Genomic DNA, 576716 nt, shown 5'->3' on the forward strand with positions numbered 1-576716 from the left:
GGAATTTTGAAGTGAAGCTTTATCTTGGTCACCTCTCTATTGAATAAATATAAGAGTTGGCAGAAGGAGAAAAATTATTTTTAGGAATGGCTCTGGTGTTGGAGAAGGAACATAAAGAGAGGTGGAGCGCGGGGGGAAAAGAAATGGAAAATGAAAGTATGCGCTTGCCAGGGAGGAAGAGGGCCTATGAGAATAAAATGAATCTAATGGAACAGAGTAGAGATCGGGGAGAGAAAACACAGATGGCGAAAGTAGCGAAAGCTAAGCCACCTGTACATCGGCATGAGCGAAGGGTTTTCAGATTTATGACTTATTTGATTTAGTTTATTGTGCTGATACAGCAACTCTCTTGACTGCGTCGGGAGCAAGATAGATTTAACTTGAATCTTTGAAGTCATTTAATTGTGTGTATGTGTATGGTTCATATTAGAATTAAAATGCACAGACTAGTGTCCAAAAAATGAAACAACAAATATTCTTCCAGTAATTTCCTTAAACATCATATTCACTTTGCGTTATCTCCATATTTACTCCAACATCTTTGTTTACCATCTTCGGAACAAGAGTTAACAAGTTTGCTGAATACACATAGCTAATGGACAAATACTGCATGAGCAAATTAAACATTTTATTAATTAAGACAAACAGGCAAACAGTTAAGATTTTCCCTACATGTCTGCGTTGTTTGTCTTTCTAAAGAACTGTATGTCAGAAAGAGTGGGAAGCAACACAATACAAGAGTTTTAAAGACTATGCTGCACAAACAGTGACTGTGGGACAGCTGGCACAAGCTTGTTGTAGTGTTGATGCACATGTGTATGGGATAACAAGTATGTGTACATTAGAGTTAGAATATTTGGAGTGAGATTTAGCTTTGTTGCTCACATCAGTGAGTATACACTTGTGTGTATCTCTAGAAGCTCATAGTTAATTTGAATTGCTCATTATTTCCAATATAGTGAATAATAAACTTACCCTAAACATGCTTAAAATCCTTAATTACATGGACAATAATTTAGGTGACACACAAGAGGGTGAAAGGCAAGAACAATATGTGTTTGTGCTGTTGGCCACTGGTTTCAAAAGCTGTGGAAGAGAATTGTATATGTCACACACACACCTCTGCATTAAGAAATGACCGTCTGCTGTCAGTGACCAGTGTCCACTGCAGCAGGTCAGCTTTGGATGTGTCAAACGATGGTACCTTCCTGGCAGATGTGTCGTCAGAATCAGTTTCCAGTCTAGCTGCAGATTTCAACCACAGATCGGCCTCAACTCTCCAGCTCTCTTCTCGGAGGCAGTAGAGTGAGGATGGCTGCTGCTCACGGAGCTGACATTACAGGCCAGACTGTTGCTGTCCACTTCATTTGGATCAGAATCAGTGTTCACTGCACGGCATTAATGAAGGGCTTGTTATTTGGGAGAACACACAGTGATATACTGTGCAGTGGGGAAACAGAAACTCAGCACCCCCTGGTGTCAAGATTGAAGCCCATATCCCCAGCGTTATCTGTCCTAAACACAAAAACACAATTAGACATTCACTGAAAGTCAATTAATAGCTGCATATCAAAGGTAGCCTACAACAAGATATGGGAGCTTAGGTTAATTAAAACATAATTTAGCTCATTAGGAGAAAAGCTGTAAATGAGGCTTTTACTGGCTCAAATTCTTAGTGGCTGGAAAGAACATTTATGCCTTCCCGGGTTTAAACTGAATTCTTTTTTCAGACCTGTGGCTCTGTGGAGGTGTGACAGGCTAATGTTTTTAAAATATATGTACGTTTAAATGATAGAATACTGACACAACAACAGTACAGCCAGTCGCATGACACAATTACACGTGTCTATATTATGCTTTACTCATAATCTCAGGTTTGCTGTCTCAGTACAGTAGACTGTTTAAGAAAGGCAGTTGAAGACCCACTTGTTCAAACAAGCAGTTGGTTAACCTTCTGTGCCAACATACACTTTCTTTTATCTCCTGTTATTATGTTTTTATTGGACTTTGGTATACTTCCATCATGTTTTATGTGTGCTTTTGTATTATCTTGTTATCCTGCCACTGTAAAGCTTTGTGGCTGTTTTGTCTGTAAAAGGCGCTATATAAAGACATTTTACCTACTTACTTACTTACTTATGTGTGTATATATATATATATGTATATATATATATATATATATATATATATATTTATATATGTATATATACATATATGTATATGTATATGTATATATATATATATATATATATATACATATATGAATGATGGGGCTCCATGCTCTTTGATCTTTATGTACTCAATCAACAATAGTTTCAGCAATTCAGCATTCAACAATGATTCAGTTTATGAAATTTTTCTTTATAAAGATAAAATAAAAATGAGGTTTTATTTAAAAACAAAGAAAAAAAATGTGTTAATAAAAATATACAAAGAGCTTTATACTGAAACTTATTCACCGGAAGTCCACGTGCTTACGCAGTCATGATGACTTAACACTTTCATAGTAGAACGGTTTAGCTCTAAATCAGAGTATTTGCATTGTCTTCGACGGTTAACACCACCCTGCACTGTTATTTGTGTAAACATGGATATATTTTTGAATATAATGTGACGAAACTGTTACACCAGTCAGAACACGAACGCTGACTCGTCGCCGTCCTGAAACCGTTTCTCCCGTTAGCTTAAATACCGGTCATGTGGGTCTTCGGCTACGGTTCTCTGATATGGAAAGTTGACTTTCCTTTCGAGGAGAAGAAAGTGGGCTACATTAAAGGCTTCAGTCGTCGGTTCTGGCAGGGAAGCACCGACCACCGTGGAGTACCGGGGAAAGTGAGTGCACCTGCGCCTCAGTGTACCTGTTATTACATGTTTTAAATGAGTTCTAGATACTTAAATATAAATTGGACGTTATAGTCCACATGGAGGAAGATTAGCTCTTCGCGGTTTAACCACATTGAGCAGCTTATTTTGATGTAATTACTACAAATGTTTCCGTCATTGTCGTTACTGGCAATTTACAAAATGATATGGTAATATAACACATAATGCATTTTAGTATTTTATTGCCAAGCAATAAGTAATATGTTTGCCCTTTATAAAATTGATAAATATAATAAGTACTTCCTGAGTAACTTGCCTATGAATCACTGATCGTGATTCATTCTCTTCAGCTCATCTTTCTTTATCTGTCTTTAATCTGTGGGTAGTTTTACAGTACAGTACAGTATTACTATTTCTACATGTTTTTCTTGAGTGATCTATTTGGCTGTTTGTGTTTTGCCTGTGTTTTTAAGTGATTCTGTTCCTCTGTTTTTACAGCCTGGCCGTGTTGTAACACTGGTGGAGGATCCTGAGGTAGGACATTCATTCATTCATTCATTCATTCATTCATTCATTCATTCATTCATTCATTTTCTACCGCTTTATCCTCCACATGAATCGTAAGTTGTTGTCCAAGAACACGAGTGACGTTGGTGTAAACTTGATTAGAAATTAATCTTGTGATTATTTTATTATAGTGTCTGCTCTTCTAGCACAAAGTGATTGGATGTGTTGTTTTGTATAGCTATTAGCTCCAAAAATACCTTTAATATATTCAGTTTACAATTATATAAAACAAAGAAAAGCTACAACCAGTCAATTTTTCCTCGATAAATGTGTAGTAATTGATTATTAATTAATCATGTCAGATAATCAGACTGATGTATTATCTTAGCATGGGTAGTTTTCTTCGTTTTGTGTTTTGTTGTTTTTTTTAAAGAATTTAATGACTAAATGAGCAGTGTTTATATATTTTGTGTCACTGCAGCCCATAGAGAAAAGCTTCAAATCTTCTTGCAGAAGTAAACAGCCATTTTATACAGGATTAAAAACAGTCTGACCAGACAGAGTATGAAGTAAAATAATTGAGTCACTGCGTTACAAGCAGGAATAACACAATTATTTTCAGTTATTGTGATGATTAATTTCTTAATTAAAGTATTGATTTTTAATATCATAGTTAAAAAAATGCACAGTCAAGAACATGATATACACTTACTGGCCACTGGTTTATGTGTACCCTGATGAAATGTCAGGTGTAGTCTGCTGCTGCTGTAGCCCATTTGCACCAAACATTTTCTTCCACAGAATTGCTGCTCACTGGATATTTTCTCTTTTTTGGACCATTCTCTGTAAACCCTAGAGACAGTTGTGCTTTAAAATCCCAGTAGATCAGCAGTTTCTGAAATACTCAGACCACCAACAATGGTGCCAATTCAAAAGCACTTGATTCACCTTTCTTCCTTCTTTCTGATGCTCAGTTTGAACTTCAGCAGGTTGTTTTGACCATGTCTTCATGCCTAAAGGTATTGAAATGAGTTGCTGCCATGTGATGAGCTGATTAGATATTTGTATTTACCAGTAGTTAAACAGTTATACCTTAAGAAGTGCCTGTTGAGTGTATATACAGTATGTAAATATACATATATACACACACGCACAGTGCATTTGGTCTTGGTTAGTGTGTCCTTTACTACAAAGTACTGTAAATAAACGACATTTGCTGAACTAATTGTAGATAGTAAGATGTATACATTTTATCGCTACATATTAACTGATATTAAACTTTTTCATGTTTTTTTATTTACAGTCATGTGTTTGGGGTGTTGCCTATAAGCTGCCGACAGGCCAAGAGCAAGAAGTAAAGAACTACCTTGACCACCGAGAAAAAGGTGGTTACCAGGTCATCACAGTGACATTTCACCCCCGTCCACCTCTTGCAGCGCCCCCTGACAAGGCGCTGCTCTACATCGGCTCTCAGGACAATCCGGACTACCTTGGTCCCGCCCCACTGGAGGAGATAGCCAAGCAGATCGTGAACTCTGCGGGTCCAAGTGGGCAAAATTCAGAATACCTTTTTCAGCTGGCTGATGCTGTGAGGACAGTGTTGCCTGAGGACTCAGACAATCACCTGTTTTCTCTGGAAGCTTTAGTGAGAAAAAGACTACAAAATGGGCAGAAACACACAATCAAACAATGACCAAACCAATCTGTTTTGATTAACGATATAGACAGCTGGATTGGGCAAATAATCTCAGGGTTTAGGATACACATGGGCCAAATGAGGATGTTTGTGGGGCTCAGAAAATATGTACACAGTCTTGTCTCCATACACTGTAAAGAAAATATGATAACACTGCAAGTAATGTAATAGCTTAAACTGAAAGATGTTTCAAAATGAGGCCCCCCATTCATAATATCTAATAAAGGTCAAATGTTTCGGATCAGTACATGTTCTACGTTTGGTATGTTTTTCATGCATTTCAAAACACTGCACTACTATTAATCTTTACTCACAAGAGGATACACAAAATATTAAGAATTTAAAGAAATAAGAAAGGGACATACAAGAATATAATCATGCTGTGATGTACTCAAGTGCACCTTGTTGATTCCAGACAGTTCTCACCTTGTCCCAGTATCTGTACCTTGCTGCCAGCAAAGGCGATCAGCTACTTCTCATTCTGTCTGCACATGTCTCAGCACAGTGAACATGAAAGTCAACTGCGCTGCATCAGAACAAAATCAACATGCTGGATAACAGTGGTGACAGGAATATCTGTCACACAAACTCACACACAGAAAGAAAGAAACAACAATATAAGCATATTTGCAAAAAACAAACATAAAACATGTAATCTATGTATAATGATGTGTGTATGATTGTGTATGAGTGTATGTGCTTGTATTTGTTACCTCTCAAGGACATTTCGGCATAAAACCTGGTTCCTAATGAGGCAGAACCTCATTACTGAGGAACTGGTTTGAATTGTGGTAAAGGTTAAGATTAGGGTTTAACTAGTTATAGTTAAGGTTCGGGATGATGCTTTGTTTAGGCTGTCTGAATGATTCCTGAATGGAATCAATGAACATCTTCAAAATTATAGCTCTGTGTGTGTATATATACATATGCATGCATGCTGGGAGCTAGTTGTGGTGTTTGGTTTAGTTGCCAACAACAATTACATTTGTCCCTGCAGCTCATCTAGTTTAACAGGTTTCCAGATGAAACTGAAGACTGATCTTTGTCATCACTGACTTGAAAGATTGTATACTGTGTTTATGAGCTTATGAGGTGTGACGTTCATCTTGCACATGCCACACTGGGGCAGAAACAACAGGGTGTATTCTTCTGGAGTTCATCCCTGCATTCTTATTTACACGTCAAACGTCTTTTTGTATAAACAAACTAAAGAAACGTCTCATCTGTTTGAGCTTTCTGTGTGTGTGCGGAACACACATCGGCAACATACAACCCTGGGGCCTGATCTGGCCGGTGAAACAGTCCTCCGGGGTTACCTGAAGTTAGCTCAATCAACCTCGTGATATCCGTAGCGATAGAACAGGAGCTTAGATGAGAAAACAACCTCAGAAGCAGAAAAGTTGCCTCGGAGTGAAAGTCTGATGTGGTGAAACATATGGAGACAATTCTCAGGATCTGTTGAGTGCTATACAGACCAAACATTTCAGTTTTGCACCTTCACACTTTTGGCATTTAACGAGCGGAACACAGTCAGACTTTTATGTTGAAGTAGTCGCAGGAAAGGAAATCTATCAGTGAGGTTACAAAAAATATTAAGATGGGTTTAATGATTATTATTTCTTTAAAACTATGTATTTGTGGCCCTTCGCTTGCTTCATTTATGTCAGTGTGGCCCTCTGGAAACAACTACTGTGTGTGATGTGAATGTGTATATGGACTGCATGTATCGTACATGATCAGTCGACTCCAGCAACACACGCCACACTCATTGCTCTTCTTAAATGAAATACGTGTCACTTTACCAATGATGCAGTGAATTTATTCAATTTTCAGTGCTGAGCTACTGTATAATACAACACAGTCGTGCGTGTAGGTACTTGGTACACCGGCACAGCATATGATAGATTTAGTAATTTGTCTTATTCAAGTACGCTTATAAATGTTACATACATTTATATCAATTACACAATTTATTACACATATTTTATATGGTAATACTGTCGTATTACAAACGCCATCACATTGCCAGTGTTGGATTACATCATAACTGAATATATACCATTACATTTTGCAGTATCTAGTACTGTTAGTGTAAGTTTTTAGAAAGTAAGTACATATGTTTATATCATACACACATTTTATTCTTATAGTTTGTGAAATACTAGCCAGTTTTACACTTTTTATGTGTGATTTAAAGCTGGACTAGGCAGAGTCACTGGGAAAATAGCTTCTTGTTGAGTTTGCTGCTCTTTGTCCTATGAATAGATGCACTTGTTTCATAGACAATTTCTCAATTTGTAACTCTCTGCTGATTTCGACTCATATTTTATTGCCTTTAGTGCCAGACTCTCTTTAATACTCTTTCATTCTTTTATTTTTTTTGGAGCATACACAATGTTTGTTGGTTAATCCAGCACCAGAAATGGCCTGTATGCAGAGTAGATGAAGAGGAATGTACTGTATAGCCAGGAGTGTCATCTCTCTTAATTGGTCAAATTCCCCTGTCACACACTGAACTTCTCTGTGATCTAATCTCGAAAGCAGCCTGTGATGGGATTTGGAAGATTTGACCTGAACATGGCTGAAAATATTCTGCAAAAGTAACAAAAAAGCTATTCTAAATGGTGGTTATTTTCTAAAGTACAATGGCCACCTTTGGGGCAGTTGAACTGCTTGATGAGACGGAACAAACACCAAAAAGTCTAAAATTTGAGACACTTTTGCCCAGAGCTAAATTTCTGCTGGGTTTTTGCTGAAGGCCAACCGTGTCACATGAGGAAGTTGAAGCAGAGCTCTGTGCCGCCGTAACATTATCATGCATTATTCTACCAGGCTTCACAGAGAGCTCCAGTTTCCCCAGTGTTACAGGGTATAATTATTTTTCCATGCCGCTGGTCAGTCGGTCTGTAAAGGGACGCGGTGGGGGCGAGACAGCTGTCTGTCTACGCATAGTAGCAGGGTGACACCAGCAGGTCCGTGAGCACCAGCAGCTGATCATCGGTGAAGCTTTGACGATGCTCCTGCCAGTTATCGTGGTGAGTGCGTCTGAACTCCGACAGAGTCTTCTTCACCGTTATCTGGAAACAGCAACATAATCGTAACATAGAATCAGAAGATCCAGAATGATTATTTAACATTTATTTAACCAATGTTTATTTCATTTAAATTCAAATATAATACAGTGTTCAGGCATCATCCAATAATATGATTATATAAAATTGTAGTAATTCTTAACTACGTTTACATTATGCTGTACATGTAATTGAACAGCAGATTGAGTAGAAAAAATATTCTTCAGAGCTTCAACTATATTCATAAATCACTGACAAAAACATTTATTATTGCGAAGTGGAGAATTTGAAATACGAAAATACTAATTAAATAATTCACTTTGGCTTCTTGAACAGGCTAACATGAACAGATCTAAGTTTAAGAGCCATTTCAAATATACCAAGGTTTTATTGAGTCATAAACCAATGTTGAATCTTAGATCCAGTAAAAAATGCAATTATAAAAAAAAGTCTTAGTCCTTCAACTCGTACAATTGGTTTTTATCAGCCAACTCCAACGAGCAGGAGGGAGAGAAACTAGTTTGCCACTGTGCAACTGAAGATATTTGGGTCCTGAAAAAGCATAATGCAGCATATAATTATTTCTCATGACATTAATTTTGGTTTCAGTATAGATATTTTTAAACCACTTCAAATACGAATTCAAGCCTATTGAGTGAAATTATCCCTGAAGAATACACAACTGAGCAGAGCTTGTTTGCTTATGGAAAATAATTTTCCATCTTGCAGAGTAAATGCACATTTACCAACTTGTTTGTTTATCACAATTAGGACATTTCCATTAAGCCCTGCAGTAAACTCCTGCAATAAGGAGGATGTTGATAGTTCTTTGTCTTGCTTCATTTGTTTTGAGGACCAGGAAAAAAAAAAGTTAAGAGCACATAACAGCTCTTGCAAACAGCCTCTATCTATTCTTAGAATGAGAACTACCATTAAGTTTAATGGTGGAACTTGAATATGGCTGAATATACGTAATTGGTTCCTCTTTTAAGCAGTAAATCTGGACATCCACAGTGTGAAATGCAGTGTACAATCCAGCAGCATCTGACAATCTTTCCTGTATTTGTGTCATTTGCTGACAATAATTAAAAACTGATGAGGTCATCATGATTCATTGATGTTAAAACGCCTGATGTAACAATTTAAATACACAACGTAGAAATTATTCAAAGAGTTTGGAGTGAAAAGTTGGTGTGGTTCAACAAGGACACGAAAACAGGGCATTAAACTCATGATTGCCATGACCGAGGACATAATCATGACTTAAACATGACAGTGTTGTGACGACCCTGTCTAGTTTGTTAGCTGTGTTGTCGGAAAGGATACTGGTTCTGGGTTTTCCTTTTAAGGCACGTGTCAAACTCAAGGCCTGTGGGCCACATCCGGTCCACAATACAATTGTGTTCGGCCCTCGAGATAATAGACGCTCTTCTACAATTTTACTACTTAGATAGCGTGTAAAGTAAAATCTTGGGTGCAAAGACGTTGTATTTAGTATATTTGTAGGCGTTCTGGACTAACATCAACTACACCAGTCAAAGTGTTGCTTGTCATTCCCCCCTAAAAGCCAAGTGCACCTGTGCATTGATATTTAAATGGGAATGCAGGAAACCTGAATAAGGGCATGATTCTCTGCTGAGTAGATGGATCTGCTCGAGTGCGAGGAGAAGGTGCAAAATAAAAAATGTGTTTATATAAAGACAGGTTTGAGAAACTTTAAATAAACGTGCCACAGGCAGATGTGAAGATAAGGACAAATGTTAGAAGTTGATGGTGACACATGAATGGTAACTGCCTGTATGTATTATAGCACTTTTCTTCTTGATAACCACTCAAAGCTACTTTAAACTGCAGTTTTTGCCATTTACCCATTCACTCACACTTTCATACAGCACATCTATGTGCATTTTTCTATCACTCATCTTTCATACCCATTCACACACAGCCGTCAGGAGCAACGTGGGGTTATGTGTCTTTCCCAAAGACACATCGGCATGTAGACTAGCTGAGCCAGGAATCAAACCCACAACCTTCAAGTTGAAAGACGACTGGCTCTACCACTGAGCTAGCGTCGGCACTTATGTGTGATACAGCTTGTTGGTATTTCAATTCTTAGCTGAATCAGCAGTATAACAGTTTACTCATGAGGAGAGGAAGAGACAGATGTACAGTAGCAGGATGTGCACATGTGTCTTTGCACTTGTATGCATCCTGTGCTGATGAGAATGTGGTCCTTGTCTGGTGGACCCTCTGCCTCCATGTCTACTGATCTTCTGTCCCAGCAACTGCACAGGATAAGGAATTGTGGAGTGTGAACCCACATTTATGTGGCACTTCTAATGTGCCGCATAAATACACCTAAAAATACTGTGCTTTGTGTCGTTTTGCATCAGCGTAAGCCGGAACCACATCTTGGCTTTAAACGTCTGGTAAATATTGAGTACAGCTAATGATTGTCTAAGATACATGTGACTAGAGGCCTGTGTGTGCTGTTCTACTGTACTAGAGCAGAGGAAATCAGTTGTGACAGATGGAAATTGCATTGCTAAATTGCAGCATTACAGCATTTTTATAATTTATGTTCTTTTGAGAATACTCCAACTGATGTGTATATAACTTTGTATAAAACAGCCCCGCTTCCATGGGTAAATTGATTAATCAATTAATTTTATTTTATGAAAAAACTATCCATTGTGTCCACTAATTTATCTTCACCTGACACATCTTTAATTTCAAATTTGATCTCTGATTTTATATTATTTGACCACTGCCACAACTTTAAATGACCATCATCACTAGCGCTCTCACTCTCACACACCTGGTCCTGCTTGGCAGCAGCATGTGTTGCTTTTGTTTGCTGTATTATTTTCCCCACACTTAACACCAGCCAGACACCATGAACACACAGCCACACTTTCCACAGCTAATTCACTGACTTTAGTTCATTATTGTATTTTTGAGAAATAAATGTTAAATATTCTTCTAATGCCATCCATTGTGTCCCTGCCAGTGTTTGTCATGGCCTTTGAGCCAGGTCATGACAGTGTTCAAAGAAAGCAATTAAATGAGACTTCAGGAGGAAGAGGAACAAGGTGCCTCCAGCCTAACAACCAACACTGCTTTAGACTGGATTAGTTCATGTCCTTTGTTACTCTGCAGAAAAACCTCCTGCTACTTCTACCATTTTACACAGCATTCAAACAACTATGATTTGCAGTAACCTTTGTAACAAATTAACAGTTTAATTCATCTACACAAATATATTTTCAACTGATTACTAATGTATTTTTTTTCTTGCACTTTACTAGAAGAGCACTAAATTATCATCATCGGTGTATTATTCAGACTCTGCACTATGTATGTCTTCTTCATGCCTGATGTGAGGCCGAGGCACAATTTTCTCCTCAGTTGGACAATGAAATTATATTCTTTTAGCTTATTCTATTGAGCTAGATATTTGTGTGTGTGTGTGTGTAAATGTGTGTGTGTGTGTAAATGTGTGTACCTCTATAGGCTGTGGGTCGTTGAGGTGGTCACTGAGGTCCATCAGTATCTGAGGCATCCAGTCTGGGACGTCATAGGGGCTCGACAGGATGCACGCACTGAGGCCGAGCACACCGGCATGGCGCCGCACTAAGTCTGCACAGGCAAGCACGCGCACACACACACACACACACACACACACACACAAGCACACGTTTATGTGCCCGTCACAATCAAACAGTGAAGCAATCACAATAATACTTGCCCTATTACCCTTTCTTATCCTAGGGGAATTGTAAGCCTTGAAATTATTAGACCTATTTTAACTGGCCATTTGTGGTATGTGCGTGTGTGTGTGTGTGTGTGTGTGTGTGTGTGTATATGTATACCTATGGAGGCCAGCTCTCCTCTGGCCTTGGGGAGTCGAGTCTGACTCAGCGTCTGGAGTTTCGTCTGCAGACTGAAGTCCAGGGGGAAGAAGTGGCACTGCAGTAAACCACTGAGGGTGGTGGCTGCCATGTCCCTCACCTAAAAGGAAAGGAATGGAAAGGGGGTGGAGCAGTGAGAGAGGGAGAAATTGTCTGAATTTAAAAAGAGAGACCCATGAAGATCAGAACTGACAAATAGAGGATGTGGTGAAAAGTGTGAGGTAGTTTCAGGGCAAAGAGTGCATTCACAATTTATTAAAGGATGTGAGTGCAAGGAGATCAGGGGGAAAGTGAGGTCCATGGGACAGAGAGGAGCAGACAGGGAGGTGGAGGAGGGATAGATGCTGAGTTGAGCTGAGGTAAAATTCACTTGCAGAACATCGCTGCCTTCCTGCATCACTTTGCATAAATTATGAATAAGTACTGAGTGACGGTTGATGCATTGGAACAGACACTGATACAAAGACAACACACTCACCAGCTGCTCACTTACAAAGTTTACAAAATACTACAACATTTTTTCCAATACATATTTGTAATATAGACCTCTTGTTTAAAGGCCCAGAGCCACACACTGTACATCCAGATCAATAGAAAAATAGAAGTTTTTAAAAGCACGGACACAAGGGAGACATTGATTGTACAAAGATGATAACAAAGAGTACTTTTTTTTTTTATTGAATTCAATATAGCAACAGTTAGCCAAGACGGACCATCATCAATATGTTTTGTAAATGTATATTTTGAAGATAAGTTTGAGCTGTAATATTATTTTAGGATAACTTGAATTACATTTAGCTAAAAAAAAAAACTGTGCAAAGCAGCCATGGTGCAAAGTTCCTGCAAGCACAGATGAAGAGAAATGCAACCAAACAGGGAAATGAATCATGAGGCGAGCAGTGAAGCAGAGGGTTATTTTTAAGCAATAACCGTGAATAGAGAGGAAAGATTAAGATTTAGTGAGGAGAGACTAGAGGACAATAAGTGACCATTTATAATCCTGTGACAATTATTTCTTACGTGTGTGTGGGGGGGGGGGCAATGGCTGTATTAAACTACTGTTTGCTGCCTTTTTTTGTGTGCAGACTTTACCTCGAGCTGTTCGTCAAGCAACAGCTGCGTCACCAGCTTTTGGATGCGGAGCACCTCAGCAGGCACACTGAGCAGCGTAAACAAGTTGTAGAAAACCATGATCTGGAGGTAGGTCAGCACCGAGAAGCGTGCATGCCATGACCTGCAGGCTGTCATCTTTGAGAAAGAGAAACAGAGATGGGTGAGGTGTATGCAGTGAGTCCCTTGACCCTCAAAAGATGATATTTTTATGTTTCCAGCACAAACAAAATACTGTTATATGCCATCATGTTGTACGCAAAAGATGCATCCATTGTGTTTGTGTTTTGTTAGGACTAGTTAAAAAAAATGTGCATTGTGCAAGTCATAGTATGATAAAAAGCCACCAGGGGGCGACACTGCTGGTCGCAAAAAGAAGTCAGCCTACTTTTCACTTGATTTATCACAGCAGTAAGCATTTTCCTACTTTCTTTAATAGAACATGATGTCAGTTTTATAAATTATGTTCCCATTTAGAGGAAAATAGACTCTTAAATAGCAGCACATATGAATGGACCCCAGCGTGATTGACGGCTAGTATCGTCTAACATTAACACCCAGCACAGAAGTGGGCTAAACATGAGCATAAACATGCTTGCAGTGACGATGCAAACAAATAGGTTTGCAAGTATGTGGTCATAAAACCAAGTACGAGACAAATTTGCATAATGAAGTGATGAGATGAAAAGCCAGAGCATCATTGAGGCTTTTACAATTCATCATGGCCATCTGTACCAAGTTTCATTGCATTCCATCCAGTTTTTGAGACTAAAAGCTGCAAATCTCTTTCGACTAGAGGAAAAAGTCAGGGAAGACTTAGATCTTAAGCTTCATCCTCCAGGAATCGTGAATGTTCGTTCTCAACCATTCAAAAGTTGTGATATTTCTGGACCAAACTGTCTGGCATTACCAGCTGTAGAGCTGTGGTACTAGGAGGTAAAAATAAACAGGGGAACGTCCTCTATACATCCATGATCCTTCACAGTACATGCTCTGATGCATAGGTGTATATAGATATGTTTAAGTGCTGTGGAAATGGTCTCAAACCATAAAGGAAAAGAATTAGGACCCATATTAGATTAGCTATACGGGATCCCCTAGTGCTCTTTCTCACAGATGGCAGTAGCTTCACAGAAGACAGGATTTCTCAAAAGAACCAAATTAATCTGGCAACTCGTTGCATACATTAACATGCGGATTGATGGTTTCCCAAGAAACATCATTTGGCTCCGTGCCTGCCAAACAAGCAGTCACCAGAAAATTACTGTGAGCTAAAGAAGCATCAGAAGAAATGAGCACACTTTTAAAAGAATAGCCTGACATTATGAAACACTGTCTGCAGCTTTGTATCCAGCTCATATTGTACATGAGACTTGGCCCTTTGTGCTGCAGAGCATTTTGACAGGTCACAGTGGGAAAATCTCAGGTGTAAATAATCAAATGAATGAGTTCCAGTTAGCTTCCTCATTTTCAGGGTGACATGCTGGTCCACCAACGTCACACTGTTCTGCCTTACATAAAGTGAACAAAGCCATTGTTAATGTGATCAGTAACACCTGAATGGCTGCTGTGCAAAGAGCCCGTTGCATTGATATTCTCATTTGAACACACGGTATGTGATTTTTGTCAATTAAAAACCATCCCCCCAAATTTTGATGATGTCAGAAAGAAGTGAGGAATCATGGGAATTGTTGTCTTGTTGTCTCCTTTGGTTCCTCTGTTTCTCCAGAGCAGATGACGTCATTAAAAAGTGACCAAAATTGTTGGAGAAGTTCTGGTTATGTAAGTATAATACTCAACAAAACAAATAACAATAGACTCATCATTTTTAGATATTTCACTGCAGAATTGTGTGTGTGTCTGTGTGTCCTAAAATGTCAACCTTTTTCTTCAAATAACTTGAGCACAACATGGCATCTTGTTTCAAGGTGAAACAAAGGGGAAAAAAACAAAAACGCAATGCAATGCGTTCTCATCCTGGCTACCATCAAATGTGAGGCAGTGGCCGTAAAGGTAAGCTATAGTGACAGCATTTCAGAACAGAAATTCCTCCAGAGAGGGGGGTGGTAGGTGGCAGGGTGTGGAGGGGGGGGGGGGGGGGGGGGCATCTCACGTAACAAAACTCACAGCTGAAAAAAAACAAAAACATAAGCACCACAAAGTAAAAAAAAAAAAAAATTAAAATAGCACAGGTTGTTTTTAGTCTAACAACACCTTGGGCAGCATTAGACTCGGAACACTGACAGCAGGCAGGTGGGCCAGTGTGTGTGTGTGTGTGTGTGCATTAATGTGTGTGCATATTACCCCTTCCAGTGCTGCCAGAACCAGAGGGATGTGCTCAGGATACAGCAGGCCCTGGGACATGAGAGAGAGACACGTGCGCGCATCCTGCTTCATCTCATCATAGCTCTCATCAATCTCCACCGGGGCAATCTGCAGGGAGAGAGAAAGGGTGAGAGAGATGGAGAGAGGTAGGAAAGACACAGCTACGCACTTTGAGTAAATGAAGAGAGAAATTGAGTTTAATGGGCAAGTAAGATTGAGTGGGTATTAATGCTGTGCTGGAACCTGTGTGTCTATGTGTGTGTATACTGCGTGTGTGTGTGTGAGAGAGAGTGGGTGGGTTGTTACCTTGAAGAGAAGGGGCAGGAGCTGTAGTTGCTGCTCAACAGGAGTAGTAAAAGTTCGTCCCGCGCTCGCCATCAACCATTTCAACACTGCGAATCACACGCATACGTGCGCGCGCACACACACACACACACACAGGGGAGATTTTGGATTGCTGCCAAGTAATAAAAACAACAGACTTGGTGCTGTGACCTTTCTGCATTACTCAGATAATAAAACACAATCTATCATGATTTAGTATCTAATGATTTGGATAATTTCATAACCTGATATTTATCTGTATCAAGGAGATTAGAGTAATAACAGACGACGACGGAGCAACAAAGCACGAATGTTAATATACACAATGACATCTAAATTCCCTCCTTAGCGAGAGAGTAAATATAAAAGGATAAACATCTAAGTCTTAAATGTAATACATCTGCCTACAAGCAAACATCATTTTTTTGTTTCACACCCTTTAAAAACCCTTTTTTAGTCCACTTTCTGTTAGATTTTTTATGATGACATTTATTTTCCTAAACTAGTCATAAAATTGATATATACATTAAAATGACTCCAATATAAACATACTGTGTTAGAATTTTTGATTATTTTTAGTTTACGAGTCACAGCATGCTACTAAATGCTGATTCCCTAAATGATTATCTCAATAGCACATATCTGCAGTGGTATTTCAGCCATGCAGATCATCACACAAACACATTGGAAGTGCTGAAAACACCCATGTTTTAAATTTCTCTCACCTCGTTTAAAGAGACGTTGCTCTTGTATTTGGATAATCTAGTTTCTTATCTGCTGTAAACACCAACAGATAACAACATAACACAACAAATACTAATGGTTTTTATTTAAAAACTGTCCCTTTTCATTGTTTATAAATGAAGGATTGTTATTTCAGTGCACATGTGCCTGTTACTGCACTACCTGCAGACATGTTAACACTAGAGAAGTATTAAAGGTGGACACCTTTCCATTTCTACCTCAAAAGCTTGAATGCACACTCTTGAAATTTCTCATGACCTACACTTACTCTTCACACTGAAAGAGTGCAATCAATACAGTGTCACAGCTTTTAATTTCTTTTATTTGGCTCCAGTGTGTCTGTGTATTTCACCAAGAACAACCTGTCCATGTGTGGACGTTTACAGTAAATATTCTGTCCCCGCAGTCACCATCTATCCTCTGGCCCACGCTCATTCATCCACCACACAGTTTACATGCTCGCATCCACATTCTGACCCGTCTTGAGCAGTTTGACAGCCTGAGTGCGCTCGTCCATCTCCTGGGTGTTCTCCTCGTGGACGTGGTTGTGGATCTCCGGCTCCAACGTGAGCGGCTTGAGCCGCTCCAGGACCCAAGTGACAAACTCTGCCACGTGGGGGGAGGAGGTGGACTGGGTGTGGGGCAGAGCCACGTCGATCATGAAGATATAGGTCAGGACACTGGAGAGAGAGGATGAGAAGCAGAGGGAAAGGAGAGGAAAATTGAAACAAAAGGGGGAAGATACAAAGAAGAGGGGCCAAAAAGGACTCACAAATATACAGTACTGTGCAAAAGTCTCAGGGCACCACCAGCTTTGTTCTATTTATGTCAGTCAAATTCTGTGATCATTGACATTAGGATTGGAGCGATGTGACTTACAGTTGGTCTTACATAGTAGCAAGCTGTCAATGACTTTAACTCATACAACATGTGTATGTAAGTGTGTATATCAAGTATAAGTGTAGGTCACACTAAATGAAAAATGTGTTATTTAAAAACTACATACATGTTTTCTGATATGTTCCAGTGAAGTGATTGAGAAATAATTATACTGTATGGTCACTGTAGCAGTGCTAAAAGACTTTTGCACAGTCCTGTATAATATGAGGTATAAAACGATGAAGACATTTAGATAAATAAAGAGGTTTAAAATTGAACAACTCAAAGAACACACACAATGTAACACAATTAGCCTGACTAAACTATTTAAACTCTATTACATAATCCATATGAGATCATTTGGTACCTGCCGATTCGTTCCCTGACATTTTTATACACCTGGGTGATTCTAGGCTCCAGGTAAACCAACAGCCTGTGCAGCAGTTCAGAAACTCTCCACTGCTGCTGGGCGAGAGCTCCCTGAAGCACATACAGCAAACTGACAGAGCAAAAGAGAGACAGGGAAAGGGAGAAGAGGGAGGCATCTGTGTTACTGCAGCACTTCTGTTCACCATGTGTCAGCTCAGGTCACTACAGCAGCTTCAAATCTAAAAACCGCTGGAATGCTCTGGATGACACGAACACACACTGTGCACATACTTATTTACCTGGCATCCCTGAATGAGCTGCCCTCTCCGCTGAGTGGACTCTCCATCAGCAGCTCAAAGAGCCAGTGCAGTTTCCTAGGGTCTCTGCTCTCCTATTGAACAGCAGTAAAAACAAAATGGGCTCATTTGTTGAACTGTTGTTTCACTTTGCAGCCTTTCTGCTTTTGTACGCTGAGGTGCTGTATACACAAAAAGCCTGCACTTTAATTTCAACTGGAAACAGAGAAACTAATCATTGCAACATGCCACTAGAAGATAACTGTCACAATAGAGATTGTGGGAAAAGTGTTTATTGTATGTGTAATCATCTAATTTAATCTAAACTGATTGTTATCCATGTCCTCATCAACTCAAAAGATAGGGCTTTACAGAAGATAGAAGGTTTGGCAGGTATATGTAATATTTACATCTGAATTTAGAATATTTTCTTATTAAATTCAAATGAATAAATGCCATTATGTATTTAATTATATAGGATTAATCTTCTGTGGTTAGCTGTAGGCGCCTGGACTTGCTTCAGCTAAATTGAAGACGTTTCACCTCTCATTTAAGAGGCTTCTTCAGTTGTGACTAACTGGTGGAAAAATCAGGTATTTAGCCTCCGAGGCTGAGACCTGTCAAGAGAGTTGTTAAGTTGAACAATGCAGATCGTTCACTCTGTCTCAGGTTGTTCGTTTCACCAGAGTCAAGGTGTGAAAGGGGGTCGTTAAGGATATAGGATTAACCATTAACCAAGAATGAGAACCATAAATGTTTGTAGATATTTTCCCATAGTCCCATAGTTCTATTTCCTTTGTCACATAATTACTTCAGTCTGCACCAAAATGGTGGACCATGGCATGTTTGTGCTTCAGGTGGTGTTTTTCCAAATCTTATTTTCATGTATGTATTGAAAAAGAAACAGATACATTCCCAGATTTCTCTGATGAGCCCGACACTGTTGCATATGGAGTGTTTTGTTGTTGCTGATGTGCTTGTGAGCAACTCACACATGCAGTGGCAATACAAGTGCCCCAGTCTGTGTATGTTTCCACTGTGATGTTGGTCAACGCTGTTCTGATCAAAGGACACAAAAGCTGCCATAAGCTCTCCACCTGAAAACACACGCACAATAATGAAAAGTTTTATTAATATTGACTTTTCTTATCAAAAAGAGCAGCGTGTATTCATCGCTCTGTGTGTCTGTATGTGTGTGTGTGTTTGTATGTGTATCTGTTACCTCTTTAGGACCTCAACACTGACTTTGTCAGGACCAGTAGTCCTCATGGAGAACTAAACCTGGTCCTAATGAGGCAGAACCTCATTTCTGAGGAAATGGTTAAGTTTAGGGCTAAGATTTTAATGAGGGTTAATTAAAGATAGGGTTAAGCATTAACTGGTTAAGGTTAAGGAATAATGTCCAAATGAATGCAAGTCAGTGCAGTGTCCTGAGAAGAATAGCTGCATAAACCTTTGTGTGTGTGTGTTTGCGTATGTCCAGTACCTTGCTGAAACTCCAGAGTTTGCTGCCTCTGATTAGTCCTGCAGTAATCTCACACACACAGCGCTGCGAGCTCTCATGGGGGTTGCTGGCAAGCTGCTCAAGGTGAGGCCATAGTAGCGGCAGGAACGCGTCGCCATAGTTACGAAACAGCCCCTGTCAATCAAACGTAAGCATGAATGTTCGCTTGATGCAGAAAAAAAACCAAGGCCTTTTTTACAAAAAAAAAAACACACACAAAGAAAGACAGATTATAGTCATTCCTTTGACGCAAGAGAACTGTCAGCTGACTGAGCGAGAATGATGAATCACAGCAGTAGATGACACAAATTCCAGCTATGTGGAGTTCAATTCAGCTTTGGCTAGTGAGGGTATGCTGTGTCACTTCTTTATAAAAAGGTTTGTCAGATCGATTGAGGATGAGAATTTAAATTGCACCTTGAAGAGACAGAATCGTCGCGGGTTGAAGCTGTCTTTTCCTTTCCGGTCCTCCAGTGAGAGAAACCCAATAAGCTGGTCAATAAACTCCGGGTCTGAGAAATATTCAAAGACGATCTTTTCACCCTGAGTGACACAAAAACACACACGAAATGTAATAATAGTAATACTGGGTGAGTCATTTTGTGTGTGGCACCGAATGAGCTTGCACCTCACTCATCTTCTCATACGGCAGGTCATCGTTCGGCTCCTCAGAAGCTGCATAGATCATCATTTCTCTGCGAGGAGCGGGAGACAAAGAAAAGGCTGCGGTGATTTATAGATAACAATGCACCGGAAAAATATGGATGGACACATACTGTCTTCAAATAGGCGGCAAGGATAAATGAATGATTAAAAAGTCAGTTAGTCAGCAAACCATCCGCATACCAAGACAGCCAGCCAGCTCTCCACCTATACATCAATGCTTCTATCTAGGCCAGGCAGTAAGTCGTTCAGTCAACCTTATCTAGGCCAGGCCGTGACAGGAAGTCAGTCCAACACGCCGCTAGTTATTCTGCCCCTTGGATCAGTCATCCAGCAAATAGTCAGACATAAAGTTAGCCACAAAGCCACCAAGATAAGAATCAAATCAACAAGACAGTTAAGTCAATCAGCTATTAAGCTCCATCCAACTAAAGCTGTTAATCAGCCTTCCAGCTTCTAAATCCACCAGCTAAACCCTCAGTCATTCTCTTTACCTTGGCCATGAGTAGTAGCCCCAGTGCGTTTTTTCCACATAGTACTGAGAGTCCCACTGTTCCTGGGTGAGAGGCAGATTGTTGCTGTCGTATTGCAGCCATTGATTCCCCTCACGGTCGCCTACACACACTCCCTCTGGATCCTGTACACCGCCTAAAAACACAGAAACACATGTTAACATGTAACAGGTTTTATTACCAGGTATGGGTGTGTTTGTGGTGCCCACTCTCGGAAAGTTTGTTTTCTTAATTCAAGGTATTACCAAATACCAAAAAGTTAGCTGTGTTGATGATGATGAATTATAGTATTAAAATTATAACTGGTACTACAGTGGTGGCTAAATTGTGACAAGGAATAAATAAACAACAACTCAAAGCCATGGATGTACGTGTATATATACACTAACCAGGCATTTTATAAGGTACACCTGTTCAACACCTACATTTTAAGCCTAAGCTTAAGCTTGAGCTGGTGAAGTTCAAACTGAGCACCAGAACAGGAAAGAGAAGTGACTTTGGAAGTGGCTTGTTTGTTGGTGCCAGACAGGCGGGTCTGAGTATTTTAGAAACTGCTGATCTACTGAGATTTCCATGCACAACCTTTTCTAAGGTTTACAGAGAAATGTCAGAAAAAGGGAAAAATCTCCAGTAAGCAGCAGTTCTCTGTGTGAAAATGCCTTGTTGATGCCAGAGGTCAAAGGAGAATGTCAAGACTGGTTCGAAATAATAGAAAAGCAACAGTAACTCTAATAATAAGCAGCAGAAGAACAAGTGTCACTCCTGTCACTTTTTTGGAAGTCAGTTGTGCTTAATTAAGTGGTTAGTAATTTAATATGTATGTGTGCATAGTATACTGACTAATATCCGCTGGCTTCACTGCCACTTTATTTCTCGGTCGTTTCAGCTGTTTGAGGATCCCGGCCACTGCTGAGATCGCCACCTGAGAGAGAACAGAAGGAGAACATGCGTGAGTGAAACAATATATGATGAGAGATGATGGCTACTTGTCTTTCTTATCTTAAATGTCGTTGCGGATGTTTAGATTCCATAGGCACCATTTTTAATCCATACAGTTAGCACAATAGAAATATTGCAGCGGTTCACCAAAACTACTGTGCGCATTAGAAGTGCTGTCTCTATCTTTGTCCTAATTCTCATGAGGAGCTAGGATGTGCACAGTTTTACAGTATTTTTGGAAACCTTTTTTTTTTTTTTCACTGTAGTATTTTGCTGCTTCGATTACTCATACTACATACTGTCTCAAGGTCTCTAAGTGTGTTAAAAAAAAAAATTCATTTTGCGGCATGTGAGCAGACAGCATGACATTAAGTTTCTCTTAAGTGTAAATTTGTAAGTGAATGGAAATTTCAACTCCTGCTGTGTCCAAAATCAGCATGACACACAGATACTGATCATTTCCTCATCCTGCTGAAAGATGGGATGCATAACATTAAAAAAACACGGCACAGAGATAGACGCTGGTTGGTCAGAATTTAGAAAGTCCTCTTCTCTCTGTCTTTAGGACCTTACAAAGCTCTGCAGTCTAACCATATATGCATGTATGAGGATTGATGTACACTGCATGTTACATTAAACAAAAAATAACCAAACAAAGACAAAGGTAGAGAGTCACACACACACACACACACTGCAGACCTTGCGTATGCTGATGGAGTCATGTACGAGGCTCTGTGTGAAAAAGAGGACGGCATCAGGTGGCAGAGGGTGATCATCTCTCAGCAGGAGGGACAGAAAGTCTGAGGCCATGTGCTCAAACTTCCAGGGTCTATAACACAAAACAGACACTTGTACATGATGAGGCTAATGTCAGGAATGAAACAAATGGTGGTGAAAATGTACTGTCATCCATCTTTCCAACATATTTTGTTCACTTGCTACTAGATGCCACAGGAAAAACGTGCTTTTGCTAATATTATTGGGTGTTTTTATGTCTGTAATTTAAACAAACTGTATGTAGATTCTGTCACTAGGGGTCTCACAATCAAAACACTAACATAAGGCTTAGTTAAAAGGAGGCAGTGAGGGATCATGGGAATTGTTAATATGCTGCTTTGGCAGCAAACAGCAATCAGTATTTGTGAACTATTAGTGACAAAACACACAATAAAATGAATGAAAAAAACAAAAGACAACACTGTACAATACTGTTTCCTTTCTGTGGTTTTCCCCACAAGAAGATTAAATTAATCATTACTTTTAATACAAATACAGATTTCTATCAATTTAAAAAGTGTTTCGGCTAAAGTAAGTACACTACTCAACAAAATATATAACATTACTCTTCTTGTTTTTACATATTTTAATGCAGAAATGTTACATATTATGTAATTCATTCCTTTTAAGTAAAGAATCCTTCGTTTTCTACACATTTGCGTGGCATGGTAATGTTTAATACATATCCTGCCGTGTAGAAAACTTACAGGTCTCTGTCCTCAAGGCAGGTCAAGAGATCATTGACCAGCTTCTCATATTTCCTGTAAATAAGAAAAATCTGTGTTAGTCGTGGTAAAAAGATGTACCGAGGCTACAAAGAACATATCAATTCTAGAATAGTCTCTAGCTTTTATAACCTTTAGAGAGACAGAGTGGGTGTTGAAACTGAATGAACAAGTACCGTAATAACAATTCCTGTAACCCAGTTTTTATTTTTACCTTGCAGCGACTACGTTTCTGATTTGCTGACGCTGGAGCCCCTCGTTTAGGTCCGCGGTGGACGGGGCCTCTAAGCAAGACATTGGATTTCCAGACTTTGTGACTTGATTGGCGATTTCTACACATGTCTCAGATACCTAAAGAGGAAGTGGACACATTGAACCGGTATGCAGTTAATAAAAAAAAAGATGAGGGGGGGAAAAGTCTTGCATGTTAACGGACACGTTGCTCACTGTGAAGTAAATCCCGATGGTGTCGTGCTGCCGATTGATTCTGTCAATGATATCATCAAGGAGTCGACTAATGGAGGGCTTTTCCAGGGTCATAGAGGGCGACAGACCGCAGAGGACCAGAGCAGGCCACACCTCCCCGACACAGTCCCAGTCCCTCACACTCGCGAGGCAAACACCACTATGCACTCCCAGCAGGCAGTACAGAGCACCCTAAGCCACAGAGTACAGTGATAGAATGAGATGACGCTGATATAAACACTGGAAGAGTTTGCAAAACAAAAGTTGCATACTGGGTCTGAATTGGGGCAAGATTCTGCATAGTCTGCAAATCTACCTGAAAAATGTCAGAAGGCTCTGACACAGTCCCATTTTCAAGACCCTTAAAATACATCAGCAAAATCTGGGCTGTAGTCCCACTTTAAATAATGTAACAGGTGTATCTTTGCAGCTTTGATAATCAACATCCAGACCCAAGAAGACGTTTGTTTTTATGTGGCATTGGTGAAATATTTCACACAGTTTAAACCTGATTTCCTCATTTTAGACACAAGTTACATCATTCTGTGAGCTGGAGGTCAGTTTTCAAGCTCCTGGATGTATCCTTTTGATAAATCCTCCACTGACAAGTCAAATTTGTCATTTCTTCCTCACAGCTTAGGTTTTGGATTCAGGCGAGTTTGACAAGCTCACTGGTGAGTAATACTTTTTGTTATATACATCTCCCATAACAGTAAAAGTACAGTTTGAAATTAAAAGCAATAACATCCTGAATCCAAAACAGCCGGCAGAGAAACAGAGGTGCTTTCTTATGTATATGTTAATATTAGAAAGGAATCACATATTACTTTGAGGACCAATACAGGTCCTCACATGTGTTTAGGAGAACGTTTGCCAGCACTCATCTAAAATGAAATTTGCTTCTGGCTGGTAGCAGCTTCAAGAAACTTGAGGGATTAAATATAAAAGCAAAATCCTGTTTGGTACCAATCACTTTTCCCTTTTGTAGAACAAGAATAGTTGTTTCCCTTTTACATGTGGAGCTTTTACATGAGCATTTGTGTGTGTTATAGCATTGCTTATTTGAAATTTGCTGGTAAAAGCTAATTTTAAGTTTCTTTGTCATCAAATGTGTTGAAAATGAACATGGAAATAAGACATACAAATTAAATATTGAATAATGTTATAATGCAGAGCCAGGCCTAGGGCATACAGTTTTTGACTGACTTTAAATGTCAGCACCATGGACAGAGACCAGTAGATTATCTGTGCTTATTACAATAACCTGAATAAGTGTGTGTGTGTGTACATACAGTGCTTAAGAAAGAACAAGGAAAACAAGGAAACATCTTTCAAAAACGTGTTCAAAGCTGAAAATGTTATTATTTATTTGGCAAATAAACCTTTTTATGCCAAAATTTGAGCCAGTTCACTGGTCTTCTCAGATTTTTGTGAGGAACTATAATTTGACAGATTAATTAAGAAATAATGATCTGTGGCTTTTTTTGTAAAACAATAATTCATGAAAACAATAATTATATTTTAGCATATAACAATAGCAATATAACTGTTGGTTAAAGAGCTTCTACATACTGGTGTATTAACCGTTACAGAAACATAAAACATGATTTTGATAATTACCAATGCTGTTAATTTAGGCCAGCTATGGCGTTGGGTGGTGCACTAGTAAATATTTTAGCAATGTATATGTATGCTTGTGTCTGTATGCATGCGTGTGTTGTACCTTGAACTGCTGTTGTGTGCCAGTGGTGTGCTGTGGTGAGAGCAGTTGGACGATTCGGGGAATTAGGTCCCTGTAGGAGAAGCTATATGTTCCCAGAGCAGTCGTCAGCACATTCTGAGCCCGGCTACGTACCTGCGCGCACAGTCGCACACACACACAGATGTACATTTTCAATTAATTTTCATTATATCACAAGCTATTTAAATAATTGTCATCAGGAAAAAGGGGGGGCAGCAGATGTTCTAACTGTATTTTTCTCATTAACATAAATTAATGAATTTGTGTTTTGTCACTTGTACCTGGCTGTAAGTGCTGGTGGACAGCAGCAGCAGATCACAGAGCAGCTCCTGATGAACCACTTTATATTCACTGCCCTCAACCACCAGCGTCCTCATCTATTCACACAGAAACACAATTTCCAAATAGTCTAAAAACAGCAGGCTCTGCCTAAGAATGACACAGAGTTTATTTAATGTGCATGTGATCACAGCTGCATCTGTGACTCAGCGCCAAGTGAGTGTGTTGTCAAACTAACCTCATGCTGGAGTAAAACGCGGTCGATGAGCAGTGCTCTTATGTGGTGCTTTTTCCCATGAAGCTGCATGAGGGAAGGCAACATGCTTAAATCACTTAATAAGTGGCTAATTAACACTGACAACAAGCAGCAGCGTTGTGAGCTTTCCTGACTCACTCTGTTGTCCATGGACTTCTTGACAAGGGTGAAGCTTTTCCAGCGGGAGTCAAACTCTTTCTTGTGAGTGCCACGGAAAAACATGAGGTCACTTATGATCTGGAGACAGACAGACGGGGGATTTGAGACCTTTGCAGACACACTGCAAAATGCAATAATGACATGTCAACTAAGACCCCATTCAAACCTCTTATTAACATCCATCATGAGTGATCTGAACACATTAAGCATTAAGTCCAGGTCAGAATGTGTCTTTAGATCAGTACTCATATACTCATTTATTTGTACACAATGTTAACATTGAGCATCTCATGATTTATGTTTTTCTCATGACTAATATCTTTCATGTAAGCAGGGCTTTGATTCACCTCAGATCCTTGTTTTTGCTCTCTCTACCTGTTACTCGTGCAGACACAGGCGGAGATAAACAAACACGTTGAAAACATCAGTGCAGTCAGACTTGTTTAAAACCATAATTTTTGTTCTCACTTACAGACATGACATCAGCTTGCATTTGAACAGAGCGTGGGTGAAGCCGCATCAGTCGCCCTGAAGTGCAAATCAGCACCACAAATGGGAAAACACAACAACAAATAACAAAACACAAGTTCAAATGTGCAAACTTAACACAACTGCACTAAGAGACGGAGAGTGCGACCATCCAATCAGCAACAATCCTTGACAGCAGGTACCTACCTTTTCCATTAATTAATGTCATAGTTTCTGCTTTTGTCATTGTGTTTTCTGCTTTTGTTTTTATGTTTTAGTTTTTGTCGTGTTTTCTGTTTTGGGGCTGTGTTTAATTATTTGCATTTGTGTTTTTGTTGTTTGTGTTTTCCTATTTGTGGTGTCGATTTGCACTTCAGGGCCACCATACAGATCTCATCCTTTGTGGGCACAGATGATGCATCCAGGTTGCATTTTAATACCTGGTGTGAACAGTTACACTTAACCCTTATTCCACTTGTGACCATTGATCATTTAGAAAAGATGTTATTACCAGGTCTGAATGGGGCTTAATAAAATCACAGAGGGTGGACACCTTAATGATGACAAACAGTGACTTGGTGTCATCCTCCGATTGCTCCAAGATGTGATCTGGATGAAGACAAGTGCACAAGAGTGGAGTGGAATCACAATCACATTCCAGACAACGTGAAAAGTTGGGATTCAAGAGTCGTGTGAATTAAAGCTGCAGTGTGTAACTTGGTATATAGTGCAATATAAATTCAAACCATAGTCAAATGAGTTCACACACATTGATTAGGCCCATCAGGTCCAGTGAGAGATGAATTTTACATCACCGCTGATGGATGGGAGGCAGAGGCATAACAGAAATTCAAGTAAAAAGTAACTCTGAAAGAGAACGGTTGTAATATGGACCTACAGTCGTCCTTCCAGAAAGCTCTGGGTGAGTCTGGGCAGGTAGCAACACTAGCAGTATTATGGCAACAAGTTACACACCGGAGCTTTAAAATATTCACTCACGTAGCAGCAGCCTCATGGTTTGGCAGATGGACTGTCTGTAATTCTCCCTTGACTCGTCTGGAGAGTAAGGAAACAAAGAAGTGGCCTTACTGTTGGGAGGGAGTGAATACTTACATGTGTGCATTTGTGTTACGTGGACATTTGACTGTGTTTTCTCACCGTAGTCAATGCCTATATACAGTCTGATCTCTCCCAGATTCACCATGGAGGGCACACTGAGAGGAGGCAAAATGTAAGGAGCAGAAACGTGATAAGCCTGCATGAAAATGGATGTTTTTATATATGTATGTAGTATTGAATATATATATATATATATATATATGTGTGTGTGTATGTGTGTGTGTGTGTGTGTAGCTGCAGGTCTCACAGGTCAGATACATGTGCTCCATCCAGAGGGGGCAGCATGCTTCCAGCTCCAAGAAGGCAGTGGTGCACGATAGCAAGACTCTGCAACAGCTCCTCCCTGTGAATAAGGTCACACATTACAGCCCAGTGCTGGTGTGCTGTTGTTATGAATTCACTCTTCAACTGCTAAATTCCACCTTTCCCCCAACCTCTTGATTAGACTTGATCAAGTGTGTGAGGATCAAAAACAGATGTTAAACATTAGATTTTCTTTTTTTCTCTTTTTTTTCCTTCAGGGAATGCTCAGTCATCAGTTTGTGTGTGCGCCTGATTACTTTTAAAAATCAAAAACGAAGATGAAGAAGATAATGGCACACCTGCTCACTGGCTGATCTCCAGAGACGTGGCCCTTGATTCGCTCCAACTCAGGGTGGAGGAGGCGTGACAACAGCTGGAAAACAAAGTTCTCCTCCTCCACACTTGGCACGTGCCAACACACACCCAGGGCTGCCACATCTCCGGCTCTGCCCCAGTCCTAGAGAGAAAAAGAGAGAGATGCTGACAGTTTTTCCACTGGAACAGCTGGCAAGAAAACCGGCACAACCAATCCCACTCAAACCCACAGAGCAGTGTCATCTTCTGGTGTTAAATTATTTGAAACACATGTAAGTGCTAAGACCACTCACAGCTCACACAACACACTGAATTACTGTGATGATAAATGAACACATGAGGCACACTGGCAAAATAAAAAATAATCTTTAAGGAAAATCTCAACAAAACAGAATCAGTGGTTATGAAGCGGAGATGAAAAGACAGCGGTGTTTGAAATTGTGGAAAGCAGCAGAGGAACATAGTCGGAATTACTGTCACCAAGACATCAAAACAGAAAAAAGACTTTGCACTTGTTTTGGAAAATCACTTTTCAAGAGAAGCTTTTCTCTTGGGTGTTTCCAGGAAAACACACAGTGTTGGGGAAGCAGCTCAGTTTGTCTCCTGCAGCCACAAAGTAAAACAGACAAAATAATCTATGAGCTTGCATTTAGCAGCTAAAATCATTCATTAATTCTCTCCAGCTAATCCAGTAAGTGACATGGGGGGAGCTGGAGCCAATTTCAGCTGACATTGAGTGAGAGGCAGGGTACACTAACACTGGACACTTTTCCAGCCTGTCACAGGGTAACGGAAAAACAATTATCCACACGCATATTCACAACTGCAGTCTATTATGAGTCTCCAATGAACCTATCCCCAAACTGTGAGTCTTTGAAATGTGAATGAAACCCCCATGGGCAGAACATGCAAACTCCACACACAAACACATTTTCTGCCATTTTGACAGGTCACAGTAGGAAAATCACGGGTGTGAATAATCAATTTAATGATGACTTAGTTCCATTGAGCTTCCTCACCTTCCGAAACATAAACTGTATATAGAAATGGACGGAATAAACTGCATCTATTTTTCTATGTGTTCTTTTTGGGAGCACATTATTTGTTACATAGTTGACAGCACAAATGTATTGTTACATAGTTCATAAATGGTCTAAAACGACTGTATCGAGACTAATATTGAGTTAATACTCGAGTTAAGATGAATGCACCATTTTTCAATTTTCAGTTCAGCACATTCATGAGTTATGCCGCTACAACCACACTTGGTTTGATAGGATCAATTCTTTATGACATTTTTGTCACGTTCAGCTCATGACCTTTACACCTTCATCAAGTTACCATTTATCATTTTGAATCTGAGATACTGGGATTGTCCCTCCCTCTCTCTCGGTAAAATACAGACATGTCAACAGACTGCAGTGACTTTTGGCAGCAGTTTCAACATGAAATTCTACTTTGCTTGGTCGCAAAATGCTGAACAACACAAAACAAAAAAACAATCCAGACTCTGTATCCAGGGTTAACCACATTGGAATAGAACGTGAACACTCCTAAAAACAGTCCATTCCCTATTCTTCCCACCGTGCCAATATTGAACACTGCATTAATAAGTTTTATTTATGGAATGGGATGTCACTTTCACACACTTTAGTTAGCTATCCAGCTACATAAAAATGGTGTTGCAAACAGCTAAAATTAGATAAAAGCACCTGTACAGTATGTCCATGCACAGGGATAACAACTCTTAAACAGATTCATTTGACATACTGTTTTGCAACATCTAGTGCAAGAGGTGACACTGAGTTGTCACAATACAGCAAAGCATAATACAGCACTCCTCCTCCCAGAGTAGTGACTGCCAGGCTCAAAGTAAAAGGAAATGGTAATTCAGTCTGATTATGAGCATATTATCATCAACTGTTTGGCACAATGTGACTTCCTGGCTTGAGACACATTCAAATGAGGTAATATCTTCTTGCCATTCCAGGTTAGAGCACAGCTCATAAAAGATGGTTTTCCCTGTTATACTGTATTGTACTACAGGATGTGGATATGCCTTTGAGTTTTCAGTAAAACGCTCAAATGGCGACGGGAAGCCAGGAAGTCTAATGATTTGTGACCCCCTCAGATTTATTTTGTGACTCACAACACTGTAGCTGCATGAAGTTATCTTTACAGTTAATGTTCACAGTATGCATATATAGTTATTGTGTAAGAAAGCAGCTGGAATCAAAATTAAACAACAGAGCAACAGAAGACGCTTTTTATACAGAGGAAGACTATGTTGGTGTTATGAGAACTCCTATATGCCACTTTTTCTTGTCTATACTGAAATGTGGCAAGTAGACCAACAGTGTGGTCTAGACCCACCATGTCCTTTTTGATGTGTCTTGCTTTTGGAATAAAAGAAAAACAGCAATGCCCCAATTCCATGATTGTGCCTTTTACACATTAAGGGCTGCAAAAGCGAATAGACATTCTGCCTTGGTAAGTCTGTGGAACAGGAGTCTGTTCCAGCAGTGTAGCCATTTGATTTCCGTTTGAGAAATGCTCTCCCATCATCTTTATGAAAATCGAAATTGTAATTACCAAACCTGTAATATCCAATTTAATTTCACCGCAAGGAAGAGCAGTTTTAATGATTCTCCTTCAGGCATTTTATATTTCCAAGAAAACCTCAGTGTTTCCTGTCACAGGCTAGACACTGTATATATTAGAATGAGAAACAGGGTTAAATGTATGTTTGTAAGATAAAATACTGGTGGTCCTTGATCTGTCTATTGAAGCAACCTCATTTTCTGTGGCATTTAATTCTGATCATGTGTGTGTGTGTGTGTTTTTTTTACCCGTATAGGGAGGTCATTATCAAAGCCTCCAGAGGTGCTGCGGTGCTCAGTGGGATAGATGAGGGACAGCGACCGAAGCGTGTGTTCCAGCAGACTGCAGGCAAGTGTGTAAGCCTGTTTGCAGCGCAGGCGCACGCACACACACAAGATCCGCTCCAGGTCCCCTTGGTATTTTAATAACTGTTCACCATCCACACGGCTCACCTAAGAAACACCCCCCCACACATATGCATGACACACAGACAATGCACGGGAGAGCTGGGTCTTAAACATTGAGGTTCTCCAGTAAATCACAGCATCTGGCTCACTCCCACTCACGGTAAGCTCCCAAGAGCAATAAAACAAAACAGGGGGTATCAATATATTCTGGTTAACGACAAATCTCTTTGATATTTATGGCTGTGCAGGGAGCACAGAGCAAAAAACGTCTTCACAATATCACAATAGTTTCTTGTCCAAACATGTGAATTATAGCAACAGTGTTAAGAAGAAAGTTCCTACAATAGCAGTAAGGAAGCCATACCTGGCATCAAAATATTGTAAAAAATAAATATGGAATCAATTGCCCAACCCAATGAAATGTACATATCATTTCATTTTTAATAACATTATATAGTAAAGATGAGAATTTTATGAACAAGCATATACTATAATTGCAGTCTCCCCTTAGTGCAAAGATAAATATGAGAATAAAACCAGTAAATCAGGCAGACAAATAAATAAAAATGATGCAATTTAAAAGAAGGAGTATGTCGAGGTACTGACTTGTAATCTCGTTAGATATAAGTTGACAGGATAAAATATTTTACTGTGTTGAGGCCTTTAGGACGTGATAGAGCCATGTCTCACCTCAGAGAGCAGCTGGAGATTCCACAACAGCTCCTTATCCAGCTCGTCCTCACTCTGCAACTCCTCGTCTACACACACACACATAAAGAGGGTATACATGTATTGCTCTCCTGAGTGGCTAATCTCATTTTGCTAAATTCTGGGGTCATTTTAGTTTTAATCCATGCTTGTTGTGCATGTTGTTGGTTTTAAATATTTAAAATTAGAATTTTATACACATTCGCAGAATTAAATGTAATACTTTTTTTAATTTTGATTTGAAGACCAAATACATACTAAATTGTATTCCTATCAGCCTCTGCCGTATTTGGTTTCTAGCCTTTTAATCCATGTTTGAATTTTAACGAAAGAAAGTGGTTAACATTATACCGTATAAACATAATGACATGGTTGCCATGTAATTGTGAGCATGCTAGCATTAAAAATGTGGGTTATCTGAGTAAATTATAAATGTAAGTTATAATTTTATGTTTTGTAAACATGAACAAATAACAAATAAAAGAAACACAGTATATATGTTACATAAATTAGATTTCTACAGTAAATCCCTGCATTATTTTCAGTAGAATTACAATGTTCTTAAAATGTAAAAAAAATATCAATAGTATAAGCTTCTTTCCTAAAATAATCACATAACACATTTTTTTTAACATGAATTTGGATCCTCTGTTGACGTCACACTCTATCTTTAATTGTTCTGAGATTGCTGCGGTCTGATGATGTGAAAAATATTTGATCCCAAACAGTACCGTTTTATTCGTTAGTGAACAAACATTTGAATGAACTTGTTCGAAGCTCATTTTGTCATTAGGCAAACACACAATGTCTACACTACACTGACACACACACTAGACTGTTCACCCACACAAAATGTGGTACTGACTGTTGGTAATGTGGAAAATGACGCTGCAGCAGTGAGGGATGAACAGACGGAGAGACTCAGCAGGATGACACTGTGAACACGGACCACAAACACTGAAATGAACAGCATAATTTCCTGCAGCTGTGTCTTGATCATGAGCTACGTATGAATTACAATCCCTCTTGGTGAGATATACTACTACATACACATGCATACAGTACCTTGGCCGCAGCTCGACACATGTCAGCCACCATCCTGCCTGACACGCATGTCTCAAAGATGTTGGAGGTGGCAAAGTTGTAAACCTTGTGCAACGCCACCTAACATGAAGGCAAGGTTAGAGAGAGTCAGGTGATGCATACGTAGTAGTAGTATAGAAGATTAAGAGTAAGAACAGCTCCACAGAAAATATATGAGGGTTTCTTTGTAGTATCAGTTGATTTTGTACTGTTTTTTGGTTCTAGATTCTTCCTCCTTCTGTATTCGGTCTCCTATCCTAGTCCTTTCTCCTTCTTTGTGAAGTGTGAAAGCTCTCCTTTGTACTCTCTATAGTAATAGATATGACTACTCCAAATGTAAGTACTGCTAAAAGAAAAGGGGAACATCTACTGTAAATCGAAATCTTTACTGTTATAACTCTTTGATAACGAAATAATGCAACATAAATCAGCCAAACCAAAATCACTAATGAGGACTGGATTTAAAATAACACAGAAAATCAAAAACTGTGATTATACAGTGTTCAGGTTTTATCAAGGTTGTGTTGCTAATACAGATTACGCAGTCTTGTTGTCAGCCTTGGGCCACATATGTTGGGATTACAGACTCTGCTGTTTTGTGTTCACTTCCTGTTTTCCTGCTGCGTGAGCCTGTCCTTATTCCTTATTCCTTATTCGCTTCCCTGTTCCTGACTGTGCATGCTGCTGGCTGAATGCGTGTGGATTCCTGATTTCCATGCCAGTCGTTCCTGTACGCCTGAGCTTGACCATCTCATCAGCACTCTGTGTTGAGTGGCTGCAGGACGTAAAGACCAACTCTTCCACCGACAATCTGCCTTTGGAGATTTGTTCCACTGCCGGTCTGCATGAATTTTGCCTGTGCATACCTGCCTGTAAAATGTTTTCACTGTCATGTGTAAAACAAATTCTAATTTTCCTTTTATATTATGTGTCTCTTATGTACTTACAGGGTCAATTTACTCCTTACACCGTGTTCCTCTACAAGATGTGAGACCCAGATGATTGTGGATGTAATCAGTTTAAAATCAGGGTTTGTGAGTAGTTTTACATAAAATGTGGCAGCCATTTGAAAGAATTTGGCATTTGTGAAACAACAAGATTTCTCCAGAAGTAGGATGGGCCTCAAAGTGAATACCATTGAATGACTGTAAAGTAATGATTATGTTATGTATTATGAATGGATAAGTACACGTAAAGTCCCTGGAAACATTAATTATTCACAAATACATTACCAACCAATCAAATATAATCTTAAGGAAGAATTTATTAAGAGTAAACAGAGTTAACACTAAAAAAAACAACAACACTTGAGGACTGTGGGGATGTGACTTGATCTTTTTTGATTAGCACTTATCTGGCAACACGGTCAAAGCTGCACAATTTTATACATATTTGGATTTGTGATCTGGTCTGTATGTGATGATTTGTAGGTATGAAAATTGGTGCTGTAGCTATTGGAGGTAAACAGAGCAGTCTCTGTTGTGGCTAACTACATAACAAGTATCGCAAGTGTTGCTGAAGTGATGGTGATGTGATGTTCGATGTGTCCATCACTGTTGGGTGCACTTTGAGCTCAGTTTGGGCTGTGTAGTGTTTGAACTAAATGTGATTTGATTGGCAAGTGCCTGTGCTGGAATACTTGCAAAATGTGGTTTGACGCTCAAGCTCATGCTTGGAAGTACAGTTTGACGATACTTGATGCTCCATTCAGAATGAATGAGAAGCAATTCAGTTGACGTCTCCATCACGTACATGTGAATCCAGAGTAAGAAGTAGCTGACTTTATTGTTAGTCGTCCATATTAGGAACAAGAAACAAATGCTTCAGGGCAGATTAAAGAACTTAAGTAAAGGCAGCGACGTTGGCTTTAAGGCAAAGTTGTAATGGAAACTGCGTGTAATACCTTGTATATTTCTGTGGAGCACTGCGTTAAGACGGTGCTGACAGTAGAGAACAGACCCAGTTCTACCAGGCTCTCCAGATGAGTCTGGGTATCTGTCTCTGTCTCGTCTCTCGTCTGTTCCAGTGTACTGCTGTCTATCAGAGCAAAACACCTGCACAAGTGCACACGCACACACACACACACAGTGAACTGAAGTGCACACTTACACACCTGCTAGCAATAAAACATGTCAACAGTTTAAAAGGCACAGCTGGAGACGCAGAGCAAAGCATTTCAAACAGAGAGCGAGACATTCATACTAAGGCGCAGACAGTGAAGCATTATGAAGTGACTCTTTGACTTGTTTGTTTGTCTCTACCTGTCCAGGAACTGAAGAACAAAGTCTTCAAACTCAGCTGAAGCAAAACACAGATCTTTCTCAATCTGAGAAGGAGAAACAAAGTATTAGTTGGTGTTTGTATATCGTCAGTGGGCTTTAGTTTATGTCCCTGTATGTGAGGTGGTTTTTATTCCAATAAGAAGAAAGAAAATGTGATTGTTTTCAAATCTTGGCAAACAGTAGATAAGAAGATTAGGAGAGGGAAACAGATTGCTCAACTTTTATTATTGCATGCATGTATATTTAATCTCTTCTGTGATTATTTGTTAATGTGTGTGCTTCATCTACCTCTGTGAGATCACTGTGTCGAGAAGGAGCAGACGAACAATCCACTAAAGGCACCAGAGTGGTGAAGGTGGCGATGAACTGGAACGTTATCTGGATACAGCAATGACACAACAGGAATTTACATCATTGGACGTGATTGCGGCCCAAGTTAAATCACCAACCAGATGTCGGTGGTATCGTTTTTCAAACTTTATACACAGATTTATTCTAATGTGATGGATTAATATACTCTGGAGACAATGAGCACACCAAATGGGAAAAGTGATCCATTTCAAAATCTCAGCAGAGACTAAAGACCGGGCCTCATTAATTGTGAGTTCTTCAAACTGAGATATTCATTCCACTTCCAGGAATAATTAATAGCATAAAGCAGAGCAGAAAGGAATTTACTCTGAAAGAACTGCATTGTCTACTCTCTGTCTACACCAACACATCCATTGCTCACCATGCACTTGCTGAAGTCGTTGGGGTCCACCCCTGGCAGACAGCCCATGAGCAGTGAGAGCACGTGCGCACGGCCCTCTGGGTAATGGTTGTTAGGGGAAACCAGGCTGCGAGCCATGCCGATCATGCAGCTGAGGGTGGCAGTGAGGGTGTGCGGCTCCGTCAGGGTCTCCATTGCTGCGTAGGTCCTGTTTTTTACAAGACACAAGTAAGGGTATTGTGAGTGAATGAGTGTGTGTGTGTGTGTGTGTGTGTGAGGATATTACATGAAGTAAAAGGCACAGGTGCATACTGCTGTTGTGAAGCATCTGCAGGGTAATTACTGCGTTTTCACCTGCTTATCAACACTTGCAGCAGTTGTGTGACACACAGCTCATGGGTCTAATTTGGGGTATTTAAAGAAGTTGTGAAAGCTGTGACTCAGGAGGTAGAGTAGTTTGTTAACTTATCAGCGGGTCGTTGATATCAGTCTAAATATCAGTAGTATCTAGACTGGAGGAGCCTGAAATGTCTCCCATGTCATCATCCAAGTATGAGTGTAGGTATGACAGAGAGGTTGCTGTGTTTGAATGTGTTGTGCTGCATAAAGCACTTTGACATAAAAAGTGCTGTACCACTGCAGTTCATTTACCATGTAAGTCCCTCATCACTCAACAGATGCAATGTGTCACAATGCAAACCCCCTCTCAAAGTCATAACTGAAACAAATCTGAGCGCAAGTATAAAAATAATTTGATTCTTCCCTTTTTATTTTTGCTTTTCGAAGGCATCCCTGTCTTTGATACCCACTGCAAATACATCAATAAATCAAATAATAATCACATAGAATGTGTTGCTAATTAACCCCATTAGTTTATTTGGTGCAAAATCACATATGCAGGCTAAAATCCCCAACACACACTTCCAATTGACCGAAAATCTACACATAAAACATTAGGCTTTAGATTTCTCACACAATCACTTACTTCTCAAGTACGGGTGGTATGGCAAGTTCTGGAGTAAGGAGTGCCAGGTTCTGTAGAGCGTAGGCTGCATCATTGCTGCCAGTTTTACTGTAAATCACCAGAGGAGGGCACACACACACACACATAGTCAGATAATCAAAGATGACCTCTCTTTGTCCTGATTGGGGTTATTGTTTGACTGTGGTCACTGCAGGGATAGGCAGATTGAAAAAGTGTATTTACAATTTAATGTAAACTTATACCTGCTTAACATTAAATCAATTACAATTAGTTGTAAGTGATGTTTTTCAGCTTTATTTAATCTCCTCATCATCAGCTAACTGGCCAAGGCTTTGTTTAGCAATGATATTTGTGGGGAAAATGACATTCTAGTTGAGATTAAACTGAACATTAAAAGGTGGAAAAGCAAATACATAGCAAGGATCTATTTGTGAACACGACTTCTGGAGGATATTCAGTGGTTAAACAAGGGTTGCCGCAGACAGCTCACACCAACTCCCACTACAACACCTAAGTTTTCTATTCCTGCCTGTGTAGAAATAGTTTCTATCGGCCTGCCCACTTAGCATGAGCTTTTGTTGCACTGTCTTTGTTTTTAAATGTCATCTCACAAGCTATTTTTACAAAAATGTAACTAATATGGTCCTTATACATTATTATACATTATGTTGTACCATGTTTCACAATGCTGCATCCATAATGATTTGCCCTATCCTCAAGGTGACCTATTCTTTTTGCTTGTATTTATACATGTTGATGAACACCTTCATGTGTTAACCTCTTTTGAGACATAATGTGTTTAAATCTGTGAAAAGGTGTAAAGTCTACATGCTTATGAACCTGAACATGGCCAAAAGGGCAGCTCCAATGAGGCTGCGGGTGAACTCCTGCAGGTCTGCATCAGTCAACCTCTGACCCTCAGGAACCACTGTGATCCAACTGGGATCACCGTGACGCTCCCGGTGCACACGGCGCACAACACTTGCAGGCAGACGCTGAAGCAGCCGCATGAGTCGAGACTGCAGGTGAACACACACACACACACACACACACAGAATCGACATTAGTGTTATCATCAGGAGACACATTCACAGAGTCTGTCGTAAACAGATCTGAGATATCGTTCTTTTCTCCAGAGCTGGTGCATTATTGAGATGTTAGTGAGAAGAGAGCCAGCCAAGTCCTGAAGGACAGGTTGTAAATCAAAGAGTGTGATAGGTAGCAGCTGAAAACACATTTGTTACTCTCTCACATACCTGTGGGTGTGTTTGTGTGTGAATGAGAGAGCGACTTACCTGCCAGCGACCATGATTGGAGGGATGGTAGAAAGAAGCGATACTGTTGAAGAGGCAGGTCAGTTGTTTCTGTGCAGGATTTCCTGGTCCACCCTGCAGGGGCATAAAGTAGTTCTCTGATTAAGACGCTGCAATAAAAATATACATATTCTAGTGATTTGGCCTGGACAAAAAAAATAAACTCTGGTTGTGAAGCCCCAAGAGTCACCTTTTAGATTTGTTCTATAATATCAGCGGTCAATCACACTAGTGTCTACTCATATGTGCTGTGCTTCACTGTCAATCTCCCTCCAACTGGGAACATAATTTACATAACTGACATCATGTGCTATTAAGGACGACCTGAAACTAGTGATTGAGACCATTTACACCTCTGGAAAATGTTTACTGAGGCTACTGTACTATTGTTCTGTATCTGTTTCCAGAAACTTATACCTGTGAAAAATCAAATATGTTATAGTGTTTTTTTGCTTTGCTTCTACTTCTCAGTGCATACCAGAAGTGCTGTAATCCACAACACCAAGTGTCCAATGTCGTAGGAGTTGGTAAGATACCGCGGTGCCACCATCTGACTGACCCCAATTGGCAGGTTCAGACTGCGCAGGATCCTGGTGAATATCTCCACACAAACACACACACATTATAGCTCACACACATGGCCAAGCAAGTGCCCCAAAAATAATACATCCACAGACACACTCATCTATCTACCCATTTCTGCTAATGACTCACTGTGGGAATATAAGGCGTCCAGTCCACGTAGCCAATGTTTTCGTTGGCAAGTCGCGCAAACAGGTTCACTAAATGCTGAGAGACATCAGACAATCATTGCCATCTTCAAAGAACATTCCCAGAATTCACAGCTTTCATTCCAAGAATTAAATATAGCCACTTTTTCATGAAGAGTGGACAGTGTGCACAGTGGGCCACTGTGGGCCAAGAGGCTGGATGAAGGCAAAGTGGAGACTCAAAAATGGAAAATATTGTCTGCAGGTCAAGTGGGGAATAAAGACTCAAACGCAACAATTCAATTATCATTATAGGGAAATGTAGAGAAGTGTCACTGCAAATTATTACATTTATCCATTTTAAGGGAAAAGGAAAGTTGCATGAGTCATTACTTAATTAGTTTAAATAAATCTAATTCCCACCTGGCTTTACAGATATGAGAGGAAATGGGGAAGGTGGGATTTTTCAATTATTTCTTCTTTGTGTAATTTTGATTTTGCAATGAGACTTTAATGAACTTCACATTTCATGCTCATATGTTAAGGTTAGAATTTAGTTAGGCTTAATTTAGGTATGATGATGTGTGTGTGTGTGTGTGTGTTCCAATAGATTGTTTGAGGGTTAGGTTTAGGTTTAATGTAAGGATAACGTTTAGAGCTAGAGGTAGGTTTGTGTGTTTTGTGTGTGTGTGTGTGTGTGTGTGTGTGTGTGTGTGTGTGTGTGTGTGTGGGTGCATGCATCTGAACATGTGCATGTGCATACATGTCATGTGTGTACTTCTGTGAGTGTGTGTGACTCACCCCTTCCCAGCTTGGCTGATTCTGCACCGCCATCCAAAGGTTCATTAATTCATCAAACCACAACCTGAAAACACGCACAAGAAAAACACCTTTATATTCATAACCCCAGAGAGAGAGAGAGACATACACACACACACACACACACACACACACACCTGAGGCAAAATTCCCCTCATCTTTCTTATTCCCCAAAATATGAACTCCCCCACCGTCTCTTGTAGATTCAGTGAAAGACAGACAGAAAAAACTGAAGTGGAAAAAAAAAGAGTATTAAAGATGATGTATTGTGGTGTACTGCATAAACCGCTGATGAAACCAGGAGTAAATCCAGACAAATAACTTGCAAAAGTGTGAATATACTAAAGAATGCAGTGAACACTGTGAAGGGGCTTGCTAGCCATCACAGTGACGGGTGTGGGGAAAGAGTGGTGGTGGTGGTGATGGTGGGGGGGGGGGATTCCAAGAAAGACAAATATTAGCAAACAAAGAGCAGAAGCACTGCTGACGCCAGAGGTACATTAATTATTGAAGCTCCCAGGTGCCAAGGCATGAACACTTACAGAGCCTGAAAATGTGGTCACACATGATGTGTATGCTAATGGTAATGCAGGTTACAAGATACAACCAAATTACGTATTGAAAAATACTGAGATTCAATAACAAAGGTAATGGTTGTGTTTCCATTACAGGAATGAAAACAGCACAAAAAAAAGGAAACTCTTTTGTAATTTTCTGTTCTTTAAATAAACAAAGGGTATGTCTGCAAATGTAAGCCCTGTGTGTTAGCTTTGGCTCTGACAGGCTGCACTCTGCATTCACACCTGCTTCCAGGCAGAGCCATTCAATGTCAGTCCACTTACTGGAAGCCCTGGCTGTGTTCCTCTGGAGACATGATGGTGGGCAGGAACAGCTCCATGTTACTGATGGCCTTCTGCATGACCATATCAAACACGCACAGAAGGGGGCGCCACTCATCCAGCATCTCCTTGGTGGACGATGTAGGGAAATACCTGAGTGCGCACGCACGCACACACACACACACACAAACAGATGCAGACAAGCAAAAGCACACTCAAGATACAAATACAAGCACTGATCCCCACAGTACACAGCTCAACTGAAGATCAAAGAGAAACATTATCCGCCATACAAATGACATGATCACAGAGAATGAGACTTACAGTCTGCAGCTTTTGATCAAAGCCTTTAAAATGTGTTCCACAGAGCTGTAAACAAGCAGAGAGAGGAATTCAGCGAGATCCACACATTACAACCAACAGGTATGTTCATCATCACTTCATCACAGTTATAATAGTTTTATAAGATTTTTCCATCAAACCATCCATCTTCTACTGCTTTATCCTCCACATGAGCGTCACGGGGGGTGCTGTGTCAATCTTAGCTAACATAGGGCGATAGGCGGGGTACACCCTGGACAGATTGCCAGTCCATCACAGGGCCACATAGAGACAAACAACCATTCACTCTCACACCTATGGTCAATTTAGAGTGTCCAATTTACCTAATCTCCATATTGCATGTTTTTGGACTGTGGAAGGAAACCGTAGAACCCGGAGAATTAAGATTTTCTATTTGTTTTTATTAATTTTGACTTATTGTTTTTAAAACGTGTTAGTTTTAATTGGTTTAATTGGTGTATTTTGTATTTTTTGGTGCGATATTCAAAAAGGTCATAATACATATTGTGTCATAAAAACCCAGCAAAAGATGCCATTTTAAAAATGTATTAGGACAGATGAATTAAATATAACAGTTTACAAGAAATTAGACTGAAGTACAAAATGTGCATAATACAGCTGAGGTTGGATGCAGTTAGTGTGTCAGGTAAAAAAAATCTAATAACCAACAGACTAAAGACACGCATGAACAAAACAACATTAATAATAGAGGAGAAACATGAGCAATATTAAAAAGTAAACAATAAATCCCTAGACTGGAGATTTGATTCACTTAGATGAACCAACTCAACCCAATTAACTACATAACGAATGTTATTCTTAACTTGCATAGTCTTGTTTTTTATTTCATTTTTTTTTTTCAATTTTAGTTTTCTTTATTTTGTTAGTTTTTCGTTAACTACAATAACCTTGCACTTAATCTCTGCTGGATATTTTTTATTCATCTATTAAATGTGTGAAACCAGTGCCCATAACATTCTCCTCATAAAAACTTTAAATGAATCATTACAAAACTCAAAAATAACACGTTTGGAGTAAGTAGGAGTCTTACACTAAAGCTTACAAAAAATCTATTTTAGAAACATATTTTTCTTTCGATTAACTTTTCAATTAAGCAATTTTGAGTTTAGGTTTGGAATAGATGTGTAACAGAGCTGTACAAAAAAAGACTAATTCCTGGTTCACACGGTGTGCGTGTGTCACTTCTTCATTCTGTCATTTTTAATTACAGTGCCCATGTCGACAGAGCGCCTTGAGTTTGGGCTCCCAGAATCTGTTGATCATGATATTGACATTTAATCAGCGATAACTGACACCTGTCACAGTAGTTTTAGTGTCGAGGCTGAGTGAAAATACATGGTAATAATAATCAGGTGAAAGGCAGATGCACTCGTTCTCTCTCTCTGTCCATCTAAGTCAGAGACAAATCAGAAAGCAGGCCTTTCACTTTACATGTGAACATTGGTTTTTGCATTGTCACTATGAAGATTAAGTCAGTATTTCTCAGTTTGACGTCTTTTCACTGTAAACCAGGATTACCAGGGTATACAGCAGGAAACAGTCCAGCACATCACCCCCTTAAAAACACGTCATATTTTAACTTATTTGAGAGTTTTAGTTAGTTTGTATATGCAAAGTATGCTAATACAGTGTTTTAACTTCTCACAGCAGGCCCATGTAAATTACAGACCTGGGGAACCAGATGAGTCCAAGATGCTCAGTTTTGGAGAAAATGACCTTCTCATACAAATCATAAAGTGGTCGCCATGGTAACTGTAGGTCATCCCTTGACAGAAGTTCCTTCTTCCTGTTTGAAAAGAAGACAATTATTATCTGTCAAGTCCGTTTATAAGCATTTCAGTGACAGTAAGTATGGGTTATTTGACATTCAAACATTTAAAGGAACCAAAATAACTGTCCAGCAGTTGTATGAATGTCTCAGATTCAGATCTAGAACATGTGCAAAGAAAAATGGTTTGGGAGGCCACTGTAATCTTATCCTTTTTTCCTCCTGGCCACCCAAATCTAATTAGTGAATTCTTGAGTCCAGGCCAATGTTTGTGCCAAATTTGGAAGGATTAGTTTATCACATTAACAGGATAAAAGCTTTGTATCTTTGAGTTCACGTCACAGTGACATTGGCCATCCTAGAGTCCAGGTGAACCTTTGTGCCAAATTGGAAAAGATTCCTTAAAGGCGCTCTTGAGATATCGTATTTACAAGAATAGGACGGACAGAGATACAGACAAACTGAAAACATACTTCTTCTGGCCTAAGCAAAAGACCCACGTTCGCTCAGAAAGTTAAAAATCACAGTCATTTTGTTAGATTAATTTGAGAAACTCCAGGGGGGCCGGAAAGTGTGGTGAGAAAGTGAATCACTACCTTACAGGCTGTTCTCAACATGATGAGTGCCAACCTTCAGACATGTCTGCAAACACAACACTGTTATTCATTCTTCTCATTATGTGAAACTGCACTGACAGGTGCTGACATTAGTCATTTGTAGGTGTGAACCCAGCTGGTTTAAAAAAAAAAAAAAAACTCACTACATGACTCTACTCCATATGTGACGCTCCATTAAGAAAAAAATGAAAAGGCTTTGTGATCTGAATGGCTTTTTGCAAGCAAACCCAAGCCACTGGGTTTCTTGATTCTTCAAACACCCTGCATATATTAAACTGCATGGTCGTTCTCCTGAGAAACTTTCACATATCTTTCTTTGTCCTCTCTTTGTATTACACCTTTTCTTCTTCTAAATCACGATTTCTACAGCAATAAAAAACCCCCACAGAAAGGTTGAGAGTCCCTGCACGGGAGAATATGTGCAGTTTCCACAGCCTCAGACTTCTCTCCTCTTTCCGTATTCATCTAACAGCTATGGAAGAGTGTCTCATCAGGGAGATTTGAAAAATGAAGGAAAGACGAACTGGCGATGAAATGAGAGAGATGGTAGGGGAAAAAAAAGAGAGAGAAAGCCGATTGAGACTGGATGTGTTAAGTAGAATATCAAATTCATCTCTCAGTTGTGAAATCTGGCGCTTAATATACCGTTAACCCAGATATTTCTCTTCTCACCTAATGGAAAACACTCAAACAAATGACATCTACATCAAGATGTTTTCTGATGGATGAGAAAAAGGTGAAAACACCTACAGACAAATGGGAAGTGATGGATGTGACTGTCGTGGATAATGTCTTCCAGTCACGGGAGAAGTGATAGAATTGATGTTTGGAGACAAAGGCATAGAGTTCAAAAATAGACTCTTAAATTAATGTAACAGGGGGCCAACATGCTTCCTTTTTTTCCACTAACGATAAGTGCGAGTATGTATGTGTGTGTTATTGTATGGGTAACTCTATGAGGACCAGAACACTTATAAACCATAGGGAATGAAGACATTTTGTTAAAGTGAGGACATTTTGGCCGGACCACACGTCCTGTCACCCCTTAAAATGGCTTTTTGAAGGTTATGAATTTTAGGGTTAGGGTTAGAATTGGGTTGAGGTTAAGGTTAGGGTGAGGCATTTAGTTGTGATGGTTAAGGTTAGGGTAAGGAGCAAGGGAATATAGTCTGTCTGAGTATCCACTCTATGAATGCTGGACAAACGTGTGTGTTAGGGGTGGGAATCACAGGGTACTTCATGATACGATACAATATGAGATACGTGGTCCACAATACCAGTACTAACACGATACAACGATTCTGTGATCATCCATAGATCGCAAAACAATGCATATATATAGCAAGTGGAGAAAAGTGCAGGATTTCTCCTGCACACAAAGTGCATAAAGTCTATGTATTGAATGTGGATGGAGCATCTCTTAATGTAGCTTTCTCCACCATTATCTCGCTTTAAACTCCCTCTTCTTCGACCAGGTAACTTTCGCCCAACTCATTTGAGCAGCGCCACCACAAGGAGACATCAAGTAACAACACCCAGTGAGTGGAACTGAAGGGGACTGTTTACTTTCGAGCACCTAGTTTTATTCATTAAAATATCAATATTTGCCCTAGCGTATAGATTGTGGTACTGCACAAGAAAGGACGACTATTTATGAACAAATGGATATTTTGACGCACCTCTAGTGTGTGTTAATCAGTTTGGTTGACATCCCAAAGAGGTAGCCCACAATGTTCAACCAGTTAATCATATAATAACATCTCAGATTTATTGTGTTCCACTGGAGGACACAAGGGCAATGACAATGATTACTATTATTTACCTTGAATTTGCACAATTCTCTCAAGGATTTTTAAGGGGAAAATGTCAATAAATAAAGAATAAATCCCTTGTGGCAAAAGTGGCAGAAAACTATTTAAATCTCAAATGTCTTCAACTTCTGCTAACGCAACAATGTAATAATAAAAGGGACATTTTCTGCACAAATAGTATTTTACATTTGATTTAACTAAAAGTGTGAATTCATTTGATTGTCACAATTGTGTGTGCCCATGTTGCTGTATTCTGATTTTCATTTCCACGCCATCAATGTCAAAATATCAAGCAGCTATTCAGAAAGTAGGGTGAAATTGTTGTTGTACCTGAGAGATTGATCACAAAGAACAATTTCAAATAACTTCCACAGCATGAAAGGGAATTCACAATGCAGCCATTGGTGTTTTGACAAGAGAGAAAAGGCTGCAGTTGGTTTGGAGTTTTCTTTTGAACTATGATGTTTCACATTCATTTTACAGACCCAAATTTTGATGCATCTGTTCTGAAACACCAGTATGTCTAAGTGAGAGGTGAGTGAAAAATCCACTGTAGTGTGTCATGTGACGTGGCATCAGTTTACCTCTTGTAGCACAGTAATGTTTGCTCACAGCACTCCTCTGTGATCTCATTATACTAAAGGATACCAAAGGACATATGAGGTCAGTGTGGGAGTTACCTGCTTTCTGGGGTCAAAAGCTATTTTCCTATAAAAATGTTGGTGTGACAATGCTTGTCAATCCCTCCATCCCACCCAAATGTCCTTCTCCCCAGACACATCCTCCAGCTTCACCCGGGAAATCGCAAGCCATTACTTCACAAGCAAATACTGAAGATAAGACAAAGTAAGATAAGATAATCCTTTATTCGTCCCACATGAGGAAATTTGCAGTGTTGAGATCCATCATTGTGATACTATCCAAGCATATAACCTCTTGACCTCTGCGCGTTCTGTGTGTCTTGCTGATGCCTGTTTAGGAAATTAAGTGCTAAATGATCTGGCTCCTACGGTGGCGAGATATTATAAAACAAATGAATAAAGCTTGAGACAAATTTACATTTTTTAAAACAAATTAGCAACTTTTACAAATCCTGAAACAAATTAACCAAGGCCACAGTCCTTCATGTATTTGATATATTGTTTTCAAAAATGTTAATTTGTTTTGGGTGTGTAAAAGAGTTTTGTAGTAATGGTTTGCACTTCCAGGCCACTGTAGGCTCCTCCCCCTTCAAAAGATTTCTTAACTTACACCCCAACAATGTTAGAACATCCTGCATAAAACATGAACACTAACATTGTTGTGTTTCAATGTTGCTGGTAATATTTAAATTTGTTGAGATGAATTGCCGTGTTCTAATGTTGTGATGTGTTGTTATTATTGCTTATAATCTCACATTTACTAGTAAAACTATGTTTTGTTTTGTAAATGTGTTTATATTCAGCTGTTGACTTTTCTAGCAGATATTGCTCTCTACATCCTGTAGTAGCTAAGATGAGTGTCAACTAAACTCATCTTAGCTAACTAACTAATAAAATAAATATCATTCCCAGGCTAGGTGGGGTGTATCATCATCTTGTGCATGTTCTGAACCTGCCTCTGGATCCATAGGCAATCTTCCTCTGTCCTGATCAGGTACCTGAACCACATCAACTATCATTTTTATTTACACGTACAAGTAAATAGGATAGATACCACTTCATGTGTGTGTGTGTGTGTGTTTGTGTCCAACCCACTTGAGCAGGTGAATGAGCAGCCTGGCGTAGCTCTGCATCATATGCGGCTCCAGGTTCGGCAGTGTGACCAACTCATAGAGCAACTTGATGAAGAAAATGTGGTCATCTTTACTGAACCTCCGGCCATAGAGCTTCAGATAGCTGTGGGTGAGAAGTGACCGTTAGCGAGTTTCGTCGCAGTTAATCCACAGTGTCAGTGGCTCGTGCTCTGAGTTGATGCCAAGAAAACAAAGCGAATTAAAAGTCTTAATTTAAAGTTAAAGGGCAGGCTGAACATTATGCCCTGGTGCTCTCTTTAAGGCAGACATAAAGACAGTAACACCATGTTAAAGCAACACTGTGTAACTTTTGCTAGTCATGCTGTCACTGCAGCTAACAGACCACACAGGAAACAAATGTTTCATGTGGTCTTTTAACTGACCTTAGCTTTACTCTTGAACTTGCTGGGCATAATTCTTACAGTTTTTGAGTCACTGATTATCACTTCTTAAAATAACATACAGCTGTTTCAGTGTATTAGCACTATTATTGTTGCAACTTTGCACAAATTTATCAATTTTCATCTATTCTGTTAATTGATTCAATTAAATTCAAATCAATGTTATTTGTATAGCGCCAAATCATTACATACTGTACATTATCTCAAGGCACTGTACATAGACAACATCAACATTATTGTTTTACCTACCTGCCCAGGGACTGCGTGCAGAAAATAGCACGTTTAGTAAAAAACCTTGTACACTGCATCTTATGTCGTTTAATACAAGGTTAATGGTTTATTGTGCACTGTTTTCACAAAATTACATTACAACAATTAGTCTGCAGTGAACACCAGTGAACCTTGGTGTTAAAAACATTACATGCTTGTGGGTGCCAAATCTTTATAAAATAAGTAAATAATAAGCTGCACTTATACCTACCATTACACTGTGTTATATTTCTATAAACACTGAACCTATTCTGTTATTCTGTAAATGTTAAAGCTTCTCAGCAACCAGTGGAGATTGTATCGGATTCTACATTTTTATCTGTACTATATCTGATCCAGTGATTTTGACCAGTATTCCCAATCCTAATTTATGATGACATATTGTGGTAATTTTTGTCTACATTTCTTACATATAGCACCTTTAAATACAACTGTTACACACGTGCTCCTGGTTAGTCTTTTCTATCTTCACCTCTCCTTTCCTCTTCCTGTTCTCGCTCTCTTTATTTAGTGCTATATACATAAAACATGAGCAACACCAAAGATATTTGTTCAAGTGCAGGGTGCGACGGCACCATTTTCTGTACAAATACATACTAAAAGTTTCATAGTAATGTTCTGATACTGTATATTAAAACTTAATTTTGTCTTTATGTTTTTTCTTGTGTAAACACTGCAATGCAAATCGTTATGTTTCTATTGCAATCTATTAAAATGCATTAAAACATCTATTATTGAACAGTTGGATTGTGGATTAAGTTGGTGGTTTATTTATGACAGCTCTCGCAGCTTAACGCACTCTACACTCTCATCTATTTTGTTTTTGTTGACACACAGACAATAGCATTTGTTCAGATGTGTGGTCTCTGGTTGTCCACAGAAATATACTCACAAAAGCTTGAAAACTATGTATATTATTATTATTTTGAATGCTATATGGTAATTGTGTGGTTTATCTTGTGATCAGTCTTGTAGGTGGACCTTGCTCCAGCACTTACGAGAAGAGTTTCCTGCACCAGAAAGCGACTCCAGGCCACATCTCTCTGAGGAGAACAGCCCGGGACAAGCCCGATTTGATCCCCGCCAGCAGCTGCGTGGCCTCCCGGTCCAAGCGGCCGGAGTAAGGCAGCATGCCGTTGTACACGATCTCCTTCTGAGGGATGAACCCAGCAGCCATGTCTCCACCCTCAGTCATGTCCCGGTGACAGTCAGCTGTAGAGAGAGAGTGACAGGATGTGGAGGAGGGGGGGAAACGCTGGTCCTCGTTCTTTAGTGGCTGCTGTGCTTTCTGAGAAGTGCGTTGCTGAAGTTAGTCCACATAATCCTCTGTGTCCAGAGAGCGAGCGGAAGGGGAAAGTGTGTCACGCTAGTTGAGCTGCAAAGCTCTGGGTTGTTAAAGTGAAGAAGGCCACTTCCACTCTGACCTGCGCGGTCGCGCGCTGCGCCATCTCACCTCTATCCACCGACCTCGTGCGTGCGAGCGCTCGTTCATTCAATTAGTGAGGTCGAGGATTTAAGGTCACAGCGGCAGTCACTTTGATGAGTTAAATGCCTTTTGCTATGAACATGACAGTTTTAATGTGTTGATGCTTTCTTGGTTGAAGACTGGCAGGAAAATTGGTTGACGTCATAAAGTGACGACAACAAGTGCCAGAGCTGATGAGCGAGTGAGTGATTGATTGCGTGCAGCGGACTAATCTGCAGAATATAGGATGATCTGATAAGTGGATTAAACTCTCTATACTGTTCTACTGACCCACAGTGGCTGTTAGTAGGAATGACACGATCATAATATCTATACATGCATCCATACAGCTGTCTATACATGTACACATAATGTATACGTCTCTATCTGTCTGTCTATCTATCTATCTATCTATCTATCTATCTATGTCCTTCCCTCCTCTGGTTAATGTCTCTCCCTGTCGTCTTTTGACACCTTTGTCCCCAGTGTCCATGCATTACAGTGCTCTCACTTCCATGTAAATCTTTTTACCTTAAGCCCATGTAAGTTGCCGATCACTGCATGCTTAACGTGGCTCAGGCAGCAATAGCAGGATACCGTCTAGTCTGCCTATCACGTATCCACTCACAGTGAGGGCCTGGAGTGGAAAGCAAAGGCCAGTTGCAAGGAGAAACAAGCCAATTGCACGTTGTCACTCCGCCTTTTTAATTTCTTATTTTTTATTTGTTTTTAAAAAGTGCCTCATGGTTTTCCAGGTTAGACTTCAGCCAATGATAGAGATGCACCCTTCAGTCACATTCACCTATCTGAGGCGACAAGCGTGGTGCCCTCTTTAAAACAATTTCCTCTCTATAAACACAGGGGACGATGGACTGAACAGAACAGAATGTGCCTTCCATGAGGCCTATCAGTCCATGATCATGTTGGCTGTCACCCGAAGTAATCTCACCTGAGACTTCTTTATTTTATTTATTTTACATCTTATTCCCTTTTTGCCGTATCTGACTCTCAGAGCAGTGACCACACCTGCTTTCACTGTCTGCTTTTCCAGGAACAAACATGGTGTCTGTTCCTTTTCATTCTTCGTTCTCATGCTTTTACTTATCTGGAAATTAGTTGGAAACGTGAGTGTGTGCGTGTGTGCGTGTATTCCAGGGACTTAGTGTATTTGTATGGGCACAGGCCCTTGCATGTGTGTGTGTGTGTGTTTATGTGTATGTGTGCACACATCTGTGAGATTCATTATTCTACAACTCTACAGATGGAAAATATGATTCAGGATGATGATATGCCTCTTTGACTCAGCAGGAGAAGACCAAACACACATACAGAGACACAGGGAGAGAGCGAGAGAAAGATATGATAATCCCAACAGAGGTAGATGTTTTTGTATTCCATCAGCTTGCTCATCTTTAGCTCACAATCTCCTGTCGAAATCAAGGAAGTCGGTGTCATGAGCACACACAAACACACACATTATGCCTCTCGTTTTCATCAGTGATTAATGGTGCTGCCAGTTTTCTTGCTCCTAGAATATTGGAAAACTCTGGCAGCCAATAAGTGTGTGCGTGCCTTTCAATGTGTGAGTGCAGGTTTGTGTGTGTCTGAGTTTGAAAGGTTGAAAAGTGTAAATGATGTGTTTGGGAAAGCTGCACTGAGATGTCAACACACACATGCAAATGTATGCATGAAAGGCACACAAACATAGACGCACACACAGAGCTCCTTCCATCCAGCTGGGTGTCTCGCTGTGAGATATGCAGCCCAGTTCATCGCCAGACAAACGGGTAATATATGGCCCCCACTTTTGCCTGTTACACACACGCACACATTCAGACACACACACTCAAGCAACTACATAACCGCACAGGACCTTTCTACAGACATAACTGAGTTGTCTGCATGTTCCTCACTCAGATTCCTCTCTTTGCAGTTTCTTCTGGATGACAAATTGTTGAGGAAACTTTGCTGGTGGTCCCCCCCTGATCCGATCACCAAGGTGAGAAGGGAACAAGGAGATGAGGGAATAAGGAAAAGGGAGAAGGAGGCAGACTTTCCATCACTGCCCCTGTGGAGCTGCAGCAGGGACGAGCCTACCAGCTGTGATTTCTTGTCGTGAGAAAGGCAGAGCTGCGAGGAAACGCAGGTATGCACTGTTAATTCCCTCTTTATCTTCTTCTTCTTTTATCTTCATGGCAGCAGCTGTGCTTGTATTGCAGCTGTAGCAGTGTGGTTGCTATATTTCATGAAGACTGAATGTGTGATTTACGTTTGAACAGGAATGAGTCTACTGAGAGGTTTCTCCTGGCTTTTGATATTCCTCTATGCAGGTACCACAGACGTCTCTCACATGTGCATTTTCTCATATAGACACATATCATCTACCTGCTATCTGAGTCATGCACATGTAGTGTCTGCATTCACCGTGCTGCTGCATTAATGCAGACTCTGCAGACACAGACCTCCCACACTTGTGCCTCCTCTACAGGTGTAGATGGTGCAAAGGTCGACAATGTGTCGTTTCAAATCTGTCGACATCCATGTGAGGACCTGGTGATTTTGCTGACTGAGATCCAGGGCCTGCGTCTTGTGACCAACAACCTGCTCGAAGATCTGGAAAGAGTAGTAAGACATGCATGCATGTGTGTGTGAATGTTGAATGTTTCTTGAAGCTACATTTATTTATGTGGCATGGGCGAGATTTAATTTCTTAAAAAAGGATGTTTTTGAAATGTAAAGGCTATTCCAAACAATCTGGCACAATTGCACTTTGTCGCTTCATTTTTCCACAAAACCTGTTGAAGAGAGCTTGGAAATTGGAAATTGTGCCAGATTGTTTGGAATAGCAATCCATCAATTAATCGTCAATTACTATTCCAAACATATGGCACGATTTCCACGATCTCTTCTCTTTCAACGCACTTTGTGTGTGATTGCGTTTTGTGGAAAAATTAAGCATTAAGTGACAAAACCAACTGAGAGTGGCTTCCAGTACAAATGGAACAAGCAGCAACATCTTGTCTGGCAGAGAGCTCTGTGGTTTGCGGCACATGTCATGGTACTTTTGGGAAAAACATGCAGGAAGAATACCATTAGTGTTAGAATGTTGGCTACCAAACTGCTCTAGCCTAAATAAGCAGGTCACTGTGTATGATGCAATGATAGATTCAATATAAATGGAAATAAGTATGTTTTGCTTCACTATTTTCACAGTTCTACTGTATTTATATATATATATATATGTATACTGTATATACATGTATATATTAATGCTCTGTGTGTTTTTGTGTTTGCAGTTAAAAGAAAATGAAGAGATGCGCTTATCTTTGGCAGACCTGAGCAACAGCAGCAGTAACAACATCAGCAGACAGAACAGCAGCAGCAGCAGCAGTAGCAGCAGCAGCAGCAGTAGTAGCAGTAGCAGTAGCAGCAGCAGCAGCAGTAGTATCAGTAGCAGTAGCAGCAGCAGCAGCAGCAGCAGCAGCAGCAGCAGCAGCAGCAACCGAAACCGAGATGGAGACAGCAGTGATGGCAATGATCTTGACAGAGACGGAGGCAGAGACAGAGACGGAGAGCTGTGGTGTGTGCAGGATGGACGAGTGTATGAGCAGGGAGAGGATTGGGAGGTTGACAGCTGCACCTCCTGTACATGCCAGGTTTGTGTTGTTCAATCCTGTTGTAACTGTACCAGCAGTGAGTGGACTCAAGGACAGCAACACTCGAGTGTCTGATTGAATGTGAGCTCTGTCATATATAGACTGCAGGTTCAGTTGTCCTTGTTTCTGCCCCAGGGTCAAGTTTCCTCATCTTCATGTGACCTGATTTGAACTCTTTTAAGTCTCTCAGCTTTTACTTGATGTCTGTAAGACAATTTAATATGTTATTGTGTACAGACTTCATCTCAGACTTGAATGCCATAACATCTAAGTCTTCTGGAAAAATCCTGGAGCAACAACAAATTTTGAATCTTAAACATCAATGCAGCTCTGATGCAGCCTGTAACCCCAAAGGATTAGTTTGAAATTTTGGGAAACGTGCCAACCGACTCAGCACTTCTTTACCACCAATGTACTTTTCAGTATATATACCAGTGTGTTCCCTCCTACTCTGCCAGATTTTTGTGCTATCCCAGGTGCATTTTTCTGGCCTTTTTCTTGCCTGCCTGTCTTGACCTTCTTGCTTACCTTTTTCATTTGAGTCCCTCCACTTCTGAGCTGTCACACTACAGTCAAGCTATAATGATGTTAACTTAGCAAAAAGACTAGAAAGATGAGGGAAACAGCTGGCCTGGCTCTGTTCAAAGGTAAAAACAATCCACCAAATCCAGAAAGTCACTCTTCTGAGTTTGGCCAAGAAATAGTCTGGCACGCTGTTCTTTAATGGGTATAAGCGTAGGAGATGGTTAGTATGAATAGGCATAAAAACTAAAGGCTGTCTCTTTGTTAAACTTTGTTTTTTCCCCATATCTTCATATTCAACAAAGAAACACAATAAGTGGTAGCAATCGTCTGGTATCGTACTCACCAAGAAAGTAAATGAGCATAATCTTCAAATTGGGGAAGTTTTGCTTGAAAACCAATGTGGTTACATGTATTTCCAGAGCTGCCTTTGTTGGCCTTTACCATTATTTTATGCTTGCTTCACTGTAAGAGTCTCTTCATAAAAATGTAATTAGTTTTGTCATCAATGGATTGAGGGAATCACCAAACCTGTGAGTCATACTGTTCCTCATCTTACAAAAACATGTGGCTCAAATAGCATGGTATACAGTGTCTAAATGATCATGAATATTGGTCTGCCTCATCTTTACCTTATTTAGGATGGAGAGGCAGTGTGTCAGCAGGTGTCTTGCGCTCCTGTATCCTGCATAAATCCATCCTTTATTGATGAAAAGTGCTGCCCTGTCTGTCTCGGTAAGTTTGATTTGCCAGCAGCTGTGTGCTAAAATCACAAAATGTGATCCAAGTGTACCAACGCTGTGTGTGTGTGTGTGCGTGTGTGTGTGCGCGCGTGTGTGTGTGTGTCGATGTAAATAAAGATAACGAAGATGGCTGGTCCCCATGGTCTGAGTGGACCCACTGCTCTGTCTCCTGTGGACGTGGAGGGCAGCAAAGGGGCCGATCGTGTAACAGCATCATGCCGTCCTGTGCCGGTCCATCGGTTCAAACCCGCAGCTGCATGCCAATGAAGTGTGACCGCAAGGGTAGGTCTTACATCACCACACAGGTCTGTTTTGTCATGTCTTTGACTTGTGTTTATGTTTTAATCATTCGAGCACAACCAATCCAAGATAATTAAACAGATATTCCTCAAAGAGAAATATGAAACTTCTGAGAAAAATTGATTTGAGAGATTGTGGTCATAATTGGAAACACATTGTTTTAGTCCTGCAGCCATGCACACAGTATAAAGCTGTGGTGGGGGTCTGCATATTTTCTTTCATTTTCCAGGTTACTTACAGTGTAAAAAAAATATTTTTTCACAGTGTTTGTGTGCATGTTTTATGTCTAGTGCACCTTGAAGGGAACTGGGGCCATTGGTCGCCTTGGTCTGCGTGTACAACCACATGTGGAGAAGGAAGCATCACGCGTGTACGTCTGTGCAACAACCCTCCGCCAGTGAAAGGCAGCAGAGGGTGCTCAGGCAGCGCCAGAGAGACACAACCGTGCAACAACACACTCTGCCCCAGTGAGTACAAATGCACATATAAAACTCTGTACATATGCACTTCCTTACAGGTGAATGATACGTTTGTGTGCAGTTGCTGGAGGGTGGACAGGCTGGACTGAATGGTCACTGTGCTCAGAATCTTGTGGAGGAGGCCTTTCAAGTCGCCAGAGAGAGTGTTTGAAACCTGCCCCACAGAATGGTGGGAAGCCTTGTGCCGGAGACACTGTCGACTACGAAGCTTGTAACAAACAACCGTGTCCTATAGGTAAACTTAAGCATGTCTAAAACCTCAGGCTGTAGGTAATTGTGTATAGATGTATTATTTTACAGAATGCTAAGCACATCTGTGGATAAACCTAATCAATTTTTTGCTGTAGGAAACATATTTTCAAGCATTAGAGCATTAAAAACAATATCCTCTATGGTTTATTTTGCCTTTATTCACTTACTAAGGCTAATGGCACAGTAAATAGTTTAGGTATGAGTTTCCATTGACCCTATTTTGGATTATTTGCTTTGTGACTCAATGCCTTCATTTGTACGTATGTGTTTTCAGACATGTGCCTGTTGTCAAATCCATGTTTTCCTGGTGTGGCGTGCACATCACGCAGCGAGGGATCATGGGAATGTGGACAATGTCCGTTGGGTTTACAAGGCAATGGCACTCACTGTGAAGATGTAAATGAGGTAAAGTCCAAGGCAGACAAGGATCAGATTACAGGACGATGACCTAATGCTGCAGAAACTCTGCATCTACAATATGATACCACAAAAGAGTCTTACCTCCTACCTACTTTCTGGGATGTATTTTTTTTGGACTGTCAGTCCACCACTGTGGCCAAGACTGAATGTCAAAACAGTTATTTTGTAAATATTTTTTAACCTGTTGTGGCCACAGAAGGAATCTTTCACCTCACTTTTTTGCAGAATTCAGCCTCTAAATCAGCCATTCCCAAAGTGAAGAAATCTTATGGCTTATTCTAAATTTAGAAAATCCTCTATGGCCTACCAAAACCCCAAATTCTATAATATTTATTTCACGAACAAGCCAAAAATGTGATACGTTCATTTGAATTAAAAACAGTATTGGACATGAATTGCCTCACAAATGGTAAGTAAATTTAACTTAAGCTTTGTTTTGTTTTCTCAACATTTCCTTCAAGATTTAGTTAATTTTACTCAAATTTGTGTTGTTTTGAGTTGTTTGTAATAAACTTTCCAAATCTGTCCACATGGATTTTACAATTTTTGCTGAAATGAATCCTTAATATTTTGCACTTACAAAACTGTAGATTAAAATTCTTTTTAATGATCTCTCATGGCCCAACTGCAGTACCTTTGCAGCCCCCCAGGGGACCACTGTCCACACTTTGGGAATCACTGTGCCAAACAAAAACCTTTCTCTTTATCTGCAACTGTGGCCGCCTCAAAAAACATCACTATTGTGTAGTTTGATCCTGGCTCTTGCAACACAGTTGTACAAACAGTTTGTGTTTGATATGCTGAACATGATTAATCCCTCTATTTCCCCAGTGTGAAGTGGACGGTGTGTGTGTTACAGAGTGTGTAAACACAGACCCTGGGTTCTACTGTCTGCCCTGTCCTCCTCGATATAAAGGCACACAGCCATACGGCCTTGGACTACAAGAAGCCCTGAAAACCACTCAGGCAGGTGTTTTATTCTTTGTGCCTTATTATTATATACAGCACATACACTTCACTTTGAAGTACACTCATGTGTATGCTTTTGTTGCAGGTGTGTGAGCCATACAATCCTTGCAAAGATAACACACACACCTGCCACAAGTATGCTGCGTGTGTGTACCTGGGCCTGGCCTCTGAGGTTTTGTACAGGTGTGTGTGTGCTGTCGGATTTGCTGGTGATGGCTTTTTGTGTGGCGAGGACTCTGACCTGGACGGTTGGCCCAACAACAGACTGACCTGCAAGAAAAATGCAACCTATCACTGTCAGAAGGTAAAAAATTGGCCAACAAAACACATTAACCATCTTTTAATCTGTGTTCTGTTTGGGTGTGATTCCAATAAACTGTGATTTGCTGAAGGATAATTGCCCAATGTTGCCAAACTCTGGACAAGAAGACCTGGACAAAGACGGACAAGGCGACGCCTGTGATCCTGATGACGACAATGACAGCATCATAGATGAGAGGGTGGGATTGTGGTTGAGAGTCATTTAAAGGAAACTGTGTCTGTGTGTATATTCATGTCTCCTCTGTGTGTGTTACGGTGTGGATGTTTGACATAGGACAACTGCCCACTGGTGTTCAACCCACGGCAGTATGACTCAGACAGAGATGGCGTTGGGGACAGCTGTGATAACTGTCCGTTTGAGAGCAACCCACTGCAGAGAGACACCGATGACAACGGAGAGGGAGACGCTTGCAGCATTGACATTGATGGAGATGGTACGAGCCTGGAATTTATTACTTTCTCACAGATATGTAGCCAATAATTTGTTCTTGCCTTTTGTTTCTCTAAGTGAATAATAACATGGTTGTAAAACCGTGTTGTTCTTGCTCAAAACTTCTTACCCACCACTTTACCCCATAGTGGCCCAGGATTAAACATTTATAATATAATTTATTTCTTCTTTCCTCTAAAATGCCCAATTGTTGCTCCCTTGTTCCCTGTAGTTATGTTTTTTCCAGTGCGTCTCTATTTTTTGGAACTTAACACAACAATGACTAGCTCATATAAAGCACTTTAACTAAGTACTTTAGTAGAAATATGGATTACATTTGCCGTGTCTAGTAAAACATTTTTCAATGCATCTCCTTCCTGCAGAGGTTCTGAATGACCGCGACAACTGTCCCTCAGTCTACAACACTGACCAGAGGGACACAGATATGGATGGTGTTGGAGACCAGTGTGACAACTGTCCCCTTCTACACAACCCACTGCAGGTTCATGAAAAACACACTAATATAATCGCGCAAATTGACTGTACCAGGGGGAAAAATTACTGTGGTGACGGTGTTGTGTCACAAAACATCTGGTCTGTGACGCACATTTGAGCACATTCATACAAGTTATTAGTGACAAATAATCATTGATGGGTGTTTTTTTTTGTTTTGTTTTTTTTGTTAACAGAGGGAATATTAGTTATGTAAGTTTACCACAACTTAAACGTGTGCGTGTGTCTGCAGCTGGACTCTGACAGTGACCTGGTTGGGGACATGTGCGATGACAATGAGGACATTGATGAGGACGGCCACCAGAACTCTCTGGACAACTGTCCCTATGTTGCCAACAGCAACCAGGCCGACCACGATAAAGATGGGAAGGGAGATGCGTGTGACCACGATGATGACAATGACGGAATCCCAGACGATCGTGACAACTGCAGACTGGTGTCCAACAGGGACCAGATGGACACTGACGGTCAGAGTTGCATCACTTGATCTAGATTTTGGCAAATGTAGGATGACTCATCCAATCCAATCCACTTTATTTATAGATCACAATTAAAAACAACACAGTTGCCCAAAGTGCTGTAGAGTAACATTAAAATAACATAAAACACAGGTAATACTGCCAGACAGAGGTAGAATGACTTATATCAGATATCAAATAAATGAAACATGTCACTTCTCGACCCACAGATTAATTTTGTTTGAATCCAGAATCAAAACAGAGACATACAGACATGAACAAAAGCTGTTATATAAAACTTACAGTCCAATATGTTCCCCGTGGTCCATAAACAGTTAATGGCTCTCGTGTAGTTTTGTAATTAAAATATCAGAACATCAGAAGCATATGTTATGATCCTGTCCAGTCAGTATTTTTTTATCCCCATCCTGGTGTTACACATCTCCCTCTCTCTCTCTCTCTCTCCTCTCTCTCAGGTGACGGCAGTGGAGAAGCCTGTTTTGATGACTTTGACAATGACACTATTCCAGACGCGCTGGATCCCTGTCCACTGAACCAGGATATTGGTTCTACAGACTTCAAGAAGTTTCAGGTTGTTTTGCTGGACCCTAAAGGCACAACGCAGTCTGACCCCCTGTGGGTGATCCGCAGCCAGGGCACAGAGCTGCTGCAGACGGCCAACTCGGACCCTGGAATCGCTCTCGGTGAGATTAGTCGTACTCTAACCCCCCAAAAAAAAATCAAAAACCCATTTCGAGTAAAAAAAAAAGAAAAAAGATGGAGTCTTAAAAACAATCCCCTTGGTTTGAACAGGATATGACAAGTTCAGTGCTGTCGACTTCAGTGTGACATTTTATGTGAACACCAACCGAGATGATGACTACGCCGGCCTTGTGTTCGCCTACCAGTCTAGCCAACGCTTCTATGTTGTGATGTGGAAACAGGTGAGACTTTAAATGCTGACCCTACAATGACTATGTTTCCATGGATACCAATAATATGACTATTGACCTCGTTCTGAATAAGATATTATTCAGAATAGTTCAATAATAATCTGATCATGACGCACGTCTAAATCACATCCACTGCGGTAAACATTAAACCAGGCAAAAGATTATGTTTCCATAATAGTTTCATATTCAGAATTTGTTTTTTGTTAAAATCAGAACAATATTTAATGTACACAAGAAATGTACATTAAATTGAACACAAATGTGACCTACCTCCTGTATATACATCAGTTTAACCCTCACACTTTTATATCCTGCATGTTCTGTCTTTATATGGGAGCAGGTGTCTCAGGCCTACTGGGAGAAAAAGCCCTCTAAAGCTTTTGGCACAGCGGGAGTTTCCATTAAACTGGTCAACTCCAGCACAGGACCTGGGGAGTATCTACGCAATGCACTCTGGCACACCGGAAATACCAGAGACCAGGCATGAGTCTGACATTTTGTGCATTTTGCATGTGACATCACAGACCAGACTGACTGACACAGTAAAGATCACATTCTTAAGTGCAATTTTCCTGTCCCCCGCTCACATGTGCGTGTGTCTGTTCCAGGTCAGAACACTGTGGCATGACCCCAATAAAACTGGATGGAGGGACTACACAGCTTACCGCATGCACCTGATTCACAGACCCAAGACTGGGTTCATCAGGTACACAGACATTTGTCACATACAATACTGAAGTCTCCTTCACACTGAAATTAGCAGCTCTAACCAGGGAATTTAAGCCCTGGTGAAGCTCCTAAAAAATCTTTAATACATTCCCCATTGCCAGTGGTTGCTCTGCAATCACGCGTGCGTCACACACAACTAACAACACCGTAGCCCTCAATGATGGTGGTCACTATTTTGCATCTTTTCCTTTCCTTTACTCTTTAAAACAATCATTTAGTTGACTCAATTGATGAATTAAATTGTATTCAGCGTTGTCTCAAGTTTTAAACTGTAAGCATCCCTACAAACATTAATGCTAACCACTGGAAGATAAATGCACGTCGTGGTGTGTTACACTTGAAACGGTGCATTACTTGCAAAATAGAGCAGATGAAGATAAATGAACATGTTCACCTGGATCCTATGTCAAACACTGATGCCAGTCGGAGTTGAAGCACATGTGCATATTGCAGGGTCTTTTGACTAAATATGTCCCCACTGGTGAAAAACCAGTGACCAGAATGGGGAATAATACCCCATAAGGAATTTGGTTTTATTCATTTTTAGAACTTGGGACAGTGCTCAGTATCATGTATTTGATTAATCAGATCATCAAACTGTAAAGTAAAAGATGCAAAACACACGAGTGACACATGACAGGACAGACCAACCACTGGAAATGGAAATAGAAATATTGTTATTCAGTAGTTTAGTTGGTTTCAATGAAATTGTTTCAGCCATTTCTGTTGGCAAAGATAGACGTAAAACAAAACCGCTGATATGTGAACCTGTACATGTGCTGCCTTAATGCTTTTGTTGCTTGATCGTCATAAATGTCAGCTGGAGTAGAGTCATGGAAGGTTACCAACTTTTGAAATGTTGAAGTTTGTGGACCTCAACAGAACTTTCCAAATGAAAAAAACCCTTTTAATTTATAGTTAACGCGTTCAATAGCCCATTTTTCTAAGTGTCATATTCCAAGATATGCTGCTCTGTCTTAAAATATCACTGATTACTATCTGTTCCTGAATACTGCTTAGAATGAGCAGGCACTGTGTCTGTATTTATGACAGTGTTTAACATTACTAAAGCATCTGGATTTATATCTACAACATGGTTTGTTAAAGAAACACAAGAAAACATGTGATCAATTTAAAGCAGTTTTTTGTACATTTTCATAATCAAATGAAGAAAAACAAACTGAACTTGAACAAATTGTAAGAAAAGTCAAAACACAAAATCACAACTAGAAAACCATGGTAAACAAGTAAATGTGATTTGAACGAATTGCCAAAAATAGTTTAAAAACCCCAATGAAATGTTTAAATTACATATTTGGGTTTTTGGTCAGTACCAGTTCAGGTTTAGTGGGAGAACAATCTGCTGACTAACTTCTTAAATCTCGTGAAATCTCATGCACTATCACCCGTGAAGGAATAATTCACCCTTGGATGTGCTAATACTCAAAGATATCATCAATCAACAAGAGTTATTTTATGATAACAGTGTGATTCACTCTCTTTGTACCTAGTCCTCCTCAGCCTGCCACATCTATTTCTGCTTAGTTGCACCTCTCTAATGGACTTAAACAAAAAAAGAAAAAAAGAAAAAAGCTCAAGGCAATGGGTTTTCTTTACTTTGTGCTGTTCATGTGCAAATTTAGAGGACTGCTCTGTTTTCAAGCTGAGAAAAAGTGAGGGGGGTATAAGAACAATGCTGTGATGTGCCAGGCCCAGTTGTTTAAGAGGCTTGATCATGTTTAAAGATGCAAGCATTGGTTCTGCTAAAAATCTGTGTGTTTAGCAAATATATTGTAGAGTTTGAAAAGAATATTGTGGAAGAAGGACAATCATTTCTATTTGTAATGTGCCATTCAAATATCCAATATAACTGCTTTAAAATATCTCCGTTTGACGTCACATGCTCAGAATAATCCACTGCAGGGCCAGCGCTAACCTTTCTTGTCCCCCAAGAGCTTTCAGTGGGGGAAGCCACAGTAAACCTTTTATGATTTCTATTTGAAACACTTCTTATAGAGGCTTTGTCCTCCTGTTTGACATCTTTTTCCTCTGTTGTGTCAGGTATCACACACTGTGGGACATTTTCTGTCACACTAAATGATGTTACAGTCCCCTGTGTCAAATCTTGAAGTTAACTTGTCATTAGTGTAATTTTCCTTAATTGTGCATTTGAAATAATACATGCATACATACATACAATACACCTATCACAGTGTTCTGTTGAAAAAACAGTATGAATAACAGATATATACATGATATAATAACAATATACAAGTAAGCAATCAATCAGGCACAGTAACACACATAAAAACAAAAAAGTCCTCTGAACATTAATGCAGATTTACAGAATAAAACAACAACATTACTAAAGATATACAGTATAAAACCTATATTATGCAGGAGAAGCATTGGTTTGACCCAGCTGAAGTAGTGCGCCCATGTGGAAATTATTGATTTGTTTAGAGAAGTGATTTTAGAGCTCTTTTAAACTGCTGTGAAGACAAAAAATGTTTTAAAGTACTGGCAGACAATTCCTTACCTTGGGTCCTTGGTGAAATATGCACATCCGTAAACTGAAATCTATGTTTTCAGTTTGCAGTCAGAGAAGCTACTTGGTTATGTTATAGAAAAGTCTGGGCCAACATTAACATGAACCACATGCACAGCCTTGAAGGCAAACATCGCCTTCGTGCGCACGTCATGTCCTTCACAAAGAGCTGCAGCTGCTTTAGTCCATGAGCTTGAATGGTGTCTTTCATTCAAAGTCGTCAGTTGTTCTTTGAGTTTTTCTCTAGTAAACACAAATGGCTGCTTCATACTGCCTGTGTTGTATACTCTGTGCAGGGTGGTGGTGTATGAGGGCAGGGAGATTTTGACTGATTCAGGAGCAGTGTATGACCACACACTGGCTGGAGGCAGACTGGGATTGTTTGTCTTCTCTCAGGAGCGCGTCCTCTTCTCAGACCTCAGATATGAGTGTAGAGGTGAGCAAGATCTCTTAAAATACTTTTTCTTCTCAGGTTTTTAGCTAAAACAGATTCCCATTCATCCTTCTTAAAAAATTATATCACAATTATAGAAGAAAAGTACTGTGACAAATAATTGTTGTGTGTATATGTAAGATTTTCTGTTGTAGATAGTTGTAACTGCTCAATGTGAGCCGCCAAAATATTACAAGAGGAAATCTGTGGGGTCATGAGATGATTAATAACCACAGATTGTTATTAGATGATAAAATCTATTTTTAAACTATAATTATTAGTGAAATGAAACAAACTGAGGACTTTACAGAGGCGGTGTCTTTGGTGGAACTGCTGAAACATGAGAATTGACTGATTTATTCTTTTATTTATTTGTCTTTACTGCACTGCATTCCACAAGCTCGTCTAATGTGATGGGACTAATTTAATGTAATATTTAGTTACAGAAATAAATACGTTTCCTAAATGTATGAAGTCCGTCAGCATCTGTAAACCCATTCCTCTCATAAAAGGAACCATCTGATGACCTTGTATAATCTGTTTTCTTTCTTCTTGTTTTTTTCCCTCTAGATAACTGATGTTTTTTGCTAAAAATATTCAGAAAAAAGCTTCAACATCCCTCCAGAGATGCACACAGAAAATCTTAAGACAACTGAGATGCACCAGACGCAGCCAAGCCTGTCAGTTAGTGGCAATCATCTAGCAGCTTTTTATGCAGCAGCATTGATTTCAGACTGTCTCATTCGCTGTATGTATCTGTGGACTCTGACAGCATCTCTAATGAAACTCATTCTCACTGCTTCCTTTTGTGCTTTCCTTAAAGTTGTAAATAATTATTTATTGTCAGATACCCGGTGTGACAGAGAGACGTGCGAGGACGACGGAGAAAGTGGAACAAATGTCTGGTATCTTAATAATAAAATACAGTTTTTATCCAGTTGATTCTTTTGCTTTTTTGTTTTTCAGGATGCCAATGCAGCTTGATTACATCAATGCGGTCTCTAGTGCCCTCTAGTGGTGGAAGTAATGATTACAAACGATTGACGGGATAGAGGAAACAAAGCATGTATGTAAATCATTTCTTCATGTAAAAATACAATGTTCATCACAACTTAAAAGCTTCTAGTTACAGTTTAGTAAAAACCCCTGTGTTACTGTAATAATTCAAGATGGAGCTCAATGTAAAAGTGCAGTTAATTGACTGATTTTTTTTTTAAATAACTGGCTTTAAAAATCCTGGAATGACTTTACATATAGAAACATTTAATTTAAAGGTTCAGTGTGTAACATTTAGCGACATTTATTGGTGAAGTCGCATGTTATAGCTGAACATCCCTCACCTGACTCTTCATTTCTTAGTGTGTTGTTGACACTATGTAGCTTTCAGTTAGTGTCAAAACTCAAAAGATGATCAGTTTGTCCACTGTGGACTACTGTACTAATAATAGTAATAATACATTTTATTTATATCAACACTAAACATGTTACAAAACAAACAAACAATAAAAAAAACAGGACGATAGAGAGTAGGCTATTTTAAACAGGTGGGTTTTTTGTCTAGATTTAAAGAGGGGAAGGGAGCGGCTGAAAGCTCTGCTCCCCATGGTGCCGAGGCGGGCGGAGGGCACAGTGAGGTGGAAGGAGGAGGAGGATCTGAGGGAGTGGGAGGAGGTGGCGATGTGGAGAAGGTCAGAGAGACATGGTGGGACGAGGTTGTGGATGGCCTTGAAGGCGTGCAGGAGGATTCTGAATTGAATTCTGAGATTGCCCGGGAGCCCGTGGAGTTGTTGTAGGATGGGGGTGATGTGGTGGAATGATGGGGCTCTGGTGATGATGCGGGCAGCTGAGTTCTGAACCAGTTCAAGTTTATGGTGGGATTTGTGAGGGAGACCAGAGAAGAAATTACGGTCCCTCTGCAGAGTTGACCTGGCTCCTGAATATAAAATGTTCATTCTGGGGTAATGGAAAACAACAGTCCATACAAACAGGTGACTGTACACTTAAAAAAGTATATGTATATATACATTTTTTATCTCCAAAATAGTTCAGACCATTGTAATGCAAATGCAGAGGTTCTCCTCTTCGCACATGAAATATGTTGTAAATTATCAGCTGTGAACAAGTGCAGAAAACTACAAATGTAGAGTAAATAAATAATTATGTAGTAAAAACTGTAAACAGATTCTGTCCAGGCTTCTGTCCAGGCTTCTGTCCAGGCTTCTGTCCAGGATTCTAAAATAATAATAAGGCTCAGCAACGCTGTAACAATATAAAACCCTTAGCACACTTTATCAGTTCACTCCTGAGTAACTGCAGCTGCTTCTAGTGTCTTATACTTCGATGTAAAAAAAACAAAAACCCACAGAAAACCTCTGCTACTTTATTTAAAATTCCTGAAAGATGAAGAAATTAAGTAAAGACAAACAGGAAGGAGAGCAGACTCCTGCTGTGAGGCTGTCTGCAGGAGTGACTGCAATTGAGTGACTTCATTCAAATTTGACACTATTCCTATAAATCATCAGCAATAATGTTATGTTTCAGCCTTATCGGCAAAGAAACATAACAATGTTACAGTCATCTATAGTCCCAATGGTAAGCAAACACTTGACGACAGTAGAGAGGGAAGAACAAACTCAACAACAAAAGCAGACTCAGGGTGGGGTCCAGATCCACCCTCTAATAGTTCTCCACCATACACTCCCTGAATGTCTCCTTTTATGATGTTATGCTGGTGAGCCGAAGGCAAACTTCCTCCTTGCGGGACAATGAAGTTCTATTCTATTCTCTCACATATAGAAGAGAAGAGTAGGGGTGGTAATCAATACCAATAATATCACGATACAACGATAACTGAAGAAAACAAAACCTCTGTGAAAAGTTAAAAGTGCAGGATTTCTCACAACACAGAGAACAAAATGCATATGTATTGAACGTGGATGGAGCATCCATTAATGTAACTTTCTCCACCATTATCCTCATTCACTTAAGCAGCGCTGCCATGAGTAAAAGTGACGGGGACTGTTTACTTTAGAGTGGCTAGGAAGGACAACCATCTACCACCAAATTGATATTTTTTGAACCACCTCTAAAGAAGAGAGAGAGAGAGACCAGTGACAGTTTGACAAATATTATCATTATTATCATTTACTTACTCAGTGTTATAATGACAATAACCGCATTTTTGTGTGATAGAAAACACTGATTATCATTTAAATGACTTAGATCTGGCAAAACATCTGCGTCTCCAAATAAACGTACTCTTGAGTTTCAAGGAAGATAAGTCGTATTGTCAACAAACTCGAAACCTGTTCTACCTGTTCCACCTGTGTTACGCACACACACACACACACACCTGGCGCATTGAATGACCCACGTCACAACCTGTTTCCAGTGACATAGGAAGAATGAGGAAGGCTTGTCCTCCGGGCACAGAGAGAGCACAGGCCTCATCAGTGTCAAAAGTTTAAGTTTATTGCAGTTCTTCATCTGTGGAAACAGGCGGGATGTTGCGCTGTTGCGCCGCGTCCATGGAGCGACACCGCACCGCGCTGACCTTTGCGCTGCTGATCGTCGGTTACATCCTTTATGTCACGATCGGCGCCGGGATTTTCTCAGCCATCGAGATGCCCTACGAGCAAGAGCTTCGAGCCGAGCTGAAGGCGGCGAGGCAGGACTTCCTGAACGACAACACCTGCGTGTCCGACGCGCGCCTGGAGGAGCTGCTGGTCCGCGCGCTGGAGGCCAGTAACTATGGCGTCTCCGTGCTGGGTAACGACAACGACAGCGACCGCAACTGGGACTTTGTGTCTTCACTGTTCTTCACCAGCACCGTGCTGACCACAACAGGTGATGACCAACAGACTCTGTCAATCAAACTTACTGTTTATACTCTCTCTACCCCCCCTCTCTCCATGTATGTATGTACTGTATATGTACATATATTAGGGATGCACAGTATTATCGGCACAATATCGGTATCAGTAACGGCAAACACATCAGGATCTGCCGATAGGACTAATGACTACAACATTAGCCTAAATGCATCTACAACTACAACTCTTTTTTTAACGTTTATTTATCTTGCTCAATGAAGAAAATGTATATCTACATCTGCCGTGACCTAGGTAGCCAAAATATTATGTTTATGCAGTTTGATGCAGGGAAAAACCTATATGTATTGGTATCGGTATTGGTTATTGGCCCAAGCACTCCCAATAAATCGGCATATTGGATAATCAGCAAAAAGTTCAATAAAGTATCCATGTGTATATATGTATATATATCTTTATGTAAATATAGATTTATATATACATATACATATGGCAAATACGAAAGCATAACATATAATGCAAAAGCAAAAAGACAAAAGTTGTGATAGTTAGGTAGTAATAAAACAATCAAAAAGTAATATTTTGATCATGCAAAAGGGGATATACCAAACAAAAATATGTGTCATATACACGTCATCACGTAGCATATGATGTGGTACGTCACATGTGTAACACGTGTAGTACACCACGATCTGTAACAGATTTTAAAATAAATTGTGCACATGCAAACGTATTCAAGAAAAACCCAACTGCAGCATGATGGCAAAAAAGTTCATTACAGTTATTACATATACTGTATGGTTCCCAGATGTTAAAATTGATAACTTTGTTGCTTTTTTATTTGTGCTTTAACAGCAATAACATTTGGCAAAAGATGCCCCACTAACACTTTGTTATATGAAAAAAGTTGAATAAATAGGTCTGTGTCAGAAAATGGCAGAAATTCCTTCCCCAGAATCCATTGAATTCAATAATAACAACTGGTCAGATGATGTCACCTACTTATGTTTCAAATTCCAGACCATGTTTGGAATCACAATCGTATACTTTCTCCAAAGGACCTGTGTCACAAAAGTATAGCTAGAATTCAGGGTGAGCTCTCTCTTTTCAGCAGATTCACTGTGTATGGAAATCACAGCTCTGTGAAAGTCAAACACTGAAGTAACAATAAGTAAAAAGCATTTTTCCAGGTTAATGGGGTTTTCGTAAATCATCTGTTGGGCTAATACTTTATAGATCATTTATTTTTGGGTTGGGTAAGTTTGTGAGAAATAGCTTCCCCTGGCTGCTACTTAATAATTTGCTAAAGATGCTTTTTTAAATGTTGGAAAAACATGACGAAATATAATTAATATAATTAAAGAGCGCTCACTGAGGCGATGGAGGACGAAACAAACAATCCTGATTTTATACAAAAGTTTTCCTCACTTTAAATACTTGTGTGTTTCTATCAACACTGTTCCTTTGTGATGCTACAGGGAGAGGGCTGAACAATTTGGGGAAAGCATCTTCTTCCAGTTCCTGTGTGGGTTTTCTCAGGGTTCTCTAGTTTCCTCCCACAGCCCAAAAACATGCAGATTTGAGAATTAGGCAAATTGAACACTCAAATTGACCGTAGGTGTGAGAGTGAATGGCTGTTTGTCTCTATATGTGTCCCTGTGATGCACTGGTGACCTGTCCAGGAGTGCACCACGCCTTTCACCCTATGTCAGCTGGGATTGGCACCAGGGCCCCCGCACCCTTATGTGCATGATAAAGCAGTAGAAGATGAGGGGTTATAGAAACTATATTAACATATTAACTACATGGTTTTCTAACACTTATATATATATGAATCACCATTACTGAAAGCATTAAAAGTGAATCATGAACCCCTGGTCAAACATACTGCACAAGAAAAAATCTGAAGAAGAAGAAGAGGCAAAGGAAAGAGGGATGTATACATGTAAACACACATTACAATAAACAAAACACATAACACAGTCTTAAACTTGTAAATCAGTCTCAGAAAAGTGCTGTAGATATAGTTTTATTAAGAGAGTACAGATGTCAGAATATAGTATATGTTGATAAAAACATTTTAACATGTTCAAATCTAAATAGTTTTGAGCTTAGGTTAATTAGTTTTATTTTGTTGTTGGGATTTGCTCCTTTAGTGCACATTTGTACATAGTTTTAAAAAGACCATTGTTAGTGTTAGGAGAACATGTTATTTTACAGAGTTAGTTTCAAAGTTGGCTTTCAGAGAAAACTATTGTGTTCACTGTTTGTCAGTAAGAAGAAAATCCAAACCTTGTGCTGCCCAAATCATCTGATAATGATGGAGCCGAGAGCAGATTGTTCTGGAGCTAGTTTGTGTCTTCCGGTCCTGATGTTGCCTCTGTTCTCCTTTTCCATATGTAATTAAATAAATCCCTAACTCATTAGACTCCAGGTTGTTCTTCACTGTTCTCCAAAACTTTGATTAAATAGGTTGTTTATATTGACTTTATTCACACTTTGTCCAGCTTCAGCTGTGGCACCACCACCATCTGTAGTGCACTAAGTCTCATTCAGTAACTAGATGCAGGTTTAACCAGGTTTAGGAATGTTGGGGGGGAGTTCCTGTGTTTTTTTTATAGGAAGTCACACGTGCTTGTTAAATATTTTCTTTGCTAACAGGGACTAATCAGAATGAATCCCTCTGCCTGGTATTCATTTACACTTGACAAAGTCATTCGTCTCTCTTGATTTGTTTTTTTCCAGTTTAAACATTACTGAGCTCCTAACGTCTCCTGCAAAAACCGCAATTAATTCTGTGCTGTTTATGTTTGTTTTTCCAGGGTACGGCCACAATGTTCCTCTCTCAGATGTAGGCAAGGCCTTCTGCATCTTCTACTCCATCTTGGGAATCCCCTTCACCCTCCTGTTCCTCTCCGCTGTGGTGCAGAGGATCATGATGGTGGTTACGAGACGTCCAGTGACCTACTTCCACCGTCGCTGGGCCATATCTAAACCGAGGCTCGCTGCCATCCACGCCACCTGCCTCACCATCCTCATGACGCTGTTTCTCCTCTTCATCCCCGCGTGGATCTTTATCGGCCTGGAGAAAGACTGGAATTATCTGGACTCTCTGTATTTCTGTTTTATCTCTCTGACGACCATTGGCCTCGGGGATTACGTCCCCGGTGAGACTCATAGTAAAGACGCCAATCCACACCCAGTGCTCTACAAGCTGATGATCACAGGTGAGTAGTTTGGTGTCTATGCTGTGCCGTGTTTTATGTCTCCAAAAGGTAAAGTTTCAGGCTTTAGCTGCAAAATCCACAAGTTTAGTAATTATTTCCAGATTTCCAGGTTTGATGAATTGCCTCATCCTGTAGAAATTTCTTTGATTGTGACTCCTTGAAACAAAATATTGTTTAATGGTCTGTGAGTTGAGAGCAAATGAAACCACAGGGGGATTTGTTTTTCCCAATTATGGTATTTTAACCCTTAGTGCTCACATGGCACGGCTCTGTGCCACAGACACACCCTTAGTAAATTGCCATGGGAATAATACACAGCTCCTTATTTGGAATTCCCAGGGGTGTGTGTTTATAGATCACATATTCAGGCTTTACAAAAAAAATGTTTTGTCTTCTTATGTGTTTTTGAGACAAAGTTATGATTAATTCTATATTGCTTAAAAAACAAAAAAACAACAGGATTAGCGATACTTGTGCAGAAATCACAAAATAAGAGTACTTTTTGCTCAGGTGTGTTTATATACAGTAGTTGGTGTAAATGGGGGAAAAAAATCTTTTCATCAGACTGCTTTTAGGTGGTACTGAAAAAAAGGATACAAAACTCTATGTATTGCACATTCTTATAGCCTCTGTATATACGTTTTAACATAGTAATGGAAGAAAGCAGCCTAAATGCAGTGTGTTCTTAGGGTTAAAGGCCATGAGAGGGGCAATAATTCTGCACTTCACAGGGAAAAAGCTGCACGAGTGTACAGTAAACATGACTGTACACTGTGAACACTGATCTAAACATCAGCATATTATTTTTCACCATGTATCTGAGAATGAGTTAAGGTATCTGTCATTTTGAATTGATGAAGGCACTAAAGTCACCAAATTCATGAATATCTGTTCAAAAGTTTGTGCATACTATATACATTGAATAACTTCAATTTAATATTTATCTCTTCTTGTACAGGCCTAGATGTTATAGTGAATGTTAATGAATGTAGTGATGCAAGATGGCTCAGAAAAGCAAAGCCCCTGTCTTAAGTACATAGAAAAGGCTTATTTTAAGGCTATGAAATCTAACTAAAGTGATAATGAACTTAAACAAAATACTTATGTAAAGTAGTTTCCATTTCTGCCTATAACCTCTTTGTATATGTCACAAACTAGACCTTTAAATGAGACAACATAAGTGCATAATGTTCATTACCAGTTCGTCTTGACTAACTTCTCTGGTTGCTGAATATCCACTTCACCCATTGTTTGTCGACCAAACCTGTGTATGATCTCATCTGTCAGTCTGGTTTTTTTGGTCAATCATGTTGCCATTGTGTGTGTGTGTGTTTCCTTCCTCAGCCTATTTGCTGACAGGCTTGGTGTGTTCCCTGGTGGTGCTGGAGACGTGCTGCGAGCTCCCCCAGATGAAACGTCTCAGGCAGAGGTTCTACCAAGAAAACGTCCGCGAGCTGGACTCGGAGACGGCCAACATCATCGAGGAGGAGCACGGGAGCGATCAGCTGAGCGATCACATGGCAGATAACCTATCAGTCATCTCATCTGTGTCAGAGCAGGCCGCGTCGTTACGGCAACACAACACAGCGTCTCCTTACACCCCTGTTGTTAACAGAAAGATAAGATGACAGAAAATCTACCACACATTGTTTTTAGGTGACTTTTACTATGAACATTTGAGGCTGCTCAGGTTTATACTGGCACTGAATGCTATCTAAATATGAGTGCACAGTATAAGCAGCCTGACCATGCCTGTGTGCAGATCTCCATCTGTCTCAGTTAACTGCTAAAAAAAAAAAAGAGAGGGCTTTCTGCCGTTGCCAACATCAACAGGCATTTTGTGTAAAAGCAGGAACCACCCACAGATAATCAGGACCGTGCTGTTTTCTTGTTCTCCCCTGTTGCTCCATTCCCTGCTGATAAGAGTTAGATCTGTGACACAGAGGAAGGGCTAGGCCCCAAAACGGAGGGAAAACCCAGAACCTTCCACTTCCTGCCAAAGCTATGGAGCTGTAGTTCCAAGACAGAGGATCTCATGCTCCCTTTGCGCACATTATATAATCCATGGTGGTATTTGCGTAGGAAATGTGCCTTCTTGGAAGTCATAAAGAAGTATCAGGAGACTGAGCTACACATATTGCACATTATATAGAAGATTTTTTAATAAAAGAGCAAGTAAGCAAGAATAGACCTATTTTTCTTTCTGGTTTAAGTTGAATGATTAACCTTCTTCTCCTTGTGGCATGTTTATTTCAGTGATTATACTGCAATACTTACCCTGTAACCACTAGAGGGCGGCACTTTTATGTTATATACAAAAGTGGATTCACTGAGGAACATATAAAGTGCAAGAATGTGTCATTGTGAGAGAGCATGGCGTCAAACAAGAATGTCTTTAATGTACATTATTAACTTTGTCAAAGCTGTCTCAGTTTACACGAGGACCAAACAGTATGTACAGCACATGGTGGGGGATGTTTTGTGCCTTCAAGTCATTAAAACATGGTTAAAATTACAAGAAGAAGGATATGACTTGCAATCCAAAGATAATTTGTTGCTATTTTCACGGTAATTTAACGGTTTCTATGGCCTTTAATCAAGAGCAGAATTTGGGGGTCAGTTTTATAATTAATTCATGCAACATTTAACCTGACATAAGTGATCAAACAAACATTTTCTATAAACTCAGGTTGTTTATTTGTTATAGTATTGCATTCACATTATATTTCGAGACACATACTGTACATGCAGACTGATGTGGGCACTCACATTCACACATACATTCAAATGCACACTCACATAAAAAAACAAAACAAAACAAAAAAACACATGAGGAAATGTGCTTCAACCAGGGAATCAAGGTTCATTTATCCCCCGGTATGAGAAAACCTTTGTCCTTCTGAAATTTCCTTGACTCCATATGAGCTGCAGGGTTGTTGTTGTTCAGCAGATGTTTGACCTTTTGACCTTTTGAAATCCCCACAAAGGCTGTTAAGTGTAAATTCATTCCCATTATAGGTAAAATAGTGGACACCAGCTCACAGACACGTCACACACATTCCCTTCATTGCAATTTCACACATAAATACATACTGTACATACAGTATGTATGTGTGTGTGTTCATATAATATGTGGCTGTTTGGAGCACCGCGGCCAGAGAGGACGCAGGCTGACGATGAAGAGGATGAAGAGCAGTATTGCCATGATGGTGACGATGGAGACGTAGCCTGCGTGGGGCAGAGGGGGAGTGTCCGGAGCTTCGGCTGGAATCATGTTAGTCAGATTCAGCATGTAGCCCAGCGTCCAGCCTGCATCGCTGCCTTTTATCTGACAGAAGAAGAGGGACAACTATTACAAACTGAAAACGAGGGAAATCAAAATAATCAAATAAATCATGTGCTACTGTATTGTCTTTACAAGTGTCGATCTGACCAAAGGCACACGGCAGGTGTTTGGACCTTGGAGTATATAGAAGTTGTGAATGCCTACTCTGGATTTAATGTTGCGAACACTCTTGTACTTCAATATTAGTATCAATATGTGATATTTTATTGTATTTGACAGAAGGTTTTATTTTTACTGTAACTGGGATGAAGTCCAAGGCAGAATTATGTTTAAAGTAGTCCCATTGTGTGGGGGATATTTAACATATCATAACTGTTGCCAAAAAAACAAAAGGTAAGTGCACATGTAAGGATTCACTTGATTATCGCAGTTACAAGTATTGTCCTGTTTGCTGTGTTTTATGCAGCAATTTCCCTCCATAAAGGGTAAAATGTTCTTTTTATGGGGACAATAAAAAACCCCTTAAATATTGAATTTATGTTTCAACCAAACCCTTATCGTAACCCAACCTTTACTTCAAACTAATAAATCTTTTATTATGCTAATCAACGACTTACTCCAACAATAGTTACTTTTGATGACAACATGAAAGGTACAGGTGTAATATGTTATATTGGATTTAGCTGCTTCATATTTAGGGTCAAGTTCACTGCCACACAGTCATGGCTTACTGTACTTTATCTGTCAACTATACTAGCAGTGATATTCCTACTTACCTTTTTATTACCTTAATATTCAGTTTTCGCTACTGTTGTTAATGCATGTTTACTATTTATTACATTTTACTGTCTTTGTTTCCACTTTTAAATACTTAACACAGGGGTCTCAAACTGAAATTGCTTTTTGTGAACACCCCCCCACCCCAAACATAATATATATAGCAATGATATTCATGATGATATTTCATTGAATTTCAAAGTAAAAATAAATAATAAAATGTTGACTTTATATTAAGTGGAGGGCCACATTAAATTGATTTAGAGAACGTTCGCTAAGGGTTGTGACAAAGTAACGTTCTGGGAACCAAATGTGCAACCAAAAACTAATGTTAGCGGAACGTTAGTAAAACCTTCGATGGTAACCACAGGAGAACTTAGGGCTGAACCTTCAGGGAATGTTCTGAACCAAAAATTGTTAGGTGGGTTGGCGAGCCGCAAATGGCCCGCGTGCTGTGAGTTTGAGACCTCTGCCCGGACTTTGGTAAAAACATCATGGTGCTCCATGACTTCTTGTTTGTTTTATTGCTTTTCCATCTTTGAGTTGTGTGAGCGTTCGCCACCGTCACGCGCTCAGCAGCAGTGTAACACACCTGCTCTAATTACACTCGTGCAGGCGGACGAGGCACAACAGACCGTCACCACCTCCTCCGCATGAAGATACTTTGCAGATAAAATACAAGTAATGCTGTCTGATAGCGTTACTAGCGTGTTACAGTAAACTTCCCCTTTGCTTGGAAGAGACTCTGTGTTTATCTGGACCTGTTACCAGGACGACATGTCAACTGGGTTTCACTGTTTACATTCGAGGGCGAGCATTCTCGACGAGGAGCCACCTTTCATTTATCCTGGGTAAGTACCTGCTCCTGTGCTGTATTTAAACTATAGCTATAACCATTGTCATTAGCCTTGAAACAGAATTGTTCCTGTTGTTTATTCTGTGCGTGTGTTGTGCTGTTTAAGGTACAGTGTGTAGGATTTATCAACATGGGTGAAGTTGCCTATGTTGCAGCTGACTCCTCCCCCCTGAGCAGTAGGAGGAGAAACTACGGTAGCCTGAAGTTATCTTTAAAACTCAAACGGTGTTTAGTTTGTCCATTAAAGATATGGTGGACTCATACAAGACCTGCTCCTGATGTAAATATAATTGACGCATTTTGTGGTAGTCATAATGATAACAACAACAATTAATACATTATGGTGATTTGTGCACTCAAAAAGTAATTCTGCCAAATGCAAATAATTGCACCTAAATGTCCTTTGGCTTGTGGCTACTTTGCTTTTGAAATCGTTGTTGTTGTTGGTAGATGTTTACTGCTCTGATTCCCTGCAATGAGCAGATATTATTAACATTTTAGTTAATAATTGAGGATGAGAGTTACTGCTCTGGCTCTGCATCACTGTAAATGTAAATATGTCAGTCACTAATCATTGACAAGTATTTATTTATTTTTCTCACAGTTGCAATCTGTAGATTTTTTCCGCTTTGAGGATCTGATGCTTTTGTTTTGTCACGTGGTTAAACATGCTACTATGCTTCAGTGCCCTTGAGCCCATGTTTGTGTAAGTATACGTGAGACAGATAAATGTTGTCAATGTTTAAGCTTTGGGAGATTAGTTCTCACAGTCCGGCTTGTTATCACCTGGATTCTGCGAGATTCCCCTGAAACACTAGATACGATTTGTGCTGAATGCAGTATCTGTATTTATGATGGCCATTTTCCTGATTATATATATTTATAAATGAGATAAGAAATCATTTGGGGCCTTCAAAACTGGGGCAATGCTTGATGTAAGTGAGTAATCAAGGTAAAGGTTTATACTAAACTGATAAACATTTTTTTCTTAAAAACAACGTTGTTAAAAGAGAAATGATTACATTGATTAATTGCCATGCCCTAATTTATTCTATTTAAATTATTAAAAATGTTGAATATCCTGAGTAGGAGTGGGCAAAAACCAATACGGTGAAATATCGCAATATTTTTGCCATATTCGCTCTTGAGACACCAAGTATTTTTTTGTTTTATTTAACATATTTTTTAAATTATACAAATAAACATTTAACTTTTTGTGGATTATCATTAAATTAGCACAAGCACTAGATGCTCACTCTCACTAGAGCTGTTATGTGACTAATACATGTGATATACAGTATGAGTTCGCAAATAATCAGTATTTTGCAATATTGTGATAATATCGTATCATGACTTAAATATCGCGATAACATCGTACCCTGAGAGCCCAGAACTAAAAGGTTGTCACAAATATAGAAGGGTAAAAATAGACAGTCAATAGGATGTGACTTAAATCAGATGGAGGCATGGCCTCAGGCTTGTTTGACATACTTTGGGAGTGGACTGTGAACTACTGACCTTCTTGATGTATTTTATGGTGGGGTAGGTTTGTGAGGTGAAGTTGTATCCTTCGGTCAGCAGGGTGACGATGTATGTGCCAGAGAAGCAGTATTCAGCCAGGTACTTTAAGTTTCCATGCTGCTGCGTTAGCTGTACAAGCAGTGTGAAAGCATTAGTTTTCAGCAAATGCACACTGAAGGACATTAAAGTAGGACATATTTTTCTTTCTCTCTGTGTGTAACTGAGTATTGAATATACACCAACCTCACTCCAAGGGGTAGCACAGTAGCGTTTTAGCTTTTCCTTGACGTCTTCCAGAGGGATGGATGTATCTGTCAGATTGAGGAAGTCCATCACAAAGTAGTAAGCAGAGAAAGCCTACAACGAGAGGGGAGGGGAGAGGAAGAGATGAGGCACCGAACTTGTCTGTAATATTCTTCTAAGAGGAATATGTTCTTAGTATTTGACTCATATGACCTTCTATGAGTTAAATTTGGAGCCAAGTTGAAAGGAATGTTTCTTTGAACGTAGTTCTGGTTATTGGTAGCACATTGAAGAGTGACATATCCAGTAAGTGAGACACTCTGTCTGAAAAATGTACACATGCTACAGTAAAGTGCTATGTGCGCCACAAAAATGCCATTAACCTATTATATTAGAGATAAAATAATAAAATAAAGCATTGACTTAGGAGTTAAGTTTGTATATTCTGATGCAGATCAGGAACATTTTGGTGAATAAGAATCATTAACTGCTTCAGCTATTGCTGTTCGTTAGTGGCCTGTGTTTTTCAGGTTAGCAGAAATACATTGCACAGTGTCTTGCCATTGATGTCCTACCCCATACTGCCCCTGCAGAAATGGCTGGAAGATCCCATTGAAGGAGCACTGGTTGTATTTGCAGTGTTTGAAGTTGAAGATTCTTTTGATGACATCTTGGCATTGTAGGAAGTCTCCTCCCCCCTTGTGAGTAAAGGTAGCGGTAGCATTTTGGTGTTTCATTTTTGACACACACGGACTGTCATAGAGGACTGAGTAGTTCTTTGTGTCAGTGTAGCCAGGATGGAAACAAGGGTCTAGTATTGATCCTGGACCTGACTAGGAGAGAGTGAGATAAAGAGGTGTAATAGACAAAAGGGAATTCAGCGTCAGCATTGTTGCACATATCGTCATACATACAGCTCTGGAATAATCTCAGAGTATCAACATAAGTGTGAAGAGAATTTGGGTCTGGTGTGTACCAAGGTCTGTTGTGCCAGCGTCATTCGTAGCGCCTGGTCTTTCCCGTAACACAGGAAGCTGTGAGTGTACAAGTTATAGTCATTTCCGTAGAGTCGGAAGTTCACGTTATTGTCAGGAGACTCCGAGCCGTCGAATGTATCGGATACAAAGCTAATTTGTGTGGACGCCCCACCAAGGTCAAGAGCACCTTTTGTTTCCAAGCCCTGCAAGCAGAGACAGAAAGGCCCTGAAGTTAGCCCACAGCAGTGAAACACTAAAAGTGTACAAATGTATGGACACTTGTGGGTGTACACAAACCTGTTTCAACCGATCATCCAAATAGTTGACTGTGACCCAGCCAAAAGCTCCCTCTTCCTGGCCACTTAGGATTCTTGCTCCCTGAAAGGAGAAGGGGAACTTTTGCAGAGCTCCCTCCACAGCTTGAAAGACCTTGTCTGACGCTGAGCTGTCCTCCAAACTGCGTGGACACACGGCACAAATGTGTTGGATTGCTTCACTTTCATATTTCAAATAAATATAGCTACACATAAATAATATGCAATAGTTTTTCATGTGTCATATGGATTTGACAGTAAAATATTAGCTGCTCTAGTAGTAAAGTTGGTATAAATCACACAATAGGTTGTCGTAAAAGGCTACACATGGCAAGCACATTACAGAGTTGAGGCTTGAGATATTGGCACTTCTATATGTCAGCACAGAATGGCCTAGCGTGGCTGTTTTTCTATACATTTGATGATGTGGCTGTGTGTGCAGATGTGTACCGTACTTTAGCAATCTCATCCCCGCAGTAGCACCCAGATAAACGGGTGTCTCGCTATGGTGATTTGCAGGGACTAGCTGCTTGGCCTCCTGCATGCAGACTCTCAGAGACTCCCCTGCTTTCGATGGGTTAGATGCATAGCTGGAGATACCTGGACCTACAAGAGAACAAATAGTCAACAAGAGGGTGAGGCATTTTTGCCCACATTTAGTAGTAGTATAAAACACCTTTTGCTCCCTACTATGGGCCTTTCAACCTCTGTACTGTCGGTTTGCATTGCCAGCAGTAAGTCAAACTCATTCCTTGTAAGGATTTGACTTTGTCACTGGTTTGGTTCATAACTTTTAGGGACACAATTTGTAGGTGCAGGGTAGGTGGAGGCTGTCGTGTTCGGTGGTCTTAGGATTCCTCTGCATTTTGCAGATGATGTGGTCCTGCTGGCATCATCGAACAGTGACCTCCAGCTTGCATTGGGGTGATTTGTAGCCGAGTGTGAAGCGGCCGGGATGAGAAAAGGGGTGGAGTGCCCAGTTCCTTCCCCAATTGGAGGAATTTAAGTATCTCTGGGTCTTGTTTCACAAGAGAGGGGAGAATGGGGTGGGAGCTGGACAGACAGATTGGATCAGCATCAACAGTAATGTTGTCGCCTTACTGGTCAGTTGTGGTGAACAGAGATGTATCACCCACAGTATAGTCATGAGCTTTGGGTATTGACTGAAAAAACAAGATCAGGAATGACAAGCAACAGAAACAAGGTGGCTGGGCTCAGCCATCTCTGAGACAGTTAAATAATTGTATGTATGTATGTGTGTGTGTGTGTGTGTGTGGCACAATTAAAACAGCTCACACAAATGCAGAAAACCACGGTAAGGTGCCTTGAAAGCTTTTCGCTGAACTATAAATGTGTTGATAGTTTGAAAGCGGTTGTTAAATCGGCTTGCACAAGAGAAGCCAACAGCAGGAGTCCATCAGACAGACCATTGTGTTATGTGGTGTGATTGCATAAGAAAGTTCCTCTTTTGTGGAACCACTTCCAACAAACAGATTTGCATTGCAACACTAGTTCAAGTACAAAAGGGGGTGAAGTTATATGTCATGGTGGTAGTATGTTGACATGTGTTAAATAATTGTCTTTTGTTCTCAGAGAATTGGATCAAATGTGGAGTAAATCCACCTGCACCTTCTACAGATCATGAATTAGCAACCAGTAATCAAGTGTTTGCATATAATGTCAAGCTAATCTAGGTTTATTATCACCAGTGGGCTCTGTCTTCATATTTATAAAAAATTCAGGCCATCATCTTGACAAGTTAATTTGTATTCAGCAAACAGGGAAAAAAAGTTGCACTATCCATTTAGATAAGAAGACAGAGCAAATAGCAGTGTATTTGCATTCAATTAAATAGTTGCATCAGTATGCCTGAAGAGTTCTACATTTATCTGTGAGGCCTGTGTGCAACATACAGTACCTTTGACTTTACAGGAATGTGTCTGTTCCACTCTGCCGGTGTTGTTATCTTTCTCAGCTGGCCAGGCGTAGATGTACAGTGCTGTGTGGGAGGATCCGGCGTCCATCACAATCCCATACTGTAGAGGACACGGACAGAGGAATCCCAGATCAGTGACACTGACTGTGTCTGACTTCAGTCCAGACATAAAGACAACACATTAAGGTTATCCTCATTTTCATGGTGCATGTCATGCTGCATGTGTTTGTTTAGATTTGGATTTATCAGACTCCAGCAGCCATAGAAGTTAGTCCTACATGAGGCATGATATGGAGGAAAATAGCCATTACCATAACTCAATGACAATGTTTCCAAAACTAATTTGTGTCAGAAATGAATTAATTATTGGTTTAGCACTGAAACTGTTGAGGGCTGGAGGCCGGCTGAGAGACTCTAAGTGGGTCTGCATTAGTGATGAAACAAGTCGTTTACTATTCTTATCAACAGCCACTGGCCATATTAGGAGATTGTTTTCTAGACTCTGCACTACGGATTGAGGTCATTGCGACATGCGACCATATTTGGCTTGTGGCGTTGGATAATAGGTGAGTGCTTCTATGTGCCATACCTTATACTTTTGGGAGAGAGGCCTGTTCTGCAAAACTGCTACCGTCACCAAGGCAACAATCGCCATGACACCAATCACAGAGATGATGATGGTCACAGGCTTGTGCCAGTGGTTCTTCTCTTTCATCTCTGAGAGCGGGGGCGTAAAGACAGGCAGACAGGAAGGAAAGGCAAGAGGGTTGCCGGGGGGTTGGAAATGCGAAGATGAGGACACAGTGGATATGAGAAAGATTGTTAGCCAAGTCTTGCATCCAGATGTGAGTGATGTCACAGCATGTGTTTGTATGTTTTCAAGTATGTCAGTACCGGGGTTGCTGAGAACTGTATTGTTGTGTAACTAAGGACCACAGATGAATTTAGGGGTAAATGTCTGAAGGGATTCCAACTATTATTTCAGCCACAGAGAGTTTGAATGGGTCTTTCCTTCTAAAGTACTTTATCTAAACGGTCAACAAGACTTCCTTTTTCGAAGAATGATTTAAAGGAAACCAGCTGAGTTGTTTATACAAAACAGTCGCTTTGATAAACAAGATATTCTGTTCATTGTGGAAATGTTGGATTGCTACATATAGAAATGAGTCAGTGTTGACAACATCCTGTTGAAACTTTCAAGTATCACTTTATATTAAATGTAATTGCTGTTTTGTTTAGTTGTGAGTTTCCACTGTGTATTAATGGGAATACAAAAGTGCAGTTGTTGCTGCTTCTATATAAGCTTTTTAGAGAGGGGCAAATAAAGGTGTAGCACGCAGTCTGTTTTTACAAGTCTGTTGTTATAGGAAAGTCCGATGAGCGCAATACCAGTTTCAATTGAAACACACAAGCACACATGCCATTTCTGTGTGTGTCTCTCTCTCTCTCTCTCTCTCTCGCACACACAGACACACACACACACACACAGCTGTTTGATTATTACCAAGGTTAGTAAAAAGTAAATACACACTGTGAAAACGGACTTGTCTCTGAAGTACAATACACGATTCATGAGGGCGCACACAGAGTTGTGTGCTCTGCGAGTTGGGAGTTGCAACAACGGTTGCAGCAAACCTGACATTCACCCACTGTGAGAGAACACAGAGAAACTGAAACGTACAACAGCTAACCAACGATGAACTGAGCAGAAAATAGAGCACTTACCTCTGTTGTCTACTTCAATGAACTTACTGACGGGGGAGGGAGAGCGAGACGGAGAGAAATGGTGTGGGAGAGGGACAGAGGGAGGGAGACTGTTGGAAAGAGAGAGTGGAAATGAAAAGGAGGAAAAATGGGAGAAAGGAGAGATGATAGACTGTGCAGATGGGAGGTGGAGGAGTGATAAGAGGAAGATAACTTTTTTTCCCCCCGTCTGGCAAGACAGAGGGACAGAAAGGAGCAATGTGGAGTGACTCTGAAGCACCGAGTTTGGCATTTCCTCCCCAAGCTGGGGGAGCAAAGCTGGTCACTATGGAGACGCAGCCAAAGTGTGTTTCTGCGTGTGTCGGTGCACTCTCTTGTGCATGTGAATCCCTCTTTTTCTCTCTGAACTAATGAGAGTCACTTGCCCCAGCGCTACTCTCTCTTCTGTCTGTGGGATATGTAGGAGGGAGGGGAAGTGGGGACTCCCTTGTTGAGCTCGTTTTCATTACTTGCAGGCTGTGATGTCACCTCTGTGACGGATCGGGATCCCCTGTTTTTCTCAGTTTCTGTGTGTGTGTGTGTGTGTGTGTGTGTGTGCACCAGTGAATAGAAAGGCGTTGTCGGAGAACAAGTGGAGACCCAAAACATGACCAGACTACAAAATGGCTGATCCATTCACAATTTTTTTTCTCTTGTTCCTGTCTGGTTACACTCTGGTTACAATAGCAGAAATACAAATATGAAATCATGCACTTAGAGTACTGTTATTAAGTTGTATTCTTTATTTTTTTTTTAGATCTCTATGACGCAAAGCCTTCCACATTAAGCTTACCTGCATGCAGCAACTAGAAAGTAATTACTGTAATTGTTAGACCATGACTGTCATTTCCAAGTAAAAACAAGCAAACGGTAGAGGTTCATAGCTATTTTTTCCCTTTTAAAACATGGCTCCAGTGCTGCATAAACCAGATAAGGTCTGCCTGTCAAGTTGCCTGTGTGATCTCATAGTGAGAATAACAATGTCCCTTATCTAAAATCCTGGCATCTCTCATTTTCATGTGGAAATTATAGTCAGACTACTGTCTGTGTGGCAAGACACCTAACCCCAAATTACACCTGGTGGATGTGCCAGCAGACTGTGAATGCTCTAATAGAAAGAGTGCTGCCTATAGAAACACTATGAATGTGAATGGTCAAACTTTAGTGTAAAGTACTTTGAGCAGTCATCGAGACTAGAAAACTGGACTGAATACTTATCGGCCCATTTACACTGTCATTGCTAATTTATTATATGAAATTCCCTCAAGAACTTAACTGTATGAACCAAAAGGGAGAAAGAGAGACATGTTTATATTTGTGTAGTTTTACTGCTTCAGGCGCAAATGCTCCTGTGACACGACAGATTTGACCTATAAAGATGTAAACACTGGTATGTTTTTGTGATGTCACTTCCAGGCTTTTAATTGGGTGTTTTGTAATTGAATTTGGTTCAATGCTGGTCTCCAGTGTTGACACATAAATGAATTAAAGTCAGGGCAAAGCAGAGGGAACCGGGGTGGAGCTTGTAGGACAAACAAGAGACAGTGATAAGAGCTGACCTGTGTCAGGCTCAGAAACCGTCAAACAGTCGCATTGATATGCACTAATTTTGCATTAGTGTCAATACCTGGATTAAAGGGTTTTAAGTTTGAAATCTAACAAGGTCAAACTGAAACTTACATTATATACATTACATTAAATGAAAAATACTTTATATAAACAGCATTTATTAAACAGTTTATGTTCTGTATAAGTATACGTATTTTATTTTATTATAAAAATGTGGTTCAATTGAATTGAAAGATTGCATCTTGCACTTTAAACCAAGGACTTGACAAACATGGATTTCATTTATGAACGTGACAAATCATTCATTCATTCAACAAGATACTGCCATACTGATGTCCTCCACAAAAACTTCTTGTCTTTTCAACCAATGTGGACGTCAAACCACTACATCAAACATTTCCTTGAAGGCCAGCCGTAAAGTCGGAGGACAATTACCACACAGTGTGTACACTTGTATAATGACATATGTGCAGGCAGTTTCCTCACCACATGTAAAATATACGAGCACATCTGTAATGTGAATGCTGCTTGAAGTAAACAACAATACTTACATACGGTTAGATTCCACAGCTGACTGTAGTTACAGAGAAACACCTGTTTTTAGCACAAATTAAAGTCACTGGGGGAAGTGCTTACACTTGTGCTGTGACACTTCACTGAGAAAAGTTAAGCATATTTAGTTTCCACTGTTTTTTTTGTTTTTTTTTTATTTTCTTTATGACAAGTCAGTCTAATCCCTGAGGCTATGACGGTGTTGGCAGCCACCAAACGTGATATAGACACAAACACGTGTTGAGACAGAACAACAGGGCCTCCCCTAAATACCAAATTAAGAACATGAAGTCACCCGGTAACTTTCTTTGAACTTCAACACAGACTGTAACACAGTATCAACACACAGGTTTGTACATCTGTACTTGGGGAATTCTGATGACGTAATACATTTCTTAATTAACCCCAGCTTCATGTCCAACCCCATCCCTTGCTTGGCTTTTCCCAAACTTACTCTAATCCTACCCGTAAAAAAACCAAGTCAAAAAAAAAGTGGATCAAGGTGTTGTCAGGGCACACACACATTGGCCAACACAGGCAGACACACAAATAATCTTCAAACATGTTCAGGCAGCTGCAAAAGCTGAATGCAAAATGCAAGTAATGTAATTGATTCAAGCAACATCTGGTGTCCACACACAGTCATTAAAACAGTGCAGCCATATGAGGGCAGCGGGACACTTAAAAGCGGCCTCCACGTAAATCCTCTCTAAGTTTGTTTTCTTTTAAGCTGCTTTCTTGGAATGACTTGACATGAGCATGGTGATTGAAACTGCCTCCCTACCACCCGCTATTCATTTTTTAGCTTCTCCATTAACATCATGCTGGCGCCGCCTATAATCAACACAGACACCTGCGTGTCGTTCAGTCTTTGACCCTCTGTAAACACATGTACTGTGAGATGAGGTCAGGTTTAGGGTTCACTCGATGACGTGATGGTGGGAAGAGCGGCGCGGGGAAACAGTAGTGCTCAACAGAACATCTGCTTTCAGTCAATGAATCCATCCTGGACCTTTTTGGAGTTTGATATTCTCTGCGTTTTTCATGTGTTATTAAGAAAACTTAAAAAAAAAAGTGCTTTAACTCACTTTTACTATCAGACGTAGAGACGGTCAGGATTCAACATTTCTTATGTTTCATTGCTGCATTAGCAATGCGTTCAAATTATTTCCCTCTAAAAAACACTGTGCACCAATTTTGACACTGCCACAGCACAAAACAATTTTGCCCTTTTGCCCTCACACACATCCTCATGATGACCATTAACAACATTCATTAAACTTTAATCCTCATGTAGTCGCAATGTTTACCTAACTTTGAGCACAATCTTTGAACTTGAAACAACACTAAAAGAACAGCTTTCATGACATGTCCTGTAATAGGGAGAAGAGAAGCCCCCGATGCATTGATGCATAGGGATGTCTTACCTAAATGTTAAAAGAGATATTAGGTGCTGTTGGTGTACAGGTTGGCCAGCTTTTAAGAGCATTATTCCCAGTTGCTAAGAGAGGCAAAGTTATGGTCTTAGGGCTCTTCTTCCAGTACACTTAACCCCCTGGACTTTGGCGGCAAATAATTTAATGCACCAGTGTCCTGTATTTACCAGACCGCTCTTTCCACCACTCGGCAAATAAAACGTAATCTTCTTACTTCAAGTTTCATTGGGGTTTGTCCTGTGTGTTGTGAAAGGATGTTGGGGTCACGTCCTCTTTGGCGTTTCGTGTGAGTTACCACACATGTTGATTTGTAAACTTCCTGCACATGATTGTTACTCTGAATTCAGGCATGAGTCAAAGAGTGACGCTGTATGGTATCAACTGTGTGGTTTCATAATGACTGGAGAACAAGATGACAATGTCCCCGTGAGGCATGCTGTCACTTTGCTGTGCTGCTCTGGTGGTTCTGATAAATCATATGTCACATTTAATTATCTGCATGTGCATCATTTTACTCTTTAAAGCCACAGCAAAACAAGCATATGTGTCCAAGACCATAGTGGAAGAAATGCTTAAAGTGCAATTTTTTTTTTTTTATTTATTCCCATAATGAAAATCTACAGCTTTTAAATATATATATAAAAGTGCAATATTTCCTCAAGTGTGAATAAAACATCACAATGTACAGTAATCTTACTTGAGCATGACTTAAATTGTTGCTAACATTCTCCAGCCTGTTAGTGTAATCTAATGATCATGGTTCACTTTTCAATAAGCATAACAAGAAGCACTTCACAATGATGGCTCCAACACTTATGTGTTGAATACCTACAGTATATAGCCACATTATTTCCACTTGTTGACAAATGCATCCATCACTCACTGTTGTAATTCAGAACACTGTTTTTGAGCTGTCAGTGAGCTTTTTGTTTCAGTACTTCCCTATTGATCAGACAAGCGTTTCCTTGTCCTGCACAAACTTTACAGTTTTATAAATAGTCTTGTCCTTGCTATTGTGAAACCCAGTCTGCCACTTCCTGTAAAAAGAGAACCTCTGGCCGCATCATATGATAAGAAAGAAAGCCTTTCTGCTCGTCATAGGGAAGTGGTGTTCCTCAGAGCATTATGTCCTCAGGAATCACCTTCTGCAAAGTAAATTTGTCATTTTCTGTTTTGGTTTTTAGTCTAGTCATTTTAGTCTGTAGTCTGTAGATAATTCACCCCCCCCCCCCACCCACGATGACTTGGTGTTCACGTGTATTCATAGAGAGGTTTATCTTGACAGTTTTGAGTTAGGGATCCATCATTTGGGTTAAGCTAATTTGTCTTTTATGTAAACAAAACTGCTTTTAGGTGGGTGTGGCTTTGTCAAAGGGGTCAGGTCTCATAAATTACATAAAGTGGTCTGAGGAACCAAGGAATCACCTTTTAGTGTACATATATATTGGAGAGATATGTTAAAGTACAATGTCATACATAATTTAAACAATTACTACTGATAGTTTGGTTATCTGACTAATTAAGAGCCAGGTGCTTTGTCACGTAGAAAAACCAAACTTAACTGTATTAGAATTCATTGTTAGAATACTATTTTCTCAGTTTTTAGTGATCCAAATTATAAATCTAGTTTCTCTTCAGACTTCAGTTACTGGAACATCTCTTACCACCAATCAGCCACAACACTGAAACTGGTGTTTCAATTTAAATGGTAATTTGTTGTATTTGGTGAGAGATTAAAAGAAAGCTTGAAACATACAAATGGCTCTCTAGTATATTTTATTCTTTGCAAAGAGGTCCCTGACAAACGAGCAGGGTGTCAAACGGTCCACAGGCTGTGGTGCGGATGTGTCAATGCACGCAGGAAGAACCTGTGGCTTCTTTTTCTGGGGTAACATCAAAACCTTGTGGGCGGTGTGAAACGGTTTACAAACCAATAAGTAAAGGTCTTGCAGTTTCTTGGAATCAATGTCACATACACATATCTAGGTTAAAAAAAAATCCATTACACTAGTAACTGGTTTTGCTGTTCTCATCTGACCAAGTAGGTCTAATCATTAATCGTATAAAGTGATTACTAATTACTAATGGTTCACAATAAATACAGATATTCAACAATAACAATTCAACATTAATCACTCATCAGTTTACTGTATATTGTTGTATGCATTAGACCGTCAACAAATACAGTGTCTAGTCTGGTTCTTGCTGTGTGTGAAATCTGAACCGGCAATTAGTTAATTGCTTTGTCAGTGTAAATAAGGGATCATGTAATACGATCATTTGAGAATGTCATTTTTTTCCAACCCTCCTAAATACTCCGTTTATCTGATTATAATGCACAATGGCCCTCAGTCATATACGCTTTGCCTAAAAATGAGAACAAACCTCACATGATCACTAGAGTGCCGCTGTGTAAGTTTTGCTTATCCTCAATGAAAGAAGAACACAGACCCTCAACTCCCTGCTACATCCCACGTGCATACACGCACTCACACATGCACACACACACACACACAGAAGCACCTGCTTGTGTTGACTGTAGGTACACTAGGAAAAGTCACACACCTGCCCAGCACTGCTGCACAGCTGCTCCATGCAGTAAGTCCAGTGAAGACACACTCACCTGGTTATTGTTCAGCAGACTCCTGGTACATCATACTGCTGGAAACACTGGCTGACAAGGATTTCCTGTGTGTGTGTGTGAGCGTGCGTGTGCCAGTCATAGCAGTACACCTACCTCTTTGTGCGGACATGGGTTCTTTCTCAGCAGCAACACAATGCTCTTTCTATTCTTTGCCCCTCTCTCTCTGTCTCCCCTACTCTCTCACTCTTCTACTCTCTCTGTGGTAACACAGCTCTCTCCCCAGTGTAACGTTTTTCAGCACCTCCTTTCACATGCACTCGCTTTATTAGGAGAAGCAGAGCTTCTCTCCTCCCTCCTGCTCAGCCCACTCCCCTCCTTCCCAGGCACATTTAGCTGTGCCTTCTGTTCACCCCTTCTCTCTCTCTCTCTCTCTCTCTCTTTGTACCTTTATCTTTCTCTTTGCCACTGTCACTTTTTTACTCACTCACGAGTTCTGCATTTTCTTTTCTTTTATCTTTTTTCTCCCACTCTATTGTAAAAAGAAAAGAAAAATTCATTGTGCCTTTCTTTCCCACTGTTATTGTCTCCGTCTTGTAAATTGGGTCAAACATGAAAGCAGTGTTACATCTGAGTTGGAGCTGGAGCTGAAGCTAGAGGGGAAATTAGAGGAATAACCGTGGGTGGGAGGGGGGGAACTCCTCCTCTCCCACTGAAGTTGTAGAAGATTTTTTTTGTGAGGGGGGAACAAGTCTCTTAATGCATCTACAGTTGTCTTTAAGATCAAACACTGCCATGTTTAAGACTTCATGTAAGGTTTATGCTTGCAGAGCAGCAGGAAGCTTTCAAGTTGATGGGGTCTAGTGACACGACATGGACAAGGTCACTTCTGGGGAGGCTCCAATTGGAATGCACACACCAGGATGCATTTTAACGCTGGTCGTAAACCTCCGCTCCATAGTAATACTTGTATGAGGAAAAAATGTGCCGGCATCAGCAGAGAACAGTTAATATATATGGGTGTGATCAGTACGTATGCTGATGTGTATAGAGCAATCGGTACAAGTGCTTTCGAGGAATGCTACTTTATGGTAGAACTGCAGATGTATTATTTGGAAGGTTTTTGTGTGTTTGTGTGGTGATGTTTTTTACTGATTCTAAAGGACAGAGAGAATATCTCCTTCAAGATTGCCATTGTGTCCTATTGAGCCGCTTGAATTAATAACGCTCTGTCAGTCTGTCTCTAAGTGTGAAAATCATCATTAGTCACAGTAAATATCTATCTCTGCAGTGGTCTACACAGTGAGAGGCAGACGCTTGTCTGCCTATGCTACTTAGGCTCTGAGTGCTTCAGTCTAAGCACTTGTAGTTGGTCCATGTGTCTCTGTTGGTACAGTAAGGTGCAAACTGGTTGTAACAATGGGTTTACTGGGTACATTAACAATCCACTAGCAACTTAGATCACAATGATAGTTTGCACACTGACATTTGCTAATGAGATAATGAATTTATCATCGGAACACGGTGGATTCTGCCAGTCAGAGTCTGCCGTGCAATCAAATTAGTTTTCACATTAACACATTCATTTTCACTGACATGTAAAACTGGAAAGATGGGTCATTTGGGGGCACAGAGCTGCAACACTTGCAGGCAGATGTCAACAGGAATGCACTGACCTGACTTGTTCAGACAGAATGCCAATATTGATAAGACGGTGTTTATTATCAAGCTGCATGACTGTGATCATCCAATCATACACTAGGCTTCATTGTCACCAACAGTAAATAACAATGGAAATATTGGAGTGTGAGACTCTATAGGTGATGAAACTATAGGTGGGAAAGAGAGTAAAGCACTACAAAAAGTCTGACAGTATTACCATTTGAAAGCCATCATGTTTTGGTTGTCGCATGTTGCAGTACTCAGTTAACAGAGCAGAACATATAAGAAGTGGGCTGGTGTGATGAGACATTTCACAGTAGGCATCGTTTCCTCATTTTCTAAACAACAGGAATGCAGACGGATATACAAGAAGGTTGCCAGGCACAGGTCATGAAGTCTGCGGGACCACATGCAGAACTGAAACATGTGAATCATAAATCAAAGTTCAAATCCGATGGCCTTTCTTCCTGACTGGTACCCAGCAGGCTTTTAGTTAAAGAGCAATTGCCTAATGAAACCCATAACAATATTTCATGTCGAGCAACAGTTGTTCATCTATGCCGACCTCTTACGAACCAAAGTTCATTATTCAGGTCGGGTATTTTGTGACTGATGATCGTCGGGGGAATGCTTCTGCTTATTTTTAACTGACTGACATGTTGTGGATGATTTTATCCAAACAGACTGCACTTATTGTTACAAGTGCTCCGATCAGGGTCGATAAGGCCGAGCGCTGGAGGCAGTATTGATACCAATCACCACCTCTATTTTCCGAAACCTCGGTGTGTGTGCGAGTGTAATATACACACACGCACACACACCAAGATTTCCTTTACCACACCAGGCTTGAAATGTAAAAGCAGTATTTATTCTTCAACATCTAACCACTTCATATACTAATTGTAATTACACTCAAGTAGAGGGGTGGGCAACTATTTTCCCCAAGGGGCCACATGAGAAACATAACATATTGTTGAGGGCCGGACCAATGGGCTCAATATTAATTTTTATCTCTTTATAAAAAAGCAGTAAATTGTATTGTTTTGGTGTAAAAAGAACCAAAAATACAGATTTTATTCTTTTAACTTTTGAAACTCAATTCTTTAAACTGTAATAACGCAGAGAACAGAGTCAAATTCTCTATCGGTGCACTCATGCTTGGCCAGTACACTATATTTATTTGAATGACTTAACAAATAGCTACTTTCCACAGGCTTTTAGGCCAAATAGATATGTTTTTTATTTATTTAATTTACTAGATTTGATCTTAAATTGAATTTCTGTACTCTTGCACATGAGGCACACACACACACGGATAGAGTTTTCACAGTAATGGTATACAGGTGTTCAGGCCGAATGTCATGGAAGCTGCTCTGTTTTTTTTCAGGGTTTTTTTTTTTTTACGACGGTCGCTGCAGTTTTTCAGGAAGACACGTTGTCCTTGAGGCTGTCAGAATGTGTAACTGTGTCAGGCATATCAGTGAAATATTCATGCTATGGAAGAGTGTAATGTAGTCCACAACAGAGACTGGTGTTGCAGTGTTACTGATGACGGAGTGAGGGGCAAATCAGTTGTTAAATGGCCCTGATCTTACTCTGCTTAGTTCCAGCTAACTTTGAAAACGTGCTTTACTTGAAAACCTCCTCACATGTCTGAGGTTTGTAGTGATTTATATCTTGGTTGCTTTTCTTCTGATTTCAAAGAATCACACTTATAATTGTGTTGTGCTCTTCAGACGCCTGATCTAGCAATAACATTGAAATGACAGTCGTGGATGATTGATAGAAGCGTGTGTGCCTGCACATTATTAACCCTTGAACACCTAAGCCTCAAAATGCCCGTCTGGACTCTTTTTTTCTTGCTTATTTTAACCAAAAAAGTGCCAGAAAATGTTCTGTAACTAAGTGCTTTTGCCCATTTTTCCAGACTAACTTTCTATATTTGGCAGACATTTACAATTTAGTACATGTTAAAATAGTGTATTAACACTAAATTTAAAAAGAAGAAAAACAAAGTTTTATTAAAAAAAACAAAAACACTGTAGATTTTGTGTGTTTGAAATTTACTCATTTTAAAATGTCATTTGTTTAAGCGCGAGTGAAATTACCGTAATAACTTTGTCAGAAAACATTGGAATTTTTTCTGATAGCACAAACCGCACACTTTGCATTACGGTAATGCAAAGTGTGCATGCGCAAACGTGTCGTCTGTGATACGCTCTGTGTTAAATGCTTAAGTTGTCTGTTGGAAATGTGATAGTGAAACAATATGTTATCAAATAATCTATTGTGGTGGATTTCCATTGCTCTGTGTGCCTTAGGAAGTATTAATTCACTTTTAGAGTTTCTCAATTGAGTTAATAAAGACACTGCTATAGCACAGAAGGGGTGGACAGGGTTTTTGTAAAACATCTCAGCTTGGAGTCGTGCCCTGTTTCCTCCCTTAATGACAAGCTCCCTCTCTTGTCACTGACCTCTGACTCTGGTGTCTGACTATTAGTCTGACTATTAATCAGTCTCTATTCTGATGCTGTTTGGCTGTTCCAGATTCCAGATACGCGAGGGAATGTGTAGGACTTTCCACTAAGCTTTGTGAGAATGAACAATGATTTGAAGAAGTCTTGAGATATTCATACACTGACCAAATTAGGATCAGCCACACTATGCTGTCAGAAAACTGTATCTCTCTTATTTATGACAAATAAATAGAGATTTAGATTAGAGTGGTGTTGTTCAATAACTACGCTTGTATGTCGTATTGTTTGCTTTTATTGGGGTGTCGTTACAACCATGCAAGCATTCATTTTGTGATAGATAATAAGGGAATTATTTATGGCCTCATATTTCTTGGAAATATTTTGTCCTCCAGCTGCAATAACTTGTTCATCAGTCAGAGATTGTTTGGCCTAAAGGCTGTATGACTTGAAAGACAGTTTGAAAGCAATTCACGAATACATGTGTGTATGAAAGACAAGATTGTAAAATAGTGCACCAACAGCAGACGGCAGCAGGTTATGTTTGGGTGAATAAAACCCTATCAGATGAAAGTAAAAGTCACATAATGTTATCTTCCAGAACACATAAGCTAAATTATCCAGATTCAGACTCTACTTCATGTGGCACAAAGCAACAAATGCTTCCTTTTTTTAAAATGGCATCAATCTGTCAATCGATCGCTCCAAAGGTAAACAATTGACGAAAGGTACCTAAGAAACAATCCATCATTACCCTTAAGAACTGCACTCATCTGTTAAGTGAAAACAGACCGTAAATCTCCCCGTACCGTAGAGTCGATACGGGTGACAGTTAGGTGAAAGACCAGTGACTGTGCCAAGTGTGTGTGGGACTACAGTAGCACGAGGCAAATACTTGAGGCTCATTAATATGCAATGAAACATGAAACGGGCAATGCTCCACGGAAATCTGAGAGATGGTTTTACACAGGCAAGTTTTTGCTTCTATCCAGCTGTGAGTAGCATCACCATCACTGTTATCTAATATAAGATGGCATGGCGAAGAGAACGGACTTTTTTCTGGCCTGTGTGGATACAGAAATTTCAATTTTAAAATCAGATTGGTGTCACTTGTAAATCAGTGTCATTATAAACTTAATTTTTATCTATGACAATCGGAGTGAGTCAAATGTATGTGATCTATCATGGCGTGACTTGTTGGTTGTTGTTGCCTCAGGATGTTTGAGTCAGTTTGTGAAGAATTTTCAGTGACACACCAACACGAGTGAGAGCTCCATGTCACTTTTTCCCCTATATGCATGTGTTCAACGTTGACGTCATATAGCGAGGCAAAAATCAAACAGCAGTAGAGGACAGTTGGTGTAGACCCATGGTTCTCAAACTGTGGTACATCTACTGCCAGTGGTACGTGAGCTTCCCCTGGTGGTACTTGGAGAAAGATCAGAAATACTGTTCTGCTGTGTATGTGATCGGAGTGGAGCTGAGAAATCTTATCTCTCGCTCCATCTTAATCTAATTTTGCTATATCAGTGTCTGAAGTATATGTGAGGAAGAGGAGGATGATGAGAGAGCAAATGATCTTCCTGTGAAAAGTCTGTAGCTGACTTTGCTCGACCTTTTTAAACCACTGTATTTTAACGTTTGCGATAGTAGTGTTTATGAACTACGAAGCTATTAGCAACACATTTGTGCTGAGTCATTTTAAAGACATAATTCTACAACTGTGTGACAAATCCAGTATTGGACTGATACAGATTCCTATCCCCAGTTACTTTGAGAGCTCAATCATTTCCCAGGTGGAACTTGGTATAAAAGGTTTGATGCTCGCCAACATAGTCTTCCATTTCTGAGTTTTCTCCCTATAGGGAATCAGGTACCAACACCAAGTGTGTTGATGTTGCTGACACATGCAAAAAGGGTATTGGTGCACAAGCGGTTTGAAGGGCAGTTGTGTTTCATTTGAACATAACATTACACAGTATGGTTCTTGAAGAATGATATAAAAGTTAAAATAACCCACAGGAAAACAGTTCCCCACCCCTGCTGTACAGCTTTGTTTCATGTTTGTTTCATCATCTGCCTGTGGTCCGTCACTTTGATGCAGGTTAGAATATGATATATACATGCATACCAGCAATTTGATGGATATAAGTACATTTTAACACTGATGCCCGTGGTTCTATGCCATTAATCTGTAAACGTTTACTGTCTGCTGATTGACGTCACCAGCAGGCCCTCAATTTCCCCTGTTTAGTTATATCTGGACATTTACAAAAATAGATTCATACATACTCCTCTTGTTCTTCACTGAAGAATTTTCGCTAGGCTGTCTGTTCACATAGAAGTGTAATACTCTACTCCACAGCTTGAAGTTCTATCATACAGCTCAAAGTTCTTTATCACAGCCCGTCAACACAGGCCAAAGTTTCCCCCGAACTGCTTTGATGGTGCTCTGATACAGTATACCCTCTTTGATATATCCTCTTGTATGTAATTGCCAGTCGCCATCTCCTCAGCTATCATATTATCATACTAGTTTAAAAATTAAATATCTTCAGTTTGAGTCGACGATATAGTGGCTAAGAGCCACACAGAGGGCAAGGCAGTTGAAAATCATCGAGTGACGGACGAGTGCTTATAGTTTTTGAGCTTTTCATTAAGGTTGTTGGCAACAACAAGACTGTAGAATTGCATCATGCTTATTTTATGAGCTGCATTAGAGTAAAACACATCATGCATTTTCCATGAATGACAGTCATGATGGCATTTTTGTGGTCATGTCTTTAAACTGTTCCTTTAAACCGCATTTGTTCCAATGGAAGCACTTGATTTCGAGCATCCAGTGGAGGTTTCCTGAGTCCAAAAAAAGCCTGAAAGCATATAAGCCTGATGGAACACGAGGAATAGAATAACACTCGTAATGCATTTTGCGGGTATCGTGTCATATTAACATCCCGGTAAGAGTTGTTGGATTGAATTATGGGGAGTCTTTAAGTGTCTGTTGAGATTGTTTTCAGAGCAGCTGTGCTGCACCGTGAAAGAGAGACGGGAAAGAGAGTAGGTTAACAAATCTAACACTAAGTCATTATCAAGACAATAAGCACTCACTGAGATGTGAACAGACGGACGGAAAGACCGAGAGAGACGTATGGATTTCCGGTTCATACCCAGGATATTAATGGTTATCTTCACGGCCTCGTCTCTCTTTCTGCCACAAACCACAATGAGGCAAGTGTGTGCTTAGGTGGTTGTGTTGACGTCTCCGAAACCATGCTTTTATAGCATAGCGGATGTTGAAAAATGAGACGCTTGTGTTCTCTTCATTCATTCCTGTCTTAATGAAGATAAAGACAGGTTTTCAGCCATGTCAGCAGCATGACTTTGGTTATGTTTTTTCAAAATGGCTTGTTGTGGCTTAGTGGTAAATGCATCAGCACAAAAGTGTTGCTAACAGTATGGTATCATCATATTGGTATTGGCAAGTGAAGGTGGTAATGAGCCATCCTTAGCGAACATGGTAACATTGTACTTCAGCTCGTTACCATTACCAAGTATGTTAGCACCAAGTACTGTTGCACCCAAAATGCCACTGAGGTGTAAGAACTTGTCTTTATCAGAAGTAGACAAATTATTTTCTCTTGTGTATCAATAGTAACCAGCGGAAATGTAAAACCATACAGTCTCTCACAGAATTAGTGTTATGGATAAAGTGTGTGCCGATTTTAAAATAATCGTCATTCTTGTATAAAGTACCTCAAAGGGATACTAGAATAAAAGTATATTACCCGGAAATAGTTTTGGTAGAAGTTTAAGTCACTTATTTTTTAATAATGCTTGTTTTAAAGTGTATGACAGTTACTGTACTTAAATATGAAAAGTCGACTTTTTTGACTGATTTTAGACGATATACTACATACTATGACCTTTTTGACTGATTTTGGAGGACATACTATAGCATGACTTTTGTGACTGATTTTGGACGACATACTATACTATGACTAGTAAATGTAAAATGTAAATTTAATTTACATTTACAGACAAGAGTACAAGACACAGGATGAACAGCATCCCCCCCCAACACACAGAGAAAACAAGACAAATGACAAAAACCCAGAATAAAAAAAAAATATATATATAAAATATAATGCCAGCATACAATGAAAAGAGAAAAAAAACTGTACAGTATACACGTCAGATCACAAATTACAATTCAGTTGTTGGACAACGTGAGAAAGGTCAAAGAGTCCACATCAATCCTCTTGGAAATTGGTTGTATTGGGTCCAACAATCAGACGTGTCCTTTTTAATAGCATCCAGAAACGGTCCCCAGATCTTAATAAATGTGTTGTGAGAGTTTCAAAGAGTGTATCTAATTTCCTTAAGATACAAAAGGGATACCATATCGTTTAGCCATTTGTTAAAGCAGGGTGGAGAGGGAGACTTGCCCAGGATGACTGGCAAGAGACAGGAGGACTCAGAAGACCCCAAAACCACCAAGGTTTAAGATGTGTTTGGTATGATCCTGTAAAAAAAACAAAGTCTTAATGCCAAAGAATAAATGACTCAAAGTTCCGTCGCTGTTTGAACATCTGTCACATAAGGAGGAAACGGAAGGAAAGATTCTATTGAGTCTAGTTTAGTGCAACCTGTGAGTCACTTTAAATAGAATAAGCTGAAGTGTGGCGTTTATAGAGCAGAGTTTGATCCCAGACAGCGCCTTTGCCCATAAGCCATCAGGAATATTGTCACCATGGTCTGTTTCCCACGATTGTTGAAGAAATTAAGATTCAAAATGTTTGAGGTGGGAGACATGTTCAGAATTCAATAAAAGCTACGTTGTTTTGGAAGAAGCTCAAAATGTGGAAACGACTGCCTGACAAAGTTCCTAATTTGGAGATATCTAAACAAGTGGGAATTATGTAATTTAAACTCAGCCTGCAACTGGGCAAGCGATGCAAACCTCCCGTTCAAGTACAAATCTTTAATGGTACACAGACCTTTCCGAGCCCACTCGGCAAATCCAGGGTCCATTTGTCCCGGTTGGAAAGATGGATTATGACATATAGGAAATCCTTTAACTAACTGTGGTGTGGTCTTAGAAAACAAAATAGCAAGGCTAAAGTTTTGTTCAAATCAATTAATGGCCATACTGTTTTGTTTGTCACGAGACAAAGTCTGATTCCAAAGTAATGTAATTTGTGGCATCACATGCCCAATAATAATGTCTTAACACTGGAAGAGCAAGACCTTCATCTGCCTTGGGCTTTGGAAGGTGTGACTTGCCAATGCGACTGTGAGGCTTGTAAGCCCAGATAAAGTTATAAAACGGTTGAGTCAACGGTCTTAAAAAATGCAGACGTAAGAAATACAGGCATGTTTTGTAAGAGATAGGTGAATTTAGGAAGTGTAGTCATTTAGATAATATTAATCTGTCCAATCAGCGATAATGGTAGAAGCTTCCACTTGTTGATTGTGCTTTTCAGTTTGTTTGTGTTTTCAGGTTTAAATAATTATGTTTAAACAAGAACTTGGAATCCCTAGTCACATTAATACCAAGATAAGTGAAATAGTACATATATTAAAGGGCAGGTTTTTCGAAAAGTCTGCACCGATCATCTGTGGTAATTGACGGCGAATCCAGAAAGATTACCAGAGCTCACAATGTTTGATAGAATTAAAACCACGTCATTGGCATAGAGGCAACAGCCTTGTCTTGTCCCTCGAGCTAAATAGAAAGGAGTTGCCTTATCATAGTTGGTTAAAATGGAACATTAGAGCCGTGCAATTAATATTTCTCCAATCCGAATTCTTTGAGAGCTCCAAACATGAGCTTCCACTCAGTTTGATCGAAGGCCTGTTGTGAATCTAACGATATTACTGCGGACCGCTGATGGAATCTGACACGGATTAAGCTGTTGTGTGGCAAGACAAGACGAGGAAAATACAAAAAGATACAAAGACATACACATAAGTCCCCCACTAGTGCCGCTTACCAACCAATAAGTGGTACTGCCCAAAAACTTCAGGAAGGCTGCTGGGCATTAGAGCCCTAACAGAAGAAAAAAGAATCCTCCTGAAATTATATTTTATAAATTATATCAAAGAAAAGAGTAAAGTAAGAGTACACACGTGGAGTATCTTAAGTGTGTACAAAGTACCAAGGGATTTATAAAGAAAACTCTAAATATATATACATATTAATAGTTATGTAGAAATCTTTATATGAACAGAAGTTATGAAGGGTGTACGACTAACCTGCCATCATACACAATTGTAGGAGATAGATAAAGGCACTGCACCAACATGGAAAATAGGTAAAAATGGCAGTGAACAATTTCAAAGAATTAATCAGCAAACATGAGCAACTTGGACCATATAGACAGCTGTGGCAAGCACAATTGGCATATGTTAATAAAAGAAGTTTTAGCAGGCAGCGAACTAGCAAACCATTCAGCATGAGCTGCCGAGTAGAACGTGCTGACAGAAAGCGGAATGAGTCTTTCAGCTTCTTCTCGATGTGCACCGTCTTCTCCCGATAACTCATGGGTCCAATTGTCGGCCGAGTCGAAAGATCTTCCCCAAATCAGCGTAGTCGTGAAGTTTCGCGACGATGACCCAGAGTCTATCCGATGGTTTGGAATGTGCGCTTGGAGAGTGGATGCGCCCGATCCATCTTTAGCGGCTTGCCGAAGTGTTCCCAGCGGAATATTTTTGGAATTAGCCCACAGACGAATTCGGAGGGGCGGCCCTTCTCTTCCCCCTCTGGATTGACCAGCTGAGTTTTTAGCTCGTCCAAACGCTGTGGCACCTCCCGGTGATGGAGTCTTGTCGCTCCTTGCATAGATTTTTTCAAGTCGTCCCCGAGTCCTTTAGAAACTTTAGAAAGTTCGGCGCCCCGCTTAGCAGTAGCAGCCAATATGGCGTCGCCTTGGCAGGTTGTCGACTTGTGACTTTGGCCTTCCTCTTTTCTACTCAGTATAAATCTATGTGGTCAGAAACACGGAGCTCGCGCAAACACGTCTTACTCCATCACTACGACATACTATAGCTGTAGCTCAGTGGCGTGTCAAGTTTTTGGTCTGCTATTCTGCGTGTCCTTGAGCAAGACACTTGACCCCACGTTGCGGCGCGTGAATGGGTGAAAACTGTAGTGTAAAGCAGCTCATCGAGACTAGAAAAGCTTTACATAAATACAGTCCTTTACCAAGTCCTCTTGTTCTGATATTATTTGGTAGTAACGAGTAACAAAGATAGTTTGGGGGAATGTAGTGGCTCAAAGTTACACAGTTTATTTAATAAATGTATTAGAGTAAATCTAAATCAAGTAAAGTATAGTTATGTGAGTCTTGTACTGTAGTCCAGTCACAAAGTATTAATACTTTTTAACATAGTAACACTGGTAATCATGAATAAAACGGTCAAAAGAGCTTAGGCATCAAGGTATTTTCCTTTTTGAATTGTTACTCTGTTTAAGAAACATGGTTGCGTTTAGGATGAAGAAAGCGACCGAGCAAGTTTCCATGTCACACATGAAAGCATTTCATCAGAGGAGGTCACGGCTCAGGCCACCCTGCCAAAAATGCCTCATTGTCCGTAATGTACCAGAGAGAAAATAGTGAATTGGAAAAGAGGATTAGCTAGGAGTAACTCAAAAAGAAGGGCGCCAGTTAGGGTTAATCCATAATTCATATGACCTCTCCACTCGTGCTGACCTTTCACGGGCCACAGCCCCTCCCCTCTAAGGACTGTTGCCATGGGACCAGGTCATAGAGGAAGTGGAAATTGTCAACAAGAGTCTTTTTGTTGCTTCATTTCCCCCTCCCCCCCCCCCCCCCCCCCCGTAAGATAAGAAACCAGATTTTTTGGCAAAAATAGCTCAAACACCTCCTCTTCCCTGTTATTGACAATCACATGGACGTTCTCTGAATCATGTGACGCAGGCTTTACGTGTTGCCCGTCTCGATGATGTATGTGCTTGTTTGCTGTCATCAGTTTGTCCATGTCGTGGAAAGTATGATTTCCAAGGATGTGAAACTGGGGTTCAGTTCAATGTCATCAGTTGCGTCCGCCGACACAGAGCAAGGAACTGTTCCCCAGTCCTAAACTCAGTCTGTTCGCTATTAATACGATAGTTGCTTTCTTAAAGGTCATGCCATATAGTGAAATCCTTTTTATGTTATTTCCAATCTGTGAGACGGCAAACATATGTCATTATTACAAAGATTGTGAATTGTTGATTTTTCCTGTCTAACAGTGTATGCACATAAAGTCTGATGTACATCGCCCCCTGTTGACTGCAACATTTACCTACAGGAGTAAAGAGTTGTGCATGCTGTGGTTGCAGTTACATTATGTTGGCGTCAAAGCCAATGACAAAAGTGGGGGTATTTTAGGCACTAAATGGAATAGAAAAGCGTGGAGATACTGTGCAGTAATTAGTTTGATAGTTCCTTGTGTCATAGAGTTAATGTCATGATAAAAGTAGAACTATAAATCAGAATCTTGACCAAAGTGATGCAGAGCGTCAGAGAGTGAATGTGATTTGTCTATGAAAGTGCGATTCAAGTGGAAGGAAAGAGAAACATGTTCTAAAGAACTGAGGTCATCAGAGGCATTTAAGAGGTAATTTTGTGACACAGAAGTATCCAGAGTCTGCACATAGTGTTGTTTAGCCAAGAACAAAGCCCAGGGATTGAGCCGAAAATGTATTTTTGAAGGAGTACTGCGATGACATAACGCTGCCGAAGATGTCATGACATCCCAGCGTGGACATTGTGTAGTTGTTCATAAAGTGTACTCGTAGTGCAGCTTGAGCTTTCCCAGGAGTGCCCGCATACAATGTTTTTATCCCCAACCGAGTGAAATGCATTTCAAAAACCTTTGACTGACCAACAAAGAACGTTTAGATGAATTTAATATTGCAACTTGCATTTCAAAGACATTGCCAATCCAAAAAGGAGACGGGACACCCACAGAGAAAGAGCAAAGAGCCGTAGTCGCGACAGACCCTCTTTTATACTCTCAGAGGACGGAAGAGAAGCTCAAGGGAAGAAGACTTGGGTTGTTTGAAGTAAGTTTTCTTCTTCTTTTGCTCCACGGCACATCTCCCACAGACAGATTGCCGCAGAACAATGTTGGCATATCTGTCATGTAGTATTCACATACGGCATTAACGAAATGACACATTTCACAGAGGATTAAAGCGGAGCTGGGTCAGAATATTCCAAATGTGTGGTTTAGTGTCCAAGTACCAGATGAAATGGGACTTGTGTGTGACATTCAAACAAACACCGTTAGTATGGGGTGGAGTTCCTGCTATCAGAAGTCTGATGTCCTGACTTTTGACTGAGTGTTTTGCATTTAAGGACCACTTACCTCCCGCTAGAATTGTCTGCGTATGCGTTATTGGCAACGATTTGTGAAATATCTCTTATATCTAATATAAATAAAGCAATACATATTGCATGTTCTTGGCAAAAAGGCTTAGTTGTGTGCTTTGTGTCGTGCAGTCGTTTTAGCAAAATACTTTGTCGTCCACAGAGAAAAAAGGCAGACCGTTGGAACTTTACATCCATGTTAAATGTGGCCGCATATCACAACCGACCGCAATGTTGTCGTCTCGGCCTGCGGTGCGTAGCTTTGTTTCCTGCACGACGGCTGAGGTGTTTCATTGTTTTTTCTGACAACATTTCCCCTGGAAAAGCATCACGTCCTCGCGACGGGCACGCGTAGCTCGAGGCCAATGGAAATTGGCCGACGTCGTCGAGAAAAATCAAACAAAGTCAACCGTTAACAGTCCCGTTGTACTCTCCAAACGTGAAAGACTGGAATGTCATTGTCAATACATAAATACATTTACAGTAAGTACAATTCTTTAAGTAAAATATATTATCCAACAAAACTGAAGTAAGAGCATGTTTAAAACACGTAATGACAAAATAATTAATTTACACGATGTGAAATATACATTATTAATCAATCCAATCTTTTTTTACATTTACAGACATACAACTATATTACAGCGAGGATGGAGGAATTGGAGTTAATTGCGGGCCAAGTGCATAGCAAAATAGAAGATCATTTGAGCAAGAAACACAAACCAGCTTTAGGAAAGAAGAAAAAAAACTGCGTCTAAGGCAAAAGTCGTCATTTGAAATTGGCATAGTCTGAGAAAATGTCAACAAAGTCTTGTACCACCCTGTAGCAGAAGTCGTATTGTTCCTGTGGGGGGGGGAAAAGAAAGAAAGACAGATGGGAATGTATTAGAGTACATTTGTGTGGTTTGTATGTATGAAATGGCAAAAGTAGAAACGTCCAAAGACGCAAACACAGTCACGTGAAGCCGACGGTGGTTTAAATGTAACGAAATGAGCACAGCTTAAAGGAGCCACTTGTGTGGACACTTACCACCGTCTGGACCATATGAGGCCTCTGCATGCGTAAACTCTTGACAGTTTGGAACACGTCCAACAGACCTTCTGCCTTGACTCGCTCCAAGATATTGCTCAGTGCAACGAACGTACCCGTGCGCCCCGCACCGGCGCTGCAAAAACAAAAGCGGCAACAGATAGTGACGATTTAATAGAACTTGGCGTCTATTTGGGTAAACATTAGAACGAAGCGGCCCCAAGTGACGTCAAAGCGTCCACGTATATGTCTACCTGCAGTGTACGACGATGGGATGATTCCCAGACTGCTGCTGCTGTCTCTGAACCGAGGCGATGATGTCGATCATGCCCTTCCCCTCGGCCGGGATGCCGATCTCCGGCCAGCCGTGGAAGTGGAAGTGTCTGATGACCCTCGTCCGCTTGTCCTTTGAGAGAGGAAATGCACAGGCAGACACACGATCAAGGTACCTCTTAGATGTGACGGCGTCGCTGTTAGAAAGATCAAAACCTTTGCTTTGTAGACATCTGACGATCTAACCAAGAAGAAGTGTGAAATTTAAACAAAAGATGCAACCCAAGTGTTGCGTCGAGCGACACGGATGTAGTTGACGGAGAGAAGAAGAAGGGACACCAATGAGATCAAAGCCTTTATTGTCAAACAGGCAAACGAAACGGGCGTTGTCGTCGGAGGTCAATGTACTCACGGGGACGTAGGTGAGTACCAAGTCTCGTAGACTGAAGGCGTCGCACAAGGTGTCTCCCTTCAGCTCCACAGCGTAATCTCCATAGGTGACGGAGTCTTCCGCGGGCCAGTACTGGCAGCACTTGTCCTGACGGAAACAGAAATCACGATCAGTTAATTGGCCGTCCCCGAGCGCGTCGCGAAACGCTAACCCGACTAACCTGCTCCCTCTCCTGGAGCTCGGTGAGCATGACGACGGAGTGACACTTCCACTCCCACACCATCCTCCAGAAGTCCTCGACGGTGTGCGGCAGAGGGCCCTGCGTGGCGACGTAGTAGTCCTTCTGCCTGTAACCCTGCGTGGGACACACAGACAAACACACACAGTCGTAGAGCTCGGTAGGGCAGCCGGCGCGAGAGTAAGAGTCGGTGGGTAGCTCACGTCTATGAAGGACGCGTTGATGTAGTCTGTGTACTCCTGGCCTCTTCTCATGGAGAGGATGACTCTGTTGAAGTCGTCTGAAAGGAAAGGAGCACAGGCAGAGGTGTCAGTACACGTCGGTGGAGCCCGGATGGACGGGTGTTGCAGCGGTACTTTACACGGAATGATTTGCAGGACTCTGTTCTTCTTCATGTTAGCAGGGAGGTTCCCCGTCCTCATGTTCTCCTTCATGATGCGCATGTTGGTGAGTTTCTGTGCAGAGGGAAGAGGGGCGAGTGATTAGTGATGCAGAGCAGGTGCGAGAAGTGGGAGTGGCCGGGGCCTACAAGAGAGAGGAGTCACCCCGGGGCGGCAGCCTCAGCGGCGGCCGAAGACAGGCCAAAGACAAAGGAGTCATGCAGGAGTCGCGCTGGGGAGCCTGGGGCCGGGCCGGGGAGGGCTCTGACTCTAGGTGTGCTGAGAGAGCCCCAACACAACCCTAGTGCCTTCTTTTACTCTCTTTCTCTAACCCCAACAAACTTTTCTCCAGCTTGTCAATGTGGACTGCGGGAGAAGAAGCACAGCTGGACAGAATCAGGTAATCACTCAGCTACTTGAGCACACACCTGTAACCTGGTTCTGGTCTCTTGCAGTAGGCCAGGTCCACAGAGAGGAGCGAGGCAGAGAAAGGCTGGAGACCCAGGCGAGCGCACAGCAGAGACGTTACTTTTAGCGGACCATGAGGCGTCACCTTCCACAGAGCGAGCTCATGGTCGACCGCTTCACCAATTTCCATCAAAAAGGTATTTGAATTAAGCACTTGTCTAAATACCCAAACATTTCAAACTTCATCTACACAGATGAAATGGCACAGCTACTTTGGCTATCGCTACACGTTCACTTTTTGGAGCCCCAGATCTGACATGGAAAGCGGCTACTTCCATTCCCGCCTACTGATACCGTGTGTTGAGGATGTCCATTTGAGAGCCTGCATGATTTACAAAGGGATCAACAGGCAACCCTGTCTGGTGCCTCCACACAGAGGACTTTTGGATTCTTTGAACAACACATTCATGAGACGTCTTATGTGGGAAAACAAATGCCACCCTTTAATAAAACATGTAGCCAATACTTTGGGAAGACTTCTTACCATCTGTGTTCAAACGAGATACTGATCGATATGATCCACACCTGGCTTGAACAAAAGACTAATGGATGCTTCAATGAGGGAGTCGAGCCTACGGATCCAACGGCAGTGAGGTAAGTCCTTGGTTAGAGGACAGGGTGGGGACTTGAAAGGTTTTACAGATATCATTTACTTTTAATGTGTCTGTCATGGTCCTCCCTGTTACTTCATCTATTTGAGATTTTAGTTGATGTGCCAAGACGCACCCTGATTTTTTTTTTTGGGTTTTTCCCCATGTTCATGATAAAACTCACTCCATCTCATAATAAGTCGTTAAGTTAGACTGACATTGAAACGATATTCTCTCCTTATAAAGCAACGGACTAGGAGAAGTGGAATACATGCTATCCAATTCTAATATGTCATCAATTAACTGTTGATTTTGTCTCTTCCCTCCGAGATAAGCTTTAAGCGTTTCCCAGAGCTGCAATGGGGACACAGAATCCGTTGTTACTTTTCTAATAAGTATATGTGGCTTCACCAATTAAAGTGCACAATGTGTCGTTATCTGCCATTTTTATGGCAATGAGGACAGCTACTGCCTTTTTTGTGAAAGTACAGATCCACCCGTGCTGCGTGTCTGAAAACTTACAGCCAATTTTAGAGACCGTTTGGACCCAATTGTTACTACCCACTTATTGGAAGTCGCTTTAAATAAAAGCGTCTTCCAAATGACATGTCATGTGATCCATAACATATTGGACACTATCGGTGAGCTCAGAAACTAAACATGTACTTCAATTCAGTAGCTCCGTCATCATCATCATCACCATTTCACACTTTAGCCCTTGGTTATAATACATATATAGAGCTAATCCATTCATTATAACTAAGTTGACCTGTTTTCCCTCACTGGGCTGTTGAGGATACCAGACTCAAACAAACATAATCTACCAGGAGAACTTGTGATGACCTGCGTGATTAACAAGTGGAAAGGCACTCCCATTTCCTTTTGTACTGTACACGGCCCGTGCACTAAATGGAATGCACTACGTTGTGCTTCCCTAGTTTGGACCACCACTATTTGACAGTACTTTCCCCATTCGGCCTTTGCGCGCACACGTACGTGGAGCGTCCTAATGATGACGATGACTTTCGAGACAACGGGTCAACAGGACCTTAACTAATTCTATGACTGGCTGTGTGACATGCCTGTTCAAACTCATTACACTTTAATGTTATTCATGTATGAGGGATTTCGATACTTTGCTACACGTTTTGTATTCACTTATACAAAGAGAGTCATGGTTTTGGGTTCATAATGCAGCGCACACTGTTTACATTGCAGTCTCATTTACAAGGTGCAGTGACCATAAATCGCCACTAGATGTCAGACGCGCTACATGAACAGCACAGGTGCTGCTCTCGCGTGATTATGTCAGACAATGACAAGTCCCGTGTACGACACCGCAATCGGAGAATGCTGTGTGGAAATTAGCAATACCAGTCATGTTCTTGCATTTTGCAGGTAAGCTGCTGATGTTACGTTACAGCGTCAATGTTTACACTGCACGCGAGTCACTCTGTGTATGTTTAAAATGTTTGTACGACCGGTGAACCGCATCGACTGTGATGATTAGCCAGTTAGCAGCTAATGTCGCGTTGGTGTAGTAGCACGAGTGCGGGGCAGATACCTTGACAATGAGCCCTCGCGAGGGAGCCCGCTGCTCATATTAATATTATGCGTGCAGTTATGGCCGTGGTTAATTATGAAAATGGTTAATTGTGTTATTTGCATGCATTTCTGGTATTTGGTCGTTATTGCGATTACGTTCTGCATTCCTCCTACAGCTGCACAATTTGCTGAGCTTTTAATTTGATGGTTTGTTTTTTCACAAAGCCCGGAGAATAAATCAGTCATTTGAACCTGTTATCTCTCTTTTTTCGTTACGTTATAGACCGGAGGGTGGGCCGGGTTACCTTTTAAATAGCTGTGACTGCAGTGTGTGAGTAGATAAATGGCAAATAGGTGTACTTTAAAGCAGTTTGAACGGTCACGAAGGCTACTCATGTAGATTGTGCATTGATAAAACTTATACATGCTCTAAACAAGCTTTTCATTATATAGTCGCGTCTCACCTTAAACTCTTCCTCTAGGCCGACCCGGTCACCGTCGGCAAAGGTGTTGTGGAGTTTGTGCAGATGTCCTTCCAGAGAAGACACGTCCAGCTCCGTGTCTCCGTAGAGGTAGTATTCGAGCAGGGCCTGGTAGATGAACGAGTACTGCGTCTGGTGTGACGACACGAGAGAGGAAAGTCGCGTCACAACGGGACGTCGCGGCCTAAATGACGGACACTCGTTCCGCCCCCTACTCACGTCCGTCTGGATGAGCTGCGAACGCTGTTCCCGTATCTTGGAGACGAACCCAAACACGTCCACCTTCTGCTCGGCGTGCATCATGTCGATCGTGCCGTCTATGACGATGAAGGTTCCCGTCCTCCCGACGCCGGCGCTGCAGAGGAGAGAGCAAATCGCACACTCAATGAACCGCTGTCCTCGGCTGACGCTCGCCTGTCAATGGACGACGAGAATGAATGACAAAAAAAACAAAAAAGAGGCATCTGTGCTTGTAAACGACATGTTTCCGGCCACTGACGCAGCTTTGTTTACCCAAGGGCACGCAGAGATGACATTTCAGCCTAAATATTTATCTCCATAGAAACCGCGTGGATGAATTAAACCATTCTCTTTGTCAATGTACACAAATAACAACAGACGAGTCCCCGCTCTCTCGTACCTGCAGTGAACCACGATAGGCCCGGCGCAGGGCGGATTCACAGCCTTGACCTTTTTGAGGAACTTGAGCATGCCGATGGGGGAGAAGGGAACTCCAAAGTCAGGCCAGCTGGTAAAGTGGAGCTGGGTCACCAGCCGGGGAGTCTTAGCGGCATCGCTGGCTTGCTACAGAGGAACACAAACGCAGGACAGTATCTTTGACTGCACGACAGACGTGTTCCGACTCTAGGGCGATATCGTGCGTCTTCGCAAAAAGGGAACTTCACTTACGTATTGTACGCAGAACTTGCGTATGGTGTAATCGACAAGGACGGTGAAGTCTTCCACTGCCACCCTCACGTTCCCGTATGTCCAACAGCCCTGATCTGGCCAGTACTGACAGCACTTGTCCTAGGGAAAGACGACAGCCGTCGTTCGGTGTATTAATTACTCGACACTCGGACCTTCCGAAACACATTCGAGGACTTTTCTTTACAGCGGAAACGTAGTTCTTCAGCTTGACAGCCAGTAGGTGCAGATTAAGCAATTACAGCAGAAAAACTGTAAGAGGGGAGCTTACAGTTGCGAAATGAAGTTCAAACTCGACCACAACCGGCTACATCTTTTTGAAGCGCACAGGTCAGAGCAGAGACTTTGAGCTCGTATGCGTATGTTGTCGTGTGAAAATCACTCACTTCTTTCCTTTCTTTCAGATTTGTCAGCATGACAACAGTTGCTACTTTCTGCTCCCAAATCATTCTCCAGAATTCTGCCAGAGTGTCTTCTTTAGGACCTGACAGACAGCAAGATTCAGCTTTATTTAAATAGGAACTTCAAACATTTGGACAAATTACTAGTCTTTTCCACGCGTGTCACCTCTCACCTTGGGCTGCAATGAATTTCTTCTTTTCCGTGTAACCCTGTTGGAGAAGAATGGAAATTAAGACCGTTTCAACTGCGCGCGGACATTTCATTGCATTTCATCGCCTGTATGTCCGTGGAAATTTGATAATTATTCTCGGCACAGTTAGTTGGTAGCTCACAGACGCAAATGTGACTGAAAGCGTAACTCACGTCAATGTAAGAGGCGTTCACGTAGTCTGAACGGGGATTTGCGTCCAGCTGAGTCAGCGCCACTCTGGAATGATCGTCTGTTGGAGTCGGGAAGACGCGACGGACAACGTGAAAGCGATGCAGGTGAAAACCGTACCAATGACAAGGATCACATAGATACAGACACGAGTGACTGGAACAACTGTAAACATGAATGCGTTAGCCACACACAAAGGAAACTGTGGGCTCTGGGCGTGAGTGAAAAGAAAAAAAACAAAAAGGGCTTAGTTCCTCAAAAAGAGACAGACGGTGCACTCACAAGGGAGGATGTTGGGGTATCGGTTCTTGTCCTTGTTCTCGTCCTTGTTGGCCTCCTCGTACGTTCCGTGGGCACTGCCTCCTGGCAAAGACTACAAAACAGAGTTTTTTTTCTTTCGTTAAAGCACACTGAACAAAAAAAATACACTCGCGGTGCATCGTTGGCTTTGTTTGCTCTCGACGCAGGCGCTTCCTCTGTCTGCGCTGACAAACCGCCTGAATAAAATCATACTTTTAGGTGTGACATCTACCATGACTCAGATCCTCAATTGTGGTTCTAAATAAGTACGGGGGTATTTTTTAATGCACGAGGGTGTGCGTGTGTGATAACTTCACGTTTAAATAGTTTCACAAAAACACACTGACCTTGGGTAAAGACTTCTTTTTAAGTCATTAAAAACAAATTCAAAGTCATCAAGTCAGAATAGAGAAAAGGGTCAAGTAGGATCCTTACGTTGTACTCCTCCCTGAAGAGCTTGCCGTCGTCGGCGGAGCGGAGCCTGTACTCCTCTTCGAGGCGGTCCACTGCGATGGGGAAGAAGGTCTTGGCAGCGGAAGGCGACCTGGGCAGGAGGACCACCGTCTGTTGCTCTGCGGGGAGAGCGAGACGTACGTTTGTCAGCCGTGCTGCGCGCAGCGGGTTTCTTATAGAAATGGAGAATTATTCTTGGTGTTCCGAGACAATTGCAAATCAACTCGGAATGTTAACGTTCCTACTAATAAATCCCGTGCTTCCAAAAATGTTTTATCTTTACCCATCGACCGAAATGACATTTCTTATGCCGCTACTTGGTTTTTAACTGGTCCGCACGACCGCATGCGCCTTTACCCCAGTCTGCGTCTCTGACCTGCTTTAACTATATGTTCCGTCGCAGACCTTCGGGTGAGCCGATCGGCTGCTCCTGGCTGTCCCAGGTTGAGAGTCGTAGGACAGAGGGAGTTTGTGGTCTCTGCTCCCAAACTTTGAGAAAAGTTGCCTCTTTACATCAGGCAGGTCTCTTACTGATCATTTTGACTAGTTTTATTGTCTTTTTAATGTGACTGTACAACTTTTTGGCCAGCCCTGTTGTTTTCTGCCCCAGTGCTTTAGAAATAAAACTGGACCCATCAGATGTGTATTTAAGTTAACGTCAAACTGTTTCGTGGCAAACTTGACTTTTCATAATCCTATCGTTTTGAATGACTATACGTACATGTTTAACAATGCACAATCGATTTAAGACACATATTACCTTTAAAACTCTAATTCTAGCACAGTATATGCTCGTTCAATCATTTATACGTCGGTATACAGGTTATCTAATTTGCGTGCATTAGGGTAAATGTATATTGTACTGTTAAACAAATTGCAATTTCTACTGCTCGGGAATCAAGAATAAATGATTATCAAACTGATTACAAATCTTAGAACACGTTCCATGGTTAAAAAAGAGAAATCTGCACCAAATCACCAAACATTAACAGTGTTAGAGAACCAAAGCACCCCGGGGAAAAAGCCCGCGTTTCCAATAAGACACTGTCACGTTAGTGGTGTTGTCACATAACGCAGACTGACAAAGTGCTACGACAGTGTTAGTAACACGAGGTTCCCGATACCGCCACCCTGTACGTATACCTGACCTGCGGGTACAGTGGTGTGCAACGACTCGGTACTGTATCCGCACTCTAAAACACAACACACACGTGTACAAGTCAGTGACAAAATAATAATAACGTAAAAACGTAAGTATGAGGATGAGAATCACGTTTACGTGTCGGTACTGGTGGGTGCGCCTTTTTTTCACCGTCTAATTTCCCTTTATATTTCCTCTCTGCGACGACACGACCTGCTCTGTGCACGCTGAGGAACGGTCGCGGGTCTTCTAGAGCCGTTTGTTTCCTGTAAACGTCTAACGTTTCTTGCGATATTCTAACTTTGATCTCAGAGACCATAGTGTCTAATATACAGTGTCACACAATTTACACAACAGTGACGATAACATGATCACATTAACCACAGGAAGTGTTAAAAACAACCGCAGTGAAGCGGCGGAACCATCTGCGTGTTCACTTTCAAATATGAAGCTGCTGCGTCGCGTTTCCCCTCAAAAGAATCTCTGTGCTCGTTTCTCACTGCCAACCTGTCGCTCTCGGCGTAATCCATTCGCAATAGTGTTACCTTGTTCCTCCAGGATGCCATTTGGTACCTTCTTGTCAACTGTTGTGACAACTGGTTTCTTCTGGTTTTTTAACCTGAAAGGAAAAGATTCAGGTCATTTAATATATTACAAAAAACATGTCACAACAAAACAATTACGATTCTACAGTTCGACAGACTAAAAAAAACCACCATCCCTCCACCTTACCATCTGAAGCTTGAGAAGCTATTCTTTCTCATTAGCTGATAACTTTGAGAGACACGACTCTAGTCCAAATGTGCTTCTGAATTTGCTCTTCACCCACTGTCGCAGCCTGTTCTCCTCTACCGAGTGTGACGAGGAATCAACGAGCACCACTTCCTCACTGGGCTCCGCCTCGGTGACTAAAAGAGGAAGCGTTCGTCACCCCGAGCTCTGCCTCTGCGCCTGGCTCGCAGCCAGCCATATAGAGCGTGAGGGTGAAGTGGGTGAGTCCTTGCGGGGTGGAATTTTATCATCGTCGTTATTATTGTTATTATTATTGTTCTTTTACCTGAGGAAGTACCAGGCTAGCAATGCGATGATGACCAGCAGCAGGGAGAAGACCAACACAGTGGGGAGGATGTGATGGCTGGAGGTTGTGACGCCTTCTGAGGAAGAAGGAGAGCAGGAGCGGGGGTCAGAGAGCAACCTCAACAAAGAGGCAGGAAAGGGGGGCACATGTTTGCTGCGTTCGGTACCTTCAGCAGCACTGTTTGTATTTTGCATTGCACGTTGAAACTTCAAATCGATACTTAAAACGGCGTCCTTTTTCCCTGCTGGCCACGAGACACCTTTAATAACTGCCTTCGACTGTATTTTGTCTACAGAGATAAGTATCGGCCCATTTGTCCTGTCGGCACGTCTGACAGAAAATAAGCGACTCTGAGAAGGAGCCGGGAGCTGTGTTTATGAAGATACGCAGTAAGCCGTAAATTACTGTCCGGGGCTGCTCGAGTTCATTGTGATCCCGTAATAACGAGCCTGTACGGAAGGCTGATGCCGAGTAGCTGCGAGACACACGTGATAACCGTATCCTTGGGAAAAGTGACGACTGCAGCTGGGTAGCGGAGGAATTTTCATGTCCAAAGTGTTCTTACCCTGGGTATGGTTGCCATTGCCGGTGGAATTGGAAGTTGTTGTGGTTGCCACCAAGAACAAAAGTGGGACCATTGTGACTGCAGAAAGAAAACAAAAGCAGACGGATATCAAGTTTAGCGCCCGGCATGTCTGCAGAGTCGAGTTTCACGAGAACGCGGCCGCTGGACAACGTCTCTATTCAGGGAATACAAAAGCTATTGACACATCTGAAGCACGTTACTTTATTCATGACTGTTGCTTTCAGGAATGTGCTCGTCGGTGCAAAGTTCGTCCAGACACAATGGAACGGCGTATCCTGGCCATTCATTACCCCTGTCATAAAAGCCATGGTGTAATGCCAGAAGCATCCACTTGAGGGCACAATAGTCCAAGTCAAAGGACAGCTTCCTCATCAAACCCATTGACAAATGGGTTTGAGTGAATACATTTTGAAATATCTTCATAAATTAAGAAATCAGTATTAATAACGGTTTTAATCTGTGGTTTACAATCCCAACACAACCCTCACTGCCCTGTTCCTGCTATAATCTTTATTTTATTACACTCGGGAAAGACAGTTTGCGTGGCTACAGAAGAACATTAAGTGGCACTGACTCAGTCCTGAAACATGTCATTTACAGAACGGAGCTTGATCGGGGTCTGACATGCGACGCGCGCGCCGACGACAAGCCCGGACGTCGGCTGACGCTGATCCACAAATGAACGCTTTAGCTGCGCTAAACTGTATGTTTCAGATTATGCAGAGTGAAATCTAGAGTAGGCAAGAGGCTTAACATGCCCTGCTAGTTGCCATCTCCCCACCCCCCCCCTCCTCTTTTATACCATGACCACACCAACATTCATTCACATGCCCAGAGGTGCATGCAAACCACAGTGACCTGCAGCCAGAGCCCCCACAGACAGACGCATCTCTCCAGGCGTCTCATTTTCTTGTGGCAGAAGAACACAGATGAAGAAGAATGAGAGCATCTTCTATTGATTCCGGTGTGTTTTTGTTTTTTTTGTAATTATTATTTCACCAATGCAGTCCAAGTTGGTCTCTAGGCAAAGTGTGCATACACAGAGGTGCACTCATCCTATAATAAAGTGTGCTTAGTCTTTGCAGGCTGCAGGTGTGCGTGTTGCTTTGCGTGTTGCTTTGCAGCTGCAGTGAAAAGGAAGCCCAGGCCAAGTGCAGTGTCAATGAACACACTGTGTCGAAGCCCCCGCGCTGTGCTGCAGTGTCCTGTGACGTGTGTCTAGGCAGGACAGCGGAGGAATTTTCGGGGCCAGCTGAGCAGAGACACCGCCTGCCGCTGCGGCGGCAGGGAGAGAGGGAGCGGAAGGTCCGGGTCAATAATATTTCCTGGAGCGATTAATAAACCCTGGCGTGTCGAGGCACTGCTCTGTGGGGAAGACTGATGGCAGAATTCTAATGAGAGGAGAGAGGAGAGGAAGAACATCACCCCCGCCCCCCCCTTCTCAACTGTCCTCCCTCTTTATTTCCCCTCTCTTTAGAGGGATGTCTCTGCAAATGTCACACGCTTGGATGAGGGGGAGGATATTGAGCCGAGCTAGGGCTGTGTGTATAAATCCTGAGAGCGGGACTCTGTGTACAAGACTTGAGGTTTCTGTGATGTGGAAATACACTCGAGACCCACTACACAAGTTACATTGAACTGTACGTATGCTTTGTTTGTTTGTTTGTTTGTGTTGGTGCTCAACAGGGACACCCAGCGGTGCGCTCGTAGCCGGCTCTAGGGCTCCGACTTGCGGTTCAGAATTGCTCGCTTCTTTTTTTTTATTGGAAGCAATTACAAAACAACAGAGCAGAGCAATGTAACAAAAGACTTCCTTTCATCACAATCACAATCAGGCAGAGATGTCAAACATTCAATAGGTTTTAAAAGAGGTCTCCAGGTCCTCTCAAATGATCTTAAAGATCCATTCAGGGAAAACCTAAGCCTTTCCAGTCTAATGGACAGTAGCAGCAGTATTGCTCGCTTCTTGAAAGCGCCCCCCAGTTCCTAGCTCCCTTTTTCGTCGCCGCTGGAGATGTCGTCCCGTCACAATTTAGCCCCCGTCCCCCGCTCAACTGATCCCGGGGGAACGCGGCCTGCTCGTCCCTTATTCTCCAGGCATTTTCCCCATCTTATCGCCGCAGTGATCTTCGGGCTGACCTCTTCGGCGTCTCCTCTGTTTGATTTTTACGGGGAAATGTCCCTCAAATTCCTTTAAATAACGCCGCTTCCCGTTCCTCTGGATATCTAATCTCTTTTTTTCTCCACTTCTCCTCACTGGGCACGAACCGGCTACTGACCGTGAGTCGCAAATCAGACCGTCAATGTTAGACGGCGCTCGGCCGGGGTCGTCGTCCGGGCAAACTGCTGTCGTCACAGTGTGTGAGCTATCGTCCGTGTATTGTATTCTCTATTTAGCACTCCCGAGCTCGCCGCCGACCGTCGGCCATAATGGAAATAGGTCACGGGAGATGTCGGCTCCGGGGTGGTTCCGAGGCGCCCTTATTTTGGGATGGGAGACGTTTGCGGGTTACCTTGGGGAAGGTTATTGTCCTGGTTATTTCAGTGGTGTGTGTGTGTCCAGAGTTACAAATGCATAGATTTAGAGCCGTTTAGCGATGGGTCAGAGTCCCGCGCAGCAGACTACGGTAAAGACAGGATCGTCCTCAGCTCATTTTACATATATTATGTCAGGATTCAATAGGATATTTCCAAAACTCACATGCCCATAATCAGATAGTGAACTGCTATCATTCATTATTCATTGTATATTAGCCAGTGTCAGAGCCAAATTGACAAAATTTTCCACAAAACATTAATGTTACATTAGTCGAGGCTCTCGTCCGCAAACTTTCACTACTTTAAGATCTTATGAAACGGTGTGGTGGATAGTGGATAGGCGACGTAAAATAAGGGAAAAACGGGCCGGCGAATGAAGCACTGAAGGTCCCTGGCTGGATGTGAGCCACGGACGCTCCGGCAGGTGGTCGGTACCAGTGCCGACACAATCCTACACTCTGATACCTGATAACACATAATCTGGCACATTAATTTTCTGTCTTGTTTTGGCACAAATTATATTGCTGGTTTTATGATTTCAATCAGTATCATGTATAGGTTGTGGCATGAGCAAAGGAACTAAGAATTGAAAGATGAATAAATAAATAAATGCATATTGCTAAAAATGCAAATGCACGACTGGTAAAGTATGGATACATTACATACAAATTATTGGTTCTCTACGCTGCTGCTAAATATTCCATGCAGAAAATACATTATGTAGTGACAGAAAAATGATAATGGTACGGATGATATACTGCACACTGTTGTATTTTACTAGGCTAATGAGTGTATTTGAAATTAAATGGTTCCATTTGCTCAGTTACATTTGTTTTTAAACTAAATCACAGGGCCTGTGATTTTCTGGTTCATTATACAGTAATACTTTCCGGGGTTTGTCATTAGCCCGTCGGGAAGCTGTCGGCACTGCCTCTGTGACGACGGTAAACTTGTTTTTTACACAGCAGATCGATTAGTCTCCATAAAGTGTATTTGCCTCTTGCGTTTAGTAACGTCGCAGTTTACGGTGCGTCGACACATTAAAGCGACACAGCGGAGGATTTCATTAATTTGTTCGTTCGTCTTCTACCACATTATTCTCCGCGTGAGGGTCGCAGGGGGCGCTGGTGGACAGGACGCCAGTCCATCACAGGGACACATAGAGATGTTCCGACACGAGTACCGATACCAGTGTGTTAAAAAAAAAAAATTCATACTATGCCTGCGTGTGATACTGTGATATGATTATCATTGTGGTAAAGCCTTGCTCAGGTTAAACCCTTTGTAAAACATGAATGAATACAGTAAATGGAAGCCATTTAGTTTTAAATAGAACAGTATAAAAAAACACCAAGTGCAACAGCAACTTCGATAAATATAGGAATAATTATAAAAAACAAATTACAGTGCAGCCATTATGTACTAAAATAAAAAGGCACAGGCAAAGACACAGAAGAACTGCGTCAGAGCTAACGGAGCTAACCAGTTAATTACGCGGTATCCGATGCCAGCGTTTTCGGCAGTATCGGAGGCTTTTTCCGACACTGGTGTCGGAATCGGAACGCCTCTACGCGGACGACCGTCCGCTCTCACTCGATCTCGCGCCTGATCCCCTAATCTGCATGTTTTTGGACTGTGGGAGGAAACCGGAAAACCCGGAGAAAACTCGCGCACACACGGGGAGAACAATTTAGGATTTCAACCTTCTAAAATAATGTCTGTTGAGATTATTTTGATGTTAAATCAACTTACAGCCCGAGCAACTCTGCGTCACCTGCATTGGCACTGTGGAACATCTGGTTTCCTAGTCCGGGCCACAGAAAGAACTACAACATCCTACTTGACGCCATACGTCATAGATTCTGTTTTTAATGTCTTCAAATATAACACAGTGCAATTAAATTTGTATAAAATGCTATGAAAGTAGTAAGCGGTATCATCGGTTTGTCAACAAATGCGCACCGTTTACCAACTGTGGGAGCACCCCGAGAGCAAATCCTATATTGTGTCATTTCAAGAGGCAGACCGCACTGCAGTCCTTGTGTCAACTGAACTGATCACTTAGGACACTGCCGCAAACAGCACCGAGACCCAAGGCCGCTCACCAAATGAGCTGAAAAAAATAACTCTCCAAGAACAAGAGTGCGTGAACCTGATTACAATGCTGCTTCTGTCTCTGCCTACACACAGTATGTCAACACTTAAGCCACAGTTATGTTATGTGTTCCCTCAGACCTCCGGCACCCGGTATGCACTGTGTGACTCAGTCTCCGCTGATTACAACCTGCCACTTGTGAATACCTTCATACCTCACGGCACACAAACAAAACTGTGGACACACGTCACGGCGTAGACGGCAGAAAACTAAACTTCACTTTTATCTGCAAACTGATAAACATTTTTTCCACCGCCACTGTTTTTATTTGCAGAACGAACTGTCCGTCTCTGTGGATTTGTGGCGTCCTCGTGGCGCGCCGCTCTGCTCTGCCCTGTTATTCTTTTAGTCGGTGTTAGCGACACAAAAAAAGCTGAAACCTGAAGTGACATAATAATAGTGCTGCGGCTCTGCGCCATTGTCTCACTAATTAGCTGCAGATACCCAACAATCTGTGCAGACAAACCTTCTACAAGTGGAACACAGAGACAGAGAAATTGGTTGTTTTTGTCTCCGAATGCAGCGCTCCCTAGCATCGTGTCTTCCCTTTGACAGAGCTGGTGGTTCCACTGAACCCGCGTTCTCTAGGGCACAGAGTCCCACTGTCTCTTCACATCCATCAGCTGGGGAATTTAGAAAATGGACTGTGGGCGTAGGGGCGATGTGACAGGGTGAGCGGGCAGTAGGTACATAATGTCCTCGGAGCAAAAAGCTGCCAGATCGTTTACCCTTAAGGCCACAGTTTGGTTTCTTTTTAGTACTGAAACCTCTTCGATGGTTTATTACAAGCGACGACAAAAGCCTTCTGTGCGTCTTCTCCTGGCTCCATTTACGACATGTTTTGGCGACCTTTTTGTTCAACTAAATCTGATCAACGACTGAACCGAGAAAAGATCATGTGTTTAATTGACATAATTCAATTATATTTACAAGTGTTTTGCATAGCCGTTGTCGCGAAAAGTGTACACGATGATGATTAAGTCTAGTCAAGTGTTTGTCAGTATAGCTGAAGACGGATGGAGGCAAGGCCACCGCTGCGCTAGTAAAGCAATGAGCAAACAGACTGGCGTAAAAACAAAGAAAACCACGGAAAGCCTCACAAGTGAATTTTACTGCTCAGAATGTACCACTGCCCCACACTTCTGCAGGTTTTATGCTTATCATTTTCTTGATTTAAAGCGCGGTCATGTAGCCTTTTCAATGTCAGACTTATTTATAAAGATATGAGAGATAACAAGTTACTTTGTGCTTACCACCAAAAAAACATTTCCCTCGGTGGTTCATATTTGACACAGACCACGACAAATGGACAAAACGTCAATAAATGACCAAAACTTCATAAGGTCTTATGAAGTAATCGTGTCCCATTGTATAGACTCGAGGTCAAGACACCTTCACGTCCACATTGATTCTGCCCATTACTTTTTAATAAATATACTCACTTTACTGAAATCCAAAGTCACCGGATTACTTTCTTGTTCTGTTTTTGGGGATCTACACAACCCAATAATAGCAGGCCAGAGTCTTGACTGCAGAATGTTTGACGAGTGTACACTTTCCAGGTTGTGCTCGCCTCACCGCGTCCACGTCTCTGTGCTCTCTGCCTTTAGGGAGCTGTAGTGTGTAAACCTGGCCTGGGTTTGCTATTTACAGACAGGGCAGCGCACTTCATTCACAGTGTTGACTGAGGAGATAAAGCTGGGGCATCCATCTGCCAACGCAGATGTGTGACCACTTCCCGTGCAATAAAACCTCAATGGACAAGGTGCTCAGTATTCTTCTTTCTCTAAATATATCCCTGCATCGGGGCTTAATCTGTTCTGAGGGTAAAATCTACACTCACATGCTATCACAGTGGTGTTTTCTTTTTATATTTACTTTACTTTTCATTCATTATCTGCTTTGAATCCATTTTAGAGTTTAAAAAAAAAACCCACACACTGAAAAACACTATAGTGCTGTTCCTCACGATGTGTTCCCATGGTAACCTGGCCACCAACATGGCACCTGTGAGATGTTGAATAACTCACCTTAAGAGAAAAAAGCAAACTCATGATACAAACTCTTTGAAAAACTACTTTCACAGCAATACTTTTTCTATGTCAATGTACAGCTCCTAAAACGTGTCTAACACAACGGAAAACGTGACCACCGATATTAAAAATATCAATGATTTGTTGTAATAATAATAATAATAATAATAATATTATGTCTATCTAGATAGAGAATACAGAATGCCCAACAAAAGTGAAGAGCAGAATCTTGGAGAAGTTAAATGTACATTTTGTGCAATTAACAACATTTATATTAGTGACGCATGCGCGTTGCAGTCAAAGATTCCTCACCTCACCCTTTCAGGGAGCATCCAAAACAGCAGCCTACACACAGCTGTCCTGTCTCCTGATATATATATCTCATTCTGGGGTAATGACAAACAATTTATACAATCAGGGGATTGTACACTTATCTTCAGTTTCTGCCAAATGAAAATAATTTCACCTACATGTCACGCACTGGAGCTTTAAATTCATTTCACGGCTGCCCACCACACTTCTGTTTACCTTCTCGTCATGAGAAAGTGACGCTGGTGAGTCAAATTGCGGTGTAAATCTAATATTGATATTTGGCAACAGCATAAAAATAATCATATCTTGTGAGGATGACAATATACTGTCCATACATGTATTAATATACATGGTTGAGTAGGATTCTGTTACATTTATAAATAAACAACTACTACGGCTGCTTTCTACATGTGCCAAAATGTCACACATTATTTACATCACGGGACATTGCTGTTTATTTTTATGTATATGTATAAGTAATTTAAGGCGTTTATGTGGTGATAATTGAAATAGTTTTGCTAAATATGGTAAGTTTTTAAGAATTTCACATCACGTAAAGCACTTTGAACAGAGCAGAGATGCACCTTTCTTACAATTTGTCCATGCATTTTTAGTCACCATATAGTCGCGCCCATAAACTGTACATTCAAATGAACACAATGAACTCCCGTTGCGAAGCCCTGAGATTCACAGTTAGCCCAGCCTGATAGTTTTTGGACAATACTAGCTGTAAATCACAATGGTGACCGCTCAGATGTCAAATGTTATCATCTATTTTCCCACTGACTTCCATTCAAACAAAGTTCTCTTTGTCACCAACAGACCGTTCAAACTTCCTGACCTTGGCCGTTCAAACTCGATGCAGTCTGTGGTCACGTCACGACAATAAGATTACACCTATTGTGGTACATATTAGGAATAGGTCGTTAACAAGTGAGACCCAAAAGATTCCAGCTTCATTTTTAGTAAATCTTTTCACGGGAACAGCAATTTACCGTATTATTTTTACAGAGCACAGTCATAGTGCAATATCTCGCACTAGCACTATTTATAACACTGTTCGAGTAACACGTCTGCCTCTGCGGCACTACTTTTTTTTGCCACCCTTCTTCTTCTGGATTCCTCCCCTCCTGCGCTCCAAGCATCGTCATTAATCAATTCCTGCCTGTTTCCCAAGGCACCCAGACGCTGTGGAAGTGGTAATGACCTTGGAGACCCGCTGGCTCCGCTCTGCAGCGTCAGCCCCTCCACCTCTACATGGGAGACGAGTGCAGGAACTACCGCGCTTTGGAGAAAAGCGCATATCTGCTTGTGTGTACATTCTGTTTGCCTGGAGAAGATTACAGAAATGTTTAATGAATTAGACAACGACGGGAAACGCGTGCCAGTTTCTACCTGGAAACCTGTTTTAAGCCATAACGTCATGTGACTGAGATATGGCAGCCACCGTGTCTGACCCTGAAAGCTTAACGTGGTACTAGACGACGATCAATTATTGAAAACCCTTTTAAAAACAATCACCACCACCACAACAACATCCGAGAGCAGCTCTCATTTAAAAGTGAATGTCTGTGGTATTAATGGCTAAACTGCCTGGCTGCTCGGCATGAAACCACACCCACACGGGGGCAAAAGCATAACCACAAATGCTACCGCAGGGGTCCATGGGAAATACATGAGCCAGGGCCTGCCATCATGCCAGAGATCATTCTGCCAGCAGTCCATCATCCAGCGACATGCGTGTGTGTTGGGCAACACTCTCCCACTCAGGGTCTCGTCGTGTCCTCGCGGCCCCTTACACTGACAGCACTGAACATGAGGGCATCCGTCTTTCTTTCACCCCGACACTTCTGGGATTTTCTCCGTCCTCTTTCAATTATTTCCAGGCAAAGTACGGCCTGGAATCAGAGTCGTCGACGGCCATCGTAATGAGCGGCAGCTGGGCCGCAACGGCCGAAACCGGTGTTGTGACACGTCTCGTTATCGCCCAGCACCCAGAGATTACCGACACTCTCTGGTGTGCGCAGACGTGCGGAGAGAGAGAGAGAGAACGAAAGAGAGAGAGAAGAAGAAGAATCAAGGCCTGTGTATACAATTGGGAACATGTGACAAATTCACAACTCAACTTGTGGGACAATTAAGTCAAGTAAATTAAGAGTATATTTCCATCTAGCGGTAAACTAATGTATATGACATGATCACCTGTAGGCACCTATATATGTTGACCTTCATTCTTTACATTGAAGCAATTTGGATAACATAATAAAATGTAAAGTCATTCATAGAAATAATTTAACACTTTTTTAAAGACAACAAAAACAACAAACCGTGGTCCCCCGGACATCCCGCAACAAGTAATTAGCCACAACTGGAGTCTCCCTTTATTGGATGAAGACATACAATTAAAAAGCTGCACTGTGTGTACCGAGTCTTTTTTATTGCAAATTGCAAATATGAAGTCGCTGGCTTCTTAAGATCAGTAATTCATTTAATCTGTACGAGAACTGAAATGTAGAAACGAGTTGAGGTTTCGTTATGGGGAAATACATGCGAGGTCCGTTTCACGACAGGGTGCAGTGGCTTTGTGAGAAACCACACAGCGCAGTCACGAGCTAACCGTTTCTCCCTTTTTTAGTGTCTCTGTGCGAGGACGAAAATGAACTTGGTCGACGTAGATTATCTATCTTAAACGTCAATATTAATGAAAGCAAATAACGCGTTTCCCAAAATATGTCACATATCAATTTAGCTGAAACTTAGTGTGATCCAATCAGGAGAGCCACCTTCATTTAGACCGCAAGCCTCTATAAACGTATGAGTCTACATGTTGACTGACTGGTGGTTAAGCTCTTTCCTGAATCTTAATGGCCGAGTCACATGTCGACTAGATGACGTTAGAGAGTTTAACAATCCACCAGACTGTCTCTCCTGACAATATGTGACTCGTTTAAATATGTCACAATAGTCAAGCAGAGAAATAACGGGCAAATGAGATGTCCTGTGGGACAAATAAACCACTTCACTCATATGAATGAAAATGAAGCGCATGATAATCCCCAAAGTTTTTCTAACGATCCTAAATGTATTTAACGTCAGGGCTGCTGATGTAACAGGTGGCTTAATAGACCAGGCTTTCACCGAAATACAAGACAGAAAAAGGGGGGATCTTGTATGAAAAACGACAAACGACTTATTAGAGAGAGACAAGGACAACGACACTTCTTTTGGGATCTGCGCAGGACACAAAAGATCTGTCCCCCCCAAAAATATCCTTTCATTCCCGAGAGAAGAATGGAGGGGGCCACTGGTGGAGAAACGAGCGATAAGCACCGCCGCGGGAGAACAAAAAGCCACTTGACTCGAAAAGGAGGAAAGAGAGAGAAGAAGAGTGGGACCGCGAGGGACGAGTGAGCGGCCCATGCTACGTGGATGAGGAGTCCGCCTCTGCTGTTATGCAGACACAGAGCGAGTCTGTTTTGCCCAGTGTAGATGCAGACTGAAGAAAACCCACCTGTCAGAGGAATACAAGGACTCCTGTCCCTCGGGTTCTTTAAATGTCCCCAGACTGTCTGCGCCGAGCGCAAGGTTTGTCACACGGCTCCAGTTGCCATAGCAAAACCACAGTGATAACATATCACTTTCCCACAATAGCAGTCTCTGTGTGCTCCCTTATCGCACATCCCACAACAACGGGTTTGACAAAAAAAACTAGAAAAATGAAAAAAAACAACAACTGATATTTTCATGGCACGGTCCCAATTCACAGAGGAGGAGCAGTGATTGCTGATGTGAAGAGACGCCCGCCTTCTCTAATGCTCACCAAACCCAAATGCCAAACCCGACATATTTTTTACTATTGTTTGGCACGAACAAAGTGGCTGAAGAGAACGTTACGAGCAGCACTTTGTTGATTGAGTTGGTGCGACCTTATTGTTTGCCCTCGGCTGGAATTCTACAGGAATATGAGTCATTTAGAGGGGCCTTGGGCACCATGGTGAGCCCCATTGTCCTTCCTCATAAGCAGGCCTGTCACAAGAATGTGAACACGGACAGACGCGCACACAAGGAAATCTCAAGAGAACTCGCTGCCCTCTTGGAAGAAGGAAGCCAGACTTCCAGTTTTCACGCACAGCTGTCAAAAGCACAGTGTCCTGCATGCTGAGGCAGAGGCATGACGGGGCATCGCAAATCCTGGACACCAAGCAGAGCACGGGAAAGGAGGTGACAGATTGGGTATCTCCTAATGTCGACAACAGACAAATTGTTTGACAGAGGGCGACGCAAGGGTGAAAGTCTAAGCTCTGCCAACAACCTCTACTACAAAACTGTAGAGATTCATAAAATGTAGAAAAAGAAACAACGTTTTCACTGTTTCAAAGACTTTTTCATGCCTTACATGAGACTTTTTTCCATTTAGTGAACACAATCCCACAAAGACCAGAGTCTGTGTGCAAATACTGTTTTCTCAGGTCTGCTTTTCAGTGGTAAACACAAAGTACTATGGAAAGTAAAAATATGGTAGAGGTAAGATGGAAAAAAAAAAAGCTTTGACAAAAGTCAAGAGGGCACAACAACTTCCGAGGAAGAAAAAGAGTGTCCTGTGTATTTTGAAATGCATGAAAAAAGTTCACTTGAAACACCAAACTCTCCTCCATCATCTGCACTCAACTACAACTCCTTGAAAACCTTACGTTATCCATAGCTCACTTTTGTGATGTGCAATCTGGGTCGCACTTCTATTAAAAGCTACTGTACTTGCATGTTGTCGAGAGAGAGAGTGAGTGTGTGTGTGTGTGTGTGCGTGCGTGCCTTTGCAGTGTAAGCACATACTGTCCTCCATCTGCTATTAGATAGAGACTGTTTCCTTTCCGGTGTGGCCAGCCAACCAGCCAGCCTTCCTGTGCCGCTCTGCTACAGAAGGGAAATGGGAGCGAGACTACCACACACTCCTGACAAAAACCCAGGATAAGATACGTACACAGACGGAGAGCGATAAAGCCACACTATTTAAACACAAACACTCACAACATCTCTCTCTTTCCTTCCGTCTCAGACTCGGGGTTTGTTTTCCCTTTATCCAATCTACGGTTCAGTGTGCTCTCTTTGTCCTTGCTTTATTGTGATCACGCGCTCGATAGGTACTGAAATATTTCAAGTGTACAACAATGAAAGTGGTTGGTAAATACAGGAAGTCAGAAGCAAGGTGTTGGGGGGGGGGGGCTTTGTAACTATAAAACTACTAAATGTGACATTAGTGAAATTCCCATTAGCCCCAAGGTCAGCGGGAAAATGTCTGCATTCACTTCCATTACCGTCTGCTTTTGTTTTGCCATCATAATGACATCAAAATAACAATGATCCCTGTAATCCTTCAGTCCAGTGTCTGTTTTCAAATGTGTCTCTATAATATCAACAAAAATACTGGCACTGAGTGAAATGTTACACTGCTGTACAAAAATCACACCATTTTAAAGTCCAAACTACACTGCGGTTTAAAGAAAAATCAACACTTCCTGTTTCTTTTTACCAGCTGAGACAAACCACTAACTGAAGCCATGACTCTCCAGATTGAGGAAGTGACCTAATGGTCAAAAATGTGCTGGGAACATGTTAAAAAATTTACGTTTCTGTCAATATACAAAGAAAAAAATCAGCCACGGTGATTGAATTCGATCTTCTAGAGTTACATTTGAAGGCCACAGTGAGATGGATTACCTGGATGAGTGTCGGTTCAGTGTATGCTGATTCTCAGATCCATAACAGCAGGTCACACGGAGCTGACCGAGCCCAGTGGTCACATTGTTGTCGTCGTCTTCAGCGAGAGGTCGGACAGGAGGAGCGGGTGCGGAGGGTGGCGTCTGCTCTCGCGGTCCGGCGAGGAGAGACGAGTCCGGGATCTAGACTGCTCTCGGTTGCGGGTCTCTCCGGCGGCTCGGCAGTCAGGCGGAGTCTTCGGGGATGCTGCTCACCACCTTTGAGTTCGACAGAAAGTGAGGACAGACAACGCGTTAGACGATACCTCGTCAGAGACAGAGAGACTTACGAAGAAGGGAAGCTGGAGGATTGTTTTAGTTTAGTTCCTGTTTTAGGACGGAACAGTGTGGAGCAAGACCACGAGTGAAATACAGAGGAGAGGAAAAAAAGAGGCCTTCAGCTTTTGCAGTAAAACTCATTTTTCTCTTCAGAGAAGAGGAACGGTTAGAAATGGCACACAGTCTGAGAAGGTGCCCGAGGGTGTTACGCAGATGGTCGCGAAATGTAACCGCAGTGAAGAAAAGACTATTAAATTGGTCCAACGGTTCAGGGAGTTCATTTATAAGGCACTTCCAAATGAAGCAGACACTACATCAGCAAGCAGGTTGCTTTGCATCCAAGCTGACCTCATTTACAAAGTTAAAAATAAATAAATAAATAAAAATGTTGCCCCTGATTTCTAACTCCAATACCATTAGAAAAATATGCAAATGAACACAGATTTACCAGAATTTTCTCTCTGTTCCTGGCAACAGTTTTACTACAGTGTGCTTGTACTGGTACATGTCTCTGTGTATAACCTGTAGTAGAGATTGCAGTTTGGTGCCCTCTCATATATAATCCCTGATATTACCCAGAGGGGGAATGGAGGGAGGGTAGCAGAGGAGGAGTCTGTTGTGAGAAAAAAAGGAGGACAAGGGGCAGGATTTATCTACCTAGGAACACTGAGCAGTCAAAGAATCTGGAAAGCTCTGGAAATGTTACCTTCAGCTGAAGAATTCTAGGTGAAAACTGTCACGGGCAAATTCACCCTTTATTATTTTCTCTGCTGTTCTCCCAACACCTTTGACATTTCAGAGATACAAGGTTTTTTCGCCCGAGCAGCAGAGAGCATACTGACTGGTTGCTATGACGACGCAAGTCTAGCTGTGCAGAATGAAAGTGTGTGTGTGTGTGTGTGTGGGGGGGGGGGGGCTAACCCTGTGTACTTATCTTATCCTAGGCTACAACACTGAATACTGAATGGACACATCTCCTACGACTTTCCCCGTCTCCACGCCTCTCTCACTGGAGATGAAAACAAGCAGAGAACATTTGCTCCGTCACATCCCGGAAAATGGAAGTGTCACGCTTGAGGGTTCCTTTGAAAATCGGGAAGAACGGAAGATAGACGCGGTCTTAAAACGAGATTTAATTGTGTTATTTCTGTTCCTCGAAAGCACAACGACAGCATATTTCAAATTCAGTATCATCTCAACTTCATAAATAATAGAGGGTCTGACCGTGTGGAATCAGATCAAGTAAACTATTGAATAATACAAGGAGCTTCCTGTAATGCAATCGAAAGCAGAGAAACAGAAGCGAGCGCGCCGATGCCGCTGGGTGTATAATCTAGTTACGGGCCGAACGTGTGTGGGGCAGACTGTAGTCCGTCAACAGATCGCCGTCAGCGTGTCAGCAGTGCCACCTCTCACTGTGCTGACTTGGCACTCTACGGTGACAGTCCCGCACAGACAGCAGTTACTGAATACTTAAAACATGTCAAGTAGACGTGGAAGGTGAGAAAATTCACTTATAGCAGGCCGAGAGCGAAAGAAGATTTATTTTCTTAACACAACAATAGACGTTAACTGTTTATAAATATGGATGCAGTCTGGTAGTTTTGAAAACAAAGCCCCTGTGGAAGTGCCAGACAAGGGTTTTCTATTTAATTGCCATCCAGGGGTGACACGACACCATTGGTTGCCAGAAGAAGTCCGTCTGTATGCAAGTCTATGACACAATAAATCCACTTGATTGATAATGTTAGCACACATTTCCCTGAGGTGTTTATGGTCCACCAATCACAACTTCCCAAGTCTTCTACAATACAGCATGTTATGGTCCCATTTAGAGTCAAATAGATGTTAAAGCAGGGGATGCTTTATAGCATGACTGATTTGATTAAAAGCAGATTGCGACGCACGTGTCTGGGCAGTCTGCCCACTCTCAGTAAGTAACTCTCCAACCTTTGCTTCCCTCAAAGCGCCAACCTCTCACCGGCTTCTAAGGTGGTGCAAAACTCAAGGCTTCAAAAGGCAGTTCACAAACCAGTGGGCTACCACTCCGACGATCATAGTAATAAACACCACAAACATAGGTGCCTGTATTTCACTCCGCAGCCAAAATGTTCCCTTATCTCAGTAAAAAAAAATAATAAATAAAACAAGGGTACCACTTTCAAATAACACAATAGTTTATAAACCGTAACCTCTGGCTTAATTAGCAACTAAGAATAAAAGACTAATGAACTCTGTGCTTTTGTAAAGTCGTATGACTCATGACACAAAAATAAAAATAAACTAAAGCACTTCAGTCCCTCCTATTTTTCTAATGTGCATCATTAGAATAGACAGCTATAGTCTATACATAGTCAGAGCACTGTTTGTAGCCAATAAATTTGAAACTGAAAATCTCCTCTTCCTTCAAAAAAGCATTAAAAACTATTTTCACTTTCAAAATGAACAAAGTTTTGCATCACAGGCGATGAATAACCTCTTGCTTAGTCCGTCTTGTCTCTATATCAAACTGTTCTAGTACAACATGTAGACAGGGGGTGAGAGAAAACACACACTTTCATCAAAACTCTCACACCACTGAAAATACATAATACCAGGGTGACAAGTGCCAACTCAAAAACACAGATCGACGCTTCGCTCACCTACATGTAAACGCATGCATGCGCGCCCACTACTTGACTCATCCACCTTTCCAGGGTTGAAGTCAAACAGATTTGAGTATCATACCGACATCTACAAGTGTGGCAACAACACAAATCCATTTATAGAGATAAGCTTCCAGGGCAACAGCTACAATACACACACACACGCAGCCAAAGTGAGAGAGGGACAGCACTTCACTCACTCCGTTTCTATCGGGCTCCAGCATCAGCACAGCGTACACAAGAGTCCTCTCTGTCCTGCCACTGTGTGTCACTTGCAACCAAACGCCTCCATAAATACATTCAAGACAAAACACGTTTCGAGTCGCTGCTACCTCCTTGACTTCTACGCTGGTGTATGTATACGTGTCTATCATTAGTAGGGAAAAGACTAAATGACTACTGCAGTTGGGCGCAGGGAAAAACCTATAAATATATATCGGTTATCGACCAAAGCGCTCCCCATGTGTCGGCACATTAGCAAAAGGTCTGTTATCGTACGTCCCTGCTGTAGGTATCGCTATATGTTGCATTCAGTTCTCTATGTAGCTGCTCAGATTCGTACTTGGGCTACAACAAATGTGAGAACGTGACTATTTTCAACACAGAAAAGTGAGGTGTTAAACGTTTGGTGATGAGGCTTTAATTAGAACGGAGCAGAAGCAGAACAGTCTAGCGCCCGCTTCTCCACATCACTGTGAGAGAGAAGTGAAAAGACGAGAGGCCCGCTGCGATGTGTGGCGCTCGCATGGAGGCAAACCTGACAAAATCTGCAGCAGCAGAATGCATATGTAATAAACACAAGGAAATTCATTTGTGGACTTGCTGGCTTAATGTTGCGGCGCAAGAGTGGAAGGTGGTGACACGGAGTGTGACTTTGTTCACCTTAGAGTCCCTCGACTCTCTGCCTCACTTCCAAATGCGGATGTGGGTGTGTGAATATCATAACCACAGCGGCTCTCCTAAAACGTACACATCACGTTATAATCCAATAAGTAGTCGTTTCCTAAAGGAGCCACCAGGCATGAGTAGATCATTTACAGCCAGATTAAATGTGGCAGACCACATCGATACTGTAATTTACTTTGTAACTAAATGAGAACCCTGATTTAATCATCACCTTGTAGCTCTTTTAGCTCTCAAATCGATAAATAATAGAGTGACGGAATAAGCGTCTCTCTGCAATGCAAGAAATATCCTAAATAAATCAACACAGGTCGTGTTACTTGCGCAATAGTTTGTACACTGTAAATGCACCGTGTTGTAATTAAGTTGCTTAAAAAGCTATAAAAAAAAATAACTCACCAAAATGATATTATGACCCACTCCTAATTAAAATCCCCACTTTGTTGAAACTGCAGCTCCGTGGTGGTTTCTCTCTTCGCTTCCAGCTCTCGCATACTGTCCCGGAGTATATTCTCCCAGGGGTAAGAATCAAACATGTCCCCAGCCGAGGATTCCCTGCAACACTTAGTCACGTGAACCCCACCTGGTAAATATTCATGACGGTGAAATAGTGGTATTCCAGGAGAAACACTCACCGGTACAAACCATTCACTAAGACATACACGGACACACAAACCCACACACATTAACGGCCTTGTAAAAAATAAAAATAAATAAATATAGAAAACATACACAACATACAGGAAAAAAGCCCTGCGGATCTCTGAAGCTCTGAGTATATCTGGCTACAGCCCAAGGCTACATGTCGTCTGTCTGCACAACCTTGTCTGGAAATGGAGATATTTCACACATCTGTGTGTGTGTGAGAGAGAGAGGGGGAGGGAGAGAGAGGGAGAGAGAAGGAGCCACAAATGGCCCTATTTCCTATGAAGGGGGCTGGCATGAAGTGAGGAGTCAAAACACAAATCAAACTGTCAAGTATTATGTCAATATTCTGTGTAATTATCCACTTCAGATCACCACTACACAAAGTTCAGACTGTCTTTTGAGGCTTAAACCAGAAATCGTCAACAACATCAACTGGTCGGGAAAACCTTTTCTCTCCACTTCTTGTGTTTGACATTGTATGACGCTGACTCAGAGGCGCGCTGTCCAGAAGAAGCAGGAAGAACAGTTTAGATCACATCCTGTGTGTGTGCACACTGAGGTTTACAGGCAAACATGAGGGGTATAAAATTAGCTGGACTGTGAGAACTAAAGAGAGACAGAGAGCGAGGCAGGCACCCAAACCCCTGACACACATGAAGAGAGAAATAAAACAGACGAAAGGACACAGGACAGGCACTCTGAGGCACGGTCACTGTTGAACAGACGCCACCGTCAGTCGTGCGGCATATTAAACCAGATTATGTGAGGGAGTGGCATACTAAAACTGCATATGTGTGACCTTTGACCTGGAACATTTAAGTAGTCATTCTGTAAGAAACATAGAAAAATAAAGTTGTCGACTAAGACTAGACGAGGGGTAGCGACTAAAACCTTTAATGCATGGATATATTTTTTCACTTTGGCCTACATTTTTCTTAAGTCCTAAGAATTCAGCCATCTGTTTGATGAAGCATGCAGTTCATAACATGGTGTTCGGTTTGTTTCTCTCTGGACCAAAGCTTTGCTAATAAAGCTGAACACTTCACATCAAATTATTATCTCAATCACAACATGGCCAAGTGACTCAATTGTGATTTAAAATGTGTCGCAGCAGACGATTGCAAATGGATTACAGAGATTACAAATATACCCTGGCCTAATGATCATATTCCGCAGATGTTAAAGAAGTCTGTCAGGTTCTGTGATCTCTGGCATTTGGATTGGAATGATGTGGTCTTACATACTAGCAAGCTGTCTGTGATTTAACTCGAAAATATCTAATTCACAGCAGATATTTGCTGACATTAAATTCAAACGCAGGTTTCACTCCAGGTATAAGAGAGTTAGGGTTGGTCACACACTAATTACTTAACACTTTAACCTGAAGAAGCCATTTTTTCCCCTGAAAAATGTATTACTTTAAAACTGTTTCATGTTTCCTGTCATTTCCAGACGTGTTTCAATAAAGTGAGAGGTCTTTGCATATCGGCCTTATTTGCCAACTCAAAATATCCTTTTAACTTGTATGTACCAAAACTCAGTTCCTGATTTAAAGAACTCAGAGTGTGAATTCATATTTATATTCTGGTTTTAATGTAGCTACTGCATATGTATATAAAATGTACAAAGCTAATGAGAAACGCTTGTATCTAGTACAATATGGGGGCATTAGGGGATCAGCAAAAATAGACCGCGAACGTGCAAATCGAGCAGATTTGGAGCGATATTAGCATTCCTTTAGTTGCGTTTTGTTCAATATTCACCCACTTTTGCTCTGAAGCTGCTAACTATTCCTCTGTTGATACTCGGTAAGTGGTTAACGTCGCGTTAATCAGGTTTTCCTTTTGTAGAGGACAGCCACAGTCAAATGTGACACTGGGAGAGAGAATGGTAAATACTCTGTATAGCACTCTTCTATTCTTGCCTATTGCAATTTTCATACTGCAGGAGGCGCAATATTTTTTTAAAAGCCAAAGTGTGTGTGAAAACATCATTTTAGATGAATTGCTGTCTTGACATATTAACATCTTATTCTACAGAATGAAGAGAACATCTTTGTCTCTCACAGAGGTGCACAAATATCACACAGTAATCATTAAAACCATTCCCTCTGATATCGGGAATCACACAGCAATCGGGAGCATTTCATAAAACCAATAGCGTGAATAACAATTATCATCATCGCGATCATCTTCGTCATCTCGTCCAGGGTGTGACAGGCTTCCTGCCCCAATGCCACCTGGGATTGGTTCCAGCTCCTCATGATTACTTAATGGCCACTTAACCTTTTTGTATACCTTATTGTATTGTATCTATTATTTTTGATGTCGTCAAAAACTGTGATCAACGTCCTTGCACTGCCCAGAAGAAAACATGCCCACAACAGGAAGTAATAGCTCACAGGAAAGACATCCAGTAAACATAGATCAACGGGACACGGGTGAGCTACGGGGCAACGTCCACTGTGCTCGGGATTAGAGGCTGGTCGTTCCTGAAAAATCTCCTCCGCAAAGGCATCCCTTCAGTTGATCTACACACGGGCAGGGCTGTGTGTGTATACATGAGTAAATACTGTAATCTAGTCATCAGACAGAGAGGAACGGCCACACCACCCTAGACCCTCCTTCCAGGAAAACGATCATGTAAATAATCTGTAAATGCCACATGATTATCTGACATGTAACATGAAACTTACTGAAGGCTGCAGTTTGGAGGGCAAATGGATCAGATTTGCAGTGCTGGTGGCACATGCACACGCCGCAATTTCGATATTTCTAAAAACCAGAGGATGAAATTTTATCTCTCGCCGCAGACGCGCCGTGTATTTGCGAACGGGCCGATCGAGAGCTGAGTCTTGCTCTTCAGGGGATAGAATTACTGTCTGCTACACTTTAAACAATAAAAAAAATACAGGATTTCTTCTTACATAGCAAATTATCCGGGGACTGAGATCACAGACATAAATACCACGGTGTGTTATTTCAATCTATTTCCGAGGAAAGTCACGATTTAAAGAGCAAAAAAAGACCTCATGTGGTACTCCATCTTTAACAGGTAACAGCAAATCGGCCATTCAGCACATCATCTACAGCAGCTGCTCCAGTCCGCGACAGACTGATGGATGGCACTCAAGCTGCGATACAATTGATTGTCATCTCATACAAACCAAGACTGCTGACTCAAAATAATGTTACATTTTTTAAAGGCTTGACTATGATGATTTATTTAGTCCACTGAAAATGACGTATGCAGTAAGGCAACACGGACCACGGATTTCTCTCTGTGTTCATATCCATTATTATATATCTTATCATGAAGAACCAAGGGTTTAAGTAAATGTGATAAGTGAAGAACTGAGCTATTCAAAGAACGTTAATGACATTTCACAGTATTTAACAAATCACAGTTCTTCACAATAGTGTGGTTTTGTTCTCAGCCTCCTGTAATCCTAATCGGGGGCTGAAACAAGCTGTTTTATGAATGAAAGAATGAAAACAACAACTTCTGCCAATCTGCAGTAAATAGTGGAACCTGGCACGTTGACAATTTAGGACAAGGGCACGTACAGATAAATTGCTGGACGCATCAAATATGCTGATATGCAAGAAGTTATCAATATTTGAGTTACGATGGTGAAATGGGGTAAGGGTTCACCCAGTGAAGACTCTGCAGAGTTAGAAGACGAAAATAAATAAATTCAGCTGCGCCTGTCATCCACACTATCCCCGCATTTTATAGCGCCCCCCTTGGCTATCAGCTGTGAACGAAAAGCTCCGTTCACACTAACTTTCAGTTTCATCTAAAACAAATCCTTGTTTTCAGAACCTAACAACTACAGAAGAAAAAATCAACGTGCATGTCCAGTGTACCTGAATGGTCACGTGATGTATAAATTTAGTCAGATTACTTCTGAAACCCAGCTGAAAATGACTGTTTTTAAATGAAAACCTTGTGCTATAGATGTAGTCAACACTATCAGTGTTAGGCCATCACTGAAGGGAAGAGAGGCTGGCGTCCTGTCAAAACGAGTCATGCTACCTGTCACAGTGATTGCTGGTGTGGCTCACTGGAAAGAGCTGTAAACAAAAGGCCCACGTGCACAGCTCTGAGGAGAGGAGATAAGAAGATGTAGGAGGGGGTTTGACGGAGAGGATGGGGGTTGTCACTGATCACTGTGCCAAGCTCGCAGCTGTGTGATGGATTTCACATACACATCTTCCTCCATCTCTGCATCCCTTTGTCAAATAAAGAGCACAAGAGCCCCGTCTAAGTGCACGCACTAGAGGATCACCATTTCACCATTCATGTCATTTGCCCTCACTGCATATTGTGCATGGCTGAGCAAACACACCCCCACGGTCCTCAGACATGCTCAGCACAGCCATGCAATTAATGTGTTTGTCAGCCAGACTGGTCTCAGGCAAGATTTTCTTTTTTTTAAAAGTGATTTAAGGCAAACAAAGACAAATAAACTGTTTCTATTTGTCATCAGGAAAGCTGGGTGAATCGCAATTTAATGTCTGACAAATCCGGCAACACGACAGCTCGGAATTGTCTGTGCTGGTATCTGACAAGTGCAGCGTCCTGGCATCTTCGACTACATGGCAGACAAAAAGTAAACAGAATATTGCATCCCTCGTGACATAAGCTGCGCTTCATTTTTTTGTATTTATTTTTTTTTTTAAATCTGAGAAATTAAATAAGCAAGGAACAACAGGAGATGCCTTGTCAACCTCTCCAGAGGGTCAAAAATGTGAGGATTAGGCTGTCGTTAATAGTGAATCTGGATTATAGCAATCCTGAGGCAGCTCTACAGCAACAGATTACTTATATCCCAGCTACAGCAGTGCAAGACAATGGCACTTTTTGTTCCTCCACAACTGTCAGTACCGCACAGTAACAAAGGAGGACTCAATTCTAATAGGGTCAGGAGTGATTAGACAAGCGGCAGCCTTGGCTGGCAGTGGAGGGGCCCAAGATACCACAGACTCCCCAGATTCAGACTAGATTGTGGATTATAACCTCACTAACACAAATTAACCTATTAGTGTAGTTCAATAAAGGCAATAAAGTCTGTAGGCAACAGCTTTTAGCTATATTTTCATTATAATATGTGCTTGTGAAACCAATCTTTGCAATTTGCATCAGAGCTACTTTAAAAGCGATGGGAAAAAAGGTGCCAAACTGTCTAGACCTGGTCACAAATCTTGTGATGGTGGTCTCTCCACTATGGCTGTCGTGCTGCTGTTGTGCTTCTGTTGCATAATTTATCAGCCCCCCCACAAAAAAGGGTCTAAGATTTAACACTGCGACCTCTGAAACTGTACCAGATGTGACAAGTGAAACTGCATCAGCATCAGTGTTGTTCTTAGCTAAACCGAAGCAGCGCGACAGTCTCTTGCCGTCTCAGCTACGCTCAACAGTATTTTAGGAAACCTTGCAGGTTTCTGTTATACTGAAAGAAAAAGTACAGCTTCTACTACCGTAGTGCCTTGGGTTTTGCAGACATCAATAAACAACAAGAAGACAGGAAAATGTGAACACTGAGGGGTGGGGGAAGAGAAAGCGTATTTAGATCAGCCAGTGTGACCTGCCACTGCCCCACGAAAACAAATGACATCAGAGGAGCCGAGGAGACTCAGAGAGGCTGTTTGAATACACCCAAGCTTTTCTGACATTTTGCCATAACCTAATCAAAATGAGGAATCAGCTCAGTGCAAGTTAGCGGAATCTCGCTTTACTCACGTAACTTTTAAGAAATGACATTTGTTTCCTCTCTAAAATGATTCTGCAAAACATCAATCCAGACATGTTCCAGGGGCTTTCATTGAGAGGACAATCACAGCGGTAGATACAAGTGGCTCCAATGAACATAATTAGATGCAGCTCTGGTGACAAGACATAAACCACCTCAAGCCACAGTGCTACAGGCACTCCCACTGACGCCATGTCAACGCAAACAATCGCACGATTCTCCTAATGACTGAAACAACTGCCTGTGGTTACAACGTGTCATTTTTATATTCTATGGTCTGCAAACAAATATTAGAAAAATGACATGAGATTCTAGTTGATTAAGCCCTCGCACAATCATTAATTATTATCCTTGGACACAGTATGGAGAAGACGTGTGCTGGTATGTATGAGGTGAAACACTTGATATGGAAAAACAAAACAACGAGAGGCTTTTACATACTCTCCGTTGTTCATCTGTGTTTTGACTGGGTGTGTTTTTACAGTCCCTTTTGTTAAGGAATGCGCGTTGCACTGTAAGTGAAACTTTCACCCATGCTAGTTACCCCCAGATTGTAGATGCAGAAAAGTCTGTTGGTGCAAACTTTGACCCAGCTATAATATTTACAGAGCTCAGTTGAGCGAAATAATTGTTGTTCATTTAAATTAAACTGAGGTTGGTTCCCATGACTACGTTGGAGTTTCATATAATAAAGGACTGTTAACTGAAGAGGCTGAGCATCAGGATTAACAAATCCTTGTTGTTTGGCCTGGTCTAGACCAGACTAAGAGAAACAGAATAAATCTCCACGGTTACTTATTTGCCACTGCTTTTGTGCAACCGACTCGAGGCCAAGTTCAGCAAAGATAACTGACATATCCCGGCTAAATTCCTTATCTTGGTTTCGTGCTCTGAGGCGACTGAGTGTTGTGATGAGGACTCGCACAGTAAAATGTCAAGCCGCATAGTAACCGGGAAGCACAATTAAAAAGTGGGGCATCGTAATGTACTGCTTCATTTTAGAGTATTCCTGTTAATTAAATTCAATCAAGCATAGATTGCTATTACCACTCATAGTGCATGATTTACCCACTGAATTTTCTGTTAACAATAAGTCAACAAATCAATTTGTAATGAAATACTTAATTCTGTAGTTTGTAACTTAAAACAAAAACGAGTGATGCTGTGCAGCGTGAGTAAAGTGAGAGCCCTACATACAGCAGCACTGTGGATGAAAACACCAAGAGAAGCCTGTGAAGTGGATTCTGTTAAAAAACAAACCTGGACATTCAGTAGTATTTCACAATCACATTTTAATCACAACCACGATATTAAAAAAGCGCGCACCGCCAACAGTAATTAAACGCTCCATAAACAGGTGTCTAACTATGTGCCTGCATGTTTAACCAGAGATGCCGCTGTTTCCTTCACTATGCAGCTCCAATAAGTTGCCTCGATGATGTCTGGACAAGTAACACTGCGTTAAAAGACCAAATATGCAACACATAACTTTCACCAGCTTTTTATGTGCAAGAGGGGGTACGGGTGAGGGAGAAAAATCTAGGTCAATCACCGCAGGTCTTGGAGACGGCAGAATGTTTTGGTAATTAACAGGGGGCGCTATTGGTTCCGCACTGGAGTTTTAATAAATCGCCAACTATTGTGATTATCTATTCATTGGTTTGAGAGGCTTTGATAGTTTCCTTCACTGTGACAGTCTGGTTTTTCAAGACATATAAGCAAATGATAATAATTTTTTAGGTTTCAAAAACAGCACTTTACTTTTTTTATTTATTTAATGAATAATGAAAATACTATTTTCACAGAGTTTATGTGGGATTTCCCCCTTATCAACATGACTGCAGTAATCACTACCCAAAAAAATTAAACCTAATTCAAATGTAATGTTAGCATAGCCACACAGTGTGCAGGATCCCAGAAGCAGACACCCCCTACCACCCCAGTGGGATCTGAAGTAAACCCTAATTGGACACATGCAAATGAAAGATGTGTTAAGAAATTCCTCTTCATCGTGGGGGGATGTTTTATGGCACCAGAAACCACCAGCTCTGTGTGTTTCAAATCTACCAGTTGTGCTTCTGCTTCTGCTTGTACTTTCAATTGAATTATACAGGCCACACCCAACCCTCCCCCCGCTGTAGTTTGACAATAACCAATTACAGGCACAGGAATGCAGGGTGAAATGTTTGGCCTGGAGCATGTAGGGTTTTATATCAGACTCCACACAGATATGACAGTAACAACATGGGTGGGGAAGCTGCAACAACAACCCTCTGCTTTCCCTCTCCCATATTTTTGGAACACATGGAAAATGACAGCCATGGTGGCAGCTAGTTATAACCAGCTACCGCCGACAGACTAATGAAAACAATCAAGCAGCGCCGTGGGAGTTCTGGCAGTTTATAGGACAAAAGTGCACAGCGCTGACGGACCAACTGCTCACTGGTGGAGCCACATGGGCCGAACAGCAAGCGGCTTAAGCCGAATGATGAAAATGACTCCCAACTAGTTTGCACTAATGAGTTTTTGCCATGAAACTAAAGGCATCTTTCAGGCTAACTAAGCGGCTAAGTAGTCCCCTACTGTTAACCGACCGCTGGATGTGATCGCGCCGTGCCGTTTTGACTTGGTAGCACTACAAAGTCTTACAATTTCCTGGACAGGCATCACTGATGGTCTGATGACTGTGTCCATGTGTTGGATTTAGTTTAAAATGCTGCCTACGACACAAGTGACTGAATATTTGCTTTATATCAAATACAACAATGCAGATCAACACCCCGACAACACATGGCAGGTCCGTGTTTGGACTCAAAATCCCAACGTGCCGTGTCTCTGACAGAGCCAGCAGGCGTAGCTTCCACTATCTGCCTCTTCATTTTAAACTCATTCATCCTGGACAGTCATAAAAGACTGCAAATGAGGAAGTGTCTTAGTGTGTTGAGAGAGCAAGGCGTTTTCCCCCTCTAGGGAGCACAGATCTGATGATCAAATCCTTTCCTGTCTCCGTGCTGAGGCCCTCTGTGCAGCCAAACAGAGGGTTCTTTTTCAGTCAGTCATGTAAGCCATGTGTCACACTCTGGTGCTCACCAGCTATGATGAAAAGGCCTCAATATGTACAGTGGAAAGGCTGCAAGTGTAATGTAAACAAGGAAATGATTACAGACCTATACTACGCGTACACTCCCTAACACACTTTTTGGGACACCTCATTCCGTGCAGGAAGAGGCCAATCGACTAATACAGCAGTACGCCGTGACACGTTAACAGCAAATATATATTTACCCTTCTGTGACTGTGCTCTATAAATCACAAAGACGCACAAGCGGTGATTTATAAACGAGAACACCACAAATGCACAAATTAGGCCAATCCGTTGTGGATGCTCTCTAAAAGCGCCAGTGCAATTTCAAGAAGGGTAACAAATCAGGCATTGTGCAAAGACGCACACCACACGGAGATGCCCCACAGGGGACACACCGGCTCACAGCGGTAAAAATACATATCCCATTATGCATATTTGTTTTGCATGTAAGCTCCAGATGTAGAGAGGGTGAAAGCGCGGAGAAGGACGGTATGAACAATTCATAGTTCACCAGCAGTAAAATAAGACTTTTGTGTCAAGAGCCGCCCACTGCCGAGGCTGGGCCTACAAAGAGAATCTGTGTGATGTGCAGCAATGGGACACATCATTATTATGATTACCCTGATCTCTAACCTCCTTTGCCTCCGTGCCTTAGCTCTCTAGGAGCAGCAGCGGAAAACACTCGGGGCTTTGCAACGGCTGCCTATGATCTCTGCTCCTCGTTATCCAGCACACCTATCTCACTGCATACAGTAAGGTGCTGCGAAAGACGGAGAATCTGAGTTAATGTATGGGTGGATAAAGGACAAGTTAGATTGTTAATACATGTTGCTAATTCTTCATATATATTACTATGTCTTTTAGTGCTTTTGAAATCAATTAAAGGCCACTTTGAAATGGGGGGGGGGGGGTCTGACACACAAACACGTAGTCGCTCAATACCATGTTCTAAGAGGCATATTTGAGAGACAACTGCAGTTTGCATCATCCTTCAACCCTAGAGACTTTGCACATTATCATGAACACCAAGCTATCGAGGAATGTGTGGGTGTGATGTCTAATGTGCATATAAAATGACTGCCTCTCAGACTCACACCAAGATCAAACAAAGAGCCCTCAAAGAAATCCACAGCAGCACAATAACTCTCTTCCTGCCTGCCAGAGAGATATTAACCACGTTCCCAGCCTCTGGGTTGCTCTTTGTTTTCCACAGAAAACCCTAATATTTGTTAAGTGGAGTGATAGCCCATACTGGAGTTGTTTGCTTTCACTTTTGATTCATTGTGAAATATATTAACTTTTCTGGGCTCCACCCTGCTTCTTCTTAGCAGGTCACCAACTTAGGTTGCCATATTTCAGCCTTAAAAAAACCCAGTACAATATAACTCAAGTTTTTCAGTTATTGCACCTGTCAACATAGTGCTCCTAACACAGCTGATGTTAAAAACAGGAGTTTTTCTTTCCATCTCTAAAAGCTGAGATGCAGACAAAATCATATCATACAGACCTTCAACAGACTCTTAAAAAGAGCAAGGTCACCGGCTCAAGTTGTCTTCTAAGAGCTTTGTGTTGTACACTGTAATGCACTCATGTAGCGACTGACAGAAACACAATAGAGAAACTATGTGTTGCCTGGAGCAGGGAATACACCCATATTACAACCGGGAAGCTGTTGCCTGGGCTATATTCCCTGATTCAAAGCAGGAGGGCTTAACCTTGTGGCTCAAGCCAGGAGATCAGGAACTCATATGGCTTCTACCATAAAACTGACAAGTCACAAGACGATTACAGTGACAGCGAAATATCTCCACTGCACAGAAATCAAGACTATTAGCAACAATGTTGACAGACTAAATTACTCGTATTACATTATCAGCCACATTTACTGAGAAAAAGCTGTACAGGTATCGCAGCATTGCTACACCCAAACTCAACCTAAGCGGAATTGTAACCAGTAAATCCACGTGTAGGCGGGTGAATGTGCAGCAGAGCCTCGACTTGTCTCCCGTGTTGCATACTTCTTGATAAATACTAGACACTCTCACCTTTACAAGTCCCCAGAGACTGATATACACATGGTACTGGGTCATGCTGAGGCTATAACCCATGATCAGGGTTTGCATAAAGATAGCACTTAACATGGCACTACAGGTAATGTCCTTGCCTTGACAATTATCTTCCACTTCCAGTCACATCCCACGCTACCTTTAACATAAAATGAATTTAACAAAGGTCAAAGAAAAGCAACAAATTGGAATTTTAAAAACATCCAACAACTAATCAGTACAGGTCTGTTTTCCTCAGTCCATATATAAGGAGTGTTACAAAAGATAGGCCAGGTGCTACTTGTGGAATTTAAAGACAGACGACAGATTTAATTTGTACCTCTGCTCAAACGATCATCTTTCTCTTGTGCCTCGTGTGCCTCAGACGTCTCAGCGGAACTTACAATGCCTTCTTTGAACAGATGGTGAGCAAATGACATGACGCCATCTGAAAAAGGGAGGACCTTGATCTCTGTCCAGCTGTTTGAGTGCCGCGGCGGTCCAGCCGAGTCTTAAACACAGCTGATGCTTAAACACAAATCTGCAAAGCCCCAGTTTGTACACATTTCTAATCACAAGCCAGGGTAATGGCTCACCTCCTCTTAGCAGTCACAGCACAGAGCTGGCCCTGGGTGTAACACAGATGAGTTGGTGAGACGGGTGGGGGAGGGGGGGGTAGAATGACAGGCAGGACTGCAGGTAGCAGTTTGCACAGCTGTGCACCATCAGTACAGCAGCAGCCATGTGTTTTTCACAGCCTCCCTCTATAGTGACACACCCTCTCTGTGGGTGTGTCACTATGATGACATATCTAATACAGTCCGTGCACTGTGTCCACCATCCTTACTCCCTGGACATCATTTCATCATATTCATTTATAATCCAATGTCCTGGTTTAGTGAGGGTTACTTTCTGTCTACACACTCTGCATGGCTTTGAGAGTGTTTTATTATTACTAAATCATTTAAGCATGATGCCAAAAACACATAGGCAGACTGCGGGGTGTGCATTCTGTTCTCGAGCACTAGCCGCAAGCACAAACAGGCCTATGGTTGCAACACACTGCAGCTTAATGTGCTTTAGCTAAATTCCACTACTAAGGCAAGCAGAAAAATAAATAAATAAATAACCAGCTGGATGGATCCAACCAACCCCCATGCCTAATTCATGAGCCCTTCTTTGAGGCCGTCTACTTGACTTTCTACCAGCAAATACCTGACAAGCTCTGTGTCAGAACACGGCTCATATCTATTTGTCATGACTCTATACCAATTACTTCGTTCTCTGCTATGAGAGGGAAAAAGGCAAACCTTCAAGCTGAGACAGTGCAGCACAGTGTGCACTGTGGTCATGGAGTGGCAGCTAAAAGTTAAAGTCAGAGTGTTTTAGAGAGTTAAGGAGGGGTGGCAGGTAGATCGAGGGTGGGAGTGAGCTCGGGGATTACTTCAAGGGCTGGTAATTTGAGGTTTCTATTCAGCAAGCTGTGTAACTCGCTGGGTGTAAATCAAGTCTTCTTGTGCTCATTGTGGATTTCATTAAACACAGCAGCTCATTTCGCAAAGAAAACCATGTGAAATGAGCACAGTGTGAGGCATTTTGCTGTTGTACCTATTGCTGAAAACACTAGAAAAGAACATGTTGGTGTCAAATGCCAATTTAACAACGGTTTACGGTCTATATAAACTTGTTGAGTGTATATTAGACAAACATTTAACTGTGATAGTTTGTTGAAGATGGAGCTGCCAGGCAGGAAGTAAAGAGAACGATCACAGAGAAGGTTCGTGGATGTTGTGAGGGAGGACATGAGGACACAAGGGAGAGGACTAGATGGAGGCAGACGATCCCCTGCAGTGACCCCTAAAAGCCGAAAATAGCAGCAGCAGAAGAAGACAGTTAAAGGTCAAATTTACAATACGGGAGTGCAGTTTCACACGCGTGTCAGACCACAGCAAAACCAACAGTGACAGCCAATGCCAGTGAGCTATCATGACTGTTCTAGCCATCACAAATTAAAACAGACATGTGATGTATGCATCAAGTCAGTTACAAGACCAGGAGTCATTTTGGAGCCGCGTTACAGCTCGTAGAGTTCTCAATCACGAAAAAGCCAAACCAATGTTAACGAGGTTTCTTTGGAAGTAAATCCAGAGACTGCGCTCAAGTGGAACTCATGAGCTCGCAATCATAACATACACATTGTACAAATTAAAAACCTTCAGAAAACAGGTGACTCATCGGGAATGTGATGGGTTCCAATCATCTTGAGAACAAAGCAAACAACTCCATTTGAACACAGCATATTTTTATACAGGGTCTGTCGTTTCCTGTGGTACTGAAGTGCAACAGCTGGCCCGGCTACAAAACCAGAGGTCCCAGTAGAAACACACAGAGAAAGGCTGTGGCGTCAATGTCTGTTCAAGACATTAATAATTCAATATCTATTTGTATAGTTACCATTTCCTGATATGACACAGAAAGTTGCAAGAAAGAATAGTTGACTGAGGAGTGGCTTGGGTTATTTTGATTGAGGCACAGATTAAACCCACACCAGTGCAGGTTTATTGCTGTTTTTTATTTCTGCAAGAAATAATCTCCCTGAGAGAACAGAATTCAGACATGAATGGTAAAGAGATAAAAGCCAAATCAATCTGCCAGCAGCACTCAGACAAATGTTATTGCTTCCTGAGATCAGTTCTGGCAAGCACCAACTGTTTATTTCACTGCATCCTCGTTTGCTTCTGAAAAAGCCATTGCCATTCTTCCTGGGGTCCATATACTACTGTGGAGCTCAGACTGAAATATCAATGACAGATGCAAAGAAAACAGAGACAGTAAAGTCTGGGGAGGGTTGTAGCATGTGGCTGCTACATGAACGTAAAAATGAAACACTGGTTTAAATAAAGCCAGATGTGTTACGATAAAGTACATAAAAATTCAGGAATCCAAATGCATTATTAGAATCAATAACAATTGTATCCAGTTTCAAGGGCTCAGGGGTTTTTTAAGAGGTTGGTCTTTGGCCCAAGAAAAATCTGCTGACCTTTGGTCACTTGGCAGTTTCGGCTCCTCTGCTATTCAGTTTTGGCTGAAAAGAAGTCAGGTGTTTCTGAGAATGCTGCCGTTTGCTTGGCAAGAAGCAGAATGGTCTATTGTTTGGTGAGAAAAAAAAAGGTATAGTCACGCCAACCAATTACACATTCAGTAATCATGGGTCAATATTGACAATGAAGGGCTTATCTCACTGTGCTGTTTTCAGCTCGTTAGAACCGAGACCCATTTAGTCAGCAGTTCTCAGGATGAGCTGACACTCATTTCTAATTTGCATTAGAGACAAGTTTAACTTTGCACATTATTTTGTCATTTGTTAATTATAGAGGCAGTCTTGTTCACAAAACCTGTTATCTACAATCATTCAAAATGATTTAGCATGATCTATGTTTCAATAATGAACATAGCTTAATGTCAAGTCATATCATACCTCAAATTATAGAGACAGCGTGGAATTTAACTCCCACAGTCTGACAGTAGAGGTCCTATAACAAGGACCGACAATTAAAAGGAAAATGTGACAGCTATAGGGCTGAAGGATTTGGGTAAAATATCCAAATGTGATTTTGTGACAAGTTGCATTTGTGACATTCAACTAAATACAGTTGAAAGACTCAAGAATACTTCAGCCAAACAGCGATCTACACATTGCACCAGCAGCACAGAGGCAGGCTGGTAGTGGAGCTGGGTCGAGTCACTCACTGCTCAACAACGACACACGTGTGGTCTAACCACACTATGGAGCCATATCTAAGCCTGGATGTTAATTTCATAAATGATGACTGGGAGTTGGGAAGTCGTTCAAACAGTGTGGATGTACTGGCGACTGTGAACAAGATGTTGAGTCAACTTCAAGAGTTCAAAGACGACTTGTCTGGTGTGGTGGTTTCTGGTCTTTGAGACGGGGGAAGCTCATTTCAGGCCCAGTTATTTGTACATAAATTCTGCAAACAAACAACTAGAACAAGGAAACGTGATAATTATGTAAAACTGAAATGCTGTAGTAGTGTTTTTTATTTTCAGTGTATATGTACAAACGAAAATGGTCTATATCACCAGCTGTCAATCAAAAACTGGTTCTGCATTTCAGTTCTTCCAATCATCGTACGGAAGCCCAGCATACGCACGGGAACGCGAAAATCACGCAAGACGATCTGTCATCTGTGATAAACAGCTGATTCTGTGCACACTACATCAGCGTCTCCGACCACAGGCCTGTACTTCATCATCTCTTCAACACAAGCATCCTTGCTGAGGCAGAGAATGACACTGAATTGACCAAAGATACATTCTAGCCTACTTGAATGAGAAATACTCAGATCCTGTCACAGATGACCTGCTCACTATCACATCTCGTCTTGGTCCACAATTCAGAACAACCTTCGCAAAGTATGAAAAGTAGGAACACATTATATCCAGAGCAGTGGAAGAAATCGAATCACTAAAGGATCAACAGGAACGTGTCATCCACTCTCTTAAAGGCAGCAGGACCTGCAGACTTTGTCCCTGATGTGGAGAGCATCACAATGGAGCAGAGAAGCTACCTGCAGACCGCAGAGGTTGACAGTGATACAGGGCCACACTCAAACCAGATGCTGTGGACCGTCAGCTTTTCCTGGCTCAAAATGTGTTCACCTTAAAGTTTGAATGGAGGGGGATTGTTTTCCTATTTACCTCCTGTTCTAATAACTGTTCAAATTCAATATGCGAGTTGTTTAATGCAAAATCTGCTCAATAACAAGCTTCTGTTTTGTGACCACTTCCTGTATTAATACTTTTGTAGACATTAAAATTATTTTTCTACACTACATACGCTTCAAGAGAGTAGATTATGACAACCAATGTACTGCAGAAATGTATCTCTTAATCTGTAAAAATATTGTAATATTAATGTTTTTGCCATGCTGCCCATCACTTGCATGGATAAGAACTGGCATAGAACTTCTGAGCAATCTGATAATATTTGCTAATCACATTGCTTCAATTTGCAGTTTCTGTTTGTAAACAATTAATTGTCCAACCCCAGAAATCATTAAACAATTATTTTCACTTTTATATTTTCTGTGTCACTGTGTGATTTCAGAGGGAAAAGCTGCCAAAGTCCATTACTTTTGCTAATGTCAGTGCGTCTGTGTTTTGCATCATTTCATTATTGATTTTCTAGCTCGGATTAAACAAATGTCAGACTTTGCTGCAGCACTTCATCCCCTCTGACACTGCAATCAGCACCTTGCTACACGGATACTGATCTGTTGCTGACCCAGACCTCAGAGCTCCCTCCCCAGGGACGCAGACTTTCCCCTGTGGAACCACGTCCAGTGATCATTCCACTGCAAACCACAGCAGAGTCAAACCTCAAGACAAATAAAGCCTGGAGAGGTGTCTCCCTGCAACCACTAGTCTCATCACATCCATCCATGACATGTCAAGTACAGAGGAACCCCTCTGCTCACCGACATGTTGAAACTGGCTCAGCCGACAAGAACAAGCACTCAGTTACAGCATATAAAGGGCATGTCAATTATTTGTGGAGAGCTAAAAATGGGGGGGGGGCATGAAATAAACAAACATACGGGTAAACAAAGGCAAATGGATTATAAATGAGGACAACAACTCCTAAACGCTTGCCCCATTAACCCACATTTATGCGGCACGGGTTCACCAAAGTCAAAGCAGGTTGTCACAGAAGCAGGATAGAGAATAAGCTACACAACGACTAGTTTAATGAATTGCATTAATCAGTGCCACGTGAGAGTCCGGTGCGCACCTGAAAATGGACGTTTCACTTAAGAAAAAACGAGGGGGACAGGTAACACGGCGTCGCGTGCGGCGGCGAAATGACAGCCAACATGACGGTTTTCTTTGCACTCGCCATTTAAATGTCAACAAGCAGCAGACATGTCGAGGAAATGAACTCGTCACTCACCTTGTCGGCGTCCACGCGAAGTCCTGAGCGTAGATTGTGTTGGAAAAAGGCGAGGCGATGCTGCTTCAGCGCTGCCGCCTGTCACCGCGGAGAAGGAGGAGTCAGTGTTTACTCCAACAGAACAGAGCAGAGGCGGCGGCAGCAGCAGCAGCTGTGGACACTGAGGGAGACCACCATCCTCACAGAGGGAGACACCGTGTGGACACACGTGGTACTACAACCAAGGACCCTACAAACACAAGGAGGGTGCAAAGTTAGAATAGTTAGTATTGTTAGTAATTCATTTGTTTTTAATTATTTTTTACAGTTTGTATTAGTTTGTATTAACTTTTATTTTTTAATTTGGGGCCACACAGTTGGTGTAGTGGTTAGCATTCTTGCATTTGCAGCAAGAAGACCAAGGTTCTCAACACGGTCGGAACAAGGGCCTTTCTGCATGGAGTTTGCGTGTTCTCCCCATGAGTGCGTGGGTTTTCTCCCACAGTCCAAAAACATGCAACATGGGGAATATGGGGATTAGGTAAACTGGACACTCTAAATTGACCATAGGTGTGATTGTGAGAGTGGATGGTTGTTTGTCTCCATATGTAGCCCTGTGATGGACTGGTGATCTGTCCAGGGTGAGCTGAGATTGGCACAGCTCCCCCTGCGACCCTCATGTGGAGGATAAAACGGTAGACACATTACATTGCTTGGGAGCCAGGAGTCTCAGGGAGCTCAATCTGAGGAAAAACTTGAAAGGGAGAAAAATGATTTAAAAAAAAAAAAAAAACAATAAATCCAATAAATTGTATTTTCCCATAGTTTGATAATAAATTATTTCATTAAAAGTAATGTAGAAACTATATCAGATAACAGTTGAATATTATTAATATTACATATTAAGTTATGCAAACACAATGTCATTAACCCTTGTTAATCTCAGTGTGAACGGAAATAATCGGAACAATATGACCATAAAATGTATGATTAGAAAGTGATGCATAAACTACTTCAGATTACAAAATAAAACATTAATTATCATCTGAAGCTTTCTGTGTAAAGAAACAACAGGAAAATAACACTGAAAAGAAATGACTTCAATTGGTAACATTACGTTGACACGTTAAATGCACATCATTTCATAAATCTTGTGCATATAATTTGAATAATTTGATTATACATCACTGATTAGAGAGTATAAAGTATTTCAAATGACAAACTGAAAATTAATGTATTTGTTGTAGAATAAGAAAACATATTTTTAAAGATCACTTCAATTGTGAATACAGAGATTAAGATGACAAGTTATAGTATAGTATTTTTTTTCCATATTTATCATCAAAGTAAATAGGTCACAAATGAATGATGGCCGAGTTCCATTTAGCTTCCTCAGTTTCGGGACTGAATGCTGAAAGATTTGGCTTTTGACCTTTGTACTTGTGCTGTAAACATACTGTGTCAACTAATGTAACAATGTATCAAAATATGAATTTAAACTGTATTGGGAACAGATTCTTTTGATCACAGGTGTCATAGCACAGCCTAGGAGTTCTCTGCCCGATTTATCTCTATATTCATAATCCTTTTGTCTTCTATAAAATCGTTCAAATACTCCTTATTTCCTTAGCACTTGAGCATAATATTCAATCAGGTGATCCCCACACTTTAATTGTTTGGTAAATAATTAACCTGCATGATGTTTTATGACCCTAAAGTTTCAAGAAGAGGACTTTGAATTCAAGGCTGTGACGTCAACACTGACGAGCAGAAACTAGAGTGACTCTGTGTCTCTTTATAAATGTCTTTCACACGTCCTGACGTTTTGTTGTTCCATTGAAATTGTCTCATTCAGAATCCACCGTTTGCTGTGAATGTTCAGAAAGAAACGCTTCGTTGCCTTCCATGTACAACATCCACACATCAGGTACATCAGGTGGGTGACGTGGGTGTCATGTTTCATCTGCTGGCGGGAACTGTCTGGTGTCCGTGCCATGACAACTAGCCTTGCCTTTTCCATAATACCAAAGGTCACCGTCAAGAGACTTTATGGCCATCAGTCCACATTTCAGTCCAACCGGGAAGTTAACTCGTCTATTTTTGTGGCTTCACCGGAGCTTGAGAGACACTGGGATTCAGTTTTTACTGGAATATATATAAGGATAATGCCGTCCACTAAAAAGACTCTGTTTTTTCTGTCCAGTGCTTTGGCTACTGCCCTATCTATTGGTGTGATGGGGTTCAGCATGTCAACAGTGTGGGCTGAGACGGCCATGGAGTGTTCAAGAGGGAATGACATCTTCAATGGCACCGGAATCATCACTTTCCAGCTTTTTGTTGGGATTTTTGACGGAGAATCATGTCCTTCGTTTGAAAAAATACAGACATTTGAAAGTAGGATAACAAAGTTCATCAAAATTACAATTTTTTTACTCAAATGCTTATAGAAAGGAAAATGGTATAATATATCTGTCTGTCTGTTAGGCTTTCATATTTATGGTGGCTTGATCTTAAATCAGTGCTGCAAATTAGGCTTTACTGGAGAACACCTTACCCACTCATACAGTCAAGTCAGGTTCTTACTGTTACCTCAGTTTCTAATTCTAATCTATAGTATTAACCTTGTACGCTGTGTGTGTAGTGATTCCTCAGCTGACAGAAGTTGGAGTTACCCCAGTCGCCCTGCACGCTTTGGTCATATTCCTGTCGGTCCTGTGTCTGCTGTTTTCTGCCATCAGCATCATCATCAGTGCCTACAACAGTGTCAGTAACCCCTATGAGACCTACATGGGTCCTATTGGTGTTTATGTCTGCAGCTCAGTCAGCGGTAAGTGGCACAAATGTTACAGCACAAGCCATAACAGATAAGAAACTGCAAGAAATAAACACTAGTTTGCACTTTCATCTGTGACCACTAATAACTTTATTTCCCCTGCAGTGTGCCTCTCAGCTATTGTCCTGATCTTATTTGTGCTGAACATCAAACTGCACTACGTAAACATAGCGGACGTTGTGGTGGAGAACTTAAATGTGATAGATTCACCCGTTGACCTGAGGGATATCTCTTCTAAGATGCTGATGGGATACTATCTGATCATCCCATACACTGTGCTCTCTCTCACCGCCATTGGCATCATATACGTGTATGACCACACAGCCTATAAACACAGGCGAGAACAGGAGAGACCTACGGAGGACGCACCCAAGGAGATAATGATGTATTAATAACAAAAGAGTCTGTTTAAATCGTTCACCAGGACAGTCTGGAGTCACCTAACATCATGAAAATAACAAAGATTGTGTATAATACAGTAGAATATGGATGTACAGCTTCAATTCCAACCATGTTAGGACAGTGGTTTTATAATCTCCATGTAATCTGAGTACATTAGCATGTAAATAACTTAAAATCTATTTATTTTATTTGCAATCGTAAAACTACTCCGATACCACTGAATGTATCATCAGGTGAGCTGAGCAGGTGAGCAGCAATGATGTCAGCAGTAGCAGTAGGGCTGGGCAATATTTACATCTATATCAAGACACGAGACAAGGCGTGGACTTACATTTCAAATATTGTGTGATCACTTTTCCAGGTTTTAAAGCAGAGGTCTCAAACTCGTGCCCCCCCATTGATTTAATGCGGCCCGTCATTTAATATCAAGCTTTAATGAATTGTTTCTGTATGTTTTTGTTATTGTGAACTGTCTATCATTCCATAATTAAAACAAAAACTTTTATTTTGAAATTTGTGATATGATTCAAAAGATAATTGTAAGCTCTTATCTCCCACCCATACTAAACTGTTGAGTTTGAGACCCCTGTTTGCATTGATAATCATCACATTTATAATGTAATGTACAAATGTAAATATCCTTCATCTAACTTTAAAAAAAACAAAGAAATAAACCAGGTATTTAAACCATTTCAAGCATGTAATACAGATGAAAGACAGTAGATATTTTTTTTATTTTAGAGTGCATTTACAGTGTATTGTCACTCTCCTTTGAAGAAAACTTTGTTCAGAGAAACAACCTGTGTTGCAGCTTTATATCTCGATATATCTCGAATAGCGCGACATTTGAGATTTCTTTCCTGTATCGAGTCAGCAGTTTGGGAATACCTGACGTGGCGACAAAAGTAGTACAGACTGAAACCAGTTTAAGTATTAATCATTTAAATCAAATTCAAATCTATCTGTTCCTATATTTCTGCTCACCAAAAAATGTGGTTTATTACGAGTCAATCTCCTAAGTTGTTTAGCATATCTCAATGGAAATACCTGTAAATAAAAGCTGAACTATTGAATATTGAACATTTGTTTATTGAAATATTGTTTTCTTACTGCATATGTCTTGTCTTTAATGTTTCATGATTTTAACTGACTTGTCTTTTGTTTTTCATTCTCGTGCTTTTAATATAAAGCTATTTTGAGTTAATTAAAAGCACTATATAAATAAATTATTATTTTTATATTTGTATATTTTGTATACTGTACAAAAAGTGGTATCAATGCATCCCTTATTTTGTGTATTAGCAACGCAACAGTTGGTTTATTATTAGATAACCTTTTTTTTTTATAATGAAATGACACTTAAGCAGCTACACATACTCATTGTGGAACAGTTTGCGCCCAATAGGTGAATGTGAATAAATAAGTCAGATTAGTTATGTAACAGGGTGAATTTACATGGATTCACACGTTATCTGCACTCTGTGTCATGTTGCAGATTTAATGTTTTTAGGACATACAATTTTAAAAGACACCAAGAGACCAGAGAAATGGAGTAGCACTGGGAATCATTGTTGTTTGCTGCCCTCTATCATTAGGATTGTGTAAATGTGCAGAGGCATTTAGAGTTAACACTTTTCCCCAGAACTATGGTAAAAAGGGGAAAGCTTTTTAAATTTAAATTTGATTTAGAAAAATAAACTGGACACAGTTTATTTTTCTTTATTAGTACTGTTATGTGTATTTCATTGTATTCCCATCCATATAATGGAACCCTTCTGAAACTGTCAGCTGAACTAAACATGGCTCTTCACAACAATTGATACTGATGACAAATAGGATGTTATTTAAAACAAAATACAAAGTGCACTATAAAATTACATTTAATTATATTATTGTAGGTGTTGTTGCTTTAAAGTTCTCACACGGACAGATTGGATGTTTCGACCATGGACTTATCTTAAGTTTTGTCCATTTATATTTTTTATTACAGTTTCAGTGTTTTAACATTACCTATAGGTGACTATTTAAGCAGCATTATCAGCTAATTTTGCTAATGTGATTCATTATTACATGCCAGTGTTATTGTGTCCTTTTTACTATTACGATCTATTTCTTTTGACTTTTGTTAGTTTGGCATTGTCGTTGCACAGAGAAACATGCTTTCTTACCGTACACATGTCAATAAACACTTGGAATTTGAACTGGAATACTTTTAGCTCATTTCATGTATTGATCAGATATTAATATCTGACTCATTTAGCGCCTCTTTGGCTACTGCAGATCCCTAAGCAGACACAAACTTCTTTACTTACCCTCATCAGTCCATGGCACATGATAGAAACAGTGCTTAAATTGAGCCCTTTAAACTTCAGTGATACGTTTTAATTGTATCCACTTCAGTGTGGGATAAAGCCGGAAAAGCCCTGATGAGAGATAAAGATTTATCACAGATCAGTTGAATCCTTTTCAAAGGATTTCAAAAAAAAAAAACATGCAATGAAGACAAATACGGTGATCGAAACAAAGCTTTTGTGATTCTGTGGAAAGTCTGCCTCTATTGTCCCCGTGGATCTTCAGACGCTCCCACAGTTGTGATTCACATGACTGTGTTGACATGAGAGCAGGGGCGAGGTGTCCTGTTACCGCTTCCCGTGTCCCATCACTCAGGGCTTAAAGTCTGTTTGGACATGCCCTTTCCAGCACCTCTCAGCCCCGAAACGCCTTCTAGTTGCCTTCAAAAGAACCACTCTTCCTTCAAGTCTCACACTTCAAGGGACCTGTGGAAGGATGCAGCAATCAGCTTTGCGGCCGTCAGTGTGAATATGTATTAAATTTCTGAGAATACACTCTTTCTACAATGAATCAAAAGCATTTCAGGCCTGTCAGAAATGCTATTAGTGGAGAGGGGAAAAATTCCACACGCCTTCTGAGGTGCAAAAGCTTCCAGTGAAGTCAGGATTTATTCATTAGTGCATCAATTTATGAGGTAGAGACGGTTGGAAAGTCTGAACAAACTCTCCAGAAAACATGATGATTCAGCCTGATGTAACCCTGAAAGCTGTGACCAGGTTGCTTTAAGCAGCCGGGGCAGGTCGTGTTCTCCGGAGGAGGTCGTGTCAAAGCCTGCGTCAGCGTAAAAACCTCCTCCTGTGAAACACTGCATGGACCTATCGGCCATTAGAGACCCTCATATTTTAGTTTTTACCACTTGAAATTCACCATCAACCATCTGACAAACTGCAAACTAAAATACACTTAACGCTAAAACTTTTCTCGACTTCATTGCTAAATCTGTTCTTTCCATGATAGCAAATAAAGGTTTCTGGTGGACAATAATGCAGGACTTTTAAATGGATTTGAGATCCCTCCATCCTGAACATCAACCTGTTTAACAGCTGCCAGAGGAGATATTTAACTGTATCTTTTACTGATCTTCCCAAGTGTGCACTGAGGTGTGGAATGGCTGCAGTTGCTATTGAAGGCTCTCTCTCGCCGTTTGCTGTGCAAACATTGATTGAATAAAATCAGAGATGGGAAGTAATCTCTTCCACTCTGCATACTCTGCGTCCCTCAGCTCCCTAGGATGACTAAACCCGGGATTATGCAGGAGCCTTGAGCCCTGACCACTCACTCTGTGTGATAGGATTAAAGCAGAAACTTTTGTACCTGTGAAACCTTATCCTCCCTGGTCCCGCATTACAGAGGCCTGTGAAACAGACACCTCCGGCTGCGGGGCAGAGGGGCACATATTCAGCCACGAGGACCCTCTCCATTAAAACCTCTCACATCGCCAACTTCTGGGGCCAAACACCGAAGCAGCCTTCTTACCTAGAAAATCAGAAGAACATTTATGAGTCATTATGCCAAGACAACAGAAGCATGCAGAAAAACCTTCGGAAGCAACCTGAAAGCACTGATTATGCCCCAAAGGCTTTTTTATTTGATGTCTTTATAACTACTAAGTGACCTTCTGCATTCACTGATGCAGTGAGATAGGTGTGAGTCCTTCAAAGTGTTGCATTTATGGCTCTGTAAAGATGTGTGTTGACACCCCTGGCAACAGCCTGAAATAACAGTACTTAACAAATGTCACACATTAAACATAACAGATTTTTTTTTTAATTTCACACAATTCTCAAATTATTTCTCAGACTTAAATAACTCATAAGAGTAAAACAAATACGGATGAAAATGGGAAATCAGCATGGTGCCATATAGGGTCGACTTGTACACGTGTGACTGTAGTACTGCTGATTCACAGTACTGAGTTTTAGTCTTTAGGCCACTAAAGATTTTCCCAATGCAATAATGAATATATGTAATTATTTCTCAAACTCTTTACTAAAATACAACCAGAAAATATGTATGCTGTATTAAAATAAAATAAAAAACATCTTCAGAGAAAAGTGCATCTATGGGCTGAAGAGTCAAAACCATGTACATTTGAACATTAATGTCATCGATGACACCTGCGTTTGTCTACTATCTCGTGCTGAAACTGGCTGCAGTAAAAAAAAGAGATCAATAACTCTAATGTCTTTGGAAGTTTGCTAATGACCAACTTTCAGTCACGTTATTTCATTCAAATGCCAAAGATCACAGAAAGTCATAACATCACAATTTTGCATAAGCTGTTTGCCTAAGACCTTTGCACTGGAGTGTTAAACATTTACTTCTGCACATTTATACTCAGTTGTATTCTTTTTTCCAATCAGAGTGGGCGGCGCTCTTTGGACTACAATTTTAATTTGAACTCAAAATGTTGCTTCAATAAAGAAGACCAAGTATAACACCAAGTGATGTCTGACCGTGTGATGCTGAAAGGTGTAGGTTCTTTATTTATCTCTGCCATTAATCTTAATTTGTCAGTGAAGGCTGAGGTGAAGGTGGAGGGAATGAGAGAAGGGGGTGTGTGTGTGTGTGTGTGTGTGGGGGGGACCTGAGAGGTAATTGCACCCCTGCTGCTCCATTATGGTGTCATTCCTCTGTTAACAGAAGATAAGATCTTCTCCAAATCACCTGAAGCCAATTCTCCACTTTACCTGGACGGGACAGGGAGAGTAAAGACAGAGAGGGTATATGCAGCCATGATGGGGACAAACGGAGCTCAATCCATCTGAGCAGCATCTTCCACAACCGACCACTTTGTGTGGTTAAGACAGAAAAAACACTGTATATGTCTGACACTGGGTGACAGTTTACAGTCAGAGTGATGGATGGTCAGAGGGATGAGCACTTTCTCTGCTCCACGCCACTTGACACCGGTCGGTGTTGATTGATGTCCCTCTGATTGGCAGGTGTGATAGATAGAACACATAGGGACACAGTTAACCTACTGACACAGCACGGTGTTGAACTCAATTGGCGCCATTTGACCTGGACACAAAGAGGAACACAACGGCAACAAAAATAAATCTCTGACGGCAGAAAGAAGAAAGAAAAAAGAAAAACAATTCAACAGAGAATTGAATAGTGTGCATCATTTTCAAAATCTACTACCTTTTCAGATAGACGTTCCTGGGTTTTTGTGGAACACTGGACATGGTGACTCTGGGATGACACTGATGAGTTGGTGAATAATCCTCGCCTTTTAAAATCGGGTCATGAAGACATTACTTGAGTCTCCTGATCACAGCTCTATAACAAATCAATGGGCGGGACAAAAGGACAAAGTCTATGAATCATAATTATTTCATTGTGTCTGGCAGAGAAGAAAAGGGCCTCACCGCGCTGGAGACGCTTCAGCACTTGTGGATGAAGCTCAGTGTCACGAATAATTCATGCAATGATTTACTGAGATTTACTTCAGCACAGGCGTGGACTCCACGTCTCCCAGGCCGGGACCAGTTTGCACAGCAGGAGGGCTTCTTCTGTGGCCTGTAGAAAAATGTGTATTAAACCACCTGTTCATGCTCTGTTCAGCTCATGAACTCCTTCACCTTGTTGGGTGTTTAGACTCCCAGTAAATCTGCTTACACAGGTTTTGTTTTTAAGGGATCAACTGATAATGACCCACGTTTTTTTTAAATGTTTAATAGTCTCAGCGTACTTAAGCTCATCAGACGGTGTGTGAGCTTTCAGAAGAGTGAATTGCTCAAGCTGGGCCACCAGGTGGCAGCATTCATCAACTGGATCAAAAAAGTCCCTTTCAAAGACAGTTGCGGTTTTTACTTAAAATAAGTATTAATATACTGTAAATGTACAGTACTGTACCACCACTAGCTGTGTTGTTGGTCATGCTCATGCAAAATTATGATTTTTGTCTGTCAAATGTTGTGATCTGTGCCATTTTGATTGGAATACTTTGATTAAAAGTTGGTCTTTTATATTTGCAAGCCACTAATGACTCATCTCTATGTAATGCTCAAGTGTATTGAGTCTTGGTGTAAAAGACAGCAGCAATCTTTGTCCCCAACGACATTAATTAGGATTCCACTTCAGATTTAAGAGACCCAGGTCCTGCTATTGTTCAACTGTTCAGAAAACTTTCACACTTAAGTCCTTTTTTTTACTACATTTCCTGAATTTTGTAGGTGTATTATAATTAAATATTAATATATGCTCGTAACATTTTACCTTATCGTGTGATACAAATCACGTGAAAATATGAGCGTCAAGTATCTTGACCGCCACAAGTGTTAGCAGTGTGACTACATTCCTGCAAGAGAACCCCTTTTGAATTTTACATGTGAGTTTTTATCTCTTAGCAGTTTCAAGGTTCATCTGCGTCTCCGTGAGATAAAAGGCTCTTGTGTGAAGGAGGAGCTGCGGCCGTCAGTGGAGCGGGACACGAATCCATACATCACAGACACGCCAGTGTAAGTGAGACACTCAGTCACAGACTGCAAGCTGTTCTCCAATCCATATGGCCATAAAACCAGAGATTCCAGTGGTTGACACACAGACATGGGCAGGACATATAAATTCTAGTCTGCTTTGTACAACATTTCCTCACCCTTGTTCAGAGAAACAACGACACTTTTTCTGCACAAATAATTGAGCTTTTATACATGAAGAACTTTGATGAGAAATTGAGATAATGTAAACGCTGAAAGGAGCCTCCTACTTTCTAAATACAGCTGTACATTGAGTGTTTTTTGATAATATCTCTGTTAATGTTGCACGTCATCAGCTCCTGTCAAGGCTCTCAAAGCATCTGACAGCACTGAGTACCTTTTATAGAAGCCAGATGGGAAGAGGTGCTAGAATAAAGTGCATCAAGTGCCCCCTATTGAGCTTTATGAACGGATTAAAGGATTTGCAGAGCTCTGTCACAGGGCCGTCAATCACCGCCTCCGCCGCGTGAAATTTACGACACGCTGACCGCAGAAACAGCCGAGGAGCTGTTGTCATAAAGAACATAACTTCATCCGTCAAGTGGTTCATCTCACCATCAACACCTCGAGCGATGAGAATAAAAAACAGAGATTGGAACCATGACATAAGACACTACACATTACCACAACCTCACAATACCTGCAGTTTTCCTCGAAGAATGCTGCTGCAATTCAATACTTCTCCGCCTGTGCTCCATTCATCATCAACTTTTCCATCTTTCCTCTGAGTTGTGCTGCTGTGGCATTTCAGCCTATGATGCAAAAGTCTTAAAAGCTGCAATCACCTGCCTGCTTCTCTAATATAACAGAGGGTCTTTGAATGGGGCAGAATTTGATATCAGCTCTCTAAATCCTGCATAGGAAACAATGAAGGCTCACTACAGGAGGCAATGTTCAGTGTCATTCAGCACAGACGTGGAGACACGCTGTCTGACTTCAGTGGGGAGCACAAGTGCTTCAGGCCTGTTTGCATGTGTATGAAACAATTTGTCTGTATGACTAGCTGAGTTTAGCTGACACCAAACTCACCACAAACCCCGACCTGCAGATTGTCTACAGCAAACTGCAAAAGGGAAGAAACACAGTTTCAGGGCAAATAAGTAAATACTCTAGATTTGTAAAATCCTAGTGTGCAAATGGCTAATCTGGGTGTTCCTTTTAAGCTTGTGTGACCATGTGACTGCTTTTAATTTGTGCCGTCTTGTTTACGATGATGCTGCAGCAGTCCTAGATTTAGCTGAGTACATTATTAATGTGCTACTAAAAAAAACTTCTAAATAAAGTCACTTGAGAAATATGACCCAGATTCTGATCAAATAGAATTTTCCTTTTAAAGACTAACAAAAAAAGGGGAACTTTTTAAGATTCACACAAAACTAAATACAGTATGTGTACATGGAATCTACAAATCGATCAGTTTGTGTATTATCTGCAATTTTACTGATGTTAAATTAGAAATTATATAAATACTTTCATAACAATATAATGAAACCAAGATTGATGAAATAAGTCCCTAGATTTCCAGTTACACCGTTACCTAAAAATAAACATGTATAATTAGATCACTGGGGAAAAAAAAGACAAAAAGGAGGGGAAAAAAATCTCCCAGACTTGTCTTCACCCTCTGTGTCAACTCATCACCTCCTGGTTGGGTGTCAGTGAAGGGAGGAAGAGGAGAGAGGGGTGATACGGAACGAGGGAGAAGGGGAGCGGCTGGCAGGAGATGGATGGGGGGTGGGTGAAGGGATCACCTTGCCAAATCCGCTGTGAAGGCCTTTGCTCGGTGCACTTAGCGTCGTGGCTGGAGCCAACATGTAGTGGGGTGTAGGTCTCCCTGGGGCGACACTCAGGCCCCGGCCTCCCCGCCATTGTCATCTGTCCGTCTCTCAGCCTCTTCATCCAGCAATCTGCCTGGAGGAAACTTACTTCCTCTGCACATTCTTCCTCCCTCCATTACCCCGAGGAGGAGCAGGGGAAGTTGTGCCGAAGGGGGCTCCCAGGCAGGGTCAGGGCGGTATCGATGTCAGAGCCTAAATGTTGGGGTCTTGTACTAATTAGATCATCTGTCAAACACCATAAGCCACCAAGACGTGATATCCTGCCTTATATATGTGTCGTTTGAATAAACTGGGCAGTTCGGGTCGAGCTGCTGGACCTGTGACAGTGAGAGGACGCTTGCACACCTCACTGAGTGGAATGACAAATATGTCATCATCCTGAGACAGGGTCTAGCCGAGCCGTTTCAATGAGTGCACCCGTGTCAGGGTGATGTATGGATGCAGTAACACAACCTCCGAGAGGGCATGAGGGGGGAACGCTGTGCTGCCAACCTGCCTCTCAGATCCCGAGCAGGAGAATAGGGGCAGCATGTAAACATTTGAGACGTGTCACTCATTTTCTCCTCCGGTGATTTATGACAAGTGTGGACTCGGGTTTTTAAACGTAGAGCTCACAGTGAGGGAGATGCACATCCGATATTTCAAACCAAAAGGTCAGCGACTCTGTTTTTAACACTGTGGATTACACCTCCAGAGGTTTGTCAGACAAAACCCCGCCCTTTGGCTTATTAGACATTTTCTTGAAGCTCACACAAAAGCCCTGCTCCAAGTCTCTTAATGGGAACGGCTCGGGAGATCATTTGTGAGGGAAGAGTGAGAGAAACACTAAGTCTGGGAGGAATTTCTTCCCCTGGGGATTCCTGAGTGTTGTCCATCTCCTCTCATTCATTCACAGAGCTGAAACTGGACAACATACCTGACACTTCTCTCACTTACAATCTTTCAAACAATCTTTTGATAACGATCCATTTGTGTCCAAAAGGGTTCACCAAAGTTTTAAGGTATCCAACTCTGAGGATTTTAAATGAGTTTCAGAGATTTAGTTGCAGGTCGTTTGTGCACAGTTTTCTCCACGGACAAATTAGCCAAAAACTAAATAGACTTAAACTAATTAAGAAATCCCTAAAAATGGAATCATATAATTTGGGTAGCATTACCATTTAAATGATAATTACATTCTGAACATTTTATTCTCCGAAGAGTTTACAATTTTTTAGCAACTTCAAACAGAAGTGATGTTTGTATAGAATTAAAAAACACAATATTTTGCACTGAGGTAAAAAGTAAAAAAGTGTTAGAACCTGCCCAGCAGAGGCCTCTCTCTCCTCTCTCCTCACTCCAACCAGAAACCAAAAACCTCTGTCACCATACCAAAGTCCTATTGAGACAGAGGATCCCAAGACACAATAAAATCGGAGATGTATGGGAACCATCGAGGTAGAAACGTCTGCAGTGATTTATCCCAGCATGCCTTTCCCACTTTCTACTCCGACATGTGAAGATTTAAATGTAAGATACAGGTGATGGGATTTAAACTGACCCTGACAGAAGCTGTGAAATATGGCAGCATAAATGTACATTCTGTCAAATGGGTAAAATATCATATGCGTAACACATACTCTTCCATAGAGTGAACCCCTGCCAGCTCCTGGAACAGTGCCCAAACCTGCACTCTGGGACTGCATGCTCACTGTATTTGCACAAACTCCCTTATTTTCCCTGATAAATTAAGTTGGTGTTCATGTGCCTGGATAACTTGTGCATTAACATGCTTCAGTGGGGGATTCTGAACATTATTTCTAATCCTTTAAGTGTGACACAAACACTTAGAGGAATGCTGAGAGGAGAGTTCCACTTGCCATAAGATGTCAAAATAATCAACTCAGGGGCTGGCACCACCTCAAAGAGCTGCGAGGCCATCATGTATGACAAAGAGCGAGTGTGAAGCCCGGGACACTGTCTGAGAGCAACAGACCAACAGTGACAGAACAAACACATCATGACAAACAGCAGCTCAAAATAGAAAGGCTGTACAATTCTAACCTATTTTTATGTGTCAATAACTGACTACAGTTATGTGGATTTCAAAGGAATCTCTTCAGTAATGTTAGTCATTAATACACAATCGGTAATAAACATGGACAGAAACCTGTGCCAGCACCAGAAGGATGACAAAGCAAATTATTTGTCTCTAAATTAAAATAAAATAAATAATAATAATAATAATAATAGCACGATCCTGCTTCTAAACTGTGATGATTTTGCTCATTGTCTTTGATGCATGTGAGTTTTTATGCAGCGTGTTGATTTCCAGTCATATGGACAGCCTAAACAAAACAGCATCCCTAAACTTAACCACTACCAGTTAATACCTAACCCAAACATTAAATTAACCACAAGAAATGAGGTTCTGCCTACCAGAATTTGGTCTCCATGAGGACTACTGGTCCCGACATGGTCAGTGTTCATGCCAGAAAAGGTCCTAAAGAGGTAAAAGGTACAGAGAGAGAGATAGAGGGAGTAAAGCCAGACACTAAAGATGCCATCGAGCAGGTGATTACAGTTTAATACACTATATCTCTCCCACATATGAACCTCCAGTGATGTTGACTGTAAATAAGAGTCCAACCTGACCTGCAGGTGCGTTTCTCTCCAGCAGTTGCTGAGAAAAAGTGTGATAAGAACAACGCGTGACAGAGTGTGAAGTCTTCATCTAAAGAGAAAACCTCAGGAGAGAAAAGATGGGTTCAAGTAAAATATCGGCACTTGTCATGCCACTGCCAACACTTCAATTAATCTTCTGAATGGTCTCGTCCTCTTACACGAGGCATTTATTTCCTCATTCACAGCACTGCACTACACAGGGCTTTCGCTTCAGAATATGTGAGTAGGTTGGGCTTTGTTGGGAAATCTTGTGTTATTTGATATGGACTTTGGTAGAGGAGACTGATGAAGGATGCTTTGTGTTGTAAGAGCAGGCTTTTCTCTTTTTTCTTCTGTCGTACAGAAATGCTGACAGCTTTCCTGGCGCTGGCATGAGCTGGGCTTATAATCACAAACAATACGGCACACTTGAACGCCGCGTTCACACGAGAGCCAGAGCAACCTTCATGCTGTCACGGTGGCATTATTTATAAATTGTACATGAGTTTGTTTCCAACCCTCCGACTTCACTTATCGACTGCTGTAAATAAGAAATGAGATGAAACACGTGGCGTTTTTCATTCATCTGCTGCTGAGCGCTCACGTTTAATCTCTGCATCAATTATGTGCATGAGGAGCGTGATTCATGTGGGGGATCATTTTTTAAACGGCTGCTTGTCTCTAAGGTCTGATTGTGCACTCCAGCAGGTGGCTCTTTTCATTAAACCTAAATGCCAGATGATTGTGCTCTTCATTAAAGGCTGCCCGGTAATATGGGCCTGAGATGACTGCCCATGTGGTGCTTAAATATAGTGGTTGGACAAGTCCTCTGTCACTGTGTAATGAGAAAAGTCAATAGAGCCGGAGCTATTAGGCTGTCAGCGTTCTTACCATTACACGCCATTAAAAACAACACAACTCTGTGATTCATCCTCATTATATTTATTGGATCTGTGGCCTGATATAATTGTGGAAGCACTCTGACCCAGACATAGTTCAACACGTGTCAGCATGGGTTTGATATGAAAGTGATATTGAGGCGTTTTGATCAATTTGAGAAAAATTACTTTGGGCAGAAATTAGTTACTTTAGCCAGTCGTGACTGTCTTAAGGGAGGCTATTGCTCTGATGTCAGAGCAGCAGGTCACATCAGCAGGAATTAGCAGAAAAGTTAGAAGAGATGGATTTGTTTTTGCTTTGAGAGGCTGCCATGTTTGCAGTGCTGCAGTTTCACTACACATTTGTCTCCATAAAGTGGATTTAGTGACAGAATAAACTTTTTTTTATTGTATTTACAAATATAATATAGTAACATGTTAACTTATGCAACTTAAGAAAGTTATAACTTTTAAATTAAAGGAGTAATGTGAAATAAGTAACAAGTAACAACACAATCCTGTTCATTTATCCTCCCCTTCATCAAACTCTCTCCACTGTGCCATGAGTTCACATTTGACACATGTTGAATCCTAACTGCTTGGCCTGTAGTTCCCCTTGAAGACAAGTAAAGGGGGGTTGACGAGACCCGACCACACATGTCCAGACACCAAAGTAGTCCCGAAACAGAGGGACAAAGCCTCTTGCGTCTGCTCATTTGTGAAGGTCATTAATGTCCAATCATATTCAAATGGCTCCTGTGGAGGCAACCGAGCTGTTGACCGGTATGCAGATGAAGGTCACAGAAGCTTGCCCTACAGGATTTGTCCCAAGGCAGCTTTCCCCTCCTGGTTTTTGAATCCCCCTGTGGGCCTGTGGACATGTCACGGCCCATCACCCTGCAGACAGACAGGTCTCTGACTGGGGTCGTTCACAGACTGGCAGACTAGCTCAAGAGCTACTGTAACCCCTCCTCCTCATTGTGATTTAACTGCTAGTCACAAGCCCCATTAACATAATGATAAGAGATAGTGACACCTCCCTTTGAATTCTATCAGGTAGCCTGAAAGGTGAGTTTAATGAAAGGGATAATTACACAATTTATATAGGGAGGGGCAGTGACAGTAGCACAAAGCTATCAGACCTAGGCCTGACCCACCTAATTAGGATGGAGCTCCATCAATCTTGATGTCCCTGTCAGTGAGTCGGTCCCTGGCAGTTTAAAGTAAATAGAAAAGTGTGTCTCCATACAATTCATTTAATGGCCCATTTAAGCTCGTACAGGGTATAAAAACAAAAAAACAAACAAAAAAACTAAAGAAAACGTGTTATTGTGCCTCTGCATATTCCTTCATTTGAGTGTTTTGAATTCACCACTGTGTTATCTATGATATGGGTTTAAAAAGCTGCTCCATGCTGAGAACCGGTTAGCGAAACAAGGCCTCATCTGAGAGACGTCATCTGACTCACTGACCACCAACAACCATCTCCTACTGGTCCTGACACGGTCAGAGTGATAGCAGGGTTTGCTACAAACGGCTAAAAGATCACGTCCACCTTAACATTGTGACGGACACTACACACGGCCATTTGCACACCTGTCACAAACGGTGTTGAACCCGATCAAAACGTGCGAGTATTACGGAGACATTTGACACAAGAGTGAATGCCCATTAAACACATTTACAGGTCAAAGCCTAGTTTAAACTCAGGCTTTAACAGGAGTTCTGACCAGAGGGAAAGATGGTTAAGAAATTAACTGTGACTCTAAACTCCATAACCTTTCAAAAAGGTTTTCATGTCCAGAAAGACTTCTCTTACATGTCCATCTATTCTATGTCTCCTTTAAATGATTGCTCGTCAACACGGGGGTCACGGGGCTGACCCAGTGATACACACGGCCACCAGCGCACCATCTCTATTTCACACGCACTGTCTAATTATGCCTTTGTGTGCCTCAGATTATCGGAGGCTTGTAAAAACCTATTTTCCCTCATGCTGAATAATAAAGGCCTCTTTGTCAAGTGGGGGCATGTCAACACACTTCTGTGGATGAGCGGTGCTGTCAGCGTCACACACACACACACACACACACACACATATACTGTATGAAAACATGCACGAGTGCACGTGTGCATCCTGGATTATGTCACGCCACAGGAATGCCCGTCACATGACAATGGGGGAATGGCCCGTTTTACGGCACTTGCTTGTTTTTTTTATCAGAGGCAGCGAGTGGAGCGTAAGCAGCAGCGTGGAAGCCTGTCTCCCCCTGGACAGGCTGCATGTCTTGTGTTTACAGTTGACACATGTGCTGTTTGGGGTTGATAGACTCTGATACCAGAGTCAACACATAACACTTGCTGCACACGCTGATGTTTGTTTGAAGACTTGTCGATCAAACACACATCCCCTTCTGTTTCCTGCACTGCTGCTCCTGCTGCCGCCACACAATTCTGATGTGCATATATTTTGTGTTTTTTTTTAAGGAGATGAATTCAACAAAAAAAAATACAGAAATTCCAACACAGGAATAAAATGCTAAAAGCCCAGAACGGCAAAGACATCAGTAGCTGATAATTGCATGCTTAAGGGCTTGAGATCAACTTATCATAGTTATCACATCTTCTTGATTAAAGCAGTGCTACCTTCTTTTTTTTACCCTCCTCTTTAAGGTGATAGCAGCTGCCTCAGATGTGAGGCAGGGCCTTGAAGTGCAGGCTGGGATTAGTGGCAAACACAAAAGGAGCATTTGGAGGGGGCATGCCTGTCCCTTTTGGAAAGGCCCTCATTTAGAGCCTTTAGCCATAGATCATCTGCAGCTTACATGGAGAAAACTTGGTTAAATGTTGATCAGGCCCATTATGTGGCTCTCTGTGAGGGGTGCGTTTGATGGTTTAGAGGCAGTGAGGGCTCCAGAGGTCTCAGTCTGTCTCCCCTCTCTTGTCTCTATATTGGTATGCATTCTTCATAATAGAGACAGGAGGTAGGGGGTCTCATTAGGGGCCGGGGGAGTGTTGTTTTGGTGGTGCTGGTGATGTAGGGGGGGTTGTCAATGAATTCCTTTGGGCAGATGCACCATCATCTAGGAATGAAGCTCAATAACATCATGGGAGCAGGTGAAACCAACAGTTTGCTTCAACTGCTCCTGAATGACGTGAGTCCAGATCTGTTCCAGAGAACAAAGTGCTCCGGGTGGGCTGCGTCTGTTCACAGTCGGATCCTCATCTGACATAACCCGCACATTCAGAGAGAGAGAGATAGCTTCCTTTAGAACTCCTTCCTTTAGAGCAGTGACTGACAAGCGGCGCAGACGTGGCTATTTTAAGGACACCCGGAGCACTGAATGATCTCTTCACTTCCGTCTCGCCACCAAACGTCCAGACTGTGGCGGGTAAAATGGATTCCCCCTGGGCAGCTACTTCCTCTGTCATCTGTCACCACTTCCTGTCTGTGTAGAGCAGGTAATGACAGCACACAGGTGTTGCTAGCCGGGTGGTATCACTGCAAGGAGACGGCAGCGGCACACAAAACGTGTTTTTCCCACATCGTAATACTGTTTGGTTCTGCTGTAGTATATTATAGTACAGTTTTTAGCCCATATCTTGAACTTTTCCTTAGCCTGCAGCAAACACCATGAGGTTTGGCATTTGCAGACGGGTCAAATGCACCATAATCATGTGCAAAGTGGTTTCTGAACCGAGCTAAAATGATTACATATTGGCCATTACTCAGATATTTGTTCTGCTGCGCTGCACATAGAAATTGATGTTCCATGAACCTTGGATATTGTTCTCATAAGGTCATGGTTTGGAATTTCACGTAGGTGACGAACGGCTGCAGATTTATTGGAGAGCTTTTGGGGCAAATTGACCGCTGTATTGAGAAATTCTGAGAAGGTTAGTCCTAATAATAATGCACAGTGATAAAGACTTTAAAATAAACCTACTTATTTGATTTGAATTGTCTTTTTACAGAGCGTTGGCTTCAAGACACTGACCCATAACTTGTTAGAAGCATCAGTGCGGCTGATGTGAACTTCTCTGGGTTCTCAGCAGTGTGTTAAACCACTACCATGGTTTGTTATGACAAAGGTCACGGATAACGGATGATCTGCCTACAGTTCCTAAACGTGAGAACAAAGACTTTGTCAAAATATATCCCGGCGATAGAGTGAGCGGGGGATAAGTTACATTGTCGTGGGGATAGCTTTTCCAGACAGAGCACAGTGAAGACAGGCCACGGCCGTGGATTTACTGGGACTCGTTCTAGTCTGTTAATCTTTGTATCTGTGACTTATTCCACAGATTTCACTGTTGGCAGGCTTAGCTGTTCCTGTGCCCACCAATAATTTTCAACCCTGGCATTCAAACTAACTCATTTTCAAGAAAGCTGCATGAATGTGAAACAAATATATGAAATAAAACAGAATAAATGTGATATTTTAGCACTTTTAACACTAATTAGACGTCATTTATCCGTCTGTAGCTGACAGTTTTGACTGAGTCAAATCTAAAAAATAAAGACTTAATAAAGGCGCAAATGACAAGTGGTGAATATTTGCACGTTTTCTGATACGTGCCAAGTTGCAATGTGCCGGCTCACGCTCCGTATAAAATAATCCATATGGCAGCTTGTTCGGAGCAAGGATCCCACGCCGTTACCGGCTCATACGTCGGACTTTTTATGGGCCTCTGATGGGGAATGATGAAACCGAATCGGGTCATGCCGAGTGATAGACATTCGCCTCAGCTATCACTTGCACACACAATCCTTTTAAAGTACAGTGAAAAGACTCCCCCCACACACACCCCCTCCACTTAAAGCCGTGCAGTGGCTTCCCCAGAAGCTGTCATCATATTGTTCTCTTAAATATTTAACTTCCTCAAGAGATTGAGCTGTAATATAAGAAATCATCCCTATCATGGCCACTGACTGCTACAAGCAGATGTGAATTTTCAGCGTAGACCCAGATTTAACTCGGCCCCCCTATGGACAAGCTATCATGTTCTTCACCGGGGTCAGACACACAGTCTCTCTTTTCATATTACCCCTCAGATTTGACTGTAAGTTAGTGTTATATGACCTGTGGAGAATCATTAGGCCTTGGAAACGTCTCCCTGTTTGAAATCCTAAATGCTTTACAAAACCAACAGATTACCATAGGGAGCAGCTCTTTAAGTTACTCAAGCATGTCCACATAATCAAAAACAAGACATCACAAATAAGACATAGCTCTGTGTAAGTGTGTGAGACAGAGAGAGGTGGATGTGGCTTATTTATCAGTAGATCTCTCTTCAGAGCTAATGGGAGTTAAGTTTCTCACTTTGCCGAGTGCAACACTATCCAGAAGTGATACATCATCACATCACTCACTGTCTAATGTGGACAAGCCTCCAGGTCCCAGTCTGGAGACGTCTCTTCAGGACTTTATGGTTAGGATACTGATGAGCAATTGTCATGTTTGTGTATGTGTTTATTTACTCTCTGTGTGACACTTAAGATGAAGTCTCTTCAGATGAAGGAAATACTCATCCATAGACTTGCCATGTGTATCTAACTTCCCCCTACAGAGAAAAAGGATTCAAATAATCCAGTTCTGAAAAACTGGCTCCTTCAATTATGAGCCAACCTTGTCTTTGGAGGGATGACCCTTTGAGTCTGAAACCCATCATTATGGGTTTAGCCCATGAGGCATATGTATGGGGACCGGGGCCACCCTTATGCTGAGGTATTCTACAGGGCCTGGGCCTTTAGCCCCCAGAGGCAGGGGGCCCTCAAGCAGGTAGCACAGAGACATGGTGGCCTGACTGATATTCATGTGCAGCAGCTAAATGTGCCCTTCAGGCACAGGGCACCGGAGCGTTACATTTCTGAGAACTGAGAGGGGAAACATGGAGAGTATAGAGGTAGTGGAGGTGAATGTATTGTTTGCTTGCATGCATGGGGGTTGTAAATTGATAACAGAGGTAGACGGGGACCTACAAGTAAAAGTACATACTCTGTCAAAAGCAGAAATCACAAAGTATCAGAAATAAATGCTAATTTTAGATTAGGATACAGGTTACAATTACCAGTGCAATAATCCTAAAAAATAAATCAGAACGTATTATATATATTTGATTCACCAAACAAGTAAAACTATAAAAAAAATATAAGTAGTGGAGTCTACACTATTATTTGCACTCAAAAAGTAGATCTCAACTCGACTAAATGAACTTTCCTTTGATTTAATACGGAATTAATATATCCTGACAATTCCAGTCCGAGTGACAGAGTAACACACTCAAGTGAGGGATCAATAAATGACATTAATAAGGAGTAAAAGGCCTCTGAATGTGCTTTCTACTCCATTGACCGGACGTGATGAGGACTTCAAGAGAAAACGTGGCCGCTACTGTGAGAACCTGCTCCTGTGTGACAATAAAAACTCTCTTTGTCTGATTTGAGGCTCCGCTCCACAGATAATGGAGCACAACGTGGCCTGTGGGAGATAATTTGTTCCCAGATCTTCAGATGGCAATATTTTCATTCGAGCCCAGGAGGGGATCTCTTGAATTGCCAACCTCCATTGTGTTCCAACAAGGGACACGGATGTCATGTCAATTAATTTTTTTTCTTTTATTCCAGACCACAGAGCGCCTGAGTGAGTTCAATTACTGACCAATTAAGAGGTGTTTTCTTTTATTTACAGGCTTTGATTCACTGCATATCCATATTGTTTGAAAATAAGACAGATGGAGCAGGGCGTTAAATCACTTGAACATTCTGTTTAAGTATCAAACAGTGTTGTATCCACTGGGCCATAAGTACAACAAAAGCACTGTTCATGTCGAGGAACCGTCCCATTAACAGCGTGCACACAGAGAACAGTCATTTTACAGTACAATAAGTTGGGAATAGATGGGAACAGGTGGTAAATCCGACCAACAGGTTAACACCAAACAGGCAGAGACTGAGTCAAATCCAAGCTCAGACAAAAAGCTGAACTTTTGAACCTTGTGGAAATAAGTTAAAGGTCTGATTGCTTGTTGAAATGGGGATATAGGAAGTGACAGGCGTAAAATGGCTCTGTCTTCCACACTTAACTGCTTGAAGCTACTTGACTTCAGGTTTCCCGACATCCTCTGAGGCAATAATAGCTTTACTTTCTTATAAAAGCAGAACATTTGTAAACATGTAGTATATACTGTATAATATAATTATAGCTCACTAAGAAGAGTTTAAAACATTATTTTACCTTCTTATTTCATTCAACACTAAAGCTGACACATGAACCGTGAGTTACAATAAATGACTTTTATTCAAACGTCAACATGAGCTTAAATAAAAACACAAAAAGACAGTTCAACCTAAAAAATACATGTTTCTTCTTATGAAAAATAATTTCTGTACACGTTTCTCCTTCTTGTTCTTATTTAAGACAGAGTTAAGACTTGGTCCCACTGAGCAGCTACATTATAAACATATTAAAAAAGAAAATTATAATAAGGCATCCATATGAAATACATCTCTGTGGGAATTCATTTCTACAAATAAACATCGTTTGCTGATCACAAACCATAATAGAGCAGTTTTCTTATGTTTAACTTGAGTTAAAGGCAGCAGTTTATCATCCCAGTACAGTGAGGAACTTGGAGAGTTCAGACAGAGCGTCTACACCTCAGTTCCTTCCCGGCTGTATATGAGGTTATTAACACTGAAATGGTTGGAGAGGCTCTGTACTGAAGTGTAATAGTTCATTCTGTTGTTTTCAGAGTTCAAAGGAGCGGAGATTAAAGTGGGCGAGTAGGAGCCCAGTCCGGACATGCCCTCTCTGTTGTGGGACAATCCCCCGAGGTTCGCGCTGCTGTAGTCCCGCTCTGCGGCGCGGGAGCCCTCGGTGCCGCCGCCGCCGCTGGCCGCCAGCAGCGAGTTCACGCTGGACGCGAAGCTGCTGAAACACGGGCTGTGCTCGGCGGAGGGAGACGGCGACGACTTGGGGTCAGTGGAGGCCGGGGAGCCGTGCAGGCTGGGCGGGGACGAGCTCAGCAGGCTGGCGGTGTCGGAGAGTTTGTGTGCGCCGCCGTCTTCTGACTTGACGGGCAGAGAGTTGGTGTCGGCTCCGCTTATGTCAGCTCTCCTTTTTCTCTTGCGCCTGAAGTTCCCGTTGTCGAACATCTTCTCACAGTTGGGGTCAAGCGTCCAGTAGTTTCCTTTACCTGGAGATCAAGAAAAAATAAAACCCGGTTAGACACGTGAATGGCTGTCAGTGTATTTAAATGTTATGCCTATTCATTGATCATCAAACTCACTTCAGATATCAATTTCTGCTAAAACATTTAATTTATTTAAATAAACATTACATAGTAAATAAATAAACAAACATTGAGATAAAACGAATCCATTCAAACTACTCACCGGGGTCATCCTCATCCCGCGCCACCTTCTTGAAACAGTCATTCAGTGACAGGTTGTGTCGGATTGAGTTTTGCCAGCCAGCTTTGCTCTTCTTGTAGAAAGGAAAGTTATCAGCCACATACAGATAGATCTGACTCAGAGTCAACTTCTTGTCCTGTGCGTTCTGGATGGCCATGGCGATCAGGGCAGAGTAGGAGTAAGGAGGCCGGACCATCTTGAAGAGCTCCTGCTGGCTGGAGATGGACAACCAGCTCAGGTCTGCTCCACCGAAGCCGGTGGGAGGAGGTAAGAACTGCCTCTGGTGGTTCGACCCGTATCCGGACTGAATGTAGGACGCGCTGTTGTTCCCGGGCAGATACGGAGAGGAGTTGATGCCGGGTCCGTTCAGCCACAGGTACGGGTTCGCGGACGGGGACGTGTACTCTCCGAGGCCGTAAGTGGAGGCGTGCGTGGCCGGCCTCTGCGGGTGATGGTGGTGCAGGTTCTGCGGGTACACACCGTAGTTGTCGCAGTACACGGCCATGTCCAGGAGCTCCTGTGCGCTGTGGTGCTGAAGAGGGCTGGTCTGCTGCTGGCTCGATGGTTGGTGTCCAAAAGCGTTCATAATCCACACTGTCACAGGTTCCCCAAAAACCTTATCTTTGTAAGTGAGCGTCTCCCTCAGGACTGAACTCGTCCTCAGAGGGAGGAGTATTTATGCGCAGCAGCCGCAGACTCTCCAGGTGCCACTTAAAGAAAAGTTTTCGAATGGTCACACCTCTTTTTGTTGTCTCCGTCAGCCCCGTTGTATTGTATTGTATTGTATCCCCCCCCCACTCACCCACCCCCGTATCAACGGGCATAGATATCGATACTGCTTTAACTACACTGTATACTCGCAAATTAAGGGAAGTTAATGGAGTGGAATTATCTGTGCGTAATTACGCAGCAGAGCATACACGGACTGGGCTAAATTCAGGCGGCGTTTTATTACAACCAAACGAAGAGACGCGTGGAATACATTTTAATCTATATGAGAACATGTTTTTCAAAGTAATAAATAAACAAATAAATACACACAGGAGATTATTGACGTTTATGTCTCTTTTTTTGCTTGTTTTTTTTGAAAAAGTATATATATATATATATATATATAAATAAACACATACATATGACACAAAACTTTGGGGCACAAAGTAGAAATGATTTAGCCATGATGATCTATGATGTCTTAAGAAAGTGTTTGAAACTTTCTTTGTTTGACGTAATATTCTATTTATATACATATATGTTCCTGTTATACACATACATATATATATACACAATGTTTGGGATCAATTAAGTAAGGCAAACTTTGTCATTGGTCAGAAGTTTGTCAGATTGATACATCTTTATGTTAGTAATAGCACCTTTACATCGACAGCCTTATACATAAAAATAACACAATGTAAAATCGTAATAATAAATAATGTTTGTGACACCTCGATGACAATAGAATGCTTTATAATTCCCCGTGTCGTTGCGCAGCTGAATTTGCTCAACTTTCTGCGGGACAGTGTCAAACCCAAACAAGAGCCAAGCTTCTCCTCAAAGAAATTCGTTTGCAATAAACACTTCACAAGCGCCGCGAGTTTAGTGTCAACAAGGCACTCGTGGAAGAAAATGTGTCCCGTGCAGCACGCAGCCACTGAAACACTGCTGCTCACTGAAGAAATAATAATAATACAAACTGTACTTCAAACTGTCTACAACTACACTGAAATCAGAGGAAACGCAGTTCAAATATGAAGAGATATAGTGGAGCATTATTAGTGGCAATTAATTGTTAATTCGTTTAAGACTGTTTAAACGATGTTTTAAGTTATTTGGTTACATTGTTAGACCATGGTGCGTCCTGGTTCTGGACTAAATAGTCGGAGTTTCTACTGACAGAAACAATAGTGCACCGATACTTAGGTTTAACACACTTAAACACACAAACTATACCGCTATACACAGATATACTATTTATGTTGAACTGTAGGGACTTGTAATTATTTGAATTTATATTTTGAAATACAGGGGGGGACCGTGCTGCTGTCCTGCTCCTGCACTAATGGCCACTACATTCCTCCTCTCCATGACCTTGGGTGCGATTGTTTGGCTCAGAAGTGTCGTCTCGACCACGGGCTGTACAGATGTGGCAGAGCCGCGGCCTCCGTGGGAGGGGGAGTGGCATTTAACCCCCACGTGAAACACAGCACGACCTGTGAGGTGTCTGACACCCAGTGCTGCTAATTACTGTTGGCCACTGAGACAAGTGAGAGCAGAGACTCCTCTTTCAAACACAGGATTACATATTTATGAACTATATTATTGTGAGCAGGGCCAATTGAAAGGCACATATAGCAGTTTTTATGTTTCATATCTCAGAACCTTGTTGATTTGTTTTGTGTTTCGTTGACATCTGCTGCTCTGTGCCTCTGAATCGCCTCCCCAGGGACAAAGAGACAGACCTCAGAAATCATGATTGTGCTGAAGGAGCAGCCATGAATAAAAATGTGCTGCTTTTCATGCACATGGACTTCAGAGTCGTCCAATGTGGCATCGGTGTAATAACCTCAAGCCCCCATGTCATTGTAAAATAATAATTCTCTGTGTCTTTTGTTGGCCCTGTCATGTCTGCCTTTATCCCCTGCTTCCTCCAGCTTTCTGGGGGTCATGAGACCTTTTCTTTGGGAGATCAAGTCAATCACAGTGAGGTCAGAGAGGCTGAGCAGAAAAAGAGAGAGAAAGACAAAAACACTGCTGCAGGTGAGAGGTGAGATCACACATACACACACACACAGCTACTTCTACATTTTACATTGCGCATCTATATTTCAGCACATGTTACTGCTGGGATTAGAACTCAGCACCTCCTGGAATCAACAGTGACTCTCTGCGTAAATAAGACTTTCTGTGAACAGCCCTGACTTTAAAACATGTGGCAGCATGAGTTTGACATCTGTGAACTCTCTCTTTATTGCGCTCCAGTAATTACCAGACTATTAGATACATTTAAGGCCAATAAAGCCATGAAAGGCCCAGTTAGAGTCATTCATTTGGACCGTGTAAACAACATTATCCCTTTGTGCAGGCAGGGGGGCCTGTCACGCTCAGAGTCTCCCCCCAGTGGAGGACCAAAGCGAAGCAGATAACACAGATGACAGTTTACAGGTACATTATGTTTGGACGCAGAGTGACATGAGAAATAAAGTGACATTGGTTAATACTTTGCAAAAAAAAAAAGTTAATTCTTCAGCAGCTCTGACTGTAAGATTGAGGTGACAATGTTTCCATTTGGCAGAAATGCAATATTAAAAAACTATTTTGAGGTATGAATTACTGTTTTCATTTCAGCAGAATGAGCATTTTTGTATTTACACCCTCTCTGGGTCCACCATGTTTTTAATAAACAAACTTTTGAGTCAACTTCTGAGTTGAGTTTTAATGATAACTGAAGTTTCTCTTGTGTGTCTGTAAGAGAAGGTGAGAGATATTCAGCTGCAACTCCATCAATAGAAGCTGCTAAATCCTACACACTCTTTGAATGTTTTGGAAATAAGGTGTTGCCACGTTTTATAAGTCAGAGTAAGCAGTTGGAATAAAGTTGACTAAAGAGTTGAAACAGAGATGTGGGTGATCAGTTATACTTCATGCTTTATAAACAGTCAAACCAGACGGGGTCATTTTTGACCCGGGAGGACAACAGGTGTGATTATTTGCTGCCATTGAAGTGGTTTAAAAACAGCATCCTCACAAAACTTTGACTGTCACTGACAGTCTGTGATGATCTATCAACACCGTAAACTACAGTCAGAATCATTTTCATGATTTTATTTCTTTTTACTCAAAAACAATGTAAAAGTTCATTTAAATTAGGTTTTATTAGCCTTAAATTCCAAATGGAATAATAGTCAAATAGTGTGATTATGCTGCCATTAAAAGAATCCTCACTAAACTTTGACATATTGTCAAACAGTCCAAATAAGTAATGGTTCACATTTTATTTTAACTCAAAAACAGGGTGTACTTCTATGTAAACAAGGTCTATTGGCCCTAAATTCCAAAACAAGCTGACGTAGGGTCAAAGGCGGGGTTCACTCTGGACAGTTCACCAGTCCATCACAGGGACATAGAAACAAACAACCATCCACACACACACACACACACACACACACACCCACTGTCAATTTAGAGTGTCCAATTTGCCTAATCCCCAAATCTGCATGTGTTTAACAAATTATACTCAATTATGCTTTAAATAACAGAAAAAAACAGGCGGGGTCCTGTTTGCCCCCAGAGGACAAAAGGTGTATGGCAATGGGAAGGACAAATTTGGGTGGGTTAAATTTAAAATAATACGGCCCTCTTTAGCCTCACAGCATCCGTCAATTCTACACTTATTCACAATGTATGACCATTTATATCAGGATCCCTACCTGAGCTTTATACTTTTCTTTGAGCCACTTCAACACTACAGTGTCCAAGTATGTTTGTTTTTAAAAGTATTGTACCTCGCTATGTTTTAGATCACATCCATTATCGAGTAAAAAAATGTTGTTAAGGTCCCTGAGTGAGTGACATTTGTGACCTTTGACCCATTCTGACTGATACATTATGTATTTACATGTTGTATTTTGTTAGCACTTTAATTTGTAAAGGTTTGCCTTTAATTAAAAACAGATTTGTGTCCCATTGTCCTTTTTGCACGAGACAAGAAAGAACCCCAACCTTGTTAAAAATGTATCTAAGAAACTTTTACTCTGAGTACATTTTAAACAAGCTACATTTTACTTTAACTTGATTACATCTTTAGACCATTACCTGTACTTAACTTACTTGAGTACAATATGTCAGTACTCTTTCCATCTCTGCACTCTGTATAAATCAATACACTTACACAACAGAGAAATCTTCCTTTTCAGCAGATGTGAAAACTGTTCAAACTCTACGTGTACATCAGTCTGTGCAACATTCAAATATCCTTCTTAAAGTTAAACAACAACAACAACAACACTTGTCTCGGTGACTTTGCTTTGCAGGAATTTGGCCTAAATTCAGGCTCCACATATCACCAGCACATAAATACCTCACTGCACTTGTACGTGTGCGAGGCCCATGGGGTCAAATCTGTTCCTCAGTAATTAGGCGTTCCTCTCCGTGTCATCCCCTCTGACCAATTACTGTTTGGCCCTGACAGTGTGTCTTGTCTGTGAGAGCTAAAGAGGCAGCAGCCCTGCAGACAGCACGCTGACCGAGGGAGAAATACAACAAGCCCGGCCTTCTGCTTCACTGCTCCTCGCTGCATTAGCTTAATTCTCTCCTCCGTTGGGCAGATTTACACCTCTGCTCCTGATTACATCCTTGGAGAGATCAGATGTTGCTGCTCTGTTAGAGCCAAACTCACACTGCGCCTGGGCTCAACATGAGCGGAGGAGAGGTTAAACACACTCGGCTGCCGTTTCTTTCCAGTGTGGTCTTTAAATACAGAAACCTGGCACAGGGGAGAGTCACGAAATGAGGTTTTCGTGAGCAGAGATATTTCAGATCTGAAATTCCATATAGCTGCGTTAAACAACTGCCACACGAACCGAGTGCTGCAAAAACACTGCCGACATGATTTGATGTCGGATGCTGCAGATGTCAAGACTATTAATATGCCCCTTAAAATTATATATACTCAAGTCGAAGGTTTATGTCACTGGTCATTACTCATGCAGGCAGCGTGATGTGGCAAGCAGGGCGCACTACAAGCGCTAACCAGATGAGGGCAGCATTGCTTCAGACATGCGTGTGCACCTTCAGCATTATTTGGGAAAAACATCTATTGATCAAACGCTCTGTGCAGCTTCCTGGGAGGCAGAATATATGAAAAGCAGAATCTTATCAGTGTATTGATTTTAATCACAAAGAATAAAAATAAAATAAAATACAGACACAGAGACAAAGGTGATGAGTGAGTGTCTGGAAGTTCACTCTAACAGATGCACCGAATCTCTCATTACAACATTTACACTTCCTCTAAAACTATTTATGCTACATGCTACATTTAGAGTTCTTATATAATATGAATATAAGAATAAAACAACGCCTGCTGTCAGTGTATTATAATGTCAGACGCTTGTGAATGACAATTAATCACATAACCCCCCCCCCCATTTAGTTATAATGAAAGCAGGCCCCAGCTCTCAGTATAGTTGCAGCTATGAAATTGTTGGCACATTAATCAACAAGGAAAAAAACCAAATCTATTTGAATACAGCAATGAGCTCAGAAGACCAAATCATAAAGATTTAATTAATCAAAATCAACTCAATATTCTGCTATTGGGACAACATGCCCGTGGCACTTCTTAGTTGTTTCCATGTGATGCTAAAACTGGCGAGGAACCCTGTTTCCTCATCAAACCACTTCTCCACCCACGATCTCTAGGTATGTTTCCTAGCAACACATCTCATGGACTGGGAAAACCCAGTGCTTCATAATAGCCTCAGCTAATATAGATCACCACCACTTGGCTCTCTCTCACTCCCTCCCTTTCTCAGACCAAGATAATAAGCTTGTGTAAAGAATGTACATTTTGTATTTAGTGCTGAATATAGCACAACATAACATCCCCGCTAACAGGCTCAGGGTGAAAGTACTCGCAGCTCTCCTGTGCTTTGTAGTCCTGTGTCGACAGGCCTGTGTACTTGTGAGAGCTGCCTGTGACAGTCGCTCGTGATAAAGGAGTGATGGAGTGTCTGTCTGGAGTGTGTAAAGTTGGAGGCAGAACAGAAAAACAGCGTTTAAGTGTTCGATCAAAGACTTGGCTCACAGCTACCAGTGCAGGTGTTTACCGAGAGGTTTGCACACACACACAAAGTAGAAAATAGGGCTGGTAAAATCTCACACCGCATACACTCCAAAAACTTAACCCTAACCCAAAACTAACAATCATTTTTGTATCACTAATTACAAAGATGTGTTATTTAAACTGATTGTTTGGTCAATAAGATGCTAGAAACTGTCCAATACGATGGTCGACACACAAAACGACGACAATGATCAACTGTTTGTAGAGAACACGCTTCATTTAAATGGTGTTAATGAATTTGCTTCACGAACAGATCAGATACCGGCATAGATGGAAGCAGGTTATTGTTTTCACCTCTGTGTGTGTGTGTGTGTGTGTGTATATATAGAAGTATAAAACAACTTTACTTGGTGGGAGAGAAAATACTTTGGGGACTGAAATGTCAAGGTTTAGGTCAACAAAAGTATGTGGCAGAGGAACAAACTTTAAGATATCTGCGAAGAAAATAAGAGGTAGAGGTTTGGCTGTTCATTATCCAATTTCATAAAATATACTGTAATGTCACAAAGAAGTCACACGCCAACATTAACCTACTTATGTAGATTACCAATCATTCAGTGATGACTAATCAATGATGGGGTAAGATAGTGTGTGTTTATGTTGAATTGTAGTAGAACTACAACTATGTGTTGTCCAATGAAGAGAAACAATCTAAACAATGCAAACTAATCACTATCAAGAAACAAATCAGTTAAATGAATCGTCTTTGCTGCTGAAACACTCCAAATTACCCCATTGTGGAACTAAACACGTAGAGTTTTCAGTAAACATCAGCGACTCATGTGTAGGCGTTTTGTTGAACTGACTCAATGAGGAAGTTTAGTTTGACATTTCTGTGGCGTGACGCTCACCCTCTCTCATAAGGAGACGAACACGCGCGGCAGTGTTTGCTCTGTGATTGAACACGTTTCATCCCGTCACTTTACTCAACAACTCGGTGACAGCTTTGCTTAGATAAAAAAAAAAAGAAAAGAAAGAAAAAAAAAGGGCCTTACGGTTCCTGTGTGACACCATCTGTGACAGCTACGCACGCAGCACTCACAACACCGTCATGTTGACATGGACTGACTGCTGCTGAAGCTTCATGTTTGTTTACAAGGAGCTCCAACAGGCAGCTGTATATTTAGTTGCCAACGGACGACGTAAAGTCGTCTTCGCTTCCATCTCGGCTCACACTCAGAGGCAACTATACTGTTATTATTTTATTCAGCATCAGTTTAAGCACAAAGAAAGTCAGGGGGTGACATGTGACCAGGTTTTTCTATTTTCCATCTTAGAAAGCAGAAAATCACATAATAAAGACCAGAACATTTAAATCAAACAAAACCAGACATTTGTCTGGCCACCAATTTAGTGGAAAATGTAATATTTTAAAGAGGCCCCAGAGGGGCTGAGAGCTATTGTTGTGTCATAATATTATATAAGATGAATAGTAAATAAAAGCTCTTCTCTATGTCAGTTTCAATAGGAATAAGGCTGTTCACCTGTGATGTAAATCAAATTTTTCGATGGTAACGCAGGGTCACAGTGACAGTAAGGCTTACCGAAGAAGACCAATATTAACTCTTACACTGTCCCATTATTTTTAATATCATATTGAAAATATTAGAATCAAAATGTGTCTATTTCAGCTGTAGGTTCAGTCGTCTCATAGACCTTAAGTGTCCCCGGAGGACAAATCCTGATGATGTCTGATCAACCCCTGACTTTTCATCTACTGTGAAATCTAATAACTACTAATTGAGTCGAAGGTCATTTAATAGAACAGACATTGGTTTGGTTTAGAGCTACCCTATAGAGTCTGAAGCTGCTTTCAAACATCCATTTGACTCCAGAGGTTGTCTACAGAAATAGTTTCATATCCTGAATCAAATCTCCAGATATTGTCCGAGTGAGCTGACGTGAGGATGCAGCAGGTGAAACTCTGCAGGATCCACAGTGAGTGAGTGAATGGGTGAGTGTCTTGCTTCCTTAACAGTGGCACAGACCTGTTCTTCAAATGTGACCAGAAACTTTGGATCTAAAGATCCACACCTTTACAACCTGCACTTACTATTTTTTGTCCATATATTTCTGACACTGAAGCAACTGGTAATTAAAACTAGCAAAACTAAAACACATCTGTAAATGAGAACAGCTGGCTTTATTGCTTAAACACTATTTATTCACACAGTTAGCCATATTAACTGTATAATAACTAACCATATCCATTAGTGTGTACTTGTAGTGAGAACGCAATCGGTGGAAAGAAAAACGGTGAAACCCCCATCGGCAGTTGTTGATATATGCACGGCTGTTGATTTATGGAAATAAAGTCCTACTTCATTATGCCGAGGAGACATTTGAAGAGAAGCGTGCACATTTGCAGCCCACCAGCGAATGAAAGTGTGTCGGGGGAGGGGGGGGGGGGGGAGAAATACTACACATTATTCCAGGCTGAAATGACAAATGCGACGGGGATGGAGTGCGTTGTAAATACTTTCTCCTGGAGGGAAGAAGCTAACCCTCAGCTTCCCTCCCCACAAAGCTCCTGGAAATCCTCTCAATTAAATGATGCATTTTCTCTGTGCTTTGTTGAGGGGCGAGGCTGAAGAAAACCGCCTAAGCACAAATCACTTGGAGCCTACTGAAATAGCTGCCAGTTATCTGTGTAAAATTACCACTGACGAAATGCCTTTGCCCCATATCCCTTTTCAATTGCAAGGCCAGATACTAAGTGTGCAGTGGGTATTCTTGAGAAGTGAATTATGCTATCGGTGAAACTTTTTCTCCCCACTGCGACACATTGGAATAAAACTTGTTATTGCAATGCAATAAACAGATTCCACTGACTAATATGTATATAATGAATTAAACCCGCCAGGACCTCTGTGACTTTTATTGTTTTACAACTTTCTTAAACAAAAAAAAAGTGTAGTGTAGTCATAACATATAACTTTTAAATGCAATGCCAGAGTGAAAACTATATCTCTAAAACTAGTCTAAATTAATTAGTAATTGACGCTAAGTAATTACTATCCTCCAGTCAATATTTTGTTTCTATTGCAGCCACGAGTTCAATTGTATCCGCTTTATATTTGTAGACTGTGCATATTTTCCTCTGCAAAGCAAACTCCATTTACACTAAATTTATACATGAAAGAAAAAGAAAATGTCATCTGTGCTCTACCTTTATATTTTTAAAATGTTACTCCGTCTGTTTTTGAATATTTCCTACATATTTTACTGTTTAACTCCACTTGACGTTTGCTGCAAACTTTTATGATTGACACTAATTTTATGTCCCAACAAGAACACAGATACCTTCACTGCCCGTCATGCTCCGCCCTCATCTCCGCCTCCTTTTTTCTCTCTTCTGCACGCAATCAGTTCACCTGTGGTGGAAGCACACCTGCTTCCAATCCCTTCATCAAGCACCTACTTACTTCCTGGCTCTCCAGTGGCTCGTCCGGTTGGTTACACACCTCTGTATGAACTTCCTCCCCCGTGCACGCTGCCACTGATGTTTTCCTTCACCGCCGTCTGGGTCAGGTTTCCGCCTTCATCTCCAGTTCCTGCATCTCATCTGTAAACCCATTCATCAATAAACTGTTAAAGGAATACTTAACCAATTTGCATTTAGCTTTGTATTACTAGAATGGGGTAGTATTTTCTCAGTCGAGAAATATCTTCATTCTTGTTTTGTTACGTGCCCAACAGTGACACTTGGTCCGAGCCTTGAAACTGCAACACTAATTTTTTCGCACTTTTTAGACCCACCTTATGATGGGACCTTATTCGCAGAATGTAAACAGTGTCCACCATCTTTGCTAACAGTTACGCTAACAGGGCCAAGTGTCATTGGTGGGCACGTAACAAAGAAAAGAATGAAGATATTTCTCAACTTTGGGGAAACTGAAGTTGGGAAGCACACTTTTTCAAACATACTAACCCTATTCTAGTAAAACAAAGCTAAATGCTAATCGGTATTCCAAGTATTCCTTTAAAACTGCGTTCTGTCTCCGCCCACCTGCTCTTGGGTCCAGCAACACCTCGCCCCAACACTATCTTTCTTTTAAAAATTTCCAAAGTGTGCCAAACTTCCATAGTTTGACCCAAACAGTCAGCAGCACCTTCAGACGATTAACAAAAAAAAGTTTAAATATATCTTTTAAAAGTGCCTTTTAATTAGGTAGGTTTAAATATGTTGGTACCATTGCTTTGCCATTGTGTCCCAATTGTACTACTTCTAATTCTTTTTATATATATATATATATATATTTATTTTACTGCCAGACCCTGGGCAAACAGAAAGGAGTTGGGGTTGTAACTGGAGGGTTGCTTGTTCAAATCCCAGCCGGGTCAGGTCAAGTACCAAGCCCACATGTAAATAGGAGGGTTATGCCAGGAAGGTCATCCACTGTAAAAATCTCTGCCAAATCAAATACGAGGTTCTAGCCCACGATAGAGAGAGAAGGCTAAAGGGGAAAAAACTAGTTTTTATATAAACCTTTAAAAGCAAAAGTTATTTATCATGTTTAATGGTGTTTTCCTTGACTGTGTGAAGAACCTTGGGTCACCTCTTTTCAGAAAATATACCATATAAATAATACTACTAGTACGACTTCCTCCAAAGCGTCCACATAATTATTTGGCCGCAGTCATTGTGCATCCCCTGCATAAACCTTTCTCGCTGCAGTGAATCATCACTTATTTTTCCTTCTTCTTTTTGTAAACTAGTGTCTTTCGGTTTGCAATCATGAGACAAAGCTGTTTTTCTGTGAAGCAGAGGGTGCAGCATCTGAGTGTGTGCGTGGTCTCTTACCTCAACTATGGAAACTTGTAGCTCCTTGTGTTCCTTCACGTACATTCTACAGCTGTGACACTTTTTTTCTTTTTAATGAGATGTTTTCTAACAATACTCGCTGCCTTGGAAACATTCATGTGCCCTTCGTCCTCTGATTGTCACCGAGTTCACTTTACACTCCTGATGGAGTTTGCCGTTCACTCGCAGCTGTTGGACATGACAAATCACATTAGTCACACTTGAATCAGACACAGGTGATTGTTGTTCCACTAAATACGTGACAACAAACAAACAAGTGACCGCAGCAGTAATCAGGGGAGGAGATATTTTCACATTATCGCTGATATTTATATTCTTTAAGCACCTCATATAAAAGCTAATTTAAATAATCTGTGCATAAACCTGCAGTCGCCTGCATGTTTTGTCGCGGTTCATTGAACAACAGCGCTATGTTTATGCTTTGAAGTCATTGATTGGCAATTAGGAAAGATTTTCAAATTAGCGGCCATTAATGGTGCTCATTTTTCCTCACGAGGCACAGGCTTTAATGAACAATGTTATTGTAGTGTGCTACACTGTCGTGAGGGTAATGGTCCTTACGGAGAGTCAGGTCATCAGGCCTCCAGAGGAACTGGGTGGAGCGAGGAAAGGAAAGAACTGACGACAGAAGGTAGCACAGGTATGATAGTACAACTTGCATTTTTATTGAATATTACCTACCCCTATTCTTTCTGTATTCAGAGAGCAATTTATCACACTGTCGGGTAGCCCATGGTCAAGCGAAGGTCCTAACACCACACATGCACCTTGAAATTCATCAGCAGTAACATTTACCCAACAGTGTTCTCACTGGGATTAAATGGTTTTCTCTGTTTAGCCACATAATGTGAGGAAGGAAGGGGGTGACGGGAAGGCTGAAAGCAAATTAAAGGAGATTATTATCAGTTTATACTGCCTGAAAGAGGAGTTTTAATCCAAAAACTGTGGTTCTCTATGAATGACTTATGTTTTCTTTATATAAGAATGAGCAATCAAGCAACAGTGTTAAATTCTGACTTTGGACAGTGAAGACATTTTATTGTTTGACTCACCGGCTTTATCATTCCTGCTTTTCCCAGAAGAAATTCCCAAGACAAAACGTGCCATTTAATTAATTAGGAGTATGGAGATTTGTAAACCTCAACTTGCTTGAGATAAGACACAGAGCTTAACACATTTATTAGACCACCTGTCATAAAAACAAGAGAACATAAATATTTTGGAAATATTTCATAATCTAAAAATGTTATTGTTATTTATTTGGCAAATAACAAACTGAACTCACCTTTTTATACTTAAATGTGAGTCGGCTCACTGTGATTCTTCTCTGAGAAGTCAGAAATGAATCAAGCATAATATTCAACCACTAAAACTAATGTTTCTGTTCAGGAATGCAAGTAAATAACTATAATTGTACTATAATCTTAATCAAGAGATAATAATGGGCTTTACTATCTTTTCTGTTTTTTGTATAATAGTACTTTTGAAAACGCATAGATAACAATAATCACTGTAGTTTAGCATTAAAAATATCATTAGGTTAAAGAGCATTCTACATACTGGTCTATTAATCATTAAAGAAACATAAAAACATTATTTTGATCATTACCAATGCTGTTAATTTAGGGCAGCTGTGGCTTTGGGGGGGTGGTCTAACACATTTGTAAAGCACCATATAAACACACATATATAAAAACAACAGATGCTGCAGGACACCCACTCAAAAAAAAAAAAAAGGCAGAGCAGAGCTCTCCCATTCTGCTGATAGTTTAATGGAAGCGACAACAGGGCCTGTAAATGCAGTTACCAAATGTGCAGGCTACAATTAAGTGACCGTTTGGAAAACTGAGGTTCAACTGCATGATTTTATGGCAGCTTTGAGCCACTTGAGGAAGGATAACAGCTGGGAAATGAACAATATAAACTACAAGATGGACTGAAATCCATTACATGAGCTGCGCTCATACAGGTAGAAAAACAGCTTATCGGCCATGTGGTGGAAGTCATAAGATTATTATTTGTAAAAGTGATTGCACCGTTTGTTTAAAGTACCTAATAACCACAACACTACAACATAAGGTAAAGGAGATTAAAGTCCATATTTCCTAAAAGCTGTATTCCTCCAGTGGCATCTATGTAAAAATGATTCAATAAACTTTAATATTTGTGTAAATCCACTGACACCCGTGGTAACAAACATATCACTTAACTAATTATAGAGTCATTCGGTTTAAAGCTGTTGTACAACAGATAATTATCCATCAGCTTAATAGTTCATACTTCAGTCATTACGTCGGAGTCAAAATTCATTAAAGCCACCAAGCATAGAACGCTGGGGGTAAAAATGTGTCAGCCGACATCATTCTCAAACAACAACAATAATAATACGCTTATTAACGTGACATGTAATTATGATGCAGTTTATCATAGGGCGCTTAATGTTAAGCCTTTAAGCAGTTTCTGTGAAAACATTTTAAGATTTCATGAAGCAAATCTGAGCCGTTGCCAGCGCTCTGTCGCCTCATCGATGCTGCTCGACTATTATTTGAATACGGGCCACGTTCCAAATTCACACTTACAGCGCTGAAGAAGAGAAATGGTCACCGGGTGAGTAGATACATTATGTGAATGAGACTGCATTAGTCTAAAGGTTAGCACACTGTGGACCAGGTCCCACTATAAAATGCCTTTGTCACAGTTGTCATGGCTGTGTTCAGTGGAAGCACCATCAGTGCGTTTCCTGTATCGGACGCTGTGGAGGAGAAAATCATGAAGCAAAATCATTACTTTTCTTAAAAATACACATATTTAATAGTTTATTCAGAAGTGATGTCAGTAGTGAACCTGGGAACAGTCAATATAATGGAAATCCAGGGTTACAGCAACGTAGGACAAGGTCTGAACGAGGATGATAATGTGATAATGAGTTAAATGCATGTGCACTCCACAAATTCAACCAATAAAATCCATGACAGAAGCTCACACGAACACTGTCAAGTCCCTGTCAATTCAAATCCTCCAGGCCCTTTTTGTTTCATATAAATGCCACATAATCTAATGGTGTGTTAATACAAAAAGATCAAGATAAAGTCACATGTGAAAAACCTGAAATAAAATCAAAACATATATACAAACCTCTGTACATAGTGGGAATAAAAAGATATAGAACTTAGGCTTTAATGAGATATGCACTCTCATAAACTCGAGAGAGAGAGGGTCAGTATGAGAGAAGCTGCTGGTCGGAGCTTATTTGTCTGAACACAATCTCATGTCAAGGTAACGCCTCCAAGTGGCATCTGCAAATTCAGTGACGACTCGTCTGTGCAACATGCTCCCTGTTGCAGACTGCATCGTCGTCAAACTGAGGGGCGGGAGGAGAAATGAAAAAGGGACGATAAGAAAAGGGGCGGGCTGAAGTGAGGTATTCATCTTGTCAAGCTAGGATGGGGAGCGAGGAATGTGTGGGTAACAACGGCCGCTTTTCAGGGGGAACTTTTGTTGTGTTGTCAGTGTGTTGTTTGGTCCTACTGTCAGTGTCTTTGTTTACTGTACAATTCCTGAATCGATGGACGCCTGCTTCCTGGTGGTCTTGGGAGGAGGTGGAGGAGGGGTCTTGCTCGGCAAAGGAGGCGGAACGTGCTGCAACAAGACAAAGTAGCAAGGATGAGATTTTACTCAAGTCAAGACAACTTGTCTTTTCACAAAAAAAGAAAAGAAAAAAAAGCATTATTATTATTTATTTATTTTTTAATGCAGATTAAAAGCTGCCATCCCTCCAAAAATGATTGACAGGACATTTAATACAAAAACAAATGCCAGGATCAGCTCACAAACCCTGTATGACAGATTAAGTGGTCATGTTGCCTTCAAGTGTCATACTGAATGTTTGTCAGACTTCATGTTGAGCCTCAGCCAATCACATCGTGCCGTCTGCATGACTGTACTGAACAGAAGGGCCAACAGACAGACTTTCTCAAGCAAGAATCTTTGGCTTTTTTTAATATCAAACAAACACTAAATCACTGTACCAAAGTTAACTATGTGACTCGGGCCACGTTTAGATTAATATTATGTTGTAACCTGCTCTGAAAGCAACATCTAACACTAACATCGAAGCTGTTAATGTCTGGGGTGGTTTGAGATTCTAATCTTTTATTAAAAATGTTCATATTTCATTCGTAAAGCTGCAGAGGGTAATTATTGGGGATTTTTGTTGTTGTTCTTATTCTGCCTCTATTTGTGAGCAGAAACAATGTAACATTATTAGTAGCTGCATCTTTAGTCTGAAAAAAGTATGTGTGTATACAGCTGCAGCACAGGGGCAAGTTGTTGTTGCCTTTCACTGTCTTGACATACAAAAAAATCACTTCCTGTGTGCAGCAGGGGAATGCCGCCGGTTGACACCACTATATTGAGAAACACAGAGAGAATCAGGAGCTAATAGGCTTAATCAGGATTGAACTCATTTGACAACGTTTTTTAATGTAACAGACATTTGTTTAAGTTCTTAAGAAACTATTATGTTTCTAGCTGTTACTAGCTGTCCATTGCTCCCTCCTCAGATGTTTTTTGTTAATTTAGCGATGGCTTAGATTTTTCTCCTCAGTTTACATAATACTATAACACTTCAGTTGGTTTGAAGTTACCAGCAGTGCTGTTATTTTTATTTGATCTATTTTATCCCTTTTCCTTTGTTCACTTTCTTTTTGAAATAATGATTTTTTGCTAAAACAAAATTATACTTGGGTAAATTTGTGGCGTCCTTCAATGTTTGGTCTCCTATTGAGCCATGTCTGCGTTGCCTAAGGGAGGCCTTAACACAAACTGTTTTCTATTAACATCCATTGTAACCATGTGGTATTTCAGGAACTCAAACTGTTGAGATACTTGGAAAAGTTGATTTGACAGAAAAAAAAGGTGTGAAATGTGTCCCTCAGCCTACACATCCTTCCAAAAAACACTCGAGTTTACAACAGACAAAGAACAATGCTTGTCAATGACCTCACTTCTGCCTACATTAAGGACTGTAAATAAAGAACATCTGCTCTTGCTACACTGCTGTCAGTCTGCTGTCACACTGTGCGTGTGTGTGCGTGTGCCCAGGCTTCGTCTTACTACCTGTCCACGGGCTGTGACAGTGGATAAATAAGATTAGTTAACAGAGTGGCGAGGAGAGAAGGCGGCCAGCGTAGACGACGTGGCTGAGTGTGAAGAGATGAGCCGCTTATTAACAGCGGGCGAGCTCCTGATGGATGTAAGAGCTAAAGTAATCATCCAATCAATCACGTCTGAGCGCCGGGGCCTGGCTGGAGGGGAGCAAAAATAAATAACCACAGGGTGGACACTGGACAGTTCTTCCCTGCAGACTGACAGTTGCGTACACTCGCCTGTGACACAGATTACCAGGATGAAGCATGCATGGAGTACAAGTGTAAAACACACACTCAGAACACGCACACACACAGAGACATGAATGTCATGAGTGTGCGGGGTCAGGGGATTGTGGATGAGGTTTACTAAAATGTCAAATGAGTGTAGCAGCATCTTGTTTTATTATAAGTGGCCAGCATCATTAAGGAGCTCCTCTCAGGCCTAATTAAAACAACCTACCCTTTGATGTGGCGGAGGTGGCGGAGGTGTCGTGGGACTCGTCAAGTCTTGATTATCTAGCAGGTTGCCGTAATCAGCCGTGCTGCCTTTCAGAGGCAGCGGAGGAGGAGTTTCACCCTTGTCAGAGTGGCCCATCCCGTTCAGCTCCAGACCTGCACGGGGTTCATCAGCGCACATTCATCATCAAAATGTATTACTGTTTATTAAACAGCAGGTCTGCAATTTCAGTTCCGTCTTCCAAGACTAATTATGAGTTTATAGAAAAACAGAGCAAGGAGAATTAGTGACAATTACAATTTAAGAAAGACAAATGTCGGCACTTAAATGACAACTTCCCTGAGAAGATACAAAAGCCTAGTAAATGCATCTTAGGCAATCCAGATAATATCAGTGTGAGACAAAAGACTTCAAGCTTTCATATGCAACCGCTGTGTTGCCTCCAGTTTTCGGAGCTTGATCTACAGGACGTTTGCTGCACACTTTTTTTTTACACATTTTTCTTGAAAACCTCCAACTTTACAGACAAAAAATACTGATGTCGACAATAACCGGATGAAAGTAGTTCAGTCGCGTCATTAAACGCCTCTTTAAAATTGCCCTCTATGAGCCTGTGCGAGAGAAAGCAATACGTGTCACTTTTTAGCAGTGTCTGTATCACAATGCAAAGAAGTTGAATAAATCTCACGCAGTAATTGCAGGCTCTTTGCTTTAGTAATGAGCACCCTTAACGAGCAAGTTAACACACACAGCCATTATGTGTGATCCTGGTGTTAGCAGCCAGCACAGCCATAAAGAGACAGATTTAGAGGTAAATCTGTGGCGCTGACAGTTTTAATTTGCATGGTGAATTATAGAAGTGTAGATGTATAACACATACACTTGCACTATGTTTGAGATTTAAGTAAAGTATCCATGTACCGCAGTATGTGCTAACAGCAAGTACATTTACATATTTTGTTAGACTGAAAACTTTAAAAAAAAAACTTGTAAACACATTAATAAGAGTGAAAGTTGGACTAACACATCCAGATAATGTGGTTGGCATTTTTTGGACTGAAGAAGAGAGCAAGTTCATGCTGTTTTGATGTTAATATATTGGTAGAAAGACACAGAAAAGACGCTTGGTACCAACTAGCTGCCACCTAAAGTGACATAACAGGTCAACCGGAAACCGACGCTTGACTTTACGGTGCATGGCAGTAGTGAGCGCAAAGATTATAAACTTGTTCTTACTGGAAACAGCGTGCAGTGTACTAAAGGAGAGTTTGCTCCTGGGCGTGATGGGTGGGGGTCCTGGCGAGGCAGAGGAGTTGGAGGAAGAAGAAGGGGGCCCTGGGGACACCGAGAGGCGGCGGTCTCCCCCGATCTGGCTGAGAACTTGACTCCTTGGCCTCTGAGGCCGCAAGGGACTGATCTGTGTGAAGATATATAAAGAAAAAGCAGAGTAGATGTTATCACTGAGCACTCAATGAGAAACTATGTAAAGAGCCAATAAAAAACATCTAAAGTAACATTGTGGCAAATGGTTTGAGTGTAGAAATACAACAGAACAAGAAAATATTCACATTTACTTTCTGTATACTCATAGATATTTTGAGTTGCATATTTGTATTCTTAAGAACTTCCTGCTTCCTCCTTGCTTTATAATAGCTGGTGTTTGAATATGAAAACATACTGTACAGGTAGTAATGTAGTGAGGGCTTTTCCACACAAATAGAACAAATAGCTTTGTAACTGTTCAGGGTCAAAGCAAACAAACAGCACTGAAAACACACACTTTTATTAATTTTCAAAACAGATATTTGTATTAAGAGTGCAGAAGCAATTTCCTTTATTTTCCAGTGTTCCAGATGGTTCCTATCTCCTGCTACTGCTTGGTGACCACCAGAGACTCCAGGGTGCTTGTCCCCTTGACCCCTGAGGCAGGAAGCTCATATCACAAACCAGACGGCTCCACCACTGTCAGGGCCCTCACCAACCCCCCACCTTTGGATCTCATCTGTGTGCTTATCTTAATGCAGTTAGCCGGGGAACATTCCCACTGGGCATGCAGAACAGGGTGATACCTCTGCTATAATGGACACAGCGGGGTGAAGAGGACATGAGCAGCAGACAGAGGGGAGGGAGAAAAAGAGAACCAGTGAGAGAAGATGAGTAGTGAATGGTAGAAAGTTTGGGGGGGGAAATAAGAAAATAATGATAAATAAAAGACTTGAAATGAGTAAAGAATATGGCTATGGTCAGAGGTTCACTGGTTATCACAAACAATATAAATTTCACTGACTAGTGCTAAACAAAGAAAAGCTATTGGAAGGTCTATAATGGAAATGATGCAGGCTTTGGGAGCACATATGCTCAGCAAATTTGAGCTTGTGAACAAACAAGCAAGAAATTCAATAAGTGTGAAAAGTTTTTTGTTTTTTTTTATCATCACATCTAAATAAATCTGTGGTGTGTTTCTTTTAAATAGAAACAAATATCCATTAGATGCAAGTTCACACAACACTGATTAAGCCGATCACCCTCGTGACTCTCAGTGTGGTGGTGTTTAGATCTTACATCACACATTGACATTCCTACACCGCACACAGACAATTATTTATTTTATGTGAAGACAGACAACATTGCACTTGTCAAAGCGAGAAAGCTGCAAAGAGGTTGATCTCTGATAGAAAACACAAATTAGTGCCTATGTACAATGTTTCAGAAATGAATTCCACTGCTCAAAAAACCCAGTTATTCAGCTATTATTTGACAGGACAGATCCTTCTTACACTCTCCTGACCCTTGAGCTACGTATACACACAAACACTTCAGTCAAGTCTGATAGCTTTGCTTGACAGAGCCCATTATCAAACAGAGGTAGAGTAATAACACCAACAACAACACAAATCGCACTCTTTGCACATTGTAATTTGAACACCATTAAGAAATGAATATCATGATGCTGCCTGAGAGTGAGTACTAAGCTTCAAACTTACCACTAACACTACCACTATCTTCCTCCTTAATCCTAACCTCGATATATAAGCAATATTTAAGCAATAGAGCAGGACAGATAAAACAAGAAACGAAGCACATGAGAATAAAGAAGGATTCAGAAAAACAGACAGACAGACAGAGAGAAGATGGATTACTAATGGGTAGAGACAAAAAGAAAATACCGTCTCTGAGAGTATGACAGCCTCAGGTGGCGGCTGCAGTTGGATCTCCGTGGTCTTCATCTCCTTATCAAAGATCTCCTGGTGCTTACTGTTCCTCTTCTCCTTCTTTTTCTCTTTGCGCTCCCTTTCAGACTCGTCGCGGTCCAGCTTGTCCTGAGACTTAGTGTGCAGCTTCTTTGGCAGGAGAGGCTCCAGGGCAAAACTGGAGAAAAGCAGTTGTCAGTACTCCGCTGGCCGGGGATGCAAAACCTTCTCTGTATGTACTTATTTAACAATAGTAAAGACTTGGATATGGCCTCAAATTCTAATTCTAATTGATAGGAATAACTACAATAGCTAATAGTGTGTTTATATATACAGTATATCATGGAATTTAAAGTGGTATTTACTCTAATATAACAGATACACATTCTTCATGAAAACAATAAAAAACCTTACACATTCTGAGAAATTCTCTTCAAAATTAAACCAAAATGCAAATCTCTATACAGGTATTAGACCTGAGACTAGCCTACCAAATTACTGACAATAGCTCGAAAACATTTCTTAAACTTGACCAGGTTCTACTGTATTGTATGCCCTGAAGAATTGTGTTACCCATCTGAGCCTGGTCTGGACGGGGAGTTGTCAGAGGAAATGGAGTTGACCGAAGCCACGGACAGCGGCCGCTGGGAAGAGGGCATGGTGAAGGAACGCACCATGGAGTGTGGGCGAGACCCCCGCCGCTCATCAGCTGCCGGCTAACACAGCAGAGAAACATACAGGGAAGATTCATGTTAAAAGTCACTGTCTCTTTGAGGTCTAATGGTCACTCTCCTCTGCACCATAGTCCATAGTGAAAAATCTGCATTTTTAGCTTGAAGCGATATGGGAGCTGCTGATCTCCTGCTGCCTCATTTGTTAAGTTTGTGTCACTTAGGTAGATACAAACAAAAGATTACAAAAATAACATATTTTAACTAACTGATGGGGGCATCTGTGGATCTTAAAGACCTGTGTGCCATGATGTAATATCACACATTTTCTCTATGGCTTTTGGTGTGGGGAGTGAGTGAGTGGTTTACAATGTACCTCAAACTGCAGTTTCCAGGCAGAGAAAGGCTGTCTAAGTAAGAAACAGTGGCTACCAGAGTCACAAGATATCGTAGACTTAAACAAATGTAGTGTCAGTGTCTTATTCCAACATAGGCTGACATTTTAACTACTCAAACATGTTTTTGAGTTTCAAGGTTTTATAATAATGTAAGGATATTTGCAATTTAAATTTACACTTTATTTTACCGTTAGCAGCATTTTGCAACAGTACGTCTATATACAGCACGTCATAAGAGCCCACATTTCTTTTTACTTCATACTTCCATAAAAATAATCAATTATATTGTGAATAAGAATGTACATCTTTTCAAGGTCCAGGAATTATAGCTTATTCATTCAGTACATTCCCCTAGCTAGCTAGCTCACAATGCCCTTGTTACTCCCAAACTGTTAAGTCGTACACTTGGTGTTTGCCTGCTGCATATATCGAGACAAAGGGAGATTCAGTATGGGAGTTAACATGGACAGATTAAAAAGGACAGCAGTGTTTCTCTCAGCATATATACATTAAAGGTGACATCGAATGCTTGTATCACACATATATGTTAGTTATGGAGGTCTACTTACATATATTAACTTGTTTTCATGATTAAAAACCTCCTAATTGCTGCAAACGAGCCGATCAAAATATCTCCTCACTGACGCTCTCGTCAGCCGCGCTGTTTCAGACCAAACAGTTGCTGTGATTGGCCAGCCAACGAGAGCTTTCCTACTGTCCTGTGATTGGCCAGGTACCTGGAAGTGACGTAATAGATAGGCCAGCTCTCAGATACACAGCTCCCCCTCTGGCACGGTGGATGCTCTGCATCTCAGCAGCTACAACGAGAGTAGTTCTTCTTCTTCTGCGGTTGAATGTACGCAACCGGATGTGCCCGGACTAGTGCCCGCACCGGGAGGCGCTACGGTGGTGAGGATTTCTGATGACGACATCAAATTAAGGAAGTGTCGATCCGCTTCGCAGAGCCCAGGAAAACAATACAACACTATTTTCTCAGCAGTGGCTGAACTGTTTGTTCTGAAACTTTAGGGTTTCATAAACGAGGTAATGACGCAGATACACACACAAACGCAGCGTTAATTGGAGCTTCCGGTCTATGTCACCTTCAACAGACCTTCAAACGCAGCAAAATCATTCAGTGTCAGCAGCTTTAATGATGAGTCCTGCATTTAAAGAGTCTTTCAGAGTAAAGAAAGAACATTCATTAGGATAACCTTATTATCTGACCCTGGAAGGGGATGGATTTATTTTTTTTAATGTTTGAAAGGTCACCGTCCTCTCCCTTTCAATTGAGTGAAGAGTTCTATACTTCAGGCAAGGTGGGGGTAGGAAGTTTTTTTTTTTGTTTGGCCAAGCAAACAATTAGAGCTGTAATGAAGGACCGAGATGGCAGAGAGTCCTGTCCAGCAGTCTACTGTAAGATCTATGGAGGTTTTACTGAAAATGTAGAGAAAACTACAATGTAGAGATATGCAGCTTTAATAAATATCCTCATATGCCGACCATTCTTGTGTTAATAAAGTTGTTTCCGGTAAGCAGCAGTGACATTGCCCATAAGCATCTAAACTACTGTTTTGAAGCCTCTTGGTTGGTGATTTGAGGAGCAAGAGCCACAGTGAGGTTTTACAACCAGATGTTTCCTGCAGCCAGGCTCCGTTTGCATGACATCAGCTGTCAATCACACTGGTGTCCACTCATGTTCTGTGCTATATCTTCAATATTCCTCTATACGAGAACATAATTTATGGTAAATGGTTTGTATTTATATAGCACTTTTCAAGTCTTGATGACCACTCAGAGCCACGTTACATGACGGTTTTGCCATTCACTCATTCACTTACACTTTCATACAGATCACATCTATGTGCAGCGCTTTTCCTATCACTCATCTTTCATACGCATTCACAGGCTGCCATATTGCCGCCTGGACACATCGGCATGTAGACTAGCGGAGCAGGGAATCGAACCCACAACCCTTGAGTTGAAAGACGACCCCTAATTTAGAAATTTACAAAAACTGACACCAAGTTCTGTTAAAGAAGAATACCTGGAAATCAAGATTGAGACCATGAACTCCTCAGGAAAATGTTAACAAATGTTATAAATCAAGTGAGAAGGAGGCTCATTTCCCCATAGGTTTCCAATCAAATGAACTTTTAGCAACAAGCAGAGTCGCCCCCTAGTGGCTATTAAATATATTCTTATTTTCTGGTTGTCCTCAATCAGCAAACTGGAAGATGCCACTTTTTTATACACTGTCTCAGTTTAAAATGAAGTGATATGGACAGTTTAATATAGTTTAAAGAGGGAGCAGAGAAACAACACATGACTATCTCTTGGGTTGGTATACTTCTTATAAAGAACATTAGAGAATAACTATGAGATTTTCTTTTAAAGCAAGGTTATTTTTCATGGAAATGAAACGACATCAAAGATGAGTGCTTATTAATTGCACAAAGCTGCACAGCAGTTTTGATGGAACAGAAAAAGGTCATGAGCAGGTAAAAACTCTTACCAGGGACTTTGCGCCGTACTGTTTCTCCACCTTCTCCCGCAGCTGCTTGAAGCAGGCCTCCAGGCGGTCATGGAAAGGCCTCAGTGCCTCTGTGACCTTTTCTCCGTGAATGCGAACACCTTCAGCAAGGTGCGGGATCTAGCAGATCAAAACAGCAATGCAAAAAAACCTTTATACAGTATATACCCTTGGGACATGAGAGGTTAGCTGAACTGTGGTTCTTCTGTCATTGGAGGATTACGCCAGCACGTATATCCGATTTAATGCACATGACCTTCGGCCCCCTGGCAGTGCTTACTCAGCAGCAGCAGTGAATGTAAATCATGTCAAGTGTGGCCGTGTGCACAAGGAGGGAATATCAGAGATGATAGTAGATTATACAGAAGGCTGTTGCCATGACACCTCCTCCCCATCCCCCCCAAACCAACATCAACTCATCACAACACAAGAGAACACTGACAAAATACAGGTATGCACTGCATGTAGTGGATATTTTCCTCTTCACCTCTGATGCAGATAGCACTGCAATGCACCTTTTGGGCACATTGCTGCCTCTCACACTGTAAACAGCTGGTGATTAACAACATTTTAACAGGTGCATCTCAGGTAGAAAGAGAGAGAGAGAGCAGGAGAGAGGTGGCGAGAGTAAAACTGCTGAAAACCAGTAATTAGAAAACCCCAGTGCCACATTCTATGTCGGCAAGCTTTGCTGACTAATCGGACAAAAAGGCGAGCATCATCCCTTGGGGAGTGAGTGTTTCTCCTTTTGTTCCTGCTGGTTGAAATCTCAAGGTGGTGTTTTTGTGTTACACGCCATCTTTGGCTGTGGTCGTGTAGAGAAGAATTGCACAATAGCTTCACCAGAAACCGACAAATATGTTACAGTTAGGATTGGCAATAACAGACCTTTTCTTTAAAAAAAAAAAATGCATGAAACACTGTTGAAAGTGATAATAAAAAAGGAACACTTTTATGCTAAAATAATAATAAAAAAAACATTACAAATGGAATTCAATTCAACATTAATATTAATTCACCCGGGTCAAAGTAAGGCTTTTGCACAAACAAGGAAACACTGACGTGCAGAGTGCATCTTCATTCTAAGTACAGTTGCTTTTTTACGGCTAACAAATTCACCTCAGCTCTCAACAAATGGAACAAAGGCTCTGCTCAGAGTACAAAGAAGTGTGTGAAGTATGTGGACCAGTAACAAGAAGACTGTGTGTGTGTGTATGTGTGTGTTAAACTCTGACTCCCTCAAGCTTGTTTGCCTTTCTTCCTTTCCTCTGAGGGCAAACTGCCCCTCCACAGTATGTTCTATCAAAAACTGTCTTCACTCAGTCACCACAACACCAACTCACTGATGCAACCTTGTGTAATCATCACAAACGTTACATGTTTTATTAACAAAGGGGTTTCCATATGTGGAGGGCTTCATAACAGAGAGAAGTTTTCAGCCATGGCTACACTGACGCATTAGGGAGAAGCAAAGAGTGAGCAGCTTGAAAAGAGTCGGTGAACTTGTATCATAGCAGCAAAAATCCAGAATCTTTCTCTCACTGAATGTTTATTTACTGTGCTCCAAAAACACCAAAGCTTTGGTACAGAAAGATAAATGAGAGGAGGCTACAGACACCCCGCAAGGATTTCCTCTTGTATCAAGGAGCTCCATCATCACCACTGGGATCTCTTAGAGGAGAGAGGTGCAGAGAGGACTAGGCTGACAGAAAAAAAGGGTAGAAAGGGAAATGGTGAAAAGGAGGAGAAAGGAGGAATCAGAGGAGTCAGAAGGCCAAAAAATACAGGAAGAGAAAGAAAAGGTAGTGAGAGTGAAAGCTGAGGTAAGATTCAGTTCTCCCAGGATACCCACATCTTTTTATAGACCTTAGAATGATTGAGTGCGACTGAGTGGTGGCATGGCAACAGAAATCTGCTAGGTGGCTGCATGGAGATAAGCTCATTATGGAAGACACTTTGGCTCAAGGTTGCAAACACCAATACATACAGACATGCACGCATGCACATGTGCACATGCACACACTACCCCCTCCCCCCCTCTCTCAGTAGTTTAATTACTTGTTAAAACTTTTTCCAAAAAGTTTTATTCCTCATCAGCAGTCAAACAGAGACAACACATTGATGATTTGGGGATAACAGTAAGAGATATTACCTTGTGCAAGGCTGATGCTAAGTGCTTATAATTACACAATGGAGACCTGCAGCTGCATTTATAAAATCCTGCATGGTTTGCAGTTTCCATTCTCAAGCTAATCTTACAAAGTTGAACAGTGCATGCTGCAAAAAATAGTATACACAGGGAAACATTATTTTTTTTTATAGGAAAAACTAGCAGTTGGAATACCAGATGCCTAAAAAAAGAGTGTGATATACTGAGGTACTCACCAGGAAGGCAAGGCCATAGCTTTGCTTTACGTTAACAATAGAGATGATTATTGATTAACTTTATAACATACAAACAATGTCCAGATAAAGACACTTTAACCACATTTTACATAAAACTAAATTGATCGCAAACCAATTCAGACAAGCCTAGTCTGTGCAAGTTAAAAACATACAAAATAAACCAGAGGGTGCGAAACTGAAGCTGCCGAGCCAGAAATGTTCTCAGTCGATGGATCAACTTGGATAAAAGTTGGTAAGGCACAAATAAAGTGCTTGTGTTCTAATGTGCATGTTTTTACCATGGACAAAGCCTTAAAAGAAAAGCACCCAGTAAGATACATGGAGAACACAGTAACAAAAACAAACGGATGATCAAGATTTTTCTGTATATCCAAAATACACAAACGCAGGTGTCACATGATATCACCTTCCCCTGGTCATATTTCCATGCACATCACAGCATTACAACTTACTACCTGAGTTTTAAGCCACCCTCTGGAGACTTGCAGTGATGACAAATGAAGCCGCGACCCCATTATAAATGGGCAAATGTCAATGCTATCAGCTGAGAAGAAGTATGAAAGAAATGGCAATGCAGCGTCTCCGTCACACTGACTCTGAAATGTTTGGTGGTAAGACTATGATGACACCTTTCATTAAGATCTTTGAGACGTTCCCAGACAGATGAGAGCTGGACAGACTATTAATCAAGACCGACTCTTTGGAGACAAAAAACAAACAAAAAAAGGGACATATGTTGTTGATGCCCTGGTGAAAACAGATGCCACAGGTTTGTGACTGAATTAAGATTACCTTAACAACTTACTATAAACTGGATAACACTGCTGGGAGAAGTTTATGACACATTTAAGGAACTGTGTTTGCTACTTTGAATGAGAAAAACCTGAGAAAATACCTAGTTTATATTTGTCAGGGAGTCTTTTAAAAATACTTAATTTCCTGATTTCCAGCTGCTCATTTCCTCTGTAATTAGTCGACGAGGACAATGTGCATTTCAGAATAACAGCTCACGCTCGCTCATTCCTCCTTGTTTAATTTGGAGCAGTCTCATCCTCATTTGTCTCATTTAGACAAATTCAAGATGGGTGATAAGCGAGCATGCCGGCTCTGGCAGGGAGACAACTGACGGCGTTTCAAATCAACAACTCCGCTTTACTCATCTCTTTTAAAATGTCGCCGCGTGTACGTTTGCTGTGGGTGCTGTAAACACATTTCTGCCTTATTCATGACGTTTGTCTGTGATGATGATGATGATGATGATGCTGCAATGATCACACCAAACAACTTCAGTGTCAAATGAAAGAGACAGACTGCCACAATTTCAAAGACTTATTTAAGGGAATGTGAGGGACATTTTTAATTTGACACAGCTGCCAGGACAAAGTTATTATCCTCATACTGGTAGGACTGGTGTGTGTAACAGAGCTGCTGCTAATTAGCACTGGGGATTGTGGGTGGATGAGCATTTCAACACTTCACTAGTGTGAATTTTAGCACTAGTTTTTCTCCAGATGAAATGACTTCTAAATCAAAACAAATATTTTTTTTTTTTAAAAAGTCTGTTTTGCATTTACATTCTTATTCAGTGTTTTTCCTTCAAGATGAATATAAAAATAACTGATAGAATATACACTCCAACTGTGTCAGATATAATGTATTTATGAGATTCGCTTCTCTCCCACAGTGATGAAGTACTGACACATTTATTTTTAGGGTACCTTCACCTGCTTTGTCAACTACTCCAGTCAGGTTGTGCCTACATTTTGCAACATTGACACAAAGATAATCTTGAAGGATCAACTAATAGGAAAATGGGTTATTTTATGACAGTAATCATAAAAAACAGATGACGCTGGCGTCTCAAGCACTGAGACATACTTCTGTCATGAATCACTTTGTCTTAAAAGGACAAAGCGTTTCACAAACTTTTCAGACTTGAGTTCCACCAGAGATATGGAACGCAAACATCCCCTATTTTTAAGCAACAAAGAAAGAAACCACGGTTGCAAATTCAATTAACCTCCTGGCAAGTAGCAATAGGAAGCAGGCAGAAAAAACAACTGTATATCTTCTAGACTTCAAGGTGAGCCACAAGACAAAAATAATGACTTCCATAACATCACAAGGCATTTTTTTCTTACCTTACAATAATAGCTTAGATGGGTCAATGACTTGTAATATGGAGAAAGGGGCCTCTTTCATTCCCACTCTGCATCTGAACCGCTATCCTTGCACAACGATAGTCAGTAATTTAAATGATCAGCTCAAGAGTAACGCTCAACTGAGGACAATCAAAAATACTTAGAGGGACACTTCCCCGAAAATACAGTTTTTTACTCATTTTCAGAGATATGTTTCATGTGATCATCAAACGGCCGCGTTTCCAAAACAACCGAGACAAAAAAAATTAAATAAAATTGACTATTAGTCCATGTCAAAGTCGCATCCTTCAAAGAAAATAAAAGCCATATGCTGCTCTTCACTGACTTGCTGTAAATTATAACAATTGTTTTGAGTAAAAGATCTTCAATAAGCAAATATATAATATTCTAACGCTGTAAGAGAATGTGAAATACACAAACACAGCAGCATCACAAGGATCTTAAGTTTATTCTTCACTTGTCCAAGTGGGGAAAAAAAAGGGACACAACAGCCCTTTTAGTAGTTATCAGCAAATGCTGCCATAGAGTGACACTTTCAAAACCAATAAGCAATTAAGCAAGCAAGAAAGAAAACAACAAAATCCCAAAGAATGGAGGTGTTTCTCTGTTTTTTTTTAGTTTATGAATCAAGGAACAGCTTCCAATGAACTACAGCTCTGCTGAATTTTAAAGTAAGTTGTTAAACAGCACATGTTGAGATGTGTGTGCGTACATTTTGTCTGCTGTGTTTGCACTTCTTTCAGGCTCAGTAATGGTGCAAAGCCCACAAACACTAAAACACTACTGTGCTGATCCCTCTCCACAGAGCATCGCCACAAACTTCAGAATGTTTGCTTCAGCACTCTCGCTCACTTCATTTTATGTCACCGAGCACTCTTGCCAGTACACGCTTAAGTTCCTCATATGATATTACATCTACAGCTGTAACCTTTTCAGGGTGATTTTGCTCCTCTATTTTGCAGAAATGGCAGTGACAACATTCCATAAAATAACTATCCTACAGCATTTATAGTCTCTGGTGCATCTACAGTACGTTAGGGACTTGCTGATGTTAAATCACACTGCCTGGTATCTGGCTCCTAAATATCTTATGTTGATTCAATTAGTGAACTTCTTAATTTTAATCATTTATGCATATAAGGTCAATACATTTTAATCACCTGGCACACTAAGAGGAATAACCCAAAGCAAATTTACACAAATTAAGAAAGCTCAATTATGATGAAAGGCCAAGTGGCATGAAATTAATTCACATTTCCATAACTCTCATGCTTCCTCCAACCCATCTAATTCATGCTCAGTGATACAACTGAATGAATATCTTTTATATGTGCAATGGCAAAAGAAAATACCAGAGAATATGATGAAATTCATCACAGACAACCAGTGAACAGCTGGTTGAGGTAGTTTTACTTGAACACCGACACTGCAGGTGACCAGTATGACCATTCGGATCTCTTACCTGCCAGGCAATAAGGTCTTTCAGCTTTTCTAGCTTCTCAACGTCCTCCTGGTGTTCCTGCATGTACTTGTCATTGAAGAAGGCCTGGGGAATAAGGAGAAGAGATACGGGAGTAAGTTTGTTTGAATGAATTGAAGCAAGAGCAAATGCAAAGGGGAGGGGGGAGACAAGAAGGAATGATGTGAAACTGTTTGGGATTCTTAAGATGAGCTATAGTTTGTCAAGACATCTGCCTCTCCGCCACAAACTGCACTGTTTCACTGAAATGATGAAGTGACCCGAGGGCAAACATTTCACATTTCACTCCCTGACGTATACGGCACAGTTTCAACAGGACCAATATGAATTTGATTCCAGGTGGTGACTTATGCAGGAAAACCATATGGCACTATTTTTTATTTTCTCATCAAACAAAAGATAACATTTTTTAACTTCAAACTTTTACTCCATGAACAGCTTTTGTGTTTCCGTGAATAGAATAGAATCAACAGGAATTACCACCCTACCATTGCAAGTCATCAGAAAACAGTCCGATTTAATTTTCTATCAATATCTGTTCACACTTACTATGTCTGTCATAAAAACCTCAAAGGAATTTAATACATTTATTATACGCATCATAGCCCAGGAACAATGTTGTCCATGTGAATTAGCACCAATTAAACTGTTGAGGTGTATAATTACCTTATTAGTTTGACCCAAAAAACACACAAACTAAAAACTTACTATTTAGGTATTTACTGGCTTTTCTAAACGCTCTCAACCACAAATACTATTCCCATGGTTGAGTTACCTTTCATGCTCAAATTACTAGAGCAAAAAATGAAAGGTGCAGAGTGTACTATTTTACAAAATCTCTTGGTGACGTTGCATATTGTAGCTTCCCTTCCTAACATGTAGGAGAAGGTATCTATGGTAGCCTTTCATTATGATTAAAACGCAAAAGGTCCCAGATGTAAATATAAAGGGCTCATTCTGTGGTAATGGAAACAACAATTTATACATACAGGTGATTGTACAGCCAAAAAAACAAACCAAAAAACATCAGTGTAAGGATTTTATGTTCCAATTTCATCTAAATCTTATACATGGGACCCATAAAGGACACTTTGAGAACAAATAAATCTCATGTTTTCACTGTAAGAATCATAGGATCGGGAAAATGTTCATCTCACAAACGTCAAAGTAAGAGTCAAGTGATACAAAGCAATAAATTCAAGAGTTTTCTCATGATCAATACCTTCTCATAGTTGGTAAAACCACCCATAACAGCTGGGTCCACAATTCCATTCAGCAGCATGGAGAGGGGGTTGATGGGAAGGTTGGGGTCAGAGAGATGCCTTTGCACCATGCTGCTGATCTTCTCATTGGTCAACTGCATCGTTTCTATGGCATTTTCCAATGGACTGATCTCCTCCTGCGCGGCAGAGTAAGCAAAGCTGTCACCAAATGTTTTCAGCACTTACCTCTTTTCGTATTGTACATACATTCATCACTACTGTCTATGTAATCCTAAGAATAAAGTATTTTATCTCCACAAACTAGGAGCAGGTTATTGGAAGATGGGCTTTGGAACCTTTAACTAAACACATAAATCATGGGAGGATAGAGAGGTAATGAATCATTTTTTTTTTTTTTTTACTACGTCCATACATAAACCAGCAGCCGTCAAATGAAGATGGATAGTGCATTGGTGTGGGGAATTTCAATTCCCAGGTAGACCAAATATGATTGGCAATTCTGAGGGAAGATAAATAAAAAAAAACTGTTGTGAATTACACTTCAGTCCAACTCAACACCAATTTCATTACCTGAAGGAATGGAAATTACCTCCTTGCATCCTGCTACTAAGAATTTTGAGGGAACATAAGTGGGCTGCTGAATAAATGTCAGATTTAGACTCCAGTCCACAAAAATGAGATGTTGTGCCAGGGAGACAAACCTCCAATCTGTGCCGGTATGTCTGAGGCCGGCTTGATAAAAAGCATTGTCAGATCGAAGGCTTAACTTGGTGAATCTCAGCCCAGTCATTAAGCTTTAAATAGAGAGTCTGACCTCAGGGAGTTGGCCTCTCTCTCTGGCTCATCTGAAGGGCAAGCTGCTCCTGACAGCATGTTCCAATGTGTCTGAAGGGTTCTACTCGGAATTAGTGTGGTATCAGAGAATAACACTTCAATACACAGAAGCAGGAGTAAACGGGGCGGGGGGGGGATCAAGTGCTTGTGGTGAAGCTGGAGCCCATTGTGCTGAGCTCAATACCCAAACTGCCCCCATGTATGTGGGTGTCATGTGATGGTATCTGAAAGCGATGAATGTGGGTCGTAAACCACCCTGGCTTAAGATAACCTCTGGGAAGAACATGTTCCTATTTCTTGAATTTGTAAGTGACTAATCAAAGCAACACATAAATAAATAACGAGTAATTGATTACAGAATACCTACCAAGGATGATTATTTAGTTTTATTAAGTATTGGGACAAAGGTCTAGGTTCTAATTGATACTGTGACGGAGAAAATGCCCAGTCCAAATGCTTGATTTAAATATATGTTCTTCATTTAGGTTTCAACAACATCAGCCAAGTACCTTACTTCTAATTGTCTTCAAGCTGCATGATAAATTATTGTGAATGGCTCCAATCTTGAGACCCTGGGGAATTGTGTTACCGCATTCATTCCAGTGACTGATCTTAGCCCAAAATGGGGACCCAGGGCTTGAATCGTCATTAATCAGAAGCTCTCCACTAAGATGTGCTACAGTAACCACTAAAAGAAAGACTTCACAATTCTCTAATCAACAGGTTTTCAATGAAGTAATAAAGATAATTCTATTCTCTCTCTTAGGTTTTGAACGGTAGTTTCACTCGCATTTGCTCTGCGGCGCTATTTTCTGTGGACACCAGATATACGAAGCGTCTGGTGATCAATGCGAGAGAATGTGTCCCGTTGTTACTCCTGGGAGCGGCACAACAGCATCCACAGGGCTGTCTATACTGCTTAAGTGGACAAATCATATTGATTGCCTCTGAGCAAGGCTGTAGATCCTAATCTGATTAGGAGGCCTGTCTGGCACACAGACCCTTCTTCTTCTTCTTCCTGTACGTACCGTGGAGACTGACTTGACTTCAAACCAGCGCAGGATGCCGGGGAGTTTGTATGCCGTAGAGTACGTGGTCCTCTCGATCCACATGTTCTGCAGACAAAATGACGGATAAATAAAAACACAATACTGAAACAAACTTCCACAGGGAGCCCACTGAAGGTCGGCTGGTGGGACAGAGGTGTCTCACCGGCCTGCTCATAGACAACCGAAATAAAATGTTATTTCCTCTAAAACATCATGGAGCTCAAATGACTACTTATCTCACAATGAACAATTCAAAACTATATTTTAACTTACAAATTATGTCTGTTGACAGGTTTATGAGCAATAGACATCAATCAATTTTCTACTATGACTGAGATTCCAATCAGTGTGACTGACATTACAGAGTTAGTCTGAGATGAGTAAAATACATCCTGCTCTGCTCAAGTGACACTAAACATAGAGAAGAACGTGACAATCCATCTAATTTATTCCCCTGCAATTGGCAACATAGATATTAAGTGTGGACACAAAGTATTTATTAGACGTACTAATAATCCAAAGTCAACAGCTGCACAACACAAGGCAGAAGGATTTAGCATGTCAGCCACTTTATTTATTCTGGATCTTCATCCTGTGTTTAAAATAAAACAAAAAGTACCTCTGATACATCTGCTACGCTGCTGGTTTACTCTGTAACAAACAACCGACTGTGGCGTATAAAACCTCAAACAATAATCCAGTGGCATCCCAAAATAAATTGCAAGACAGGAGGAGCAATATTGAGAGAGAACACTCTGAACACCTGGTCAAAAGAGATCTAAATGAAAAAATAAATCCCTTTCATGTTGTTTGCTGCATCTCAGCCTCAAAGATGATCATTTGATCATCATTCTGCTCATATTAAAATGTACCTTGTGTGTGTGTGTGTGTGTGTGTGAGTTACACCAAATTTCCTTTCAGGGAAAAGAGGCCCCATGTCATACCAATTACTCAAAAAGCAGTGGCTGAGCCCTGAAAATTAAGTGTTTACACACATACACCTTAGTGTGTGTTTTTTTTTACTATAATTTCAATACCAAGTAACCTTTATGTTAACAAACTAAATATTACTATATTTCACATAAAAGAATAAACCATTTCAATTAAATCGGACAAGTTAAGACATGGCAGAAACAACAAAAACAAATAAAAGGCACAGCAATTACCGCAAACTCATTGTCGGGGTCCTTCTCTCCCTTTCTCACTGGCCGGGAATACTGGAATTTATGGACTTCATTTACTGTGTAGAAGCTGTGGAGGGAGAAAATCAGCACCTGAGTAAATTAAAACTGTTATGGGCAATCTACAGCTTGATTCAAAGGTTGATTGCTTTGCTTCGGGTCAAACACAGGACAGGCCCCACTGCTGGCTACCTCTGCCAGGAACTGTGGTATTTAGCATACTAGTTTTGACTAGATGTCTAAGACATGGCCTCATCAACATAGAAAATACATTATTTTGCGGAGGCACAGATCGCAGAGGGCCCCTGATGTTAATTTGACATGTCAGACATATGGAGGTGCTGCAGCGTATGTGACAGAGACACACAAGACTTGCAGGGGTGATCTTAAAAAAATAGAAAAGGTTAATAGACTTTTAACACAAGGTAAATGGTGGTGTTACAAAGTGGCCATAGGAGCAGCTTTCTGGGGCTTATACATGGTCCTGCAAATAGACATAAGTGGCTTTTTTTCCCCCCTATCTCTCTTAGCATCTCTCTTGTTCCTGGAAACCTACACTCACACTTAGGGAGAACAGTACAGCTCTATTATGCTCATAGAGCATATTAGATTACCAATTCCTAAAACCATGCTATATGGTTCAAAGAGCATGGTTTGACTGTCATGTCAAACAACTATGAATAAAACATGACACGACTCTGTGCTGTTCCAAAGCCACTGTCCTTTTCCATTTTAGTGGTGTGTGCAGATGTGCTGCAACAACATCAGAACCCCACACTTTTGTGACATCCTACACAAAAACGTTGGGCTAAGTCTTCCTCACACCTCTTTCACACTGAAAATAGCCAGTAAACCAGGTGAAGCTGCTTAAAAAAGATGTTTAACACCATTTCCATTGTCAGCAGTTGTTCTGCTCTCTGGTATTTTGTTCACCCTGGCGTGTCCTGTGGGTGACTTGTGATGTCACAAAAGTGGTTAGTATTTTGCATCTTTTATTTATTTATTGTCAAAACAACTGTTTAGATGAGCTGATTGAATAAATGACATTAAGCTCATCCCAAGTTTAAAAAAAGTATCTCTGTTGACATTAACGCTAATGGTTATATGCCCCACAGGGTTGAGCTAGAAATGGCACATCTCTGGCAAACATAGAGCAGAAATCTGCATCTTCACCGGGGTCTTATGTTCCCACGAATGCCGATTGGAGCCGAAGCCGAAAAACCTGTGTGCATTGGAGAGTCATTTAACCAAGTTTAAAAAGGTTTATTTGGACCCCCCATCTATGGGTGTTGTGAAGGAAGACATGAGGACAGTTGGTGTAACAAAAGAGGACACAAGGCATAGGACAAATGGAGGCAGAGGATCCAGTGTGGCGAACCCTCTATAGGGAGATGCCTTAAGAAGAAGATTATAGACCTGTCAGACCTGGTAACATCCAATCACATGCAGACAGTTCTAAGTATAGTTCTGAATGTACATGTATGTCTGCCAGTCTACCTTAACAAATCACAATCAAGCTTCTTGAAAAGTGCTTTATAAATACACTGGATTGGACTGGAACGCCCATAGCTGCCTACAAATAGTCAGGAAAAAACCCTAATAATATACATTGATGTGGAGTGATTGGAATGTCATGGCAAATGCACAGAAAAGAGGCAAGAAGAGGAATTTCAGTGTGAAATCAAGGTGATTTCAACCCAGTTTGGGCATCAGTAATGCCAAAAAATGCTTCTCTAATGCTGGGCCCAGTGTTTATGGATTTATGTGTGGAAGATTTACTCCTATCTTCTCAGCTAAAGCACAAGAATCCAGATCTGTGCATATTTAATCTCCCCACCTGTTTATTTCCAAAAGTATTGCTCAATAATTACTGCGTTTATATTCAATTCATCTTGCAATAACATATACTTATTTCACATTGCCATTTGACACAATTTCTGGCACTTCTCAAAGCTCATTTGTTGATTTATTTATAACCGCTGCTACAATATATACACTGATCAACAACTGGTTTCTTTTTGTATTAGAATCGTATTTCATGTTAAAGTGGTGCTTTGAATGACTCAGTTTTCCCTGACTTTCCCACAGACACACAAACACGTTGACATCAGACCCACCAGAGCCATGACACCACTGTGTGTTTGAATACAGGACAGGTCTCAAGTTTCACAGGAGATACATCAGGTGTGTCCTATTTGATGCTGTCCTCATGTGATCACTGAGGATGGAAGGGTCTGACAGAGCCATAGTGACCATTACATATTCCCTCCTGTGAAAGGTCACTCACTATTTCACGAACACGATGAGGACCATTTCCATATTAGCTGAAAAGTGTGGCATTAATTAAAAAAATAAAAAATAAAATGTAAAAAAGACTTTGAGCCTCTAATGAACAGAGAGGCTCTAATAAACAGATTAACAAAGCAGCATTAAATCATCTGCACTAGGACCTTTTACATGTCATTAGCTGGTAAGCCAGAGATGATGGTCTGCACAGAGTAAGGTCAGAGGAGGGGATGTGCTCTGCCTGCTGTTGTGACCTTTGGCTCAAACAGCTCAGTCTAATTACTATGCACCGTTGATCTTTTGCAATAAATGAAAGAATAAATGAGAATATACAGAAAGATGGGGACAAAGGGAGAAAGACACCCAAGAAAAACACTGAAAGAGCTGGAGAAGAGTTGGCAGAATAAGACACACCACCAGACAGTTGATGTGGAACAATCTTCAGTGACTCTCTAAACACGGTTATCTGATGTAGGATATTAACAGTTGTATATTCCAGTCAGAAACACTTAGCAAACAACCCAACAGACTGCTGAAGGGATCATTGTGGGGGAATGTGACTGATGCTGCAGGCCTGCGATAAGATCAGTGCCCAGGTATATTTGCCAAAAGGATTTTCCAAGTAAATGTCTTCTTTTAATTATGTCCAGTGATGCGCTGGATGGCGCTTCAGAGTGAATTTGCACAGCTGAGCGATGCGGAGCATGGCTGGCGTACAGATTGGGCAAATAAGGATTGTATGGGACCCAGTGTTTGCTGTGGACCTGATGCATGACACAACGGTATTAATGATGTCAGAGAAACAATGTTGTACTTGGCACAGTGACTGATAGCAGATGGCTGCTGCAAGTTAATGACCACAAGAACGACAAAAGGTCAAACGCTGTTTGTTCTGCACAGACACATATTTATATCAAGGTTTAATGGCCTCCCCCTCAGCAGTGCTCAGCACACCATACTGCAAAAAAATCAGTGTGCACGTCTGCATGTCATCTTAATTGTTTTTGAGTGACTGGAGAAAGTAAATTGGATTCAGCTGGATTGAAATGCATGCTGTGCAACTTTTGAGTTATCATGCACCGTAATTCTGAAGAAACAAATGTGCATGGACGGGATATCCTGCTTACCTCACTATTTGTTCAGAGACAGGCTTGTTTTGGAACTTGGCAGGCAGGTCTAGGATGGGTTTCACTGTGAAACACTGGATGTCTTAAACAGAAACGTCAAGGATATAAATTAAACTGAACTGAATTCAACTCAGGTCCTAAAGGTGATTATAAATCAATACAATTGTTAATGTTCAGTGAAATAAAATTATAAACCATTTTCCTATAATTCTCTCAAGTAATTTCCAGTCATACATAATAATGCAATTTTGTATAATATCCATTATTTTCTAAGCAATGTTTTGATGGCAATGGATGGAGAAATACATATATTACAAATAAGATTAGATAAAACGGATGTGTCTTAGCGCTATAATTTCCTCCTATCTTTACTATGTGTAGTATCAAAACATTTCTGTTCCAGCTATGTACAGGCAGCATCCAAATTAAATGTAAAAAAAAAACTAAACAAACAAAGTGATTAAATTAAATACAGCTAAAACAAATGATTAATGCAGAGGATACACTGTCCAGAAGAACACTTGGTGTCCTCGCTGGGTGGTGTGGTCGTCTTCATCTTCTCTGCGTTGGGGAACTGTGTGAGGAGACGTGCCTCAAAATCCTCTCTGCGCTCATACTCCTTCCCACGGTAGATGAACATTTTGTTCTGGAGGCGGAGGACAATCAAGAAAAACAGTGAGACCTCGGATCTCTGTACATAAAGGCACGCACACAATCACACAAGCTTGGTGTAAATTAGCAGACATTATGCGGACACAAGGTACATTGGCAGTATTGACAGCGAACAGTGTCATTTCATAGACCATTTCACAGGAACATTAGATCCAGTAGTTGAAAGTCAATCAGAGATGGTAGAAGGGACTAATTGGGCAAGTATTGTGGCTGGGTTAAAAGACATTATCATAATATCCACAGTAAATCCTTACAAATGAGCTTGATGGAAAGTTTTTGGCACAGATTCAGAGGGGGAATCTCCCAAAGCACAGATTCTGCTTTGGGAGAGTGTTTCTGTTTCAGTGCGCTGTGAATAGCTACTAACACTCATTTACTAATGGTTGCTCCTAACTACTGCTAATGGTGACGTCACCTACAATGGATCACACGTCCCGCCAGTATAAAATCAGTGTGGTAGGATAATGGCAGCCAAGGATGGGCCATCTTCCCATCTAGACAACTTGATAAGAAGGCTTACTATAAATAACTAGCTTCATTCATTAGCTTAAAAGGGACATTACACAGCTTGAAAGTCGGGATCTTCTCTAGGGAGAATAGCATAGCAGTTTTTCTCCTTTTCTTTCATAGATCATCACTACACAATAACTCAACAAAAGCGATGTCCTTCGTACACATGTCAATTTCCCAATTAATTTAGGGAATTGCAGCCAAGAAATATGCCTGGGGACATATTTCAAATCTGCTTTGACAGATTGAACAGTTGAAAAAAACGAATGATTTCTAGAGCCATCCCTTTCAAATACAGGAGATTTCACTAAATCTGCCTGACAGGTTCAAGGTTCAAGGTTCAGGACAATTCACTGCCACAAATTTCAGCTTGTGAACAACTGCTAGATTTGCCTTTAATTTATTATTCCAAAATCATACAACTCTGATCAATCAATAGACACTGTTTTCTTGAGTCACAGGATGGTGTTTCTGAGCATTCTGGTCATGTATCTCATTCAGTCGTGAGGATACTCATTTTCATAAGCCTTAGACATGGAGTAGATGGTTGTGGGGATAAAAAAAAAAAAATGGTAATTGGGATGTCAATTCATGCTAAAATGGTCATTTATTGCTCAACGGGTGGGTAAAAAGGCAATTTAAGAACATAGAAGAAAAAAAAAACAGCAGAAGTACATGAAGCTGCAATGTCATCAAGTTAAGGTCTTTGCACTGCATGGCAGGAATATGGGTAATGTAGTACATGAGCTAAACAACTGCAGAATAACAAGTAAACCATCCCAGCCTGGTAAAATATACGGATACTTTCTTCAATCAACTGCTGAATCAGGTAAGATCAAACCGTCAAAAAGCCTGGAAAAAAGGGCTCATCTTGTTTTATGCTAAAACAAAAAGAAATTATGTGAGAAGAGTACACAGAGTGGCCCTAAAAAAGTATGAGCGGAGAGAACCTCTGTTTCTCTGAGTGTGCTCAAGGGTCTGTCTGAGGAACATTTTCTATGATAGAACACGACAGCTCATATCCAAGTGTCTTCAAATGTGGTGCGTTTAGATACATATTTCAAACCAACTTTCACACACACACACACACTCAGCTGCTCTTTAAGCTGGGTGCTCACAGGAAACCCAATACAGCGATTAAGCAATTTGGGGAAAGATGGGAAGGAGAAGGGAGTGAAGGAGAAGTAAGCCAAGTGATGTTATAAGAAATCTGCCTCTGAAACACAGAGAATATCTTTAACAAAAGCTTTAGTATATATATTTATATTTTAGTATATATTCTGTGCCCGTCTAATCAATTTTTGTGTTAAAAGTCAGACAAAAGTCAAAAAACACTGGGTGGTTTATACATATATTTAGCGTCTATCACTATTAACAACTAATAAATCAAAAACAGCAAAAATTATAAGCTTTTTGCATCAAATCCATTTTCAAAAGAGGGAGTGAACAGAAAATAGCTTTATCAGACAATTGATTTCTTACATAACTGACTTTTTCCCCGACGATCGTGCAATGCTGCAATACAAAAGCAGTTGTTCTTGAAGCAAATACACTCGGCACTATATTTATTTTAATGAATAACTCATATACTCATATACAGGCACTTCCAATAATTATGAAATATATCAACAGGGTGTACAAAGAGCCCTTGTAACAGGAAAATGTAAGAGCCATGATGAAAGAGAACTGACTCACTTTATATCCCCTTTGCGTTTTACGTTCAACAACACTTAGGAAGATTATAAATGTGGCTGGAAAAAACAAGGGGGGAACTGTATAGCAGTACATGTCAGCGTGGACACTAATGCATATCTACTGTAGCAGACGACGAGCCATGATTTAAAAAACGATAAAGGAGTAAATGAAATGCAGATTCATATTGGCAAAGGCAACCTTGCATACTGAACACTAGCCCAGTTAATTTCATGCAAGGCCCTGCTGCTGCATTAAGGATACAATGTGAGGAAAAAATGAACTAAAAGCTGTTGTCTATCGATGTTTAAATAGTCAGGAAGGGCTTGTTCAGCTCACCATGTCTATAAAGGATGTGAAAGCAGTTCGTAGGAGCACATGGAGATCAGAAAGTAACAAAACACCCTTGTGAAATTGCAATTTGCTCAAAATGGACTGAAAAGGTATAACCATAGGACCACCATTCATGAAACGGTGCCGTTAACATCTTATTTTGTGTGAAACTGAGTGATGAAAATGGCTTGAATCCTGAGACAGGAATACAGCATCTTTAGCAGCATGTCGCTCAGTGGCATAAAACAGCTATAAACAGGGAATACACTTGAAGTACATGAACCATCTTTTATCAAGAAGCAAACACAAAACCAAATGTCACACTTATGTCTCACTTATGAAATCTGATATGTGGAATGTGTATAAAATATAACTATAATCACTAGCCCTCCTCTGCATGTGACCAAAGCATCTTAACCTTGCCTCTCTCACTTTATTTCCAAACTGTTCAACCTGAGCTGTCCCTCCAATTTGCTACTTTCTAATCCTGTCTATCCTGGTCACTCCCAACAAAAACTACCACATGACTCACTATCATTCACAAAAATATTCTGTCTTGCTCTGACTAAACTTCATTCCTCTTCTTTCCATTGCTTACCTCCACCTCTCCAGGCTCTTTTCCACCTGTCCCTTACTTTCACAACAGATTACAATATCATCTGCAAACAACTTAGTGCACACAGACTCCTGCCTGACCTCATCTGTCAACCTGTCCATCACCAATGCAAACAAGAGGGGGCTAAGAGCCGATCCCTGATGTATTCCCACGCCTACCTTGAATCCATCTGTCACTCCACCTCTCATACATGACCTTCATCACCCCACTCCCAACTTCCTCATACAATTCCATAATTCCTCTCTTGACACCTGATCATAAGCTTTCTCTAGATCAACAACGACACATGCCTTCTTTACATTTCTCCACCTGCACTCTCAAAGCAAAGTGGCAGCTCAGACACAGAAAGAGGCCAATATGGAGATATCTAATACCTGTTCAACATGGTCTCAATTTGTGATAAGCTGTGATAAGATTGGCCCGATTCCAGCCACACATTTCAAAGGGGAAAACAGATCAATTCAGGTTTATTAGTGAAATATACTTGAATAGGATTATACATTGTCTTTGGGGGACTATTTGGGGTTGCTTTGGTGGCTCCAGTGACCCGAGACCCTCATGTGAGAGGATAAGGTGGTAGACAATGAATGAATGGATGGATGAATGGATGGACTAGCAATCATTAGTATCAATCATATCAACATTTGTAGATTTGAACATTGTGTAGTCATTTTAATTAAGTGTTGGCACTTAAAAACCATGTTGGACATGAGCTATTTGAGACAAACAAGACCAGGCTCCTGTCTTAATGAATGGGGAGAGCGAAAACTTAATTTCTGATAGTCGCTGGGACATTGTGCGGTTTCTAGACATCCTCCTTCAAGACACAATCCAGAGATATGACACCTTTAACATTTGCCTGATAGTCCATCTAACAGTCGCAAATCAGTTTAAATTATTGCAAACCTGAACTGCAAAAACACAATCGGTAGATACATTATCTGGTTCATGCGACATAATGGACATTTTTATCCATAATGACTCTTCTTTGTAATATTTGACTATTGAATGTCATTTTAGAAATCACGACCTCCAGCGTACTGCGGCAAGAACATTTGGAGAAAAGCTCAGCCAAAGTAAGCAACGTTAATCCTGGATGTTTTAGGATTACAAAAGAATTTGGCAGCCACAAAAAGCAATTTACAGTGTGACCATGTAAGTTTCTTTCACATTCCTTCTCCCCGTGTGTTACACACCATGCTCACAGCGTGGACAAAGTTTCAGGGATGGAATTATAGCAGATTTTCCGGCGTGATCAGAATATGAGACCAGCTTTTGTGAGGAGATTTTAGAATAAACCAACTGATCTGCAGACAGAGTGACTTAATTAAAGCATTAGCGAAATACAGACAGATATGAGGTGCAGTTAAGGAGGGAAAGCTAAAGGAGCTGGGAGAGTTAGACCATGAACAACAGAGGGAGAGGGATAGGGACATTTTAAGTCAGAGCATTCTGCTCATGCGAAGCAGTCGTGCAAAAGGCATATGGACTGCTGGCCAAGGCTGAGAACTGAATGAGCAGTGGTAAACTAATTGATAATCTGTTTTGACAAGTGGAACACCCACGCATGTGTGGGGTGTTGAGAGTTGTGGGAGATGCACGTTGATGTGTGTACTCACTCGGAGGAAGGAGGGGAACCCCATGCCGTAATAGCCCACGGCAAAGTAGTCTGGTTTGGGCCGAATGACCTTTACTATGTTCTCATAGAACTGGGCCTGCTTTCTCTGTTGAGGGACACAATAATAAACAACGCTGTCACGTCTTTTCAAATGAATCTTTGTTTGATTATTTGACATCAAAATTTTCCAGTTGCCACCTTTCATAGCTATTTCAACGACGGATTTGAATCTCAATTAAGCAAACAAATAAATAAATCAACATAGTGCAATCTCTTTTTGCTAAAACAATAACACATGCTATGTGTCTAAGTATATTGGAATTACTCTTTTGTCTTTGTTTAGAACATAGAAGCAGTAGTTGAAAGACATGACTTACCAAGGATGCACTGAGCTGTTCAAAGTCAAACATTTCATTCTCATACTGTTCAGCCAGTTCCTTTCCCAAAATGATTGCTTCCTCCCACATCTATTGGGCACATAAATAGAGACAGGTAGTAAATGAATCAATTGTCAAGAGAAAAAAATAAAGCAATTCTTTTGTGTCAGCTGGATAACACAAATTAGCTACCATGCAATTACTATCAACATTACTCTTTTAGAAATAAATAAACGTGAATTAAAACTCAGTTGCCATCCTCTCAGGAGAATTACATTTATTACAGTGATTCATTTCAGCTTGAGACTCATCCAGTGCAGTGGAGTGGTGTCACAGATAGATGGGAGCCACTCAAACATGTTGAGAGGCTTCTGAGTGGCTTCCTGGCAGATTAGACTGAACTGAACTGATCTGGGTCAGTCTGGATCAAATCCAGACTGATACTCAGATCAGGCTGCCATCAGTCCCAGATGGTGACACCACCATCTAGGACTGTTTTCTGGATGACACTCTTAAAAACTGTCCTTGGTTCATGCCACCGTCTCTGGAGTGTTGATGTTGTGTGCAGCCACTGTAACACTTCCTGATCCCTTTGACACGTGTGCGTGTGTGATTAAGTTTCTCCAGGACTCTTTCAGTTTGCTACATCTCGCTGGGTGACAGTTGGCTCGAGAACCAAGCGTGGTGGCTGCACCACAACACTGATGACACATGCAAAAGCCTTGGAACGTCATCTCTGAGAAGCTCTGGCTGCAGTTCTGCAGACCCATTCCAAGCTGCACTTATATAATTTTTTACTCTCCCCTGGAATAAAACATGAAGTTGATGGAAGAACAACACAACAAACAAGTCTGAGGCAATTTTACCTGACCTGCTCCTCACACCACAATACAGAAATGGTACAGAAGAAGTGGCATGAGACAGTGGAAGGACAGAAAAAAAAATTGTGATTATGTATAACTCTGAAAACAATCTTCTATTCAATATTTACTGTATTACAGATTAAAAAAAGATGTACTACATGGGATAGCATTTTTTTAAACTTATCACAATTTTCAAACTGCCACAGAAAATATAAAAGGCATAAATTAGATGACAATGCTCAAAAATGTCATCCACAGAGAATAGGATTCATCACAATTATGACCATTCATCTACATGTTGTGTGCGTGTTTGTGTGTCCCAGTGCGTCGCTCTCACCTTGCCCTTATCGAAGTAATTGATAATCTGCTGGTAGAGCTGATCCTTGAGCTGACATTGCGTGCTGGCCTGGTAGCCATCTCTCTGGGTCAGGTGGGCTGCACATGCCTCGTCTGACCACTGCAGGCGACAAGTTGTGAGTGGGGTTGAGTGGGGTCACAACACGGTGCAATACAGTACAGAGCAAAATGTGATAACAAGTGACAAGAAATCAATTGCTGACTTATAGCCAATGCAAATGGATGAGACTGATGTGTATTCCTTTTTAAAGCTGCCCTGCTCTCTGGCAGGCCAAGATTGAAACTTAAGACCTGGGCAATGAAGCAGGCATCAATACATATTGAATGGTTCAGAGAGAGAGTGTCAATGCAGTTCTCTGCTTTCTGTGACTCTTATTTTATTTACCACAACATCCCCCACAACACAAAACAGTGCTCAGGTGTGCTAGCCCATGGAAAGTCAATCTAATGACTCATAAACAGTGGCACACAAGGTCAATTTGTGCAAAAAGAAACAAAAAAAACTTTAAATCTTTACACAGCATAGATTAAAATGAGACTTCCTCCTGATTAGCCTTTTAGGTCAAGTATAATCCTATGTATCCTGTCACGACTGATCTATTACCAGATGGCTTTAACTAGGATTCTGCAGTGTTGTGGGTAACCTGAAGTGTCTCTGAGAAAAATCTGGCAAAGTTTTGCCACATTTGAATAGCAAAGCTGAGATATTTGCATATTCCTGCACTGGAGATGGGTTTTTTAAAAAAAAAAAGAAAAAGTAATTGCTATGCACATTGTTGCTGTGGCTTGAAGAGGGACACTGGGAGGCTTTGGATCAAGCTATTGATTCTTTTACAGCTGGACTGCAGCAGTTGAAAGGTAAAGGGATCTCCGTTTATTCATGGACGGCCAGTGACAAAATTTAAGTGCTGATACATCTCTGACAACACTCAAAGTGATTTAAATTTATCTGCTTCAGGTACTCTCCTGGAAACCTAATTATTATTACAGGGAGCCTTTTTTACTCTGTGAATGGTGGTGGAAATATTATTAATGTATACAACACTCTTATTTACATGCAGCTATGTGGGAACAGTGACTTCAGAGATGACCTAAAACAGTTTATTGGAGAATATATAATTCAATGATAGATGACTAACACAAAAAGATAAACTCATTTCCACCATATAGTGCAATTGAGTCCATCACTACAGGTATGCTATGATCAGGAAGGCTTTCATGGAGATGAGCAGAAGGAAAAATAATAACAAAACAAATCCTGCAAACGCTGCTCAGCATGGAAAATGTGATTCAGTCGATCTACACTCCCCTTTCGGGACCTGTACAAAGGCAGCTATTTATGCAAATACAGATAAGACACTGGGTGCAACCACGTTAGATAAAAGGCAGAGAAGAACAACTCCAAAATCCGGCTATACTAAACCCCAACTGGGAACAGACACTGCAGGTTTCTTTGTGTGAGGGGTTTTGTGTGTGGGTGAGCAATATTTTCTTTGGCTGGAAACAAAAACTTTTGGGGCTGAGAGCAGGTTTACATTTACAAGGTGTAATTTTAAAAGAAATAATTCACAGCAGCGTATAAATATGTATCATATAATTTAAAATATCACTGCTCCGAGAGGGCGGTGGAAGCTTGTCCATTTTTAAACCAGAGAAGCCTTAAACCATGGGATTCAAAGTAGACGATTTGTCATTTCCAGTCGACAGAGAGGACAGTAAAAGTACATCTTTATCTTGCAGCACCTCAGGTACCTACAGCTACAAGTCCTAGTAATTTTTAGGAAGGATCAGATACTAACAATGATTTGCACCAATGACTCAAGGGTAAAAAGATGCTTCTCGGCAAATCTGGGCTCTTAGCAGCCATCTCAATGCCACGGTGGGAGAGAAGGGATCCCGGCCCATCTTTCTTAGTCCCGTACACATTCAAATTTTAAGAAACACACTGTTTAATGCCTGAGGTTCAATAACATCTGCCTGATTACAGCTTGAGTGAGTGCGGGTTGCACACACACTGTGCTGCGTGAAGTATTTTGGCGAAAAGTAATCTCACATTGATTTGTCGGTAGTGTGTCTAATTGTGTACCTTGAGCAGTTTGGCGTGTAGCAGCAGAGTGTAGGCGGCCTCAGTGTAGTTGTCGCACTCTTTGTGGAGGTCGCAGAGCTTATACAGGTACCTGGCAGGAAAGAGTAATGATTTATGGGTAATGTCTGGGAAGGCCCTCTCACAACACACAGAAAGGTTAACTCCCCCAGAATAATGTGTCTTGACAACCCTCTCTTTATTTTCTTTTACAACAAATAACTTTTGGCAGACAGATGGAAAATAAAAAACTGTGACAAGATTGGCAAGATTGTGGGAATGGGAATTACTTCAACAAAATTAAATTTTTTTATTATTAAATATTTAAATATTTGAATGGTGTGCAAAAAGGATCGACTGTCCAGAACGTTCTTCATTAGAACTTCATCTTACCTGATGTACATTTCTTCTCTATCTATCTCCTTGTAAAAGTTCTAGAGGAAGGAGAGAAAATCCATTAAAATGTGTTCAGTGAATCATGTTTGAATCATGTTTGATGTACAATTCTAGAAACAGCTTAAATATGTTCAAGAGAACAATTTCCTACTGGTTGTGCAACCAATTCAATCTCTAAACTATGGATGAATAAAACGGCAAGTACAATCTAATGGAAGGTATCGACTTCAGAAAAAGAAAATGGCTGACATCAGAGTCGGAGTGGAGGGTGTCCACACGATTCTCTTTGCCAAAACTGAACATCAGTATTTTATACACATCACGGCTCTGAGAGAACATGACTTGGATAAATGTTGAATGCAGGTCGCAGGTCAGTAGCCACAAGTCACGTGAAACCACAGTGACATTTTGCTGCTTGACAGAGGTGAGGTGTCTCAGGTGAACTGCTCTGTGATTACATCTTAATGCAACGTGACATCAGGTGATGGGCTGCTATTGTTTCCAGTCGGCCGTACGACGCAGTGCTTACTTTACTGACAATATTATGTACCTGTATACAATGCCTAGGGCGTTCTGTTAAGAGTGCTTGCAGGTGGGTATTCAGAAATTCAAAACAGCCATCTTACGAGCACGTTGACGGTGCAGCTCATGCGGTTTTCCTTGTTCTCATCATGCATGATGGTCCTGTAGTCCAGCAGCCTCTCCAGCAGACGGACCACGAGCGTGACAAAGTTCTCGCCGGTCTTTGCCAAGTACTTGTGCTTCCTGCAGTGCTCCAGTAAACTAGTGTGTGTTGTTTGTGTTTATTTGTTGAGTGTTGGAAGTGCAGAGGGTGGTTTGTGTGAAACATGTGCATGATAATGTGAAGGAAGAGAAGCCAGGAGCAGAGAGATAAATAAAAGATCAGCATGTAGACAAGATTCGACTGTTAATAATAAGAACCGCTGAAATAATTTGAGGAAACATTCTTTCATTTGCCAATTACAGCATCTAAAGTTAGCATCCTGCCGAACTGAAAGCACAGATCACAAACTGTGATGAGGAGTCGTATGATCATCAGCACGCTGTGATTATTTTGAGGGGTGCAATGTTGTAATTAGCATTATCTAACTCGTGAGAGGCTCAGGCATAATCCTGTCCATTAATCAGCACTTACATTTTCTGAAAGAGAACTTTGTACTGCTCGTCTCCGCGGCCCCCCTCCACCTCGTGATCCAGCTTGGTGATGATCTCGTTCTCAAACTGCAATTAGACGGAGCAGGCGTAAATAATCAGTGTAGCTAATTTTTCAATTCATTAACGCCATCTCCCTGTCTCACTTTCACCCTGCATCTCGGCTGAGCTTTGACTTACTCCATTCCATCATGCAGCCCAGCTGGCTTGTGTTTTCTGTTCATTATAAAAGCTTTTCTTTATCTCCCTTAATTTGGTTGGATCAAAGAACATGGTTTACACCACGAGACACATCCCCTTTTCCTTCTGCTTCTGTTTTTTCTGTAGTGGCTGACATTGATTTCCCTGCTATTTGTGTTTTGCAGCTTTCAATTAGTTATTACACCTATTTCTCCATGTGCTCATGTGCTGGCAAACAAGAAAGAAGAGTGAGGTAAGACAAGATACAAATGCTGATTACTGTTAAAACAAGGATTTACAACAAGCCCAGAGAAAGAGACACACCCGGGAGGAGTGAATATAAAAACAGACAGTGAGCATAAAAACAGGCTGGGCCAGAAGACAATGATCACATTTCACTCAGGAAAAGAATAAGAAAGTGGGACACACCTTCAAATAGACAGATCCTGACTGACACATTGACTTATTTAGCAGCATTCTCTCTCCATCCACCTCAAACAGGCTGCACTATAGAGTGTAGCAGTGGCGCAATGGAAGCGAAAATCCCATTTATTTTCTGAATAGATTGCAATTATCGGCCATAATACTGGAACATCAGAAGGTCAATTCATCACAAGCTATGAGGCTGCCAAACAATGTTAGTCCATGTGATATCAAATGCATTTTGTGAAAAATGTGTGTTAGCTAGGATTAGTATGTTTGCCACAGTGCGGCCATGATTTTTAATAATTTAAACTAAAATACACACAAACTATAACATTTTAAATGAAATGTTAAATTCAATAATAACAACTGGAAGACTTTGCGAAGGAATGCATCATTTTCTGGCTGAAAATCTATTTTTTTATGGACTCGATTTATCTCATCGCTTATTAAAAATGTCGATGAAAAAAAAATGAATGGGAAATTTACTTCTGCAACCAGAGCCCTTTCTAAAAGGGGGTTCTCACTGTTACACGCCAGTGGCAATGATGATCTCAGCCCAGGATGCTGGTTAAGCAACCAGACAATGGTGCTTCATAATTTGATAATATTACAAGAGCATACTTTGGAAGTCAACATAAATATCAAAACGCTGAAAACAGCCTGAGACATCTTATGGCAGAACAGCTGTAGCCAAATGGATTTTCTCATGCAGAAAGGCTTAATTTTGCACTGTAACAAGCCATGACATTGATTTTCTCTTACCGTGGCTGTTGATAATCGCAGCACAACAAAATGAGATTTGCAGAATTACAAGTAGGCTTCAGACTATGAAACTTTTTTACATGGAGTATCCCTCTGCATTTTACATTTTAACTCATATGATTTCCCCCAATAACACCAGTGGATTTTTTTTTTTATTTGCTGCAATTATGTAATGCTTCAGAAGACGCACCCGCTGGAAGCTGCAGGTGAAGTGGAACTCGCACTGCATCATATCAAAGAAGATTGGGATGGTGGCCTTTCGCAACTCAATCTCAGGGACGAGCGTCATCTCGAGGATAGGACCCACCATCTCTGGAATGAATCTTATCTTGTGCGGCCCTGAGAGACAGGACATGGAAATGAATACACATGATGCCACACAAGTGCAGTTTGGACAAAACAGGTACAGCATGTTGATCGTAACAGGGTATGAATCTCTAATGTGCTGCAACATTTTGAAGTAGCAGTATTATCAAGTCTCCTCTCATCCGAATTCTCCATAACAATCACATGGTAAACAATTTCAAGCCAAACACAGTAGGTAACAAAAATAGCAAGGGGCTCATTAAAAGCCCAGAGAATGAGTCAATCTAATCTGATGGAAAGCTTTAATTAAGGGATCAGATGGTGTGGGTTACAATTAGAGAACTTTGAAGAAAACACAGGTGCCCAAATCTAACACCAAAATCCCTCCACTGACAGTCTCATTCCATTGAGACTTGATTGCATTCTGTCTCATCATGCATACAGCTAATTAACACATTATTGTCTATATTTAGCCACTATACTGTTCTGGGTTGACTCGTTGGCTGTGAATTTGGCAGATAATCATAAACATAAATTGAGAAACAAGTGAACACAAGTTAATTGCAGGCTTTCTACTACAAATGTGATATAATTAATCCTTAACAGTGACTCCAATCAGAAAAGAAGAAGTCTTTCTTTGGCGACATGACAGTAAAACTGAATATAGTATTAAAAGTGATTAAAAGGTAAAAGAACAATTACCAAGATTATACCACATGTCCCGGATTTCAAAGCCAATTTGTCTTCTCATGTCCTGGTACCTGAAACACAAACATAATTAAAAGTAGTTACATAAGTTAAATCATGAAAAAAGAAAGGCAGGAATAATTTGGGGGAGAATTGCACACTGATTGACTAAGAAGTCTCATCTCTGTCTGATGTCAAATCCATAAGCCTATAATTTTATTTATTTAACCTTTATTTTACCAGGAAAGTCCCATTGAGATTAAAAACCTCTTTTTCAAGGGAGTCCTGGCCAAGAGGCAGCAAACGTTTCTCAGTGACAGTTTACAGAAGGTGATTAAAATTAAAATTTAAATTAAAATAATAAGACCATGTAAACACAAAAAACACAATTACAGTGCTAAGACCAAAACTGTAGTGTGCAAATTTAACACAGAAGTCAAATGAATTCTACTGTTCAAAAAATGTGGTTGTTCACATTTCACACATTTTATTGCCCCCACAGTCAGGTCTGATAGTATTGCTTGAAAGAGCCCGTTTTCAGGTGAAGGTTGCAGCATTCAAATAATATTCCATTGTTTCTGCTCATAAAGACCAACACGAAGGCAGAATAATATCAGCAACAACAAATATCCCCGAACGACAGACACTGCGGCTTGAATTATTTCAGTCTCTGTGTTTTTTGCAATGCAAATGCACTTGAATAAGTTACATCTGCTCAAAACAAACACATATGCTGCTGGTTAGCAGACTGTCAGCATTGGTCTACCATTTCTTCACTTGGTGCTTTTAAACACACAGAAACTTGTGGACAGATGACATGAGGCTTAGTGTTTAATCACCCAGTTTTTGCTGATATTAGACCTCAGAGGTCAACTTGTGTACAGTGTCCTTTAAAAAACAACGTTCTACAAAAGAAGCTGGAAGGATCCCTCCCATCATGACTCTTTGTCTAGCTTTTATGATCCAGGGCATTTAAGCTGATCTGCTTTGCCATGTCGAGGTGGTGAACCAATCCCCACGGCAGTTTGAGGCCCGTATCCCTGCCTGTCACACTGTCCCAGGTCACAGAGAGGACAAACAGTGGAGTGGAAAGGACACAGAAGCGGAGACAGACAGTGAGTGATGGAGAAACTAACAGGAGAGGAAATAGCAGGCAGCGAGGCAGAAAGTGAAACTGGTACTCTGAAACTGATCACATGAAACAAAAATAATGACTTCAGTTCTTTCAAAACAAGCTGATAAGAAAAAGTAAGTAAGTTCAAGCCTGTGATTGTTTCGAGATCAAGAACAATAGTGGAAGATAACAGTCTCAGGAGAACTATTCCTGACCGTTGCTCCTCACCCTTTTTCCACTGGCCTGTTTCGGGCACACTTAAACTGCACCATTGCATGGCGAGAAGTAATCAAATGCATTTTCACCGGTGGTTCACCACAGGGAAGACCTGCACTAAACCACAATATTGTGTTTTTGTTGTGAAGCACTGCCAAACTATCACAGTTTGTAACTACGTGGCTGACCAGCCTGATATAAACAACCAGAATTACCACCATCAACCACCAACGTTACAAGCATCATAGTTTCACTTCTCCAGGTTTATGAATTCTAAAAAAATGTTCAGGCTCAGGTTTTATGAGGCGATCTTCATTAAGTGTCAGCACATCCAGCAAAAGTTCCATAGTGTTGCTTTAATTAAGCCACCTGTTCTCATTCGGTTGACAGAACCTCACAACCTTGTACAAAATCTGCTCTGTGTTAAATATGAATGGCCTCTTTTGCTACTCTTTTTTAATTAACTATAGCAAGTATGTGTGTAATTGCTGCTACTTTTCTTCATTAAAAACGACGGCACGTTAACGCATGCATCAGTGGCACTGTATGGCAAACTGAAAGCACGCTAGTTTCAAATTAATACACATCACATTTGTCACGTCTGAAGCACAGTGTCTATTTAGCGCAAAGGAAACCATTTGTCAGCACAACGAGGATCCCCAAAGACACAAAAGTAGATTTAACAAACTGTGTTTTTAAAGCTGCCTCCAGGTCTTAACAGGCACCAGAGACAAGATGAAGGCAGTCAATATTACAAAGAATACGTATTAGCATAAAAAACCAAACAAATTAAAAGTTAGATGTCGGAGTCATCAATCACCTTTTCTCCCTTAATTATCGTGCCCTCACCAGATGGTGGCACTACATGCGACGGCATTGTTTGACCACTAGGTCCGTCTGACATCAGACTATCACCCTGAGGGACTGATGGAGGCCCAGTGGCACCACTTCGCAGCACACTCCACACCTGGCATGACATTGCTGGTAAATGAAAAGACTAAGGTTTATATGCGGAGTGTGACAGCTGTTCTGACCTCTGATTGATATCCCATGAGAGTCCCCTCCACACACTGTGACATTTCAGAGTACACTGCAGCCCTGATGGAATTCTGAAACCCAAAATCGATTGTTGTGCCAATTTTGTATTAATGCATTTCGACAGAGAGGAGAAGAGACGCCGTGTCACCCCTTTGTAGCTGAACCACTTCACCGGATTTAACTGTCAAAGGAGGGCGTTTAACAAAGACCGAGCATTGATATCTCTAGGCAGTATATTGGCATGGAAATAGAATTCCTCTACAAACAACTGAGAGGCTGTATGCAAAAGAAAAGCCCTGCAGGTTTAAGGATGTTTTCAAGCCTTTATCCATGACATGTGTCCGGTTAAAATGATACAGTGATAGTAAAGGGGGTTTTCCAAAGACTGACAGAGCAGATGAAAATGTGAGAAAACAATCAAACTCAACTGTCTAGGATGCGGGGTCATTCAGCAGATGCAAATCGTTCAGAAGTGGGAACAAAGGGCAGGATTGAGATTCAAAATGAGGCGATGGATGACAAGACATAAGGCGAAAGTCACAGAGGAGATGGAGAGGGGGAAAAAAACAGAGCAGCAAATACAGCAAGAGGGAAAAACAAATGAACATACACCATTGAGTGGCAACAGGCGACCTATAAAAGCATTCATGAAACTTGACAGTATGACACTCCCTCTCTTAATCACTCACACTGTATACAAATATCCTGACAACACTGCTTACTCATTCAGTTCTTTGTGTGTGTGTGTGTGTGTGTGTGTGTTTGTAAAAAGCTCCACAATACATCGCCCAAACACCCTTCTACACAACCACTTGAAAAGAAATTACAACTTAAAGGTTAATTATTTGTTTTTTCTATTGTATGAGTGATCATTTGGAGGTACATTAAAAGACAACCACATCTTACTGTCTTTGTTAGAAGTGCTGCAGCGTCTTAGACATATAGCAAATAATAAGTTGAGTAGGATGATGTTATCTCTGATGAGACTGATGGACAAGATATTGTTGTGTAGGAATGGGCATTACATGCAAAAATTATAATATATATATATAATTATATATATCAAGTGCCTCCGAATGAACAGCTATGCTGTGTTTTAATCCAAACATTTCTTGGCATGGAAAAATGACTCCACACATCCTGTAGCACTCAGACCATGGACTGGCTCAAACCACATGATCAGGGGGATGATGAGATGGAATAATGAATCTCTTTTATTCATTATTCATATTCATGCCCATCCCTATTGTCGTCAAGGACATTATAACAGAGCTGTATTCATTCTCCTGCACAGGCCATGCTGTACATATTTTATGACAACGTGTTAGCCTGTTATCCCTGGTGTTTTAAGTGTGAGAAGGTAAATGAGGATCACCCAAACAGAGATGACAGAGCAGAAGTTCACAAACTGCAGCGGAAGACGTGTGATGCAGGAGAAAAGCTGGTGCAGAGCGCCAAGGAGCTGTATTCCACACATCTCTGATTTCACGCCCCTGTGCTCTGCTCCCGACCAAGGCACAATAATTGGTATTGCAGGCAAGACTGACAGTTCACGCGCCGGCACAAAAGGAAACAGGGATGCACAGAGGCGGCGGTAAAAGAGAGAAGGTGAGAGGTAGGTGTAGAGACACAGAGACAGAGCGTGAGAGTGGGTGGGTAGAGTTAGAAAAGGTGGGTGAAAGGAAAACTGGTAAACCCCGTTTAGTCTCCAATTCACTTGCTCTGCAAAGCAGCCTGGCTACATTTGAATGAGACATTTTGGCAATGTTAACAGAAGTGCCTGGAAATAGCAAGTCAGTGATCAGCCCTCTCTCTCTATACTTAGACCACAAATGCTTGAGATTGTGTGTGTGAATCAAATAGTTGTTTGTTTGAGGGAAGGCTCACAAGTCAAGGATGGAAGTGTGGGGGTGGTTGGGAATGTCTTGTTTACTGTGTCTGGCTATTTGTTTGCATGGGAGTTTATCAGGGCTGATAATAAAGCACCGACCAGTGAGAGGTCTCTCTCTCTCTCTCCCTCTCTCAGGCACGGCCAGTGTGATGTATGCTTCAGTGACAAAAGCTCCTCCAAATGAAGATGAGAGCCAATATGCTGCATGTCTGCCCAGAAAGCATTTACACATTTGGCTGCATTTACCAGACTCTATGAGAATTACTAATGTGGATGAATGGTTCATTGTAGAGACAGCCAGTAGATGAAGGGGAAATGTAATCACTGTCTGATCTGGCAGCAGAAAGGAGGGTTAAGTCTTAGAGGAGACTTTCAGACACAACAACTATGCAATTGTTAGAATTCCAGTCACGTGTCAAATGTCTTCTCTTTTCTTTTGAGAGAACAGGATGCTTTGAAGAGACCCAAGACGCCTAAATTCCAAGAGAGGATTCCCAACCTTTTTCAGATACCTGAGATTTGAGTACAAGATGTGCTCTCAACCCCTTGAGTTACTGAGAGGCTGCTTTGCTTTCAACAGAAGGGTGAAAAAACAAGAACAGCCACTATTGGAGCCATGGGGAGTTGGGAATCACTGAGCCCCCATGTGATGAATTATATAAAACTCAATCATAATGGGAAGGGAGCTTGAGCACAATGTCCCGTGGACTGAGAGAGTATGCTTACTCACTTGTGGAAGATCTTGGCTCTTTTGTCACTGGAGAAATTCTCCAGCTGCAATGATTCCTGGGTGAGGAAGGCCACAGCCAGGTGGAAGTAGTTGTTCCACAGCTGATCCAGATAAAGACAGAGACAGTCAGTATGTTTGCATGCAAAGTTCAGCGACTGCTTTGTTTAATTGGACTACGGTCTTTGTCCCAAGATAGAAGCACCAGTGGGGAACTGATTTATTAAATTAACTGTTGTCGGCCTCTGCAATGCTAGGCAGCGATATTCCTCCCTTTCAACACGTTGATATTCAGCATTTTCGCATGTTAGTTAGCACGTGAAGCACAATTCTGTGCCTTTCTACTTTCCATTAACTTCAAAAATATTTAATTCTTAAAGCTGACAGAGCATAAACGCTGCCACCTTTAAGCCCAGCAGAAGTAATTCAAATCCCAATTGGATTATATGGTTGTTTTAGCCTGAAAGCCTGTTTTTCAGAAGAATTGTGTCTAGTTTTAGTCAGACTAACACAATAATTGATTTCTTTCTGTCATGTAAATGTGTAGAATACATGTGTCCAAAATCGGGTTTGACACATGAATCAATTCAAGATAGAAAGCTTGTGTAAGACTGGTATACTTGTCAGTAAAAGTGGCTGAATAATAATCTAATATAATAATCTATTCAGATTAACTAATGTTAAACCACTGATCTACAGTGTAACATAAGGAAAAGCTTTATTCATACATCATAAAGAGATGTCACAGAAACACTGTTACAGAAAACCGTCAAAAAGGCTTTTTAAAGTTCAGAGCGGTTTAGTTGTTGACAAGATTAAAATTCTTCCATAGGTCAGAACAAGTTTCTTTATTATGCTTTTATTAAAGCGAGAGCAGGTTATAATGTTCATAAATTTGCATTAAATTACCAGATATAACAGAGGACGTGATGTTCTGTTTCTTGCGGTGTGTGCATCTACTACTTTTCTTTTGTTCCATTCGGAAGATCAAACATAACAACAGCGTGGAACTTCAGTGAAGTGCTGGCCCTTAGAACATGCCAGTTATAAGTCATTAAAGTTTTAATTCAGTGATATCTTAGAGAAAGGAACAGTGTCTTCGTAAGAGAGCACAGGTGCTACTATCAAAGTTGTGTAAACAGTGATTCTTACCTGTAGCTCAAAGTTGGTTTGATCCAGAAACTTCTTGTTGAGCACTGCTGCATACTGATTGATGGCACGTAAGAACACTCTGAAAAGACAAGAGGAGAGTGTGTTGTACATTCTGTAATTTCAATTGTTAATTTTCAATTGTACACTGCACAACACAGCATTTGAAATTTGACAAGGACTGCACAGATATTGCATTACATTGTAAAGTGTATTTACTGACATTAAGAACAAATAAAACCTTTTGTATAGGTGTTGTCACTACCTCATCGTCGCACAAAATAAAAAGTTTGGGTTAAGTCCTAACTTTTGCTTTTATCTTTTATATTTACAATTACCCCCTGGGAACCTGTTCAAAAAGAGTGCAACATAAGGGGGTGGGGGGAGAGCTTCTTACATTTTTTACCTGACAGCTACTTTGGAACAGTGGCCCCTGGAGGAGCACAAACCAACAACAAAAAAACACTACAAAAAAGATATGACACGCTGTGTCCAATGACAGATAATTAGAAAACTGAACTGCAGTTTTAAATCTGCAGCCAGACGAGAAGACAAAAAACATAGTAGTTTGTATTTGTACAAAGGTTGAATGTTCTCCCAAGGGAAAAATAAAGTATAAGTTTGCTACAGAGGTGAAACACAGATTCAGTGAGGTAAAGAAGGAGTAAAAGAGGAAGTGAAAAAAGATACGTTATATTAAATTTACCAAAACCTCGGAGCTACTGAGATGACATTAATTGCAGAAACTTCACGGCTTTAATTAACGCTCTAAACTGGAAAGAAATCATAACACAGACAAGAGCTTTTCCGTCACAGCAGCTGTGACATTGTTTCATATATGAATGGGGTAAATAAATACCATTCATCAACGGATTCAGGAGATTTTTGTGGATGCTGCAAACGAAACACAGTAAAAGGCCCACTCACTATTTAACATCATTGCCTGGTATGAGCAGCCACAACTATACTACACCATTATACTTTGCACACTAATCTCCTTAATTACACTGTGAGAAAAAGTTCAGTAGAATATATTTCTAATAATAAAATAATCCTGCAGTAACGGCTGAACAGACAAGGACAGAGTGGCAGCTCGAAACAGCGCCAAAGATGCAGCAAAAGGAAAGCCGTGCATGTGACGAATGGTCTGCCAACGAGCAAAGTAGCTGACTGTTGAAGTGGGTTAATGGGCGAGCTAGCCTTTATAACCCGCCAGCCAGACACACTTTCATCCCACACAAACCAGGCCAAAAATCGGATTTCAAGTGAGGCTGCACAAACAAAACCAAAAAGGACAAGGAAGGCACCGGTGGCAGGAGGACGCTGGTTCTGGGGACGAGGCCAAAGGATGCGGCTCAATGAGTTTCAAGCCAAAAGTTCATGAATACCAGGCAGAACATTGAACCAAAGCATTTTTTTTTTTTTTTAAAAGGTTTGTTTTGGGTTATTCTAATTTAAAGAACAACCACCTCGAGTTGTGTGGTTTCTCAATTTCAACTCCTGCTTCATTCGGTGCATTTGATTCACAACTGCTAATCAGTATTAAGTGATTGCCCGAGGCATCAGAATGTGCGGCGGGAAAAAGCTGCAACGTAAAAAAAGGAAATTTGCTATGCCAGTGGAGTGTATTGCCTGTGGGTGGGCAATGATGTAGCATTAAGATGTAACACTCAGGTAAGCGACACTGGCAGGTGAGTAGACATCTGCTGCACAGTGAGTGGCTGACCACCTCGTCTTCAGCGGGATTCTCAGGTGCATGGTTAGCTATCACCTGAGCTCAATGGTAGGTCTTCATTTCATTGACATGCGGAGAGGAGTGGACATATCTGACCCTGCATCAGAATAACCAGAATCATAATCACCAAATCAGAATCCCTGTTGTTGAGGTAATAACACTGAGCGACCGAAGCAATGCAATATTCCCGTACCACATTCATCCGCAGTGATGACTAAATGCTATCTCAAGCTGATGTGTGAGCCACACAACAATAAGAGTCACCTTAATCTTTAACTGAAAAGGTCAACTGTCATTGAACACCTTTAGATAACCCATTAGAAGTCCATTTCTTTGGCTCTCTAGCGTATGAGTGGGAGAACCCACCCCCCATCTCCTGAGCACTCAGACAGCCTATTACCTCCATCAAGTCTGCACCAGCACCCACCCCCCCCACACCTCACTCAATTTTCTGCTGCTGTGAACATGCCAGCCATAGTTGATACGCTTAAGACTAGACTAATGCTTAAATATGTTTCCATCTTCTTCACTTGTTGGCTCAGAAATATGGCAAATATAATTTGAAAGGTTTATTATTTCCAACAAAAAAACAACAATCTATTTGTTTATCTTCTTCATAAGACGGGAGCATGCAACATTATCCGCAGGGTGTGTGAGTTAACTGTAAAATGGATGTCGTTCCTACTATGGCCAAAAGACAGTAATAGAATGTTACTGTTTTAATTTCCAGCACAATTTGTTACTCCCCTGGCAACAAATGAAAACAACTTCTCATTTGACGCAGCAATTCATTCATACCGCGGATGCACGAATGTACCTTTATGAGGATGGATAAAGATTTGTGTAATTCGATGTCGACTCTCGGTTCACTAATTTAGCATTAAAGAAAACAAGGTTCAGTGTGTAGGATTTACTTAGCAGTGAAATTGCCGACTGCGCTCACAGAATACTCCTCACCTCATTCTTCACTTCCAAGCATTAAGTAGATCCTAGAGCAGCCTTCATTACGTTAACACTCAAATTCATTCCCTTGAAGAGAACATTATGAGGTATCCTGAGTGATCAACACTAGATATTAAATATAATGGCTGTATTAGGGTGATCAAGAACCCAAAACAAAATTCCAATCAGAAGCCCCAGCAATTTAAATCAGGAGATGTGTCTACTGGGATAATAGATAAGCTCTTAAAAATTATATTGTACATTGTCCTTGACAGCAATAATTTTTTTTGGTGCATCAGGAGAAGGACTTTTAAGCCAATTATCTTCTTCAATGAAACCCTGAAGATGGACCGCATCTTTATACTGTTTAAGAGTTGAATTACAGGCAAACATTACTGACCGACCAAACTCTGAAGTTTAAACCATTTAGTTCAATAATTTGGCTCAATTACATGTTCGGCACAAAGGGTGAAACCAAAGTTATAATCACAAAAGCAGCACACAGCTCCCACAGCTGGGACACAGAGTGAGGAAAGAGGAGACATCAATACTCTTCACAGCTTCTGGCTAAATACGAGTCAACAGGTAAAATGCACCTATAATCGACCATTTCTTTCCCGATCTGCCTTTTCCAGTTAATGCAGTCCTTTATGCTTTGGCTGCAATTAGCTGAAGATCACTGTGTTCTCCCCATGACTGATATCCGCTGTCTGTTCAGGGGTGTGTGACACGGTTTTGCATGAACACGTTCTGTGGGCGACACTCTGTCACATCGCGGGTCACGTGATATTGAAACCGCCAGAAAATTAAAGCTCATTTGAAGTCGGCCTGTACGTGTGAGCAGAGGTACAATGGGATTTAAAAAACAGACAGGACAGTTCCAGTGTGAGCACAGCCTGACATTCATTTAAGAAGAAAAAAAGTTAATGAGGCGGATGAAAATAGAATATACTCTCCCTCACAGAGGGCTCTGACTAAGACACTCCAAAAAGGCCTTTTTAAACAAGATTAAAGGCACTTGGAGCTAATTTCTTCTGCTGAATATATTTTTTATGCGAGGTGAAAAGTAACAAATCTTTAAATAAAAGTGATTCTAACACATGCTCTCTGTCTCTGTCTTATTTAAGACTTAGTCGTAAAAAATGCAATTATTTTTACATTACATACCGTAGTTAATCAAAAAATATTGATTTCTGGGAATATTCTGCAGTGAGTGTGAATCAAGTGAACATGGTGAACATTAAAGGTTGATTATACAATCTGGGGTGCCATTTCTCTTTTAATCTCACATTAATACCGGCACCAAATGCCAGGAGGGAAGAAACTTGGTTGCCACGCAACATCTACAGTATGATGACATCATTACACCTTAAAGACAAACGACTTCATTCACATTTAGTGTTTGTTTTACACCTTAACTCTTAAAAAAGCGCCTGATCTCGTGCTGCCTTCTGTTTTTCCACCTCAAGTTGAGGATGCAACTCAAAGTAGCACACTTATCTGTGTAAATGAGAGGGGATTCCCTGATTTCTGCTCAAGAAAAGAAACATGCAGCGTGGAGAACCTTTAACTTTTTAATTAGGCAATGAGACAGCACCTCCTACGCAATAGAGTCAGTTTCATACAGTGTGCATACGGTACCGTTATATGATAAATATGCCATCCATATCCACAAAATTGTCAGTGTCAGAAAAATCACCCCATTATTGGTGATTGATGGGTGTGCTGCACATTTACTTTTCAGCACAGACAAAGGATTTGCTTTTCATACCCTTGCTGCGTCTTCTTTTTTTTTTTACATATAATTTTAAATCAGCTTACTTCCTGCAACCATGACACTCAGACTTAATCTCTGTCCGATGATCTGCACCACAGACAACTAGCATTCATGCTAATAAAAAGTTATCGGCAGATCATACTTGCTAATTGAGTTCAGGGAGCATGCTCGATAATGATCACCATCTATTTGCATACTATTCCTGAATAGCTGGCGTCACTGCCTTTGCTCGGAGATAAGGCAGGGTCCAAATCCTTCATTATCAAACCAGTTATTATTATTAAAATTGATTATCTTTACTTGGGACATCTGATCTAATGTGACATCACTTTACGTGGGCACATTAGCACATGAGCTGCCGTCGCACTTTAACTGCACGGCACGTAAATGTAGCCATAATGATGATGGGCCCAAAAAAATTCCATGTTATATCTATAATATTTAAATACATTAAAGCTGGAATCCATTTTGTCAATTAATGCATCAGTGGTGCAAAAACACTAAAAGCAAAGCATTAAAGTGGGGGGGGGTTAGTGATTGTCATACACTGTTAAACTCCACTTATATTATGTCCTCATTGTCCACTCACTCTGTTCTGTGTATGCAGTGAAATAAATCAGTGGGATTAACCTACAGGTTGACAGATTAATCATTTTAGCCAATTAATCAGCTTTGAAAGGATGTTTTACATCCTCTCAGCATTGGTGGTCTCTGACTCTGACTGATAAGTGTAGTGGCCGATGGCTGTGCATGTGTCATGTGGAGTCGCAGAGCACCACTCTGCATGGATGCTCCACAACCACGGTTGGTACTGACTAATAGCACACCTCGCACAAATTATGGGCCACTGGCGACATTTGTTCATTTAAAGGCCACTTATGCTTTGTGTATGTGATCTTCTCTTGATGATTACTGACAAAAACAACTGTTAAAAGACTCATTTAGACTCCATTTTCATCCAACCCAAACATAATCTCTGTCACTACCCTACATACCTTGGTGTGTCTTTTGTGTTAGTATGGACGCTTACACATTACTTCCTCTAGAGGGCACTGTCGAGTAACATCAACATCAATTGCTTGATCCGATTATTGCCGATGAGAGAGCTCAATGACGAGCAAGATTTTCAATATTTCCGTATGTCCAGTGTCACTTTTGACAACTTGCTTCACCGCAAAGCCCCTTGAATCAAACATACCACGTCCGACAGCGCACCAGTGAGTGAAGCCAAGCGCCTGGCAGTCACTCTCCGTTTTCTAGCTGCAAGAATAAGCCAGAAAGCTCTGGAAGCATGTTTTAAATTGGGCACTGCAACCGTACAGTAGCTTGCTTCTTTTTTTTGTCATTTTCCTGACTGATTGGACTGTTGACTCTATGCTGCCCCCACAATTTCCAGTTGTATTGCTCCATTTCATCCTTTTTAAAAATATCTCTGATGTTTTTTTTGCCTTGGGCAGTCAGAGGTAGAGGGCTGTTGGCTGATTAATCTTTGTCATGCTTCAAACTATTGTTCTTCTAGGCCTTTAAGACTCCACTATCAGTCGACCTCAAGAACAATCAGAACCTGTATGTGCACATTCTTCCCCTCTCTTCTTGGGAGTTTGGAAACATCACCACTGCAAAAAATGAAAAGATGTACTCGTGTATTTGACTTGAATTCAGTGTATTTATCTAATCACACCATTTTTATTGGGACTTATTTACTTAAATAAGTAATAATCTAAAGATACTTAGGATAATTTGACTTGTTTCAAGGCACTTGTTAAGAAACCTTAACAATTGCCAATTTTGCCTTGCTGCACTGGCAGATCATTTTGCTTGTAACATGTAATTTTCCCCTAATAGTGGTAATATTTTCTTGTTTTTTTAGAGACATTTTTTGTAATGGCCTCAGTTAACATTCAACATTTGTATGAATGTTGTCCAAGTTTGTAAGATTGATTCTACAAGATGACAATGCCAAAATACCTTTTTTTTTCATTTATTGTATTTGTAAATTGCAGACCTTTGTTGCCTACAAAATTGAAACTAGACGATACGAACAGATTAATGTAGGTATGTGACTGGAAATGATATGATTGTTCACCGATGCCACAGACCAATGACGTTCTGTCAGTTCAAGAATACTGTGAGAAGTGCTGCGGTCCATTTGACTTCATGGCAGCAGGCAGACTGCAGCAAGAAGCATGCTCGCTATAAACACAGAAATGCAAGATGCAACAGTGACAGCAAAGGCTGTTTTTCAACCAGGCAGAACGTTTTTTAAGAGGTGAGCGGATTACTAATGAAGCAACACATGCTGATTTACACTCCAAATACCATGAAGCAGGAAAACTCCACACTGGAGTCAGGAGGCTGCTGAAGTTCACACTGAATTATCAGTGAATCATGAAGCAATTAAAAAGATTATGACAGTCTAAAGCTTTAACAATGTATCTCTTTGGATTTTAACAATGTGCCTTCAAGTGAAAAATTAAAGTGTCACGACTTTTTTTTTTTTTTTACACAAAAAACATTCATTAGGAAATATTTCTGATGATCCTTAGATACTACAATGATTGTGAATTCATAATCAGCACTTGAACATCAGGGCATTGCAGATGATTATGTAAACCACTGCCATAAAAGCAGGAAGTCATTCACAGTCACTGTTGATCAGTGTGCGCATCAAGTCTGCTTCCAAAGAAGCCAAATTAAATACACATCAGATATGCAGTTGTGAAAAGGGGCCGTTTGATTGGACACACTGTTGATCCAAAGACAGAAATCATTGCGTTATGATTGTGCCGCAGTTTAAAGACAGAAATGGCATCTTCACTGGGTGCGTGATGAAGCATCTGCCTCAGTGAGTTACCTTTTGTTTCTGCTAAAATGACATGTATAGAAAGAGAACTTTATAATCACAAAAAAGTTTATAATCACAAAAAAACTAAAACCGCTGCTATGTGAATGCACTAGCAACAGACTAACATTTTTTACTTTATTTTGTCATGTTTCAGAGTGTTATACCGTTTTACTTTTATACCTCTTTTATTCATAAAGTAGCGAGGATTTTCCATAACACCGGTAAAACCTTTCCATTACCAGGAAAGGAGGCTTCCTCTCTGTCAGCTCAATGATGGATTCTGTTAAATTAATACTTTGATTCAAGTAAACTTTCACTGAAGAAATTGAAGATTGTGCACTTTGAGTGTGCCATCTGAATGTTATACATGCTGGTTTTGGTGGGGTTTTACATTATAGGAATACTAATTTACTTGGGTTTACAGTGTGTTCGGTTGAATGACTCCATGATTGCAAAACGTATCCCCCATGGTCACATTTGATGATGATAAAAAAACATGCTGACAGGAATCACTAATGTTATTAGTCTTCGGTGAGACTATATAAAGGAGAACTGACACCGTGCAGTCTGTCACTCAAACGCACTGCACTCCATGGACAATGGCAATATTACTTCTCCGGGCTGACGCTCATCATCAAACAGAAGGACAGTAAAACTAACTCAGAGGAGCACGATCTACTGTATGTAAATAGTGTTGAGCATAGGCATTGGAGACAAAAGATGAACTAACTAATGAAACTTCTAACCTTCATTGGGTTGTTGGCAAACAAACGCATGCTTGTGCCTGGTGATGCAGTGCAGTATGAAGCAATAGGTCACAAAGCACACTTTCATCACTGCCACTATTGCTCTCTGGAACACGGGTCTTAATCTGACTCTAGCAGAATTACCAATCAGAGTTCCAACATACAGACACTATCCACACACAAGTAGTAGACAAGCAACATAGTTATTAGTCCAGATAAAGGTCAGGTCTTTTCTGTTTAAACAGCAAAAAGCCGCGGTTTGAGAAGAACTTCAAGTGTGCACGGTTCATTTGGGGCTATCAAACATCGATGTAGCTACAAAGAAAATATGCTATACATTTTTTAATCAAAGTTAATCAGATTTTTTCACAAACTAGTATGTGAAATATTCTGTCCTTTCTTTGTTAAGGTTTCATGGAGTATAGCCCTGGAGAGATGAAAACATTTGATCAGTGTCAACTTTTCAGAAGCGCATCTTAAAAACAAACAAACAAACAAACAAATAAGATCAGGTCAGCAGGGGTACCTTGTCAGAATTACATTTAGATTTAAGGATATGATATTACATTGTTTGTTTGCTTTCAAACACACAGGACCATGTCGGAAAGTAACCAAAAACCTCTTTCTGAGGTTTACAACCACAGCAGTCTTTCAAAATACATTTTCCTGAAGAGGTAAGTATGTCAACTCAGCTACCCATAAGCACTTTCTTTTTTGTTTGTACTTAGGCAGGTTATATGAGAAATAAACAGTATAAACAAAAATGTTGTCAGTTTTTTACATCTATGAGTCCTTCCAGACCTGCCTTCCAGGACCTAGATCGTACAGAACTTCAAATAAGCTACAAAAATCCTTTCCAAATGAGTCTTTGAGGGACTGAGGACATGGTTATCATGTTTAAGAGCTGCTCCTTCAGCCTGCGTGGATTTTCGTCGTTTCATCTACTATTCAGGGAACTCCTAATTATTCTCCCAATCCTCTATTCGTAGACATGATTAACAGTTCTGAGAAGGAAACTTAAGGTGTTATTAAAGGAACTTAGCTGATTTTAAGGCCACCGGATGTTTACTCACATCTAATAAATGAAAAGTTTGATCATGTTCCTCAGTAAGCCAGCCAGGCACAGAAGAAAATACTTTCTTATGGACTGTATTGTAGTGCATATCAAAACTAGAAGAGCACATATTGCATACAAAACCAAAATGTGGATCACGATGCTACTCCGCAACAAATTTGACCCATTTTGGAGGTGGAATCTCTCTGTGGATTACAGAGAGGACTGCCGCTTGATTATTATAAAGTTTATCACTGATTATTAAACAATGTTTTACTTGATTTATTTTTTCCATTGTAGTAAGTAAGAGAAGCTGGTCGAAAACAATCAATGTGGTAAATGTCATCATTTCAAACTGTTAATCAATAACTGGCGATGCAACATCAACATAAGAATAAATGTTTCACTGTTGGAAAAAGAAAATTGCCAATGAACCGTGCTCATATTTATGATGATGATTGCACTTAGTATGCAGTGATTCAGCACATCTCAGGCTATAAAGTTGAAGAGGGCAGAGCTTTTGAAAAGTTTACTATGCAAATCTGTAAAGGGGGCACATTAAGCTGACTGTACAAAGCAGCCAGCAGCTGTTGTCTTTAAAAAAAATGTGAGAAGGTTCTTCGTCCCCCTGAGAAAACAGAGTGACTGCACTGTTAAAGCAAATGCCAAGTTGAACTTATTTAGTGGCCCCTCTTTAACAGAAATCAAGGATTAACCATGAGGCACTTGTACCCATCCAGTGTCTCACCTGCAATCCTCAAGGTTTTTCATGACTGCTACTTTACAACAGAGGCTTAAAGTGTTAGACACTGACATTTTTTTTAATGGAGGATATGGAGATAAAGTCTGAAATGTCTGCACAGATACAGTATCGTGCAAGGAAGAGTGTTATACACAGTGTCTGAAGGCCTGTATTCAACCAAACGTGACCTTAGTGAGCAAACTCCCTTTCTATCGCCAATTAAACATCACCATTACACTATTGCCGGTTGACGTGGGGGTGGGGAACGACGGCTGTAGCGAACCATACAGAAGCCGCTGTCCGAGGGGCAATTAGGGCTCATAAATCAGTTTACAACCTAGAGGGAGTGGGAGGCAATAGGTAGAGAAGCAGGACTGGGAGCCAATGACCGCTGCTATTGCCGATGCCCTGTCTCATTAGTGGTGCTATCATAATGTACAGAAACATGAAGTCTGCCTGTGTCCTGGATGGTGACGTATGTGCTGAAGCTGGCGTGTGTCCACAGACAAGTCGCTGTTAGGAATGAATGAGGGACATTCAAGTAAGTCTCATTCAATTTTTAAATGTATTTTGAACTGAATTTTGATGTCATCAAACACAATCTTGACAAAACAGGTATAAGTATCTACTCAATATTCTTTTATCTTAATAATGGATGAAACGACCATGTTGTTTATGGTTGTCTTTGTTGCTTTTTGGCCCATCATATCTTCATGTATTTTCAAATCGGTCATTATCATAATTATTGAATTGATAATTATATAAAGTTTGATATATTACTCTTAATATACTCATGAATGATGGTTCTACACGTCTTCATGAGGTTCTTCATTCTTCATCAATCAGTCTCCAAGGCTGTGAGAATGAAAGAGTGAGCAGCAAAAAGACTACAACGCGCGCACACACGCAGCTTCCTATGCTCTTAAGACTGTTAAAACAAAACATTTATAGCTCACCCGTGGGATGAATGAATGTGTCACCTTGGGTTCTCTCAGTGGGGAGCAGCGGAAAACAACCTTTCAAACACACGTTGATGGATGTGACAAATGGAAGACTATTGCTAATTTGTCGTGAAGCCGACACCTGCAGGACTCAAACTGGCTCAAGCATGAAAAGACTGAGATGACTCAGACTTTGACGTGGTTGGTTTTCAGTTTTGGTGGTCTTTGTTGTCATTGATGTTATTATTTTTGCCTCAGTTTGGTCATTATTTGTATGCTGCAAATAATGACCAGTTGGAGGCAAGTGGCGTTAATCCTGTTAATCTGCTGAACGACCACTGGCAGTAGAGGTCACTCTGGAAACTTTTGGTGGTCACTATACTAGCACAGTATTGCCGTTGCCTCCGTCTGACATAAAACAAATCACTTCCTGTGTGCAGTGCAGGCGACCCAAGAGCTAAGTACTTCTATACTGAGAGAGACAGAAGGAGTTGTGTGGAGCTGATAGACTTAATTAGCGTTGGGTGAACTGATGTGACAATAATTGAATGTAACCGACATCTGTTTATATTTAATATTTTCCGTCAAAAATAGTGGCTGACTTCACCAACTAGAATGCTGAATTAGTCTCATAGCTGTCACAGACAAGTATACAAAAGGTGGAGGATTCAGCCGAAGCATTGGGGGAGAGAGACAAATTGATCTCCTGAGTCAAAAATAAAACATTTCACATGCTACAAATCCCATCTGAGAATGAAATGCTGGGAGCCCCGATAGCTCAACAAGCAGTCAAATGCACGGATGAAGGAAAAACAACCAATAGAGAGCAACACAGCAATCACTAGTCAACCTAGCTGGGGATGATGTTGTGATGGTTCTGGTTACGGGCCAGAGGCAAGTCAAAGTTGTGTTATTTACATCCGTTTCAATTGTTTTGGGTCTGATTCGGCTGCAACTGAAGGTGATTTCATCCGTCACTGCCTCTGTACAAGTTTTGGGATGTACTGCTGTCTTGTGAAAGATGTTGTGCAAGGCCGGCTGAGGCTGCAGCGGAAGCTGCACAAAATATAAATTGCCTCCTATGATGTTACAAGAATTGAATTGTGGGGAACCAACCAGCTGCTTGCACCTGGCAGCTTGATAATATATTTGCCACTAATAACAACATGCACTGTAGTTATGTGGGCACTAGGTTTTAGAATTTTCACATCTTTTCATACTTTTAAAAAAAAGAAAAGAAAAACTGGGCTTCAAAAAATGACAACACCATATGGGTGAAAATTCTGCAGTGACCACGGATCTTTGGCTACTGGGTAAAAACCATCCATTTTTAATAATGCATGGATGCTGGTAGGAAAGAGGGGATTTTCTGTCTTTGTTGTGAAAAAACTGATTTGAGGTTTTCATCTGACAGCTTTTGCCTTGCATTCGCACAATAGTACTACAACAAAATCCTGAAAAGGGACTTTTGAGTCAGCTCTCTCTTCTTGTGAAGAACGCACAAAAGAACAGCTCTTTACTGAACTCATTAATCACAAAGGACATTTAATCTCTATTTTGTATATTAAAAAATGAATCAGGCAAGATTCATATTAATAAAACAGAAGGCCATAGCAGCACAACCAGCAACAAAGTAAAGAGACCCAGAGACTAACTTTTAGAAATGAACAAGCAGCATACAAGTAAGCATCTATAATTCATGTAATTGTTTGCCCCTGCACTGACTGCTCATCTGATTGGTACACCGCTGAGGCCTTGTGCCGATATTTGCATGAAGAGAAAAACATTACAAAATATCCTTAGCAATTTCTGACTGCTGTTCCCTAGCAACAACAGTGTGTGGAAATTAAAGCTGCATGATTTATATGTGTGTTTGTATATGTGCATCTGTGTCAAACAGGGTAGCACTTACTTATTTTGCATCATGTTCATTATGATCCAGTCTGAGGGGTAGACATTCTTCCCGATGAGATCTTTAAACATGATGAATGTTTCCATTAGGAAATCCTACAAGAGAGAGAACATTTTTAAAATAAAACCTTTCTTTCTGTTTCCTCCTACCACCAAGATGAGAGCAATCTGTAAAGAACTGTTTTCTGGTAGAAACAGATAATTAGATTTGTTTTTTTTTTTTGTTTTTTTCCTAAGGTGAAATTCACTCATGAATTTTGTTTTTAAACACTTGAAACAAATAATAACCCAGCATTTTCTTAAAAGAAATATGGTGTAGTAAGAGTAGTTCCACACCTGCTTCAACATCACAGTCAATGACTTTTCAAGGGCTACTCCAACCCACTCTCCTCATTTTGATTTTCAAGGACTCAACATAGAGCAAGTTTAACAACAGTTAACCTAAAGCAATTAGAACATTTACACCGAGAAGTAGCAGGATTTCCAGAGGCTAAAAACTGATTATTAAAAGGAGATAGGCTTGTGTGTTTCAATTCTCAGCCATGTTGCCTTGCAATGGTGGTAGACAATGTCATTTCTCAGTGGAGTGATAAAGACAGAGTTAAGAGACAGTGGCTCAAAGCCAATTTAATAAAGCAAAATTTGAAAAGAAAATCAATGAAGGAAATACAGTATAATAATGGAAACACTTCCAATAACCCATGCCTATTTTTAAATCTTTACCAAGCCTTAAATTATTTTGTCATATCCACAAACGTTCAAGGATTTCATGGACCGGAGGAAATGACCTACAGTGAACTTGCAATAATCTTACTTCTCACAGGAACATGATTTCTTGTTATAGTTAGATCATATGAACAATGCATATAATTATCTGTAATTAAAGCATATATGACAGCTTAATAAGTAGTTTCACTGGTGCTACTAATAGATGGCACTTTTTCCTCCAGCAACTGATTAAAATTCTCCCTCAGTAATTTCAGTTTTGTTTTTTTTAATCGAAGAGACAGAAAAAGTACATTTCACATCTTTACTCAATGCAGTTTTGACCCTTAATGTCCCTTAATGACTCCCTCTCTAGCTGGCAGTGCCAGCTTAATACCCAAAACATAAAAGTTAATGTGCATTTATTTTTTTGGCTGTAGATCTTGATGAATTTGTGGTGGAGTTTTTAGAGAAAACCTACAATATAAACAATATAACAAAGTGGTCACACCCACTTATGAAAAGTGGACGTGGCCTACGCCAGCTCACAGACAATTAATCTGTGGAAAGATCCAGCTCCATTGTAGGGGGAGCATCAAACCAAAGCCTGTCTATGATAATAATTGTTTAGAGTCACATGAAAGAAAATGACTGCAATTCCTCCAGAAAACTGTGTGTACAAATTAATTCTAGTTTAGTTTTTTTCTTTTAAATAAATTAGTAATCTTACTTACTATATTAATTCTCGCAAGACCATTATTCATTGAATATTACATAAAAGCTACACTAAAATAGCTGCCTGCTTAGATTTAATACAGAATTATTTGAAATACAAATTAGATTTTGTCCTTTGAATAAAGCTCAAAAGTCATCCGTTGGGGTAACTTGTAACAATAGAGTTATATAACGCTAATTATTAGGAATTATTCAGAGATGAAATCAATGAGATTTATCCCTCTTCCATAACTTAGTACTTAGTATCATCAAGATTCATGTCGTCGTGCGAGAGGAAGGACAGACTGACCATAAAGTGGAAGAAAAACATTCAAACTTACATCTAACTTCTAGAGAGGTAGAAAATACTTAACTACAGGCTCTTCATCTTGGAGTCATTACATGACAATGCCTAAGGCGTCTCATCTCGCGCACACAGACATACTGAAAAGGTGTACTCACCACCACATCACTCCTTATCTTGCCAAAAGTGTTGATCAGATGGGCGTAATGGTAGTCGTCCATCTGCCTCAGTGTGGCAGTCATGCTGGCCACAAAGCTCCCCTGGAGAAAAGAAAGAGGTACATTACTGCACAATCAAGTTCAAATTTAAGCAGAGGAGGTCTCTCTCTCTCTCTCTCTCTCTCTGATTTAGATGGATACTGTTTTGAAGAGTTGATTGGATTGGAGAATGAAAAGCAGGCCTGGCCCCGCAGGTTTGAAAGGGTAGGCGCCCTCACACTGTGACTGATCTCATTAACCTACTGCCCTCCGCTCCCCAGCTTTTTGTCTCCACTGATTATAATTCCCGTGAAGTCCATGAAGTGTTGTCTATGGTACCCACTGCGCTACTCTGGCTTTAGTTAGCACTCCGTACATGTGCTGCAGCAGGTAGATAAGGGGACGTAAATGTGTGGTCGTCTGGTGGAGAGACGCTGGAAACGTATGGACTTGTTTCTGACTGATAATATGACTCGAGTAAGAGAATCATGATACAACTACTACCAAGAAAGGTAGATGGACGGGTAGCAAAAAGATGAAGTGAGTGTATTCAATAATATCTTTTTTATCAAAACATTTAAATGAATTGATATATAAAAAAAACACCTCGGATTTGCATAATTAAAAATAGCATAACATTGACCACTGTATTAACTCAAAACAAATGAAGGATAAGTGAAGGTAATTAGCTCATTTGTCAAACAGTGCATGAAAACACATACAGAATAATAAGTCTGAAGTCTGAGAAGTCTCAAAGGCACTTGGCAGCCAGTTCAAACAAGTTCAAATCTAAAAATAACTATTGATGTATAATATTGCTGGATTGACCAAAATGTTTCAACAACTCACAACAAACACCTCGAGTTAAATGAGCTAAAGAGAGCAAAAACTCATAAGAAAGAGGGAAGAAAAAGGAAGTGTTTTAACTTATTTATGTCTTTACACGAACATAGCTGCAAAAATACCGTCTGTGACGCAGGACGGCTCTGAGCTTAGTTCACAGAGATTTGGTTACAATATTGCAAACTCGAATCATCTGTGACTAATCACCTGAACAAAGCCCAGGTTGGGGACTTGTATCTGGTAAAGTGAGCACTCTGTTAGCGCAGCCCCTTTGCAATGAATAGAATCAGCTGCCTCATGGTATTTAATCCTCACAAGGCGTTCCATTTCGCTGGAGAGCCTCTCCTTGAGCTGCAATTAGGACTGACCCGCCAAAACACAGCAGAGCAGAAACGATGCCCACAACACACACAGTCTTACCTCATATGACTTTTGTTTCCAACTGTATTTTTCACAAGATCGTAGTTACAGCTGTGGTATTATTAAACAAACTTTTGTTATTAATTATTATTAGATTTATTTATCCAAATATATCCCATCAGCGGTAACCTCTATGATTCATGTTTCCCTCACTTTCTGTCATGCTTCGTGGAGCTCATGACTGCTTCAACTTGCCCCCATGTTATGCTTCACAAAAAACAGAATGACTCATGTTATATTAATATGGAAATGCTTTTTTTTTCTTCCAAAGCACAGAGGGCTAGGGCTCTTTCATCTGTCAGGGCATGTAAGCCTTAGTTAGCCTCGATTCTTCAGCATTAATGATGGAGAACAATTTCAGACTAGTGTGTATTAAGTGTGTGTAAAGTTAATGACGTGCATAAAAAGATGGTTCTCAAATACTCTTGTAACTTCATATTCTCCTTACAAGGGACGGGTCCCAAAAACCTGGTATTAAATGGTGCCTGAGGCTAAATTATCGAAGACAGAAGTATCAACAAGTGTGTTTTTTTTTGCTTTGTTTTTTAAAGGATTGTGCTCTCAGTCGAGGATATATTGGGAAAATACATTTTTCTTTTTATAATTGCTTAAGTTATAAAGATTAAAAAGAGCCTGTGCACAAGGCATTCGATGCAACACGTCTTTTACATGTTAAGGTAGAAACACGAGTCATGAGTCGAATTAATCGAGTGAAAGGCCATCATGTAGAGACATCTGTTCTTGCACTGGGTGCTTGGAGCCCACACATGGCGTTAGCTTAATGAATCAAACACAGATGGTTGAGTAGAAACAACCATTATCCGGCTGAACTGCATGGGTTCATTCATAAATTCAATCTGAAACGTTCAGAGCAGGTGCCACCACTCACCTGAATATTCCAGACACTCAGGAGAGAGGTGACTTTGTTGTGTTGTGTAACTGAGGCACAGTGACTATATATACATATATATAAGGAGAAAGGGTTTCAAAGCAGGACATAGATTTAACAAGGCCCCTAACAAGGTAAATTCAGCACATTCACTCACTACAAAGCCTTGAGAGTCTGGAACAGCTGGAGAAAATACCACACTCATTCACTTCTTTCAATCTCCTCTCCTGCAAATAATTCCCGCTGAAGTGCCTTCAGAGCACACTTTAAATACTGTAAAGACTTGCTAAGGATCCAGCGCTGGATACAGTAGCATAGGCCCTTTGCGTTCTCCCACCATTCAATCAAGAATACACACACCAGTGTAACTGTTGATTTTATTCCAGCAATGTGTCACCCATGAATTCATCTTTCTTAGTTTCCAAACAAATCCGCCGGCAAAAGGATCGGCTGACAAATCCTGAGAGTGAAAGAAACAGACTTTTATTTTTAAAGGAACAATTAAGATCCAAATATGGAACAGGAGCTTATACCACATTGACAACTATTAAGGCAAAACGAGAGAAATTGTGCTCTCGGGCATGACTGCAGATGGTTATAAAATTCAAGTATGCTTCTCTGAGGTGTCCAGCTATACTTTTGGCTCATCACTCCAACTTCTTTTTACTGGGAAGAACCCATTAATGTTACCATGACAGAGAGAAGAAGTGGCAGAAGAGCAAGAGCCAGAAAATACTCCATCAGCTGCCTGACGAAAGCAATTCAGGACCGAAACAAAACGAACAAATAAATAGAAGACACAAGAAAAAGAGGTCAGAAAATCATTAACACAGGGCCTATTATCTGTTGTTATTATGTGTATGTTTTCCAAGTGGAGGGGAGATTTCATTCAAATTTAAAACACTAATATAGAAGTTTCTTCATTAGTGAAGACAAGCCTGCTAAATGATGACACCATTAAACAGACGTTAACAAGACTGAAACCTAAAATAATACTTGTTGAATTAAATTGGTACCAGTTCCTCATTGGTCAGTACCAAAGTATCAAAGATCATGTGGACGTACAATGCTGCAACTTGCAAAATAATGTCATTGAGTCAATAAACGAAACACTCAAAACAGCCCAGCATGTTTGACTGCCTTAGCAAAGCGTAGGTTTCTGCTCGACTAAAGTTAACACTTATGATGATGAAACATCTAAGAACTTCACTTTTTCACATTTAATTTATGTGCTAAATAATCCCAGAGGGGGCTGTCACAGAGGTTACTGCAAAACATTTAAAGTCCTTCAATACAGTGGAATCCACTCGTTGAAAGATCCCTATACTCTGATGGTGAGTTAAGTGCACTCTTCTTTACAGCTCTCCACCACAGTTATATGTTCAGGAAATTATAGAAAATTACAATGAGTTACCATTGTCCGTTTCTGCAGAAAGCCGCTGAGTACCACTTTATCCTCCACATGAGGCTCGCCAATCTCAGCTGACAAAGGGCGATAGACGGGGTAAATTCTGGACAGTTTGCCAGTCCATCGCAGGGCCACATATAGAGACTAACAACCATCCAGTCTCACTCCGGAGAAAAAACTGGAGAAACCCCCCCGCCCACGTAGGGAGAACATGCAAACTCTATGCAGAATCCCATGTCTTCTTGCTGCAAAGACAAGAGTGCTAACCGCTATAGCAACTTCACATTAAACAAAAGTCAGTGTCATTCTAGCATTTCACGCATGCTTACTTAATTTCAGAGGAGGTACTTGTGTAGGTACCAGTGGACTTCCTCATATAACCTCAAGCAAGTTTCCATGGTTACTGTCTTCTTCGCTGTCTCTTGACCAAAAAAGAGCACGCCACCAACTGGACTGGAAAGTACTGTACGAGAGGGAGCATGTGCAGCTGGCACATACAGTCAAACACAGGTGTGCTCACGGTCGACTACACAGAGTCTGCATGGATCACCTCAGAAATTGCTGGATGACAAAATGTATGCCAACACATACCTGGTGGACCTCTGCAGACAAGTGGATGTGGAAAGCCCAGAGCAGCCCTAAGTGCACCAATAAGTATCTGTGTCAATAAGCAGTACAGGTAACAGTATTGGTATTGACAAAACAATACCCCTCCCCAACATACTCCATCATTTGATAGCCACTTGTTGTGTTGTAAATAATGTCACGAGTTTCTCGACTGAAACAATCTTTCAAGATAAAACATGAAATGAAAACTTCATCATTTGTTATCATCAGTGTCCAGAGGCTGAAGGTTTCTGAAACCCTGCCTCGATATTGGTCCCATACTCGAGGGCAAATGAGGTAGAATCTTTGTGGAAATGAGAAAGTAGTGATTAGAGGGAAGGACCAGATCCATCATTCACCACTCTCTAGCCTGCATCTCTTTGATAATTCATCTCACTTTGGCTCCTGACAGCAGAGAAGTAAAAATTGATGTTTGCTCTAGTTGTGAGGGGTTGCCTCATAAACAGAGCATTTTAAGCTATAATTAAGACAGTCGGAAAATGCCATGCAAGTCTCTGGAGAGGTGTAGACTGAGAGTCATCCCATCTCTGGAGGAGAGAGAACTGAGCACAATGACCCAACAGGGACCAAGATGACCGCCTGTCTCTTTGTGTTAGCTTCAGGCTTGACGCAATATGAATTTACTGCCTCATTGCAACACAAATTGCATAAGCACAAAGAAAATCTTAACTTCCGCCATACCATTTAATCTGAACTGTGAAAGATACTTTATCTATATACACAGAAGTGATGAGCATTGCTAAAAAGAAGGGGGGGGTTGGAGGGGATCTCATGAAAATTCCACTGTAGGATTTGTTGGCAAGAAGAAGAGGCAGATGACAGGATTCCAATTTGTATTCTCCTGAATTTGCCACCTCACTGAAAAAAGTTTGAAGCACTGGGCTGGAGATAAGGTTGAGATATTGGTGATTATTTTCTGAGGACGCTGAAATGGCATCACTGATGGCATTTATAGATAAACAAAAACAAAGATAGAAAAACCATAAACTAGCTGTTCATTAAGCTCCTTTGTTGTATTTGTTGTTGTATTTGTTGAAAAAATGCACTTGCTCAGTTGTTACTTTCTCAAACTCAGTTACGAAACAATTTCTTTATCATAATTTATCAGTTTTTTGAAGGATAATGTGTCTACTTATTAAATTAATATTATAACACGACTATTAATGAAAATAACAACACATTTAAGACCAACAATAAGAATGACCTTACACTGCATTGTCTTCGGGCTGATCAGAAGGAAAAATGCAGCTGTCAATCTTCCCCTTTTTCCTACACACACACACACACACACACACACGCACACACACGCACACACACGCACACACGCGCACACACACGCACACACACACACACACACACACACGTACCAGCAGCAGAGCACAATTACACACTGTCCCGTTAAGTAAAGGCAGGGCTGACACATAAAACACACTTGGCTGCTGCTGCTGTTGCTGCTGCTGGACACAAAAGCAAGTCCACTTGACTCAATCCTCTGGCCAACGAGGTGACAAGCAGGCGGGTCAGCCAACAGAAATAAGAGGAGGACTTGTTGGAGGCCAGCTGAAACCATTCACAGTTGATTCTCTCCTTTCTCTTCAGACAAAAAATGTTTTATCTCCCACACACCAAAGCTTTAGACGTCTATAAACAGACAATTCCATTCATATAGGAAACTACATTAAGCGAAAAGCCAAAGCTCCATCATTCACAGGAAAGAGAACAGATGTTCCTGACTCCCGGCCAGTCAAAGTGTCAAATGGTATGGAGGAACTGTAGTAAGAGGATTGTGTAGGTCAATCATATGTTGTTCATGAATTGAAGCAATACTGATTATTGTTCCAAAAGGTCAGAAGTAGCTTTAACAGTTTGTGCTTTGAGGCAATCCACACTTCTGAGTTAGATCTTGCTGATTGCTCGGCCAGAGGCAGAAAATGTAACTATTTTCCTCGTTTCTGCTCAAAATGAAGTGTGGGTACAGTACTGTGCAAAAGTCGTAAACACATCCAGAGACCATAAGCAAGTGGGAGGAACAACACAACATTCTAATGCATTCTACACCGATTGTGGCTCTGACATGAGGCTGACAGCAGTACGAGCTGACAATGAGCAGCATGACAATGAGAGGAAGCCTCGTGTCATCGAGCAACCCTCCACTCAAAATAAAATCAAACACCTTCAACCGAGTATATTGGAGAGGGTGCGGCAAGATAAGGCAACATAATCAATCAGTTCATTAAAATCTTTATCTATCTGGTGCGTGGTCTTTTCTCTGACACTGTTTTTGATATGGCTGATTTTTAAATGGTTCTCAATAAGATCATTTATCTTTATATGATAGTGGACAGATTGTCAGTGTTTTTTTTTTTTTTTTACAAAGCACATATGGGACATGCACAGAGGTAACTAGGATTGTTCTTTATGAAGATAATGACGCAGTAACTCAAACAGCAAACTACATAATTCATAAATCTATTTGCAATCCTAACAGGCCCAGCAGCATTTACATAATCAAACTGGGTCTTTCTTTGACCAGAGTGCTGTGTATATATGGACATGAAGGGGACAAGGACTTCAAACAGGATTCCCCCGAGGACTTGGCTTCAAGCTAATGAAATCAATGCGAGAGGAGAGTCCCTACAGTGACTTAGTCGCTGCCACTGGTTTATCCATCTGAGAAACAGTTTGCTTACACAAGCAGATCGCTGAGCAGATTCCAATATAAGAACATATAAAAGAAAAAAACCCCCAGAGGTGATTTATCCTATAAATGACGGCCATTAACCCCCGGGCAAAAAATCTGAAACATTTGCCCCACTGAGATGTTGCAAGGTCAAACGCGAGCAAACGTTTCTCAGCTCTCTCTCGCGACAAAAGGTCCCTGCTTGGCAGAGCACTAAGAAAGCAGTGCTTCAGATTTATGACTGTCACACTAAAACAAGAAGCCAGTTTCACAAAATTGTGTTGTGAGTAGTCAGTCAGTCAGTCAGTCAGTTAGGGAGCTGGGGTATTTCAAGTCACACTGCACAAAAGTCAGATGAAGCGACAGAGTACGGCGAAGCGAGCCTGATAAACAGGTGAACCTCAGTGTCAGCTATAATTCATTCAAGTCTCCTATTCCCTTGTTTGAAAACCCTTTGGCATTTACTTCCACAGCTGGATCTCCTGTCCTGCTGTCTGCAGCAAGTGAATAGTGAATTTAGCAATCGTGGAGCTGTCAGGTATTCCTCTGGCTTTGGTTTTGACCTGTATGTTAAGATGACTGACACGTACGGGATCCGAGATAACTTCTCCTTCAATTCAACTTCAACAGTCACACTCTTCCACACTTTTCACCAGTGTCTAGATAATTGTAATTCCCTCTATTCAGGGCTCAGTCAAAAGGCCATTATCTGACTTCAGCTTCTTCAAAACTGGGCTGACAGAATTCTGACAGATTCAGAGAAGCAACACCACGTCATTCCCATCCTTGTTACACTACACTACACTACACTGGCCATCTTTTACCTTAATATTTAACTAATTAAGAGCCTTTCATGGCCTCCTCCTACCTGCATCACAGGCCTTGCCGCTACATGTAGAACCTTCTAACTGTTCCCCCTTTTATCACCATTCTTTTTACCAGTTTATTACTCCCTCAGGTCTTTGCATTGTGTTTTTATTCTCTTCATTTCTGTGGTTTTATCTCAACAGTATGTACTACATTATCTGACTGTGTAAAAGTACCTTGCAGCTCGGTTTAGCACTATACTATAAAAATAAAACTTATCACTATAATTTTATTAACTTGCAAGCGTTCATGGCATCTTTTGTTCACCTATAAAAGACTTGGACAGAGGTCAAACACATTAAGAATTACCACCAAACAATGCGCTGAATATGAGGCAGTATAAGGTGATATCTATAGTTTGCACATATAAATGTCAACATACAGAGACGACAACAACCATTCACTCTCATATTCACACCTACGGTCAATTTAGAGTGTCTAATTAACCTCTGCATGTTTTTAGACTGTGGGAGGAAATCCATGGGGAGAACGTGCAAACCCCCCACAGAAAGACTCTTGGTCAGACCAGGTCGCAAACCTGGGTCTCTTTGCTCTAAGGCAACAGTGCTAGCCACTACACCACCGGGTGGCCCTTGCTGAAACATACGATTGTAAACATTTATTTTCCATCTGGAAATTGCCAAATATAATGACATAGTAGTCCAAAGTTTAAAAAGTGGAAATCAAATAAGTTATGACACAAAAGGGGAAAACAGGACACGCATATGTATTGCTATAAAAACAAGCAAAAACAAACAAAACCAATTATAAACTGATTTTGTTTCATCAAAGTTTTTCTGCTCCGACTTGAATCCAAAGCTTGAATTTAAGGTATACCCTAAAAGTAATTTAAACACTTACTCTCTTTTCTAGTGTACATGAATCCTCAATAAAAGAAGTAGGTTTCTTTTTATATATTGTGAATGAGGGTTGTGAACCATGACGGCCGTCGCCAGATTTAACTGCATGTTTTATGAGTGGGCTGTGTGTCCTTCATCAGCTTATTCACTGAGAGGGGAAAAAAAAGTTAGCTGGGTGAAAATTTTCTCATATTCTGACCACACACACACACAACAGACACACACACAGTAGTGGCAGCTAATATCTGGAGAACCTGTGGCTCACTACCATGTCACCTGAGGCTTAGAGCAGAACTAGGAGTTTCCTGGGCACATCCTCCTTTTTGTTTGTTTGTTTGTTAAACAATACAAAAGGTACACCACAAATACAATTAGGACTTGGAGGAAAATGCACATTCCCTGACGAGAATCAGGTCTGTTCCTGCACAAACTGTTAACTGCTAACTAGATCCTGACAGATGGATAGAAACTGAGAGGAGATCAGGCAAACAAGCTCTTCAGAGGGAGGACGAGCAGATGGAATCGTCCTCCTTCACAAAGAAAAGAGCTGTGAGGACTCAGGGAAATTGCGATGACAGAAGGTGAATGGGTGTGTAATAAAACTCACAAAGACAATAATAAATGATGACCATAATGTGGGGAAATGTAGACACACGGAAGAATAACAGGCTCAAAAGGTCAACTGCTGTGCACTTGCTTGCACTGGGCTGCGGGAAAAATGAATTTTTAATTCTTCTGCTCCTGAAGAAGTTTTCATGTGCATGTTGTCTCCTTGGATGTGAGGTCACCGGCAAAAGTGCTTTAACTGATGGTGAGATAAAGAGATGATGCATGAGTCTGCCAGATGTAGCCCAAACTAGAAATGTACTTTTTCCACTGCAACGTTCCCTCCTCCCTCTGCTCTCTTTCTCTCTCTCACTCTCTCTCTCCCATGTTCCCTCCCTCCCTGTCGCTTAATCTCTCTCTCTTTTCTCTCACTCTCTCTCTGTCTCACCCTCTCTACACACACTCAGGCGCACGCAGGCAGGAAAGAGGAGAAAGCCAGAGAGGAGAACCGCAGCTGCATGATGGGGATATTCTGCCTGCGTGGGCTCTGTCGCTGAGCTGCCCGGAGTTCAGCCACAGTATGTGTGTGTGTGAGGGACTGGGTGTGTGTGTGTGTGTGTGTGTGTGAGTTTATGTGTATGCATGTTTGAGTGAGTGAGTGAGAGACTCTTGCAGATACCGTGTGGAGAAAGGGGAGCAGAGGAGAGCGGGCGTAGAGGAGGGAAAGAGAGGGGGAGTGTTGACTGTTACTGGGGCTTTGAGGAACGTCACACCACTGGATCAGAGGACGCCAATGTGCAACAACTACTCCAACTACTGCTGCTGCTGCTCTGCCTGTGTGCCGCCACTTGTCTGTCCTCTTAACTTCTGCTATGGCATAGCCACCTCTTCCAGCTCGCCTCTAATCCGTTAAGGAAACGGGCATGAATGGGCACAGGCTGGGATCGTGGCTATTGCATCCTTAACATCAGTAATTCACAGTCTGAGGTGAGTCGCTCCTCTCTGCTCTCATCCTCTCCTCTATTTCACCTCTCAGTCTGCAACTGCAAGAGGGAAATTCTGCTCATATAACCTCTGCTGGGGGGGAAATCCACTCACTCTGTGGGACTGAACCTGGGATCAGCCACAGGGAATGTTTTAAATGAATATGTTCCCTTTGAATCAGAAGGTCAGATATCAAAATTGTGTTGCAAATGAATTGAGTTGAATCTCAGATTGTGTAAGGCTCCCTGAGCTGGCATGAGGAATACTTCAGGCAGTGATGTGTAGGATGTGACAGTTCTGTTTCGGGAAAGTTTAAAGACGAAAATGTTTGAAATCTTGATTAAACATGTGTGGATAGGGAGAAGTGTTTGCCGTTGCTAGCTGACATTAATTAGATGTGGCGGGTCAAGTTCCTGGGTTTGAGAGGATTTTGATGCACACTTAATCTGACTGGTTTGGCATATAGAGCTGAAACAGACCTTGCGTACGAGGGCTTGCATGATGCTGCATTTCCTCTCAGTTTTGCAGCTGAGTGAGCGCTACATAAAACAGACAGATATGTGAACCAAAATAATTGTTTCCATGAATGCTCTGGTCCCATATGTGGTGGCAACAGATCACTTGCAGCAGAGAGGAATATGTAATGAGAGCTGGGCATCAGACGAAGGACCTTAACTAAAGACTAATCTAGATTAATGGACTGGGTAAACTCGCCATCTTCACAGAGACTATGTGTATGTGCACGAATGCAGAAAGGTGTGTGTGCGTGTGTGCTTGATTGCATACATGTGAATGTGCAGGAGACAGAAAGAGAGATTCATAGATGCATCTCATCTCAACTGTCCTTCAGACGCCACACAGAACACATGTCACTCCCCCTCACCCCCACGAAATCCCTGCCATCACTCCCCGTCTCCCCTCCAACCCTCTTGCACATCATCACTCTGATACAATCTCCCCTCTGCTCTCCTTCACTTTCAGCAGACACTGAGGAGAGAGAGAGAACTAAGGGAACCAGATGAGGAGATAAAGATAGAGGAAAAAGATATAGAGCAAAAGAAAAGAGATCGTCTGTGGCGAAAAATAATAGAAACAGGAGAGAATATTGACTTTTTTCCTTTTGTGTTTTACCATTGTCGTGATGTGACACCTAAAGTGCATACCTGCAAACAAAGCTGCATTGACGTAATTTGGATGAAAGAAGAGAAAATGACTTATTTCTCAACTTCCATCAACGCTTGCGAGTGAAGAAGGGAAGCCTTCATGTCGCCTCTATGTGAAGTAGGCAAGGTGGTGCAGGAGCGATGGCCTAATACTTCAAAACCTATCTTCATTGTTAAGAGTACTGATATAACATGTTAAGCAGTACTTCTCCAAAGAGGAGGAGGATGAGGAAGATGCACTGTTGTGCCATATAAAAGCATACAAGAAAGCAGTGTATGCACGCCACCACTCCAATAGTAGAGAGGTATGATGTAAGATGGAGAGGTAAGATGGAAAGGAAGGTAGAACAAAGGCAAAAGGTGCTGCACACATAACAGGAAGAGCTGGCAAGAAGAAATGTTCTGCAACTTTTCTCTTTTTTTCTTTTACGTGACACCTGCCTCAGCAAACCATGCAAAATATGTCAGACAGCGTGAGGGTGGGAAGGTGTGAGGGAGAGTGTGGGGGTTTCCAAACGAGTGGTGAAGTGTGCGCTCACCTCCCACGGCCTCACTCGCTGGGAGGGTTACTCATTCATCCAGAAAACAAATTGCTCTCCTATGAAAGAATGACTGCTTTTGGAACAAACCAGATGTTACCTTTCATGTGCTAATGGGATTATTCATTAAGAGTCTGATTTTTTTTTCTTTTTCGGTCCCTTCTTTCCATGAGAGCGCCACAACAGCACCACAAAGCTGAGGTGAATCTCAAGCGTCTGTTTTTGGGGGAGAAGAAGCTGTGAGTGTATGTATGGGTGATTTTAAGTGTCTGTTATGAGCAGAGGAAGACACTTTGCAGCTGCTCCCATCTGAGCATTGTTGCCAGTGTGTAAAGCATTGAGTAGGGACTCAGTCAGCTGGTGCTCTGACAGGCCCAGAAGCAGAGGAACACAAGTTGGGAGTGTAATGCTGTAAGAAAAAGTCTAGTCTATGTTCTTCTAAGCCTATTGTTTAGTACTATATGAGATGCAACCCTTTCCAATAAAATTAATTATTTATTGATCTTTAAATTAACAGGATGGGATTTGCCCAAAATCTTTTCATAAAATAACTACGGTAGTTTTGTTCTCCCCAATAGTCCAAAACCCACACAAATTAAATTTCCACTTATATTAAAGCAAATACAGCAGCATATTATTACACCTTTGCATTTGCAAGTCTTAAATAATAATAGAGAAATAAATAGATTTATGCAGATTTACTAATTGTTTCAGCACTAATTGTGGGTGACAGCTTTGACAAACAGTGTGACTGTTTCTTCATACAGTCTGATGATCTCAGCAGGAGGAGGTCAGTGGACCTGCAAACTGTCACGCACTTCTATTCAAGGTTTTTTGCTAAAAGCTTCACTTCATTATTGATAAAACTAAGATTAGAGCTGATCTGTCGTAGGCCCTGCACACTTAGATGGTCTTTACAAAAGTAAAAGTTAAAAATAGAACACAACAATTGATTGTATTGATTTGTTATATTTGCTATGACATGTCTAGTCATGTGTGTGTTTTTGTCTTTTCTATGGATGATTGGAGGTATATAAATGCTCTTGGTACACGTCAACTTTGAAAATGTAGTGTATAGAAGGCAAAGAGAGAGGGAGAGCAACAGAAAAGTCAGAAGGAGAAATTACAGGGAAAGAAATTGAGGGGAGAAAAGAAAAGAACACCAAGAAGAGAGATATAATGCTCTGTAGAAAGACAAAGAGCTGAGAGAAGGAAGGAGTGATCTGGTGCATTCTGATTAGAGCAGGCAGCCTCTGCAGCATACATCCTTTTTCCTGAGGTCTGATCTCCATTTCGCCTGTATGTTCCCTGACGTATGGATTACAGGCTTCCTGTGAACTCAAGAAGCTCCCAAGAACCCACCTGAGTGCAGGCACAGGAAACTAACTACTGTGAGTAAGTAACTAACAGAGAAAGTCAAATTCAGTGCTTTGTTAGCACAGCATTAAAAAATAAGGCCACAATACTCATGGCAGCACAGGCTCCATGAAAATAGCTTCAGACTAATACAGTATACTGTGTTTCATGATAGTTATTGCAAGCAGCATACACACTAGGGGTGGAAGAAAGTTTACTGATGTGTAGAGCACAGTCTAAGTGTGAGGCTGTTTATCTTGTGACACAAAGACATGCAGTCTCTCCATCACATTCATATTTTATTCCTATCTGGGCTTCAAATGCACAACTGGAAGCAATAAAAGGATTAAATTGGAAAATGTGGGAAAATGCCTTAATGCACAGAGCGTTTCAGTAATTGTGGTGCATTATGGGGATATTCTAGATGTCTGCAGATTACCAGCAAATCTATCTGAAAACAAAACAAACCCTGCATTCATTAGCAGGCATATATCTACTATTTTAACAGGTTGCCTGAGGTCAACAATGTTAGAGTTGTCCGAGTGTGAGGATTAAGAATGAAATGAAAGCTGCATCTCCAACAAATATGTTCCCGGTGTTATTTAGCCATTACTGCAATATTACATGATAATACTTTGGAATAAAGAACCAAATGGTGTTTGGCAACAGAGTAGCAGCCCATGACGACTGAGTAACAATTACTAGAAAGACAATCTTTTAAAATCCTGTGATTTTCAGCGCTATTCCATCTTGCAGCATTAAGCCACCATTAACTGACAAAGGATTTGCTGTGTTTGGTGTCAGACTAATGCACTGCACTGCTGTTATCCCTCAACACTGACCTGTACAGTCAATCTCTCAGCTATATATACCCTCTCATCACACCCGGTCTTGCTGCAGCATAGAGGCAGAGGGAAAATAAAAACCCAGCAGTAAACCCCACACTATCAAATGACCTCAATGACACAACCATAAGTAAACTACAAGCCTGCATATCTGTCATTAGTGCCAAAGCAGTGTGCTCTTGAGAGACTGATCAAAAACTTCTAAGCCCCGTGTAATTATGAGCAGAACCTGACAGACGAAAGAAAGGCGGGAAACAAAACACAACAAGATAAAGATGGATTACAGTAGAGTTTGAGCTTCTGGAGCTTCTGTGGCTGTGATGACGCTGACAATTATTTGTTCAAGCATCAACTGAGACCATGCTGGGCTGTTGTGAAAAAACTGCAGTGAGAGGAGAACTGGTTTTCTGTTGATCAGGAAACACGTCTCCAATTAAAAAGTGGGTTGCAAAAATGTCAGCATTGTTTTTATTCAGCAAAAAAAACAGATGTGCTATAGTTGGAAAGTATAAGAAATGAGGGTTCTGAATAATGGAGGATGCATACAGTGCGAAAAAATATTACTACACATCACTGTTGAACGTCTAATTATGAAAATATAGCTTTAAAATGCTGCTATAACACCATCCACTTTTCTGAAAAGGCTTTCCTCAATGGGTTGGAAGCTGGCTTTAGGATTTTGCTTCCATTCAGCCACAAGAGCATTAGTGAGGTCATTCACTGTTGTCGAGCTCAGAGTCACTTTATCCCAAAGGTATTAAAATGGGGTTGCGGTCAGAGCTATGTGCAAGCAAATCAAGATCACACCCAACTCTCTTTGACAGACAGACAGACAGACAGACGACTTTATTGTCTGTCTGTCTGTCTGTCAAAGAGAGTCAATTTGGGGCACAAATTGATGTTATGCAGAAGAGACTTTGCTTTTCTGTTCTAAATCAATCTTCACTCGAATTATCGAATGTCCTTACTGTTTGAATATTTTCCTTTTTACTGTCAATGGTCTTTTACCATGGCTGCATGAAGCGACCCCGTTAGTCCTTTAAGACTAGCTGTGTCATTGCAATTAGATCATGCAAGTGGGCTAAAGTATGTGATCATACAGCAAAGTGAATGACTATACTGATTATGTCTGTCACTATAATAGCAATAATTCAATTTCAAAAAAATTTATTCGTCCTCTGAGTACAATTTCAGGAAATAACAACACAAAATAAGAAATAAAAAAAAAAAAGAATGAAAAATAACTAATAAGCTCAGTACATGTACAGCCATATTTGCAGGGTTTAATCAATTCACCTGTTTTGTGATGCATACTATATTAATGAATTTTCCCTTTGGTGGAGCAGAAGCGAGAACAAATATTAGTCAGGCTCAAAGTTACGGTAGACTTGAAATCCCCTGGTTGAAGACAGCAACTCATATTCCCACCTTTAAAGATTTTATCCTGAGAAAACAAAAGTAACAACTGCCATTCGCAAAACTGCAAACTCATATGCAGTTAAAGCTAATGCAAGTAATGAGGATTGTGGTTTAAATTCACGGAGTGTTGTGTTAAATGAGCATGTGCTGGAAGAATAAAAGCCATTTCCATTAAAGAATAATTAATTACATTACTGCAGTCATCTAGACCGCCCTCACAGCACTCTAAAGTTTCAAAGAATGGCTGTAACAAACAGGCTCAACAAATTTTCATCACATAGTATGTTTATATGACGTTAGAAAAACAAGGCCATCAGATATTATACAAATCAAATATCTCATGACATTAATACACCCATAATGTAACGTACCTGCATATATATATACACATATACAGTCGGAGTCAAGCTAGCCTAGGCACTTTGTGCGTGTTCTATACCCCTTGTGATTTGTCCCAGAAATAACAGACTGGGACACAGACAAAAGAAGACATCAGCAAGAAAAACAGAGCTAAATCCACACTGGTGCATTTGTTGGACTGACAAGAGACCATATTTTTATCATCTGTCATCTTAAAGAATTAAATATTTTCAAGGTAATGGATGGTAGGAAAAACTAGCCGCCAGCTAAAGTTGTTTTTGGTCTGTGATGGAATAGGTCGACTGTAAAATGCTTCATATTAACAAGGAGAAAGGGGGCATAACACCACCTAGGGTAGCAGGGGCAGACAAATGTCATTCAATCAACCGATTCCCCGCTAGTGCTTGTATACTGGGACAAAATCAGAAGTCCAATTAAATGGCGAAACTGTGCATGGAAACCTACTGAGAGCGAGAACGCACTTGTGTCCCGAGAAAAGACCCAGATAATGACCCGACATGCCACTATGTCAGCTGTGTGAGCTGTGCTGCAAAAATAAAATCAGACGTGAACGGTGTTCACGGTGCTTCGTCATGCATGCATGACTATGACCTAGGTAGAAAATAGTGGGTCAGTGCACTTCACATACTTGGGGAAACACTAGGGTTAGGGCAACCCTAAAAAGGGGCCGTTGTCAAAGCCATGTGTGATGAGTCATGCTATTTTTTTATAGGACTGAAGGCGGTCTGCCAGCCGTAGCCCAGTGGGTAACAAATCAGATATGTAGATTCACGGGCACATCATTGGGCCTGCGGCGTTGACATGTCAAAAGGAATCAAATGTAAGCGAGAACATGATACATTACCATGAAACTGTAGGTATTGCAGAGCCAGTGTGCAGAGAAAGGCAAGCAGAATGTAATGAGAAAACAATGCGGCCATTTGTGCTGAAAAAAAATGCATCGACGTCTCAGTATCTAATGGTGTAGAACGGGGTGGCATCTTAAATTATTACTACAAACACACATTGTGACGTTTAAATAGGGCCCTTACTATATAGAAGCATGCACAGAACAGGTACTGTATGAACAAGACACACAAGGTAACTGTTCAATGGTGGTAAATTGTAAATACTACTGGTGATAAAACAAATTCCTATGATGATGGACATTTCTGTAAAAATGGTAGTTGACAGACGTTGGGTATTATCCGATGATTATTCATAGTAGCCACGCATGGCCCTGCATGAGCAGCCAGTTACTCATGTAAACAGTATGTTACATTTTTCTAAAAACTCTCCGCAACAGGCAAAACAGGCCAAAATATCAGCGTTTATAAAAACCCTAGCACTCATCATGAACCTGGTAACACAGCTGTGCCGCAGCAGACACTGCAGCTCTGAAACTGTGCTGTTGTGAGGGTATCCTGCTGCGTTTTTATGCGGACGTCACTTTGACCTGTCTGAGCTGTCACGGAGAAAAAACCCTCCCGACTGTGCAGCCCAATACCACAGGTTTGAAAATAATGAAAATGTTGACCTACAATGACTCCATACATCCTATAGGGCTCAAAGATTCAAAGCAAAGCTACTTCATGTGACCAGGAAAATTAAGGAATAAAGGTATAGAATCATTTGTCTCTAAATAATCCATCTTTTCAATACAGTCACATTAAGTGATCAACTTTTTCTGTACTTTAGCCAGTTTGTCAGATTGGGATTTATCTGTCTGTTGACAATCAAACAAACATCTGCCAGCAGAGCAGAAAGCTACCATCTCTAACCCATCCATGCAAGCATGCTGTGCTGCTCTCAGGCTGCGTGACAGTGCTTAGAGATTACCAGGAAATGACTCGTTCCCTTCAGGGGAGGGCGGCCAATCTTTATCACTACGGTGTTCATTTAGCTTTAATGACTTTAGCTTTAAAGGTTTTAACATGAGTTTTTTTTTCATGGAAAACTTTCTTCTGGCGATGCTCAAAGACGACAGTGTGTCTATGAAGGCCCGTGAGGTATTTGTTGAAGATTTCTCATGCAGTGTGAGGAAGAGCAGCTCTTGCAAAGGGACTATGTCTGTTAATGACACTGTAATATTAGATCTTGGAGCAGATAGAGAAATATATGTACACAGCATGTTAGTATTAATTAATACAGAGCTGGGGTGATAATACAATTGAAATGACAGTGGAACTAAATGTCCATTGTATGGCCTTCAGCTACGTTAACAGATAGATTTGAAACGAAGTCATCCACTGTTGACGGAGAGCAATCATCGCAGATAAGCTGACACAGAGAGTCGTCTGATTTAGCATCTATATGAGCATGTGGAGGACTTGCTTATTATCAATCAGCAGGCAGGAGAGGAATTATTTTTCTGTCAGGCCTCAGAGGCAAACCACAGAGTTGTGATGTTGCTGCCATACCTGGGACATGAGAGAGATAATTCATTGTTCCTGCTTAAGCTGTTTCTCCTTCGGGGGGCTGTTTTACAGTTCTCTGACAAAGGTTTGTCTGTTTGCAAATATCGTTCCCATTTTCATTAGCGTTTTCTCTCTCCGTTCATTTAGAATATGGAAAATAAACAGGCGCCATATTCATATATGATGAGGGAAGGAATGTGATCCCAAATAGGCCAAATCATGCAGACCTATGGCGTTGTCCTAGGTATATCCACTGGTGTACTGAAACCTTTGTTTTTATATGTGTGAGATCCTCAGCTCCATTTACAAACAGTGATCTGTAGATTTTTTGTTATTTAGTTTTTGATTTAGGAATTAACCAAAAAACTAAATTGTGATTGTATACAATTACATATGTACAGTACTTTCATGACATTACATTTGTATTTGCTTTTTAGCACGTATAATGACAAGTGCCTGATAAATTATTGATCATGTTTTGTTAAAATTCATTAACTAATTATTCTTCCCCTCCCCTCCATAGCTAAGGGAGTATATGTGGTTTTGTTGATGGGTTGTAAAGGAACAGCCTATGTCTAAGCTGCTCATTACCTGTGATTAACACTACTTTTTTTTTTCTATATGCCTCCTAGGAAACATGGTGAGCAAGGAGGGTGGCAAATGTATGCTCACCAACTCAGAGTCTGACTCGGAGGCAGCACCGGTGCCCTCCACCTCGCTGGCACTTGAGGTGAAGTATTCCCTGGAAGCCAGCCGACAGGTGAGGAAGAGAAACAAGGCCCTGCAAGTGCGTTTCAAGGATATATGCGAGGCACAGAACGAGCAGAGGGAGGCGGAGCTGCAGGCAGCAGGGAAAGGTGGAAAGCCGATCTCATACAAAGTGGCATACCGCAAGTACATGACTGTCCCTGCCCGCAGATCCATCCCAAACGTCACGAGGAGCACAGGTGTGCAGACGTCCCCTGACCTCAAGAAACGCTATCAGACCTTTCCGTTTGAACGCAAAAAAGGCCACACCTTTAAAGACGTGGCGGCTGTGGAAACTTATAAAGGTCAGAATAACGGTTTTGTCATGGAGGTGAAGCAGACCAAGGCTGCTGGGCAGGGTTTAGATGAGGAGGAGGAGGAGGGAGCTTGCAGGGGGAGTGGAGTCCGGAGGACCAGGGCTCTGCTCCATACTAATGAGTGCATTGCCACAGTGGAGCAGCACACTGCACCTGATGGCCTGTGCTCTGATGCTATGCTGCTCAGTTGCTCTGCAGACACAGACTGCCTTGCAGACACATCGAGAGGAAGTGGAGCCAGAGCACAGGCAGAGTACCAGCTCTGCAGTGTCCCATCGACAGCCAGGACAGGATTACAACACAGGGAGGCTGATAGAGACCGCTCTGCCAAGAGGCAACTGCTGAATCTGGAGGAGGGCTCGTCCCAAACCCTGCCGGACAGGGCCTCCAAGGTTACGGGCCCTATCGCCTGGAACTCCCTTACACAGGTGGAGTGCCTGGACAGTCCGTCTGTGCGGAGCAAACGGAAGAAAGGCCTGCAGCTTAACGGGCTGCAGAGTGAGACGCTCCCACGTTCCAGTGGAGGCTGTACAACACAGGCACAGTGCCACACAGGACAGTTGTCTGCTCGGCCTCTAAGGGGCATGGAAGAGCCTCTGTCACCCTGCGGAAGTGGTGAACCTGGTGGGGCACAACCCGACCAAACACAGGAGACCTGTAAGCAAATAGTGCCTATGAACCAGGACAGGGATGTTAAAGCACAGCTCCAGGCCATGGAAAATCTCATCAGCTCCAGCCAAGAGACCATCAAGGTGCTTCTCGGGGTCATCCAGGAATTGGAGAAGGGGGAGGCCCACAGAGAGGGGTAAGATATCTTATTGTCTTCTTACAGCCAGTGGTTTATGTCAGGGATGTACTGATTTTCTCTCACTATAGTGCATTAAAGAAATCACAGTCAAAAGTTATGACCTCACCATTCAACCACCATTCAACTAAAAAAACAAATAATGCTGCCAAATCAAATATGAGGATCATCCACTGTGGCGACCCATTGAGCGGGAGAAGCCGAAAGAAAGAAAAATAAGTGATGTTACATTGCGGCTGAAAGGCCACTATTGATAACAATAATTTGCATTTAAACTGTACCCAGTTTGTATTGGTAAAAAACGAAAAACAAAGAGCACTTTCATGATTCAGCAGGAACAGGAAAAGGACCTTCTTGATGTGTCACATTATTTCTAGATCTTTGGAAAGAGCTTCTACGTGTGACAGTCGCTCAGTGGAGCCTTGACTGAACCACCCAAAGAGTGTCAGAAAGAGATGACAGTGGCATGTCTCTGAGAGGATGTGTCTTTCACTTGGATGTGCCCTGCAGTGCTATTACAACAGCACACTGGGCTTTTATGATGATTCCCTTTCAGATAAGATGAAGCTGCCACAGAACATATTTTGACAAATCACCTCAGTCAAATCAGCCCAAGTGGTTGGATGACCTGTCATATGAAATGTAATGACTATCCAGGGACTGGAATATATGAGACATGTTTTTTTAAACGAAAGAAAACCAGTTGAAAAAAACCATGGAAAACCTGAGTTTTTGTACTATGAAAGGGTGATGAAATGACTTGATGCAGATGGAATCAGCAGAGAGTTTCTTTTCGATTTACTATAATGAGAATTAATACAGGCATATATTACCATAATTGATTCAATATGGCAACTTAATTTCAAAATCTTTATTAATTAAAGGTGATGTACATAAAATATGTAGATAAAAAGCTGCACTTGTACACAGTGTAACCCAGTCTTTGTGCACAAACTCATGCCCATATAATAATATTCCATTGTCTTATTTCATTAATATTTGTATGTCATAAACAGGCAAATGATATACGTTAAATATCCACGATAAAGTGAAAGAGAGGGAGCGTAGATGGGTAGGCTGAAATTTCTTTTTTTTTTTCACTGAGAAAAATTATCCACACCGGCCGCATGCTATGGACCAAACACCAAATTAAAACATGAAATAAGTTTGTGGCCTGCAAATGAAAATCTATTTTGTGAATAGACTGGTAATCAGTGAAAGCCAGTATTTCATTTGAACCAGTTTCCTTGATCTCTGATGACACATCATGATCATATTATGTCTAAATATAACACATTTCTTAAATGTATCACTTAAATTACAAATATGCTGAGAAGGGGAATTCTAACGTGTGATGCGTCCTTCATTGACTTATGGAAAGACTAAACTAGACATTTAACAATTTGCCTTATCCAGCTGAATAAAATAATGTTTATCTAGCAAGTTCAAGGCCTTTAAAAAAGCCTTTAAAAAGCCATGGCCTATGAAAAAGCCATTTACCATCCAATAGATACTGAGTGTATACAAGAAGGGCTGGAGATAGAATCTCACCATCTGAAATAGAGGATTGTCTATCCAAAGGCATGAGGCAAACAAAACAGCCAATTTGTTGAGTGAACTATTGGAGCTTGCCACTCAGATCCCAATCTGTTGGTGGCGAGGTACAGGCTGGGAAAATCTATATCATCAACATCATACTAATCTAGTGTGTCACCGTTGGGAATGGCACACACACATTGCTTATAAGAAAGGAGCACACAAGTAAAAATATTTGTGTTCCAAAGCGATTCTCAATATGAAATTGACAAACGTAAAGCTGTTATTAACAAATGACTGATCAGAGAACAGATCTTACATCAGTCTGATGTTATACCATCTAAAAAGGCAATTATCCTCTTTCAATCTTGCACACGGCAGCCTTAATCTTTTTTATCACTATAAAAGCGTGTGTTGAGTGGAGAAAGTAAGCACACATGGTGCAGCAAGGACAGCTATCCCCCCCCCACCCCAAGAGTCGCAAAACACATCTGGCTTATCAGATGTGTCTAAAGTGGCAGGTGGAGTGGGGGTGATGGTGGAGGGATACAGGAGGAGAGGAGGTGGAGTTTGTAAATGAAAATGAGTAACTAATGTATAGAGGTGCCATCTGGTCGCAAACATAAAGAAACAATCTCACTGTGCCTCCATACAGTAATTACAGAAGCCTTTTTTGTCAGTGAGCAGCATATGCCTTTTTGCATTCCATCAGAGCCCAACTGAAGCTCTACTTCTCCCGACAAAGCACGCTCTTCCTTTGCATATTTCCAGAACGCAAAGTTGGATTTGCAGCAAGCCAAGCAAAAATTCTAATGCCGCTTTAGTCACAGTACATTAGCTTCATACCCCCTTTACATAAATGTCACTGACACAACAAATACAAGTGCCCACAGGCTATAGGTGAATTGTGAGTGCAATTACTTCTGATGTATAACTGCCTATGTTATATGACATTCATTTTTCAAGGACTGAAAGGGTTTCATGACACGCTGCTGTGACGCAAGTGGAAATTCCACGGCTAATGTGCTCAGAAAGAAAAGAAAGCAGAGCCGCATATGAAACACATTTCAGTAGGTTAGAAGGTAAAAAAAGAGAAAAAAGAAATTCACTTTTCAGCTCGAGACTGGTCATTGTAATGATCTGTGAATTCCCCCTTTTTAGGAGGAAGACAAATGTTTGGGAAAGGAAAAATGGTGCAAAAGATGAATAATAGAGCAACAAAGTACAGTAGATGGAACCACTGGTCAGTGTATTTGGCTGTGCTTGAAGCTTTTTCTGTTAGAGAAAAAAATAATGAAAGGACGGGTCCAGGAATTCTTGGTAACACTTTAGATTAGGAAACACATATTCACTATTAACTAGGTGCTCACTCACATGCATAAATAGCACACTAGCCCTTTATTAGTAATTATTAGGCACGTATTAACACGTTATTCTACATAGTCTTATTCTACCTCTATTACGACAGGAATTAAGATGTTTCCTGATTAATACGTGCTTAATAATTACTAATAAAGGTAAGGTGAATATGTGTTCCCTAATCTAAAGTGTTACCAAGAATTCCTGGACCCGTCCTTTCATTATTTTTTCTCTAACGAATTCTTTTATTCCTTTTCTTTAAAAATTAGCATTTTTCAGCAGTCTCAGTTTTCAGTTTACTTAGTTTTTAGATTTGTGAGTTTGTGGAGTCTGATGCATATCCACATGAGAAGCCAAATCTGGTTGAGATACCCCTGCAATCTACATTTTATAATGAAATCCTTTTAAAAGTTTGTTTAGTAAAAAAAAAAAAGAAAATTGATTTGCAAATCAAAGCTTTATTATTGCATTTGGTAAACCATTACACCATAGTCTATGAATAAATTTAAAATACTGCGTGACAGGATATTTGCTTAAGTTTTCCGCACACTTGCACCCACAAAGTTGTTGGTTTTTTTTGTTGGTTTTTAACAAACAATCTAGATATTGTATGTATTGACAATTTATCTTTAATTATATCATGCCGCCTATCAAAGATGAGGAGGTTACAAAACATGTCTATGTTGCTACTGAGCAGGTCTTCCAGAATGAAAACAACCTCAACTCCCTTTTCCAAGAATGTAGACCATTCAAAAGAAAAACAGTGATAAACTCAAGCGTGTGAAAGAAAATACGTGAGAGTGTCGAGGAGACTGAGGCTATACCTCCCTTGGTTATGGTGTTATTAGATTCCAGATTATATGAGCAGCTCTCAGCAAGTTGCTGGGGGGGAAAAGAAGTATAGAGCACATTGACTTGCCTAATGTTCCCACACTTCATACATTCAGTGACACAAACATACACACATCCCTCAACCACAGCCCTTGCAGGGCATGCAACGCAGTGTGAAGGCTTCATTGCAGTTCTCGCGTACGTCATTGGTTGCATCAAACAACTCAGAGCTGTTGGATCATTTTGCTGTATCATCAGACAGTGTTGGCATAGCCCACCCAATTAATCACACTTGTGGGGACTTGTTTCTCAGTTGTCTTTTCACACGGCATGTGTGCATGTTGTGATGCCTTTGGACTCCCACCCACACAGCAACCTTTGATAAGATCAACTAGTAGCACAAAGGGGGGAGGGTGTATAAATATACTGTTAATAGCAATTTTGGCTTCCCTCTCCCCAGGGAGGCTTGTTGAAATTAGCTCTGCTCTCTCATTTCCTCTCATTAACGTGGATGAGATAGAAAAGCGGAGAGGGATGACGGATAGGAAGGGAAAAATCTACATCAACATGGGGGTGAGAGAGAGAGAGAGAGACTATCCCATTCCCATTGGTTAAAAAAACAGTTTAAACAAGGGTTTAAATGTTCTTTTTGTTTTTTTATCAATGTAAATTTGCTTAACTGGCATTCACTTAAATTGCTTTGAAGAAATGCGCAGGTTTTTATTGGCTTCACACAGCCTGCTTCATTTCTGGCAGTGACGCAAATTCCAGCATCATTTCCATACATGCATACTCATTTTTTCAGCCCTTACTATAGCTGCTATCGAGCCATTAGCCATACATGTTTGTCATGAACCTTACTTTTTACAATTGTTTGGCTGGTGATCAATTGAGCAATCAATTAAGAGTGGGATGGACATAAAAAATACAAAACAGCAACTACTGTAACATCGTCACTGGTCTCTATGGCAGGGGGTAGTGTTGTTTTTCATCCTCCATTTTGTATGCCCACTCATTTTTGTGTGAAACAGGCTAAAGGGCAAGTCTTGTGAACCAGTTTCCCCTCATGTACCTGCTAATCATTCAGCTCATCTGCGTGCAGACCGTCTCATATCACAGCACTATATGCTATTCTATCCCATTCCCATCCTGTTACAGCTTTAAACTATATTGATATCAGCACATTTGAGGTAACTGTCAGAGCACAGGAAAGAGTAGATAAGGAGGGAAAATTTATGATAGTGGTTTAATTTTTATTGGTGCTGCACCTTATGGGCAGCATGAAGAGAGTCCCGGAGAGAGAATTGAAAATGTCTCTGCCACTGCAAAGAAGAGACAGAAACGTTCCGTTTAAGTTTGCACATGAACCTCAAAGTGAAAAATTAATCTGACTTGGCGAGTCCCAGTATACATGCGGAGGAGAAAATCTATTTATTGGCTGTGTACGTCTGCCTCCATAGATGGCGCTGTATCTTTCTATAATCTAGTATGTATTCAATCAGTTTTGCTGTTGACCTTATTACGTCACAGAAAAACAAACAGCGAACGGCGAGTTGGGTCATGTTGTGGTTCTGTGCGCTGCATACCTGCTGTACATGTAAATCACGATATTAAATAGATCGAGCATATATCGCTCTTGTGGCGGCTGTGTTGTCCCAAGAAAGATGTCGCCGTTTGATCCGGAAGAGTTTCCTGGTCAAAGACGGAGAAGGAAATGTTGGTGCACATGCAGAACTCCTGTCTCCTGTCCGTCTAATACAAGCTTGATTTTAGTCCGACTAACATATTTGCATGGTATTATTGTTACAAAACAACAAGAAAGCGATATATATTTTGTGGTATCTAGCCACTTTTATTTCTCCTTCAACAACACTATGACAGTGAATGGGATTTCATTTGTTAAAGTCAACAGAGGCAGAAACATATCTCTGTGGAAAAGAGTGACTCCACTGCTGTGGAAATCGCCTGAAAAGACCCTTTGCCTTCAACAATAGAACATCTCAAAATCAGATACAGACAAATAAAACCAAAACTGCCAATTAAGTCAGTGAAGTGGTAAATTAATCATGCAGCGACTAATTCAATTAGACAATTATGAAATAACACAGTATAATATTAAAACTTAGCAGTGTGGGTGTATCTGGTAGCTGCTCTGTGTCTCCTCCATTAAGCCGCTTGACTGTGAAGGAGAGTTGTTGATGAAGGATAATAATAACCAGCCACAAAAAGCTTGACATCTGTACTGGTTTTACTACTTTGTGTTGATGCAGCAAAACAGGCCATAACCATAAAGACCAAGCAACAAAGGATTTCTGTCATGTCCATGTCATCGGTGAAGTGAGTCCACAGTGCATCTTTTGTTATGTCATTAATTATAAGGGGGAACACTTACTGTCAATCAATATGCACATTGCCACATTCTAATTCAATAAGGAAGCAATTGAGCCTTTGAAGCATGTCAGCAAAGGGTTCCCTTCAGAGCCAGCACATTGACGCTGCCCCAGGAGAAACAGATCTATAATGGGAAGTTGATTCATGACAATATTTTAACTCAGAGTCAACTGGTGACAGAACAATATAGGGACACATATGATGTAATGTATTGATGTGTTTGAATGTGAATCTGTTGAATCAATAGCACAGTGAAATTACTGACATTACTGACTGAAAAAGCTGCTGCCCTAAACAAAAGTGTCAAATTGTATATGCTTTCAGTACAAGTAGTCATTTCTATTCCGGTCCATCCTGGTCACTCCCAACGAAAATCTAATCTTCAGCTCTGCCACCTCCAGCTCCGCCTCCTGTCTCTTAGACAGTGGCCCCGTCTCCAATCCATACATCATAGCTGGCTTTGTAGATCTTCCCTTTAACTTCTGCTTCTCTCACACATCACCCGTGACAATCGTCTCCACCCACTCCACCCTGCCTGCACTCTCTTCTTCACCTCTTTAGTGAACTGTCAATTGCTTTGAATGGTTGGACCCCAGATATTTAAACTCATCCACTTGCTACCGCTACTCTTTGCATCTTCACTGTACCACCTGTCTCCCTGTCATGTGGTACACTTTCTTGGCATGAGACCATACTGCTCCTCACTGATCTTCACTTCTTTCCTTAATCGAGCTTCAACAACTATTTACCATGTATTCATGGTGTGTTTGATCAACGTTACACGTCTGTAATTGCTACAGCGATGCACATCACCCACTACAATGTGGTCAAAAAGTCCATTTCTTTTTCTCCTAGACATCTCCATACCACCATCGGTATGTCATCCAGACCAACTGCCTTTGCACTCTTCATCCTCTTCATCGCTGCCCTCACTTCCTCCTTACAAATCCTCTGCACTACCTGAGGCACTGTCTCCCCTCCACCTGTCCTCCTCTCTCACTTTTATCATTCTTTAGCTCAAATAAATCATCAAACAAATCCTTCTTCACTTGTTAGTACGTTTCCATCTCTGTCCTCAGTCCCTCTAACCTGCTGCACATTCTTTCCAGCTCTGTCTCCAAGTCTCGCCAAACCAATATTTGGTTACAAAAACGTGTTCACAGTGAAGATAATTCATGCTTCATGCTTTACAATGTTGTCCCGAACAAAATGGATTCATAAAGTGTTATTAAAAATTGGTGTTTGTGAAAGGCGAGGGAGCTGGTGTTACTGATAAGAACAATGTAACTGAACCAAACAAGCAGAAACCTTGGTGTTGACATTGATTAGTTTAGGGAAAAATATTTAACAACATTTCTCCTCATAAATTAATAATAGCAAATGTTGAAGCAAAAAGAGATTTTCTGCTTTTTCAAGTTGTATTTCATTTCAAGATAAAGACCTTGGAGTTTTACATTGCAATCCATATTAAATAAGCTATTTCCAAGTCTGTTTTTGACTTTTGTTCTTGCATTTCATATAAAATTAGATATTTTGATGTCATGGGAAAATCTGTATAAAACCCGTAATGAAAACTTAATTTCAGCGCGGCTAAGAAACTTCTCATGTGCACCACTTTGACTTATCTGACCTTCAATCAGTCAACCACAGCTAATGGTCGACAATGTGCTCTTTCTGCCCTGACAGCCACACACAGGCCACACAGGAGGGCAGTGCGTCTCCTCATCACCCTCATTTACTGTGGTCCCACTAACAAGGGATGACAAACAAGATGAGAACAAAAGGTGTGAGGAAGCAGCTTAACAAGTCCTGTGATTACTCATTCACGACTCTTATCTCCCCCACAGACTCTCCTATCGAACTGGACAGGACACGGCCAACTGTGACACATGCCGGAACAGCGCATGCATTATTTACAGGTTAGTAACCATTACTCTTCAAAGACACCACGATCCAAGCGTGTCCTCTCCTCTCTAAAGGAAGCAAGCGCTGGTTAAAAAAAGGCCCGGTAGAGAGGCAGTGCAGGGCAGGGGATGCAAGATTAATGTGGACACTGTTAATGAGCACATGGAGATTTGTGACATTTACACATCACAAGCTCTCTCTTTTTGAATCGACACATCTCTTTCAGTCTCCTTTGTCACTTCATATCCTTATATTCACTGAGGGGCACAAGGTTGAAAAGTAGAGGATACATTCTGTCAAAGTGGGTGAGCATAGGGCAACAAAAGGTGAAATTCATTACCGTCCAGACATCATGAAATATCATCACTGTGTGCTGTTGCCAAGCCAACTGAGCCTCTGCATACTTGCAAATTCAGTCCCAATTAGTAGGCAACCAGTCTGATGTGAGTCCGGAGTCATTAGTTTTCTTGAGTATATAGTCATCGCCTTACAAAGGCACAGTATGTGTGTGTGTGGGTGTGTGTGTGTAATAATAGTTACAACATTAGTTGACAACAGTTACACAAATTAGCCGAAGAACTTGCATCTGTTCCAATAGCTTATTAAGTTTTAAAAATGGTTGCAGCTTCTCAGGTAAGAGAATTTTCTCTGAACTGTGTCCTGCTACATATTCTAACATGTTTGAGGATCTAAGAGACTAAACAAATCACAGACAAGCTTTAGCTTTGTGCTAAATGTTAAAATTCTTGATACTGAAACGCTCACAGCAGGTATAATCTCTACCATGGTCACCATTTTAGTATTGTTGTATATAATAAGTGAGTATATCGCAGGTCATTAAAAAAAGGATCTTCACATTTAGATGAAATCCACAATAGAAGTCAGGATAATTCACACTGAACTTCAAATCAAACCCAGCCCAGCCTCTGGAAACATGAATAGCAAATCATCCAGTAACAGCAGAAGTCAGTCAGTTCTCTTTCAAACCTCCCTCGGTATCTCACTATGGGAAACGCCCTCTGCGTGACCGATCATGGAAGCTCCAATGACACCACGTCTGTCATATGACAGACCAATCAGCTCGAGATGCACGGGCCAGCTCGCCCCCCTTATAAGCGCCCTGCGCTCCGCACCCGCCATTCTCGCTTTCTTCCACTGTGAAGATCACCGAGCTCCTCAGGTCCTGTTTGAGATTATTCATTTAACTGCTCTTCCGACGCGCCGTCAAGGTAGTCACCGAGCGTGAATATTTCTATATTCAGGACTTTACACTGTTTTTTGTTTCTCGCTGCTTTCGTTGAGAAAGCTAGGCGTTTTTTGTACACTTCGTTAGCCGTCGAGGTCTGACGTGGTGTTTCTTTTCTTTACTGACCGTCAAGGTTAGGTATGACTACCGCATCCTCTAAGGGGGCAATGGCCAGCGGCAAGGTGAAAGACGTCGAGTCCCGCCCTTGTCCAGCCGGTTGCGGTTTCGCAATTTCGGGGAGAGAAATTCAAGTTCAGAGGGTAGAGGGAAAACGTGCTATGTTCACACCAAGCACTTCACATGGTTTTTTAATAAACACGCTGTTGCATCCAGGCTTATTCACAAAGCCGAGGGCGAAGCAAAAACAAAACAAAACAAAAAACCAAGAGGTGCAGGACAGTCTGTCGCCACCAGAGGGCGCAACTGGTCCGTTAAGCTTCAGGCCCCCTGGTCCTCTCGCTGTCAGAGCGGAGGTTTGGCGCGCATGCGCAGTCAACCCCTGGGTGTTTACAACCGTTGTCAGGGGTTACAGGCTGCAGTTTGCGATGAAGCCGCCTCGCTTTAACGGGGTGCTGACGACAGAAGCTTCTGGGGAAGCCGCGGAGGCTTTAGAGAGCGAAATATCTTTTCTATTAAGCCGAGGGGCGGTTCGCATTGTACCGGAGGGGGAGAGAAATCAGGGTTTTTACTCCCGTTATTTTCTCATCCCAAAGAAAGGCGGTTCGCTACGTCCGATCCTGGATCTGCGTTGCCTCAATCTACACCTCCGAAAATACAAGTTCAAAATGCTCACACACAATGTTCTGTTCCGATCCATCAGACCAGGCGATTGGTTCACTATTGTGGATCTGCAGGACGCTTATTTTCATATAAGCATATATCCAGCACACAGGAAATATCTCAGGTTTGCTTTCAAGGGAGCAGCCTACGAGTACCAGACCCTGCCTTTCGGGCTGTCGTTAGCTCCGAGGGTCTTCAGCAAATGTGTGGAAGCAGCTCTGAACCCGGTGCGAGCATCGGGCCTCAGAGTGTTTGCTTATCTGGACGATTTTCTCCTTTGCGCTCCCAGCAGGGAGGAGGCGGGGAGGGACACGCAGAGACTGATAGTCAGGCTGAACAGCCTAGGCTTCAGTATAAACCAAACAAAGAGTGTTTTGTCTCCCACTCAGAATATCGAGTATTTGGGTCTCGAAATAAACTCTGTTTCATTTCGGGTATTTCTGTCTCAGGTTCGGGCGGAAAATTTTCGCCGTCACTTGGCTCTCTTTCAGCGGGGAAATTCAGTGTCATTACGAGACTGTCTTCGGCTGTCAGGGCTGATGGCATCATCAATTTCTGTCGTCCCTCAGGGACTGCTGAAAATGAGGGATTTTCAGCGCTGGGTAACCTCGCTGCGCCTGGACGCACGACGTCATCTCAGACGTATGGTGAGGGTTTCCCCGGAATGCTGCCTAGCTCTCCGTTACTGGAGAGACCCGGGGATATTCACTTCCGGCGTCCCACTGGGAGCCGTAGTGATGAGGAAAACAGTTACGACAGATGCCTCGTTAACGGGGTGGGGAGCGGTTTTCGAGGGGAGGTCAGTGAACGGGACCTGGCCCCCGACGCTTCTCCAGGCACATATAAACTACCTGGAGCTGTTGGCTGTTTTCCTGGCACTCAAACATTTTCTGCCTCTCCTGGGAAGGTGTCATGTGTTGGTCAGAGCGGACAACACAACAGCCGTAGCCTACATAAACAGACAGGGAGGCACGCGCTCTGTGAAGTTACACAGGCTGGCTCAGAGTCTGATATTATGGGGCAGCGAACACCTGTTGTCGTTACGCGCGGCGCACGTGCCGGGTGTACTGAACAGCGGAGCGGATTTACTCTCCAGAGGGAATCCCCTGTATGGCGAGTGGAGACTGAACCCCGAGGTGCTCCACCAGGTATGGGAGAGGTTCGGCCGAGCGTCCGTAGATCTCTTCGCATCGCACGAAAACGCACAGTGTCCCCTGTTTTTCTCGTTAAGAGACCGGGACGCACCGCTGGGTGCGGACGCACTGGCGCACCCGTGGCCAAACGTGCTGCTGTATGCGTTTCCTCCGCTCGGCCTCATCACTCCGATTCTGATCAGAGTGAGGGAACAGAAGTTATCACTAATCCTGATAGCTCCTTACTGGCCCAGCAGACCGTGGATGGCGGAGCTGATGCAGCTCGTCCACAGCCAGCCATGGCCGTTGCCGTTACGCGCGGACTTGGTGTCACAAGCGCGCGGGCAGATTTTTCATCCACACCCCGAACGGCTGGCTCTCTGGGCTTGGCACGTGAGAGGGTGAATTTACAGGAGTCTGGTCTCCCATCTAGGGTGATTGAGACTATTCAATGCGCAAGGGCGCCATCCACGCGATCATTATATGATAATAAATGGCGCGTGTTTGAACGGTGGTGTGAGGCTAAGCAGATTATTCCGTTTCAGTGCTCGGTCCCAGAGGTGTTATGCTTCCTGCAGGACTTAATGGACGGTGATAAAGCTTTTTCCACCATTAAGGTTTATTTGGCCGCTGTTTCAGCTTGTCATGTGGGGTTTGGAGGTGCACCTGTCGGGCAGCACCCTCTAATTAAGAGGTTCATGCGGGGTGCGCGCCGCCTGCGGCCCGTGCGTAAACCTCTGGTCCCGTCATGGGATTTACCCATGGTTCTGGAGGCGCTCTCAGGGTTGCCCTTCGAGCCGTTAGAGTTTGCTGATTTAAAGGTACTCTCCCTTAAAACTATCCTGCTTCTGGCTTTGACATCAGCTAGCAGGATCGGTGAGTTACATGCTTTGTCTGTGCACGACTCATGTATGAGTCGTGCACAGATTATCTCCGCAGATTATGGGAAAGTGATACTACGTCCTAACCCGGCATTTGTGCCTAAGGTTAGTGATTCTGCCTACAGCTGTTCCACACTTGAGCTGCTCGCTTTTCACCCACCGCCGTTTGCAGGAGAGGATGAAAAACGGCTCAATGCTCTGTGTCCTGTGAGAGCTTTACGCATCTACGTGGACAGGACCAAAGGGTTCAGAAAGAGCAACCAGCTTTTCGTGTCCTGGGCTCCTTCTCACAGGGGGAGGGCCCTGACGCGCCAGCGCCTGTCACACTGGGTGGTGCAGGCTATAATCCTGGCTCACGAGAGTCGTGGGCTGCAGCCCCCGGATGGGCTTCGGGCCCACTCCACCAGGGGCATAGCCACCTCATGGGCCCTTTTCAGGGGCGTATCAGTGAGGGATATTTGTGCCGCTGCCAGTTGGGCATCCCCACACACGTTCATTCGGTTTTACAGGCTGGATGTGACCAGGACTTCTCTGGCTCATTCAGTCCTGAGTGTGGGTTCATGTTGATTGCGTGCTAGCCCATGGGGAGGGTTTAGGGTGTCGACCCACTGCGGGTCGCGGCTTTGAGGGCTTCGGAGCATGCAAATCCGGGAGTGGGCTATATCTCCCATAGTGAGATACCGAGGGAGGTTTGAAAGAGAACTTTAGGTTACTCACGTAACCCCGGTTCTCTGATAACCGAGTGAGGTATCTCACACACACTGCCCTACTTGCATAGGTGGGGTGGAAGAAATACGCTTGAGAATGGCGGGTGCGGAGCGCAGGGCGCTTATAAGGGGGGCGAGCTGGCCCGTGCATCTCGAGCTGATTGGTCTGTCATATGACAGACGTGGTGTCATTGGAGCTTCCATGATCGGTCACGCAGAGGGCGTTTCCCATAGTGAGATACCTCACTCGGTTATCAGAGAACCGGGGTTACGTGAGTAACCTAAAGACATTTACCATCAACAGCACCATAATGATACCATGGTTAGAAATCCTTACATTGATTATAAAACAAAAATTAAAAAAATGGGTGGCATCCACTCAAACATTCATAGTTGGGGTGTCAGGCCGGTCTTGACACCTCTGTCAGACTGGAACTGTCCTCTGTGATACACAGATACAAGACTAACGGTCTGCAGGCCCAAGGAGAAACTGCACACCTCATTCTGCATGTACATGTGTGGATGCATATATAATTGTTTTCTCTATTTTGACATACAGTACGAAAGCTATGATTGCTACGGTCAAAACCAACAGAGGATGAAAATAATGAGAAACATGAAAAAGATATAAAGAGGGTGAGAGGCAATCAATAAAACTGTTTTTTTTTTTTACTGGGCACTGCTCTTCCATCCAGTCACCATTTTCCCTGTGAAGAGCCTTTTAAATCATTTCTACATCTACTGCTCTAAATAACCGATAAGCCTGTGGAGAAACTTCAGTTGACTCCTAAAAACGAAGGTGCAGCCCCGCAGCTTTGTTCCATCTGATGTTTAAGGTGAAGAACGTACTTGAGTTTAAATGGCTACAAGGCCCCCTGCATGACCACAGGGTGGACATAAGAATGGTAGCATTTACAACTATTCAGTGTCAACAAGATGAAGTGAGGTGAGCAGAGTTACTGCACGTGACGTGACACACACCGTAACGGTAACAAAATGGCTTAGGGGAATTAAAGAGACATTTGGCTGGGAGCAGGCTAAAAGGATGGATGAGGGCAGACTGCTGAGTTGGGAGTTCGACTTGAATCATAAATTAGTTACAACCCTGTTTAATGCTGGCTCTGTGTGCTTCGGTCCTGCAGAGGAGAGGGCCTTGCTCCCTCTGGCTTGCCTATCCTCTATCAACACTCAACCTGCCAGAGTAACAACCAGCTGTGCTTGTCCTGCTGTGCAGACTTAAGATGGCCTTCGCTAACCATCCCTCTGCCTCTGTGAGCACAAACTGCAGTGACACATTTCACTTTTATTCATATAATTCTATTCCAAGGTTTCATATTTTGTAATGACATTTCAATATGAGCCACTTGTACATCAGTGAGTAGTCAGACGTCTCTTATTTAAATTCTCCAAAACTGAAAATACACTTATATCAACTGAATATTGAATATGTAAATTAAGTTATTTCAGATTTGCCGCTTCGTTGGTGCTGATCCTGACAACCAGCGTCAAAATGAACCCTTCTGTGAAGTGCATACTTCTCATTACCGTAACTCCGAGACCGTTTGTGACATCTAGGAAATTCAAAAGGCGGGTGTGACCACACCTTTCTCCCTATGTCAGCTGAGATTGGCACAGCACCCCGTGCGACCCTCATGTGGAAAATAAAGCGGTAAAAGACGGATGGATGGATACCGGAAAGCAGAGAAATAGAGCTTTGCACCATATACTTAACATTACGGTCGAACCTCAGGACTTCCACGGAACGACCGTCCAATCACAGACTAGATTCACCAGAGCGTCACACGTTTGTGATGTCAGCTTAATCCAAAGCGGTTGAATAACTGCCAGATATTGAAAGTTATCTTGGAAGCACTCACTCATAGAACATTTTTTGACAATTCTACAGCCGTAAAATCTAAATAAATCCAGGCAGCCTCATTATCTTGACGGCCATAAGAGGGCTAAAATCAAAACTTCACATTTTTCTTCCTAGAAATCCAACACTCGACTGAAATGCTTCGTCTGCGGAGGAAGAGCAGGAAAAACAGAACCTCAGTAGAAAACAGAATGCTCCTTCTCTGACAAACCTCACAGGCGCCTGGCAGGGTTTCCCCTTGATGAAAGGGCAGAAATTCCTAAATGACATGTTTGAGATGTGTTAAATTGACCTGAGTTCTCCTTTAAGAGACTCACCCGGCATGGTGAATTGTGTTGATAGGACACAGAATCAAATATAGCAGTTGTATTCACACAGGCAGGGGGATTAAATGACAATCGAATTACTTAGATCTCCATGAAAACAACCTCTCTGGGGGAGGATGAATGCAGAAAACGGTGCTATGAAGGAACATGCAGTATACATGGGATGAGTAGCCGTCCTTAATATCTATTTTTAATGTACTTTTTAATTTTTGATTTTTCTCCATATGTTCAGAAATGTGTGTCTGGGACAAAACCCCTGACTCAACTGCATTTATGAAAAGGATGGTCCTGGGGCTGGAGAGAACACATATAGGTACATAAATCATTTTTAATGCAGCCCACTAAGGAGCCAGGCATGTCCCCTTCCGCATATTCAATTTGTCCAAGAGTATATGGCATCATCTTGTTCTCAGAGCCCATCCTCAGCATAACAACGGCACCAGATCAATATGATGCTGTACTCTCCAGGCATGGACTTCAAAAAGAATACAGAAGCTTCTGTAGCCTCTCGTCCACGTCTGCTTGCAATTTTTTTGGTTTTGAATCACCCCGTACTTGATCGGCTGCCTTTTATCCTCCCTCAGTTACTTTCTCTCTATTTCACTGTTTGTCTGGAATATGTCATCTCCCCCCTTAACAGTTACAGGTGTCTTGAAATGAATATGGGGATTTCAATACCGGATATTACGTGCACAACATTGAAACAGAATAGAAGGAAAAGGGATGAAAAGATTATTGCAATTCATTCCATTGTGCCGGGTGATGTAATATTGGTGACTGAGAAAGGTAGACAGAGGAGGAATGGAGGAGAAAAGAAAATAAGGAAAGAAGTCAGCAAATAAGCACGAGAGATGAAACACAGGCAGGGAAGGGAGAAAATGAGACAGACAGAGGAATGCAGAAAAGCTGAGGATTTGCATTTCATTCCACTTATTTCAGGAGCACGGGCATTAAGCCATGATGCCTCAAGACGCAGAAACCCTGTAATCTCATTTTCCTCGCACTGAATTTATATGAGCTAATGTGCTGATCAAACAGGGAGATAGATTAAAGCCATTGTGATTAAGGACGTCGATTGAGGAGGTCCCCACCACTGGGTGCTTTTGCTCACAATGGACTGGAGTTATTTGCCGTCGGTTCAATTTTGTCATTAGCTTGCATGTCGTACCATTAACTCAAACACAAGGCTGATCATTGAAAACTGTGTTTAAATCTCTGCAGTGCAAATAGACAGTGAAAAATCGAAACAGGAACGGGTATTTAAAAGGAGAACTCTCCAATCTACTGTGCGAGGCTATGAAAATCAATTAGGCCGTGCCACACGCTAAAGACTCCATTACGTTATAACATATGGAAATTATTGAGGAGGAAAGCTGTCCTGCCACACAGGGCAAGATATCTCTTTTTGTAAAAAGCATAATGATGTTTTCCAACATGGTGGCCCGCTGGTTACCATAGTTACAAGAGGGATTCTCTGTCGGACAGGCAGTGATGGAGAACAGTATGGACAGGCAGGAAGAGCACATTCAAACACCAGAAGAAGATAATGGAGCACAAAAAAGACGGCCGGGTGAGAATGTGAAAAGAGGGAGACGGAGAGTGGAAGGAGAAGAGAAGAAGTGATAATAAAGACTCACAGGTGTTTTAAAAAGTGTGATAAAGGGGAAAGTGAGAGGAGTGTATGGCCATGAGGACGCTGAAGCTAGATATAAGACATAGTGCTGAGAGAAGACAAGTTCCTCTCTTTATTTGTACACACATTTTGAAGGGCAGGAATATATGATATGATAGAAGAGAGAGAGAGAGAGAGCAAGAATTAGTAAGGGTGAGCAAAGTGGCAGCTGGGGGAGGATGCCAACAACGCTTCACTTTTGACTTTTATAAAAGAATAATAAAATCAAAAATCATGTGGAGCGTTGCAGCAGAGCCCATGAGAGTTGCATAAAGAGATGCTGATGATAACTGAGTAGAAACGAATAAATCATTTCATTAAAAGAGTATCTCACAAAGATGAGATGATTATCTTTTTACTTTATCCCAAATTATGGGGCAAGTTATGCACTTTTTTTGTCTTTTCAGTGACATTTAAGCACCCTTACTTTGCAGTTTTCAAGCCACAGTGCCACTTTACTTGGGCTTTGTAAGAGTTGCCCGCCAAAGTGTTGTTTCTTGGTAACAGCGCGAATATATTCGCAAAGTAACAGAAACTCAAACCAGCAGCACACCAGGTTCTTCATACGTGTTATGCTGAAAACTTTCAGGAGAGGGTGAGAAAAGATTAGTGTGACTACTGCAATAGAGCTGTAATAAAGGGTAATTCCAGCATTTTTCAAACAGTGGCTCTATATTTGAATGTTGAATGGCAAACTCTTACAAAGATAAGTAGAGAAATGTTTTGAACAAAATGGAAAATCATAGGATTGGATTGCAGTAATTGAGACTGGTGGCCAAATTTAAAGGGAATTCCACTTTAAGTTCTAAACACTGTGATGAGAGCAGTATGATGGGCAGCATGTGAATTTGAAAGGGCACTAAGAATTGGGGCTGAATAATGATTTACAGCAAAATGTGACAAGGTATGTTAAGTGTGATAAGTGGCATAAACATGTTGAAACATTTGAAAAAAGGAGCACAGATTAAAACTTCACAGCGTTTATAGAACTGTTAATCCCAGGCATGCAGATTCATCTCTGGTCACAGCCACCAAAATATACTTAGGATCAGGATCTACTGAGTGGCAAAGCTGCGATTCGTGTGATACTCTCGTGAATTGGGCAAGTCCTTGGGATATAGTGCTGCACAGCCTTTCAGCTTTTGTCGTTTCTCTCAGCCATCACAGTGTAGTTCTTAAACATTAAACAGGTAGATTTGGTGACTACTAATGCATGTGTGATAAAGTTTTCCATGGCTCTAGAAGGAACATGTGCGAGGCAAAATAACTTTCCACAAGTAATAACCGTTTATAACAAACCTTTGCAACCCAATAATCATGTTTGTAGTGTAGTATCGTAACAATATGGTAAAAAATAATGTAATAGGGAAATAAAATTATGATAATTGAAGGTATGACAGTGATGATAGTTCATAGTAATTCTCATTAACAGGCTGTTACCAGTATAATTAAGTGTGTGATCGTATCTCCTAATTACCACACTATTAACAATGTTATTAGCAAGCTGGAAATTACATTAGAACCAAGATGGTAATTTTAAGAAATTACCATCTTGGTTCTAATGTAATTTCCAGCTTATTTCCAACCTATTCAAAAATGAAAGTAAAGTCTTACTAAGTAGATATATGAAATACAATGTGATGATTATTACAATTAAACTACAGATTTAACATGACAGATGTAAACAAATGCAGATGCATTATGTGATTGATCATGTTTTCTTTCTTTATTTGTTCACCTATATATGATACTTGTCACTGCAACTTAGACACAAAGTGAAGTTTGGGGGGGGGGGGGGCTACATGTGCACAGTCATGTATAATAAGTAACTTGTACATAAGACAAATGGGGAGTTAAATAAAACATTTAAATAATAAAAGCAGATTTATAGTAGGCAAACTGTTATTGGAGGAACACACACACACACACACACACACAAGCCTAAAGGCAAGAATTGGACAAAGTAGAGACTGCTGCACAAATACTGTGAACCTCAATGCACCTTTTACTGTGCAGTATTATCTCAGAATATGAATTCAAAATGCGCTTAATGATTGTACCAATAAAAATAATAGGCTTTTTAATGTGGTTAAATGGCTGCGAGTCCATGCAGGGCAATAACCTGTGGCAAAGAAGGAACACAGTTGCTGCAGTGTTACAAGCTTGCACTGGAGGGCAGGGGAAATCTGTGTGTGCGTGCATGCGCACGAACCAAAAAACTTATAAACCATAGGGAGTGAGGACATTTTAGAAAGCAAGGACAATTTTACTGGTTCTCACATTCTGTCACCCATTAAATGGCCCTTTTCAGGGTTAAGACTTGATGCTAGGGTTAGGATTGGTTTTATGTTAGGGTTAGGTTGTGATGCTTAGTGTAAGGGGCTATGGGATGCAATAGGTCTATGAGTGTCCTTACCACGAGTGCTGCGCACTGTGTGTAAGTTACGTCTCACTCAAAATGGCATATATTTTCACAAAGACGCCCCTACAAGACTCTTTGAACAAGAGACTTCATTAATTGAAGTTTTCCCTTTTTGTTTTTTGAAAAGGGTGAAATAGCACACAGTGAAATAGCCAGCAATGACACCCGCGCACATTCATTACACCCTGACGAACACAGTCATAGATCACAGAATCCTTTGATGCCGCCTTCCTAAAATTATTTGAAGTGCAAGAGCCTGTTAATTTTGCAGCAAGTGAAGTCTGTTTAATATGTGAGCTTGAGTTTGATTTCAGAGGACGTCACAACCTTATTATACATCATGAGCCTGCAGGCTGTGTACACACAAATAGTTCCCTGGCTCTCTTGGGCCTGGCCAAAAGAGTAATGATCAAAAAAGAAGTATTAAGCTGCCACTAGATGTGTTGTTTTAGATTAGTTTTATGCTAAAGTGACCGTACAGTATAATTATTTCTCAATCACTTTACTGAAATGCATTCCATAAAATACATGTAGATTTTTCAAACTAACACATTATTTTTAAGACAGCTTCTACTGGTTAAAGTGTCACGTATTTAGTGTGACCTACCCTTACAGCAGCTGAAGATAAAAGTATGTTTATAGCAGAAGGTTTCTAGAAGGAATGTGAAATTGTTTTGAGACTATTTTCAGGTCAAATCTGACCAAAAAAAAGCTAAATTATCCTTCAAAAAATGTGATTGTTATTAGCAGACTGATTTTATAGAGAGGGCTCCAGCTGCTGTCTGTAGTGTAGCTAATACAATTTAGAATTGAAATGTTGAAATGAATTCAACTGGCGACCAGTGTAAGGCAAAATAGTAACATGCTACAATCCTGGCTGTTGAATTTTAGATCCAGAGTTCTGAGAAGTTAGAGTAAGGAGAGCTGCATATGTCATTAAGGTATGAATTAGTTTACTGGTTCTATGGGTTGACAAAGCAAATATTTCATTCAGCAGAACAAATGTCTTGGCCCATGCAATAAAAAGTAATTCTGAGTCCCGCAGACTGCAGACATTCCATGTGTAAGGGATTTGTTTGGAACATTTGGTTCAAGGCCTGCAGAGTTTCTCTGAGAAACAGAATTGCAAATGATCCATTGTTGCCTTTTTAGTCGCAGCATTTTTCAGCTTCAAACACACTGAAGAATCCTATTCACAAATTTGACGATTTAGAAATACGAATTCGCCCCGAGGTGTCAAGCAATGTATTAATTGATCGGTTTCAGTCAGCTACAAGACTAGCAGTGCATGACCATCATCTTTAAATGCAGCCCAGACATGTTTCTGTTATTTTTTATTTATTATGTAATGATAGAAGAATCAAAGAAGTAGAAAACATAAAAAATATGATGAATGGAGCACTGCTGGTGTCCCTTTTGCCCACCTGTGCTTTTGGAAAGAATAAGCACTCATAAACCGCAAAAAGGAAAAACTAAGTCAAAAATGTACCAAATGATGCCAAGTTCAGGCACCCACTAGGAGAAGTGAAAATGTTGAAAACCCTTTACGTTTGAGATATGAAATAAAACATTTACTGTACATGGAGCTACACACAGTCTGGCTGACTCGGTCAACTGTGAACAAATAGGACCCAAACCCAAGTGGCAACCGGTAGTGACATCAATTGGTTACCACTTGGGTTTGCAACCAGGAATTCACAGAACTGCAAGGCAGGATACAAGGTGTCCATTCAAATGTGCCATGCTTAATTGACAAAATTGACATAATGTGCTATTCAAGAAGAATTGAAACTATCAACTGAGACCATTAGCTCCTCAGGAAAATGTATAAGGAAGTTCCATATCAAGCGAGAAGTAGGGTAATTTTCCCATTAACTTCCATTCAAACAGACTGGACGGTCTGGCAGCTATGCAGTATTTTTTTATACAGTCTATGTCCCTGTATTCCCAAGAGGCTTAACCCAGGATTCCACTGAATGCGAATGCATCGCATATCCATCGCAGCATCGGAAGTGATTCGCATCCACTTAAGTCAATGTGTCAGCTTCCACCGTCTACGTTTGCGTCATGTACTAGCTGCATCGTTCCTCCTGCAGTCCATCGCTTACGCACAGAGGACGAAACACAACGCTTCAATTCAGCAGCATTTAGCAAGAGCGTGACCTGAAGTCAAATACTGATACAACATTAAAGTGTCCTGTTTATCTTTAAAATAAAAGCCTCCGTGTTGACACCATATGGTATTTGACTTAACTACATCATATACCGCTCCCTTCTCGTTCTCTGGTCGGTTCTTTGTGTTTACAGTACATATGTAGTTGTTGAATTTGAGTTTTTGAGGCACAAGACAGGGATTCCTTGTGGATCCAGCTCTCCTGGACGGAGCTGTGAACCTATCTGGTGGTTGTTGACAGACAGAGCACACGCATCAGCAACAGTGCAACACAGACGCAACGTGCCGCAATACGCATTCAGTGGAATCAGTCAAGTCAGGTGTCCATGTTGCGATGCATGCACATAAAGACTGACATCACACATTTCAAAGTAGATTCACAGCATAATTAACAGCTTGTGACTAAAAGCTGCAGTGTTCTTGGCCTCATTTGAAGGCCTGAGTCAAACAAATGCAAAGTGCTGAGCATCTGCTTCAGCACCAAACATTTACTTCACTGTCACCGTCAAACAGCCACATTTAGGTCTGCTATTCTAATCAATGCCAAAGCGGTCACTGCATAAAGCTGTCACATTTTTATTTGAGACCGTCTTAGCTTCGGGAGACTATTATTTGGCTGTGCCTTGAGACGCAACAGACAGGATGATCTGTGCTTACAGCTTGCCTGGAATACTAATCATCATCAACTCCCAGCAGCTTCTCTTTTTTTTAATAGATTTCTATTTGATGTAGATTAAAAAACAAAACAAAACAAAAACAAGATAGACTTTGAACATAATATTCACAGATGCTTTGCATTTCCATCAGAACAGGCAGCCGCCTGCCTCGCTCACCTTGACACTACATAATCTCTCACAGCGCTAAAAGACAGCATCTAAATAGACAAACTGCAGGATTCATGAGGTGGATCCTGATGCCATTATGTAAGTCTGTCTGTAAAAATGCCCACACACCCAAATCCAGTTGGTGGCTGGAGAAAGCTTTAGCAGATTAAAGTTCTCCACTCTTAACCACAGCAGAGGCTGTAATCTGAGTTTCACTCAGCAGCACCTAGTAGTCAGATGTGCGCGGGCGTGGGATTACAATGATGGCTGGTCCAGATAAATCCCCTAGCTCCCTGGGGAAAGGTAGAGCACACTGCGAGGGGAAGACTCAGCGTGGCTGTGTATGTGCAAAAAAAAATCAAAAACTTAATCTCTCTGCTTTGTAGTACCTTTGCTGATGTTGAAACATTGTGAAGAGATCAAAGGCCTCAGATACACACTAACATCCTAAAAAGGCTCTCATCAAATACCCAGGCAAATCATGTGATCTTCTCCAGTGGTTAGAGACTCCTTACTGGGGAGAAAAACACCCTCTCACGTTGAGAATTACAATAACAATGCAAATGACTAAAACAAAACGCAGCAGCAACTGCCAAAGTGGGCAGCCAGATGCAAGCAAAAACGGAATAAATCAGGAAATTTGACTCGGAAATAAGGACGAAGTAAGCATGAAATGTAGGTCAGTTTGACAAGCTGAGCAGCGCCGTGACAGATGTTCAGGGGTCAAGTGAGAATCGAACACTGAGTAGACATGTAATATGGTTAGAGGGGAAATGTAGCACTCAACACATGCCAAGATTAGAAAAGGCATGAAGGTGAAGGAAACCTGAGTGATGTCGAAAAATGAATCGTATAGAAGCCGGTATTCATGAAATATTCAGGTGAAGAATAAAAACTAAGGAGGCAAAACATGGAATAAGTGGTACTTTAACAACACAATGTGATAAACTCACTATAATTCACACAGCATTTATTCAACCCATTGCTGTGCATAAGACGAATGGTTATTGCACTCATTCTCATCATTTCTGTTAGTGTTTTACAATAAAACTCCTACTGACACTGGCATGGCTGATTATTTCTTTGTGGGCTAGAACGTAATTCATGAAAATAGTGTCTGCTGTTCATTAATGGCAGACACAAACAGAGAATTAACACGAGCAGTGGAAAACTGGGGAAAACATGCAGAGTCTCTATTGCAATACAACAAAATGTAGACCGTACCAGTGCCTGCACACTGCTGTTAGTGATTTAACTGAGTGTGTGTCTCTCTGTAGGTTACCATGCAAGTCAAGCTACAGTTATAGCCCAATTCAGCTGTTTTTTGATTTGGACCAGTGTCCTTGTCCCAGTACTCAAACACTAATGGGGAAACGACTTATTGAATGAAGTGTGTCCACCTACGCAAGGAGGAATTTTGCCAATTAGGGGTTAACAGTTTAGCATGCAGCTAGTTGTTAGCATGTCGAGTACAATTCATCAACCTAAAAATATAATTATGACGGATCATAAAATCAGTATCTGCAATTCTTTTGTGTACCGGCTACAGCTATTATTTCTGGGATAACTGTTGCACACATGCAGTAGTAGCTCCACTCTTTGATTAACATGTAACCCTATGTCAGCTGGGATTGGAATGAGTGACCCTCATGTGGAGGATAAAGTGGTAGAAGACGGATGGGTGGGTGGATGGATGGAAAATGAGCACAACTAACAAGACCATCTGGTCTTGTTTTTCCTAATATCATATAAACATATTGTTTCCGTCTGTTTCTTTGGTGTAGTGTGGAGCTGGACTTCAAACAGCAGGAGGACAAACTGCAGCCACTGATGAAGAGGCTCTGCCCGACCGAGGATGTCCATTTTGCCTCCCTGCCTTACCCCCAGGAGGCCTTCACCTCCACTCCGAAGCGAAAGTCCAAAGCTGACTCCAAGAAACATGCTCGCTGGAAACTTTGGTTCCTGTGAAAATATAGGACCATCTATTCCCCTGCTACCAATCCACAGGATTAAGTCATCTATCTGGTTTCGCATATTTGTTTGATTTATCTTCTGTCTCCTCTTTTATCACACGTCCTTGGCTTTTTTTTTGTAGACCTATTAACAAGTACAAACAGAAAGCTCCACTGCTACATGAAGCCGTTCTCAATGACGACAGGATGTGTAACTGGGTGCAAGTGTGGATTCCTTGGAAAATTCAAAAAATCTCATGCTAACCAAAAATGGATTCAGAGTTATTTTTAACAAATTTCTTTAAACAGGGTGTGAAATTACACCAGAGCAACATATTTAGAGATCAGCACGGTGAGAAGTGAATCTGATTTCCATCTGTCTATTTGCATATATTTTTCTAGCCGACGTCCACGGGGTCTTCTTCTACACTATTGGTTCAGAGACTGTCACGTTTCTATTCATCCGTTGGGACTTTTTTGTCTTTCTTCCCAGCCTCCAGGAGAGGCTGCGAGTTCCAACAGTTCAACCACAACAGTCTGGGAATCTACAACAACAGCATAAGCACAATGAACACTGTTCAGGATACATTTTTCTCCAGAATAATTGAAAATAACTATTTTGAGTATTTACTCATAGATCATCAGTGACAGACTTTCATAACGTCTAAAGAAGAGACCTATAGGACAAAGAACCCAGAGCGTTTATTGGAGTATAACGATCAACTTTCTATCCATCGCTAAGGAGTCTCCTCAATGACTTTGAAGTAAAGAATGAATAAATAAGACTTATTTTCTTAATAACATTTGCAAAGTTAGACGTCAATGTACTTTTTTTCTATATAAATATATATCTAAACACACACTCACTTTAAGGTTAAGTGAATATATTTATTTGAGCTGAGGTGATGGGGATTGTGCATTTCAAAAACTACAGTGCACAGAAGGTACATCATTGAATTTAGTTTTCTTATTTTCCTTTTCATTATTAACTTCACCGAGCATATGGTCACTAAAACCCACTTCCCCTACAAGAAAAGAGGGAATCCATATATCTAAACTTCATGGCTTCAGCGCACAGAAATAACTTTATCTATCTCTCGATTGGTTCTCAGCACACGGAAAGAGTAAATGATTGCTGTGATTGCGTTACTGCAGTATCCTGCATCAGCTACTATGATAGCTTCTGACATCAAGCCAGAAAGAGTGAATGTGCCACTTAACACAACCAGGGCTACTAAAGTGCAGGGTGGCGGGCATGTAGCCTTGCATGCTTTTTTATAACAATCAGAGATTTTGCAGGATATTTTCTAGCTTTTCAAGAAACACTTTATAAAGAAAATCGCAAAAATGTTCATTTTCTTTTGTCCCCTCTTCTCTTTATTATTATTATTATATTATTACAATGTACTGCTAACTGCTTCCCATCTATTTGACTGTAAAGTAAAGAAATCGCGTAGTAACGTCATACAGGGTTAATGCCATTCACAGTAACAAATAAATATACAAGGTGTAGAATATAATGGGGTTTTAATGAGTGAGAGAACAGCCAATATCTGACAGACAACAATATTAAGTTAAGTGTGCCTGAGGAAAATAAAACCGAAGTCACTCTTCAAGCCAAGAACACTGCCCCAAAAGAAAGGAAATTTGCCAAAGTGGTTTCAAGGGCATAAAAAAAGACATCTTTATCTACTGTCACAACAATACCTAAACTACTGGTATCACTAGTTTGACCTTCACAAACTCCAACATGCTGCTTTCTGTTGGCTTCGTGTAATTCATGCTCCGCTCCACTCCACTCCTGTACCTGCCAGGTCAGTTTCTTTCAGTAGTTACACTGTAGCATCAAGAGAGACGTAGATGTTTATCTGTACCTTAAAGAAGTGCAATTGATTTATTATGTGCAATACTGTGTATTTTATACTGGGGTTTTTTTTAACAAAAAATAAATAAATAAAGAGATTTAATATGCAAAATATGAAAAATAAAAACTGACATCTACAGAACTCACAGAGCATGAGGTGGACTGAGTGTAATTTGAAAGAGCCGTTGCAGAGAAAACCTCAGAAACCGATATCGCAAACCCTGGGAAAAACAAAACCTCAACTATTCAACCAGGGATAAGGTAAACAAGCTTTGTCATTTGGGGGAACCAACCATGTGAAAACAAATTGGAGACCCTGCTTTGAAATGCACATACAATCAGCCCTGCATCTCTTTTATGTAGCAGGGTGCCGCAACACAAGAGCAGAATACAACCAAGGGAAAAGTAACCTGCATCTGATCCAAAGCTTACGCTTGCACTAAAAGCACAGCTCTCTTATAATCCTCAATTTAGCCATCGAGGATCTTTTTCATGTGTGTCCATACACGGGTGTGTGCACCAGCCTGGCGATAGCTCAGACTAGCCATGAGGTGAGAGCACGAGGTAAACTGCGGACAAAGCTATGAGTAGATGCCCCAGGGACGCAGAGTCATCCTCACACCAATGCTGAAGCTCCAGGAGCCAAAGCTGCTCGAGGGCAGCACTGTCCTCATTCTCTCACCCATGTCCACAGGACTATCCTGCTGTATCCTGGCTTTTTAAAGCACACTACTGGGACTCCCATGCTGTGTTTTGTTTTGTAAAACAAAATACATTCTGCTTTGGATATATGTGTCCTTCACACGACAAACTGAGTTTTTGGGGGCAGTTTAAAAGTTGCTCGATCCATTTTCATTTGAAAACACCCGAAATTGAGACCTTTGGAAACAATGACGCCGTTAACCGCTTTTACTCAGTGGTTGGTTCTTATCAGCTGCGACTCGACAATCAATCAGTTGTGAACAAAAAACGCTGTTAAGACCTAATTTCAGTTTCAGTTTCACCCCGTCATCTATCTCAAAATAAAACTCCTTTTACTTTACTGAACGCAGACTGTTTTGAAAATGCCAGTTTTCAATGAAAACATAGTAGTATGAACGTAGCCCCAGGGTGCAAATATGTTGCTGCACACTCACACACCCCTTAACTACAGTCCACTGTGATGTGAAGGTGAGCATCGCCATGCAAGCCCTGGCAGTTCTTGCACATTGTTGACAGTGAGCACACATCCAGCATGAGCTGTTGCAGGGTCAATAAACCCCAGAGGACACTGTCAAAAGTTTCAGCCCAGGAGAGAGGAGAGGTGCATCAGTGAGGGATAAGTGAATGTTTGAAGCATTATAATGCAGTGGCATATCTCACTATGCTTCTTTTCTGTAAGAGCTCTGCAGTTCTCTGAACAACGGGAGAGAGAGGTGGAGAGTTGCAGAGATACAGAGGCAAGAGAAATAGCTCGAATTGAATCAAATATTAAGATGGAAAGATAAAGAGGGTTAGTGATAGAGGGAGGCACAGGAGAGGATTGTGGTCTGATTAGATTTAATTGAGGTGGCAGTACACTGTATTCAGCGTATGAGCATGCAACAAATGAAGCGCTTCAGCCTCGACAGCCGGTCAGCTCCACACTGTCTATCAAAAGCACAGAATTTCATGTTCACTGCAGCTTTCCACTCCAATCCTTCTGCATTGTGAAGGACGAAGGTATCCTCAGTTCGTTAAGTCAAACGTACAATGTGTTGCTTCATCACCATTGAGGTAGAACTAGCCGTTAGTGTGTGCAATTTTTCTACAGGACTTTAAGGTACATCACATCTACAACTTTGACATGTAAGTGTTTGCTAACACTGTATAACTAAATGTTCAAAGGTCAGTAACATTTGGATTTTTCTAAATGCAGCCTCCTGTGCATGTTTCTACGGGACTGATCCAGCGCCCGAAACACTAGCAGAGGTAATAATCTTTCAAGGGCACAGAGGTAGAACTTGGTGATTTCACTGGTGGAAATGTATTCATAAGGACTCCTCTCCACCTGGGTGAGGGTGGACATGAATATCAATAAACGGCCTGCTGCAATGTCCAACGGTGCTGCGTAGTCGACACTAACAGGAGTAGCACTGCGGTGACATCGCATAACTAAACCGAAGCCCCCAAGTTGTTACTGGAGCAATTCTCATCAGTATTCAGCATCATCAGGAGAAAGGGAAAACAGAGCGAGGAAGAGAGAGAGGCAGCAGGCAGAGTAGAACGTTAATGCATAAATCTAAATCTAAACACGCTGCCACTCAGAAGAACAAGCTCAGTGGTTGGCAGCGGGGTTGTATGAGCAGAAGTGGACGATCTGCCTGCAGAGTATGCGGCAGTACCCAGAGGCACCAACCACAGGCCTCCGATTAGAAAGCTACAACACTTTAAGCAGCACTATCTGGGTCTCATAGCTTTTAAAAATTCACTCCAACCTTATTGATCATTAAATTATGATGTGGGGACTTGCTTCTAATGCAGCTTCTGCTCCAAATGCTATAATGTATATAGCATTTTAGTAAAAGAGCCACACTGCTTAGAAAAAAAAGGACAAGGTTTTGATGTGACCTCTAATTCCCAAGGTTTATAAGGACACTGGACCCAATGTTTAATAACACAGGCACTTAGAAATGTCAAGGTGGTCAAAGTGCAGTGGGTTTCTAGCTCCAGAGACGGCAGCTTACAAAAGGCAGAGGTCAGTGGGGACAATAAAGGCCGGCTGCATACACTATAGGAAGCACAGTAGAGGGCTGCGGCACATATATACTGTGCAATGTAGGGCCAATGAAAGTCATAGGCAGGGCGGTTTCATTAACCAGAGAGGCAGCTGCTCTGCTGTAGCTCCAGTCAGCAGCCACTGCTGGAAGCAGGAAACGCTTTTTCACCTACACCACAGGTAGGGAGGCAGAAACGGATGCACTTAACATAATTAAGTGGAAAGGAGAATAATGTGTTCTGACATCATGAGTTTCGATAGCTTTTTTACACCAAGTGACTGAGAGTTCCATATCTGACATGCATGATCAAAACAACCCGAATGCAGTGAAAGGTGACAGAGGGGAAAATAGTGGAGGGTGAAGCTGCTTATGAGCTGCACTCAAACGCTCAACTCTCTGAACTCAACAAGAAAAAGAAGAACGGCAAAATTTAAATCTCTGGCATGACAAAAGACCGCAATAGCTGGAGGTAGAGAGCAAGCTGAGAAATGAGTCTTTATTCTAATATTTAAAAAGGGGAGGTCTCACTCTCCGCTCAATTTACAGCGGAATTAGCTATACATTATTCAGTATCCACCCATGTCCACAACAATGCACATGGACGCCTGCATGCTGCTAAGAATTTGTGATCCCACAGACCATTGAGGGCCATAGCATGGACAACACACTGTTTTTGAACAATATAGAATGGGAGGCTTCCCATCGATGTGATTAGCTTGGTGCATTGCTGCAATACTTTTACACAATAGCCCAAGCAAGTGAAAAAATGAGAATGAAGGACGGAATAAAACAGAACACAGGACAATGCACGGGTGCATTGTTAATTAACGTACATGCACACATGAAACCAAACATGAGATGATTAGCGTTACTGGGAACCGAGCTGGCTTTATTAAATCACCACCTGATGGGACTCAGTGATGGGTGATAAATGCAAAATACACCAGCCAAAACCATTATGAAAAGTAACCTGACATGGGAGAATAAATATAATAAGATAAGATAATAATAATATATCAACCAGTCAATAACAGAAGTCAGTATTTCCACAGCTCGGTTTTTTCCCCTTTACATAATTGAAATTCAGAGAGAATCACTCTTTCGTTGCTATATTTAAATGTGCCCTGAAAATGCCCTTAGAGGAAGATCCTTCCTTATCGTAAAAACATTAATAAAACCTGCATATGTTCATTCCTCTCTTTAAAAGTTGCATCACATGATACATGCAGCTCAACTGGATACAGATGGTGACACGATGCACTCCAAAGTCAAAGGATGCTGAAGCTGCTATACGTGACACTCATGAAAATGGATGAAAGGCAGCCGGCGTACGTACAGAGATGACTGATAAGTGCATTAATTGCTAACCTGCTTGAGTGAGTGTGATTAGGAGAGGGATGCTAATGGCAGTAAAAATGCATGGGAGAGAGAGAGGGGGATTTGATTGCAGCACAGAATATCAGAAATCTCCCAACGCATAAATGAGTAAACACAGAAAAATGAAAGAATCAAGAGATGGGAAAAGGCACTACAAACACAGACTGACACAAAAATAACTGGAGGAAGATAGGAGCAGAGATCAAAGACCCAGTTTGACTGAGGTTGTTTGAGGTTGAGTGCATTCTGTCGATGCAGACTCTTTCTTTAATGAAAGCTTTGGTTTGGATTTAAAGTTGCAGTGAGTGAGGTGGTGAGAGTTAGGCTCATACAGGTAACTAGACCTCTAGAGTGTGAGTATGTGTGCATATAAAAAGTGTGTAAGTTTGTAACGTTTGTGCATGAAAAAGTTGGGCAAAAAAAGCAGATGTAGAAACATGTACGACGAATAGTTAAGACTTACGATGTGAGGGGAATCACGGCCCATTGAAATAACCGTCCTGTTAACTGTCCTCAGCAGCTTCTCCATGATGATCTGCACATGCCACTGGGTTGGACCCTGCAAAAACAAAAACCAAATACACACATCAACCTATAAACATAGGGAAAGAAAGATAGCTATGATAATTCTAGGGGTGGAAGGATACCACTGTTTCATATAAAGATATCACAAACTTGAGTATCTGCAGATACTGATATCAATAGACCTCTAAAACTATGAAAACACATTTGTAGCTATTTCAAAGACCAAATTCTCCAAATATGTGACACATATAAATAATAATATAAATAGCAAAGCATGCAATAGATAGAATTTTTGATTTGTATCGGATTGTATATTTTTATCTGTCCAATATTCGATGCAGTAATTTTGACCAGTATCGGACCGGTACCGAGTATCATCTAATGATTCACGGTTGTCAAAGGAAAACCCCAAATCCTGCAAAAACAAATATTTGTACAACAGTAAACATTTGATGGAGCAGACATGACTATTTTCTCATGGCCTCTGGCACACAATGTTGCATTGCAGGAAAAAGAAGTGAGTGAGTTTTTCCAATTACAATTTTACTGCCTGTGCTAAGATAAAAAAAAAAGAAGAAGCTACTTTTCCTTCAAAAGCTAGTGGATCAACACTGAACCTTGAAACCATGGCCTAGCAAAAACTGATAGTGATTTAGGTAGATTGCATAATTAATCATCTGCACAAATAGGTATATCATCTATGTTAGCTAAAAAAACGATGTCTAATACATTTTTTTAAATGCTTTTTGAGATATCAAACTAAAAATAGTGAATTGTAAAAAAAAAAAAAGACTGCATTTTGGATAATTGACAAGAGGAAGACAGTAATACTAAGAACACTGCTTCTTCGCTGGTTTCTACTCCCTCCATGTGTCTGAGAGGGGAGATATTCTAAGCAAACAGAACTCTCAACCTACACTTTCAATAATTTACGCACTTCTTTCTGAAGTTAACGAAACCTTGCACACAAGCCTGCACACAGACACAGGCATGCATACTATCACACTGAGAGAGCCAGTGCTGAGGGGGATAAACTATCTGAGGAGGGAGTTTTAGATATTGCCTTTGAGGGCAGCCAGGGTGACGCATATCTTTCCATGGAAACCCGTATGATGTAGAGGGCTGTATGCAAAACCAGTGCACCAAGAAATAAGTATTTAAGGGAAAAATATACAATGACATCTTTTTTCCCCAACATGGTTGTTTGATGACTCAAAACCTCTAATGGACACAAGCACAGTATATTCTTCTATATCAGGCATATATAAGGCAGCAACATGAGAGACAGACATGAAGAGTTGATGCCACTGCACATGGGAGAGGTGTGTGATCACTGAGAGTGAAGTATATGAGGCCAGGCAGTGATCAATGGTGAGGAGAGTCTGACAGATCCTCAGAGAGGACATCAAGAGACTCACAACATAAAAGATTCCAGCAATTGATCTACACAACGCGGATCCAATTCTGGTAATCAATTTACACTTGTTCTCATCTTTTCTTGTTTGCTCATTTTCTCTGTTGTGTGCAACTGTAAATTGATAATTTTGGGATTGAGAACAGTGTGTTAGGTAGTTCTTACACACAACCCCTTAAGGGCGTGGATAATAAAAATTTCTGAGATGATAAAAAAAATGAATGAATTGTTTGAAATAAAAATTGATTAACTGAATAGGTGTAAAAATTTGACTTATCCAGGTCCAGCGTGTCAGAATTAGTAACACAGACGTACGCAAGTCTCCTCTGCTCACCCTGGCCTTCTATAAGCATGTCAGGGAACAAGGTGGCCTTCACATAATATAAAACAATGGTTCTTCATTTGCATAGCAAGCACCATCTTCAAAATGCAAAGCACAAAGTCTGGTTGGTTCATCTCTTCAGGCTGCTGTAGAAACATGGCGGCACAAGATGGCAACCTCCATAAACCAAGGCCCTCGTCTAAAGGCTTATTTTAAGGCTACAAAAACCAAACTACTTTTTATTAAAAAGCAATTATTCTGTACACTTATACAAACATAGTCATGGTCAAATATTCTATTTCTGCCAATGAGGCCTCCTAAATGTTACACATTAGATCTTTAAGCTTTCCTGTGTCTAAAACATGAAGGGGTGAGGCAGAGATCGTTACCACCTTACTGTTGCTGAAAATGATTTCGAGCTGCCTTGAGCAACAGATAACTGGAAATGAAAAATGGCTTGAAAATCTGCCCCTTATGGGACATGTGGAGCATCCAAACTAACAGCACAGTGTTTAGTCACGGTTTAGTTAAATAGCCTCAGTCAAAATGTGTCTTTCCCTCACGGTGTGACTATTCCCCTGTTACTGTTTATCCCAGAGAGAAGCAAAAGGAGAGCTGTGTCCCTCACCACATCCTTCCGGTAGAGCACCTCCAGGATGTCACTGAGCAGCTGGCAGCAAGCCTTCAGCTCCTCCCGCTTCTCCAGGTGGAACTTCAGCTGCTCTGTCATCAGCGGCAGGAGGATCTCGCGACAATCTGTGGGGACCACGGCAAATACACACGTTTACAATGGCGTTCAACACAAGGAGCAGATGATAGATTGCACAAGGCAGCGCAGCATATGTTCTTGACACAGTGTGGATCTGGAAGCATGCATCTTCTTAATGGCTTCCTCACAGCTCAGAGGATTACATTAAAGCAATGTACATAATGAACATATTTATAAAAATGACTGGGACAATGGCTCCAAAAGTCCCTAGGAACAGTTGACAACAGAGACAAAGCACAACTTCCTTGTAATATTAGGGAGGAAAAGATTGTGTTAACAAACCATGTGACCTGACACAAGACACCTTAATCAAAACATGTAGCTGTACTGGTGTGAAAATCTACAAAACGTGAACATTTTCAATTCATTAAATGAATATAATCACAACGTTTCATTTATTCTTCAAGATGTGCAGATGTTCCGCGAATGTTGACGAAAATATCTAAAGGTATGTTTCCATGTAATTCCATTTGGTTGTCAATTGGACATGGAGGAAATATACTATACATGAGAAGTATCCTCATCAAAGCTAAACCTAAGGCATAAAAATGACCATATTTTCTTTATAAATCTATGATTCAATGTCTTCATGGCACTTGTGCAGTTTGGATGATTCAATTAGAGGATGGAGGAGTAAGAGTTTTTTTGGTTGTTGTTCACACAACAAATAAACCCATTTATTGTAGAATACGGGCCTGTCAGAACGAGAACAAGTCGCTGAGTGAGAGTATCACCAGTTCTGCAGCAGACTACAGGGAGAGCAGTGCTCATCAAATAACAACTGCTGTAATGACAAGGTGGAGAGATGCTGTGGCTATAAATGGTCAGCCAACAGATTTCAATTCAAAAATCAATAAAATGTCTTGGCTCCACAGATAGTTACAGCTTTAATTAGCTCAATAAAACACACACACACAAAGTTCGACCGATTGACAACACTGTTCAAGGCTGAATGACAAACAACATTCCGGGATGTTGCATATGAATCAGTCCTCCAACCCTTTTGTTGAGGAACTACATGTGAAGCTGAGCAGGAAGGAATGATTTCTTGAAAACAGATGGGGAAAGTGAAAGTCAATACTTTCCTCTCAAACATACAACAGCTGAATTTCTTCAAAAGCTGCCTCTGATTTCACTTTCAACAGAAACTGCAATCAACTGTTGAAGCCAGAGCGCTACGCTGAGAAAACGATGAGGCCATATAATGAAAAGCTAATGAATGTATTATGCAACAATGAACAATCAAACAAATAAAGACTACAGTAAAATCTGATTCACTGATGCATACATGAGTGAAGCAATTACACTGTTATTATCATCGAGCAACGCTTGCATAGCTGCAAACCTCCTTTTGAATAACCTTTAATATTCCCAATGTGAAAATAATTAGAGGAGCTCAACTAAATAGAGGTTCCACATGAAATCAAATCCAGCTACAAAATAGCCTACGCTCTGTAATTTAACTCCTTTATCTGTTTACTGTGTGTGTGTTTTTATTGTGGTTTGTTATTGTAAAATGTCCTTGAGTGTTGGAGAGGCGCTTATAAATAAAATGCATTATTATAGTTATCCTTGTGTTGCATTTTATATTGGCGAGATTATTGCAATGAGTGTTTGTCACTGCATTACAATCTCTTTGTTTATAGATACCTTAAGACCAGAGCTCATCAGAGTCAAGAATATTCTACTGTGAGGACCAAAACTATTGTTCTTTAGCTCTTCTCATTGACAGTACTTGATTAAAAAAAAACAAAAAAACTTGCTGAAACGAATTAGGATTTATCTTAATCTATCTGATGATCTTGAAGGTATTTCACTAGTCCCTGTGTCTGCCTTTAGCGATGAAACTACTTCAGTTTTGAGCATCTTTCTGTGTCTGACTGCAATACGGTGAGAAGTGGGAAAGCTGCTCTACATGGATATACACAGTAAAGCTTTCACTGGCAAACACTCGACAAGAAATGGCATGAATATTAAAAGTCCTGTCACAGGTTAGCTCACCCTGACACAAAGACACAACCATGACATTGGCGTTGTGCAACAGAGCACAAAAACTAGATCGAGCTTAAAACGGAAAATGTATGTTTTTACAAGTGTGTAAACACCGACCTTGTCGGGACTCATGGGGTCTTAGATTTGACTGAGACATACGAGCACAAATATTTTGTACGGACAATCTTTCACTCACACACACTAGTTGCAAGGGTGGGAGTGGGCCAAGCAGACGGGAACTATCAAGCTTGGCCACGAGTCCTCTCCCCAAACTTCCAGTGCAGATCTTGGAATGCTCCAGTGATTTTGCCCTTTAACACAGACCAGGAGAGCAGCTGACATATTTGTTCTCTTCCAGTGAGCCCATTTGCAAGTGATTTATGCATCACCGTCCCACTCGCTCCTTTCATATCATCAACACTGAAGGTGACACGGCGTTGTGCTTCCAAAATGAAAAACAAAAACAGAACCCGAGTTCATTAGGCTTTCACTACTGCAGCAGAGAATTGTGCATGCAGGGCCAAAGAAAGTCAAGGAGTGGCTTTTTAAACTACAATTTATAGAGCGAGAACCCATGGTGGAAGGGATATCATCATATTCTCTGAAGTTGTCATTGAGAATAGGAATAAGCCCATTGGGGGACTAAAAAAAAATAGTATTTTAGGACATGCTATCGCACAGAAACGGCCACTATGTTAATCACTGTGTAGCCTCCAGGAATGAACATGCATACATCAGTGAGCACCTTCAATGAATGTTGATGAAGAAGAAATTCTAAACTGAGGGTTGACAAGAAATATTCCTCTTTCTGGATAATTATTTGCTTCAAGCCTTTAAGTATATATATCATAACCTTTTATGGCGATTGGGGATTGAGCTATGCTAAATAAGAACAACTGATATATGGATACTTGGATTCTCAGAGCACATACGGTGTATACACCATTACACTATTCTGTGGATTAAAAACATGTCATCATTCTTCAATGACAGAAAAATCATTGCTTTGCTATGTTACCGCAAATTTGCTGTGCACTCTTATTGTGCACAACATGATTTTCCAGTGGTTTACAACAGAAAAAAGTGTTTTTGTGCTTTTCAGTGACAGGCACAGAGGTTTAGAGAGCCAATCAGAGTCAACCAAGAGGCGGGCCTTACTGGGCCGCACTTTTGATGGGCTTTTCCCGCTTCCTTATTTAAAAATACAGCGAAGACAGGAGCGTAATTAAACCCATCTTCTCCCATTGTTTTCATATGATCACCAGCTTTTGTGCCCAGCTCAGTTCAACACACAAGACGCACCGCACTTTTTTTCTCCCTGGTTTTCCAAGCTAGTTTTGAGTGAGAGTTTTTGAGTGACGAGCCTATTAAGATCTTTCTCAGGAACTAAATTTAAGAAGATGTGATGAGGCCTAATGTGTCCTATGACCTTGTGCATAAAAACGACTGACTATCTCATTTAAAACCCCTGTCTCATGATGCAAACACATGTTTCCAGCAGCGGGGGGGAACAAATCATTGTCAATTTTATCTTTAAGCCATCTCCATCACTGGTTTCCAACAGTTTGAAAACAAATATTTACTTCAAAGACTACAAGAGATGTTCACAACTGCGCAGTGGGGCCCTTCCACACCCACATGACAGCAACAAGTTCTGCTGCTGATTAGTAAGCCACTCACAGGCAACATACAGTTACATAAACAGATCAATAGTAATGACCAAAGGACCACACACTGAGCATTGTCCTTCAGTGGATACTCAACTAAGTTGCCAAACAGCAATCACATAGTTGTACTGTATTTTCCTAGGCTATAAAGGCACTAGATCATAAGCAGCCCACGGTCAAGAGGAAAGGAATTGGGCTTGTAACCGGAGGGCTGTGGTGCCCCTGAGCAAGGTATCCAATGCCCCATTGCTCACTGGGCGTAGATAAGTGCTGCCCAATGCTCCTGCACCCGGCTTGTGTGCGTGTTCATCACTCTATATACAATTTTAATTTCATCATATTTTTTTGCCCATTTATGGTGAACTGAACATCTGCTATTGGTGGGTACAGAGCAACTATGCAAGTGGATAATTGTTGTCCATGGCCCTTACTTTGCTTTGGGGTAAATAACGGTTAACTGCTGTTTTACTGGGTTAGAAATGTTGCATTTAATTGACCACAACAGGAGTGTGAGTGTGTCCGTATCTCGACTCACATGGCATCAGGAGACTGCTGCCTCCTGCAAAATGCTTGGCCCTGGACTGTCACTGCAGCAGGGCCTTGGCTGCAGATTGCTGCAGGCCAGCATGGCTGTTGGAACTCAGGTAGAGTTCCTAATCGCCATCCCTGCACTTCATATTTAACATTACTGCAACATGGCGAAAAACATACCATGTGTGTATGTGGCCCACAAAGCGTTACAAATGTGTGAGACAAAGAAAGGAAAAAACACACACATTTAAGGAAAAGTTGTTTACAGAAGAAAGTAATAGTAAGGCGGTAACAGACTTAAACTCACTGAGTAGATCGGAATACTGATATTCTTATACAGACCAGGCCAGGGGATTCTAGCTGTGGGGAAGCTTTCGTCTCTCAGATAACAAGAGGGTTTTCCACAACACCTCACCAGTGACCTTTATTGTGGGCTCACGCTGGGCTGCCTAGGGGAAGCAGGTGGTGCGTGTGATTGCCTATATTCACTGTGAGTGAAGGTGCATATGGCAAAGAACAGTGACTACAGTTAGTGTTTGTGTGTACTTGTATTTGCTACCACTTTGGGCCTTTCCTGGCATAAACACTGACTTTCCCAGGGCCAGTGGTCCAAACAAAACCTGATTCTAATGAGGCACAACCTCATTTCTGAAGAACTGGTTAAGGGCTTAGGTTAAGGCTAGGATATCGCATTGTTTAAGCAGTCCAAATGAATGAAAGTCAGTGCAGTGTCCTGAGAAGAATGGGTGCACAAACCCTGTGTGTGTGTGTGTCTGCGTGCTCTCACCATGATGCGTAAAGAGATCACTGTGGACAATGTCAATCAGACAGTCGAGCTTCTGCTTCACCAGACGACCCAGAGGAACCTTTAAGATGAACTCTGTGAAAAGCTTGCTATGGAGACGGAGAGAGAGAACAATAAAGAGAAAAAGGTCAAACTCATCAGGCATCCTGGATTAGTTGACTGTGTCCGACTGCAACCCCTGAGCAATCATCCAGAACACAATTAAAGGCTCTACAAACCACACGAGAACTTGTCAGATATTAAAGCTGGAGTTGGAGACAAAAATACAGCATGAGAAATTTAGGATTTGTCAACTGACCCAGAGAAACAGGCTTTGGATGCTCTCTGACACTAGCTTCTCGTCAGGTAGATTATGCTACCTCTAACTCTAGTAGAGGAGAGTAGTCGCCAGAAAACATCCACAGAGAATATATTACATTTTAAATTTGCTCAGTGGTCATATAGATTATCCATTATAATGAAATTATATCATCTGCTGATGAGGGCCATTCCATGGGGCCTGAAATGTGAGACAAATATCCAGCAAGATTTAAGTACCTTCAGATATCAGAACAGAACATTTAAAATCCAAAGATTTCTTGGAAACAAAACTCAGCATTAAGGAGATGATAAATCACATCCCCCCCTTAACAAAACCGAAAAAAGCATAAAGCAGTCACAATTACCTGAAGTCATAATATTAATTATATTATTAACAAAAAATATCGAAAGTTATAATTTCATTACTTGATTAAAATAACTGTGCCAGAGTTCACACTGAGAAGAATCTCCTCTCCAAATGCTGAATTAAATTTAGGGGCAAAACTAAATCCGTCACATTTCTCTGTTCAGAGCAGAACAGAGAAATGAGGGTGAGAATGGGTGAGTTGAAAAGCTGTCTTCTCACACCTCAGAGAGGACGCCGCCCTCTCCTCCTGTGATAGTAGAGCCCAGACGCAAAAATTGGTGGTCTTGTGTGGCTGGAACGCTGCTGTGGAAATGGCAGCTGCCCACGGGGGCTGGACATTAGCAAATGGAGAGTGCTTGCAAATATGCACATTTCAAAGCCTCGGCAATAGCCACATGTATTAGCACGTCTTGTGCTGCAATTTAAATACGTCCCAGTGTCCAAAGGGTTTCTGAGGAAGATTTTGTTAAATTGTTAAACAACGGGGGTAACAGAAATTGATTTTCTTAAATTAATTTGGTAATTAAATGATGGTAAGAATTCTATTTCAACAAACAAACGTCAGACTGTCGTAGGAATATATTGGGCTGAACAAACTATTTACGTAGGATAAAATGTTCGACCTGAACATGAAGAAAATGATTTCAAGACTCATTATGAGCAGATTTGTTACACAAGCGAACTCGAGTTCAGACAAAATGTCTTAATAAATAAAAAGGATAAAAAAAAGCCTTCAGATGGGATGAAGTCAATCACATCGCCTCAAGAATGGTTTGGAAAACCGACTTGTTGGGTAATGGTTATGAGGATTATTTAAATGTATGTTCTGTTTTGTTTTTCGTAGCTCCACAGTAAAGTATAGATTAAAGAGCTACAGAACATCAGGCTATAGATGATGGGGACTGAAATGGACACTTGAGTAAAGCATTCAGTCGGTCTCCAAGGCAACCAGAGCCTCTTTAACCAGCGCTCAGCACACTACAGCTAGTGAATGCTGAGTTATTGGATACAACAATCCAGAAGGTAGGGAGCCAGACAAAGGCATAAACAATGATTCTTAGTCTTACCAGAGGCACAATATCCAATTATGATATTGTCTAAACTAAATTTACACTCTGCAAAGCAATTAAATTGCACATTTTATTCACACTCAATGAACATTTGAGAATAATGTGTGCATTTTCTATTCAGTTGTTTTGAGAGTAACACTCCCCTCTGAAAGTAAGGGTGTCAGGTGACAAACCAACATTACGTGTCTTCTTTCCCCTTTAAGAGTCTTAATAAAATGGTGAGCCTCTTAAAACCATCGGAACATACAGCATGCATCTTGATATTGGCCTCTGTCCTAATTAAACGGCCGCATCATTTGGAGGCTTCATTTGACATCAGATCACATTAGAGCTGAGTGATTAGACTGTCCCGTTTCAAAGGCTTCTTTAAATGCAGCCAACAAATGTTTCTCTTTTTTTTTTTGAAGCAGTGAAGGACCCTGTGGGTACATTCTTGTCAGGGAAACCAATACCTAGATTTATTTCATACCACTGATGATGACTTTGCAAAAAGAATACAGCAGCAAAAACCACAGGCAGGGAAGAGAAGTAGCTTTAGGAAATATATGTATAACTATGCAGGCGGCAGAAATTGGCTTAGGGTGCAAGAGCAAGGGTGGACAATGCTGTTAATATAACACGAACAAACAAGAGCAGAGACCACCAGACTGTCTCACTTTGGTTCTGCCTTCAAGGTACATGAAGGCCACATCTCATGAGAATGCAACCCCTGAATTGGGACACCAGTGAAGTCTCTGGTATTCTACTTTTGTTGATGATTGAGTCAAAATATTATATACAGAGAGTATTATTTAAATAAGTTTTCCACACTAATGAAAGCATTCAGGGACACTTCCAGCTGTATATGCCGTGACTCCTCTGTAGACAATTAGCTCATGGAGAAGTAGGCGGGATCTTCCAGATTATGTAACTGTTTACACAGGGAACAATAAAGTGTGAGAATATGTGCTGCGTCACAAGAAGTTACCTTAGTTCTTTGGGATCGAAGACCAGCTTGACATCGTTGACGATGGTTGGAATGTATTTCAGTGCAGCACCCTTTAGCAAAGAAAAAAAAGACAGCATCCATAAAAAGATGAATTCCTTACTCAATTAGCTCATGAAGTAATTGATTCTTAGGTAATCGTATTATGTAATACCACTGAAAGGTGGGAAATGAGTGTTGTTGCATTGTGTGCAGTAAAGTGTGTTTAGCGGCTTAATTGAGCTCATTCATTGTCCGTCTTCTGTTAAACTCACGAAAGCAGTTAAACGGCTGATGACAGGATATTTCTAATGAACAACACATATGGCGTGTCAATCTGCTGTGTTTGTTTAAAACTATGAGTAGCTTCATTAGTAGCTACGGACTAATCAGATCAAGTCTCAAAACTGCTACTAAAGCTTAAATCCTGTAGAGTCTCCTCCTCTGGGCGTCTTCATTAATTTCATTCGATCTACTTGAGGGCAGAGAATGCTGTTGACACTGCTGCTAAATAAACTGGGACACAAAAAAATAGAGCACTTTTAATGAAACTCTGATAGACTTAATCGTCAAAGAGGATCTACATTTGCCTATCAGTACTATAATTAAGTCATTAAGTGCTTGCAACCGGTGTCTGATTACAGAGACGACCAATAAAAACGGGAGTTATTAACCGAGTCTACAACGACTGCTGCTCAACACCGACCAGAGAGGGTTGGGGTACATCTGTGGAAAGTGGCAGCAGTGACAATCATTCTCATTAACCTGCAACAATCCTACTGTATGTGATTGTTTGTTGTTTATTAGTGGAAATACACTTTGTGACAGGTAATTATCAATGTTTCAATGAGAGACTTCAGAAGATAAAACCTATGTGCGTGCACCAGCATAGATGAAGAAGACGTTGAGTTAAACTGTATGTTTTGCTTTGATTTTCCAAGAAAAAAGACGTAGCTGTGACCTCCAAATAAACTCCCTGCTTTAATCTTCTTTCATCTTATTAGATATTTTAGTATGCCTAGCTCAACAACTTCCACACCACCCCTGTACCATAGTCAGAGGGAGTTAGGGAGAGTGGAACATGCATTTCAAAGACGCTGTTTGACTTTGATTCGTAATGCAAATCTGGCACTTTCTGATGAAAAGCCAACTCCTTGTGTTTACCCATTAAAGAGCGTTTACTCCGTCTGTTCTAAGCAAAAACAAAGTTCCCGTTGTGTGAAAAGGCTGTATTGTGTGAAGTGTCAAATCTCAGTGGAGGTGTGTTGCTGTGTCGCGTCGCCTGCTCTTACGTGAACCTCTCAGTCACCTGAAGTCAGAAGGGTTGTGTTTCTGTGCATGCATTTATCAAAGATTCCTTTTAAATGCATGGGGGTTGGTGCAGATGTTCCCCAGTATTCAGACGCAAAATATGATGGGACTGCTCATTAGCTTTCACCTGTCACTGTGCTTTCACATGGGTGGACTTGGGAAAAAAACAGCGTTTCTCGCCTTCATGCCCGTTCCTCAAGATCAGTTTTTAATTTACTGACATTAAATATCTCACCCAATTACACAGCAACTGACTCCTAATTGACTCCTGAGCTTCTCCTATGGTTGAGCGTGCACATGGATCTACTGTAGGTGCAAGAAGGTGCATGAACCCTGTGATAATGTTATCTTTTAAAGGCATAGGTGTGTGTGTATGTGTGTATCAGCACAAAATGAGTAAAACTGCTTAAGTTACAAGAGTTTGGTGTCAAGGACAGTTGAATGCAAAACTCAACTCACTCGAGGAAGACAGTGAGATAAATACCTTAAAGAGCAGCTAAAGAGCAGAAGGCCAGAGGAGCCCCACACCACAGGACAGTCAAGGTCAGAGTGAAAAGGAGAGAGGGGAAAAACACAAACACACAAATACAAGCACAGACAAACATGAGAAATTGATAGAGGACAAACAGACAATGTGTGGAACGGGAGATAAACCTGAGGGCGGCACAACAAAAGCCTCAACACATTAACAGATCAGATCAATAACAAGCACATGTTGCCATCAGGACCCTCAACAAATGTTTTCTGTGACACACCAGATAATCAGGGTGCACAGACAAATAGTGGAATGTAGTCCACAATTTGTCAAACTGTTGTTTTTAACATGTGTAATGTTACCAAGACTTGTTTGTAAATTATACCAATATATTGTCAATCGCAGTATAGAATTACACAATATCATTTATACCATCGCTCACATTTGCATCTTTTCAGAGATAAGAAGAGCAAATTCTGGGGGCAACAGATGGGAGCAGGAGCTAGCGCTGAAGGATTTGGATTGTAGTGAGGACAAATAACGCGAGTGGCACGCTCACAATGTCTCAAGCATGTTTGAGGAAGAAGAGGATGAGGAAGCACCTGTGCTCTCACAGCTCCAAGTGGAAGAAATAGCACCCAATCTTTCATTTATTTGTCACTACTGCCACAGTATTAGCAGTGATAAACCCCCAACTGTTCAGTAACGTCATTACAATTTTGTTTTGTGCTGAATCAAAGCCAGTTGTAGAGTGTAGAGCTCTGATTCACTCAACTCCTCCCAACTCTATTTTGCCCTCCCCCGTACACACAAACACCAGCACAGGACACATATTAAGTGTCTGACTTAAACCTTTGATTCTCAGCCACTGCAGATACAATTTAATCTAAAGTTTAAAAGTATGACGGCCCAATCCTAAATGAATAGTAGGAGATGTATTTGCTTTCAAGGTGAGAGTTAGATGAGAGGATCAAAACTATGCCCATGTTTGTACAGTGAATAATGCACGGCGCTAAGGCTTAGCTTGGCATCAAGAATGGAAACAGTACTGTAAAACAGTAGAGTAGCTTTATCCAAAGGTAGAAACAGATACCCACATAATACGTACATATCCTTAAGTCATTCATTCATTTAGTTTCCAACCCTTACAATAATACACATTGACTTGTACAGCACCTTTGGCCACTTAAAGAAGAGTTATAGAGAAAAGACCACAAAATGACTCAACTAACAAAAAACCTTTGTGAAAAAGGTGCGTTTTTAAGTTTGTACACATCAGTGTAACACTCTGTTGTGAGTAAATAAACGAGACACAAAGTGTTAATGAGGGAGCTACAGAGGTGCTAGGTTGCTGGCTAACATATTATATTAACATATTATATAAACATACTATTTATCAAACATGTCTGCTGTGTTGATCTCCTCATCCAAATCTGGGCAAGAAAGCAAACAACCATATTTCCAAGATTGCGGAAATATTCCTTTCATTCTTCCAATTGAAGGTGACATAGACCGGAAGCTCCAATTAACGCTGCGTTTGTGTGTGTATCTGCGTCATTACCTTGTTTATGAAACCCTAAAGTTTCAGAACAAACAGTTCAGCCACTGCTGAGAAAATAGTGTTGTATTGTTTTCCTGGGCTCTGCGAAGCGGATCGGCACTTCCTTAATTTGAAATCCTCACCACCGTAGCGCCTCCCGGTGCGGGCACTAGTCCGGGCACATCCGGTTGCGTACATTCAACCGCAGAAGAAGAAGAAGAACTAGTCTTGTTGTAGCTGCTGAGATGCAGAGCATCCACCGTGCCAGAGGGGGAGCTGTGTATCTGAGAGCTGGCCTATCTATTACGTCACTTCCAGGTACCTGGCCAATCACAGGACAGTTGTAAAGCTCTCGTTGGCTGGCCAATCACAGCAACTGTTTGGTCTGAAACAGCGCGGCTGACGAGAGCGTCAGTGAGGAGATATTTTGATCGGCTCGTTTGCAGCGATTAGGAGGTTTTTAATCATGAAAACAAGTTAATATATGTAAGTAGACCTCCATAACTAACATATATGTGTGATACAAGCATTCGATGTCACCTTTAAGGAACATCATTTGTATGACTAAGGTCACATGGGAAGTAAATGAGAGGAGGGAAATATGAAGAGAGATGTGACAAAGGTCAAGGGAAGAAGCATAAAGGACATAAAGAGCATCATTGAGCAAAAGGGACTTTTGATGTGTCGGTGTTAAAAGCTGCTATATTAAGGTCTCTACATACTCCGCGACAACAGAGAAATGTGCTCTCGCTCCCAGGTCTGCGAGAAAAGAATGACCTCATTCTTTTCTCGTAGCTCGTTCTTGACACATAGAACTTTTTTTCTCGTGTGGTGTCTTTTGTAACTTTGTTCTTGTCACCTTGAGAAAACAAACAGGTTTCTCTGTTTCTGCGCAGTATGTACGGGCCTTGAGTCTATATCTAGAAGGACGCATGTATCTCCAATTACAGAGTGCGTCATCCAAAGCAAATCACAGCAGATTTATTTACTCTTCACACAGCAGAAGCTATTTACTATTCAGGAAAAAGCAGATACTGCTTGGCACAGTCTTAGTAAAAGCATGCGGTCAGCCGTGTTATTATCACCCTACCTTCACCATGCCAGTGTTTTCTGAATTACTGTTCATCATTTCATTAAAGGATGTGAAAAGGTTCCTCAAGGATTCCACGAAGTCAGCCTCTCCTTTGTTTTCGTAGAGCCTGGGAGGAGATGAAGTGGAGAATTACATTGGCAGATGATCACAAGCCTGTTGTTTGTTTCATCGCTGTGTAAACAGCCCCTCATGCCATGGAAATGACAAGAGTTTGATGATTCCCTGTTAAATCATTAAAAGCAGCCAACAGAATGGCCCATGTGTGTTATCAATGGAAATACTCTTGGACCAGAATTACAGACATCACTCTTGCTGCCAGTCAGATTAGCATTTTAAACAACATGACAAGACCCCTCAGCACCTGCCGGCTTTCATGTGGAAACAAAAATCAGAAAAATTAATGATCTATGCTAATGACCCTGCTGGAATATGATAGGAGGAGCAGAAAGCAAATGCTGCGTAAGGGTTCACTGACTTCACTTTCTAATCTCCCTGGGGATTACTATTAAATATACCTCTTCTGCTAGTTTGGTTATGTGGAGTAAATGCTGCCCGGCAATTGTGGCGACTTAAAGCCAGTGATCCCACATCCATTGCAGAAAACACTAATTTCTGAGTGCAGGAAGGAACACAAAGCAGATCATCCATAATCCTGCCAAAAATTGAAATGCGTTTATCCCACTTGCGGAGCCAATCAACAAGTTTTAACTGTAAATGAGATGCATTGTGCTTGCAGCAGAGTAATTAAGCAAGTCTAACAGCGACCACTAAGACCAAACAAAAACAAAGAAAAGAATTTGTGGGAGAAAATGATATCGTCTGTAAGCACACACTGAAGCACAGGGCCGTGTGTAGACTGCTTCCACAGCGTCAGATTTGAGCGGCTTTCTTCTAGTGAGGTGGGTTTTGTGGGGTCACATTCCGAAGGTGAATTAGAGACATCTATCTCACAACTCCCACACCAACAGTTACTTATAGCTGTTTCTCACTGTCGGGAGTAAGCTCCGGACAGCCAGACCGGTCTCCAGTCACAGGAACAAAGTGCGTCCCCTCTAACGTTTCATAGAAATGTCCCGCTGACCACAATTAAAAAAAACCTGCTGATGCAGCCTTGGCACCTTCTAGTCAGAAATGCACTCACAAAACTAAACTTCACGCCTCAGAAGAATTTCAACCTCTCCGTGTCTGAATCAGCAACATCTCATACTGGCAACACCCCAAATAAAGTGTTTCAAGAACTGCAAAACACAGGTCCATTTTAAGGCTGGAGGCTATTAATCCTTATCCAGCAAAACCACTTAGCGCGCACACACACACTAAGAACACGAAGCTCTCTAGTACAGAGCAATGTCGCAGGGGTCTGATAAGTGAGGTAAAGGACGCAGAGTCCTCTAGACATCGGACAGAAAAGCAATCAAACTCAGCTCAGTCAATTAGGCCAGGATCATACATCAGCCCTCTCAGCCTCCAACTGCTTCATTCTGTGGCACGACAACATTATCATCCTTTTAACATCCTCACAGTCAATTATAAATACATCCTTCCAAAGAAATATGTGCATGTCGTGTCCGTGTGTCTCCGTTTCTGTGTGTTCTAACATCCTTTTTAGGACCTTTTCTGGCATAAACATTAACCACATTCTCAGAAATGAGGTTGTGCCTCATACTGGTCCTGACAAGGTTAATGTTTAGGGCTAAGACTGGAATTGTGGTTAGGGTTAAAAGTTATGGATAGCCATTAACTGGTTATGGTTTCTTTAGGCTGTCCAATTGAAGGGACGTCAATGCAGTGTTCTAAGAAGAAGAATAGGTGTGTGTGAGTGTGTGTGTATCAGGACGCACTGGTTGAAGAGGACTCTGGAGCGGACGATGAACTTGAAGATGTACTCCAGAGCCTTCATGGCCTTCAGCAGCTGCTCTGTGAGCTTCTCAGCATGGTCCACGTAGTTCTTCAGGACTTTGGTCAACTTCCTACAATCACACACACATCACACAATGACAAATGTGACTATCACATTGTTAAATTACTTCATTTTATCTAAAGAGACAATTTACTCACGTGTAAGCCAGTGTGGCGCTAAAATGCTTTCGGATGTAGGTCTCCAAGACTGGGTTAAAGTGCTGGAACTTTCTGTCGGCTATAAGCCCAATTATGAACACCTGTCAGAGAGCAGAGACTTTTTCATTAAAATGTAAACCACATGGCTCATAACAGAGAGCAAGAGGGGGAAAAAATGGTTACTCAATATGCTGAAATAGATTGGGGAAATTAAACAAGATTGCATTTGAGCAAAAGGCCATTTTCTCTCAATTCTCTAGCCAGCAGATAATATAGGACACCCCATAACACAATTACTACCTCCTTTCTCTGAAAGAGAAACTCTTTTGTTTTTAGATATGTACCCCCAGTTAGGAAATAGCATTTTACAGGAAAAAAAACCTCCTTGATACTTTATAAACTCATTGGAAACGAATACTCGATTTACACCATGACAAAGTTATCTGATGAAAAATTCGACAGGCTTGTTTATTTCGGCCTTTTCGGCACATCTTTTTCCCTGTTCTATATCCAAGAAAAATAAGACTTTTAAAGCCAGATAAACAACTTGCAGCCCTGATATCACAAATTTATGCAGATCAATACAGCAGTATTCCATACGAGATGCAGTAGGTCTGCACTTCCCTCAGTAAATGTTAAGCCCGGCTCTTACTTATAAACAACAGGAACGTTTGTGGGCTACAACACAAGTGCACCCAGAAAGTATTTCGCCAGAGGCATCAATTTTAATGTTTTGACAACGCAATCGTAATAGTTGCAAACTATATGCATACGTTTCGCTTAAAATAGAAATGTTATCTCAAAAGCACTGCAGTGACACTGCATCTGAAGACGTGGTTCTTCTGTTCTGTTGCAGTTTGAAACTCGTGTTATAAAGATTGACGCTGTTAATTGGAACAATTGCAGGATTTAAAAACATAAAAAAAAAATCAAAACAGACAAACTTGAAAACTATCTGTGTAGTTTCAAACACCAGCTTAGAACAGAAGACATGTAAATGCAAGAGAGACTTAAGTAGGAAATCAAAATTGTTGACATATAGATGACATTTGAAAAGCATGTGAAAGACCCGACGGCACTGACATTTGCATCCGAGAATGAAACACGTCTAAATGCACACGTATTTCCACTGACAAGAACCTCTGCTGGTATAAATCATGCTGTGGCGTTACACCGTCTGCTTCTCAACTCACCAAGGCATCGAACACCAAAGTATCAAATGTGTCACTGTCTGAGTTCTCCATCATGATGTTGAAGAGAGCATCCAGAGTGTCTTGCAGAAACTAGAACGACAGAAACACAGCAGGGCGTGATGAGCCAAACATAAAATATGGCACACTTGATAATCATTGCCTTGTTAACAGGCACAGAAACTCAACTCCAGAATAAAATATGACACGCAAAGTGCATGAGAACTGTCAAACTAAGTATCAGTCAGTGAATTGCACAGTTTGGTGAAGCAGGAGCTAGGGATGGCACTCAGTAAACAAATACACTCCCATTATTCCCAAATGCAGCCCATGGCAAAGAGCCAAGGAACTGGGCTTGTAACTGGAGGGCTGGGGTGCCACTGAGCAAGGCACCCAATCCCTCATTGCTCCGCCAGCACGGTAACTGCAATAATAACTGATACTGATCTCAGACTTTCTCCAATTCTCCTTCTGTATACAAGTCAAAGTCAGATTTGTCAATTTCTCCACATATACTAGACATACAGAGGAATTTAAAGTATGTTAATAAGATATAGCAAACACATTAGATTTTCAATAGTCCCAATATATGACTATTGAATTGAACCCATATGCAAATGTAAAGGGCTCCATTAATGTGACATATCAGCAATTACTCACCCTTTGTTGCTGTTATCATGAGCCATAGAAGTATGTAGATGGTAATAACTTCCCTGTCAGCAGCTAAAAACACTAACAATATATTGCTCTGTGGGGAAACATGCTCCATTTACTCAGCCGATTCCGAACCAACGTGAAAGTGTCGGAAACAGAGCCACCGTTCCATGCGGTACCTGAGCTCTCATCTCAGGATAGATGACATTCATCATGATCTCATTGACAAACAGAAGTTGCCGGCGTGGAGTTTAACGCACAGCTCTATTACAAGAGGCTGTGTGAGAGGGATGTGGGAGGAGCCACCTGTTTGCTCACTGACTGGGTCACAGCAGGGTTAAAATCTACTGGAAACATTTTCGTGCATATTATTCATTTAATACACAATACACAGCGGTACTGATGAATTGTATTAAAATGTCAAACAGAAAAATGTCCCCCTACTTGCACATTTAGGCAGCCTTGGAGCACATCAGAGCAACACACTGCTAATATTGCAGTGATAACAATCACACCCCTGTGGTTTAATGAACCAGTCCAACTGTGACTGACACATTTATCTGATAGGATCGAAACTGCCAGGTGAAAGACTTCCTCGGATGGGACGAAATCTTCCGGGCCCCCAACCACTCAGCAGAAAACTTCCTCAGGAAAGTGATTTATTCATCTGCCCCATGCTGAGCACCAACAGCAGGTCATCCATTTCCCGTCTGAAGTCTGCAAGTGATAATATGTGCCTTCTACTCACTGACTCTACAAATTTATGGTAAAAAAAAATAAAACTAATATAAAGTGAAATTATGTGCAGTAGCTGCAAATTTCCAGGATCGAGAAAGACTGAGCGTGACTGCATTGTTTGTCCCCAGCTGTTGAGAGATATACTTGTTTTTGCTGAAATGAATAAAGACAACACAATGAAGGTCATAGAGTCCATTAAAAAAGTGAGTTAAGATCATTAGTTTTTGCTCCAGTTGTGGCAGCACAACACCTCTGCACCTCCACCTGAAAACAACAACAACAACAACAACAACAACAACAACAACAGACAGACAAAAGAAGCAGCCATCGCCCACTGACCTTGACAACTTCACCACCTTCCACCTTCATCAGCTGTCGGAGGTTCTGTTGCAGAAGGCTGGTGTTGGAACGCCACTTCAGAAGGCCCAGTAGGTCCACTGAATAAAACAAACAAAACCATTGTTAAATGCACCGTATGTCATTTCTGCTGCTAAGCGTCTGTTACTCAATCAATACAACCAACCAAAAATAGTTTGATGACATCATGAGCCTAACCGTGACTTCAGTGATGATGAGCTTTTTTTAAAAAGTGTGACACCGACTGACTCAACCTCTCTCCGCTCACTGCCTCACATCCTGTGCCCCTTTCAAAGTAAAAGAACTCTAGCATTTCCTTTCCAATCATTTTTTCAACAAGGCTTTTATTGAATAAGATTCAAAAGGCGACCGAAATGAATGAAACGGTCCATTACCCTCAACATAAATATGGATTTCTTTGGCTTTGAAGAGTGTTTGAAATGTTTTGACTAATGTAAGTACACTACTCAACAAAATCTATCATTATAAAATCAGTCTTCCCCGTTCTTACATATTTTGCTAGAGAAATGTATCATTATCAACATAGCATTAAAATTGATCCTACAAATTATAATAGTGTGAGGAGAGACAAAGACGCAGCAGGACAGGACAATTTGGGCACGGGTCAGATATTTCTTTTAAGTTCACACACGCGCGCACATGCACACACACAGTTGGTAAATTTCACAAACACAGTGCAAGTCATAAATCTCTCACTTTAATCATGGAAAATGAACGAGGCACAAGAGGATGAGTCATTACATGATTAATCACATTCAACAAAGCTTGTTTATGCCACATTTGGCAGGTTATCAAATTAGGAGCTTAAAACATGCTGTTGTGTCAATTATTTATTATGCCGTAGAAACCAGCACTTTTAAAATCACAATCAGCTAAAAGGCAGACGGAGAGAGCTTAGAATCTTCAGTCAGTTCATAGGAGTGCTGGAGTCAGCCTGTAAAAAAGGGCATCTAATAATGTGTGCAATCTCATGTGTTATGTATGTACATGTATGTGCAAGTTCACAGTATATGATGCATTATGGGAAGATTCTGGGCTTGACCCATGTTAGGGACTGAAAATTATGTTCATCAACTTTATGGCTGCAGTGCTCCATCGAGCGCCAGTGTAGCAGTGCAACTAATGATTAATTTAATCATCACTTCCTGATTATTTAAGTTTGGTGTAAATGTCTTCAAATGATTTATTTAAAAACGGAGAGAAATGTACGCGTAGCATTGAAGAATTATCAAAAGATTGCTGATAAATGTGCGGATCAAATGACTGAAAATCGCCACTTCAACACATCGGAGAGACAGTTGGAATTAAATTGGAGTTGACACTGCTCTTAGTGGCCACATGGCAAGGCTGGGTGTCACGCTAAATTAAAAAACCTCCACATTACCATATGAATGTTTGTTTACAATGCATTATCTGACAACAGCGTTTTATGTTCACGTTTTACCAGCAAGCACCACCACTAAGTGGTCCCTTGTTCTTTTTTCTTAATAATAACAGCATTGCACTTTGAAGGCTTGAAGGTTTGAAAGTTTTAAAGTGCTTTTTTTTTCTGAACACAATTACTTTATGTAAAAGCACTTGCACACACAGTTGACACACAAATCCCCTACTTCATTTGTTTTTTCTGTTTTATTTTTTTAAATGACATGCAGTATTTCTCATTCTGACGATGGTAGGGACAAGACAGTACATCTTCCACCAAGCCAGTTCCACTCCCTGCTCTGCCATCATTAGATTTCCAGCGCTTCACCTCCAGCCTCCCATTTAGCGAAGCATACTCCAAATACCCAGGGAGGAACCAGCAGGCACTTTACACAAGCTCTCAGCTCTGCGAGGCCCCCTGCATAAATCTAGCTTAATTAAAAAGAGCAGATGTGGGATAAGGGATGAGGTGTCACGTGTGAAGCAAGCAGTTCACAGCAAGGGGTTATTGTAAATACACATGTGGATTGCCTTTACAACTACTCACTGCACTATTTGGTCTGTAAATACTGTCTAAATAAAATCTTTCTCAATATTCCACAGCCCAAAATAATGTCTTTAATTGGCTAGTTATTTGTCCTTGGGCACCGAGCAAGAAATTGATCCCAAAATTCGAGGTGTTAACTGTTAGGACTGAACTATTTATGGAAAGTATCCAACTGCAATTTTTTTTTGCCAGATATTGCAATTGCACACTGCCAAGCCAAGCTTCAGTTCAATAATCACTATGTTACAGATTAAAGACGTGGTGGAGCATTACAACATGAAATAAAAATATTAACCACTGTATATTCTGATGATGGGCTACTTGTGTTGTTTCAAACTGTGATTTTGATGTGAAAATTACAAATTCTTCAGCTCTGTGATGAGGTTAGGCATTACACGCTCGGCTTCAGCTTCAGATTATTGTTTTTTTTTAGTATTATTATTTTTGGTTACTGCTTCTGGCAAATGCATGTGTAGCAACACGCACAGCAATTTTTGTTTTCAATAGCAGTTCTCTTTAAGCTGGAAGCCATCAGCCATCATTGTGTTAGAGACTAGAGTATATGTTAAAGCAAAGTACTTTAGATTTTTTACTGTTTGACAATTTGTCATAAAACACTGTTAGAGGGGGAACATTGGTGTAAAATTTAAATAAGAAACCATGGAAGTAAAATCCAAACTGCAAATAAAAGACAAAAGGACAAGTGAGTGACTGAGTTACAGAGAAAGCCAGCTGTTTGGGTGGGAGCTTATAAGTTTCTAGTTTTTAATCAAGTAGGCAGAAGCCAGACGAGCAGATAGCGTTACTTTATTTAAACTACTCAAAACTTTTCCTCGAGCTTCGCTGTCGGATGACATATCCTGGGAGACACACACACACCTCTCTGTTTAATCAAAATCATTGAGCACTGACACCTCAGGCTCATCGCCAAACAACTACTGGTCAGCCTTGCTTAGCACCAAAGGTTGCTGGGTAAATATGAGCAGTGAAGCTGATCTGCACTGCTGCTCATCTTTCTCACACAGGGGGAAAAGGAGAAAGCCAGAAAGAGAAAACAAGGTGGACGAACAGGAGAGGATGGTGGTGATTGATTTCTACAGTTATACCCTGTACAGCCACATAAGAAAATAAACAATGATTTCAACTGAAAACAATACTCCCGTCTCGTGTGATCAAGTGTGGGCAAGTTCTGCTTCTGCAACCGAGACTGTTCATGTGGTGACAATGACATCACCACCCACTGATCCGACGAGGAAGGCACACATGACTGTATTTTAATGACAACTTAAACCACAGACTAAATTTAATAACCCTCAAAGGGAACATTACTGTACCAACACACAACGCCCCTCTCATTCACACAACAAGCAGCAGGAGTTTGACAGCAAAGAACTTCCTCGTTCTCCTGTATTAACCAAAGTATTTTCTACTGCTGCATTTTTGGAAACCTACTGCCAAGTCAAACATTTCCGCATCATGCTCAACAACTACGTGCTGTCCTCAATTCATACAAAAAGGTGCCAAGAAAATGAACTCCTTAATTGTAAAACCTGTTGAACAAGTCCAAAAGGCCTGTAATGTGGGAGGAGACTGTGAAAGCAGTGAAGATTGAAATTCAGATGTCGTGTCAATCACATTCACACTATCAAACAAAATAACACGATGAAGAAAATGTATATATGTGGTGCCATGGATAAAGCCCGTACTTTGTTATTCTTTAAAGCCTAGATTCGCAACCACTCAAATGAAGAATTAATTTTTTTACTTTTTAACATAATTCACATTACACTTCTAACTTAAGATTTGTGCCATAAGATCAATTATAAAACAGTTTTCGCTCTCCCTTCCTCTCTCCCTGGTCAGCAACAGGTGTGTAAGCAGTATGTTTAACTTCTGCATTTTCTGTCTACCACTCATACTTTGCGCATACACGCACGCACCCGCACGTACCCTAACCTTAGACATCACAACAAACTGCATTAACCTGAACCTATTCTAGTCCTAAACCTAAAACCAAGTCTTAACCCTCAAAAAGCCCTTTTAAGTTGCAAAATGTCCAGAAAAAGACAAATTCAAAAAGTTTGGATCAGTGATTCAAAAAGTTTGGATCAGTGATTCAAAGTTTGAATCAAAGGTTGTTCTCACAGTCTACCTCAGACATGTACACACACACATACACACTCTTCTCACACTCACACAAAGTTCACCTGTGCAATGATGGATGATTACTGTCATTTCAGATTTACTGGCAAATAAAGTGGTTTGGACAATCTGGCGAGGCCTTAACGTTTGTCTTCCTTACTGCACCGAGTTTGTTAGTTGAAATCACAATGTTTCCAAATCACAGCAATGACAAGCCTAACCGATATACACTGCACACAAATATAGGATCCAAGTTGTGATGTAATCTTTATAAATATAATTTGGAGAACTCGGGATATCCAGTAAAATAAATCATATTAAGCACACGAACAGACTAAAAGCAGGTTTTTAACATTTTTTGGTCAGGCAAACACAAGAATTATTCAGTGAAAGCTCCGATAGTACAGAAACATAACAAAGCGTAAGACAAAACACATTACAATTCACTTCAACAGTTGACTCCAAGCATTTCTGTTCACCCTTCTCATGCCTGACAATTTAAATTACCTTTGTATTACCATGAATAAAAACATGAGGGCATGGTTCACTTCTTATTCAAACAGAGGGGTTTTTTTGGCTGAGTAAAACAATTATTTTCACTAGCAGGTAAAGTTAGCCTGCAGTGAATTTGTCGTTTCTTCCATTGCTCTCTCTCCCTCTCTCTTTTCCAAAAACACACTGAGGGGAATGGGGAAGTTCTCATTTTAACTCTAATTAAAATGGTGACTCACATACCAAAGAAAACAAAGAAGCACAACAAATTAAGTACAGTGAAAAGCTAAGCAGATATCTAGAGTGGTTCAGTTTCAAGTAATTGGAAGAATTGGATCATTGACACAACACAGACCAGCTATTCACATGATTCAGTGAACCACCATTTTAGAAATAAAGTCACTGTTGCTCGAAGGAGTCCTTAATCAATAAACCAACAAGAACACAAGGGGATTTTTCTTTGGATTAATACCCGACCGAGATCGACACAGAAACTCAGTCAGGTCTGATAGTTTTGCTTGACAGGGCCTGTATACAAACAATGTTACATTGTTTCTGTTTACAAAGCTCAAACAGAGGCAGAATAATAGTATCAACAAAACAAAAACCCACCAAATGTTTTAGTGATATGTGGTTAGTGTGCATGAATAAATTGTCATTGTCTAGGGGCTTCAAAATGTGATGTTTCTTTATGTTTTTATGTTGTTTTTAATATTGGTCTTATTCACATTTACTGTACTATCTCTGGTCACTAAGTTGTTTGTTGTCTTGTTTAAAAAAGGAAAAGTAACAGGCAGAGGGGTGGAAGAGGAGGAAATCAATCATATGAGAAAATAGAAAGTGCTCTAAAAGCACATACTCCTTCAAAATTTCAATTCTTTAATAAGATCTGCTCCAAAATGTGATGAGCTCTTCCCTGTGTCATGTCCCACATCTCCACAAAATGTCACTGAAATCAGTTCAGTAGTTTTTGAGCAATCCCGCTCACAGTCCCTCAGACAGCACTCAACCTCTTGGAGGATGAAAAGATAGAAAAATGAACAGGAGAAGTACAAAAGCTCCTACCGTTCTGCGTGAGCTTGGTGGAGCAGACCAGAGTGGCGATCTGGAAGGAGTCCTTGCTGATGGTACAGTTGCCCAGGTTATGCATACTTTTACCAGTGGTGGAGTAGCCTTTCTCCTCCAGCTCCAGCTTAGTGGCGGGTAGGTTCAGGTACAGAGACGAGTCTTCCATCTTCTTTGCTTCAGCCTGGTTTTTCCATAGAGAGATTTCAGTCAATGTGAGCAAATTAACAATTTACAACAGAGGCAGTTGAGGGAGCTCATTAATTTTTTGCAGTACATTGAAATCCATATCTGGTGTTTATGATGTGAAGAAGTGTTAAGCTTTATTACTGTGGCATGTTTGATGAAGATGAAGTTTTCATTGTGTCTATATGTGTACATAAAAAGATTTTTTCCTGCAGTCCATTGCATATGAGAGTAAAACGAAAACTGTTTACTGAACAGTAACCCTGATTGACAACTGCAACACAAATGAATCAAATAATTAAGAATCTAATTGGGGACATTTCTCCCATATTAACTCTTTAATTAACATAAATGGACACTGTAATGCAAAGGTATAAATATGGAATTTTAATGTGACCAATTTTTCACCCACGCCTCATCTGGTTATGGTCCTGTCATGATGAGAGTGCGACCCACTCTCATCAGCCTGGCAGGTAGGCAGACAATAACAAAGACACCAAAGCAACAAAGACTGATTTAACCAGGTTATGGGTGATATTTCACATTTACCTTGTACACAATGAGATCATGCTCGCCATCCCTCAGAGTCGTCCCATCATACCTCATCAGCTTCACGAAACACAAAGCAAATATCTTCTCCGATTTGTCTTTTGCTGTGGGAGGAGGAAAAGAAAGACATGAGGAGGACGGAGCACAGCCTGATGGTAAGAGAAATTAAATCACTGTAGTTGTTTACTTTGTGACACAAAACAAATTGCCTATTTATTTTTTTTAACTATTGCAACCTAAAAAGACAAAAAACTTGCACACAACATGCAGTATGCATTAGTATGAGATACAAGTATCAGCTACGGATATTAGCTTGTAGAGATACTTCAGTAAACCATGCAGTGTAGCTCACTTTATAACAAGTCATTAACAACCAGAAGACAAATAAAAAAAGATAATCCCTAAAGTAAATCTCAGCACTATAAGCCCTGAGTCAGTTCCTGAGTTGGCAAAATAATTAACTGTTCCCTTATGATGGCTTTATTGATACTGTGACTACCCATGGATGAATTATTTTTTTCCTTTTAAAAGAGGCAGAGGTAATCGCTCTCATTGGACCAAACAGATGATTTTTCCTTTTCAAAAATCATATTTGCAAACTTATAAAGGCAAACAGATCCACTTTTGTCTACATCCGGTTTTTGTTTACATACTTTCAGTTGATCTCAGACTTGCAGCTGTGAAGTGACTGTATATTGCAGCAGGAACACTGCTTATGTCCATGTGCATACACACGTGTGTTTTTAGAGGCGTTGTGTAAGGAAAAACGCTCCATATACAAGCAGGAGAGTTATGACTTTGTCCTGTAACAGAGCGTTTGGACAGGGTCACATATATCATCACGGTGGATCAACAAGCTCAAATTTATGAGCAGGGAAGACCTGATTCATCGAACTATCTCGCACATTCTATCTGCATAAATCCCCTCATTGGTTTTCTGCCTGCAGCCTCACTTGTGAATAATTGCTAGGCTGGCATGAGAGGAGCCAGTGGAGGGTAAACACTGTACAAATGCCACACACAAAAAAATGTATTACTGCCTTACTAAGGACACCAGAGAGCTCCAAAAATGTCACTTTTAGGAAACAATTCCTAAGGCTTTTTCTTATTCTTTATGTGATAATCAAAGTCAAGTTTGTGTAGAACTCCTTACACACTCCAGCCTCCAAGGTGGGCTGTCACTTGGGATTTATGGTGAGTGTAGTGTTCTACAATTTAAGGTCTACCCACTGATCCACTAGTGGCATAATGACAGATGAAAGAGATGTGAGAAGATGGTAAAGATCCCTTACAGTGGTTTTAACGTGATAATCTAATGCATCCCCGATTCTCAACCAGGAGGCTGAGATAGCGAGCACATGAGCTCCACGCGTAGCCATGATGAGCAGCACTCTGTCACTCTGTGTTTATAATAAAGGTTCAGCAGTAGCTAGTGGAGGAAGCAGAAGGAACGCAGGCATGTGACAGCAGGCAACTCGAATTATTTCATCTGTCAGTCTCTGTTCTTCACAAGTAGAGAAGTGATGTAATTCAACATTTTTTCCCAATGGTAATTTTTAAAAGGTAATTTCCTAGTCCCACATAGACAGGCTTGCGAGATGTATTTGCATATGTAAATACCCAAATTTAAGAAAGTCCCATGTATTATGTATGCTACAGAAACCCTTTAAAGACACTAAAGACAACAACTTCCCGTGTTTTGATGGCAGAACTTTGTGCCATGTGTAAGATGCATTTTGTGGCAATTGATACTGACCCAAAATAACCTGAACTCCTGTTTAGAGGCGTCAAGATATGTGTTTTGGCCACACCAATGTTGAGGCTTTGGAATGGAAGTTCACAGACCTCACCTGCAACAATGGTGTCCACTCATATGAGCCATGTTTTATAGTCTACTTTCCTATAGATGGGCACATAATTTGCAAAAGTGACATCACTTTGATTTCCATTCAGACTGACTTCTCTTGACAACCAGAGGAGTTGCCCCTTGGTGGCTATTCAATATCTGGGTTGTCCTCAGAAAACCAGGAGACTATGTACGGTCTATGTTTTTTCCAAAGTGTGGCCTGCTCTTGCTGTCTTTTCTATTAAGACTTACAATAAGCTTTGACTATTTTTCTGTCGTCACAATCTAATCATTAAGTCTGACAAACACTGACAGAGAGGATAAACCGCATCAGTTAACACTCTTTCAATGCCAATGATCTAATGCAAAAGCAAAATCCTGCAGAGTGGCAAATGTAACCGTTTCAGCAGGTTTTGCCGGAAGCCAGTAATCATGGAATGGAATTCCATAGTTCTCAACTATTCAAGCAACAATGCCAATGCAGAAATGACAGAAAGAGACTGCGTGCCAAAGACACATGTCTGCACAGATGCAGTCACTTCTGCAAACAATCAAAATCAAATGTTTATGAAGACTCATGTGTGCAGGGGAGTGAAGAGCCTCACAGAGAGTGTAGTAATACATAACGCTCGCTGACAGAAAAATAAAAGACTTAAACCGTACACAAATTCTCATAATCCAGTCATTACACCTTTTCATTAAATTTCTCTACTGAGGAGTTGGCAGCATCAGCATGCCTCCGCAGTCCCAGAGTCTCTTAAGGTGAGCCAATTTTTAAAGCAACCTTTAACAGCAAGATAAACGCAGAGCACAGAGTTTCAAAGACATGCCGCGTAACAGCATTAGTCCTTGCAGAAGCAAGGTGCCAAGCATGACAAGAAGGCTCTCCAGGTGGATTATATGCCAGCACTGGGCTTTGAAAATTGGTCATATCCTCCACACCACAATCCTGCAGGTGAGAAGCAAACAGAGTATGAGGGTTTTGAAAACTGCAGGATGACAGCGGCTGCCAATTTCCTTACTTAGGGAAGAGGTATACATCCCCATGCTGATATCCTCCCAGTGCGATACAAATGGGTTACTTGTATATGCAGTACACAGCTGGCACGGCTACTATTACCTCCCTAGAATATTTTCCCCTGCATCATTCCTCCTGCAAGAGGGATGGCCTGACCATGTGGCAGGCAGATGGGATGGCGAGGCTGCAGTTAGCGGTCCTCCCTGCCCTCTATGCCCTCAAAATTAAAAAGGATTTAAAAAAACAGAAGGATGTACAGCACTGGCTACATTCAGCACAGCACTGGCTCCAATAAGCAAATGAGTTCCCTCAGGCATTTTTCACATCCCAGCTGTACTCTCCGACAAGCTGCTCCATGACACTGCTTTGTGGAAGGGCAGAGTAATACCTCTGATTAATGTGACAAAGGGTACGCTTCAAAGTATTTATCACTGTGCGACACATCTGCCTGGATTGGGTATCTTCCATTATTTTTACTTTTGCTGTGGATAGATAAACAGCCAATTGTGTGACTGGTCATCGTGGGGGAAAAGGATCGTTCTCATGCCGACTTTGGTACTCACAGTCCTGCGATGAGCGGTGGCGAAAGGTGAACCGCAAGTGGCTCCTGTTCACATCTTCAATAGGTATAGCAACCTGCGATAAGGAAGAGAAAGGGGCAGTGAGATGTCCTTGTCCACACATGGACTCAAAAGGCTGCTTTTTGAAAAGAGCTTTACACAATACATCACACAAATCTAATATACTATTTTTGTATGGAGGCAATAGAGTTTGGGCTGATGACATCACACAATCCTGTCACAGTCAGATTCAAAAAGGCACAATTTCATCAGGAAACCATGCTGTTCAAACCCCATAAACATAAAGACTTGTATAAATGTGGAAACTTATGTGCATGATCATTTATTCTATAATGTTCTGATGATGAAAACCTGTGTTGTGAAAGTAATGGACTTATTAAGAATGATATCAAACGGTTTTGCCACGGAGGTGCAAAGTATTTACTAGAAAGACACTTGAAAGAAAAGGTTCTTAAACATTAAAAGGAAGTCACAGGAAGAAAAGACACACCTTTATTGTTTCAAACCAGCGTGGCTGCTTCACTTGGTAATAGATGACAGACTTGTACTCATTGATCCCATCATCTCCAGCTCCAGGGAAGATCACATTCTAAATAAAGTGAATGAAAAGGCATTAAACACGTTATGAAGCAAACAGCTGGTTATCAGGTCATGCTGGCTTAAGAGGCCAAAACATGATGGTGAAGCTATCATCACCCTGTCAAAACATTAGCACACGTTAGCAGAACGTGGAAAATCGACGCACTGATTTTAGTCGAGTCCCCCGGCGGCACAAAGTCTTGGATGCAGTGTGGACGCGCTTAATGCACCAGCACCTGCCTATTAGCTGCGAATTTCATGACGGCACCGTGGAAAGAAGAAATTCATTATTTAAGAAGGTGGGGCGGTGCTTCCCAAACAGGGAGGAGTGGAGGGAAGCCAGGCACAGGGAGAAGGACCAGCTGGTGCTGAAAGATCCAGCCATGTAAATTGGTCTGACTAGTGGCTCCCGTGAGTTTTTTTAACGGGTCAGGGTGTGAATGTAAACTCATATTTCCCCCGCTGAGGGATTTGGCACCAGGATGGAGTGACAGTGCACAGCACGGCACGCATGCCTTGTTTTCTATGAGTTGGCCTAACTCTTTCCTCCCACTACTGAAGCTGACTCCCTTGCCTGCAAGTGTACTGCTACTGAAGTATTCCCAACACTAATGGTTTCTGACAGCCAGCAATTATGAGAAATAACAGGCCCCATCTCCCCCCCTCTACCTAAAGCTCCACTGATCAGATAGTGAGGGGGGGGCAGGTACCATATTCTGCAACTCTGCTTCTTTCATTAAGGATTCATGAGTTTGAGAGTTTGGAAAGCAGGACAGTGGCCAAGGTCTAGCTGCGGGTGAAAAGGATTTGTGGGGGTTTGCCAATGTGTCGAGGTGACAAGAAGCCACTATCCAGAATGTCACTCTACAACACAAATCACAAATCCTCTCTGAGACATCGTAAGTATAGCAAAATCCAATGGTGAAAAGAGACGAGAAAAACAGGGAAATGGGAAACAGTAAAGACTGAGAGACCGACATGAAAAAGGGAGAGAGAGAGAGAGAGAGAGAGAGAGAGAGAGAGAGAGACAGAGAGAGAGAGAGCACAAAATAAGATTACATAATGTCCCCGTTTATTACATTTGCTAATTTACACATTTCTTGACGGCTTTTGGTTTGATGGTATCAAAACATGCATACTCTTTTGATCTTGCGGTAACTCGACTCTCAGCTACAGTTAGGGTGTATTATCCTGACCTCAAAGATCAAATCGGCTGTCAGGAAGTGACAGTGCCTCTCATCTCAGACATACTATTTCCTGTCAGCCAATTAAAATCCCGGAATTTAACCAATTAGCACTGACCCCAGGAGAACTGAACAAATAAGGAGTATTTCTGTGGAAAATGTGCAGAACACGATGTTGAAGGGGAGCGCCGGCACTGCAAAGACGACACGACCGTGACATTCATAGATGTGATCAGGCAATTGATCATTGTCAGCTGCCGTCTTTGATTCAATCAATACATCCTCAAGGCTCTGGCAGCCACTGTAATCAGACACTCGCCTTCACAAAAAGCTGTGTGTACTACGAGCTATTGTCAAAGCACTTAGACAATCTTGTTTACTGATTCTGATTATTTACTTCATATATTTTACATTTTACCTAATGATGACGACTGTACAGGAAAAACTATTATTACAGCTTTATTATATCTGTTTCTAATTGTACCTTTTTGTCTCCGTCTGTACGACACCTTAGTATCATTTGCAGAACCTTTTTCTGACAAATGTTTACTCTTCACTGTGTGTGTGTGTGTGTGTGTGTGTGTGTGTGCCATAGAAAACAATCACAATGAGAATATGCGATGAACAATGAGACCATCAAGCACTGACTGTATTATGTGAACTGTATTTACAGTATAATCACCACTGATCCTTACATTTCCTCAGCCTACTGGGAAAAATCACAGATAAAGACTCTCAGTCTCAGCCTAATGTGTATAAATGAGGATGCCGAGGGGAACAGCGCACAGTTGTGATTTGCCAGTCGTAGGAGGCCTCCCCACGACCCAAGCTCTGTCTTCTCAAATAATTTATTCATCATCGGTCTAAATAACATCCACTCTCATTCCACACTGAGCGTGGACATGATAGTTTTGCATCCTCAGAATATAACTCAATCAACAACATCCCTGCAGCAAAGGATAATGCAATACACCAGAAGGTGCAGCTCAAAACAGTATCATGAAAATGATGTTTAAGAAAGTAAAAATGTGTGTTATTTCAAATAAATGAAACTATTTTATGTTTTCTCACAGGCTGTGCCTCCACGCCACTCTGCATTGATGCAGTAATTAGTGCTAAAGGAGCGAGAACCGAGGGCATAAATGAAGATACTTTACAGCAGGTGGACTTTTCTCAATGTCAATTTTTTTAAATTGAAGAGTTTTTTTGAGGGTGGCTGTAATTTTGGAAAATGAAACTGGAGAAAAAGCTTGGTTTAAAGTTAATAAATTAAAACTTTTTTTTAACCATTTTAAACAAAAAAAAAGAAAAAACATCACTGCGAGTCAGTGGATATTTATACTCGGCAGTATTAATTTCTGTTCTTTTAACAAAACTCACAATGTGAGCGCACACACACACACACACTCCCACAGACACACACCTCCTACTCAGGTCCTCCCACATACTCCTCCTGTCAAACATCTCTACACCTCTCATGTGCCACATTAACTAATGCCCTCTGCAAAAGGAGAGGTTAAGTCAAGCAGGGGGTGATGGTAATTAAACAACACAGAAGGGGGTTGCAGGCTTAGAACTGTGTGGGGGAGAATAATTTATTAGGACATTAGACACTGATGGGTTGGTACATGATTAAAATCTAGACAGCACTATGAATCTGGAGTCCATTAAACATTCTCTTCAGTTTGCAAATCGGCATTTATCGTAATTATGTTGTTCAACTGTTAGTTTTTTTGTTTTTTTTCTAGTTTTAGTTTGTGGATAAAAATGTGTGTAATTAATGTTAGTTAGGCTGCAAAGCTGGGTGTTTCATTGCTGGCCACCAGCAAACTTTAATTCACTGACGTCTGCACCAAGGCCTGCAAATAAATTCACCACATTTTGAGATTTGACGTGATATCAACTACCAAAGAGGAAATGCAGGACTTCACAACTTTCAAACTACACAGCCCATATCGCCCGTCTGCACACTTGGTGTGGTCTGTAACCAACTCATGACAGTGATAGAGTTTGATTCCTGAAGTAGTGAACCACATTTTAAGCTAGTCAATCAGCCAAAGAGTGCCAATACTGCATTCTGTCATTTCTGACAGGTGGCAAAGGCATACAGCCTGGCCTGTGTATCACACTGCTTTATAGCAGCACTGGTCAGTTAAGCAGCACGCTGAGCTGTGTGAGATTAAAGAAAGCCTGCTAAATCACAGACTGTCTAAGAGAGCGATTGACTATAGCACTTGCGTCCTGAATACTGAGAATGAGCTGACCCAGGGAAAAAAAAACAGCAGAGTAAGTTAGTTGATGCTGCAGTGTATAACTTTTGTAGGTTTTGTTGTTGTTGTTGTTGTTGTTGTTGATGATGATATTGAGTTTGGTCATTATTATTTGTATGTCCCGTACTTTATCCGCAAATTGCCTCTGTCAAGCAATACTATCAGACCTGACTGAGAGAGCATCTGTGTTTACAGCAACAGTGCAGGGGCAGATAGGAGCAACTGCTGAGTAGTTTTTGAGCAGTAAAATTCACTTCTGAATCTTTTTGTTGGGGACGTTTCCTTATGTCTATCGTGACATAAATCTAATCACAAGATCCAGACACCAATGATTTAAATATCAAAGACATTTGTCTTTATTTCAAAGTTATACACTTAACAGTCCTCAGTCTCACCTCGAGTTTCTTCCCGTCCTCGTCATAAACCGACATGGTCACTTCAACGTTTTTATGCGCGGTCTTGTTCCCCTTGTCGAAATCCCCCTGAACCAGAGTCACGTAGATGTCGTTGCGCACATCACCTTTAGGAGAGAGGAACAAGCGAGTCAGGAAATAATCGCTTATCAAACAGCACAGAGTTACATGGACACACGTATTGCATGACTTACAGTAAGTGGCACCATAGATTTGATGGCTGACATCCATCTATTGAATAACTAATGTTTCAATCAAACCTTAATGAATTATGATGTGTTATTCTCTTCCTCACACTTTGTAAAATCACAGACCTTGTTTTATATCACTTCCAGAACAAATGGAGAGTTGAGTAAATCAAATTTGAAAGGGCACTCTCCGGGAGTGACAGCTGAGGAGAGGCTTTTAAAAAACACTCAACCTGGCATAATGATCTCAGGGAAGCCCATCTTTCGAGCCACAGCTGTCGATCGATCCACCAGGTGAGGGAAGTCCTTCCTTATCTGATGGATGTCTCCAGGAAGCAGCTTCAGAGTCACCCACAGACCTGGTGTTGCATTCAGAAAGTAAAGTGGGCGGGACCAAGATAACAACATGATTAGACAGTGTGTGAGCAAATCACCTTAGGGAAAATACTAAATAGAAAATCTGAGTGACATGTTGTAGCTCCAGGGCAAGACACAAAACAGAAGCTGCCCTCGTGAACAGGATGAGAATAAGGAAACAAAAACATTTCTACAAACTTGGCTGAAAATGAGGTGTAGTAAGTGTAGTACAATATCTGAGAATAAAGTTACTCTACCACCGTAGTAAAAACACCATCAGACCACTGACCTCACACAGTATTTAGAGCCATTCAAACTGATATCGAAGCACATAAAGGCAAGTTCACCTTGGTGTGAAGGGTAAACGCTGACTCTCAAGCCCCATTAGCACCTGACATTAGCACGAGTGCTGAATGATTCACACACAAGCAGACCACTTCAGGAATGTCACTTTACACATAGCATTTGAATGCATCTCCACGTGTGTCGTGAGTGAGTGACTATATCCAAGTTTATCCATTTAAAGTAGTTTACAAAACGGAGTTCAATAAAAAAGCGATTGTGTCGCCGGTTAGCCGATGTTTACATATTTGCACACTATACAAAAACAAATGCACAGGAAACACTTTTTCCCTCTAATCTTATTTTACACTGATATGCTGTCTATTTTCCTCCGATACTGTACTGCCATGTCGAACAGTATTTGTGAATGTTCTGAGCACCTTTGACCTGCATTTCGTAATGTCTCAAATTCCCCACAGTACTTTCATTAGGCAGCTTTCGATTGAGTATAATTTTTGTACAGTATTGTAATTCATTCTCAAACTTAAATAATTAGTCTCCAATAAACAGAAGGCACCAGAAATTTGAATATCTAAATCAAACAACCTGCAGAAGGTCGTGAAAGCAAAAAGAAAGCAGCCCAGATACACACTTCTACAAAGTGAAAATATAATAATAATTATGCAGGCATCCTGTGATAAACCCTGCCAAAGGCCACCAAACTGAGCAGTGCTTGTGAACCCTGTACAAGCGCCATATTGGTATGAGTGACACATCTCTCACCAGACTAGCTGGGAGCCTTTAATATGGCAGCATAACAAAAACAGCTGCTCGCCGTGTTCCACTGTTCTTCCTGATGTGGCATGGATCAGATCTGACATTTATCCAAGTACTGTTTTATAGGGCATGACAATGCCATGGAGGCTGCCGTGTTGTTCCTCACCCTCCCAGCACAGATATCAAGCAAGTCGGCTCATGTAGTTCTTCTAACCACCCATGTCAAAGCGCCAAGATTTCATCTCTGCAGACATCTCACCAGCCTAATCAAAAAACTGGTTTACTTAGATCCTGTAGTCATGGTGACAAGGCCAACTATTTATAGTATGAGCAGTGATTTACAATGTCGGCACTTGACAAAGAATTATGTTCCTATTAGCAAGATGAACTGCCAGGGTACTTTCTGTGCAAATGTCAATTACAGAACTTTTTCTACGTTGATAATAGCACACACAACTCGAAATAAACAGCTTGTTTTATTCTATTATTATATATTTATTTTAATTATACTAAGACTTTTACAAATATTGCATTTCTCTGTCTCCTAAGGTAGGTAATAGGAGGCAAAAATATAAAATTAGAAATACTGCATCTGTGTGCAGTTTCTTCAACTCAATTGTCATTTTACCTCCAGAAAAAAATAAAACATCGAGCAGTACTGATTTTAACTAAGGAAACTATACAGATATTGTGCGAAATAAACCTATGAGGTTAATCCAGTGTACACTGTGTACAGTGTACACCAACATGATGTAGGACAGATGGAGTTGAAGTTAAGAGAACAACCCTTTTAAACTGGCAGGTTTTTAGATAATCTGTATGTATGTATGCATCTGTATGTTGCAAGTAAATGCAGACAACAGGTCAGTTCAAAGTTCCACATCTTAACCAAAGCCTGCTCAAAAAGCTCAAATCTGGTTGGTCCGTCTAGAAATGGAAACTGGAAGTTATTAAAATGCTAATTCTGTTTCTGAGGCGGCTCATAGAAATGAAAACAGACAATTTTATGATCCGGGTTGAAATTTCCATCATTAAACAGGTGCAAAATGCAAATATTTGTGTTAAAAGTTTGGCAGTTGTGTGGTGAGTTCCCTCTCGGTGTGTCCCGTGTTTGAACTTTGCATCGTACCTTGGCCTTTGTGATTGACCTCTTTGGCAGTGATGACTTTGTTGATGACTGTCTGGAGGAAGTCATTCTCGCCTGCCACCCTGGGTGAAAAACGGGAGATGTTCAGCTGCTTGTGGCGAATGGCGTCATCCAACGCTAGCCTGCAGTGTGTACAAACAGGCAAACACCACGGAGGAGAGGAGATAATGGAGAAAAGAGGAGGTGGAGTGGGGTGTGGTTTGGTAAGAGCCACAGAGTGATGGTTGTAAGGAGGGGAGTGGGATGAAAGAGAGAGAGAGAGACAAACACGGAAGAGTGATGCGAATACCGAGGCAGACACAAAGCCACTTGTTAGCAGTTAACATTAAGGCAGGATGGGTAGTGACAGAAACACACAGAAATATCTTTTAGAAAATGATGCCCAGTCAGCATTTACAGAGCCACTGCAGCAGTGGGAAGCTTGACCTGCCCATAGTCCATCTTAAACTTGAAATCCTTAAAGCCCCTAAATGCATCAAATCCCAGACACAAACACAGTCCCTCTGTTTTTTTAAGTAAGAACTTCTAAGGTGTAGAGACTACCAAATTGAAAAAGAGTGAGCTTTAGCAGTTGATGTACGCGAGAGGCGACAAGAGTGAGGCAGCTGTGCAAGAGATGTGTGTGTGTGTGTGTGTGTGTGTGGTGGCTGGTGATGGCATCTGCAGTGTAAAGGGCTCCGAGTAAACAAGGAGAAAAGCATGGAGAAGACAGCGATGACAACAAGATGAAGAAAGAAGTAAAGGTTGTCTGTGGATAGGATTTCAGATCTCCTGGGTGTCCAACAAAGCAAAACCAATCTGATCATGGTGGTAGAATAAGGGAATAAGGCAGGAGCAGAGCTTTATACATTCTAAGACAAAACATTGTAGGACAACAGGCACAAGGACAAGTTTCCCTAACATTTGACATGCTGGAAGATAAATAAAAAACACAACACAGGAATGAATTTCAATGAATTTCTAGTGGGTTTTCAGTCAACAATGAAAGCCAACCAGAGGCTTCCAGAGCCCACATTGGCATCTTCAGACTTCAGGTTTTTGTTCTATCCACATTCCAGAGCAGAGAGATGTTGACATTAAGATGAAGGAAAACAGCAAAAGACATAAATTCCTCACAATTGAGAGGCGCTGAGATCTGAGAATGTTCCTAAAATGATAAATGGCTTGTGGGCTTTAATCAGCGACTAATTGACCATTTCACATATCACAGAACTGCACCATCTAAATTCAGTTGGTTCTTCAGTAAGAAAGCGATCTATGTCATTCATCTGTAAAAGCCATATCTATTTCTGTTTAGATGCGAGGGTTCTATACAAATTACACCGCAGCATCAAACCTTCCCTAAATAGCTCCTCCACTTCCTGCCTCTGCTCCTCTTGAAAAAAAAACTAAAAAACTAATGAGCTACGAAACTGCCATTTCAAAACTTTATCTGTTCAAATTCCCTGGTAAATATTCACACTCAGACATAAATAAAACCTTGTAGATCCTGTTCTTCTTATTCAAACTGGAAGTGGAGTCCTATTTCCATGATTTATGTTCACAGGCAAAAAAAAGAGGTAAATGGGGTGTTCTGCCTGCTAAACTGCCTGTATCTGAACTATTTCCAATTATGCTGGAAATCACGTTAAGGAAAAGGTTACTCCAGATCTGTATGCTGTCCCGAGAATGGCAGCAGTTAATGAGATTGCCTTAATTGAGTCAGTAGGGAATAGGAGAGAACTACTGTCTTAAAACCCCTGCTAATCGAGTGTCAAGGACTGAAGACATTAAAGAAAATAACCGCTGTGTCTCTGACATACTGTACGTACTCAAAAATAATGGCTGCAAGTGTGAGAATAAAGCTGTATCAGCTCCAACATTATCCAAAGCTTTAAAAAAAAAAAAAAAAAAATCTTCATTCCCTTATTTATACAGGAAAGTTACACTTACGGCTGAAATGGGATGAAGTGCTGCTTGTCTTCGTCGTCCATTTTGCCTGTAATGATGTCGGTGACATCCATTACTGTGGGACAAAAAAGTTTGAAGGAGGTTAAAATTTTCTCAAGACCTGAGAAGAGAGTAAAAACAATTAAGGCAGCAGTAGAGCTGGTGGAAAACGACAAAGTGAAATCTAAGATATTGGAGTGGACAGGAAGGGATGGGACTGTGAAACAAACGGCTGACCTGACTTCACATCAACATTTTATGATAGAAACAATTATGTAATAGCAGTTTTTGTCTGGATTTTTCCCAAAGTCCAATTTCAAGTCTAACTATTAGTCCCAGAAATATGCAAAATCAATGTGCAATCATACTTTACTGTGAAAAAGTGAGTGTGTTATTCATAATCTACATCAAGATAGATGCAAATTATTATTATTATTATTATTATTTTTTAAATAAATAAATACATATAAACAAAACAACTGTGGAAGGAGAGATAAAATGTGTTATCAAAAACGTTACATAACTAAACAAAGACCAAAATCCTTGTTTTTTCTTCTTAGTTTAATAACTTTGCAGGTTTTTCTTCTTGTCATTTTGTCTTGTTTTGCTACATTTATCTTTTCTTCTCGCGTTGTCACATTACCTTTCCATGTCTGTATGTGTGTGTGTGTGTCGCCTTTTCTTTCTTTCTACACACTACATTGGTGAATAAAAGGGTTACAAAACACAAGCAAAAAAATATGCTATTGTGTTGTACGCCAAATTCTATACTAGTACACAACATACGGCTCTGTAACAATGACTCCTCTGCTCCTGAACACACAATGCATTGAGACAACGCTTCTTCAATTTGCTGAGCAGCATGCAGGTCAAACAGGTCAAAGCCAAACAAAGACGAGGAACTCGACTTCAAACTGATTCTTGAATGTATCACCTCTGCATGCTTAAACTGCAGTGATAGTGAGGTCGAGCCAATATTTGCAGTGATGGCCCCTAATGTGTGGGAATGCACTACTTTCACTGTAAGAAAAACTTTCCTTCACACAGGCTCCACTCTGGCAGCATACACAGATGAAATTAAGAAATGCACAGGTAGGTAGAAATCATATTGTTTAACAGCATTTAAACTCAACTAGATACTATGGCTAAAAAAAAAAGACATAAAATACATTTTTGTCTCAATTTTTGGATCATAAAAAAAATAAAATAAATCTAAATCTCAGCATCTGACATCATGCTGTGTACAGCAGCAATCACCCAGATGTCTCAAGACACAGACTCGTTAATAAGGCTGTCATTTACCTTCAAGTCTCTTCAAGCTGCACTGGGAATCGTGACACCACATGAGGGTGTAATTTTCTCTGTTGGACAACAGTGGTCAACACGGCAATCTAATTAGTTTGATGTACGTCTGGTTACTTGCAAAGTCAATGTTTTCTTTCCATTTTTCCTTCATATATTTAAACTTTTGAGCTAAGCAGAGGTTCTGGCAAAGGGGAGGTGTTCTCAAGGCTTATACGCTCGATATTTAAATGTATAAATGTCATGTGTAATGATTATCGTAGTAAAACAGAATCAGTTCAATCTGCTATACCTGCCACTCCGAAAGGTCGTCTCAATCCTGACGTCAGCTTCTTTGTGTTATTATCGCGTAGCTCCATGCGGCCCACTCGGACAATCTGACACACAAAGCTGATCTTCTCTCTTTTAAGGTCTTCGCTGCCCAAGTCCTGAGGAGGGGGAAAAGAGAGAGTTGTTGCTAATGCGACTGCCTTAGATTTAGAGCTTACATTTTGAATCAAGAGATCAATAACTATTACAATCAGAGTGTACAATTTAAGATGATCAAAATCCCATCTTGTTGGGCAACACTGCTGCCAGGATGCTCAGCTACAGATCAATTAATCGCACATTTTTGGCTGTAGACGAGTTTGTGTGGGGGCGAATTTTTCAATACAAATTGCTTCAGCAGCATCTGTGATTGTGTCCTGAGATTCATTTCCTGTGGGCAATACCTTTCCAAAACTAGCAAAGTGCTTCTAGGGGGCGCACGCTGACCTTCCTGCCCTTGGATTTCCATTAGATAGAGGCGACTGCCTTGGTAAATACATGCAGCGAGCCAGGCTCTCCCTTCTGAGAGAGTTTAACAAATACAGGCTCTGCAAACAGGCTCCCACATGCCTCAAAACATGACTGAATAAACAGTACGCTACCACAGGCTCGCGTGCACACTCAGACAGACAAGCAAAAACACTCACTGTGAAGACAGCACGCAGGTTGTGAAGCTGGTCTATATCTTTCACCAGACCAGAACTCGACCATTTCACCAGGTAGTTTTCACTGTGAGAGAGAGAGTGAGAGTGAGAGTGAGAGACAACAGAAAAAAACATGACTCATCTTTACATTTAAGGGAATTAAAGCTAAGAAATGAGTTGCATTAACTACAGTTTCCATCAAAAGCTGCAAATGTCTACATGTTAATCCAGACACTCTACTGTGCTTGTGTTCTAGTAATCCTAAATAAAGGGAAAACTGCAGACTTTACTTGTTCTGGACATAATCACAGTCTTATCTGCACAACTGAACATGTGTGTTGTGATTTACAACAGATACCCTTCATAGCTGACCTTGATATTCATATTCTGCAGGGTAACACATTCTAATCTTTCTTTTAAAACTGCCCAACAAAATGTAAAACAGTCACTGAACAAGACTTCATATTTGACTGCAAGTTTAACTGACTGTAATATATTATATGAAAAGCAATTCAATTGTGTATTCTAGGAGACACAACATACATTTCTTTGAAGATCGTTGGTTTTACCTGATGAATTTTGACTCCAATGGGTCATAGAGGGACATGAGAACCTCTGCATCCTCTCCAATCTTACACACCACATTCTTGAGAGTCACGAAGAGGGCAAACGCTGGAGTGGAGGCAAACTTTGCTTGCCTGGTCAGATCAATATTCTGCTTCTGAGACTGTCAGAGAGAAACCGAGGTGTCATGTTCAATATTGAGCATTCTTCTACAGGTTTCTGTCACATGCAGGCTGGACTCGGGCCTGTGCAGCTTGAACAACGAGCTCATCAATAACACCAGTGCACGCAGAAAGAGATACTGTATGCATAACTTTATCAAGTTAAAGAGCTAGATTTAACAGGGTCGACAAAGGCAGTGGGATTCATTGGGATTTATTGCTACTGTAAACGTGGACAGTGAGATTCCCGGCATGCCCTTCAAAAACATGCTGGGACAACATTGTTAATATTTATCATGTTGACCTCCGGATGAAAAGGTCATGTATGATAAGTCCACGTAACTGCAGGGCCTTTTGCATTTGGCACTGGTACACACTGCCAGCTGACATCCAGGTGAGGATGCCACTGACACGCCAATTGAAACATTAAAGGAATCTGGCAGAGATGTCAAGTTTCTGGAAAGGCAGCCAAGTATTTTTTTCCGTGTGTGTGACCAGGTGGGGCTGCACTTTCACTACGTCACCCGGGCAGTGCAGAGTGCCAGGATTCCATTCCAGAGTGAACTTGTGAGGAATGTTGTTGTATTACCTTGAAACGTTCTCTGTCTACTTGTTTGACGTACAGTATAACTGTCATGAAGTAAAATAGGACAACATCCTTTTGGTCGTGTATGTAACTACTTTAAACACACTTCATTCTCAGTTTTTATAAATTAAAGAATAATAATGGGACACACAATACAGGCAAAGTCCTGCTTGTTTTGGTATTAAACCCTTAACAAATTAATAATGGCTCCAGATTGAAATCAAATTCAGGAATTTTAAACACTAATGCAGTCATCTCTGGAAATGACTGCCCTACAATCAGAGTGCTGAGACTTTTGGGTCACCAACTAAATTTGCAACATTTTTTAATAGATTTTTATCAAAAGAAAATCTCGATACATTTTAAATAAAATGTATAAAATGAAGTTGTGATTAATTCACCAAGCAAATCTCTTAGAAGCATCTAGTTTATCTATTATAAATAACATTACATGTGAGGGTCATGATAGTTTGCTTTGAAAAGGGGGTCCCCATATGAAAAGTTTGAGAAACATGACTCTGGGGTCCTTTAAAGGGTTGAAATATTTCAGTCTGGAACAAAGCTGACACTGACAAAATTACAAGTGTACTTTTACTTAACATTAATATATGATTTTGGAAAAAAAAGTTTAAGAGTTTTGTTGGAGTTGTAAACATTTTTTACCCTTTCCTCTTGAATCCGGTCCTCGATTTGTTTGGAGGCTGCCTCGTGGGCTCTGAACAGGCTGATGGTGCTGGCGAGCTCTGGGTCCAGTATGTTTCCATCTTTGTCTCTGACCACAAGATCAAGATCCAGGTACCTTGTGTAAAAACAGAGGAAGAGTCAATCGAAAAGCAGAACCTGCACATGTAAACTGTGAATGAGTGGTTTTACAGCTCTGTTTTCTTTCAAACGCCTCCCACATTTTGCCCTTCTATTTTCTTCTATGGAACAGACAACAGCTTGCTGCCAACCGGTTCATCACCTCACTTTATGCTTCTGCAGTGGCAAAAGTCATTTCTCTACCTGGCCAAAGGTTTAAAGTTCCATCACAGCTCCGCAATTCTCAATTTCAAACGATTTTCTAAGCTCACTGCAAACACAGCAAGAGCTGTCATTTCATGATGGAATACAGTGCGGTTTCCCTCCAGTTTTCCTCAAGCTAAATGATGACCTGTCATTCTCTATTGACTGACACTGCTGACCTATTCCAACAAGAGCCGTTTATCGAGAGAGATATGAGGATAAAGGGATAGGAGCTGTATTGGGAAGGAAGTAGAGGGAAGGAAAATAATAAAGGCCTCTAAAGCCAGAATTGCTCACTTGTTGCCATAGTCTATCTTGGAAGTGACTCTCTGTTTGAGCTCCGTTAGCTCGTCCTGTGGGAGGGTGCCGGACAGGATTTGGGAACGCCATTCAATGAGGTCGTAAATCATGTCGCGGACAGAGTTGAACATCTCCCGCTTGTCCCTCTGGAGGTGGAAACAGAGGTGAATATTTGTACAATTAAGACATGGGAGAAAATCTGAAACACTCAGTGACGGCTTGTCAGCCGTGTCATTACAACAATACAGAACAGTGGAATCACTTTATGCCAAATTCAACATTTTCTAAAGATAACCAATTTAGTAGCTACTTTTTCATTTCACATGCATGTCAACATATACAGCAATATAGTGTGTGGAGAGGACAGGCTGACATACCACATAAAGGTCCCTCCATATTGTGGCCCATTCCCGCAGTGTGGTGGTAACCTCCTGAACCAGGGGCAGCTCAGTGGGAATGACTGTCTCCTTTTGCCTGCATTAATAGTGAACACATTTGATCTGGGTTAACTGTGTGTCATTCGTGCCCTTTTCCTCTTCACACCCAGAAAATGATCACGGACATGTGAGGAGAGGAGAGAAGAGAGGGAAAACCTCTGAGGGTCGTGGGTCTCAAAGTTAATTCATCGCACACAGTCAGGTGTGAAAGTCTTAGACCTTTGGACCCATGCACAGTTATTAAACCTATTGCTTGCTTTCCAAGTTAATCAAGATCAATTTAAATGCTTCAGTTAAAAGGTCTGTGAAGAAATATCTTTGTACATATTTTTATATTTTCGTTGTGCAGAGGAAATTAAAGAAGACAGTGACTCGTGGAACAACAAACACAAATGTCACATCACGTCAACTGCAGACGCTAAAAATGAAAACAACCTTGGAGGCCGTCCACATTCACTTTACCACTAAAGAGTTTTGCTTTTTTATTATTATTTTTATTTTCTATCTGGACAGAGCATGAACATGTAACCTGACTCAATAGCTGGAGATCAGGCTCAATCAATCACTGATTAAGACTCATATATACTAATTAACATAATGTGGAAAACTTCCCAGACTAAACATATTAGATCTTTTTGCTTGGCTGCAATCAAAATGCCTTCACAAAACAATGGGGCTTAGCAAACACTGGACATAACTATTTGTCCAATCATAATACATCTTTAAAGTTTACCACAGCATTTACATGCGATTACAACTCTAAAATGTCACTTAATTCCCCATCATCATACCATCGAAAACACAGCAAGCTGACTGCTCACAAAAGGGAGGTGTCAACACTTGTGATGAGTCATTAAAAACACCTCATACCTTAGGCACTGTATGACAGAATTTAGAAAATTTAGTTGCATTAGATCCCTTGAAACCGGACGCTGTCACATGCCCAGGCACACATGTACCTAAAAACTCAATAGAAAGAAGCTGTCTGTGCTCTGGGGTAGTGAGTTAGTTAATTAATGAAGATAGCTGTAACCAATTACATATTTATTCACTACTTTAAATAATTGTGCTTTTTCTGTGGCACCATTCTCTTGAGAGAGTTGATGAACTTTGAGTGCATAATTATTAAATGCTGCAGGTTTGTGATGATGAAACCTTCCTATATTGAAATTGAACTTTTAATCTACCTGCACATAGACCACACACTCATCTACAAACTGCTGCCAGTGGCCATATTTTTGTAAAATGAAATTGTATCATTCAACAGTGGAAGTTCAGAGGTACTGACCCGTTGCCCTCGACAGTAGCCTCTTTTAGGTGGATATAGCAAGCAGGAAATATGCCCTAGAAGAGGAAGAGAGAACAACAAAGACACAATGGTATAACTGGTGCAGAAGTTGAAGAGCTAAAAAAAACAGGAGCTACGTGTAGTAAACACTCAGTCATGGAGTTTTAAGTGTGAAACTGTTGATTAGCCACTCACCTTTTTGGATTTTCTCCTCAGCCTATGCCCTCTGTACCAGTCTAGTGGAGAACAAAAATAGAGTTGAATGTGAGATGTTTGTCGTCTCATTTTACTCCATAAAAACTGCATAGCATGTTTTATTATTCAATTTACAACGAGAAATAAGATCAAACTTGAAAATAATCCAACAGTGCACATAAATCAGCTTGCAATATGAAACCTAGCAGGAAAATGTAGGAGTGTAGGGTTGCTAATGCCTGGAATCAAAGCATTAAACCACAATCATCAGTGTTCCCTACACAGTATATCATCTTACTGAACATGAGTCCAGGACAAAACAAAACAAAACAAAACCAATCAAAACACTTACTACTGATGACTAAGTAAAATAGTGTTTAACTCTGTTTGACTCTTCTCACCCTCATATGTCTCAAGTATGTGCACCGTGTCGCCAATCTGCAGCGACAGCTCCTCCTCTCCCTGGGCATCGTAGTTATAGATTGCTGTAGAGAGATGACAAAGGACAATATAAGAGGAGGAGATATTACTGGAGGAGGAAAAAGGCAATAAAGCATTTCACTCCCTTGTGGCACTAATTGTGTGCTACTGCAATGTGTAGTAGAGGCATCACACATCCACAGGATGTCCACCCACACTGTCTGACACAGTAATGGTTGGGCCAGGCACCACTGATGCTGTAATATCAACACCTTTGTACCACCCACTGCAAAAGGAACCAAAAGTGATGGAGAAAGCCAAAGCAGCATTAATAGTGGTGGGAAAAGATCTTTGCTGAGAATTTTAGGTTGGAGACAGAAACTGGAAAAAAGCATAAAAGATATTTTTAGAAAAGAGAAAAAAGGAACACACAACATGAAGTTTGTTTGGTTTTTCGAGCCAGCACAACAACATCAAGTCTTTCTCTGCAGTGTCTATGGACAGTCAGTTAAATAAAAGCAAAATAAAAGTTATGTTTCCATCTACAGTACAAACTTTCACATCTGAAAAACAAAAAAAAGGGGGGAAAAACATCTCTCTTCAAGTGCTGCAAACCCAAAAATATTACTGGATCGAATTATTGGCACTAAATGTCCACCAAATTTTAGAATTTGATATATTCTGCTGAGAAACAGAACGGTAGAACAGGAGCAAAAAATAAATCTCCATGACTAAAGTTAAAAACTGTAATCATCAGACAGCATTTCACAGCTTTTGGCAGAGCCACGTCACCATGGCAAGATGTCGTACCCACCAGTGACACATGTTCTCTTATTCAGTGAGGGGTGAACACTGTGTTGCTGTCAAACCAGTCATGACCAACACCTGTCTTTATGAATAGCTACAAGGACACAAACAAATACTCTCACACACACACACACACACACACACACACACACACACACACACACACACACACACACACACACACACACACACACACACACACACACACACACACACACACACACACACACACACACACACACACACACACACACACACACACACACACACACACACACACACACGACACTGACAGCATGACAAGTGGCTGTGGACAAACAGACAGCGGTGTTCATGTTGAGTGGACACCTGTGAGGAGATGCTTATGTATGCAGGTCCTGCTGAGGGAACGCATGCAGGGACACTTCAGCCGAGGTTTCCAGGGGTGACTGACAGCTTAATTAAAGAAGGCCGTCGCTGCAGGCACTCACACCTTTGCAGCATCCTGATGGTGCATCCAATAAGCTGACCATTGTCTCCCACAATTGCCTGCGATATAAGGAGCTGATTATATTCCATTAACGTATCAGGTGGCACTCAGCGATGTGTTCTTGTTACCGTTTAGCTCTCAAGTTGTAATGGTGGACAATTATGTGGAACAGAGCACTTTTGTTTTTGTCACTTTTGCCACCGTGATGAAACGTTTTTATGTATTCTCCACCCACACAGTAGATTTCAGCATGTCTTGTCCTGTATCACATTATCAGTGAAAGCAACTTACTTAAAATAAACGTATAAATAATTCCGCTTTGTGGTTTTAACTACTATTCAGGCAAAGCCAAAGAAGCAATAATGACCTGCATGTGAAAATCTGGTTCAATAAAATGTTTGAAAATACCAATATGGCGATAGACAATAGAGTTGTCTGTGTGTGCGCGCGACTAATTCAATTGTACTGAAATTGATGAAATACTACTTCAAATTTCAGAAAAAAAAAGTATTTCAGTCTACTTATTAGTCCATCACAACCTCCAGTCGATATTGGGAAAGAGAGCTGACAAATCAATTCATCCCTAAAACCGTACAGAACAAAACCCATAAAAAATGATGACTGTCACATCACAAAGAAGACAAAGGCTCGTCTGAACGCAGAGCAAACCAATTAGCAGTAAAGCCACAGAAGATATCGGACAATTTTTGTCACAGGGAAAGGCAACAGCAAATGAAAAGATCTCAAAAATAATGACACCACAAAAGCCAAACACAAGGGAGATAGACTGGTCTTCCTCAAACTGACACTGTGTCATATTTGTCTCGAATAGCATGAGTGAGCCTGGACACTTGGTTTAATGAAGGCCACGCACAAAGACGAAAATACCCCAAGCAGCCAATTCCAGCCATTCAACACAGAGCTGTTTTGGAATCAAAGTGTCTGTACATAAACACGTGTGTGTCCACAAAGCATTCTCTGATCCCCAAGAACAATCCAACATGCCCAGGGAATCCACCAGAACACGAGCAGAGAGCTGACAACTGAACAAAGAATCCACAAAATGAATTCACTCGTATCATGCTGAGATACAAAAGGTACCTACATGGGGAGAAAGCAACAAAACAATCAAATGGGAGGTGGGATTAATCTGTGTGCAGCCATTAGAGAGCTGCCTAGTCACTGTGCAGCAGGGTGCACTCAATTAAACTATCATTAAAGGTAACCAGGAAAAGCCTATAAAGCCATCAACCACTGCAACTGTGTGTTTGTTTGGAACTGGGTCAAAAGTCCCAGCTGATTCTGCATTTTATCTAAATGGCAGATGGTGAGATGAAGCAGCCCGAACAAACAGCTCTGAAAGAGACATAAAGCTTCACGTTTCATCAGAAAAAAAAAAAAAGGTGACACAATGATCGCTGCCAATAATAACAAGTCTCACAACAAACAAATGGGAGATCTGAGGACCGCGGAGATTGTCACTGTGCAAGAGTGGCAATTATCAAAAGAACACAATCGCCAACTCATGAAGATGCTGAGTAAATGACAACCAAGTCAAGTACAAGGTCTCATAAACCTGTATTTCCATACCCAAGAGTGAACTGCCGTCAATAAAGACTCAGCAAGGGAGACAATCTCCATCAGAGAAGGAGAGGAGGATGATGAGGAGGTGGTCTATTCTCCCCAGAGTGAGGCATCATGCAAATGATTTCGGGTTGAAGGGATAAACAGTGGCATTATTTGCTGCAAGCTCATTATCATACATAACCTCGTTCATAAGGTTGTGAAAACTCAGAGAACATTATCATCAGACGAAACGAGTGAGGAATCAGATTAAAGACCTCTCCACTTAGCCAGTGCACGTCTACGCCCTCCGCACAATTAAAAGTGGCATCATCGAAACACTGGACTGATTGTAATTCTACACTTTGCGCTCACTAATGACCTGCACTAATTCAAAGTGAGTATAACATATCATTACACTCAGATGAGAAAGCTGACAGCGGAGGAGGGTGGAGGGAAATGAAGGGAGGAGAAGTGTGTAGAAATCCCTGTGTGTGACTGAGACTTGTAATGTTTTATATGAAGTCTCCATCGGCTGTGTGTCCCACTAGAGGATTCACCAGGAGGCAAAGACAGAGTGGAGCATGAGGCAACCCTCAGCCAGGGTCGGGCTTTTCCAAGAGCAATTAGACAGAAAATCCTGCAGTCACAAAACAGACATATAACATAAGGTACCAGTTCCAGCTTAAATATAACGTTTCTACAGCAACGGAGTCCTGAATGACAGGACTGCAAGTCCAACTGATATGACAAATGAGTCAATGTGTAAATGAGTGGAATCAAAATTTAGAATAACGTTCCACCAACCATGGTTATGCAAATGTAGCTATAGGAAATAACCAGAGTCATAAATATTGAAACTGCACTTACTAAAGTTTCAGTGCGGAACTTCTGTCACTCATTAACAAGTCTCAGTCATTACCAGACCACAGTACGTACTGTATGTGCCTTTTCATGTACAGTATATGAGGCACTGAGCACAATCATAACAATGATTAATGATTGATATAAGCAACTGTGAATTATAAAACCAGGCTGATGGAAGAGATTTTCTCTGAAAACATACATCTGCTCCTCATGCATTTCAAGATGTAAGATCAGACAGGACACTACTTTCCAGAGGGGAAATAATGACAACCACACTATCATTTATGTATACATACATATGTGTACTGTGCATTTTATTAAGTCTGATTTAGCCTCATGTGGAACAAATAAAAAAAAAAGCCTTTAGATCCTATGATGCCTTGGAGGACATAACTAAACCATGACTACACAAAATCATCCTGCTGTAGTCGTTTGTATGGGACAAATGTGAGCCGATCGAGCCGCTGCTGCAGGTGTTGACTGTGTTTTCTTGACGAGCCCGGCTGGTGGTGAGACGGGGCCGGCTGCAGTGAGCTCTGCTGCAGAGTTGACAGGTATTCTTCAGGGATCTGCCAAGTGCTGTTAGGATAACGGGAAGAACATGGGCCTTGGGCAGGAAGCAGGAGGACCCAGCATTTTTGTAGCACTCCTGCACTGTCTGTGCAGAGTGACTTAACTCTCTGCAAAATGTTAACGCAGAGAATGGTGCACACACCAAAGAAAGCAGAGGCACGCACGAACTATACAGGGAGGTAAATGGTGCAATACAATTTGTGTTTGCAAAGGCATTTCTCCAACTATCTTGAGAATGTTTGTATCAGAATAGTGATGTGAAATTACCTCTAACAGCATGTGAGATTTTGGAAACACAGCACTGCAGCATATAAACAACTGGGGGAATCAGCTCATAAAAATGCTTCTCTAGCAATACAAGAGGTAGAAATTGCAAAAGGTAAAATATCTAATTGAATTCCCTGTATATTCTGATACTTAAACTTTTCCAGATACAGTGCTGTTATACATTTAGCTAAATGGCTGGCGGTATAAAAGGTTTTTGAATTACTTTGAAAAAGAACCAGGGTGGCTCCAAGTGTCCATAAACCAAAATTCATTCTCCATATCAGTGTCCCGCAATTTCTTGCAATATAAACGAAAAATTAAAATGTTTTACTTGAATTTTTTATTTCACATCAACTTATTCCAAGCCTCATTTCAGCAATATTTCCAAACTATTGTGGTGTGAGAGACACTTACACATGAAGTGTGTTGTTGGTGGTGTTAAGTGTGTCAAGGATGCCAATCCCTCATCTTAATGTGAGTATGAGCAAAGCCCATTAGCAGGGGATACATGTTTGGATAAACACTCAACACAACACAACACTCTGGTGCCCTTGTAAGACAATAGTTGGCTAAATTAAATGTATTAGCAGCACCTAATAATGCTGGGATACTCAAGGTTTTGAGAAATTACAATAATTCAAGTTTGCCTTAATTGATTTCTACTCTAAAAGAACTTAAAGTGTCTAAAGATGTTATTAAAACACACAGTGGAGCAGGGGATTGGCTGATAGTACATTATGTCACATATATAAAAGTCAGCATGTTTGTAGTGTTCATATAGAGAAAGAGCTTGAAACATAATTAATTTAAAGTCCCTCCCTAATAAGGTTTTGTAAGATTTAGGCATTCAGCCTGATGGTTCTTACTTAGTGACAAATGCAGACAGTGAACCTTGGATTGTGAAACAGCAACAAAATCACCCTCTTAAACCAATTAAATACAACAGCTTTATAGCTTTATCTCCAGCTAGAAAGTGGAGATAATGCTGCTGCAATTAACCTGAAATTAATACAACAGCAGCTGAACTGTGAAAGAGGAGAGCCCCAGGTCTCTCTCTCTTTTTCCGTCTCTCTAGCACAACCAGATTTCTCCTCCCTTTGACTGGAACTGAGCAGGAAATGCCACTTGTTGAGATATTACTGTATCACAATGGACGGGGCCTTCTGGGGTTCCAGTCAGTGAAGAGGAAATATGAGTGCGTTTTATGACAGCAGGAAGATTAACAATACCTCTTATAGAAAGATAAATGAGGACACAGAACAATGTAAAACTGTAATCATGTGAAGCAGAGGAAGTGGCAGATTTAATGCATGAAGAGAGAAGTAAGATGGAGGGGCGAGCAGGTGCAAATCTACAGCATACCAAATCTAGATGCCAACTGCAGTAATACTTCCTGGCAGAACTTCCTGCCTTGTGCCCAGCTCCTACACAAGCCTTAGGGTGTAATCTAACTCAGACCGATAGCTCTGCTCCCATCGTCTTTGCAGAGCCAAGTTATCCCTTTAATTGAAAATCATCTTCCCAATACAAAAGGGAAGAGGGCAGAACGTGGCTTATTATGGCAAACTGAGCAAAGCTTTTTCACAGAGAGCTTTCGCACACTGCTGTTGTTTGCGGTAATACACAAGAATCTCCACTGGCTCTGCAAAGCAAACCTGTATGCACTTTGGATACACACATCTCATGAGCTGCAGAGTGAACAGGAGCCTCACCAAACACTTTCTCTAGGACTCATCAATTCCGGGGTGCGGGTGAATTAAAATAACCTTGAAAACAATGACGATGCCACATTTCTGACGTAAGATTTTAAGATTGTAAGCCACAGGAACAAATGACAGGGTTAAATGTTTCTTTCATCAATATGATAATACACAAGGTTGGGTAATAAACTGGAAGAATACCCACAGATTAGCCTTTGGCACAGCGAAAAGTAGCTAATTATTCTCTACCCCTTGTGATATGAATGTTAATGAGTGTAGAACTACCTTAAAATATTTAAATAAACTCAGCAAGTTTACTCCATTGCTGACAAGCATAGAATTTAGCACTTGACTTTTAGGTGGTATCTGCTACACCTCAGAGCATAACAGACACATGAAACAATAACTGACCTGGGCCTATTGTATGTCCTGCTATTTCTTATCATGAAATCTGCATTTCTTATCATGCAGACAATCGATGAGCCAAGAATAGAATAGAATAGAAAATACTTTATTAATCCCTTGCGGGAAATTCTTTCGTCACAGCGCTCCAGTGTACAAAGGTAACGAATGTTGTAGCAGCAATTTTTTTGGGAAATTACAAAATTACAAACTATAAGAATAAGTAGGAGTAAACCTAAGAATTAAAAAGTTAAAGAATACTATTAAAATAAGAATAAATTTACAGAGTTAAACATTTCCAGAATATACTTCAAAACTTGTACCTCCCCCTCCCCCCATATTAACAATATATACAGAGGAAATATAAGCTTTGTATTTATCATACAAACGGCATCAACATCATGAAATGTCTCAGAGCAATGAAGAAAGTCCGGAAGATCTGTAATAAAAGGACGGAAGGTTTCATGAGGTCACACACGTCCACGTGTCAACGTCTTCAAAACCAGACACAGGCACTCTTGCATGGAGAGCAATGTTTCACAGACAACTGACAAACGAGCAGATCCAGCAAAGCACGGCAAAAACACTTAGCTCCAAATTAGCAGAAGAAAAAAGGTTTTTGATGTTAGTCAAGGTAACCTGCCATACTTCACATCATCCACACCTCGAAAAAGTTCTGCGGTAACTTGCTGGAACAGATGAAGGCACTTAACTTCCAGTATAAGCCACTGAATCTCTTTGCCGAGTGTGGTGGCTAGTGTAGTCAGCCAGAGACCAATCCTTTGGCCTTAAGTCCTGACAGAGTTCAAATCAACAAGCACTCTGCTTTCCCCTTGATTGTAAAGGAGTTTTACTTTTTTATTTAATTTTTTTTTAACATGTATGTGTTGTGAATGTAGTGAACCAGCCAGACAACATCATTACTTTAACGCTGCACCATTACTAAGTAAACCACAGGAATGTTGCAGCATCAACGCAGAGTAAGCACAGTAATCGGACCTTTAAATGAATGACTTAATTTGACATTAATTTTCATGAATAAATCCAGAATCCAAGTTAGTTGAGATGAATTCCCATTTGATCAACGATAAAGTTTCAAAAGATTTAAATCAATAAGAAAAGTGAAATTAGAATATTTTTATTAACACCTTAACTAACCTACTCAACTGATTCATTTAATAGATTTATTACCACCAGACATGATGACCCATTACGACGTCTAAAGAGTATGCATCTGAGAAAGTACTAACCAAGTCCAGTACATTTTTCTACTGTCATGTTTGCTAACGCTTGTTTATTTGTTTATTTTCAGTATCAAAACCGGTCATACAGCAGCCAACAAGGTTGAGCTTGTGGTTTCACATGCATTACACTGAATGTTTGGCAGGAAAGCTATTTTTAACTGATGCGTCTGAACTGTAGAGAACTGCTGTAACATTCTGCTGATTAGGGCTGAAACAATTACTCGATGAATCGCTATAGAGCCCTTGAGCAACACATGGGTTTGGGACCTATGGCAATATTGCATTTTCGCCAGACCTGACCTCCATGCCAAGTTTCAGGGTTTTTTATGCACGTTAATGCCCTCAAAAATGACCGGAAAGTCACGGCTATAATATTAAATCTGAAGGATAACAATAGGTTACTTGCACTCGTGCTAAGAGCCGTCCCTGGCCCCTGCCATTCGTGGCTCGGGCCCTAATTATTGAATCCACATATTTAGATATAGTCTGACACTTCAGTAGACAATATGATGATTAAAAAAGCAAGAACTGTTTCACATTAAATGACTTGTGGGTGTTTTCTAGTGGGTTTAGTTTGCATGTTCTCCCCATGTGTCCGTCAGTTTTCTCTGTGTACTCTGCATCCGGACCAGGATTTGGTTAAGTGGAGACTGAACTGACTGTAGGTGTTAACATCAGTGTAAATGGTTGGGCATTTATGTTCTGTGATGGGCTGTCGACATGTGCGGGCTGTACCCTGCCTCTCCATTAATGTCAGATGAGATTGGTTCCAACTCCCACCGCAACCCTCACAGGATAAGTGGTTTAAATGATGGATGCATAGATTGACAGATACAGCATTAGAGGGGTGTGCATGTATGTACTTAAGAAAGCATGCGCTGCTGCAGGTAACTCAAGGAGGTCTAGCCTGGTGAGGAGTGTAAAAACTTGGGTTAAAAATAGCTCGATAATGCAGCTACGTTGATGTTACTGTGAGAAGAGGGGAAAAAAGATGGTTCATCATTAAGGTGTTAAACATTCTAATATGGTGGGCTACCACAGTTTTGATAATTCATAAGTAATTAATGTAATTAATGTAATTAAAGTATGTAATGGAGTCATAATACGTTAACCCACAGCCACTGTGGGCAGCCGGTTTACCGCTGCAACTAAATCATTTTAAATGATAAAATAATCTAAACAGAGACAGAGTGACAAGTCGACGACAGCAGAGACACGACTTCATTGAAATCCCTAAAGGCCGATCACAGGGTAGAGCTGCCACTCACTGGAATTCAAAGCTGAGATGCAAGGCTCTGACTTTATCTGACTTTATCAAGTATTTAGGCATGGACACACACACACAAACACACACACACACACACACTCGTAAAACAGGCCATTTCCAACCGAAAGGCTGTCTCTTGGCGCACATGGCAATCCCAACCCTATCTGTGACTGCAACCAACGACTGACACCTCCCATTACATCTCCCCAAAACAACTCACAGGACATTTTTAAGGTGACAAATGCAACATTAATATGGACTGCTGCTGATATTAATGCTGACATTTTTACAACCTCAATAGACTCAGGTCGTGTTGATTTCCTCTATGCATAAATCCAATATGGCATTGTGAGTGGAAAACATAACTCTGGGGAAGTTTACTTAGACAAAATAAATATGTTCAGTTGCAAATGTGCTCTAACGTATGAGACTTTAATAACAGATTGCATGCAGTACCACTGCCACTCAACTCAAGTTATGCAAGTATTACATGCAAATGACTAACAGCTACAGCTCTGAGGTACTTAGGAAGTCTGGTCCTGACCAACAGGTCATCCAGTGTCAGGTCACAACCCCAGCTCATCTGCAAGCTTATCGCTTCAGAGTAAGAACAAAGCCGCAGCCAAAGCAGTCATCTGGAACATTAAGAACACAGGACCAGCTGGCAGGCATTCTGTACATTCAATGTCGATTCCTTCCTCAAACTTTGTGTTCACAAAGCAATTATGCTTGCGTCTCCAATTAAGTAAAGGGAAAAACAGTACCTTTGAAGTGCAAATAACATTTCAAATAATTAATGGTGTTGTCCAACTAATAGCGATCAATACGGTGGGTAAAATCATGCTTGTACTGCATTATTGGCACTATCGGGATTAAGTCAAGTTGGTACAGGCAGCCTACCAACTTGGCTAAACAACTTCCTGAGTTAAGCACTATCTTTTAGTGTGTTTTAGCTCAACCAGAGAAGACGTATTGTTTTCTTCCTCCCCGGTAACATTTTGTTTCTTGAAGGGAGTGAATCATCGCTGCACACAGCGAAGCAATGAAGCAACAGCATAATACACTATGTTAGAAGGGTAAAGATTTTTTCAGTTTGTTATGAATTTGTGGCAGTCTACCCACTATTTTCCCATTTTCCCATAATTAATTGGAAACAATTACGTATTTGCAATGCATTATGTATTCTTAAGTGGTAATTTTGTCAAGAGAACATTCTAATTCGATGGGTAACAAACATTTTAGATTAAACTCTTAGATATTAATGAACCATCATGACTTGGTTTAGTATGGGAACTAATCTAAATTATGCAATAACACATGTCTACATCAGTGACCTTTGTTTCGCACTGACGTGCTCCACGCCAGTAGAGCCATCTGTCAAGCAAGTATAATCAGCACAGCAGGACTCTTATCAGACAATGCACAAGCTGCTTGGCATGGCTACAATCAATACTGAGGATACTGAAAACCGCCTGTGTCACCGAGCTATGGGACAACCCACATCAGTCACAGTACACATACAGCCACATCATACATGACCTAGATGTGTGCCTGTGTATTCTTTCTACTCCATGTTCCACTGTCTTACACAAACTGCCAAGAAGAAAGGCCACAGTTCACTGTATTGGTTGTGGAGGATCCACCACCCTCACATGCACACGTGTCAACTTTTACAGGGAGACTTTGTAAAGTCAGATTCAAAGTTTGCTTAAAGTACAAGGCGAGATATTTTGTATCATGTGACGCAGGGAAACATCTTGCACCAACTGGTGATAACGTTTGCCTCTCTTTTGTCTCTCCAGTACAAACACTAACAGCTGAGACCATGAATGTGGACAAAAAGTCCTTACGAGGAGTAAAACTGGTGAGTTCACAGGACGCTGACTCACGTCAATCAGACGATTCACCACATAAAATTGTAACACTCGCCAGATTCACATGCACTTCAATCAGCTCCCATGTTTTGTTGTACTTCCAAACTTTGAAGTTGCAAATATTGATTTACCAGGAATATAATGAGTAGAGAATCAAATCAAATCAAATTCAAAAACAAAAACACAACCATGCCAACCATTCAGATGACTGCAGCATCTAAAACAAGACTTATTTTCAACTTTGTGCCAAGTTGTGTGAAACCATTTATCTATGCACTGATTCAAACAGACCAGTTGTCATTTGTCTTAGCCAACCTTTCGCAATAATTCCCAAGAATAATTAGTATAGTTCCACCACGCAGCACGGCCAAAAGTTTAAATCTACTTCCATTCACAATGAATAACAGCAACATCATAGTGACCCTCCAAAGACAGAAGAGGATGATGACAACCAAACTTTTTGGGTGAGACTATGTGACAATGACAATTATTAAGGTAATGAAGAGTTAGTTATAGAAGAAGTTTAAGCATTTGTGGCAGCTGGAAAATCCTTTTTTTTGTACACTGACTTCAGAAATCAGTGATTTTACTCCTGTGTCCATATGACTATGGCTCATTAGAGTGAATGGTTAACAAACTTCAGGTTTTAGCTGGTGAAATAAAGTAGCAGATATATTCTTAAGATATCATAAGCAGGCATAGTTGTTTTCAGTGAAAGCTCCATGTTTCACTCTGGTTCATGGAGCTGGCAACATGCTGCATGTATGTGTTAGTAGCCAGTACAGCCACATATTATTGTTAGTTTTGAATGTGTGAGAAAAAAGCGTCACGCAAACTTAAATATCAGTATCTGTATATACAGTGCTATATTGATGGTAAACACAAACCATACAGTCAGTACGTTTATGTGCATGTTAAAAGTCAGATTTGCTTTGGACTAAAACAATCATTTGTGCGATTCATAGTCCGATAACGCCTGCGTTGGATTTCCCGGAAATCATATGTCAGCAACGTCTTCCTTTGGACAACACAGCAACAACAAGAGCCATGCTCCATCTAATTTGTATCACGATTGAGATGTACAGTAGATATGAAGCATACAAAACCACAGCACGAACTGTGCATGTAAACGGAGTGATGAAAAGGTTTGCTTCCCCTATGTTGAAAAACTCACTTCTCTCCTCTCTCCTGCTGGTTGCTATCGATAATCAGCTGTTTTATTTCCCTCAAGTAAAAGTACTCCGTCTGCAATTTTGTCGCTACAGCATGTTTTTTTCACTTGGAAAACTTTAAGAGGCAAGGATAAATCAGCTGCCTTGTTCTAAAACTCTTTACAGTGTACTTTGTGATGTCAGCAGTCATATCTAGCAGGAAGTGTATTGGTATTATTGTACGTGACACTTTTTCCCCCACACCTTTTCATAGCTATTGTGTGTGTGTGGCTTTGATGAACCAATTAAAAACAGAATGACTTCACTTTCACTTTACTCTCTTTTTCATACCAAATAGCTTCAACGGTAGAGGGTAAAATACAAGGCTGGGGATTTTAAACACATGGTTAGAATTTATTGGGTAACCAAGTCTGTGTTTTAATTGCAACCATATTTGTTAGTTTTCTGCACTTGTGGGTGGGATATGGTTTTCTTGGGTGCAGGGCGGGGGCTCCACAAATTACTCATGGCCTCAGTCATGAGACGAAGTGACTGTCAGTCAGCAGCACTAACCTGTTTTAAACAACAGCCGTCTGGGGGTTTTGCCAGTTTTGACGGCCTGAGAACTGACACATATAAGTTTTTTAACATGATTTTATAGACACAGAAGAGAGCTAACATTTAGAGCTGAGCACACATTCTGTAGTATGTGCTCAACTCATCCTCAGATAAACTGCCAGTGTGTGATCTGACCTACAGGAAACAACATATCCTGACAAACTCAACCTGCAAAAGCAAGCTGAAAAAACAGAACAAATTATCCACATGCAATTTGAAAACACATGGTATTAGTTTCTATGATGTGAGCTGGTACGTCACATGCTCTCATGTAGTCTCAGTAGTGTTCCACAAAAAAGTCCAGTTGCCTGGCGTTTTCTGGTGTGTTTTGAAGAACCACAATCCTCTGATGTCTCTCTTAAGGAACAACAACGTCCTGATCAAACAGAATTAATGAGAATACACTTAAAACAAACATCAAAAATGATTTCAGGATAATTGGAAGCAGCACCAGGAGACAGCCAAGACAAAAAAAAAACATTTTTCCCTTGAGGTCCTCTCATTTTTAAAATCATTTTGGAGATGATGCATGAATAACCAGCCTTTCAAACCCCTGATCCCTTTGATTTTTGCAAGGATGGTTGGCATTTGACAGAAAAAGAGCTGTGTAATGAAATTAGCTTAAGGTCATGAGCGATATGATTGTAACATTTCTTTGACGAATGATGTGAACACAGGTCAGAGAATGAAGTCCCCAAATGAAAGGGGGATGTCCACTGATCATTTACCCAGGAGGAAGAAATTAAAAAACTAATACTACAACTAATAAAGCCACAGAGAACACACACCCCTGCATGACTAACGCTGACTGACACTTTTAATAATTGTTCCATGCTTCTTGCTTCTCCAGCTAAAACATTTTATCACTGTTCAGTTTCATTTCTGTGCATTTTTAACTTTTTTAGTCATTCTGCACACTTAAGGGCACTATATGTTAGATACAAACAGGTACTCCAGTAATCCAGTACCCACCCTCCTCCCCCATCTTCCTAGTGGTATGAAAAACCAGTCTGCAGCCTGTAAATCACATTTTAATTGTCAATATCCTGACAATCCTGTACCAGTGTTGTCAATGAAGCCAGTATTTGAATGTTTCCTTGATCTCTGGTGACATATCACAATATATTTCTTACATACAGCTCCTTTGATCATTTATCAGCTCATCTGAAAAACCACCGAGTAACCACTGATCTGAATCATCTTTTTTTGAGCCCTCCATCACAATGCAGCAATTTGAATCCAAATGAATCCCTTCCTTATGACACAGCACTGACATATGACTAATCTCAAACTTCCACTGACTTCCGGTTTGCTAAAAAAGCTGGCAAGGTCTTTGACTGCCACAAACACAGGGAAGAGCGTCATAAGCAGCAGGAAGCACAAACCACCCCCCCAAAACAAGGAAGACAGAGCAAAAAAAACATTCACTGTTTTTAGCATATTACTGTGACTGTGAGAAGACAGTCACATTTATTATTAATACTGCTGCGAATGGACAAAAGGAGACGGGGGGTTTTCTGTTTTCACTAATATAGCAAAGAGGCCATTATGAGAGTAGTGAACAGCATAAAGTTTTTTGAAACAGAAATGGGTCCACAGCGAGCTTGCTGCCAGAATAAGAGGTCTCACAGAGTGCTCATTAGTGCTACTTGGTCAACACATGAAGTATTAAAAGTGCAATAGACGTGCACCCCAGCAATCCTCAGCAGCCGTGATGTGGCAGCTGCTTCTCTTTCTACCAATGACTCATCCACTCGCTCAACCCTGCAGAATTTTCTCCGCGATTTGAAGAACCTTCACTTTCAAGATCTCATGGATATTTGAGTGTAAAGTGAGGCAATCATTAGCAACAGAATATGGAAATGTGCATGTGCATGCACCACACACACACAACTACATGAATCACATCAAACCATACAGTATGTCTGCACAAGGGACAGAAGGGGCCCCTGGCCTATACTGCATAGACTGGAAACAACAGGGCTCATTCGGAAGCTACAGTGGAAGCTGTGGTATAACCTGAGGAATTCATCAATCAGTCCATATCAGCATTCCACACACAGCTGAAGCCCTCGGTCTGTCTAATGGCTAAACGCGAGTATGGATGTGGCAGGACAAGGGCGCATTACACACATTAAAGTAAATAAAAATGTATTGTTTTGAAACCAGATTCAGCTGGAAATCTTTGCATTTTCCCACAATCAATGAATAAACAGGCTAAGGGATTAGTTACATTACACTACTACTCAAGATGGTCAAGGACAGCGTGTGTGTCTAACTGTTACTCACATTTCAGACCACTCATTATGAGCCATACAACTCTCCACTAAAATAACACTTCAGATGTTTCAGGGCATATTTTTCTGCGTCAGGGCAGATCAGACACAGCCACAAGTCAGTGAATGGCTTTGGGAATTTACTATAAAAAAAAAGTAAGATTTTGGGCAAAATATAGACGCACGTGTGATTTATGGACAAAAGTGTAAACCTGTGAAACACTGTGATTTAATCTCATTTCTACAAGTCCCTGAAATGTAATTGTTTCCCATACAGGGGGACCGCAGAATCAACACAGACCACCAATGCTATTCAAAAAACACAACCTACCATTCCATTCATTCATCTCTCTGCCTGTGCAGCTCCCGCTCTCTCACACACACACACACAGACTCACAGCTGATTCATATGCACCTCCTCTCTGTGCACAGTGCATGCAGCCTATATCAAACAATAACAAGAAGAAGCAGGATATTTGGCACACTTCACAGCCTGTGAAACCTGGTGTTCACCAACACTTGGTATAATGTAAACCTGTGCTCAATCACAACTGTCCATATTACAGTTGACTCTGTGAAGGTTATTGTATTAAATAAAACTCCAACAGAACTTTAGCATTCCATTCGGACAAATACTATTATTTTCCATAGAACTTAAAAGGGTCATATTTCTTTCCGAGCACATAATCATGTTAAATTTTGAATTCCATATATTGTATTTGATTGCTTATATTGCATTTAGATAATGTTTTACATTACTCTTCTATTGCCAAGTGTTATTGTGTTTCTAAAGAAGCAAATGTTAAGCATCCAATTTCCCCCGATGGATTAATAAAGTATTATGATTATAATAATCAGCTGGAGACTGTTATCAGCAGTGGACCTTAAAAAACTATATGGACTTCTACTTAGTTTATCAGGGTCTTTTTTATTACTGTTATTATTATTATTATTATTATAATAATAATAATAATAATAATAATAATAATAAGTATTGTTATTATTACAGCAATCAAACATACAGTTGTTTACATATCAGTGACGTATTCAGACTATTTAATCGGGTTAAATTCAGAATATTGATGCCCATGGAAGCATAAATCATCCTCTGAAGGACGCTGGATGCGAAATGGGACAGCGGTTTCAGTTCAGGAAGCCTGGTTACAATGTAGTTGAGGGAAGAAGGAAAACAACAACTATAAATCCAACACAACAAGATTTACATGGTGTTTAAGATGCTACAGTATACACAAAACAAACAGCAAGCATGAGTTACGAGTCATGCGTTGCCTGTTAGTTTGTAGCGGAGGCCCCATAACACAGGAAGAGGCTACAGCTAGGCGCGCCTAACAATTCCCAGTCCCCCCCCCCCCCCACACACACACACACACAGAGAGAGAGTCACAGTCCGCTTCCTCACAAAGACAGACATTCCTTGTTGTGCATTTCATGCAAATTGTCAAACAAACGAGCGACAGTTCACTTTCGCACACTCTCTTCCACTTCACAGAGAAATGAATTCAACCACGTAACTATCTCAATGTGCCACATGAGGGACAGAACCGCCGGCCGCTTTCTGACAACAAACCCTTCCCAAAAAAAAAAAAAAAAAAAAAACTTGTTCAATCTGAGCGAACAGAGCTAGGATGGGCTAACGATGGAGCATGCAAGTTTTCTTACGTACCAACGCCATACTTTTCCTTCTTGGTGGGCACCCAGCGAGACATTCTCAGTGTCCCCGCGTCCCCGCGGTGTCTTTGAGCTGGTCAGAAAGTGTCCAGGTGTGGCCTTTAGTAGTGAACGCACTCTCCTTTTCTCACTTTTCTCTGAGCTGAGGGCAGCTGCTCCGGGCAGCCATTTTCCACCAGTGACAGGACGCTCCGGCAGGGGGAGGAACGGAACACAACTTTTTCACCCCGGAGTAGGCGTTCATCTCTCTGAACTACAGGACACACACACACAAACACACACTTATAAAGTTTTAGAATGGTGACTAATACACTCTAAAATTAACCTGTATTATTATATTGTTGTAATAATGACGCAGGGTGGTCACATTAATCAATTAATTAGTATTTCTCACGTATAATGTATGCTCATTTTTTTCCCAGCAGTCAGCAGTACCAACAACACACCACTACAAATGTTGATATACTGAGAGTGATGATTTAAAAGAACACTAAAATACTACTACTACTAATAAGAATAATTTAAAAAAAAAAGTTTGTTACCCATGAATAGTTGACTCTGGATTAAATCTACAGCGTTACAGTATATTGTTAGAATAATAATTTCAAGTGTTGTGTTTATGTCACTTGTAATCAGTACAAAAGTACTCATGCTCCAGGTGTTTTTAATCAAACAATCACATATTTAGTTATGTGATTTGAATAAAAAAAAACAATGGCAACACTATTTTTTTGGTCAAAACTTTGAAACACTCACAGAATGAGATGCACAACATTTTTCGTTTTGTAAAAGAGTACATTTGAAAGTTCATGGATAGCAATAATAATTGCGTTTTAGCATTAACAATATAAGTTTGGTTAAAGAGATTCTACACAAATGATGAACAAAAATGATTTTGATAAATACAAATGCTGTTAATTTTGGGCAGCTGTGGCATTGGGTGATGGTCTAATCAATTTGTTCAGCACGATATATAAATGTATATATACATATATATGTATACTGTATATATGTTGACCCCATGCCCTCCTTTGCCATCTTTCTCCACTTGTCATATTGGACTACTGCCAGCAGAGGGCAACACTGATTTCCATCTAATTACAAGCAGCTACCTATTTTGAATCTTTATTTGTTTTTAATGATATCTTCCAGGCCAAGTAGCCAAAAAGATGCTTTACATCACTGCATATTCTGCATCCCATCTCAACTTGACAATCTATCTCAAAACAGGTCACAGCAATGGATATTTATGACATCTCTGTCTTATATCTTATGTCTTTCAAAGATATTCACAAAACGTTATTCCTGTGAGTGGCAAAGAAGTTGCTTTGAAAGACATCTGGGGACTGTTAATCCACTGAAATTCAATAAGCATTAAAGCAACTGCCAGTTCTTTTCTTTTGAAAGAAGTTGTATAGTTTTCAGATTTTCATTCAATTTTTTATGAAATGTGATGCAGAAGTTTGCCCCCAGCTTAAAGCAAATTCTTCTGTCTTATAAATACCCTTTGCTCATGCTTTGGGACATCATGTGCTTCACAGTGACTTATTTAAGAGGACACTGTCCCATTTTATAGCCCAATGTCAGACTTGCTTAAGTCACATGGCTTGAATAGAAAACCAGAGAGCAGCCACAAGATCACAAGGAGGAGCAGAAAAGGCAGATTCGACAAAGAAGGGTAGACAAGGGAGTGAGTCATGGAATATCATGGATAATGGGCTCATTAGTGATGCTCTATCATTTGCCATGATCCCTGAATGTCAAAAGTTTTAAATTCTCTTTCAGGTATTGCATGTTGTGCCTAAGATTTTAAATATTCGATACTTAAAAAATTAAATATTCATTATGTTGTTATGTCAATAATTGCATCAACAAGTGTTTGTTTTCCGCCCAACCCCTACTGTCTCTTCCTTTCGCCCTCCCCATAATGGATGGTTCAACCCTTGTCCTCAGTAACTCCTTTGTTAGCCAAAGCATCCTTCACATTGCTACATGCCTGACTGGAGACAGTACTCACTAGCACCTAGTTTATATCAAGACAGAGAGTGTTTGCTTCCTCAGCACTCAGGACGGAGGAGAGCTGGAGCAAGTATGAAAGGATGGTTTCTCACTATCTGGTGAGTAATAATGACAGTGCCTGTGTGGAGTAAAGTAATGAAGGCAAGAAATGATACTGTTATGGTCTAAAAATGTATTTTCATATCAATTATGTTTTTTTTTTTACTCTACTTTCCACAAACAGATCTGAAGCAAAGATGACCTCCAACATTTTCTACTAATTCCATAAAGTGCATTTCTGGCATGCCTCATGATAAGAAGTCCCGTTGAGCCAGGGGATTCTCAATAATACCTCTACTGTAAAGGGCTTTAATTCTGCGCTGAAACTCGAGAGCTGCGAGTAGTCATCTGAGCTCCACAGGGATGACTTTCCGTAGGCCAGCTGCCCACCTACAAAAAGCTCCAGGCAGGAGGAGATCAGGAGATGAGTCCTGCTGGGAGAGCTTGATATCAGAGGGCGAGCTTGTGCCCCATGTTCCTGGCCCCCCACGCACACGTCGGCCGCAGAGTGCCACTGAAGCAGGCCAGTTGGACAAATGGCTGAAGCATCTACAGGTGATGCGGGGCGACCCTCTCGGAGCACCAGCTCCTGACCACGTGCCAGGGGTCACTGCTCGCTCAGCATCCATGACAACACTGGACAACGAGCAAACAGGACGTACCTGGAGACATCAGGGGATTCCACCCTGCAGAAGGGGTTCATCTTCAAATGGGACTCCAAGCCTTTGTGGGAGCTCTTTCGGCAGCCAGGATTCACTCGTAACCGGTGTTTCTTCTTCTTCAGAGCGCCGAGGAAGCTGTGAGAGAGTTCATATCATACAGACCGCCAGGAAGGAGCACACCCAAGTCAGCTGTCTTACTCCAGTCAAAACTAGGTGGCTACCAATCCAAAGAAAAGTGATGACGGCAGCAGAGCTGAATTTGGACCAGTCTGTTGGCCAGGTAATGCTGACCATTGTTTCTTTAAAGTCTATACATTTAAAGATTGGAAATGAATACAGACGTAACTATGTCCTTTACAAGCAAAACAAGCTTTTGCAGTGGTGTGCGAACACATTTCAAAGGACAGGAGTTCAAGTGAAGAGAGGGCCCCCACTCATCATTATTAAAAATACAGTGACAAATATAACTTTTTCCCCACATTTATTTCAATAACCATTCATTAATTAATGGGTTCTTTCAATTTCTACAACATTACATATACATTTACTGCTGTCACAAACATAATTTTTGGGGGCATTATTGTATACTTTTAATTGGAAATTGATGCTACAGTGTTTTTTTAAAAGGGCGCCCCCTATCTGGGCAAAGGGGCAGGTGGTTGAAACACCTGTGGTCAGTCTGTGCAATATGCAATATTCTACAAAGAATGTTATCTAACAAAAACATCTATAATGTCTGCTCTATGGGGCCTCACCCTTTTAAAACAGACCCATGCAAAGACAATGGGGCTTATTTAACTTGGCACCGACATCCTCCAGGTCTTATTGGACAGCGTAAGCACTGCAAGTCTGTAATAAAGTGCTCTGTAATGCAGGTGATGGTGCATATATAGTGCCAGGTAAGGCAGAGTAAAAAATGCATAGTGCCACTGAGAGCCATTTGTAAGTCCAGCCTCTGTTACCAAGGGAGAAAGCAGAGCTCTGGCATCCTTTAAAACAGCTTACTCTGCAGGAGCTCCACACATTGTCCAAAGCTTTACGACTCTTCTGGAGCTGTGGCGGCTCAGAGATTGAGCGCTGTGCCTTGAGAGCATGCAAGTAAATGTAGAAAGAAAACTCAATGGGAGCGTAACCCAATGAACTGATAATATGACTTCAGAATCGATATGCTGCTGTGCTGAGCTGTGCTGTGCTGAGCTGTGCTGTGCTGTGCTGGAGAGTTAAGTGAACTGATGCACACGAGCACATCCCTTCTCATTTTGAGTCTAAAGGAAAGTGAACGCACTGGGATCTGTTTTGACTTAACTTCAGTACCTTGAGCCAAACTTTAATTTACAATGTGGCTTCTTGTTCTGAGAGATTATGATTAAAAGAAAGATTGAATGAGTAGACATGTGAGAGTTTAATATCACTGTGGTACAGAATGAGCTTCTGCTCACGTTATAACTTAACAAACTTAATGGATAGAAACCAAGCCAGGCTATCGCTCTCTGTTTCAGAAGCTAAGTTACTGGCAGTGCTGTTAGCGCTTTATATTTACCTCAGTAATATCGATCCTTATCTAACTCTTGGCAAGAAGGTGAGAAAGCCTTTCCACAAAATGTCAACCTGTTATGTTAAATGTTTGAGAGATTTTTATATTGAGTAAAACGCTTTTTTTCAAATTAGGGGCAATTGACAAAAAGAAGAATGTTTCTTTGAAATCCCACCTTATAATAACAGGCCTTTTTTTTCTTTTACAGGTGAAACTAAAACAATCCATCACTCCGACATTTCTGCAGAATAGAGTCACAGCCACGGTGCAGGGTACGTACTGAAGTGCAATGTGGTCCATTTCTAGTTTCATGTTGACCAGGCTGAGTTTTTTTCAGCTGTAAAAATCCCCTTTGGAAAAAAGGCTCTTAACAAATGCACTATTATGCAAGTCCGATCATTATGTAAGAATTATACCTTAAAGCCATGGTTCTCAAAGTGTGGTACTTGTACCAACAGCGGTACGCAAGCTTTCTCTGGTGGTACTTGGAGGAAAAATCTGAAATACTGTTCTACTGTATATACCAGCATGTGATCAGAGTGTGTGTTTATAGGCCTCAAATTCAGCCTTCTTGTTGTTGAGTCAAAGTTATGATTCATTTTATATCGCATTTTTAGCAGTGATATAAAGTAGCAATAATTGTGCAGAACACAGTCACAAAATATAGCATTTTTCTTTTGTTTTTCTTAATAAAAACAAGCCAAGTGAACTCATTTGACGTATTTCCAAATTTCACAAATTCAATCCTATTTTAAACATTTTAAGTACTTTTTGCTCAGGTGTGTTTATATTGTTGTTTTTTTTCCCCATCAGATTGCCTATAGTTGTGCTGAAAAAAAGGATAAAAGACACATTTCACATTCTTATAGCCTCTGTATATACTGTACTGTTTAAACATAGTGGAAAAAGCAACCAAAAGCAGCCAAAATGCTCTGTGTTCTACAGGTTAACGTTGGCAATAATGGTGATACTTTGAGAGCTCAGTATTTTCTCATGTGGCACTTGGTATATAAAAGTTTGAGAACCACTGCGTTACTCCTGTGCCAAAAACAAACAAACAAAAAGTCCTGAATAACATACAGGTTTAGTTTCTACTGAGGATAAAAGTGCCTCATCAGTGCTACAACAACATGGCCGTGGGGTAACTGCGGGGCCCAGGTCAGTGAGAGGGAAAACAAGAGTTTACTGCAGGGCTGACTTGCCACACATGGTTTACCTGCCTCTGATCAGCTCGTTACCACAGTGTTGTCCTGTCCTCCACACTGAACCTACTGGATGATCACTTAAAACAACTTCCCTCCCGAAAAACAAAGTACATTTCAAGAACAACTGATCCTGAGTGTTGTACCATGGTGTTTCTGGCAAGGTTGCAGGGCAAAGGAAAGAGGCGCCATTAGGACAGAAATGCTGACAAGAAAGAGAAAGTGAGGGGAGGAAAGCGGGAGGCTGAGAGATAGGGAAAGATGCAGACTGATTGGAGAAGGAGCCTTGTTAATGTGTGAACACAGCAGCCCAACACTGTGATATGTGATGTGAGGTTTAATCTTTCAGCCATGTCCTTGTTTATGCATAGATTATCGTGGTAAGGCTCTGGCAGTTTGCAGATATCAAAGTGATCCATCCATGACAGCGAGGAACTTTGCTAAGTGTAGGTGTTTAAAGAGCCCAAACTAATATTAACAGCCTGTGCACTTAGGTTGAAGCTACACTGCTTGGGCAATAAATGAAAATAAATATGTATTTATTATGTTTTACAATTATTTAGTTATTTATTTATTATCTCCATATGGCCCACCACCACCACCACAATCGTCAGTGCCAAGTCTTCTTAATGCACACAGATTCCCTTATCACCTTTTGATGGCAATTAACCCAGAACATAATGAAAATAATAATAATAATATGTATCTTTGTTTAATTACTTATTCCAGATTACTTAAAAAAATTATTGCTAAAATTCCGAGGTTGTTTTGAGTTAATAATAATACAGAATGACCTTTCACAGACCAATTAAAATACCTTCACCACGAACCAGGAGGCTGTGGCCCACACCTTTGGTAAATTGGCCTAGACTGTTTTTAACAAATCATTTTGAGCACTTTACTGTATAATAAGGTTGTTTCTTCAACCATCACACGTGACACACCATTGACTAACTGAGGGGAACTTTTTTGTATTCGACACACGCTATCTATTATTAATCTCTTGCTTGTTAGTCAAACTGGTGATAAATATTCATTTCCTCAGCCACCTCACAGTGAATAATGCACAGTGCAGGTGCACGTAAACAAATCGGCCACAGCTGAACTCCCTAATGAGCTGAAGGAGAAATGAAGTCAACAGGAAACCAAAATCTGTGCAGGACTGATGCTCGTCGCTTTTTCTCCGCCGCGAGTTCACAGTTGCATACGTGAAACCAAATGAAACCATCACAAAGTCCAACCAAAACTGACAAGCGTTACACCCACCGACCCACTCCTCTCCCAAATGCCATTTCATTCCTCTTTTTCCTCCTTTTTGCCACATGAACTGAGTCTTTATGAAACGAAAGGTTTTAGTGCTCTCTCTCTCTCTCCATAAAAGTGGCATTTAACAAACATAAAAAATGGCCCCATATGCCAATCTGCAAATCATAATATAAATGGATCTCATGCTCTCATGACCTTCTGGACAATTCCATCTCAGGTTTTAGATAAAACCCTAGAGGATGGGGATATAATTGGGAGGGTGGGGACTTGAGTAGGCGTTTGCCACATGGCCTTGCTCTTTTTATATTAAGGTCAACTGTTGTTACAGAGGGAAAGTAATTATATATTTTTTTTCCTCAGACAGTAATAAAAGAAGGGCTTTCATGTCTCCCTCAATTTGCTTTAAAGAGAGTGAAAGAGATGAGACACACAGTGATGACAGCAGGTGGAACAAAGTGTCAAGAGGGCTTGTGTTTTCCATATGTAATCACATTTGTAGAGTGGTGCAATTTTCACTTCATCTCTTTCTTTCTTTTTTTTTTGTCACTTTAAACGAAAAAAGCACCATGGATTATCCTGCACATTATTCAAGACTTATCCCAAAACGAGACCCTGTCGTCATGGTAACTACAGCAGGTGGAAATGCAGCCAGACAGGCAGCCGGGGTGGCAACAGAGTATCATTCAGGGCTCAGAGGCAGGCCAGAGAAGCTGCTCCGTCTCCCGAGAAGGCCAGAGAGTGGCTCTATATCTGGGGTCTTAGATTCACTTTCCCCTGCCAATGTCTGTTATTGACAGTGTCAACATAGTCACACAGTCACAGGGAGACCTGTCTTTCATGTGTGTGTGTTTGTGTGTGTGTGCACACATGCGTGTCCGTGCAGGAGAAGGGGAGAGAGAGAGACAAAGAGCACGTCTTGTGATGAATGTCACAATGAACGGTTTGTTTTGCCTTCATGCACAGGTGGTGAGGTTGAGGGAAGTCACACCAATTCAAGCACTTTAGCTGTGAAGACTTCGCAGACAAATGATCAAGTCGCTGCCCAGGTAACTTATGATTGTTTTCATGTTTTTTTTTTAATATCAAGCTCAGGGTAAATCAATAGCTATCATTAAAAAAATACAATAGTGTGATTGATATTATGGGTGCATGGTGTACGCCTGGGTACTATTGTGAAACTGCGTCTTACATTTTAAACTTTCATACATTCAGTATTGGTCAATTGTTGTTTTTCACCAGCACTTAATTTAGGTACATTTTGTTTGCTGTTGAATGCCTACATATTCAGATTTGCATAATTGTTCTGAAAAGAGAGTTGAATTAATGCCGATAAATAATTGTGGCTATTACAAGTCACACAGGGGAGGATATAAATGTATGGAAACACAGTGGGCCAAGGAATTACATTTTTCAGATTGCAGAACTTAAGTTTCACACAGTATATATACACACATATATGTAATATAGATAAAGTGGCAATTACGTCAAAGACAAATATGGCAAGTTAAATATAGAGATAGAGTCCAGATGGAATGAAAAGCAGCCAGTGAAATAAAAAGAAATGACTTGATTAACTCAAACACAACTGGCTGACAGCAGAGACATCGCTGCTTTATGGATCATCACAGATGTCTGTGCTTATGTGCTCTTTAAAATGTTTCCCCTGCCCAGTGCAGCCTGTGCCCAGAGCAATGCAAAATGAGCCATTTTGGTGCAGATAGCAAACAAAAATCTGTTTGCCACAGGCTTAATATCCGCCGTCTAACTGCTGCCATTATGGCGTAATTGAGAAAAGATCATTTTTCCCCGTCTGTAGATCGGTGTATATGTTTGATCGAGACGCCAATTTACCACAGAATGTATCTGTGAGACATAAATGCGATTTTGTTTCTTTATAGCTTTGGATTTATTTTTTGTTTTCACTCACAAATAACTTTTAAAAGAATGTTCAGAATGTGCTCATCAGTTCTTGAATTCTTGAATGCATGCACCACTCGATCACATTCTGTGGTCACAAATAATTGATTGGCGTGCGTCTTTGATAAACGAGGTATCTTGGCGGTCATGTCAGGGAAAAAAAGAAAACCTGCTGGCAATTATGACAGGGACATGTCAGTGTTTCTCTGTAAACACCACCACAATTCTCAAGCCTAAGGAGCAGAATCTTTGCTTTTTGCTTTTTACTCGGTATAGAGTGTCATTGTTATTCTGTGAGGGATCAGTCACGCAGTGTGCTAGTCTTGCCTGCTGCTTCTTCCATTGCTACTGGGGCATTCACTGTGTCAAGCATGGGTTGAGTCATCTGACTAAAGAACAAACAGCAAAGCCCTGCAGAAAGACAGCTGACCTGCTGCTGAAATTCAGCGTTAAAGCATGTCATGTTGTCAATATCGCATTAAGCGAGGTAACGCTCTGTTTTTCTGTATGTGCGACAACAAACAGGCGAGATGAATGTGCATCTGCTTTACCGTGTTGATTAATGACAAACAATTTAGCACGAGGCATTAGCTACAAGAGGAGGGCAGGATTAGGTTTTCATGCATAATTAAGGATCTTTATCTCACAGATTTTGTTTTATTCGCCTGCTATAGGTGTCAGAGAAACAACACTTTCCTGCTCAGGAAGGTAGCAGACCTGTTTGCTGGCAAGCTCTGAGGAGAGGCTGGAATAGTGTCAGGGAATCAGCTTTCCCTGGATGCAGCCGGTCCATTGAGCTCCCCACAGGGAACCCAGACCCTAACAGGAAGTCTCCTCAGATGAAAACCACCAGCGTAGAGCCCCTCAAGTGTACTCCTCTGCATGGAACAAAATATACAGAGCCCTGCCGACCACACACTCTGCTGCAAGGCACAAACAGCACAGAGGCACACAGGTCCAATACTTCTTTGCATAGGACAAGCAGAATCCAGCCCATAAAGGCAACAGCTCCAGTGCAAATACAAACAAACTCTGCTGTGACAACACTCATTCCTCAGAACAAAGCCAGCTTCTCCTCCATCACCATCTCCTCCAGGAAAGTGAGCAGATCAGCAAGTCTGCCCGGCTCAAACACCCACAGTCCCCTCTCTCAGTCCAGTAGACCTCCTTCTCCCCTCCTAACTCAGCAGTCCATGGATCAAACCTCCAGGCATGTCACAATGCAGAGGAAGGCCACTATAGTAAAAGTGACAGAGCAAAGGGTGATGTCCAGCCCTGTACCGAGCACACAAAGAGTAGGCCCACCAACAGCTGGCAACCACTTGGACACGGTTGTCCACAGGAGAAAGGCTACCATCATCAAAGTGACGGAGCACAGGGAGAGCTACAGTCCAGCTAATGTAGGGTCCAGGATGAGACACCCAGAGTACAGACACAGCTACACAGAGGGAGGGTTCAAAGACAACGACACATGGAGTAGGGAAAACCATTCTCAACCCATTGCAGCACCTATATATCACAATTTGGATTCCACAAAGAGGACAGATCCTTGTGTAGCATCAAACACATCAACCACACATCCAGGGAAAGACGGTGGAAGTCTACACAGATCCACACTGAGTCTTTTTGTTAGCAACCCCCCTGCCACAGCAGCACCCGCTCCCTCTGAGGTTTCTCCAAATGCTGTTGGACATAGATCGGACAGGCCGCCCAGGCCACTGAGCTGCTATGGCAATCTGTTTGGACACACTGAGCCGAGCAAGGAGAATGTGACACACCAGCCTGCCAGGAAATGGAGCTTGGGGCTCCCACAAGAGCCCAACATCAACCCTATGAACTCCATCAGCCCTGGAACAGCGGTAAAAGGAGCAGGTCAGCAAGTGGCACACACACTTAAGCCAAACAGAGACAAGGGGGAACGACTGCCTGCACCAGAGGATTTGACAAGGAGGGCGTCTACGTCTCTGACTCTCATCCAGGCTCCGGGTAGGTTCTTCTTTCCTACTCTGACAGTCAGTACACAGGCTCCCTTTGTCTCTGGTCTCCATTGTCAAAGCACTGTGTTGTCTAATTATACTCCGTCTTTAGTGCCATTTCTGTGCTCGAACTTGACGTTACTTCTCACACTGCCACATTCTGGTTTGATGTTGTTTGTCACTCCACTGCCTGACTCAGTATGTTTACATGACATTCACAAAAAAGCAAATTACTGTCTTCCACCAGAACCAGACTTTGAAAAATGTTTTTCATAGTTGGACTAACACATCCATCCATCCATCCGGGGGGGCACTGGTGCCATCTCAGCTGACATTGGGAGATTACATTACATTACATTACATGTCATTTAGCAGACGCTTTTATCCAAAGCGACTTACAATAAGTGCATTTAAACATTTGGGTACAAATAAGAGCTAGAAATAAGTAAGAGCTTCAAGTAAATCAAACTATGAAGTGCTAGTCATAAGTGCGATAAATATTTTTTTTTTTTTTTGTCGTCGTCGTTATCGTCTTAGTCGAGGTAGAGTCGGAAGAAATGTGTTTTTAGTCGGCGGTGGAAGATGTGGAGGCTTTCTGCTGTCCGGATGTCGATGGGGAGCTCGTTCCACCATTTGGGAGCGAGGACAGTGAACAGTCTCGAGTTCTGTAAATGCCTCTGCGATCCTCTCAGTGAGGGGGGAGCGAGCCGGTTTGCCGATGCAGAGCGAAGTGGGCGGGCTGGGGTGTAGGTTTTGATCATGTCCTGGAGATAGGCGGGGTCACACTCTGGACGGGTCGCCAGTCCATCACAGGGCAACACTCACACCTACGGTCAATTTAGAGTGTCCAGTTTACCTAATCCCCATATTGCATGTTTTTGGACTGTGGGAGGAAGCCGGAGAACCTGGAGAAAACCCACACACACACGGGGAGAACATGCAAACTCCTTGCAGAAAGGCCCTTGTTAAGACCGGGTCTCGAACCTGGTTCTTTTTGCTGCAAAGGCACTAACGCACACAAATAATGCAATTAGGAGATTAGGAGACAAGCTACTTCTGCATGTATACATTTAGACCAGAGTGCTCAGTGCATGTTTCCATTTCTGGCTAATAGCACACAATGAGACAACCAGGACAAAAACATCAGGCTGGTACAGTTTTAAAATGTGGATATTTTTAAGCTAATGGATGGTAAAAGACTTTGAATGGTACTCTGCCCCCTAGTGGGAAGGAGGGGGACACACATATTATTCAATAAATCAATTCCCTATTAGTGCTTGAATACTGGGACAAGGGCAGTAGACTGATTGAACAGCCGTCCTGTGCATGAACACATACTGGTTATTAGTCATTATTACAACGTATTGAAATCAAATTCCTTCACCAGCAGCTGCAAGTGCTAATACCAGAGATGTTTGCTGATGTTGAATAACCTGCCCAGGATGCAGAGCCCCCCCCCCCCCCCCCCCCCCAACACCTACAGACACTTTCTCATTTTCACCTTCTCTCATTTTCCCGACATACGTCTTTGTATGCAAAGTCTATTCCTGTCTCATATGGAGGCACGAGGGAGGCAGAGAAATCACACGCTGCTAAACGTGGTGAAAATAAAGTATTAAGATGTGTTAGATACAGTTTTAGCCTGCACATGTGTATGTGTCTTATATGTTTTTTTTTGTTTTTTACTTTATGGAAACTTTGCTTTGAGGGATGTTTGACTGAGTGAATGATAAAGGGAATTAAGCTCAGCATTTTGGTGAATAAACTTGCCTCTTTGTTTTTGTTATGTGCTTCTGGGGGATTGAATGAAGAGATTCATTTAAGTCTTTATTGTTATCAAGGTGTACATTTTTCAGCTCACTGAATGTTGTCAGGCAAAACGTCACCATTTGCCAGCTTTTCTGGGTTAATGGTGTTTTTGTTTTTTACAGAACTGGAAAAAAAACATCCAGTGCTGTATCACTAAATAATCAAATATGTAAGATGCAAAGCCATGAAAAGCCTGACTGTCCTATTTATCTGTTTTTGCTCTAAGTCTGTTGGCAGACACTTCCTCAATTCCTCATATTTCTGAACTGATGTATGTCACTACAACATTCCCACAAGATTGTTTGAAAATGTGAAATAGTTCAAAACAGTCATTTGGTGAATATTGGAGCAAATAATTAACACGCTGTGTGGCTGTGCCTCTTTATTCACGATGTCTCTCCTCCATGTGAAATTATTAATTATTCTTTTAATCACATTCATTAAGAGTGTCATCAATTAATTAGCGAGACCTGGGGCAATGTCATTTAAACTCAATGTCTGACACGGTCAGCCTCCACACGTGGCAGGATGTTACGCAACAGTGTTAAAAACCTTATGGCGAGTTCATCAGAAGCCAAATGTCGAGTCAGTAACAGCCCGGTGTGTCACAGTTACATCAAAGCACCTTTTTATTGTTTCAGATCCCAACTCACATCAGTCTCCAGAGCAGGTGCTCGCACTCAACGCGGCTGCAGTCATCGCAAATATCAAGCTCCAAAGACAACTCAGTAAAAAGAAAACATCAAATGGCAATTCTGCAAAGGACTCCACCGCGCCACCACTCCAGGGAAATACTGGTATTATTACTTCTCTCTTTCCCCTTCATACTTAATCTGAATTTTTTTGTTTTCATGTTGTAAATCATTGATCTTGGTAACAATTAGCTGAGAACGCTGCAAGCTCAACACTTTGTTTTCAGAGCTATATCCTCGATTGGATCGATACTGATGCAGTGAAATTCCTCAGCTCTTGCATACTGTGCCTATTTGATTCATACCAAGAAGTAATATGTCACAACAGGTCCGGGGGGGCTATTGAGCGACTGAGCGTCGCAGTCGGGCATGTGATGTCAAGCCAGGTGTAAATGAAACACAGACAATGTGATTTTCTCTGCCTTGGTAGTGACAGATATGCGTAAGACACAACTTGATCAAGTCCCTGTCAGGCACCACAGTACGCCTCATGCTGCATTTGTTCCGCTGAGTCCTGAGCCTGAAACTTCACCTGAGATGGTTTCCCTACAGGTGAGTTCAGAGGCAATAATTATAAAATATTTACACAGTACATTTTTGTAGGATCATAGTGACTCTAAAAGTGTCAGTTTAACACCAATTCTGCTCAAGACTGTTTTCAGTTGAACTGGTTCAATGTTACATTACTCTAAAAGTTAAATTTAAATAGTTTGTGTTATTTTTAGACTGTTTGGTCCATAGACCTAAAAAAAAATAAAGATTTGAGGGGAAAAAACAACAAAACTATTTTATTTTCCCCTTTTTTTGTTAAATTTCTCAAAAATTACAGTAAAAAACTGCAAAATTACTATAAAAATGAACTCATTTGTATGGATTTGGAGAATGTTTGGAGCTCCACTTGTGGTTAATTATCTAGTCACATAGGCTTAAATAATTTGTGTATATAAGCAGCATGTTTTTAGATTTTTCTTCTTTTTTTTTAGGAAGCCTTGCAAAAGTCCAAACCAAACTTCATCCATCGATCCCAAGGCAGAGTGCAGGAGTTGGAAAGGAGAGTGCAGGAAAGACGAGAGAAGGCGTGTTCTGTGGCTCCTCAGACCAGAGCTGTTCTTAAGCAAAGAGCCCACCGCGTCCAGCCTTCCTCTCTGAACGGTACTGTACCAGCAGCTGCCCTCACCCCGTCTCTCTCACTGTACATCCCATAGTGCCTGTGCAGCTGCAGCGACTATTTGCCACTTGGTCAATCACACAGACAGATGTGGCAGAGAGCAACAGTGTGGCTGTCAATCAAATGTCCCAAACTGCTGACAGGATGCTTCCCCATGACAGGCAAACATCACATTCAAATTCTGTACTTCTATTAAGCACAAGAATTCATTTACTGAGACTGCACTGAAAAAGGTAAATAAATAAATAAATAAATCTCACTAAGTAAAGAATTCCTTGAAAAGGACGACCGGCACATTTGAGACAATATGCAAGAAAAAGCACTTGAGGTAAGAATAAGAAACAAATGACCTTATTGCATAGAAAATAAAAGTGCTCTTCGGTAGAATAACGCATTTTTCCAGCACTTGATTTCACTGGAAACATTTCCGTGACCTTCAAATGTCATTAAAGTGTTGATGCAGTGTTCTGTCTGAGAGAGAGAGTCGAGCCTCACCACAGACAATGTAGATGTGGCACAGATTGTGTGGCTGTCGTCCTGCCCTCTAGTGGCTGTAACAGAAGAATACACACAAGTGGTTCAATGACAACCTGGATCACAGACAACAAACAACAACAAAAATGACTCTATGAGGGCACATTAATCTGATGACGCCCCCTTAGCTGTAAAAATGTGTCATTTCCTGCATGATGGCAATACAAAATGATGACATTTATTAATTAAATTATACTTAATTATAAAATGTCTTGTTGTGCAAGGAGAGAAGAAGGTTGGCCTTTTTCATTTAAATGATATGAAATAAGATAATAAATAATGGGAGTGTAATAAGTTGCTTTTTTCTTTTTCTGTCTTCAAACACCAGTAATAAGATGTGCTGCGGTGCCTTTGAGCCTTCAACTCAATCAGTAATGTGTGTGTGTGTGTTTTTCTTCCTTCTCCCTCTCACATACATGCTCTTGTGAGTCCAGATAACCTTGTCAGACCTGGAGATAGAGGCTTTACGGGGAAAGAGATGTATCTCGGATCCAAGCGGTACGTTTCATCTCAATCTCTATCACGGCGCGCTGTCGGATGCTTTCTTTTTTGTGGGCAGATTAATCCTTGAATCTCCTGAATCGTTTTCACACAAGGAGGCTTGAACAGCCGGCGTCAATGACATCTCCACACAAAAATATGCTGCTCTTTTTTTTTTCTTTGCCAATACTTTTGCAGTATAATTATTTTTTCTCTGCTGCATTTGTTTACTTCCCTCTTGGAAGATCCAGGAATATATGGACTTATTTGCATACAGTAGATGATATATAGGAAGCGGTGCATGGACTGTGTTCAAAAAGGAGAAAATACATTACATTCAGTTTTGTTCAATACTGTCAAAAATATAGTTTTTTGGCAATTGCTTCTAATCATTTTTGCATTTCACTTCAACAGCAACTCATTTAAACGCACAAACTGTTTCTTACAGGAAACTTGCCGAGGCGAGGAGGAAGAAAGATGGAGAGAGGAACAGGGAGGTGTGTTTGAGCAACAGACAGAGAGTTGAACTTTTCAAAAAGGTAATTCCTTTTTGTGTTTAATGTACACCAGTGAAGCCCCAGCCAAGCAGATTTTTAAGGGGTTTGTGTATAGATTATTTTTACTTTGACTGAATGGTGCAGCCCCTGAAGTGAAATAAATATGGTGATTCACCGAACACATAAAAAAAAAAGGAATAAAGCAACAGCTTGCTACTTTACTGTGACAACGGGATAAATAGAATTGTGTCTATGACCCAAGAGCGACTGAGTAAGTAATCACACATTTTTCTTTTTTTTTATCCTACAGGATTACTTAAACTCTGCAAAGAGTGAAACCCCTTTTTGCAATAATGACCAACACTAAAAGGGCTCAGTAATAATGTCTTGTTCTCACTCCACAGTTGTGCAGCTGTTAAACGTAATGACAGTAAATGATGTAGTACATCTGCGCTGGTTAATTACAGAGATTGCTATAAAGTCAGACACATTCGACTGAACCTAAATTACATTTAAATACGAGAACTGCGCTGTGAATGGATTGCGTCTGTGTTTCTTCTGCAGGAGAGGACAGGATGGACTTGTATAAGCTTCATAAGAGAAAACGATAGTGAACAAAGACTCTTGATTATTATGAATTAATGAGGGTCTTTATCTGTACATCAGATTTGATGAAGCAGAATTTAAATTAAACAGGTACAGTCAAGATCCATCCATCCATTTTCTACCACTTTATCCTCCACATGAGGGTCGTGGGGGGAGCTGTGCCAATCTCAGCTGACATAAGGCGATAGGTGGGGTCAAAGATGGACAGGTCGTCAGTGCATCACAGGGACACATAGAGACAAACAACCATCCACTCTCACACTCACACCTACGTCCAATTTACCTAATACCCATATTGCATGTTTTTGGTCTGTGGGAGGAAACCGGAGAACCCGTAGAAAACCCCCCCAACACACACAGGGAGAACATGCAAGCTCCATGCAGAAAGACCCTTGTTCCTCTTTGTTTTTAATATTTAATATATAAATACCATCTTTTAAGAGAGGTCATTCTGATAATAATAATAATGATAATAATAATAATAATAATAATGGTATAAAAAAGTATTCTTATTACTTAAAATAACAAAATGTCAATATTTACATTGCTGCATTTCACTTATAAAACATTAAAGCTACAACAGTGAAAAAATGAGTTGATGGGTTATGTTTTATTGAATATTCCAGCTGGGGACACATGGAGGAAAAGTGGCTCACACTGTTGCCTTGCAGCTAAAAGACCTGGGTCCGAGACCCTATCCAAACAAGGGCCTGTCTACATGGAGCTTTGATGTTCTGCCCGTGTGTGCGTGGGTTTTCTCCTGATACTCGTGTTTCTTCCCACTGTCCAGAAACACGCAGAGGTTAATCAAACACTCTAAATTGGTGTGAATGTGAGCGTGAATGGTTGTTTCATCGCTGTAATGGACTGTGACCTGGTCAGCGTGTGCCCTCCCTTTCATCCTATGTCAGCTGGGATTGTCTCCAGCTCCTCACGCCCCCTCATGTAGGGGATAAAGCAGTAGATCATGAATATTCAAGCTGTTGATGTGTTCTTGGAGTTCATCTCTGCTGCCAGAGCAATGTGGTTTTTATTCCACTAGAGGTCACCGCTGCCCAATTTTTGCTACGTACCTCGCAGTTCTCCTGGCACTTTGAGGACAAAAGTCAGCCTTAAAAAATACACTTCATCACGTCATTTTCATTAAGTGAAGAGACCGTTGGAGTTTATTTTTCCAATGGGCAATAATTACTTACCTCCTCAGCCCAGAGTTTTATTTTCCAGAGAAGTGTGGTCGCCCACATTCACTCTCCCCCCACCCCACGCCCTGTCTGTACAGAAACAGTGAACAGTCTCATTGTGCTGGGAGTATAAGGCATGTGTCCCCCGTGGAACAATAGGCCCCTCAGTGGCAGAGCGAGCTACAGTGCAGTGCCACCATTCAGACGAACTGCAGACCGAGCGGCTGTCCACACACAGCTGCTCCACCTACACTGCTGCTGTGGCAGATAACACAGTTCCCTGTGATTTGCTCTGCCAGAGGATCCAGCAATGGAGCTGGGAACCCAAACAGTCTGGGTGACAGTGCAGCAGCTACTGGTCTTTGTGTGTGGATTAGACCTGAAAAATCTGCACACACCACACAGTCCTGAGTGTTTTCGTAATCAGAGTGTTTTCTTTTCATGCGGCAGAAACTGTTGGATCAGATTCTCCAAAGGGGCAACAACTGAACGACAGATGAAGATGGTGAAGCCTGTAGCACTGCATGACCCACAGTGAAGAAGTAAACTCTTATTTCTGACTGTGCTGGATATGAAAATAAAAAATATATAAGTGCAGTTCATGATGTTACTCCAGCCATATACCTCAGCCTGAGCCCATGCTTGTTTCTCTCCTGTACCAGCATCAGATTTGTGTTCCTGAGCTCAACATCTGTTTTTAAGGAGAATAAGAGCATGGCAATCTTTCAAAAAACTATAAGGTCACCTAAAACATCAATTACTGCTGTTTTGATGCTTATTTCACAATGCTGTAAGACTGCAACCAAATAAATGTGTTGTCAGATCCACAGTAAAATAAGAATTTGAAATAGTTTCCCTTGTTACAACTCTCCTATATGCATTCATTTCATAAAAGACAGTGGGGAAAGGGTTGGATGTACATATTCCTGCTCATGTAAGCAGATAAATACCTGACAACAATAGGTTTATATCTATACTAAGATTTTTATATTCAAATGGCAATAACATCTTTTAGCTTCTGTATCCAGAGCTAAAGTCAATGATTTGAAGGGTACATAAAATAATGTACTTTTTCTTTTTTTAAACTTTGGGTGTAGTTGGGTGATTTGCTGGGGCGGTTCGCTCTGCTCATGTGCAGAACTGGGTCGGGTTCTGCCATAAAAAAAAAGAAGTTTGGCATAGATATTTCTTTTTGAGCAAGACAGATGCTGGTGACTCAGCTCTTCCTGCAGCATGCAATAACAAACGAAGATGCCTAAAAATGAACGCATGAAATCACGTCTCACCGCTCCATGTTGGTTGTAATCAAACATCACACTGCAACTGATGAACACACTTATACGATAACATCTCAACGCACACTGTTCATCCCTGTTTCTCCCATTTCTTACTTGATTGCAAATTGCCGTTCTCTCCAGAATGCCTGGTGCAATGGAATGGGCAGTAGCTCCTCGCTGCACCATGAAGCACTGATGCCCTTGGCTGCCACTCTTCTCATGATCTCATGTGATGTGAAGCTGTAATACAAGACAAAATATGTCATTATCCAGGACAGTTTTCAGCTGTCCTCATTATACAAGCATTATACGGCAGACAGAAGCCTGAAGTGGGCTCTGCTATAATTCAGTGCCAGATATTAGCTGTAAGATGGAGGAATGTGACCCCGTCTCACTGGAAATGCCCTGTTAATGGACCCTGCAGATCTGAATGGAGCTTTTGTCTCCACCCTTTGTCTCATGATGGACTACAGTCTGCCACCGCAGATTTAGAATTTGTGTTTTGATCCACGGTGAATGTGCCCCCTCGACAACATGATGGAGCGGGCCATAAATCAGAAGTGAGACGTGTGAATATTTATTTTTGGGAATAAGAGGCAACGGAGCAGATGCTCCTTTCATCACTCTTTGTTGTTATTTTACTCGTTAGCCTTTAAGTTCGTCTCCTGTCATAGTCCAGCTGTTTCATCCATCTGAATGTCGCGGAGAAGACAGACGATTCCTTGCGACTATTTCTGTAAACCTCACTTCATGTGCATATCCAGTGGGAGTCTATTAATAACAGCACCCGTGGTTTAATAACGGTCTCCTCATGTCTGAAATACGCAAATTCAGATAATTACGAAACATGAATGCTGCTTAAAAAACATATTTCCTTTATCTTGCTTTTTGAATATAACCCTATTACTATTCTACTTTACACCTGTGTAAACCCACTGGTGTTGTGACAAAAATGGTTATACTGTGAAATGTGACCTAAAACACATGTGGATTCTTTACTTCAACTGTGCTTTTTTTTGTATTTTAATCTAATTAAATGTATTTTATAAATTCAACTTGTGTCTTTTGTCACACCATACAGCCACAACACACACACACAGCTTCCCTGTGCTACACTCTGAAAATAACAGAGGTGAAATAAAATAAATCTTGTATAAAATCAGGGTGAATTATTCAGTACCTGTCCTGGCACACTAACAGAAATATTCTGTTTTACTGTCTGCTACTTTGTGTGCCTTATCACATTTCTCCAAACATCCCACATACTCTTAAAAAGAGCAACAAGTCAGCTTTTGAAATGTCACTGAGCTGAATTTTTGAGTTTCAGTGAAATCAGCATGCAGGGGAAATAGAGCGACTCCTGCATTTTGGGGATGAAGGTAAAGACATTGCAGCACAAAATTGTCGCCTTTGTTGAAACTTAAACTTCATCCTTCATTGCTGGGAGCGTGTTGGACCTGAAGTGCTATGCATTTCCTTTTTTTTTTTTTTTTTTTTTCCTGTGGGGGAGAAAGAAAAAGCTTTCAGGGACACAGCCTGTACAGTATGTGGACATCTGCCCGTTTTCTGCAATACTGATTCCAGATCTGAAGTGGACGGCCATGTGGTGCAGTGCAGAGTGCACACAAGTGCGTTCACGAGCAGAGCCGTATAGCATTTGAATGCATCCATGAGCATGTGTCCATGTGTGCTATCATCATTTATGCGTCACAACGGCGACAGCTTGAGTCTGAACCTGTTTATGAGTCTGTTTGAAAATGATGTTTTAAACTAAATCACTAAAATCACTTATTAATGTGAAGGAACAGAGTTTGGAGTGCATATATTTGTGCCACATACAGTATATGAGTAGGAACTGAGTGCATTTAAGGCTGTGTGGCTGCATTATTCAAATGTAAACTGAGTGTGGGCTTTTACAGTATCTATAACAAGCTGCTTGGGTCAAGTTTTACTAGGGAGACGAAAGAGAGGCTGGAAATCTAGTGCTTTGCCTTCAAAGTAAAATACTAAACTTCACACAGTGTCCTGCACCTTTCAAACCATTTTAAAACAAATACATGTGAGTTTAATTGAACTTCTTTATGGTCATTTTTAACAAAGGTCAATCTGTAATTGAAAGAACAAAATATTATTGACTGTGGAGCCTCTTACTATGTTTGTCCGGGAAAACATTTTGCCTGCAGGTTCTGTATGACGGGAAAGCGTTTGCTTTGCCTGACCTACAGTGAAACACATAAAATATTCCATTTGAAAAGAAGGTGGGGCCAGGAAACATTAGGCATTTGAACTTGGTGCCATGAATAGACACATAGTACACTCACTTTTTGGTGAACTGTGCTATTTACATGGAGACAAACGAATATTACCAAATATTATTTTCCACTTATCTCACAATACTAGAGGGGGAAAGGGGTAATACATGTGATTTAGTTTTTTTTATTTCATTAAAGTAAATAGTTTAGTGTAAATCATTGTGAGTAATAGTTATGATCACACGCACATACACTTTCATTTTTATCTTAATTTGATTACATATTATTAGATATCTATTATATTTTTGTAACTTAAAGGTCTTTGTAATAGTATACATATTTTTTTACTAGTTTTATGTATACGTGGATGCTTAAAATAAGTCAGAAGGACGCTTTGGCTCTTCCTGCACTGTATTTACATTTATTTATTTATTTAAATCTTATATTAATGATTGAAGGCTTTATTTTGAAAAGAATTGCAGGAAAATCCACGTGTTTGTGTTTCACTGATGCATTTTAACACTGCTGGTGCCGTGTTGTGGCTTTAGGACCTCGCGGAACGTTTCACTCAAGCACATGGTTCCCACTCAAAAGACAACACTTCACACCAGTAATTGCCCTGGAATCGATGTCATTCCAGTGGGCGACTGAAGCAGAGCTCACTGTCAGTGTGCATCGCTTCCACTCCCACTCCCACACTTATTTATTGCGCTGCCGCTGCAGCTGCTCCAGCCCTGTGACTTGGAAACCTTTGAATGGAGAAAGTGCGCGGACTTGAATCAGCTGTTGCCGGGATTTCCGAAAGCGCACACTTACTTGATCATATTTCAGGAAGTCGTTTTATTTCGGGTGGGTGTGTTGGTGTTGGTGGTGGTGTTGGTGGTGGTGGGGACTCAGACACATCAGCTGTTGCCGGGCTGTGAACTGTGTGATGGCTGTGCTGCAGTGAAACAGTGAAAAAAAAGAAGAAGCCAGTCCCGTCCACGCTTCAGCCGGACACCATGATCCCCAGGAGCCGGAGCCTGAACTTTGTTATTCTGACAGCGCTTCAGGCTTTAACTGTCTCTCTGTCGGCGCGTGGCAGCGTGATCTCCACATCTGCTGAAGGTAAGACATGATGAAGAAGAACAAGGGAAACAAAGATTAACTTCTGCGTCTCCTGATGCGTTAAAGATCCGTGCGTAAAAGTAGTAAATCATTTTATCAGTTGTTACGCGTCAGAATGTGACACGAATCAGACAAATGGGAAATACAACATTGTTCTTAAATAATGTGTGAAAGATGCGCGTATGTAAACGTAGTTAATCATAATTTTCTTAATTGCTGCATGTCAGAATTTGACAGAATCGTGATTTACGACTTTGACGCACGGTTTTACGAAGAATAACTTGGAAACCAATAGAAAAAGCTTTTACGTGTAAGTTGTCTGCAACTGTCATTGTGCATTTGACTTCTATTCTATTCTATTCAGAATTCTGCACATTCTGCATTGGTGTGTCCCCCCTTGACAGTTTGGGTTACACCAAGTTTTATGAAAGTCCAGATCTGTAACACATGTTTGGGCAGAGTGAACCATCTCCAGTGTAAACAAGCTTTCTCAGTTCACGCCTTCCTCTCACTCTGCAGCCTGTGATCATGAGCATTAGGGGAACATTACATTGTAGCTGGCAGGCAGTCCACCAACATGCTCCTCAGAGGAGAGGAGAGGAGAGGAGAGGAGAGGAGAGGAGAGGAGAGGAGCTGCTGTGTAACTGATGATGCTGAATCTCTCTTTGGTAATCAGTGGGAACACTCCAGGCTGCCACTCTAAGCACACTTCATACAAGTCTCCTTGTTCAATCACAGTTGTTTTTCAAGGTTTTTATTAGTGGCAAACACAAGTTAAAAATCTCCCTTTCGGTTTACAGTCAAGCAAGCTTTGTTTAAATCTGTATATTATTGTTGCTATGTTCGCTGTGTTTATGACATCCAGGCAATACGGGAGAAAGAGCTGCTTGTGTGATGCACATGTGATGTCAGTGTGTGTTTGTGTCTATGCTTGTGGTGTTTTTTTTTCTTCTTCTGTTTATCCCTCACTGTATTTATTTGCCTTGAGGCCGTGGCTCATGACATCCCAATCGCCAGCGTGCCTCGCCCTGCTGGGTGCACATTCAACAAGGACACCACACATACTGTAGATCCCCTTCCGATGGCACTAAGTTCAGTAATGACATCACCCATTAGAATCTGAACTCCTGTTTTGAATCCTCGAGATTTAAAGGACGTGACTGCTGCAGAAATTCACCAGATGTCTCCTGCAACCAGGCATCTATTGGATGATACCATGATCACACTGGTGTCCACTCATGTGCTGCACCTTGTTGCCTATTTTCCTCTAAATGGGAACATCATTTAAACTTCTTTTAGCAAGCAGTGGAGCCGCCCCTGGTGGAGATTCACTGTATTTGTTACTACCGAGTTGTCTGTGTTTGTCAAACCAAAAAGACTACGTACACTTTTTACATACAGTATCTCAGGTCTCTGGTTTAGTATTCAATTCTTTAAGCTGATAGAGCATAAAATCCTCATCTCTCCTCATCAGTCCATGTTTTCATCACTGTTGTCTTATTCTTCCGTGAACTGTCTTCTTCTCTGGGTGTGGTAACTGTGGCACATGTACAGGTCAGCTTGAGGGAATGACCAGCGTTCCATTTGCATTATCTGGGTGGGTTAGTCCAACTTTGAGAAATTCTATTTAGTATAATTTTGGACGGACTAATGTGCCAACATGTCTGTTATAAACATACTGACAGTATAGACACATCTGTACAGTCTTTAAAAAAATTCGAGTTTTGTTCTGTGAAACAGTCACAACGCAAATCTGTATTTGAATAAAGGACGGAGACTTCCGATCTGAAGACCTGTTTGCGACCTGGTCAGAACATGGGCCTTTCTGCAGGGACTTTGCATGTGCTGTGAGAGTCAAGGCTGTTTGGGTGTCCCCCGCTGTTCGCCCCATGTCAGCTGGGATTGGCACAGCGCCCCCTGCGACCCACATGTGGAGGATAAAACGGTAGATGATGGATGGACTTCCGATTGGATCCTATACAGCCACAGGACAAGCATCCTGGAGGTGTGAACAGTCCTATGTAGGGCTGTCCACCCTGAGGACGGATATTAACACCACATCTTAAGGGGGCCATCGTTATAGAAACAGTGGTGGGTGGAGGAGCTGCGTTACGAGTGCCTGAAACCTTTATATCTGAATACACTGGCAATCTTAACACTCAAATGTGGAATCCTGGGAATTAATTACCAGAAAGGGCAAACATGTAAAAGTAGCACTGAAGCATGAGGAAGTTCATCCATTCATCAACAGTTCATCTTCATCATCAGAAGTTGGCCTTGATGTGTTTTTCCCATGGACCCATACCCATACCCATAGACGGAGGGATTGGGTGTAGGGATGTCACCTTAAAAATGATAAGGTGATGTGAATAATTACTGAGGTCAAACAGTTCTACCTCAAAGTAAATGGTCTGGATTTAGCTTTTCTCGTCTTGATGACCACTCAAAGCTGCTTTACACTACAGTTTTTGAATCACACACACATTCATACACTATCTATCACTCATCTTTCAAACCCATTCATACGCTGCCGGCACAGGCAACAGGAGCAACGGGGTGTCTTGAAATCAGGAATAAAAGCCACAACCTTGGCAAATAACTAAATATTATATTAAATTTGTTGTATTTCCATTAAAGACAATGACATTGTGGTAATTACGGCTCAAGGGGATGTGGTTACATTGAAAATAGTATGTGAAGCAACACTTATGATATGCTAATGGATTTTTTGCCATTTCAAACAAGACAAAATGAGAATTGAAAATTTTTTCAAAACAAAAAATAGACAAATAGACAAAAAAGATCCACTGATAATAAAAAATAATCACTCCCAGGCTGACTATCTATGTACTTCTTAGTGTTGCCTTTAATGAGCCTATGCTTGGTGTCCAGACTGAGCACGTTTTTCTTTGCTGTCAGACTCCCTGGCTGCTAAGAAAAGATCTCCTTGGATTGTCGTGTTTGCATACATATTTCATGACACCGCCTCTTGCACTCTTGTCCATTTCCTGCTCCCTGTTTGTCTTGAGGATGCTTCTGTCCTGGCTCTTTTGTGAATGATTTGCTCCAGTGGTTGACACCACACTCGGTGTCGGCCGGCATTGACTCGGCATGCTTTGGTCTTGACCGCGCTTCTGTCCTCGCTGGAAGTCTTTTGTGATTGATTTCATCCATTGGTCGACACACTCGGTGTCAGCCGGTATTTACGCGGCAGCTGGACTCCTTCAGCCAAGCTGCTGCAAGAAGCTCGCGTGCTGCGTGCTCAGACAAATGAAAAGTGAGCTGAGAATATACAGTATTTTTGGACGACGGTAAAACATTCCTTCCGCAAACGGTGTTCTCCCCCGGAGAGACATTATCATCATGATGTGACCAATCTTAAGTCAGAGGCATTTAGTGTCTTTTCAGTATGACTGGACACAGATCTTCCAGATGAGTTGCTCAGGATATTTAAGACCCAGGAGGCTGGTAAGAGAAGGCGGCCAACGTGTGGTCGTGCATGAAGACAGATTGATCAACCAGTTGCTCAGCAGTGGGGATATTTGTTTACAGTAGGTGGAGGGAAATGGCTAGACTTGGCTCCAGTGTCCTGACCCTACATATGTTGCAAACTGGCTTTAATCCCCAAGATTTATTTTTCTTTCATTCCCTTTCATTGTGCATTTCAGAGTGTAAACATTCTGTGTGTTTATTCAAAATAACAACGTAGAAACACAAGAGCTGCCCAACCGTCAACACTGAAAGCAGATTTGAAACCAGTCACTGAGGCCAAACTGATCGAAGAGACCCAACGCGTCAACATCACAATGCAGCAGTGATCTTTTATTATTAATGAGGAGTTATTATTAATGAGGAGCTGAAAATAACACAGTGCACTTTTTTTTTCATTCCAAAGTTCAACTTCCCACTGAATTCTTTATGATACCATGGATTAAAAATCAAGAATTCACTTAATAGATTTTATGTGTTGGTTTAGTAAAGCTTCCCTCAGTTACAGTCATAATTGAAGGATTTAGTAGAGCCCCGGCTAAGATTATTTTATTCCTTTCACATTTTTGGGGATTTTAAACACAAAAACTGATGGAACTTTGGAGAAAAATGCACATCTCTGAAACATGTCTTAAATCGGCCCTCAGCGTGCATTTGTCCTAGAGGCACGCAATGTGGGTGACATAGGTCAGTGTGAGCTAAAGTCTCTTGAAGCCATAATAAATACTAAAGCCATCAGGAAGTGCACTTTGTGTCCTCTAGTTGCATTTCATTTCTCCTATAATAGGTTTGTGTCAACCTTATTTAGTATATTGTATGTATTTTGGTTCTCAACAAATTTAGTCAGCCATACTCTCATCTTACCATATTGCAACACCCCTGTGTAAGACTTTTTGGGAATTCCACACTGACACATTGTACTGCATTGTAGGTGCTAAGGGGAACATCCACCACTTTTTTCCATAAGTATATGAGATGTGAAAGAGCAAATTACGTTTAAGCTCCATATAATCTATATTCCAGCGTGGTGTAGACTATCTGCCAAGTTTTCACCTCCGTCTACCATGAAGTGACAAGCCGCAATATGTGTTTCCAAATCCTCAGACATGTTAACAAGAACAAGACAGGTCACCTTGGTGAGTTCCTAACAAATTGGCCCAAAGGAAGTTCTGCTGCTGAATCTGTCTGAGTTATGTCCCACAGGCGGACCTGTGATTTACTTTTGAGGTAAACCGTTTCATATAAGAGAGGGTTTCAAGTTAAACATGGACTGCATTAGACAGGACTTCTGCTTTAAAGTCCAGTGTGGAACATTTAGGACGGTTTATTGGCAGAAAGTGAACGTACTACAAATAAACACGCTTGTATCAGTGTATAATCACTTCAAAATAAAAATCATATGGTTTTTGTAGCTTTACAAAAAGCCCTATTTACATCCTTCGGACAAGGGCCTTGCTTTAGTGAGTTTCACATTTTGAAGCAAACATCGACTACACAAACTAGGAAAAAACAACATTTATTCTGAAATAAATGAAGGCCACCATAGTTCCCTGATGTGCTTTGGAAAAAGAGGGGTGAGCAGAGTGCTTGGCTCTCTCACCATTAGATGTCACTAATACTTACTCAATGGACCTCTCTGGAATAACTCTCTGGAATTTAAAGGCCCTGATATACTTCCACGCACATGCCGTGCGTGCTGAATTGCGCGTTGCATATTGCTTTGGATATTGCTTCATATATTGAGTTGCATATCGCGGACGCTGGTATATTCTCGTGTCCCCTACACGAGAATATCCTGTAATATCTGGATATCTGTAATACATAAAGTCTGAACGCTGGGAATAGGACACATTCATACCAAAGAAGAAGAGAACGATGCTACAGTTCGCTCGGACACGTCTGGTTTGAGCGGCTCATTAGCTGAAGGACCTGTCGGGCAGGGAAGTCGGGGTGTCGGCCAGTTTGCGAGTCACCGGGTTGAGGATGACTATCCTTTGCGACGTTTTTTCTGCTTGGTGAGCGGGGCTTAATGCTCCACCTACCCGTAGAGGTCGGAAATTCAGTTTGCGCATGCACCCAACTCGCTCTTTGTATACGGTTCCAAAATCTGGGCTGTAATTCACGTCGTGTGCACGGTGCATGTTGGGTCCGCACAAGTGTACCAGGGCCTTAATCATCAAATTAGTGTATGCAGTTTCATCAATCTTTAGTGTCGGTCATATTTGTTACCTTCTGTACCATCAGTATGTTAAAGACACTGGTTGCCACAATAGTCAGTATGATGGAGATGTCCTTGTTATCCTGTCAGTCTATGAAGACTTAAAGTTTTCTTCTCTTTTTTTCTCTTTTTTTGGTGTGTTTTGAATTTTCACCAGACATCTCCTTCCATGATGCTGATCTGCTCCAGGAGCTCTCTGTCTCTGACCTTTTCTTGCCAAGACACCATGCAAGGCAGCGAGCACAGGCTTTGCAGCTGGAAGGTGGTGTTGGGGTGGAAACAGTGTGTGTCACACACGAGGACGTAACTACACTGGTTTCGCAGACAACATGCACCTCCTGCTGAGCCAGAAGGGATTTTTGCTGCAAGGGCCATCTATTTCCCACAGAGTAATTATGTCCTGACATGAGGCTAGTGTGACGGTAAATGAGTTCAGTATACAAGGTGGGGGTAGAGAGATATAGACAGTAAACGAGGGAGAGAGAGAGAGAGAGAAAAGCACGATTTACCAGCAGAGGGAGTTCACTGTTAAATATGAACCAAATAAAAGAAAAGAAATGTCCGGCAATAACTGTTAACAACCGTCACCACTGTGACTGTTTTCACACTATTAACTAATTAGACTTAATAGAAGTACACACCCTTTCCAGTTATCTCAGATTCCTATTACCATTATGTCACTTACACGTTTCTCTGTTATCTTATTGCAACCCTTTGGGTGTTGACATAAGCTCCCCCAACTGGCTGAGATGTTTACTGTGGAAAGGACCCGGCACTTTTCACCTTTCCTCTGTAATCCATATGAACCTCGTCATGTGTTGAGTTTTGGGGTTAAGGGTCTCCCACTGTCCAAAATCATGCAGATTGATGGGTTAAAGGTGAAATGTGTCTTAAATAGGCCATTATGGTGTTAAATCTTATTTAATAGTGTAATATTGATTAAAAAAAATGTCGGCCTGTTATAAATCTGGCTTTTATTGTGTTATTCTCATAGCTAAAGGGTTTTTGTATCACTATTCCGTATCCAAACCAAAAGATGAGAATAGTGTCCACCCAGTTTCACACACGGGTGCTCGTTACGACAAAACAGCGGATGTATTTATGTCACTGAGCAAACAGAAACTGCTAGGGTCACAAATGTTATTTGCTGCCTCTTTAATTGGATGCTCTAAAGTGGAATCCCCACCCCCCTCCACGACCTTAACAGGATAAGTACAAGAGACTGAACAAATGATTGAGGAGCTTAATTGATTTTGTGATCAACAGAATATGAAGGCCTGCGTCTCACCAGCAGAACCAAATAGATGCTTTTACCATGAAGACAAATAGAAGATGACAATGTAGCAAATCCTGCTGTTTTTTTTCCCCCACCTTAGTTGGTTTCTCAAAACCAGAAATTTGACACCATCACCTTGGGCCTTTGGAATTTCATATTGACGTCATTATACAGAATAATGATAATTGATTAAAAATGCTAGTCGGTAATGACACTGATTAGTCACAGGCCTACAGAAGATAAAAGAAGAAGATGAGATAGAGAGAGGCAATTGAGTTCATTGTTTTTGTCTTCAAGGTCATTACTGAAAGAGAGACGGCTTGATGGTTCTTGCAGTGTATCATTCATCATTCTATTCCCAATCACCATTCTCTTTGAATTAGCATCATTTACCTTCCCTGATTGGGGATAAATTGAGTTCGTGAAATGCCTGTCAATCACCTCTTATTAAAGGAACAATGGCCACAGAGCAAGTTTCCTCCCATGTGCTGATGTCAGAATCAACTTTTTGGCTCAGGTCTCCGGGCTCAGTTTGGGCTCTGATTAAAACCATCTACTATAGCTGGATATACTGTAAATATCTGTGGATACATGCACGTGACGCAGGGAAAAAAACAATCTTTTCAAGAACATACAACCAGCAAAATAGTGTTGTCTATGTTGTCATTGTTCTGCTTTAAACTCATCACTCGCATCCCAGACGACACGTTTGTGCACTTTGCATCACAGTAGGTACACAACGCTTTGTGCTATTGGAAAACTAACAATGGTTTCTGAAAGCTGAGAAGTTGCACGTGAAAGCCAACATGTGATTATTACGGTAATTTCACTCACACTGTTGCAGGAAGCCAGCAAATCAGCGTCTTTGTCACCAGAGAGGAGAGAGTTGGAAAAAGGCCTGTACATAGTTTCCATTTTTTGGCCTGTTTTTGGACATCGAGACAGAAACTCCAACAAATGTTTTTTTCTTCATTTAAAATAGTTAATATACTATATTACTATGCAGTAAATTATACATAAACTTCTTCTGGATAAATGGGTAAAAGCACTTACTCATCTGACATTTTGAGGCTTAATTCCAAATTCTCTTATTTCAAGCCAATGTCATACTAGTAAGTAAAATGTGTCCATACATGTCAAACAATGCTGAAATAATCTCATGTGTGCATGTCAGAGTTTCTCCACTTTCAAATTTGGAGTGTTGTGAAAGTGACTTAGGAGTGTGTGCTTCACTTGTGCCAACCATCAGACCATCAGAGGTGACCATGAGTAGGCGTGCACTGACACACATGTATAACCTGGACCCCATCTCAGTGAGGACCTGCACACATGGGTGGTGGTGGTGGTGCGGGGGTTGCATGGCCTCATCAAGCCCGCAGATGAAAAGAACAGCATGGCATTTGTGCTGGAAAAGTGAAGACTATTATGAATACATTATTTCATGGCTGCCCGTCAGGAAGTGAGTTGCGGTTGGTTTGCGAGAAAGCGGGCTCTGGGGTTTAATAAAGCCGAACAGTTGTTGATTTGTTTTGGTGGAAAAGAGAAGGGCTGTGCTTTTAAAAAAAACGGGGTAGTAAGAAAGAAAGGACGTCTTGAGATGTGCACAGACCTGAGGAAGTTCCTCTGTTCCCTGGGACCGGCAGCTCACAGCCTGTGGAAAATGCATCAGTTCACAGACGTTGATAAAACCAGGGAGTGATTCACTGTGAAATGCCATCGGGAAATGCACAGTGCTCCACAAAGCACAGACGTATGAGAGTTAAGTCAGAGAATAGGGGGGACGTTGAAGCTAAAACGGGCTAAAATATCATTTAAAAATGTATGAAACATTGTCATGCTGATGAAACAACAGCCACAAGCAGGTTTTGGAACTTGGAAGTTGACTCTCTCCTATGGAGTTGTTTAGTTTGTGCTTGGTGTCAGAGAGTATAACCAGCAAGAAACAAAAATGGTGAAAAGTAGAACAGGGACATTTTTTATTAGACCAATAACGAGTCTTAGGGTTCATCACACCTGCCCTTCTTAATGGAACCCTAGGTCATTTGCTCGGAAAGCCTGGTTCATTTGGGGAGGTGTAAATGTGCAACTGAACTCTGATGCAAAGAAGAAGACTCTGCTCCGCCGAAAAATAGCCGGGAGAAACGGCTCGTGGTTGTAAGAACGAGGTAAAAGCATTGAAAGAAATATGTCACAACTGTGATCTTTTCAATCAACCGTGAGCTCTGATGTGGAGGAAACAGTAGTTGTCCTGCATTCACCAATAGATGAGTGAGTTTTCTTGTCTTCTTTTCTTGAAGCAGCGCCGCCTCAGGCAAGGAGGGGAGTGCGTTATTCACTAAAGTGCGAAAGTGTGAAAACAAACTCGGACCGGCTGATTGTTGCAACCCCCAAGTGAACCGAGTCCCCAATCGTACCGAGTCTAGCGGACTGTTAGGTGTTAAAACTACCTCAATTTGTTCACACTGATTGTTGAGTCAAGGTCATAGTCCTGGATTCTAAAGGTCTCAGTATTGCCTGCCTTTACTAAAAATGCAGCTTTAGAGTTTGCAAACAAAAATGGAACTGGCAGCATTTTTAAAAACTTGCGTATTGTGGATGGTAGATGTATTTACAGCAGAAATTGTAGTAGTAGTAGTATGGAGATAGTTTAAAAGAGAGTTGGACCATTAAAACAATGTCAACGTGGGCAACGTGTATTGGAGATGGGAGCGAGAGAGAGAGAGAGAGAGCAGACAGCCTCCATCCCAAAGTGTATTTCACTCCTGAGGATGAGACTCAGCAATCGTCTTAAGTTTTAATGCTCTTTGTGCTTCAGCCAGCCAACCGCAGCAATACAGCATCGCAATGTGTAAACAACTAATCTATGGCTGAACATGCAGAACAAATAAAATGTTTTCATGTCTTAAGACACTGCTTTACACAGCCATTGCTCTGTGTCATATTTCAGTGGCTTGAACGCAAACACACACTCATTCCCATGTACATGGACATACAATCCTCCCATCTAGTATTGACTTAGTGGGGCTATATAAATGGCACAAGGTCTCCCAGTGTACACTTGAACATAAAGGGAACTGATCATGGCCAGAACTCTGCTTTATTAAGACCTCTGTTTATACTCGCCTTTATTGAACATATAAATAAGACTTCACATTCTGGTCCCCACTTTTACCGCTCCCTTAATGCTCCTGGTAGCCCTTAAAACAAAAAGCCCACACTTACACACAGCACAGCGCGGTGCGGTGCTACCGCACTCCAACATTTACTAAATGTCTCTCCCAAGCATGTGGAAAAGAAATGAGCCTGCAGACTATTTCCACTAATATAATGCCATTTATAAGTGGGAATTAAACCCCAGAGCACACCACATTAACAACATGGCGATTCACTTGTGCACTTTGAAGTCGGGGGGAACCAAGTGCTGTGAACCTCATCTTCCAAGTTGACGCGGAGCACGACGCAAAACAGGCGACAGTCTTTCCAGCCGTGTATGTGTAATAGTTCAACGTTCAACAAACAAAAAGTGAATTCTCAATAGTGTTTTTTAAGGAAACATCAGTTATTTACATGAGTACGTTTGTGCAACATTTATATCTACATCTGCTGTGACATGAGTGCGCAAAATGTGTTCATTTCACTACAGAAAAACAGGGAAAAACATATATACTGTATATTGATATTGGTTATTGGCCCAAGCACTCCCAATATTTGTATTAGTTTAGTTGACAGGGACCATGTACAGAACTAGGTGTATATCAGAGTTAGCTAAATAGCTAGTTTGCATCTGGGAGCCGCTAATTTGCATATCGCCATATTGGATATTGGCAAAAAATTCAATATCGTTCATCTCTAATCTAGTCACAACGTGAGTAGGCCTTGAGTGAGATCATTGTTTCTCTGTTAAAGCTGCAGTGCATACGTAACCTTTGGTGTTGTTGGGCTCTGTCAAGGAATACTGACACTACAGCATACTATAGGATTGACTGAGGGAGCATTTGTGTATACAGCAGCAGCTCAGAGGCAGACAGAGCCAAGAAGGACTCAAACTACTGACCGACTGGGTTGTTTGAGCAGTAGAATTCACTCGTGGACGCTTCTATGTGTTTTCAGCTAAATGCACATGTGTCGACATAAAATGAATCAATTGTCGGGCGACACGAGATGTAAACACTGCTAACCAGAAAAATGCAGAGTGAGTCGTGTGGACTGATCGGCTTAATTCTACTGGAAACGTAATTAGAAAATGCAGTAAGGTGTGGGGAGAACATCATTTTTGTAATAAAGGGTTGGATCATTTCATAAATGGGCTAACCTCGGTCTGGACCTCTAGCTGTGTCTAAGCTTCTCTGTTCTCCCTCCTCATCGTCTGTGTTTATCCGTGTTTACTCTGCTCAGAGGTTGTCATGCATTCCCTTTCTCAGCATGCCCACCTCCCCCGGACGGTGTGATTCTCGAAAGACTAATGAGGACAGGATGGGTCTCTCGCTGCTGTGTATGCGATGCCTGTCCCTTCCTCGCTCGAACCTGCTTCTCATCAGCATGCTGGAGCTGGATGAGGACTGCTGAGCTGGTCACCTCTGGCACTCCGCTATCAGCTGGAGCGGCTCAGTGATGAACTCCAGAGTGATGGTTCCTTCAGAGGATAACCAGAACGAAGCTCAGCTGGGGAGTGCTGTGCCTGACCCGGGTTATTAAGGCTTGGATTATAAGCAGACTCAGCAATTTAGATGGGCGAGTCATGTGAGCGGCAGAAGGGATGTGAACTTCACTGACGAGTGTTTGTCCCCGCGAGTGTGTTTTGAATGTGATTCAGAATCAGGCAGCAACAAAAGTTTGAATTTCAAATCGCGCCCACAAATTATATTGAAACCACACGCACACATAACTTCACACAAGTCACTGACATCATCCTCCAACTAAATCTGTTTCCCTGCTGTTTGCCGGAGCATCAGTGGGAGAAAACACACAAACAAAAAAAAAGAGAGAAAACATTTGATTTAGGATGTTTGCACTGAAACAAATGGAGCTTACAACCCCTGCTGCTTTAGTGAGAGACGCAAGCTCTGAAATAGCTCCCCCGCTATGAAGAAGTGATTACTGCATAAACCCTGTTAGCAATGTTCTCCTGTGGCTCACAATTTCTTTCTGCCTCTCTGTGTGCTCATGATATACTTTTTTTTTTTTTAAGAGACATTTCAGCTACTGTCTCATTTATGAGTGTTATAGGGTTTTTGAGGATGGTGGCTGGTTGTTTTTTTCCATCGGTTCAACCCCAGACAGCAGTCTCGGGGCCATCAGTATTGGATTTGGGGATGAATATATTTTTAAATGACTAGCAACTCACCAGAGCGTCAAGAATTGCAGCCATTCGAAGGCTCAGTTAACACCCTGTCAGAACAGAGAGAGAGAGGAGATAAAAGCATGCTGGGAACCTTGCCCCAAATCTATGTCTAATCCCTGCACTGTATCCTGGACACTAGCCTTGTGGAAGGAGTTATCACAGCAGCAGCAGCAGCAGCAGTCGAGCCCCTCTTTGCTCACAACTCTCTCCACTCCTGACAACTGCTGAGATTTATGCAGTTTGAGTGGCAGAGGGCTGGTTACAGTTTGGCTACAGACTGAACACCTTTCATTGCTTGATATCTGTGAGCACTAATGTATCCCTGCCTTTATGGCTGAGAGGACACACTCCATTCTCTTGGCGGCCTATAGGAAGGAGGTGAACACATGTTCAGGAAGGGTGTGGATGTGTCGGAGGCGGCGTTTTGTCAGCGCAAATAATTCAGAGTCAGTGATGAACAACAGAAACACTCGGGGAGCATTATTTGTGTGTTGTGACAGAAAATCCATCAAATGCAGACGGTTGAGGCGACGCGCCACATTAAAGGCAGCTGCACTGTCAGGTTGTGTTTTGATGTCGCTAATGAACACCAGACTCAGGCCTTTAATACGGGGGAAGAATTCATTATCAGTGCCACTGGTATGGAATCCTTTTTGAAAAAGTTCCCATTCGTTGATGGACATGGTCAGATTTCACTGATGATGAGAGAATTTTATCTAGAGGGACACTTTGACACTTTTCCCTATAGTCTGACATGGTTATTTATTTTTTTTTCTTTTACAGGGAAAAATCTGAGTACGACTGATCTACACACACCGACAGCAAAGCAGAAACACTATGGGACCACAGTACCTCTCCTGCTCGATGGACAAGACTGGAAACCACTCAGCCAACTTAAGCCTCAGGTGAAGACTGCGGGATATAGTTTTCATCATCAGTGGCGGTCGTGAGCACATCTACAGTTCACGACTGTACACGCCAACCGTGCATGCTCCGTGTCGTATATTATTTTCTAGTCCACTCGGTGGTGCGCCCTTGCTTTCGTCAAAAGAGACAGTGAAGAAGACAGTAACCATGGTAACTTGCTTGAGGATTATATGAGGAGCTTTGCCTGTCCTCACACTCATCTACATACATTGAGTCCAGTTGCCAACAACTACTGAAGGTGACTCGATGTGACTGAGAGCCTTCAGACATCCAGACATCTTGATATTACAGAGCATCATGGAACTTCATATTCATATACAGAATGTCTAAATGAGGTCAAAGCCTGTAGCTCGCCTAGTTATACAGATGCCAGCTGAACTGAGGCCCATGACACACTGGGGCTGAAACACCTTGAATCGCTGCAATAAGCCAAAATGGCGTGCAAGTCCTTCCACACCAGAAGCATTATTTACCCTCAGCAGAGATTTACAAATGTGTAAATTAAATATAAATTTGAAAAATACACACAAATCACAACATAGATGTCTTTCATACAGTAGATGGGAGGGATTGAGGTGGAGGATAGGAGGAGGGGCAAGGGGTTGGATATCAGAATCCAACCATTTACTGTATATCATTTACAACACATGCCCTAATCACAGAGACTGTAATAGATTTAAGTGATTTCTTCGGTCAAATTCATTCGAAGCCAGCATTAGAAATCCACCAGATGACGAGATTAGATCTTATCTTAATTTATCAGACTGTGTGTGATCGCGAGCCAGAGCTTCGTTGTAGCACACCGTGTTGATTGATTAACGCGAGCACCGAATGACAGTGGACAGCACTTTGAGGAGCTTCCGCATCCAGCGTGTCTGAGGGATGAGTCTTATGCAGCAGCCAGGATTCTCTTCTAACCTTGGTTCTTTGATCCGTATCTTATTCTGCAATCTTGCCCCCTTTTATTTTAATACTGTCTTGTATAATGAAGGAAAACCCTTTCAAATATAATGCTGTACAGCAGCACCATTAATGTCAAGATGTCCACTGCTACATAAGAAACACCAACATCTTGTCTTGCACCATCATCAGGTCTAAACTTTGCACGCATGTCTTCAGATTATGTTTCGTAATCCAGCAGGCAAGATGCCAAGGACATTGTAAAGACGCATTTATGTTTCCAACCACTTTGGTTTCAAGGACCCTGTGGCAAAATAAAATGTTTTGGCCCCACTATTGGAAAGGTTCTAAGAAAAGGATCCTTGACTTTTTACAAACCTGTTGCATAAACATTTAAAGGCGGTTAAAATCTCAACCAATCTAAATGCAAGCTTAAACTTCAAGTTTTACTTAAATTCATCTTAAATTTAGCATAGCTAAACCACTTGTGTTAGTGTAACCAGATTTTGGTAGTTACAGTTTAAACTGAATGCAAATTAGTAAAAAAAAAAACATATCTTAGTGTCAATGTGACGAATCCTGCTCATGTGTCAGGACTGACAGGAGTGTCAGCTCAGTTTAAGTGCACAGGGACAGTTTACTTCAGCATGTTTCCGGCACAGACAGCTGTACAGACATCACACGACTCGCTAGAATATGAATGAAATGTTTGAAATCAGGGATGCTTGGCTCTGTTTGCTGTTATAATCCCATGCTTGATGATAATATACATGGCTGCCAGGAAGACTTAAAAACACAGCTTGAGTTTTCAGCTCGCATTATTGACTTGGTTCGTTTGTGGATTCATTTTTGCTCTGACTTAACCGAAAAAGCCACAGAGGCACAAAGTTTGTTTGGGCTCTCATTACTTGGAACACAAAACCTTAAATCAGCCAATAGAATATCTCCAACCGAGATGGAATGAAGTGATAATGCGAACATATTGCTGCTTTAATTGCAATTCCAAACATGCAGTGTTTATAAGCTATGTATATTTACCCTGAAGTTACAAATGGCAGATGTCATGGACTTCAGTGAGGGAGGTCGAAGCATGCATAAAGACAGCTGTGTGAACAGAAGACGGCAGGAAGTTTTAGTCCCACTCGGTCTGTGAAATGATACTGCCTTAAACCTTAAGCGTTCTGCTTCCATATCCTCTTTTAATCCACCGAACATTCTTCTCCACATGGGGTGATGGCTGATTTAACCGAGAGCAGCACTCTTTTCCACAGTTGACCCAAGCTGAACTATGCACAAGAAACTATGTGTGTGTGTGTGTGTGTGTGTGGTAGCCCAGTGGCACGGAGGGTGTGAGAGAGAGGATTAATTACCACTTTATCCTCCACATGTGCCAATCTCAGCTGACATAGGCGATAGGCGTGGTACACCCCGGACAGGTCGTCAGTGCATCACAGGGACACATAGAGACAAACAACCATCCACTCTCTACGGTCAATTTAGAGTGTCCAATTGACCTAATCCCCATATTGCATGTTTTTGGACTGTAGGAGGAAACCGGAGAACCCGGTGAAAACCCACGCACACACACGGAGAACATGCAAGCTCCATGCAGAAAGGCCCTTGTTCCAAACGGGTCGCAAACCCGGGTCTTCTTTCTGCAAAGGCAAGAGCACTAAGTCCATCGTTACCATGGAACCAAAATCTGGGAGCTACTGAGATGAGAGAAGTTACTGCAGCTTCATTTAATGAACATATTCAACAAAAAAACTAATCATAAACACAAAGACAATAGATTACCAGCACCACTTTTCTCTCACAGGAGTTTTGCTGCTTGCTGCGTTTGTAGGTTAAAAAAAAAGAAAACTCTTCCCGTGTTTGTGGACATCTTCTCCTTCATCAACTCATTTTGGAGCTTTGTCCAGAAGATGGAGGTTAAAAACCTTCAGACCAGTTTCACCTTCTTCTCTGGTAAGAATGTCCAAAGGCGAGTTTAAAAAAAAAAAAAAAAAAAAAAGAAGAAAGATTTTATCTCAATGCCACACGGATGTTCCCGGAAAAACAAGCGAGCTGCAACTGGTGTGCATCACGACATGAGCATGCTGCTCTGGTTTGTGCATGTGTCTGACGCACGCCTCCATCCAAAATAATGTATTTGTGTGCACAACAGGCGCCCTACGAGTGCAACACACAGGAGCACGGAGAGGTTATGTGTTGACATGTAGATTAGAGTGTTTGTGTGCGCGTGACAGGAGTAATGTACGACTCTGTGCCACTTCATTTGAATCCTAACAGAGACACATGGTTTCTCTCAGTGCTGTAACGCGGGTGCAGAGAATCGTGGCTTTTCAGCTGGATTAATGTCAAATGGAAGAGAAACATCAGCTAATCCTCTCTGTTCTTGCTCTTAGATGCAAAGTAACTTCATAGGGATTTGCTCTCATCAATTGAAAACAGTAGTGTTATGTGCTTTCTCACAGTCCTGGGTGGCTTAGGCAAAGTTTCATCCGGACTTGAATCAAGACTTTTGAAAGCTGATTTGCTATCTGATAATTTACTGCCACACGTAGTCGTAATTTAATTATCTTTGCTAAATATGAATACATTTTGCAAGAGTTGAAAGGCAACCAGAGCATCTTTCCTCAATCAAAATGCTGCCTGCCTGACTCCAGAAGTCATTTTTCTCATCTCCTCTCCTGTCTGTTCTCTCTTCAGAGTCACCCTGCATCACTGAAGCTCCTGATTGAAGCGGAAGGTGAGCAGCTGCTCTTGGCTCTGGAGAAAAACAAGTAAGTGCCGCTCCATTCATACTTGGCCTTAGCTCAGACCTGATTGCTTTGTGGAGCAGAACTGGGGGACATACACGACACTGCCCAGAGACTGAGGCCAAGCTGTGTGTAACATATAGCAGCCATGAAAGAAGGAGAAGTCCTTCTGCTGCACAGTTATAGTACTAGCATGACAGTGTTCTCTGTGCTTTGGTCTTTTTTGTTTGGTGAGACAAAGACTTGAAAGCCAGAAATTCCTGAATACATCAGCCAGACTCTGATGAAAAGTGACGTCTTCCTCCTTCTTCTCCCTCTATCTTTTCATTTGATCTGTTGGTGTTACACAGGGGAGACGGAGGCTTTGTGCGAACACGGCACACACACTCGACTCTCTGTAGTAAGATACTATCAAAACAGTGCCAGTCAGGTACTGTCAGGGAGGGGGAACGTCGCTTTGAAAGAAATCAAATTATCGGAATAGGTACACTTTGACAGAGTGTGCAGCTCTGGATCTGTTCAGCGGGAATATTTGTCATCTTTGCATTTTCACACAGGAAAAAAGGGCCGACTGAATGTGGCCTCGGTCTCAGGCAGCCACCAAATCGAGTGTATCGCTGAGAAGAATGGGACTTGATTGATGGGGCAATATGTTTTCCATCCAGCTCTGTTGCCACACATGAGCAACCAGGAACAAGCAGAGCTTTCAGTGCGATGGAGAGAAAAAAGGACAAGGAAGCAGAGCGATAGAGGGAACGAGAGAGAGGGAGAGAGAGAGAGAGAGAGAGAGGGAGAGGATAGGTTTTTATGCCACAGTCAGCCCTGAATCTCCTCTTGTTTTTCTGGGATGCCTAATATATGTAAATTCCACCTGCAGACTGTGGGACAAAGCTTTCAACACCAGCGACCACAATTTTATGGCTTACCTACTTAGAAAATATTTTGATGGGAAATCACACTCATTCTCACCGTTGAATAACATCCCTGCTCTGCACAGGTGAGGGATTTTTTGTCAAGCTGACGTGCAGGTTGTCAAATTCTCACCAGTCACGTTCTCGTTTCATTTCAAAAATGGAGATCTGGGACGGAAACCTTCAGTTGCAGTGGAAAAAACAACTCACAACCCCCCGACCCTCAATCAGCACGGCTGTCATTGTTGTCCAACAGTACTAAATGTGAAGTCCACGGCTGAGCTTAAATCCTGAGCCAAGAGGAACAAACAGAGGCAGTCGAGGTGCAGTGGAGATTCTTCTAATGATGGAAGCACTTTTGTCAAAACAAACGTCTGTGCACTCCAAATACCAATCTGTCAGAATCTACTCAGAGCACCGTATGCAAGTCTGTACGACAACAATTCAATTCTATTCTATTTGTGTAGTGCCACATCACAACATACATTATCTCAAGGTACTGTACATAGTAATGCAAACACCTTCACAGTATTATAGAGAGCAGAGAAACCCAACAATTCACACAATGAGCAAGCGCTACGCATCAGTGGAGAAAGATGCCTCGACCGGTTGTGGTGAAAGGAAAATGGGGAAGCAGATATATAACAGTTGTGTCAAGTTATCAATGTCCAATGATTCGGACACCAATAAGTAATTAAACTACTTCATGAAATGTAAACACAGTTATGAACCTGCTGTGCCGACACGTCGTGAAGGTTCTTGTCTGAGTTTGGCCCGTAATGGGCTGCAGCAGTTGTTCAAACCCAGCCAGCATCAGTAGGGAGCAGGACAAAAATAAGGTCCAGAATAAAATGATTTTGAACTTAACCACCGGATGCATTTGTGTTTTCCTGGCCGTTCGTCAATAAATATCGCTGGCAGCAAAGTGCGAGCGAGGTGTGCACATGCTGCACATCTGCATGTGACTATTTCTCTGGAACTGCGAGGTGAACATGCTCTCAGTGTGTCTAAACTCACATCACCCCCGCAGTTAAAGCAGAGGGGAGCAGAGGGAGGCTGGGCTGCATGAAAAGTTTACTGCAAACAGCTTGAAACCAGACACCGTTTTTGCAGAGATCACAGCAGCTGCCCATCAACATGTTGACATTTTGGCCTTTTTTTGTTATTTAACCAGAGATTAAGAGCCTGTTTGTCAAGGGACACGGATAAAACATCATGTTGCGGACATAAAACTGTTGGTATATTCAGTTTTAGAATTTGCTGATCTTGAAAGATGAGGACATTTGGAACAGAACACAATATACAGTATATTTACCAGTACTTTACTGCAAAACCACACTCATCTTAGACCTCAGCACCTCAACGTTTAGTGCCAAATGAATGCTAGATATCAAGTCGAGGCGAGAGGTCCCCTGTGTCATTGACTACATAATGTGTGAATTACCCACACTAAGGAGGTCATGTTTTGGGCACAATAACTCACATAGTAAAGGATGTACTTCAATGAATTGTTTTGAGAACGCAGGTCATAGAGCAAGGAGCTGATAAAATCTTGTGATTGTTTTTAGAAATAAGCCTTTAAAGACTCTGCAATACAACTAAAGATTTTTAACAGCGGTAAATTATCAGCAGATGTAGTAACACCCTGAATAACGGTGGTAAAGCCACGTGGTAAATTAAAGTGACAGACACAGCAGGACACTGAGATATGCTTCCATTTGCCTGATGGCTGGTGCAACACGGGCTGTAGATGCAGCCAATTACGATGTCACACATACAAGACAAGTGTATTCATTTGTTATCGTTCCTCCTCATCTGGAGCAGTGGGGACATTGGCTGAGCTTTGACCGCTCCTAGCCAAGCTTTTTTTCCCATGTCTTGCTGCTTTGTGGCTTTGAATGAAACTCCTCCAGGCATATCCAGATGAGTCCCAAGCTGAGGAAGCAGCATGCTCTCCATCCATGTTTCTTTTTCTAATGGAGTGCAGGATCAGTGAAAGGAGGCCTGGGGCTTGTCAGCAGGGCGGATAATGTTCTCGGTTGCCTGCACTTGGGGGAGAAATCCCTGCTCATCATGATGTTTAGCCTTAAGGATAAAGGGCCTGAGGGGTTGGCTATCCATCTTTTTGAGTCTTTTGCGCTACAGGGTAATCAAGCAGATGTGCATGTACGCGCTTTAACCTGACCTTTTCCCCGGACAAAGGTTAGGCAGAGGATATGTTTCCTCGCTGCAAATGTCTGCTATCTCTCTGGCGTTTGGAAGAACAATAAAATTGAACCTGGACAGTATCCAGTTTGATTGTTTGGTTATGGGGATGTTATTTCACTCCATATCGTAAACTGGACTTGGTGAACCTGTGACCTTGTGCGTCCCTCAGTGAAGATGCTCTTGTCTGTCACTGGAAGCATCGACAGGAAAAGGGCTCTCCTGGGAGAGGAAGGCAAGGCATAAATAACCATCTCTCTCTTTAAAGAAAATAAAGAGGCGTCCCTATGATCTACTCTGTGGGGTTATTGTCTTTGGCTGCTGAGCCACACGCAGATTATTTAAAGGACATCAACCCCAAAGACATTCATGTGTGTCAAATCCTTCCTCTTGTCATTAAGCTAGGAGCGAAACAAGAGGTGTTTCAAATCCTCCCCGTAGTCACTATTTCAGAAATAAAACAGGATAGAAAGTCTTTTTCTCATTTGAGATTCAGGGCTTACTCATGGTGAAAGCTTTAAATGTATTTATTACAGGTTTGAATGTCTGTAGTAACTACTTCATTATATTTGCCTTGCGGTTATTCAGTTCACCTCCTCCCACTGCTGCAGATCTCCTCGGTTTTGGTGTCAGACCATTTCATAACGTTTAGGTTCGTCGTACTGACTACCAGCGCACAAGAGTGTGTTCAGATGTTTTAATTTAGTCTTAGTTTACCTCACCTCATAATTACAATCATGAGTCATGGGCAGACACATACTTTACAGTATAGTGAAAAACAGAAACAGCCCAGTTCACTTAATCACTAGCCGCCACCAGCATGCAGCAGATAAACTAAAAGACATGAAGACACACAAACCCTGGATACTGCCTTGTTTATATCATTTACTTTGCTGCAGACAAACACACTCATAAGCTTCCTTCCACACACACACACTTGTGCAGCTTCTCGACTTTATTAATATGGACAGTCAGAAATAACCGGTCAAATCTCCTAACCTTAACATAACCACACTTCACATCATACTCCATATTATATGTTGTGCCTTTGTAAATGAGGTTCTCCCTCATTAGGACAAATCTTTGGTCCCCATGGCGACTACTGGTCCTGACAAGGAAAAAAAAATATGCCCACACAAACACACATGCTCTCAGATTCATTCAGACCCACTAAAGCTTATTTCTCAGTGATGGCTGCACTGTGGTTAATGCCAGCCTTATACCTTTCTTGTTACCCTTGTGGCTGCAAGGCCATGATACACTGTGATTCATTAGTTTCAAAGACAAGCCCTGGGAATGGGCTAGTCTCTGTCCAGACCCTGTGTCTTTTAACGGCTTCCTTCAAAAGGGATTTTTGTTTGGCTGGAGCCTCCCTCTGTTGAATTACCTTCTCAAAAGCTCCAATTATTTTTCAGCTTAGAGCAGTAATTAATAAGGTGGACTCAGCGGCCCATGTTGCTAATTAATTACGAGGCATTCAGTAACACTGGGAAGCTCTGAGAATGGCCTGTCCCCTTCCACAGGACGGAGAGGGGTGAGACGCACAATCACTCAGTGTGTGTTTGTGTGTTTAAAAGTCTGAAGCCTTCCATCTTGTTCAGGTGAGTTTATTTAGTGATCTGAAAATATGCTAATATATTTATTTTTTGTAAATGAATGAATGATTAAAAACCCCGGGAGGGATCGTAATGTAGTACAATCAAAGCCCACAGAGTTAAATATTCTTTGTGCGTAATCATTCAGAAGCATAAGAAACTGATTGCATCATTTGAAAATCAGATTGTGATTGTGTGTGTTTCTCTATTGTGATGTTTTAATATGTACAGAACATATCAAGGTTACACAAATGATCCATTCAGGCTTGCAAAAAACAGTGTGTGTGGCTCTCCTTCATCCATAGGGATGATGCAAGTTATTTAGAAAAGAAAAGTGAACCTGACCACCAACTCATGTTACTTGAATTTAAATGTTACAATATTTAATGTTTTAATACCTATCAAAGTATTTACTCTCCCTCATTCAGTGTAATAACGATAATATATGCATTGTCTGGAGGCTTCAAGTTTCCACCACACACTCGAGATTGACTAGTTGTTAACTCAGACATAAGCACAGAGAAGCTTTGCCCCTTCAGCAGATGATCCATGAGCAGAGGGGAACTGTATGTTCTACTTAAAAAAAAAAAAGAATAAGTATCATAATGTGGTTTGGAGGGGGAAAAAAATACTTTCTGTGCCTGATAGGGGTCTTCCCCACCCTTCCTCCACCTTGAGCCTTTTTCCAGATGGAATACTGGGTCTGCGGATTCCAGCTGGTGGATTTATTTCATCCTTCTTCCCTTGACCTCTAATTACACCGCCAAATGAAACCTACTATAAGCAGCAGTTTTCTCTGTTTGATGACAGTCATGTCATCACTCACCTTCACCTAAGAGCTTAGGGTCTTGTAGATAGAGATCTCTCCCTCTTTCTTTTTTTTTTTGCTATTGATGCTCATTTTGGCAGAATTTTAACGAGCAAAAATATATTCTACTGGTGCACTCACAGCGATATCCAGACTGGAAAATATGCTTCTGTGCTTACAGGCACCCTGATGATAGGTGGCGCGGGAAACACATCCAAACATGCCTTGTGTAAACACTAAACACTCTACCAGGCGCTGCTGTGTAGGTGGTGCTCGGGATTTTAGAAGCAAGATGACTATTTTTGTGACAGAAAACAACTACAGGGCAACTATACAGTCATTCATCCTGTTCAGTTGATGCCTTTTACATCTTTTATTATATCATCTTGCATTATTTATGATGGACTTCAGTGAGATTTATGTGTTTGAAGTCAAAATTCCCACAGCTGAGTGACAATCTGTTTGATTTTAAACAAGCACCTACCTATATGTGCCTTTTAGAATGAGACTGCATTAAGTGTTTTGATTGTGTGGGTAGACAACGGTGTGTTTCATCTTCATAAATTAAAGCATAACGTAAGGCTTTATCTGCAAGCTCATTTATTGTAAGACTTTCCAACAACATAATGTGTTCCATCTCTCCATCTATTTGGTGAATATGTGTAAAATTCTCTTTCTGGAGTAGGTTTTTTGTTGTACGTCTCCACAATGAGCCAGCATTATTGGTCTTACGTAAGTGATATACAGTTATACTTGCAGCAAGATTAAATTGGATACTCCCGTCTCGTTTGCTTTCAAAATTTGTATTCTAATTATAAAACGTTCACCCCGCTTACAACATTTTCTGCCGTGCGTCCTCGTGTCGACTGTTTTGTTTACTTGGTTTTGAAATTAAAAGACAAATCATTGAATTTCCACTGCACAGTGGATTATTCTGTGTGTGTGCACGGCCCAGTGATTTTAATATGAACATCCATAAATGACTACAAATACCCATGATGATATTGCAACATGTACATACTCGAATCGACAAGTCCTGTAATCAAAGCAGTTTCATCTTTCCTATTTCCCTTAAATCACCAGTCGGCCTGTGTTTTTCTCTCTCCTTCTCCTACTGAAGCAAACGTTCTCTAATATTCAAAGTGAAAGCTCATTTTCTCAAAGCTCTGTGTTGCCAAAGGGAATAAACAAATGCAGCCAAGGTTTTTGACCCGTGTGGCTGCTGACCATAAAGATAATCAGCCAAGCTTAACAGTCCTGGCTTCCATCTTCAGTCTGACAGACAGATCTGCTGCACTTACAGTGTGAATCCATGTCAGAGGGAACTCTCACTCCATTTGACCTCCTCCCTGTTCTCACAGTCAAATGACCTTCCTAAGACGAGCACTCCCTGTGTGTGTGTGTGTGGGGGGGGGGTCACTGACTGAGCAAAGAAGCCACGTGTGGTCATCGGCCAGACGGTCGGATTTAGGTGGAAGTAAGCATGTTTCTTTCAGTTGATCTAGGGTTTTTTCTTCTGTTGTCCTCCTCGTGCTCATGCAGAGTGGTGTGAAAAATAAATGGTGGATGGGGGGAAAAAAACCCAGCATCCGCTGCAGCCGACCAGCACAGCAAAAAACAACACCAGCAGCAGTTTCTCCCTCTTGTCCCTCTGCAGATGAACAGATCTGAAAACGGTGTAATAATCGTCATTTATTTCCTTTTGGACTCAAATCCAAACATGACTCCTTTTGGAAACCTGTGTAGGAGTTCAGGTTCAGATCTCTCTTTCGTTGCTAAATTTAGCTCAGTGATAAAAAGAAATGGTGCAGAGAAAGTCTGGGACCTGGAGCACGGAGTCTTCCCCTGTCTCCATGTCATGCAGAAAGCAGATGCTTTGTGTTTCCCATCCCACTCATCATTAAGGTTATGACTTTGAGGCCCCACAGTGCTGAGAGATGGACACACAGGGAGTGGATGGAGGCAGAGGAAGGATGTGTGAAGACTGGATTGGAGTGTTTTTGCTTTGTCAGATGAGGTGTGAAAGCAGTCGGCCTTCTCTTCTGTCCTCCATGCCTTCACATATCTCCCCTCTCACTTATTTCCTTGCCATCAGCAACTCTCTACTGAGGCATGGGATGCAGCAGGGTCTCCATCGGTTGCCCCCCTGTGCTGCTCTTCACTCACTCTCACCTAATCCCTCCACCTCTGGGGACTGGAGTGAGCTGCCAACAACAATAGAGCTGCCTAGGTTTGATAAAGAGGCTGTGGACTGCTTCGGGTTGCAGGGACTCTGGGGAATGAAGGCTCGAGCCCATGATACAGTCTCCTTAAACTCATCAGCAGAGGTTTGGTTTCTGAGCGCAGGGGTCGCAGGTCCCAGGTGTAAACTCACAGTGGGTTAAACAGGAAACTGCATTTGTTGACACATGAGCTGAGAGAGAAGCTATTTGTTGTCATTCACGGGGAACTCAAATATTCAACCCACTTGATTTTAGCCCAAATGTCAAACTGTTACTGTTACACTGTACAATCATCTCATCGTTAATAAGCCAACTCCCTTTAGACTTCCATGTTATATATTATATTATATACGGTATAGTTAAATTGAAGTAATAGTTCAAGTGATTCAGTGTGTTGTCAGCAGTGCTACAGTCAAACAGCCGACATGCCTTTGTGTTGGGAAATAAAAGAGTGAAAAGAAAAAAAAGATTCATGGCCTCAGAATTATTATAATCTTGATTATTGCCTTGGCCTGGCATTGATTTTGTTCAAAATGCCAAATGAAAATTAATAAACGGAAGTTCTGTTGTGTTGATGCAAATCAACCGCGCTCACTTTTTATTTACGCCCGGTGGTTTATCGACGCTGTAAGCGCGAACAAGCCCCAGCGCCGCGCTCCGCCTGCACATGCTGGGGTCTGATGTGATGTTTACAAACAGTCTCTCAGAGAAAACCAATAATGTTCTACTCTGCGGCGCGTCGGCTTATCAACAGGAGCCCCGAGTCCTTATAGGGATCAGCGGCACATGGATGATCGATGAGCTATAGCAGTGCATTATTATTGGGAAAGCAATCACCAACTTTAGTGAAATAACGTTGAGCGCTGATTTAAGGAAGCGTGACATAACAGAATCTTCCCTGCAGAAATCAGTTGTAATGAAAGCTGGTTGAGATTTATGGGCACTGCGGGGTCAGCGGGGGGATGTATGGCCTAATAAATTGCACCTTGGGCATCTTGTCTTAAGGAAGACCACACCTGCTAAAAATGCATGCCTCGGACCTTGCACGTTACACTAAATATTAATTTCTCTTTAAATAATTCACTTGTTTTTGTACTGCCTCCCCGTGCTCTCATCTTGTGGCCCCTTCCTGTCAATCTCCTCCTAACAGAGCTCAGGGTCAGGGTGTAAAACCAAATCCCGACTAATACATCAAAATCAGACTTTTTTTTTTTTTTACGAGCAACACGGAGGACATCCCACTCCCCAAGACAGTTGGAGGGGTGAAAGACATTAAGGGAGGCAGAGTAAATTTGTATTCAGTTCTTAATTGTTTGATTTCCCTGAGGACGCGCAAGGCAGAGGAGGAGGGCAGGAAAAATAGGGGGAGGAGGGCACACAATGCAGACAGCTTTAATTAATTGAAATACTACTTTTGTGTGTGTGTGTGCGTGCCTTCACCTTGCACAAAAAAAAGGATGATGGACTTGACTGTTTGAAGTTCCCCAGTTGCTCATTAGTTCAAGCGCGATGTTGAAATGGATATAGATGCATGAGCTTTGTGCTTTGGGCCAGTTCTTTGCGAAGCATTTGAATTAGTGAGCAGAGCTCAAAGCCGGCGCATTTGCATGACCTGTCCTGAAAAAACGACTTTACATTCAGCTCTTCCTCAGCACATCCTCTCCCTCTCAACTGCAACCCACGGAATGATTTGAAAGAATGCGAGCAAACAAAACAGGGACGCGTGATGCGATTAATTGTTTTGATGCGGAATGTAAATCCCGCTTTAATGTATTCACGGAGGGGAATATGAATTGATTTGGTAAACTCACATCTGTGAGTTTTCAGTATATCCTGATTTTCGTTATCGGTATAAGTGAACACGGATATCAAAAAGTGTCTAAAGATTTGATTCACCCAAAATAATAATGGAAAGAAGGCTGAGATATCAACCTCCAGGATTTCTCTCTAGATCATAAAAATGTTAACATTCACAATATTATAAACAACAAGCAACTATCTTTTATTCCAGTTACTGAGTACAACCCTGCCTTCCTTGATTAAGTCCATTAAATTGTAAAAAAAAAAAAAAAAAAAAGTAGTTCCTCTGTTGGGTGATGCAACCAAAACAAAGTTTGCAGAATAGTACATTTTCCCACACAGAGTCCATAGTTTAGTTGTTAGTGTTGTGGCTCGCTCCAAGTACTGAAAGCAAATAAGGTGTTGCATGATACACAAGCCGTGCTGTGTGTGGAGCACAAACACAATCCGTGTTGTGGAAAACAGCACAAGCAGTGGTGCATGCGTGTGGACATGCTCACACAGACACACATTAATCATACAGGGCTACCAGAACATGCAGTCACTGATGCACACAAGCAAGGACACACTCTCTCTCTCTCTCTCTCCTTCCATCACTCCCTTAGTCCTGCAAACACACACACACACACACACACACACACACACACACACACACACACACACACACAAACGAAGCGTGTCCTGAGGGAGATGAAGAGGCAGAACAGAGGCACACACACACCCTCTGCCACAGAGGAACAGAAGCCCTGGGGGCTGATGGCAATAGAAAGCAGGATGAAGGATCTCCCCCTCCAGTGATCCACAGCAACAAAGGCGAATTTAGAGAGTGCTGCTTTTTGCAGCCAGTGTAATTAGTTTCAGATAAAGATGTCACTGGCCAATGTCGCAAAGAAAGAAGAAGGAAAAAAAACAAAAAAAACACCCGTCTGCGGCGCTAGAGCTGCTCAGAAATGTATATTTTTCTGTTTTCTTTCCATTTAAATTGAATTATTACTTGCAGTAATTTAAAGCTTTGTATTCTACTTGACCCCTAGTGGAGGATTTAGAGTTCACTGTGCAAATCAATCGCTGTTGATTAGTCACATGTGATTACATTTCCCTTTGTCCTTGGGGGATCAGTGATATCATGAGCAATAAAATGGCTATTAATGTCCTAATAGAATGAAAAACGTGCCTTGCTGTAACCCACCAAGAGTGAGTGCACGATTTGATCATTGTCATAGACACCATTTGTTCCATTTGGCATGTGCACGCTTGCCTGAGGGTGACAGACATTGTGGTGTAAGCAAAACGCGAGAGAGCCAGATGTGTGTCATGATGTCACACATCCATGACTGGCAACAGGCAAAGAAAACCAGAGGGAGAGACCGGACGGCACAAAAAACCCCCCCCAGCACACTTCACATCAGTCAAGCTTTGAAAAGTGACTTTTGTGTGGATGTAACAATAAGCCACAAAACCAGGCAATCAATGAGAAATTAAATAAACATGTTTTATGCAATGTGTTTTCAAGATGTCCGCCAGTCTCATTCTTGTGAATCCAATATGGCAAGAAAGCCATGAAGGAATCTCTTCCAATTTGGTTTCAACTTTCCTTTAAACTTCAGGATTAAGTGATCAGATTTTGGTGGTCAGTGTGTGAAGTGTGACTTCACAAAGCTGTTTTGCCTCACAAATGTGTTATCTTAAAACTCGGGGTTTCACGATCTTGATTGTAAATCAAAAATTGGTTGAAATGATGTCACAATCTCGACCTTCGTAAGGAAAGGAGGAATCGAGGATTTAGAGGGGGAAAACAGCGAGCATCTCATCATTAAGATGCAGACGTAACTATGAAAAACAACTCCGTTTACACACGCAACTCCTCTGTCCTCATTTGGAGCAAATCTTCCTCAAGATTCAACTCATGCTACAGGGATAACTAGCGGTACAGGTGTGTTTGTAGCACCAGACATGTGACCTTAGTCAGTGGTGGAACACCCTGGATTTAGGAATTGACTGGTTGTTGTTTCTTTGGTTTTGTTAATGCATTATTTCAATAAGGCCTTAGTGTGGTACATTATAAACAAATGATGGAGGGTCGCCCCCCTGTGACCCTCCTGTGGTGGTAGAAAATGGATTGATATCAGTCATGACACCATGTCGACCATCGAAATGGGAATTAAAAAAAATAAATGTGTTATTATGACAGAAAACCAACGATCCTAGACTAAACTATACAAGTTTTGTTTTTTTTATTCTATTATTGCATTTTTCCTTGTCTGACTGGAATGATCAGACGATGTGTCACTCCGTGCTGGAGTGTGCTGCAGCAATAGCCAGAGTTCCCATAATATGGTGAGGCAGCAGCACGTGTGCTGAATGTGGCACAGAACGCGACTGTGTTGAGGGACAGCTGATAGAAAGCAAGTCCTCAGACCTACATTACGCATGTGACCGTTCCAAAAAAACAAATGCCTGAGCGTTTCCTGTTCTTCACCGCGCTGCGGTCCAAATCTCATTAAGTGAAGGCAAGCGAAACCGCGGCCGTGATTATCAGCCGCTATTGACTGCAACATCTGCCTCAGAGCTTTTTGTGGCGGCGTGACAGCATCACACCTCTCTCACCTCTCACCTCAACCTCTCCTTACTTAGAGAGTCATTATCTTCACTCTTGATGGACAGCAGTGACCACAGATCTTTTCGAAGCATTTGAATAAACAACAGGCGCCTTTAGTTTTCTGGTAGTGATAGACTTTTGATTTGTAGGTATGTCCAAACCAGACGATTCCTGGAGATGGGAGTTTGCTAACATCACATCTGTTTCCTCTCTGGGCTTTCTCTCTTTCTTGGTCTACTGATTATGCTGTCTACCTTGATGTAGTAGTGAGCTGTAGTGATGCACATGGATCACAGTACGTGCCATTCTCTCTCAGAACAGGCATTTCATTTCAGTGTACTTCCTACACTTCAACATATAGACGATCTATTATCCGATTGTAACAAAAGATTTCTGTTTGATCGGTGATCGCCCAACGCCTCGGTCTTCACACTTCATCGCAGATTAGCATTGCACTTCCGTCCTAATTCCAATTATCTCATCCATTGTTGGGGCGGCATTCATCATCTCGTCTCTGTAATTTGGATCCTGTGGAGTCATCCATCATGCAGACATTTCACAGAGATGACACTTTATTGATTTCACGGGGCATGCCTTGGCTTAACCACATCAATCTGTAGGTGACAGTCATTGCGGTAATTGCGTGCCACCACTGCTAATGGCTACTCTGTTTGACCATCTTGCTGACCACCCCAGGATGCCACACAAGTGTGAAGAATCATAATGAGCCTGTTGTGATGAGATGGAACGTGCAGCCCAGTCACATCTGCCGTTTTTGTTTGTGAAAATACAAACTAATACTCTCTCATATCTGCACTTGAAACACGCATGGGTTTTTCTTCACACAAGCCAAAACCTGCTATTGCCAGAATGTTGACCTTGAAGCTCGTGGAGCCACATGCTACATCACTGTACCAAACATGGCATAGATATGAATAAAGTCAAAACCATCTGCCTTGACTTTTGTTTTGCTCTTTTCCACTCCCTCCCTCCTGAGCAGAAATCATTGGCCGGCACGCTGTAACAGGTCTGTTCATGACATGCTTCATGTAGACTGGGAGTTGCACGGAGCTTGGGGTAAAGCAGGGGGAATTCTGCTTCCCTGCTCTACTTGGCACTGGCCTGCAACGCTGCCTGATGTCAGACAGATCACAGCCAGGAAGACTGGCCCTCTTCCCTTTACTGCTGGAAAAGAAAATTTTTTAACACTCAGACAAGTTTTTTTCTTTCCTTTTTGTTTTTGGCTTGGAGCAGTTGGCTCTATTGTAGGTTTTCATGCACATGATCCCACTTTTTCCCCACTTTTTCAAGTGAAACTGGGATCTTGCCACTTGCCACATAAAAGCACAGGGACATTATTACTACCACATTGAGTTGCTGTGTTGAAATGTAATGTGGGCTACTAATTGGAGCTCCTAGATTAGGTTTTATAGGGAAAAAAAAAGTGTTTCTTTGATGATGATTTAATCTGCTCTTAATGTTTTTATTTATCTGTATAAATAGCTAGTCCTCACAAGTGCTAGAGAGCTACGAGCTCTCAAGAGGCTCGATCCTCACCAGCTTTGCATTTGTCTTCGTTAACTCTAGCATTTGTCCAGAATTCCCTGATATGGTTGTCGGAGTTTAATGAGACACATCGGAGCATGTGACTGGGAAATCACTGCACACATTGATCCAGCCTCTGCTCCACCAACGGAAACAACGTCTACATTGTCAATGTACGGGCCACAGCAAGTCAGCTAATAGTCATGTTGTGGACTCCAAAAAGAGAGTCAAGCCAATATTTTAGGTATTCTTCTTATTAGGATGCCCACAGCATAAGCAAGTTTGACTCTATATACACCACGTTATGTATTTTGTTCTGCACACTGCGTCTGTATTTGAAGCACCTGAAAATAGTTTTGCATGGAACAATCTCCGTCTCACACTAAAGATTCTTCCCCCGAATCTTGGCCCATTGCCACATAATCAATTCAGCCGTTTCTTGTTCCTCCAAGTTTTGATCAAAAGTGTCCCGTGCATGACTTCATCTTTACTCTTGTTTACGTCTTCCCTGCTCTGGTGTTTTATTTCCATAATCGCAATACACGGCAGACATTATAGACACAATTCTGTGGCATAATCAATCAAAAACAGAGTCGCATTTGCATACAAAAGCTGAAATGTTCCTTCTCCGGCACGACTGCCGAGTGGTCTGTTTGACATTCAGACAGGTACTTTCTTTCTAGGTCATATACAGCACTAACCTACAAACGGGACCTCCCCTTTTTGCCGTTGATTGATTGGCTTCCAACTCCAATTCATCAAGCCTGCTGCAATTAATATATCTCCTCCACCTCTCCGGTTATTCTCCCTTTTTAAATGAGCACAATGAAGTAAACGAGTAACACAAGAGATCACGGGATTTGTCAATAAATCACCACAGAGAGTCATTTTTCTAGTTTAATGTGGTCATACTTTTCCTAATTAAAATGTATAGCAGGGAGTGGGATGGATTTGTGAGTCGGGGTATGTACAGTGTTTCTGTACGTTAATCTGTTCCATTTACATAAGACATAAATCCTCCTGTTATTTCCCCGTAGGTGGACGGACACAATGAGCTGTCAGTGTTGATGAGACGCAACAAAGAAAGGAAGAAAAGAAGGGACACTTAGTAACTGTGGCGTCACTGTCTCTCCATATATATGTCGTCAAATCTACCAATACAACACCTTTCCTCGCTTTATGTATTACCTTTCAAATACCCCCCCCCTCCCCCAGCCTTGACATGACATGAAATGTAAACACGACAACTATAATTACAAATAGGCTATTGCACCTGTCTAACTGATGCAGTGCCATTAACAATTATCTCTCCTGTCATATTTCCAGAGATATAGCACTGCCCTCAGCGATGTTTACCTCCTGCTTGTCACACTTTGCTCTCGTAGTGGTTGTGTGAGAGTGAGGCTGTCTGGGTACTTGGGGGCAGATATGGAGGCATTAAGAGTCAAATAAAGGGGCTTTTTTTTTTGTTGACTCATTGTATCTCTCCCTGATGCCAAATCTCTGTCAGTCAGGTGGATCTCTGCTGGAGGACTGTCCCGTGGGTAATGCATTTTAAATAGGGGGCACAACCCCTGTCCACTTCCTTCTCACTTGCCTCATTAACTTCCCACTGATTGATAAATGGTGAGCTGTGACTGGCATGCTGGGTGGGTGCCTGCTGGAATTAGACACATGATATATTTGGCTGCGGGTTCATTGCTCTGAGGGGATGAGATGCATCGTCAAGAATGTCTGCGTTCAAACCAGCACTCCAATCCAGACACTATCCTGAAGGAGGGGAGGGGCTGTATGTGAGAACACAAATACCTGCCAACGTCCATCCTCACAGTTCATAGTTGCAGAGATTTTTTTGGTTGAGAATACAACAGGAAAACAAAAAAACGAGTGTTCTGCCTCTCGCATGCTTGACCAAGTCGTCTCGCTTAATTGTCATGGAAATTTTCCGTCCATTGTGAACTCGTCTGACTCAGACAACATCTGAACATTTTCCGGAGTTCATGTCTGAAAACGTCATGTGTTTTACTTATTTTCCACAGTTGCCAGAAAACTCATAATCTTTGACTCCATGAGTGACTCCTCTAAGAAGCGAGCAACAAGCCAAGTCGGTTACAAATCCAGGGGGTTGCTAGTATACAGTAGTAAACCAAACAAACGATGGCAGTGAGAAGCCTCTCTTTAGGGGTGTTTCAGGAGACTTTGTGGGCACGAGGCAAGAACGGACCAGGAAAACTTTACATCAAACCAAACAGAATTACGCTTGTGGCATTGGGCCTGGAACTGAGCTGATTAATCATTACTGGTTTCTCTGTTTTATCTGAAAAAAGGGTCCCTGTTGCTGAGTTTGTAGAATTCATTGGTACTGATTGACACCCAAATACATGTGAGTGTCTGTTTTGAGAATACTCCAACGGCTACCACAAAAGCAGAAATGCATTCTCCTCACAAACTGCTGACATTAGCTCATATTTTTTTGTTGTAATCCACTTCGATTTGATCCGAAAACACTGTCGTGGTTTTTATTCCTGCAACAACTGCGTGTCCTCTTCACGCCCCCTTCAGAAAACGCACACATGGACGACACATGGGCGTCTGCAACGTGTTCTCGTGTCCCCACACTCTCCTTGAATGCTGCACACAAGCAACGAAGCAGATACTTAGGCCTCCACACACTCACCACAATGGATTGTCTGTTGTGGGCAGATGTTGAGGTTATGTGTCCGACTGCGAGCGCAGACCTAATTAAGACTGAAGAAACACATCATTTTATTTGGCTCTTTCTACTCTTTGGCCTCGCTTTGATCCAATGATTATTACCAGCTCTTTGGCTCTGCAGAGAAGTCGAGGGTGGGGAGGCATTGTGTCTCATGCTGACAGCTCCCAAACAAAATAACCCCCCCTCCTCCCCAGGTTGTTACAGCTGACACTCCCAGCTGGGTTGTCAGCGGTTAGGTCAGTAAGAGAATCCAGCTGCCTGCTGAGGTTTCCACTCTGCTGTGGAACCTTCGACTAATATCCTGCAGTGTAATACAGTACATGCATCCACTATATATATGAAACGTGCATTGACACGTAAAGACACTCTGAACTTCATCTGAAACAGAAACAACATATTAACTTGTTTGTTAATCTCTCTCTCGCTCTCTCTGCTGCTGGTCTGTCGCTCCCCCAAGAGAACCAAGATTATGTCTCACTCTTCGCTACACGAAAGCCAAGCAAGCTTAGTTATATCAACATGGGAAAAGTTCACCACATCTGAGGTGACTTTCATGCGTGCACATATGGACGGAGGCATCATGTGTGCAAATGATTCTCTCTCTGCAATATTTCATTTCATATTCAGTAAACTACATAACTAACATGAAAGTTGCTAATACTTAACATGAATTATAGTTTATATTCAGCTCATGCATGATCATTTACTACATGAATTAAAAGACACGCATCACATCATGGACTCCTTTTATTCGCCAAAGAAATCATGTGATGTCGTGTGTGGCCTGTGTTTGCACAGCTCTTATTTTCTATGTTAAAAGCCCCAAAGGTATTTTCGCACGATAACAAAAGCGAATGGAGCATGATTTAATTTGTGCGTTATTTGTTCCAACAGCTATGACGGTTGAACTGTAGAGAAAGATGCAGTAAAACCAAAATCATCTAGCAGGTATCAGCTGACAAGTTAGACAAAAAGCACATGTTTTTACATAATTATTGACCCCGAAACTGGAAAGAAAATCATTACAAAGGAGAGAGAGCATGAAAAACAAATCTGTTTGCCTTCAGCAGAGCATTGCAGTGTTGATTTACTGCACTTTCTGCATATAAACTATGAATGGATCACTTGGTCACCTCCGAGAGGAACTGTATTCCGTTATTGATTCCCATTTGTAACCAAAAATAATTTATTTACTGTATTCCTGTCAACATAATCTGACCATGCTTTCATGTCCCTTTGCTCATCACTCGTGATGTGTAAGTCTATTACTGTTTGTATCGCATCACATGGAATGGGTTATAGATTTGTATTGAATACGTCTTCATGATGCATGCATGAGGCATGAAGGTGGGTTTTAATAATAGAAAATGCCAGAGCAGCCTCTGTATCCTGTTGCTGACTTCATGTCCACAGCTGCTCAGTGGAGTTTTTGCACTCCAAGAGTAGGGTTCGGTTTTAAATCACAGCAGACTGTTCATCACTTTAGCAGCTCTCACAGTGATGGAATGACTGAAGACACTGTAATTGATTTTTGTTTGTGTGTGTGGATAAAGCCCCTTAGTGTCACTTCTGAGCGTTTGTCATCTTTGTTTATTCCATTTAGGGGGCTATTTGCAAGTAACTACACAGAAACCCATTACCTGGAGGATGGCAGTGCGGTCACGGGCTCTCACAACTTCACGGTATGCTTTTAACAACAATTTACTTTCTGGTTTTTATCAAAGCTGAGACACAATAAAACATCTGAGCTTGAATCTGTGATGTTTTCTTCTCTCACCCCAAACCCCCACCCCCCACCTAATAACCTTTATGAGTGTTGACCTTTTGTATAACTCCATATCATGTCTGGTTCTGCTTCGCTGTGTGCCCTTTAGGGGGTCAGTGAGAAAATAAAGAAATAATTTATGTTGCAGTTAGACCCACTTTTAAACCTCCGAGAACTCGGCGGCGTTGCGAAATAAGCAGCCGGTGTTAGATGAGTGAGCCCATTTTCCTTCTCTGCCAGCAGATGAATATTTGATGAAATAAAAGGTGGACAGAGGTCAGAGAATAGACTCAGTTTAAGAGAACAGTGCAAGTCTTTTATAATAAATAGGCTTAAAACCCATCTCTAAAACCGGTTTGGCATGGGTTTTTAAAAATATTGAATGAATTAGTTAACATCTAAGTGCCTTTAAGAAGTCTCACTCACTGTGAAAAACCAGCACTGAGCATTGTATTTGTTAAACAGAGTTTGCACTTTCTATAAAACATACATGTGTTAAGTCTGTCACATTCTTTCTTCAGTTTCAACAGTGCTCTCTGTTTGTACTGTGTCTCATTATTGCGAGCCTATAGATGAATGTGATTATCTGCAGTTTGGAAAGTAATTAAAACATCGTATTTTTGTTCTGATAACAAGAAAGCATTTTAATAGACAGCATGTGAGGTCTGTGTACAAAATGGCTGTCCTATGTATAGCTGAAAAGAAGCAATGAATGTAATTCAATAATGGCCAACCCACGCAGTAAAATGAACATCTGCTGCCGGACTGTGATTGGCTGAGCTCAAACAGCTGATTGTAATTGCTGCCATTCTAGGGCATAAAGACAATGGAGGAGTCACAGGTCAGAAAAGGGATGGAGGTGGTATGCTGAGAGTCCATGAGATGCATAGATCGTGGGACGAAACTAATTATTTTTCTCATTAGCTGGTAAGATAATTGTGAAAATATTGATCGGTATGGGAAAGGGAATGGAAATTATAGCTCTGCCACTCATCATACTGTATGTTGTGATTGCTCATATCTGCAAAATCCACGATACATAAGCTACATGACCCAACTAATACAGGCATTTCTTGATTATAAATGAGCCATGGTTTAGGTACAAATAACACCCGGTTAGGCCTGAGTCTGACACGTTACTTGGTTGGTAATAAAACTTTTCTTTGGAACAGTAACTGGTGTGTGGACATTTTCATCATTTATCTGATTCTGCCATGCACCAGGTGTGTATTCAGTTTGGAGGTTTGTGCCTTTGGACACTTTTCCTCATAGTGTCACAACATGAACAACAAAAAACACACTGGAGAGAACACAAAATGCACACAATAAGTATTTGGACTCAAACTGGTCTCATGGACATCGGTATTATGCACAGCCCTCCAACCAACCAACTCCGATTAACACAATTGCCGATTAACCATTTGCCAAAACATAATATCAAACATTTTGTTAAAAACTATAAAAAATAGTTTGCAGCAGAGGAAAATGGCAAAGTTTTGCTGAGACAACAGGCTACAATTGAGAGGCTTGAACCAGCAAATTAACTTCAACCTGGAAGCAAATGACTTCCAAGTGATTTTGTGTCACGTTGATTAATCGACTAATCAATTCTACACAAGACGGATTCGAATTTAGATGGACGCACCGAAGGATTCCCTGCCAGTAACCTGTATTTACCAGGTTGGGAACTAATGGAGATCTTTTGACCTCCATTCCTCCTCTCATTCCTCTCTCATGACCACAACATGGGAGAGTCTTTTTACTTGGAAAAAAACAGGTCTGCAGAGACTGATCTGTAGTTAATTTATTTGTCCTGCCGGCAGGGAGGAGACTGATATAGTGATCTGGAGTGTTCAGTTGTGTGTCAAAGGCAAGGTACTGCCGGGAGAGACTTCAGCATGAGTCAACCCTCCCTTGGTTCCCCTTGTCTGTTTTACATCGTCTCCTCCATCCATGTATAATACAATAAATGATTGCCACGTGCTGCAACAAAAGAAAACTACTGGGAATATGCAACGCTAGCATGGCTATCAGAGAATTAAGTTGAAAAAAAAAAGAAATGTACAGTTTAGTTATGTTGCGGAATGCTCAAACCCAGGATGCCTCCCACCATAACGTGTCTGTTATTAATCTTCCTGAATTTCAGGTTCGAAGGGGCGGACACTTCGCCTTCTCATTTCTTCCTGCAAAAAGCTCAGAAACAAAGTCTATTCCTATCCCTTATATCGATGCATCACAGTCATGATCTCATCAAAGAAACATGAGGTGGTAGCATTAACTCAGTGTAATAATACCAGCTCTTCTCTTCCTCCCCCACCAGACAAAAATTTCATATTTCATGTCGGGTTGTCCTGTCTTTGCACTTTTTTTTTCTTTCTCTCACTATCACACATTATTCTCTTTCAATGCACCTCTAGGTGGAGATATGGAAAGTGGCTCCATGGTGGAAGACACGTGGATTTAGATCTATTATTTCCAGTAGCTACCAGAATATGATATTGTTTTCTTTATGTCTATGATGAATCCTATTTTTCCAAAACTAATGTTTCTATAATAGGCGAACGTTGAATCAATGATGTGGCATCCAAGTGAGGATGGAATACACAACACATTGATACTTACATGGCACACACGCTCACCAACACTGGTGTCTGGAGGACACATACTAAGGCCTAGCTAAGGCATGTTTTCGGCTGAGTTTACAGAGTGTGCAGGGTCACAATTTGGAGTCAACAACAAGAATCAATGGAGCCATCCTGATATAAATGTGCAGTTGACCATTCTGCAGAGGCTGTGCATGGCAGTCATGTCTAACATCTTGTGAAATATACACTATTTGGACAAAAGTATATCGGACGCCTGACCATTACACCAACAGGGACTGTAATGATGTATTCAAATACATCTACAGTACTTTAATATGGAGTTAGTCCCCCTTTTGTAACTATAACAGCTTCCTTGGAAGACTTTCCTTAAAATTCTGAAGTGCTTCTATGGGAATTTGTGTCCATTCATTCTGTAGAGCACTTATGAGGTCAGGCCCTGATGTTGGACGAGAAGGCCTGGCTCGCAATCTCCCAAAGGTGCTCGATGGGGTTGAGGTCAGGGCTCTGTGCGGGACAATCAACTATTTCCACACCAAACTTTATAGTCTTTACAGTCCTTGTTTTGTGCACTGGGGCGCAATCATGTTGGAATAGAGAAGGACCTTCCTCAAACTGTTGCCACAAAGTTGGAAGCATAGCATTGTCCAAAATGTCTTGGTATGCTGAAGTGCAAAGATTAGAAGATTAAAAGCCAAATTAAAACACCTGAATTACTTAACAGGTGTGGCCAAATGCTTTTGTCCATATAGTGTATGTCTCAAAGAATTGAGGCTGTCCTGAGAGCAAAGGGTATAAATCCTGGTAATATCTCTGGTGCTTTGCATGCACAGTCTATAAATGAGTTCTGTTATAATGTCTGCTTGCTATTTTGGATGAACTCTTATGGAATGTGCAAACAGCAAAAATGTAAAGATGTGATATGTCTCATAAAAACTCACATTTAAGCTCTTTGACTATTGGCTTTGGTACTTTTTTCACTCAACTATGGAGTGGAGCTTTGTCCCTTTGGAAGCACTGGAACAACCTGTAAATATTTTATTTGCAAATGAAATCTACACAGTGTAGATTAGTGGAATCACAATAATTTTAATCAAATGCACATAGGTCCAGATATCATTGATAAATACCAAACCGTAGTGTCCCAAATGAAACATTTTATTAAATTAAAAATATTGATAAAAGCTGCTTTCAGTATTAAGTTACTTGTGACAAAGTCAAAATTGGACATTCAACCTTATAAATCGAGACTATTTAGCAATTCCGCTTTAAGTAACTCATGTCCAAAATGAGAGAACATTAATTGGCCCATCATCCTTTCATTGCAGGATTGCTGTGAGAAAAGAAAGCACTGTGATGCAAGATTTAGCAAGGATTTCTTTTAACACCAGAAACACATTCACACTGTGAATGTGCAGAATCAGCAGCCTCTGGAGCTTAGCCATGTTGAAGGAGCCCGGACATTGAGATTTACTGCCTCTACTCTATATTTAGAGGGAGTGGAAGAGGGGTGGAAAACTTACATTTCCTACTTTTCCAGAACAGGGTGGCAGAGAGGCTGCCGCGCAGACCTCACCTGAGCGAGGTCGTCTTAACTGTTGCAGAAAGTCTGTTTTTACTCTAAACCAGACACTTCCTCCGGGCCTTCTTGCTGCCAGGAGTGGTTCACTAAACATGGCTTTAATTCACTCTCTTTTCTTGCTGCTTCAGCTTGACAGGTGGTCCATGAAAGCGGGGACCTGGGAATGCAACAGCATGAAAAGACCGTGCTGGGAAAAGATTTCAGTCACCATTAGCCTGCGGTGATGAGTGGGAATGACTCCTGCTGCTAAACTACAAAAGCCTATTCCCCCAACATTAAACTGCTCATATTTCACTGTTATCTGCTGGAACTGTTGTTATTTAATTGTATGCAAAACTAAACACTTTTTTCTCCCATGTTAGTTCACTTCTTTTTGTTTGTGATTCCTCAGGCAAACTGCTACTACCACGGTGAGGTGGAGGGTCACGTAAACTCAGACGTCAGCCTCAGTACCTGTGCTGGGATTAAGTAAGTGATAAACTATAAAGCAGCAAAAGTAAAAGCTTTGTGTACTTTTGGGGGCAGTGCAGGTCAAACTGAACATCAATCAAGAGAAGTTCAAGTCACAAGATTTCACAAGCAAATACAGAGAAGCTTTTTATTTGATGTACAAGCGAACTAAATTGTCACAAGGCGTACCTGCCAAAGTCTTCCAAGTTGAGAGTGATTTAATTTCTCTTAAATTCAAATGAATTAAGTGTCACTGTAGTCAAGCCCAAGTCATTTGTAACTGTCTCAGATGGGAAACATAAGAGATGCCAATCACGCCAAATCCCAAATTTAGTCGACAGAAAACCTTATGTTTTAAATTTGCTCAGATTTTATCAGCTACTTCATTCTTTGTTATGAAAACCAACGGAAATCATGACTCAACTAAACATATAAAATCATAATAAATTGGATTTCACGTTAGGTTTTAGGTTGCTTTCGGAGATATCATACCAACAGGGCTTCTATCTGAACGAATGAGCTGAGACGACACCCTATACGCCGCCATGTGTGAGAGTTAAGACAAGTGAGCGGTCTAAGTGTTGGAAACAGTGTGTTTGCAGATGTCAACCAGGAGAAATGATTGCAGTAATATCACTGGACACCATCAAGAGTGTTTACACAAACCAGCCAAGTGTCTATATACACCCTCTGCACAGTGATTTGCCTGATTGTGACACCTTTGCTTCTGACCTTGATCCTTATACTTATGTCAGCTCTGCTTGAATCTATCTTCACAAAGACACATGCACAGGACCTTTTTTCGACAGAGCTGCAAAATGCTTGGCCTTCTCACGGAGACAAATAGCCTTTGGCTTGGGTTGGCAGTGCTAATACTTTTGGGGGAGTTTGGGAGTTTAGTATGAGTCCATGTGGCTGTGGATATTGTGCAAGGTTTGTGAGAATCAGACGCGAGGTTGTCACTTAAATCACGCACGGAGCTTTTAAATGATGAGAAAAGTTAAGAAAGAGGAAAGACTGTCTGGAACAATGGAAAGACTAAGAGATACGGCATAAAGTCTGCCACAGCAAGCACTAATTCAAGCAGTAGCGACTATTAATAATGGTATAGGATCACTTTCATAATGAGAATGATATATTACTTTATCTTTTGATTCTGTGTCATGTCTAACCACAGAGAGATCTGTCTCTACAGGGGTTTCATATCTCTTGAAGACAAATCCTATGTACTGGAACCATCAGCCGATCACAGTGATGGTACTCACTGGATCTACTCAGCCAAACATCTCAATTTTGCCCCTGGCACCTGTGGCCACGACTTCAACATATCTTTTCCTACTGAACCAGCAGACAACAACAGTCCATTCAGGTCTTTCGGCACAAGGGTAAGGATTTTCAACAGCAACTGTGTACTGACAATGTGGTTTGGAAGAACCTCATTTTTTTTATTGAGTTCATTGTCTTTGTGGGTGGTGGTGCATGTTTGTCAGACCATCACTCTGGTCCTGACTGAAACGGTTTTATTGATTGCCATGACATTTTGCAGTCCCCTAGAGGACTTTTGACAACCCCTTCTTTTTTTCTAGTGCCACAATGAGGTTTGCATTGAAATTATAATAACCATTGGTTATAAAACTGGTCATAAAAATGTGGTGTAGATGGTGTAATCCTTTGACTTTTTCATGCAGTGTCATTATATGGTCAACATTTTAATTATCGTCGCTTCATTCAAACTAGTGGCATTACCGTCAGCCTCAGATTTCAAATAATGATCATTAGCAAATGTTAACATGCTAAATTATATGGTGATCACACCATGGATATCAAATGGCATGCGTCTGTTTCTTCTTCTTCTTTTATCTTAAAATGAGTCCACCATCCTCCATCACTGCACCCCTCACTCACAGTCTGGTCACATGACATTGGCGGTGTATGTCTGTGTTAAACCATTTACGTGGGATTAAGGGTTTTTGGATCATATCAAATCTTCCCCTTTTCATTCAACAATATCCAAACCAGTAGCTTTGACCAATAACCTGAATATCATATCGGCTCAAGTTGAGTTTCCAGTTGTGAACAGAGTCTTTGTGTTTGCTATTCAGACTACAGCTTTAACCAGCAGTGCTGTCAGAAAACAATCCCTCAACAGCCAAAGAGAAATATATTCTCACCACACGGTTGGCAGTTTTTAAAATGTGGTCAACAGTATTTCTTTTTGCAAACTGCATTTGGATTCCGACTTTTCCCAGTCTGAACAATCCCTTATCTCAGCCCTCTTTAACAAGCTCATTTGCAATGTAAATATTGGTAAGTGGCCGGCTATATCTTTTAGGGACGACTGCTGATTAAATTATTCACTCATTCCTTCCATCTTATCTGACTGTGTCCATTAGTGATCTGAAGCGTATGGAGAGCTAGGGCTGATAAATGCTCATGACAAAGGACATTGGCTGTTAAGTGGCTACAACTTTGCCTGAAAGCGAGATCTGAATGCAGGATTGTAGATCATGTCTCCAGTCGGACCCGTCCCTCCAGAATTAAACAGATTGCTTTGGAGAAACCCCACCCCGTCCTACAGCCTGCTCTCAGTTCCTTACTTCCCCACCCATCATGGGGGATAAATCGTACGGGCAATGGTTCCAGAGAGTCTCTATCCTCAGAGGAATTGGGCTTTAAAGATGATGAGTGCCTGTAAGTGGAAAACAGACTGAGGTAGCAGGGGTGTTGGGGTTTGGACACGGGTGATTTATCAGGTCAGTCCAATTACACAGAGATAGGCGGCTTGAAAGATGAAACACATGTTCCAGGAACCGAAAGCACACATCTCATATGTGTGATAGAGTTAATGTAAGGGGACTTTCCATTTTTCCTAAAACTGACTTTTATTTTTCGCAATAATTTAATCAGTTCATTATGGGCACATAGAGATGGAGTCGATAGCTCTTGGAAAGCAGACCAAGCATGTGGCTGCGTTGGCTAAATCATCCTGCAGTTTCCCTATTAGTTTATTACTTATGCATGCAGTGATTTTTGTGATGTTTTATTGTACATCTTGATTCCTGCTGGTGATTATACTGCTGGCATCAATAGTTGCTATTGTCCTTGGTGTTAAGAGGGCTGCAGAGATTTGGCAGAGGGGAACAAATCCTGACTACAGCACAATTATCACCTTGCAGAAACACAGGAGGGATAAGATAACAAAACCAGACAAAGATTATGATGATTTATACCGATATGTAAAAAAAAAATGTGTGGGTTGTTTATGTGATCACAGTGTCCCTTTTTATTTGTTTAAAATACTACGCCCTACATAGCACAGCAAGAGTTGTCAGCATTAGAAGGGAAAATATGGAGAATAAATGAAAACAGATGTGATTAATAAGGGAGGTGGTCAAACCCAATAATCCCTGAGGCGATTAAATAAGCGAAAAACCCGATAAGATAGTGCAGTATTTTTCAAACGTCCATAGTTATAACCAAATGAGCTCGTAGTCCTCCGAGCCAAAAAGTGGGCATGTAACATCATATTTGCTGGACTTGGGTGGCACGAACGCGGGGCAAGTTCACCTCTGCCCACTGCGTAGCGGCACTGAGGTTTGCTGCTGCTGCTTTGATAAGCTGCGACGTGTCCCGCCCGAGGGCCTGACGAGAAAGAGGCATGTTGGCACAGAGCCCTGTGATGATGAGAGGCACACTGGGCAGAGAAGGTTACAGAGATATGATGGCTAGCGGACAGGAAATTCACGTCAACAACAGGACTTCCGGCAAATCTCTACTGTCACCAAAAACTGTTTCAGTCCAAGCCGTTAAACCGCAGTGCAGCGTGCAGCGGGAGAGAGACTTATCTTCTGGGGTTGAAACAGGATACCACAGGGTGGAACATAATATATGTGGTGGTGGGATCATTTCTGAAGTGGACTGTATGGATTGAACGACTCAGTTCACTTGATTGGATAGAAGCCCTAAAGTAAATAGCATTTGAGCACTAAGGGTGGTCGTCGATTCTGTGTCAGGAGGAAGAGAAGCTAATCACAAAGCTCCATTGTTGCCCTTTCATCCTCGTCTCCACACCTGAGCCAGCTCCATTTACTTAATGAAGACTGCGATGTGGTTGAAAGCTCTGAAGCTGCAAGTTCACGGTTGTTTGTTTAAAATCTCTTCACTGTACAGTGTATTGTATTTTGCATAATGTATGAAAACGCTTTACCTTATTTCTTTGACATTAAACCACTGAGTTTACAGCATGAACAAAGGGACGAAGAAGAAAATGCCAATTAAGCCTATGAGCTACAACACAACTCTGTGTGTTTCTCAGTCTTGCAGTGCTTAGATCTCGTGTTGCCCGCCGACATTCTCTCACTGCACACATGAAGTGATTTGTTTTACGTCAAGACAAATGACAACATCGCACCCGTAAAGCAAGACGGCTGCAAACAGGTCGACAGGTACGACTTTTGAACACAAAGAAGCGACAACAAAAACTTTCAGAAGTTAGTTCTACTACTCCCACTTTTTATCTCCATCAGCCGCCGTGTACAGACAGCGCTGCCTCAGTCAGGTCTGATAGTATTGCTCGACAGAGCTCGTTTTCAAATACAGGATGCAGCGTATAATAATGTTACATCCTTTCTGCTCACAAACCACCAAGCAGAGGCAGAATACTAACATCAGCAACAACATAAATTACCAAACGTTACACACTGCAGCTTAATATTGTAAAAGGTTGGATACTGTGTTTCACAATTCAAAATTGTCTCCTTTATATATATATAATTTATTAAAGCCACATTTATCCACTTTCCTGTGGCAGGTTTAGTTCTACAGAGGAAGCTCGGTAAATAAAAATAAATTCACACCTAGTCACAAATTCAAGAAAGAGGGATTCACTTCACTGTAGTGTCCATATGCATCTCCTCACAGTGGTCTCCTAGATACATGGTTATCACCATAGGGTGCATTTAGAGCACGCTTGCCCATCCCGGCTTATCTATGGAGGAGACAGATAAGAGCAGAGAGGACCTGGGCTGCCAGGCCCGCGAGGATAAAGAGGCTCAGACTGGAAAAAGGCCACGGTGTGACACTTAGCCAGCAGGACAGTTTGATCTGCAAGCGTGTGTGAGTGGAAAGAGTGAGTGTGTGTGTGCAGGTGAAACTGGCTTGATATCATTTTGAGGCAAAAGTGAGGTGCTAATACAGCACAAAAGTGTTTGGATTAAATGAACTATATCAGCACAATGTCTATTCCTTGTATTTTTACAATTATTTCTGATTTGTGAATACATTCTGCACATTAATTAATGTAAAAAATAATATCTATTTTCATTTAAGACACTGTTATTGCATAGCCTTTGTTTGCATTTAGATCAAAACACAACTGTGCTCCTAAAGATGTTACTCAATATTTAAATCTTAGCCCTAAACCTAACCAGTTCCTCAGAAATTAGTTTCTGCCTCAAGTAGGACCAGGTTTTGGTCTCCATGAGGACTACTGGTCCTGACGAGGTCAATGCTTATGCCAGAATTGGTCCTAAAGACATAACAAATATAAGTAAACATAGATTAATGTACAGCCAGGAAGAATTTTAAAGAGGTTTTAAAGGTTTGCTTCTGTTGGACAGATACACTCACAAATCCATACTCCACTATCCAAGTGTGCAGGTGGAGTCCCACGCTCTTTTACTTTTGTAGAGGAAAAACAACCAAGGATACATCTACTTCATAAACAGTGACTTTATATCCTACTGTACATGCAAACAGTGCTGACACTATTGTCCACAATAGTGATTTATTAGTTAATAAGCCGGTTCCTGTTCCTGAGTGTTATCAGAGGTTTGTGTGGCATTAGTGGCTCTTCTTAGTGAGTCAAACTCTAACTCAAAGAGTGGCTGATAGCTTTTTGCTGATTCTCACTTTAGCTTCCTTTTGTACCGAGTGGAGTAAAAAAAAAAAAAAAAGCCATACTGAGTGGCCACTTGCTAAATTTAGACAGCTCTTTCCACTTAGCTGCGGTTAAGTGCGTCCACCTAATGTCCTTACTCTTCTCTCCTCTCCTCCTCCTCCTCTCTCCTCAATTCTTGGTTTATCACTTTGTCATTTCCTCCTCCATTTACTGCTCTTTCTGGCCTCTTTTGTCACTTAACCTCTACCTCTCTTTTTACGTTGTTTCTCCTTCACACCCACCTTTTCCCTGTCTGCTCTCTTTCGCAGCACAAACGCAATGCCCAGACGACGACCAAGTATGTGGAGCTGATCATTGTGGCTGATAACAGAGAGGTGAGCAGAGGTCACACAGCCTCAGTTGCCTTATCCCACAGGAATGAGGTTCAGAGGTCACATGCTTAATGGCCCCTGCTTCCCCCATGAGAAGCAGACCTTTGCGGTTGCCTCTGATGTGTGCTTACTCATCTATTTCACTGTCTAGCACCAGTTTCATCCCTCTTCCCACTTGACTCACAAATGAGAGTGAATCTATTATGCACATTTTGAATTGTCTCAAGATCTGAAGGTGGTATAAGAGAAAGTGACCCTCAGTGACTAGGGCTGTCACTTCCCCCCCCCCCCCAAAAAAATCAAGTTCAAACAAATACTGTGACATACTATTTCTTTGAAAATATTCAGAAATGTGACGTTCTCTGTCATTACTTGGTTTTCACACAGGATGCACGTGCAGCGCCTTAGAGCAGCAGTGTCTGCTGCATCTCGTGGGTATCTGTCCTTCATACAGGGAGTGTTTGCTGCAGGGTGTCAGTGTAGCTTCTGCTATGTTTTACATAGAGTTGTCGTCGGGTAAGCAGCCTTAGCAAGGAAGCCCAGACAGCCGTCTACCCAGCCACTTCCACCAGCTCCTCCGGGGGGGGGGGGGGGTGGATCCCAAGGCATTCTCAGGCCACCCGAGAGATATAATCCCTCCAGCGTGTCCTGGGTCGGCCCCAAGGTCTCGTCCCAGAAGGACATGCCCGAAACAGGAGGCATCCTAACATGATGCCCGAACCACCTCAACTGGCTCCTCTCAATGTGGAGGAGCAGCGGTTCTATCCCTCCCTGATGTCCAAGCTCCTCACCCCATCTCTAAGGCTGAGCCCGGCCACCTTGGCGTTCGGCTGCGATCTCGTTCTTTTGTTCTTTAGTTCTGTCCTGATCATATTTCACAATGAAGCTTCATTGGAAAAAAAGAAGAATGCATTCAGTGAACAGAAACACTGGGGTTCTTTTCCATTAAAGCAGGAACAGGTTGTGTTGTGTTTAAGACACATGCAACAGATAAAGATGCTAAAATGATGCCGACATCTGTGGAGAAAAGTTAATTTATCTGCATATTTATGCTGTGAAAAAATAGGCAAGAGGTCTACTCCCAAAAAGTTTCACTGAGGAGCTGATGATAGTAACTCCAGCAGAAGCACCACTGGAAACAAAGTGAATGCTGTGATTGGGTGTCTTGTAGCTCCAAGACTCCCAGTTAAAGACTTTACAGAGCTGTTACGGTGTTAATATGCACGGAATAATGTCTTTATGAAGATAGTTAATATTCAAGAACATGGATCACCTCTTCGTCTTGCATGTGTGTTTGTGTTGTTCAGTTTCAGAAGCAAGGCAAGGACATGGAGAGGGTCAAGCAGCGGCTGGCTGAGATCACCAATTACGTGGACAAGGTAACAATCAAATCAACAGAAAGGAAGTGGTGTTTGTGATGTGATTTATTCAAGGTCATATCAAGCCTGGTGAGAATGAACCAACCTGAGAGCCGAGGCTGATTGGATTATGAATGCATGATCAATTCCATAACGTGAATGAGAAACGTTATAAAGAGGCTGCAGTAATAAGACATAGTGTTGGCGCTGGTTTAATCAAACACAAGCACAAGGTGATTTATTCACCGGGAAAGTTGTTCACTGATTCATGATTAAGGAATCCTTTAGAGCCACTCATCTTTTTAAAATAACTATTAAAAAGCATTTGTGTTTCGATAGGTAACGCAAAGTGAATAGAGTAAAAGAAATATTAAGAGGAACAGCTTTTAAGCTTTTGGCCTTAATCCAAAGCTCTCTCCCCTCCTCCTCTCACCTCTCAGTTCTACAGGTCTTTGAATATCCGAGTGGCTCTGGTTGGCTTGGAGGTGTGGAGTGACGTGGACAAGTGTCCTGTCAGCCAGGACCCTTTCACCACCTTGCACGAGTTCTTAGACTGGAGGAAGGTCAAGCTGCTGCCTCAGAAGCCACATGACAATGCCCAACTGATCAGGTGCACCTCATTTTTTTGCATGTTTCCTCTACAGTATACCCAGATGTATCCAAAGTTATTGACAGCACAATATTAGACCAAATTGTATTTTATCTTGTGGAAATGAAGTGTTTTGTTGTATGACAGCTGTTTACTCTTGAGTTGAGTTAAGATGCAGAGTGGATTTTTTTTTTCCTCAGCATAGATGATTTAATACCAACACAATAATTAAATTTTGAATACATTTTTTAATCAATCGTAGTCATTTGCATGGTAATAGAGCCCCATTATAGAGAACAAAATGGTGACTTTAATTAATTTTTTACTCATTTTAATTTGTCATGACAACAAAACATTAAGAATTTGCGGTTCCATGTGTTGGATTGACAATAATGAAATAAGATAAATGTTTCAATTATAAAGCATAGAAATGTAGAAAATGATTCTCACAGATTTATAGACAGAAATTAATTTCCCTTGAACTTGCTGCCTGATTCAGACAACTTTAGTTGCTGACTATAATTACGTCACACACTTCTCACTGAATTCCTTCCTAAACAGAGGTTTAGGTGTAGAATGGGCCTCACTCTCCCTATTACATGTCAGTGAGCCTTCAAGCTGTTATTTTAAGGTGAATAAAGTTGCTTTAATACGACATTAAACATGTATTCGATGTGCAGGCCTATTAAAAAAGCCAGTGAAATGTTTCCAGGCCATTTGAGAAAGTCCTACAATATTTTGATTTGAAATTCTACACCAGCGCCCTGTGGCGCCGCGGACCTTTACCATGTGCAGACACACTGAATGCTGAATGATAACCTTTGTTTATCCATTTTTAGTGGGGTGTATTTCCAGGGCACCACCATTGGTATGGCACCCATCATGAGTATGTGCACCGCTGACCAATCTGGAGGAATAGTCATGGTACGTGTACAGGATTCGACTATATTTGCTGTGTTGTCGTGAGTCTGACTTCTCGCAGAGAAAGATTCATTTCATCCTTTCATTATTTTCTTTTCCTGCTCTGCACCCTCTGCGTTGTTCTCCACCTCCCTCCAGTCTGACATAATACTCTCATATTTCTCCCCCCTGAGTCTCTTGTGTAAGGGGTGAGCTGAGGATTCCAGACTTGATATTAACCAATATTAACTTGGGGGGACACACATCATTGACTCTTTCTCCAGGAAGACGGGAATGCAGGGTTATATAGAACCCCTCCAATTTGTGCTGATAAACTGTAGCGTGTATTGATTACGTGAGTGGAAACCTTTGCTTCTTGAAGAGGTTCAACAAATGAGAGAAACTAGGCAGCCTGAATGAAAATGCAGGGGCATGTCGTAAATGATCAGCCATTACAGAACTGTAACCCTATAGTATGTGCTCAAATCCTCTTGTATTAATGCAATCCGTGCTATTATTCAGTACTCTGCTTCAGAGTGGATATTTGTCTTGTAGCCTGGCTGGCTCATGGTAAGGTTTACGGCTTGTCCCAGATGCTTCTTCACTCTTGTCCTCCCAGATGGTAAAGTAAAGGCTTGGTCATTATCATAAAGCTCCGTATACATACATACATCAGGTCACAGACAGGGGATCCGTCTCAAGTACAGACTCTCGAGCTTGGAAAAATCGCAACCCTGTTGTCTTTTGTTTACAAAGTGCCTTTAAGCTCATTAATTGTCTTCCCTGGTGGGTCTTATTGTTATTTCTCCAGACAGTTAAATCTTAAACATCCATTTCCAGACCATCTGGAATCTCCATTTACCATCCCTGAATGTTACATTCATTTTTATTTAGTGGGGCGGAACAACATGGAAGACAATTTCATGCAGTGAGCTCTTCATTTACATCAGTTGTTTGGTCTTTTGAGGTTTTTGTTTTGTTCTGCATGAACTCGGGCCGTGCTGACAGGTGATTACCGTTACTTTTGAAAGGCCCCAACAGCGCAGTTCATCAATCTGAAGTTGAGTTGCGCAGCGCTACTGAATAATGCACAGTGATGACGACTCCAGAGACAAGGTGCTCTGACGCACAGCTCTGCATCCACAAGGGCTGATCGCTGTCAATATATTATTTCTCCCAGCTCTTGGTGTGTTCAGGTTTTACACACCTTGCAGGAAAACTCAGCAAGCAGCAACTTTCACCCTGTGTGCTACTTTTGCTTCATCCTCACCCTGTTTTCAATTTCTCTTATCTTCGCCCTGATTAGCTGTGTGATCTTTGCGATGCCCTCTGAGAGTTTTTCCCCCTCATCTTTTTGTGATCGCTTTGTTGGCTTTGCTCACGCCTCGATTTGGGAGGTTTTTGAGGATGGAGCCACACATCTGGCTCTGGGAGGGTTTGCAGAACAAGCTAAACGTGACAGCCTGCATTCTGCTCTTTCATTCCTCATTTCAGTGCCACGCCGTGGAGCTGTGGAAACGCTCTGATAAGCACAGATCCAGCAGCATTGTTTGTAATCTTGGCAATATGCAATTACACTCGCTTGTTTTGAGTAATGTTTCTGCATTGGGTCCGATGGGGAACAATAAGTTGGCTTGCATAAAACATTTTTTTTATTTGTCATTTTCCTCAGAGTATGTAATCTGAAATGTCTGTTTTTAATTAACTATTGTTTGCATGCAACCAAACTGCAAACTGAACACATTTTGTTATGGGACATTGCTTATTGCATCATTTCTAGGTTAGAAATATACTTGAAAATCAGTGTCATTTATTTAAAGTGTTTTATATTAATTATTCAATGACATGCCAAGTTTCATTTCTGCATGTGTGATGTTTTTTTTTTGTTAGGACCATTCTGACAACCCCCTGGGTGCCGCAGTTACACTGGCCCATGAGCTCGGACACAACTTTGGAATGAACCACGACACGCCAGAACGGGGGTGTGGCTGCAGGGTGACAGCGGATCGAGGTGGCTGCATTATGACTCCCTCCACTGGGTGAGTCACAGCGTCTTTCTTGGCACAGATTGCCGACTCCTTACTCCTGCACTGCAATATCCACTTATTCTGGGGTTTTATTTCAGCCTTCATCAGTCTCAGGGTGACGTCTCGCTCCAAAACCGTACGAGCTGCATCATGATGTCAAGCCGTCGTTAACTTTTATAATGTATTTTCTATCAGTCAAGAAGCAAAATGAGCCTTGGGCAAGCTGGGCTGTTGGGTTTATGTAAGATTCAACAGCTGTGCTGAGGCCCTAAGGTAATAATATGACTCATTCTGAAAAGGACTCCAGTGGTGCAGTGACGGTGCACATCCAGCAACAGCAGAAATTCACAAATGAATACTGACACAAGGTAGATGATCTGTAGCAGACTTAGGGAAAACGATGCAGACAGTGTGTACACTGCACATTTGGAGTGGGGAAAAAGTTTCAATTCCAATATCCATTCATCCATCTTCTACCGTGCCAATCTCAGCTGACATAGGGCAATAGGCGGGGTCACACCCTGGACAGTTTGCAAGTCCATCACAGGGACACAGAGACAAACAACCATCCACTCTCACACTCACACCGATACGGTCAATTAAGAGTGTCCACTTCACCTAATCCCTGGATTGCGATATAGTATCACATTTGTTTTTGGACAATTTTTAAAATAGTTTTCTTCCCCCAGAACAGTGATATTTCCCACGAGCCTAATGAACAGAAACATCTAACAGTACCAATTTACTTGTACCTACAGTCAGAGCTAAACAAAAATTGTCCTTTGAAGTTGGATAAATCTGACCTGTGGTGGAAATATGATTTATGGGTTATTGTGTCTTGTTTAATTTTGGTTTAAAGTGGAAAAGAAACTGAAATCGCAAAAAAATCGAGAGGAAAAAAGAAAGTATATCGTAAAAAGCATATGGGACGATTTTAAGCGTTTACTGTATGTCTCATGACACCAGACCGTGTTCCATATTTGAGTTTTCTGCTTTACTGACGATGTATTGTCGTAGGCAACTCACAAATAACTTCCGCACGGATACGCTGTGCTCTGTAGTAGGCATGGGACGATTCAAAAAGTTTATATAAAATATTTGCGATTACTGAAAAACATGTGTTTCAATGTAATGTTTTTGGATTCTTAAACAGAGAGAGAGACGTCGCAGCTAGGATACATATTTTTTTGTGAAAAATAATTGAATAAGATCAAAGATGATGAATGAACGATCATGTGGGAAGATGCAGCTCCACATCAGCACATTAACAAATAGATCACAAGCACAGTAATATTGATGAGTTAGACAGGATTCAAGTCACTCACATGAAATATTGATGTATTTCTTCACTCAGGGTTAACACTATAATAGAAATTCACCTTGATTAACTTACTCTAAGTGCTTTTATAATATTGTATATTGTCTCATCACTGTTAGAAGCCTCTAAGTGTGAGGTGCGGTCATTGAATAATCGCTAGACATGGATTGTTATGTCTGACATGTTATCGTTGACCAAGCAGAGTGAAAAGTATCTTCTGGGTGGAAATACTGGGTTTCCTTTCCAGCCAAAGTCTAGTGGTGTGTGAAAGCCACAGACTGGTGGTTACGCTGGAAACATGCCTCTGTATTTGGTTTGGACCAGACTCACGAAAAACAGGGGTAACACTATTCTTAATTATAGACTTAAAACAACACAGTAACATTAAGATTTGTAATTTAGCACTGACTGAGGGCATCCCTGGTCAAGGACATTGTCCAAAAATGGCAACACAGTGAAAACATAGAAAAAGAAGTTAAGTAGAAAGTAGAAATAAAAGGGATTTTCTTTCTCACCCGCCTCAGCTCTGTCTCTCTCCTGCTGTTGCCTTTTCTTTCACATTCGCAGCATTTTGAGTGATGCTATTCTTTGACATACGTACATGCAACTTTAATGTTGAAAAATCTCTCTGCCGCTCCTGATAAATAGTTAAATATATCTGAAAACCCTCCATTATACGGTTTTTCTATGTCGGTAATAACATATCACCTTTCCCTCAGAACATCAGAGTGTGAAGTTGCACGTCGCAGTGGCAAACGCCTCTAAATGTGGAAAAGGTTCTTGTGCCAAAGCTAAACATATGTTGGTTCCAATTTGCACAGATAAAGTGTTTTTCCACTGTTGCTGACAAAAGGAAGGGATCATCTTATCGTTGGTGTCAAAAATAAACCCCTCTTCACCTTGTTATTGCTGCTGCTGTACTATTTAAATCCATGATTAAGAAAGCAATTCATTGAAATAAGGATGTTTAGGAACTGTGTGTTCCCTGATTCTGTTTCAACACTTAGTTCTAGGTCAGTAACGTATAATATACTCTGCCCAAGGCAACACTATATCCATAGGTCCAGCCCACAAATGCTTTCAAATCCTTGGACACACACAGGCACTGCTGCGATCGCCTGGATGCTTTTCATCACTGACAGCTACGGTTTCTTTTTGTTTCATAGCATTGATTGCCATGTTTTTTTTCCAGAAAAACACTTAGTTCTTGTCAAAGTCCAACCTGATTGTGCGTAAAGGCTCTTAAACTTGAATGTCTTAGTACAAATATCCCACTGATTACCAGCACCTGCATTTCGTATCTGAAAATGCTGGCACAACTTGCCTGCACTCAGCCAGAGACAAGTACCTGTTTTGTTTTTTTGGGGCTATTTTTGCTGGTGCTCTCTTTTCATCAAATAGAATACAAGCAGTTCTTCTTTTGTCACTGCTTATGTACCGACCCATCAAAGTCGTGTGGACTTGCTGTAGCTCCAGAAACAGTGCGGAGGAGATAATGAGATCCAGTGCATTGTTATTTCGCTGGGCTTGCAGGGGTTGGGGGGTTACGGGTAGGTGGCTGTGGGGGGGGGGGGCAATAAAAGCGTTAGCTGTCCCAGTGCCAGCCGCACATCTGCACAGAGCACTGCTTATTTCCTGCTCACACTGGTCACGGCCAATTGTTGCGTCCCCCCCCCTCATCATTCATCGCTCTGCCCCATTATGTCTAAATGAGAACATGTTGGCATGTCTCATCCTCTGAGATTACATCTCCCTATAAAACACGTACTCCTACTCCATAGTCACAGGAACAAATACGTGCACAACCACATGAACTCCACAGGGTATCTGCACTTCCATCGTTACCTGTCTTTAGGGTGGATTGTCTTAGTCGTTTACTATTATTCTGACAGTTTTTTATGAACAAAGTTGGGCCGTTAACTATGTGAACCCGGAAACAAATCAGGTGCCTGGTTTATGATACGCAAAGAAAATGGGCTTAACACCAGTGTGAAAGCCCTATAAATGATTCAACAGACTTGAAAAATGGAGCTGGTTTCCAGATGGATGCAGATGATGTAATTTCTGTCCTCAATTCACACCAAAAGTGGTGAAAATAAACTAAACTAACAACTTTGCATAACAAAACTGTTATATAAATGTATATATACATTTTTTTGATGGATAATATGTAGATCATTTGTGCCATGTGTCATAAAGGCTGATTTATTAATTGATAGACAGATTCCAGGAATTCTTTATTCAACCAGGGTTGATTTCCTCATAGGTCAGCTCCTAAGTGATGACTGGAGCACATTTTTGTACAGACACTGAGGTATTGTGTCATAAAATAATCAGGAATCACAGAAAGGCATGTCCAAGACATGCCATGGAAATATGACCCATGCCCTGCTGAAGAACAGGAACTCTCTAGTAGGCCTTGTTAAATTGGGTCCACAGGGAAATCAATGTAAAAATGCTTTTCAGTATCTCAAACATAGGACAGACAGGCAGGCACCAAAGGCCATAACTGATCATATCACCTAATGTCAATGGCCAGAGCCCCGTCCTTATGTTCACAAAGAAAGCCATAAAATTCATATTCAATGAGTGTTGTGAGGCAAGTATGAATTGGTTACCATAGTCACAGTTGTCAGGTTTGATTTAGCTTGTATGGAGATTCATGCCAGAAGATTGAGGTCCGCTCCAAAACGTCATAAAAAAAATTAAGATTTTTGCACATTTTGTGTTGTGTATGTTCAAAATGTTCTCATCATGATGGAAACGTATTTGGCACATGTGTCACTGGAGTGGCCAGCGGATGTGATTTAAAGCCCGATCGGGGTTTTATGGCAGAAAAGATGTCACATATATTGGGTGTTTTTTTTTTCCTGAAGCAAGGAGCTCTGCCCAACTAAATATGGGCTGAAGGGAGTTGTGTATTTAAATCACATTCTTTGCTTCTTATTGCTGGTGAAAAAAATAAAAGAAAGTTTGGATTTGTGGTCTGCTGCAAAGTCACACATAAACATGCACTGGCGATATTATCGAGCTATAAATGCAAGGAACGTCTGTCTGTTCATCACATAACTGTCCCACAGGTCACTAGACTCAGGGCACCGGTGTGTGCAGTTTCATGGCGAGGAAAAAACCATGTAACATAACATGACATCTATCAAGCGGGCAGACTATAGTTGAAGTCCAAACAACTGCAGATTTGTTGTGGATTATTCCATGTCGAGGGGATGTTTGACTGACTTTTTTCATGGAGAGGATGTTGCGATGTAATGAGGGGAAACCATGCTTTTTTGTTTCCTGGCCCTAACAAGTTGCCTTTTTGTGTTTAAACCTAGCCACATTTATAAACAGGAAATGATTAGCATTACCCCCATTACTACATGTCTGCCAAAAGTGCCACAAGCAGTTAAAGCGTTGTGATGCACATCTGTAGACGTGTTCCGAAATAACACAATTTTGGCTTGTGCTCCTTTCAAAAACGTACAATAGCCAAAGGACAGTGAGACAGAAAGGAAAGTATGTTGTTTCTGATGTGTACAGTCAGACATTCCACTTCCATGGTCAGTCAGTCAGTCATCATCTACCGCTTTATCCTCTGCTAGAGGGTCGCGGGGGGTGCTGTGCCAATCTCAGCTACATCGGGCGATAGGCGGGGTACACCCTGGACAGTTCGCCAGTCCATCGCAGGGCCACATAGAGAGACAGACAAACAACCATTCACTCTCACACTCACTCCTATGGTCAATTTAGATTGTCCAATTTACCTATCCCCACATTGCATGTTTTTGGACTGTGGGAGGAAGCCGGAGAACCCGGAGAGAACCCACGCACACACAGGGAGAACATGCAAACTCCATGCAGAAAGGCCCTTGTTCCAACCGGGGCTCGAACCCGGGTCTTCTCGCTGCAAGGCGAGAGTGCTAACCACTACACCACCGTGTGGCCCCACTTCCATGGTTATTTCTTTAAATTCTTTAACTCTTTAGAAAACCCTGAGTTGCCTGTCACAGTTCATCTACCTCCTTGTAGAAGGAGTAGTTCTGTGAGATGTTTGAAAAACATCAGCTCTGTAGTACAGTAAGATCTTAGAGGTCCTGTGGTTTCTTATCACCAGATCCTCCACTGATCCAGGTGAGACTTGCTTCTGGCTTTTTGCTGCAGCGTGGTCGCAGTGATGGCTTTGTACAGTCTACAGAAACCTCTGAGGCTTAGGAAGCAACTGTCAAACACTGACTGTGAGTAAGAGACAAACAGGAGAAGAACTGGAACACAGGCCTGGTATTAACATCTCAGTGACCCTCAGTGATCCCATTACACAAGGCCAGCCGTAAAGGTCTAGTACGTAACATTTAGGGCTGCAACTAACGATTACTTACATAATTGATTAATCTGTTGATTACTTTCTCAATGAATAATTGTTTGGTCCATAAAATGTCAGAAAATGTTGATCAGTGTTTCTCAAACCTAGAAAGGATGATGTTCTCAAATGTCTTGTTTTGTCCAAAAATCAAAAATGATATTCAGTTTTAATGACTTCTTTATTATATGGAGCAAATAAAACAGAAAATATTCCCTTTTAAGAAGCTGAAAAATTTGAAATCTTGTCTAAATTCCTTAAAAACACTTAAACCGATGTAAAAATAGTTGACGATTGATTTAGTGAGTAATTGTTTCAGCCCTAGTAACATTGTTTGTTGTTTGTCAGAAATTGAATATACTACTCATAAGGATGTTTGTCATCATAAGTGTATAACTGCTCTAAAACTAGAAACATTGTGATATTTGTTGCCTTATAATAAGCCTTTTTTATGTACATTAGGCAAAGGTTTTTCTTTACAGGGGCCTGGTTTGCCTGAATGGACAAACCAGCCACAGTATGTGTTCTGAACTTTAAAGCAGAAGCCTAATTAGCAAATTTAGAAAAACAATGTTATCCATTCTGGTATACTGTACAAAGGCCATCATCTGCAGTCTCACCATTACATGTCACTCATTCTTACACACTGCACCTCACACTCATGTAATGACTGGTTGCAAGAACAAAATGAGGTTTTTGACAATGACAACCAGCGTGACTATTGTGGCAGCGGCTGCAAATAAACGAATGTACGGTACACGGCACTGATGAAAAAGAAAAACGAAACTGCAGTAAGTCAGATGACGTCAGCTGATGAGGTGGTCTCTAATCCATCCCGAGGATGGATTGCATTCATGCATGTTTAGGAGAGTGGTCACATGCATCCTCAAACCACTTCCAAATGTGGTTTCTTTGATCAGATCTGACGACGCATTCAGGATGAAATGGGAGTGTTCAGAACTTCTCAAAGCGTGATCTGCCAGTGAATGGGTGACTGGGAGGATGTTGATCCCAGGTCTGCACTGCGGTCTTTGGGATCAGGCAGAGGTGAACTCGTCTCATCCTTTGTAAAAGTAGAACAAGATGAGCAGAACCCTGAAGGTCACAGGGTCATGATAGGTCTTTTCTTTTGAGGTGGGGGGCCCAGACTCCCTTGGGATGAGTGGCTGTCTTGAGTGTTTCGTTTGCTGTGAGCCCCAGATGTGCACACGATGACTGGCCCTGGAACTGCTTTACAAGCCCAGGGGAATGCAGCTGTGAAATGCCATCGACTGTAATTCATCGATGCCTCTGACTTTTCACAGTCATTATTCCTGCTCTCACCCCCACACACTGTTGCAGGGTAGACCAATTATTTCTGTATTGCCTCTCATAAAGAACAGCTGGATCCCGAGCTGCTCATGTATCTAACAAACAACAAAAAAAAAACAAACAACAAAAACAAGGATGTGACTGTTTGTCATGTATTGCATGCGCTGGTAACTGAAGAGCAGGGCTGAGTTCATGGATATTGGATGGATGCTGCATAGAGAGTGGGTGCAACTTGAGCGAGCAATTATGGCTCAGGATTTGGGGGCAAAGGGCAAAGGAAGAACAGCGGTGGCCAAGGAAGTGGCCCGACTTTTGGAACAGCAGCCTTGACAGCTGTTCATCACAGCAGGATCCCCTGAGGTGCACAGACAGGAATTACTACGACATTCCTTACAGCTCTTTTCCTCTCCACTACAAATCCACTCTGATATTTAGCTTTAAGCCGGAGTGCCTGTAGTTCTGTGTCAAGGTAGCCCACTTTCACCTGACACAACCTCTGGTTAGTGCTGATGTTAGAGAGCAGCGGGGCTGTGGATGCGCAGGGGGGGGCAGGTCAGCAGGGTCAGCAGCAGGAGTTGATGTAAACTGCCCTCACACATGACGGAAATCAAAGGCGAGCCGAGAATGAGGTCATGTCAAAACACTCACACGGTGTCATGACATATTCAGAGTCATACTGGATGTGAAACCCAATCGGGGAGAAAAACACCACTTGTTGTCAACAGTGAGCGGCATAAAAATGAGGAGACAAAAAAACGTCCAAGACGAAATGTATCATGAGTTGAAGGTAGAGCCTCGGAGATGAAAACAAAGTGGAACTACACCTCATTTAACCTCGTGTTGCACTCTTTAAAACTCTGATTGAGCGACAGTAATCAGCTTGCAAAGGTACGGCACCAATGTGTCTCGGTTTGTTTCAGGATTGTCTGTTAAACTCTAAAATGTCCCAGTTTTTTTTTACTTTTACAACCAAATTGTCCCAGTTTTTATCACAATCCAAACAACTATTATTGTGTTGCACTTTTACATACATTTACAGCTGTGTCCTCTTCTGACTCGCCTTCAAATACAAAAACAGCTAAGAAAACACAAAAGCACGACATTTATGTTTGAACACTGGTCTGTCTGTCGGTGTGTCACTCGATCAACGGGTCTCTCACAACTACAGATAAACAGTAAGATACAAATTGTCATGCTCAAGGTCTTTGGCTGATGCGGACCATTAGAAATCCTTGTATAAGGCCATTGTTTTTGGCTGATTTTTCTTTCCTCCATCGGACAAAATATGACAGTTTAATATGAACAAATGATACGCAAACAGTTATTAAGCAACACTTGGTCAACGATTGATCTGCCTCTCTAATCTGTATTTTGTGCCTACAAAAATAAAGTTTAAACTAAATTATAATGCAGGAAATCAAAAAATGAAGTGGATGAAAAGATAAAGTTTGATTTTTCTGAGAACCAAAATGTGTAAACGTACAAAAATGAGTAATGAGTAAAGATGGAAAAATCAGCCCGGGATACAGAATAGGTAGACACACAAGCATGAAAGAGCAGCACATCTAAGGGTCCCAGAATGGTCCACTGAATATGGTCACACTATATCAAGGACCATGTTTGTGCTTGTGTTGCTCCGTGAAGCCACAACAGCTCAGGCTGAATAAAACCGGCCCTAAAGCACAAGCTCTTTGTTAAACATGCTTAATAAAAGATGCACTGATCTCGCCAGTGCCACAACAATCATGACATGTTTGCTGTCCTTTGAACACTGTCATTTCCTAGACCAGAAGCACTTTGCAAACTAACTAGCCAATTTCCATTGCTGTCATTTTGGAAAATGCATTATGCACTGACTGAATATATGGAGTGTGTTTGATTTACTGTGATGACAGTTTGCTTATCTGGACTTCCCTTCTCCTGACAACCATCTGTTGTGGGTGGGTTGCGGCTGCTGTTGCTGGCTGCATGCTCCGTTTATTTATTATCTTGACTACAGTAGAGTTAGTGCTCTCACTGCTGTGACGGGGGGAGAAAAACAAGATCCCTCTGACCCATGCTAAGGAGAGAAAATGAGCCCTTTGAGCCCACAGGGCCAAATGGGCAAGTGGGTGGCAGAGGTAGTCGAGCTGTAAAGACACAATTGATGGTGCACTTCACAGCATGCATTTTGAAAAGTCAAGTGTTTTTCACAGAGCCAAGTAAAAGAAACCATTTGGGATTGTACAGTAAGTTGCCCTGGATCTCCCACTTAATGTCTCCCACGTGCTCTCATCTCTAAGAGCAGATACAGTGTGAATATTACGTACTGATTCACCCTTTCTGGCCTGCATGTGCTGAATGTTCCTGATGTGGGTGGATGTATTAAAAACCTCATATGGTGTTTTTTTTTATGAAGAGACACATAGGGAGCAAAATACGAGCCGCACATATCCATGTTCACTTCACACACACATGCACACGTTGTCAACCGAGGCACTATATTATCACAGAAAAGCTCAATAAAGCCACATGAGGTATGTAACAAAGCTTTTGGCAGACACAACCCTGGGCTGTGTGCTTTCCCCCCATCCAGCAGACCACCCTCTCTGTCTGCTCCAAAAACAATATTAAAAACACACAACCCCCTGTTTCGGCCAAATTTATGGGTGTTGCAAGTCTTGCAAAGGAAGCACTTTTTGGTATGAGTTTTTATGATTCACTGTCTCATAAAATATGTCTTATCAGATCTCCCACTCCCCGAGGAGGGAGAAGCCGGTGGGGCCCTGTGCGTCTCACATGCTGATTGAGTTTTGGAGAGGGCGTATTGAACTCGAGTGGTTAATTGATTTTGTGATTAGCAGCAATTAGCTCTGATTACATCGCACTGAAGAGGGCCCTCGTGGGGAACACAAGGGTGTTGTCCCAACGCTGACTCTGTCGACTCTGTCGCTCGCAGGTATCCGTTCCCAACCGTGTTCAGCAGCTGCAGCAAGAAGGACCTGACGGCCAGTTTTGACAAAGGCGTCGGGATGTGTCTCTTCAACATGCCTGAGGTCAAAGTGCTCTACGGTGGCCAGAAATGTGGCAATGGCTACGTGGAGGAGGGAGAGGAGTGTGACTGTGGCGAACTGGAGGTGAGCATGATATAGCTCATGGTAAACACTCTTTGTTTTCATCCCAGGCATCCCATAATTCTTGAGCACTCTTGTTTTACTGTATGTCACTTCTGCCAGAAAGCAAATCTCTCCTATACAGTAAGTACTAGCCATGAATCATTTTTAATTACATCTACCACATTTGAGAAATGAACCAAGCAGGAGCAGCAGTGTGGGATTCTGCAACTTGCCTGACACAAACTAACACTTCCCAAAGTGAAAACAAACAGTGCAGCAGTGACTGCCAAACGGCTGTGCCTCCATCAATACAAATCCTTTTAAGCCTGGAACAACGTCAGCCAGCAACACGGTGAAAGGTGACAATTAAACATCTGATTATGAGCAAAAATTATACAATTATGTGACAAAAAAGCAAAGGGACGAAACAGTGTACATGATTATTCCAAGAGCAAAGGCTTGCGTCCTCTTGAATTTAAGCTTGTTTGTTTTGCATTGGGTCTACTTTCCCAAACTTTTAATAAGGGGAAAAGCCATCGTGACCCAGTTCACCATTTAAATCATGACAAGAGAAAGTTTTTCGAATAATATAATAAAGTCTCTGGCTATTTATACTGTATCTGTTCCGCATGTTGTTGAAAGCATCAACACATAAATCAGACTTGAAAGGGTGGGAAAAAATGAAATTGGCAACGTTATTTGGAGACCCCAAAAATAAATCTCCTGCGACCTGGGAATGACTTTTTGTACTGCATGTGGTAAAGGCAACAAAGAGCTGAACAATCTCATTGTAGCACACATGAGCCAACACCATGTTTGCAGTTGTGGTTAACATAAGAGTGTGTCCCACTAATCAAAGATGTTGTTAGAACTAAGGACTGTCAGTGGCGTAGTGTTTTCCCTTTTGACATCACAAATGAAACATGTTTCTCTTCAAATTGACTTGGATTTTATATGATGGTGTTATGGCTTCTTACAGGAGCATATACCATTTTGGTGAGTTTCCCTTGGATGGTTACAATATTATGGCTAAACTCTCTATGCAGAAAATGAATGTGTTTATTTATTTTTATTTATTTTTTACTTTTTGCTCTCTAGTAGTACAAACACAGGCGTTAGAAAATAAACATGTGAATTTATTCCTTCTCTGCACCGAGGAAGTGTTCGGGAGGAGGAGGACTGTGTGATCGTGGTACAACTCACTGAGTGGAAACATCACTGACAGCTTCACCCTGTCAACTTATGAATTATTTAAAGGCATCTGCATTGGCATGCACATACGTAATGATGGCACATGTTGCCAACAGCTCTGACTGCGGGACGATAGAACAGATAACTGTGACGCGATCGACAGAGACGCGAAACAAAACCATGAAATATGAAGGAGCCATCTATTCTGACTTGGAAGGACAGTTTGAATTATATAATGGGCTGCATGACATGAGTGAGCTTCTTTGTATTTTTTCACCATTTGTTTACACCTTCATGCCCAGTGATTCTTTTTTTCTCTTCTTCCCTGTGAGCTGTTCAGGCTCCAGCCAGGGTCAGACTGAAAGTGGCCTTGTCCTTCAAAACAAAGAACAAAGTCCCACAGGCCTGAGCCAGCAGCGATAATAATGCTCTCCACAGAGCTGAGCAGCAACAGGCAAAATGAACAACACCTCTCTCCACCATTAAAAGCCTCATTAAGGGGGAAAAAAAGGCCGGGTCCTAGTCCTCACAATCACAGGCTACTTCTTTTCAGCGTGATTCATCTGCGTCCTTTGGCCCAAGAGTCCATGAGAAAGTCCCTAATGGTTTTCAGGCTGAAAGCAGGTCTGGAAGGCCCTGCATGACAGTCTTACTTCACTCAGGCTGTACAGTGAGCTCAGACTTCAATGGCAAGAGGGAAAGAGAGCTGACCCTCAGGTGCACACAGCAATTCTGTGTGAGCTCACACGCTGAGCCCTGACTCAAGGGTGCACCTGCTTCCACCTGTATCAGAACACCGAGAGCTGCAGACTTGGTGCAGGGCACGGCTCGCGATAAAAGCCAGCATCAAGAAAATATTTCTTTTTTAGAATGATTTAAAATCCTGTGATACACCTCTCACATTTAATATTAAACGTGTTTCAAGGTCTTGCTTTTTCTTCGAGATATTCAATCTGAGTTCTGGCTGCAGCACAGAAGAAGTAGGTGTGAATGGCTGATCACACGGTTGCAGCACTAATACTTTAAACAGATATCGAAATAAGACAACTTGGCTACGCAGCACTGCAAATAAACGTGTGCAGTATGTTATGTTTTTGTTTTTTTTACGATCCCACTGTTGTGGGTGCTTATAAAGAAAGAAATTACATTTTATGTTGAGATTTATCCTAGGGTTGGGCTTTGTTTAATGGATGGATGGATGACTTGAGATAGGAAAAACAATAACTGAATAATGGAACTTCCTGAAAAAACTATATAAAAATTGCCATAGTCTTCCAGTTGCAAAATGAAAGTTTTCAGGCCTTGACTTTGGTTATTTGAATGTCGCATGTTAAGTTCAGACATTTACATTTAAGCATTTAGCAGACGCTTTTATGCTAAGTGACTTACAGAAGAGGAATACGCTACATAGAAGAAGTCTTGGAAAGAACTCCACTAGATAGGAACAGTGGACTGACGGAGGGTGGGTGAGAGTGCTGAGGTGGATCCAAGCAGGTGAGGGGGTTAGGGTAAGTGCTAGGACAGAAGATGGTATAGTGGAAGTGTCCACTCGTATGTGCTCATTGCTCTAAATGGGAACATCATTTTAAAAATAACATCATGGTGTATTGGAGAGGATCTAAACCTAGCGACTGAGATCATTAACTCCTCGGGATAATGTTTATTGACGATAAAAAATAAAGTGAAAAGAAGGCTCATTTTCCTTTAAAACCATCAACGTTACTGCTGCTGCCATCCTACTTCTTAGGCTTTGCTTTTCCAACTGATAGACTACATCCATTTTTATTTGCAGTCTATGTTTATGACACTACAACATGTATGGGATCAATCCCGAAGGATTGACCTGATTTACAGATATAAATAGTTTTTTTTATCAGTTTTAACATCACATCATGCTTGGCATGGTGCCGTGACCTTTGCATTACTTTTAAAAGCCAACTCCTCTAGGTTACGCAACATTTAAATTGTTTTGCCCTTTACTTTTCTCCCGGTTTTTCAATTTCCCTTACCATCAGGTCACGGCTACAGAGGTCTGAATGAAGTTGTAAGTCCTGTCAGATGGAAACGTTATTTTTAGAATAGTAGAAAATGCAGTTTTCTCTTCCCTGCCAAGGTTTTTCCACCTGCTGCTGAATGCCGTCCTGCTAGGTTGCAATCTTCCTGATAACAAAGTCTAAGCGCCACCTCTGAGGTGAAATATGATCCATTTATTTTGAGTTACATTTTAAGCTTACTTTCTCATTTCATTTCCCATCTGTAGGAATGTATGAATCCCTGCTGCAACGCTACCACGTGCACTCTAAAGGGGGATGCTGTCTGTGCACACGGACAATGCTGCCAGGACTGTCAGGTAAAAAAAAAAAAATCATGACAGTTGATTCAAAAGCATCTTGGCATTAAGACGTTTTGCCTTATTACCCTGAGTCTTAAATCAACACCAGTAATAAACTTTAGAGGATAGTTCTCCAGTTCTCTTCTCAGCTCCCTGCAAGTTTTATTTGAGTTTTATGTTTGAGTTAGGAGTTTTCCAACCATGGTGTCTTTGCAGTCTCTTGTTCATAGCCTATCATAAAATTTAAGGGGATTTCTCACAAAGTTGTCATGGACTAATGTAATCAGCTGTTCTTCAGACAACCCCCCCCCCCCCTCAGCTCGGGCCCCCAGGCTTGGGTCCCTGCTTTGCTTACATTGTTGCTACACCACTGTGTCTATAAGCCTCCGTCATGTCGGTTTTTCAATGTTGCAGCTGAAGCCGGCAGGCACGCCATGCCGTGACTCGAGTAACTCATGTGACCTGCCAGAGTTCTGCAATGGCACCAGCCCTCACTGTCCCGCCAATGTCTACCTGCACGACGGCCACGCCTGCCACGGCGTGGACGGCTACTGTTACAACGGCATCTGCCAGACCCACGAGCAGCAGTGTATCACACTGTGGGGACAAGGTACACTGAGGGCTCCACTGCACCGCTCACACAATAAGTACATGTTTCTATTGTGGTCGCCATTTTTCAAAAATAATGAATGTATGATCATGTGTGATAGGAGCCAAGCCAGCTCCAGGAATCTGCTTCGAAAAGGTCAACTCAGCTGGTGACCCTTATGGCAACTGTGGCAAGGACTCCAAAGGCTCCTTTGCCAAATGTGAAGCACGGTAAGACCTGATGTCTGCATTACAAGAGAATATTGTGTCAAGAATTTGGCTTAATGAGCACAAGTGAACCCTTTTGAGGGTGCTGTGTGTACGAATTAGTGACATCTCATGGTGTTACTGCAGATTGTAACAAATGGAGGACTCCTTTGCTCACCCCGTCCTTTCCCGAGCATTTCAGGGCACTATGGTGGCCATCACATTCCTTCTTTCTTTTTCATCTGCATAATGACCATCCGGTTTCAAAAATGCAAAATGCACGCTGTTATGATAGCATTTTTATTTTTAGTCAGGCAAAATGTGGGGGGGGGGGGGAACAAATGGCGCTCAGCCAGAGAGGACGACATGCCTTTTCAAGAGCGACATTTCAAGGCAAAGGCGAAGACAGCAGAGGACGGAGATACCAAGACAGCACATAACAGCACTATTCACAGGATGGTGCACACAAACTCTACCCAGTTGTCTACAGTGAACAAGCGAGATAGGTGAGCGCAGGTTGTGGGACAGATGGTGACTCCTTGCTGGTGAGTTTTCCTCCAGTCTCCCACAGTCAGGGATAATGAACAATTTATCTTAGGTCTTATGTCCAGATTAAATCCTGAGATTAAATGTGCTCCAAGCTCCCCCCAAAGCTCCTAACCACACCCTCTCGCTGGTTTAACCATTCGGGCAATTGCGCAACCTGGCAACTTCGTCAACACAAAGCCCTCGCCTTAAGAACATAGAAAAGGCTAAGGCTACTGAAACCTAACAATTTTTATTTTAGAATGATTATACACTTACTGTATACAAACATACCAATAAGTGCTATATTCATTTTCTGCCAGTAAACCCTCCTAAGCATTACACACTGGACCTTTTAAATCACACGTTTTTATTGCAAGAGACTCGTATTAATATACTATATATGACTGACCTTAGTCCTGAAACATTCAGCTGATTCAGCGATTGTTGTTTTTTAAGTAATTAAAAGAGCAAAACTGCCAAATTGGCAGCAACCTCTTAAATGTGAGAAGTCTCTGGACTACTTTGCTTCTTTTTTTTTACTATTTTAAACTGCTCCTTTTTTTTGACTCCTTATTGACTGTACAACACACAGTGTTACGTACGGTGCAAGACTGGGCTATGGCAACATGTGGTCATAAACTATGAATTAAAAAAATCCCATGAAATTATCCAAATGATAATTAGCTGCAGTCCTAGTTGTGTCTCTTTGTTGAATGCAGCGAGTTACACAGTCTTTGAGTCTGTGGTCTGAAAACAACACAAACAAGCAGCCTCTTCTGTCGCCTCTCTAACTGCATAGAAAGAGTGAGAGTAAAAATAATCTCATATCTATGCATTTGGGAGAAACACGGGAACATGTTATTCAATTATCACATTGTGAGTCTCCTGTGTTGTTTGTTCTGTTTGCAGGGATGCTAAATGTGGCAAAATCCAGTGTCAAGGAGGAGCTAGCCGCCCAGTAATTGGCACCAATGCTGTTTCCATAGAAACAAACATACCCCTGAAGGAAGGGGGAAGGATACTGTGCCGAGGTACACACGTGTACTTGGGCGATGACATGCCTGACCCCGGCCTGGTGCTGACGGGCACCAAGTGTGGAGAGGAAATGGTGAGAACAGATGCTCGAGATGGTTTTTATCACAGTAATGCTGACAAGATTCATCAACCTGAGAAACCTCTAGAGACGCAGAAAGAGAAAGACGGGACTGTCATTTGTAATGGAGTATTTTTCGAACATCTTTAATATAATATCTCTCCTATAATGGCTGACTTGTGATGTGACAGGTCATGACTAAGATGTTGAAGTGGTTTTCAGGGTGTGTCCTGTTGTCATTTCAGGCTCGCACCGCCCCAGACACTTAACTGACCGATGATTATAGCCTTTTTGGCATCATGCATTGCTCATTGATTTAAACATTGTCACTTCAGCGATACATTCACAGATCCATTTAGTCTAATTTACTTGTCTTGTAAAGGAAGAACCGGCGTTCCTCCTCATCTGTAAAGTTCTTGGCATTTTTCTGGCCTCACTATTATTCACTAAGTCTTTACTCACAGCATGAATATATCCAGAAGAGACACTGAGTATCTTCCAAAATATGCTTACACCTGAAGAGGTCTTTCAGTGGTAAATTAAAAAAAAAGGTACAAGTTGGATCTGCTTGAACTTTATCTTAAAACATTTAAAAAAACAATACTGTAATATTCTTGTGCTCAAATGTGTTTATCTTTCTTAGATGTGTCTCAATCGCCAGTGCCGGAACGTCAGTGTTTTCGGTGTGCACGACTGTTCGGCGAAGTGCAGCGGACGCGGGGTGAGTGGGACACCTTTCAATTCTTTTTCTGGCAGCATGAAAGACAAATGGAATATGTGTCCGTCTCAAACGAAACCATCACCACGTTTAGCTGTCTGCTTAAAATGCTCCGACCTCCCTTCATACACACGATCTGTTGAGCTGTGACATGTTATACTGACAGCAGGGAGACATACATGCACTGCCTTGCAATCAATCAATGTTGAAAGGCTCAATCAATTAGTTATAATGGCTTTATTTATGTTCGGCCTTAAGTGCCATTCATCATACTCTCCAGCCGCTGTCCTTGTCCCTACAAACTTGTGTTGAAATATGAGGCCCGTGCTTTGTTTGGCTAAATCCTGGGAGCAGTGACACACATTTTGACATTTTGAGCATGGTTATTGAACTTATGTGAAAAAATCTATGGGTGGTCCTATTAAAAATGAAATGTGTATTTTTTAGTATTACTCTTAAGTTCTGCTGGTAGGTCCCGCAGGTTGTGTGACTGGCTAAGTTTTTCCCTTCATCAGAGCTACAGAGGAAACCCCTTTTTTACTGCCTCTTGAAATGAAACATCTCCAGTTGTTATACATTCACATTTGTGAGCGCCTATCCAATTAAGACATATCTGTTAAGCTCCAAGGACAGTTTTACGCAGAGAAATAAAATGATGTTGCTCCTCGAGGAGTCCAGGCACCAACACATGCACAGATTAGATCAAGATGTTGCCTTGGAATGAGGCCCTCACCTGCTCTGTATTATCCTGCTGGGGAGTCCTGCAATCTGCTCCATGAGTATTTGTTGACTGTGGTGTCTGTGAGCTGAAATGACACAGGAAAGAAAAACATTTTGAGTTTTATTGACAATGGATAAGTTTTATTTGAACTCATGTATCAAGCAAATATTCAAAATATTCTCATTAAGATTCTCAGTTTGGGCTCCTGGATCTCAGAGGAACCAAATTTACACATTGTTTGTACTTTTGCAAATAAATTAATTGAGTAATTGCCAATGGAGAAACACAACTTTTTACCTATTGGTCTATGTAAAGGAACTATATAAGTGCAGATGTTACCGCATGTTACAGGAGTGCAGAACTATGTGTAGGATGAAAAAGCCAATGATCCAACAGTTATTTGTCCTTTTTAATATATTACAGGTGTGCAACAACAACAAAAACTGTCACTGTGAGGCTCAATGGGCGCCTCCCTTTTGTGACAAGACAGGTTTTGGAGGGAGTGTGGACAGCGGCCCCGTCAGATTAACAGGTAACAGTAACAAAACATGTCAAACGGATGATCTATGGCAACTCAGGTCACGTCAGGTCATGGTTTGAGAATGGAGTGTTTGTCGTCACAAAAAGAGTCATAAGAATCTCCAGCATTTGCAGAGCCGAAAGCAAAACAAAGAAAGATGAATCTGCAGACATAATGACAGATAGAGTGTTATTTTCTGAACAGGCAGTGGGATCCTGACAGTGGGCATCCTGGTGGCTCTCCTCACTGTGCTGGGCGCTGCTCTGATCATCTGCATTAAGAGAAAGAATCTTCTGGGTCTGCTCCTCACCACTAAAAAGAACCCAATCGAGAAACTAAGGTACTTTTTCCCCAGAAAGTGGCAAATAAACAGTTTTTTGTTTTTTTTTTCATCCCAAAAAACCTTTTTAATGTAACAGTGTTTGAAACTGCTTGAATATCCATCACGGCTGCTGCTGAGTTGGAACATTTTTCAACTGGTCACAGTTTGAAGTCAATTACTGTAGATAATTTATTTTCATTTTATAATTTGGAATACATTAGCTTTGTAACTAATGTGATACAGTGTGTAATTAGCATCATTATAATTTGTTATTGGTATTCCAGATCAGTAAGTGCAGCTGTCAGCGGACCATCCACTCCAAACCAGCCTTCATCAGTGAGAGCAACTTCTGCGTCTGGACCGGCTCCGCCTCCGCCACACAGAGCCACCATCTTTAAGGTCAGTGGTTCACAGCTCACAGACTACATTGCAGACAGATGCGACTTTAGTGCAACGTGTACAAACGGAGGAATATCAGTGCTGTACTCTTCCAGAGAGCCGCAGCTGTTTCCGCGCCACAAATCATTCTCTGCAGGATTGACGTGTTGTTTTCACACAAGTGGCAGCTCATTCAAATCCAATTAAATCATCCCCCTCTATATAGACATGTTGAGGAGGTAGCGATAATGAAGCGTGTGGTGAACAGTGTGTTCGCGACACTTGAATATATTTCTTGTCATTAACAGCTGCGCATTAAGGGAAACTGTCAAATCTGCGTCTTTGCCCATATAAGCAATGTCAGTGGCGGCCACTTACTTGAGCTATAAAATCATCTTGTCACCCTGATAATTGCAAGACAGAGCAAGGATTTCTGCTGTAATGACTCGTGTGCCTACATCACTGTGGGCCTTAACTACTGCATTAGTGCCCTGACATGCTTTATAATGGGAAGTGACCTGTGATCGATGGAGTTAGGGGGTGCTGAAATGAGACCAAAATTGACATTTGTGTTGCAGGGGTGGGTGGCACACGAGGGAGGCAAGCTGGTGTACATTACCATGGGATTGGTGTTTTCAGTTAGTTGCATGTGGTTTTCATTTGGGGTCAACGGCAAGAAGAGAAAGGATGCGAGGCTGCTTTGTGTAAGCGCAGTGCAGGTGAGGTCATTTTCCAGTCGAGCGCTGTGTAAGGACGGCAGGACTGCATGTGTTCAAAAGCCTGTTCTGTGTTACATTGTGTGAGTTTTGAGCGGTGCAGTTCTCACGGGGTCTAAATATGAGGTGGACTCAGTTTTTGTGTCTGATCTGGTCAGTATAGCAGTGTTAAGACCTCAGGGGATTCCTTTATTGTGAATTCTATGGGTCCAAAAAACCTGTTTATTCAACAGTTTGAGGGAATAAACACGGAACTCCTGCTCACCCCTGCACTGCTGGTATAAACACATAAAGGGACCCATACAAGTGATATTATATTGTTACATTGTTTCTGTGCACGAAGACGAAACATTCGGGAATAACAACAAAAAAAATCACCAAAGGTTAAGCACTGCAGCTTAAAGGAAGAAAAGCAAGCAGGGAGACAGGAGCGTTTGATTTATCTATCTTTGACAGCATCAGGAAGACGAGTGGAGGAAGAGGAGGAGGTTAACATGACTGTTTCTGATGAAAAGCAGACGTGTTCTCGTCTGACTGACTCCTTGGGCTCTGTCTTTCATCTCTCTGCAGCCTCCTCATCGAGGGCCAGAGGCGGTGCATCCGCCAGCATCCTACCCCTCCCACAGCCTGCGCAGACTGCCCCAGTGCCCTCCGGTTCACCTCAGCCACCCCGTCCCGCTCTCTCTCTCCGTGTCCCTGTCTCCTGGTCCTGGACAACTGAGACCGCTGGTGCCTCCGCCTCACCGAAGTCCTCCACCACATAACCATGTCACGCCCAGGGGGGCATCGTTTCGCAGTGCACTGCACCAAAACTCCTGCAGGATGGTCATGGTGAGTGCGTTCGCTGTCACCATTAGTTTACCGTTTTATTTTATTGTTATGTTATTCGCTGCGATAACTCCACTTTCACTCACTATTACAGTTCATAACAACAGTGCAGGCAAACTATGTTTCACTCCACCTTCAGATGATGGTGATGTCAACTGTTTTCATGGTTCTTTCGTGCCCCATAAAAGTATATGCATGTTGACAGTTATGCACAGTCCCATAAAATAACGAGGTTAACCCAGGGAGTAGTGCCATCCAAATTGAATTCTACAACACAAACCACCACATAAATAATAGAAACTCTTAAAGGAGGGGAGACAAAGATGTAACAGAGACTGGAGTGTGCAAGTATGTCCAAATAAGACCTGGTGATAAAGTTGCTGCCCTAGTATAGAATTTGGTTATAGCTTTTGTAGAAAGCCAGAGGTTCCTGGTGTAAAATCTTCTCACTCCCTGATTCTCAAAGATTCTTATTTGCCTTTGATCCGGTCTGACATATTCTAGGGGCAAGAGAGGAGAGCGACAAATGAGTAGAGGTAGAAATGCAAAGTGATAAAGGGACGGAGGGAGGCTCGAGATAATGATTGGCAGTTAATTGATGTGTTTTACATACTTGCTCGAGGCCCTCAAATGTGGAGACGCTGCCTTTTACAGTTAACTTGTAAAAATGTGGTTATCAACAACAACAACAACAACAACAACAAATAAAAGAGATTTTTGCACAAATGAAAGTAATTATCAGCTGCAGGGTGTGCAAACAAGCGGATAAGTAAAAACAGAGAGGGACAAAATGTGAACAAAAGATCAGTGATGAGTTCCAGACGGAGACGAACCCCCAAGCTGACTGCAATTTATGTCAGCAAGCACGGTCTCGTCTTTTAGAAGTGCACTGACAATGAAGCCACGGGGGAAGCTGAGGTCAAAGACATGCCACGCCACTATCAGGCTAATTAGAGGTGTGTTAAACAGATAATGACATTTTAGTCCTGTCCACATTAACGAAGGGGCTCACAGAAGCTAGCTTTAAAACACAACACAAAGAGCATTTTTGTCATTCCTGTGATATTCCCGCTGGTCAAAAAAAGAGAGCACATTGAATTCTTCTTTGTCTGCTTTAGTTTTGCCAGCGACGCTATAATGTGCATAGCATTAATGTTTATAGCAACCCTCAATATTTGAACTTGAGAAATACTTGATACTTAAATTACTTATACTTGAAAAAAGAAACGTCCGTCTGTAAGCTGTAATGTTCATGAAGTCACAGTTAATGCATGGATGACACAGGGGTGAACAATAACACCACCTGACAATGGCAATGGTATCAATGACCTTTTTTAGTTGCTTCACCCTGGTTTCAAATCCTGTATACAGTATACCCACTCATTTTGGTGTACAAAAGATGTTTTTGCAATACTGTTTATTTGCTTATTTCTAAATGTTAAATGGTCAAGGTAACATTCTACTTTTGTATGACCAGTTTTTTAATTTTGAAACCCATCCATTCATCCATTTTCTACAGCTTTATCGCACACACGAGGGTCAGGCAGGGCAATTTTACAGAGACAAACAACCACTCACACACACACTAGTCTATTTAGAGATTTCAAATAAATTGGGAAACACACGACAAAGCAAAATACACCATTCACTCATTCTCTCCCACTTATCCTTTGAGGGATGCGTGGAGAGCTCCAACCAATCCCAGCTGATATCATGTGAGAGGCACACAGAAACAAACATCTATTTACTCCTACAATCAATTTAGAGTTTCCATTTAACCTAACACCAATCTGCACATCTTTGGACTGTGGGAGGAGGCCAGAGTACCTGGAGAAAACCCACCCACACTTGCAAACACCACACAGAAACGCCCCCATCCAACCAGGATTCAAGCCACCAACCTTCTTATTGTGAGTCACCGGTGCTCACCACTGTCACACCAAAAATAGCTCCCCTGGTTTGTTCTGAGCCTTGCACTGCATATGCACTTTCAATACCGACACTCACTTCTTTCAAACGCTGCTGGCGTTGCTACACCAGTAAAACAGGTGAGGATGCAGCGGTGCTTGGCGGGGTTTTGACCCCCGACAAGACGTTGATTTTAGCTCTCTCAGATGCTCATAGTCGATGTCAAAAGTGGAGAAGTGAAAGTGATTCCTGTTGGCTACAGACTTCACCAGCAGTATCTTTAGCAGCTGTTTGGCAGCTTTGAGACATTTTGACAAAGCCTTTCCACCAATCCCCCATCACACACACATACACACACAGAGAGGAAGTTCTCTGCTGGGGGCATGGAAACCTGATGGAGCCAGCAGGTTTTCGACTTGGGTTTGTGAGATATGGGTTTAGTTACTCTCTGCTGAACCTGCAGGAACATTTTTTTTGGCCATAATCACCTTATAGCACATGCTCCATTCATTTCCCTGCACTGCACTTCACTTCACTTGGTATTGTCCTGGTATTTTAGACTGGAGCACGAGCCAGGCCCCACTGCAGGGCAGTATTTTAAACTGCATGATACTTGATGACATTTAAACTTATGGATATAAAGGTAAGACATCTGAGATTTGACCGTGAGGCTCCTTCCTCTCTGTGATGTTTTAGGGGGTTTTCCTCCAACCGTGGTGAAGAGGAAGTGAATGGAGACCAGATGGGGGCTAGCGTAGTAGGCCTTTTTTAGTGACCTCAGTCCTCTAGGAAAGATTAAAACCACATTGCAAATTAGTTGCTTGGGCAGAACTGCCCCGATGCATCTGAGACAAGGACACAAGCAGACCACGTTGCGCTCACTGTCTGACTCTGAGTGCCACCTGCTGGAGAATCTCTGTCATTATGTGTATGTGTGTCTCCTTTGTCAGGAGTTGGAGAAGCCCAGTCCTCCTCAAAAGCCCCTTCCTGCTGATCCAAGAACTTCTCGTCTGGTTCGAAGTCCAACTGTAATGAAGAGCCACACCGTCGTCCAAGGGCCTTCTGCTGTTTGTGGCCCAACACCAAAACCTTGTGTACCTAGACCTGTTCGACCTACCCCACACCCCAACAGGTGGGTTCCAGTCTTGCCTGAATTCATTTAAACAACAATGAAGCTAGCGTGTCTCAAAAAAGACATCATTTTACTTCACTTTTCTCCTTCTCTGCAGACCCAGTCCCAAAAAACCTCCAGCACTACCAAAGCCTTGCAAAATTGCCAACGTCAAATACAGCAGCTGAGACTTTGGCCAAAAGGGACATTGTTGTAATTGAGACACTAAAGATATTGCACTATACAAAAGCTCTGAAAACCTTACAAAAAACAAACGTATGGTGGTGTCCCTGAACTTTTGAATCAGGAGGCCTGCCGTGTCCCTTTGGTGCTCTGTCTCTGAATGGTGCTACGAGTCTGAGCTCAGGTACATGTAAAGTATTTATATTCTGTATTTATTGCCACGCAGTGCACTGTGCCAGACACTTTTTACTACATGAAGTGATGTAGAAATTTTACATTTGTTGTTTGAAACTATTTCACTTTTCTTTTTTTTTGCCATGTCAACTTATCTTTATGAAGGAGAGTGACTGGAGACGATGTGTGAGAATGTGTTTGCCAAAATGTCGGTACCACTTTCAACAATAATACCTTTTATAGACGGTTTACAAATTGATAATTAACACTTAATGAATAATTAATAAAGAAATAAAGACCAGACAGATTTCACTCCTTGATACGGTCTCACTATTTGGCAAGATCATGTGGCTACTTACCACATAATTAATCTTACAAATGTTAACTAATTATAAATGGTTAAACATATGAGCTCACTATTTGGCATGCAACAAATAATCACTGTTGCCCTTTTTATCCAACGTGTTATGAATCTTATTCATTATTTATAAGAGTTAACAACCTAGGAACAAATCTAATTATATACATTCTTCTCCTGTGGTGTTTTGTGGCAGTTGACATCCATAACACTACATAGCTGCCTCCGTCTTCTCTTCCCTTCAACTTGCTCTTTTTCTTTCTCAGTCCTATGTGACCATAATTCTTTCATGTTTTATGATGGTTGACATCTGTAATGTCGCAGTACCGCCTCTCCCTCTCCTCTTTCCTTTCCTTCGCACACCTCTGCTATAATCCAATTATATACCACTTATACATTCTCTATAAGGGTAGTCTTATTATCATGTGGGCCTGACATCTTTCTGTGGAGGAGAAGAAGGGAAACCTTTCCATGAGTGACTGTGTCATGACAGATGAGAACAGAGGAGAGTTCAGGAGTTACACCTCTCGTTCATTTGCAGCTCAAGGTTTTTTTTCAATTGAAGCTGTGTGTAGTCTTGCTACAACCACTGAAAAACAAAAACACCCTGTAGTGGTAGTATTAGTATTATTCTATTTTATTACTATTACTATTATTATTATTGTTAGTCTCTATATGTGTCCCTGTGATGGACTGGCAATCTGTCCAGGGTGTACCCCGTCTTTCGCCCTATGTCAGCTGGGATTGGCACAGCACCCCCGCGACCCTCATGTGGAGGATAAAGCGGTAGAAGATGTATGGATGGATTATTATTGTTATTGTTATTGTTATTATTATTATTATTACTATAGCAGCTCTGCAATGTGACTGTGTAGGAATCGGAGGGCCTGGAAATGTAGCTGCCATGCAGGTCTGCTCCTTCTTCATTAATATTGCAGAAAGGTGACAAGTGGGATTGTGAAATGTCACTGATCTGCCATGTCCTTTGCATTAACAAGACCCAAGAAGCCCACCTGAGGGTTCTGGGTACCGGGGTATGAACTGAACATGGATCTAAAATGAGCCGAGATCAAGCAAGCGTTTGTACCCCAGAGAGAGTAAACTGCTCCGAGGCGTTGCAAGTTCACCTGCGTTGGAAATGTCCCTTTCTGTTTGTCTGCGTGCCTGGAGGATTGGATCATGGAACCACTGAAGGACTGTGTCAAAGCTGTGGCCATCTTTATGTCACTGAGGCACTGGTATGTAACACCACACTGGGTGTCTGGCTCCAAAGGTTTTTCAATTTTTGATGATGGGGAAAGGACAGAATCACTCAGCAAGGACACACCGCAGATCTTTCTGCCACTGATACTGAGTTCAGTCCATCTGAATCATCCACTGCGGTTTTTATGTCTCTAGCTATAGGGATTACTTTGTTTTTTTGGTTTTTTTTGTATTTACATCTTTGAGACATAAATCAGATGTGGCAATGGAACTGAATTTTTTTTCAGATTTATTGTTTTACTGGATTGCAATGCAGCATATTCACAATGAGCAACGTTTCCTTTAAGCACTGCTTTTTATAAACACATCAGCTGACATGGACTACACTTTGATTGTGTGTTAACATTTTGATACAGTTTTATTTTAATAGCACATCAGTTTTACATTCAGTTCTTTGTTACTTTGCTTTTTCGGTGCTTTGTGTCCAGACTGCATTTGAGTCTGTACAGTATGTCCGTAAATTATGTTCCTTGTATGTTTTACAGGTGGACACGTTTTCATAGAATGGAATGCTTTTTTTCTAATAGCAACAGTTTGATACCATTATATGTAAAGAAAACACTTCATGTGTCAGTGTCTGATCATGGTATTTTGAACACTCCAACAGTATTAGTAAAAATTGTTTTTCAAACACAGACAAGCATTTTTGAACGTTTATTTTTTTTTGTGTGTGTCCAGTGCTAATTTTTAGAAGTAGAGTGAAATAAATGATTGTATTTGTCAAACTCTATGATAAAGGTAACTGCTGCACAAAGGGAGCTGGAGTCCTACAAATTATAAAGCCGAAATTGCTTTGTATCTACAAAAGGTAACCTTTCTCTCAGGAGCTTCTAGGCTTGAGCTGAAATACAACCAGAGCGCTGAATACTGATTACAATGGTATTATAAATAATAAGTCTAATTTCAAATGTTTACAGCAGTCTCTTTTTGGTTTAACCATTGAATTCGACAACTGTAGTGATCTGTCTTTTTTTTTTCAACAATCTGAAGATGTCTAAAGGTTATTTGAAAGGGTGTAGTAAAGAAAATAAGTGTCATTAAAAAGGAGGGAAGGGAAGGGAATACAAATACCCAACACCTGATTTTTACTAAAGTTTTTTTTTTTCATAAATGTATTCATGGAGGATAGAGTACTGCTGAAATTATTACTTTGTTTACATGGACAGCAATCAGTTAATCCAAAGCCCATGATCACCGACACAAAATATGTCTCATATGAACTTATAAAGTGTGCCATCCATTGTTGTCAAGCCCTCAATAACAAAGAGGGAAGAAAATGCTAAGATAAAGCTTTAAGAGGTGAAAAAATGCAAAAATGAGAAACTAAAATATTTATATTTATTCCTCTGACTAAGCAATGAACAAATTAAGACATATGGAGCAAAAAGTGAAAGGTAAATTTGCACATCTTGATCCATACAGGAAGTGCTTTTCATCTAACAAGAAAAAAATAAACAATTATTTGGATGATATGGTTTTAGAACCATTTTAAGAATCCACATTTACTATTTATTTAATAATTAGTTGTTTTTCATAAAAGATAAGAGAGTCCCTTATTCTGTGAGATACTGTCTCATTATTGTGACAAGTTATGTATTTATTTCATTATTTCAAGAGATGGAAATTATACAGTGCACCAGAGATACTGTTGCAGAAAGATGGTCACCATCTGCATTTCCTTTATTGCTTTGCATAATTTGTCTTACGTGAAAATGTTGCCAAGTGCCAGCTGAGAAAATATTGAACTCTTGAAGTAACACCATTATCACCAATGTTAAAAGATCATTTGCTCTCTCATCATCATCCTCTTCCTCACATATGCTTCACACACTGGTATAGCCAAATTAGATAAATTGTGATTGATAAGGTGACTCTGATTATTCTAATTATTATTATTTTAATTTTGTACACACTCTGGTGAAAATTATATATAGTATAACAGTATTTTCCTCCAAGTACCACTAGAGGAAGCTCATGTACCACAGGTGGTACACATACCACATTTTGAGAACCATGGAGCTAAGCGAATCAGAAAACGTGTGATGCCACGCGGGGGAGAAATTACGCACCAGTGCGCACTGCGCGTCAGACAAAGCCTTCAACTGGACTCTTTAAAAACTTGAATGAATTCACGCAGTTTCATATCAGAGTTAATCTTTTGATATGAATGGACTCGCAGTTTGAGGTTGTTGGGTTTTTTTTTTTTACAGCGCTTTTTTCCCGCTGAAGATAAATGTGACATGTCGGAGGAAAATAACTCAGCGGAGGCAGACTTTTACACCCAGAATGTTGAATGTCCCGGGGAAGAGTCGTTTGGCTTTGGCGATGAGCTGGAGTTAAATCAGTTCGACGGATTGCCCTTTTCCTCGCGTTACTACAAATTACTGAAGGAGAGGAGGAAGCTGCCTGTGTGGAAGGTCAGGTGCGAGTTTGAGGAGGCGCTGGTAAACAACCAGCTGGTTGTCGTGTGTGGCAATGCAAAGACGGGGAGGAGTACACAGGTAAGGCTATGGTGTTTCAAAACTAAGTGTCAAATATACAGGATTAGATTTGTTGTTCTAGCAATGCTATAATAACCATACAATATAATGATTTCTAATTCACTATTAGAACACATGTCGGAAATACTGGAAACTTGAATGCACTTCCTAAACAAACCTTGTGGAGTGGAACCTTTGTCCCATTATTTCATGTTCAGAATCTGCAGTGAAAAAAGGTCAATTACACCAGGTTTATTCTAGACATGCTTGAGCATCACCAGAGGTGGAAAGAGTACTGAAAAAGTACCAGTATTTTGATACAACTTTACTGGAGTACAAGTAAAAGTACTGGTCTAAACATGTGCTCAAGTTAAAGTAAAAAAAAGTAGCTTGTTTAAAATGTACTAAAATGAGTAAAAGTTACTTAGTTACTTTAATAACAAGATTAAAGGACAGGGGTACAACGGGAGAGAAATCTCACATGAATTGTTTTTAATTAAAGGCAAAACTTTACAAATTAAAGTGCTGACAAAATACAGTATATAAGCACATATGTATACTGTATATATTAGGTCAAAGGTCACAATTGCTTTAACTTTCTCACTCACTCAGAGACCTAATTGCCATTAAAGATGGCAGCGCGAATGCATTGTGTGGCCCAGGCTGTGCCTAGATTTTTCAAATTAGTTACATTTTACCTGCTTTTTTCACTTATTGAACTGATTTGGACTGTAACTATTTGCACCTTCGGGTTTGATGTCTGCACTTATTCATTGACAATAAAGTGACTCCAATCTCTGATCTCTAAATTAATGCTAATTCACCTGTCCTCATCATTCACCTGTCCTCATCATTCACCTGTCCTCATCATTCACCTGTCCTCATCATTCACTGCCAAAGTTTCCAGTGCATGATTTTTTTAAATGTATTTATTTCTTTTTTGATTCTGTACATCCAAAAATATGACTTTAAAAAGTACAAGTACACAAAAAACATACGCAATTACAGTAACGCCAGTTAATGTAACTCATTACTTTCCACTTCTGAGCTTTACATACACTTGTTGTATGAGTTGTACTCATTGACAGCTTGCTAATAAGTAAGGCCAATGTTCAGTCACACCATTCCAGTCCAAATGTCAGAGGTCACAGAATTAGACGGACACATCACAGCTGGTGGTGCCCTAAGAATTTTGCACAGTACTATAAATATAAAGTATTAGTCTCTGGTGGAAATGTCATATTTTTCAGAAGGAATTTATTAAACACAGGTAGCTTTTAAAAAATATTCAGCTGATTTATCCTCATTATCAAAATGCTCGGGCCTTTATTTTTCCACATTCCTCTATATTCAGATACATGTATGGACTCATGAGACTGAGTCCACATACCAAAAGCATAATAACCCTGTTTGTATCACTAAAATGCATTTTGTTGCCACCTGCTCAGTCTACTTTTTTCTTACAGGTTAGATTTTTATTTTTTTTTATTTACTTAACACTGAAGTGTCACAATGGCATGAGCGTGCGTGAACAAGCTGCCCACAGGCAGATGCCTGCCAGTCAGCCGACACAAAGGCTCCAGCATCAGTGTTAGAGAGGGACCTCCTGCTGATAAGCCCTGATCCGCTGGAGCCGACACATGCTGCCAAAGCAGTTTTACATTATGAGGGGATAATACCATAGGATATCTCCTGTCACTGTGTGTGCTCAAACAAAAGCTGTTGGCACAATCCCGTAAAAGATTCCTGCCAAGTTGATGTGAATAAAAAGTGTTTTGTGGGGAATTAGTCATCCAAAGCCTTTTAAAGACATGACCAAGTGAGAAAAGGTAAACAACAGTTATTGGCTTTTCTCTTTCAGATCCCTCAGTGGTGTGCAGAATTCTGTCTGTCAGACCAGTATCAGCACGGCATGGTTGTGTGCACACAGACCCACAGGCAGCAGACCGTGGATCTGGCCTTGCGCGTGGCTGATGAAATGGATGTAAACATAGGCCATGAAGTGGGATACACCATCCCCCTGGAGACCTGCTGCTCCTCTGACACTGTTCTCAGGTGTGTGACAAACTCTCAGTGTGTCTTGCTTCACATGCAGCCAGCAGCAGCGCTTAAGACTGACACTCCAATATCATTCACAAACTGTCTCTATCTCTCTCAACTTTTACAACACATTCACTGATGCATAATCCAACCTTTTCATATGCACACAACTCAGCAGCAGGTGTGGTTCTGCAGGAGGTCATACAGGGATGAGTGCCACAGCAACCCTGTAGCCCTTCCCCCAACAGATAATAAATTGATTCATTCCTAAATGGTACATTCATAGGTAGATTATAAACAGTGCCGCCTTTGTCTCGTTTGTTTACAACTTTACTGTTTTTGTTCAGTCTCAGCGCTGCCATGACCTTGTTTCAGGCCAAAATAAAGATGAGGATAAACGGTTATAGCTACTCGCTTTTCATAAACAGCAGTATTTGGCAGTGACATTTCTCTTAGGTGTTGGTTGGAGACTAACAACAGAGCGAAGGGAGTGAAATGTGCATCTCACCTGGAGGACAGAAACACAACTCTGCTATGAATCACAGCCATAAATGCTGGATGTGACCACTATATCACTATGCACAACAACCAAAGTAGATTCAAAATGTGTTATTGTAGATGTAAAAAAATGATAATTGTGCCGCTGAACATTTCTCAGATATTGCACTGATGATATGCTGCTAAGAGAAATGATGTCAGACCCTTTCCTGGAGCAGTACGGGGCCATAATTATTGACCAGGCCCAAGAGAGGACAGTGAGCACAGACATACTCCTGGGTCTCCTGAAGGGAATCCTGCTACAGAGGCCCGAACTCAGAGTGGTGGTCATCACCGTCCGGTCCATGACGGACAAGCTGCTGGGCCACTTTGGCAGAATCCCACTCATCAGTCTGGAGGCCTCGCATTCTGCTGAGGTGGTCCACAGTAACAACGACAACAAAGATTACTTCTACTTAGCGCTGAGGCTGGTGCTGGAGATCCATCAAGCCAAAGAGGATGGAGACGTGGTTGTGTTTTTTGCCTCCGCTAAGGTGAGACACATTATTTTCAATGGGTTTTTCATGTGTGGTTTAAATGGGCTCCAAGCTACAGTGAGACATGTTTATGAAATGTTTTCTTCTCCTGCAGGAGGTGGACTGTGCCCAAAGCATCCTGGAGAGAGAAGGAACCAGGCTGGGAGCAGATTTGGGAGAAATGGTGCCTTTGGTTCTGAACCCAGGCCAAGTAGGGCGACTGCCATTCATGACCAACCAACAAGGCTCCAAGAAGCCAAGGAGAGTTTTCCTATCGACACAACAAGGGGAGGATATGTGGTGTGCTATTGAGTCCATCAACTTTGTCATTGATGCAGGAGTCCAGAAAAAGATGGTAAGTTACTACTTCCTGTAAGAGGCCAGAGTTCCTTTTGCTGATATTAACTTGAATGTTGTGTTTCTCTTCTACTGTAGGTGTACAATCCAAGAATAAGAGCTAACTCGGAGGTAGTTCGACCCATCAGTCAATGTCAGGCTGACATACGCAAGCGGTTGTCTGGACCTACAGGTATGTATGACAATCTGCCGGGTGAAAAATGGTAACCTATTGGGAAAAGGGTATAAAACTTTGTTTTTGTTTCTTTGAAAGTTTAGCTTACACTGTTAAAAAATGTGGGGGTTTTGGGGTTATTGAATTAGGTTATTTATCTCCCAGGTAAATGTTTCTGCCTGTATCCAGAGGAGAGTGAGCTTCCTGCAGAGAACCCCCCACAGATACTAGAGTCCAACATTACACCAACGGTTCTTTTCCTCAAAAGGATGGAGATCGCTGGCCTTGGACAGTGTGAATTCATTGACCAACCAGGTGAGGGAACTGAACGCCCAAACATGATTCATGATTACACACATTTGTATTCTGGGGTCACAGGTTCCCACCCTAAAACAAAACCAGAAATGTGAGTGTGTGTGTGTGTGTGTGTGTGTAGGATTGTTTTTGGGAGAAGGAAGTAGAGATGAGTTGCTCTGTTTGGGCCCAGTCAGCCTTGATTTAGCTGAGCTGACAAGACCCTGCTACTAACCATTGTCTGAGCTCTGACCTAAACTCACATGAACAGCACAAGGCCACGAGAGGCCAGCTCATTAACGATTACACAACGCGTCTCTCATTAGGACGGCGTCAAACAAGTGCACACCACATTCATTTTAATCTCTAAATTCTTGCAGGACTTGGCAAAAATGATAGAATCTTAATCCTGCAAACTGTAATCTTGATGACACATGTTTGTGTTTATGGAAAACAACATCAGAAATTGGTGCAGACTAAAGAATGTCATACATTTATCTTGTCATCCAAAACACAAAGTTTGAATTGAAGACGTGTCAACTCTCATCCGAGAAGCTGACCCAGCTCCTGATATAAATATAAAAGATTCTTAATTAAAACAATTAAGAAAGTGATGCGTTAACTTCTTCATTGATTCAACTGGTTCAGTGGCATCACAACTGCTTAGTGAGTTTGTTCAAAACACAACCACACTTCTGCAATCATTTTTGGCAGATCCTGAGGGTCTCATGCAGGCATTAGAGGAGCTCGACTACCTCGCAGCTTTGGATGATGATGGCAACCTGTCTGAGATTGGCATCATAATGTCTGAAATCCCTCTGGACCCTCAGATGGCCAAAGCTCTGCTGGCGTCCTGCGAGTTTGACTGTGCGAGTGAGATGCTGACAATCGCAGCGATGCTGTCTGGTATGTATGTGCCTCGTGGTCAGAGAACAAGTTTTGGTAACACCTAGCGTGAAGATCATATGTTTAATTCATTGACTCACCATGTGGATGATGTAGAAAGTAGCTGTTTCCATCAAGACACTGATGCCATTTGGTCAGAATGGTTTGTCCCGGGAAAGTCATGGTTTCTTCTCCGTTTAGCTCCAAGCTGCTTCCTGAAGCCATCCGCTGGTTTGACCCTGGAGGCGGTCCGGCGCCACAGAAAGTTCCAGCACCCTGAAGGCGACCACTTCACCCTCATTAACATCTACAACTCCTTCAAACAAAACCAGAGAGATCAACGTAAGACACTGTGAAGGAACAGCAGTGATCTACTCTTTACAACACAACACATGCTCTAAGTTATCCTCACAGCAGTGATCTGAAAAGTAGTGTTATCATACACTGCCCATGCTGTAATATTTCCAGTCTACTGTACAGTGAGGTCAGCTGACTACTTAAATATACTGAATTACTGAATTATTACTGAGTTTGACAAGCACAATCCTGGATGTGGATGTCAGAATTCATCAGATTCAATTTATGAAGAAATTATTCATGGGGCGTATTGGCTGCCACATATGAATCTTTGAAATGTGCTGGAGAAGATTAAGCATAGTGGTCCAACGCCATCATAAATACAAGATCTTGGCAAAGTTAATACAACTGTTGATTGGGATACATTTTGTAAGTGTGCATACACTTATGCCACAGAACATGTGATGTCATAATAAAAGCTACGGCTGGTCCAACACAACTTTGAGTGTGACAGGATACTGTATAAATGTAGGCTTATTTTATATTAATACACTGAGGCCCTTTTAATTATTTAAAATAATAATAATAATAATAAGTTAAAGGAATAATGTCAGTTTATGATTGCATTAATCATTAGAATAAATAGTATAAAGTGACTTTGATCATATCCTCATTATCATTCAATCATCAGGTTTAAATTAGTTAGATTAGTTTGATGGACTTCATCCAACCTGACCATTGTTTTTTTTTTAAGCAGCAATATGCAAGTTCCATACTGTGGATGTTATGCCATTTTTAGCAACATCTACATTACTGTATGAGATGTCTTTTTTTCCCCAGATGTCAGCACTGAGAAGTGGTGTGAGACCTATTTCCTGGATCACTCTGCCCTGAAAACAGCCGAGGCCATTAGATCAGAGTTGACTGACACTTTGAACAGGATTGAGCTTCCCATCGCTGACCCCTCCTTTGGAACCAAGACAAACACCCTCAACATCAAACGGGCTCTCATGGCCGGGTTCTTCATGCAGGTATATGGAAACTAAATGAAACTCCACACTGACGAATCTGCTTCACACAAACAGTATGTTCACACGGCATTTCCTTTTCACAGATTGCTCGTGATGTGGACGGATCGGGAAACTACTTCATCTTGACACACAAGCACATGGCCCAGGTGCACCCTCTCTCCATCTACGGGGCTCAGTCACAGAAGCTTGGACTGCCAGAGTGGGTTGTCTTCCATGAGTACACTCTGTCAGAGAACAACTACATAAGAACGGTCTCAGAAATGTCCCCTCAAGTGTAAGTCTGTCCCTTTTTAAGACCACTGCCAGATCACGCCACACAGAATATACTGTAGTTGTGATTATTAATGATTATAGGCATTAAGCTGGAGAGACATGGCTGTTTCTGTTATTGCAGTATTTGTCAGATTCATTTTAGTCTTTCAACTATTCCACAGAAGTTCTGTTGTTTTTCATCAAATAATCTCATTTGGATTTGGCATTTCAGGTTCATTCAAATGGCACCAGTGTACTTCTTCTACAATCTGCCACCCAGTGAAAGCAAAGACATACTGCAAGGCGTGTTGGACCCGGACACATGCAGAAAACATAAAGAGGAGAAACAGAAAGCAGCACCAATCAGCGGCGACGCCAACAGTGGCTGCGGAGCGACACCACAGACGTACGACAGATGTGTGATTCAATGAACATAAGAGATACATGTGAGAATCTGGACTCCAATGCAAATGTGTGTATAATATTTATCGTCAGTGCAAACCTGAGACCTTGATATTGATAAATTATGGCTTGAAAGTTGTTGTGATGTTCTCATGTAACTGTTGCATTCAGTGGGTGAAATCGTTGTCTAGTGAGGTATTTAAAATGGAAGAACATAATGTGCACCCCAGACTGTGGTCAGTTTTGCTTGATGGTCTGTCTTATTCATAAAACAAATGGGTTTTTAAAAGTTCTGAAATAACATTGCTATACTTTATATGACATAATAAGATAAGATTTTTTGGATGTTTACATAATAAAAATGACCTTATTTGGGTTATGGTAATCAGAAAATGCTCTTTACATGGCAGTGTCTTCTGTTCTGTATTCTGTTTCATTAAAGGAGGATATTAGAATATTGTCTGTGTAAATAGTCACTGTCTGGAAATGGCAATATTCCAGCAGCTCTTGAGATTTCTAGGCATTAAAGACCAGCAGAGGTGTTGCAGATGGCTGTTTGTTTCTTCTTTTATTTTTCTTTAAATAAAAGACATCCCTTTTAAAGCTCCTCTGCACATAACCAGAAAGGTGCAGACTCAAATAGATGGCCTAGATTTGATTTATTAATGCAAGCTGCTGGAGAATTCTTTTGTCTCCTTTTTCACCTGCATTTCCCCTTGGTAACTTTATATAAAGCTGACTTTTCTTTCAGATTTTAGTACATATTTCTCTTCAGGTTAATATTAAGGCATATTGTGGATGAGTTGCTCTGCTTCCACATAAAAAAGCATGCGATTATCACGGTAATCAGTGTCATGGGAGCTGGCATTATTGGCACAAAAGCACCACAGATGAATGTAGACATTTAAATGTACGGAAATGAAACCACATCAAAACAGGTGAAAATTAAGTGTCAATCAAGTGATGTCAGATATCAAGAATGGTTATTTATTGTAGTAAAGTATCAGTAAATGACACACGTTCATCTACTGTACTAGACTAGACTCATATATTTTAGCTGTCATTAACATAATGCTTATCTACTGTAGGAAAAGTTTGCTGTGATTTTCTTTTGCATAATTTCTTCAGAACTAAATCTATCATATGTGAGTAAAAAAAAGAAACCATTAAAAATATTTTGAGCAGTGAACCATTTCCATGACCCTGAATGTCCTCAGTGTGTTCATAGGTGTCTTGGTTTATTGTTAAGTTCACACCGTTAGGTATTCTTTGAGTTTGTCCATGATGGCAGGCATCCTGTCTGCGGGTATCAGCATCACAGTCCTGAAAGGCTTCATGGGGACGTCGTCAAACGACCACCGGCCACTCAAACATGAGTCTGCCTCCTCCTGAACTGAATAGTGGAACTTCATGATGGCTTGCTGTATGGAGAATTTAGGAAATCGTTATTACTTAGACATTTATTTCAGTCAAAAACTCACCAGATTTGAAAATTGAATGTTTTTAGCATCTTAGCTCTGATCAGAAATAACTGAAAGGGATAATGGAGAGTGATGAACAAATTCTTTAACATTTACCTCATAGAAGAATTCCTCCTCTGCATTAACAAAGATGTATTCCTCTTTGGGAGCACCTCCTCTCGCTGGGATACTCTTGGTTGCCTCTTTGCAGGTCTTGCTGATCATTAGACAATAGTGGCACCTCCCACTGGGTTTATTCGTCGTCTGAGCTTCAGCTAGTTCTTCCCTGGAGGAAATTAAGTTTTTATTTACTTTCCTGCGCACTAAAAGTTTCCAAAGAACACAAATTATCACCTCATAAATATTACACAGGAAAATAAAGATCATACAAACGACCCTGACATGAAAATGTCCGATTGAAACACTGATAAACACAAATGTGGAAATACAATTATGTTTCTTTATTCTAAAACACCACCCTAGCACAAAGAATAGACAATCAAGAATGCTTAGTAATGATAGCATCCCAATTTAAATGTTATTTAGAAGCAGTATTATTTCAGTACATACATGCAGTGTATGTATGTATGTATGTATGTATGTATGTATGTATACATATAAATACAGCACAGCTCAGACGCAAGCAGCAAAAGTGGAATTAAGTGCTCCAGTGGGAACAGATTCTCTTATAAATTATACAAAAGAGTATACGTTGTATATATTCGACCCAATTTAAGTATAGGTATGGTGATGCATTGTATTTCCATTCCTATAAAAAGGTAATTCAGCTGGCTATATATGATATGTGGTAGATTTAGCACCTACGTCAACAGAGCAGAACTTACTGGAGCTGTTTGTGCAGAGGGAGAGCGATCTGTGGCGGTACATTGATGAAGCGCTCACTCAGCAGGAAACCCACAGGCTTGCTGGTGTCTTCGAGGATCTGCTCCAGCTGCACTGTTGAGCTGTGGGTGGAGTTCTTCTCACACTGATCCAAGATCAGCTCCTTCACCTCCTCCACAAACTGCACACCCTGTCAGCAACATAAGACACTTCAAATAAAATGGGCCACAGTGCCTGATGTTCATTATTCAGGAAGGTGCTTCTCTGTTGTTACCTTTCTCTCCGTTAGGTTGAGCATAGTGATGAACCCAAACACTTCATTCGGGTCGTCGTCATCACTGTCCTCTGGCACATCAGCTTGCTGGAGCAAAGTTTAAAAACAGGCAAAACACGTTAGAGTTTAAATAGCTGAAAGGTCACCTGTCATATTTCAGATGAGCTCAGAAAACTGAGCAGCTCACCTTAACAACACTTCCGACATGATTCTGTTGGATGATGATGTCCGTCATCTCTGATGTATTTACATGGGCCTTCAGGAAGAGCTGCATCCAAACATTACAAAGGCAATGTCAGTGGGGTCATGCTTTGGCCCCACTTATTACAGATGATCAAGTAACCTTATACAGTCACCAAACAACGTAATTAGAAAAGCCTATGAGCTTTCATGCAATCTGAAAACCATGTGGCACAGATTAATACCCAAAAAACATTCAGTAACAGAGACTGGCTGAAAAGAGATCAAAGGAGGATGGCAAGACTTTTAAATAAAAACAGTCAACTGCTCAGTAGAAAAATATGGTCTAATTCATCAGAATTTCTGATGAATGACCCATTTATCTGCTGTAACAAGTGAATTTCCACAGTGTGAGATCAATAAAGTCTAATTTAAAAGATTATTTTCAGTATGATTAGACACAGTGTCACAAAAATTGTACTTTCAGTGACCAAATCGAAGTCCAATAGAACGAATGGGAAGTGGAACATTAACAATGCATTCATAACTAACATCTTTAAGAATCAAGTGCCTCAAACACTTAGGCTGCAATGGGAAGAAAAGATGACACTGACACACACATGATGTTCCTAATAAAGTGCTCAGTCAGTACAAACCTGTTGCAGGAGTTTCTTGATGCCATTGAAGTCGCTGTGTGAAATTGTGTGGGCTTCAAAGTCCACCATGACTTCCTGCATAAAAAACACAACACAGAGAACTATTAACAACAGAACCCTGCAGCAATGGGTGTATTTGTTTGAATGGACGTTCTCGAGTATATCTGGGAGTCTCGTTACACTCAAATGAAGCAATGTAGATTCATATAAATTATTACAATGCATAGTTAACATTACACTGGTGCAACAACGCAACTTTTTATACAAGTTATCTCATTGTATCTAAATACCATATTTCAAACCTGCCTGTCAGCAATTACTGCTCCAGTCGACAGCTGGGTAAGCTAGCTAAGCAGCTACCTAGCAAGGCCAACAAACAAAACAAACGAATATCCGGTGCTTTTACCTCATTGATCTCTTCCTCGCTGTCCTCATCTCTGGAGTCGTCATCGTCCTCCACATTCTCATCCGAGCTGTTATCACTATCCTCAGGATTTTCACCCAAGCCCACGGCTCTCTTTTTCGCAGACGAAGCCATGCTGCACAGATAACACGCGTGTCAACGGAGTGGGCGGGGCCGAGGTTAGAGTTCGGTTACCCAGTTCTTAATAAGGAAGTGAAGCTGCCATTACGGCTCTAAATGCCGACGACTTCCTATTTGCCGCTGCTACCGTCAGAGCCGGAATGTCGTCTTATGACCCAGTACTAAAATGGAACCAACCATTTACAAAGAGGGGTTGCGATTCTTCAAACTACAACAAACATACAATGATGGTGTTATAAATTTGTATTCGCATAATATATCATTTAAATATTTACAACAATAGTCGACCTAGTTAAGTCTATTTTTACATAAACGTTATATTTTCAGAGGCTAGTCAAATCCCCACTGTGTGTGTACCCTTCCTACAGTGTCCGGAGTCGGATATCCGCTCAGCTGAGCGAGCAACTCAAGGTACACGAATTTTGTGTAATATTTTTGTCTATTTTTGTCATAAATTATTTATTATTTTACCAAGCGAAATAGACACATTGTTTTTCGCTCGACACGACGGGTATGTACAGTTAAAGGGCCGGTTTCTTTAGCTGATCTGTCAGTCATTCTTACCAATGTAAACAATAACACAAGAAGACATTACGTGTTCCATTACACACACTGTTTCAGGAAAGGCACGGATGTGAGGCTTTGTTGCTTATTATTTGTTCCTATATACAGTGCAGTAATTGTGACTCAACAATGACACTCGTTTATCCGTGGTCAAACTATCTGACGCTGAATTTTAACGACCTCCTTACAAGGGCTTTTACAGTAAAAGATCCAATAGAGACTGATTTGTAAAGGACATTAACATCCGGATTTCAAAATAAAAACAAAGAGCACCGTGTCTCCGAGTTCACATTTGAATTGGAACTATTATGAAAATCCTGGAGACCTAATTATTGCACTTTGAGCTTTGAGCAACTGTATTAAGACAATTCTCTGAAAGAAAAATTAAATAGTTTGTGTTTGTATATCTACTAGTGTACTGTGTATAAGACATTTTAAAAGTACAGTTTTAGAGAGGTTTTGAGTTAAAAGTCCCATATTGTCACTTTGTAACTCTCAATTTGAAATGTAATACTTTTTCATAGGTTCTGACCAGGACTGGCTAGGTTGTGTTCAGGACATCTGTGACTACTACTAGCATAATATAAATGAGACATGAGAATTTTCAAGTTAAATATCCCATATTTACACCTTTTAAGCTAACCCATTTACAGTATGTATTTTAATAAAGTATTTTATATGATTTTATAATTTTTTCCATTCAAAAATGTGCAAAACGTACAAATCAGCTTGACGTGTTGGGTCGCAGGCTTTTTACCGTAAGAACTTTGTAAGGAGCGTGTTAAAATTCAGTGTCAGGTTGGCTGCAGTCAGTAATGTTATCAGCAGGATGCATATGACAGTTTGAGGGTGTATCTTAGCTAGTTGTGTCTTTCACACCCACTCTCATCAGTGTTTATGTATTTTAAAAGCTGAGTGTTTGACTGTAGCGTTCATACTCCACTCTTGTTTGTGGTGTTGTTTTCTTGCATATCCAGGTTGTCTCTTCACCTGACATTATCAAGATGCATGTGCTGCTTCTTAAGGAGCCTAGAGATGGAGAATCTGGACCTGATCCTTACATCAAGGTAGATGCAGGTTTTGCTATGTTAACTTGTAACTCATGATATTGACATTACAGATATTGCAGTATCACATTACAAGCACCATATGATACTTTCTGACATGTTGAAGGGTTTGAGTAGGAGAAGCACACGTGTAAATAATCAAATAAGTGATGGTTAATTTCCATTTAGCTTCATAAAGTGTGCATGATGGTTCACTGTCGCACTGTCCTGACTTCCTGAAGTGAACCAAGCCATTTGTTATGTTATCAATGTAGTAGTTTCCTGCTGAATCATGTTTAAGTGTCTGCAGTGAAAAAGACCAATATGATATAGCAGTAGTTCAGTTTTAATACTTTAATATTTATATTTTGATTGTTATTTACTTTTCTATTCACTAGGAGCTGGCGTCACATGGCCATAAAGCCACCCTTATTCCTGTGCTGTCCTTCAAGTTTGTTTCACTCAACACCTTATCAGATACGGTAAATTATATTGTTTAAAATAAATATTTTTTTTCTTTTTTTATATATCTTTTCACATTTCATGGTCGTGACTGTATTTATTTTTGTTTTTTACAGCTTTTCCAACCAGAGAAATATGGAGGTCTTATATTTACCAGTCCAAGAGCAGTGGAAGCTGTGAAGATGTGTTTAGCGACGGAAGAAAGAAGAGCAGGTGAGATGATACAATACACTATATAACAGAAGTACTCGTGTAATCAGTTAAATTTACTGATCCTGTTTACTGTATGAACTGCTAGCTGAGACTTAACGATTAATTCTACTTTGATTAAAAAAAAGGTTTTCTAACTGTTTCCTAATTTTGATTTAGAGTGGAACAGCTCTGTGAAAGACAAATGGAACACTAAGTCCATCTACGTGGTTGGGAAGGCAACAGCTGCATTGGGTAATTAATTCACATTTGGAAAAACACTTCTGTCCATCTTATTTTGCACTGTGCTTCTTTTAAACCTATGTTAATTCTAAGAGTAGTGTTAGAGTGCTGCAGGCACCTGGTGCTCACAGGAACATGTCAAATGATGTTACTGCCCTCAGTCATTTGGAAATAGGTTGTCCACAAGTCACAGTTTGCTGCGACGCAGGTGCAGCACAATCCTGACATGTGTTTCACCTTTGTATGTGGTACACGTCAGCAGTTTGATCTCTTTGTTGTCACTTTTCCGAATAATTGTTTTGTGGGCTCTGCCTTATCCCCATTAGATATCTCATTAATACCTTTTTGTGTTTTATTCACAGTACAAAATCTAGGTCTGAACCCTGTGGGTGAGGACACAGGGACGGCAGACGTGCTCTCACGCGTGATAATTGAACGTACGCTATGGTTTTTGTAATTTTAATTGAAGGTTTGTGATGGATCAGATAACTAATATGACCCTTCACTTAATTCCCCTCATACACTCAGGAGAGGACACAAATATTCTGCCACTCTTTTTCCCCTGTGGCTCAATCAAAAGAGAGGTCTTGCCTACGGCTTTGAGGGAAAACGGTAAGATTTTTTCTTCCTTTGTGTTCCACAATTAAAACTCAAGGTGGTTAAAGTCCCACAGGGTTCCACTAATTATAAAATAATAATTGCTATACCTTTTAACACAGCAGGGATTGGTTTCTTTGTTTCCAGGAGTGCCCCTAGAGACACTGACTGTCTATCAAACAGCGGAACATCCGGATGTGGAGAAAAATCTGAAGAACTATTTCACGGAGCAGGTAAAATTAAAAACATTTAAAATAATACTTTTTCATGTCAAAAATGCTCATTTGTCCGTGCTTTGACAGGGAACTCCTGCCAGCATAGCTTTCTTCAGCCCATCAGGAGTGAAATTTTGCCTAGAAGTGGTGCGGAGGTTGTCTGGTGAACAACTGACTCAGATAAAGGTAAAGCCTCTTCATCGAAAGTGATCAGTAGATCTCCAAAACCTCTCTGAACGTGCCTTTAAATCAAATGTCTGTATTTCCAGTTTGGAGCCATAGGCCCCACCACGCGAGATGCAATGGCAGCAGAAGGCCTGTGTGTCAGCTGTACTGCGGAAAAGCCGACAGCTGAACACCTGGCAGCAGCGATCGCCAAAGCTCTTCAGTAACCAACCACCACAGATCCAATCCCGTCCACTTTGTATATTATTTATCTATTTAATTGTTTGTCTGCTTTACTTAACCTGCTCGTTCAACACTGAGAAATTATGTAAAATGTATGTATTTTCAATATTATGCCATGTCAAGTTTGCACGGGGAATGTAGTGTATATTTGGGAAAATAAAGTTTGTTCATGGTGGTTATTCAGTTTTCTGTCACTGTCGTTATTCACATGAAAGCAAAAGGTCTCACTTCTTTCTTCAGGGCATTTAAAACCAATGGAGCGCGTATCACACACTCATACAATGCACTCAGGTGGATCAGTTGCAGACAGTAAAAGGCAGGTTTGCTCTTCACTCAAGGGTGAGAAAAGTGGGATACCACCAGTGTGTCGCACCTTCTGTGTAGGTGTGTCAGGAGATCCCTATAAAACACTGGCTCCTCACAAGCCACCACATCACTTGTATTTATCCTCCAACGCCACGATGCTGACATTTAACCAGCTGATCATTTTGCTTTTTTTGACCAGCATCAGCTCAGCTGGTGCAGAGAAACTTTTCCACAATCGGGACCATTCTGATGTCCGAGCACTCAGTTCTCACGAGGCCGAGGTCATAACTGATGATTACACAGCAGAGGTAATAGCTCACTGTCTTTTAAGCATTCTTATACCTGATATTGTACTTCTTGCATAAAATGGCTGGATCTAAATGTAACTTAACCCATGTCTTGTATTTAGTTATTTCTCTCTAGATATGGTTTTATGAAGCCAGTGAACTGGGAGGAGGCTGAGTTTGAAGGCGCATACACAGACTTCAGTGATGATGATTTCCCGGATGACTTTCAAGCCATGCTCCAGGAGGGAGCGTCCGTGTCTCATTCACGGGATTCCCCTCAAGAGGATGATCAAGATCTAGAGAGCAAAGCTTTTATTTCAGCACTTAAAGACTTCCAGAAGATGTCGGGCCTGCCCGTCACAGGCGTGTTTGACGACTCAACAAAGCTGGCAATGAACAAACCAAGATGTGGCGTCCCTGACAAGGAGATGGACCTGGAATCCTCTGAATACAACAGTGTCTTAGACACTGAAAGCAGTCCTTATGATCCTTTTAATGAGACTGACAGCAACAGTACAGCAAGTGACATAACCAGTGTCACTTCTTTTGGTGCAGGAAACTCCTCAGAAGACTACTCATTTAATCTTAACGACACAGAAAGTGTCCTCGCAGGCATTTTCAACGACACCAGCACAAACTACACAGACGAATTCAGCTTATTCAGTGACACCCCCACGAACAGCTCGCACGACATCACCACAGACAGTCAAGCGGTAGATACGAGTGCAAACGTGCATCAGAGCAAAGCAGTGCGACGCAGGAAACGTCACCTCGCAGCTCTCGTGTTCAAGAGAAGACGCAAGAGAGACCTGAGCGAGACGGGTTACATGGCCTTTTCTAAGAAAGTGCTGAGGTGGAGGCTCATTGGCGAAGGCTACAGCAGCCAGCTGTCTGTCGACGAGCAGAGGTACATCTTCAGACTGGCCTTCAGGATGTGGAGCGAGGTGTCTCCGCTGGAGTTTGTGGAGGACACACGTTCCCCACTGGAGGATGTCGACATCAGGCTGGGCTTTGGTACAGGTACTTCTCAGCCATTACATATGAAACACAGGACGACATGTAGTCTGGAAGACATTGTTATTACGACATAAAGGGCACGTGCAGTTCTTTTAAAACTCACTTGCTCATGAACATACAGTATGTACAGAAATAAAAATGTAGCAACAGCTATTGGGGAAGCTAAATCTCTCTTTCCTTCCCCTTCCCCTCCAAGCATGGCGGAGAAATAATACTGCAAAAAGAAAATGGTTGGATAAAATAAATAAATAAATAAATTCTTCAGTTGGCAACATCTACATAAATTAGTTATAAGTTATACAAAGACAATTTGCCAACTTATTCTCTTCTTGTTTCAGTGTATTAAAATTCAAAAAGTATTGTTTGTCCACTAAAAGCATCGTGGTCCATCATGCTGACCTCTGTGAAAGATATGTTAAAAAACACAATAGTATATTTATTTTATACTAAATGGAAATTATGTCACATAATCTTACACACTGGACCTTTAAAATGTATACTTTAGAGCAGGGGTGTCAAACTCATTTTTGTTCAGGGGCCACATACAGCACAATTTGATCTCAAGTGGGCCGGACCAGTAAAAATAGTAAAATAATAGCATAATAACCTATGAACAACAAGAACTCCTTGCTTTTTTTCTCCTTTGTTTTACATTTAATGAAGGATATTTTTTACAAAACATGAAATTTCTTGAGAAATATAAGTGCAATTTCAACAATATCATGCCTAAATATACTATTTACACATTACACTGGATCTAAAAAGGCACAGACATTTAGTCACAGGTATCTGGAAGAGAAAAATATGGTATTTGACATTACGTTTAGATTGTAATCGTAGTGTGAAATTTTAACAAATTCATCCTGTGGGCCGGATTGGACTCTCTGGCGGGCCGGTTCTGGCCTCCGAGCCGTATGTTTGACACCCCTGCTTTAGAGAGAAATACTGCCTCCGAAATAATCACGTAATTAAATGATTACGATATGGTAACTGTGTGGAGCGAGTAGCTCCACACAAGTAGCTTGAATATTGCACATATAACACATTTTTAGCTGTCATATGCACGTTGATGGTTTTGCACAAATAAACAAGCGCACCCTTTTTGAGATTCTTTGTCACTGTGTCCCACACAGGAAGGCATCTAGGGTGTAATCAGAAGTTTGATGGCACGGGTCAAGAATTTGCTCACGCGTGGTTCCTGGGTGACATACACTTTGACGACGATGAGCATTTCACTGCTCCCAGTGCTGCCAGTGGGATCAGTCTTCTCAAAGTAAGAACGCTACAGTAGAGCTGAAGGTTGAGGTGATGTTATTCTGACATTTTTTTTTTCCATCTGTAAGGTGGCAGTTCATGAGATCGGTCACGTCTTAGGCCTCCCTCACATATACAGACCTGGATCTATAATGCAGCCCAGTTATCTGCCACACGGCTCTGGCTTTGAGATGGACTGGATGGACAGGAAGGCAATACAGCACCTCTATGGTACATGGCTACAACACCACCTAGTGGACACATTGACACGCACGTCCAGGGAAGGATTCCTCTTTAAAAACACACATACACTCACACAAAAATGTTGATTTTCTTGACTCCAGGGGGCTGTAAAGGTCGTTTCAACACTGTGTTTGACTGGATCAGAAAGGAGAAGACACCGTACGGGGAGGTGGCCATCCGCTTCAACACGTATTTCATGAGAGACGGCTGGTACTGGCTCTATGAGAACAGAAACAACCGCACACGTTACGGTGACCCGGTCACACTACAGATCGGTTGGCGTGGGATTCCTGTGGATGGAGTGGATGCATATGTCCATATGTGGTCCAGAGCAAGAGATGCTGTTTATTTCTTTAAAGGTAACATGATACTTTACAACATGTAGATATTACTCTCAGTGGAGCAGCAACTCTATGGAAAACAGAGGTGTCAAACTGGCGGCTCGCAGGCCACATGTGGCACCAAATTGATTACATGCGGCCCATCACTTAATATCATGTTACAATAGCCCCTTTTCCACCAACATATCCAGAAACTTTTATTACCAGGAAAAGAATTCCTGCTAATCTGTGTAGTTTGCGTTTGGAGTTTTAATTACAGTTGTCCATATTATAATTGTCTTAACATGAACTCTAACTTTATTTTTGCATCACTACTGTAAGTATACATCATTCCACATTCTGGGTGATATCGTCGTTGCGAATATTGTGTATTTCCTTCTCTAGAAAGACCCCCTCTTTACCAGACTCGACGCCCATTGGCCACCCGAGGTCATTTGAGTGTGACACCTCCTGATGTAAAGACATCTTGCCCAAGTGTTTCTCTTTTGTGCAGGTACTCAGTTCTGGCGGTACGACACAGAGAATGACAAGGTTTTCAAACAGGACTCAGAAGGGCATCGCTATCCAAGGTTGATCTCTGAGGGTTTCCCAGGGGTTGCCAGTCCCATTGACACAGCCTTTTATGACAGGAGAGACTCCCACATCTACTTCTTCAAAAACACACTTGTAAGAACGCTTTCCTTATCTTCTCTTTGACAAATTGAAAACTGACGTGGGGGATTGTTGGATAGGTTAGACACAAGAGCGGTGACGTGACAGCGTGGGTCAAATCAAGGCTCAACTGCTAATCAGGCAATGTCAAGTACGCTCCAGCTCTAAAAGAAATCCCCAGGAAACTACATTTTATGATTATTTTATTACTTGATTAACTGCACATTTGCCAGGGAACATTATTTAAAGCCGCCAGTGTGATGAAATGACAAACACTATTTTACTGAGAAACACAAAGAAAGTCATGTTTGTCATTTGACAACAGTGTGAATCTTGTTTCTATTGGAAAGATGCTCACTACAGTTTTGAGGCAGGTCCTGTCACATTACCTCACAATTAATGAATCTATTGGGCCATATAAAAATACATTTCTCAAGTTGTTTTTAATCAAATTACCACAAACTGACACACAGAAAAGCTGGGGCCTGTTATTACAGTTTCTACAGCACATAATGAAACAGTCATGTAACGTCAGCTCTGTGCTGTGACGCAGAGGCCTAAAGATCGTCTCTAATATTTTAATTCACTTCTGACTTAAGGGACATTTAAGCAAAGTCCTCCTTGTTTTGATTTGTAATACAACAATTACATTTGTAGAGCAACTGGATGCACAATAACCAAAGCTGTGACGAGACCAAAGCCCAGGCGGATTTATTGTTTCTCCGCATTGTGAGGGAATGTATTCTTGCAAAGAAACACCTCTTCTGTGATTTGTTGTTTTCCTGATGTAATTTAATTGATTACAGTATGAGAGGGGAAAACAATTATCTGTTCAAACAGGTGTATGCATTCAACGTCGAAGCCAACAGCTTGGCAAGAGGCTTCCCCAGAAACATCAGAGACGTTTTCCCTCCCGTGGCAAGCGGAGACCATCCAGATGGCAACATCGATGCCGCCTACTTCTCCTACACCCACAATGCCATCTTTCTACTTAAGGGCACGCGTTTCTGGCAGGTGGTGGGCGGCCGCGATCGCTGGCGCCGGCCCTTTGTACCACGAAATGGCCTGCTGCCACACAAGGAGGTGGATGAGCACTGGTTCGACATCTGCAACGTTCATCCCACTGCACTCAAACTAACCCGCTGAGATCTAATAAACGCCATTGATGTGTTCCGATGAGCTCCAAAACAATCCCGCTGATAAAGAAATCCAGAACACATTTATTTCTAGTTTTTTAAACACACTGTTTTACATATCAATGTGTAATGTAGCCCGAAAGCTGCTTTCTGTAAAGCTTGACTTTGAAATGGAAACACTTACAAGGAAAAAGCAATGATTGTGCAGAAACTAATGAAATAATATTAAAGCTGTGAAGTGGCTCTTCATATATTATACACACTTACACACTGGGCCTTTGTGATTTAATCAAATGTTTTCATAAACTTAAATGGGTAAACTTCCAGACTGATGCATGGGGTTGTGCGTACAAAAAAAAGGAAGCATCTTGTCATGATTTATGACGTTTATCATTCAATGTATTCCAGGCAATGATTTATGACCGAGAGTCATTCAGTTTCCTGTGCCGCGAGGAAGGATACAAACTTATTACCACAGCCACTCGTTGTGATGTGACAATGACAGAAGTGCAGATATAAAGGGTCTCTTGACAATCCTCGCTATCTGACTTCATATCTGCAGAGAACGTATGAGTCTCACTTTCCTTTAAATCACCCGCAGAAACGTATACAGATCCATATATCTGACAGAAAATAATATACTCCTTCCTTACAGTGCAATAAGTTTTAGGCTTTTATGTGAGCGTAATCAGTTAAAAAACGAAGCAAAACTTGGTCATGAAGAACAGCGACTTGGTGACAAATAAATCGACACACGTTCAATCAAAGAAGAGAAAAGACATTTAGATTGAGGCAAAACTGATTGAAAAGGGAGACTCATCTCATGGCTAAATGCTGCTTCATTTTATAGTAATCATTTGAGCACGGTGCAGAGGAACAGACATTGATTGTGTAATCAATACGTTACTCGAATGCTCTTGTTAATGCGGCTCATGTGAGGAGACCTGGGCCCTGGTGGACCTCGGGTAACTAGCATTGTGCTCCAGGCACTCCATAGGCTATATTAATAAATTGAAGAAGAAATCAATTACAAGTAAAAGGGGTGAAAATGTAAGCGGTGCCACTGCGATGGATGTCACAAGGTGATGAGTTTCTTTCTCTGCGGAGGCAGCAACAGCATACAAATACAGTAAATGTCCTTAATCTCTCTCTGCTTAGAACATTGTTGCGCTTGTTTTCTTGGCATTTCAAGGGTTTGGTAAAAAAAATGAGAAATACTAAGTCGCAGTGAGCATCAGGATATATACATTTCAGTTTGTATTTCAAGAGATTATGTGTGGTGGATCGACATCAGGACAAACAAGCTTGTGGCATTGGGCCTAGTTTTGAGTTAGACTGATTTTTGGCATTTTATAATGTTTGAAATTGACTGATATTACTTAATGAATTGGACAACCCTTACTTATTTATGTCAGTTTAAACCTAAGTTGTCTAAGCCACTAACACTTTATTATTTCATCCCAAATGTATTTAACAAAGTCTTTTGGGTGAGATTTTCTGATGTTTCATCTATTCAATACTTTACACATTTGTATCAGAGGCAAAACAGCAAGGGAAGCTCTGCTTTCACTAAAATGTGATAAAATAAATGGTCAAACATCTACTGAATGTATGTATGTATAAACAACTGGCGCTGAAATGAGCTCCCCCTGTTTCACACATCAGCATCCACATCAGTTTGTATAAATGCAGAAGAGTGAGACAGATGATAACTGTTGGTCTGCAAGTAAACTTTTTGCATACACACCGATAAGTGATAGTGAAGTTGACCTCTGTATTTAATCCGTCTGCACGGTCCTTTTTTCCATTAAAAATCAGTACACTTTGGCTCCTTTGTGTGAAGATTTGGCCAACTTTCCTGAACGCATGTTCAGTATCAAATAAGTAATCAATGTCCAATCCTAAGATGTCTTTTTGAATATAATGTATTTATTTACATCCCGGGCACAGGTACGGTTCAGATCTACATCACTTTCTATTATGCAACGTTGGTAAATTAGGATACAAACTGTACACATATGCCTGAGGATAATGAATGACCTACCTATATAACCTTTGAAACTCAGATAAAAACAGACAACCAGCAAAACAAAAATTCAAACTCATACATCAGCCCTTGGCAGCTCTATAATATCTAAAGACCGGTATCAACAATGGCTTTAGAAATATTCATATCAGTCGACCTCTAGCCTAGTAAGGGGCTTTCCAACTACAGTGTCACTGCAGTCCCTTGTACATACAGTAAGTGATCATAAAATAGAAGGGGCTTTTCACAAAGTCATTGCTGTGGAATGACAGAAATAATCTGTTCCAACTCCCCTGTACAAGGATTTCTACGTGAACAATGATAAACATATTGTAATTGAGAATGAACTCTCGTGTCTTTGACTGTGATTCACCAAATATGTTTGTTGCTGAAGTTCATTACTCGGTGGTTGACATCCCAGCAAGAATTATTGACAGACTAATATGAAACGCAGTGCAGGGGATAATGCAGTACAGTGGAGGTTTGTGATCTATTTGTTTATCCCATTATGAAGCACCATACATCTCCTGCACCCTGGAGTTTTGCATACAGAGAATGTGAGTCCCCAGCTGCCACGCTGCACAGCTCAATGATCTGTGCTTTTTTTTTCCTTCTCTCTCTCTTTTTTCTGCACTAACAGTGCTGCCTGCCACCGAAGCTCCCATCCCGACACCGCGGGCTTCTTTGGATGTGACTAGGATAAATGAGATCAGTCATGCTGATGGAGCCTGAGCTGCAGCAGCCCCAGAGAAATACCAAAAAACCTGTGTCATGCCACAAGAATCCACATGGGAGGCACTTGAGAAACAGGAAAATGAGACAAATCTCCCGCAGCACGTATACGTATATGACAAAAAAAACTCTGCCAAGAAGAGTCAATAACACTGCATTTAAATGAACCGTCAAGATTCAACCTCCAGAGCTCCAGATATTCTTCCACTTCTGTCTCTGGCGTTGAATTAACAACAAGTTCAAGGATGAAAAATCACATCAGTATGTGTTTGTTTATACAGCAAACAATCCCCGTATTTCCTCTGTGATAGTGCTAATGACATTATCTTTCCGTGAGTCACACTTTGTGGGAAGGATGGTGAATCATTTCTATTAACTATTGGCTTTATCCACACTTGCACAGCACTGGAAAATATATAATAATAAAAAAAAATCTTTTGTAGTCAAGTTCAGTTTGTGCCTCTGAAGAAATGAAGCAAAGTGAAGTGGTAACCTCATCAGGAGAAGGAACAAAAAAAAGAAAAGAACAATTCCATTACTCCAGGAGTATTGATTAGTAACAGTGGAGAGGACTCAGGAGGATAGAAGAGCTTCCTGCATTCTATTTCCCCGTTATGTACCTTGGTATTTCCTAACCCTTCATTCAAAATGAAATTCAGAACTATTTATTTTCCTTGTGTCTTCTCACCAAAGGGGGATTTAGCACATTTTAGGTGACAAATCTGCAGCCTGACTTGGTTTCTCACCACTTTGACCTTGAGTCATGTCATGAATTGTCAACACAACAGCAATTACAGGACGAGGCCAGTTCCATGCGACCCAACCATGGCAACCTAACGCTCTCCGACAACATGTTGGCACCACTGTCTCACAATGAGCTGGACTTTAACCAAGTGTTGTTTTTTTTGGATTAAAAGGGAATCCCAAAAATCTAGTATTGTCATGTTGTTGTGTTGTTGTGTTGTTGTGTGTTACAGCTCCCAAAGAAGACACCTGAAACCGCAATAAAAAAATCTATAGATTCTCTACATTTTGTAGCTGCCTCCAGTTCATTGTATTCAAACACTGTGCCTAACCAATAAAACGTAATGATGACAGTAATTAAAAGACAACTTACTAGATCCAAATAACTGGAAATATGAGTACACATGTGTTGTATGTTTTCATGCTTCCATGCCAACCTTTAAGTACTTGTTTATACACATAAATACACATGCACCAGCACTATCTCCTATAACTGTGGTGCAAGAACATGTAGGTGAATCCATCTCATGCTGAAGGAAAACCAGTAGGGGGCAATCTCATCACACACTAGGTTCAGCTACTTCTATCATACAGTATGTGTGTGTGTATATATATATATATATATATATATATATATATATATATATATATATATATATATATGTATTTGATGCATATGGGGTGTTTTTTCCCCTAGTATTCGGAGCAAACATCTTTTGCTTTCTTATTTACTCCAGTGAAGCACTCGACATTTTAATAAGAGTTCTGGTTTTTGAAAACAAATCACAATTTGCATTTTTATTATTAATATAATTATTTCAGAGTGAGAAATTTTGGATTTGGAACAATGCTTATATGAAATGTAATTCAAGTACGTCGGGGGTTTTAACGTGTTTTTTTTGTGAACGTCTGTGTGTGTGTGTGTGTGTGTGTGTGTGTGTGTGTGTGTGTGTGTGTGTGTGTGTGGATGTCAGGGTTATATTTGAGTGTTGAATATTTTTAGGTGTATTTTGAGAGCAGCCCTAAGAAACGGAGTTGCTGTACCTGTTGTACCTACTGTGGAAATGCTGATGTGTCTGTGTCTGCTTTTGGAATGACATTTTATGGAAATGCATTTACCCAAGTACACACACACACACACACACACACACACACACACACACACCGTCTCCAACACCCCACTATGTTTCACTGTGTTTGAAAGGGAATTTGTAGCTGCTGCCAAAGATTCAACACAACAGCCACACTGGGGTAGAGTGCAGATCAGCATTTATTCTGAAGTAATAAGCGTGGAATTCAGACTTTGCCGAAAAGCGGATTCTGAGCTGAAAGTTGTTTTGCGCATTAACTCTGAGTGGAGTCGTTAACAAGGCTTGTTGTTGGCTTGTTTACAGAGCTTCAAATATCAAGCAGTCTCTCACCTCACTCAGCAAGAGACACGGAGGAAAGGCACAGCTGCACTCACACTCACACACATGCACTTTCTCCACACACACACACACACAGATGTTCCCCACACGTGTTTCTCCTTCTGCCTCTCTGCTTCTCTTCTTGCTCCCTGACTCCAAAAAAAAGAGGGAAAAACACAGACTCACGCCTTCATGACTGTCTCTCAATTCAACGTTCAAATCAATATTTCAAAAGCTTTATCATCAAATAGTTTCAATCCAAGCGCTGCTCTGCAAGGATCTCTAATACTGTGAGAGGTAAATAGGATTTCGAAGCCCTGCTTTCATGCCAGCCATTATACCGCGATTAAAGGGAAAAAAAATCAAAAAAATCTTCGCGTGATGAAAGAAAATGTGTTATTCTGCAGAGAGGCAAGTTTTTTTTCAAACAACACAACAAGCATCTTTGACTCTGCATGCCTCCTCCATTACATATGTAAGCAGGCGTCTCCATGCCAGATGAAAATCGTACAGTAATTACACGTCTTCTCTTGAGAATAGTCCATTTATCAAACGGACTCATTTGAATGAGGAATCCGAATCATGCTAGTGTAATTAAGCATTGTGTGGACTCATGCATAATGCAGCATTTAGGTATTGACTAAATACCTGGTAAACAAATAGCGTGGGTGTGGAAGAGGATCTGTCTGTTTGTCATACCACAAGCAATCTGCCCGGTCAGTGCAGGCGGCACCGCTAATTTGCCTCCCTATGCGGGCAAAAAGGAATTCCCTCCCTCCCGCCCGCCCGCCGCATGATGAACCTTGACCTTTGGGCTAAGGAGGAGTTTAAGAAGACAATAAGAAGGGTCACCCCAGTAACATCAGCGTGAGTGACAGCCACAGGTCACAAAGAGGAGGGACGAGGCTGTCCCACGCATGGCCACACAGAAGGGGACGGCTTGGCTGCCACCTCGGTTTCAAGCCTGGGAAAGTGACAGGAAACGTGCGTGCCATGGCAAAGGGGAGAACACCAATGAAAAGACATCCTGAAAGTCCTGAGCACCAGTGGCAGATAAGAGGAGTCCATGCTTAATAATGTGTCATTATTCTTCACTGTGTTGGTACTATTCCTTATCCAGAATGACATTTCTTCACATATATACATATATATATATCCTGTATATACACACACCTGCTTTCAGGACACCACAGTGCTTCATAATAAAGACATTGAGTTCTTTTTGTTTCATTTTTTTTAAAGCCTAGCTAATAAGATGGATGACCTAATGAAAATCTGTTAAAACTAAATAAAAGGAACTACACGAAAACTGTAAATGTAATGACATGACTTGTGCTGGATGCCAAATTTGATTGGAAGCCATCGGGAAGTGTAGTGAATCCCACATATCGCCGGCAAATGAAATCAATACTATCTCCTGAGCTAAATAACACTTGCAGTCAATGAGAAAATGTGCTTTTTGTTTTGGTAATTTAGGGTGAAGCAAGCCTTTAATCAGCCTGATAGAAGACACGGACGTCTGCTGCCACTATAAGCCTTTTAGATGAATTTCTTCACTCCCTCTAGTGCAGTCTTTTAATTTAGTGTGTGAACACTCTCAATCAGCTCTGTGTGTTTGGCCCTGTGATGGACTGGTGACCTGTCCATGGTTCACCGTGCCTTTTTACCCTATGTCAGCCGGGATTGGCACCAGCAGCCTCACGTGGCCCTTGCATGGAGGATAAAGTGGCAGACAATGCATGGATGGATGTCTTTGTATTTTGCAGTGATCACACAGAATGTGGTGTGTGTGTGTGTGTGTGTGTGTGTGTGTGCGCGCGCTGCTGTTACCACCTGTCAACAAAAGTGTCTGCATGCGAGCGGTTGCTTTTATTCTCCTCTGAGCCACAGAAACACACCTGCTTAAAGCGTCTACTCAAACATTCAGGAGCACAAGAAAGAACAAGGAATTTGTCAAGTGGCCGAGCAATGGGGCTTCGTTTTTTTCCTCCTCCTAACTCCCACTGTCCCCCCCACCCTCACCCTCTCCTCTCCCTCTCACTCTCTCCTACCACTGTCCCGAGATCCCACCCCGTTTATGTCCTCACCTCAGCTCCCCCATCACTCTCTCTCCTCCAGCCTGCTCCTCTCTTCCCTTCTCTACCAGAGGAACAGATGGAGTTGAACCCGAGGGGAGGGGATGAGGAGATGTGATGGTCAGGTCTGAACACTTCTTTAACTCGGGGGTGGGGGGTGTCACACATTTTTTGTCACATGACAGTCTGTGTGCATGTGTCTCCAGGTTTCACATATGGCCTAAATTTAGCCTTTTTTTTCTTTTCTTCTTCAATCCACTCTCATTGATATACAACGCCGCAGCCTGCAGGCTCAAAAGCCAATATGTGAAATTCCACCAACCTCCATTTTAGCGTCCCATTTCATCAGATTCGACAACAAATTTGAAGATTTTCCTCCCACTGGCAGCATCTGTGAGCTGTTGTGTCCATGTGTTCCCGCACTAACTCTCAGCTCCTGAAGCCATAAAGCTTCAGCAGCATTTCTTGATCTAGACTACAAGCATTTTCTTGCAAATTAGGGTTTTATTTTTATCATCATAACAATAACATCATATTTGTCAAAGCTGTGACATCCGTGAACACAGTGACCCTGGCAAACAAAGGCGAGATACAAAAGCACGTAGACTATAAACCCTGAAGTTAATCAAACGTACGCGGAGGAGAAAATGAAGACGAGCAGCTAAACTAATTAAACTGTCTGTTTTCTGTGCAGCGTTTCCAGTGTGCTCCGCTCTGGTTTTTACCTCAAATCAAAGTGCTTTGTATAAACTACCTAAGTGTTACTGCTCTCCTCAGGAAAACAACAAGATTAGTCATGTCAGAAAATTGCTGAAAACACCATTTGTTATATTTGTTATAATTTAAGTCCTGTTGTGGCAGCAATTATGACTCTGTCTAAAACGAACAAAGCAGGAAGTCAAGCAACACCACAGATGTTAGTCAGACTTTGCCACAGGACAAGAGTGTGCTTTCTGTTTCTTTCAAATTACCTCTGAAGTGGTCACTACTGTAACCATGACAACAAGGATCCTGTAACTTTTACCACATTTGAGTTACTGTGTAGAGGTGTGTGTGTGTGTGTGTGTGTGTGTTTAAAACAGCGCAAATGACATTCAAAGCAAGAAATCATTTACCTCCAAATAAAACAAAGACGTTGTTTTCAGAGGATATAATTTAAGAGGGAAACTAAATTTAAAAATGCAGTGTTGCCGGGACAACTTGAAAAAGTATGAGCAATCAATCTCGGGCCTTAAATTATGAGTAAAAACATAAATCAGCTATACAAAGAATATACAAGATATACATTTTAAATAAATATAAAGGATGAAGAACAGCAGTTTAATCCAGGAAGGTGAAGGAACTGTTCATATTCTTGTGTTGTACTGAGAACCATACCTAAGAAAATTGTATAAAATACTATAATTAAATAAATATTTTTATAAATTGAGTTGTAATAACGTTGTGTAATAGGAATGGGGGTAGGTACATATAAGTTTATACTTCTGCCTACTCCTTTTCAACCATGTGACGAGATGTAAACGTGCGTGTTGTCACTGTAAATGTTGCACGTGTTTGGAATAAAAAAGCTATCCATCTATAACCTTGATGAGGTGTAAATCAAACCCAAACCAACATGTTTTTCTAATCCTGACTGGGTCTTAATCTAACTGACCCTGGCCATTGACATGGAAAAACCTGTCCGATCATACAGCTGCTCCTTTCACTCGGTGTTACCATGTTCCCACATCACTGACATTTCAGCGGAATGTCACAGCGTGAGTAGAGCCAATAACAACGATGCACAAAAATAACAGCAAAACCAGCTCTACACAGCAGTCGTATGTTGTCCTCACTTGGTCTCTATCAGAGCGCCGGTTTTCTCTGATGTGCCCGGCTCATCGCCCCCCCCCCTAACAAGGCCCCCCAGCCCTCACGGAGAATAGACCACCCTTTCACACTCACCCTGGACACAGACTATCACCCACACCCACAGACTACACTCGGAGGGAGCCTCGCAAAATGTTCACACGTTTGCTGAGCAATAAAAATATCATGTAACACTCTTTCATCTTGTGATGGGTGGAGAAATCCACGCTTCGGCGTAAAGCAGCCACTTCTTTGTTCGCGAGAGTCAAATCATTCCCTGCAATTCTCCCTTCCTTCCTTCCTTCCTTCCTTCCTGCCTTATATACATGTATGTATTTCCATTAAACACACTGTACACATTACAGTATACCCTGTGCTCATGAAAGATGCATTTCCATTCAACACAAACAGCGGGGTAGTTGTTTTTCAGCACCGTAGCTGAGAGCTATTTGAAAATAGATCTCAGACTTGTTCTTCTCCAAACAGCTGCCATTATTCATGAATGTCAGCGCAGGAATGTATTTCATACGTCAGTGTCAGAGAGATTATATTATGTTACAAACTCTGGCTGGTGTTGGGAGCATTTTTTTAATACAGCAAACAGTGTATCAGTAAAATAAATATTGCATGCACTTCACCTTGAAGGATGTGGTATGGATTCCAAACCCATGCTCCGGGAAGTGCTGTGTGTGTGTGTGTGTGTGTGTCAGCTATGAGAGAATGATTTCTATGGAGGAGCAGCTCTTTCCTCTTTAATGTTCACGCATTAGGTTTTGGAGCACTCAATAAGCAGGGATCTCGCTGGGAGCCGCAGCCTGAGCTCTGGCTCCCACTCATGTAGGTCACACCTTATTATGGCGGTGAATGCAAAAGTTCTTGCCACAACTCTGTGTTTAGAAAATGAGAAGGAGGTCCCCGATGTGCATGTGTGTCACAGATTTAAACGGCACCCGCTTCACCTCCTTTTTGTTTGATCTAAATGAGAATTCGGGGGAAAAGTGGAACACCCCGAGAAGGAGAGGTGAGAAATCGAGAGTGACGTTGCCACCTCACAGCCCTGAAATTGTGCGGGGAGAAGTTGTGCCAGTGTCTTTGTTTGGAGATTAATGTTGCGTCAGTCACATTCTTTGTGTCAGGGACACTCGCCAAAACTGCATGGTGGAATCTAGCTACATCAAAATCACCCATTCTGATGTAGAGGAAAAATAGGAGCACAGTGTTTGGTGAGAATCATAAATTTATCTGACAGGCATGGGCTCCCGCTGTTATGAGCTATTGATATTCTGCCAGTCATAGCTTGCCATTTGTGGCATCATCAACCGCTGTCTTTTAACTTTGTGTGTGTGTGTGTGTGTGTGTCTTTGTATGTAGGAGGAACATTAGAGGGTTGTGTTGAATCGCTGTACACATGCGGGTCTGAATTAGGAGGCCCCTCTTCCACTTTTTTTTTTTTTCTTTCTGCAGGCTTTGTTCAGGGGCATGACACATTTCTGGGGGGCTTTGGATTCCCTGGCCTGATAATTCCTTCAATTATTCAATGGCTGGCTGACAGATGAAGTGGGGCCATAAATAAAGCAAATCTGTGGGCATATGAGCTCTGACAATACAAACACACCATTAGCTCTCATTTGCTCGGCTCGTCCTTGAAGGTACACCACACCGTCCTGGAAATTGTTGAGCAGTGAAGCTCAAACAACAACGTCATGGAGGTACGAGGGGTCAGGAAAACCGCACTGAATACCTGCCAAACTCTAGTAGGAGTCAACTTATCGCTGCTCGTAAGGTCAGCTCTGCCACTAGGTTTTTGTGAATGTGCCTCTTCCAGATTCTACTTCCATCATGACTCGCCGGTGCTATCGTGCGTCAGATTAGAGCTCTTTTCTTGTGGCGAGGCACCACTTCAGCGACAGAGTCATGACCCCACAATAAAAAGCCGATTTTCACAGACACCCCGCCCCCCCCTCCAGTGCTGCACTGACTTAGTGCAGTCAAGTGTGGGACAAAAGCCAAAGCTTGGGTGCTTTGCTCCGCCCTAATGAAGTTGTAGGTCTTGTTTCTCACTGCGCTCTGTTGGAGAAACAAAGCTAATCATAGAGAGAGCAGCTCCAGACTGTTACAACAGAGGGACCAGGTGCTTGGTTTTTTTTCCTCCTCCTCCTCCTCTTTTTTTGCAAAGCACCTGCCTTTAACCATCTGCACCTGCTGTCTGTAATAAGACAAGGGTGCAGCGCTCACAGCACTCCCTGAGAGTATGATGGGATGGCACTCAGTGTACAGTCAACTCTTATCTCCTCCTGAGTCTCTATAAATCCTTCAAAAAGAGAGAATCAAATATATCTCTGAACCTGTTTGTTGCCCTGAACAAGGAAACGTGTCACAGCGGAGGTATAGTCTGCCTCGCGTGCTCGCCGAGATTAAACCAAAACAGTGCACCGACATTAAGTGTCAGACAGCGTTAGATTGGTGTTGCATATATTCAGGAGACCTTTTAGCTCCCGTGGCGTCCCATTGTTGCACAAGTTTAATCTCCTCAGCAACAGACTCCTGATGTATTTGGTTCACAGGAAGGTCAAGGACAAGCCAAATGCCCCACCCTCTTCCTGCAACAAAGCCTGCGAGGAGGAAAATAAACTGTCAATAACTTCTAGCTGCCACACCTACTCCTCGGGGCATGAAGTCACGTCTGCTCATTTTTTTGCGTAACCACTGCGATTGTGTGGACTGTTAAAACATCTCTGAATACAGCATGAAAGATAGAATGCGTCACTTTTAATTGCAACACTTATTATAGAAATCTGTGATTTCATTCTGGTGGTTTCTTAATGATCCAACGCTGTTGTAACTTCCAAGGCAAACACTATGTATTTCTAGTTAACCACTATGTTGTCTTTAGTTTTTTTCATTTTGTTGTAATGTGTGTATTTATCACTGATGCATCACAACTACTCACTGCCATGTTCTCCCAACAAATCTCTCCTTACTTTCAGGATACATATTTTTTTGGACACTATCATTAAACCTCCATCCATTCATCATCATCTGCAGCTTTAATCTCACTGTTGTAAAAACTCACTGCTGACTCTCCCCCTCATACCTTCTCCTCTCCTGGCCATGTGCCTTTGTTTTCAACCGTGGAGCCATGTCCATGCTGGTCAGCATACGTTTTGCATGGTTCTGTGTTTTTCAAAAATAAAGGCAGTTTCAATGTTTACACGTGTTTGGCCCCTGGTTTTCTCGACTTAATTTTTGCCAACTTTGCCATGATGAACGTCTAAAATAATGCTATTGCTGCCTTGGGGGGAGTGGGTCTTGTGTTACCCAAGACCTTGCGAGAACTCCTGATTCAGAGGAATCCGGGTCGGCAGCCCTGATCTTGCAAGGCTGCTGACAGACAGTAGGGGGAGTGGAGACATTTAACATCACAGTGTCTCCAAAGCTGAAGAATTAGGGTAAAAATCCTGCACAGTTCCCGTTTTAAAGTGCAAATACACAGGGGAAACAAAAACTACACAACGAGACAATAATTCCCATGATCCCATGCTGCTTCCTGACATCGTCAAACTAGGTCTTTTGTTGTTTTGACCTAGAGGCCCCTAGCGGCAGACATTACATACCGTGCATTTAAATGAACTTTGCATTTGTGTTGCATCTTTTCTTTTTGGACGTAGCGCTGGCCTTTAAAATCCAAAACCCTCCATCTATAAATAAAAATCCAAATGTAGTGCAAATTAATAATGGAGTGTCTTCTTGTGGATACAGGATACAATTGAAGATGAAACGCTGTGCCACCCTGCACTTCAGTCTCTCACTCTGCCGCCATCTCTTTGATGTGGGAGGTAGAAAATCTGTGCACCTGTGGGGAGCATGGGAGCATGATGGTGGTAGAGAGGGGAGGGGAGAGGAGAGGAGAGGAGGAAGGGGGGGAGGGGGGGGGTGTTTGTGAGCGACCGCCAACTTACTTGACTGTCTGTCCACCTTATCCTGCTGCTGTCGCTGCCAGCGTTGCCGTGCCAGACTCTGCTCTTCCAGATAAACAAATGCTAGACAAATTTCTCTTTGTTAAACCTGTGTCGACTGCTGCATAATAATGAAGCCTGGTGCTGCCAGAGCATGTGTCCAGCCAGTAATAATCCTCCTGTCTGAGAGGACAATGAGAAAAGAATGTAATGTATTCAAAACAGACAGAGCCCTCTGCTGCTCTGCTGTACATTCTTCCTTCCTGGACTGTCTTAGCTTTGGCATTAACGCACCTCTTCACACAAAGTAGTCCAGTCACTTCACACTGTATTCATAGCAGATCTGGGACATGGCCCAGGGCATCATTCTAACTATTCTTTTTTTAAATATTATTTTGGCCATGACTCTTCATTCAACTGGGTCTGATATCACAACGCTGTGTCTCCTGCCCTGCTCCTTTCAAAAGGGAGATTGTTGAAATAAATATGCAGGAAATTGAGGACAAAGCTCAAAAAACTGCATGATGAAATGTGACATTGACGCAGTCTAACGCCAAAGATCGGCTCGGTCTCTCTTAATAACGAGCACAAACAAGACCAACAGCTCACTGAAACAATATACGTACATATACATATGTATATGTATATATACACACACACACATATATATATATCAAACATCATCTTTAACTACAGCTATTCTCTGTGGACTTCACCTAATTATGCATGGAAGATGTCTGAAGGCTGTAGGGGGAGGAGGTGAGAACACAGGCTAGTGGACTTAATGTGGCTTTAGTGCGCCGCTGAAGGCAGCCAAAGACTTCTTTGGTACCTGGCATCTGGAACTCCCCAGTCAAGATTAAAGTTACAGTACATTCAGCGTATCACGCATCATTACGGCTGGAGAATTGGCCAGATCACAAGGTTACAGTGATAATGAGGAAGAGGACGACAAGGTAAACTGCGGCAGCGAGACCGTGGATTCAAACGTGATGCATATTTATCTCTGGGGTCTGGTAAAATGGGCCGCATCTCATTTTCTGGAGGTCAACTGCTTCCAAAGGTCACGTCCAATTAAAAAAAACCACACACACACATCTTGTTGGATTTTCTCAAAAACTATATGAGACAATTGATTCCATCATTTGTCAAATACGCGTGTAATTGGAGCGTGAAGAGAGCGAACACATGGTGCACTGAGTGAACGCGTGTCTCTTCCTGTTGCGTAGCAGCCATGAACACATGTAACACTGCATTACTGCAGAAACAAATGTGATCTGGACTTTAATTGTGTTTGCTCACTGACTGCACCTTTAATCCTCTCAGCTTATACACTATGCACACAATTTTATACAGTGTGCTCTAAACTGACAGGGTTATACGCTGGAGGAAGTAGCCACACGCTTGACTTAAAGCTGCGCCGATCGCTGTCTTTATATCCGACGATGGATCGTATGACTTTAGTGTAACGTGAAAGGCTTCACTCGTGAGGAGAATCTCACAGACGTTTATCACCAGGTGAACATGACACCAGATAACGCTGCATTGTCCTGGCTCTGCTGGATTTTGCCAAGAGGCTCTCGGGTTTTCACTTTTTGTTTGCAACTAATTTCTACTGCCCAAGAAATATCTAGTGTGAAATGTGAAATATGAAAAGTAAAAGTATTAATTGCCATGCATCAAATTGATCAAATTTTGGAATACAAAGACTTAGTGGAGCCTTAAACGAGAGATCTATCATCTGATCAGCAGGTGCTTCTTTTTGTGCCAAGAGACTAAAGTCTATTTTGTTTTATTATATATGTATGTACATATATACATATACATATATATATACATATATATACATGTACACATATAATCTGTGTATACCTGCTGCAGCCGCTGCTGCTCTCTCCAAATGACAGACACTCTGATTTAGTTTTTATTGCTGAATCTAACTCCGGTAATGAAGTTGGGACTGTTATGTTTCTCTCATTACCTTTTCATTAAAGATATGACTAGGAAATGGGGTTGCCATGGCGATGGCTCCATTAAGTCTCAAAGCTGTATGAAGAACTGCATTGTTTACTCTTTTGCCAAGACTGCTGTCTTCAGTAAAATGGGAAGACTTTTTTTTTTCCTCCCTTCCTGCGCCTTCATCTTTTTTTCCCTCCTCTCTTTTATGGTTTTAAACAATGACCTGATGCAAAAGTAAAATTCTTAAATGACCCTATTTGTAAATGCTGAGAGGTTTCATTAGCGTGCTTGTTGCTCCCCAAAATGATGGTAGACACTATACCCTGCAGGGTGATGGAGGGGTGATTCACGGCTGTAAGCAGTAATTTACAGAGAGGAGATTAAAGGAAATGGTATGGAGCCATTTTGTCTAAATGACAGTTGGGCTTAATGTCGACAAAAGCAAGTGTCATTTCGTCTGAGCATTACCTGCGTGAAGGCGCCGAATTATTTCATTGGAGGCGATGAATATAAATATGAAGTAACAAGTACCTCACACTTGTGTCAACATGTAATGTTGTGGAAATGATTCAAACCCTGTGTGCTGTAGTGTCAGCCGACAGAAGACCAACACAGATATATATACAATATCTGCATGTTCAGCCTCGCATAAATCAAACCTATGGAATGACCTCATGCTGGAGGAAAAAGAATCTGGAACAAACATAAAAAAATAATATTTAAACAGTCACATTACAGTACAGCAACAGTGTGGTAGAAGTATAGTAATATTTTCATAATAGAGAGGGAACACTACGGTATTATAATCTTATTTCAAATGCAATTCCCAGTGTGTTAATAACAGGTAAAAGAGCAGTGTGTGTATATATATATATATATATATATATATATATATATATATATATATATATATATATATATATATATATATATACACACACACACATACATATTATTATTACAATTATTTATTACCATGCTATTACTTGCAGATTACTGCAGAAATAAGATGGCATTACCATAATGTTGCACCCCAACGAAAAAATTATCATACTATTACCATTTAGTGTCTGTGCTGTAATGTAAATGTAAATGAAACAAAGAAAACCCACCGTAAAATCCAAATTTTTTTTATATACGCTATAAGATCATGTATTAAACGTTATGTAAAGGATGTTACGCAAGGATCTAACATGCAAAACATTTCTCTCCGCCAATCTCTCCTTCAAGCCAGGTTATCCAAAGGAAAAGCGTCACTATCACAGCGGTGCCCAGAAGCAAAGGTGAATAAAAGAGGCTAAACACAGAGATTGCGACCTTTTCTCCTCATTCATCAGCAGCATTTTCCAAACCATTAGCCCTGTCATTGCTTCCTGTACTTTTCATGTCTGTTGGCTTGCTGCACCCTCAGCGCTGTGATTAGTTCAAGCAGGATGCCGCTCATCGATTTTGCTCTACTGGGCGTTAGTTAACCCCTTTGCCAGCTTTTAATTGCTTCTCTTGACTGTTAAAGCAGCAACAGATCCTGCAGGAAAGGGGGGGGGGGATAAAACAACCTTGGAAGAAGTGGATGTTGTCTGAATGCGGATTTGTACGCCGGATCCTAAACATACAGGCAACACACATGCATCGGATTCTGTCTAGAAATAGAAGTGCCTTGCTTGTATCTAGGAATGAGGTGTTTATTTGAATGTGTTACCTGCTGGCAACAATTACCATCATGCCAGAGAGCAGCTGAGATGATACACACATGAAAGAAGGGAAAATCTCCCTCTCATGGCACTGGCTTGACTGACAGAGACATGATAGCTGCAGTAATCAAAAGGAGTTGCATGTACACAAAGAAATGAGCATGGAATGGGATTTTTTTTTTTTTGATCAATAAATCAAAAATCAAAAAAATGCAAAAAGCATCCTTGCAGCCCTGAATCTCATTTGAATTAAGTTACCTTGAGATCTGTTATGATGGGATTCATGTCTCTCCTGTCACACATAGACATAAGTTTACCAAAGATATCTACTCTGAGAGAGTAATTACAGCTGTTCATCGACAATATTCTATACATGACTTGTTTTTTTTGTTTTGGTAACACTATAGTAACAGTATGGCATAAGGGAGGGTCAATTTTTGTTGTATGCATATGTTGAAATGCATCTATTTGCTTATGTATTTATTCCCACTGGAACATCTTGGCCAGGTCATGTTTGCAAATGAGAATTGTTTCTCAAACATTGTATCTGATCAATTAAAAGGAAAAAAAATATTCAGCTTTATTGTATGATATTTATAATTTTGGTTAACAAAAATTTTAATATAAATAATGGATGGATGGATGATAATAAACACGACATCATCCTATTATTTGTTCAAAAATGTGCACCGTCTTTAAATAGTGCAAACACAAGAGAAAAAAAGATAGTAACATTACACTTGCGAACAATCTTGATATATGTTGTGTATTAATCTGAAACACTTTTCTTAAGCCAAATGGAAATTAAACACGGAGAAACACCAGGTCTAATTAAACGTGATACATATGTATTGATATTGTGTCTGAAATTCACACTGCAGGTAGATTCCACCAGTGGAAGTGGCAGAGAAGCGTCTGCTGCACGAGCAGTTGATGTCTGCTGGCGGATTGAATTTAGCAATTTGTGGCAAAAACAATTATTTGAAACGAGTCGATGTTTGCTCAGGAACAACACCTCCTCTCTGAAGAGACAACCTTTCTAAATGGGACTAATACATTTTTATCATTTTATCAATGTTGACAGAAGACCTAGAATGTGCTCACAAGGGCCTCATAAAAGGCAGCCAAGCAAAACTTCAATACTTCTAAATGTCCCCTTGGTTTCATACTGCCTATCATTATTTGAATGTGTTCTGGAGGTCTTTAATTTGCATCCTAATGTTGTGCCCTTGTTCACTTTAATTTACAATGCAGATGCAGAAGCGATGAGTGTGATGGGGGTTCATCCCAAGATGGAGAGGGGGTACGTGGGGGGGGGGAAACATTTTTACTCTTGTGTTCCTCTATGAACTGAGCTGATAAAACATTCATATTAAACAAAAAGCCATTTGGCATCGGCGAGTGCATTATTAAAGAATGTATGTGTACACATAAAATAATCATTTTAAACACAGCTCAAAGACGGGGAATTTTTTAAATGCATCCGCTGTATGAGAGGGAGCTGCCCCCTTGTTCCATGATTTGTTTATGTGCCATTTGCTTCATGTCTAAATGTTTACTTAGCAGTAATTTATGTACTCACAGTCAGCATTAGCACAGAGAGGACAAACAGCGCGCGGCACAATCAGGTGGCAGAGCCGTTTCTCAGAGCTGGCACCGTGTAGAAATGACAATGGTGTCACAAGAAACAGATTGGATTAGTGCTGTTTGTTTGTTTTTTGTTGGGGTTTTGTTTCCTCAGGGAGGGGTGTTTAAAAGTAGGTTGCAATGCTGGAGCTGTACATGCCCTGTCCAAGGGCTGTGATGACAGTCAGTGAAGTATAAATACTTCATTACAGTACAAAATTCACGTACCTATACTTTCTAGTACGTTTACTTTTACTCCACTACATTTTATAATGTATGTAAATAAATTGCTCCAATACATTTCCCCCTAACTATCTTTCATAGCCATTCACACACTGCAATGAGGCTGTGAGGTACATTTTATATGCATTTAATTCACTTAAATGTAAATTATGTACTTAACCCTGAGAACACAGAGCATTCCGGCTGCTTTTTTTTCCATTCCTGTTTCAAAACGTATACACAGAGGCGATAAGAATGTGCAACACAGATTGTCTTATATCCTTTTTTCCAGCACATCCTATAGGCCATCTGATGACAGGATTTTTGTTTCCATTTTCACCAACTATATAAACTCACTATTTTGTGACTTCTGCACAATTATTATCGATATAAAATGAATCATAACCTATAAACACTAACCCTAACCCTTATATGGACCCTAGGATGTCCATATAAGGAGTTGTGTAAGGGTTAAATTACTTTATACTTAAGTACAGTAAATGTCATACTTTCAGACCTTTACTTAAGAAATATTGTAAAAGGGGACTTCTACTTCTAGTCATTTTCTCGTCAGATACTTTTACTCAAGTAACCCTTTAAGGTATTTTATACAAGACTGCAAAAAGTAGAAGACAAACACACTTGTCTTCTCTCTCTCTTCCTCATTCTATCATCACTTATCAAGTCAGAGGAGAAACTCATTATTCTTGAAAGTCAATTGCCATGTTAATGTTCTTCCTGATACAACACAACACAATAAAGGAGGCCGGACAAAGTCCTTTTGAAGAGATTGTAATCTCCTAATAGCATTAGTAGGTAATTGTGAGAGTGGTTATCTTAAAATTGCACACATAAATGTATGATTTATATTTTTCTTACATTTCAGCAAAACCAAAAAAAAAAAACACTTCAATATGAACCTGTGCCGCATGTGTCATTAAAGAGCAGCGAGTAATTATCCACTTCAGATTTATATTTGATGCCGTATTTTAATTGACAGGACGGCATTTCATGCGAGCCATGACCGGGCTGAGCAGCACGTGACCCACCACAGGGACTGCATCTGATTTCATTATTAGCCCCAGTTTGACAGGCTTAGCCCTCATATGTACCATGAACACCTTTACCCTTGGGTAGCTTGAGTTAATTACTTCAGCCCATAATGCCCGAGATACCACCTAATAAGCATGGAGTGTTACAAATTATGATGCTCGGATTAGCTGCTGCTTACTCCCAGAATGAAAGCTTGAATCGCCGCAGTGTTTAGAGCGGCTGAACGGGCTTTCACAAAACACAGCCAGTATGCTGTGGGGTGGGCCTTTTTTTTTTCCAAGTGTGGCTGGGATTGATTAAAGAGCGAGTTCACCCAAACAAATCAATGAATCTGTTGTATTCCTGCACTGGTATCTGGCTGCAGATACCTGGAGTTTTAATAGCCAAGGTTTTGAGATACAGTTTGTCCTAGATAGTTCTGCCTGAATGTAAAAAGGAGGTAGAAAAGAGGTGTCAAACTGGCGGCCTGTGGGTCACATGCGGCACCCCAAATGATAACATTTAATATCATGTTATAATGAAAACATGGCCCGCTACCTCTTCTTCCTTCCAACACCAGCGAGGTGATATAGAATATTATAATATTCTATTATAATAGAATATAATACTATATATACTGTATATACTTGCTAGCAATATTTTTTGTATAATATACATATATTTATATATATATATATATATATACATACACACACATATATATATGTTGTTCTAATTACAATTGTCCATGTTATTGTTTCCTTAATTTTAGATTTATTTCATTATTTTTGATTTTGCATCATAATGTTATTATTCTGAAGTATCAGTACTTTAAACAATGTCTTTGGTTTGACGATACTATACTAATTTCAATCAAACTTTGTCTTTATTCTGCATTTATTTAACCGTTTCTTTTGTCTGCTGCACATTTTATATGAGGAATTCTCAGTGTTTCTGTGTTGTCTTCATTTGTGCACTTCTCTTACATTGTCCCCACTGCAAACGGCAAATTAAAGAATAACCGTATCTGAATACCGCATAAAAAGCCACCGACCACCAGCTTTGCTGATGAAAAAGAAAACACAAAGAAAATCTTAACTGTGGAACTTTGCACTGCTGAGTCACACTATTGAGCTTCTAAGATCTATTATGTTATCAACACAAACGCAATTCTCTTCACCTTTATCTGAATCTACGGCAAAAGACCTGACCCCGTTGTAACAAGTCGATCTGCAGTTTGGTTAATATGTTATTTTAGAATGAAAACTGTACATTGTTATGATTTTGCACTCAAATTAACCTTGTGTTATGACAGGCAGTAAAGAGGAAGCTAAATGCAGAACTCAACACATGCAGGGTAAACTTCCAAGGAAACAACAACAATTTCGACACAGAATATTAAACTGAAAGTTTTTAACACTCAAAAAAAAGCATCAGAATCCAAAACTACTAAGCAATAAAAGAGAATGTTTAGAAGCTTACCAGTAACAGACAAGAGGAAGTGTCAGGTGCGAGGTAGGGTGAGTTAATGAGACACAGGTGAAAACAATTAGGAGCAAGTGTGGATAATGAGGAAACGAGTGTCGGGCAGGAAGTGAAGCAAGGCGTGACGCTCGCAGAGGGAAACTACAAAATAAAACGGGAAGATGGCAAAAATAAGACAAGCTACACAAGGAGAAACAAAACTACAAGATAAATAATAATAATAATATAATAGGAATGGCAACACTAAAACAGAAACACCAAGCTATGGAGCCCTAGAAATACTAATTAATAATATTACTTTGATTGAGTTTTTCCTTTAGGTTGGGAATGAGTTACAAAGATATTCTCAAAAGCCTGACATTGCAAGGAATCATTATCAGCTGTGAAATATATTTGTGTGTCACAGTTTTAAGCGAGGGTGCGCTCCATTTGCTTACCCAGCTGTCCAAGTTGTCGATGGGAATGATAAACCCACATTTATACTTATTTTGGGGCCATAAAGTAGTATTTCGTGGCCACGGAATATTATTTTTCCCCCCCATGTCACATCTGACTAGACTATTATTAGAATTTGAATGCGGGAAAAAAACAAGGAACATTCCATGTCCCCACTTGATTATATAGGCATTTTAATCAATGACAATGCATGCGTTTTCTAGAGGCAGTGAGAAGAGAGTGTGCTGCCTTGAAAAAGACGGACGCAAAGGAGAAATACAGCTAATGTTATTAGAGTTGCAGCTACAATAGGTTGTGATTCACAGAACATAAGTTAACGAGACAGTGACGAGATGATCAAACAGTCTTCATGAATTGTACATGCTGACAATATTATCTGTCAGCCAAACACTGTGCTCAGTGGCAGCTATTAGACAAATCCATGGGTGTAAGAGGTTGCAATCAGCAACACATTCAGCACTATGGAGGAAAAAAAACCACCAGCAGTTTTAGTTTTAAATGATTTAATTTACCCACTTGTGCCAAGCAAATGCAATCACACTCAAGATGTTCACTCTGAGAAAAAGATGCAGTGCAGACAGAGGTCAAACCCAACTAATAGGCTTGGATATGAGAATGTAGCCAAGCTTTCATTTCCTGCAGGCTCTGTGGATGCAGCACAAGTTCCTCATGTTTAATGGGCTGACATTTTAAATGTTAGCAAAGATAATTCTCGGTGCTGCTCAAGGATTAACAGCAGCTACGGGCAACTTTTAAGGTGGAATTTTTATTTCTTGCATCCCTCTAAGAGCGTTGGTTCTCTCTGTGAATCAGTCAGTGCACATTAAGTTGTCAACATGATCATGCAGACTGTTCCGTTTGCTTTTACTGGCTCTCTTAAACACTTCAGTGATGAGTGGATCTTCAAATTCTCCAAAGAATGAATATATTTCAACCTCACTATACAAACTTCAAATATTCCGTTTGCTGACAGGGAGAAAATAAATGATAGAGCCTTGATTAAACCATTATTACACCAATGCTATGGTTGTCAGACAGTGGCACAAGTGAGGTAGAGGAGGTAGATCAGACATCTTCAACAAGTTTTATATATATATGCATATTTTAAACAAAAAAAGCAGTTTACACCGTAAAAAGAATACAACAATAATAAGAACCCTGGTCTAATTAAAAAGAAAAGTTCTTAACTGTTTTTTAAAAGCGACAACAGTGTCTAGGCAGCGATGGGGGAAAAGTGAGAGTGTTCCACAGTCTAGGTGCTACTCAAGGGAGCGATCACCTCACGTCTTAAAAAATGGGTCTCTGGGATCACAAGTAACATCTGACCAGATCAGAGATGTATAATTAAATAATTAATAAATAAATCCACTGGTGACCAGTGAAGGGAGGCTAAAACAGGCAGGATATGAAGCCTGGCAGGTGAATATCCATCACATTTCTCTTACTTTCCATGTGTGTTGGACCACCTGTAGCATTCATTTGCCATCAAAACTCAAAAGATGTTTGCCTCTGTAGAACTGACCGGACTCCTGATATTATCGTAAAAGGCTCATCCTATGTTAATGGCAAAACTTCACAGAATCAGGTGATTGTACACTTTACTGTCATTATTTTATCTAATAGCACCTACACAAAAATGCCGTGGCATGCGACACGAACACACAAACGAGTGATGAGCAAAGCAGTTGTTTTCTATGTGTAACTGAGTCATTAATTAAAAAGATTAGTTCAGTACTTCCTGCATGACCAGAGCACAGACTCTGTCTGACACAGTCACTGAATTAAAATACGGCTGAACAGGTTGTGATTTAAACACAATCACCGGCTTTCAACAGTGCTGTCGCTAAATACACCAGACTTAGAAATGTCCTTATTAAATGTTGGAGATTAACACATGTTTTCAGGATTTTTACATCTTTTTAACTGATCTAAAAAATGTTAAAAAAAAAAACAACAAAAACATGTAAACTGCAGCTTATTTAAAAGCTAGAGAAAACATTATATGACTGCTTTCACACGGTGACTACTACTCCTCATAACCAGTTGCATTTAAGTGCCAACTTCTCCAAGACAATTACTACTATTTCACACTATGTGGGGCAGCCTCGCCCCTCCCCCACGCGCATACACTCCGCTTAAAAAGCTATGAGTAAACTAGGACGTATAGTGCTTTGTGCTAATGGTGTGTCTTAAAGTGTTCTAGTTGGCGCCCTGTCGCACTCACTGAGGTTAAGTTCACATTGTCTTACCGTCTACATGTGCAAAAACAATTACACGGCACAAAGACGTGCAGGGGAGGCCGAGCGTTTCATGGTGATTAGGTGTATCTATAAGGTGGCGCGTTTGTAACTACATATGTGGGTGGGCAGGTGGGGGTAAAACTTGAGACAATGCTCCACTTTATGAGCGCACACAGTGCACAGAAGCCCTCCCACACAGTCTTTGTTAAGCCTTCTCTCTTGAGCTGGCACTTCAGCCTCCGTGAGCTCGTTGACTCCCACTGGATGCTCTCCACCGTGTTTCCTGGGTGAGATATACGGTATATACGGGGGGGGGGGGGTCGTCTCTAATACTGTGACATCCGTATCCATTTCTTTTCACATTAGCCTTAGCCCCCCCCCCCCCCCCCCCCCCACCACCACCACTTCTCAGCAAAATACAATTTAATCCTATTTCAATTTAAACATCATCCAGTTTCACAGATTAGGAGTTGCGGTATGTGTCAAATGTCTGTGTTAGAATTTAGAAAAGAAGTGAAGATTTACTCACAACGTGTATAAATGATATTAACCCAAACTGTCCTCTTTTTTAATATGCGCCCTATTTGTGATGATGAGGAGCATATTGATATTGTTTACATTCTCTATAAGATGCAGAGACCTTGTTATAGCAAGGGTAGGTTTCTATAACAACCATACATCATAATGAAGCAGAGATGCTACATTATGAAATGACACATAGGAAGTGCCGTATAGGAAGGGATGTGGAATCTATTTACCGCACGAGTTTGGTTTAAGGTCTGATGAATCCACTGACCGACAAACAGTAATTATATGAAGATGATTGGCACTTTTATTGATATACTTGATATTTTAAATGAATTCATATTGTACATAGAAATAGAGGCATCTAGTGGCTTTTTTATTCCACTATATCCACACAAATGCCAACAGGGTGAGTAGACATTATGTGTGGTGCAGTTTTTTAAGGGTTTGCTTGCTCAATGGGAAATGAGGAATGCAGCCATTCTCTCAAAACGTACAACACAAATAGATGCACTGGGTGGGAGGATGAGAGAAATGGGGGGTGAAAAAAGAAAGTTGAACGACTGACAAACAGGGCTCGGTCCGTCTCGTGAAAACGAACACCGGTGGTTTTAATTTACTGACTGCATTAGTCAGCTCCTCTTCAACCGAGCTTTGGTGTTGTTTCGTTGGCAGCTGCAAAAGTTATTAATGGAGCAATAACAGGAGGCAAGTCTGGGCACAGAATATTCTATTCTCACTCAGATTGTGTAATGATTTTCCAAGAAAAGGGAGGGCTGCCTCCTATTTCTCATGGCAGTTTTTTTTTTTAATGGAGTTGCGAGGGGAGGAGGTGACAGAAAACCCTGCTCTTTGGGTTGATTGACTGCGGCTATATCTTTCACCAGTGAGAGTCTATGCAGATGAAAAAAGGCTGTATTTTCATAGCAGATATGAACCAACAGGGATGGGTCAGATGACTGTGAAATGCTGTCACTTATTTATTCATCGTCTGCCGCTTTATCCTCCACATGAGGGTTGCAGGGCTGCTGGTGCCAATCCCAGCTGATATAGGGGTGAGAGGCAGGGTACACCCGGAGAAAACCCACACACACACACACACACACAGGGACAACATGCAAACTCCACACAGAATGTGTCTAATCTTCAGCCAACTTTAAGTTTAATTACTCCTGATAAGACACAATCGAGGCACCTTTCAAGGTTCCCTCATTAGATACCAAGGCGCCAGGCATCTGGACCAGATACACTATCTCTGACTCCAGAATTTCCATCTTTGGTGGTCACACCTGATAATCAGAAATATCTGTAACAGAAAGGAAATGATTGGATGATGAACCAGTAACCTTCTTTCTGTGAGGCAACAGTGCAATATGTGTAATCCATTGGATTGCGAAATCCATCCATCCATCTATCTTCTACCGCTTCATCCTCCACATTAGAGTCACAGGGGTGCTGGTGCCAATCCCAGCTGACATAGGCTACACCCTGGACAGGTCGACAGTCCAACACAGAGGCTACACAGAGACAAGCAACTATCAACTCTCACACTCACACCAATGGGAGTGTCTAATTTGCCTAATCCCCAAATCTGCATGTTTTTGGACTGCGACAGTAAACCAGAGAACCTGGAGAAAACCAATACACACATGGGGAGAACATGCAAAGGCCCTTGTTACTGTATCCTTTGGGGCCCAAATGTTCTGGCCGCACAATTTTGGAAAAGAAAAGTTTGAGAAACCCTATCAAGCCATTGCTATCAATATTAACCATACAATTGTGGCAGACACAAATGAGCAAGAGGAAAGAGGATCAAGCAGAAAACCGAAGCTACAGCCTAGTTAACTAGGTTGGAATTTGAAGCAGTTTTACAGAAACCTTTCTTTTGGCAAATCTTGGAGCTATTTTGAAGAACCAACTGTGTCTTGCAAGTTCCATCTTGACTATCTATCCATCTATGCTGTTTATTTATAGAAAAGCACTTGCCTATGACTGCCTGGTTGCTTAATAGGAACTATTACATGTTTTTCAGATGTAATCTGGATGTATTCATGTATTCATATTTTATGACCCGATTACAAAATCCCCTTAACCGTCACTACCTCGAGAGCATTCACCTGCTTCGTTGCGTGTATATCCAAACTGCAACTTTAAACACAGCTATAAAAAGCACTGAAACGTGTAACCCAGTCTCTGAGAAAAAGCACCTTTGCTGTAACGCACATTAAATGCTGCATAAAGCGGAGCGTGTTGACACAGCATAAATAATGTAAAGGGCACCTTAATTAGCCTCCACATCAGCATAAAATAAACACACATTAAGATGAACATTTCCAAATATTCCTTACTTTAATGCGACCGAGTACAAATCAATACAAATATAAGCCGGTCTTCACTACTTTTTTTGCCACAGGCCGTTGTATTGATTCTATGCATGAGCCCGCAGAGTTATCACAAGACAAATTGCACAGACTTGAATTGACAATGCTTTTATGAGGAGCGCTTCATTGATTTCTGGCTAGTGGCTGTGTTTGGTTCCCTTATACAGAAGAGGGATGGTTGCTTTATGGAGAGACACACACAGTGAGGCTTATTCTAATTGCCTTATTGCCTTATTGTGTTCCACTGGCAGTTTATGCAGCGCCGTGTCAGGGAGTTAAAGTTAGTGACTGTTCCTCGGATGTACTCGCCGTCTCCCTCGACCGTGTCTGAGACCTGTGGGGGGAATAGCACCGGGTTGCAACTTTTCCAGGGGAAATGACGTGTCAGCGAAAATGTGTCCCGCAGTGTGAGGCTTGACACTGCAGTGACAGCGCAGCAATATTTCCCCCTCTTGTTTCAGAACAAATTACTAGCAGCATGACATCAGAGGGCTCGTCGTGCACCGAGACCCTCTCCTCTCTCCCTCTCCCTCTCACACACACCATGAACTTCTAGTAGTCGGCTCTCCAGGTGGAAGAAGAGTCTCGCTGTGAGACAGGCTCCTGTGTGAATTTCATTGTTTTCATTTTCTTTGGTATTTCCCCCCAAAAATATGAAAAACCTGCCTCTGGTGTCATTTATATCAACTGTGATTCATTTCAAATTTTGATGTCTTTGCATTTTTAGTGTAAATATTCATTTAGCTTATCACTGCGCACTTTTTATTTTAATTTATTTTTAGAAACATGAAGAGTAGTTATTATTAGTTAATAATAATATTATTATTATTATATTGTTTTAAAAGGAGTGAAAAGTTTAATATTGTGAGGCATTAAAAGGCAAAATGCAATTACTTTCATTTATAACTTGATTATAGGATGGCCACTTCCAGGAAATCACAGGCTTTTTCCCTACATTTTACAACAAATAACACCATTATCATTAAACAGGCTTTAACTGTGATAATTTATAATATGGAAACATATTTTATGATAGACTGTATGTGTGGGTAATACAGGAAATTCCTCTACAGTGATTTTTAAGTGTGTTTTTTACAGTAAAATCCAGGAAAATACTGCTAAATTACAGTTATTACGACTACGTTACCATATGACGACTGTGAAGTTACAGTAAAATTCAGTATTTATACAGTAAAACACTTCTATATCACAGTAACATGAAATAAATGTGAAGTTAAAGTACACAGCTACATTGTTTTCTTTAAAAAAAAAAGAAAAAAAAAGTGAGTTTTGTCTCTGCACCATTTTTCTTTTCCACAGGGTTTTAAAGCAGAGCGTTGCCTGCTATGAATCTGGGGTTTTTTTTGTTGATTTTTTTTTTTTTTTTTTTTGGCTGTATGGAATAAAGCAGCATTCTGAGGGGGAGTACTGTCATGCATCACACACCAGGAGGAGCAGTGAAACAAACAGGGCCAGATTCATCAAACAGACGGAGTTGCACAGCAGGATCGGGGAACGTTAGGTGTTAATCAAAGTTGAGCGGCTAAACTTGTTTTATTCCAAAGGGAGAGAGAAGGGGAAGAACACTACACATCACATATTGTAATCTGTCCTGCTCAGAGAAAAGGGGGAACATAAAACCTTGGCTGACGTATTGTTGTATGTACGCATGGGATAATGTAACATAAATGTGTAAAGACGTGGGAAATGGATAGTCGCAAAACAAAAGTGACAAAATGTTGCCAGTTTTCTAATATGACCCCATATTTTAAGAATTCAAACAAGCACCGCTGACTCAGTCAGTTTTGCATATTCTGCATTAAAAAGAAAAAAAATGCCGTGCCACCCAGTCACTCTGGCTTATTTGTTTTTAAGTCCTGCAGACTTTGATGTGGCCTGTAATCTTGCCCTGTCTATTAGGATATTCGGAACAAAGCAGAGCGTAAATTAGTAGAGAAGCCAACATCCAAGTCGCTTTTTTGAAAAAGTCTGCAGCCCCTAATTGGATGAATGGATTTATTTTTGTTTTTTTGGAACAAACATGGCAAGTCTTCCATTTAATCTCCATGGGCCCCTCATCCTCCCTCCCCACCCACTCACCAGATTGATTGTATCTAATACTAGACAATGGCATCAATGAATTCAAGTAGTTTTTCCCACTTCTCTCTGGGGCAGACAAGAAAGAGGATCATTTGCATGCAGGTGACATGTTCAAATGGGGCAAGGCGAGATGAATCAAAATGCAAGTCAACATTTTCCTAATGCATTGACCTAATTATGCACCCATCTTCCTGCCTTCCTTTTCTCCCCCCACATGGGCTTCTCATATTCCATTTAAACATTATTCAGGGCTGGTTGTGATGAAAAGGTCTGTGCTGATTCACTGAATCAAAGTTTCCCTGACTTAAATTGAATTTACTAGAAGCATCAGTGTGTATTTAAAAAATCTCAGATTGGATGGATGGATGGAAGTAAGAAGGCAGGTAGATAGGTAGGATGGAGGGATGGATGTAGGTAGGTAGGAGGGATGGATGGATGGATAGAGGAATGGGTGGATGTAGGTAGGTAGGTAGGTAGGTAGGTAGGTAGGTAGGTAGGTAGGAGGGATGGATGGATGAATAGAGGAATGGATGGATGTAGGTAGGTAGGTTGGATGGATGTAGGTAGGTAGGTAGGTGGGATCGAAGGATGGTAGGTAGCTAGGTAAGTAGGTAGGTAGCTAGGTAGGTGGGATGGATGATGGAGGTAGGTAGGACGGAGGGATAATGGATGGATGTAGGTGGGTAGGTAGGATGGAGGGATGGATGGATGTAGGTAGGTAGGTAGGTAGGATGGATGGATGGATGGATAGAGGAATGGATGGATGTAGGTAGGTAGGTAGGATGGAGGGATGGAGGTAGGTAGGTAGGTAGATGGGATGGAAGGATGGTAGGTAGGTAGGTAGGTAGGTAGCTAGGTAGGTGGGATGGATGGATGATGGAGGTAGGTAGGACGGAGGGATAATGGATGGATGTAGGTGGGTGGGTAGGTAGGTAGGTAGGTAGGATGGAGGGATGGATGGATGTAGGTAGGTAGGTAGGTAGGATGGAGGGATGATGGATGGAGGAATGGATGAATGGATGTAGGTAGGTAGGTAGGAGAAAAGAAAATGTAAATGTGTTATAAAAAAAACAATAAAAGGTAAATATAAGGTGCAGTAAAATATGACAGCTGTTGCAACATTAGTTGCAGTACACTGCTGAGAGTCTTTTATTGTACTTCCTATCCAGGGTGCTTCTAAGGTTTGAACATATCGCCTTACATCCTCATCCCGACCACTGTGACCACAACACAAAAACCTGGTGGTTCAGCAGGAGACTACACTCATGGAGACCAAACAAGCAACAAAGAGCACACACAGAGTCATGATCGAGGAGCGTTGATCCCTCAGGAACTGTAAATTACGTTGATAGAAAATCACCACACAGATGCTAAGCTGTGGAGAAAACATTGTTGAATGTGAAATACTGAGTCTCGTGACTAAAAGGCAGGTGGTAGATCTTGGATTTATTCAGGGTACTTTTGCAGAGTATGGATAAAAAATGTTGCAGCTATTTTCCTGAACCTGTGATACATGAAGACACATTTAAGTAGAACAAGAAGAATCTTTGTTATTCATCAACTACAGATATTTGTGCTGCATTCTAGATCGGAAACTTGTATAATATTGTGAAATGCAGCTGCATTTGTTTTAGTATGTGACAGTCTTATCACATCGGTGGAAGGCTGATGGAGACGAGAGACTAAATGAGAAGACAAAAGGAGCAAAGGAAAAAAACTAAATGTTGCAGTCATTGCTACCACCCTCCTCCGCTGTCTGGGCTGAAGCTAAAATGAGAATGACCTAATCATACAACCAGACAAATCATCATAAATGACATGATATTAACTCTGCCAGACAGCTGTATTGTTTGTTTTTTTCCTTCGGTAGTTCTGCATTTTGCTTTAGTTTGTGCTTTTTTTTTGCCCTTGTTATCTGGCCCTTCAGACTCTGAGGCAGAGGAGCAGAAAGATGGCAGTAAATCATTCTGTACGACGCCACAGGCAAGGGCTCTTTTTTTTATTTTTATTTTTTTTTCCCCTTCTGCTCATTGTACCTTCATACCAGACTCAGTGTCTCAGCAGGACACCACTCCCTTCTGCTCTGGCGCAGACCCACCATACTCTAGGGGCTGAGGTTAGTGGACAACCACCCACTTCAGATTGTGTCAGCACCACCCGCAGGCATCCAGGCCACTTCACTACAGAAACAAAGATGGTCGCCTCACAGTCACAGTCACTGAAGGATGCAGAGGTTGGTTTCCGACCTTTTCATCCAAAGTAAACTCACATGGTCCAAACACTTATATCACAGCCTGTTAGAAGTTTAGCAACTGTTTTTAAATGTTTGTAGAACACTAAGAAAATGTCACAAACAACATCGTCAAATAAAGTGCAGGAAAGTGAAAACATGTGAAAAATGTTCACAAAATTAACAATGCGTCACTTACTGCATGTTAAAAAATACTGAAACAGCTACATTATATATACATATTGAATTAAATTGTGATTATTTTGACGATATGAGAGGAAATGGTCATTTTCGCATAATTATTCTAATTTTCATTTGAATAATTAACATATTTAAAATGAATACAATGTAATATCTGTGCAGATCTGTGAATTACAAAGATGCTAAGTCTGTAGCGTACCATGTGTATAGGTCAGGACAATATTTAATCTAAAATGGTAATTTGACACATTTTGGCTTTCAGAAATATTGCACTTCCTGGGATTTGAAATTAATCGGAATTGTTTTAAGGCACGTTAACTAAGACATTAGAGATCCATGTATTAAATCAGGGGTATCAAAAAATAGGGCCCGTGGGCCAGAACTGGCCCTCCAGTGGGTCCAATCTGGCCCTCAGGATGAATTTGTGAAAATTTCACACCTTCACTTCACACAATCTAATAATGTGAAATCCTATATTTTTCAGATCCAGATACCTACACACACACGCACACACACACACACACACACACACGCACACGCGCACACACACACACACACACACGCACACACGCACACACACACACACACACGTGTAAATGGTAAACTTAGGCATAATATTGTTGAAATTGCACCTTTTTAGGTTGTTTATAATATGTTTTGTAAAAAGATGCTTCATTAAATGTAAAGTCCTTGTTGTCTATAGGCTATTATGCTATTACTTTACTGGTCCACCCAACTTGAGATGTGTGGCAGCCCTGTATTAAATGATGTAGTGTGTGACTTTTAAATGTAAAAAAACAAACAAAAAAACCTTACATTTAGAGCATGTAACAGACAGTTCACGCAATGTTTTCGCTGTTCCATGGTATAATGGTGTTTAAACCTTGTGTCGCCTAGCAACACTTACGCGCTGCATACAGGTAGTGATTATTTTATGTCAACACAGAGCGAGACAACAACAGCAACACAGTGCGAGGAAAGCGACGCAGCTGCAAACAGGTTCAAGAAGCGCCCAATTCTTGAGCAGTAGAATTTGGCTAAAAAAACTCAGCGTGTTCGGCAGTTTGATGGGATAAATGCGTCTTGCCGCCGCCCGCCCCTGCGCTGCTGGCGTATATATACACACACACAAAGACTTCCTCAGTCATCCGAATAATGTTCAATTTTTTTTGCTCACAAAGACCAAACAGAGGCAGAATAATAGCATCATCAACAACAACCAAAAGTCACGCACTGCGGCTTTAAGAGTGACACAAAATGGCCCCGTGTTGGTGAAAATTTAAATTAGACTTGTTAGCACAACAAAAGCCATATATTGTATTGTGCACAGCAATCGGGCTTATTGGCAATACCCAAAAATAGCTGAGTCCTGTTTTATGGTTGTGTCGTCTCATTTGAGCAGAAATGGCCCAGTGAGCCTTTGAGGTAAAATGTTGTGCTTTGAAAAGGGATGAGTTTCAATTACAGCCCAGTGTCTTTAAACGAGGAGACGCACATCACATCGAAGACGCGTGGATGTTTATGACTTTAGAGTGCTGTGATAAAGAAGCCCCTTTCATTTTTTTGCAATATTGCCACAATACCTAATTTGTTCCTCAGGCAAGCCATTGGATTTGTTTTGTGTTTTTTTTTTTATCTTTAGTTTTGACATGTTGTTGTTCATGAGGAGAGCAAAAGAAATATCCCATTAACAGGCTCTCTCCTATCTGCCTACATAAATCACTGACATGGAAATGAAACTGTTGTGTCAGAAAAGGGAGATGGATGGAGGAATACAAATGCAAAAACCGTACGTACACACATTCATCCCTGGTTCACATAAAGACGCGACAGCAATTGGAACAACTTCTGAGTCGACGCTGAAGAATGCAACAAAACGTCTTAAGTGATTTAACCAGGGGGGAAAGAATCTATCTATGAGACGACTCGTGTACATAATCACATCTGAGTTGAATTCTTTTCACACGATGGCAGCGTCTGTTAATCAATGTGGGCCAAAATTGTCTATTTTTAAAGTGTGACAAAGTATAATAGATTTGTGATAACCACGACAACAGCTCTGTTTGTCTTTCTTTTCTATTTGACTGACAAAACGACCTACAACACAGAGATACTGGGGGAGCAAAGTCTGAAAGTTTTCTTTTCATTATTTCCTCAGTGTTTCTCTTCATCACACCTATTTCACATGGTGGACTATACTTCCCATATGCCTCAGCTTTGTTGCTATGGAGAGGAGGCCGCTCACATCAGAGATGGAGCTAATTCTGAAAATTTAGAAGCTATTTGGAACTGTTCAATGTGATTAGGTTGCTGCAGGAGCTATTGCTAAAAGGTAAAATGAATAAACTTTGTTTGTTAGACAAATTATTTGAAGACAGATCACATGCAGAGCTAAGTTTAGAGTGAGCTCAGACAACAATAGGATAACAATAATCTTTGGCTGTTCAGAAAAGAAAATATTGTTGACCTGTGTCACCTTGACTTGTGTGCGCTCATTTCATTTATTATTCTTTGTAAATCTGAACAACTGGCACAGTTTGATTTGAGGACGTGACTTGTTGTGGGTGAACAATGACAATAAAGTTCTCGAATTAAGAATTACATAGCTTTAGTTACATCAATAAGACATAAATAAAACATATAAATAAATATTGTTATACAAGGTACGATTGGAGTCTTGTTGTTACAGTATCCACATATATTGCACAATGTGGACATCATTTCCTATTTATGTCATTATAGAAACAAAATCAGTTGTATTTATCACTGCAATTGGGTAAATGCAATTTTAAGGTGATTGGGATTGATTTATCTAATGACTTTCAATTGCTTTTTTATACATATATACATTCCTGTATATTCCTAAAGCTTATAACGGGGTTACCTTTTGTTTCAGTGACACACAAGCATGTAATTACTGATCTCTCTGCCCGTTTGTTCAAGATAAATTCATATATTGACCCGATGGCTTTACAGAAAAGCTCAAATCATGGCTCATTGTTCCACACACCTCCCCAAGGAGCAGCTGACATTTCTCTTAACTGTATCACGTCGTCCTCGCGGAGCTCCTCCGTCGCTGCACAGCTCTCTGTTTTTTGGGGGGGATGTTTGACCTGTAGCACATATTTATCTTCAAATATGACACAATCTGAGAGGCGCTCTGATGAACTCTAGGAGATCGCAGCTGCGAAAACAGCCCACTGACGACGCCCACAGAGCCCACGAGGCACTCAGATCCTTTCAAGAAGCAGGAAATATGACTCTGCTGAGACCCGATGCTTATGTGCGCCTGCAGCAAAGCAAATCTGGATATAAACAAAGCACTTAATTGAGATAAGTAGTTGCATTTACCTAATCTTAGCAGCTTTTGGTCGTACACCAGTAATTATAATATCACTTCAGAACATGCAGGTACACTTCAAATGAATTCTGTTAACACCAGTGATTGGCTGGAACACAAGCTCCGCTGATCCCTCTCACAGCTTAAAAATAGTGCATGTAATTTGTTTATTTTTTGAGAGCAAAAATTGTTTTTTGTTTTTGTTTTTTTTTTTAGTCTGAAGAGGACAAAAAGCATAAAAGTAACATGTACAAGCAGGAAATAATAATAATACTACAAAGCAACTAAGGTAAATAGCTTGAGCCGGTAGAAAGCGCACAAACACGCTCTCACACACACACACACACACACACACACACACACAACGTGGATTTCACCAGCACACGCTGTGGATTAAGTAAGTTTCCCTTTGAGAAATTAACTACTGCACAAAGTGGAGATAAAAGAGGAGACAGAATAACGAGGCCCGCTTGCCTATTCAGAGGGTTTAGCCATGTATTAAAAATCATAGTGTTAAGCTTCCTGACAGATGCTAATGAAGTGATGTTTACATTTTTGATTCGCTGCCTAAACAAAGATAAGACATGCTCTCGGAAAACAGCAAGCCCTGCAATCCAAACACATCCATTGAGCTTGTCACCAAAGACATGACAGCTTTTTTTTTTTTTTTTTCCTCTACTAACAACAATGAGTGACTCATTTCCATATTAATGAGAGGAAAGAAAAGCAAGTGGATGAGGGGCAGGAGCGGCGGGAGAAGGAGTCGAGCGGGGAGGGGGGTGATGTTGCTTCTGGTTGTCTTGTCACCTATTGACAGAGTCTTCAAATGGGTTGTTAATGACCGGCTTAAAACACAGCGAGCAGCCTGTGGAGTGATCATATCAACATGTTGCCTATATGTATATCATGCCGTCGCCATGACTCCCGCGTGGTAGCTCTTGTGTAAATGTTTGGAATTGTTGCACAAGAGAGATATGCACAGATTCAACCTAAATACACACACACACACGTTATCCAATAGGGAGACGTCCTGATGTCCTGCTCCCACAGGAAGCAGCCTCCAACTAGTAAAAACTAAATTAGCAGCACACGAGGCGAAACCTCTGGACCAGGGAGGGTGTAAGGGTTAAAACGATCCAACGCCACAGTATTTACTCTTCATACCCTTAACGGCAAAGTGCTATTACCCTAAAGTGCAACATACATTCTGTTGATGCAGAAATCATAGACTGGAAATTTGGACTTAAATGGCTCCCTGTCTGTCTCACTTTATCCGCCGGTCACATGAACACACTTGTGCGGTGTATTCTCCGGCACTTCAGAGTTAAGCGAGAGGTCAAAAGCCTGAATGTGTTTAATTTGCATTTACTTATGCGTCAAATGACGGGTTTTATCAACTTCGACCCAGGCGAACACTAACACCTTCTTATCTGTGTCATTTTCAGGAACAAAGCTGTAGCACACGTTCATCTTCCAACCATTAGCGACACAATTGCTCCTGAATGTTTGTTGTGAACCTAACTTTTTAACCAACTTTATCTTTTTGATCAGATGAAAGAGGGACTGTAGTGAAAGATATAATAATAACCTCGTAACAGTGTCACTGAACTCAGTAGTGGACTTTTTTTACCTGGGGTGTTGGACAGATTTGCTCTGCACAGGAACAGTCTATCATACTGGACCTGTTGTGTATTTATTTAATTATTCATGTTTATTTAATTTTTCATGTTTAATGATCATCTCGAGTGGTAGAAGGCAGGATTGCTTAGAAAAATAGCCATGACGCAATCTCACATTCTCCGAATCTAACACTCAACTCTCGCTCAGGCTCTATTTGTAGTTTGCTTTGCCACACGCTGCAGCGCGAGCAGTTGTTGTTAATGATGGTCTAATGTCCGTTTCACTAAAGAGACATGCACACGCGGCTGCTGAGCAGAAGAGGCAACAGGAGCGGCCTCTCTATCTGTACTGCCGAGGCAGGAAACAGAAAGGTTATTATGAAATTATAGATCAATAATAAAAAATGTGTTGCCTAACTTCCCTGACAAACACGTGACCCATTGACTCCCATGTTCAATTACAACACAAACAGAATCAGACTTGACATCAGAGTCCCAGCGTCTCCTCTGCTGTAGCTGGATAGGAGAATATTTATCTCCACATTCTGTGCATGTTTTCGTGAACCTCTTAAGCATTTACTCTCACACTTGACTCTGAGAGGCATCTCCAAGACTTAATCTTCCAGTTCATAGTGCATGTCATTAGCCTCCTAAATTACAAACATCATTAAGAGAATTGATTCTACTTAGTCTCCTGGGGGGCTTCAGTCTGCTGCTCCAACTTGGTGGGAGCTCATTTTGAGTTTGGTGTCAATCCCATTTCACAAGTTCAAGCGTACCAATGGGGGTCTGTGCTGATCGCCCCCTCTTTATCCCCTGCACGGTGGGGCCCTGCCTCCTCATTAGCAACGAAGAGTAGACGTGTGTGTGTGTGTGTAGGCTTTAGGCATGCTGGGTATGCTTCACCTTCTGAGTAGGGGAGATGAAGTCATTGTGACACACATTGTGTGTGTGTGTGTGTGTGTGTGTGTGTTTCTTGCACTAACACCCCTAAAGTTTCTATGTTATTGTCATAATAAGGAAAGGATCAAAAAGTTGGGTGAGCATGAGACTGGGAATGTCTTAACGTTGTGATTCTGCAGTGTGGGAGCAGAGTGCCAAGGCAAACGCAACGGAGGAATCGGGGGGGGGGGGGGGGGGGTGAACGTCAAACAGAAAAATGCAAAGGCTTCTCTGCATGAGCAAAACATCAAAATTTAAACCAATTCGCCGCTTGAATTCAAATGCAACAATCTCCTTGTACTTCAGAGCAGCCACTAATTCCAGCAGCATATAACAAACATGGGGGGCTCAGGTGTGTGTGTGTGTGTGTGTGTCTTCAATAATTCATCCAGAGACTGATAGATGTGTGTCTTCAGAGACCACAGTGTGGATTGTGTGCATGCAGAATTTGTGAGTATGGAGATCAGGGTCAGAGTTCGCAGTGAGGAGGTTTGATGCGGCGTTACACGGAACCTCTTCTTCTAATATGATGGGCCACAAATCCCCCTCGATTCCCCCAACACCCCTCCGTCTCCACTGAAAGGTTCAATGTTGCTGCAGCGGTGGAACGTAGACATTTAGCTTTAGTTGCTTTGCACGTTTGAAAAAATACAGCAGGTGAAAGAAAGGGTTGAGTTCTGAGTAAAGCGTTAAAGTTAGAATGAGGAGGAAAGAAAAAAGTGATGAAGAACTGCTGTAAAAAAAAAGGAAAAGGCGATGAAGAGAATAAAGTATGACTTGCTTTGATTTAACTCCAGATCTTCCTTGAGAAGCAGAGAATATTCTCAGAGAGCATATGAGCAGTGGGAGTGTAGGAGATCTTTGGACCACACTCTGATTTTACAAGAGTAGGATGAATTTAATGTTAATCTAAATGTTGGCCTCACATAAAAGCCGCCTTACGTCACACACTATACATTGTCAACAATACACAATCAGCCTCACACATCAATAAAACATTGTCTTAATTTTCCTGCATACTTCTTTTTGTTCTCTGAGCAGGACATCCCCCACATCAAGGCAGTGTTCTAATGGGAGGTGGAAAATAGTTGATGGACAGATCAATAAACCTGCATGTGGAGGCCATGTTGGAAGGTATAACTATAGAGTGGAAGGAGGGCTGGAGATAATTGCACACACCGAGCGCCCTGACGTCCACATCGCACAATCTGTTGCCATTTACAATACCTCACAGTGTGACCACGCAGAATGCGGAAAAGAGACTGAAAATGAAAAAGCATAGATGCGGTTTAAAAATGCCATTTCTGGGACTTTGGGATCGTCATGGTACAACCATGTACAGAAAGAATAAAGAACATATCTTTCAGGGTACAATGTGTCGCATTCTCTGAATAATCCACAGACCACACTGTCAACATCTCTCTTTTTTTTTGACTGAAAAGAAAAACATTTCACAAAGAACCTTTCACTGCAAGATTTGTGGATTATGCCCAGTGTAAGAGGCAGATTAGAGAGTTTGGAAAATTCCTTTAAAGATACTGATGTTAATTTGTTTTCTGTGTTGTAAAATAAAACTCTGTTACACCTCTATATTTTTATTTTGTTGCTTGCAGAAAACTACGACAACTTTGTTGAATTCTTTGGCTGGTTACTCAGTCTGGTATGTGATATGATGTTGTGCTATTTATGTAGATGACACAGATATTGGCATTAGGCCTACACATACAGAGGTGGGAACACAAGCCAGATAAGGATTTATCATTCCTAACCGTACTGTACTGTACTGTGGGGAGCTAAACTGCACTCGTTTGGTTGGGTAGAAACGGAGCTCATACTTTTTTTGTGTCCACTTTCCAGTCGAGTAGCTGGCACGCTTTTGTCTTGGTCAAAAGAGACTACAAAGGAGACAGTAACCATGGACGCTTGCCTGCAGTCACATGAGCAAATCCACTAGTAATCACACACCACTCACCAAGAATACAATTCATACAAACGAGGACGAACTCCCAGAGAGAAATCACTATCACAATTATTAGTTTTTTCTTAACACGTCAGTCTGACTGAAATCGAGCTAGTCTTAGTCGGACTAATTCATAGTCTGATTACTCCTGCATGTGTACGCTTAGTCGACCTGGAGCCAGACTTGGCGTTCTGCGCATGCACCAAAATGTCCTCCTCAGTCTTTGACCGAGAAGTAGAAGGAAAGTATAAACTGGAGTATTGTTGCCGGAAAAGAACAAACAAGACGGCGTTGGCGAGAGCGAATGCTATGGAGAAGACAAGATTTATGCTTCGGCAGTTGAAGGATTTGAACGATTAATCTCAACATCTATCTCGCCGTACGTCAACAGAAAACTGATTCAAGCTTTTAGAGCGTTACAGTGCCACCCATGGAGGCGGAGTCAGACATCCACGGCCAATAAATAGATTTTCTCCTCTGCAAGTCTTAGTCGGACTACGGCGTTAGCTCAGGTAAACTGCTACTGGAATACAATGTGAGACTGAGTACCCATGCACAGAAAACTATACCCACACAGAACAATTTTGACATCAGTCATGACAAGAGCAAATCTGTGCAAAATCAATCCATCCATCTTCTACCGACTTATTCTGTACATGAGGTCGCGTGGAGGCGGGTGTTGAAGCCAATCTCAGCTGACACTGGACATTATATAATTTTGAAGAGGTAAAGGAATAATTCCCAAGATATGCTTGCTAAATGAAATATGTATGGTGTTTTGTGCTTTTAACCCCTCTACTCGAAACCTTCCCTGCTCAGGGTTAGCCCAGCCCCTTTTTGACCTGGTGGAGTCAACCCTCCTGTTGCCAACAATGCAGTTGTAATTCATTATTACAACTTCATTGTAATTGTTGTAGCAAATTTGCACTTTCATACATTGCCCTGTATGAAAGTGCCCTGTTCCAGTGATTGCAGACATGGAACAGGGCAAGTATGACCCCAGACTAAAGTATTGCCCTTCATTCTTTAAAATGTTGTTTAAAAAAAATTCTACTTTAAAAAAAACAACAACAAAAAGAATCAAGTTCACATCATGTGACAACTTCATTTTTTTTTTTTGCCCACCATGTGAGCAGAATGTGTGTGTGTGTGTGTGTGTGTGTGTGTGTGGTGGAAGAGGGGGAGGAGGAGGGGCGGGCTTCTTCGTCTTCTTGGTTTATGTCATTGGTTTAAACGACCCAAGACCCCGCCTTAATAAAAAAAAGAGAGTGACAGAGAGAAAGAGAGAGGGAGAGGAAGGGGGGCAAAAAGCAGTGAAACAGTTACACACACCCACTCTGCGTTGTACGCTCAGCCGTACTATTAAAAAAGAAAGAAAAATAAAAGGAAAAGACAAAAACAAGGACGCGTATTATGACAGTGTAGCCTGCACCGCGTTAGGTTATCACTGTGCTCCGTATCAGGTCGTTTCTTCTAACAGAAGAAGAGAAGGAAGAGGAGGAGGAGGAGGAGAAGAAGAAGCCGCTCTTGCAGCGCGCGGAGGATTAATAAGGTGAAATCACAATCTTCTCCCAAATCTTCAGCGGGAGCGGATGATGCTGCCGCCGCCGCCGCCGACCTGCGCCTAAAAAGTCTGCCTCTCAACTTAAGACCAGATATCACTCCTCCAGGTAAGACCTCGTTACATTCTTACGCTTTTAATACAGTTTGTTTTTTTCAACGGGAGTGAGTGAGTGAGTGAGTGAATGAGTGAGTGAGTGAGTGGTGACGGGCTGCCGTCTGTCCGCATACAGCTCTCTGACCATGTGTGTCCACCTCACTGCGCCATGAAGACGCGGAACGGTCGGGTGGGTTTTTATGCCTCACACACAGGGACGTTATTGTTAATAGTTTTTGGGGTTTTTAACAAAGTCTTAAATGTGTGCAACTCGCATTTTCCTCCTCCAGTGTTGCGTTCAAGTGTCCCTCACCTTTACATAGCAAGGGTATGTATCTATGTATGTATGTGCAGGAACAGACGCGGGGACTAGATTGTTTTCTGCACACAGCGAGACCCCGCACAGAGAGATAGTGTGTGTGTGTGTGTGTGTGTGTGTGTGTGTGTCGGTGAAAAACAAATATGAAGTGTATCATATGCGTATGTGTGTGTGTGTGCGTGTTACATTGTCGTGGAGTTGTATCTTACACCCAGGGAGCCCATTCAGTATATTCTGCTCTAATACACACACCACACTGAACACACCTGGCTGAGTTTTCAATGTTGTCAAAGACGTCATCCTCAGCTCTGCATCTTTAAAATAAATAAATAAATGCATCAATAAATAGTCTTAGATTTAGTGGCGCCACTGACCTTTTTTTTTTCTTTTTACACGCAGCACATTTATGTGTAAAAGTCTCGGAGAAGATGTCACACATCATCACAGCAGGGCTGCCTGTCAACTTTTCTTCTTTATTCTTTCCATCATAATAAAAGCACACCTGCATCTGATGATAGCACTCTGCTCCTGACAATCCCACCTGACAGGATTATATATAGGCGTATATGTATTTAGGTGAAGGATCTGCAGGTGGCAAAATGCTGCACTCCTGTGCAGAGGAGACTAATGCACACCTCATGTTGTTTAAATCAGACGATAAACGGTTGCAAATCCAATTCACAGTATAATTTGCGACAAAGGTAAATTTGTACATCATATAACTCTTCTGGCTACTGCCATTTTTTAAAACCAACCATTTCCAAGAATATGGACACTTAATCACAACCTTTTTAATGCATATTATTTAAGTATAAAGCTGGAAAAGAAAATCTGCTAATTTATTTGGGCAGATTTATTTTTTACGCAAAATAAATCTCACACAACGCATGTATGAGTCCTGACTTAGTCTCTGGGAATGACTGGTTTACCTTATTGTATTTAACTTAGTCTTTTATTCTTTTTAAGTCTAAGTCAAATGCTTTGTATTTGCTTAGTTACTTGGCCTATAAAGCCAATTTCTTCAGGATGTGACTTTGAAAGCTATTGGGACTGGTGTTCATGGTGATTGTTGCGGCACAAAAGACTGCTTTTTATAGTTGCCACTCTTGGACACTTTGCTGCATTTAATGTGTCCTGTTTATAGCCACAGTGCTGATGTGTACAGTGAAAGAATTAGAGCCAGGAGAGTGCATCATATGTTCATCGTCACTGTTGGTTCCGGACAGTGTATGAATGAGCTGCTAATTGCCTTGTGTTAACTTGTTAATTACACACACACTAAAGTATTCTTACACATCACTGGGGCTAATTAAATCACAGATTACTGTGTAAATATGACAACAGGAAACATGTTGCATTAATGAGGAACTGGTGTTATTTCCTCTACAAAAAAATATCTGTTCATGGTAAGTTAGTCACAATAGAACAAAGTCAACAAGATGATTCACTTGATGTTTGCAAGCTGAGCAGGTGATGACCTGAGTGAGGCAGTCCTTTGTCTTCTCTTATGGTTGACCATGTGTCTGTATATGTGAGGACAGGGTGCATGTGTGTGTGTGTGTGTGTGTGTGCCTGAAGGAATATAAGGCCTCTACAGATGTGCACAGCTTGTGCATCTGCTCTGTTGTCAGCCATTGTCCAGGAAGCATTTAAGATGGTGGGCAGCACAGCACAAACAGAGCTCCCTTGTCAGAAAGCTCCATTAAACCGGCTCCAGTCACAAGAGCGGGCAGGAAAGTGTTTGTAACACTGACCACATTTCTTTCCCCTCACATGCCAGGTACATTCACAGTCATCACATGTCAACTCTGCACTCATAACAAACAAACATGACATACATAAGTTGAGACATTTCTTTTAGCACTTCCCCCCCACCACATACACCCCCCCTCCCCTCCCCTCCCCCCCTCCAGTTGTGAGACAGTGTTATAACTTAGAATGGGTACTGTCATGTTTCCAGAGAGGAAATTGAACAGACTCAGTTAGCCGACCTCGCGAAGAGCCTGCCCTCTGCCACCCTCTACTGTGTTGCTGAGCAGCACCCTATCACTCAAGGCAATTGAACGTCTCTGAGGGGACCTCTGTTAGCCCCGTGCAATATTTATTACCATCCATCATCCCGCGACTCATGCTCTATGGGTGAATAACAGTGGCTGCTAAGTTCTGTGTTAAAAAGTTCCCTCGCCAGCGACCATTAGGAGGGATTTATGGGACCGGCTTCCCTGAAAGTGCCCTGGAACCGAGAAGGAGCATGTTTCAGAGTCACTTCGGCTCCGATGGGCTGTAGTACCAAATATGTCACGGACAAAATTCTTACTGGTGCTTTTCTGGAGTGCTGCTTAAGTCATTGTTTTCTAAAAAAAAGAGGAAAAAAATCCCTCTTTGTCTTCTTCGTAGGTTTCATTGCTGGCTGAAAATGAAATAGTAATTTTTAGAATTGATGAATTGCTCATTTATTAACCCAAAATACATAATAGAGCTGAGCAATTACTTGTTTTCAAATTCACTCTGAAACAACGCATCACAAATGGCTGCAGTTTAATCTTCTACTTTTGACTGTTCAGTATTCAAATCAATGCAAATAAAAAAAAAAATGTGACTCATACATGCTGGAAACAGTACATAGTCCTCAACCTTGCATTATAATATAGAATAGCAAGTGCTTTTATGGTTAGACGTGGTAATGCACATTTTAAATCTGTTACACAGTGAATATTGAACGGAACCTTGATTTAACATATCAAACAGTATTTGCAATATCTATTGAAAAAAGCAATCTGATCGAAATTTGACATTTTTCTCAAATAGTTAAGCCTAAAAAGGGTACATTCAAATTTAAAGCCCTGATTAGTTTTGTCTCAACAAACAGGTGTAATGCAACATGGTTTCAATATTGAATATAAGTATTTACAGCATTATGGAGACAATAGAGGACGCAAACATCTAATTTCTTTTGTGCAAAGTTTCTCACAGTAGTAGTAGAAGTCTTTCTCGTGGCAACTACAATGATCTAATGTTCACTATTGTCTTTAATGAGGAACATCTAATATGTATGCATGTAAACAATGTTAACAATGTTACCTGGGTATAGGAAATCCAGCCTCAGTGTCCTTTGAACCAAAGTAAGTAAGCGAATGTTGTGTGAAAATTAGTATATCTGTGTGTGCTCGCTACCTCTCGATGGAGTCTTTGATCCTGCAGAGATGAGATGCGGTTTTCTCCCCTTAGTTTTTTTTCCCCCACTCAGTCGAGATTGTTTGTTTGTCAGAGTTGAAAACAATCCGGATGAACCTGGCAGCGAGTGAAGCTGCAGGGACGGGGCAGAGCTCTAAGTGAATGCCTCACTGTGCTTCTTTTAGGTCAATTTGAATATGTGTTTTTAATTGGTCTCCGAAGGCTAAGACTTCTCTTCTCTGCCTTCCTCAAAAGTGTCTGCATGATGTGACTGTGTTCAACTAAGGAGCTCTGGAGAAACGGTGTTCATTTGAAGCCTGGCGAACATGCTCATTATTTCCCACCAAAGGCGGGATTGATTTAGCTGAAAGCCATGGCAATTTTTGAAAAAAGAAGAAGAAAAAAACTGTGGAGGTACAGCTGTAAACTGATCAAGACTGTAATTCTTGCAAGTAAGTTTAAAACAGAGCGCCGCAGTGGTAACCACTCAGTATCTTTACTACTCACAGCAAGTACAGGCATCATCAGTCAGCCGGCGCTCCTCTCTCATGGCTTCAAAACTCCCCTAACCTTTAGAAATGGTATATTGGAAAGATATTTCAAAGAAACATTTTGCTTGTCATACCCATTTTCTCTGCTTCTCTGTTCTCCTGAGGCGTTCTGCATCTTTGTTTTTCAGCACATGGAGGAGTGTGTGTGTGTGTGTGTGTGTGTGAGTGTACTTATGAGTAGCAGGGGTAAGGGTGCTGTTAGGATTTTTCCCCTGTCATCACTTACTCCACCATCGCTATGATTTCATCGACAGTGGCAGCGATTGTGTTTTGTGGAGCTACACGGGGGTAAAGGATAATTGGAGCTGCGGATGTCTTTTTCATGGTAACGGGGAAAGTGGAACCCTGTGCCAGCGCTATTCTCTGTAGCATACAAAGGGCCTAGATCCAGTGATAGGGCCAGCATAAGAGATCCACAGTATTCACGAACACAAACAGATGTGTTTTACTCTGAAACCGTCAGTGTTGGAGTTTTCCGCCGTGACTGGATTAGTTGTAGCAGTCATTTGGCGCTTTTATGTCGAGCCATTCCACTTTATTATCGCACATGAACTTTACACCCTGTATTTGAAATAATACTGAATTTTGAAGATAAAGTGACAGCCCTAGCCCATACTAGAGGTCTATCAATGTTGGTTTTGCCATGGCTGATGCAGATTTTTAGAAATCTACATTTTATCTACACTGCACAGTATGTTCAATAAAAATAATGTAAAAACTAAATATTAAATACATGAAACAGGTGATCAAAAAACTGCCAGATGCCCCTGTGGTAACTTGTCATTTGCTCTGTGCTCCTGAAAATACTGTTTTGAGAGTGTGAGCAGAAAGACTTGGTGTAGCTGAACCTTTACGGTTCCATAACCATGACGTTTTTAACCACAGTTGGTAGTTGCATCCCTTCCATGTTGTAAAGTGTTAGTACAGTGTCTTAAAACTAAATGGAAGGTCGAACAAGGTTCCCACTTTGGCTCCTGTAGGCGACGTCAGACCGTTCTGTTAGCATGATGGAGTGATAGTTGTCGGCAAAGCAGCAGCACAGCAATTAGAGTTATTAATTATTTTCTTACAACTTAATACTCTTTCATTTAAGGCATATTAATTGATGTGCTACCGAATATGCACTCACATAATCCACCAAGGATTTCTCAAAGGCAAGCACAAAAGGCTTTTATTATCTTAAAGAGGAAGTGGTCTTTTGGGACATGAAGTGCCCCCGCTCTAGTGTGTATTACATTGTGGAACAGACGTAAGTGAAATGAAATTACAACGTATCATCAGCGCGGTGAAGGATCCTATTGAAGAATTACCTCGGTGGAGCCATTGTTATAATGTCAGACTCATTCTTTTGGATGTGATGGAGGGGGGTTTTATGAAGTTCTCATGCGAGGCAGTAAAAAAATACAGTTTCAAGGTTAAACTGTGTGAAGGCCAAATGTTTGGGGAGGGTAGTGGATTAATTTCATGTACTATAATGTGATTTGCAATATCTCCTCCTCTCCTGCCCTTGGTTTCTTTGGAGATGTGTGAGCCTGATGAGCTGTGGTGGGGGGGGTGGGGGTTTGCTGCCGTAACTGCCACCTGCATGTACAAGCCTTTACATTACAGGACTACCAAATGGAATTATGGGAAATGATGCATGCTTACAAATTCACCATCAGTCCCAGACCCCGTCTCATTACTGAATACAAATTCAGCGGTTATCCTTTTGGTGCTTAGGAGAGAAAATGCACACAACAAACGCAGGGTTGGTGGTCTTGGTGGTGGTATGAGAGGCTTCCAAGAAAATCACTGTGCATCATTAATTGCAGGGCAGATTGTGGAGGAGGGAGCAAGACCACCACGGAAGCAGCAGCAGCAGGATCCCTCGGCTGCACAGGCAGCCTGAGAAGCCTGCTCTACTCGACACTTTATCACAGAATCTGCTGCTCATACTCGCGTATGTGTGTAAAAGCCCTGTAAGTGATACAGATGGCTCAATACAACTTCAACTTCATAACGATCTATACTGCAGTGGTGAATGTTAATAATACATTTTTATCTTTAAATAAATCCACAGAGCAAATATGATCACTGGAGCGTGGCAAACGTGCATTACTCACTCATATTATTTGATTTATATGATATGATATTTGTGAATATGCCGTCTAGTGATTTTAGCTGTGTTTCCGTCATGGTATGGTCGGGTTTTGTACAGTATGGTATGGTTTGGAATGGTAAAGCCCTGGGTCTGGGACTGCAACCATTACCTTTACTTGGTTGGCGGGGTGTGGGCTGTGCCCCATGGCTTCGTCAACGGAACCTATTTTTTTGCGTTTCCATTAGGAATAGTACCAAAATAATTGGTCCCAACTGCTCCATTTTTCGGTGCCCTTCTCTTGGGGTGCCAGAGTAATGGTACGGTACGGTGGAGCTAAACTTACGACAGTCAGCTGATTGTCAGCTTGACATCTTGTTGACACAAACAGCCACAAACTGAGTAGAAAAAAAGCCCAGCTACTGAATGTCCTCCATTGTCTGTTGTGTGGTGTTCGATGTCGTTGTCGATGTCATATCTCACACAGCGCCCACCCCGCCTACCAAGTAAAGGTACTGTTCTCAAGCCCGACTGAGGGCTTTACCATTCCAAACCGTACTGTACCAAATGGAACTGTACTCAACTGTGGCACATAGCAGGCTGCTACACAACCTAAAACGCAGGAAACTGTAAATTTGAAGCAAAGGGACAAAGTTCGAAATTCAAGCGTTTTAAATCCAAAGCTGTGGTGGTGACTAAATGAAATGACAACAAAGTGACATGTGAAAGAAACTGTCTCACTCAGACCGGTTTCATTTCCTGCCATTAATGCATGGTCTAATGACTTCAACTGCATTTGTGTCCAATACATTTTCCCCCCTTCCTCCTTTTGTGTCCAATTTGGTGTGGACAATTCAGTCACACTGCTGCTATTGTCATTAACATGTGCCCTGCGAGGCATGTGACGGTGATGGCTTTTAACCTGACAGTGAGGGAGCGAGCAGTAAAGCTCATGCACCCTCAGGACGCCAGCACCCACTGTGTCGGCAACACGATGATGATTCTTCCTTGGTTTTCTAACTTTGCAAGATGAAAGTTGCAAGAATGTACAAGCTACTGCTATTAGGATTTTAACCAGGGTCTCAGAACTTAATAAAACCAAAAAATACATTATCTTGGTTAGGAAATGGTGCACACTGCAACAGCTTTAGCTGTCTGTTTATGGTTGGAGGGTTGGTTGACTAGATGTAAGTGTGTGTGTAATTTAGTGTTACCTTTTGCTTTATATGTTGCTGTGGTGTCAGGGTGGCGAGTGTATGTTTTTCATTTGTTTTTCCTTGTTATTTCTGTTTACATGCCGTGTCTGTGTCACGTTGGCTGCTTTAATTCTCAGGTGAAATCTCATCTAGCTTCCCTGTGAAAGGAGCATGGAGAGAATTGAATACAAATGAGGTTCCAGGTGTCCATTGCATGTTTTAGAATTTTAAACCTCTCCCAGGACTTATGCTGTGCATAGTGTCCTTTCTTTGGCTACGCTGTACTCACTGCTAAACATGCCAGATAGATACTGTAGATAGATAGATAGATAGATAGATAGATAGATAGATAGATAGATCAAATGACCATTTAAGTACACAAGTCGTGTATGCAGGTGTAAACAGGGAGCAAATGGACTCTAGTGCAGTGAGTTGCTTAGTTACATAAAATACAGTTAATGAGCAACAGCAGTGGGGAAAGTAAGCAGTATTTATTTGCTTGGACCGACCGTGAGGTGGAACAGTTTTTGGCCATTATGGGTTGCAGTGTTTTGCAACAAGTGGATGACAAAATACTGATTGATAGGACCCTCTCAGGGAACGTAGGAGTCAACTTCATTGTTTCCAAAAAGCCCTAAATCTAAGGTTTTGCACATCCAAAAACACAAGCTTGGAGTTTCCGCATTGAAATAGGTTTCCAGAAGTCTCTGTTTGAAGGCACACACATAGTAAAATGTGCTTGGATGTATTAACTTAAATGTTAGACAAAATTACTGCAGGTATAAAAAATTTCCACATGACATCTTTGCAGTCAAAAGCCTTGGACATCTTTGTTGGTATGGTATCCTCTACCTGGGTCCTAAAGCAACACCAACAGGGCTGTAGTGCCATTGTCCATGTGTGCTTGTTGTCCTATTCAACAGGAGAATGAAAGGATAAATGCTGCTCTCTCACTCCATCTGATCTCTCTTGCTTTTTCTCCCGCTCTTTGGCATGTACTGGCCGCCATTGCCCTCGTGGAGGTCTCCTTGCTTATGTAATGTCTCTAAACATTTGTGCAGTATTAGGGGAAGTCGGCCATGCCAAAACTGTGCAAAACGTCCCTCTGTGTACCCCGTTGAGGTGGGACAGATGGCGAATCTCGTTCCCAGTCTTGTAAACTGCCTGTGACAGGAGCAATGGCACATACATCGTTGAACTAGGGCAACGCTAACTGCGGCTTTACAGACAGTGGTGGATCACTTAGGCTTGTAATCAAAATAATGAAGCAACCCAGTTTGGTTCCTAAAATGTTATTACTGTTTGTTATTTACAGAACAGTGATTTTTTTGGAAATGAACTGTTGCGTTTCTCCACCTGTAAACCAGGTTACTGCTCACCCATAACAAAGGCTATCAGATTCAAGGATTAGATCATCGATCACAATGTTTAAGAAGGTGACCTGGAGTTGTTTTCTAATTTAGTCGTTAATCACCCGCACAACAGTGTCGGGCACTTTCACTTTGTTCTCCCTCTTAACAACTCTCTGGGCAGAGTCCATTACTGAGTAAACACACAGTGAAAAACTGAAGAAATGAATGAAGATGCTCGGCACTGAAGCCCCAGAGGTGAGATCAAATGGCAGGCCTGGTGATGATGAGGGATGTTTATGGCTGACACTCTATTAAGAGGAGACTCTTCCCTGCTGGCACATAATGAACATCTACCTTGTGAAATGGTTGTTCTGAAGCTTTTTCCTTACACCAAATTACTGGTCATTTTCATCAAAATGTGCCCTAATTGCTTTCAATGGCGAGTCGGGGGAACGGCCACTGACGGGGAGAATGAGTTTTAGGGTAACTTGGCAAGGTGACTGCGCTCATGGAAACATTAGCCATGTTGATTTGAATAAATCTCCACTGCCATTTCCCCTTTTTGTATGTTAATGAAAGCCAGTTATGTCCTTGGAGGATGATATTTCAGGCCTGAACTCTTCTTTTCTCTGTGTACACGGCAACTCCTCCTCCAGATGTCCCCCACTGCAGGAGGCTGTGAGGCACAGGCAAGAGGCTTACCGCCAACTATGCTTGCACACAGACACACAAACATAAACATACACATAACTCAGGGAGGGGCACCTCAGTTGACCTGTTACAAAATAAGTATGTTGTTTCTGTCAAGACGAGAGTTAAATAATGCTGACTAAAAGGGCAGCGTGTGTTGGAAGAAGGGGGAAAAAAACATCTCAGGGAGGAGAATGTTTTTTTGGAAACCACAATGTACCATCTGCACACGGCGGGGTGCATGAGCGACACTGGACTACTGCTGTGAGGAACTATTGCATTGTTATTAAATGGCTGTTGCCTCACTGGCAGCCATATTAAAGCCTCAGATCCTGTGCCTGGTGCAAGGCAGCAAGGAAGAGAAAAGGGGTGGGTGGGTGACTAAAAAAAGCCGAAAACCAGTGTGGCCTTCTGGACATGCTGACACAATGTGCAGCTGCGATGGCACAGATAAGGGGATGGAACTTCTTCAAAACAGAAATAAGGTGCAAGAGAAGCTTTTCCTTCCCTGTCGTGTCTCTTTTTCTTCTAACCTCTCTACATCCATGTTTCCGCCCACCACCTCTATTGGCTCAGCATCGTGTACAAGGTGCAGTGAACAGACAGCTTTTTTTTTTTTCCTCCACATGAGCTGTGTCTTAAGAATGCAGATTTAGCAGCTTTTGCAGCTCTTGTTCTTTCTTCTTATTATTTTTTTAATTAATCCTTTCTTTACACTTAACATGTAGATTAAATACATCTTATCCTTGTATTGAAGTAGTATTTTAATTTTCACTTTCATTTTAACAAATGAATACAAAGACAGTTTAACTAACAAGGTAACCGAGTACAGGTTTGGAGGCAGTGTGTTTAAAAAAAGAAGATATTTTGGTCTGGTTTTCACGTTGGGATTGATGTTTGTCCAAATGAAGCTCTTCCAAGCATTTTTTTGCATGTAACGCACCAGCTTCCATCGCTCCTGTCTCTCCTCTGCTCCATGTTTATGTGTGAATGTTGGATAAGCCACACCCTTGGTAGTAACATAAGATCAGACACACACTATCAACTGAAACAACTGCACATGTAAATGCCATCAATGACATGCTATTGCTTGATGGGGTTTGAGGGGATGGAGATCCCCATGCAGAGGTGGCTTGGCTCCCCTTAAAATAAATGGTAGGGGTAAAAAAATCACATCTCTGTTGTTGTGGCTGAGGAGTCTGGATCCACTCCCGCTACAGCAAGTTTGTTTGACGTATTGATGATTGCTACTTGCTGAACTAGCAGCAGACGGTGCATGAAATGCCACTGAAGAGTGAGAGCTGATAAGCTCCTTTTGCTCTCCCTCACTCCTGCACCCCCCACGGAAGGAAAATGACTCTCGAGATTGCACACTCCGCTAACAGTTTCTCATTAACTTCCTCTGTGCCGGTATTATGTTAAATCTTAATGCATAGTCCCTGAAATGTTGTGCAGACCGATACCAGGCTTTTTGCACAGCTTCTGTGTGTACCGATGGATGAAACTGGTGGCTAATTGCCACTTCCGTCCTACTTCCTGGACTTCACTTTTCAAAGTGGAAGACGACTTCCATTTTTAAATACAGTCCATGAGTGTTTTCAGGCAGGAGGTAAAAGACAAGATCATACTGATCTAAAATAATTCAGCATTTTCCAATAATATATTGAGCGATAATTGGAGTTACGTGAAGATGTAACATCCACAGCTGTCAGTCACTCCAACCACTGGTTACGTCGAGTGAGCGGTGAATGCCCGTAAAGAGCCACATGTGCTCGAACTACTGTTTTCCCGGACTGAAGTTTCTAAGGGCTTGATTTTTGGAGGCTGTCATTCCTCTTGACGCAACCTGACATTTGGAAAGGTCTGTGAGGAGGATTTTGTTTGTGACAGCTTCAAATTACAGTGACACCGAGGCACCAGGAGAAAAAGGAAGGGATAGAGGGATTGTGGAAGAAAATGGCTCTTGCTTATTTAAATGTCACCTCAGTGAGGTGAATACATAAGCTCTTCCTTTTTTTTTTTTTTTTTTCAAGCATTACATGTGCATTTCTCACAATGGAAAAACATTTTTTTTGCCATCTTTTATTCTGTGTGTGTCTCTCCTTGTCTTTGCTGTTTGGCTCAGCCCGTGTTATTGGCAGCAGGCTTTAAGCCTTGTGAAGCTCTGCCAGCATCTTGACAGTAACTGCAAACCATTTAGTTGTTTGTTTTGTGTAGGTAGTGACTGAAGGACCAATCTCCTGGGTCCTATTTGGAGTTGTGGTTTATCCTGGACCGGGGTCCAAAATTAACTTTTTGGTCTATCCGCCAATGGGTGGTAAACATAATAATTTTTTTTTACAAGCTAATTACTTTTCAGTGAAACACAGAGCTGCAAATTCAGCGTTTCCCATGGATCAAAAGAAGCCAGCAATGCAATTATTAATTAATAAATTATAATTGTAACTTTTATGTCTCATAACAAGGAGACACTAAATTATATGGATTCATACGGGCTTCAGAGCTGTCATTTAGTTTCATAGTTTAAGCTGTAATGACCTGTTCAAAACTCATGCCATTGTCTCAAAGATGGCTGAAGTAGTACCTCTTAGGATACAACAGGGGGCGCTAATCAGGTTTCGTTCCATTAACAGTGACTGTGCACAACAAAGATCTGTGAAAACTGAGTGACTTTGGCAAAGGCAGCTGCAGCAGCGACAGCAACGTGGAGATGCAAGATTCCTCTCTGTGCAGATAGACCAGCCGCTGCTTTGTTGGAGAGACACGGTGTACAATAACTCACTGTGACTCTCTGTGAGGTTGCTTAGAAATACCTGTGTGTGTTGGGACATCAGTGCACTCTGAGTGCATGTTTTCATCTGTCGGTTACATTGGAAATAAAACAGAGTGTTCTCTTTCCCAATCAGGTTGACAGACAGGAAGTTGGGCAGTATGCTTTATGATATGAATACTAGCAGCACTGTTAATTATACTTCGTTAATCGTTAAAACTACATCATTTTGGTTTACTTACAATGAAGTAATGAAAACTATGAAGTATTAGTGGGAGTGGGGACAGTGGCGTGGATGGAGGGGTATTCAAATTTATTTGAACAAATTACGGGTCATCATTAATTAGTTTGAAGTTGAAGCAATTAACTCTGCAGTCGCATGAAGTGTCTCTTGAGTATGGCAGTGGGAAGCAGTGAAGGTCAATCAAAGAATTCCAGACCTAACATTTGTGTGTTTGTTGTGAAAAACAATTGCGGCTCACAGTTTATAGTAATTTTCTAGCATAGGAAAGCATAAGAAAGGATGAGTTTGCAGCAATCTGTCCAGATTGATATCTCTTGGGGAACCATGAGTTTTTCTTATTTCTTGTCAGCACTCACATTACTTCGGAGCACACAAGAGGCTCTGCTTGTCACTGACCTTTTTAAGAAAGATGAGACGACCAAAATACACCAAGTGTCTCTTGGTAATGATAGTCAACTGTCACTCAAAGTAAAGGACTGCTACCAGACATCCATACAGAGGTTCCAACAATAGTAAGGAGGCGGAGGAGGTGTGGAGCCGTCTATCGCCTTTCCCTGACAAATAGCTGATGACAGTGTTGGATTAAGTTCTCACAAGTCATGCCAGCTACTGAAATAAGATGACATGTACCTCCACATCTACCTGCCTTTAATCCATTTTTTGAGGCTTTCAGTTTAATATATACTTGGAGTAGTCATCTCACTGATGCTGGCTGCAAATGTCAATACATTATGTGACTTAAGTGATGCCTGAGCTTGACAACTTGCTTTCAGAAAATGATTTGCCCTTTTGCCTACTTTTTTTTTCCCCTCCACTGCATGACACATTTTATTGAGGAGAGCTGTCTGTGAGTGCACCACACAGACCCCGAGGCTACCGGGCTGCCTCCAAACTCCAGCCTGCACCAGTTCCCACAGTGCCAAATGAAGATGTTTAAACTCTGCTACGGCTAACAGTGCATCTGTTTAAACAGAGGCATTTCCTATAATTAAACAAATGCATAGGAGAGTATGCTGGGGTGGCTCCCCTGATTAATGGAGCAATTACATAATCCATTACACTGAATTATGAATGTGTTAATGATGAACTTGTGCTGGGTAATGATTCCTGGAGTTTGCTCGCATAAAATATGAGAGGAGATGCAGCGAGGACTGTCAGTGTTTGCAGACGTTCCTAATCACGAGGAGATGTGGCTAAGGAGGGAGGAAGAAATGTGTGACGTCCTACAGCGAGTGGCAGTTCCGACATCAAGGGTCATTGCTTCCTGTTGAAAGAACATCTCTCACTGTTCCCACTAGATTTGATAATCCCCTGCTATGAAATTTAACTCCATACTTTGCATTTAATGTTTTGTTGGGTACATAACAAGGAAGGTGAAAGACAAAACAAAGGTCACAGTTGGCAAACGAGCGGCGTGACTTTGAAGCAGATGCCTGGACATGTATCCAACGCCTTGTGAACAGTCCCAAACATCTCAGGAGGCCAATTATTTGTTTTGGGGTAAACACCAGCCTTATTCTGAGACTTTTACTAATAATTAGTAAGTTTACTCAGGATTTCAAACACAGGATTTCAACACAAGTGTAGGGGAGAGAGTGGTTTACAACGCTACACACATTTTATTTTCCCTTCAGAGAAACATTGCTCAGAAAGCTTTCACTTAAGCTGATTTACATTGTATTAGGTGAGCCTTTTTGCTGAAGTTTTTCTGTCTGTTGTTCCCAGTTACTGCCATGTTTACATCTTTTATACCTCATACAACCCCTCCACACAAGTCCAGAACTATCAATTTAAGACTGACATAACATATTGGAGGAATAATTTGTTGAAAATCTGAAGTGGATTATGCTGCAAAAGTGCTTCAATATGTATCACAGTAAAAAAAAAGAAAAAGATGCCCTGCACACACTGATGTTGTACATGCCAGTGTTTATTTTCTTGCAATGATGTCTATGTGGAAACTGACATGTTTTCCTTGTGCTCAGTTTCACCCAGGTTACATACTCACATGTAACATAACACAAACAAAAATGCTCCCTGTGCAGGTGGAGCTTTGTTGAGATGGGGGGTTGAGATGGGGGGCCTCGCTCTCTTTTCATTTTTAAAAAAAATTACTCCTAAGGCCCTAGAGCTGCAGGCTGTGTTTTTGTCCATTAAGTGCATTGACCTATTGAATTTGTTTCTCTGTCACTTGAGATTCCTGGCACTACTGATGCCGTACAGCTCTGTCACAATTTGTGTCATCGGTAATAACATTGTACTCACCAAAGGCAAGACATGTTTGAAAACCCTGAGAAGAGTCACTTTGCCTTGCAGTGTCACTCGCGCCATGTTTGGGTGATTCAGTGGGAAATATTATCAGGATAAAAATAATCTTATCAGTTTGGAAAAATGTGTCGTTTTAAACTTATTTATGGTGTGAAAACATTCATTCATTGTCTACCACTTTATCCTTCACATGGGGGGGTCACAGGGGGCGCGGGAGCCAATTACAGCTGACATAGGACAAAATGTGGAGTACACCGTGGACAGGTCACCAATCCATCGCAGGGCAAACACATAGAGACGAACAACTATTCACTCTCACATTCACACCAACAGTGTCCAACTAACCTCTGCATGCTTTTTGGACTGTGGGAGGAAACGTTTCGCTGCGAGGCAACAGTGCTAGTCACTATCCCGCCGTGTGACCCAGGTGAAAACACATGCTGATTTATTTTAGCCATGACAAAGTATTAAAATACAATATAACAATGTAAATTGTTGGTAAAGCAGTTAAAATTGTATTTCATGTTACAGTAGTGTAAATAGAGCTTTGTTTCAATCAGCTTCGCTCATTTGGCACTCGATAAAAACACAACTCTGGTCTTGTGAACAGACGTCGTTGTATATTTAGATACTGGACGACACGGAAGCCAGATCCTATCTCATGTGGAGAGGAGTTTTAATGCCAGATACTGAGGTACGGATGTTAACACCAGGTTTGAACAGGGAACATTTCACAACTGAGGTCAAATATTCTTCAGTCTGTGTTTTACCTCAAAGTGTATTTGTATAATACATAATAAACTTATATATTAATATATATGGAACTTTTCTTGTATTGCTAAAATTAAACTACAACAATTATTGCCCATTGCTTATAATACTGAGAAATACTGAACACAGAATTCTCTGCAGCTGTTGTTTTTCATACACCAGAGTCAGAACTTAGCACTGCCGCTGTTGATTGGATGAATTTAGAGAGGTCGTCGTGCTCTTGTTGTTTGACAAGCCAAGCTGACCTCAGAGAAAAAACAAGAGCGTACAGAGCGCCGACCGTCTTCCTATTATATTGTCACTTGCTGCCACAGGTGATCTGTGGATGCAACCTGCCTCTAATGGTTTCACCCGAGCACTGAAACATTTTCACATTTCTGCTGGCTTTTATAGCCTTTTGGCCATTTCCACTGTATGTGTGCACACACGTTGACATAGAAGATTAAAGATGGGGCACTTGTGTGAACTTATATCTGCACCATTTCGCAGAGCAGTCAGTGTTACACAGTGTCCTTTTTTTAATTCTTTAGGGAGGGAGACAGATGGTAGTTGCTGGAGTCACCCAACACCCCCGACTTTATTACCACCTATCTTGAAGTACACACATCACAGTCCCGACTGTCTGTTGTGTCAATTCATGAATGTGTATGGTTTCTCTTGAGTGTCAGAATTAATGGCCAAAACAAAATTTAATTAGGCTTGTGTTTACAAATTGTTGCCTCCGTGCCCTAGTTACATGAATAATAATAAATATGATATTTTTTCTTTACCTCGCGTATATGATACACACGGTGTTATGATTACAAAGTGCAATAGCGTCTGTTAGTCCATTTTATGCAGTGGACCTCAAAGCTTGGATGATTGACATCCATTATTTGTGAGATTCTCGTGTGTGTTTTTAAGTTCGCTGCGGATGTGTCTGCATTAGATCTGGTTCATTTGAAGTTCAGCGTGCAAGACTATTTTTCTGAGGTAAACAAACCAGCCAGTGTTCCAACTTCCAGCTGAGGAAGCTTATCTGTTTATCGCTGATAGAAAATTGTTGTCTTCCCCGTAGTGTGAAATCTCTTGTCTGTGGTTTCTCAAACTAACAGTGTTTGTATGCTCCGGTAGCTACAGTTTGCAAGTTGCTGAAAAGGGGTGGCCATTTAAAGAGTGTTAATTAATTTAGTGGAAAACAGTTTTTCTTACCTGTCAAAAGCAAAAAAGTGAACATAGCTTATTTAGTTTTAAATAAAGCAGGGGAACTTTACAACACCTCCTGGGATTTCCTTGCAGTAGGGTTGAAACTAGTGATTGTTTTTTTTTATCAATCTGTCAGTTATTTTCTCAATGAATGGATTAGTTAGGTCCATAAAGTGAAAATGTCAAACTGACTAAGTCAAATGTATTAATCAAAAATTGTAATAGTTAGTGATTAATATAATTGATTAAATTGATTTGCAGCCCTACCTGAGAATATTGAATTTAGTGTGTGTTCCGGTGCTTAGCCCTGTTTCAAATACACTCTTCTTTACGTAATATACATTTTCATTGACGCCTCAGAGCTACGTCACACAAGTAGCTTGGAACAAGTATTAATTTAATTTAATGGCTTCAAATCAAACAGAAGTGCAGAGTGCTCCATGTTAAATATGAAAGTAAAGTACCAGATTAATAATCAAACTGTCTTTCTCCATCCTTAAGTGTTTCTTTCATTCATGCCAACTTCTTATAATATGAATTTCACCACTAATATTTTTACCACAGAGTTAAAAAAAGGATGAAAGGCACTTCCTCCTTTTCCTCCTCTTGTGCCCCTGGTGCTAATTACTGCATGTCAGCCATGTCATATTTTTAGCAGCAGCATTTCACTGCATTCTGACAACACAGAGTTAACTTTACTGGTACATGAAGCTATATTCCACATTCAATAATCTGGGCTCCGGGCCACCACTTCTGCCTTGTCCGGTTCTGTTGTCAACATTGGCCGCTAACAGAACTGTTGTGAAATAGGATCAGGCCGTTACATTTGGGCCAGAACTGGGTGTCGATGAAGACATAAATGGGCCATCCCTAGCTGTACCACCCAGGAGATGATGTCCATGGACGTTGGTTAGAGCATCTGATTTATTGTACACTTTAACTAATTTCATGCACTAAATAACAGCAAACAACATAATAGCTAGGGATGCAAGGATGCTAATAGGCTTTCAAGTCTAATTGGTCCCGGGAGTCCACAGGTGGTGATATTTAGGGTTCCTGAGAAACTCAGTAGGCCCCCCAGGTAAAATTATTATTTCTTGAGAAACTATAGTGTTAAACTCCTGTTTGATGCTGGTATGGTGTGGTTAGAATTAAGAGATGTATTCATGTACAGTCTTTTTTCTTGGAATTTTGGCCATAAAGGCCGACATTTGGTGAATTCTGGTAGATTTTAATGACAACAATGATATATACGCTCATCTTAAACATCTCAGTAAGTTTATAGTGAAATTTAAAGATGAATCGAGAAGTAGAAAATGAAAAATGTAAAAAAATTATCGGAAACGTAGATAGAAATAGAGTTACATTCATTACATTCAGTATTTTCCACAGAGCAGTGTAGAGTGGTCTACTGTAGTGAGTATACTACTATCAAGTCCCAGAAAGTCTTATTTTTTCTCTATTTTATCTCTTTCTTTTCATCTGTATTTTATCGTGTGTTGTTGCATGTGCGGTTTGAGCGGTCCCCACTATGACTGCACTAACTCAATGAATGTGTGTATGTGTAGAGAGGTGCAGAGGATCAAAATAAGGCATAATACCATGTCACCTCTGACCCCTCACCACATAGACCATCATGTGTTGTGTTGAACAGGCTGCCACGGTGAAATGTATGTTGAGGAAATGTGTTATGTGTCCCTGCGACGCATGGACAGTGACTGATTTGTCTTTTTAGATATGAATCCATTAGGGACGCAGGACACGTACCTAACAGCGTCCCTGGCCATGTCCCAATCAGCTTTTTTGGCTCCGATCCCGATCTGATCTTTAACTTTTACAAACACAATACAATATAAAATCTGACCAGTATTTGCCTTTTATTAATGTTTATTGTCAATAAAATGAATAGTATTAGAGACTGTAGAAGCTGCAGGTAGCACTGGTAGAGAACGAGAGAGCAGATCTGTAGTTAAAGCAGGGTGTGTTTGTGTACAACATCCCGTTAAACTGCCATCAAAATGGTGGAAATTTTGCTTCAAACAGGCTCATGCACATCCATCTACAGTTAGTCTTGCTGTAAACTCCATTTATCGTGACATTCACCTGCTCTGGTGTTTGTGTGTGCATGCCACGCAGCGCACCAGGCAGAGAGGAGGAAAGTAAAGAGTAAAATATCACCTAAAATCATTGTGTGCTCTCTTCTGTGCCACATTTGCCAAAACACAAAAGCTGTGTTTGTTTCGGGGTTGTGAAAAGTGACTTAAAATTAGACTTATTTCATAATATCGGGAGGCCATTTCCAGTTTTAATGTTGACTTAAAAACTGTTCTCTTATCCTTGAGGGAAATGTAGCACATCTGACAATGACATATAGAAGGGATTAGTGAGGGAGTTGGTGCGTTTGTTCAGCTTACTTGACTCGACTTTTTGGCATTTGTCTTGTCAGACTTGTACATGCTTAGGGATTCATTCCACTTAAACATCAAAATATATCCACTATTAATCCTCTCCTGCTTCTTTTAGTGTCTTTTATTGCGTCTCCTCTACAATATACCATCAGATGGTTGTTATTTATTTATTTATTTTCATAGAAAACATGCAAAGCTCTGCTCACGGAAAATAGATAAATGTCAGCTGGGTGGCCTCCATTAGCGATAAGCAAGAATACAAAAGGTGCAGTTTGCGAGGCCCGGGCCAAATTGCCATTCTATTTATTAGAGTGAGACAAGAAGAGCCGTAGAGATAGCAGCCGTCAGTATGACGCAGCCGACTGGAAGCACAAATGCTCAGATGAAATCTGCAGTCAAAGGTTGTGAGCCTGGTTTTAGATACAGTAATGACACAGCCTCTGTGGACAATGCCGCTGCTTCTGCGGTGATACAAAGGCTAACAGCTGTACCGTGCTTCTCTAACCTGTCTGCTTTGCATGAAAACAGCACGGAAGCCTGTCAGCATGTTGCTCTGTAATTAACCCGAGGAGGCCCAAATCGGGCGACCTGTGAAGGGCTTCATTAACCTGAGCCGAAGAGGCGGCTATTGTCCTCAGGCTTCCTTGCCCTGCACTTAACAACCGATACCTCTCATATATTCCACTCTCATGGAGAGTGACAGTTGCTGGCTCACTTTTTATTTGGTGGATTGCAGATTTTGTCTTTTTTCCCCAGCACATATCATGAGATGTTACTGAATTATTCATGGGAATAATTGACATTAGGACATTACCTTTTCAATTACTCTAAGTACTGAAGTAGGTTAATAGTCCATTGAGACAAAATTAATCATTAGTATTTGCTCAATTATTTGTTGTTTTTGTTAATAGTCATTTAGCACAATTAGGCAAAAATCCCAAACGTGGTTATTCCAGCTCCTCTAGTATATCATTACAGATTGAATACCTTTTAAATTTAGACGAGATAGAACATATTTGAATATGTCGCTCTGGGCTCTTCACAGACATAATTAAGTGTTAGGTTGTTGGTTTTTTTTGCAACGTTGACTAATCAAAAAAAAAAGGAGAAAAAAATTGACGATGTTGGAAATGAATGCCTTAATTGCAGCTTTGCATCTCGAATCACTACATTTTGTCCTCAGCTGAAGCAGCAGCTGCGATCCATAATCATTAGTTCACATTTGAGGTGGAACTAAACTAAAGTCACATTACTTTTGTCAGGTAAGGACATATGATCCCGCTGAATGAATGCCCTGCTTTCCTCCTCATTCTGGTGAAATTTAGCCGCCTTTGTCTTGTTTAGTCAGCTTGATGTTTGAGCTGTATTTTTCACAATGTCAGCACGCAGCACTGAAACAACCAGCACCCAGAGGACTCTGTAGGTGTGTGTATGTGAGAGCGAGAGAGAGAGAGAAGGAGAGAGAGAGAGGGAGAGAGAAAGAGGCGGTAATGCTCGTCTCCAGCCAGTTGGACTACAATGTATGTGTGTCATCTCCTGAGCGCAACAGAAGCTTGGCCCACTTCTGCCTGGCCGACTAGACTCCACGGCTCATCTTGCCTCTTCCCTCTTGTCCCTTTGTGTTTCCTTTCTTTCTCCTACTCTCTATCTCTTTCTCTCTGCCTCTTGTGGGGTCCACTTCTTCTCGTGTCCCACCCCCCCCGCCACTTTCAGACCAGAACCAGGTGAGTCAGGCAGTATGTATTGGCTCACATCCAGCACCTACAATGATTCATACAGAATTTCCCAGTGCACATTCACATTAAAAACAGCTCATATCCACACCAGAGCATGCACACACACACACACACACACACACACACACACACACACACACACACACACATCTAGGTCAGCGAGTGAATAAGGGAGAAAGAGGAACCTTCAGCCCACATCATGGCAGCACTGTTTTGACAGACTGCAGGGACTCTGATACCTGTGCTAGGAGATATGGCCTCCCCTTTCGCCTCTAACTGAAAACACAAGTCACCTTTCAGCTTTTGTTTTTTGGCTGCATCGCTGCTCAGGATGAAAAGTGCTTGCTGTCACACCTCAGGTAACTTAAATGCCTCACTCTCACAGACTCAGAGATCAACGTTAAAGCTGCAGTACGGAACCTTTATTTCGCTGAAATATGCTCGGTAAAGATTTTCCCTTCTGATGTTTTTGAGCTTTACCTATCGTATTTTTTTCATCGTCTTTTGACTTTAATGTGTTCACCAGCTGGTCTATACCTGGATGTATAGTTGCTGCAGGTTTATCATTTGAATGTCAGATTAGTTTTTGGCTTTCCAGCTCAATAGCCTCAAAAGCTGCACCTGTGAACTGCTTGTGTCTCTGTCTCAGTTGTCTCAGTGTCCATGTCAACGTTAAGAAGAAACGTCATCCTCACAAAATACATGTGCACTTAATAATACGATAATACAGTATTTTATGTTTGAACAAATCTGAGGCAGTTTTTTGTGTGTAGAAGGCTCAGGCTCATTGGCTTACTCAAATCATAGATACCTCCTGCAATTACAATTAAAGTTTTAAACGTGTTAACATTTCCACATGGTGTATTTTAAAGGAGAGGGGAGACTAGGAATGAAATAAGCTCTTAACACTATGTGGCTGTATTTTAAGTCACAAACATGAGGAACCCATTCCATCATCTTGTGGGTTAGTGCAAAAGAAACTATGTCTGTTAGAACAGAGAGTGAGTACTAACCACTAACAATGTGTTTGCCACTGAGAGTTACAAGCTAACAAACAATGGATTGCTAATTACAGTTGGTGTTGTGCTCCATCTGTAAAATAGACTGCGATGAATGTGTGAGGATCTTCTAATGTGAGCCATCTTACATGTTCACTTCTCCCTCAAAAGTCCACTTCACCTTTTAACTTTGATTTAAATATCCTGTATATCACATGCTCAACTATGCACAGACTGTAAAAATGCAAATACAAATCAGCAATAGGATTTTAGCTGAGTCATGTTGTGGGCTGTTTATTTATTGCTTTATGGTAGAAGAATATTTCTCAAACTATTTTGTGTATTTTATGTGTTTGAAATAGCTTCAAATGTGTTGTTAACAGTTTCATACACTTCACATCTTTTGGTTTAATAAGCAGCTATTATAATAAATTAAGTGACATAATTGAAGTGATTACCTGACCATGCTCTGTCACTCGAAACCTGCGCAAGTACTTGAAGCGAAAAACCTTTTTCCAGACTTTACCCGGCAACAAGAAATACTATTTTCTGATTGGCTGATAGGTTGGTAATTCGGGACAGTTGTATGAATGAACTACTCAGAGCAATCTTCCTTCAGATCGAGTCATAGATTACTAATTTATGTGCTGTAAATTTGCGTTTGTTGTTATTTCCACCCTTTGATGCTGGCAGGGTTAGATCGAACAGTAGCCAATAACACGACATGTTACAATGAGGAAATTGGCATGGCACTGACACTAACGGGCTGACACGCTATCATGCGCTAGCTAGAACCCTGCATGCCATCCCGAGTAAAAAATAAAACTATTTTTGCGAGGAAAACACAAAACAAACTATCAGTTAGAGCAAAATAAAAAAACACGTCTCAAAAGGGAACTGAAGTGTCTGGACATGTCAAAGGCAGGCAGTTCAGACTGAACTCACACATCACTTAGTAACAAGGGGATAGTGTCAGAAAGATGGACATGGCACACATTGTCATCGTCCTTTGTGTGCGCCTCCATGGAGGGCCTTTCCTCCACTCTTGGCTAAAAATGTCAGTGCAGGCTGCTGTGGGCTCATTATACCATTAGCTGTCTCAGGCCTCAGTCCATTTGCTGGGCAGCGAGTGTGACGGAGCCCTTTCACAGGGTCATTCCTCCTGCTGCTGGCCAGTCAGCTGTGTGTGTGTGTGTGTGTGTGTGTGTGAGGCAGGGGCGAGGTATTCACCTTACACGTAGAAAAAGTTTTAGGCACTAATCGTGATTTAGCACAGGGTGTGAGCTGTGTTATGTTGTATAATCACTCCATATATCTGAGTTGTGCGCCACTCCTTTGTCTTTACTCGTAATGCGTCTCATAGGTAACGTACAGATCAGGTGCTCAGCAGTAAAATCTGTGAATGTACCCTTTTAGTCTTTTCTCACCAAACAACCCAAGTCAAGCTTCATTAGACACCTGTGATTTGAAGATATCTATATATATCTGTATATATATATATATATATATATATATATATATATACACATACATATATTATGTATATATATCTAAATATATATATATACATATATATACAGTCTTAGAGAGGTGACGTTGAAGGAACCACTTCATGATGTCCTGTGCAGTAAGGGGTTAATCCATCACAAGCAAGCGTTCCTCTGTAGCTGAACTCTATTCCCCAGGCCGTTCCCGTCCATCTACTGCCTGAAGTGGACTTTCAGCTTATTATCCCTGCATATTAAAAACTGCCTTGAGAGCTGGTGGGCAGGGCCTCAGGAGGACGAGGATAGTTGGAGGGTAAAAAGACAAGTGGTAAGACAGACGCTAGCTTGGGGAGGAGGGGCGCCGTCTTTTTTTCTTCTTTTTTTTCTTCATTTTCAAATAAATGATTAACTAATACATTCCCCATTCCTGTCCATTTTGAAAGAAGGGTCAGCTTTGATCTCCGGGGCCCTTTGAAATGATCTGAGGAATGAGAGCAAGGTATTGGAGGGAGGGGTAGTGGAAGTAAGAAAGACGGGGACAAAAAGAGCCACACCTTCCTGCCTGTTGACGGGAGACATCGTAGGTAGGAGAGTCGACTGATAGTCGATTTTTAAATGCTGATAGAATAATGATAGTTGGAAGCAGACAGCTGATTGAGAGACTGATTTGATAAAAATTACAAGGTTCTTTAAACACATCAACAACAGGACCTTAACTTGTGGACTGCATGTTTACTTCATCTATCCTAAGCGCTTGAAACTGTTGTTTTTGTTGTTAATCGTTTCGAAAATCACACATATACTGCAAAAGTGGCCTTAAAGAGCAAATACAGCGCATAAATGTGCGCTACCGGCCAGTAGACACCATAGCTGATGCTGATCGGTTCTAAAATGTCTTATTGGAGCCAATTAATTGGCTTAAATGATTAATCAAACTCAATTACAGAGGGGGGTGAAATTAAAAACTGTGTCCAAGTCGAGGGTCAGACAAGGGCAGCCACTGATTTCAGCTATGATGTTTTTATTTTGCATTTATTCCTTCCATCTCAGCATTTAAATAGCAATGCCCCAGGCGCGGGTACACTTGGCTTTTAAATGGAATGACAAGCTCTGATTGGTTTAACTACAAAAACACCTACCAGCAATTCAGACACTAAATGCAACCCCTTTGAGTCTTATGCAGCACTTTGACGCAAAATTACACGCCGTGTAAATAGCAATAGCCAAATACAATAGTATTGCGGGCCAGATGTGGCCAGATCTTGAGTTTAACACATCTGGATTAATCGCTCGACCTTAAATAGGTATATATGTGCAGAGAAATATTTAATTCCAAAGTTAAGAGGCACTGAGAGTTTTATGCATGATGTAAACCTGCTCAAAACAAGGCGATTGACTCCTTTCCCATCACCAGCAAAGGAGTTCACATTTCTGTTTCATGAGTCGTGTCCGATGTGACAAACAAACCATAAACAACCAACTCGGTGGGCTGGAAGAGGTGAACGCGCGGCACACGACAGAAAGCTTTTTCAAATCAAAATCATAATTTGAAACACCACAGCAAAGACTGCAATTTAATTCTTCTATGTCTGATTGTCACATGTTCTGTGTACATTTAAAAACATGCATGTTGTATACAGTTGAATGTATTTAAGCTCTCAACATGGCATTAGCATATAGAGTGGTTAATGACTAGGGTGTAGAATTTATGGGGATCTTTAAACTTTAATACAATATTTAAAAGTATGTTTTTATTACCTCATAATGAGCCGTTTATATTACAAAAAAGGCCATTTCGCCATGGGATTTTGTCGGTTACAATGCACACTGCTCTTTTAATGTTTTCATGTTGTTTTGAATCTATTGAGCACTTCACATTGAACTGAAGTTAACTTTAAGAGATGATAACGCAAATCTCCAAAAGTCCTTGAATCAGTAGTTACTGGATTTCTTGAAGACATTTCACCTCTCATTCAAGGGGCCTCTTTCTTTTTTTGCAATCGAAAAACCTGTCAGAAATATATTCTCCTCATTCTTCAGTCCCCCTTTCAAACCGGCATGAACTGTCGTTAGAAAAAGTGTCATAATAATAATATATTAGACGAACGAAATAAGTGCATTTACCAATGGACGCTGGAGCTTTGTCTCGTTTAAGGTTCCCAGTCATTTGACCTGCAAATGGTTGTCGATTGTATCCGTTCCCACTGCAGATAAAAGCCAGATGTTAGTGGGTGTTAGTTAGTTTTTGACCAGTGGAAAGACCAGTGGCTTTATGATGTGCTGTGGTAAAGTGAGCCGTTTGAAGGCCTGGCTGCAGACATGCCTGGAGGTAAATTAGCTTTGCGTTAACCCCTGGGATGAGTGGGGGTGGCAGATGTTTCTGCCAATCGTTAACTAGCTTTCAGTGTTTCATTGCACGATGAAGTTTCGGCTGGATGAAAATTCCACATTTTACTGGTTCTGCCGAATGTAAAGAGCATGTTACAAGCAAGTGGGAGGCACTCAGGGTTTTTCCTCCATTGTCTTCGTTTTCACACTTGTGTTTAACGACCAGTCAACATGGCGTTGTGTGGCATATTTAGTGCGGTTACATGATCTGCTTTGTTAACCTCTGTCCAGTTCGCTTTGGATTCAGGGACTTGTTTGCAATGAACGGGCCTGTAACGTCCGCACCCTCCAACAAATGTATAATCTCTGTGTGTAGCAGCAGTGCTGAATTACTGAAATACAAATGCTTGTTATTTTTCTATCAGTTTTCTGAGAAAAGCAGAGATGCACTGCAGCTTTGAAGCCAACTAGGATTCCTATGCAAGCAAATGTGATTTGGGGCAATTACCTAAACTATCCATCCAAGTCCTCGCTTAACATTAGCTCAGTGACTGTCACTGTAGGTAGCAGTTTGATTACACTGTTGGGCGTTTGTACGTTTTTGCGTGTGGAAATTGACGATTTGAGCTCACCCAGATGAGATTCTTTTTCTTTTCTGTCAGTCAGTGTTTGGCACTTGTTTACGACCGACGTGGACAAACACCTTGTTCCTGGGCATAATTTACATTTTACATATACATTCTTTCCTGTTATCTCAATGAGGGTAAAGTAATGTCTGTACTTTGCTGGGCTCGCCATCGCTGCGTGTGTGTGACTATGCGTATGTGTGTGAACACCGAGTTTATAATAGTTTTGAATTTTGCATTAGTTTTTGTTAAGTTTTGACTTTTTGTTTTTAAAATGTGTTCATTTTAATTCGTTTTTAGAGCGTGTTTTTGCTAGTTTTTATTAGTTATAGTGTTAGTTTTTTGTAATATGGAATAGTTTCCAGTTGCAAGATTCAAAAAGGTGATAATAAGTATTGTTTCTCAAATACAACCTTTCAAAATCGTTATTTAGTTTCCATCAACTATAATAACCTTGGTGAACGCCCGTCCATTTCTGCCTCTGATTGGCTTACTAAGAAATGTCACTCGACCTTAGTCTATCATAATTGCTCATGCAGATGTCCCGCCTCCCTCACTATTTGTCTTGAGTCGAGTTGAAAAACACCAGTGCATTAATACGTACCTATGGGTCGTATTCAGGACCAAAACCACCCATAGTTACTTGTGGTGTAGTTACTACTATTGCTTGACTTCAATCCATGGAAGTAGCATTAGCACAACTTTCCACAACTATGTTTACTGTATCATGTAAATGCTGTTGCATTTACAACAGAATGTTACAACTAATAAAACAAATCTGCCAGACAGCTCGGTTGACAGATATTGGAAAATACTGAATTACATTAAACTAGGGTTGTGTGTTGACAACATGGAGATATGAAACAGACCGAGTTTCAGGGGTGTTGGTACAACATATTGTGATATATTGCAATACTAAAAGCGAGGCAATATATTGAAATTCTTTTCCCCCCACAACAGTCTATTTTGAGAAAAACTCTCACAGTAAAAAAGAGCATTGTTATATGCGTAAACAATGTACATATTTTTAGTCTAGTGAGAGGAGTGGAAGCAGAGAGTCAAAATACCAAACGCCTGCTGCCAACAAGTAGTCGAAATAAAACACAAAACCACTGTACAGAACATTTCCATGTCAATGCAGTACTTCAAATGATCAAAACACTGTGGAATATCATGATATATTTGTGTATCAATAATTATCTACACCTGGACACTAAACAACCGACTCTGATGTGACGGCCAGAATTCTCTGTCAAGTACAGCCCTTTATAACCTCAGTTATTCATCATAAACATTTCCATTCCAAAATGTTATGCTTACATAGTCCAGTTGATTAATTTCTCTCAGAGAGAGTTGTGGACGAAGGCCTTCACTCGTCCTTAACGCCTCATGTCTGCTGCACCTCATCTCTCTGCGCTTAGAACTCCACGGCCTCGAAGGAGCGATCCAATCAAATTGGAAGGGTTTGATTAAAATCCCTCTCAAAAATAGATGTTTATCAGAAATACATCACATTATGTTGGAGGGAAATGCTTTAAATTCACTGTGAATTACATATGTACCACACAGAAACCCTCAAGGTGTGCTCAATGTGTTATTATCTGAGGAAGTATTCATGTTAAGTATTGCATCTTGCTGTGATAATAGTGAACTTTAAATAATTAGTTGTGCAAAACTATCCAGTACAACACAGTTTAAACAGAAGCATGATCAATCATGGACTGATTTCCATCAAGCCCTTCAGAGTCAACCCTGACGTCTCACAAGAACTGCTGCTCATCAGGTGTACGGAGAGACACACACGTGCGTGTCCTTGTTGTGTTTCGTCAACCAGAAAACTTGGATATTTTACCAAAGTCACCTGATACTTTTAATTTTGCAGCTTGTTGGTTTTTCTGTAGGAGCAGCAGCTTAACACCCGTGTTCCCATGAGACTTCTGCATCCTCACTTTCATTAAAGTTGTTTGGAGAGTGTCTCAGCTTCTGTGCCTCATAAAACAAACTACTATGATGAAAATAACTTAAAACCACACAACCCAGCGCCTCTGTTTTATTAGTACACGCAAACACAGAGGCAGAGAAACACACACACACACAACAAACTGTTGTGTTTGTTGAGGTTCTAATGAGTCCCAGTAGCAGCGGTTTGATTTTTTTTTCCCCTCCTAATTTGACATGCTTCACTTGGGCTGGGTCCCTCTCGCGCCGCAGACCTCAAATTCTCCATGCAGGGGCCTAATGAATCTTCTCCGTGTACACAAACAAAGGACAAAAAAAAAAAAAATAAAACACGCAGGAAACTCTCGCTTCCTTGAGCTTCTAATTGTCCCAAACATGTCAGTCAATCACTACGGCATACATGAATTCACTTTAACGCCAGACAAAGGAGTTATTAGTTGCCCAAGAGAACATATCAATCTTCCGATTGCTTGCTGATTACACTCTTGTATTGTGTTACATCTACAACTGGAAGAGCTGGGTTTTCATTTTGCTCCTGCAGCGTGAGAACGCTGTTGTGCTCTCTGCTTAGGAAGGTGACACAAAGAACAATGAGTCGAACCTTGCCCGCTCTCCTTGGGCTCTCCACACGCTGGGCTTCAGCAGTAATTGAATCGGGGCTTTTGCTGCCCTCAGAAGACGGCGTGAGTGAATTGTCTCAGATAGTTTATAGGGTAATAAAGTCCCCTCACAGCAACACCTGCCAGCTGCGTTCAGCTTTGACCAAAACAGTCTATTTAACACCTCCCGTTGTGCACCTGCAGCCCACCCGTAACGGTCAGAGCACAACTCAATCACGCTGCTATCAGCAGCAACAGTCCACACTATCTCTCCGTCTGCATCTCCTGCAGACTTCTGGAAGTTATGATCGGAATTAAAATCTGGACTTAATTAGCGGCGCGTTGTTGACCTTGTTTGCAGGTTGCGATGCTGTTTCTTAGGCACGAATGCAATTACTGCAGCCGTCCTCTCTTATCTGAACTCCTCATCTGCTTGCTTCAGCTGCCGCTGAGAGCTCGCCGTTAGAAAAAAGAAAAGAAAAAATACAGAAAAGTGCTCCTCCTCTAATCAAAGCAGCGCACGTCTCGTCTTTTCAAAACAACTTTGCACAGAAAGGAGCAGGTGAGTGGGTGAGGAGTAGGTGGACGAATGGACGCCGTCCCGGGTTTGCTTGAGCCAGGCTTGAGCTTCAGTCAAATGTTCAAAATGTAGCGGCGAACAATGTTAATTATCTATGACAAGACTCTGTTCCTCTTAAAATGCTATTATTGGGCGAGCATGCATCTTTGCTCTGCCCTTTTTTTTTTTCTCTCTTTCTTTTTTTTTCGCGGCTGGCGTTCTGGATTTTGCATTAACGAGAGTCAGCAGTTTTCGGTGCTGCAATCTCATTACATTTACAGGGGAAGGCATGGAGAGCAACAAAAAAAATTAATTGGAGGCATGCAATAGTTAGGACAGGAGCCTGGGCAAGGGCAGAATAAATCAGGAGTCTGTTTGACAGCTTTATGGCTCTGGAGAGAGAGAAGTGGTTAACTTTAATGGGAGGAGATAGTAATGTTGAGTTACTTTATTTTTCCCTCTCGTTTCCCACCCACACACACGCTTCCCGTCCCCTTCCCCCTCATCAGCTGAGGCACACAGCCCCTCACCCCTGAACTATTTGGACTGGGCTTGATATATAGAGTTAATTCAGGTCGCTCCGAGCCATAATTCATGTGTTTCATGCATTTAACGTCGTGCAGACACAGCGCAGGGTGGAATTGTTAATTCTTTCTGTGCAGACATTGCAGCCTTCTTCTTTACACACACACACACACACACACACACACCTCGATCCTACTGCCTGTCCCCTCCTCCTCCTCCTCCTCCTCCTCCTCTGCCTTCTTGTATTTTGTTTCCATTACTCTGGAAATTAATTTGGCTAAAAGTGTCCGCTCCCGTCTGTATTAACTGCAGCATCACCTTTCATCAGCTCTTTATGAAACACACAAAACAACACGACACGACAACATGAGACGAATTCCTCGTCTTTCTCCACGACTCCTCGACTGGACTGTCACCTCTTGACCCGGCGGTTACGTCCCGCACTCACTCCCACCCTCAGTTTCACTGAGGGTCACCCCCATGCAAGGCTTGACCCCCCCAGTGTCCCCACTGACCTAAGCCCTGTGGTTTTATAATTGTGTCTGTGTCTGTGTGTGTGTGTGGGGGGGGGGGGGTTACACTGCCTGGCAAAGCAACCAGTGAAGTGGCTTCTGCAGGGCAGTGGGGCCCTGCTCTCCATGCACTTGATTTAATCCGCACAGACCTCTGTGTGTGAGTGGGGGTGGGGTGTGTGTGCCGAATGCTTGTGGGAGCAGATGGATGGGGTCACACCTCAGAAGACATTATGAGTTTTTGTTGTACCACACAGTGTACACAAAGCCGACCGACATCAAGGGCAGCGACTAACACTTCTAGGGCTGAGTGTTTGGCAAGAATCTAGGGATTTGGTACATGTCCTGCGACTGCGGTACTGATCACAACACACTGACATGCTATAAGTAGGGTGAGATATTGCATTAACCCAAAAGTGGTGTCTCGTAGTAAAAAATAATAATGTAATATTGTGAGGGGAGTGGAAGAAGAGGGAGAAGTGGCCAAAAGACTGCTGCCAAGTAGAGAAGAAAAGGCTTAAATGAACAAACCAAACCACTGTCAAGGATATGTGTGATCCACTGATACAGCACCACAAAGAATCGATACAATATCACGTCATGACTTATTCCTACACCCTAACACGTCATTCATTCATGTCAGTTTTGTCACCGCCGTTGATTTATTGCATTTGTTTTGTCCAAAACCCAAAGATGACGAACAAACACCGACGTAAATCAAAAAAAAACCACGAAGCGTTGTTGGGAAGTGTAGTTCCAGACATTTGACTCTGACACTGAAATTAAACGCATCTGGAATCACAAGTGTAGCTCAAGTTGAAAGGTTTCATTTCACATTTGCATCTGGGCGTTCAGAGACATGTTGCAAAACTTTGCTAGAAGCTGTTGCTTTTCTTCTGCTTTCTTTTCTTTTGTTGCTGGAACAGTGGCAGCGCTTGGGCTTTGTGCAGTGTTTCAGAGACCTTGGCTCAAACCCGCCAGCCAAAGATAAACAGTGAAAAGCATTTTCCCCCCCCAGGCCTTGAACACAACTCAGTATAAAGTTGAAGCCGTCACCTTAACTCTCACATGGAAACTATCTCAAGCAGAAGTTAGCGGAGAGACACTAAATATTACTCTGCTTCTGCGGTCTGGCAGCGCTGCACAGAACATTGTTCTCATTTATTTATTTTACTTTCAGCTGGCAAGGTGCAGGTCAGTTATGCTTTTTTTTTTCTTTCTTCTTCCTTTTTTGTTTTAGCAGTGGGAGGAAAACAGGAGGTCACATTTGTTGGCAGTGCTGTGGGAGTGTGCTGATTCCAGTGCTTTGTGTCAGGAGACATTTTGTGGCAGGCGGCAGAGAAACCTTGCTCTGTGACAGGGGCTTTTCTATTTTTTAAAAGGCGTGGCAACCCCCATGACCTGGTGAGTTGAAATGGAGGCCACCGCTGACTCTGGTGCTGTGATGGAGGCAAGAATGTCTCTCTGACTGCAACTGTTTCATGATTTGAAAACAAATAAAAAGAAAAAAAAAAAGGGAATCAAATAAAATAGGAGAATGGTTTATACAATGTGTGAAGTGTGCGTGATGTTTGTGTCAGAATTTCCCGTCGCTGCTGCTCAGACTACACTACTGACCTAAACCCTGAGGCGGTCAGTGTGTCTCTGTCTCTTTACTGGGCGACACAATCCCATGATTCATCCCTTTTCATGGTATTTCCTCCTCCATTGTGTAGGGCCATGTACTGTCAGAGCTTTTGCGGAGAGAGCTCATTGAACACACACAGGTTCGCGCAGCTGTCCTTTTAAGGACTCTCATTGACTTCCATTCATTCCGGCCGAACCAAAGCATAATCCCTAATCTTAACCATAGCCACTTAATGCCAAACCTTAACCACAATTCAAATCTTAGGCCCAAACGTAAGCAGAAATACAGTTGTGCCTTATTAGGACCAGGTTTTTTTTAGTATCCACAGATAAGGTCAGTGTTTATGCCAGCAAATGTCCTAAAGAGGTAACAAATGCAAGAAAACACACACACACACACACACACACCCTATTCACACACGATCACAGACTTGATGCATCTAAATGGCCTATCTAGTTGAGTGCTGATATTATGCAGCACTTTACAGCAGTTTGTAGATAAAGATGACGACATTATACTCATATTAATGTCTTTTATTAGCCGCCTTTGATGTTCCAATTGTTGATAAAATGGGGCTTTGATTGGTCTTGGAGAGAAGACACTAAACTGTAACAGATGGCAGTTTGTTGTGCAAAGACGGCCCAGTCTCCACTCTGTGTGCATGTTAGTGCAGCAGTGATAGGACTGATTGATGACCGGTTCATTAAAATTGTCACACGCAAAAAAAGCAAACCCTGAGCCCCCTCATGTCGGAGCATCTCAGAATGTGACAATGTGCTGCTTTTGTGGGGTTTACAAAACAATAAATGGAATTTATTTAGGTTTTATGTTGTTTTTTTATTGCAAATGAAGAAAACAAACTTAATACAGTAAAAATATTCATATGAGCAGAAGTTTCAGCGATTTAATTATGCAGTGAACATCCTTTGGAATGAAAATGCTGAGTGTGGGCTTTTTTTTTCTTTCTTTTTCTTTTTTTTTAAACAAATTTGGGTCAAGAATGCGAGATAAAAATCTGAGTTTACCTCACGCATTTCTTTGTGGGTGAGAGCTGAAACTCTGCTGCACAAAGACAAAACACACACAAGGTCACTGAAAGTATCAGGGCTCACGGGACACGTTTCCCCCATGTGCACATGCACATTAAAAATGTGTGCATACATGTGAACTCAGAGCTGTGCTATCTATGTTTTCCTTAATGACGGTATTTGAGGAGATATATCGGTATGTAGTTTGTACTTTTAACCCTGTAACACCGAGCGTATCGCAGATGACACGTTTGCACAAGTGCTGAGAAGTCGCACGTCAAAGCCAGCGTGTGGTTATTAAGGTCATTTCACTTGCGCTGTTGCCGGAAGTCACAGAATCAGCGTCGTTGTCACCAGAGAGGAAAGAGTTGCAAAAACGCCTGTACATAAGTTTCCTCATTTTTTTATGCCTGTTTTTGGACATTTAGCCAAAAATTCAAACAAATGTTATGTTTTATATTACACGCAAAATCATCTGGTGTTCAACTACAGTGTCTTTTCCTCAATAAAACCTTTTGTTTTTCTTCATTTTAAATTGTTAATACACTATTTTAAGATGCAGTAAATTGTAAATAACTGCTAGATATTGAAGGTTTTTCTAGAAAAATGGGCAAAATCACATTACATTTTAGTTACAGGACATTTTCTGGCCCTTTTATGGTTAAAATAAGAAAAAAAAAATCCACGCAGACATTTTTAGGCTTAGGTGTTAAGGGATTAATAAAAGCTGAGAACTGATTTAATCTTTTCATTCAAGTTCAAACATTGTTACTGTTAGTGATCAATCTACATGTAGACTGTAACTAAATTTCAGTTTTAAACGTGGATGGTTGTAGAAGAACAAGTAAACAACAGCGAGCCTGCTTTCTTGACAAAGACCAGGAGAACCCATCTGAGTCTAGTTCTTCAACATACATTAACATATTTCTGCCACTTGAATGTTGCGGGGGACGCTCTCCGTCTTTGCAAAGAGAGGATATGTCTCTTTTCTAATCAATTCAGGTAGGGCACCATTTCCCGTGGAGCTGCCAGCAGAGCTGCACTGCACTATAACTCAAGGAGGGCATTTGAGAAGTGTGTGAGTTTGATCCTGTGCCAGGGTGATGAATAGCTGTTTTTTCTCTTTTGTTGCCCATCAGCACTTTTATTCCGCAGTTAATCCACCAGGCCACTCGCTCTACCCCCACTGTAATTTTTCACCTTGCTGTGTGTGTGTGTGTGTGTGTTTACGTCCCTCGCTGTCCATGGAAAGGCTCTTGCTCTCATACAAACACAAAACACCTGCGTCCCACCCCACCCTGCCGGCATTGGAGGCTGATTTAAAGGTATGTGAGTGTACGAGTGTGTGTGTGTACTAATAGAAGTGACACGTCGTGAAAAGTTAGTGAGGGGAGGGAGCCGTATATAACATGTCAGCAGGCTGTGGTCGGGGGGCGGGGGTGGGGGGGGAGATGCTTGTTGCCGGGGTGTGTCAGGTGTTAAAAGGATTGTCATGTTGGTGCAGATAATGCAGCTCAGTCGCTTGATTTACTACGGTGATGGCTTCCTGCCTGGGCCGCCTCCCACTAAGAAAACACTCAGTCAGGTCAGGTTAAATCGGAAAACAAACCTTTTTCATCTTGTCCACACTAAATTGTCCAATTTTAAAAATGCCCAGCAGAGGGAATAATTTTCATTTTAATTATCACTCTCCTTGTGCATTTGTTAGTGAGGAACATGCAAGTGTGCTTGGACATTTTTTTTAAATACTGTCATCATTTTGAACACTGAAACACAGGATGCATTATATTCTTATTATGAAGAGCCAGGTGTGAGCTTTGATTTCATCTTTCACACCTGAAAGAAAAAAAAAATTAGCTGTTTCTCTAGTTCAGTTGTTAGTGTGGGCAGGGAAAGATAATGTTGCAATGGTCTGAGTGTTTTTTTAAAGAATTTTCAGCTCCTTAAATATGAACATTTCTGGTTTCTTTGCTCCATATAACAAAGAAATGATTAAAAGTTAATCGTTTTTGTTGGTGGATGGGTTTAAAAAAAACACTGATCAACATTTCCTGACGTTTTGTGGACCAAACGATTACTCAATCAATCCAGAAAACAATCAACAGATTAATTGATTATGAATATAATCGTTAGTAGCAGCAGTAATGTGGGCACACTTTGTCGTCACACACACACACACACTATGGGGACAGGCTTTGTGGTGGAGACACAGTGTGAATGAAAATCTCTCTGGGAAACATTTGGCTGCTTGTGTTCGATCTCTTGCAGGAGACAGATTACAGCTCAACTGCACAAACAAGATGCTTAATGAGGTGTAAGTGGAATGACCTGAAATTTTGTATGCGCCCGCCCCGACGGAACCTCCCTACATCTCCCCCCCATTGTTCGCCTTCCCTAGTTTGTCAGGGCAGCTCTGATTATTGAGTGGGGGGGGGGGGGGGGGGGTGGTCCTTGTTACGTGTCATATTTTAATACATGCCTGAGCACCATGATCTGCTCGCCGGCATCACGCTTGCCATGTCTCTTCGTGGTGGAGGGGCTCCACCACGTCCTCCAGAGAGCTGTTCTACATACAGCGGACAAGGAGCACGGCTTCACGCAAAAGCCTGCTGAGACTCCATACCATTTATCTCTCAGCTGCAAGGTTGGGCCAGGACTAATTGACTACCACTGTGTGTGTGTGTGTGTCTTAGTCCCTTGAAGCGTGGTGCATTAGTAGAGCCTGAGATGATAGGATGTGGTAAAAAGAGAGGGAGAGGGAGAGAGGCCGACCTTGTGTTGTGAGTCCATCAGAGGGGGCCTGGATAAGAAGCTCTCCAGTGAAGTCAGTAACTGGCTCCATGTCTCTAAAATATGTCCAGTTAAGCTGTGCCCAGGGAGCAGACAAACCACAGCTGGTGCTGCATTTAAGAGAAAATTCTCTTTTATTTTTTAAATAGTTTGAGCAATAATTTGCCATAGGTATTAAAAATATAATACGTCTGTTACATTGTCAAATAAGTTCACACAACTCTCTCTGTGTCTTAAGTATAGCCGCGTTAAGATCTCGTGTCACCTGGCGACATTACTTCAATGCACGCAGGGAGTGATATTTTATATCAAGACAGACCGAGGCAAGTCCAAGATTGCACGAGTAAAGCAAGACAGCTGCAAACAGGTCGCAGTATGAACGAAAAACACAAAGAAGCAGTCACGAAAAGTTCAAAAAAAGCTAAAAAAAATAGCTGTATGATTGGATAAACGCTTCTCCCCCCCACCCACCCCTGCACATGTGTAAACACAAATCCACAGAATGGATGTGCTGCGCTCTGATCCACAAAGCTCCGCCAATTTACACTGCTTGCCTCTCATGTCCTGGACAAGCTGAAGTCGCGAGACTATGTTTTCTCACGTTACTTCTCGCACACGAATGTTGTAAACACAACAGACGGACCAAACAAACAGGAGCATGATGGGCTACAAAGATTATTTTTGTGATGTACTTATATATTTATACGTCATCTGCCAGAAATAGAAGTGCCGCGTATCCACTCTAACCTTCCGCAAATGAGCAAATGACCGACACGCAGCTGTTACACAAACGTTTGCAACCAGTGAACTTTGACACATTGAATGGATGCGTATCTTGGGGAGGTCAGTCAGGTCTGATAGTATTGCTTGACAGACACCCCCCTTGTTTTTGTCCACAAAGACTAAACAGAGGCAGAGTAATCATGTCGACAACAAACAAAAGTTACACACTGTAGCTTTAACAGTGAAGTGAACACAGCATAAAACCATGTGTGTGCAGAAGTCCAGCAGGTCAGAGATAAACCAGGAGGAGGATGATGTGTAACCTGTGGACATTATTTACCACAGATTATATTTTTCTTCCAAATTAGATCACTGTGGTTCCAGACTTTAGCAATTAACTTGATGAGTGCAGTACTATTATACCAATAGGATTGATGGCCAAAACTATGAAAATTAGACAAAGTAGAATTATCTTTAAGTGTTCCTGGCTGTGTGAATCGGCATCACTGTGAGTTGCTGCACAGCCCCGCGTGCGCTTGCTCCGTGTTCCCCACACTGCTCTGGACTTTATCAACACATTGTTTGACTTGGCCTCCTCCCAATGTAAGCCCGAGTACAGCACAGAGCGAGTTGCCTCAGCGTCCACAGGGAGAGAGTTGAGCGATGTGTGTGTGTGTTCGTGGGCACATTTTGGGGGGGGGGGGGGAGGGAGTGGAAGCACCTCATTCTCCTGGACCAGGAAGCTGTGAATCACGCTGGCTCTTCCTGGAAGGACCCAAGGGGAGCCGGGCTGAGGCGGCTGGACTCAGCCAGGCTGTCTGAGCCACAGAGCCTGGCCTCTCACTGACACCGAGCTGGTGGTGAGGGGAGATCTTACCTCACCCTCGCATAGGCAGGCCGCGCCGTCCCTCTGCTCAGCGGGTTGGCATGCTGCAGGCACTTTCCTGTACTGGGAAGGCTTTTCAGAGTTGACTTTGGCTGTGGTTGGCGCTGATAACCTCAGCCTGAGAAACAAGATTTTATTGATTGGATTTAAATAGCACAAGGTGGGCAAGAGTAGCTCGGGTTTCAAAGCGCTGGCCGTGTTTGTGCTTTTTGAAGACTGCATTTTCATTAGTGTTTTCCACAACAATCTGCAGTTTGAAGGCATTCAGTTAGACATGCTTATACTATGCTAAATATAAATGTGTCAAGCTGTCACCTGCCTACGCTGTCACAGGCCTCGTTTAGTTCATGGAAATCACATTCTCCTCTGCCTGAGGTGCTGAGAATATGGGCATGTAAGTTGATATTAATAGTAGAGCCGGGCTGGTGCTGCAGGGTGTCCACACCTTCCTGTTTTCTCTTTCTTTGTTTTGGCCCTGCGCTGACAGATTTACCTCTGGAGGAACTCCAGAATCTGAAAGAGGTGGGGGGGGGGGGGAGCCTCCCATTGTTCAAATGGGGCTGTAGTGGAAAGAAAGCAGACTTTTGTTTTTTGAAAGAATAAGAAAATAACAAGTGGGTAATGATGCCTTGGAATATTGATAGTATAAACACTCTTGTTATTGAGACGTGTGTTTGTTCTTTATGAGAGCGATTGCGAGGACACAGGTGTTTTTTTCCCCCCTTATTGAAGTGTTCTTCATTGAGTGAAAGCAGAAGTTTCACCGGCTCGGTGTCTCCAAAGACACTCGCCGAGCTGCCGCTTTTGATAGGAATCAGCTGTGAGACGGACGGTTATCGCTCTGCTTTTTTTTCCCCCCCGCCGCACGCTGTCAAATAACTTTTTAACAGTCGTCTCTCCTCACCATCCCCCTCCCCCCACCCCACTCTTCAAACTCCACCGGGAAATTAAGTTGGAGGAAGTAACTGCTGAATTTGGATTAACAGTAGATCGGGGTTGGTGCTGCAGGGTGTCCACAGATAGAGTTATCCGGTGCTATCTAAAAAGCAAGTGATTTGTGGATTTTTGGCAGGGATCACCGCAGAGCTCACATTGAGACGTCACCTGGAAATTTATAGAGGTTTATAGAATGAGTGGAGAAAGATAAATACACATTCTGGAGCTGTGGCACATTTGACAAGCCAATGAAAGATTTCCTCTAAAGCCTCCCTGAGATATAATTTAGCAGCTTACTACTAAATATAACTCCTTAGATTATCTTAATCTCTCCAACCGTCTGTCCAATACAGATAAAAAAATATCCGGCTTGTATTACAACTAAAAGAACTCAAGTTTTCGTCACTCAGTGCAACACGTGAAAGCACATTTTGCAGGACATGAGAGGCATTTTTAATTTTTTTAATAATTCCATCGACGATGGATAAAATTGCTTTAGTATTAGTGGCTTTAATATTTTCCCTTCATTGTGAAAACAGTTTAGAGAATTATAGTTAAGTAATATCATTCAAACGTTGACAATCATCTGATTCTACTTCATTTTTATCTTTTTTAACAGTTTATTCCAGAAGATTTGTTTATTCATAATCATCAGTCATGTCTTGAAAGTGACTCCAAACTACAAACGCTGCAATTACATCGTTCAGTTGGTAATTCTTCTTTGTTTTATGCCATTTGAAATGTAGTACATATACATGTTGGGTATCTTAAAGTTGTCATCCTTGCATTGGAGTATATAACAGTTCATATTATCATGGTATTTGGTAACTAGAGCTGCAACTAACCATTATTTTCATTCATTTGATCATTCACTTCATTTCGTTGATCAGTGTTTGTCACACCTGGAAATGATGATGTTCTCGAATGTTCTTATTTTGTCCACAAACCAAAATGATTCAGTTTCAATGATTTCTTTGTTATGACGACCTTGAAACAATCAGAAATCTTGTTTTAATCATGAAGAAGCTTCAAACCGGTTAATCGAGTAATTGTTTCAGCTCTATTGGTAACGCATCATATTTCATTTTATCTGTAACACTGAATATTGAATCATGAATGAAATCGCAATGTGATATTTTCCCCTAATAGTTCTGCCGTACCTACTACATTAGAGTTTACATTAGAAATGTGCAGTCTGTTCTTATTGTCCTAATTCTATGTTTTCCCTTTCAATCAGACCCAACCTCAAGAGCAATTATTGATTAAATTAAAGAAAAATTCAATTATGACTGAATGTTGTGACCCTGTGTGTGTGTGTGTGTGTGTGTGCAGGTACTGCGGGGTAACTCTGCCCTAATAAGTCTAGAAACCTCTCTTAATATCTCTCAGCACTGATATTTTTTTTCTTCCCCTAAGGACAAAACAGTCAGGTAAGAAAAACAACCTTGTCTTGTTATGTCGATTGAAAACATGTCGAGTATGGATTTCCTAGATTTATCCATCACTCAAATGTTTCATTGAGGAAATCTGGGTGTACATTAAAGTAATCCCTTCGGTGCGGCGAGTTAAACTTGACGCGCGTGGAAATGGATCGCCCTAAATGTCACAACCTGGATTGCGAAGCACCAGAACAAGAGTTCTCCCCTTCAGCGGTGAGCCCGAGGCTTCACGAGGACTCCTACACATCCTTAGAAAGTCTTAGTGGAGCAGACCCCAAGGCTTAATGTCAGCAAATTAATTATGGATTCACCCAATTAGTTCACAAACTACACTGTGTTCGAGGGAAAATGATCATTCCCCCGAATGACTATTCAGCCTTGGCCCCAGTGTGCATTGTGCCTCACTTAGAACTGTGTGCATGTGTGAAGCGACACGCAGCAGGCAGGTAGCATGACCTTTTTAATTATTCAATCTCTCAGACTCATCCGCAGACACTGTCTTAGCTTCTCTCTCTCTCTCTCCCTGCAAACATATTTCTCTCTAACTTAAACAAAAGGATGGATTTTTTTTGGTGTAATAATTACTCTCTGCTCTGTCATTATTTATTCATCCAGAAATGTCCTTCTCTCATTGGATGAATTGTTTATTTGTTTAAATGTTAGATATATAATCTAAAACTCCCATCCATCCAACCCAAGTTCACATTGTCGTTAATTATTTTTAAGTTGAATGACTGGTCAATTTAAATGTCCCAATACCACTTTTTTTGCCTCCGATACCAATATCAAAAACGCAATTATATACGATATTATTCAGATACAGTCATTTATGAACATTTATATACTATGAAGCTGCTAACGACACATTTATGGCGAGTCATTTCAAAGACATGATTCTCCAACTGTGTTACAAATATTGTTCTCCCCAAAAAGACCAGTCGTGGACCGACACCAGAAAAAGTTTTTTGTTTCCAGCCTATTTAAATGCTCATTTACAGTTATGTTGTTTTATATTAGTAGTATATTCAAGTAGTGTAACACAAACTCAAATCACTTCTTTGTGTGTTTTTATTTAGTCATTGTGCTGAATTCAGTGTCCCCACTCACTGGCTGCCCTTCCTCCTCCTGTGTGGACACAACGCAGACACTGATCCCCGTGTGTCGATGACAGTGAGGGAAGTTTGTGGTGTATGTGTGTGTGTGTGTGTGTGTGTGTGATCGCGCTTGCAACTGAACTGTCGATGAAGGACAGAGGCAACTGCCCCCGATATAGAGTCCTACATTTTACCGTCACATCCTCTCACACACACACAAATGGTTCCCTTACAGACGGGGAGTTGTATCAATCATCTGACATTTAATGCCTCTTAAACGTGAAGATTCATGTGCATGACCTTTGTGTTTGGAATCAGAGTGCAAACATTCCTGCTTAACTACCTATAGCCTTTTATTTTTGCACTGTTTTATCTGGGGGGGGCGGGATGGGGGGGTCATGTGTGGCTGCATTATTTGATAAGGCTGCGTTCAAAAATGAGATTTTACGATTTTGTTAGATATGTTATCGAATCGTGATAATCGTTTGACCAACATTTTAACGTTTGCCATTTCCTGTATCCTCTGCACTCATCTTGCCAGACTGACGCTGTCACACGAGACTGGAGCCAACACAATTGAGTACGTTGATTTGTTAATTACTGGTGTAGAACCAGTAACACTTCCACACAGGATTCTCCCAAGAGGACAAATTAGTTTGCCCACTGTCACAGCAAAACAACTAAACGCCACTGTTGTCTTCTTCCATAGAAGGCGTGGACGCAGTCCAAGCTGTACTCACAGCTCCCTCTGCTGGACAACTTGGTATCTACTTTGAACAGCCTAATGTACTTCTTGGCTGTATATTTTAAACTCAAACAGGTTTTAAAGCACGGCTTTGAATTATAAGATTAAAAAAGTACAGTGATGTAACTAGGTCAATTTTTAATGCAAACATTCATATTTTTAATGATGCAGCATTAGTTAAACAAGTCAAAGTGTGACTGGATATCAAATGGAATTGGCCTGGGACCTGAAACTGAAAAGAACTGAAATTGATTCAGGAAATCAGCAGCTGTCGTATTTAAGAAGTACCTTTTTCCCCTCAAATTGGGTACCAACTTGCTCTTATAATTGACTGAGCTCAGTGTTACAGAAAAACAAAGAAAGAATAAAAGGGATAAGAACTGAGGAAAGTGTGGACACTCTGGATCTTATTAGTCTGTACAAGCACTCTTTTTTCCTCCACTTCCCTCTCTATCTGACACACACAGCCACACTGTCATGCGTGAAACAGCTGTGGCACAGAGGGCTGACCAAGTCATCTCCTAATTCTAAAGTCTGTGGGTCGACCGGCATGTCAAAGTCTCTCCGGGGCAAGATACGCAACCTAAATATCTTCCAGTGTGAACGCAGTATAGAGAAATAGTGTATAATTGAATATGTGCGTGAAAGTGACTCGTAGCGCAAAGCGCTCAGAGTGGTCGTTAGGACGAGGAAAAGAGCTAGTGTATATAAATGTAGTCCATTTACCACTGCAGTCCATTTACATCCGTGGAAGCAGGCCCGAGGATTGATGACTGTGAGAAACCTCAGAGGGAGCAGCACTTCAGAGAGATGGACAGATGAAAAGGAAGGAGGAGGGACGGAGAGGAGTGAAATGAATCAAATAACAGGGCGAGAGGCCTTACAGCAGTTTGTTAACACAACAGGACCAGACTACTGCCTTCTTCTTGGAAAGACAGGCGAGAAGTGACCCACTCTGTGTGGCTTCCTCATGTCACAACGTGTGACTGACTGATATATCCGGTGAAAATGCTGTCATTGAAAGCAACACCGTGCGCCTTTTACAGGGCGCGCTGTCTCTGTAGCCAACACACTATGATGAAAGCAGTCTTGTTGGTACCTTTACATGACAATTAGAAGAGAAAGGTCCAACCAAAATCGGACTTTTCCATAGAATACATACATATAGACTGAAATTACGTTAATGTGCCATTTATCACCGCCAGCTTAAACCAGGGAATAAGAAAAGAAGCCGATACACAGAAGAATAAGACAACAAGGACAAAATCATATTAAAATTCAGGCCAGTGCAGTTGTTGAACTGAAATGGTGAAGGATTAAATGCTCTGTCAGCTTGAAGATTTACATATTTTTAAGTTTGTGGGTCGTAAGGACGTCTCAGAATGACAACAAACCCAGAAACCGCCTTATACTAACAAGCTGAAAGGGGGCATATCGCGTTCCCTCCTAGTGAAGAGAAGATAAACTCACCAGTTCATAAATAGTTTCTCTGCTAATGCTTGTATGCTGAGAAGGGCACCAGTCAAGCTACGAGCAGACTTAACGGTGCATGGAAAGTTAGGGATTCTTGACATGGTTTCGGACAGTGTTGAGTCTCTGACTATCATTAAGACTACATCCATACTACTATGTTTTCATCGGAAAATGACGTGTGTCCAGACGAGCGTTTTTTCAACTCAGCTCACTTTGTACCAAATAAAGCATCAGGTACTATCTCAGCAAAAAAACAAAGTAGAGTCGAGCCGAGTTAAGCCGTGCTCAAACTATAGTGTATAGTGGTATAGTGCCATTAGTTTCAGAAAATACAACAAACAAGAAACAACAAAGGTTTCTGTTATGGGACTTAAACTGGAAGTAAATGTCAACAGAGATTTTCATTCACAACTGATGGTCGAGTTATTGGGCGGATAAGAACCAGGAAGTGAACTGCGTCAACATTTTTTTTCTTCCATTGCTAGAACGGAGGTTCAGGTGCAGGGTGGGAATGAAAGAGGCTCCATTCTCCCAAGTCAGTGATCCATTACAAGTCAGTGACCCATCAAATTGATTTTGAGGCTGCTGTTTTTTTAAAAAAATAAATAAAAAAAGTATACTCTGTAATGTTTTCTTTGAAAAGATTATTTTAAATACTTTAAATGAAAAGTTTCAAACGTATCCTTGCCCTGTTTGGGCATTGCTGAAACCATGATAAATAACCATGCTGCTAACGTGGAGTGTAATGTCACTATATGATGCTGAACATTAGGAGCGAATGATAAAGTTTAACAGGCTTTGATGAAAGCTCTGCATGAACATTTCCCTTTTGAACCTTGTCTCCACATCTCATTTACCCTTAGTTTGTGATGCACACGTCCTGCTTTGCACTCACCTGTGAATAAGAGCAGCGATGCCGAGGCCTTTCTTTTGAGGTTGTCCAAAAGGATTCTGGGAAATTCTGGGGGGGGGGGGAAATGGACAAAACACAGGTTGAGACAAATGAATAGTTGATCACAATAAAGACATAATATTTAATTATTTATTAATTAATAAAGTATATATGAATTATTTAATGTATAAGTGTGTGGTGACACATTTATAAGGTTCTCTCTGTATTTTTGGGAGTGTGACGGCGTTGTCCACTCCCATATGTTCACAACCACCCACACCCAGGCCTCGAGCTTCACTCCTGAACAGCCGCTCATGAAAAATTACCTTGATGACTGTGGGGAAGATTTACATCCACATTACCCTGAGTTCACACACCGATAATGAAAGAGGCTGCTGTTTTTTTTTAATACACTTTTTACATTTTCCTGAATACTGATTACAAAGGACTGAGGAAGACCTCAAGTAATGGCTGTGCTGATGCTTTCTGGCACAGAGAGATGTTTTCATGGTCTCAGCACTTTCTAAAGGGGGAGAGGTGCTCCTGGCTCGGGTCCTAGACAAGCACGATGTGGCATTTGCAGCATTTGATCCCCTTTTGTGTTGCAATAATTTTGCTCTCACTCACTGAGGTCTCCCTCAGAGAGAGTGAGAGCACACTGAACCTCAGTGTGCTCTTTATGTACTGCCAGTGAAGAAATGCAGACTGGCCTGTCTTCTCTGTAACAAAGATGCATTTGTGCAAATAATTGCCTGCATGTCTGTCAATGTTACTGAATCGGATGTATTGTGGAGTAACATGTACAGCCGGCTCAAATTTATGTTCACTCTGATTACAAATGCTTGTCCAGATTTGAGGCAAAATAGATTTGAAGATTTGAAGTTACAAGCCGAGAGGAGGATGAATTGACACCAGAGATGGATGTTACCAGGTCTTAACAGGGCCTATATTGTCAGATACACTCTGAGTAGATTTTAACTACCCTCTGTTGGCCTGAATGTGTCATTACATGACAGTCTGTCAACCTCCAGGTGCAGCATATCAACTCAAGAGTGTGTCAGATGATGAATATGTAGCTCGAAGAAATTCTTTTACGTTTCTTTAAGTCTCTCTATGTGCTCGCCGTGTTTCGAGTGGCATTGAACGACAAAGGGGGGGAAGGAGATTGGTATTTGTCTAAGTTGAGATACCTCAAATGTCACCGCCATCAGTGAGGAATGTGAAGAGTGGCAACTTGCTGTAGACGGAGCATTAGATGAGTGTTTGTCACTCAAAGGGAATTCACCTCAAAAGGAGAAGAGTGGAGCTTTTTAGAGAAGACGCTTTTGTCATTTTCAGAGCAAATAGGGCACTTTGTCACCAGGAGTATCTTAGTGTTTGTGTGCGTGTGTACGGGAATGTGATTTTTATACATATATGTGTGTGTGTGTGTGTGTGTATATAATCTTTGCCTGCAGTTTCCCAGGCTCTCTGTAAGCAAGAAGAGTGACTTTGTAGTCAAAGAGTCTTTAATGCCTTCCCATGTCAGATGTTTTTTTTTTTTGCACTTGTACATCAATAATGTGTGTATATAGAGTGTGTATGTGTATGTCAGTGTTGTGTCTGACCAGGTTTTTCTGTGTTTGTGCCTTTTTTTTTTCCTTCCTTTCTTTCTTGCAGGTGTATGTGCCGAGGCGGTATGCCCCGGGGAGTAGTGCTGACAGTGCACTAGGAGTCTGAACCTTGTCAGTATTTGTGGCTGGGGAGGAAAGGTACCCTGCCTCGCCGCGCCGCGCCGTGCCGAGCAGAGCCGTGCAGAGCCGCGCCACCCTGTGCCGTGCTGCGTTTGACGCCATGTCCCTGACTGACAAACACAAAGTGAAGAGGCAGCGACTGGACCGGATCTGCGAAGGTGAAGTTGTGTGTTTTCAGTTGCACTTGTTGTGTCTTCTTCTCCACATCACCAAAACAAAAATAAAAAAAAAACACGCACATTGTAGTGAAAGAGACTTGAGTTGGGTAGAATTTATCTAAAAATAAATATTGTTTTTTTCCCCCTCACTGAAAGCTGACTTCAGAGCTTTATATCCCTCTAGCCAACTAACCTTATTGTTATTAGCACAACCCTAAGACCTATCTGTGATCAATGCTCATTGATTCCTATAATTGTCTCCTGGCACACTGCATGTCAGATAGCACAGTAACAGTGTATAAATGTTGACCTCAGCAAACCGTCATCTGGCAGATGTAAATGAGATTATGTCTCTCACTGAGTTGCTGTTTGTTTGTGTGGGAATGTCTGTTTTGTGACTTACGCTTATGGAGAATCTCTGAACATCTGAGCTGCAGTTAGATTACCGCAGGGAATTGAATGGTTTCTATCCTGTCACGGCTGTTTGGAAGTAGCCAATTTTACCCCATGAACTGTGGTGATTATTAGGCCTTAGCTTGTGGATTAGAGAGCAGTGGTTTTGTATTGAAGGGCCCGAGCATATAATAGGAACCCCCGCTGCGCGTATAGCTGCAGTCGGCCCAGGCAACAAGGAATATGAGTCGTGTGGGTGTATAAACTGTGTCTGAAGCTTTGTGGATGTGCATTTTTAAACCCACTTGTTTGACTTTGCTCCATGTGTGTGTGTGTGTGCGCGCATGTGTGTGTGTTTGTGCATGTCTGTCAGACTGTGTCCCGAGGTAAAATCATCTCCTTTCTGCTCTCTGGGTTCCCAAGAGGCTTGTTAAGCCGCTGGGTCCTCCTGGAGCCAGCGCAGGGAGAGGCAGACATTACTGCAGTGCTGGAAAATGAAGCTAGATGCACCATTACCCCCAGTGCCAGCATATTTGTTTTGCAGCATGATGTAAGCACCTCAGCGTCGTGGGCATGAAATGAAGGACATAAACTGCACATCCTGTAGAAACCCACAGTTAGGCCAAATAAACCCAATCCTACCTTCGGATTCCAACCTCTGCTGCATTCTTAAACCAACGGAAGGAGCTTTTAGCATTTTAAAATGTTAATATTTAAAGAAACATGGGAGAATGAAATGAGGAAGATGTAAAATTTAATCTTTAAATCAAGCCATAGCCATTTAAAGTTCAAAATGTATGTTTTGCCTTAAGTCAATACAATTTTAAGCATAAATTACAGCAAAATACAGGGGAATAACACGTCTGCAAAAATGATTAAAAGGAGTGTTAAATGAGTGGGCTATCTGCTATGCATGCATTTTCTTTTATGGCGAATGTTATTGGACAAGATGAGTACCATTCTGGTGATTCATTCTTTTTACTACCTCAGATTATCTTGGTTTAAACTTTACATAGTTCAGTAGAACAAGGAATTGGAAAACAACTAATCTGTAGCTTTACACGCAGTGTAGGGGTAAGTGAGTGGGTTTATTTATTAGGGCTTTTCTAAGATCACTAAAAGATGGCGATGCTGACTCTACATTGATGAAGTGACAGCACATAATTGTTTTTAGGGATGGTGCATCACAATTTGGTTTGTAAAGAAATGTTTAAATTCCTATTTTATTTCACATTTATCTGAATGCTTGTATTGATTGATGGAAATGTGGGCCGATACAGTTTGGAATGATAAAGCCCAGGGTCAGGATTGTGTTATGACAGAGAACAGTGCCTTTATTTGGTAGGCGACTAGACGTGGTGTGGGCTGTATCGAACGCCAACATTTAAGCGACACAACCGACTACAAAGGAGGACAGCCAGGAGCTCAATTTGTCAAGCTCAGGCGTTTGCCTTGACTTCGTTGAGATGTTTACACGGAGCGCTAGGGAGTGACAATTTTCTGTCGCCCAATCAGCTGACTGCCGTGGGTGGAGCCACCCAAGGGGAAAGTACATTTCCTAATGAAAACGCCAAAAATATGTACTATAATGTACTGAGCCGAAGGTTTTTACTCTGTGGAAAAATCACGTGATCACATACAGTCAATGCATCACTAAGCACAGACTGTAATGATGAAAATAAAAAAGCAATAAAAGTTACACTGTCGGGGCAACAACTTAGTAGCTTCCTCAATAAACTTAAATCGTTTCAAGATTGAAAAATTGAGGATGCAATGAATTGTGGAATCAAATGAAATAGTTGACACGATAACCGTAAGCGCATCACTAGACCAGTAAAGATGCACAACCCTGTGAACTAATCGCCTAATTATGAATAAAGAAACAAATGAATATATTATGTTGGAAAATGTGTCACGCTTTTCTTGTAAATGATTCATTTTTATCAGTTAGTATTCATTAGGACTGCGGAATAAAAACGACAAGATTATTCTACGGCAGCAAGACTCCACTTAAAGTGCATCAACAACGATACAGCGTAATCACCATGCCCTAAAGACGAGTCATAAAGAGTCCGGTTTCTCAGCACAGGTGGATTGTTCACTGGTGGAAATCCTTCCTGATTAAAACGACGGTCCACATCCAGCTGTTGCATTCGTGTGAATCAGACATCTGAGGTAGTTAGTCATTCCTGAGGGAACAACAGTTAGTCTGCGCTGCTGGGCTTGAGCTCAAAGCCCGCAGGAGACGCACAGAGAGAAAGTAACAGGTGTTGCTGTGATGCACGCGGAGCTGCCTCGTGGTGAGCGTACCTGTCCGTGTTCATCTCTTACACACACATACACACACAAACGCCATGCATACACAAGTCCTCCAGATGGCTGTAATACAGGATCAGTGAATCAGTCGTCTGGCGGCCATTGTGAGGGCGTAAAAGGGAAAAAAAAAAGAAAAAAGAAACAGCTTGTGATTTGTGATTTGTTCATGAGCCAATGACCAGGCAAAGTTGTCCCACTGATCGCATGTAACAGAATGATAAGGCTGTCATGGTGATTGTCTCCACGCGAGGAGAAAACACACACACACACACATGATGTAAGGCTCTACTTTTTGGTTCACACACACAGGTTAAATCCCGCACAGGGCCCATTTGGCTACTAACTCATCTTCGTCCAGGTTCACACCTCAGCCAGGTCCGCGCTTGGCAAGCGGACACAGAGCAGCTGAACTTGAAGCACAAATCTGGAGCATTGTCTTTCATGCTCATCTGCTGAGACCACACACTCCGCACTGTCCAACAAAGCCTGACCCTTTGTTTCTATTGCGTTTCTTTCACTAAAAAAACACTTTTATCATCTAAGATAGTTTCCAATATGATCCAGATCATCTATTTTATCCCCCCCAATATTATATCTTCACAAACTGTTGTTTTTTGCTGTTTTACAAAGGCATTTGAGGGAAAATGATCATAAATGCTGTATCTAAGGTGGCCAGATGACAACGCTGATCGAGCCTTTTAAGTCCTCGATATGTATTTAGCATAATTTGGCCTGTCTGCAAATAACGAGACAGGGAGCCGGTTGGAAGTGTTTTGTTTTTTTTATCAAAAGCTGCTAGTTAGCTCAATCAAAGCAGCTGCCGGAGAGCATCAGCTTTAATTCAGCGATACGGGGACGAGAGAAGAGCATTCTCTCTTCTCTCCTTCTGAGTGCCTCTTTCTCTGGGGTGAGATTAATTTCTGTCATGTGCAGAGATTTGGTGTGATCCCGCTCGGCTCATGTTCCTCCCACCCTTAATGTTTATGACGGAGCAGCAACTGTGTTGCTGTGGGGCTGCGAGGGAGGACCGTTCTGCTCTTTTTTTCCCCCCCTTTGCTAAGATTGTTGTTTTGATTGTAGACTACACCAGTGTTTCCCCTCTGGGTTAGATCAAAGCCGCTGTAATCTAGTCAGATAATGTTTTAATCAACAGCTGCATTTTATTCCTGTCACGTTACATGAGGCCACTGTATGGCTGTGTAATTAGGAATATAATTTATCTTTATTAGTTACCGAAAAGACACACACAACAGTTTAGCAGACAATTATTCTTTTTAGTAATTATATTTTATAGTATATTTTTTGTTTAAACTGAAACATTTGAATAATAAAGAATTAAGCATACAACTAGCAGTTAGTCTACTCTTACTGGCTTTAAAAAGTGGGATGTAAAATCACATGTTTCTTGTCCCTTATGTCATATTCATTTAAGTAATACATCCAGACTATATAAACCGAGATGTTATCAAATACTGAAGATTGACTTGTAAATGTAAACCAAGCATTTCCATCAAAGATCTTTCACCAGCGTTGCACATTAATGTATAGTAATGCTCTCCTAACCCTGAGCAGCATATAGTTTTGCTTGCAACCACATCTCAGCTGAACATATTGAAAAATTCCTCTGCCGTTTAACTAGAATCTGTATCCTTTTTCATCAGTGGGGTGAAATTACATTTTCTGTTCTATCCGTTCTCCCCTCTCGCTCTCGCGCACCATCCCTCCCTCTTCTCTCACTCAGCTGCACACTCGTCTTCTCTCCAAAAAACAAGCAGGCTGTCGCCTCTCCCTTCTGTCTGCCCCATCTGTGATGCAGTATGGACCACTGGCTTTGTAATGATAGGCAGGAGGAGTGCGGGACTATGCATGAGACAGAGCAAGAATGAACCAACCCTGCTAAAATGGAAGACAAAACTCAAATCAGTTGCCTCATCGAGCCTTGCAGAGGCGCAGCCCCGCTAATAAAAAGCTTTGCAGTTGTGTCCCTCGCTCTGCCCCATTGGTTGTCCCACCCATGTAAATGTGTGACATGCGAGGTGGTACAGAGGCAGGGACTGGTGTCTTGATTCCACAGCAGATGTGAACCGTACGAAAGCCATCAGACCAGAATTGGTACCATGTGTTTTTCCTCTCCTCGTCGCCCCCTCCCCCTCCTCCCCCGCCCCGCGCTTGTGTGAGCAAGAAAGGGCCCAGCGGCTCGTTAAAACTTTAATATACTGTACAATCACAGTAATTGAGTAGAATTTTCAAGATCTCCCAGTCATGGTTTTAATTTATGAAGTCCCTATGAAAATTTAATGGATCAGCAGTTGTAGAGTAGTGGCTATGTAAATCATTCTGCAGCTATCCCTGCCTGCTCTGCCTGCCAAGTCCCGCCGTTAGCGTCCTGTGCCCTAGAAAGATGGCCAGATTGCTCCAAAGGCATGACTGTTGCTGGACGTCTGTTCAACACATTGTTACCCAGAGGTCTTTCACAGAGCTGCATGATTGGCTGTGAGGTGGTGAGGTAGTGAGCGCTGGCACGACTTGTTATGCTGTTCACCAAATATCCACTGTGCGAGTTTGGAGGGTTCTTCTCTCTCCACTATATTATTCATGCTCGCAAGTACAGGGTCCCTGTTGCTTGATGATTGTAATATAGCATGCTCACTTAATTATGGAGCTCTCATGAGAGGCATATCAGAGGATGTAGACAAGATGAATATGGTTCCCCAGCTTCTCCTGCTTATGAATTGTGGGAAATGCAGCAATTTGCATGGCAGGAGATATGAGGTGTCATATCCTTGTTTCGGTTTTAACAACACCAGCCCCAGCTTACTTGAGATGTTTATTATTGTTATTAATATTTTGTCTGGGAAGCGGGGATCTGAGTGACACGCAGCCCTGGAAGGGGCTTATTAAAAGAAGTTATTGTTGGCGATTGCCGTGGAGAGATTCAACGCGGTGATTAATGGTGTGTTGTACAGGCTGACAAAAAAGCGCAGGGAGACTCAGACCAGGGAGGATAGTGCTGAGAAATCACCACATTGAATTTGCTAGGTATGATTTACCTTCAGTGAGAGAAATCATCCTTCAGATGAGCATTGTTGTGGAATGTGCTGGGATATAGGGAAAATGATTTCTATTTGTTTTGACCCACTTAATGTTTTCCAATTTGGATATTCCGAAATTAAACAATCTGTTTTTGTGTTTTTTTGTGTGTGTTTGGTCTTGCATGACTTAAGCTCTTAAATGGAAAAAAAGTTGCATTTCCCTCTGTGGCTCGACAGGTAGCAGGAAAACAAAGCTGTCACTTGTCACTCCTAAACCGTGATAAATGTCGTCCATCTTAGTCACGCTGTCTTTGTGTCTCAGCTACAGGAGCATCCAGATTGCGTCCGTGGAGAAGTGCCGCAGAAAACCCTCCCTTTAAATCCCTGTTGGCCATTTCAAACAAAAATAAAGTACAGATTAGAAACAGGCTTGTAGCCATCTACTTGTCATGGTCCAGTGCAGTCCAATCATATCGTCTTCTCTCCATGCCTTGTCCTATCCCACACTCTCTGTCTTGTCGGGGAAGTTGAAGCTGGCAGCCCAGCGGCCTTATCAGCTTTTTTTTTTCCCATCACACACTTATCACTGGCCCCCTTTTCTTCTCCTGCTGCCTCCTGTTTTTTTGTTTACATTGCTCTTGTCATGGCAAGTAAACACCAGCAGTTATCTCTGATGGCAACATCTCAGATAAAGCCACATCTGCTCCCTTCTGCATTCTGTGTATGTGGGAGAGGAACAGGAAGGGGGAACAAGACTCACTTAGTTCAAGTGTAGTTCACACTGATTCATTCTGTGAATTAACATTTTGTGGAGGAGCATGACCTCACCATGACAGTGATGTGCTGTATATGACACATTATTATTTGTTTTTTATTTTGCAACTCCTAAATTAGGCTCAACTGAAGTAGTGTAAATCAAACATATTTGGCGCTTTCTCAGCCTGGGGTTTATTGTACTTTCATTCAAAGGCTTCATTACTCAAACGTGGATATGACTGATTCAGACACTGTATTTGTGTCTAGAAATTGTATGTTATGGGTATTTATGGGTATCTAATTATTTGTGTTTAGTAGGGCTGTCATTTTTTCTAAAACTCAAGATTGAACCAATATAACATGACACACTTTTCCTTGGAACATTTTCAGATCCTCTGCTGGACCATGTGGTATTTATCTCAGACAGCCTGATGCTCTTCAAAGCTGTATATTGTGAAATCAAACTGGTGATAGGCCTGGTTTTTACATGTGTGAATCTGACATAAGCCAGTAGTGGAGGCTGGGCATTGTTCATGTTTGTTGTTTGTTTGTTACCTGGCTTTATTCTAGTAGCAATCAGACTGAATCTGACCCTCAGCAGTAGATGTGTGTCTGTCTGGCCTCTCTAACCAACCCCTCCCCTCTTTCCCTCTCTCTCAAGGGACACACTTTAGCCAGTATGTGAGCTCCTGACCTCCCCTGTCCCTCTGGGACGATCCATTCATGCCCAGAGGGATGCCAGCTGCAGGCCAATGAAGTGGTTAGCAGTGACCACTAAGCACCATGAACACTGTAGCTTTACACTTTGTGAACACATCCACAGGCCTCAGCAACATGCTGGCTATGTACACTATCTCGCTTGAGTAATGTCACAGGGAGCAGTGGATTTAAGCAGGTTTTAGAGTGATGCTAATCCCCTTGTGGCTAACTCCGTGGACCAGAGCACCGTCTCTGCCAATGGCGTGCATCAACCCCACTGGATTAGGGTGTCTCATCCCCTCCTCCATTCTGTTGTCATTGCCAGCATGTGTTTTCAGCCCAATTGTGTTACCTTCGGTCAGACTTTGGAATGAAAGCATGATGCCTAGCACAGTCATGATATCTGCTGTAGGATGGAGTAGATCTTCGCCTTAAAGGTGTGTTATTTTTATGTGTGTATGTGTGTGTGTGTGTGTGCACACTTTCTTTGTGTTTGTCATGTTCCCCTGTCCTCATGGATTTCTAATGTTTCCAGGCCTGAATTATTTAGATATGCTGCCAGCAGGGAGCTACATGATAGCACACCTTCAAGAGAGGGGGGGGGGGGGGCCTACAGCTGCAGATCAGGTACAATGGTACCTCATGCTTCACCTTTTCTGCTCGTCTCTGCACTCCTCCTTTTCGATTGGGAGTGAGTGTAACTCGAGAGTTGAAATGCAATACCCGGCTCTATTTTCTGCTATTATACTTGTCAGCGTTATTGTCTTCACTGATGCCTAACTCAAGTGAGCAGTCGTATTTTGGTGGCTCTCTGGGCCACCACGGTCCTGAGTGGATTGAAGGCCAGAACCAGAGGGCTTCAAGCCGCTGTCACTACTGTGGCACCATTGCAGGGCGTAGGAATTCTTTGGCACTGGGTGGAGGAGAGGGTGGAGTCTGGTCTCACCATCACTTAGATCTCAGTGAGAAACTGGATCCAGCCCTCCAGACTTCCCAGACACAGCAGAACCGGCATGGACAGCAGCTACTGAAGAAGAACTCCGTGCCCGATCTCAGCAGTAGCATCTACCTCAGACAAGCGATGGCAAGCCTGGCCTCTGCACCACCTGTGGATTATTATCTGGCTAATGCTACCTTATCAGGGCAGCCACTTGAAGGGTCTGGGTTTTATAGTGATAACCAGCACCTGCTCACCAGATCAGCCTCCCATTATGGGCTCAGTGCTAGGGGGGTGAGACCCACCTGGGATCTGGCACAGGCGGGCGCCACTCCTACCATGCTTGCCTCAGCTTCTACACCTAACCCCGTGCCTCCTCCTCCCCCTCCTCCCCCGCCTCCGCCGCCACCTCCTCCCCCTCCTGTTCATGAGCTGAGCCGTTTGTACAGGGAAACTCTGGGATCTAAGATGATCCCAGACGTCCAGCGTATTGGTGGCAGCTCTCCTGCTCCTGTAGTCTATGGGGTCCATTCCCCTTTTACTAGTTACATTGCTGAGCCGTCTCTCTCTGCTCGCCAAGCTTTTAATAATATAAACAGCTTTTCCCAGGACTCCTGTCTGCCAGCTGCCACCAGTTCTGTGGTGGACCCAGCTTCTCAGGTTATGGACGGAGCTCTTCCACGGGCTTACGGCGCTATAGCGTCCCAACGGCTGCCTTATGACCCAAGCTATGACCCCAGCTCAGCCATGGTGGCTGCCACAGCTGGAGTGACCTCCAGCATGCCTCTTCACCATCCAAGTGCTGCAGACCCAAAGAAGATGGTAGACCCAACCTTTCTGGCTTTTCTGAGAGCTGAGGGTTTGGCTGAGAGCACCATCACTCTCCTGCTGCAACATGGCTTTGATTCAACAGCCCCACTGGGGATGATGGAGGACCACGATATACGCTCTGTGGCCCCGAATTTGGCCCAGGCTCGTGTTCTCTCCCGTGTGGTGCTTGCCTGCAAAACAAGTGGGACAGCGTCACGTACTCGATCCAACAGCTTTAGCCATCGCAATGACCTCTACATGCAGCCCCAGGGTTTGACCATGGACCCTTGCCTGATGCAGCAACCTCCCAACAGCTTCCAGACCGTGTCCCCCAGGATGGGAGAATTTCTTGGCAGGAGACCAAGCAGTGCCCCCTCTCAACATCTCTTGGAGACCACCACTTACCCAGGAGCACGGCCCCTAGTGAGTGGAGCTCTTCCAGTCAGCCCTGGAGGATACAGCAGTGCTGTAACTCAGGGAAGACCCTTCTCCATGTACAATGCCCACACTGGTATTGCCATGTCTGCTCTTGGACAACAGCCTCCACCAGCCCCAGGCATGCCCGGAGTGGCACCCAAAACCTTTTCTGGCTCATATTCCCCCATGGAGCTGATGAAGAGACCCCCCAACCTTCCCCAAGCATCGCCAGTCGCACTACCAAGCCCGCTTCACAGCCCCCAAATTCTCCGGAAAGGAATCAATGTTGCTCCTGACACCAGCATTGCTCCTGTAACTTCTTCCTCCGCTTTCCAAGCTCAAAATCTTAACAACTCCAAGATGGTAGGACGTCGCACTGGTCCACCTGTCATAGTCTCAACCATGGTCACCACACCTGACACAAGTAATGTAAAACCTCACTAATTAACAACCCTCTCTCACTAATTTCTTTAAATCATCTCTCCCATTTCATCTATACCTTTTGTATTTTCTCTGTAGGTATTCTTAATGTTTTCATTTGTTCAGATTTAGTTCTGTATGTACTAGATTTTTTGGCATATGACAAAACAACAGACAAAATGGAGGAGTAGCATGTAAGATGCATCTGACACGTTAAGCAGCTTTGAACTGTGAGGTCTTTTTTTCCCTGAAAAAGAATCACACAACTGTTTCTAACGTGTGTTGCAACAGAGTTGTGTCATTTGCCTGAGGGGGATCCTGTCTCATCACCAAGTAGAATTTTTATGAGCAGCACTCCAGTTATATTGAGGTCAACATTTTTAGGTATTTTTCCTCTTCCATCGTTTTGTGGCCAGAATAATTTTAAAGCAAAAATGTGAATGTGGAAATTTGAATGTTTCTGGTTCTTATAATAGTAGTAGTGTTAATTGTATGTTCCTCTTATGCTCTTACATATTTCTAACTATCAGCATGTCTTAACTATTTAAAAGTTTGTTTCCTTTATGCATAATAGCTGTCACTCCATTTTACACTGGACTCTCTCCTAATCAGTGGCTTAACTGCCTCAAATCCAATTACACTAATTGGATGTATAGTTGTGTAGACTATAATAGGCAACTGTTTTTTATAGATGCTGTTGTCTGTTTGAGATTCTGGTTGTACTGCAGCTAGACACTCTTTCACATATGTCTTTGTTTGTTCAAATTCAATCAGTCATTTGAGACAATAAGGACATACATTGAATGGGAATTTCCAGAGCCCGTTGCTGAACAGCTGAAGCAGTGTATGGTTGATCGAAATTAGATGATAACCAACAAACAGCCATTATTGTGCTCACATGCTAAGTGTGGACCAATTTACATTGTGAATGTTTTGTATCTCTGCAAACAATAAGAGTAAGCATTTTTTTATACATTTATATATATATCCAGATTCCTGTGAGGAAATGTATTGTTCTTCTTCAGTAGCCTCAAAGAACATATCATTATTTTTCTGCTGAATGTCTCATACAAGATTAATGGAAGTAGGGTGGGGTTAGCTTTTTATGTTTTGCTTACAATAAGAGTTGGTTCTTTAGCACACTATCCTCTCAGCTTTTTTGATAAAGGGCTTGATAGCTTATAACAAGCTGATATTTATTATTATTAATAATAATAATAATAATAATAATAATAATAATAATAATAATAATAATGATAATAACAATAACTTCGATTGATATAGCGCCTTTGATTTCCCTCCTGATGAGAGCTCATGAGCTTAGACAAGAATTGAATCTTTTAACCTCCCTTTCAGCTATGTGACCCAGCATCTTGTCAGCTCCTGTAATGGCTCTGTAGGCTGCTACACTTGCTATAGAGCAATGACTTTTATGAACTGGGTTGTTGTGAAGGACAGCTTTTTGAGCTTCACGAAATTACATATACACAGTTTCCAATGTCAAAGTGGAAGCCATTTTTAACCTCTCAAACACGCTCTTAAGCACAACAAGCTCATTTGTATGGAGCTGACATTTGTTGCTTCGCTAACTTCATCTGATAATGGGGTAGTCCTTGCAGACAGATAGAAAAGCGTACTTCTTAATTGTGTGTTGCCAGGCAACCTGGGTCTCACTGTTAATCAGAGATAGATAATCTTCACATTTAAGGAAATGGGAAGTGGCGCCCTGCATGTTGTATAGTGTTGCACATTTATTTTGTACACTTGTTACTCCTTTTTTTTTTCTTGAACGGCCATTTGCAGTTTGGAGCTGGAGAAAATTGAGTGAAAATAATAAGATCTTGCAAGGCACTAAATAGAAACATTTCTTTTACACCCTCTCTCTCTCTTGCTTCTCACTTTTTGCAAAGGGTGTATTACTCCAGTGAACAGGTTCTCTTATTACATGCATGGTGTTTTATGATCAGACATGCATATTAATGAAAGCCGACACATTACTCCTTTTTCAAATGCTGAATAAACTGAATCACCAATCGTCTTTTTATCATCTTAACACCAAAGTGTACATTTTCACCTAGCCATTGAGGTATCCACATATCAATATTGTTGAATTCTTATTCCATCTCAGAGCAGACTTGTGGGAGGACCCTGCATGTGTACTCCTCTCCTCTGGGCACTGTCTTGGTTGGCTAAAACTCTAAGTAGCGTTAGTAATGGCATTAAACCTTTTGAGGCAAGCTTAGTTACAGCAGTTCTCTTCCACCTAAAGCAGGGGAGAGCGCTTGCAGCACTCACATTGGCCATGGAGGTGCCTGTCAGTAGCATCTCACAGAGCGGCACAGGTGGGTGAAACGAGCATTAGTGTCACGTGAAGCGGAGTAGCCACTCGGCGAGCTAGAGACACAATTGGCTAGTGACTTGCATGGTGTGCGTGCTCGGTAGATTAACTTAAGGTGGTGCGTGTTGTCTTCCAGTGCCGGCACGTGGTTTCCTTGTGGAGATAATCCACAGAACATCTTCAGCTGTGCTTTTCTGGGCTAGAGCATTAGGGGATATGCAGGCGATGGTGGTGGTGGTAGTGGTGTTCGGGGCAGGGCTTGTAGCTTACAGAAAAGAGAGAGACAGAGCAGAATTTGGCACCAGGCCCTCATAGCCTTATGGGATTTGTCATCTGACGTTCACCTTTAGAAGTCTGTTTTCTTGGTGATACGACACACAGGTTGTATAACAGGTTGGTCAAAACATGCCAGGTCACTTTTTTCATCCTTTTTGACAGGAAGCCACGACTGTGGCGGCTAACACTTATGTAACCTTGAATGAGAGGGGCCTGAATGAGATTTCAGTTTCCCTACTTGTGTTTGGAAGGGCATCCACAATGATGCATACCTAATATGCTCTCAGCTGTCCTTGGCTAAACTGCTTTGTTCAGGTGTTTGACATTGATTTTAATGTGCATCTAAGAGAACATCCCTTGTGTGTCAGTGTAGACTTAGACCCTGGTTCTGGACATACCTATAGTGTTTCAGACACAAGATAGTATCCATATTCCTATACAGTAGCGATGAAGCGCTTTATAATTTTAGCTAGGACATTCTCTTAGGAATCTCAATACTTCTGCAAACACAAATGCAGTCTAATAAACAAATGGTTGCCCCTGCTGCCACCTTGTAGAAAGTGATGCCCCTATTAATTTTAGGTCATTGGGTCATTGGAGAAGGAAATACATGGTTCAGTATTGTGTGTGTGTGTATGTGTGTATGTGTGTGTGTGTGTGTGTCTCCATCCTGCTACACATTTAGACAGATATGCTTCTCTCAGCAGCAGGAAGTGTTTATCTTCATCTAAGGCTGACAGCAGGACATGGGGACAAGCCCTTATGTTTCCTCTTTGTGACCAGAACTACATACCATAAATATATAGTGTGTACACTGTATAGAGCAGTCAGAAACGTCTAGGACATTGCTATGATTCTCATTCTTTTAGCTTTTATTTAGCTGAGCAGCAATCAAATGTATATTCAATTTAATTTATTTTCTGGCTTTCTTTTGAAGTTGTTGTCCTAAGGTAAAACTTGAGGGACAGAAGCAACAAGGACTCACTGGATTGTCAGGGTTGTTGTGGCTAACGGCTTACGTTACCTGTCCAGGAAAAGGCTACGAATTAGGAGGAGGGAAATCCTAGTGGGCCATCTGTGTGTGTGTGTGTATTAATGGTTGCATGGATTTATGTGTGTGTGCATTGTACAATATAGGCATCATGTGTCAACGGGACTCTTGTCATCCTCACTAATCCCACTGATATGAATGAGTGGAGACAAACGAGAGTCTGGCTCACATGGCCTCGGTTTGGGGTTATTACAGGAAATGTAGCCGTACAATGCTCAGTGTAACCCTGAGCATGTGATGACATGGTGCACAGATGAAGTGTATGTAGGACGCATGCTTACAGCGTTTAGCTCATTACAAATAGATGCATTTTTGCACACGCTGTGTCTTCAGCACATTCACTTTAAAAATGATCCTTTCAGAGGGTTGCCATCCAGTAAATGATCAGTCCAGGAAGAGGAAGTTCCTTCCTTTCATCCTACCTATTGATTGATTTCCTTCCTATCTCCCTAACTTCAAGATACAGGGAATTAGTACACAACAAATCCAGACTAAAATCATAATATATCACATTTCCACATGCCTCAGCTGCTTCCCGCCCCTTTACCATGTTTCTTTTAGCAGCTAAAACAAATGACCAGTTGGAATGAGGTCATGCAACTCTCTTGGTCTGATAAGAAGACGCCACTCTAACACTCCACTTCACTCCAACAAAAAAATGTCTTATATTTATACTATATAGATATAGCCCACTGTAACCCACTGTTGCGTGTACGTTCAGCAAAGGTTGTGTTGCTAAATGTTCACTTTTCACCTCCAGTTTCCTTAATGCTTATCTGTATGGGGCCCCTCCGTCATGTGTCTCCAGTTTCTGGAGAAACCTGGTAAATGTTACATGAACTACAGTATCTGCTGCTGAATCTCCACTTAGCCTCAGTATTGTTTGTGTCCTCTGGGAAATATGGCCAAGAAAAATCTATTTTTCCACTGCAGTTGTTTTTTTGTTTTTTCACGGAAAACAAAACAAGTGGAAGGGAGAAGAAAAAAAAAAGTGTTTTTGAAAACCCATCCCCTCATACAACACCCCCACCCGCCCGCACTCCTCCCTCGCTGTTTTCTCATGGTTGATTTTTCCAAACCATCGGTTGTGCTCACAGAGGATTAATAGTTTCTGCGAAGCCAGCCAACCCATGAAGGGAACGGAGCCTTAGAGTGAATGAGGAACAGCTGGTCTTCCCCTGCTTGTGACAGAGAGTTTTGAGTGTGCGTTTGTGTGCGCGTGCGACAGTAGCATCTGACCTATGCACGGAGCAAGAAGAGCTGTCTATGTCTGAGAGTGGGTCTTCACTCTTAGGATTTCTCCCAGCGACTGTACTTCTGCTGCTTGTAACTGAATTTTAAACCATGTCAGGGACGAGTTTATGATGGAGAAAAAGTACTTTTGATCCGATTTGTCCAAAAAATAGTCAAGGGTTACGGCTGAGCAAGGCTGAGTTATGGCTACAACATATTGATACAGTTGGAGTCTTTTAAATTCACTTTGTATTCTGCACACTCCTAAATTGGATTTGGAAAAAAGGCTTGCACTGAAAAAGTTTCGACTCGAAAAGTAAGCTGGAAGCGGCTACTTCTCTCACACAATAAGAAAACATTTCAGGTTCCACAGCGATGATTTTAAGTACACTGGTTAAAGTGTAGCTGCCGTCACACTGGCCACTGCACGCTCCTCCACAGGCCTAAAGGTCACTGTTAAGTGCTAATAAAGAAAGTGTGTGTTTATATGCTCATCTTTATTTTTTGGAGGCCATATAGTACCGTGGCTCTTCCTTGCTCGCCTCGTAAGAACGGCAGCACATTGGTGTAATCTCGCTAATTATCTGTC

At 41.3% G+C, this 576716-nt stretch overlaps 17 protein-coding genes and 2 long non-coding RNA genes across 47 annotated transcripts in view; 12 read left to right on the forward strand and 7 right to left on the reverse strand.

Annotated features, from left to right (window-relative positions):
* Positions 1 to 2457: 2457 nt before the first annotated feature.
* Positions 2458 to 5273, forward strand: chac2 (ChaC, cation transport regulator homolog 2 (E. coli)). The gene is made up of 3 exons (XM_058621882.1): positions 2458 to 2832; positions 3322 to 3357; positions 4634 to 5273. Exons 1-3 carry the CDS (start codon positions 2698 to 2700, stop codon positions 5021 to 5023), a joined length of 561 nt encoding a protein of 186 aa, XP_058477865.1. The 5' UTR covers positions 2458 to 2697; the 3' UTR covers positions 5024 to 5273.
* A 1556-nt stretch (positions 5274 to 6829) lies between these two features.
* Positions 6830 to 49306, reverse strand: psme4b (proteasome activator subunit 4b). 2 transcript variants are annotated; one of them, XM_058621836.1, is made up of 47 exons: positions 48742 to 49306; positions 47035 to 47175; positions 42772 to 42888; positions 41064 to 41108; positions 40743 to 40892; positions 39883 to 39946; positions 39086 to 39160; positions 38850 to 38972; positions 38354 to 38446; positions 37899 to 38077; positions 37059 to 37145; positions 36095 to 36281; positions 35650 to 35739; positions 35341 to 35405; positions 34983 to 35133; positions 33062 to 33160; positions 32862 to 32931; positions 31979 to 32046; positions 31130 to 31333; positions 28265 to 28422; positions 27910 to 28005; positions 27702 to 27757; positions 27543 to 27599; positions 27055 to 27152; positions 26055 to 26153; positions 25899 to 25961; positions 25663 to 25758; positions 25364 to 25495; positions 23623 to 23832; positions 23390 to 23526; positions 23158 to 23211; positions 22373 to 22502; positions 21575 to 21656; positions 20717 to 20870; positions 20188 to 20254; positions 19977 to 20102; positions 19542 to 19694; positions 19048 to 19152; positions 18059 to 18150; positions 17758 to 17889; positions 16989 to 17191; positions 15750 to 15835; positions 15423 to 15551; positions 13101 to 13256; positions 11970 to 12108; positions 11603 to 11736; positions 6830 to 8103 (listed from the first exon to the last, which is right to left on the reverse strand). In XM_058621836.1, exons 1-47 carry the CDS (start codon positions 48936 to 48938, stop codon positions 7969 to 7971), a joined length of 5484 nt encoding a protein of 1827 aa, XP_058477819.1. In that variant the 5' UTR covers positions 48939 to 49306; the 3' UTR covers positions 6830 to 7968. The 2 variants fall into 2 exon arrangements, with proteins under 2 accessions (XP_058477819.1, XP_058477820.1); XM_058621837.1 differs by having other exon boundaries at positions 27097 to 27152; positions 48742 to 49305.
* LOC131448992 (uncharacterized) lies at positions 13091 to 31229 on the forward strand. 2 transcript variants are annotated; one of them, XR_009234247.1, is made up of 11 exons: positions 13091 to 13208; positions 14848 to 14900; positions 15047 to 15131; positions 15432 to 15589; positions 21621 to 21683; positions 23397 to 23554; positions 24276 to 24314; positions 26550 to 26742; positions 27897 to 28016; positions 28184 to 28552; positions 31138 to 31229. It is a non-coding gene; the product is annotated as an uncharacterized LOC131448992 (long non-coding RNA). The 2 variants fall into 2 exon arrangements; XR_009234246.1 differs by having other exon boundaries at positions 14853 to 14900.
* Positions 38855 to 63874, forward strand: LOC131448986 (thrombospondin-2-like). 13 transcript variants are annotated; one of them, XM_058621865.1, is made up of 31 exons: positions 38855 to 38964; positions 41107 to 41162; positions 42750 to 42947; positions 44963 to 45025; positions 45782 to 45832; positions 45942 to 45961; positions 46074 to 46144; positions 46852 to 46933; positions 47043 to 47181; positions 48711 to 48863; positions 51142 to 51354; positions 51488 to 51538; positions 51697 to 51833; positions 52505 to 52864; positions 54028 to 54121; positions 54247 to 54411; positions 54720 to 54896; positions 54970 to 55143; positions 55435 to 55565; positions 56412 to 56546; positions 56635 to 56853; positions 56942 to 57049; positions 57145 to 57304; positions 57684 to 57802; positions 58046 to 58280; positions 58748 to 58975; positions 59085 to 59215; positions 59565 to 59705; positions 59833 to 59930; positions 62798 to 62937; positions 63505 to 63874. In XM_058621865.1, the coding sequence occupies exons 12-31, from the start codon at positions 51490 to 51492 to the stop codon at positions 63510 to 63512; spliced, it is 3009 nt and encodes a 1002-aa protein (XP_058477848.1). In that variant the 5' UTR covers positions 38855 to 38964; positions 41107 to 41162; positions 42750 to 42947; positions 44963 to 45025; positions 45782 to 45832; positions 45942 to 45961; positions 46074 to 46144; positions 46852 to 46933; positions 47043 to 47181; positions 48711 to 48863; positions 51142 to 51354; positions 51488 to 51489; the 3' UTR covers positions 63513 to 63874. The 13 variants fall into 13 exon arrangements, 12 of the variants coding, with proteins under 12 accessions (XP_058477848.1, XP_058477846.1, XP_058477849.1 ...); XM_058621863.1 differs by lacking the exon at positions 45942 to 45961; XR_009234245.1 differs by having other exon boundaries at positions 44963 to 46144; positions 63505 to 63682; positions 63782 to 63874.
* A 2438-nt stretch (positions 63875 to 66312) lies between these two features.
* LOC131448990 (potassium channel subfamily K member 1-like) lies at positions 66313 to 72362 on the forward strand. The gene is made up of 3 exons (XM_058621881.1): positions 66313 to 66780; positions 69587 to 69991; positions 71336 to 72362. Exons 1-3 carry the CDS (start codon positions 66438 to 66440, stop codon positions 71617 to 71619), a joined length of 1032 nt encoding a protein of 343 aa, XP_058477864.1. The 5' UTR covers positions 66313 to 66437; the 3' UTR covers positions 71620 to 72362.
* A 302-nt stretch (positions 72363 to 72664) lies between these two features.
* entpd1 (ectonucleoside triphosphate diphosphohydrolase 1) lies at positions 72665 to 88095 on the reverse strand. 2 transcript variants are annotated; one of them, XM_058621880.1, is made up of 10 exons: positions 87939 to 88095; positions 80491 to 80618; positions 79884 to 80001; positions 78421 to 78571; positions 77949 to 78108; positions 77651 to 77854; positions 77250 to 77507; positions 76675 to 76788; positions 76429 to 76560; positions 72665 to 73319 (listed from the first exon to the last, which is right to left on the reverse strand). In XM_058621880.1, exons 1-10 carry the CDS (start codon positions 87952 to 87954, stop codon positions 73113 to 73115), a joined length of 1488 nt encoding a protein of 495 aa, XP_058477863.1. In that variant the 5' UTR covers positions 87955 to 88095; the 3' UTR covers positions 72665 to 73112. The 2 variants fall into 2 exon arrangements, with proteins under 2 accessions (XP_058477863.1, XP_058477862.1); XM_058621879.1 differs by lacking the exon at positions 87939 to 88095 and adding an exon at positions 81627 to 83317.
* Positions 88096 to 100814: 12719 nt separating this feature from the next.
* On the reverse strand, positions 100815 to 146201 carry ptprea (protein tyrosine phosphatase receptor type Ea). 5 transcript variants are annotated; one of them, XM_058621878.1, is made up of 22 exons: positions 146084 to 146201; positions 124712 to 124968; positions 111938 to 112015; positions 111352 to 111448; positions 110840 to 110913; positions 110302 to 110346; positions 109136 to 109272; positions 108683 to 108773; positions 108385 to 108461; positions 108194 to 108230; positions 108006 to 108103; positions 107602 to 107721; positions 107333 to 107496; positions 106912 to 107047; positions 106675 to 106824; positions 103589 to 103682; positions 103431 to 103507; positions 103210 to 103344; positions 103011 to 103136; positions 102580 to 102731; positions 102326 to 102461; positions 100815 to 102139 (listed from the first exon to the last, which is right to left on the reverse strand). In XM_058621878.1, exons 3-22 carry the CDS (start codon positions 112008 to 112010, stop codon positions 102065 to 102067), a joined length of 2094 nt encoding a protein of 697 aa, XP_058477861.1. In that variant the 5' UTR covers positions 112011 to 112015; positions 124712 to 124968; positions 146084 to 146201; the 3' UTR covers positions 100815 to 102064. The 5 variants fall into 5 exon arrangements, with proteins under 5 accessions (XP_058477861.1, XP_058477860.1, XP_058477859.1 ...); XM_058621877.1 differs by lacking the exons at positions 110302 to 110346; positions 111938 to 112015 and adding an exon at positions 111027 to 111202; XM_058621876.1 differs by lacking the exon at positions 110302 to 110346 and having other exon boundaries at positions 111352 to 111445.
* Positions 146202 to 147811: 1610 nt separating this feature from the next.
* On the forward strand, positions 147812 to 150370 carry LOC131448619 (clarin-3). The gene is made up of 3 exons (XM_058621224.1): positions 147812 to 148456; positions 148704 to 148889; positions 149001 to 150370. Exons 1-3 carry the CDS (start codon positions 147937 to 147939, stop codon positions 149285 to 149287), a joined length of 993 nt encoding a protein of 330 aa, XP_058477207.1. The 5' UTR covers positions 147812 to 147936; the 3' UTR covers positions 149288 to 150370.
* Positions 150371 to 151877: 1507 nt separating this feature from the next.
* Positions 151878 to 160504, reverse strand: LOC131448671 (uncharacterized). 3 transcript variants are annotated; one of them, XR_009234211.1, is made up of 7 exons: positions 156774 to 156949; positions 155024 to 155174; positions 154797 to 154934; positions 154500 to 154673; positions 154237 to 154339; positions 152964 to 153125; positions 151878 to 152074 (listed from the first exon to the last, which is right to left on the reverse strand). It is a non-coding gene; the product is annotated as an uncharacterized LOC131448671 (long non-coding RNA). The 3 variants fall into 3 exon arrangements; XR_009234210.1 differs by lacking the exon at positions 156774 to 156949 and adding an exon at positions 160390 to 160504 and having other exon boundaries at positions 154237 to 154673; XR_009234209.1 differs by having other exon boundaries at positions 154237 to 154673.
* Positions 160505 to 168774: 8270 nt separating this feature from the next.
* Positions 168775 to 170604, reverse strand: foxi1 (forkhead box i1). The gene is made up of 2 exons (XM_058621248.1): positions 169891 to 170604; positions 168775 to 169691 (listed from the first exon to the last, which is right to left on the reverse strand). Exons 1-2 carry the CDS (start codon positions 170492 to 170494, stop codon positions 169147 to 169149), a joined length of 1149 nt encoding a protein of 382 aa, XP_058477231.1. The 5' UTR covers positions 170495 to 170604; the 3' UTR covers positions 168775 to 169146.
* Positions 170605 to 184361: 13757 nt separating this feature from the next.
* Positions 184362 to 354925, reverse strand: dock1 (dedicator of cytokinesis 1). Of its 2 annotated transcripts, none has more exons than XM_058620599.1 (52): positions 354717 to 354925; positions 337936 to 338019; positions 337535 to 337575; positions 337340 to 337395; positions 335992 to 336088; positions 335612 to 335760; positions 334973 to 335108; positions 333568 to 333725; positions 333002 to 333083; positions 332338 to 332473; positions 330747 to 330819; positions 328797 to 328876; positions 326485 to 326610; positions 326046 to 326170; positions 322108 to 322206; positions 321600 to 321672; positions 318173 to 318276; positions 317438 to 317621; positions 311731 to 311828; positions 310003 to 310092; positions 308810 to 308910; positions 308593 to 308721; positions 306749 to 306857; positions 302336 to 302406; positions 299614 to 299720; positions 294496 to 294623; positions 292070 to 292165; positions 241483 to 241584; positions 239603 to 239697; positions 226912 to 226990; positions 225763 to 225863; positions 220789 to 220847; positions 219971 to 220119; positions 218396 to 218481; positions 217866 to 218022; positions 217237 to 217277; positions 216847 to 216937; positions 214741 to 214860; positions 213541 to 213630; positions 213165 to 213269; positions 208227 to 208368; positions 207723 to 207804; positions 204295 to 204379; positions 203108 to 203194; positions 201245 to 201421; positions 200005 to 200088; positions 193957 to 194094; positions 190946 to 191088; positions 190349 to 190550; positions 188418 to 188598; positions 187185 to 187336; positions 184362 to 185213 (listed from the first exon to the last, which is right to left on the reverse strand). In XM_058620599.1, exons 1-52 carry the CDS (start codon positions 354757 to 354759, stop codon positions 185118 to 185120), a joined length of 5619 nt encoding a protein of 1872 aa, XP_058476582.1. In that variant the 5' UTR covers positions 354760 to 354925; the 3' UTR covers positions 184362 to 185117. The 2 variants fall into 2 exon arrangements, with proteins under 2 accessions (XP_058476582.1, XP_058476581.1); XM_058620598.1 differs by having other exon boundaries at positions 328797 to 328936.
* LOC131448291 (inhibitory synaptic factor 2A) lies at positions 251130 to 287639 on the forward strand. The gene is made up of 4 exons (XM_058620600.1): positions 251130 to 251648; positions 260377 to 261613; positions 269578 to 269649; positions 285460 to 287639. The coding sequence occupies exons 2-4, from the start codon at positions 260382 to 260384 to the stop codon at positions 285641 to 285643; spliced, it is 1488 nt and encodes a 495-aa protein (XP_058476583.1). The 5' UTR covers positions 251130 to 251648; positions 260377 to 260381; the 3' UTR covers positions 285644 to 287639.
* A 964-nt stretch (positions 354926 to 355889) lies between the features above and the next one.
* On the forward strand, positions 355890 to 374635 carry c21h10orf90 (chromosome 21 C10orf90 homolog). The gene is made up of 11 exons (XM_058621636.1): positions 355890 to 356838; positions 356964 to 357721; positions 359184 to 359247; positions 362407 to 362489; positions 364035 to 365346; positions 367787 to 367942; positions 368268 to 368389; positions 368821 to 368989; positions 369974 to 370037; positions 370468 to 370558; positions 372754 to 374635. The coding sequence occupies exons 2-11, from the start codon at positions 357143 to 357145 to the stop codon at positions 372790 to 372792; spliced, it is 2679 nt and encodes an 892-aa protein (XP_058477619.1). The 5' UTR covers positions 355890 to 356838; positions 356964 to 357142; the 3' UTR covers positions 372793 to 374635.
* Positions 374636 to 376462: 1827 nt separating this feature from the next.
* LOC131448061 (disintegrin and metalloproteinase domain-containing protein 12-like) lies at positions 376463 to 453728 on the forward strand. The gene is made up of 23 exons (XM_058620136.1): positions 376463 to 376939; positions 390047 to 390168; positions 393803 to 393876; positions 411857 to 411935; positions 416595 to 416671; positions 417849 to 418038; positions 422861 to 422926; positions 424231 to 424302; positions 424722 to 424891; positions 425710 to 425794; positions 427661 to 427809; positions 437719 to 437896; positions 441327 to 441416; positions 441813 to 442008; positions 442109 to 442217; positions 443631 to 443829; positions 444458 to 444535; positions 445677 to 445785; positions 445978 to 446113; positions 446380 to 446494; positions 447760 to 448020; positions 450876 to 451057; positions 451155 to 453728. Exons 1-23 carry the CDS (start codon positions 376834 to 376836, stop codon positions 451222 to 451224), a joined length of 2913 nt encoding a protein of 970 aa, XP_058476119.1. The 5' UTR covers positions 376463 to 376833; the 3' UTR covers positions 451225 to 453728.
* A 1360-nt stretch (positions 453729 to 455088) lies between these two features.
* On the forward strand, positions 455089 to 462701 carry dhx32a (DEAH (Asp-Glu-Ala-His) box polypeptide 32a). The gene is made up of 11 exons (XM_058620137.1): positions 455089 to 455515; positions 457356 to 457549; positions 458193 to 458565; positions 458663 to 458902; positions 458983 to 459076; positions 459224 to 459373; positions 460067 to 460258; positions 460439 to 460579; positions 461375 to 461565; positions 461649 to 461839; positions 462050 to 462701. The coding sequence occupies exons 1-11, from the start codon at positions 455255 to 455257 to the stop codon at positions 462246 to 462248; spliced, it is 2226 nt and encodes a 741-aa protein (XP_058476120.1). The 5' UTR covers positions 455089 to 455254; the 3' UTR covers positions 462249 to 462701.
* A 735-nt stretch (positions 462702 to 463436) lies between these two features.
* On the reverse strand, positions 463437 to 466222 carry bccip (BRCA2 and CDKN1A interacting protein). Its single transcript, XM_058620140.1, has 7 exons — positions 466039 to 466222; positions 465633 to 465707; positions 464984 to 465064; positions 464797 to 464883; positions 464525 to 464712; positions 463797 to 463965; positions 463437 to 463640 (listed from the first exon to the last, which is right to left on the reverse strand). The coding sequence occupies exons 1-7, from the start codon at positions 466168 to 466170 to the stop codon at positions 463470 to 463472; spliced, it is 903 nt and encodes a 300-aa protein (XP_058476123.1). The 5' UTR covers positions 466171 to 466222; the 3' UTR covers positions 463437 to 463469.
* Positions 466223 to 466461: 239 nt separating this feature from the next.
* On the forward strand, positions 466462 to 470083 carry uros (uroporphyrinogen III synthase). 2 transcript variants are annotated; one of them, XM_058620141.1, is made up of 10 exons: positions 466462 to 466587; positions 467718 to 467807; positions 468185 to 468268; positions 468365 to 468461; positions 468618 to 468692; positions 469043 to 469117; positions 469209 to 469292; positions 469425 to 469510; positions 469580 to 469678; positions 469762 to 470083. In XM_058620141.1, exons 2-10 carry the CDS (start codon positions 467745 to 467747, stop codon positions 469882 to 469884), a joined length of 786 nt encoding a protein of 261 aa, XP_058476124.1. In that variant the 5' UTR covers positions 466462 to 466587; positions 467718 to 467744; the 3' UTR covers positions 469885 to 470083. The 2 variants fall into 2 exon arrangements, with proteins under 2 accessions (XP_058476124.1, XP_058476125.1); XM_058620142.1 differs by lacking the exon at positions 466462 to 466587 and adding an exon at positions 466594 to 466687.
* A 278-nt stretch (positions 470084 to 470361) lies between these two features.
* mmp21 (matrix metallopeptidase 21) lies at positions 470362 to 475334 on the forward strand. The gene is made up of 7 exons (XM_058620139.1): positions 470362 to 470514; positions 470616 to 471513; positions 472644 to 472783; positions 472854 to 472995; positions 473109 to 473366; positions 473842 to 474014; positions 474840 to 475334. The coding sequence occupies exons 1-7, from the start codon at positions 470362 to 470364 to the stop codon at positions 475143 to 475145; spliced, it is 2070 nt and encodes a 689-aa protein (XP_058476122.1). The 3' UTR covers positions 475146 to 475334.
* Positions 475335 to 515237: 39903 nt separating this feature from the next.
* The window catches only part of ctbp2l (C-terminal binding protein 2, like), a 101918-nt gene continuing 40439 nt past the window's right edge, over positions 515238 to 576716 (forward strand). For 4 of the 6 annotated variants that reach the window (XM_058620620.1, XM_058620621.1, XM_058620622.1 and 1 more), the window contains exon 1: positions 569404 to 571233. In XM_058620620.1, coding sequence (XP_058476603.1) covers positions 569418 to 571233 — 1816 coding nt within the window. In that variant the 5' untranslated portion in view covers positions 569404 to 569417. Of the gene's footprint in view, positions 515605 to 561217; positions 561450 to 569403; positions 571234 to 576716 lie in introns of those variants that run through there. The other 2 variants (XM_058620625.1, XM_058620626.1) reach the window with 2 other exon arrangements.

This window comes from Solea solea, chromosome 21 (genome assembly GCF_958295425.1).
Source record: "Solea solea chromosome 21, fSolSol10.1, whole genome shotgun sequence".
Lineage (NCBI taxonomy): Eukaryota > Metazoa > Chordata > Actinopteri > Pleuronectiformes > Soleidae > Solea > Solea solea.

Excerpts from the sequence above, each read along its gene's own strand:
- chac2 (XM_058621882.1), top strand. The coding sequence starts at position 2,698 with ATGTGGGTCTTCGGCTACGGTTCTCTGATATGGAAAGTTGACTTTCCT. Across the intron at positions 2,833-3,321 it reads ACCGTGGAGTACCGGGGAAA|CCTGGCCGTGTTGTAACACT; the intron begins GTGAGTGCACCT and ends CTGTTTTTACAG. Across the intron at positions 3,358-4,633 it reads CACTGGTGGAGGATCCTGAG|TCATGTGTTTGGGGTGTTGC; the intron begins GTAGGACATTCA and ends TTTTATTTACAG.
- psme4b (XM_058621836.1), bottom strand. The coding sequence starts at position 48,938 with ATGACTGAGGGTGGAGACATGGCTGCTGGGTTCATCCCTCAGAAGGAG. Across the intron at positions 26,154-27,054 it reads TTAAGCCCCATTCAGACCTG|ATCATAAGTGACCTCATGTT; the intron begins GTAATAACATCT and ends GTCTGTCTCCAG. Across the intron at positions 8,104-11,602 it reads ACGACCCACAGCCTATAGAG|ATAACGGTGAAGAAGACTCT; the intron begins GTACACACATTT and ends TGCTGTTTCCAG.
- LOC131448986 (XM_058621862.1), top strand. The coding sequence starts at position 51,490 with ATGAGTCTACTGAGAGGTTTCTCCTGGCTTTTGATATTCCTCTATGCA. Across the intron at positions 51,834-52,504 it reads TCGAAGATCTGGAAAGAGTA|TTAAAAGAAAATGAAGAGAT; the intron begins GTAAGACATGCA and ends TTGTGTTTGCAG. Across the intron at positions 59,931-62,797 it reads CCCAAGACTGGGTTCATCAG|GGTGGTGGTGTATGAGGGCA; the intron begins GTACACAGACAT and ends TACTCTGTGCAG.
- LOC131448990 (XM_058621881.1), top strand. The coding sequence starts at position 66,438 with ATGTTGCGCTGTTGCGCCGCGTCCATGGAGCGACACCGCACCGCGCTG. Across the intron at positions 66,781-69,586 it reads CACCGTGCTGACCACAACAG|GGTACGGCCACAATGTTCCT; the intron begins GTGATGACCAAC and ends TTGTTTTTCCAG. Across the intron at positions 69,992-71,335 it reads CTACAAGCTGATGATCACAG|CCTATTTGCTGACAGGCTTG; the intron begins GTGAGTAGTTTG and ends TTCCTTCCTCAG.
- entpd1 (XM_058621879.1), bottom strand. The coding sequence starts at position 81,897 with ATGCCAAACTCGGTGCTTCAGAGTCACTCCACATTGCTCCTTTCTGTC. Across the intron at positions 80,002-80,490 it reads CTCTCTCCCAAAAGTATAAG|TATGGGATTGTGATGGACGC; the intron begins GTATGGCACATA and ends TGTCCTCTACAG. Across the intron at positions 77,508-77,650 it reads CGCTGGCACAACAGACCTTG|TCAGGTCCAGGATCAATACT; the intron begins GTACACACCAGA and ends ACTCTCTCCTAG.
- ptprea (XM_058621878.1), bottom strand. The coding sequence starts at position 112,010 with ATGGTCCCACTTTTGTTCTTGGTGGCAACCACAACAACTTCCAATTCC. Across the intron at positions 102,732-103,010 it reads TGGTACTCACCTACGTCCCC|GACAAGCGGACGAGGGTCAT; the intron begins GTGAGTACATTG and ends CCTCTCTCAAAG. Across the intron at positions 102,462-102,579 it reads CCCATCGTCGTACACTGCAG|CGCCGGTGCGGGGCGCACGG; the intron begins GTAGACATATAC and ends TTGTTTTTGCAG.
- LOC131448619 (XM_058621224.1), top strand. The coding sequence starts at position 147,937 with ATGTTCAGAAAGAAACGCTTCGTTGCCTTCCATGTACAACATCCACAC. Across the intron at positions 148,457-148,703 it reads AAAAATACAGACATTTGAAA|TGATTCCTCAGCTGACAGAA; the intron begins GTAGGATAACAA and ends CTGTGTGTGTAG. Across the intron at positions 148,890-149,000 it reads TGTCTGCAGCTCAGTCAGCG|TGTGCCTCTCAGCTATTGTC; the intron begins GTAAGTGGCACA and ends TTTCCCCTGCAG.
- foxi1 (XM_058621248.1), bottom strand. The coding sequence starts at position 170,494 with ATGAACGCTTTTGGACACCAACCATCGAGCCAGCAGCAGACCAGCCCT. Across the intron at positions 169,692-169,890 it reads GCGGGATGAGGATGACCCCG|GTAAAGGAAACTACTGGACG; the intron begins GTGAGTAGTTTG and ends CTTGATCTCCAG.
- LOC131448291 (XM_058620600.1), top strand. The coding sequence starts at position 260,382 with ATGGTGAGCAAGGAGGGTGGCAAATGTATGCTCACCAACTCAGAGTCT. Across the intron at positions 261,614-269,577 it reads GGGGAGGCCCACAGAGAGGG|ACTCTCCTATCGAACTGGAC; the intron begins GTAAGATATCTT and ends TCTCCCCCACAG. Across the intron at positions 269,650-285,459 it reads AGCGCATGCATTATTTACAG|TGTGGAGCTGGACTTCAAAC; the intron begins GTTAGTAACCAT and ends TCTTTGGTGTAG.
- dock1 (XM_058620598.1), bottom strand. The coding sequence starts at position 354,759 with ATGTCTCGCTGGGTGCCCACCAAGAAGGAAAAGTATGGCGTTG. Across the intron at positions 335,761-335,991 it reads TATGGAGGGACCTTTATGTG|AGGGACAAGCGGGAGATGTT; the intron begins GTATGTCAGCCT and ends TTCCACCTCCAG. Across the intron at positions 308,911-310,002 it reads CTTTGGTGTTCGATGCCTTG|GTGTTCATAATTGGGCTTAT; the intron begins GTGAGTTGAGAA and ends GCTCTCTGACAG.
- c21h10orf90 (XM_058621636.1), top strand. The coding sequence starts at position 357,143 with ATGACTTTCCGTAGGCCAGCTGCCCACCTACAAAAAGCTCCAGGCAGG. Across the intron at positions 357,722-359,183 it reads TGGACCAGTCTGTTGGCCAG|GTGAAACTAAAACAATCCAT; the intron begins GTAATGCTGACC and ends TTTCTTTTACAG. Across the intron at positions 370,559-372,753 it reads GAGTTGAACTTTTCAAAAAG|AAACTGTTGGATCAGATTCT; the intron begins GTAATTCCTTTT and ends TTCATGCGGCAG.
- LOC131448061 (XM_058620136.1), top strand. The coding sequence starts at position 376,834 with ATGATCCCCAGGAGCCGGAGCCTGAACTTTGTTATTCTGACAGCGCTT. Across the intron at positions 442,009-442,108 it reads TATCACACTGTGGGGACAAG|GAGCCAAGCCAGCTCCAGGA; the intron begins GTACACTGAGGG and ends CATGTGTGATAG. Across the intron at positions 446,114-446,379 it reads AACCCAATCGAGAAACTAAG|ATCAGTAAGTGCAGCTGTCA; the intron begins GTACTTTTTCCC and ends TTGGTATTCCAG.
- dhx32a (XM_058620137.1), top strand. The coding sequence starts at position 455,255 with ATGTCGGAGGAAAATAACTCAGCGGAGGCAGACTTTTACACCCAGAAT. Across the intron at positions 459,374-460,066 it reads TGAATTCATTGACCAACCAG|ATCCTGAGGGTCTCATGCAG; the intron begins GTGAGGGAACTG and ends CATTTTTGGCAG. Across the intron at positions 460,580-461,374 it reads ACAAAACCAGAGAGATCAAC|ATGTCAGCACTGAGAAGTGG; the intron begins GTAAGACACTGT and ends TTTTTTCCCCAG.
- bccip (XM_058620140.1), bottom strand. The coding sequence starts at position 466,170 with ATGGCTTCGTCTGCGAAAAAGAGAGCCGTGGGCTTGGGTGAAAATCCT. Across the intron at positions 464,884-464,983 it reads ATGTCGGAAGTGTTGTTAAG|CAAGCTGATGTGCCAGAGGA; the intron begins GTGAGCTGCTCA and ends ACTTTGCTCCAG. Across the intron at positions 463,641-463,796 it reads AGGAGGAATTCTTCTATGAG|CAAGCCATCATGAAGTTCCA; the intron begins GTAAATGTTAAA and ends TTCTCCATACAG.
- uros (XM_058620141.1), top strand. The coding sequence starts at position 467,745 with ATGCATGTGCTGCTTCTTAAGGAGCCTAGAGATGGAGAATCTGGACCT. Across the intron at positions 469,293-469,424 it reads TACGGCTTTGAGGGAAAACG|GAGTGCCCCTAGAGACACTG; the intron begins GTAAGATTTTTT and ends CTTTGTTTCCAG. Across the intron at positions 469,679-469,761 it reads AACAACTGACTCAGATAAAG|TTTGGAGCCATAGGCCCCAC; the intron begins GTAAAGCCTCTT and ends CTGTATTTCCAG.
- mmp21 (XM_058620139.1), top strand. The coding sequence starts at position 470,362 with ATGCTGACATTTAACCAGCTGATCATTTTGCTTTTTTTGACCAGCATC. Across the intron at positions 471,514-472,643 it reads CAGGCTGGGCTTTGGTACAG|GAAGGCATCTAGGGTGTAAT; the intron begins GTACTTCTCAGC and ends TGTCCCACACAG. Across the intron at positions 472,784-472,853 it reads GTGGGATCAGTCTTCTCAAA|GTGGCAGTTCATGAGATCGG; the intron begins GTAAGAACGCTA and ends TCCATCTGTAAG.